We start from the raw sequence: 493,965 nt of genomic DNA, 5'->3' as shown, positions 1-493,965 counted from the left end.
TGACATGCAAATGTAAGAGCGGAAAAAGTGCATAGTTGCACGCGCATTCAAATCGATTTTATAAGCTTGCATAATTGTCAGCGGCTTCGTCATATATGCATATTAAAGGACTACACAATGTCATTATGCTATATACATAGTAGCTCTACAGTTATATACCTGAATGATGTCGGGAACAAAGCAGTTACTGCACCTTCTGCACAATGATGAATAGTGAAGGCGCAAAGCATCAGGTCGTCTGCTTTGGTGACGATAAACCTCAATGATACCCCCACAACCCCCTCTCTAAACCCAACCGATAGTGTTTCAAAAGCAATCAAGAAAAAGGAAAGCCATCTGATTTTTACCAATGTTTTCAGATTATACCATGTTATCACTCTGTTATTTACTTGTTTATTTAATTTTTTTGTCTTTTGTTTTACTTTTACCTGCTTTCTGGAACTGTTCTTTTCCGAACTCAAACCCTGTCGTCATGGTCAACTCCGCTCTGTGCCTCAAGTCTGCTGATGTATGAGGTGAGCCACTGGACATACTGGTAACAACGGAAAAGCCATCTACATGGAGCTAAGTGGTCAGCTGGTAGCTTGAAAAGAAACAGAAGCCGTCAGGGCATCATACTGCACCGTAGCGTTTGGATGAAAGAAAAAATGCAGCCATACCTGAACATACCTTTGGCTACATAATTCGTGCTCTCCAGAAATGTATACGGGGGTACGTATTTACAAGAAGCCTGTTTTGCAACATGGTAATACCATGTTATTTTGCAATTAAACACTTAATTGCGATACTTGGAAAAACAAGAGTTAACATTTAAGTCATTTTCTTCTAAATTTTATTTGATTTAAGAATTACTAGATCTTTGTATGGATAGTCGATACAAAAAAATTAAGAAAGAAACAATTGCTGCATAGTTTTAATTCTATGTGTTAATTTTAAATCAGATGTTGGTATTTTGATTGATCAGAAAGTAATTGTTTTGTTTGTTTAAAGGCTGTGTGAATGTGAATGTGTGACATGTCTTAACAAAAGCTTGTCTTAAAGCACAAGTTCCCCAGGTGCACTTGAAGGCATATTTCAGAAGGTTCCCACAAATTTCACTTAAAAGAAATTCAGACGCTGCACACATGTGGACATGCATGTTCTGAGCTCTTTACCATATGTCGTAGCAGGTGATTTGCATATGTAACCTCAAGATTGTTTATTTTCCACATCGGTCTAGCTTTCTGGACCAGTAGCTTTTAACGTTTGTTTTGATTTATAACAACAGAGAAGTCATTCATATCTGCTCTAAAGCTCTTTTGTGCAAAAAACCTTATTTTGATGGCTTCCTTTAGAAGGTCTGTTAACTATGAGTGACTTAAAGCAATTAATAAACCCTCATCACAGTTTTACTTGATTATATAGCTAGGGTGAATATAAAAAGTGGATAAACATCCAAGGTTACTCATAGTGAGAAGCAGAGATTTGCATAAATAATAGTGTTTTTTCAGCTCATTTTAAATAAGTAGTTTGAATTTTTAAGTCATGTTTAGTGTGGTCAACTGTGGTAGCATCTTTTGAGTAGGTGGAATTATTTAAAGGGTCTAATACTTTCTTTTTTAAGACACTGAACCCAAACTGTTTTTGAATAATCTATTTTACATCTTTTATGCGCTTTTACATTATGTGCCTATTGCTGTTTTGTTTATTATGTCTATACTGCTTGTTTGTATTTTCTCTGTAAAGCTCTTTGTGCAGCCATGTGGCAGTTGGAAACATCCAATATAAATAAATTGAACAACTATTAAACATATTTTTTGAGTGGAAGTAAATTATTATTTTATAAACATAAAAAATTCAATCCATAAACAATCATTTGAGGAAATACAATGTCATTTGTTTGTCTCATTCTTTCTTTCTTTGTTTTTTCTGTTATAAATCTGTTATCATGCTGATGTCACTTTTAAATGAACACACACTGCACAGACTTGATTTACTGATCCTTTTTTACCCACATGTTCACTCGAGACATAATCAAATGCCTTTTTAGTGTCTTTTTTAATTCTGGTTGGTACACATGATTTTGTGTATTTTAGATATGAATTGTATGCTGCATGAGGGTTCTTTTGCTAACTGCCTTACAATAATGACAATTATCTAATACTATTTACTACATAGTTTATCCTAAGGTACTTAATACCCTAATGAGCACTGAGCACTAAAGTGACTTCTTTCCTTGCTTTTTTCTAGTTCACAAAAAGCAGATAGGATTCAGGAAGATTTGAAAATCTGACATGATTTCTTTACATATAATTAGGGCCAGACAGAATCTGCAGATGTTTTTTGGTATTTCTGCGTAGAATTTTGTAAAACAAATCTGCAAATTTATGCTGAATAATTTTGGGATTATTGTAACAAAAAACTTAATATATGAAATAAAAAAAACCTTTTAAACTTTTATTTAACGTTTACAATGCAAATCCAATTAGATCAACTTATCTGGTAACAAAGCAAGTCTCTCATACAATAGTTCTACCAAAAGACTGAAAATATTAATTTACAAACTGTATTATAAATGGATCATAAAAAAATCATTTTATTATTAAATCATTATATTATATTATTACATTATATTATTAGTCAATAATATTACTGAAATTAATTAAAAAAATTACGACACCCAATGATGTGTTAAAAATCTGCAGAACTCTGCAGATTTCTGTGGACGAGATTTCATGTGGGCCTACATATGATCAAAAACTATTCGGTACACTAAAAAATGACCAGTTGACTTTACTTAAAAAAGTGAGTAAACCTGTTAATATTTTTTTCTAATTATGCACTTAGTTATTTATTTTTTTATATTTATTTACTTATTTAAAAAAATGTATAATTTCAAGGGAACAGGTTTTCTCGCATTCAAGTCCGCTAATCATAATGGAAAAAGTTCTGTCATTTTTACAATCTTTGTTTTGAAGGAATTGTCACATTTTAGACAAAATCTGACTTGTATATCGCATTACATATTAAACCAGTAAACCTATTAAAGTTGTATCTCAAAATATCATCAATCAATCAATCAATCAATCAATCAATCAATCAATGCAGTGCATTTTCATCAAAACATTGTAGCAATGGATTTGTGTCTGAAACTCTTAACATAAGTTTGTTTTTATTGTGTATATAGTGTATAGTGTATAGCATATAGTGTATGATTTTTATTTGTGGAATACTTGTTTACGTCCAGTTCAAGTAAAAGGTCTCAAACGTGTGCCTCTGTTGTTTTGGCTATAGGTGAGGTTTAGTGCATACGTGAATCCAAGAAAAAATGTGCACGTACTAACCAGATTTTCCAAGCCAGCCATGACTTGCTCATCCTCCAATACAATGCTGAAGTTCTCATGATCATCCCTCTGGCATACAGCAAATTTCTGTGCATCCTCGCACTTCAAAATAAACATTACATTTATTATTATGCAATTTTGCAGTTATAATTTTCAGTTCAATTTTCAGAGCCTATAATTCAAAGACATCGGTAAATAAACCATTTCTATATACCTCTTCCAACTCTCCAGAATGATTGAGTGGACTGTGCTGACTGTGATTATAACATAAACCCAAGTATAGTTTGACTAAATATGGACAGGATGTTTCCAAAATGTTTCTATTTACATTAATGACACTATAGTGCAAAAAAAAAAAATCAAAACAAAACATAACAATGATTTTAATGCATTCAACATAGTGTATAAGCTGTTTTTCTGTTTTTGAAAAAAAAAATCAAAAATATAAAATATTTGATATTTAATATTTTTAAAATATAAAATATTTTTTTCTAAAAAAAAATAAAAAAATAAATAAAAAATAGACCAGCAACAGAGGACAACATATCTTTTTTTTATCAATTAAAGAAAATATGCACATTGTATTTAATGAACACATTAATTTATTAAAGAAGATTTCAAGCCTTAAGATTCAATTGGTCAGACTTGGTCATCAAACTTTTTTTTTTGGTGGATTAAATTTAACATACAGAATAATCATAAATCGATTATTTATAAAAATTAACATTGTATTTCTATCATAAAAACTATAAGCCTTGTGATAATTTATTGTATTATTTGTATTTCTTGTATTATTACTTGTCTGTTAGAGGACTACAGTATTAACATAAAGAAGAGCACTATTAATGAGAAATAATTGATACAGTTTGTAAGTGATTAACATTACATCCTAAAGTGGGCTGTCGGAACTGTTACTGTGACCAGAATTTCTGACAAATAAATGTTGACTTTTTTCAATCAATGTAGCTTTGCTAACTTTCCACTGCACTTACTTTTGTTTCATTTAGCCCTCCAGCTATGAGGTGAAGCCCCTTTTGGACTCGAGGTCAAGGCTTTCCTCAATGCTGGAATGTTCTGCATTGCTCCCTCAGGATGATGTCAATCAAGTAGCAGGGGACTGATGCCTACCCCTCGCTGAACGAGTCCATATTTCGACGGAAGCCACCGTTCCTCCGTGTCTCCATGGGTCAGTGCATGTTTTTATCTGTGTTTTACACCCTGGTCCTTCTGTTCAACAGATGCTGTAGCTGATGAATAGAAAAAAGTGAGAACATCCATCCTGAAGTCCCATTTAAGTAGAGCGTCTACTTCAGTAAACAAACAAGAGCTGCTTAGAATGAGTTATTAATGTTCAACCTCCAATCTCAGCAAAGAAGCATGACAAGTATTTGATTAATGTTTTGTCCCTGACGCATGTCTGCTTATGACATTAGATTAAGAAATAGAGACATCAGAGGGAATGAACCTTGCACGGCCAACCATCACAATCAGAGCGATCCCGCTTTCCAAACCTAACTGTTAATCCCATCAATCACAACACAAGGACTTTTATGATGAGTAGGATCCAAAATGAAATATAAAATGATAACTGGGACATTAGGGCTCTTTAGTGTTTTTTCTTTTTTTTGTATGACCATCTGTGAATTCGTTCAAAGGGACCACCAAGGTTAACAGGAAGCGTGTTCTCAGGAAACCTCAGTGGAGCGGAGAAACCCAACACAATACTGTGGAGTAAACCTCACAAAATCTTCTTTTATTGACTCTGGTAATTGAGAATAGTCTGCAGAAAGAAAGAAAAAATGTGCAGGTCAGCGTGTGTTTCTGACCTGTTTTAACTATTTAACTTGGTTGGTAAATTTAATCTCTAGATGTTTTGAGGGAGCTGCCATTGAGCCAGATTGCTTGACTGATTACTTCACGCCGCGGTGCATTATTTTCAACAGTACATCTATATTTTGTGGCTGTATGGAGTTGTGGACAGCTGAAGTTTTGTATTTCTGCACCCACCTGAGTGGGTTAGTGTGGGGATATCTGATTTAACGTGGAGAATGTGAATGGTGAAGTACTTTAGTTCATTAGATTAGACTACTGGAAACATTTTACTCATGATCAACATGTAATCTGTTTTCTGGATACAATGTTTTGAAGTTTGCTTTTAGTCGCAGTAAGAGGTCTTTTATTAAGTAAAACAAGAAACTTACATTTAAACTGTTCATATAGGCCTACTTGCACTTGAAATTAATCTGAGTAAAATATGGACAATTCTAACCGTTTTGTAAAATTTATTTTAAAATGTATTTATATTTATACATTCATTCATTCATTTTCTTGTCGGCTTAGTCCCTTTATTAATCTGGGGTTGCCACAGCAGAATGAACCGCCAGGATATGTTTTACGCAGCGGATGCTCTTCCAGCTGCAACCCATCTCTGGGAAACATCCACACACACTCATTCACATCTAAACACTACGGACAATTTAGCTACCCAATTCACCTGTACCGCATGTCTTTGGCCTGTGGGGGAGACCGGAGCACCCGGAGGAAACTCACGCGAACGCAGGGAGAACATGCAAACTCCTCACAGAAACACCAACTGACCCAGCCGAGGCTCGAACCAGCGACCTTCTTGCTGTGAGGCGACAGCACTACCTACTGTGCCACTGCATCACCCTATATTTATACAGCATGTATTTATTTTATTTATTATTAATTGATCAACAGCCAGTGAGTGGCAAATGATAAACAAACAAACAAAGAAATAGTAAATAAATAAATAAATAAACAAATAAATTAAAGTTCATTTACATTATTTAATGTTTATAATGATGCCCACCAACTCACTATCTACTTTATTTGATCAAACATACAAAAAAATAAAAAATAAAATAACAAAAAAAGCAATATTGTGAGATACACTAACTGGCAACTTTATAAGGTACACCTGTCCAACTGCTCCTACTCAATCCATTTAGGTATGTAGACATGGTCAAGATGATCTGCTGCAGTTCAGAAAGCGCAGCAGAATGGGGAGGAAAGATGATTTAAGTGACTTTGAATGTGGCATGGTTGTTTGTGCCAGGCGGGCTGGTCTGAGTATTTCAGAAACTGCTGATTTATTGGGATTTTCATGCTAAACCATCCCTAGGGTTTACAGAGAATGGTTAGAAAAAAGATAAAATATCCAGTGAGCAGCAGTTCTGTGGATGCAAATGCCTTGTTGATTCCAGAGATCAGAGGAGATTGGGCAGACTGGTTCCAGCTGATAGAAAGGCAACAGTAACTCAAATAACCACTCGTTACAACTGAGGTATGCAGAAGAGCATTTCTGAATGCACAACATGTCAAATCTTCAGTCGAATGGGCTACAGCAGCCGAAGACCACATGGGGTAGTACTCCTGTCAGCTAAAAACAGGAAACTGAGGCTACAATTTGCACAGGCTCACCAAAATTGGACAACAGAAGATTGGAAAAACGTTGCCTGGTCCTAAGTATCATTGATGACCATGTCCATCCCCTTATGACCACAGCAGGATAATGCGCCATGTCATAAAGCACAATCTCAGACTGGTTTTTTGAATATGACAATGAGTTCACTGTACTTAAATGTCCTCCACAATCACCAGATCTCAATCCAATAAAGCACCTTTGGCATGTGGTGGAAAGGGAAATTTGTCATGGATGTGCAGCCGGCAAATCTGGACCAAGTCAATATGGACCAAAATCTCCAAAAATGTATTTCCAGTACTTTCTTAAATATATATGCCATGAAGGATTAAGGTAGTTCTGAAGGAAAAGGGGGTCCAATCCAGTATTAATAAGGTGTACCTAATAAAGTGGCAGGTGAGTGTATTTTTCCATTTCTATGGTAATAGATTGGAAAATACTATTTACTCCTATTCAAACCTATTTAAAGCAGATTTTTAAAAAGCCGTTTTATCCGAATGATTTTTGAACACGTGTAATGACAGATTTGATTTTTTGAACTAATTAGTAGTTTTGAACAAAATATTTGAGCGAGTTACTCAATAGCTAACGTCTACACAAATACATTTGTTTGCTTTTGGATTGAATGCGTGAACAAACTGATTCCGTAAATAATTCAATGATTCAATCAGACACTTATGCTGGTGTAATTGTATGAACTTCATCAAGAGTCAGTGAAAAGGAACATGCTGACAGAAAATCTGAGGGATTCAGATTTGAAAATGATAAAAAGAGCCAGTGCTGTTGGATTGTAAACTTCTTATGCCATGTGGGACACTTCTTTTCAGAGATTTGACCTCTGCTATAGCTATAAAGAAAGAATGCACTTTTTTGCAGCATGCAGTGCGGTAGAAACAGCATGCTTCAAGTCAAGTGTCCAGATCACATTATATCTGAGGAGGTAAAAAAACACGGTGGCCAACGAGAAACAGGTGAGAGAAGACATGCGTTGAACTCTTGGAGGGAGGTGAGCTTTTTTGTACCACAGAAATACTGTTATCAGGTTATTACGTGACATTTTTGGTGGCCTTTGCCATATGAAACATTTTGAATTCTGTTTTATTTTTCTTTCTCCCCTCCTCCCATTTCTATTTTTCTGGTATGCATTCTTGTGCAGATTTTATATTATTCCTGTTCAAATGAAACACAAACAGTTTTGTAATCATATTATATTACTCCATTCCTGTACTGTAATCCCAATACTTTAATGTGACATGAAACATTTAGACATTTATGCACATCAAACTAGTTCATTACTTACAATTACTTCAAATTTCTAACCTAGAATTTCATTCACCATTCAATTTCTTTACATGCAGTGCCAGACCAGTCTATGCAGATCCTGGAGAACTGAAGAGATTTATATAGCTTTATGTCAGCAGTGTTTAAGTGAAGTTTATTTATAAACTAATTTCAAGAGGATCACATTTTTATGATTGACCTAGGATGGTCCTGCATAAACTAATCATCTGATTCCTAAGTCACTATAAACAACCAGAATTTCATATCACAGTTTTCTTCATTTTGAAGAATCCCCACTTCCACCCCTACTACCCCTTTTCCTAGATTGGCGTCCTGGCGTCCCAGTGGTTAGCACTGTGGCCTCACAACAAGAATGTCACTGATTCAAGTCCTTACCCTTACATGTTCTCTCTATGCTCGTGTGGGTTTACTGGTTTACTCCCACCATCCAAAGATATGCGACATAAGTGATTGGACTAATCAAATTTGCCACCATAGATGTGCTCCTAGTCAGCAGTGTATCATACCAATTCCTAATTTGTTATTAGCTATAAACAGCAGGGGAGTTCTCAAGATCTACCTTGACTCAAACTCCCCTCTTGCTCTGCAAATGGAGGGAGCTCAGGGCTCTCTCCCAGGACAGCATGCCAAGTACGCTGTATAATCAATCATCAGCTAAGTGTGAACTCTTAAAGTGCATATTTAGAGGCATTTTTTTTCCAATCTAAGTTGCATTTTTTACCAAACAATTAAAACTTATACTTTTACGGGTTTACCATATCTGAGCTCTTCTCACCTTTCTTATAGGAGAAATGCAATCAAGTACTTCTAGGTCTGTTGAGATGAATAAAGTATAAAGTTTAACTATAAAGTTTGCCTGTCTTCAATTAGTTTAGAGGTTCTAAGATAAATTACATTGAACGATGGAACCAATTTCAAAACCAGTGTTGGTTATTTAAAAAAGAAAAAATCATGTAAAAATAATAATTGATATTTTGTTGCACAAAATTAGATTTATTTAGTTCTTGCCTGTACACCATCTTTTCAACATTACAGGATGTTTTAAAAGTAAATGTCTGTTTATGTATAAGCATTAAAGGGATACCTATACCCTGACACAAATATAAACGTGTACTCACTATTTTCTCAACCTAAAAGTTGTTCCAAACATTGTTTTTCACACAAAATAAGTCCTTTTAAAAAGTGTTAAAAACCCAACCCAGGCTCATTATAAAAATGTACCGCTTGATACATTTTTTGGAGAGCACCAAATACATCTAAGGAGGTACCGTTTTTTTGCAGTTTTTGTTTTCGCGACTCCATCAGAGGCCACGGTGTACACTTTTTGAGATTTTAAATTTCTCCTGCGAGTGCCTTTTGCCCTTGCTGTCGACTGACTGATTAACTGACTGGTCGACTGACCCACTCTCCTCTGTTCCTAAACCCATCCAAAGTTTTCAATACGCTTCGATTAAAATGGTATGTTTTCATCCAAATGAAATCACAAAACTCGTACCAATTAGTCCCTTTTCAGACAATACATAAAATACTTATGTTTCCTTAGCAGATTGGAAAATGTTTGTGACAGCTGAATGATGAGTAAACAATGACAGAATTTTCAGATTTGGGTGAACTATCCCTTTAAATTCTGTATTAGTTTCACGAAGATAAAGACTGTTGACAGCCTTGATAAAGAAATATAAATGTTTTTTTTTTTCAGGCTTTCAACATGCTGTTTGAAAGAGTCCTGCAATGGATTTAAAGACATCAGCTTCACAGAGGTCTGATTCAATGAGATAGCACAGATGTGAAGAAAGCATTTTGTGCTGAACTTAAAGGTCACCTGCATGCTGGCATGTTTATTGCCAAACATATTCCTGCACTGAGTTACAACAGCAATTTTACGTATATCTGTTTGTTCAATTAAGGCCATCAGTCAGCTTAACGATGAGCAAAGTTTTAATAGTAGGATCGCATTTTCTCAGATCGTTAATGCTTACTATGTCTCGGTTCGACAAATAGAGGATTGCATGACAATGTTGGAGGACATCCCATTCGGTTTCTCCACCAGTGCTTTGGAAAATGTGTATTATGATCCCTGCAATGGAGACAGACAGACAGATGAATGGATAACACATCTCGAAACCTACTGTTGACAGTGTGATACAGGATATGGGATGTGTGTCTCACACGCATGTGATTTGGTGGAAGGTTTATTTGCAGAGCTCGAGACCTTATGGCATTGATTTAAATTTCGTTTTCCCTTCTCGGTTCTGTTATGGTGGAGTTGACCTTCAAAACCAGCCTAATAAAACCCAGAAGCATTCCATCTTAATATGTTAAAGTGCAGAGATTTAATTTTCTTTGATAGATTTTCTTGCGGCTTGTCTTTGTAGCCTTAAGTCTCTGCGCTCCTGGTAGACTTTAAAACAAACACGCTCTAATAAGTTTAACTTCCAGCAGAAGAAAGATGGGCTGTGCAGCTATTTTACACCTCACAGTGTAAACATGATGTCTGCTTATAAATGGCATTTATGTTTTTATAGCTACAGGTTATTACTAACTAATTGTGATCATCATAAACCTCCAGCATAGCAATGAGCATTTTTTTCTTCTCCTTATCCCTTCTTTTCCTCTAGACCTCTCACATAGTCTTTGCTGAAATATATCCCTGTTTCCTTAATACACAAACTCTTGCTGAGACACCGCCTCATAAAAATCATGGTGAAAGCCATAAGTCTGCTTCACGCTATGCCACATTTCTGCTGCATTCTTGTACACAAACACTGGCGGCCAAACACATTAATCAGTGTACACAGATCCTCTTTTCAAATAAACGGAGAGAGAGACAGAGAAAGGGATGTTGGGGCAAAACAGAGTGACGAATGAAAGTCGTATTTCTTTTGCGGGTATCGTCTCAATAGCAGAGTTGAAAAACTGCAAAATAATTCAATAATTCAAAAGGGAAACTGGTTTGATATATTTGAGGATGTGTCAGGCTGGACCTCCAACATGTGTACCTCTCAAAGGATAAATGATTTAAAGCTTTCTGGAAAATCGAAAACATGCGGCATCCAGATCTTGACTTCAAAACGAATATATCATTCTAATGCAGTTCATTGGTATGGTGGTATTTAACTAATCAGGCTACATTACATTTTTGATCAAATGTTTGGGGTCAATATAGGGGGAAAACACAGTAATACAGTGCTCAGCATATACGAGTACACCCCTCATTTAAATGAATATTTTCTATAGGATGCTTTACAGTATTAGATTTGTGCATATTCATTAGTTTAGTCAGTACTGAAGCCAAATCTGGAGCTAATCCAACAAAATAACTTAAAATAACAGTTCAGATATTAGTAGCCAAATTGATATGTTATAGAAAAATGTTAAATACAATTTTTCAATAATAGCAAAAAAATCAAGAAAATTTTTTTATTGAATTTTGTAGTTAGTCTTTTTTTTTTTTTTTGCAAAATTTTGGATGAATTTAATTGTATTAACTTTCCATTTTAAAAAGATGTACTGTGACTAAAATACTATTTTAATAAATATATCTGTTTAATAAATCTGTTTTGTTCAAATGGACAAATATATATTACACATATTCACTGAGATATGGATAAAAATATTACACACACACACACACACACACACACACACACACACACACACACACACACACACACACACACACATATATTCTTTAAAAATGCGGTATGTCAGTGAAATAAGTTACTTTTGTAAATTATTAAAAATATTAGAAATAATAAAATAAAATTTAAAAATAAATAAAAGTAAAAATATTTATAATTTACATTTAATTTATGGTTATAGTAAAATATATTTCTGCAATGGTACAGGGACAGTCAGCAAAAAATAAGTTAACTTTAGCGAATTATTTAAAGATAATTAAAAAATAATAAAATAAATATACAAATAAAAAAGATAAACAAAATATTTATAATTAACATTTAATTTATACTTGTAGTAAAATTTAAAACTTATTTTAAATAGTTTTGAGTTATCTTAATATTACTGTTGTTAATTATTCTCATGTATCTTTGACAAATAAATGTATAATTTGTTATAATAGACTAATGACATACTTTCTTAAATAATAGATAAATAAATAAATATTTGAAAATAAAATTAAATCTTATAGACCACAATTATTTAAATACATTTAATATTATAAAACCAAAATCCACAATGTATTTATAATTCTACTACTACAACTACTACTGCTACTGATAATAATAATGAATTGCATGACTTAAGTTTTTTAAACTGAATATCCAATAAAGCTGCTTTTTCAATACAATGAAAGTGAATGGCAACTATTCCCTGACCCTAACCCTAACCCCACTTCTTTTGCCTCACACACAATAGTAATTTGAGTTCCAGAAGACTTGGAATACAGCAAATCATATTCATGCTTCAATGTGCCTTTTGTTCTTTATGGAGCTTGTCAGTCTCTGGTCACTATTTATTTTTACAGTTAAAGCAACACTACTGTTTACTAAATATCTACATATTTATTCTCAAGATTTTATAATGTCAGTTTTATTTCACAGTCAAACCCTCAAATAATGATAAAATTGATTTTATTGTTTATATTATATATTTTGTTTATATTACGGAGGATTCACAGCTGATATGCACTAGACTTCATGTCTCTTCTAAATATAGATTTAAACCTTACCTTTTAGCCTGTCGTTTCCCTCAGTGTTCAAACCATAGTGTTGCAGTTATAAAGCAAAGCGGCATGTAATTAAAACCGGTAGTGACAGTGCTTGCTCTGCTATAAATTATAATTAAAGACACAGACCCACACGCAATCACTTACCCAGAAAATCCCTGCAGAACGAGAGCTACTGTAAACTAGCATGCCTTTGTTTCATATAGCTTGACATTTGCTGACTGCAGAACAGTTTCTCCCTGTTCTTATTCCCTACATATTCCAACCACATGTAAAAGTATCCAAATATTTATGGAGACGATCAGGTGTGCCAAAGACTTTTTTTTATAGTGTTCTGGGTCTACTTTTAGCCCATAACAAATGAAACATTGAGTATGTCAGAGCTGCCGTGGGACCGAAGGGATGGTTTTAAGGCCTGTATTTGTGATTTTGCTCAGTGACGACATTCTTTGAAAGTGCTCCAAGAGGAAGCTGCTGCCGTTTCTATCTGGTCGAGGAAGAATATATGGCCACATTATGTATAAAGCCGGACCCCTGCTTTCCTTTAAAAAACATTACACCTGGCCTGCTCTCCAGTTTCAGTCCAAGTATTTCACCTCTGTGTAACACAACACCCAACAGATGCCTGGGAAATTATAGCCAAACAAGCTCAGTGATGACTCCGATAATTGGTCTTCTGTTGCACGTACGACTTTGATTATAGGCTGACAGAAAAATATGTGGAGTTGGTGTGCAAACAAATAATTTGGTCCAAATCTGTTTTCTTTTTCTATGCATTGTTGTGTAATTTGTAATATTTATGAATGATGCATACGTTTGCACCCTGTGATTTCCATGATTTAGAAAACCACAGATGGAGCTGCAGAATCCCATGTTAAAAATGGATTACAATGCTGAAACTGAAACATTTTGATGAATGAATCAAAAATAGTGTTGTATAATCAAATCGTGATGTGGACTAGAGTCTATAAATATTAAACAGCAAAAAAGATTTAAATTCTGCATGTTTTGGATGTAGATTTGAATTGATGCCATGGTTTGTTTTTGTAAACTTTTACAGCTTCTGTTGTCACAGGACATCAGCGTATGAACTTCAATACTGCTTTTTTATTTGAGAACAATGCATGTCATATCATGTATTCACAGTTAATAAAATAGTAAAGTTTTCTGCTTTACATTTCTGTACATTTGTATATTTCTGTATTATAATCTGTTTCTAAAATTAATTCTGCAATTTCATCTGTTTTTCTAAATCATGGAAATCGTAGGATCCAAATGTATTGCATATATTTAAAAATTACAGGATACATAGAATAAAAATGAGTTTAATCAATGATTTGTTTACAATAGAATCCAGTTTAACTGACTTCTAACTAACTGACTGACTGACCGACCGACCGACCAACTGACCAACCAACCAACCAACCAACCAACCAACCAACCAACCAACTAACCAACCAACCAACCAACCAACCAACCAACCAACCAACCAACCAACCAACCAACCAACCAACTAACCAACTAACTAACTAACTAACTAACTAACTAACTAACTAACTAACTAACTAACTAACTAACTAACTAACTAACTAACTAACTAACAAACAGGGTTTCTGCTGGTTTCACCAAGTTAAGACCATTATGAATAAAATAACTTATACTTAATCATTTAATGATAAACTTATACTCAATATAATTTTTGTTTTCAAATATTTCATTTAGAAAAGATTTTATCAAAAAATTATAAAAAGTTATTCACTTAAAAATGCAACAATAATAATAATTGTATTATTTTTACAATTATTTTTTAAATATATCCAATCACAAACCATATAACCCCTACCAAGAATAGAACAAAGTAATTAAATACTATTTTTAAATAAAATGTTAAAAGTTTTATTGAGATGGATTGTTGATGATTGTTTGGGTGTTAATTTCCAGATTGGGTAGCTTTACATAAACAAAGAAAAATTAAGACCTGTTAAAAATATTTAAGACCTACAACACAATATTTCTGTAGATTTGGAACTTTTTAAGTTCTAAAATTTTACTTTTAAGATTTAAGACATTTTGACACTTTTTAAGACCCTGCGGATACCCTGAACTAGTTAAGAAAATTAAATAATAAAATAATCAAAATCAATTAAATAAAATTAAATGTGATTTTTAAGAATAAATGCCACAGTTATTCTTCCATATTTTAATTTTAGTTAAAATTTAAAATGTTTAAAATTTAAGAAAAAAGTAATCCTAATTTATGAAAGCCATGGTAAAAATCATTTTTGATCATGTGTCTGAATTACAATATAAAACAGGAAATTGGAATATGTTTTACAAACGTTTTGGAAAAATCATACGAATATTTATATAGCCTAATATACAGTGCATTCGGAAAGTATTTATAGTGCTTCACTTTTTCCACATTTTTTTGTTAGAGCCTTATTCCAAAATGGATGAAATTCATTTATTTCCTCAAAAATCTAAATACTCCATGATGACAATGTGAAAAAAAGATTTCACAAAATAAAAACAAAACAAAAGAAAAGAAAAGAGATCACAAAATCACAATGTATGTAATGTAATGTATGTAATGTAAGTATTCACAGCCTTTGCTCAATACTTTGTTGACGCATCTTTGGCAGCAATTACAGCCTCAAGTCTTTTTGAATATGATGCCACAAGCTTAGCACACTTGTCTTTGGGAATGTTTGCCCATTCCTCTTTGCAGTACCTCTCAAGCTCTATCAGGTTGGATGGGAGCGACAGGGTACAGCCATTTTCAGATCACTGCAGAGATGTTCAGCAGGATTTAGGTCTGGGCTCTGGCTGGGCCACTCAAGAACATTCCCTGAGTTGTTATGAAGCAACTCCATTGATATTTTGGCGATGTGCTTTGGGTCATTGTCCTGCTTGAAGATGAACCGTTACCCCAGTCTGAGATCAAGAGCACTCTAATGCAGGTTTTTATTCAGGATGTCTCTGTATATTGCTGCATTCATCTCTCCCTCTTTCCTGGCTACTCGACCAGTTTCTGCTGCTGAAAAACATTGCCACAGTATGATGCTGCCACCACCACGTCTCAGTGTAGGGAAAGTATTAGCCTGGTGATGAGCGGTGCCTGGTTTTCTCCAAACGTAACGCCTGGCATTCACTCCAAAGAGCTTAATTTTAGTTATGTTAGTCATCCGACCAGAGAATGTTGTTTCTTATTGTCCATTTAGATGCCTTTTGGCAAATTCCAGGTGGGAAGTGGGTTCCATCTGGCCACTCTACCATACAGGCCTGATTGGTGGATTGCTGCACAGATGGTTGTCATTCTGTAAGGTTCTCCTCTCTCCACAGAAAAACGCTGGAGCTCAGACAGAGTGACCATTGAGTTATTGATTACCTCCCTGACTATGGCCCTTCTCCCTGGATCACTCAGCTTAGACGGCCGGCCAGCTCCTGGAAGAGTCCTGGTGTTTCCATACATCTTCCTCTTATGAATAATGGAAGCCACTGTGCTCATGGGAACTTTCAGAGCAGCAGATTTTTTCTTTAACCTTCCCCAGCCTTGTGCCTGGAGACAATCCTGTCTCGGAGGTCTACAGACAATTCCTTTGTCTTCATGCTTGGTTTGTGCTTTGACCTGCACTGTTAACTATGGGACCTTATATAGACAGATGTATGCCTTTTCAAATCATATCCAATCAACTGAATTTACCACAGGTAAATTTACCTTCAATTAAGCTGCTGAAACATCTCAAGAATGATCAGTGGAAACAAAATGTACCTGAGCTCAATTTAGAGCTTCACGGCAAAGGCTATTAATACTTTTGTACATGTGATTTATCAGCTTTTTAATTTTTTTATAAATTTGCAACAACTTTAAAAAATCTTTCTCCACATTGTCATTATGGGGTATTGTGTGTAGAATTTTGAGGAAATAAATGTATTTAATCAATTTTGGAATAATGCTGTACCAAAAAAAATGTGGAAAAAGTGAAGCGCTATGAATACTTTCCGGATGCACTGTATATTTCTGATATGCTTATATTTTATTCATTCGACCATACACCTGCATTTTTATATATAATTTCCTAATGTTTAACTGCATGTTTAGAATTGAACATTTTAAGCAGCTAAAAAACCCAAAAGGTGTAAATTAAATAATGCATTAATTACCATTTGTACACTTATTTCACTTTTCGAATAAAGATGGAAATTTATGAAAAGGACGCATAAAAACTCCTACGACCATGTAGTTTGACGCTTTAAGTTCTGGACTATGTTGACTTTGGCTCTACTACATGCCTGTCAGTAGCCATATATCACAATTCCTGGAAAACAGATTGATTTGCGGTGCTACTGTAAGAAAAGCTCTGGAATAAAAATGGCATGTTCATTAAAATCTACCTGTGAGAGCTGGCGGTATAAGCACGGTTTAGTCTTGTTAAGTTTATGTTTAATGAAATAAGTTCCAGACAATGTCCAGCAGAGAAGTGTCTCATTACCTCCCTCAGTCGTTTTTTTGGAAGTCTCTGAAGCCACACCCAGGCTGGTCATTGGCTCAGGGCTCCATTGAGGACATTTAAAGTGTTTGAAGGCAGAGAGCTGGAGGACTCGGGACATTGCTGGTCAGGAGGGCCCTGAATGCCCAGTCTGAGCTTGTAAACAGGTGCTTGCAGTAATAGACGTCAGGCAGTGAGCAGGAAAGTTACTGTGGCAGGGAATATTCTGGGGTAAGGCATCTGCAGATTCATTATAGCCTGTGCATGAGCCTCTTTACTTTTTTTGCAGCATTAAAGATGTTGTTTAATTCAGTTTAAGTCACATTACAATGTTTGTAAAGGTAAAGTAAAAACTTTTATTTCATGAATGATTCCTTAGTGTGTTGCTTTTCTTTTTATTTGCCAACTCTTGCTAATTATACATTTTAATTTGCTATGAAAGGCAATTTCAAACACTTTTTGTTAATGAGGTATATTTATTATAGAAGTGAAAATAATTGTTTAATGTTTAATTTAAAGTCATTTATTGTTAAAAGTCAGATTAGGTAAATATTGTGCACCAATTTGTTGCAAATCAAAGTTTATTCATGCTCGAAACTATTTTAAAAGTAAAAAAGCATTGAGAGTGATTTAGATATGTTATTTGGTGCAGTCTCTGATTTCACAATCAACTTTAGGGTAATTAATATTGTTCAGTGAATATATTAAAATGACTTGATTTATACATCTTGCACACCAATGGGTGTCCCAAGCTTGACAATATCCTATGCCTGCCTGTTGTACCAAATGGTTGACCATGTTTTACTGTTTTAAATAATGAGAAAGCACTTATCCACTTGATTTTGGTTTTATTGTAAAAAAAAAAAAAAACAAGAAACATGATAAATGAAAATCTAGAATATTTCATGGCATACTTCAAAAAATAAACATTACTAAGTATTCAAAAATGTTTTGATTATGTTTTTACATAAATTGGTCTTACACTTCATATTTTTTTGATTTTTCATAGAATATTTATTAATTCCGGTACTTTTACCATAAGCTGACATGTCAACCATTTGGTAGAGGTTGATATTTTAGAAATTATATGGATATGAGTGACATTAGGAGTTAAGAAATGCAATGCAATTTTCATTTTCTTTGTGGGGCAGTTAAAGGGATATAACATGGATAATGCATTATTGTGGGCAGCATGATTTATAAATTATAAAGCCTTTTTTGTTTATGGGGGTTTACAAATGTTAAAATAAATAAAAAATATAATAAAATAAAAGTAAATAAATAAATATATAAAAACTATATTGTATATTAATGAACAAAATAATTATTTTATATTACTGTATGTATGCTTATGAATGTTTTATAGCAAATTAGCATATTAAGATAATATTATATATACAGACACAGTATACATTGCTCAGCTATATAAGTACACCCCTCACAAATCTATCTTGTGAATTCGTATTTTTAATAGAAAGCTATACAATATTATATTTGTGCATATACATTAGATTAGTCAGTACTGAAGCCAAATCTGGAACTTATCTAACAAAATAACTTACAAAATCGGTCCATAAACTAGTACAGCAAAATGCATATGTTATAGAAAAATATTAAATATAAATTTTTAAAAGAGGAAAAATTGAGAGAAGAAAATAAAAGAAGGAAAATTTAATTGAAATTTTGTTGGTTGTAATTTCTTTTGCAATATTTTACTTGAATTTAATTGCATAATTTTCAATTTTTAAATATGTTTGGTGACTAAAATATTATTTTAATAATTATATCTGTTTAATAAATCTGTATATTCACTGAGAAATTGATAAAAATTTTCATTTTCAAAATGGGGTGTACTCAGTTATGCTGAGAACTGTTTATTGATTTGGACGATTATAAAAAAAACACAATAAATCTGCTGTAAAATCTGTAATATGAGTGGAAAATAAGCTTGTCATGTCTCTGTCTCTCTTTATTTCTTACTCATTCCTTCTCCATGCTTTTTTTTTCCCCAAGCAATATGCATACTACTTAACCTGCTCGGACCCCGCTTTCATATAAGATCTAAGCTTCATCCTCGTCGCCTGTCAGATTAGCAGCAAAGGCTACTGTTTTGGCGTGAGGTACTATCATAAGCCCAGATCAGATGAACAGCAGATGTTGCATTCAGCCCACTGGAGGTTTACTATGCTGCCTGCACATTGCACATTACTAACAGAGTTGATTTTCGGCAGCTGAAAGATCCTCTAAGGCTGCTGTGGTTTCTTTCCCCAGTGGTACATATTGTGAAGAGGAAATGAGTCTCTACCTAGACTTAAGCTTAATTGCTTTCAGCTCTCATCAGCTGAAGAGCGGAGGGGAAAATCACTAGTCCTGCATGTTTGCGGCTCACAGAATGCACTCCTCACCTCTCTTCCTCTTCTCTACGTGCATCGGTAAACCCCGAATCTCCTTCCTAATGGTGCAGCCAGGGCTCCGCTTCAGATGCAGAGGAACAGACTGTCTTTGTCTTCTTTTTAATGTGTCTCAGGAGAGGTGAAGGCACAGACTAGCTTTCTGTTTTCAACCTCACTCAATTTATTCCCCTCTCAGAATGTGATTTATACTGTTCACAGTCTGTTTGTAAGCCTTATTGCTTGTAGGTCTTTGCCCTTGTAGTTCCTAAAAGCCATGAATGAGTCCCAGTCACAGTGCTGAAAGCTTGTATTTTGAGATCCAAAAAAGCAAACAAAAAAAAGTTAGCCACTTAGCCGCCTGCATCTTGTCTGTCTCATACCCTTTCTATCCTTTGTAGTACTTCATGCTGCAGGGATTTCAATAGGCACAGCTTGCTGAAATCAAATGCTAACTGGGTGTGGAGGAGAATATTCAAACATCACTATGTCTAAATTGCAGTCATCTTGTAAAACTAAGGTATACTTAGATGATCTACCATACCAAAAAAATAAATAAAATAAATAAATAAATAAATAAATACATAAGATAAAACTACATCAAAATAAATAATGATTAAATAAAAAAATATAGTTTAAAAATTGCTAAAATATTGTAATGTTGAAAAATACAGCTTTAAATTGAGATAAAAATAATTTTTTAAAATTATAATAAATATTTAATATATTCTTAAAATTATAAAAATGTAATCCATCCATCCATCTATCTATCCACACTGTAAAACCAAAAAAGTTAAGCTAATTTAAACCATTTGAAGAAACCGATTGCAAATAAACATTTAGGTTAAAAAACTAATAGTAAAGAGTACAGTGAACTTAATCCATTTGAGTAAACAGAGCAATTTAAGCACAGTAAAACCCAAAAAATGAAGAGAACTCAAACCAACTGAGTGCTGTAAAAATCAATAAGTTAAGGCAACTCAAACCGTTTGAGGAAACCGATTATTACAAACCATTTGAGTTAAAAACAAATCTATATGAGTACTGTGAACTTACTCCATTTAAGTTGAAATAATGAGGTATTTAACTTACTCCTTAACTTCAACACTGAGTTCAAAACCCCATTTAAAATAAGTAGAATTAACTTTCAGTAAATTTTAAATTAACTACACTCATTTCATTTGATAAAGTGGACTGTTGGGTTTGTACTAGACCCAACTAGATTTGTCTGTACTAGAGCTGTGCAATCTAATTATTTGAATTTTTAAAAATCTTTTATGTTAACTTTTTTTTTTTTTGCACTTTTATGAGTGCTAAATGTTTGATAGTCATAACTACATTTATATAATTTAGCTATGTAAACAAACTTATAGTGATTCAGATGTCATTTTAGACAACAACAATCTCTGATCTATTTTATATAAATATTTTGATTTGAATAATTTATATGAGGATATTTTTCAGAGAATAATAATTATAATATTATTCAGAAAAGTGAATAAGTACAGTGCTTTTTATTAGGGGTGCACCGATATGGATTTTTGGGCCGATATTGATAAACGATAACTCTTTAGATTTGGAGGCTGATAACCGATATATTAGCCAATAAATATACAGTTAAAGTCAGAATTATTAGACCCTCTTTAATTTTTTTTTCTTTTTAAAATATTTCCCAAATGATGTTTAACAGAGCAAGGAAATTTTATAGTATGTCTGAATTTTTTTTCTTCTTCTGGATAAAATCTAATTTGTTTTAGTTCATCTACAATAAAAACAGTTTTTAATTTTTCAAAAACCATTGTCAAAATAATTAGCCCTTTTAAGCAAAATTTTTTTTGATTCTCTACAGAACAAACTATTGTTATACTATAACATGCATAATTACACTAACCTGCCTAGTTAACCTAACCTAGTTAAGCCTTTAAATGTCACTTTAAGCTGTATAGAAGTGTCATGAAAACTATCAAGTCAAATGTTATGTGCTGCCATCAAGGTAAAGATAAAATAAATCAGTTATTAGAGATGATTTATTAAAACTATTATGTTTAGAAATGAGTTAAAAAAATATTTTCTACGGTAAACAGAAATTGGGGAAAAAATAAACAAGAGGATAATAATTCAGGGGGTTTAATAATTCTTTTTTAACTGTATATATTTAAAGAAAAAAAAATTTTTTGAACAGTGAACAACTGACTTTATTTTAAAAACTAAAAATGAACTAATGCAAGGTGGTTATATAGACCTATATTCACGATTTTTACAAAAATCAGCAGCAAGCATAAATTATTTCCTTTTCCTCACATAGCAAATTAACAAGTAACTTGAAGTTGCAAAAAAATAATATGTTAATAACAAAACGGGGTTTAATTAACAAACAAGTTAAATATATTTTAAATAAAATGAAAACGAAAATGAAAGAACTAAGAGCTCAAACCAGCTCAAATGCTCTCGAATAAAAAGTGTTATAAACAATTGTTAGTCATTTGACACTTTTATTTCTGCACTCCCACAAAATGCCTCATGCTTACAAGGCAGGCAGTTCTGTACAATTTTGAAATTTATCAGCTTAAAGATATCGGCCTAATTTTGATATCAGGCCGATATTGATAACATTAAAAAATAGAATTTTTTGGCCAATATCGGTATGGCCGCTGATATATGGTGCATCTCTACTTTTTATATATATATATATATATATTTTTTTATATATATTTTACATTTATGAAGTTTTTTTCAATGTTTTCCATTTGGCGAGAATTATGAAATTAAAACAAGATAATTTAAGTTGTAATATCTTTCATGAGCAATTCTGTTATTAATGTCATGCATTTGACAAGTACATGCCAAATGTGGTTAAGCCATACTTTGTGGATTTTAAAATGTACATTTTTTTCTACTATTCAATTGCTATAATCGAAACAGAGTATCTGCTTTGTTGCATGTACAATATATTTGTCCATTCAGTTTTAAACAACACCTTAGTAGTGGTAGAAAAAGAAAGTTGGCAGGTTTTTCCAGCGCCTTCTCCAAGATAAATAAAAGAGCAAAAAGGAACGGTGAACATGAAATAAAACCTTCTGACAGAAAGCAATAAACGAGACCCTCAAAGGGCCTAGCAGCTTCAGCATGTGTGTGGTGTCTGGGTCTGTGATGTGGGCTACAGCAGGACGGTTAGTGGACCTCACCACTCAATGCCTCAATACTACACCATCCAGTCTAATTAGCATCAGGGAGCCTGTGAGGTCATATAGAGAAATGTTCTTGATTGTTCTGAAGGCACCCCTGGTATTAACACTTGTATGTTTTAATGTACGCTAGATATGCTTTAAACATGTTATGAAGATATATTTTTCTGATATATGTAGTATCCATAAAAAAACATAAAAAACATTAATTTTGATCTATGGGGGGTGCCATTATTTTAATTGCACAGTGCAAGACGTCAATAGTTTTACTCTGTGATCTACTGGTGCTGACTATTTCTGATTTTCACCGCAATAAAACTCAGGAAAGCAAAAATTCTTATATAATGCCACATTGTCTGGCTTTCGGTTGTCATTTTCCAGACTCTCTTGAAATACGAGCCTCAGCCTATATTTTTGCTAAATGTATAATACGTTGCACCCTGGTACATTTGTTTGCAAGTTTCAGATGACAAATCCGCTAGAGGGCGCTGTCTGCAGTTCTGCAAATCTGAAATACAGCTATGTTTTGTTTTAGATACACACCCTTGAGTAGGCAGGGCTTGTTAATTAGATCACCTAGACAAACCACTGACCTAAACTCATCCATAAACCCAAGCAGAAGTGTTTTTAAAAGCAAATGTAAGAGAAAAGTGTATGCAATCACATAGTTTTACGTTGGTTTTACATTGCTTTTATCTTTTTTGTGGAACCGTGCTGCACCTGACTCAAAGCCAATTGCATCACAAGAACAACACTATAAGCCCTATCATGCACCTGGTGCAATAAGGCACAAGACGTGTTTGGCGTGGTTTGTTGCTTTTTTTAGACCAGCGCAACCCTAATTTTCACGCTTTGCGCCACGTTGTTTAAATAGCAATCAGTTTAATCAATTTGCGACACTTTGTGGTCTCGTGTATTCCTCTCTGAAAAGTAGGTGTTTAAAGGTGCATTGTTGCGTGTTGCTGTGTTGAGGAACTGAAATAGACTGCGCCACTAACCAACTGAAAGCTGGTCCAAAGTCCAGCGCAGAGCACCTTAGTTATGTGCCTATGCAGATTCAATTGCCTAGACAATGCTTAATACAAAAAATTATTATTTTCGACATAAATATAACAATTACTACCTCCATGCTTTCTTTATGCCGAGGGCTTTTTTCAGTATATTGATGACAATTTGCACTTGTATAATGTTATTATTATTAGTAGTAGTATTATTTATTATATTCATTCATTTTCACCGTCTCCATCATCATATGCGGCATAAGAATAGGCCGTGTGTTTGGATATAACCACTGTTCATTATGTTTTTTGACCACACTTTGTTATTCTTGTTCATTTATTTGTTTGCTAGAAATTAAAACAGAATTTTGAAATAGTTTTGAAACAAATATTTGCACTTAAACTAAATTAAATATATAGGCTGATGAATGTCTTCAGTAGAGTGAGTTTCCACCGTTTTCTCTTAGTAAAGAGAAAGTAAAGACGCACAATGGAGGAGGCTTGTTATTTATCCCTGCCAAGATTGTCTGTTTAACTATTTTCTCGCTAGTGAAGCGTTCAGTTTTTCTTTTTATAAAGTCCTCCATGTAAATAGCAAATGTGCCATGGCGTGACACAACTGACTCTTAAAAGGAATGGGAGATGAGATTGGTTTAATGCAGGTTATGCTCAAAAAACACCCATAACCCATTAAAAAAATAAGCACAACCCTGTTAAACCATGCGTTGGGGCGCAGAACGTATGTTTCCATCCTAAAAATAGCAGAAGTGGATTTAGAAATGCCTGCTTATTGCCATGCTCTTTAAACTTTGCGTCTAAATCGTTAACATATAGACCTCTATATTTGAGTCTTGATTACAATTTGAAATTGTATTTTTGTTGTTTTATAAGCTTATAATATCTGGCAAAGGGATTACCAATAAAAACTAGCTTTTGGGCTAATTTGGGTATACATTTACATGCTTGAGGATTGTTGATTAATATAAACTGTCCAGTCATTGTGAAAATAAATAAATTATACACATTATACAAATCAAATAGCAGTAAGGGAAGCATTTAACTGTAAGTTTTCACTATTCGTCTATGCAAATAAGGTTTTTTGGCGAGTTGTAAATTCTTTGAGGTATTCATCCATGTTCCTATTTGTCAGTGCTCTTCTTAGAATTAAGAAACAGTGAAGAACATCATTCACTTTTTTTGCCATTCAGCTAAAAAATACAATCAGTTTATTCCACATAATTTAAATCATATCAGTATTTTATTTTCTGATTTGCATTAGCAGTAGCTACCATCTGATGCCATGCACTGTGCACCTAAAATAATGGTACCAATTTTGTATTGGCTCAATGCTTAAGTGTTTAAATGTAACCCCCCATGTGAGTTTAATATCCTCATTTTGATGCATCAATTCAAATAGAAAATGGGAGATATTCGGATCCAGTACGCAGCCACTATTGAATCACAGATGTGAATTGCTTTAAATTAGCATGCTAGACCAGTACTTTTGTCCAAAATAATCACAAATTGCTTAAATAAACTATTCCATATGAACTCTGCTGCTGATTTGTTATGCGGTTACTGTTACTGTTTTACTCCGTGTAGTCATTCTGCTTGTTATATTGATGTGATTTTTGAAGTGGTTCTTTCTTTAAGTAGGGAGGCTAAGTATATTTAAAAATTTAGCAGTATAAATCTGGGCTTCATTGGCAAGAACGCATTGACTGGATGTTTTGGATTTAGCAAATGATTCATCTTGCTTTAATAGTTATTATTTGGCAACTCAGGAGCACAGAATGGCCGTTAGTCAGTCTCAGATTTAGTCTACTCAGACTAATGCGAAGGAATGGATCTCTTCACATCTGCAAAAGAGAATCTCTCAAAAACAACAGCCTCCAGCAATGTTTTCTGCTCGGTTGGTTGATCCGTGTGGCATGGGCTCCAGATTTTTCTCTGCTTCTGTTCACATTTCTATCTTGCTCCTGAGGGAGTCCTCTGTCTTCTCATTTCAGCATTTCTGCCATTCCACATCTGCTTCTGAACTTTGATGTGTGTTGTTCTGTGTTTATATTTAAGCGCCACATTTACAAAGATTTCCTTAATGTTTCGAAACAAAAAGAGTGGAATGAATAAATGGCTTGAATGAATAAATGATACAATAATGTGTTAAATGTGTAAGCCATTGGTTTATTATCAGAGCCTGTGACTGATAAAAGAAAAACAGAAATAAATCATATCAAACCTATAAAGGAAAAGTGACTTGCAGACGTTTGTCTGTTATTTTCTTAAGTTATGCAATGTCTGTGGAACCTTTTGGTGGTAAAAGTAAAAGTAAATGACTGTCATTTTAGGTCCTTTAGGCTCACAGGGGCCCTCGGCTTTGCGTTATGTAATAAGATATATGAGTGTTTTACATTCTGGGGGTTCATTTTAGTTGATGTATTTATTAGGATTTATTCATTTGTCTTTTTAAACATTTAAAATATGATACTAATTATGAACTTTTAGACTAATGTCTCCCCATTGACATTTAATTTAACATTAGACACTTTATATGTATTTATCATAGTTTTTACGTAAAAAATCAACATTGTAAATTTAATTAGAACTTTGATTAATTGAAAATATAATATTATTAAATATTATGTAGCATAGGCGCAGTGGGTGGCATGATCGCCTAACAGCAAGAAGGTCACTGGTTCGAGCCCTGGCTGGGTCAGTTGGCATTTCTATGTGGAGTAAAATGACCATTTTCAAACACTTCTACATTTATGTTCACAAATTTCACATTGAAGGCAATAAAAATACATTATTATTTGACATAAAAAGGAAATTACTCAACTTATACATAGTAGCCAGAGAAAAATGCTAATTTTAGGAGGAAAATTCAGATGGCATTTAGAGTTTTTTTGCATCTGAACTCTCCACATATATTTATTATCTTATAACAAAAACGTATTTTCGCCACATACAGATTACCAGTATAGGGCTGCGCGATTGTAAAAATCGGATATCGCGATATTTTCTTTTTTTGTGAATACAGAAAAATGTTCTTTTTGTATGAATACAGTTTTACAATATTGTAAATTAATATTGTCAAATAGCTCTTTTTCATGTGTTTCTGAGGAGTCTAACAGTATAGGTAAAGTAATTGAATAGTCACAATGCAAAAAATGCTTCCATCACTTTGTTTTGTCTAGTTTCTAGTCCAAATCTAAAAAAAATCTTAGAGCAAGTAAAAAATAGTGTTTTGTTTTCACCGTCAGAAGAAATAAGTGAAAAGAAGAGTTTTTCCTTAAAACAAGCAACATTATCTGAAAGTAGGGTAAGTGAAATAATCTTGATTTCTCTTTGAAATGTAGAAATTTGGACTAGAAACAAGACAAAAATTCCAAGTGGGAAAAACAAAAAAATAAATCATATAAAAATCTTTGGACTGTGGGGGAAACCGGAGCAACCGGAAGGAAACCCATGCGAATGCAGGGAGAACATGCAAACTCCACACAGAAACGCCAACTGAGCCGAGGCTCGAACCAGCGACCTTCTTGCTATTAGGCGACAGCACTACCTACTGCGCCACTGCTTCGCCATAAATGGATTTATTAAATACAGTTTTGTGATTGTGTGTGTGACGTGACTATTACAGATGCAAACATTGCAATATCAATGCTAAAACTATATATTGCGCAGCCCTAATTTGCATGCCAAGATCAGAAAATTATTGTTAATGAATTGCATTCAGTTAGGTGTGCTCTGGCCACATTTTATTTTATTTTTAAAGCAAACACATCCCAGGTGGCTCTCTCCAAATGTTCATTTTCTCTTTTATAGAACATACTGCTTTTTATGTATTAAAAGCTCTGAATGACATAATTGTCACGGAGATTACATCATTTAGTTAGAAGGATTTTCTGCTCCCAGAAGCCCTTGTGGTTGAGCATGTGCAATTAATGGTTTGGATGGAATGTGCTTGGCAAACATATGGTTTGCCCAGGTCCTGCTGTAGGATCAGACATCTCTAACTCTGGCCTTGTAAAACAGATTTCGCTCCATTAAACATAATGCGATGTCTTGCGCATTGATTTTTCGTGTGGGCAGCATGCAAATCAAGCTACTTACTGGAAGGTGAAACCGCAGACCATAAGGAAAGTTTGATATTTTGAGAAAGAAACGCTTGTAAATTCAACCACACGATCATCGTAAGATTCTCCAAGGGTTCATGTCTTTCTGCTTTCTTTCAGAAACCATGGCCGTTAGATTAAACCGGCTGAAAAGAGGCCTTTTTCTACTGGGGACGCTCTTTATGGTGTCCCATATTGTGCTCTCAGAGGAGGCGGTGAATGCAGAGAAAGAAGTCACTTTCAGCCACGTCTACAGGATTGACTCCAGTTGTAAGCAGGGTTCTCAAGTAGGTCAACTTTCCCAGGACCAGGCCTCAGAAGGACAGTTAGTCACAGTGAATGGAGAGAATGACATTGTCTTCAAGCACAGCATACGCCTCCAGCCGGCCGGTTGTGGATGTGCAGATTCGGAGGATTTCAAAGCTCTGCTGTACCGTGTAAATGGCCTGGAGGAGGAAGTCAACTACTTAAAGAGCCAGTGCGCTCAGGGCTGCTGCAAAGGAGGGGCAGGTAGTAGTCCAAACATGAAGATCGCACCTTGTCTTTGAGAAACTAAGAAATGGGGCATATACTGTATACCCAAATACGCCCCAAATTTAGTAGAGTCGAGTCAGGTTTTAGTCTAAATCTATAACTGGCATCGTAACCATCTGCTTGACCTTTTGTCCATAGGTTATTATTAAAACAAAAGAAATATCTAACAATTTGCTTCGGTTATTAATAGTTATTAAGGTTATTAATAGTTTTACCTTTTTGATTTAGTTTTTATTTTGACACTATTTGTACATTTTCTGTACATTTCTGTTTAGTTTTAGTTCATTTCATTAATGGTTTTGTTAGATTTAGTTTGCTTTTTATTTTGTCAACTCAAAGATTCAGATGGCAGCAGTACTTATTCAAATAAACCACACAAACAAAGCTTCTGCACCACGATTCATTTAACAGAAACAAAACTCCTTAGAGGCGACGCAGCGGCGCAGTAGGTAGTGCTGTTGCCTCACAGCAAGAAGGTCGCTGGTTTGAGCCTCAGCTTGGTCAGTTGCAGTTTCTGTGTACAGGTCACCATGCGGTACAGGTGAATTGGGTAGTCTAAATGGTCCATAGTGTATGTATTTGTGCGAATGAGTGTGTATGTGTTTCCCAGTGATGGGTTGCGGCTGGAAGGGCATTAACTGTGTAAAACATATGCTGGATAAGTTGGCGGTTAATTCCGCTGTGGCGACCCCAGATTAAAAAAGGGACTAAGCTGAAAAGAAAATGAAAGAATGAATGAAAACTTCCAAGAGTGAATATTGAGTACTTGCTAGACAGACTAAATTGAAGTTGTACAACTGGCCCAAAATTTTAATAAGACATGTTTAACTACATACATTCATTAATTCATTTTCTTTCAGCTTAGTCCCTTTTTTAGTGTCACCACCATGGAATAAACCACCAACTATTCCGGCATTTGTTTTTGATGCAGCGGATGCCCTTCCAGCCGCAACCCAGCACTGGGAAACACCCACACACTCATTCACACACACACTTAAAAACTACAACCAATTTTGTTTACCCAATTCACCTACAGCGCTTGTCTTTGGCCTGTGGGGGAAACCAGAGCACCTGGAGGAAACCCATGCAAACACGGGGAGAACATGCAAACTCGCTGCTTGTTGACAGTGCTAACCACTGAACCACCACGCTGTCTAACTATATACATGATCTTTAATATGAAGAAGTTTGTCTGAATTCTTCATAATGTTTACTTTTGTTTGACTAAGTTGCATTAGTGGTTTTTTTTAGTCTGTTCAATCTATTATGATTCTTTCCTTACTAAGAGGTTTACACAAGATTTAATAATTTTTTTTTTTTACTTTGCTGTGGTTAAACAGTAGAATGACTTAAACCAAAGAGGAAATGAAATATATAAGTAAAATGTTATTTATATATTTAGTTTTAGTAATTCTAAGCTTAGAGTGGTGTCAAGAGCACACTTTTACCAATAGAAATAGGTCCCAGTTTTCTTCTTAGAGTAGAAGTGAAAGGATTACTTAAACATTAAATTTTTACGAATATATATTTTCATGCACCAGTTAAAAAAAAAAAAAACGATTTCAGTCTTTTTTTTGCAGTTAGACTTCTCTTCCTGTCAACACTGGACAAAGTGGACCACTTCAATGTAAATCCCAACTCTGTTTAGAAAACTCTCCACTCTCTGCAGAAGCGTTGGTTGTGTGGTTTATTTGAATAAGTAATGCTGCCATATGAACCCTTGATTGCACCAATCAATGGTGTGGCTCAACTGAATTATGAACACAACATTGGCCAAAGACGTCTAAACTAACCAAAAAGAGTCATGATGCCACATGATGTGATTATATACAATAAAGAATGCTCAAGTTCTGATGTTGTTGCCAATTTTAGATCAATGGAAGTCCTGGCGCTGTTTTGACAAATTTGAAAAGTTCAAACTTTTCAGTAATTTTTCCACCTATCTTATAGTCTTAGTTCCAACAGTGTAAATCACATGCCTACACACCATTTTCCGATGTTAATGCGCTGCATTTTTAGACATGTGTATAATTTCTAGACATTTTAGTGTACTTCAACCTCCAAAATCCGTATTTAAGCCTTCTATGTGCTATCTTCAAGTACACTAGGCTAAGACTGTTCTCTTCTGCCAGGTGTGGACACTAGCTGCAGTGGGCATGGCACCTATCAACAGGACTCCTGCAGTTGTAAATGTAACCCAGGTTGGGAGGGTCCAGACTGCTCCATCTCATCCTGCCCTGATGAATGCAATGACAACGGCCGCTGTGTTGACGGACGCTGCGTATGCTATGAAGGCTACACTGGTCATGACTGCAGCCAGCTCACCTGCCCCAACGACTGCAAAGATAAAGGCCACTGTGTGGATGGGAAATGCGTGTGCTTCAGTGGATTCTCAGGAGAAGACTGCAGTATTGCCACCTGTCCCAATGACTGCATAGGAAATGGACGCTGCGTGGATGGGCAGTGCATCTGCGATGAGGGCTTCTTTGGAATCGACTGCTCCATGGGTAAGAATGACTTCTGTGTGAAAATGTTAATTTGTTCTAGCAAGAAGTTCTGAAAGAAAAATATGATAGTGGTGCAATATTTATAGTCTAAAATAATATTAAAATTGTCCTTTAAATTTTGTGTGACATTATTATGTTAAGTTTTATAAACTAATTTCAAGAGGAGCACCTGCTATGATTGATTGTGGCTGGTCTCTCATCTACAATCACTGATAAACCAATCAGATGAGCCCAAGCCTACAATAAAGAGGCCATTTCACCTTACTTCCCTTATCTTCATTTTTTTTAAAGAATACCCCCGTCCACCCAATCTCCCCCTTTTCCTCCTTCACCAGGGGATCTCTCAAGACCTACCTGATCTCGGACCCCCTTTTATGCTAAATGACAAGGTGGGAGCCCTAGACTCAACTATCTTCGAGCTCAGGGTTCTCTCCTGGGACAGCATGTCAAACCTGCAATTAATATCAAGCAATATCTAAGTGTAAACTCTTGAAATCACTCTATTGAAACAAAAACAGGTCTTGAGAGTTTGTAGCATTCAGAACAAAGCCTTTCAGATTGCAGATAGAATGACCTATTATTTATATAAATTATAAGAGCTGCAATCCCAGTACTGGAAAACAGTATAGCGCTTCTATAGCGCTTTTACAATGTAGAATGTGTCAAATCAGCTTAACATAGAAGTTCTAGTAAATTGAAACTGTTTCAGTCCAGTTTTCAGAGTTGAGGTTTGGTTTAGTTCAGTTCAGTGTGGTTTACATTTCACTGCTGAAAATCCAAGCATTGACGAGCAAATCTATTGATGGGCAGCTTCACAAGTTCCAACCAAACAAGCCAGTGGCAACAACGGCAAAAAACAAACTTCACCAATTGCTCTAACTGAAGGGAAAAAAAAGTTTCACAAAATTTGAATAGCTTTCTGAGGAGTCTAACAGTATTAAGGTACAGACATTAAATAATTACAATGCAAAAAATGCTTTTCTTACTTTGCTTTGTCTCATTTGTAGTCCTAATTTTTTTTAGAGCAAGTCAAATTTAAACGTCAAAATTAAGAGGTTTTTCCTTTAAACAATCAAAATTATCTGCCAACTGAGTGAGTTATCTTATGTTTAGATTAAAGGGCAGATATTTATACCAGAAATGACAACAATTTAAAGTAAGATAAACTTTTTTCCATAAATCGTATAAAATTCTGTATAATTAATCAAATTAATCCGTCACACCTCCAAACATCCTCATTTTTTGAGCCCAAATACTTTAAACTCTCTTGAAATGCTCAATCATAGGCCTTAAAAACACATGTCGATGATACATTTATACTCAATTATGTTTAAACTCAGCAGTGACTCCAGAAATCACATGTGTTCTGTAGCTCCAGATCAACTATAATTCCCACCCAACATTGCATATCTTGCGATGTGACTATTGGGATGCACACATTGCGATATTAATACTGAAACTATATATTGCACAGCCCTATTACATATTATACAAAATATTGTTTAATTATTGTTATCAAAAGTATTCAAAATACTATAAAATGTGTTCATTCCCATATTATAAGTCATTTTTCTGGTTTGTATCACACAAGCATTTGTTCTGTAATCAGACTACACTGGCTGTGTTTGTGTTTGATTCACTTAATCGAAAAACATTTCTTAGTCTCTCTGTGTGCTTAATTAAAAAAATTATTATAAAAGACATTAATCTGTTAATAATAGTAATCTGAAACTCATGTGTACAACTGTAAAACTCTTTTCAAGTCACTCAGAATTGTATGCATACTTTTTAAAGAAGGCAAGATAACAAAGAAGCAACTTTTCAAGCTCAAGCTTCAACATAAAAAGTTACTATCATTTACAATTTACTGAAACTGACTGCTCTACTTTTCCAATTAGCACTTATATAAGCACTAAACAGACACACTGAAGTAGTTCATTTGCTTATATTAGCTTTTATTTTGCGGTCTCCTGCTGGAAGAAAACAGTAAAAGATAGGCCTCATTAGCACAAGGGAATTTTTTTTTCATCAATCCTATTCAGTTCCATGCGTTTCGCTCTCAGAGCTTCAGAAGACGTGGAGTGCCTCAGAGCTGGAATGCATGGATAGATGAGCTGAGTTTCAAAAACTATTAGCCATGGCCAGAGCCTTAGGGTGTGACATATCATCTGTGTTAACACTTCTGAAAGGCTTCTTAGGGGAGTTTGGGCACCGTGTAATTTACTTCAAGAATGATAATAGCAGTGAGGTAGACACAAGCACTGCAAACTAGTCAAACAGATCAATTTAGCCATTACAATCTCATGATCTTGACACTAATTGGTTTTGCTATATTACTTGAGGCTTTCAACTGTCCATAACTTGTTTGAAGGATTTTCCATATCTAACGCTATAGGGAGCTGCCAATGTTATTAAACCACACTCGTTCCTGCATATATGGGGATTTCTGACTTGTAAATTCTTACAAGGATTTTAGAAAGCCATGCCATGAACACCAGAGGCTATAAAAATATAAGGATTATCACAGTGTATATATTAGGGTTTATGCTGTATGCTCCATTACTTTTAAAAACTTAAACAACGTCTAACATATTTTATGTGTCTATTTTGCTTATTTCATGCATTTGGAAGAAATTAAAATAAAATTTATTATAATAATTATTTTTTTTAAATTATATATTTTCAGAAGCTAATACTCCAGTCTACACTCCCAGGTTAAAGAATTGCACTAAATACATTTTTAAATCCACTTAGTGCTCTTTTATAATGTACTTAAAGTGCTCTATTTTCGGCTACTAATTTTGTACTTAATATACTAATAGTTAATCTATCTAGTACTATTTAACGTAAACTTAAGATGAACTAGGTGCAATTAACAGCTTATTTGACACACCATTAAGTTGAATTAAAATATACAACTTTTAATATAACAATAATATATATATATATATATATATATATATATATATATATATATATATATATATATTATCCTACTTTTAATACACTAAACATCTTTTATTGCACTTTTAAATATGCTATCTGTACAAATATAATACACTTTAGTATATAATTATAATTATATATAAAGTTGAAGTCAGAATTATTAGCCCCTTGTTTATTTTTTCCCCAATTTCTGTTTAACAGAGAGAAGATTTTTTCCAACACATCTCTAAACATAATAGTTTTAATAACTCATTTCTAATAACTGATTTATTTTTATCTTTGCTATGATGACAGTAATCTACAGCTTAAAGTGACATTTAAAGACTAGGTTAGTTAACTAGTCTAGGCAGGTTAGGGTAATTAGGCAAGTTATTGTATAATGATGGTTTGTTCTGTAGACTATCGAAAAAAAAAATTAGCTAAAAAGGGCTAATAATTTTGACTCTAAAATGTTTTTATTTTTATTTATAATTTTTTTAAACTGCTTTTATTCTAGCTGAAAAAAAAACAATAATAAGAATTTCTCCAGAAGAAAAAATATTATTAGACATACTGTAAAACTTTTCTTGTTCTATTCATTTTATTCTCCGCCGACAAGCGGGCGCTGCCATTTGAATCTTTTTGGCATGAGACTTCCAGTCTCATTCCCTTGCATTCATTTTTTTTAAAAAACTGCTTGTTACGCTGCTTGATGTTGTAATTTGATATTTTCTTATTATATTATTCTACTTGGTCTGTATAGTCATGCAAACATTTTTTTGTTGAGCAAGTAGTTTGACTGTTTTCTGTCGTTTATTATTCCTAGTCATTTCTCCCATAGGCGACTAAATCAAAAGTTCTAAGACAATCGCGAAAACAGGCGCACTTCTGCGTTTTAGAATAAGGTCAATAAAATATCATTTGGAAAATATATAAAAAAGAAAAAAAATCAAAAGGGGGGCTAATAATTCTGACTTTAACTCTATATTTAAAATATAACAATAAGCTCTCGCACAATCTTTCAAAAATATTTTGAATAGTATTTTAGAATGTCATATTTCATATCAATGTTAAAAATAATGTGCTTAATATTTCCCCGAAAAACTGTTTGCTAGATAAATAAAAAAAAAAAAAAACCTGTAAATTCAAATCAGATCAAATTTTCCTTGGATCCTTGTAACTTATTTTAAACATTTTTAAAAGTATGTATTTTTTGGATTAATAAAAAAAAGTAAAAGGATATTATTCAAAATAGATAAGTAAATGTCACTGCTGTCACCTTCAATCTATTTAGACAAAATAATTTACAATATAGCCAAAACAGTAGCATATAAATAAAGAAATTTGCTCTGCAAGCCTAGACCCACGGGATTATGTGGAAGCGATTACAAACCCACACAGATTAGATCTGAATGAAAACTGGGAAAACACCATGAAACGATTCTACGTTAATTGTGAATGCGGTCAAACATCAAAAGATCAGCATGGCAACTTTGTTCTACTCACAATGAGAGAGTGAAGTTTTGGTTAATGTCTTAATGGCTGATAAACACAATACAGATGCTGACAATTAAATTTACTTTAAAAACAACTGCTGTTGTGATATATTTAAACCTTGCATAAAAGTCAGAAGTTTTGTTCAATAAAGAGACAATGGCTGTGTCGGACTTGCCAGGTGTCCTCAGTAGAACAAACTCGGGAGACTGCGAGAACAGAATGCGTCCTGTGAGAAATAAGACGCTGCGTTCTTCCTGATGGTCATTAATACAACGATTTATTGTTTTTCCCCTTTTCAAAATGTATACTATGCATTTAACCATAATAAATATAAGCTGCATTATTTAAATAAAACAGGTTTTAATATGAATTTCAGCAAATAAACACCCTTAATGTGTTTATGCATTTATTAGGATGGTAATGTTTACTTTCAGCGTTTCATTTAGGGAAACTCCTGAGATAAATAAGTTATATTTCTAAAATTTAATAATAAACCTATATAAGCTGCGTTTCCCACTTCCAGTCGCAATGACTTCTGGGACTTCTAGAGCGAGTTCGGTGCTCAAGTCTGCATGGATGCGTCCTCTATATCAACAACACATCAGGGAAGTTTCACGCATCTTCTGTTCTTGCAGTCTTGAGTATTAGAACTGAACTTTGGCAGCTAATGATGATGTTACACAGGACACAAGACTGCTGAAGAACGCATTTTGAGAAACAGCCAATGTAACCCTGGACCACAAAACCTGCATTTAAGGAATAAAAGGCAAAAATATACTGTATGGGCTAAAATTGTAAATTTTACTTTGATAGGACAAATCATGAATATTAAGTAAAGATCATGTTCCATGAATATACATGTACAGTCAGTTGAAGTCAGAATTATTGGCCCCCTGTTTATTTTTTCCCCAATTTCTGTTTAATGGAGAGAAGATTTTTTTCAACACATTTCTAAACAATAGTTTTAATAAATCCTCTCTAATAACTGATTTATTTTATTTTTGCCATGATGACAATAAATAATATTTGAGACATTTTTTCAAGACACTTCAATACAGCCTAAAGTGACATTTAAAGGCTTAACTAGGTTTATTAGGTTAACTAGGCAGGTTAGGGGAATTAGGCAAGTTATTGTATAATGATGGTTTGTTCTGTAGACTATCGAAAAAATATAGCTTAAAGGGGCTAATCATTTTTACCTTAAAATGGTTTTAAAAGTTACAAACTGCTTATATTTTAACTGAAATAATACAAATAAGACTTTCTCCAGATGAAAAAATATTATCACAAATACTGTGAAAATGTCCTTGCTCTGTTAAACATCATTTGGGAAATATTTAAAAAAGAAAAAATATTCAAAGGAGGGCTAATAATTCTGACTTCAATTGTATAAATATATTTTAAAATGTCTTACTATACATATATAACCACTTCATTTATGTTTAGTAATATGCATTGTTAAGAACTTGTAATATGATTTCCTCCGTATTTAGATTACTTTTAACCTTCAGATAATAGATTTTCACATAGTTACTTGTAACCCAGAAAAAAATATCGCCCTAATATACCACACATTAATGGAGAGCTTATTTATTCCCCTTTCACATGGTTTAAATCCCAATTTCTATAAATTGACACTTGTAACCTGTCATTTTGTGGTGTAGAGTCAAAAATGGTATGATAAAAATGTGAATTTATAACAGACCTTATGAAATGTAAATAAAAGAGCATGTGTAGTTATTTAAAATGCTTTAGGTATCACACTGATGTTTATCAGATTTAAAGATAGACAATTGCGAGTTCTAAACAGAGCTGTACAATTGTGATTCAACTGTAAATCATGCTGGGAAACACAATTCCTTCATGTTGTCCCAACACACATCGATTAAGTTAACTTAATTGTTTTTAAAAAACAAGTGTATTAAACATAAAACATTTAAGTTGTCCCAAAAAACACCCAAGAACTGTGTTGATTCAGCTCATTTTAAACAAGTCATTTGAACAAGCAGCAAAAATCGTGTTTTGAGTGTTGATCATCTCTCATAATCAATCAGTGGAAACACACTTATGCTTTCAGTCTAGTCGGCTAATGATAATTCATTAGTTCTGCTGGCTATTTTAAGTATTATTTACGGGTGAAAATGTTAGCAAAGCCTGGAGGAGGAATTGTGGTATGAATTGCCACTGGATGGAAAGGTTCCTGCAGGACTAAAGGAAAACGCTTGACTTCCTGCCCTCTCGCCATGTGGAGCAATGTCCAAACCTGCTGTTCATTCTTTCCTGAGTAACGCGGTCTCCGCAGCACACTTTTCTCCCCCTTATGGATTTCCCTCTTTTTTTCCCTCTCTTGTGGTGTTTCCTTAAATCCACCATCAACTTTACATTTTTCTTTGTAAGCCAGTGGATGATGTGTTCATGGAAACTTCACTGACCGTCTGGGAATAACCGTCCTGGTTTGGAGGCCTCCCTATTTTTTCTTATTCCACAGATGTGCCGTTTTTGTAATGATCCATACTTATTAATGAAGCCTCAAAACCACAAAGAAATCAGAGTGAAAATGTATCTGGCTAAAATGGCCAGCTCAGATGTTCAGCGAACCTCAAGATCACCTTGTATTTGGCAAAATAAGTTGCATAACAAGCTTTATAAACGAAAAAAGAACTATTAAAGTGACGCCATCTTGCATACTAATATTATTCTGTGCAAAACTTGGACATGTAACTCATCCATCACTGATTGTTTCAAAGATCATCACAACATTTCAATTATTAAAGAGGGGTGTGCAATGATTTTCGTAAGAGATTATTTCTGCAGATATTTCTGTATGATGTTCGCACATGGGTGAAAAAGCCACGGCAAACATTTAGATTTTCTTCAAAAGAAAAATATACACTGTATATTTAGTTCAGTGTGTTGTGGTTCTTTCTATTTGCGAAAAACAGTAGTCAACATTTAAAGTTATCAAAGTTGCCCTAAAATAAGAACAGGTAGTGTTTAATAATCAATTTGATTTTAGGACCACTTTGACAAACAATTCTAAATGTTCACTGTCCTATAACCAAATTGATTATTAAACACTAAAGTGTACATATACCATTAAAAAAAGAAGATAAACTTACTTGATAAAAAAGAAACAATATAAACAATTTTAGATAAAAAGCTGTTTTTAAAAACATAATAAATAATATAATTATTTACACAATAAGCAGCAATATAAGTAAGGGATAATATGTATTTATGCATATGCAATTAGTAATATGTATTAAGAACTTTAAATGTGATTTCCTTAGTATTAAGATTTTTATTTAGATTTTATTTAACCCATAGATTATAAATTTTCATATAGCTGTATATTTTTTTTATTTATTTTCCAAAAAAATGACACATAAAATGTGTTTTTAATTTTATTAATTTCTCCAGCTTATAACACGGCTACTCGCCACCAAACATAAAAATTTGACAAAACATTTTTTTCTGAGCTGTAATAGCTTATTAATTTCTTTATTAAATGCAAAGCAGTCAGAAATAAAAGCGGCTAATGGTCAGCAAGTACACTAACCTGCGCTCACTTTATTAAGTAGGTTGTGCATGAAAATCCCAGTAGATCAGCAGTTTCTGAAAAAAAATCAAACCAGCCCATCTGGGTCCAACAACCATTCAATGTTAAAAATCACTTAAATCACCTTTTTCCCCATTCTGATTCTCGGTTTGAACTGCAGAAGATCATCTTGGCCATGTCTATAAGCCTAAATGCATTGAGTTGCTGCCATGTGATTGGCTGATTAGAAATTTACGTTAACAAGCAGTTGGACAGGTGTACCTAAAAAGTGGCCAGTGAATGTATGTATTATTCAGACAAAACATGGGGCCAAACAGTCAAAAATAGCGACATGAAAGACAAGCATATGAATATGGATGTAAACGTATTCGCTGACGAAGAACCCGGATGTTATTACTATTCAGTGGTTGTTATTTGGTAATAACATACCTCTGAACAAATCAGAATCAAGTTTTCCAGGCAGCTGTGTAACAATAATGAATAATAAACAATTAATAATAGTATTATTAATTGTAGTGATAACAATTCTCATTCATATGTCTTATTATTGATGTTATATTTACGCATTTTCGTTTTTCCTGTTTAAATTTTCACATTTAATATGTTTGCATTTTTGTAGCCTTTGCATTTTGTTTTCCAAACTAACAATTTCCTAATAAATATAATAACAAATTATTCCTATTTTTGGTTAAAATAACATTTGCATAAACAGGACCTTAATGCATAGACAATAACTGTGTCATCTGAAAATAACTTAAAAATGCACTGACAATATTGCTTCATCTTTCAGTTCTAGGACCAAAAGGCCTCCGTCTGATCAAAGTCACAGATGTGTCTCTGTTGGTGGAGTGGGAGTCTGTGAGAGGAGCCGAGTACTACATCCTGTCCTACCATCCAAAGGGAAACAAGGGAGCCATTAAAGAGGTCCAGGTGGAAAACACGAAAAACTCCTACCTAATCACAGGCCTCAAACCTGGAGTCACGTACATAGTGCAGGTGTACGCTGTCATCAGGGGCATTAATAGTGAATCTGACCAAATAACGGCCACAACCGGTAAGAAAAATGACTTCAAATACTACATGTATACTTGTAATATAGTATTAAAGGCTGTTTGTAAATGATAAATTGATGGTTTGTGTCCAGTGCTTTGTAAACAAAGAAATCGGTTTAGTCTTTAAATGGCTTAGTCATAGCAGCAAACAAGCAGTGGGATTTATGTAGTGTTAACCATAATGCCAGATGTAACTAAGCTGGTAGAGTTCAATGAAAAGCCAAGCTCTCTTTTTCACGGAAATGAATGTCGTTGTGCAACAATGGGATGAGCATTATACTTTGATGTGGTTAGTTGTACATTCCCCACTGCACATTAGACTCCCATGAGAAAGGGCTGATCTTCTGGATGTGATGAGGAAGATGAACAGTCAGCATGGGACACTGTCAGTCACCGGCAAGCAAAGAGTTTAAATGTCTAAAAGCATTTCCGTTTCCAAGATGAAAAGGGCTAGCTCAGTCAGAAGTGGTAAAATACTTGGCTGTAACTCATTTGTGTCATCCGGTGGCTGAATGTCAAGGATGGATGCTTGTAAGAGGAGTACCAGAGACACCCAGTCAAGATTTGCATCCATTTGCATTGTTTAAAACCTAAAGGCTGCTCTTAAGAATTCTTTTGGGGAGTTTTTCATCTCCGTTGTTGAATTAATGGCAGTTAATGAATCCCTTGACTTTCATTCCTTTTATTTATTTATTTTTTTATATAAGCACATGACTATTTGATAAGAATTTTTTTAATGGATGAATAAGAAACTAATACCATATATTGAATGCATAATGCAATTAAATATGTGGGGTAAAAAAATATAGATTTCCATTTTAAAAGGGTGCTGTTGTTCTGAACTTTATATTTATCAATGCATCCCAAAAAAAAACTGCATCAAAAAAAAAAATTGTAATAAAAAGTGTGTGACCTAACTGCCATCACAGCAATACATTAATTTAATGCATTATTTTAATTAAAATGCATTTAAAATGCTTGTAGTATTTCAGAGTATTTTTGTGCATATCTGATATATTGCACACTATTTAATTCATTCTGTTTCAATAAATGAATCATGTATGCCAAGTATATTAAATAATAGGTAGTTTAAAGATATGGTTTAATCAACAAAATAAAGACTTACGCAGTATTTACTCAAGTGGTTTTAACTGTTTATGAACTTCTCTCTTTTGTTGAACACAAATTAAAGAGCCCCTATTTTTGCTTTATAAAAGGTCATATGTTGGTGTTGGGGGTCTCCAACAACACTTGATATGTACGCAAGGTCAAAAAACACTTTCATGTTGGCGCCAATAGTTTAGTGCAGGGGTCACTAATCTCGGTCCTGGAGGGCCGGGTTCCCTGCAGGGTTTAGCTCCAACTTGCCTCTACACACCTGCCTGGATGTTTCAAGTATACCTAGCAAGACACTGGTAAGCTTGTTCAGGTGTGTTTGATTGGGGTTGGAGCTAAAATCTGCAGGACACCGGCCCTCCAGGGACAAGTTTGGTGATCCCTGGTCTAGTGGTTTAGTGTGCTGACATTTAGCAACATGGTGCACTTTTAGATTCCCCTTTCTCTGCTCCCAATACTTTCCAGTCTGTAACCTCCACTGTCTTTTCCAATTAAAGGTGAAAACTTCTAAAAATAATTATTAAAAAAAACACTTTATTTATTTTTACCTAATTATCCCAACAACTCCCATATGATTTGTTCAGTATTTAAATCTGTAAAGGAAAAAGCATGTGTCGCACTTTAAATGTGGTGTTAGACGCAATATGTGAATAGCCCATAAAGATTTAACCTAAGAGATAGTGTAAAGTACAAGCACTGATCTATAAAAGTGATTACAAGACGTGCAGAGTTATTACAAGTTACACCACACAATTAAATACATGTTTTGCAAACTACACAAAAAGAGGCAACAATTTTAATTACACTTACATCAGGGGTGTCCAAACTCAGTCCTGGAGGGCCGGTGTCCTGCATATTTTAATTCCAACCCCAATTAAACACACCTGAACCAGCTAATCAAGCTCTTTCTAGGTGTACTAGAAACTTCCAGGCAGGTGTGTTGGAAGAAGTTGGAGCTAAACTATTCAGGGCACTGGCTTTCCAGGACTGAGTTTGGACAACCCTGACTTGCATGTTATGATAAAAAATCATAAAAATGACAGGAATTAACACAGCACATCCTTGGCTATACTGTAGTACTGATGTGAAAATGAACTTTATTCCCCACAGCCGAATCCTTATCTGTCAGTGATCAACATCATTTGTGTCATGATCTGTCCCGTGATCCCCTGCGCACCGCTAGTGTGTGAAAAGAAAGGCGTGTTCATGTTTTTGCCGGATCCGGCACTTCGAATTCTATGATGTACTGTGTCGACGTAGATGCGATCAAACAAAAGATCCGAACCCATCTCGATTCATTTATTCGACTCTGAGTCAGCTATTTTGTTAAAGAATCAATAGTTTTAAACATGGTGGACTTTCAGATTTGAACCTCAGCTGGATGTTTTTCTTCACTTAGAGCTGTGTTACACACTGCATAAGCTAATTTTTTTTAAAAACCCATAATAGGGAAACTAGCAACCATTGACAGTGGGAAAAACAAATACTAATTAACTTAATGGTTACAAATTTTCAACATTTTTGAAAATATCATCATTTGTGTTCAGAATTTTCCATTTTGGGTGAACTAGCTCTTCAACAATGCAACTAGTAATTGCTTTAACATGATACCGAAAAGTTTAAGACCATAGTTCTATTCCACAGAAACAAAAAAACAACTTTGTTCCACATTAAGTTGTTTACGGTGCATAACAGATATGGCCCTGAACTGATCTGCTTTTCTCTTCAGAGGTCTCTGGTATTGAAGGAATCAAGGTGCTGAGCCAGACAGAAGACTCCATCCAGGTGGACTGGAAGAATCCTGGAATTATTGTGGACTACTTTAAACTGACCCATGCAAGTCATGATGGCCAGGGAGGACATGAGAACGTGGTGATGAGCCAGGAGGCCAGAACCAAGCACACCATCGTAGGTCAGTCTGCTGTAAAGCATCCTTCTGCATGCTATATTTCAGAGTATGTTTATTTCAGTGGCTGACAACAACACAAATGTGTGTTGTCTGCAGGTCTCAACCCTGGAACAGAATATCAGATAGGAGTGCAAGCGATCAAAGGTGAAAATGAAGGCAAGGCATCGTTTGCTACAGGGGTCACAGGTCAGTATGCCTTGGTAACAATCTATAACATGGAAAATACACTCACCGGCCATTTATTAGGTACCGGGTTGGCCCCATTTTGACTTCAGAACTGCCTTAATCTTTTTTGGCATAGATTCAACAAAGTACTGGAAAATTTCAAATTATTCGTAAATCTGGAAAGGTTTTGGTCCATATTGACATAATAGCATCACGCAGTAGTAGCAGATTTGTTGGCTGCACATCCATGATGTGAATCTCCCGTTCCATCACATCCTAAAGGTGCTCTATTGGATTGAGTTCTAGTGACTGTGGAGGCCATTTAAGTACAGTGAACTCCTTGTCACGCCCAAAAATCTGTCAGAGATGATTCACCCTTGATCGTTTATTTTATTTTATTTTATTTTTAATCATTTGTCCTGCTGGAAGTAGCCATCAGAAGATGGATACACTGTGGTCATATATATTGACACAATGTTTTAGCTGACAGGAGTAGCACCTTCGCTGCTTTAGCCCATCCACTTCAAGGTTAGACGTGTTGTACGTTCAGAGATGCTCTGCTTTATACCTCGTTGTAACGAGTGGTTATTTGAGTTACTGTTGCCTTTCTATCATCCCGCCTGACACCAACAAACATGCCACATCCAAAGTCACTTAAATCATCTTTCTTCCCCATTCTGATGCTTGGTTTGAACTACAGCAGAATGTCTTGACCATGTCTACATGCCTAAATCCATTGAGTTGCAGCCACGTGATTGGCTGATTAGAAATGTGTGTGTTAACGAGCAGTTGGACTGGTGTACCTAATAAAGTGGCCGGTGAGTGTTAAAGTGGCCGGTGAGTGTAAATGACTGTACTGTTTTGTTTTGTTTTGTTTGTCATGGGGACTTTCCATTGACTTCCATGGTGTTTTTTTATACTGAGCCATTAAATCCAAGACAGAAAACTTAGCTTCTTAAGATTTTCTTTAACGATTTGGGTCATAATATATTTTTTTTACTATATGACATTAATATTTATTGTGTTTATTGAGCAGTATTCAGCAGGCGAATCACATTTTGTTATACTTATGGGGACATTTTGTGCCCAAAGTGTTGGTGAAGCCCAACCTACAGCACATCTGCTAACATCAAAATACACTGATGAAATTAAAGGAATTATGGAAAAATAAAAGAGACCAATAGATGCACAAAATCAGAGTATTGTTCTGGTGTTGTTGCAAGAGATAAAAATCATTAGCAAAACAATCTTCCAAAGGAGGAAATCCTTTCAAGAGTTCATACTTTAGTCTCAGAAAATATTTTCTTCTGAAAGGGTCCAGTGTCCAATGGTAGTTAAAATCTTTACAGCCCTATGCGTAAGACAGATATTTTCCTTGTCACCATAAATCAATTAAATTGCTTCCTTGACTGAAAAAACAACAAATCTCTTTTATTATTTTACCCAGGGCTATTGAAATGTGGCAGTTCTAACTTTTCTTGCCCTGAAAAAATACACATGTCCAAAACTAACAAATATCCAATGAAGAACCCTAGAGGCATCGCTTTCTGTATTATTATAGGTATCTTAGTGGTTGGAGCTGCAGATATTTAAAAGGTAGGGCTCGAGCATGCTTTTAAGCTAATAGTCTGCCAACGGTGGGATCTTTATACTATCTAAACCTGTCAAGTAATGTGGAAACAAATTAGCAGGGGTCTGTAAATCTCAGACAGACGTGCACAATGATGCCTTATGTAAAGAAGCCCTTTAAAAATTTGATTTGTGCGTGCTTCTGACTTTTGGAAATGTCGCCGAATAATACTGATGGTTAAGTCATTTAATAACCCCCCATTAAAATGTCAATTAGATATAGCTCTTGAATCATTTAAAGGCATTTGTCAAGTTTGTGCTCTAAATCTCACAGTCTGAATGCTTGGATTCAATTTATGGCTGGTTAACTGCTATAACACTCATTTTTTAATATTTATGCATGAGTGCATTTTGCCCAATAATAAGATCATACATTTGGAATTATGACTGAAGATGCAAAATTATGGTTATAAAGACAACGTATCATACCCAACCGCAGCTCCTAAGGTGGCTTTTATGTATCAAATGTGTGGAAGTAAATGCTAGATTTCTGGCTCTTTGAATTTGCTGTGAGCAGAAATATATTTTACGTTGTCAAGATATTTACTTATGGCAATTCAGCTCATCTCCAAAGGTGCTCGAGACCGATAAATTAGCTGCACTCTGTCTCTCTGACGATTGCAGTTTGCCAAGTTTCATAGTCAGCTGATCAGTTCAAAGGATGTGTGTGTGGTTTCTCTGTCTGAGTAGGAAAGAGTGGTGATGTCTCAGAGAAAGAAAATATTGGATGATGCAAAACTAAACAAAAGCAAACAGCAGTCAATAGGCTTTCTGTGGTGATCAGTGTTAGTGGTGTTACATAGAGTTTAGCTAAATGACTGTTTGGCTCACATGCAGACATGGAAAACAATTGCACCTGGTGTTTATATTGGGGTCTTTTGCCAACTTTCGAGTCTCTAATCTCAAATCTAATATTGCAAAAGAAGCTTTCCCAATTTTCAAATGAATTTGAAAGGTGACGATTCAAATCAATATGAGAGCATATTGAATATAGCATATAACAGAGCAGTGTTTCTCAACCATGTTCCTTGAGAACCATCATCTCTGCACATTTTTCATGTCTCCTTTACCAAATGCACCTGGTTCAGATTATCAGCTCATTAGCAGAGACTGAAAGACTTGTAATTGGGTGTGACAGACAAAGGAGACTGTCAAAACATGCATTGTTGGTGGTCCTCCAAGAAAGTGGTTGAAAAATACTGACATAGAGCATTTAATATGTCTCATCTCTCTCTTTTTAATTATATAATGTTTTTATTATATTATTTTCAGACATATATGCGTGGGCTTCTCTTCATAATAGACAGATATAGACATTTCTTCTGATATGAAAATGATAATGATATAACACTGCACATTAGTAGAGTTGCTCTTCAGTCTTTGGGCTTTCAGCAGTAACATTTGCATTACACTGAACTAAACTGAACTTCAACTGTAAGAACTGAACTGAAGCGGTTTCAATTTACTAGAACTTCATCTATGTTAAGCTGCTTTGACACTATCTATGTTGTAAAAAGCGCCATAGAAATAAAGATGAACTCAATTGATAGTTGACAACAACCAAAAAGAACAACGAATCTTATACTATACTAATGCTGATACTGATAATCTCTTGGGCTTCTGAATATTATTCATGTTGTCAGATAATAAAACAAAAGGAAGAAGTGATTTGCATGTAGCACATCATGGTGACACTATTGGGTCCTCTCTTTTTGCATGTTGGCTCTTAAGGCCCCTACACACTTTTCTTTTGCGTTTATCGTCAGCGTTTTACGAGACGTTTTTCAGTATTCAAACCAAAGCGCTTTTCACTGGCGTCAAGCTTAAGAGTATGCAAAAATCACTCTTTTGACGTTAGATGGCACTACACAAATTTAAGCTTCTGACACCCGCTTGTAACACAGAAGAAGAGGAGGAGAGGAAGTCTGTTGTTAAAGTTACTGGCGAACAAGCATTGATAGTTCAAGCAGCAGCTTCAGCTCTAGCGATGAAGAAATGATTGTTCACCAGTGCAATAAGCAGCTCCACGTTCATATGGCCTCAGGGCATCTTCTTCAATGCACGTGAGCAAAAGTGTCCATCTGATTGATGGAGAAGATTTTGACGCAGCACGTCTAAACAAAAAAACGAGCATGAGGCGTTTTTTTCAAAATGACGCTTTTGCGCCTGCCGCTTTGCGCGTTGGTGTGCACGATCACATTAACGTCCGTTATTTAGTCGCGAGGCGTTAAACATCGACTGAAAATGCGAACAAAAAACATCTCGGTGTGCACGGGCCTTTAGTTTCAAATATGCCACACGTTTATTGATAAAAACATCGATAGAGGTTAAAAGTGGACAAGCGCAAAATGTTTAAAGCTGTGGTCAAACTGCACTTTTTACCCCATAGACTTCCACTCATATGCAAGCGAATGCAGCAGACCGGAAACACAGGCTTGTGTGACAAGTTTTGCATTTCACTGCGTTCAAATGTTCCAGTGGCGTAGCGGACGGGCCCGTAGGGAGCCCCGCGTCGTCGCGATTTTCAATAATTGAAAATCCGGCAACCGCAATAATCAAACTCATGGGAACAACTGTGGTCGGAACCAAAGTTCACAGGTCTGTGTTCTCTGAACACCTCTCAAGCGGTGGACTACTTCATTCTGATTGCTTGCCGCAAATGTTGCCAACTTAACGATTTTTTCACTAGATTTAGCGACTTTTCAGACCCCCCTATCGACAAATCTAGCGACTTTTTTGTGTGTTATTGGAGATTTTTTTTTTAGACTGTCATTTGTCCATACTGTACCGTCCCTACTCTTCTCAATGAGCTGCGTGTGATGCCGCCGGCCCCTCCCCCGCCTCACAGAACTGACAGGCGGCCCAGTCAGTCCTCTACAGCAGCCTCTCCCACCTGCAGCCCGAGAGCAGATCACCCCTCTGTGTACCGACGACAAATGATTTAGCACAGGCAGTGTGAAGGTATTTCCCTTGTACAGTCTAACCGATCTGCTTCTCCTTTATTTTAACAATTTAATTTGACCGTTTATTCTTTTCTTGTTCACAATCACAGATACTTTAGTGACAGTTTCTGAACTTGTCTGAGTTTATTACATATGAGAGATTACTGCACATTCACTACACATCTATAATGACATACTGTATTCAAACAGCAATGAATTTAGTTGAATAAACATGCTTATATAAAGTGTAGTGCAAATCATAAATACCCCTTTAGTAACCATAGGCTGTTAAACAAACAGAAACGGTAGAACGTGATGATGTCAGTGATATGCAAATTGACGTATGACGTATCCCCCCCCCCCCCACACACTTCATCAGGGGGCCCCGTCAGCGATCCCGGCAGGGGGGCCTCCGCATTTTGCGCTACGCCACTGAAGCTTGGTGAACTCTGATCTATGAATTCGCATCATGTGATTGAGTGAGACCAATAGAAGATTAAAACATGACGTGACTGTACAGAAATTTAAAATAACATATCAAATCATCAATCGCTTGCTTTCATCAAAGTCTAATCCTATTATCTCGCCCATTTTTACAGTGCCTTAAAACAGAATTATACAAGCAAACTCTAGTGTGACCCAGGACTCTGTCAAAGTCCCTTTAAGACAAGTCATTTCACTTGACAGCCGTCTATGAAACACCTCTCGGCCAGTATGCTCGGGAATTCTGTTTGAATGGGAAAACCTCAAATTCTCCAAAACTGCTTGCCAAGCTTATGATTGAATTTCATATTAGGAATCATCAATAAAAAGGGGTGGCGCGGAGACAAAGAAGGTAGCTGATTCGAGCCTCGGCTGGGTCAATTGGCATTTTTGTGTGGAGTTTGCATGTTCTCCCCGTGTTGGCGTGGGTTTCCTTCAGGTGCTCTGGTTTCACCCACAGTCCAAAGGCATGCGGTATAGGTGAATTGGGTAACCTAAATTGTCCATAGTGTATGAGTGTGAATGAGTGTGCATGGGTGTTTCCCAGTGATGGGTTGGAGCTGGAAGAGCATCCGCTGCGTAAAAAATGTGCTGGCGGTTCATTCCGCTGTGGTGACCCCAGATTAATAAAGGCACAAAGCTGAAAAGAAAATGAATGAATGAATCACCAATAAAATTAAAACAACAACTATCTCTTTAGTTTTATTTCTAAACCTCTAAAAACTGCAAAAAGTCATGTCTGGTCAGAGCCTCTCCCGGAGTATCATCAGTCTATAGTGACCAATGATTGGCTCCTGTACTAGAAGGCAGGCTTTATTTGCAATATAGTGATCGATGATAGGCCCCCGTACTAGAAGGCGGGCCTTATTTGTCATATTGGCCGTTTATTATTTAAACTATAACTGTTTATTATTCAAAATATTTATTAAATTATACGAGTATCATACACGACGAAAAGCAATTGTTGTTTGCTAGATTCAGCTCAACAAAAGTGTCATTTTGCAGCACGCTGTTTAAATAGCAAATGCATTTGTGCTCATATGTGCGCCCATAGGTGTTTTGGTCTAAAAAAGCAGGCGTGTTAAGGTGCATAGCTGGCACGTTGCTATTTTGAGGTACTAAAATAGCCTGCACAATAGACCAGCTGAGAAGAGGCCTAAAGTCCAGCTGAGAACGCGCTAGTTGTGCGCCTTGCTTAAACATTGCTTAACACACACAGCGTGTAGAGCAATATGTAAATAGCTTTACAAATGAATAAGGATTAAAGTATTACAAAAATGATTGTTTTCTACATAAAAACTAGTACATCCATGCCTTCTTCATCTCAGGGGGCCTTTTCAGTTTATTCATGACAGTTTGTTTTTGTATAATGTGATTATTAGTAGTAGTAGTGTTTATTATATGCACATTTATATTTGTTTTATTAAAAACAAGCTTAGATTTGCCCACCAGTCAGGTTTTGGACCATGTGGGGCACTGCATGTGTATTTGGATATAACTCCACACATTTTTTTAACACACTTCGTTATTATTGTTTATTTATTTGTTTGTTGGACATTAGAACTGAATTTAGAAATAGTTTTGAAACAAATCTTTGCGCTTAACAAACGAAATTAATTATTTATAGGTAAACGGATGTCTGTGCGTACAACGTTTCCCTATCCATGAGAGCGAAAGTGAAAGTAATGAATGAGGAGGCTCATCTGCAGATGGTCTGCTTAACTGTTTTCTCGCTAGAGAAGCACTCATATTTTCCACTTAAAAAGTCTGCCATGTAAATAGCAAATGCGCTATGGCGCAACGCAACTGACTCTTAAAGGAAGATGAAACTTTAATTGGTTTATTCTCAAAACACACCTATAACTCATTAAGAAAATAAGCTCAACCCTGTTAGACCATGCTCCGCGGTGCAAAGTGGATTTTTCCGACGTTAAAATAGCAAAAGTGGATTCTGACACGCCTTAATGCTGTTGTGCCCTGTGCTTTGGACTTTGCGCCTGGATCTTCAAAATAGAGCCCTTTGACTATTTCACACCTGTGTATTACATCATTCAAATCTTATTGCACTGACAACAGTGAAAATTCTAGTCAGGTGCAACTTTTTTTTCCTCTGGAAAATGCGGCAGTTTTTTGGGGGGTTTAAACATTTGTGTGAATAATCAACCAGAAACACACTGCTTCTTTATTTAATCCTTGTCACACACCTGACTTTATATTAGCCCCGAAACACTAATTCCTTCCAAGAAAAGAGATTTTTACTCAAAGCTGTTGAGGAGTTGCCAGAACAGTATTTTACTGAACACTTACAGTAAATGCAGTGTTGGATCTGTTGAGTATTGGCACTAAATGATTATATACTTGTCTTAAAGTACTTCTAGAAGAAATAGAACTATCTGATTTCTGTAGCTGCACATACCTGTGAGCCACAGCGATATTCTCCATTTCACCAAAGTGCTTGGGTTAGTGTGAATTTAATACTCAACTGTGCCTTTAAATTTAAGACAGTGCTACATCCTTTGAGTCTGTTCCTGACAGCTACAGCAGCCATTAGCGGGGTCTCCAGTAGACAGTATTTTCCCTCTGCTCAGCAACTTATGAATTACACCAGCAGTTACTCCTACACTTAAGTCTCACCAAACCGTAGGAACAGGAAATGGTTTTTCAATGTTTCCTCATGGACATGGCGTATACTATGCATGTGCATCACAGACCGAGTGTTGTTCTTCTTGTTATCCAGTGCAGTGTAGGAAGACCGTACAGTTTATTGTACAATTCCTTATGTTTTACGACTGAATAACTGAAGCATTCAGTCTGACCTGAAGATAAACAGAGCAATTTATAGATCTGATCGTGCACAGACCCCAATCTGGTTTATTTTAGCATTAATGACCCGAACAGCAGTGTTGAGTTTTTCAGCTTCCTAGGAATACTGATTGTTTAAACACTAAACTTTAAATTAAATAAAAGACAAACTCTATAAAAAGGAACAGAATGGCTCAATAAGGGATGTTTTTTTTTTCCCTTCTTCCTACAAATGAAGACATTCAATCTGTAGCGCAGACTTTGATTCTCTTGTTCTACCCTGAAATCAGCGTGTCCCTCCTCACCTCCTCCATAACAATCAGGTATCGCTCTGCCACACCAAAGGAGTTTAATGCATCGTTTGTTCAGTGGAAAGCATCATTGAATTAGACTGCTTCAAAGAACTTAATGTCCTAGAAGTGGGTAAGCAAGACCTCCCATCTTCATCAGCACTACTTTACAGCTTTACTCTCCAAGGAAGGCTCTCAAAAACATTAAATCAAATGGTTCACGTGTTTGTTTTTCTCCTGAGAAAGGCCAGATTTAACTTTTTTAAAGTTTCTCTACTAAAAGGCGATTCTGGATTACAAATCAATTTGCACAGTGCAACTACAGAGTACACACTCCAAAAACCGTAGTAAATTTTAAAAAAGCGGTAACATAATTACTATAGTACATCAAAGTAGCATTCTAACCCTAATCATATTCTATAGTCATAGTTCATTCATTCATTGTCTTTTCGCCTTATGTCTCTTTATTAATCAGGGGTCGCCACAGCAGAATGAACTGCCAACTTATCCAGTATATGTGTACGCAGCATATGCCCTTCTAGCAGCAACCCATTACTGTGGGTGAAACCAGAACACCCGGAGGAAACCCACGCGAACACTGGGAAAACATGCAAACTCCACACAGAAGTGACAACTGACCATAAAGCTATTAAATTCATATGTTTCATAGGAAGTTATACAATAATATATTTGTGTATACATTAGATTAGTCATTACTAGAGCCTATATAACAAAATAACATACGATAATGGTCCAAACGCTAGTACAGCCAAATTTATGTTACAGAAAAATATTAAATACAATTTTTTTTCCAAAAAGAGGGAAAAAAAAAAATCAAGAAAAGCAAAAAAATATTATTTTTTATTATTTAATTGAAATTTTGTAGGCTGTATTTTTTTTTCAATATTTAGCTTGAATTTAATTGTATTATCTATCAATTTCTAAATATGTTTGGTGACAAAAATATTATATGAATAAATATATCTATTTAATAAATCTGTTTTGTTTAAATCCGTTTTGACATAAAACTCATCAATGGCACGGAAAAAGCAAAACCATTTATCAGTTTGACGCACATCATAATAGGCTACCAGTCATAGAAGTAAAGCAAAAATAACGTCCCTTAATTCGGTCACGTCCAGCGGCCGTCATCCTTAAACCAATCTCCATCATTGTAAGCTACTTGATTTTCTTTGTTCCATTGCTCAGTTTGTTTGATGTTTGCTCCCACTTTCCTTCGCATACCTTCGCATTTCCTTTGCTAATCGCATCTTTGCATTGTCTTCACATGTCAATCACTCACACTTCGTCCGTGTCTGCTTACTGCACAGGCAGCAAAACAATTTTCCCTCACTTTTATGTAATGTTAGGATTGTGAGGGAGCAGGTGGGACGTAATTTTTTGAGAGACACTTAAATACATCACGTGAGCTGCGTATGTAACATCTATGATGTAACAATTAATTGCAAACAGAAATAAAAGTAATTTGATTATATCCTTTGGAACTGGATGTTTTATGAGATTATTTACTTTTTCTGGCAATTATTTTGTGTTTAAATTAAGATTTTTTTTTTATTTTGCGTTGGATTTAGTGATCGCAAAATTCAATTTTCAGTTCAATTCAATTCACCTTTATTTGTGCTTTTACAATGTAGGTTGTGTCAAAGCAGCTTCACATAGAAGCTGCTTTGCGAAAAACTAGGGGGTATGATGCATATAACAGGGGTGTCAAAGTTCCTGGAGGGCTACAGTTCTAACTCTACTTTAACACACTTACCAGCAGGTTTAAACAGGCCGGAAAGACTTAGTTTGATCAGGTGTGTTTAATTAGGGTTAAAGTTAAACTGTGCAGAGCTGTGGGACTCCAGGGACTGAGTTTAACACCTGTGTTTTACACCATATGATTTTACACCAAAGCAACTTATCTGTTTTTATTATTTCAAAGCACAATATTTTTTTCTGAGAAACTATTTAACACACACACACACACACACACACACACACACACACACACACACACACACACACACACACACATATATATATATATAATTTAATTAATAAGTATAGTATTTACTAAAGTTGAATATTGTTTACTTTATAACATTACATGCACATAACTGTAAAATGAACCATTAAGGAACATACAAATTTATTCAAGCATTTCCTACTTTATGTTTTATTAAGAGCTTCATTTAGCATTTTCACCTCAACATCCACAGTGCACATCTCATGAAACAGTCCATAGCATAATTCCCTCCTAATTTTATTTTAATGTTGTATTAGCAGTCTTCTGCATTGGAAAAGCACATCCAGCTTATTTGTTCATTCTTGGCCTAAAACCAAGGAAATTTGAGGGAAATATTTTCTAATCTCACCATACTTCAGTGATGAAAGACAGGAATAAAGACACATTTGGAAGTCTGACACAGTCTGTCTGCCCCCATGCTGTTTGATAGAGCACACATTATGTGTAACGAAATAACAGAAAAGAGCAGCTCGGCACATATTGTGTCATCATGATATGGTTGTTTGTATGATGAAATATTGACTAGGCAATTGCAAAACCTGGAATTTTCAATGTCCCAGCATTTGTGTTGTTTGCTGTCCAGTATGAGCTGTTGTTTTGTATTCTGGTCCATGACTCAAACCCAGCCGTGTCAAAAATGATAAGCCCACCTTGGCAATCAGAAAGCATAAAATGTGAGCTGTGGATTCCAGCAATCTTGGAAGGCATTGGGAATCAGTTTCCATGACGCGGATAGAATCGTGACATTCTGCTAACCTTGCTAGAGTCACAGGACGGTATAGGCTAAATGATGATTGCTTTTCCTGGTCTTTTCACATCCTCCTTTGCATTGCTTGGGTACTCTCAAAAATACATATTGCACTCTCTGCGTGACCCCGCACACATCCTCCGCTCTTCAGCTCTTGATAATTGCAAATCCATAAGCCTGATGAAATATAAAAAACTCAGCAGCATCTTGTTCCTGCTGTTTCACTTGTTTACAAACTACTGCAAGTTTGCCATCCATTAATGAGAGAAAAGGATATAATCAACAAATCTTTGTAAAATGTTTTTTTTTTGTTGTTGTTGGGAAAAAACGCTGCAAAAAGATGCTGAATTTTAAGAACTGTATTTAAATATATTGCAGTAAAGTAACAACATTTATTTTGTAATTTTAAGCAACATGCAAACTGTATTTAAATGTAATGCAGTAAAGTAACACTTTGTGTAGTTACAAATTAATTTTGCGAGGAGCACGAGATGCGATCGACTTTAGCTGATCCTTATCGCTAATCATTAGCTAGCCAGATGATCAGATCATTCTAAAACTACTATAAATATCCTGTCAAAACTTCATTCCCTATCTTTATCTTTAATCCAACTCCCCCCTCCTCTTAAATTCTATGATCGGGTGACACGGCAGCTCAGTGGCTGGCGTGCTGCCTCACATCGGGAGGGCCAAAGGTTTAAGTTCTAATTGAGCCAGTAAGCACTCCACGCGGAGTTTCAATGTTCTCACTGTGTTGCGTGGGTTTTCCCCGGGTGCTCCAGTTTCCTCCCACAGTCTAAAAACGTGTACGAATTGTAATAACAATCACAAGCAATTTATGCATACATACTGAATCAATCAGAACCACCATATTAGCCAAAGTATAAAGCAGGGAGCTCTCGAGAAATACCAGATCGTATCCTTCCTAATGCTCAATGACCATGCGGGAACCTTGGGCTCATCTATCTCTAAGCTCAGGGTTCTCTCCCGTGACAGCATGCCAAACCTGCTATTATAGGGATTAAATTAAAAAGAAAATGAATGAATAAATGAATATTTCAAAAGTTTCATAATAAAAGTATATTCATACATACATCAATTAAGACAAGTATATACAGTATATTTTCTCCGAAATATTTTCATTTATTTTAAGAATTATTGTAATATTTATTTACTTTTTACAAATTAACTTACATTTTTTATTTACGAATATTAATTTTTCTATTTCAAGAGGTTGTTACACAATGACAATTAATGAATTGACATGAACCTTCTTTAGTTAAGGGTTGCTTTAGCCTTAGTATCATTCATGTGGCATGATTTTTATCCTTTTTCAGTTCTTCCTTTCCTTCAGAATCAAACCCACATCGTTGGTGTTCCCAGTGCCTGGCTCTATTATTTACAGGAAGCCATTTATTATGCAAATATGCACAATTACCTATTATTACAATACTCTAACTACATACAACATAAAGTTTTACCTGTATTTACTTAAATAGGGTAAATATTTTGCACTTACACTGTACTTACCTAAACAAGCACCGGTAATATAAGTTAACTACATAGTTATCATTATAATTATAAGAAGAAAATGGTATTTACATGTGGAACTGGACTGTTAAATAAAACTACAATTTTCCTGATTTAGAATTAGATGTTTTTATTTAGGTTTTTTTTTTTTTTTTACATTTGTGCAAAATACCAGTGTCGTTATCTTGATCCCAACACCTTAAATGATCTCATCCAACAGACATCGATGCCCCAACAAATCTAGCAACCAGGGAGGTGACGGAAAACTCTGCGACTGTGACATGGGACGGTGTCCGCGCTGAAATCGATGGCTACATGCTGACTTACAGCTCGGCAGAGGGCACCAGCCGAGAAATTAAAGTGGCAGCGGGTGCCACATCTTACCAGCTGACCTCTCTGAAGCCAGGAGTCCTGTACACAGTTTTCCTCTGGGCCTATAAGGGCTCTCGTTCCAGCAGGAAGAGCATGACTGAGGCTGAGACGGGTAAGCTGTTCACCTTCTGGGTGAGGATGTGAGGCTTTACTTTCCTTTTTATTTCCTCATCTCAAGCGTTTCCTCAAGGGATTTCGCCACTATGCTTTGATCTTTTCAGCTTCTCACTGGATGGAAGAGTGGCTGTTCTCATTCTCAGATGTTCTTGTGCATCAAAGCAGTCATTTCCTTGATCATTTTATTGCTTTTAACTGAGATTTTGTCTCTCCAGTAAAGCTTCTGCAGGCAGTCCTTGCAGAAATATTTACATCTGCGCATTTGGCAGACGTACAGAGCATATTATTACGCGTGTTATCTGCCAGTCAGACTGTGACCTTGGTGTTGCAACCAGTGTATTGTGGAGCTATAATGTTCCGGTATTTTCCATTTTCCATAAAACAAAGCGTCATTAACAGCTCTTTTAAATGAAAGCCAACACTGTAATAATAAGACTCCTCCATACAGTAGCAACTGAAATTCAAAAGAGTGAACAAGAGCACTATTTCTCCAGTGGGTGCTGTTGTAGATGGTAAACCAGATGGTCTAAATGCATTACCAGCTGACTGTCAGAGACAGGAAACACAACCCAAACAGAAGCACTTGGATTTATAACAAATGTACCCATGCGTATCCTCTGTTGGGTTTCCATGAGCATTTATCACTGTCCCACATTACAGCGTCCAAGAGCATTAGAAGAAATCTGTGCAATGTTGTGTGAATTTCTGTTTACAGTGTTTAGAAAAACAAGGGACTGGTTCAGCATTTCAGATTATATTGGTTTAATCTTTATTTACTCACCCTGGTGATTGTTCATCGCTGTATGACCATTAGGCATGGGCTGGTATAAGATTCTGACAGTATAATAACCTTGGATAAAAATACATGGTTTCACGGTATTGTGATTACTGCTCTAAAATAAGTTATTTTTAAATGTCTGGGTAATAAAAAACTTTTCCCCCAATTGAGCACAATATATTTTATTTTAAGAAACATTTCAAATATTTTGGACCAGTAACCTTTGATTTAGAGTTTCCTTTTCTGCTGGAGATACTGTTGCCCTCAAAATCTAAATAAAGTAAAGTTGTATAAAACGTAAAAAAAACATTAAAAAAAACATAAACCTTAAGAATGATATATGGGAAAATGTTGGTATTTTCAAAACCTTGACTTTTCCATACCGCGGTAAACCTTAAAACTGGTTATCGTCTCATGCCTAATGCCCATCTTTTATTTTTTAATACCCCAAATGGAAAAAAAAAAATACTTGTTGTTCCTTATGGTGGAAGTGAATAGCTCGCACCCATCATTAAACGGTTCACAGAATAATCCCATACCCAATATTATTATTTTTAACATATTTTTTAGTATTTACGTAATATGAAATATTATTTTAAAATATTATTTATTATATATTTTAATATTACAACTTGTTTAAACAACGTATTTAAAATGAGCTGAAACAACACAATTTTTTAGATTTTTTTTAGGAAAACTTAATTGTTTTATGTTTAATCCATTTAAATTGTTAGGTTAACTTAATCATTTGTGTTGGGACAACAGGAATGAGCAGTGCATGTGACACATATTCTGGTGTTTAAGCAAAAAAAAAAAGAAATAATTAATTAATGTAAATCCCGATAATTTGTCTTGAAATTCCAATAGTTTACATCAATCCTGGAAAAATATTAAGATTGTGTGAAATTAACATTAATTGAAACATGGTCCAAAATAAAATCCATGCATTTTTTTCTCTGAAGTTTATATACATGCTGTTTTTATCAAAACAGCAAAAGATCACATTCATCTATCAATCCAGACGTTCATCTGACACCTGAGTTACAATCCAGATTTACTGTTGACTGCCATTACGTGATCAAGCTTGAGCTGGACATTGTTTTTTTTTTTTAAATATGCCATGAGGGCATATGGCAGTAGGAAATCACCAGTCTGAGTACAAAATTAATTTTCATAGTTGGCTGAATTGGAATCAAGAAACTTAAATCAAGAAAACTAAATATTTGGTATAATATTTGCTATCTCAATATTTGCTACTGTAGTTGACTTAATTAGCTTCAGATGTTAATATGCAATGTTGTAATGCAGATTTTTTCCCTCAAAATTAGTTTGCTGCATTATATGTGCAACTGTTAATCCACACTAGGGCTGCACAATATTGGAAAAATCTGAAATTGTAACATTTATAGCAGAAAAATAAAATATCCCAATATGAATACAGTTACACAAGATTTGAATAGCTCTATTTGACAGTTTTCTGGGGAGTCTAACAGCATTCAAGTACAAAAAATTGCATAATCACAACATAAAATATGCTTTTCTTACTTTGCTTTATTTCGTTTTCAACCTAAATTTGAAAACGATCCTTAGATCAAAAGAGTTTTTCCTTAAAACAAGCAAAATTATCATCTGCCAATAGGGTAAGGTAAAGTAATCTTGTTTTTACTTTGAAATGTGGTTATTTAGAATCACAAGATATAAATTATAAATTCTTTAGTATACCTTCAAACATCATACATTTTTGTGTACAAATATTTTAAACTCTCTTGAAATGCGAAGTCCCAGGGCTTAAAATGTCCCTCTATTATTGTTAAACTTAGCAGTGACTCTATCAATCACATTTTCTGAGGCTCCTGGTCAACTATAATTCAGACTCAACATTGCATGTCTTGTGATGTGACTATTGAGGATGTGCACATTGCGATATCGATGCCAAAATTGATATATTGTGCAGCTCTAAATATTAGTAAAAAATGTATTATTATTATTAAAACTATTTTAGAGTATGTTGCATTTAAAAGGAGCTTTGTCTTCACTTTTAGTGCTTAAATCTTTAATTTAAATGCAAATCAAATATCTGGTAAACTCTCAGTATATGACTGTAGTTGTCATTGCTTTGTTGCTACTTATTCAAGTGCAAAAGACAGCATACATATTATGAATATTTTGTATTCACACAGCATGCACAGTGCTCTCACATATGACAGAAAGCATGATTCCACCTGGCCACATTTGTGTTGATTTAGTTCAATCGGCATTAACAAATTCTTATTTGCTTTTATACATCCCTTTTTAAATATTTACACGCATTTATTTTTAAAAACGTGTAAAGGATTCTTTTATATAGCGTGCAGTGCAGTGTTGTCCTCGGTCTCTGTGCTGTAGTGATGAATTGTGGTGTTCTAACAAAACCTGCTGGCTCCATTAATCAAGCCTAACGCTAATTTGAGAAAATTGAACTTTTCATAAGTACCGAGTGTTTTCAGATTTACATAATTAAACTCGTTAATTTCCACTCAACTTTTTTTAGAAGCACCCAACATCAGATAAGATAAAAATCTTTACTGATCCAAGAGGGAAATTAAATCAAACTGTGAAGGGAAATAATAGTGTTTGCTATCTGCATCTTGGATTTATAGCTCATTAAATCAGCATGAAAAGGATAAATTGTCTATCTTCATGGTTCAATGATGCATTGCCTCACATGGTCATGCATCGTCTCCAGTACAGCTTTGTGTATATCTGCATGCAACGCTGTGCATTAACACTGTTGTGCAACTGGCTTTTTAGACATAGATGCTCCTACTAACCTCATGACCAGGGAAGTGACAGAGGACTCAGCTTCGGTGACGTGGAACAAGGTGCAGGCTGACATTGATGGCTACATGCTGAAATACAGCTCTCTAGACGGCTCCGGCCAGGAGGTTCGAGTAGGAGCTGACAGCACCTCCTACAGGTTCACGGGTCTCAAGCCTGGTGTTCTCTACACAGTCTATGTGTGGGCCATCAAAGGCGCTCGCTCTAGCAAAAAGAGTTCAACAGAAGCGGAAACAGGTTTTTGATTAGTATCTTCCCAGTCAGCTCATGCAAACTTAAACAGTTCTATGTTTTGAACAGTTTATCTCTGTTTACAGAAATAAGGCTTTTACTATACTGTATATAGACTTGAATTGTTTATAAATTAAGGTCCAGAGGCATGTTGCATAAAACATGTTGAACAAACTCAACACTCAATGTAAAGTGTTTAACCTAGAGTTTGTAGTTAACTCTGGAGGGCATGCACATGAAAGTGTGACACATGCAGCAAACAGCCAATCACACGACACATGAGAGAGTCAGTTTGATTTAGATCTCCCAAGAGAGTCAACAATTCACTTCTCTGTAGAAAATTAAGATATGTCATTAACAGTAATATAATGAATTTAAACACATACACAAGGTAAAAATATACACTGTTGATGCAGTGAAAGAATATATTATCATATCAATACAAGTTAATTATTTCATTTGTTTAAAAAATATAAGTGTTTGTTGAAATATATAAGATCACAAACAACTTAAAAGTCAGACATTTTAAGACCTTTCCATTTTAAAGCAAATGCATATGTTAAAATTTGAAATGCGAATGTTAATTTAAAGGCATTAACAATAAGAAAAGACAATTCGAATGTATTTGAATATGTAATATATTAAGTATAAGTAATTTAATATAAACATATTATTATTAGCAATAACAAAAAATAATTTGGACTAAAAATGATTTTAGTGATAGACAATAGTGAAAAAGACGTACAAGAACTAAGAGTAGCTTTATTGACATATACAATATATGTTATTGCTATGGAGACGTTCATAACTCTGGTTAACCGTGTAGCACAAGTTTTGCTGGCTACGAAACCTAATCAAAACTAACCAACTTTCTTGAGCCTGAAAACATACATTTCGTCAAATTAAATGCAAACTTATGCTTTTCAGGCTGAATGATTTTAGCCCTTATTTTGACTAGCCGACAGGTTTTGAGAAATCGCAGAAAAATGCCTGAAATCATACGTAAATCGGTGCTCGTTCATGAGAGTAACAATCACACAATGTAAACTTTTAAAGATGCGATATGACAGAATTGCTGATGAGTCGCTGACACCCATAAGATATTTGGCATGCTAAATATCTGGACCTCGCGAATCAATATTATGTTGTGAGAAATGTTTTCTGGTTGAAAATAACATCTGCGAGTACCTACAGTAAATGAGAGAGCAGCATCCACTAGTGTGGGTATCTGCAGGTCAGCGGGAGGATGGGGAAAAGTTAAAAGGGTTCTTAATAATCTATTTGAACCCAAAAAATGGAGGAAAAACTAGTGTAAATTTGGCAGGAGCACCGTGTCTGTTTGACGTATGTCATCTGAGCAAAAACACAACCGGTTTAAGAGAAATATGTAATTCCCTTCAATAGTCATGTGAGCAAAATAAGTACATTTTTTACCCTACTAAAGGCTTCATCCTCATTATGTAGTTAATAACAAAAGATATATTACGTGACCACCATGTCACTTCTTGCGTGTGTTTGGATGTGAGATGTAATTTGCGGACCGAGACAGAAAATTGTCTGTGATTCTTCCTATTCTAAAGTCATGCAGTGTGAAACCCCATCTCCGATCCATCTTGCGGTGTAAACAAAGCAGCAAACGCTACCCTCGATAGTCATGCAGTGTGAAAACATGTGTGACAGGACTACTAGAAAATCGTGCAGTCTGAACTTGGCAATACCTGGGTAAAAACTCAAACTGGCTTTGTGCAACAAGCCTTACTATTTTGATTCACTAAACTGGACAAATTGGCAAGAACACAATTTCAAAGCAGCACAGATGCATGTGGAAATTTCTGCAAATGATTTACAGACAATGCAGAAATTAAGGAAGAAAGACGCAACATTTCGACCATTTTAACCAATCCAATAAGCGATGCGAAAATCACTGTAGCCTAAAAGCTGGGTGTGTTTAGTAAATATAAACTGTACTGTATTAACGCCAAAAAGACATTTTTCACTAGTGCAAGCTGTTAGTAAACCTGGCCTCAAGTGGCCTGTTAATGATCTGATGTGCTGAATTTGACTCTTCTTAAACTGCTCTCTCTAAATTTCATAGATTATTCTGTGCTCATACATAAAGCCTTATAAACTGTCAGACTGTCCAGATAAACTGTCCAATTGTGCATGGCTTTTATGTCAAAATGTGCATTAAAAGTGATGCATGTCCTTTTTTCTCATATCCACTTCAGAATTGAATTTGTTATTATTATTGAATAATAACAAATTATTATTATCATGTTCTTATTATCGAATATGTACATATTACGTTTAATTTGTAACTATTAAGGCGATGTAATGGCGCTGTAGGTAGTGCTGTCGCCTCACAGCAAGAAGGTTGCTGGTTCGAGCCTCGGCTGGCTCAGTTGGCGTTTCTGTGTGGAGTTTGCATGTTCTCCCAGTGTTCACGTGGGTTTCCTCCGGGTGCTCTGGATTTCCCCACAGTCCAAAGACATGCTGTACAGGTGAATTGGGTAAGCTAAATTGTAGTGTATGAGTGTGAATACGTGTGTATGGATGTTTCCCAGAGATGGGCTGCAGCTGGAAGGGCATCCGCTGCGTAAAACATATGATGGAAAAGTTGGCGGTTCATTCCGCTGTGGTGACCCCAGATTAATAAAGGGATTAAGCTTAAAAGAAAATGAATGAATGAATGTAACTATTAATTTGAATTAAGTTAACAAAAAGTATACAGAATAAGGTAGATGGATTTAAAGATTCCAGGACTGTGAATTTGAAAGTATTTCGGGAAAACATCTGCTTGAAAACATTTAATATGAAGAAATGACATGCTACACCTTTAATACAATTTGTCAACTGTTAATTGACAAATTCATATGTCTACTAAACCTCTTGACCCAAGAAGTGAGAGACATCAGTGGTTACAGGCAAAGCTATTTTACTGTTGGTGGCCCTTTAGTGAACATATGCAAAGAAATCAACAGCACCACCTACAGGTTCATTTGCTTACAGGGTTAGTTCATCACCAAAAAAAGAAAGACATTTCTGATATCATTTATTCCCCCTCATGTCGTTCCAAACCCAAAAGAAATGCATTCATCTTCAGGACAAATTTGAATGCACCCAAAACATATTAATAAAGAGATCAGATATAAATCTATATGAACTGGACAGATTGAGTTTTCTAAAATAGACATGGTTTATTTATAATATAAACAAATTTAACGCAGGCGTTTATTCACATAAATCAGCCAAAAATCTTAATACACTTTAAAACATTTAGGGTGGTTGTAGCCCAGTGGTTCTCAATTCTGGTCCTTCACTTGCACATCGTGTATGTCTTCCTTACTTAACACACCTGAGATCATCAACTTGATAACAGGAGATCCATGAACTGATCCTTGTGTGTCAATTAAGACAGACGTACAATCTCTGTAGGATAGGAGGGCCAGAGGACCGGAATTGAGAATCACTATTGTAACCCAACATGGGTGGGTTGAGACAAATATGGCAAACCCAACCAACTGGCTTGCAAAATGTTATTGAAATTGAATTGAAAAAAAAAAAAATTGGTCTATATTTAATCCAACATTAAGTTAAGACAACACAGATTTTTTTAGAGTGTAGCATTCACGTGATCATAAAGCTCAATCATGCTTTCTTGACACATGAGGACCAATAGCCGCTTTTTCACTGTCAGGCCAATGTGATCCAGGGCTTTTATTGGGCCGGGCCGTTCCAATAGCCCAGGAGCATGAACATTGAGGCCGAAACCATGTTGCGTTTCTACTTTTGGGTTAGTAGCTTGCAGCTCGTCATGCAAACCCTACCCCTAGAACGCCCCACGAATCAAACCTCACACAACTCATCCAGCTCAGTGAGAATCAGGCAGGCAAATAAAGCACACTATCGCATCCTCACAAACTATTAAAATAAAGACAACCGAAACAAACAAATGACACGTTACTGCACAGCAGTACATTATATGTCTACACGCACAGGCCTATGTATTTCCATTTATTATATGCGTTTACTCACTGACCCACTTTTAGCATCGTGCATCAGGTGGTCTCGCAACTAACAGAGGGATGACCCAGTGCACCATCCATAATATAAAACCACAGAAATGTTCCGGTAATAACTCGGTATAAAATGTATTTTATAACATCCTCATTTTGATAGATGCCATCAAACATTCAGCACAAATGTTCCGGAGTGACCTAAAACATATTAATATTTCCCTAGGCTATATGACATTCACAAGATAATTCCCCTTTATTTAAGAGGCCCAATCCCAATTCTATATTTGTACCCCTACCCCTTCCCCTTGGTCCTTACAGTCGATGATTAAGGGGAAGGGCTTCAAAATTTACCCCTAAGAATTGGGACACCACTAGACCTGCACACGTCATCATGTCATCGTGAGCTCTTGCTTCATATGAGATCAGGCGATGGTGACTGCAGTAGTTATTCCAGTTGTGTAGTGTTCTATGTATCTATGTAAACGCACCAAAAACAACATTAATATTATAGCAGACACCATGAAAAGCTCATTCTCAGCCATTAGACATTACTGACAAGGTATTTGAGTGTCATCGAGTGTCAGAATGTTGTGGGAAATGCTGCCGCTGTGGCTGGTGCATTCTGGGGAATTTTCTTACCCGTTGGTTTCGAGTGTGGTCCTGAAAAATCTTTGTTCATAGGGCTATTCACCCCTTCCCCTTAGCTCCAAGCCTTTTAGCTAAAGAGAATTGGGACACCCCTACCCCTTGGCATGCACGCATAAAACGAGGGGTAGGGGTAAGGGGAAGGGCTAAGGGGTAGAATTGAGATAGGGCCTAAGTAAAAGAAAATTGTTAAGTGTTTCAGGACACAAGACCAAGCAATAAAATGTAGCCTGTAGCAGCAGCTATACACTAGTAAAGCTCTACATTTACAATTTCATTTTTAAATTTTACCACGTCATTTAAAATGCATAAACATTTATTTGAGTAATTTGTAAAGTTTTATGTCTTTCTGTTGTATTCATATTTTTATCTTCAAAATAAATAAATTAAGAAAGAAAGAAAGAAAGAAAGAAAGAAAGAAAGAAACCCAGCCGCTCATGGCATCAACAGAGTTGTCAAGTGAGCGCTCCTTCGCCTGGTCTCTAACACACATGCATTTAACTGCGCACTTTTCACGCACAAACACCTTTTAAACTTGACAAAAACTCTGGACAACTGAAAGCTACTGGTGGCTGTGTCTTTAATATGGTTTAAAGATTATTATGCGTTATGGAGACATCAAAGAGGATGCATCAAAGAAATATCACTTATAAATAAAAACTACTTTATTATTTTATGCAACAGCCTTACATTTAAAAGGGAAACATAAGGGCGGTCATAAGCAAAAAGACCCCTAGCCTATAAGGTATTTTATGGAATAGCCATCTTAAACTGACCAGCTATATGTTTTCTTTCCCTTATTTATATATTTTTTGGTGCATGTACTCGTGTGCGATCGGAAAACTAGTGTAATGGTGACACACCATCCCAATCAGACTCGGGCAAACTCCATCTCTCCTTTCACTCCAACCCCGAAGCCCCAGCTGGCCCTCCTTTGCCCAAGGAATTTGGCAGACTGAAGAAGGCCGGCCGCTGTCTCCGTGGAAGCCCAGCTTTTGCCCGATCAGGCCCCAGAAGTGACAGTGGAAACGCGACTAGCCCTGGCTCAATCGCTTTAGACGCGATAGTGAAAACGCGGCTAATGAGGTTCACATTGGAACATTTGAGGGTTACACTAGAACCGGTGGCTTCATTTTATATCCAAACTATCCCATTCTGCATTGACTATTACATTCTGCAACCATTGACAGAGTTTAAAACATGTCTATAAACTGCTGATGTCTTTTAATGCTTTTACCACTTCACTGGTCCATTATTAATCTTAAGATGAACATGAAGCAGACCAACAGGAACAACCGCTTAAAGCATTAACACTGTTGTACAACTGGCTTTTTAGATATAGACGCTCCTACTAACCTCTTAACGCAAGAGGTGACAGAGGACTCAGCTTCGGTGACGTGGAACAAGGTGCAGGCTGACATTGATGGCTACATGCTGAAATACAGCTCTCTAGACGGCTCCGGCCAGGAGGTTCGAGTAGGAGCTGACAGCATCTCCTACAGGTTCACGGGTCTCAAGCCTGGCGTTCTCTATACAGTCTCCGTCTGGGCTGTGAAGGGCTCGCGTTCGAGCAGAAAAGCCACCACAGAGGCTGAAACAGGTTATCTGATTACAGCAGGCTGTGTGGCTCTGTGCCCGTGCTTTCTTCTTCTGCCTGAAAATGTCAAATGAAGCATGATGAAGGTCTTTGCTTAGGTCTTGTCTCAGCAATAATGTTACTGAATTAATATTGCACAGAGGAAGAAGCAGTCATTTTTTGACAAGAATGCTAACTCTCATTTTTATTGTATAAAGGGAGAATCATATAATCTATTACTAGCTCATTAAGATTGTGTTGGGTTCTAAGGATCATTTCCAGATAGTCCTCTACAGTGCGACTTTGACCTACTGTAAATTTAACCGCATCGCTTTTTGTCAATCTGCAGAGATTGATGCCCCCAAGAATCTCAAAGCCACTGATGTTCAGACTCAAACCTCCACTCTAACATGGAAAGCACCTCAGGCTAATATTGAAGGCTACATCTTGACCTACAGGGCTGAAGACGGCAGCATGCAGGTTTGATCTACACACACACACTGCTTTTGAAACATCTTTGAATCAGTTCAGTTTGTTTAATACAAACACTTTTCAAGGTGTTCAAATTTAAGGTAGGATGATGAAACAGCTAATATGAACTTTTTACAACTTTTGAATTTAGCTATGAATAAATGTAAAGAACTATTTCAGTTATTCACCTTAACAAAGGAATCCTTGCTGTAAAGTTATTTCAGACTTTTAATGTTTATTTAACATTTAATCTGTTAAGATTATGAAGATTTAATTATTTAAATAATTGCATTTTAACAATTGTATTTTAATTTATTTCCTTTTCAGCATGATTACTTCAGTATTTGGTGTAACATGATCCTTCAGAAATCATTTTATTATGCTGATTTAGTGCTCGAAATGTTTTTTGGTAACTTTATAATCATTGCTGTTATTTTAATCAATATAATTCACCTTGGCAGAATAAAAGCATTAATTTCTTTATTAACCTTATTGAACCTTATTGAATGCATTTTACTTGCAAAAAAAATAAAAATATGCTACATTGACTTGTGACCAAAATACATTGTATTAATCTATTTATTATGCCAAAAATCATTACAATATGAACTATCACTTTCCATGAAGAAATTTTATACATTTCTTACTCTAAATACATCAAACCTATTTTTTGATTAGTAATAGGACTAGCTAAGTGGTTCGTTTGGACAGCTTTAAATATAATTTTGGCAATAGATTTTTTAACCCTCAGATTACAGATTGTTCATATAGTTTTATTTCAAACAAATAATGTACAATCCTAACAAACCAGACATTGTTTATTATTATTATTATTATTATTATTATTAATATTATTATTATTTACATGTAATGCGTAAATCTTATTTTTCAAAAAATGGGCACTTGGTTTTGTGGTCCTGGGTCATTTGATAGATATCCATGAGTAAATGATTTATTATGAGCTAATAAAGTGTTCACTTTTTATTAATTTACGTCATTTTAAGTTTCATTTTAGCCAAAATGAGTTCTTTATACGACTGATTTTTTCTGCTTTGTTTTTTAGACTGTGGAAAAAACGTTGACTGCACGAGAGAACAGATTTGCTCTCTCAGGCCTTGAAATGGGAAAGAAGTACATTGTCACCCTTATTGCCTACAGAGGCTCAAAGAGGAGTAAAATAGTGGAGACAACATTCAGTACAGGTAGAGTTGAACAATATATCAATTGAGCATTGATATCGCAACATGTGAACGTGCAATAGGATTAGATTAAAAAATAAAGACATTATTAAATATTATTTTGTAATTATTTATACAATGATGAACATGTTATTTTACATTTGATTGTTCAATTTCTGTACTTCAGTACTGTTATAAAACCATTAATCACTCTTTATTTATTTATACATCCGTGTATTATAAATGTAATTGATTATAATTATAATAAATATAATTTATGCACAGCATAGAAAAAGACTTGGTCATCTAAGTTCATGTATATTAATGAAATATTTTCAAATAAAGCTATTCAAATCATCTGGTGAAATTATATTTATATCACAACATATATTGCAGCAAAACAACACATCACAATGTCAGATTTTTCCAATATCATGCAGCCCTAAATACAGGTAACATGCCATGTCCCTTTATTCACACGATTACAACACTCATAGTGTATCAACATACCTTATCCAAGTCTTATTTTTAAGATTAAGTGATTAACCAATAATGTACTCATCCTCCACTTGATCCAAACCTTCTTTATGTTAAACACAAAATAATATATTTTGAAGAATGTTTGAAGCTGTTAGCCATTGACTTTCATAGTATTTTTATTTCCTACTATGGTTTTCAATAGCTGCCCTTGTCCAGAATTGTCCGAAATATCCTCTGTTGTATTCAACATAAAAAGAAAGTAAAACAGTTGTGGAACAAGTGGAGGGTGACTAAATGGTGAGAGAATTAGATTTTTTTTGAGTGAATTACCTCTTAAATAGAACGTCCATATAGACGTTGGAGCCATCTTTAAAAAAATATTATTATTATTATTAGATTATATATTAATATTTAGCAAACAAGCAGTACACAAGAATACAAACCGATGACAGCAAGAAACATAGTACACACAAAATAAGTATGTTGATGAGAGCATACTGCCTGAAATAAAGAATGTGATTGACATATATCAGTTTGTGCAGTTATAATTCTGCAGTACTATTTTGTTTGGTTCAGTAGTTGCGATTAGATGTAGTTTATGCTGTGTGTTCAAGGACAGCTTTTTGACCCACACATAACTGACATGAAGAAACAACACAGTCACAGGCTAGCTATCAGGTCTGTCACAGCCTTAAAAAGCATCATACATTTTTATGTTGTTATTTCTAGTTGGTCTGGCCTATCAGTTCCCGATGGACTGTACTCAGATCATGAGGAATGGGAACATGGAGAGTGGCGTGTACACAATCTACGTCAATAACAACCGCAGCAGAACCATGCAGGTGTACTGTGACATGAAAACTGATGGCGGCGGTTGGATTGTAAGTGGATCTCTATTTTTTTCCTCTCTATATATATATATATATATATATATATATATATATATATATATATATATATATATATATATATATATATATATATATAACACACACACACACACACACATACACACAGTTTAGTAAGAATTATTAGCCCCCCCTTTAAATTATTATTATTTTTTTTTTTCAAATATTACTTAAATGATAACAGAGCAAGGACATTTTCACAGTATGTCTGATATTTCTTCTTCTGGAGAATGTCTTATTTGTTTTATTTCAGCTAGAATAAAAGCTGTTTTTCATTAAAAAAAATTAAGTTCAAAATTATTAGACTCTTTAAGCTATATATTTTTTCAATAGTCTACAGAACAAACCATACTTATACAATAACTTGCCTAAATAGCCCAACCTGCCTAGTTAACCTAATTAACCTAGTTAAGCTTTTAAATGTCACTTTAAGCTGTATAGAAGTGTCTTGAAAAATGTCTAGTCAAATATTTTGTACTGTCATCATGACAAAGATAAAATAAATCAGTTATTAGAAATGAGTTATTAAAACTGTTATGTTTAGATATGTGGTAAACATATCTTCTCTCCGTTAAACAGAAATTAGGGGAAAAAATAAACAGGAGGGCTAATAATTCTGACTTCAATTATACATACATCCGTGATATGAATTGTCTCATGATCCCACACCTGCCTATCTACTCCTTTTTTCTCAGACTGAACGAGCAGGCAAACTCATGAAATGGCTTTTTCAAGTCAAGTCGTAGACTTTCATTTGGCTTTTCATGCTCTCCAGATATTCTTTAGCATTCATAATATCTTATGCACATTTGGGAAAAAAAATAACTCAAAGGAATAGTTCACCCATACTGAAAATTCCATAAATCGTTTACTCACCCTTCACTGATCGCAAACCTTTCATCTCACTGTTGAACAAATAAGATGATATTTATAAGAATTCTGGAAACTGACAGCCATTGACTTCCATAGTATTTGTTACTTTCTCTTACTCATGGATGTCATCGGTTTCGGTTTTGAACATTTTTGGAAATATCTCTTGTTTATCTCTTGTTCTTGTTTATTAAAAAATGAACTTGAGTGTGAGTTTATAGTGAGTAAATTTCAATTTTTGGGTGAACTATCCCTTTAATGTAAAAAAAAAAATCTATTTGCTTACATAAGTGCACACATGCTCCATTTGCCAGTGTGTAAATCTGAAATGGCGCAATTGACACATTAGAAAACTGTCATTAACTGTGATGGAAAGAGTACTGAAAAATCTTAGTCAAGTAAAAGTACCATTACGTACCCAAAAAAGGTAGTGCACGTACAAGAGTAACTATCTGTTATGAATAATACTTAAAGTATGAGTAAAAAGTAGCCCTTTTAAAAGTACTCAAGAGTAGTGAGTAGTATTACGCTGTGAAAGGTCAATGCTTCAATTTCTGAATGTGTTTGTAGGAAAACGTAACATTCTGTAGTACATTTAGTCACTGTTTAAGGTCATTTGGTGATTTCAGTCATCATACAACAGACATCCGCCATCTCATCAGTGACATGCAGTCTAAACAGTCTCTCAGTCATTGCATGTTACGATTTTGTCATGAGGTTGTTAAGTATGTAATTTTCTTTGTATGATTTGACTGGATGGCTATCATAGAACTGATATTTCTACCAGGGTTTCTGTAGGATAGTTCAAAATCAAATTTAAGAAAAAAAAAATTAAGTTATAGCTAAACTTAGATAAACACTAAGGATTTTTCTAATGGCCAGGTAACTTCTATAAATAGCATTTGTATCAATGGGAGATCATGTAAAGGGATGCATTTCTGTAGTTTTCTTTAATTTCAAAAAGCAAAATTGCTGTAAAAATGTCTAACATCTGTTGTGAATTGTATCTCTTTGCAAAGAAACAATTAACTATTTACACAGTATTTATATTTAAAAGAGTTTTGAGATGGATTATTGGTCATTGGGTGTCAGATCGATTGGGTAGTTTCATTTGGACATAGGGAAATTAAGACCTGTTTAAAATGATTGAAGACATAGGGAAATTAAGACCTGTTTAAAATGATTGAAGACATACAAGACAACATTTCAGTAAATTTAAGACATTTTAAGCCTTTTTAAGACCCAGCAAATACCCTTTCTACTTCTACTCCTACTTCTTCTCTACTAGCCGATCATCATAGTTTTGAGAACAATAATGAAGTAGTGCCTTCAGGTAGTGGAAAGTAGTGGAGTAAAGGTACAGGTACAGCACTAAAAAACTACTCAAGTGAAAGTAAAAATGCACATTTTTAAAACTACTTAGTAAACTACAATTTAGAATAGTAGAAAAACTACTCAATTACAGTAATTTGAGTATTTGTATTTTTGTGTCTTCACACCACTGGTCATTAAACGCTTCTATTTAATGATCCTTTACACAACCCTGTCTTTCACTTATAATATAACATGTATGCTCCTTCCTTTGGGTGAGAATGCTTTTGTGAATGCCATTTGCTCACCTTATCATCATGCCATTGACAATATGCCACTGAGGTAGACACATCTTGCATTATTAAGTTTAACATTGATTGTTTAATTGATCGTTAATTTAGACAGAGATAGATGTAGAAATTGACAACCCTAAAGTAACCCATCTAACAAATTATTCATTGTTTCACCCAAAGGTCTTCCAGAGAAGAAACACAGGCAAAGTAGATTTCATGAAGAAATGGAGAGACTACATGAAAGGCTTTGGGGAACTGACAGAAGAATTCTGGCTTGGTATAGGCCTATATCCAACAAAGTTCATACACTAATGAAAACTATCACTTAGCCACATCATTTACTTGGTTCAATCTGATATAGATTTGGCCTGTTTTTCTGTTGTTGTTGAACAGGCTTGGACAAGATCCACGAACTGACCAACACTCCAACACAGTATGAGGCGCGTTTTGATCTGGGCTCAGGATCAGATCGGAAATATGCTGTCTATGATAACTTCAAAGTAGCTCCATCCAAACAGAAGTTCAAACTTACCATTGGCAGCTACAAGGGAAATGCTGGTGAGCTGGAGTTTGTGTAATCCGGTTTACCACGTCGTATGAAGCCAAGTCTTGTTATTATTAATAACACGTTCCGTGCAGGTGACGCCATGACCTACCACCAGGGGGCGCCTTTCTCCACGGTCGATTCAGACAATGACATTGCTCTTGGGAACTGTGCTTTAACCCACCAAGGTGCGTGGTGGTACAAAAACTGCCATCTGGCCAATCTCAACGGCAGATTTGGGGACAACAGACACAGCATGGTGAGTGCTGAGGAATTTGTTATGAAGCCGGTTGTGAAAATTGTGAGTTTGTGTGTAGTGAGATGTAGTGACCAGCAGAGGGAGCTCTCAATTTACAACACTGAGGGGAGGATATAAAGCCAAAGCACTTACAAGCAATTGCCCAATAATTCAGAAAAAAAGCAGTGTCCTGAATCTATCAGCTCTCATATGTTCACAAATAAGACAATACTTTCAAGTTGTTTGGAGATTTATGTTCCCATTAGAGGCCTTATTTCCGTGAGGCTAACTGGTATAGTGAATGTTTTTCTTTGAGGAGGGAAAAAAACATTTTAGGCCACTAAGAGCAGGAAATGATGTTTCTTTTTCTTTCAAAAAGTCAAATTAAGTTTTCGGTTTACTATTTGTGTCTTGCTTTTCAGTACAAACGTCTAAATATGCTAAATATTGCTTTAATTTAATCACAAAATTATTTAGGTCTTATTTGCTTTAAAAGACAATTAAAGAATCAGAGGAGTTTGTGCTTTAAACAAGAAAAGTAAATCTCCCAATATGGTAAAAAAAAAATCTTAATTCAAATGGGTAACAAGTTTTTTGTCTTAAGCACAAATCCGCTTTATTTGATGATTTATTTAATTATGATCAAGAAATGATCAGGCAGTGCTGTCGCCTCACTGCAAGAAGGTCGCTGGTTCAAGCCTCGGCTGGGTCAGTTGGCATTTCTGTGTGGAGTTTGTGGGAAGCATCTCCCGGTGTTCATGTGGGTTTCCTCCGGGTGCTCCGGTTTCTCCCACAAGTCCAAAGACGTGTTATAAATTGTGACGTGACAAAGTTACCTTAGAGAGAAAGAGAGTGGGAGTGAGACAGAGGGAGGAAGAGAGAGATAAAGACCAGAGAGTAGGCCACAAAGAGAGTCTGATAGCAGTAAAGTCAGAGAAGTCCAGAGCAGGAGAGGAGACAAGCAGGCCAAGCAAAGTTTACCACCTACTTTGTATCTTTCTTGACCATGTGACCAAAGCCCAAAAAATACAACTGACAATATAATTTGCAGTCTTACGCTTATATATATATATATATATATATATATATATATATATATATATATATATATATATATATATATATATATATATATATATATATATATATATTTAAACATTACCCACAGTGTTATTTTCGTCCATATTTGACCCAACGCCGGATTAGGACAACTTCAGCTTATCATAAACATCTTCTTTCAATCTTTTAAACTCTGATTATTATGGACGCATTTCTGAAATACTGCCAGGGATTAACCCAAACAACCGCCACATTTTACAAAACCTAAATGACGGTAAAATGACAGTAAAATAAAGTTTTTGGACCTGTTATGTGTTTTGGAGAATATTCCTTCACTGGAGATATACAAATTTTAATTTGGGGTTTAGACGATTAACAAATATGCTGTGGGTTTGGAAGGACACAAGAGTAAGAAAGTATAACAGAAAAAAAAAATTTGGTCTGAACCATCATACTGTTGTTTGTGTCTTTCCCATAACTGGTTGCAAGAGTAGTTGGTAGTTCATTCCATTGTGACAGCCCGTGAAAAATCAGGGACTAAGCCTAAAGAAAATGAATGAATGAATGAATTAATGAATGTTGTTTGTGTCCTCCAGGGTGTAAACTGGGAGCCATGGAAGGGGCATCTCCAGTCTCTGGACTTTGCAGAGATTAAGATCCGGCCAGTGGGAGCAGCAGGCAGACAGAAGAGATCACTCAAGAGAAGAGTAGCAGCATATTAACAATCACTTGGCAGAAACAACAAGATGTTTTACTGAAATCCACAACGTCCATACGGGGATCAAACCAGATTGGAATCGGTTCTTTATATCAGGAAAGCCTCTCTATGCTGTAGATTATAAGCTGTATTTTGTATCGTGTTAAACAGGCAGATTTTAAATAGAATATGCTTTACTTTTTTATTTACAATATACACACACAGACACACGCACACACTGTAAATGAAAGAAATCCAAACACAAGCCAAAATTTGTAGCATGACTCATTTGTCATTTCTGACCCAGACAGTATTTTCATACATTTTTTCATAAGTATACTGTATCACAAGCTTCACAAAACCTATTTTATTTCATTTTAAGTGTTTTGAACCAAAGGACTGTATACTGTATATTTCCTGAACTTTTGAAATGGATTTTAATATTTTTGCCCATCATAATAGATACTGATTTTGAATAATTGTCATGCATAAAAAAAGAAGCTTTGATAAAAGTTGTTAAGCTATAATGTCCTCCATCTGGATGTGTACTGTAGTTGTACTATAATTCCTGACACAGACACCAAATGAAGTGTCACATACTTTTTCAGAAATAATGTTTGTTGAAATAAAAAGCATTTGGAATCTTTTACAAACATTCAAGACTCTGAGCCTCATTTATAAAATGTTGCATCGAAATCATCCTGTATTTGACAGATTGTTTTTCCAAATGTGATGAAGAAACTACAACAACCTTTACAAACCCCTCCCAATTAAAACTTGTGCATCCTTATAGGTATTTTTCTATTAAAGTGAAGATTTTGGCAAATTTAGCTACCCTTTTTTTTTTTTTTTTTTTTTTTTAACAAGTTTTTGGCATTACGACATTTCATGATCAATAATTGCATATACCCTCGGTATACTCAATTGTTTTGCTGTTTAAACTCCCCTAATTTTTTTCCAGTGCTGGGTTGCAGCTGGAAGGGCATTGGCTGTGTAAAACATATGTTGGATAAGTTGGTGGTTCATTCCATTGTGGCGACCCCAGATTAAAAAGGGACTAAACAGAAATGAAAATAAATAAATGAATGAACTTAATTTATGTGTATTTGTGTCCCCTTTAACAGTATACCAAATGTGTTTATTTTTTTTACTTGCTTAATTTGTTGCAATTTTTGCATTTGGAAAAAAAGTACTTGAGTATAGGCTATTTAGGTTTTTAAAGAAGTATGCTTTGCTTTTGTTTTCCTGATTTTTAAAAATAGATATATGTATACATTTTAAATTAAACATTGACCTCCATAGTATTTGTTTTTCCTTCTGTGTAAGTCAATAGTTACAGGTAACTTATGTTAAATAAATATATATTGCTAATGAATCAATGAAACATTGATTTTCGTTGTTTCGTTGCCTATTTTTAAATTTGTGTTGGGTGGGTAATAGTACACCACCTTTTTTTTAGTACTACACCACTGCTCAGGACCTTTAGAATAAAAATGTCCCCACTGAAACAAAAGAAAGCAATATTTTCCCAGTATCATTTCAGCAAAAAATCACACTTACTTGGCTAACAGGTTTTCATTTATAGTTAGCTAGGCTGAAACATTTAAACTATTTTAACGTGTTAAATAAATGTTAAATAATGCATTTATGAATTTTTTTATGTATTGCGAGTGGAAATTGTTCATTTGTAAACAAAATAAAATTCAATGGTTAAAATTCTTAAACAAAATGTTCAGTAGTTCTCATCAGGACTGATGATAAATAAATCTATCAGTCAAAATGACAGAAGAGATATTTTTGTTTTCTTTGACACATTTCTGATCTATGCTACCTGACGAAAGTCTTGTCACCTATCCAAGTTTTAGAAACAACAAATAATAACTTGACTTCTAGTGGATCATTTAATATCAGAAGTAGCTTATATGAAAGGAAAAGGCCTCTAGATTACTCTTATTTTACTAAAATAAAACATGATCATGCAAACTATGATTTTTTTTCACCAAACTTGACAGATTTCTGTGAGAATCTTAGGTCCATGTGGGTTCCAATAGGTTTGTGATGATTGGGAGGCAGTTCAACAGATGATTCATCAGAAATATATACCTTCTGCAACTTTTCTATATGATCAACTAGAATTATTATTTGTTGCTCTTACAACTGGGATTGATGACAAGACTTTTGTAAGATAGTGTAGGTTTAAAATTTATTTTAAATCGATGCACAATTGTTAATCACTTTACCATAAAGATGAGCATCAGTCAGTGACCACATCTTTTACTTACATATAGTGAGCTCAGATTTCCAAATACTCCACAACAACAAAACCTGTATGCCTGCTTTATAATGTTTAACACTTTTCCACATTCAAATATTGTTTTTATAATTCTGAAAATTGGCTCTGATTTTCACACGCAAACACTGAGATCAAATCTCTGCACTGACGTTTTATAAATGAGGCCTAATATTTGACCAGCTCTGCAGTCTAAAATGATGGAAAGTTAGCACAGTTACACTACATATTGCACATTTGAGCATCATTGTCTCTATAGCAGACCCTCAGAGTAACCAGAAATACAGTATAAGAGCATACCATGAAAATAACTGTTCTTCTAGAGGATCTGACACCAGGAGGAGGCATATCAGCCCCAGCAGGAGCTCAGCATCAGCTCTTCATCGGGTCTCCAGGCATCAGAAAGTTTCTAACAAGCAAAACACAGCCTAAAGAAATGTGCAAAAGCACCAAAAATATATAGAGAATCTTTGAGCCTTTCACTTGCCTTTGCAAAAGTGGCATGTGTTGAGCCTGCAGCTTAGCGAGCTTCATTTTCCCCTCATCAGTCCATGGCTGAAACACTGTTTTGAATGGGGTTTGTTCTGTTTCTTCTGCTGCATTACTGTGAGCTGAAGCATGAGACAAAACAAGCTCTGTCTGGGTGGAGGGTCAGAGTTTCCTTTTCAGCCTCCGGATCCCACCACTGTACTGGGATGGAAAAACTGCAGCAATAGAGTGGGTAAAATGTTTCCCCCCTCATAAACGTACAGATTCACACTTGGCTTATATTGTATTATGGGACTGTAGGTTCTTCCTTTCATGTTTTACAATGTAAAAAAAGTCTTGCTGTCCAAATATTTTAAGTTGAATCAAATGAACCTTTCTGGTCATCTCAACCTACTCCAGTCAAACTAAAAATATATTACATTCATCCTGACTAACCTTTTCAAATAACTTAAAATAGCATGAAACATTTGTTGTCATGACTTTTTTCAAATCATATTACAATGTAAAAACACACTTTGAATCAAATAAATCAGCCTGATCTCAAGGAAATGTGCCTATTTTACATGTATTTGTACAAATATGATTTCATTTGTATTAAATTGTGCAATTTTACACTCGAAAGACAACATGCCACCCACCTCACCCCTCATTGAGGGATGAGATAATCATAAAAATGAATATGGATTAACCACTAAATCAGAGATGCCCAAACTAGGCCCGCCGGTCAAAGTTGGCCCATGATATCCTTTGATTTAACCTGTCATTCCATCTGAGAATAGAACGAGAATGATGGGGATGGTTTAGAGATTGTAAATTCAAATTTAATATAATGTTTTATTTGTTTGTTTTATTGTTAAGCTACAAAAAGTCTAAGTGAAATTAAATGTTTCAATTAAATTTCTGTGATTTAGTTTAAAATGTATATACTGTCACTGATGGATAGAGGAAAATGCAGAGACTTTGGTGAGGGAATCAAGGCAATGGCAGATTCGGCTTGACTAGTGTATGCTGCATTAAACTCCACTGTGTTATAAATGTGATTATGTTTTAATTGCAACAAGTTATCATTTAAAAAGTTATAGTGTGTTAGTTAATATGATTAAAAGTAATGTTTTCTATTTATTTTTAAATATTATGAAATAATATTGCTCTCGATGATATTTGGTTTTTGACCCTTCATACGAAAAAGGTTTGGCCACCACTGCACTAAATGAAAAAGTTACTAATTGCTGTGAGATGGTGTTGAAATTAACCAACTTTCAATGCATTTCAAACCCTCTTTCTATGAAAATTGTTAGATATTATGTTAAATATTTGGTCCTATTTGAAAGATCCCTGTTCATATTGTATTGCACTGCATGTGTGGGTTAAGGTGGAAAGGAAGGGTCAACAGTGTATTTATGAAAATCATTTACAAATGGAATTACATGCAGATCATACGGTGGCCGAGAGAGCTTAACAGACTGCAATTTAAGAAAACGTGCAATTACAAAAAATGGCAGCAAATTGAGAAAAGATCAGTTTGACAGCACAAGTGTTGAAAAATCTCCACAACATGAACACATCTTTAAAAAACGTGCTGTATTTTCTCACAATGCAAACAATTAATAAAACGCACTGCATTTTCTCACAATGCAAACATTTTACAAAAACACGTTGCATTTTCTTACAACACAACGGAAATGTTTCAAGAGGACCCTAAAACGTGACAGGTTTGGATATTTAAGTTATGGTTATTAAGGCTAAAGACTAAATTAATTATTAAGGCTGGATATTAAAATAAACAAACCAAAAAAAATTGCCTTTCAAAGATCATTGACAACTTCACTGAGCGATAGCAAAGAGCATAGAATCACCAAGAGACGACGCTCTAGTGCGATTTGGGAAACAGCCACTAGATGGCACGGCGGTCATTTTGTAAAGATAATTTTAATACAACAAAAGCATATTATGGGAAATAAACTATTAAAAGGGCCGGTGATTGTGATAATAAGTGTTGTATTGTCGTCTTTAAGGTTGTATCTCAGCTTTAATGCACTTTTAAAATACGTAAATAAAAAACAAAGCAGCAGCTTGCCATCGCAAGAGCAATAAGATCCAGTGGACGGCCGATCGCTTTCACTCCAAAATGGCGGAATTCAGGGCTGTTTCTGGGCTCTGCTATTGCAATGGAATGTTCTATTGACTGTTGCTTTTTGGTAATTCTAAGCTCTTTGGCAATAGTCATGGCACAACGGCGTCCATCACATATTCACAAGTTCCGTTGTGTTCCGTTCTTTTTGTGTTGTGAGATATTAAATGTTTGCGTTGTGTGAAAACGCAGCATGTTTGCGTTGTGATGATTTGCAGCATGTGTGCTGTCAAACTGATGAAGATCTTTTCTCAGTTTGCTGGTGTTTGCACGTGTTTTCTTAAATTGTAGCATGCTAAGCTCTCTTGGCCACTGTAAGATAATTTAAAAAATATAAGCACAATGCAAAAACACGCATAAGTGGATTGTACCAAATGTTTCATTTAAATGTAAGAACACAGCAATTAAGGCCCTTTGATATATCTAGTGAGACCTATCATTACAAGTGTTGTAAACTACTGTTGAAAAGTGTAGTAAGTGTGGTAAAAACCTGTAATAAAACTACAGTTAAACAATGATACATGTTTAGCAATTTTGTTTAACTTAATAAAGTAAAATAAAGCATTAAGAAAAAACAAGAAAAAGAAACAATCTCCAAAAAAATATTCGGACATTTCAACAACAACAACAACAACAAAAACAACAACAACGAAAATGATTAAGATAACAAACCTGACTGTCGTATTGACAATAGTAATGATTAAAGTAAATAATCTAAATGTATATATATATATATATATATATATATATATATATATATATATATATATATATATATATATATATATATATATATATATATATATATATATATTTATATTTAATCTGGGTATGGCATTAGATTAAAACAATGTCATCTAATTTAAAATTGTCGGGCCATATTTTTGAAAAAACAAGAAAAAGAAACAATCTCCAAAAAAATATTCGGACATTTCAACAACAACAACAACAACAAAAACAACAACAACGAAAATGATTAAGATAACAAACCTAACTGTCGTATTGACAATAGTAATGATTAAAGTAAATAATCTATATATATATATATATATATATATATGTATATATATATATATATATATATATATATATATATATATATATATATATATATATATATATATATATATATATAATCTGGGTATGGCATTAGATTAAAACAATGTCATCTAATTTAAAATTGTCGGGCCATATTTTTGATAAGTATGTAATGTAGATTTGTAATGCAGATCCACCTTTTGGGTGACAGAGACAGTCACCGCAGTAAAAACAAAACTGAATCAATATTGGAGTTACTTTTGCACGCTGGAGGAAGGATGACACCATGGCTGAAGTATTTCTTTTAGACAGGTAATGTTATGTTTTAAAAGCATTTTAGTCACGCAAAGCTGATGTAGATTGTGTTTTACGAATGGGTTATATGGACAAAAGTGTTGTTCAGCCACTGAAATCTTCCGCCAAAAGACTGATGTGACTATTTTCGATTTCATAAAAACCTTTTACAGCATCGATAATGTAGATTTTTTATTTAGTTTAACAGGAAAACATCAGTAAATACCGCTATTCCGCCCAGCCTGCTTTACAGAGGTAAAGTTGCTTTTATCTTCACATCACATTGGTTCATGTTTGAACAATGACAACCTGTGACACACTAGTGGGTCTCTGTCATCTTTGTTGTGCGCATTTGTGTGATTGTTTAGGAGGTGTGGCTTTGGACGGCAGGGGAGGGACTGTATTTGAAAGATATTATGCTAATCGGTTAGCACCTACTGCAAATTTAGGTTGAAAAAAACAAGCCTTTTTTTCCAATAAAATGACAAAATCACTAAGCAAAATTAATTAAACATTAAAAAAGAAAGAATATAAAACACAAATATTAATTAAAAGTACATAAACCTATATATACTTATACTAACGCAATCTCACAGCAATTTGTTACTTTTTGATTTAGTGGCTAATTCGTATGAATTTGTAGGATCTAATTCGTACAATTTAGTACGATTTGCTCATCATCTAATGACAGTTGGGGTTAGGAGTGGAGCTGCGTGGCATGCCTCCTTTTTTAAATTGTACATTTTGTATGACTGAACTCGAACAAATTTGTACAAATTAGCCACTAAACTGACAAATTGTGAAATACTTACGTTTCCTCATGAGATCAGGCTGGGAATACACACACACATGCACCTATTTGTCTTGCAATAATATAAAAAATAAAAAATCTGTATAAACGTATATGTTTAATTAACATATTAACTTGACAGGTCAAAAATACTTAATACAAGACAATAAATATAAAAAATAATTTTATTAAATTTGGCATTTAAAAAAAGACAGCTGAAAATAAAATATTCATGCATCAATCTGCATAGCAACAGACTTTGAGTAGGAAAATGCTTCTTCAGCATATTCGCACAAACTGACAGTCATTTTCATGCAGAACAGGGCTGATCAAAGCTTTGCTGTCACTTCTGTTGAACAAAAGCAGACGAAACAGAACTCGACAGCTTCATTGTTCAAACAAATGAAAAATGTTCTCCTTTGATCCTGCTGTAACAGAAACCCGAATCAATGAAGGGCAAGTGTGATCCAACCTCACTGATTACGCAATGAATAATTCAGCGCTTTGCTTTACCAGAAATATGGAAATGCATTGCAGTCAAACACAACAGTTTAAGAGAGAAAAAAAGAGCAAGACGAGAGTTAATGCACGACTTTCTGACATGCATAATCAGAAAGTGTTGAAGTACCCACATAAACATCTAATTACGGCACAGCAAACATATCATAAGTGCATAAGTGCAAAAAAAGATCAAAGTTTGTTTATCAGCTAGCCCAATTACACACAACCCTGATCATAATGGTGTGTTTGAGCTCAGTATAATCATTCTCAATGCATTGGAGGAGATTATAAGACAAGTGTCACTGAGTTGTTGCACTACTCTCTAGTAAACCCATCCTTATCAGCCTCAAATCCAACACAGTCTCCCTGTAAATAATGCTTATGTCAGTCAGATCATGGCAGGAAGAAGAGCATACATTTAAAGAGAAACTTTTGAAGGAAAATTTCTCCAGCCATTTAAAGCAACTCATTTTAAATGCATTGGAGTGAAGGACAAGTGGCTGTGACCCACTGAGTGCATCAGTTTGACGTTTGTATAACACAGCGTGCTTTTTTTTCTTTTCTATTTAATTTAAGAGGAGCTTTTACAAGCATCTTTACAAATCTGACACGTTTTTGACATCTGAGCGGATTAGAAATGTAAATCGAGCATCACACATTTGTTTCAAATATTGCAGGTACATGTTTGCAGCTCTTATAAACAGGATTTTAATATGGAAGAAGTTCAACTTACATGTCTAAATTCAGAGGCTGCAAACTGCATCGTCTTCGAAGTCTACAAAGTAAAAACTGAACATTGTTAAATAGGATGGTCAAGCCTGTGACAGCTGCCATTGACAAACAACAGTAATGTTTATACTGGACTTTGCTTTGAGATATGGTTTGGGTGTGCATTGCTTTTGAATAATTCAACTACTTGGAGTCAATTATTCTGCTTATGGTGATGGGGTCATCTTCTCTAGAAGCAGACAGCTGTGGTCATTTCCCAGCACAGGCTGTCAACATAACATCAGATTGATGTTGTACCCCGATGTCGTGGGGATGTTGCATTTTGTTTGGAAATAAAAATCGGGTCGAAGTCAGAATCCAACGTCAGGCTGACGTCCTAAAGTCAACCAAATATCAACATCTGATGTTACACCTTGACATTGTGTAGGTGTTACCACTATGACAGTTATTTTTGAAAAAAAATCTGTTATTTTTTCCGGCAGCTGAGGTGCTGGAAAAAACGTAAAATAACGACCGGCAAATTACAAACATTTACTGTAAAATAACAGATGGTAAATTACAGAAATTTGCCGTAAACTTAAATTTAAGGCAATTTCTGTAATTTAACGTCTGGTATTTTACGTTTTGTAAAATGGAAAGTAACAGATTTCTTTTACAGTGTGCCCTTGGTTTAAAATGTTGGCTTGACGTTCGATTTTGGTTACTTTACTTACTAAATCCCTTTATTCATCAGGGGTCACCACAGCAGAATGAACCACCAACTTATCCAGCATATGATTTACACAGCGGATGCCCTTCCAGCTACAACCCAGTACTGGGAAACATCCATACGCTCTCACAATCACACACATACACTTCTGCCCATTTAGTTTATTTAATTCACCTATAGTGCATGTCTTTAAGCTGTGGGAGAAACCAGAGCACCCGGAGGAAAACCACGCCAACACGGGAGAACATACAAACTCCACACAGAAATGCCAACTGGCCTAGTCAGGACTCGAACCAGTGACCTTCTTACTGTGAGGCAACAGTGCTAACCATTCAGCCATGATGTCACCCTGATTGTGTAATGCAAATGTGAAAAGTTAATCATAGAAAGGTTTCACTTCTGAATGAATTTGAAAAATCTTGAATAAATCATTGAAGACTCATCTATAAATACTCATGAAGCCATATCTTGCAATCTACAAAGCTTTCAGTGTAACCTGCCAAATGAGTCACTAAAACCACTAACACCTAGACTGGCTGGAACACACAAATGTGGACAGTAATGCCAGCTTCAGACTTCATTTCAGATTATGCTGTTGAACAATAAATTCTAGTTCATAATGTGTCTTCTCAAGCTGGCATTAAAAATCCTTGTACTGGAAGACTGTTTACCATATAAACATGCAATGGTTTAGTGCTAATATTGCAAGACACAGGTCAGTGGAATGAATAAAAATATGAGGAAATGCTATTTAAAAGTCATTTTGAAAATTTGATGTTTTTATAAAAAAGAGAGGCATATTGACTTCAAATTTTGAAATAAAAAAAGCATTTTGTGTAAATGTCCTCTTAAATCAAAGTTTTTGCCATGGCTATATAGGCCAGTGGTTCTCAATTCCTCAGGCCCCCCCGAGCGGCACATTTTGTATGTCTTCCTTACTTAAAACACCTGATTCAGATCACGAGCTTGTTAATAGAGAGATTCATGAACTGATCCTTGTGTGTCAAATAAGAAAAACATACAAAATGTGCAGGCCAGGGGGGCCCAAGGACCAGAACTGAGAACCACAGGTAAAGGCTCATGCACACATTAATTTTTGCTCGTGCACATTGTCAACTCAGATGTTTATCACTAGGGATGAACAAAGTGAAAGTACAAAATGACTCCCTGATATTAGATGATGCTTAATAAAAATAAAGAATACTCCTTTACACAAGTGGCGCTGTGCAACTTTAAACTTCTGACACTTGCTTGTTACACAGAAGAAAGAGGCTGTGTTTATGTGCTGGTTAAATCTACTCACATGGTATTTGTTTACTGGCAAGTAAATCATTAATAGTTCACTTTAGCACCAGCAATGAAGAACTGTCTGCATTTTTATAATCACTGTCACGTTTATCATACAGCTCTTTGTGTGAACAAGCAGCTCCACAATCATCTGCTGCATCCCAATTCACATACTATCCTTCCTAAATAGTATTTGTAAATAAAATAGCATGTCCCAAATCGTAGTATGTTGAAAGGTGTACGTTAAATGTTGCTGGATTGTTGACTATTTCCAGAAAAAGTTTAAGTGTAGAACCGTTCATACTCTAACCGCTGATATTGCCCACAGTACATTGCACGTTGGACTTGAATTCGATTAGAACTACAACATGTGAAAAGTGTAAATAAACTGCAAACATGGCGGACACGCAAGACCAAGTAGAGATGCTTTGGTAAAGTTGTTTGTATGACTGTTAATTATTATCTAGCCCACTGGAAAATATTGTGTTTTCTGTGTTATATTTCATCTGCAACAACAATACTGAGCTTATACAAAGACATGTTTGGATTTTAATGTCTGAATGCATAATTATACAAACACCTGAGGAGATTTCTCAGCATGAAAGACTGGTGAATTGCAGATTATCCTGCTGCTGCTTTTCCAATAAGGTAGCAAATGAAATATGACAGCTAGGGGTCATAACTAAGCAACACGATGATCTGTTAATGAGAAAGCAGTGTGTCCCAAAGTGTTCATACTCTATTGTTACACACTCAAAAGTATATATTTTCCCTTTACAAAAAAGTAACATTTTTAGGGCTTATATGTGAAGTTATACAAGTGAAGTTTTTCAAACTAAGTTTGAGAGGAGCATGTGACATGATTGACTGGAGCTGGTCACCCATCTACAGCCAATCAGATTAATCCAAACTCACTTTAAGTAGTCTAGCTAGAAATACTCCCTAACCTTCGTTTTCAGAAGAAACCCCCCATCCACCCATTCTCCTCCTTTCCTTCTTTACCACGGGGAGCTTTCGAGAACCACCTGATCTCGTACTTCCCTTACATGCTCTACTGACCAGGCGGGAGCCCTGTGCTCAACTATCTCCGAGCTTAAGGTTCTCTCCCAGGATAGCATGCCAAACCTGCTAACATTTGTCAATCAATATCAAAAAGTGTGAACTCTTAAAGTATGCGAATTGAGATGCAGCAATCTTGGCTCAGTGAATCTTCTTGCTCATTAATAATATGTGCTCAGCTAGAGAGTTTTTTGCTTTAGCACCACCAAGTCATGTTTACTGTAGCTTCAACAGCCCTACACACTAAAAATATCTGTAAATTAGCAGTTTTTCATATTTAGTAGTCGATGATTTTATAAATTTTATTTTTCCCTGCTTGTTTATGCTTTTGAATTGCAATATGGAACATTGATCTTTCCTCCAATGACTTTTAACCTTGAAAAGTTCCAAAAAGAGACTTTTATTAACATTTTAATAGTTTAAATTTATATATTGTCTGGGTTGGTGTTGTATATTACGCTACAAAACCTGTGTAATAAACTGCCAGTACGTTATTTTACAGACTTATTTGTCTATACATTATTTCTTATACTTTATATTTCAGACTACTAAAATGTTGATAAAACCCTGCAGGCACAGGACATCACCATGACTTCATAGTGACATTGTACCCCATTGTCATAGGGATGTTGGATTTTGTTTGGAAATGAAAATATGGTTGACATCAGAACCAAGGTCCAAGGTCCAACCTAAAATCAACCAAATATCAACGTCTAATCATGTTACACGGTGACGTTGTGTAGACGTTACCACTATGACGTCTATCAGATGTTGGATTTTGGTCACTTTCCAACACATTGTAAAATAAACCAAATATCAAGGTAGTTTGACTCTATTTTTGGACGTCAAAATAACATTGTACTTAGATGCTGGCTAGACATTGAATTTTGGTCACCTCACATCATGACCTGAATCGAACCTAATATTAACGTCTTATGATGTTGTGTGCCTGCTGGGAAAGTCCCTTTGTTAAACTGTAGAGTTGAATTTTCAACATCAAAAGTTGACATAGCAGAGATAAAGGTCCCATCATGCAATTCACAACCATAAATAAATGGAAAACTGTTAATGAACAGATGTGGTCACATGAACAAAAGGGCCAATTTCATTGTCAAATAGGGCTGGACGATTAATCGAAAAGTAATTGAAAACGACATACACAACTTATAATCAATCAAATTTTTAAAGGACAATTTTTAAAATTATTATCCCTACCATGTGTGGCAATTCTGCGCGTACCCCTCACGTGACTGACGCCGCGTTTAACTACATGTCACGACAACGTATAGCGCAAGCTCTTCGTTTGGTCAGCTTGGTAGCATTGACGAGTGTAGGTCATGCGGAGAGGGCGAAAAAAAAAATTTATAGCCAAAAATAATTGCTCATTAATTGTAATCGAGTTAAACATGTTCAATTAATCAAGATTTTGATTTAAGGCCAAATCGCCAAGCCCTATTGTCAACCAGTCAAACCGAAACCATAAGTCTAAGGCATGGTTTTTACATGATCAAACTGGCCACCTTTGTTTAGTCATGATGTGTTAAACGCCAGCAATAAAGGCCTTATGTATTGCACATACTGTATATGTATTTCTTTTTACCAAACATGGACTGTGAAAACCTTTCATTGACCAAACACACATCATACAGCATATTCCCACGCATTCATTCACTTCAGAACTTCGTCTCTCTACAGTTATTACATTCAGGCACATTTCAGTAAACCCACATTTGTACCTTTACTTGTACCACAAGGATAAATAAATAGAAAACTGCTCAACACGTTACACCATAGTGAGTGCCAGTCTGTCACTACTCATGGGATCTGCTTTGACAGAGATCCACAAGTCCTCGCTGTTCTGGCCGCCGTTTTTCTTTTTCTTCTTCTTTTCAGATTTCACATTTGTGACCGAGGTCTCACCCTTCTGTCCACAGCAGCGGCATCCTCCAGCATTACGACAGCAACAACAGTGACAGCAGACCAGCACGGATGTGAAGAGCACAACCAGCGGCAGAGTCAGAAGAACAACAAGACAAACCGTGTTGTAGACACCCTGCTCATGCTTGACCGAAGCCACGCTCCATACATCATTCAGAAACTGCAGGATCGCCTCCTTCATGGTTGAGCGGGAGTTCTTCCCAGATCAAATCCAATGCGTTCTAAGATGTAAAGCCACCGTAGATCTGATTAAAGCAGTAATTAGCATAGATTATTATCTGAGGATCAAGAAAGTGTCCGGTTTAAGTGTAATTCAGGCCTGTTGAATGTTTCCTGACATCACAGAAGGTCCCATCTTGAAGAAATATCACACAAGTTGGTTGTAGTATGATGGATCCTCATGTACGCACGGTTATTGCTTTAATCCCAAACTACAGTGTTCATCTCATGAAACGCCTTGCCTTTGGGCTCTGACAACAAAGCATCGCTCGTAAACCGTTTCTCTTGGACTTCTGACGATTGATATCTGGTGAGGATTGAGGATGGTGGGTCGTGTTTATGCTGGGTGGATTCCTCTCAGCTTCAGACCCTCTGGAGAATCCAACTCTATTTTAGTCTCTGCTGCGCTGACTCTCGCAGATGTGATGGAATGAGGGCATTTCTGGAGAGAGAGAGAGAGAGAGAGAGAGAGAGAGAGAGAGAGAGAGAGAGAGAGAGAGAAAGAGAGAAAGAGCAGAAGTTAAGTCAGCTATAGATTCTCCAGTGACTTCATGTCTCTTGTGTATTTAGACTCACATCAATGTTGCAGGACATGCTGGAATCATGAATGCACAGATAAACCAGTCAAAGCAGGTCTAAAATCAATCTTCAAATGAATGGTCAAGATATATATTAAGTTTTATGTATGTAAACTCGATTTAAAAATCATTTTGTGTTGAATATTTACATATTAATTCCAGGCCCGTAGCCAGGGGGGGTTGGGGTGGTTCGAAAGACCCACCCTCTACTGACAAAGGTCCAGTATTTGTCTTTGCATGAGCTCATTCATGCTATTTTGACTGCTTTGCCATTATAAATGTTGAAAATAGGTTATCGAAGAAGGTTTTAAGACTTCTGATGTGAGTGAAGTTCTCTTTCACTACTGACCTACTGTATTGTTTTTAAATGGAGACTTTTATTCTAAATCTTGGACCTCTGTCTTTGAAGAAAAAATGAAAAGGTGTAAAGCACCAAAGTAAAATGTAAAGCATTTTACATATAAAGCAAAGGTTATTTTAATACTAATTAGGCTTTTGTTGTTATTCATGAATTTTCAAATGTACTTTTTTACAAAAAAGGCTAGAAAATTTGGGAAGCTCTACAACATTATTATTATTATTATTATTATTATTATTATTATTATTATTATTATGTTTAATGTTTTTATTATTCAATTGGCCAAATTCTGACTGAGGAAAGTTGAATGTGCTGGCCAGTTTGTTATTTAATTTATAAATGACAATAGGTTACTTAGCCTTAAAAAGCAGATTCCTTAATAGATTCATTTTTTCCTAACGATATATGATAAAAATAAAGTGTTGAAATAATACTTGTCATATACCTTTATTCTAAATTTTTCTGAAATGTTTTGGTAGCCTTCATTAAAAAGTGTGGTTATGATAACTACCCGACAAACTAATCCAGAAATAAATAGTTCTTAAAATGTCACTAAAATGCAGTAGCTATTTAAACTATAAATACTGGACTTCATAGTTAAATAGAAAATGAGGCGAATGACTGTAAAAAGGTTACATTTTTGGAGAAAAAAGAACCACCTCTTTAACCAGGTGGGCCTGAATACCTTTTTTGCGCTCTATAAAAGTCCAATAAAATAAAGCATATTATATATTTTTTTCAGTCTTTTTCAGCATTGTTATACATTATTAATCTATTCTAGAGAATCCTTTATTTATGTTTTATGGATGTCATTCTTTTGTGTACCATTAAAGATATTGTTAAGGACAATATATAGTTACTATTCTGTAAATACATCTGCACTAAATTTTGTCTACAAAGATTATGTTTGAAATCAAGTCTATATTGAATCAAATTAATAATTTATTTCTAAAGCTACTTTTTGTAAATGATGCTTTTTGCATTTAACATGACCCCTAGGGTAATTTCTTATGCAAATTTAGCTTGCAATTATTTTAATTTATAAATAATTTTCTATTAATTAGAAGTCACCACAATGTAATTAAAAAACAAAAACAACTATCAGCCCTAAATTATCACCATTATTATCTGTTCATTTGTCCTGTCGTTATCAATATAATAAAGATTAAAAGATGAATATACATTATAAAACAAGAGAAAATACATCATTTTAATGAACAGAGGAACTGGTATAGTCATCTAGAAACACACAGATGTCAAAACACATACCGCAATGATAAAAAGATACACTGTGACAGATTCCAGATAACAGCTGACAAACAACAGAAGTGTAATGTTGTGAATGCAATAAAGTTCATTTTTGTTCTTTAAGTTTTAAATTCAGTCAGATTAAACTCATTAAATGCCAATAAATATAAAGATGCTGTAAAAATGTTGCTCTTTTATTAAAATGCAAGCTTTTTTTGTGCTATTAAACAATGCTTTGCCAACTAAGCCAGTTAGGATCAATTAATTATGTAATAAAATTCCTTGAATTAAGAACATCTGTAAAACTTTAAACATTAGAAACTGCTCTGAAACTAATGTTAAATGTGATATAACAAAAAAAAGCTTTTGGTTGTTAATTGTATGACTTTGTGAGTTTTATTACAAGCTCTTAATCATCTTTCGAAACAAATTCATGACAGTTTCAAAGCTTAATAATGAAGTTTGGATTTCTTTAGGTTTAAAACTATAGAAATTATGTTTTAATATAAGTATTTTGTTTTAATACACCAATGACTCTTATTCTGAATACATACAGTTGAAGTCATAATTATTATCCCCCTAAATTATTAGCCTCCCTGTTTATTTTTTTCCCCAATTTCAGTTTAACAGAGAAAAGATGTTTTCAGCACATTTCTAAACATAATAGTTTTAATATCTCATCTCTAATTACTGATTTATTTTATCTTTGCCATGATGACAGTAAATAATATTTGACTAGATATTTTTTAAGACACTTCTAAAAAAAATTTGAAGGGGGGCTTATAATTCTGACTTCAACTGTACACTAAAAAAAATTATTCATTGGATTTACTAAAGTTTAGGGTAAGTGATTGCAAACAATTTATATGGGCTTGATTTAAAACAAACAAATTGAATTTACTAATGTGCAACTAAATCTGTTTAAAAGCCAGTCCATATAAATTGTTTGCTATCACTCACTGTACCTTTAAATTTAGTAAGTCCAATGAATCATTTTTATCAGTGTATGCAATATCATGCTGCATACATAGTCTTGTTAATACATACACGTTAAATGTAGTTAGAGAGAGGTTTTTGAATATCTCTTTTTAACACTCTGCATTGCAAAATCACAATAAATAAATAAAATGAAATAAATTGATATACAGTGAAGCCGGAATTATGATTTTGATTATATGAATATTATATATTGGATAATATAATATGAATAATTTCGGGCTTAAGTGCAGCTCTGATTTACAAAGAAAGCACTGTGTCAGAATACAATAAAACCGTAAAGTCTGGTGTGAGTGTGAGTGTGTGTGTGTGTGTGTGTGTGTGTGTGTGTGTGTGTGTGTGTGTGTAAATGCTGCTGAAATGGAAATCTGTGGCTCAGTGCACATGAAAAAAAGCAATTTGAGAAAACAGCCTTGAAAATAGATGCATTATATGTAGACTGAAAGTGAAAGATAACATGTAATATGTGACACTTAAATGTATTAAGTCTGAATAAACGCATGAAGCAACATATCACAAAATATCATATCTAACTAACAATTTAAAATGGAGATGTAATCTTTTAATTCACAAATTAACCAAGACACTGATCAAACCAAATAAACTGTTTCCTTATTGTTGTTGAACAGACTTTCTGAAGCCTCAGCATGTTGTTTTGTCTGCATGATTCATATGTGTGATGTGTTTGGCCTGCTTCCTGCATACACTTTCACAACAGGAAATCTGTTGGTGCAGCAGAATTTCTTAAATACGAGAAACACCTCTGTACAAAGAGGCAGCTCTCTTCTCAAAAGCAGACGATTTCAAAAAAATCTCACAGTCGCTTTGTGCTGAAAGGCTTCATATCGTGTTTCCTATTTTGAAGTTTTAGCTGCAAGCTTGCGTAAGATTTAAAGAGTGCTCGGCTCTACGTTTTCACTCTTATCCTTCACCTCCTCAGCACGAGCCTTCTGAAGAAGAACAATCACTTTAAGTAATTCTCAGATCCACAGAGGAATGTTAAACAGGAAGACTCGCTCTGCTACACACAAAGCCAGGATGGAGCTCCCGATATCACTGACAACATCGGTTACATGCAAAGACATGCTGCTGTACACATCGAATCAAATTCCTCCCAATGTTTTCAAGAGGCTGTTAGATTGAACCACACTCATTTAAATCTGATTCCACGGACAACATTTAACTTTTCCATTGGACAAAAGCTTCATCATGCTTCGTAGATCATTCATGTTCTTTGAAACAAAAAAAATAAATGAAATCTTTTATGAAATGTTTATTGGGCGACATGGTGACTCAGTGGTTAGCACTGTCACCTCACAGTAAGAAGGTCGCTGGTCCAAGTACTGGCTGTGTCAGTTGGCATTTCTGTTTGCAAGTTCTCCCCGTTCACATGGTCCACAGTCTCGTCCCCAGTCCAAAGGCATATGCTATCGGTGAATTAAATAAACTAAACTGTCTGTAGTGCATATGTGTGAATATGAATGTTTATGGGGTTTCTCGGTACTAGGTTGCAGCTGGAAGGGAATCCACTGTGTAAAACATATTCTGAATAAGTTAGCGGTTCATTCCACTGTGGAGACCCCTGATGAATAAAGAGACTAAGCAGAAGGAAAATGAATGAATGAATGAATGAATAAATGAGTGAACAAAATGTTCATTGAAAGACTCTTTGGGGAACCCAAAATGGTTCTTCTATGGCATCGCTGCAGAAATGCTCTTAGAGCTGAACAATTAATCATTAGAGGATCTTAAACTCTTGACAAGCCACTGATCTGAGGAGAGAAGATGTCAAGTAGAGTTATGAAACAGCTTCGGCCTTTTCAACCACAATGATAATTATTTCTGTCTTTCTTTTCTGACACAGAATTACTCTACTGTTTCTATGGTAGGAATTAAACTAGTGCTTTTGAAGTAATGTCAGGTTCAAACTGCAAAATATTCTTAGTCACCGTGTCAGATTATGTTATTTTGGCCCTCATTTTATTTATTTCTTTTTTATGTTTCATGATTAAAATATGCTTCCTGATCAATTCTCAATCGCCATTTACAGTGATGCATGTGTAAGGTAGAACTAGTGACTGACATGCTAGCAAACATCCTGTTTCTGTCAGGATGTTGTGAATCATCTCAGACAGGGAGTCATTTGTCCCCCATTTAAATACATTATACCAGATAAAGCAACTGATTCTTGCTTTCTGACAGCTGTCATTTTCAAATCACCTTGACACCATATGGCATCTAGTATGAATATGGTATAACTTGCAGCTTCAAATGTAGAAAATTTACATTGTTACGGTAGTAGGTGTTGATTAGCATGTTATAAAAAATGTATAGACAGGAACAATTCATTCAAAAATGATGATTCAGTAAAAGGCAGTGGTTAACACTGTCGCCTCACAGCAAGAAGGTCACCTAATCGAGTCCCAGCTGGGCCAGTTGGCATTTCTGCGTGGAGATTGCATGTTTGCATGGGTTTCCTTCAGGTTTCACCACAGTCCAAAGACACAGTCCAAACTACTGGTCAAATGTTTGGGACAGTCTGAATTTTAAATGTTTTAAAATAAGCTCCTCCTGCTCACCCAGGCTGCATTTATTTAATCAAAATTTAGTACAAATTGTAAAATTGTGAAATGTTATGGCACTATAAAATAACTGTTCAAAACTAGTTTATTATTTAAATTAATAATTTATTCCAGTGAATTTTCATTGCTTCTGTCTTCAGAGTCAGAAATCCCTCTAATATTAATTATTACTGTTATTGTTAATATGATTGTTAATATTATTATTATTTATTGTCATAAAAGCAAGAATGACTGGAGAATTTCATTTGAAACTACATACAATCCGAAATTAATAAATATTTAATAAATAAGAATTAAACTAAATTAATTTATTTTTTACAATTAATAAATGCCATGTTGATGAACAGAATAATTTTATTAATATTAATAAAAAAAATAAAATAATAATACAAAAAAAAAAAAAACCCTGACCCTAAACTTTTGCTAAACTTTTGACCGGTAGTGTATTAGCACTTTTTGGGGTTGCCTGACACTTTCATTGTGGTCTGCACTTTTTGTGGTGCGTTTCTTGTGAGAATGTGCATGTGTGTGTGTGTTGTCAATTTGTTAGTGTTTTTCTTTTTGCATGTGTTTTCTAAACTTGCAGCTGTCTCAAGCGTTTAATAGCACACTCTTAACCCGATTAAGCTTAATTAGCAAAAAATTTAATTAAATGGGTTAATCCATATTCCTTTGTCAAAAGTGTGGGCATTGTTTAATGAATTATTTAATATTAAAAACATGATAAATGACATAACAAATAAAACAGTACACCAATTACTACATCTTGATATCAGCAGTTTTTTAAACATGGTCTAATAAGGTATATGCAGATCGACTTAGAATTTTTCACTAACCTGGGTCAAACGCAACTGTATGCCATTACAAAATCAGCAAGTTTAAGGTCTGTTTTCTTTAAAATCAGCAATCTTCACTGTCTGATAAATATACGGTAGAAAGTGGGTCTCAGAATGTACAAGAAGCACTGCATTAAATTACATACTCCCCTGTCATGTCTTTAAAATATGAACATTTATTTTACTCTAATATTCAATGGAGTTTCTGTGCTAGCCTAATAATGCTGATGGGAACGTGCGTTTAAATGGCTTTTCATCTTGTTTTATGATTGAACTAAACAAATGCAGAAGTTTATTTAACTGATTATATTTTAACTACATTATAACATTGATAGTGTAAAAAAAATAAATAAATAAAATTGGAAAAAGTCACATTAACCGTTCAGCAAAAGTTTATCAGTATGGCAAGAAACACTTCTGTGCATATTAGCAAAAAAACTGACTATGGAAGTCAATGGCTTCAGTTCTTCAGTATATATAGTGTGTTCAACAAACTCAAACAGGTTTGAAACACATGGTGACAGAATTTTTATTTTTGGAAAAACTATCCCTTTAATCAACTTAAATTGCATTATTTTTATAATATTTTTATTTTCAACCAAAGCTCCTGAATCACAAAACCCCAATCTGTTAGGAGCTTAGCTCGTCATTTTGTTTCAGAGGCTCACAACCAAATTGAACACATTTAGCAAAGACAAACACCGGGACATGATTAACCTCACACAAGAGAGGACACTGTCTAAATACAGCACAGGCCCACAGGGCACAAAAATGTGTCTGCGAGAAAGAGGACGAGCACGAGAAAGCTGTGGATTTATTATGCTCAGTTTCATGTTGGAAGCTCGGTGCTAAACAAAACTTAAAGCATCTGTCTTAAGCTCAAACACTTGCCTTATACGCCTGACCCATTATGGAAATATTTACAAAAGCGGAGGACTTTTAAAGCGACCATATAAGCCTCCACCTGCCCTTCATTTACGCTGCCCGGTTTATATTCATGAATGATTTGTATCTCCTGCCTTCCCACTTTGCCAATATATTTTTCCGACTTCAAATTCTAAGCGGCCATCTAAACAAAATGAGCTCTGCCACATCTTTGCCAGGACCAATCTGCAAAAGGTCAACAGCAATATCAGTCAGATCTGGGAACGCAGTTGAGCAAGTCCCAGCGCAGAATGCACATGTGCTGTAGATCAGAATCAGAAAAAGACATATTTCTCAGCATGTCCACAGGCTTCTCCATTACGCAGAGCATCAGTCAGGATGCCGGAGGAGCTCAGAAGTTACAGGGGCATATGGCCTGAATTGAGTTAGCTCTTCTCAGCCATGCCACATGTGACAAACAGATGCTCATCAGGCCAGCAATCCATCATTTCTCAGCCCAGAAGCATTAAACCTTACCGGCTCTGATCAGGGTCAGTCCAGACGTCTCTGCGGGCATCACATAACCCTGGTTTCAGCCACGCAATCTGCTGTTCAGCATGGATGTCACGCAGGACACACTCACTGCTGTACCTGGAGCCTGTGTGTGTGTAAGAGAGAGTGAGAGGGAGAGGAGGAGTCGAGTCGCTCTGTTTCTGAGTCTTTTTCCTGGGCTAAACTCTATAAGAAAGAGCCTCTGTCTGCTCGCAGCTCTTTCGCCTGACACACTGCATTCTTGTGGTTAGTTTATAAACTCTGCGTCTCTGTGATGTCATTGAGCGGAGGGAGGGGATAATGTGTCACTGTGTTTACATAGTGCCCACTACAAGCTTTTAGTTTGGATGGAATCTTTCTGAGGAACTAAAGTTAAAGGCATATAGTAGTTAACCATGAAAATTGCCTCGACATTTACCCTCCCTCATGTGGTTTTAAACAAAGACAATAAAAGATATTTTAAATAAAAATGATGGTTGACGGTATCTATTGACTTCCATAGTAGGGGAAAAAATAAGGTAACACTTTACATGAAGTTGGTTTTCATAAGACCGTCATGAAACCTTTATAGTTATAACATGACACACATCATTGAATGTAAGTTAAATTTTATGCAAGCTTATATGAAATGTTATTAATTGTCATTCGCTCAATTATGACATTTTAAATCAAAGATGACATTGTTTGTTATGACTACTTGACTAACACTTTACAATAAAGTCGTATTAGTTAATGTTAGTTAATGCAATTACTAACATGAACAAACAATGAACAATACATTTATTACAGTATATATCCATGTTAGTTAACATCAGTTAATGAAAATGCAGTTGTTCGTTGTTAGTTCATGTTACTCAAGTTGCATTAACTAATGTTAACTTGCAAAAAAATTGGATCTTAATAATGTATTAGTAAATGTTAGTAAATACATTAACCAATGATACCTTACTGTAAAGTGTGACCACTATTTTATATGAACAAATTTATCCCAAGCAATATCATCTTTACATTTAAGATGACATAACTGGGCTAATGACACAGTTGTCATGGACAGTGTTGGTGGTGACGCATTACAAGTAAAGTAATAAAGTAATGCATACGACTAAAGTAATGCATTACTTTTTAAAATTAAGTAATATTATCTGAGTTACTTTTTTAAACGTGTCATGTGAGTTACTTTTTAGTTTAGTTCATTTGCTTTAAAATAATAAATTGCTGAATGAAAATAATTGTGGTCATGTTGACTCCCGCATGCAGTGAGAGAATGCAAGAACAGGCAGAAAGAAAGATGGCAGAGCCTTGGGAATATTCTTATTATTTTTCAGAAATGAAAGAAAAAACTTTCATAAATCTGTATATACATCATGTATAGCTCTAGAGTCAGGAAGTTCTCTGAAGACAGCATTATTAAATTTTATGTTTTTTTTGTTGTTTTTTTTAGGTAAATGATGGTTATACAGTATGTTGTTAATTGCAGAGGTCATCTTTTTTTAAAAATAGGAAGAACCCCCCCAAATCAGATCAAACCACAGCCAGGTAAGAAAATTAACTCAAAAGTAACTTGCGCATCACTTACCATAAAAAAGTAAATAAGTAACGCAACAAGTTATTATTTTGGGGAATAACTCAATATTGTAATGCATTCATTTCTAAAGTAACTTTCCCCAGCACTGGTCATAAGCATGAATAAAATCTCATTCACATGATTACAAATGTTTCATAACAGTCTTAAGAAACCCCCTTCAAGTAAAGTGTTACCAAAAAGGTGATGTTAGTCAATGGGTGCATTAACCAGCATATCAAAATTGCTTCTTATGTGTCCAACAGAAAAAAAAAAAAATCTCGAGTAGGTTTTGAACAAATGAAGAGTGAAATTTTTATTTAATAATGAAGGTATTCAAATTTTGGGCGAACTGCCCCTTTAAGAGGAATGAGTTATTATGATATTAATAAAATATTATTTATATAATTATTATTATTTATAGTAGTTTATGAAACTGTTATCCATTTAGACTGAAAAGCAGTAAAATATAAATTATTTCATTATGCTGAAAGATGGAAAAAAAGGTAATAGCTGTAATCTTGGGTAGTATATTTAATTTTTGTTCAGTGAACAGGCTTAGTTACCTACAATTCTTAAAACTTAATAAAATGAATGCTAATAATTATTTTTAATTAATTTAATAATTAGAAAAGATCGACAATTATTCTAATAATTTCTTATTAGATGAATGACACAAAATTAACCAAAAAAGAACTGTTTGATTAATCTCTCATGCGTGGAAAAATAAAAAAATGCAGAACTGAGTGTTTATTTCGGGCTTGTTCAAAACTTGAACTTCTCTTAATTAACCAAGTGAAACTAAAAGATCTCTAACCATGCAAGCGTTCACTGTTTGAACTGTGATAGCTGTTTTGGTGAGAGTTCAACAGACACAGATTTTTGACATTTTTGAGTAATCCTCTGCCAGACGGGGCTTGTGTTGTACTGGATGGACTCATCATCTGTGATGTCTCATAGCTTGAGGTGAAGACTTCTGTTATTGCGGTTATTCACACCCTGCCCTAAACATCCTAAAGCTGAGGCAAGATCCCCCTCTCCCAGCCTGACGTTTTGTCCTCCGATTGGACCCTTTAGAATCAGCAGGACTGAACAACTGAACACTGTGTGCTTTGGAAACACAAGGGTGTTGGATTTATGTGCAGCTCCCCTAATGAAAAATAAAGCAGACTGCCTCTGGATCCAAATATAGTCCAGGCCCTTCCTAACCAGTCACCACTGCAACTCATGAGTCATTCTAATGAAATGTATCAGAACTGTGCTATGAAAACAAGAGGAGGGAACAGAAAATGCTCTGTGCTCTGCCATAAATGGACCCGTTCCCTCCAAACTGTTGTGATTTCAGCTTTTTCAGCTTGGTTTTTGTGTATGGTTTTAGTGCAGTATGAGGCAACGTTTGTGTTTCTTGTACTAGACGCATTTCTCAAAATAAGGAACTACTTATTTTAGAAATTATGCAGTTACAGGGTATGAAACTTCTTGTCTTCACACCCATTGCAACCTCCCTCCTATTCTGAGATTTATATATAGAGTTTAAGAGAAAAGAGTGATAGAAGATTTACAGGTTAATTAAAATAAACAGATTTGAAATCGCATTTGAAGGTGACACGGTGGCTCATTGGTTAGCACTTTTGCAAGAAGGTTGCTGGTTCGAGATCTGGCTGGACCAGTTGGCAATTTTTTTTTGGAGTTTGCATGTTCTTCCCGTGGTCGTGTGGGTTTCCTCTAGTTGCTTCGGTTTCTTTCACAGTCCAAAAAAAAAAAAATTGCTATAGATGAATTGAAAAAACTAATTGGCTGTATTGTATGTGTGTGAATGTGAGAGTGTATGGATGTTTCCCAGTACTGGGTTGCGGCTCAAAAGGCATCCGCTGCTTAAAACATATACTGGAATAGTTGGTGTTTTATTCCTGTATATGTATATATATATACTTTATTCCTGTATATGTCCTTAATTCTTCTGTAAAGCATGTGATATTTTGAAGAAAGTTTTAGTTTTCATTGATTTGTCGAAGGGAACTGAAATGGTTAGGTTAGTATTCTTTCAATATGTGAATTACCACATCTTAAACGTTTAGATTTTAATTTAAATAATGACTCTCTTAACACTTTATCTTGTAAGTCTAGTTGTCAATATTGTTTATAATGTCAGCTAAGTTCCTTATATTATATCAAGCCAGTATCTTACTAGTAAAAGAAAATTCTGAGAAATGTGAGAGCATGGCTGTGATACATTTCCTTCTACTTAAAAAAAAGAGACCATCTTTTCTTAAGGAAGAACATTTTTTGGGGGGTGTTTTTGGGGTTTGGGTGGTGAAAGACAGTAATGAGATCATTAGCAAACTAAAACTAAACACTAAACATTATTTTTATGACAACAGAAACAGCAGTTGACAACAGAGAGCTTAAAATAGAATGATTTACTTGGCCTGAACTATTGGCTCCAGTTTGGACCACATTCAGGTAAAAAGATAATATAATAAAATAATTTGCAATCAAAGCAATGTCTAATTAAATGTTTTCCTTTTTTTTCAATCACTTCATCCTTTATATTAAGCCTAAATACCTCCCAAGCTCGCTACACACTGTTCAAATATGCTAATTTATTTTATAAATAAATGAAATGAAAATAATTTTTTTTTTAATATTTCAGTTTTTTTTTCCAACTTTAAGTAGTTTCAGCTTACATCATATTAAAGATGTGATAAATTAATTAACATATAAATGTATATTACTGTTAAAATAACATTAAAACGATTTCACACACAGCGTAGTTGTTTCACACTTTCAGAAACTGCCAGTCACACATGGGTGCAGTAATTTTTCAATACCTTTTTTTTTTTTTTTTACATTTATTTACTAATATAATATTTATCCATTATTTAGACATGACGAGTCCAATTGAGACTTTACAGTCTCTTCTTCCAGGAGGTCTCCTTTAAGACGGGAACTGAAATTGTTAGTATCTTCAAATTTGTGATCTAATACATTCTAAATGTTTAGATTTTAATATAAATAATGGCTCTCTTAATTCTAGGTTGGCATTGCTGTTTATAATATTAGCTAAGTTACCTAAAGTATATCAAGCCAGTATCTCACAAGAAAAAAAAAAACTCAGAAAGGTGTGAGAACATTGCTGATACATTTCCTTCCCCTTAAAAAAAAAAGACTTCATCTTTTTTTAAGGAAGAAGCTTTTTTGGGACCGGAGAAGAGGGGATGTGGTTAAAGACAGTAATGAAGTCACTAGCATCTGAAATTCAGTTTCCAATGATCTAACTCAAAGATACAAACCTTTTTTTTCGGTTGACAACAGAAAGCCTAAAATAGAATGATTCACTTGGCCTGAACTATTGGCTCCAGCCTGGACCATATTGAGGCAAAAAGACAAAAACAATTGCAAAATAATGCATGCCATAAAAAGCCTCAGGCCCATACTTATTACTGGGTTTTCCAGCCCTAAAGGGCACTTCTGTGGTTTTCGCACCGTATGTTGTGACATCTTGATAAAAGGACAAAAGCTCAGGCTTGCTCAATACAAGAAGGTTGATGTTGCCTGAGAGCATGAATTCCCAACATGGCTGACAAACTCAGAAAAGACTGCTTTGTATAAGAGCTCCCTTTCTTCATCTCATGCAAGTTAAAATGTGCCCTAGAAATCCAAGCATCTTGTCAACAACTGAAATGAGGTGCAACATGAACTTACTCTGTGTGAATGAACACGGCCTTCTACAATCAAAACTATGTCTAATTAATCAGTTAAAAATAACACATATCATTGTTTTCATTTTAGTTACTTTATAATTTATATTAAGCCTAAATAAAACCCCATGCTCTAAAGAACTGTTAACCCACATGGAAAGAACCTATATGAGGATATATGCGCATATATGAAACCAACAGTTGAAGCCAGAATTATTAGCCCAATGAATTATTAGATCCCTTGTTTATTTTTTTTCTCCAATTTCTATTTAACGCAGAGAAGATTTTTTTTAAGACATTTCTAAACATAACAGTTTTAATAACTCATTTCTAGTAACTGATTTATTCTATCTTCGCCATGATGACAGTAAATATTATTTGACTAGATATTTTTCAAGACATTTTTATACAGCTTAAAGAGACATTTAAAGGTTTAACTAGGTTAATTAGGTAAACTAGGCAGGTTAGGTTAATTCGGCAAGTTATTCTATAACGATGGATTGATCTGTAGACTATCGAAAAAAAACTTTAGCTTAAAGGGGCTAATACTTTTGTCCTTAAAATAGGTTTAAAAAACTGAATAATTAGTTTTATTCTAGCCGAAATAAAACAGTTTTTAAAATAAAAAAGACTTTCTTCAGAAGCAAAATATATTATCAGGCATACTGTGAAAATTTCCTTGCTCTGTTAAACATCAGTGAAATATTTAAAAAGAAAATAAAATGCAACGGGGGGCTAATAATTCTGACCTCAACTGTATGTACTTATGGATACTTTGGAATTATGAAAAAAAGTAGTTTTTAACACAAGATTAAAAACACTTTAAAATTAAATGTATTTAAAGTAACATTAAAACTTATGTCATGACTTAATGATCATACCATTCCAGTTCCAAACTCACAGAAACAACTGAACCTTAAACTGTCACAGAAGCAGTCCTTTTCAAAAAGTACATTTATGTACTAATATTATATTTATCCCTTATTTAGCAAGAAAGAGGCCTATTAAGACTTAACAGTCTCTTCTTCCAGGCACTGACCTGTCAAGGTCAAGTAAAAAAAGCTACAACCACAAACACATCATTTCTTCCAGCAAACTATTCATCCTTCCGTAAACAAGAATGCAGTATGAAGCTTACCTTCAGATGTGTAGTGATTGCTGGTATTCCTCCACGCTGAACACACCTCCACTGGTTCTGTTGAAGCGGCTGCAGTGGTTTGATCATGGTGTCTGTTTTAACCCGTGTGCTCTGCCATTAGCGAGTCCTCCTACAGGCAGCCGCCCAGCCTCTTCTTCTGGTGTCAGAAGTGATTAGTTGGCAGCGTTCAGTGACTTGTGAAGATTTGGGGGGGTGGTGTGCTCTGCCCACTTACATCAGACCCATACAGGGACCTACAACTCTCATAATAGAGAGATGAACTTCTAAGGCCGGAGGGTTCAAACATTGCAGGCGGTGATCGGGCCGTAAAGTGCATTATCGGGCCACTTTAAATGTGCACAGTAAATACCAGCGGCATGCTCTAATCTCTAGGTCTTACTGCGGAAAAAAACATTGAAAAGCAGAGCATTAATGGTACTTTAATACAAGCCCTTGCAAGTCAGTTCGAGACTTCTGTCCACCCGCCTCATGTAGATAAAAGGGGTTATTAGAGCTGGAAGTCTGAACAGAATTGAATACAATAAGGATTTCTTATTTATTTTTAGATCATAAATTAACACCTAGCAAGAGCGCTTCTGTGGCTGTGAAGACTATGACGCACTAACTGGAGTAGCACAAATATATGCTACATAAATTTATATCACCAAGCAGCCACTGGTGACTCCATTTCTGTTCAGTACTTGTCACAAAAATCGGTTATTCTCAAAATGTTCTTCATAGGTGTATACTAGGTCTCCGCACGATTTTTATACAGAGGTCAAAGTCAGACGGACAGTTTGACAGTATGATTGCGAGTGTTTTTTTCTATTTGACACATTTGATATGGTGTGAAGCTTGTCGAAAAACTAAAGCACGCTTTCAAAGCTTGAGATTAATGCTTTGTGATCTGTGACATGCAAAGTGCTTTTTGCCTTATGGCAAAACGGATAATATCCCCAAAATGTTGCAAGTACTAGTGGGATCTAGTTTTTTTTGTGTGTTTATTTTACACTCACATTTTCTGAGTAAGAGGCATCAATGAGAACACATGTCGAAAGAAATGAATGCAGCAACTGTGTTAAACTCAAAGTATTTTTTCATAAAGTTAAACGTCCCCTGAAGTGCCTTAAAATACAGAGAGTGAAACATATTTTCAACTGAAACATGTGTTAGTGTTAGCTAAAGTCAATATCATTTAGTTTATTTCACAGTTTTGCCGAGTATAAAGAACTCTCGATGTAAATGCTTGGTTATATGTTTAGTGAATAGAGTAAGGGATAGAGAACATCAAATTTGCATTTCAATGTATAACAAAATAGATTAATTTTTTCTTACTGTATATACAGTTGAAGTCAGAATTATTAGCGTCCTATTTATTTTCCCCCACCACCAATTTCTGTTTTAACAGAGAGAATATTTTTTAACACATTTCTAAATATAATAGTTTTAATAACTCTAATTCTAATAACTCTAATAATTTCTAATAACTGATTTATTTTATCTTTGCCATGATGACAGCAAATACTATTTGACACTATATTTTTTAAGACACTTCTATACAGCTTAAAGTGACATTTAAAGGTTTAACTGGGTTAATTAGGTTAACTAGGCAGGTTAGGGTAATTAGGCAAGTTATTGTATGGCATTGGTCTGTTCTGTAGACTATTGAAAAAAAAATAGCTTAAAGGGGCTAATCATTTTGACCTTAAAATGGTGTTTAAAAAGTTAAAAACTGCTTTTATTATAGCCGATTAAAACAAATAGGATTTTGTCCAGAAGAAAAAAATATTATACGAAAAGTGGGGGTGGGGGGGACTGATTGGGCATCCTAAACCGAAGTCTGGAGGCCCCAACACAGCGTGGGCCCTTAGCATCATCCTAACTTTCCCTGTCTCAGTGGCACCCATGATTGGAAATAACTGTGCGGAAAAGACACGATATGTAAATGGCCCCTAGTCGCCGTCATTTGAAATCTCCAGTTGATCGTTTTCTCACACAGCCATGGTGGATTCACCTGATTTGCTGACAAATGGGTTGCGGATCCATGGCTTTACTGTTCGTAGTTCCTTCACTGGGCCTTTTCCCCTTGACAAAGAAACGTTACAAAGACATCTGTTTCTTATTTATTTTGATAGATTGTTAATAGATAATTTTGGAGCTCAAATGACCGAAATGTAAGCGAGAGAATACAGTCATTTTTCAAAATAAAAGACTTTCAAAATGGAAATAATTTATTTTTGATTCTGCGGCCGGGTACTAATTGATCCACAGTCATCTACCGGTCAGCAGCCCAGAGGTTGAGGACCACTGCACTAGAGGTCACTGTCTGCATTTCTTCATTCATTCAAACAGTTGTTGATAGCAATTGGGATCACTATGACCTTGCAGAAACCGAAAATGTTGGAAAATCTCCATCACAAATGTACAGACTGACAGTTTATTTTAGAGATGCACACACACTGTCAAGTGCAGTGATATAAACAGGGCAGCTGATATGTTGCTTGTCAATCAATGTTGTATAAATCCCTTACCCATAAATAAGGACGTTCTATTCATGTATTCCTACTGAGATGTAGGTGACTTTTTATCAGTATAACAGTAATATAAAATTAAATCATGATCATTAGTGATTCATAAAATTCAAGACAATGGCTACGGGCACTTTAAGAATAAAGAAAAACACAGGACAAACAAAATTAACTTTGGTAGCTTCTTATGATAAACTAAGCTCTTATAAAGTGAAACTATCAGTCTGTGCATATAAAATATACTAATTCACTGCCTGTAAAACAAAGTCAGTGGCTTCAGCTAAAAATATGGGTGAATTAAGATTTAGCATTTAAAATTTTTTTTTTTTAGAAAATCAATACATTAAATGGTTAAAAGTTTATACTGTAGGCTGTTAAATGCACCACAGCCTGCAACGGTGCAATAAAAATACCCCAAATCACAGTCAGACTCAGACTTTGTATTTTGAATATTTTATTAATGTGTAGAAAATGTATTAAAAAAGGAACTATACAGCACATTTTAAGTTAAACTAGAGCTAGTTCGATCTGTTACAATAATATCCAAGGTTATCTCACAATGTGGTTAGCAAGTTAAGGAGAAATGTCTCAGAGACCATTCTTTAGCACACACGACCTGCTTCATTAGTGTTCATGCTAAACACATCTTCACCTAAAAGTACAAAATGTGGGGCAATTGTTTTTTTTTTTACAATATCCTAATGTTTCAAATTAAATAAATGCACATGAGAGTGGTAAAAATGACCTTTTTTGCCTCCGTAACACGCAGTCTTTCGCATGTTGTGTGTATCGTGTTTTTAAGAGTGTTAATGTTGAGCCATAAGTGGTTTGGCGGATGAAAGGCATGTCAGAATGGAGGGGACTAAAGTATCCTCACCATATGCTGAGTTAATGAATAATGAAGGGAAATCTGGCCCGGTCCTCTCTGTTGAGATCCGTCTCAAGTCAGTTTACACAACACTGAAGTTTCTATTCCTTCATTCTGAACCCACAAACAATTAACTTGCTGAAAGAAATGGTTAGAACAACACAAGGAACACATATTTCTACCCATACAGTATTGTCCACAGAACAGTAACTGGAGAAAACGATGCCTTCTGGTGCACTCAAAAGGTAAGACTTTTTTTTCAGTGTTAAATGCAATTACATTGAACTGATTAAGAATTTACTTGGTTTCTGGTTCCCATCCCAGCTGTTGCTTAACTCTCTAATCTTACTTCTCAAAAAAAAAAAGCAGCAAAGGAAAATGGTAGAAACTCTTTGAAGACATCACAGTGCATCTCTCAGACGAGGCTCATTAGGAGATTTGTGCCTATGAGAAACAGTTGTTATTAGAAAAGAAGCACAACAGGGAACCGAGGAATATTTATCTAAGAATCTGGAACTGTATTCACAAAACATATTAAGGCTAAAAGTAGCTCTTAACTTGCTGATTTAGGAGAAAAAATAAATAAATTAAAATAATGGTCAAAATCAGCAAAATTTTTGCTCTTAAGAGTATTTCACAAATTATGTTAGGGCTAAAACTAGCCCCTGATCACTAAGTCACAAAGGCCCCGTTTGCACTGTCAGTTCCTGATGCTCAATTTCGATTTGTTATATCAGATTGTTTTTGTCAGTCAGTTTACACGTTCTTTTAATTGTGACCCATATTTAATTCATATGTTTACACTTGCCATACAATTTACAACATCAAGCATACATAAAGGCAGGTTCTAGCATCAGCGCCACACAAGCCATAATGGAAGAAGATGTCTTGCTTTTAGCTCTGCGAAATATGTGAAGTTCGCCCAACTTTAAAATGATTTTGAGGTGGAGGCGGAGAAAAAGGGCATCTCAGCTTGCGCCTATGATTTATATATAGTGTCCTCTGCCATTCAGAGGAATTTGTGGGAACGAGAGAGATCTCAGGTCTGCTGGAAGCAAATTGTAATGACTGACCACTTTCCTCCTCCATGTTTTCTCTGTTGTTGTTGTTTACAGTGTCGGCGTCCCCACACACGCTCTTCTTTCTATGTCATTAAACAGCGGAAAAGTACCACATTGTTGCAAGATTAATGACATACAAAAAGGAATGCCTCAATAAATCTGATCTGCCTGTTTACATGATAGTCGCACTGTCACATATCCGATTTATATCCACATACGAAGGAGGTTTGAAACCAATCTCTGAATATCCGAATGCATGTGGTTTTTCTTTGTGTTTACTCAGTCATAGAGCAGATCCGATCTGTGTCACATATGAGCAAAAAATCGGAATTGGGTCACATTTAACTGGCAGTGTAAATGGGTCCTAAGACCAAACCAAAACTTTTAAAAAACATTTTATTATAATACGTTTTTGCAACAGATCGCTTTAATCATGAGTTATTCCAGTATGGTAAAAAATAAGTTTTGTACGTTTAAAAATTAATTCAAAACAAAAAATGGCTAAAACATTTAAACAAATGCAGTTTATGTTCTGTTAAAGTCTGCGCGCTGATGAAATTCCAGTGTGTGTTAGTAATTCAAACTGAATCAGAATATTAAGTAAGGGGCGGGGCTTTCTTTTTGCATATCATTCCCACATAGCAAAGTAATGCTAAGAAGGGCGTGGTTAAGAGCATTGTGGGTGAAGACGTCAAACTGACAACAGCTACGACCTCAACCCTGCCCTGACTTATAGATTAAGACTTCTCTCTAATTCTTAGTAAATGTTTGCCTCAACAGTTTAGTGAGGTTTTAAGAGAAAACTTTTAACTCAAATTATTTATTTAGGAGAACTCTTAAGCTGTGTTCACACCAAACACAGATTAAGTATAAAATGTGAGTGATTTACATGTTAAGTCAATGCAAAGACACTAATAAACATTTGCGCGAATGATGTATTTCGTGAGAATGAAGCGCCACGAGTTGAGCGTTTTGCACGTTTGAGTCGCTCGAGTTGAAAAATCTGAACTTCAGTGGACATTCATACCACAATAACCAATCAGGAACTTTCTCTTGTAGGGGCGTGATTAGGACATAACGCCTGTTGTTGGTGTCCCGAGGGAAAATCCTCTTGCCGACACCAAACAACAGTTCATCGAAGCACCGTTGGGAGCACATCGGGAGCACCGCTGAAAGCTTTCATCATCCATCATCCATCATCCTGATATAGTCTCTAGAGGTGTTTATAAACTGGGTGAACCTCTGAATGGACCAAGAGGACTTGGCGACACGGCGCCAAACAAATCGACGCTGTTAATCAGCCTTCCTAAAGCACATAAACACAACTGTTCTCTCAATAAAATCCATGTTACCCATTTAGCAATGAAGCTAATGTCATCGGGCAAAAAGAAGCCCCACTCATGACGCGAATCAGCGTCTATTATAAAGTGTCTAGTGTGAACACAGCATTAGGGAAAGGATTTTTTTTTGTTTTGTGAATACAGTGTTTAAATCCAACTGTTCAAATTTGACATAAGTTAGACTTAACTTACTTTAATTATTTCTGTGATGACTACAGCATTTAGTAATATTGACATATTGTTAAAATTTTTCATAAGCACTTTTTTTTGCCTTAAAGTAATAGGTCACCCAATATTGAAAATCTGTTTTTAATTTACTGACTCACAGGCCATCTAAGATGTAGGTGACTTTTTATGAATCACTAAGAAACTGCATGTTTGTTTGATTTTGCTTTATTGAGGTTAAACGGAAGAAAAGTCACCAACATTTTGGATGGCCAGAAAGAAATGAACAGTAAATGTACATTTCTGGATGAACATTTCCTTAGATCATAGGTTTTAAACTAAATTCCTGGAGGGCCGCAATTCTGCACAGTTTTGCTCCAATCCTAATCTAACACATCTGATCTAAATAATCGAGGTGTTCAAAAAAGTTTTGAGCACTTTGATTAGTTGCATCAGCTCTGTTAGATTAGGGTTGGGGCAAAACAGTGCATAGCTGCGGCCCTCTAGGTATTGAGTTTGAGACCAATGCCTTAGATGTTTCAAATACTTTGGTAACACTTAATTTAGGTCACAAGTCATGTTATTACTACAGGCATTTTACCTGCCTATTATTAAGATATTAATTGTTTATTAGTAGTTATAATGTATGAACTTCTGATCCTTCCCAAAACCTAAACCCAACTTCTACCTTATTAACTATTAATAAACAGCTATTAAGAAGTTCATTAAGCTAGCAGTGTTAGTTAATGGTTTGGTAACTGTGTAAATTGTGACCTAAACTAAAAAGTGTTACCGATATTTTAAATGAATTTCAGCATTTTAGTAATGTTAATACAAAAAATAAATAAACAAGTTTAATAACTGACAGTAGTTTTAGTATTTTTTTCACAAAAGAATACACAGTAAACAAAGCCAGGAGTTAATTAGGTATTTAACCCTCTCTAAACAGAGTAATTCACTAGTAGAAAAACAATTATCTAGCTGAGGTAAGAGTTACGTTTCATTCAGAAAAGGTCTAGAAAAATATGACATAGCCGCACTCCCTAACAAACCTTTCCATCACTGTACAAAACACAATGGGGCCTTGTTAGACTACACAATGAAATAATATATTCTTGTCAGGAAGAAAAAAGTTAAAGAAGAAAGACTATGTTCTAAGTTGCACTAAGAGAGTTGCATTGCTTTTATGACCTATTGTGAATTGGCAAGTCCTGAATGCTCAAGCCTGACTGCCTTATCAGCAGGTGTCTGACAAACTCCACTTTAGATCAACTCTGTATGAAAGGAACTAAACACCTATGAAAAGAACCTTTCAGATGGTCTTCACTCTGCAAGCATTACTGAAGTGGCAAAAAACAATTCTCCTGCACTCAACTATGAATTGCTATTAACATAAAAGATTTACTAAGACACAGATGGACGGCATTATTCCTTCAAGTCTACAGGAACAAAAATCTCTGATTCACTCAAAAGCATTGAGTGCGAGACAGAACTACTGTACGTAAAAGTCTTCTTCATATGTACATATCAGTGCGTTCCTAAGCATTCTCTTATGTTTCCAGTACAGACATTAACTAATAACAGAATTCCTTCGTGTTTTTGAAAAGTTTCACTAGTTAAAGAGTTTTCATTTTCAAAAACTTTCATTTTCAGGCTACAACATGCCAACAAAAGTGTTCTGTTTTTAATTGAAAACTCTGTAGTGCAAACAAATAGCTCAAATTTTTAAATAAAAGAGGATGCAAATAAAATATAGGGGGGTTTAATTAAATTTGATTGAAATGAATCTGATGTATTTTTCCCAATCAGATTTTGACCTCAGATACTGAATAATTCTTTGGTTTCTGAGGTTTCAACAATTTTAGAATATTGTGTTTTCGCATTTTCAGAAAACGGTGTAAGAACTTCACTCTTTGCAGTTCCTCAACAGTACAATCTCCAACTCTTATTATATTTAAATATGAGATGAAATACATTAAAAACAAACTGTTTATGGTGCGGTAAGTGCAAAATGTAACACTATAATGTGTGATGAACATGAATTAAAACTGACCAAAAATCAATCGGCTACTTTTTTAAAGGTTTTTCTCATCACTTATAAAAATAGAAGCATCTCATTTTAACGGGCATTCATTTTCTTCTAAAATGTTTTTTTTTTTGTCTCAAAGGGAGAAATGATCTTTTCTTCACTTATTAATCAGGTTTCTTTCTGCAGGCCTAACACTGTAAACGTGCCGAACAATCTCAAACTTTGGTAACACTTTGTTTTGATGGTCCTTTTGAGTATTAGTAGGCTGTCTGCTTAATATCTACTGATACTGCTCCTTCAACAAACATTTAACTCACTATAAGAAACTTTTCAAGTACATGTCAACTTAAACTAACCGTAACCCCTTCCCCAAGCTAACAGTCTACTGATAATCTAAAGAGAATTAACCGGCATGTAGATGCAATGTAACTTAAATTCAACAAACGGACCATTAAAATAAAGTGTGACCCAAACTCTACCCAGTCTTCAATCTCCCAGAACTGAACAAACAGCATTACATATAAGAAAGTCACCGAACCTCGAGGTTTACAATTTACATCAGACATTCGTCAGAGGGGTTTTGTCATTCAAAAGATTCAAATAAATTACATCGCTCCTTGTGTCCTCCTCACCCTGTTTAAAAATAGAAAGCGCTAGAAGGACGGTAGATTAATGAGTGGATCTCCTCCGTTTGCCACTGATGCTGCGGTAGTTGAACGGTCTCATCTTCATCTCCACAAAAGGGATGGAAAACTCATGGCCTTTCCAGTGATACCAGTTTATACCCTGCCAAAGTAAAAAAAAAAGGAAGTTAATACACAAACAGCAGTAGTGTTATAAAGAGTGTTATGAAGATTTTGTATGACATGAAAACTAACTGAAAGCCCTGGGGCTGGCGGACTGAAAATACATTTTTGTGTACATATACCCCATTGTGACCTTGTTTAACTGAATCTGCGGTAAAATGCAATAGACTACAAAGCAAATGCTGAAGTGGTTTGGAACTTCCTTAAACTATACGTTTCATCCATTATTTCCTAATACTGGCACTGCACTTGTGTTAAGAGTCATGTTTGATTGGTTTCAGCACAGACCTGCATTCGCCCTATTACAGATATACACGAATCGGTGTGAGGGCAATGATGTAAATACACTTATAGCATGTTTTATAGTAAATTACATTAAATTATTGTTAAAAAATCCACTGATTTAAACTTCTCAGAACCCTTTACCTGACATGATATTAATAGCATTTGTATTGTAAGTATTTCGATATACAATAATACTATATAAATATAATTTATGGTTCTAACATAGCCACATGAGTATCACATTCACATGGGTACACAGACACTTAAACATATAATATCAGCATAATGGAACTGTATTAACTTGCAAGATTAAAATGGGTATCACTGAGTATCATTAACTGAATTTTGTAAGATTCTTAAACATTGAAACCTTATCAATGTTTAAGAATCCTATAACATTCAGTTAATAAAAAATTTAAGGAATGCACCCATATTAAAATCCCAGCAAATACTGTTATAGCTGAAAACTTATTAAATACAGTTGAAGTCAGAATTATTAGCCCCCTTTAATTATTTTTTCTTTTATAAATATTTCTCAAATGATGTTTAACAGAGCAAGGAAATTTTCAGAGTATGTCTGATAATATTTTTTTTCTTCTGGAGAAAGTCTTATTTGTTTTATTTAGGCTAGAATAAAAGTAGTTTTATTTTTTTTAAAAACATTTTAAGGTCAAAATTATTAGCCCTTTTAGCATTGTTTTTCCTGAACAAATCATCATTATCCAATAACTTGCCTAATTACCCTAACCTGCCCAGTTAACCTAATTAACCTAGTTAAGCCATGTCACTTTAAGCTGTGCAGAAATGTCTTGAAAAATATCTAGTAAAATTGTATTTACTGTCATCATGGCAAAGATAAATTAAATCAGTTATTAAAAATGAGTTATTAAAACTATTGTGTTTACACATGTGTTGAAAAAAAATCTGCTCTCTGTTAAAGAGAAATTGGGTAAAAAAAAAAACAAGGGTGCTAATAATTCTGACTTCAACTGTATCACCCAAAATCAAATTACATGACTTCCAATATTCAGAAACTGATATGTTGTACTACACTACAAAATTCATATTTTGATTTTAAGGAAATAAATGAAATATATTCTCTTTATACTTCAAACACTAGGTCCAATAGTACAAAAGACAAACAAAACAATACAAATCACACTATATACATTAAAACAGACAGTTATGCCACCATCAAAGGTGACTAATAAAGCATCTCCGTAAGCCTAGGGTTAATCAACAACATTAAAATGCTATTCTGAGAATTCTACAACCGACAGTAAAACTTACAGATTAAATTTCTCATCACTAGTGTACAACAGTAAATGTGTACAAATCTACTTGCCAATTTGTCAGTTTTTGCTTATATAACAAAGTACAATTACAATTTGTATGCTGTATGCTAACATTTCAGTACTCAATATGTACAGAAACATATGCATGTTCACTGTGTACAAACAGCTTTGAAGACTCAGTCTAGACTCATGAGAATTTTTTTTTGCTTCTGAAATGCCTCACAAAGTCATGAACACATCTCTTCTACAGACCTTTATTAACCTCTGCTTCTATGAAAAGATCCCACAGATATAAAGAGAAAATGCAGCCCTGTCGGTTTATAATAAGCTAAACCAAGTCCCTAACGCTCTTGAGAAAGCTGAAATGAAAGCAGACAGTGAGACAACAGGACATGACAATGCAATTGAGTAAGGACGGCTCTAGAATATTTTTACTCATTGCCCCGTGACTCTTTCAGTTAACTTCAAATGCTCTTGCATGTTTCCTGTCTTTAGTGCCTGCCCTTGCAAACAAAACCGTAAAGAATGAGTCACAGCTCACAAAGCCCAGTAGGTGTAAGATCAAACAGCTGAATTAAGATGGTAATCAAAGTAATAAGTTCCTGTGAGGGTTTGCCTGTGTAGGCTTCTTGTGCCTTCTTGAAACTCCATGTATAGGCGTTGGAAACAATGCGTGAACACATTACAGTGAGGTCACATTAGAAAAGTTCTGAGGTCTTTGTGCCTCAGATCACTAGTGGGTGTTTCCAGTTTAATTCAGCTTTAATTCTATAGCAGTTTTTACAATATAGATTGTGTCAAAGCAGCTTAATATACACTAAGATGTCACTTCAATGTAACTGATAGTCTGTACGTCTGAATGTTTCATTAGCAAATGCTATTGCATTATAAAATACTTGAAACATTTGTGTACACCAAATACCTCAAAACATGTAGACTAACAAAATTTTTAATGATTATTTTTTAGGGGTTTTTCTGCTGTAATTGAGATAAGACTGTTGAGTTAACAGACAGGTAAACATTGGAAGCAGAGAGAAAGGGGAAGGGTCAGCAAAGGACCTCGAGCCGGAAATCGAACTCAGGTCGCTTAACCACTAAGCTAATGGCACCCACGACTATTATTAATGATGCTTGGATAAACATCACACAATTAAATGCTAATTGTTAGCAGACAAGAATATACAAAATTTACTATACATTTCTAAGCAATGTTACTTGTTAACTTATATTTGGAATTTGTATAATTTTTTAATAATGTTAAAACAGTGACAGCTTGCGTACCTTTATTTTTGAGAGAGCAGGCTCTATTCTTTATTACAATACTAACCGTACAAAACCTTAACATAAACACTTGTAACTCCCCAAATAAAGCAGAAATGTAGATGTTAATATCAACATGTAGATGTTACGTTACTATTCTTCTTAAACAAAAACACAAAAAATAATATATATTTGAACAATTATTCTCTTCATACAGGCTGATGCCAGACATGCTGAGATCTGCCACATCTCAGTCAGTTTAAGTTTAGCGAAATACAATCAGATATTTTGTTCACTAATGTTTTATTATGTACAAATCTGAGTGAAGTAGACTAATTAAATTAAATTCATTTGAGGTGTTTGGTTTTAGAGTGTTACTGATGAAAAAATAAATATATAAGTTTAACTAGAATGTTTTTTTTTTTTTTTTTTTGTGAAGTAGTAACATTCTGCTGCTGCATATTTTCTGCATATTTTCATTATTTATGTAATATAAATCATCTCCGCTCCTGTCTCACCACCTCTATCCTCGTACATAGCCTCGTCAAACTCACGCTCTGATTACTGCAATTCTCTCCTTTATGGTCTTCCACAGAAATCCCTCTATAAGCTTCAACTGGTCCAGAATTCAGCTGCCCACATCATCCCCAAAACTCCTTCTTTTCACCATATCACCCTCATTTTACAAGATCTGTACTGGCTTCCAAACCAACCCAGAGTTGAATTTAAAGTCCTTCTGCATACATTCAAGGCCATCCATAACCTCGCACCACCTTATTTGTCTGATCTCCTCCATATCACCACTCACTCCCGCTCCTTCAGATCCTCCCCCTCCATTCACCTCTCTGTTCCCTTTGCCTGTTTCAGCACAATGGGGTTCCCTCTGTTTAAATCCAGACTTAAAACTCATCTGTTCAAAATAACTTACTCTTTATAACTGCATACTACATTCTGTATCACGTCTTTGTATTTTATCGTCTTCCAATTTTTATACTATTGGTTTATGTTTATATTAGTAAATTGTGTATATGTTGTGTAATTTTAAATAATTAAATTGTGTATATATATATGTTGTACAGTGACCTTGGGTTTCTTGAAAGACGATTTAAATAAAATGTATTATTATTACTGAAGGGTGTTATTGCAACCACAGCAGTACTAGTGCATTAAATAGTTAAACAGTGTCATTAATGAACAACCTTTAAAAAATACTATTTAAATCCATTCATACTGCCAAAACCATTTGTAATTTTTATATCACTACCAGGATGCCATTTTGCCACCAGTTACTGTCACTCTTGCTACCAGAAATCCGCAGAACTTTACTGAAATAAATGGGATGCTGTTGTTTTGTTACTGCTTCTAGCTGAATGCGAACTAAAACCAATTAAGTTGGTTAACTTTGTATGTTTGTGAAATTTACTAATAATTTCAGAATTGTTTCAGATTTGGCAAGATAACTGAGGAATCTTTCATCCTCATTTAAAATTCCAGATTGCACTGTTTGTAAAATGTTTGCTAACAAATATTGCAGAACATGAAATAAACTGAAACTTCATAGGAGTATACTCTATAGTAGATATTTTAGTCCAGTGCTACAGTATGTACTATCAGGCTTACCTGACTATGTCTAGACTCTCCGTATTTGCCGTTAAGGTTTGCCCGATGACAGTTTTTGTACCACCAGGCTCCCTTGTAAGACAGTGCACAGTTGGTGACAGCAATGTCATTGTCTTTGTCCTTGGTAGAGAAAGGTCGGCTCTGGTGGTAGCTCAAAGAATCTCCTGGAACAAAAAGAGACCACACATAAAAAACAAGCTTAACCCTTACAACTCTTTCAAGTCAGGTTTCACCAAGAACATAAATATTTTTTAAAGCATATTATTGTATTTTAAAGCATATTTTTTTTCTGTTTTAAAGTAAATTTTCGCTTTAAGACTCTCAGAATGTAGATTATTTTGTTCACATTTTAACAAATGGTTAAGCTTCTAGAAAAACCTAGAATTATATCAGCATCAACATATTGAGGTCGAATTTTGCTGATAAACATATGTTTGTCTTTTAAAAAATCATGGGACTATGAAAAAAAATATATATACGGTTTTCATTTGAAAGTGAAAGTTATTGTAAATAAAATAAACACATTAAGGTTTATGTTTCATAACTATGAACTTTGAGCGATCATGAGGTTCATTCAATCATTCATTCATTTTCATTCGGCTTAGTCTCTATTTCAGAGGTCGCCACAACGGAATAACCCTTCATAATCTTAAGGTATAAATTCAATTAACTTAATTAAATTCAGTTTAATTAAATAAGCTAATATTGGTCATTTTCAGTTTGTATGTTATTCTAAATTTAATACAATGTAAAAATTGGGAAAAATCACTAAAACAAATATGAAACATTTCAATCAAATTCCAAACTAATAAATAGTGTACAGTAAATCCAGAAAGATATTTTGTGGTCTATAATTAAAAACTAATACTAACACTAATATTTTTAAAGCATTTCTGAACTGCTATAACTGAAACTGTCTGCCATTCATTAATTCCTGAGAACAATATGGTTAAGATACAATATAGTTTTAGTAGAAAAAAATTATGTTGCTGACTAAACCAAAAATTTGAAAACAGTATTGACGATTTTGAAGGCATTATGAGGCATTATTGAAGGCAGCCTGAAGATATCAACTTTGAAAAGTGTTTAAATTATTCAGGGAATCCAAAACAAGTTATTTTCTGTCAATATACAAAGTAAAAATATTCTCCGGCCTTACCTGCGGTGCCATTGTACTCTCCTATCCTCAGTTTGTAAAGGCTCTTGGAGTCCCCAATGGAAAACCTGTCATAGTTGGCGTATACAGACTCCTGGCCATCCTTCATGTCAATACGAAGCTCGTAACGACCTTGAGCTGCAATCTTATGAATGTTGTCCAAACCTGCACAGAGAAATGCTCAAAAATAAATAAATAATTCAGAGACACAACTACAAGACTATCTATCCCCCAGCCATGCCATCTCCATGCACCAGCCTCTTAACATGTAAAAATGTCGACTTCAAATATGGTGCACACTGATAAGAGCTCATAATTTAATATAAAAGCAGCGCTCCCGTTTGGTGGTCCATCACACTCTCTCTGACTCTTATATGTTGTGAAGATAAGGAGCCAAAGACTGCAGATAACAGTCTGTTTATTGAAGATAATCAAATTGTCTGACTGTGCGGTGGAGAAATGCCCTGTCTAGCTAAAGACACAATCACTTTTTGATAGCGTAGATGCCGGCTGATAGCAGAACTCCATCTGTTTCATGATTATCTACAGTACGTGGATGTGCTGTACCTCTGAACTGTAACTAAGCCCTTAAACTCACCTCAGGATTTAAAGCCACAGAGTTAAACCCAGGAAGCAGAAGGATGATGAACCGGAACAGTGAAGGTAAAGATCTAAATTACCAGACATTTTCGACTGGTACATGTAAGGGATGTCAATGTTGTAATAAAATTGGTATGTTTTTTTTTTTATTTTTATTTTTTTTTATTGTATGCCCATATTCACAAAACATTAACATCAAAATGTTTTAACATGTTAAAGAGAATGTACAGTCTTGAGAGTGAAAGTAACAGAGAAATTATTGTAAAAAAAAAAAATAAAATTATATATATATATAATTTGGAGACCAAATTGGCCAAAATCTATCAGATTTTTTATGTTTGTCATAGGTACGTTTTTCTAATGGTAGCCATGTAGCAATCTGTGATATCCACATTTTAAAAGATGGAGCTTGTGATGCAGACCAGAGTAAAATTGGTATGTTAAAAAAAAAAAAAAAAAAAAAAAACTTTACTGAAGTTTTAGCAGCATGCATGCCATTTTAGCAGCATGAATACAATTTTTACTGACCTAATCAGTACCATCTCTGCAAGGCACCATTTTCACTTGATTAAAATCAGCCAGGCATCACACAGTGCATGATAACTTAAATATTACAGATTCATATACCTCTTTTCACTATTTTGGGTAGAGTAATGCACTTTAACTGCACATGCACACTTTCTATGTTGTTTCAATTACCCTTAATAAATAATATTTGATCAATTATGGTTCTCGATGTAAAAGTACTGCATTAGTGTTCAGGTATCATGCTTTTACCTCTGTCTGCAACTATATTATTAGTAGTAGAAGTAATATTATTATTATAACAACTCATTTTTACTAAACTTATTGTTTACTAAATAAAAACATTTTTTATTTTACAGATTTTTGGGACTGCATAAAAACAAAACACTGTCAACTTCTCCTACCCAGAAAACACTGGATATTCAGTGTGTAATTCGATTGCGAGATATTTACGAAACAAAAGAATGCGCTCAGAAATAAACACACAGAGAACTTATATAAGCTCTTTACTTAAGACTGATGCTTTTAATGTAAACTTTTATTCTCTTTATGTGTGATCAGGTGTTTTGCCACAAGTCTCTTGCTTATGTGTTAATATTATGGTTTCAATACTTCTGCAATCAATGTTTACCTCAACAATCATAAATCTTGTTTCATGGTTCATGTTTGATGTCCCTGTAAAGCTAATTTGGTGTAATTAATAACTGTTTAAATTTTATGTTAATACGTGTGTAACATATTAACATTTTAGGAAGCTTTGAACATTTCTGCCTCAGTTTACACCCACAATGTCTATGCAAAATACTACGCTTTGGAAGAAAGACTATGGCTGTTTCTCAATATGCGTTCTTCAACGGTCTTGGGTCCTCATGTTCTCATGTAACTTCATCATAAGCTGCCAAAGTTCAGTTCCAATACTCAAGATCACAAGAACAGAGAACGCGTGAAATCCCAGATGTGTTCTTGATATCGAGGACACACTGATGCAGCGCCAAACTTACTCAAGAAGTCACAGAAGTCATTGCGACTGGAGGTGGGAAGCGCTGCGTTTTATTTAGATTTATTATTAAAGTTCAGAGTTGTCACTTATTTACCTCAGGAGTTTCCCTAAATGAAACGGTGAATATAAACTTTACCATGTACATCTTAATAAAGGAATAAACAAATTAAGGGTGTTTGTTTGCTGAAATTCATTTAAATATCTATTTTATTTGTATTGTGCAACATATATTTATAATGTTTTATGCATAGTATATATTTAAAAAAAGGGGAAAAACAATAAATCGTTGTATGAATGCTGTAATGTTTAAATAATATTCTATTAAAAACAGTTGAAGGTCATGTGACCATCCGAAAGAACGCAGCATCTCATTCCTCACAGGATGCGTTCTCTGTTCTTGTGGTCTCCCGAGTTCCTTCTTCCGAAGACACCTAGAAAGACCGGTCTTTATAGGAATGCAAGTCTGTTCCCTGCGTTCTTGGAATTGAAAAAACAGCCTATAAAATGTGCTTCAGGAGAGTTAATGTCTCATTGGTCAACTCAGCTGTAAGTAAGGTGATTGGCTGGGCCATTCTACAGCTTGATTTTCTTTCTCTGAAAACATTTAAGAGTTTCCTTGGCTGTGTTTTGGATCATTTTCTTGCTGAAATGTCCACTCTGGTTTCATCACCCTGATAATGTTGATGTTGGACTAAAGTTGCTAATATTAATTTATAATGACGAAGGATAGAGTGTTGCTGAATAGCTCCTGAGAGATTTCAGCTACTGTCTGGGCTTTCACTGCCTTTCTACACCTTCCTTTCATGTTTTCAATAGCTTTTTCCTGTGTCATTGTATTGTACTAGACACTAGTTAATTTTTTAAATAATTAGATTTGTTTTAAAACTAATTAGATTAGACTAGATTAGATTAGTTTTAGCTTGGTAATTAAATGTGTTTTTGTATATACATCCATTCATAATATAAATACCATTCATTCATTTTCTTTTCAGCTTAGTCCCTTCATTAATCAGGAGTTGCCACAGCGGAATGAACCGACAACTTATCCAGCATATGTTTTACACAGCGGACGCCCTACCAGCCACAACCCAACACCGGGAAACACCCATGCACTCTTGCATTCACACTCATACACTACAGCCAAATTAGTTCATCGAATTCACTTATACTGCATGTCTTTGGACTGGGGGAAACCGGAGCACCTGGAGGAAACCCACGCAAACACAGGGGGAACATGCAAACTCCACACAGAAATGCCAACTGACCCAGCTGGGGCTCGAATTAGTGACCTTTTTACTGTGAGGCGATCCTGCTACCCACTGTGCCACTGTGCTGTCCTATATTTTTATTAATATGTTATTATTTTTGCGAATGCCTACTCAGATTATGTTCCTTTTTTTCTTCAAAAATGATTGTTCCATCATTGGATAATTTCAAGCAGAAACTGAAAATAAATTAAACTAGTTCTATGTCTTCTGTGTACAAACAGTCTGAATCTAAAATATTTTCTACAATTTTTTTCCCCTCCACAGTTTAGACTGAAATCTCCTGGAATAAAGCCTAACAGGGTAGTGGAGTCTATTACTTTTCAGAATGACTTTGTGCCTTCTTCCATAACATCATATCTCTATAGTACTGTCCCGTCTGCATGGCTGAACTCCAGCTCCATTACTTAAACACACCATTCAGGAGAAACCGAGAGTCATGACCAGGTGAGGAATTACAAGGAGAGGCCAGTGAGAAACACCACAGCAAAAACAGACCTGCTCTCTGCTTTGAATGTCTGAATGGGGCAGGCCAGAACAGTTTGTGTAGCTGATGAACAGACAGTGCTTGTTGGCGATGCAGGTCAGTAAAAGGTTGTAACTAAAAAAAGAAATGCATGTTGCACAGGCTGCTGTGTAAAAATGCTCTCAATAATTCAATATATCAGGGTGATGCGGGGTATTAAAATGAATGATTTCTTTATGAGTTGTTGAATAACCTTTTGTTATTCTTGAATGTTTCGGTGCAAGTAGTATAACCCATGTCTTCGAATGTGGGATTATTAATATTTTACTTACATCGTTGCATTGGTATACACAGTACAGTTCAAAATGTTAGGATTGTTTAAAATTTTTTAGAAATAGGCAGTTGACCGAAGCTGAATTGATTTGATCAAGGATATTTTAATATTATAACAAATTAATATAAATTCTATTTTAATGTATTTTAAAATGTAATTTCTGTGATGGCAAAGTTGAGTTTTCTGCTGCTTAATATTTTTGTGGAAGCCATGATTTTTTTAAAGATTCATCGTTTTACTGGCAGCATTTATTTAAAAGAGAACAAATTTTAAAACATTTTTAATTGTACAATTATGAATATCTTTACTGTAACATTTTATCAAGTAAATGCATTGTTGCTGCATAAACATTATAATAAAATAATAAAATCTGAGCTCAAAATGTTGAATGGTGGTATTTGTAGTTGCAAAAATATAGTTACAAATACAGTACAGTACAAATAAATAATAATAATAAAAAAAATAATAAAATAAAATAAACAAAAAGAGCTTGGGCATTACATAACAGCTAGGTTGGAAACCAAAACCAAAAGCCTCTATAGTTTGTCAGTAACAACTAGCTTTTTCAATAGCTATAGTATAACAAATAGCTACAGTTGGTAACACAAATACATACAACAGATTGTCTTAATTTTCAGTTGCATCACATTTCCAACAGATGCAAGCAAGCTTCACACCTTTGCAAAGTTAACTAAATGTTTAACGGAAATTCAGATCAGCATACAGAAAAGTATATTTTGATCATGGTGCCTGTTTTTATCATGTGGTTATGATGTGGTATACAGCCCAATAGATGCATTTCACACAAAGCATCCGCCTGCTATGTATTACCATAGCACTGTGTAAATAAAAGCAATAATACATTTGAAACTTGTGTCTATCTTCATGTTAAATCAGTATTGATTCTTTAATCCTTAAAGTCTATGCTGTTTTAAGTTGCTGCATCAATCAAATGTCACTAAAATTCTATAGGGTAACTCTTGTACAATAATCACAAGATTTGTTTTATTACTTATCTTTCATGTTCTCTTCATTTAATGAGGAAATTTCAACAATAACTACTGTTTTGATTGTATTTGATGTGGCGAGACTGTATACAGTCATGTGATCATACATCTTTAATATTAGTTGTCATAAAATAAGTGTCACGTCACCTCAAGAAAAACTTTAACAAAACATTGTATACAATATCGTGTAGCATTCAATTGTAAATATATATGAGTAATATCACATGAGTAGCAGTGCGATGTAGCTATACATCGGCACTGGTGAGAAGTGTGCGTTGACACGAGGCTGCTGGCTGAGTGCCTTAGTGCCCCCACCAGTGACAATATACAACCAATGCTACGCATGTGTTATTGCGTTTATACAACAGTTCGACGGCATAAATCGTGTAAAAAGGAAAAAACAAACACAGAGAGTCTCATAAACCCTTTTGTATGAAGAACTACTGTCTTTCACCACTTATTCACATCTGCATCTGACAGCAGAAACTGTTGCTACTTCACAAACATCACTTTACATTTCTCAATTGTAATCAGGAAATCACAATAATTATCCCTGAAAAAGCCAGAGCAAAGCAAACATTACCAGTTTCTGTGTAAATACAGCACTACAAAAGAGAGAGATTGACTTAGAATGTCATTTACCTTTAATAATGAATTGATCAGCTGTAGTTAGAAATTACACTGTTTTATCCTATAAGGGCTTTTTATGCGTTATCTGTTGCCATCTTGTGGATGAACAATGTAAACTAAAGCATCTAAAGCAGCGTCAGCCAATGAAATTAGCCCGCAATTGGCTACAGTCTGAACTGGGGTTTTGCATTAAGCGATCAGATTGGCTGACATTTCCATTGGCGCTTGAAGGGTTGAGAAATCCCCAACTTCTGCAGCGAGAAACGCCACTGAAGCCGCGTCGACAGATCCACAACTCAGTTTGGCAACACTTGACATCACCCATTCAAAGTGAATGGGAAGTGTTGACGCTGACGCCATGTGTAAATGGGCAAGGGTGAAGCGTTAAGAGGCTGGAAGAGTGCTGTTGTTTGCAGAATATCACACGGCTATCAGCCAATCAGATTAAAAAACCAGACAGAACTGTTGTATAAGTTATAGGTGGGCATAGACAAAATGTTTTAATCTATATTAATCTCACTGTAATCTTGGAATTAATCTAGATTAAAATGGCTCATTGGAATTTTACCGATGGCATTCAGAATGTGTTCTACTCAAATAATGACATCAAAATGCAAAATGCGTCACAAACTGCTTGAGAAACTGTTCTACTATGATAATTGATGATGAAAATAAATGATGTTAAATAAGATGTACTTGTGTTTATGAACTGTTTATTCAGTTAAACATGAATTTTGAACTGTAGGCCTACATAAGCTCCGAACAGTGATTTTTGATTAACTTAATCTGACTAAAGTCATATCTGAACTAAACAGAAACGGAATTAAGACATGTGGAGAATGCATTTATTAGTGGCATTCTTGAAGTACACAACGCAATAAAGCTATTACTGTCATGTAAGACTTTCCGCTTATGAATGAAATGCTCATGAGTGAAAGTGCAGAACTGCAGTTAAAGTCACCCAAAATTACAGGAAACTCTTACATGAAAGCACTTCACGTAAACATCTTAATTATATTATTGTCTATTAAGGCAAATAATTAGATTACAGATGTCCATGTAAGCGTAGTCAGTAGTGTCTTCGAAGTAAGTGAAAGATCCAGAAGGGCATCCTGCTGATTTGATTCAGAAGGGCACTGTTTTGTCAGACGGCTCACTGGCTTGACTTTTATTCACCGTCATTGATTTAAAAAAATATTCGGTCTCTCTACAGGTGCCTGATAGTTAAAAGTGGAGCTAACATTAATCAGATTCACTCTAGTGAACTGTCTTCATGTTAGCAAGTCAGGTTTGATGTGGTAATTTCACAGTAGGAATACACACAGGTTTGAAGACTCGTTCTCGCCCATAACAGCGCAAATCGGCCAGGTATACATCCGCGCTAAAATACCAAGGTGAAGGTCATCATAGCTTGCATAGAATAGACCCAGCTCTCAACTCAAAGCAATCTGGGCTCTGTAGTTTATTTAACCCTTTTAACATTATAGCAGAGGGCAGTTATTAAGGGTCCTTTTCTATTTTTACTAGAAGAAAGATTATTTATGCTTCAGAACATTGTAACTATAATTGAAGTCATTTGTAGCCAGCTTTGTAAACACAGCAACATTTCCCTTCTAAAGACATACTGAATAGTGAGATCAAAATATAAGTGTGTACTAAACCATAATTTCTGTGTACTTTTACAGTCCCAGTGTATTAAGAAGCCACTCTTCAAAAGTACTAGCAAGGAGATGCACTCCTGCAGACAGTATTTACTTTCTGCTTATGAGCCCAAATCTTTCAAATGAGCTCCTTCCACACTAAATATAGTTAGACATATTATCCAGTCGTAAATGTCTGCAGAGGCATAATTTGTAATGTTTACTTTTTATCTGTAATTGAGACAATGCTCCAAAATCCTCGCCGTGCTCAAATGCTACTTTTTTCCCCTGTGAATTTTAATGAATATAATTATAGCTTTCTAATAAGATTTATGCATCAGGGATAAAAAGAAAAAAAGGGTCTCTATTGTTCAGCATCAAATTGGATTTTGATGAAAATAATTAGCGGATCATTTAAACAGAATCTGAAAGCCGAGAGTCACCAAGACAGACGGAGGGGTCCTGAAGCACAGGGCTCATACAAACACCAGATACCGCATGTATGAGGGCACATGGAGGATTTTCAAAGGACTGCGCTTTGATGCAGCCTCTCGTGGCGCTAGAAGACTTTGTGTTATTTTCATCTTTATTCAGAGCAGCACCACACTGTCTATCCTTTGAAAGTGGCCTCCGTATAATGCAAGTAAATAGGAGAGCTATACAGTGTCCCTGGAGCAAGTTAGGCTAAGTACTGGAATCTGTTATTTAAGGCAAGACACTGCAGGCAAAAACACTGTCAGTTTTGAGATTTGGGGCTTTTTCATAAAGAGTTTTTCACTCTAATGGAAAGAAAACAGTTCTTTTTCTAATGTGTGTGTGTTTTCCCTGTGAATTAGACCTAAATTATAATGTATATATTTATAAAAACTATTCTTAAAATGTAAATCTCCTCTTCAGCAACATTAGCTTACGCCGAACTGCAGTTTAATTTCTATGTATATATTTTTTCTAAAAGTGTTTACAGAGCTATTATTTTTATACATATTTCGCCTAATTATGTACAACATTTTATTCTAAAAAAACAGTTTATTAATTTATTTACTTTCCTTTGGCTTAGTCCCTTTTTGGATCAGTGGTTGCCACAGCGGAATGAACCACAAACTTATCCAGTATATGTTTTATGCAGTGGATGCCCTTCCAGTTGCAACCCAACACTGGGAAACACCCATACACTCCCGCATTTACACAAATACATTACGGCCAATTAGCTTATTCAATTTACCTACGGTGCATTTATTTGGACTGTGGATAAACCAGAACACCTTAACAAAACCCATACAAACACGAAAAGAACATGCAATCCACACAGAAATGCTAACTGACCCAGCCGGGGCTCGAACCAGCAATCTTCTTGCTGTGTGGCAACAATCAGTGGTGGATTTAGGCATGGGCAATATGAGCGATCGCCCTGGGAGCATCTTGCTGGGGGAGGCATGGGGGAAACAAAAAAAGTTCCCTAGTAAAAGCTTTGAGATAAGATTTACTTTATGCAAGTGTATTGAGTGGTTATCCAACAATAACGACGTTAGGGGGCATTCACAATTCAAATTACAACTCAAGTTTGATATTCTTTATGTGCAACCGAAACAACGCATGGTGAAAACAAATTGACAGATTTGCACAGAAAGCCATTCCAGCGCGCCTCACACGCTAATCCTGATCCCAGTTGTTTACATGCATGACGATGTGTGTCGGCATGCAAGTTGACAAAACTAATTTTATATAATATGATGATGGTGCTACTTTGACTAAGCATGGCTATGAAGCAGAAAGGGGGAATAATGAGTCAGGGAGGTAACTAAGACTTCATAACATCAATTCTAGGCCATGAGTTGGGTCTAAGACAGCAGATAATTAATAAAAGATATATTTTTTTGTATTCTAAAGAACAAATTGTTATATTTATTGAAAATAAATAAAAAAATTAATTTATTATAATTATTTTAAATGTATATATTTAAAATATATATTTAAATATATATAATATCAACCACATAGTGTCTTTATTTCTTGGGGTTAAGGGAGATATTTGGGGGGTAGGGTTGCCATTTAAACTAGAACCACCACTTGCGACAATGCTAACCACTGAGCTAATGCGCCGCTCTACAAAACATATTTTTCCTTCATGTGATAAAAATAAATACTCTGACTTCATCCAGTGTTCAAATAATTGAGCTAGAATTGTATGCAAATTAGTGTTTATTTAATTAAATAATAGCGAATTTGCATAAATAAACAACACATTTTAGAAAACGTACACATTTTTTAATTCAAGCATGGTCATAACTATTATTATTTTTTGTACCCTATTCACTTGCAGTGTCTTGTTTTAAATAAACAAACTTCAGACTGTTAGTCAAGGGCACTCAATGCTGACTTACATTTTTCAAGATGTATGCTTGAATAAAACACATTTGTGAGAAAGTGCTGAAAATTTAGAGATTAATGGGGCCTAAAGAAGGCGTACTATTAAGGTTCATCACGTAGCAGCCTTTTCTCCAGACAGCTGTAACTGCTCTGTCTATAATTCAAGTGTAGTTCACATCTTCTCACCGAGCCAGAATTCGTCCTCCAGGTTGCCGAAGCCGATCTTGTAGTCAGTCCACTTTCTGGAGAAATCCGTCAAACCGTTTTGACGTCTCTGAAACACCTGAAAGACAGTCAGCAGAGGTTTCAGCTGCCGCACTGAGCTGCGTCATTCAGGAAAGATTTTGTAAATAAAATAGTAAATTTAGTGAAATACGCAAAACACAGGCCTTCACAAAAACTGTTCTCTGGATTGCATTGTAAACATCAGATTTTAAATATGTATGTATGTTAATGAATTCCAGTAATTCGGAAATAGGATGCGAGAACACTCTCTTTCACCATTAGCATAATCCCTAATAAATTATACTCATGCAAGTTACTTCCAGAAACATAAAATGCACAAAAGACTTGAATAAACATAAATATTGTATAAACCACCAAAGTCCACAAAACTATGACTGCACAATATATGGTTTCGGCATCGATCATTCGCAATAGTCACATCGCAGGATATATGCAATGTTGAGTTTGCATTATAATTCATCATTTGCATGTGTTTTTGATGCTTGTGATTGTATAATGATTTTAAAGGCATTCAGGTATAAGAAATTGTACCATTTTGACCTCAACTACAATTAATTTTATTGAATAATTTGTATTTTTATTATTCAGATACTACATGTCAATACTGTTAGACGACAAAATATGTTTTTGTATCTTTTTCTTGATTGTATTTATAGATTGTTGTGCATAAAAATACTCACAACATGTGCAAATACAGAAATGCACTGCAGATAGCACAGGGCACAACAAAAATGTGTTGGAGGACCCCAAAAATTAATAAATTGTTTATTAGATTTTATGGAGATGCATTCTCACTGCAGAATCATCCCAATACATCTAACATTATAAAATCTTTTCAAATAGAGATATTATGTCATCTGGTGAAATTGTATTCATATCACAATATATATCGCAAAATAAAAAAATATCGCAATTTAATTTTTTTTCCAATATCCTGCAGCCCTGCACCAAACCATTTTAAACCAGCTTTAAAATGTCAAGCCCTTGTTCCAAAATGGCCAGCTGTATATCGCCTGAGAATATTCTGGCAGCACATCCAGCTGACAATATAGTTGCTACAATTCAATCTGCACCAGTAATTTTTTCTTAGCATCTTATTTTGAAGAATATTTTTGAAGATGAAAATGAAGTAGTCAGTAAAATTGACTTCTTCTTTGTTGTTTAGTTGTTGTACAAATACAGTATGATGATTGATTGGCATATTTGTCCCATGCCTCCCCAATTTACTGAACGGCTGGGTGACAAGCCATTGCACCAAAATTAAGTGTATTGAGTTTGCCAAGAAGAACACAGAGGTTTTACACCACATTTACGCATGGTAGGAAGCTAATGTACATTTCATCCATGCCAACTAACATTTGGAAAATATGATAATATCAGAAATTTCAGAAATATCTGAAAATGTCTATCAGAATTACACAAAAAAATGTTCTGATTGTGTTTTTGAATAAGGCCCATTGTGTTTTTGGGCAATATGGAGCAAATGAATGACAATGTATCCCAGCAGTGTCATTTTATTGATGGAATTTGCAATAAAGGCAGCTGTGTTGGTGGTCATGACCAGTAAAGACCAGCTGTAAAGAGCAGAATGGACAATCTCCAGCATATGTTGTGTTCTGAATATTGGTCTCTGGGTGGAGAAAGACGGCAGGACCTAAAACGTACACTTGGTAAGTGCTAAAGGCAATTATATGTATTTGCCAATTGGATGATAACTTTATTAGGACAGACAATATGGTTCAAGGTTAATTGTAAAATCAATAGTCTGACCTTCGCTGATGTAAGTGCCGTTTGTCCGGTGTAAAAAAAAAAAAACTCTACGGAAAAAAAATGGCAAAAAAAAAAAACATTTCTCCAAACCCCTTGTCTAAATAACAAAAATAAGTGCATAAATAAAAAAAAAAAAAAAAAATATATATATCAATACATATTATTAACTCCTAATAGCATATGCAATTAATATAAATTAACAGCTGATAAATAACACAATTAATATCAGATTCATATGAATGATATAATGAATGTGTATAAACATTAAATAATAATATGAATTTGTATAGGATACAGAAATAAGTAATAGAATCAAAATGTAATACATATATTTAAATGAATGCAGTTAACTGATATTAACAGTACACTGCCAAAAAAAAGTCTTGTCTCCTTTAGAAGTTTTAGGAACAACGAATAATAACTTTTAGTTGATGACTTGTTATCAGAGGTGGCTAATATGAAAGGCAAATGCCTCTAGATGACACTTTTTTCACCAAAATTAATTCATTTTTTTGTTATTTAATTAGAAGAGTAAGGTCTGACTTTGCTTTGACACAAGTCTTGTCACTCAATAGAAGTAATGTACAGTATAGAATCTAAAGTCATGGTGCAGTGGAAAAAGAATTAATATTGTGTATGACTTCCATGAGCTTGGACGACTGCATCCATACATCTCTGCAATAACTCAAATAACTCATTAATAAAGTCATCTGAAATGGCAAAGGAAGCGTTCTTGCAGGACTAACAGTGTTCATCAAGATTTTTTGGATTCATTTTCAATGTCTTCTCCATCTTACTCCAGACATGCTCAATAATGTTCATTACTGGTAACTGGGCTGGCCAAACATGAAGCACCTTAATCTTTTTTGCTTTCAGGAACTTGATGTGGAGGCTTAAGTATGGGAAGGAGTGCTATCCTGCTAAAGACTTTGCCCTCTCCTGTGGATTGTAAAGCATGATTTTTCCTTTACCAAACTTGACGGATTTTTGTGAGAATCTTGGGTCCATAAGGATTCCAGTAGGTCTTCTTAAGTATTTGTGATGATTGGGATGCAGTTCAACAGATGATTCATCAGAAAAATCTACCTTCTGCCACTTTTCCAAATGATCAACAAGAAGTCAATTTATTATTTGTTGCTCTTACAACTGAGACAAGACTTTTGTCATGCAGTGTATATAATCAATAGTATTAATATACTCTAATCAATAATATTACTATTCAAATCAATACAATTATTAATACATGTCATGCACTAAAAATATGCAAAATAGTAATTTCAATGAGCTTTAGTTTTTCTAACCAGTTTGAAAATTGGTCTAAACTGCTGATTTGCACAACGGGCAGCTCTATAACAAGCTATTTTGTGTATATCATGCCAGATGTTCAGCACAAAACAGACAGGTTCAGATCTCTCACTCACTATCCAGCCGCCTCCATCAGTGGTCATGTCACAGTAAACCTGCACGCCTTGACTGAGGTCTCGGTTGACGTAGATAGTGTAGATCCCACCTAGAGTCTCGCCGTTTAGGAGGTGTTGCGCGCAGTTCTGTGGCGTTGGAAACAATCGGTTTCCTGTGGAAGAAAAAGGGTTGAGAAATATTCAAAACAACACAGCCAAACAAAGTGAGGGGCCACTGGGAGGTTAATGAGAGGTGATTTGCGACCACAATGAAGTGTGAAAGTGTTGGTGTTATGCAATACTATATTTGGAAGAAGGTTGCTTGTAAAGTCACAGAAACACAGGGCACTAAATGAGCGATGTGCATAGATGCGCTGAAGGTGTCACAACTGATTTGTACTTTATGCTGTTGATGTGGTGATATTGTGTACTGGAATGTAATGGGGTGAATGAACCTAATTTGAAGTTTACAGGAGATGTGGGATATCTGCACCTGCTGTAAAAGATTTGATGACAATGGAGCTGGTCTCCTTGTTTTGCATTAGTAATTTACATATTTATTTCTAGTTGGAAACTAATCCTAAACTATTTAAAACCATTATATGGTTTTTAAAGATGAAAGTTTATAAAATTATGAAAATTAGCTTTTCATTTATCAATCCTATATAGGATATAGGAAAACTTTTTATGTTAAGAAATATTTTAGGCAATATTGGTTGACACATAAACAGGGTTTTGGAGCTTAAAATTATTATAGTTTAACTACTGAATGTATTGAACTGAATGTCTTTAGTTCCTTTCTGGGATTTTAGTGTCTTAGGACCATTGCTGTCTATGCAGAATAAGGGATGTCTCAGATTTAATCAAAATTTTTGACGTCATAAGGGTGAGTAATAAATATTAACAGAATTCTAAATATTTGGGTGATCTAACCATTTAACAGTTATACTTTTATAATAAAAAAACATGGCAAACTACAGGCAGAACTAAATTAATACCTATGGCTCCTAATGATATGGTATGGAGGGAAATTATGGTTCTGTGCAAGACACCGAACAATATTCACAACTTTATTACATTTAATCTGCAACCTCTGGTACCTCACAGATATTTTTGGTTCATAACACCTCAATATTCTGTTAAAATTCACAGATATTCATTTTAATTGTTCTGTATGTTTTTCATGTCATCAAATTGCCAGCTGACAGTGACTTGCATGTTATGAATAACCAAGAGCTACAGATTCAGCAAAAAAATGTTATTGTTGGCATGGCGAAGAGTTAGTACTCAATTAAATTTTTTGACATAACTATTTAGTATTTTTTACTAAATGTACTGTTTACTACAGTATTGCTATAGTATTGAATATACTATTTAGATCAGGGGTGCCCAAACTGGAGGGCTGGTGTCTTGCAAAGTTTAATTCCATCCCCAAATAGAAACACCTGAAGCAGCTAATCAAACTCTTTGTATGTATACTAGAAACTTCCAGGCAGCTGTGCTGTAGGAATTTGGAGCTAAACTATGCAGTACACTGGCCCTCCAGGTCTGAGTTTGTGCACCCCTAATTGATATATTTCCGCCAATACTGCATATTCTGTTATAATTTAGTCTTTGTTTAACTTTGTTTGAGTTTCTTTTTACAAAAAAATATTGGAAACCGGTAACCATTAACTTCCATGATAATAGTTTTTTCCCCACTATGGAAGTCAATGGTTACAGGTTTCTGCCATTTTTCAAAAATATATTATTTTGTGTACAACAGAAAAAACACTAAACCTCAATGTTTTGGAACCACTTGAGAGTCAGTAAGCCCTGAGTACATTTTAATTTTTAGGTGAACTATCCCTTTAAGTCAAACAGTAAAATTGTAAGTCTGACAAAGAAACATCCTTAGTAGAAAATGTATCAGTTCCACTTTTGTATTTTTCCAAACTTTCATGTGGTTTTAGGTGAAGTTCCTTGATGGTCTTACTATTGATTTATACCTTATAGGCCAATAATGTGCATTTGCACCTAATGAAGTGAATGAACCCCGTTTAAAGTTTACAGGAGATGTGAAGGATTCACACCTGTTGTGAAAGATGTAGAAACAATAGCACTGGTTTCTAATCCTCTGGCGGCTTGCAGTCTCACAGTATATTCGGTGGTCTCCGCCAGCCCCTCGAGACGAATCCATGTGTCTTCCGCATCTAAGATCAGCTCCTAAAACACCACCAGACACAGATAAAATCCGCAGGGATAACTACATTAGCTTTTGCTCAAACACCGTAGACCAAAACTAAACAATGAAACCGCTCTGTGGCAGAAAGCAGTTTTGTGGAAAACATGCCTGATGTAGTACAAAGAAAAGCAGCTCTTAGCATTGTGGGGAGGAAAGATATTCCTCATAAACAAGCAGAAAACAGATCACAATCACTTTAGGAACTGCCTGACAAATTGTTGTGATCCCAAGTTGCTTACTGTTGGGTGCTTTTCATACAATACTGCATTTCCTCCCAGTGTTTTTCTTCCATATGATTGGCAGGTCTAAAACCCATGATGGGGGAGGAAGAGTCTTATCAGGCTCTGGTGCTGCTGGGAAGAGATGGCGTTTCTATTTTGGTCTTTGACACTTGACACTTCACTTCCTTTCTTTTGTTTTTTTTTTTATTTTGAAAAATGCACTTTTATCAAACTAATCTGCCACACATTTATACCCAGATCTTATACTAAAAGGGTTCAGACAGGACTTGGATGGATGGTTCCACATGTGACAGCCTTGAGCAGCATGAAATAAGAAAGATTTGATTTAATATTCATGCTTTTTTAATCAAAGTCACACATGTAATGTGAATTATGCAGCAGAGAAGTGTAACATAAAGGTTGCTTAGTATGCAGAGGACATTGAACATGTAATTGTATTAGTGGAGCTGCAGTCAGTAGCTTACAGTTCAGTATGTTCTCCATTCCTACACAGAACTGGGTTGAGGGCCACACATTGTGGATGTAGATGCCGCATTATTATTTTCGGCACAGTAAGCCTTGGAAAAACTCCCAAATTGTGTGCTATTATCAAAACTCTCAGCCTTAGGATGCCGACCACGCTCTAATGGATAAAGAAAGCTTTTATGTCTAAGATGCACCAGCAGGGTTTAATATCATCTGTGCACCACTGACACCCACTGGACGAATACAAACACTAAAAACAGCAGGCTACTGGGTCAGAGCATTCATTTCGTGCATTGATTGTGTGTGTTTGTGTGTCTGTGTAACAACATAAATCTAAAAATTAGAATCCATAACCTCTTGTATTTCCAAGAAATCCATTGATGCATTTTCCCCATCAGGGTGTTAAATAGATGTTCAAAACAGATTATAGGAGAGTGATCATGCATTTAATGTAATAATTTGAAGAGTTAAAAGATACTGTATAAATCATTTCAGAAAAAAATGATTCAGAAACATCTTTAATGGATATACCATGTCGGCAATGACTTTGTTAAATGATTAATATTTATTAATGAGCAAACATTAAACAATTGAATTAAACCAGGCTTTTCTGACAGATCTAATTGTTCCTTTACATGGCTGAACTGTGTTGAATGCCGTTTACGCTAGACTGGAACGGGTATTCCAGGAATGCAATGAACAGAAATGTGAACATCAGGTAAGATTCAAAAGATTTTTATGTTTAGTATTAATGTTTAACACTTATGAGCTGTATGCATTGTTCAGTGTTGAATCCATGTTAAGCTTACCTTTCGACTGCCATCCGCTGCTTTGTAGGTCAGCATGTAATTGTCGATGTCTGCGATGGGTGGCTGCCAGGATATGAGGGCACTTCGATGGTTAATCTCACTAGCTGTCAGGTTCTGGGGAGCATCCATGGCTGTTTAAACAAAGAGCAGAGTGTCAAAGCAAATGTGGAGGATCTTCAATATACAGACCAAACACATTGGTTTTACAGTAAGTCTCAATAGCTGGTTTGGCAGCAAATACACAGTCTTCAATTTCCTTCTGATTTGATTAGTACTGACCACAGTTTTTTTTGTTTACAATTAGTGCTGGGCAACGATTTATCATGAATTATCAAATCCAAAATACAAGTCTTCGTTTACATAATATATGTACCATTCTATTTACAGTAAAAATTAACCATTATTTACAGTTATCTAGTAATATTTATGTAATGTACTTATGTTTGAATGGCACAAATACAGTACCAATGTTTTTGAAAGAAGCCTTGTCTCAACAAGGCTGCATTTATTTGATCAAATCAAATAAAGTATGCTAAATAAAATACATTTTATAGACTCTTTATAAATAAATCTCTTATACTCAAAGCTGCATTTATTCCATTAAAATGTGGTCAAAACACTGATGCTTGATAATATGTAATAATGTTTACATTAGAAAATATCTAAAGTGGATCATCACCTTTCAATAAAGTTGTCCTAAAACCATTCAACAACACCAATTCTTGACTTAAGACAATTTGGAAAACTACTGACTACTGTTTAGCATTACTATGATAAAATAAAGAAATCGAAAAACTGTTAACCTATACAAAAATTAAACCAACATTCTTTTATTTAAAAAAAAAGAATAAAAATGAAATACATAAACAAGCCAAATTCAAGAAAACAGGGTACCCGCAGGGTCTTAAAAAGTCTTCAAATTTCTTAAATCTCCAAAGCTAAACTTTAAGCCTTAAAAAGTCTTAAATCTACTGAAATATTTTAAATGAAATCATTATTATTGTAGACGGAAGTAATTGATAGTTATGTTTTGTTCTATTCTAGGTAAGGGTTTTAGGGTTTGTGAATAGATATAATTGAAAATTAAATAAAAACAATATTCAAACAAAATTATTAATATTGTATTATTAAATGTACTACATTTTCATCATTTTTTGATGGGGCTATTGAAATTTTTTTTTAACTGGTATATTTGAAAAACAATCCTTAGCATTTAGCCTTGTATCGGTCTAAAATTTAATTCATATGATCTTAAAATGTCTTAAAAAGTCTTAAATTTAACTTGTTAAAGCCAGCAGAAAAGTTGGGATGCTTTTTTAAATGCAGTTGAAATTTTGTTTAATTGACAAAAGTCTAAAGAAAATATTTGATTTTGTTTACTGTGAGCAAATTATTTGTAATCAGGAAATATAACGCATTTTTGCTTTGATGCCTGCAACACACTCCAAGAAAGTTAAGACAGAGGCAAATTAATAGTGAAAAGGTCATAGAATTTCCAAAGCAGCTCATAACAAGCAGGTGAATTGGTGAAATACAGTAGAAGGGTTTCATGGTTGGTTATATGAGCAAGTAAAGCAGGGTCATGGCTCATTAATATGTGCCAAACGCCAGGTGAGAATTGTCAATCAATTATTAATGCAAAATCCCGACAATGTATGTCTTTTAAATTGATTTGACATTCAGGAAAAAACACAGACGAAATCCTGAGAAATCTCAATCTGTATAGAGCAAGAAACCCTAAGCTGAATGTGCTCCAACTTTAAGCAACATGAGCTTAGAAGAACTTCAGCAAAAAAACACTGCAGTCTACTGCTGCATCAAGAAATGACACATGACTTGTTGTTCATGGTGAAAGATGTACATCAGTTGTGTACAGTAGCAATGCTTCTGGTCCTCCAGGCTAGGGCTGATCTCAGATCACAATGCAGTGGAGATGTGTTCTGGACTCAGAAGAGTCCATGTGTCAGCTTTTTTCTGGAAAACAGACATTGAGATTCTAGTCTCAATGTTCAGAGAGACCATCCAGAATTTCATGAGTGACAGATGCAAAAGCAAACATCTGTCATGGTTCAGGGAACAGCAGTGCAATCGACAATATGAAAGCATATTGGTAGAATACAGAGTGATATACGGCCATCAAGATGACGTCTTTCATGGAAAGGTTATGGTTATTAGATCAAGTCTTATTCTGCATGTGCTACAACAGTATGGTTTTGTAAACAGAGTGAATGTGCTTGACTGGCCTTCCTGCAGTCCAGATCTGTGTCCTGTTGAAAATGTATGGCGTATCAAGGGAAAAACAGATAATGATGATCACGGAGTATTGAGCATTTGGAGATTTGTTATGTGTTTTGTATTATTATTTTTTTAATTATTATTTTTTCGGGGTTTTTGCCTTTATTTGATAGAACAGTAGAGAATATGGGGAGCAGAAAGTAGGGATGGAAGGGTAGGATCGCCAAAAGACTGCAAGACAGGAATCGAACTTGGGTGGCCGTGAGCACCGGCGTGCATGTGTTTATGCACTAACCACTACACCAATGGCGCTGACTGAAATTTTATATTAAGGCAGATTGGGCAAAATATTTTGGTTGTAAAAGTTTCTGTATGTCACAAATCACCAGTGATCTAATCCATAAGCCGAGTAATCGGCACGACCCACGGCGCATGCCTTGCGGGTTGCCATGCATTATAACTTTTGCACGTTGTTTGTGTTGCTCTACAATAGCACTTCCGAAATGCTAGCTAACAGTGAGGTTTTTATGTTCCTCTGAGTCGAGTTTCTTCAAGGGTATTTTGTTTTGTCTGAACGCTACCTTAATGTACAAGTAGCTCAAACATGCTCATTTTGAGGTGGGAACTAGCAGACTTCCAACAATTTTAATCATAATCTAAACACTACAGTACTGTGACATTATGACGCGTTTCCTTTGCTTTGTCTTGCCGTGTTTGATCCTCGCTTTGTTTGTTAATTTATTCCTGTCTGCTGCCTGCCTTTTAATAAAAACAGATTCAATTGTGTTAATACAGGTTATAAAAGAATGAAAATCCTTTGATCCTTTAATAAATTTACAGATATTAAAACCTTGTATTAATAGGAAAGTTGAAGTGACAGTGTTAAACATGCCTCTGTATCAATGTCTTTGGTGTGTGTTGCATGCATCAAAACTAAAATGTGTTATTTTTTTTCCACAATACAATTAATTTGGTCACTTTCTTTTTTAAAATTCTTTTTTTATTGAACATTTTAGATGTTGAACTATATACAAAAGAGCCACCGGTCCACACAACAGAAAAGTAAAAACAGTAATACTGCAATAATAGGTACAAAATCAGGATTGAAACATATCTAATAAAGTCTTTCTCATATTTAACCATGTTTCCTAAAAGTTCCATTTTTTTTGTCTATGGTACATTCCAAAATAAAATTGTGCAGTAGATTTTTTCAAGTTAAATAGAAGTAGATGGATCCAGCCATTTTTTTTTCAGGATTCTCTAGATTTTTTTGTACTTATAATGATTAAATAAAAGTTCAAGTATTGTAAATCAACACATTTCATATTGCTGATTGTATTGAATTTATTTACTTATTTATTTATTTGTTTGCATATTTTTCATAAATTTCAGGTTGTAATTTACAAGTGCTCAACCAAGTGTCCTTTATTTATTTATTTATTTTTTGTTTTATTTTTTTTATTGATTGACTAATTGATTAATGACTTTCCTGCATCTCTTAAGTGTTTTTGTCAAATGGCATTGATGGCTTCAGAAATAATAACCAGTGGCTCCAAATTTTACATCGCTCTCATTCCAACCAAAAGCTACTGTGATAAACGGGAATATTTTCTACAGGTATTTCAGACCTGCTGGGTTAAACTGTCAAGCAACACTAACAGGGCACGTTTCAAATGACCATCCCCCACCTGACATTCAGCAGATTTTTTTCTTCATCAGATGTTTTGTTTGTGTATCAGTGTGTAAGACTGGAGCTGTGTCAGCACAGCCGCAGGAGGCATGTAAAACTGCTCACTAGCCTGAGGACAAAATAAATCACGTGCATGCTCGTATTGTGTAGTGTGTGTTTCAGGCACGCTGACAGATCCACTTCAGAGTGAAGACAATTAGTGTGTGTTCACCGGCATCCTGTCTCTCAACATGATCTCTTATCAGTCAACATGCCACTCTGTTTCCAGCAGAGTATAGCAAACACACACACACACACACACACACACACACACACACACACACACACACACACACACACACACACACACACACACACACACACACACACTCACACACACACACACACACACACACACACACACACACACACACACACACACACACACACACACACACACACACACACACACACACACACACACACACACACACACACACACAAAAACACACCATGAATATAAAAATAGTAATGCCTTTTTTTGCAAGTCTTAAAAAGCCATCATTCACTGTACTGTATGTGTGAAAAAATAAAATAAATTTTTTTTAGTCGGTTAAAAAAAGTACAGATTTCATTCTCGGATTCTCCTTCTTATTCTCTGGATCCAAAAGTATAAAATATCTTAGACATGAAATATTTTGTTGCAGATGCAGGCAAAACAACTTTTTAATGAAAGAAAAAAAAACAAAAAACAAAACAATCATAAAGCTACTGAGGCATAGAAAGTCATGTCAGAAAATGTAGAAGCATATTCACTCTGGTTTGACATATATACAGCACATAAGCAGTTCTCTATAAAACACTGTTGACCTGTTTTGTTTGAGCTGTTTTTGCACGTTTTTCTTACTGGCTGACTTTGTATATATTATAATTTAGGACATTACTTTTTTAACATGTCTGACCCTTTTGTCAGCAGGGGGATCGCTGTTTCAATTGTAATTCTGTTTTTCCATTCAGTTATGGAAAATAGCTCTCAAAATACCATTCATTCATTTTCCCTCAGCTTAGTCCCTTTATTCATCAGAGGTCGCCACAGCGGAATGAACCACCAACTTATCCACCATATGTTTTACCCAGTGGATGCCTTTTCAGCTCCATCCCAGTACTGGGAAACGTCCATACACACTCATTTACCCACACTCATACACTGTGGCCAATTAAGTTTTATTTAATTCACCTATAGCGCATGTCTTTTGACTGTGGGGGAAACTGGAGCACCTGGAGGAAACCCACCTGGAAATGCCAACTGACCCTGCCAGGACTTGAACCATCGACTTTTTTGCTGTGAGGCGACAGTGCTAACCACTGAGCAGCCGTGTCCCCCCTATGTATATAATAATTACATAAAGATGTAAAACTTTTCAAAAATGAATAAATAGTAATTCCATTAAGAATACATTTTTTCAATACATTACCAAAAATTCTGAAATAAAGGAAAGTGAGTGTGAGCGAGTTGTGCAAAATACAACTGTACCATTGCAACTGGCCCACCTTTACAGGTACTCTGCCCTGCACCAACTGTGGGCCAGTAGCATAATTTCCCCCTCCTTTCCTCCTCCTGCACCAGTTAGGGATACATTATATATGGGGGTTAATTGGTGGTTACAGCCAGTCATCAGGTGGGCACCCCCTTTCCTTGGTGTTTCACCGATTAAAGCCCATGACACCTCGGGAGGGGCTTGTCCTGGATCTTCTCCTGCTGACCACCACCTAACTCTATAATGTGGTTTGTCTTCTAATAGGTTGGCTCTTTAACTGAAAATCCAGAGTTGGCTCTTAAGCCAAATCCAGCGATATGTTGCTTCCACCTCCTCAGTGACCTTGCCTTCCAAATGTTTCCTGGCTATTCTTTCAATTTCTAGCAGTCCAAGGGTCCTGCAAAGTGACTGCCCCGCAACCCCCTACAACTAACCTCTACTGGTTAATTCCAGGGCCCCCATACATTCTCCTGACTCTAAAGCATAGATGCCATAGTAAGTCCCGCAGGCCAAAGCTGGCCCATTGTAACCTTTGATTTGGCCCACAATCCCATCTGAGAGGTGAGTGAAAATGATAGGAAGGTGGATGGGGCAAATGCCTCTAACATAAACATCAATTTAACGTAACCTTTTTTGTTTGTTTTATTGCTGAGCTACAAAAAAAGCAAACTGAAATGAAATGTTTTAATTAATGTTGTAAATGAATCTGATTTTTAAAAATGTAAATACTGCCATTTGACAGATGAAGGACTATGCAGAAGACATCAGCGAGCAAATCAAGGCAAGAACTAGTGTAATTCTGTTGTTATGAATGCGATTGTTTTGTTTTTACTGTAATAAGTTATTTATAAATGTAAATAATATTGTATTAGTTAATATAAAGCAATGTTTTCTACTCATTTTAACTATTATTAAATAAATTAGGAATTTACTTGAAATTTATTGAGTTTGCGTTCATGGGCCTCCTCCGTCCTTTTCTCCCAGGGTATTGTTAGTTCTATAAACTGATGAGAGGACAATATCCGGTATGAGGCTAGTGCGTGCTATTTCCTCTGGGAATTTACTTAGTTAAAGTTAGGCTAATTTTATTAACCAAAAAGAGTTAACAACAAAATGTACCATTTTTAGAAAGCCTAAGTATAAGACAAATTTCATCTCATTCTGGTTGAAAATGTCTTTTCACGATTTGATTAGGTGTACAGTAGTGAGAAACGGATGGCGGTAATACCCGTGGTTGCTGCGGATAATCAGCGGGTCTGGTAATAAAAAAAATACATTTTGATTAATTGTGGGTGGGTCGCAAATGGATGAAAATAATTATTAATGAATTTTGTTTCGTATTTTTTAAACACATTCTGTAAAATACAAATGTGTTTTAATGCATTTTTCATCAGGCAAATGATGAAAAAAGTTGAAAAAAAGCACATAAAGGATGTCAATCCACGCTGACCTATCATCATGCTTAAAACAAAGAATTTAAATTATTAAAGTGACGATCGTGTGGGGATATGTATATCAGATAAAATTATATGTGTGGGGCAGGCGAGTGGCTGGTGGATGATTAGTATGAAGCCACAGATTCGGGTGACATTTCAGCTGATCCGCGCATTTCTTATGTACAGAGCAGGGATTAATTTGTGCCGGAACACGCCGGATCCGGCACCTCTGAAATCTGATCTGGCACCTGATTTTACCGATCCCCCTTCTCAACCGCCCTCCTCCTGTCCGCTCTTTAATTTCATCCTTAGTCCGCAACAACCCTCCGCCATCCAATGACCCCCCCCCCCACACTGCTTTCCACTTTTGTGCATGACACCCCTCATCCTCGGGTAACTGAATTCTGTGATTTCATCAATATCTTCCATATTGCAGACGTCACTGGGTTCTATATTACAATATTTTCGATCAAACATATTCTGCATTGTTTAACTAAAAAGAAATCTTTCAAAATAACTTTAGATGATACTCAGTCAAACATTCATCTCTTGAATTCCCATTACCTTAAATTGAATGAGCAGACAAACTAACAAAGTGCAACTATCAAGATTAAAACGCAACCGTGGAGAAACAGGGAGAGAGAGAGACTCGTGTGCATATCTGACGAGCACATTCATATTCCTGTCCTCACCTTAATCTCTTTAACGATGAAGTTAGAACTGTAATCTAAATCAAAATGACAGACAGCACTAATCCTGAAACGGGCACAAAATTTGTTAGTTGTTTTCATCTTAATTATCCTCTTAAGCTCCCATAAGCCTCCTCATAAATGCCAAAATGATGCATCTATGACACTTTACCTCCCTCAGGGTGGAGCTGGCAGACTCTTAAACAACACAGGATGGGAATATTAGCAAAGTGTTTTCAGGCAAAGAAACGTCAGTTTTATCGGAGCATAGCAGGATCTAAATCCAGTGTTATTAGAGCAGAACTGTTCCCGTTTTAAATTGTCATTAAGTAGCCAAAAAAGAAGTTTGAAGGCAAATGAACGCAACAAACCTCATGAAGCGATTATGTGTCAAGATTCTGCACGTCACTGAGCTGGCACTGAGGTTGCGAAGCCAATGGCCTGTGACACTTTTATGTGCAAATTAATTTCCTCTAAACAATCCAAACTAATGAAGTATTCTGGGAGGGCCGTTTGATTAAAGTTGAGGTCTAATGCGTTTGAAAGCAGCTTGTCGCTCCGTCCTCCCACTAATAGATGAGCTGGATGTTTCAGTGCAAAATGAAGCGGCTGAAAAGAAACCGGCGTTTGTTCTAGTTCAGTCTTCTGTGTGGGAAAGACACTCCACGGACAGCCTAAATTTGAGGAAAGATGGCTAGTGATGCTGATCTCTTCTCTGTTCTCACATGGGAATTGGAGCTTTGCTGACTTTAGTGTTTTATTATAAAAACGACAAAAATAAAGTCATGGCCTTGTTTCCGCTTCACATGAACACTGGCTCTGCTAAACTAGAAGAGGATGATGGTATGATTAGAGAAGTGCTTTTTATTGCAGCTGTCTATTTTTGTAGATTTTGTGCTCAAACGTTTGCATGCGCTTGAAATGTCTGTAATATATGTGACATTTTTCAGGGAAAGGATTAAGCAGATAAAATTAATAATTTAAGGTGCCAGTAATACTGTATATTTTACAGCATTTTACAGTGTAGGTTATAACAGAAAGACACAATTAGTGAAAAAAAACAAACAAAAAAAGCATTTTTTTCAATGGCAACAAAGAAAAAAATTTATTGGCTGCATCCAAAATCACATAAGTCGATACTATAAAGTACACTTAAAAAGTATGTGAGTTGTATGTCTGAATTACTAGAATTCAAAAAACTGTATGCGAGAAATATCCTATACAACTCCTGGCGAGATTCCGAAATGTGCATCCGATGCACGCTACGCTGTACCATGAAGCCCTGGTAGAGAATTCACGCTGGTAGATCACATGATCATGACAAATTGGCGGATGTAGTATGATGAGTTGCAGTCATACTGCTCACATTCATGCTGTATAGAGCGTACTTTTCGAACGGCTAAGTAGTACATTAAAATTCAAATGCATTACCTACTGAGTGGGTGGGTGGTTTCGGACGCAGCCATTCATTCATTAATTTTTCCTCAGTTTGGTCCCTTTATTCATCAGGGGTCGCCACAGTGGAATGAACTGCCAACTTATCCAGGATATGTTTTACACAGCGGATGCCCTTGCAGCTTCAACCCAGTACTGAGAAACGTCCATACACAGTCATTCACACACATACACTACTGTCAATTTAGCTTAATCAATTCACTTATATCACGTCCTCGAACTCGAAACCCAGCTCGGACTCGAACCAGTGACCTTCTTGCTGTGAGGTGACCGTGTAGCCAAGAAAAAAAAGAATTTTTATTTTTGCATTAGTTCTACAAGTAAACTGTGTAATGTTTTGACCTAGTGGTCAGTCAGTGGCATACTGTAGCACAACTGTCCAGTGGACGTCCCAATTTTTCCCAAAAAGTCCTGACTTGTGGACCTTTCCCAAGCATCCCCCCTCTCTACAACTGCACTTCATGTCAATGTCTACAATCACACAATAGAAGCAAAAATATCAAAAAATAAATCTTTAAATACTGTTTTAAAAGAAGTTTAGCTTTTGTAAAAGCTGTGTGTGAGGAGCCAACTTCTTGCAAAGGGTAAAACTGATCATTTTTCTTGGCTTTGTCCATCTTGCATGAACTTTAATTGTCATTTAAACCTGTGTGTGCATGTGTCTGAAATAAGGTCAGATATTTAAGGGTGTGTAAACTTTTAATAATTTGAGTGATATCTGTAATCATTAAGCATTAAACAGGAGGTAAACAACTGTTGTTTGTGATAATAATGCCTTGTTTGCTGTCAGTACAGTAGATGATATATGCCAGAAAGTGGCAATCGATGTCATTCTCGTTTAAAAAAGAAAGAAGTAAGGGCCATTCACATACTGTAGCTGCATCCCAAATGGCACACTATACACTATGCACTATGTACTTATGCACTTACACTCTCAACAGCATAGCTTATGTATGTAGTGTCGTCCAAAATGGAACACTAGCAGAAATTCAAACCGTTTCCCAGATGACGTTTAATGGTTGCCAAATTAGTGAAATAAATGACCAAACTACCAAATAATAACTGCCACGAGTATAACTGCACTCAGCATCAGGAGGCGCTATAATCACTCACGTAGGAGAATTTAGCTTTCACAACCTAAAAGAAATAATCCAACATCCCCCTATTCCGCTACGTGAGCGAAGCAGCAGCTGTTAAGTGCGTAAAGTGTCCAACATTCCACACCTCTTTTAACAGCTAAATAAGTGTATCATCCAGGCAATAAAAGCACTGCTCACACTACTTATACAACAAAATGGAGTAGAATAGTGCACAAGTATGCACTATACTGAAGATCCTTATTTCAAATGTAGATGCGTGAGCAAATACACAGAGGAAGTGGCACATCTACCGTTTTCCACTTGTTTACATTTAACAGCTCCATAAACAGAAGTAGATTACAGTTTTTGCTACTTGGCATGTGGCTGTTTGTCACAAGAAGATGACAACTTTGTTTGTTGAGCCTGGTTTATTCCAGTGTCATGTTTTGACTGTGTATTTAAAAATGGCACTTACTGTGTTTTCATTATGTTGTCTTGTTGTATGCGCTAGTGATGATTCTCTGTAACCAATAGCTTTTAGATGCAAGTCTTGCTTCACTTTTTTGGTTATGTTTGGGTATGCTATGTTTTATGTATGGTTCGCTATTTTAATCTACGTGTTTAACCTTTGGTAGTAGAAATAGAAATAAATGCGCATTGTCCTGTACTGTACCAAACCGTATCACCATTTTTGTATTAATCTTTTGCTTTGGCATGGTTATTTTTGTATGACTATACAAAAATTTAAACACAACTTTAAGAAAAAAAGTGTAGTTTTATCAAATGTCTTCACCACAGGTTAAATATCAGCTCTTGTGAGACACTGGTTGTCCAGTCAAACCAGAGTACTGGAATGGTGCATAACAAGCTGTTGGTAATACTGAAATCAGACTAGCAACTTGCACTTCCACTAAACTATTATTTCTCAATTTCAGCACATTTTGGATGTCTGATTCACCTCATCGGCTCATTAGTGCAGTGCTACATAACCTGGAGACATTGTAAGGGTGTTTCAGGTTAGACAGACACCTGAAATGTGTGCCATCAGCAGCAGGATTAAGAAACATGACATTTAGGTAAAAAATATTAGGATTTGATAGTTATCCTGCCACTCCATAGCAATTTACGTCGCAGCTTCTGGAATTCTTTTACACAGATGCAAATAAATATGTCACTTTTAACTTCAATGGTTCCTTCTACTACACTGGCTACTAAACTATTAGCTATATCAGGGCGGTTCAAAGATTTAGATACCACAGACCACCAAATACAATAATTATTGTGTGAGGAACCCCCATTCTAAAATTAAAAAAGAATCAGTATAGTTGCTCACAAAAGTACTGAGACAAAATAACAATATAAATGTTTGTAATATATTAATCATAAACTGTTTAGTTATTATGTTGTTAGATTATCATTTTATAGTGATTCATTTTTATTATTATTAAAACATTGATTTATATAGTGTACAACTTCTCTTTCTTACGAGAAACATCATATATTAAGAAACATATGCTTTCCTAGAGATGATACAAAAACAAATATTACAATTAGGGTCATTTAGAAAGTGGTCATCTGCTTTTACACATATGCATTCAATAAGTGTAAATCCTGGCTCTTAAATCTAAAGCTCTAAAGAAAACTGGGTGTCAACTGTGATGAAGTAGGCCTTTAAGCAGGGGAAAGAAGATAAAACCTGGTGTCTGGTTAGCCTGTGTGTCGCACTCTGCAGCAACTGGTGTTCCTGCACTGCAAAAAATGCTTTTCTTACTTAGATTTCTTTGAAGTTCAAATATCTAAAAAATCTTATATCAACAAGCATTTTCTAGGCAAGCAAAACATTTTGTCTTGTTTTTAGAAATAATATGCCAATATTAAGTGAGTTTTCCTTAAAACAAGCAAAATAATCTGCCAATGGGGTAAGCAAAAAAATCTTGCTTGCTAAAAACTATTTTGGAAGTAAACCTTGTAATACTTTGTCTCTTGATCTGTAAGAGTCTATACATTTGAAATTACCATGACATTACTTACACTGTAAAAAAATGCAGGGTTCCACACAATTCATTCATGTTGTTCAAACACAAATTAATTCATTAAGTTAATTTAACACTTTCAACAAATTTATGTGGATTGAAAATGAAAAAATTAAGTTTTCCCAATAAAATCTCAAGAATTGTGTTGTTTCAGCTTATTTAAAATAAGTAGTTTGAACAAGCAAAAAATGTAATTTTTCAGTTTTTTCTTAAATCCATAAAAAACTGTAAAAATATATATGCTTTCTATGTAAATATATTTGTTGTTAAATGTAATTGTAATATTTTTCTATTAATTGTAATTTAATTCTTATATGGTACAGCTGAATTTTCCACATCATTACTTCAGTGACACATGATCAAATATTATTTATATACGCTGATTTGTTGTTCTATTAAAAAAATTATTATTGGTGCTCAATCATTAATAATGGCTATTATGATCATTATAAAGGTCTTTCGATAAAACTAATGTGATCTTGATTCTTTTTTTAAATCTAAATTATAGTGCTTTTGAATTGTAATATATCATATTTTCAAAAAAAATAATCACAGGGAATAGAAAATTGGAATATATACTGACATTTATATATTTTGTATGTTTTTCATGGTTGTACATTTTTCAGATTCTAATCCATTATTAATGTTTATTTATGCACATTGATTATTTTATAACTATTATTATATATCTACAATTTTAATCTAGTTTCTATTTATTATTTGCTTTTATTCAAATGCGCTTTATTTTATTCAAACCTTTAAAATAGAACTGTATTTATATTTATTTCACCAACAAAATCATTGATAAAATATTTATTTTTATGCTTCTCCAAACATTTACACAAACCCCTTTGTGGCCCTGTTGAAAGGTAACGTTTAACATCAGAAACGTTAGTTATTCATGGGAGTAATGTCTTATCCTCCAGGACATATTTAATAAATATCTGATGTGTCTGTTTGAAGGTTTTAAGTCTGATTGAGATGAAGATGTTAAAGAAAGATACTGTTTCACTTTACTGCTCTGCTTCTTTGCCAGAACTCTGCTTTCCCGTCAAACCAGGCCTGTTTTTGAGATATTTAGTGGGGTATAACAGGATCTAGAGGGCCTCGACCTCCTCAAGCCCTCCTGTAATTAGAACACACTGAACAGAGATGAAGCACTTACGTGTGACAAAGTTGGAGATGACCGTGCCGCTGGTGAGAGGACCTTTGGTGGCATAAAGGGCCACTGAGTAGGTGGTGCTGGGGATGAGCTGACTCAGCTGATACTCCTGCTTGTTACCCTCCACTAAGAAGGTGTCTGCTGTAACTGGAAGCAAGAGAAGAGAATCAATTAGTGCACATGTTTGCTTGCAAATATTCTTGGAGAGTTGTTTATTTAAAAAATTGATTGTTTAAGTTTATTTTAAACAATATGACTGGTCTGAGTAAATATTATGAGAATGTTGCTGTTTGATCCTTTTTTACATTTTTTTCTTAATTATTCTCACCATATAGCTTTTTGCCTCCCCAAGTACTTATATACTATAAGTACTTAGGAAAAAAGCAATATGTTCAAAATAATGAAAAAAAAGTGGAGGCTTAGAGACTTGTTTATTTTAAAAGTCGACTGTTAAAGTTTATTTTAACCAATATGACTGAGTAAATAATATGAGAATTTTATTGTTTGACTCATTTTACCACTTTTTTCTAAATTTTCCTCAACATATTGCTTTTTGCTCCTAAGTACTTGTACAATACAAGTGTTTCGGGGAAAAATGTGTTCTAAAACATTAAAAACAAAAGGGGTAAAATAGAGGCTTAGACTTGTTTATTTAAAAAATGGATTGTTAAAGTTTTTTTTAAGCAAAATGACTGAGTGAATAATATGAGAATTTTACTGTTAATGCATTCTACAATTTTTATTTTTATTTATTTTTTTTACAGCTTTCCCCCCTATAAACTAAGCAAGCAAAATGTGAATATTTGCCAAGTGCCTAATAGGAGTAAGAATAGCCATGGAAAATTGCTAAATTAATTTCTTCTCATGAACCTTCTCTAAAAATGCAACATGCGCCAGATATTTTATTGTTTAAGTTTCCATGATAATAAAAGATTTGTGGTTTAGCATTTTAAAGCAAAAACAAACAAACACATGAAATGTTTAAAATCATAAAATTACTAAGTCAACAGCCATTGGTACTTGGTTTCTTTCCTCAGGCAATCCATCTTATGAACACTTTATGATAGTAATTGTGGAACAAACATCACTACTTTGTATACACATATACATTTATTTATTTAACAACATACTTTACATGGCCATTTGCACTCAACAGCAGCACATATAACACTGTATATAGTAATATACCTGTACATACACTTGTCAATTTGTATATTTGCATTTACTACTTACTTCTATTTTTAAAATATATTTATTATCTGTTGTTTGTCCTGTCATGGTAATTCTGTTGTACTGTTGAAGTTCTGTCACGAAAGCAAATTCCTCGTATGTGTGAACATGCCTGGCAATAACGCTCTTTCTGATTCTGATTCTGGTGTGAAATATGAATTTTTGGTGACAGAGAATGAGAAACTATTAAACTAACTATTTATTTATTTACTAATCTATCTATTATTTATTTATTTAAATTATATTATTTAATCCCCTGCATAATGACAATTTTGCATTCTAATTATAATTCTCGGATGGTTTCATGCACTTAGAACACATTATTATACTTCACAAAACAAACAGGTCCACACAAACCATATTCATCCTCACTGTAGGTGAGATCCTTTTAATAGATTCTGTTTAATTATGCAATTTATTTTATTAGTGGCATTTATTGACTGATGATTTTTAGGGACGCTAAATAACTTGCCCACATTGGGATGCCCCTACTCTGACTAGCTTCTAACAGACGCATTTGGAGAAAAAAATGCTGTATGGTGAGGCCAAGCATCAGCGATGTAAAGAATCAAAAACAAAACAAGCAATAAAAACATTTTGTCTTCTACCTATTTAAAAGTTGATAAGCCAATTTAATTAGCTATCCTAACTATGCATGATTATATGGTTAATTGCGTTTTATTATTGCCACTTAGTGAGGCTCATTTGCATATCTGCATTGTTTTTCATGCAGCTCACAGACCTGAAACAGCAAAGCAGATTATATTTGCCTATTTAAAAAGTTAACTTTCATTTAAGACATTTTTAAAGCTGGTATTACGTTACATTTGCGTTTACTGGCGATACATGGACGGTTGCAGTTCAGTCAGTGTAAATGAGGTTTAAATGCTTTGAGCTTGTCTAGACTTGACCAATTTTTTTGACTAGATTCGACCAAATTTGCAAGTGCTCATGCAGCTGAATGCATTTAAACAGAATCAAAAGACCACATAACTGATCTAAAACATGATCAATGCCCATCCATATCCTTTTGCAGATCCACATTCATTTGCAAGCCACATAGCATGAGTGAATTCATTCAATAGTACTTATGTATTGAATTGTGCACTTCCCAAGAAGGAAGGGACACAAGTGGTCACAAGAGACACATTTGACCGCATGTTAGTACCACATAGAAACAGTAATGTGTCTCAGCTGACCACTTGTGATTGAATCACTGAAAACACATGTCGTACTAAGTGAAAACATGGCCTGAGTGTTTATGACTGCTATTTTTATCATGTGTGAAATGTGGGGTTTCCCTTGATCAGGTTTCCACATACCTTGGTTCCGGGTGACAGTGAGCACGTAGTTATCAACACTGGAAGCTGGGGGGTTCCAGCGCAGCAGAGCCCCTTGGGGTGTAACGTTCAGTGCAGTGAGCTCCGCTGGCATGTCCATAGCTGTGAGGAACAGAGGATTACAGACAGACAGTTTGAGATAAGCTCAGCCAAGGTAATTGGCAGCAGTCTCATCTTCGCCCTTTTTTTTTTCTCTTCCCTGTGCAAACGATATTCGCCGCCAATTTAAAAATAGAGCACCTCGGCAGCTCGGAACTAATTTGTTGTGATTATCTGGCTGGAGAAGATCACAATTTCCTTAATTAGCCGACATCGAGGGGGAAATTAGACAGTCAAATGTGTGCAGAGCTCATTCTCAATAGCATTTCCATGAGAGTGAGTAATGACAAATGTTGTTCTTCGTAATCCTCTATCCGTGCTGCGACTTTCACAGATGGCCTTTCCTTTTTATTCAGACAGGAGAAAACTCAGTCTACTATTTGTGGCGTATGTCCTCTTAGATGAGGTCGGTGGACCATAATCGCACATTATCCGATCCCACACGCATTTGTGTTCTGCCAGCCTCTCTGGCAATAGCCATATCGCTTCTACAGCTGTAGAGCGCTGACCCTCCCATTAGGCACCATTGACTCTGTTCCAAGAAATTGTAGGCTCTTTCACAACCTTTCAGAGTAGCAGATCTCCGCCGCCTGACAGCAGTTCAGACGCGAAATCCCCCGATTCCACTTCACACCTTCCTCTCTTTCTGCTTTACCACGTCTTGACATGCCCCTGCGCTGACAGGCTAGGAGGAGAATATCAGTTTCGCCTTATGCAATGAACGCGAACTCGATGATCTTCACTCGGTCATTAGGCAGAGCTGTGAACCAGAACACAACCATGAACCAGATCCATCATGTTTCATCAACCCCTCTTGTCACCCTTTACGTAAGAGCTGAAATGAGCTAGACTGCTTGCTATATCCTATTAATAATAAGCTGTTTCCAAAAGATGCATTATTTAGAACAAGAGCCAGCTTGTCACTTTGCATTGTTGTAGCATTGGCAAGATTGTTGTCAACACGGGCAGCTTGAGATTGTTTGCCTGTCATATTTTTATAAGCTTTGAACAAAGCTGTCAGGCTTTAAGTTGCAATGCGGAGTGTAGCTTAGCTCTGATGTATAGACAAACCTGCCTAGTTATTAAGCAAGTCAGCAGTCTATAAGCAAAGGCCAGCTTCTGTGTGTTCTATTATACTGCATGAAATGATATGACTAATTAGTTAACTTCTGAGACTTGAGACATAGACTAATTAATTCATTCCAGTGATATAAGGCACATCTGGAAAAAAGGAGATTTGCCTGTTGAGTCGGTAAATTAAATATCTCAATGTACATCTAAAGCACTATTCCGTTCTAAGCCTTTAACATTATAATAATATGAAAGGTTCACTAGGCATTATTTATACAGGGTCTCTTTCACTAATGCATATGTATTTATCTGTTACATGAACTACTTACATTTTTTTTATTAGACTTTATATTTTAGATTCCATATACTATTTTTATTTTTAAAGGTGCAGTATGTAAGATTGACACCCAATGGTTAAACTAAGTATTGCACTCCTGTTTTAAAACACACCCAAGTGCAGGTTGCCAGATTGACAACACCAACAGGAGCAAGCCTGACTATTGAGCCTAAAGACTGTTTTAAGTCATGTTCTAAATAAAAGCAATCGTACGCGATGGAAGGAATATTTTCCATATTAAAAGAAGTTTTTGTTCTAACCAACTCCTGAAAGTTATACTTTACAAACGGCTTAAGTATCTTGCAGCTAAACAACATAAAACTGACATTGATCACTTCAGGTACACCTCATGTTCTTTATTCAGTGTTAAATGTTAATAATGCGAGATTGAATGGCATTTTACATGACATTTATTGCGAGACTATTGAAAGCAGCAGCAGATAGCTCACCTCAGATCTTGAAAATAAAATACATCATTTGAAATTGAACTTTAGAATTGTGACTGCACACATATGAGTGATTCAGCATGTGCATTTAATAATGTTAAAGAGGTTTAATTTGTATTAATTAATTATAAACCTTACCACTTTGCTGGATATTTATATTGTTTACTAATTAATAACCTCATGTGGATCTCTGAATCTGCGTCTCATGACAGAGTCTAGTACTGTCCATCGAAGGTCGCATTTTGGTTATGGACGCACACTATGAGAGCCTGTCTAACTGAATGAATGAAAAAAGGCAACTCGAGGTGCTGAAATATAATTGGCTAAACTGGCATTGGCAGGGTTAAAAAACCAAAACAAAGACAGCCAGTCCGGCACATAACGCACATTTTCAAAGCAGAATAACTGACTTTAGCATAGATTTTCAGATCAACAAGAATGTTTACTTGGCATGTTTCTTACATATCTGCAAACATATTATGGTCAAAAACTTACATTCAGTACCTTTAAATATTATATATCTGTGATTTGCAATATATTATGATTTATTCACCCTGTTTGTCTTTCTTTCTTCTGTTAAACACAAAAGAAGATACAGTGCTCAGCATATACACTGTAAGTACACCCCTCACAAATCTATCTTTTAAACTCATATAATTTTAATAGGAAGCTATGCAATATTATATTTGTGCATATACATTAGATTAGTCAGTACTGAAGGCAAATCTGGAGCTTATCTAACAAAACACTGTAACTTACGATAATGTTCCAAAAACTAGTACACCCAAATTCTTATGTAATAGAAAAATATTGAATACAAATTTTAAAAAAGAGAAAAAAATCAAGAGAAACAAAAAAAAAAAAAGATTTGTTTTTGGTAAAAATTTGTGGGTTGTAATTTTTTTTTCAACATTTAGCTTGAATTTAAATATATTATCTTTAAATTTCTAAATATGTTTGGAGACTAAAATAACTAAACTAAAACTAAACTAAAACAAATATTCATTTTCAAAATAAGGTGAACTCAATTATGCTGAGCATTGTATCTTGAAGTCTGGAAACTTGCAACTACCTGGCTTCCATAGTATTTGTTTTTCCTTCTGTGGAAATAAATGGTTACAGCTTTCTTTAAAATATCTTTCTTAGTATTCAATACAATAAAGAAACACATATCGATTGGAGTAAACAGTGAGTAAATTTTCCGTTTTGAGTAAACTATCCCGTTCAAAAGAGCTAAATGTTTTATTTTCATGAATAAAAGCCAATAGAAAAACTGGAGAAAAAAAAAAATAAATTTGGAAGGAATTTTACCAGACCTTTATAAAATTAAACAAATATCAATGTTTAAGTCAAACTCATACCTAATAAATCCAGTAAATTAGATTTTTCTCATTTATAAATGCACTTCCAAACATATATTATTGCTTAACTTTAACATTATTAAATACTATTTATCATCATGGACAGTATTACAGCAACGATTAAGCGAGTACGGTAAATTAAAGCACAAAATCGCAACATTTTGTCCATCTGGGCAGTGAAAATATCTAGTCATGTTTCTACTAGCCGGTTCACGTGAGTAAGAACATTAACTTTATCAAAAAATTGACATCAGACTATTACTGAACAAGACACATTTTACTCATAGCACTAGCTGCCTGTCACCGGCATGTGGTGCTGTTCAAATACAATGGCAGGTGAGCATCCCTGTCGATCACTGATTCCATTAGTAAAATTTCATTTCACTTCAGCGAGATGGTTGGCAGCCTCCCAGAGGACGGGCGAAACGCACAGGGTGAGAGATGGCACTCATCACATGGTAAATGATGTGCATCATTCCTCACACTGTCATCCATATTTCTATCAAATCAAAGTACTTTGACGAATGAGGCTGTGAGGAACGAAACACATTTTCCTAGGGTAAGTTAGAATACTGGTCTTTGCACAGGTATGATCAGTGTGTCTGAGTAATTGAGCGAGGACGGAAATACCTGTGAATACGGTAGTGGTGATGACCTTGCTCTCTTGGCTTCCTCTCACTGCGTTCAGCTTGATTTCATACTCTGTTGCTGGATGGAGGCTGGTTAGGGTATAGTTATTAATGTCGTTGTCAATCACCACACTGTCCATCCTTCCTGTGGAACAATTACAAACAGTAATGCTGACTTGTTAGTCAGATTTTTTTTTTATTAGACATACCTTAACTATACCCTAGTGAAAGTACCTTTAGATGATTGGTAAGACATTCTGTAGTAATCAAAGAGAGCGAGGGGTTGAATCCATGTTATGGTTACAGATTCTTCAGTGACATACAGCACAGTGATGTCTCTAGGAGGATCCATTCCTGCAGCATGAGAGAAAAGTGGACATGGGTGAGAAAATAAAGTTTATTTCTTAACACCGGTTAAAAGCCTGGCTCAAAAAACGGGCTGTTAAATAATAGTCAATTCATTTTGAATTATTTACAAATGTTGGAATCGGCTTTCGAATTTCAATGCCTCTGAATGGAGGAATCAATTATTTACCAGGTCTATTTCTCTAGAAAATGTCTTCTTTAGTAATGCTTCCTTAAGGGGATTTTTTGGTAGGTCTGTTTATAAATAAAAGTTAGAAAACGAGCATTGAGAATTAAGAACATTTGGTCACACTTTACAATTTTTTATTAGTTCATGTATTTACTAACATGAACTAAGCATGAACGATAGTTAAACATCATTTATTAATCATAGTTCAACTTTTACTAATGCCTAATCAAAATCCAAATTTATACATACATGAGTTAACACACAATGAGTTAACATGAATTAACAATGAACAACTGTACTTTCATCAACTAATGATAACTAACATGAACAAACACTGTGAAAAACCTGTAACGCATAAACATTTACTGATTCACCCTTATTTTAAAGTTTTACCAAAAACAGATTTTTTGAGATGTTGACAGTCATATCTATGTCCCATGTTGCTAAAAATGCTATGAGGACACATCTATTTCACAAAAAAGGGAAAATTGGTTGTTTTTGCGTTGTTTAGAGCAAATTCTTCTGGTTTAAAAAGAAGTTCTGAAGCAACATCACTGCGATGAGATCATTGTGTAAATTCCAACATGAAGATTGGAGCATATCTGTTCATTAATTCAAGAGAAAGACTTGGTTCAAACCAATCAGCACACTCTATTGTGAACGTCTTTATTAATATGCATGATACAGTATAGCTTCGAAGACAAAGTGAGATGTGAGATGAAATTACAGTGAGATGCCACATTGTGTTGACAACCGTAACTCAAACAAGTAGTAGAAGAATTGTTTAGAGACATGGGTCACTAACATGCAACAAAAATATGTTTTTAAGGAACATTTTTTGCCCGAGAGCTTTTTGAATTTGGAAATGGTGAAATCTGGATTTGCCACTCGCCACCTTTTGAATAAAGACACGGTTCTAGTTCATGTTGATTGACCTGTGTCTACGGATTTGGTAAGTGTGTGATCAGTGTTCTTTGTTTATGTTTATTCAGATGGCAAAATTTGTTAATATCGTCAGCAGTACTCTTTTATTTGTAGACATACCTTAGTCAAAATGATTTAGTTACTAAGTTTACAGTAATATCACTACAATATTATGGACTGAAAATCCACCACTATATATATATATATATATATATATATATATATATATATATATATATATATATATATATATTACTATATAAATATATTACTGACTCCAAACTGTATAGTTTTAATGTACAGTAACATCAGGAACATTGAGTGGTCATTATGATTAACTTATTATAAGACCAAAAGTCTCCAATAATGTGGTTAGTGACATAAAATAAGAATGAATAATTTCATTATGTGATCTCAAATTCTTGCTATAAAGCAACTACTGCATGTAAAAAAAAGTTAGGCTTCCTTTTGTTTTTCTGTTTAGATCTTAATATATTATATTATTGATTACAAATTATTGTTTTTTTTTATTATATGACGGATTTAATAGTAATAAATTGTTAATAGACATCATCTGCATTATATTAGTGTGCCTCCTGTGACTTGAAATCCATGAAATAGTGAATATATTTCATTTTTTTTCTTTCTCTCATGTCATTTATTTCCTCTTTTTATTTTTCAGCGGTCTCAAGAGTGCAGCAGGAGTTTTGAGTATGCTAGACACACGACACTCTTCGCTAGAACATTTGCATTGTTATTGTTCGCCACTGTCCAGCAGGGACACTTTCATGATTTGTTTATCTGTCCCAAAAGCTCTTAGCATCACAAAAGCAAAGGTTAGACAGCATCCGAGATCATTTAAACAGACTAACAGTGATTCTGGAGCGTTCATGCAATTGTGAAGGAAATCAACTGATTTACTCCTGCCATTACTGAAGTGGCCAGTCTTTAAAAGGAGTGGAAAGCCATTCACACCTCCCCATATTCATTAGACTAATGCATTCAATTCATAAACTATGGATGGCAATTCATAAACAGGTTGTCAACCTCATTTAAATGCTTTCAGGGTAAAATATTCCTCAGTAAATGAGTTGTGATTATTCATGTATGCATATCTTAATTTATTTTCCACTCAGCAGAGCAGTCAATAAATATATTTTCAGACTTTGAACAAAGAGCACCAAGAACAACTTTTCTTTCCCCAGCGCATTCCATCTGCATTTATTCGGTTTCATATTGTTGAGCATATGGTGACCTTCTTTTCACTTATGTTAATGTAAAGTAGCGCTAATGTGTGAAAATACAGCTTTATAAATAAAGCGGGAAACACATTTCTAGGCAAACAGGCTTTAGAGAACACAGTAGACAACAACAGGTGCAAATACTTCAAGTGCTCATGTACAAATCACATCATTATATTAATAATATCAAGCCGACTAAAAGCTGAAACTTTTTACTGAACTAATAGAGCTGCCGCGCAGGTGGTCCTCTGACGAGTTAATGTCGAAGTATAGAAATAGCTGTGAGACAATATCTCCTTTGGCAACTGTAAATATCACTTCACTGACAGAACGACTGAATTATTCTTGACACCTCCACATTCAGAGGGAAGTAATTAGGGGAGGATTACACACTGTTGAATTAATTAAGGCACAAAAGGGTGAAAAATCTGCTGTGCAGCTGTGTGCAGGAATCATAATGAATAAATCAAGCAGGTATGGGAGAAATCCTGTTCCATGCATGATCACAAATGACTCGAGATTTTTATAAAACAGACACTGATGTATGAACTTGGACTGATCATGGAACTGACTTGATTTGTTGATACTATACTGCTTTATAGCTTAAAATATCCTTCACCAGCAACAAGCAAACAACGGTGTAATCAAACTAAATAAAATGTAAAATAAAAGTTACATTTTAGGATAAAATAATAAAAATAAAATAAATATAATAAATAATAATAATAATAATAATAATAATAATAATAATAACAAATGGTTTCTCTAGTTAGCAGGGTCTGGATCCAGGGAAAATTCAATTCGGACTGACATCCATTTCATATTCAAGAACACTAATTATGTGTAAAAGATAAAAAATGTGGATTTACTACTTTGAGAGTAGTATGTTAAACTTTTTTTTTATTAATGGTCCGAAATTAAACCAAAGGCGATATGTTAATCAAGGCGAAAAAAAAAACAGTGTTGTCATGACATCCAGTCAGCTTATGATGTTTTCTGTAATCGAGCGATTACAGAAAGCATTCTGAGGGTGTAATTTACCAGAAAAGAAAAGTTTACGAAGAAAAGTTTTTAAATATAATTGGACAGAGAGGTATGCATTCCTTTTTTGCTTTAATCAAGAACAAACTGTTCTATTTGATTTGTAATGAGACAGGAATTGTGAAGTGCAAATATCAAACGCCAGACATGTGCCAGACAGTGCCATTTCTCACATTAGAATGAGAACATTGTTTTACACCATGCTACTTTTGACCTACCTATGGTTGTGTTATGTTCATAAAAATGACTGACACCTCTCATTTAGCCACTTTTGAACTTCTTATCAATTAACTTTAATTAAAAAAAAAATATTTTTCAAATGATTGATTTATGTGCATGTTCATTAAAAACAAGTTTTATAAAAAAAAATCCAGACCTTTGAAATTTCAGATTCGAAACTTTGAATTGAACCCCAAGCCATAGGGAAACCATTTTTGGATCAACAAATAACCTTCTTGTTAAAACTATGCAGAATATATAAAATTTTTTGTGAAATAAAAAGGTTCTATGGGTAGTAAAGGCTCTGTAAAAAAAAAAAAAAACAGCAATGCCAATAAAGATCATTTGAAGAGTTCACACTTAGCTGATAATTGACAATAAAGCGAGTTTGGCATGCTGTCCTGGAAGAGAGCCCTGAGCTCGTAAGATCCTCGAGCCCGGGGCTCCCTCCTTTTTGCAGGGCGAAAGGGAACTTTGAACTCAGGTAGATCTCGAGAACCCCTTTCCTGCTGCTTAAGAATTGCTATGAGGGTGAGCTGCTGGTGGAATTGACTATGGTGCTGATTTGGTTTAGTCAATTTACTTATATCTCATGTTTTGGACTGTGGGAGGAAACCGGAGGACCCGGGGAAAACCCACGCGAGCATGGGGAGAACATGAACTCCACACAGAAATGCCAACTGGCTGTGTAAAGACCCAAACTGGAGGCATTTTTGCTGTAAGGCAACAGTGCTAGCCAATGGGCCGCCGTGCTGCCCAATAGAGGAGAAAGAGGAGGAGAGGGGGGTGGAAGAGGGATTCTTCAAGATGAAGATGACTAAAGTAAGATGCTTTGGTTATTTATACTAAGTTAGAAATAGTCTGATTGGTGGATCATACATTAGCTTGACTCGGGCCAGCTGTGTCAATCATAAGCACGGGATCCTCTCAAAATTAGTTTATAAATAAACTTCACTTAATATTAAGAGAGTAGAAAGTGCCATACTTTTAAGAATGACTACTTTAGGCCCAGTCCCAGTTCTACCGCTTAGCGCTTCACCTTATGTTACCTTACGTTTTGCACGTTCACGTGAAGGTGTAGGGGTGTCCCAATTCTCTTTAGCTTGAAGGCATAGGGCTAAGGACTAGAGAGCCCCTGAAACGAAGATTTTACAAGACCACACTCGAAACCAAGGGGTACAAAAATTTTCCAGAATACACCAGTTACAACGGCAGCATGGCTGCACACGGAAGTCAGGAGATGCACAAATTAGTATTTTTTATCAATACTACAAATTTTTACATCAAACAAGCATATGTTTTAATACATTTATAACCGCGTTCATGTTGCGTCATGCTTTTTAAAAAAACTCTAAAATAAAAACTGCCAAATTTCGCTATCCATAAATCCATAATAATAACTCCTGTATAGCAGTCCCACAACATACTTTCACATCTGTCACTCAATGACACTCGAATACGCTGTCAGAAAAGTCTAGTGGCTTGGAATGACCTTTTTACAGTGTCTGATGAGTATAGATATGATGAACATAGATGAATATGGCCACGGTGTAAATGCGTTATGATTTTTTTGCCACATTATATCATTATGATAACATGATATATGCCTTCAGTTATTTCCTTAAGATAAATACCAAAACAATAATGCAACTGGAATAACTACAGCAGTTGGGATCGTCGATCCCATATGAAGCAAGAGATTGCAATGACACATGATGACGTGTGCAGGTTATGTAATACTGTCCCGTTTTTTTGTGGTAAAATTTGAAGCCCTTCCCCTTTACAATCTGTTTCAAGGGCCGAGGAGACAGGCTAGGGATAAAAAAAATAAATAAATAATTGGTATTGGGCCTTAGTCTCACCTTGTATGTTTTTCAATGGAAAAAAAAACTTGAATCAGATTATTCTGAAATGCTTCATTACAATTATGCATGAGATTTTCAATTTGCATGACATTCAGTAAAATGTGTTAAATGTGATAATCATATTTAGAGCCATGTTTGCACTCTGTGTAAAAGATGTGTAAAGTCAATTGAGAACATTTCATAAACATACTTAAAATATGCCATATGCACAGTACTTTTTAGAACATCACTATTACTAAATGAATAAATCGTGGGTCATAGATATTTGCATTTCTTCTCAAAAATGATGCATATCAATTATATATAGTTTTTTTAGTAAATGTCAAAATGCTTTGAAAAAAAGATTTTGTATAAAACATTGACAAACATTGATAGCACATTCCCAGCCTCAGATACATGTAAAATAATATCCAGACATTCATTAGTGTCAATACCTGTGTTGACTGAGCCTACAACTGGCTTTGAAGTCACATTGCCATGCATGGTGACCAATGTAACAGTGTAGCGCCTGGATGGCATTAGACCAGTGAGGGTGATTCTGGTTTTCGACCCATCAAGCGCAATCTCAGAATCCTCGCTGGAGTCCTGAGCGCTGTAGTTCAAGATGAATGCGTCAGCAGGTGGAGCCGGTGAACTCCACGCCACAGTCAATGAATCAGAGGAGACCTCAGAGAAGAAGAGCTGTGTGATTGGGCGGAACCCTGGAATTGAACCACAACAACTATATTACGGCAAGCTGGCTCCTGTGATTAAAGATCTCTCTGCCGATTGACTCGTCCTCTCAGGAAGGAAAACAGAAGAGTACAAGAATGAAGAGCAATAAGATGATCAGATGATATTTACAGAAGAGATGCAGCCAGACTGTAGATTATCAGGCACATGATGGAATTTGAAAAAGGAAGAGATGAGAATGATGATGAAGAATGATACAATCTTGATATTGCAGAAGTAAACGTGATGATGTGGCATGGGAAAGCAAGTGAGTGACAAAATGCATGAGGCAGATTGTGTGAAGAGTCATTTTTTGAGGTGGAAAATGTAATAAAGTGAAGCAGGAATTCCCAACAAGAGATTCATAAACACCCTGGGGGTTCTGGAAATTCTGCCAAAATATGACACTAAATTAAATGAAAAATGAGAAGCTACCTTATTTCAATGCATTAATTTATTGGATTAATTATAAAAATACTGAATTAAACACACCTCCCCAGCAGCATGTAAATGCTGTAAAAAGAGATTTATTTAAATTCATTTTCTTTTTAATCCCACTAGGGCTATTCAAATTGTAAGAACCATTTTCAAGTTGTGACTATAGCAAACACACCCAGCCTAAGCTCTAAATACAATACATTTATTATAAATAACTTAATTTTGCAAACAAAATTACAAAATAACATTGATGTTTTAACATCAGTCAATATAAAGAGTGTTATACTATTTATAATAATACATCTCATATTAATTTAAAACCTTTAAATACGGTTTGGTTTGTTTAAAGATGTCCACAAAGAAACCATCATTGCATATTATACAATTTTTTTTGTCTGCTTTAACGTAAGCTCCGCAGATGATATTTGTTTGATCAACTAAGACATTTAGGGCCCATCATACACCCAGCACAATAAGGCGCAAGATGTGTTTGCCGCGATGTGTTGCTATTTTCAGACCAGCGCAACCTTAGTTTTCTTAAATCTGTTTAAATAGCAAATTTATTTGTGCCACTTTGTGGACTTAGGGGTGTGCTGGTCTAAAAAAGAGGTGTGTTAATGCGCATTGCAGGCGCGTTGCTATTTTGAGATATTTAAAATAGACTGTGCAATAGACCAGCTAAAAGCTGATTTTAACTAAAGCGCAGAGCATGTTAGTTGTGTGCCTTAAACGCCTACACATTGATTAATATACACAGGATGTACAACAATGCACAAATATCTTTACAAAGGAAAAAGAATTAAAGAATTAAAATATTACAAAAATTATATATAATATAATATTATAGCTCATTTATTTGTTTGCTGGAAATTAGAACTGAATTTAGAAATAGTTTTGAAACAAATCTTTGTACTTAACAAACTAAATTAAATAGGCTAATGGATATCTTTAGTGGAATATACAACATTGTTTTCTTATCCATGAAAGAGAAAAAGAAAGAGAAAGTAAAGAGGCTGATTGGAGGAGGCTTGTTCTGTATCCTCACACTGCAGAATCTCTGCTTAACTGTTTTCTCGCTAGTGAAGCATTAAGTTTTTCCACTTACAAAGTTTGCCATGTGAATAGATACTGATTGATTTATTCTCGAAACCAACTTATAACTTTTTAAATTAAGATAAGAGAAAAATTAAGAGAATAAGCACAACCCTGTTAAACTATGATCGCGGCGCAAACCGTATTTTTCCATCTTTTAAATAGCAAAAGTGGATTAGGACATGCTTTTAATGCTTTTATGCCATGTGCCTAGATTGTTAAATTAGAGCCCTTAGACTTTTCAGAACTAATTTATCTTCTTTTTTGGAAATAACTTGTAAATGTTATTAATATTGAAAAAAAAAAAAAAAAAAAAAAAAAATATATATATATATATATATATATATATATATATATATATATATATATATAATTTGTTTGTTTATCAAATTGTACTTTTAATTATATGATTTTGTTTGCTTAGGGTTTAGACTGTAGAAAGTGTTTCATGTAACGTGAGCTGCTTGTTTGTTTGTTCGTATTGTTTAGCTCTATGTTTGTTATGATGTGATGTACTCTGATTTATGTACTCCTTAGGGGCGCCCTCAGAAATGAGATGGTTCATCTCAAGGGGCTATCCCATTTAATAAATTTAAATATAAAAATGTAGTTTTTTGCAATATCTGACTTAACATGAAAAATAATATAGCTAATACTATTACTAAAACATTTAAAGCATTTATCAAAGTTAGATACTGTATTATAATACTCCTCTGATCAAAACAATGAATTAAAATAGATTCATTTATGAAGGCTGGGTTTGAGTTAACCATTACCATGTTCATTAAATAGGCTATAAACATGCCTTAAATTAACCTAAGATGTGTGGATAAAAACATTTACAAAATGAATTGACTAGGATGTAGATTTTAGGTCAGTGGCAGGCTTATTAATATCATACATAATAAAAATAAATTAGAATTCTATTTGAAAATTTAATATAGCATCTTTGTAATAAAGCTATCAATAAATTACATGACCGTATCAGCAGATTTCAAGCAAATAATGGAAAGTGAATGAAGAAAAGTGGAAAATGGTGATGAAAGATGATAAAATCTTATTTTTGTAGGCATGTCATGCAAAAGCAGGTGAGTGATAACCACAAAGACAAGATATTGCATAAAACCGCATAAGGAAAATGAGCAAAATCATTAAATCCGTTCAATGGGCTGTTAAATGGGTTTCGAACCACTGAAGTAAAGTACAGAAGGGTGGCTGAATTTTGATGATTGGAAGTGACTAGAAATGAAAACACTGAAACAAAAGTCTCAAATGCACAGCAAACTGCAACACTCAGGCAATTATCAGAGAGATTAACAAGAGATTTTTGCCCAAAATTGACGTGATGTGTCATGAGGCGGTGATGAGGCAATGCTTTGGACACTTGGCAGTTGATTGCTGTACTTGAGTTCCCAAAAGATCAAATTACCTGTGAAGGCATCGATAGTGGCCGCCGTGCTCTGCTGCCTGCCTCGTTGCGCTGCCACAGTGATTGTGTATTTGGTGCCCGGCTCTAGGCTTGTCAGTGTGGTGGTGGTGACGTCTTTAGGCACAGTGAGCTCAGTTGTGACTCCACTGGATGATGTGTAAGTCACCCTATAGTGATCAATAGGCCCCTGCACTGTGCCCCATAAAAGGGTGATGGTGTTGTCGGTGGAGGCTGTAACAGTCAAATCTAATGGGACGTCCAGACCTGAAGAACAGAGAACGTTGAGGCATGCATACAGTTAAATAACAAATAAATATAAATAAATCAGTTCTGGCTAAAATATTTTTACGTATAAGCTAAGTATAGTTTGTTACTTTGAGGCTCAATAAAATATATTTTTAAAATGAACAAAACATTTATTTTAACTTTCATAGGCAAAATGTATTTTTAAGTCAAGTATATATAAGTAAAAAAAATGTAGATGGAGCTCTAAATTATATCATATAATTATGTATTATACAATGAAATATATTCAAATATATCCTATGCACAGTACAAATTATGTAGTAAAACAAATATAGCTGTCACTTTTTGTCTGTTACAGTAGCAGACAAGAAATTCAACTCTAAAAACTGTTGACACAGTCTACATTGTAAAAAGCACAATAAAATAAAGATGAATTGAATTAAATTCAATTTCAATGTTTGAAATGGGAATATCCATTCTCATGAACTTTTTGCCATCACAAAAATTGTAAATCAATTCTACTGGCAAACAAACTGCGCATGTAGGCAGCAGAAACTCAAACTCCATGTTATTAAAAGTAAAGTTACTTTACGGTGATCAGGCAACCATAAACCCATAATCATACCTGTTCTGGCATTCATCGTTGCTGGGGTGCTTTGGTTGGCACCAAGTACAGCTGAAATTCCTATTCCATACTCAGTGCCAGGCATTAGTTCTAAAGAAGAGAGCAATAAATAGATTATTAACCAGAAATTTATTTTTGCATATGAGCAATATGTTTGTTGACATTTAAATAACATAACGCCTTGATAAAAATAGGTTTGTGGGCGTTTAAAATGAGCTCACAAAGAAATCCAACACATCAGGAGCAACAGTCTGAACTTCTTTATACTGTCTGAGGTGAAAATTTCTTTTCAGTTGCATTTCTTTTTTCAGGAAAAAAGAAACATTACCATGGCAGCGAACTTAAAAGAGAAACAGAAGGAATGAACTTAGATTAAAAAATACAAATTCAAGTCTGCATGAACTAGAAGCTTTTTTTATATCGTGATGCAGTTCATAGAGAAATAGAATATTAAATGAGAAAACAGTGGGCGTGGCTTATTTTTCTACCGCGAGCTGATTGGATGTAGTAAAGGTAAGCATTTTATTCAGAAAAATCAGGAAAAGGGTTTTATGCAAGATATTTTAACCTAATAGACACTTCCTCCTCACCATTTCTGTTTGTTATTATAGTGCTGTCAAAACCTACAGTTGGAGGGGCATGGCTAACATACTTATACAATACATGCCCAACACCTCAGACAGACAATCTCAGAATTTAACTGAAAATAAACAGGTTGTGCAGTTTCAGATTTCAATTTTAGATTACACGGCAGACTATTTTTAATGACATGAACTGATGATTTTTTCACAAAAAAACTAGCAATGTGAGCTAACATAATCGATATGGTTGGTTTTGATTTCATGTGTACTTTAAAATGTCCACAAAGTCAAAATGGCTTATATTAATTGTAAACAACTTTTTGCTATGTAAGTAGGGATACCAATGAATAATAAACAGATTATGTTGATTATGTTAATCACAAATCTTGTTTTGGGAAAAAAATAACAATAAAATAAATACTTAAAATTTTAAACTTATAAATATTATAGTTAATATGAATGGGTGATAAATGGCAATTTTATATAAAGTCAATATATTATTCTACAAAATGAACTGGGTACAAAGTAATTACTTTTTTAGTTCTGTGCTTGTCTACACTAAATATTTTTAATAATTTCTGCATAGTATTAAATCAGTAAAAATACATAGCATTTTATCAGTATAATAAATAGAAATTGCACTGTAAATTAAACTGAAAAGACTTGCGTTTACCATTGAGAGTAGTTTTAGTGCTTGGACCATCATTGCGTGGGACAATGACTTTGTCATACTGATCACCGGCAAGTGTGCTATAGACCACACTGTAACCCTCAACATCAGCCTCACTATTGTCCCATTCCAGCTCCAGGCTAATAGAAGTTTTTGACAGCACTCTCAGGTTCTTCGGCGCATCGATTTCTGCAAAATATGACAATCTATAACATGTCTCTCATTGTGACATAATGGATATCATGCAATAATCATGGTGCATTTCAGGAATCGAACAAAAGTTTGCTTCTATGAAATGTACTTTAATTAAATAAAAAAGTAGAAAGATTCTTGAATGTAAAGATCACCTGTTGTGAATTCTGTTGAAATAACTCCACTCTCAGTGCCATTGCGGACTCCACTGACTGATACTTCATATGTAGATCCCGGCCTCAGGACTTGGAGTGAGTACTGGCTCAGAGTAGGCTGAAGGCGAAAGGTGGTTTTTGGCCCTTCTACCCCTACCAGCCCATAACGCAGTATAATCTGGTCCACTTTAGCCTTGGGTGGGCTCCACTCCACAAACGCAACCGTGTCTGAGATGTCTCGCACAATAAGCTGTATTGGCCCATCAATCACTTGAGAAAAACAAACAAACAAAAAAAACATAAGACAGCATCAGTGATGTGAAAAAAGTACACTCCAGTATGCTTGAAAGGTTTTCAGCCATGATTCTGTGGACCCCTGTGGTGCTTTTATGGATACCCAGGGGTCCACAGACTCATGGCTGAAAACCCATCCTGACATGTAAAGTTTAAGTAAGGAATAATAATCCAATAATAGCAGAACTGCTTGTTTAGTTACTGAAAGAAGATTACATTTACCACTTTGCTACTGAAAAGGGTTTCATTTATTTGTTTTTTTCTTTTTCGTTTATTTATTTATTTATTCTAAATGTTTTACTGTGCGTGTGTGTGACTTCACGTTAGTCAGTGCAATTTAAAAGAGGAAAATAAATCATTTGCTATTTTGTGCTTATTGTTTATTACATTTGTATGTTCGATCAAAGTCTTAATAACTGTTTTACTCTATAAAGACCTTTGAAATCACTGATGCTTGTCAACCAACTAGAATCAAGCTTTCAACACTTTTGTAGTATACATATAAAACATTTCAAGATCTAATAAATATAATATATCTAATAATATAATACCTTACATCTATGGATACTCCTGGGATTTTTAATGACCACAGAGAGTCAGGACCTTAGTTTAACGTCTTAGTTAGAGTCCCCTTCACTATACTGGGGTGTTAGGATCCACAGAGACCGCAGGTTATGCACCCCCTGTTGGCCTCACTAACACCACTTCTGGCAGCAACCTCGCTTTCCCATGTGGTGTTCAATCCAGGTACTGACCGGATGCAACACTGCTTAGCTTCAGAGGGCGACCATGTGAGATGTGCAGAGAGCTAGCTGACGGCTGATTAATAATTTTTAATAATATGTTACGTTCGCTTGCAAAAAGTACTTTGGGTATATGTTTGTGCGCTTGTTTGTATGTGGGTGTGGCGTTTTACCCATGTGAAACAGGTACACAGGATTGGAGGATTCGCATTTTGTGCTGGTGATGTTGGACGTTGCAAGGACTAGTCTGAGAGACTGTGTTTTCATTTTGCTTGTGATTTATTGCTCTTATCTAAATCTTTTGAGATTGAAAATTGCAATGTGTTTGCATGTGAACTTGTCCAGCTAACTGATACCTGTTTGAGTGATTTCTCAGAGAGGGTGCAGAAATGAGCAAGCCACGTGATACACATATACAACACAGAGATTCATTTTTGTATTATTTCACTAGGTTCCGGAGAGTGTGCTGTTTTGTGTATGTTTTGTTTATTTAGTTAGAGTAGTTTAGATAAGACGTTTGGTACGTTAAAGATGTTTCTTTTCATACTTTTCTGTTGATAGTTAGTATAGTTTGTTTAATACAGTTATTGTGTTTTGTTATATTTCTTTCTTTGATTTACGCACCTCTAACTACCTCCTCTTCAACAGATAATTTATCATTTATTTATTGTAAACATTTTTCTTTCAATGTACAATATATTTTCAATGGTTTCACTGAAAGTATGGGCAATTAATAATCAATTGCAGTGATATTTAGTTTTCAGTCGTTTTTTCTCCATCCATTTGTCACACACACACACACACACACACACACACACACACACACACACACACACACACACACACACACACACACACACACACACACACACACACACACACACACACACACACACACACACACACACACACACACACACACACACACACACACACACACACACACACACACACTAAACTATTATATGTCAGAAACCCTTAGTTTAATATTAACATCTAAAAGTATGTAACAATACATCTACTATATTTATATCTTATAATATAAATGCAGTTACCAATGAAGAAAAACACTAAAGCACTACAAATGTTGCACAATTGGAGGCACTTGAGTCCGAGTTTTAAAAACCCTTCTCTAACATGGTAGTTTTGTTATCAGCAAATTGTGCCCAGGGTGTTTAGTTGATGATTTGAGTAATAGAAATAGAAAAAATAGAGAACATGACAGTGTAGATGATTAAATTCTGTGATGATTGATGCACATACAAAATCCCTTTCTGTACAATTAGATACAAGCTAATTTGTTCACACTTTCCCCTCAATACAACAACCAAACCCTGAGCTACAGTATAAAACAGAATGCATTGTCAACATGTCCACAAAAAGGACTTTTTATTTTGCTAAATTTACCTTTGTCACATCATTAGAATACCACCAAGGTAACGATGCAAGGTCAAAAAGTGGTGGAAAAACTTGTTTTCAAAAAAAGGGGAAGCTCAAAGTTGTAGGACTGTGCAGAACCTGATAACGCTGAATTTGCAAGTTAAGCTTGAACTTTAAATATACTGAACTGTGACTGCGCCTGAGATTTAAAGGTGAGGTGTGTAATTTATGTGTCACAAAAAGTACCAATGAAATTGCAAAAATAACAGTCTTTTTTTTTTTTTTTCAAACAACTTTCCAGAAACTGCATCTTCTGCCCTGCCTGTATCTATAACAGCTGCTTGGCAAAAATATACTATAATATATTGTACTATACTAAAACTCACAATATACTGGAAAAAGTGCTACCTTCCAAAGCAAGATTTTTCCATACAACCAAATAGGAATCGGTCTTGGATACCTGAAATAGGTGCCAGAGGGTCCAATGAGCAGGCTTTTCTTGAACTTCAAGTACAGTAAATGAGAAAATATTCGCCAGTTATTGACAGCAGGCATTCCGACAGCAAAGCCCAGACTCAAGAGACTGATTCAAGTGGTCGTGCTGAGTCTCCCACAGGATCTTTTAATAAGACGCTAACTGGTTGTGTGAATAATTAACCTCCTCCTTTATAAAGGGCAACCTGACCATCTGCCTCAGAAACAGGTATTGTGAATGAAGATGGTGTTTTGACCTCGGAAGTTCAGCTCATCTCCATCCTTGTCCTCATTCTGCTGTGATATGTAAAAAAAAAAGGCTACTAATTGGACCAGGTGACACTGCGGCGAATCCCACATTTCCCATTTCAAGGATGAGCCCAAAACATACACCGAGCATGGTGCAATTGTGTCTCTCTTAAGGGTATTACAGCTACATAATGTGACCCGTTAATCAAACATGAAAGTTCAGGAGGAAGCTCGAGTAAATGAGGAAATTATGTCACGGCAGGTTCAAGGGAATATTTACCTTAAGTTCTCCACTCAGCCTATTCAATCCACAAGGGCGACTGCTTGGTCTTATTCAAGGCACAGCAGCATGGTCTCATTTTAAATCTAGTCACACCAGAAACCAGGCGGGAGATTACTGTTTATTTTTTTCTCCTGAAAATGTTGAATTTTAGCGCTTAAGCATAATTACCGTGAGACAACTTGCAAACTCACAAGGCGGCGAGGCCGTGCTTAGCGAAAAGCTCCTCTTCCCGGGCTTTCTCCGGGGATAGATAAATCTTTGCACACATAAATAATTAAGTGACATCAAATTTGTCTTTCTTTATCCAATAAGGTATCCACAGTGGATGCGTGAAATATTAATGGACTCGAATGCATAATTAATGCCTCTTTAATTATGCTCAGCAGTGAGGCCCGTAGAAATTAATGGCGATTTCACAGCAGACATGCAATTTCAATTGTCCACGAAAAGTTCAATTGAATCTAATCCTCCTGTCTGTAAGTGACAGAAGAAGAATTCTTGGGTGAAGTTTACATTAAGTGCATAATTGCTGGTAGACTCACCCATTCATCATGGTGACATTTTCCATTAGCTAAAGCAATGTGACACCTCCTTGCAGCTTATGCCTTTCCAGCCCAGCCCCTATCACACACTATTTCAAGAGGTCTGTTTACACACCCTCCATTGTGAGGGCATTATATCACTGAATGCATGTTTTTCTGCATGTTTAGTCTGACATATCTGCAATAGTGTTTTCTTCTGACAACATTTCATAGTGCAGTTGGAAGGTGAGCCCTCAGTTCAACCTTACAGTTGTGCTACACTGATTTCAGCACCAAGGACAGGGGGGAAACAACAGGACATGGCAGATGGGTGGAGGAAATCACTGCTCAAGCCACTTCCAACTTGTCAACTACAGCTACAAAAGAGACACTAGTGACTCAGCTGGCTGAGTAACCCGAAGGGAAAAGCACTTCACATTCTTCTCTCTTTCATCTTCTCAGCACAACAGAAAACAAACGTAACCTTTTTCCTTCTGCACTGTGCATCCGCCCGAAGAGCATTTGCTTGCTTTGCAAACTTTTATGTCTCATTCAACGACGAAGCATCCTGTTCTGCCATTCGACACAGAGTATCTATGCTGCCTATCACAAAACATGAATATTTGAAAATACCAGGGATGTCGAAAGTATCAGTCAATACTAAAAAAGATGCTACATAATATAATAATATGATATAATATAATATAATATATAATGTAATATAATATAATATAATATAATATAATATAATATAATATAATATAATATAATATAAAATATAATATACTGTAATATAATATACTATAATATAATATATAATATAATATAATATACTATACTATAATATAATATACTATAATATAATATAATATAATATAATATAATATAATATAATATAATATAATATAATATAATATAATATAATATAATACAATATAAAGAGTGGTATTTCCAGAGAATTCATTAGAATGAATTAGTTTTATCTCCATGAAGCAGAGATGAAAGTTCCTTAAAAACAATTAACAAACAACTACAAAGTGCTTAAGCCACAGTATGGATTCTTACACAAAACTTATTGACTTAAAATATAGTGAAAGTGTAGGGTAAATGCATGAACCGAACAATTGTGGTACTGTAGGTCATTAAAAATCAAAGCTATATACAGAAAGCTCAAGAAAAACGCAGCGCAGTTATTGGAGAACGAAACAGTGAGGCGTGGGTGTTCTATAGATTGGCTGGTGGAGCATGGCGCTAACAATGACCAAGGTCGCAGATTTGATTTTCAGGGAAACACACATACACATACAGCATGTCCTCATAAGCATAGTACTTAAATGCACTTTAAATCGCTTGGAATAAAAGTCTGCCAACTGCATAAAAGTGATGTAAATGAGTGAGAGGCATACGTGTGGTAACAGTTGCGGTAACAGGCAGGCTCCTGCCTTGGTCTTTCAGGGCCACCAGGTTGACAGTGTATTCTTCTCCAGGCTTCAGTCCCGTTTGGTGGAAAGATGTGATGGTACTGGGTAGCTGTGCTGTCATCCCTCCATCATTGTCCTTTGATATGCACAAGACACAAACACATGCAAATAGATCACATTTCAAAATTCTGGCATCAGAGTGCAGGCAGGCATGCAGAAACAACAGTCTACCGCTCAAATCAACAGAAACTGTTTTCAGAAGCCAGTCAGCTGTTTAAAAAAAAAAAAAGAACAAGCTGCTAGAATTTCTGTTTAGATTGGTTTCGCCAGATGTTTGATGTATTGAATCAAGTCTTGTTTTTTCCCCAAATCGCTTAGCAGAGCACTTTGTAAGTTTGATGCATCACACCCCACAAGACATCGACTAACCTCCCTGGAAAGCTTACGAAATCAAGCAATATCAAAGTGTGTGAGAGTTTCAGAAGATGTGACTGTTCTAAAAAGCCTTTTCCCTTTTGTTCTTTGCCATTGACTTGGTGAATGCACACTTGTCCCTGCCCTCGCATCCATTATGATATTGTGGGAAATAAGAATGGCTCTTGTGTTTTGTAGGATTAAATCCACAGAGGATAGGACTTCCACTTCTAATATGATTTCCCCAGTGGTGTGCCAAGTTGGCGCAGTACTCTTAGCAGACCCACTCACTGATGGAAGATTGAAGTGCATGCTGAAGTGCACCCCGTTCCCCCCAAACCATCAGTCTCTTTGTATTCACCTCCTGTTGTCCCGTAAGAGGCTTTTGACTTTGTATCAAAGGTATTTTCTTCTTTCATTTAAAAAGTGAAGGATTTATGAGACACATGAATGACTCAAAGCTCACTTTGCCAGAGCACAGGCTGTAGACAAAGACAGTAGGATGCAACCCAAACTTCTCAACACAGGACAGAAAACTGCACTTTTTAAGGGGTCCTAGAAAGTGTGACTATGTTGCCACTTGATACATAGGCCAGCTAATAAGAGCTGTGCAGGTAAACCCAAATCCCCTGGCATAAGAAATGGAACTAGTGAATAGCAGGAGCAGCTTTTAGGATCCTTGTTAAAGCATCCACCTTCCATTATGGACATGTTGTTTTAAATCCTGCTTAAAGCAGGGCTAGTACAACATGAGTGCTTACACTGATGCAGTGGCCCAGATGTGTATACTTTTAGAGGAAGCCAACTACTAGGAGCTATTAAGGTAAATCTCAAAAGTCACACAAGAATTGTTTATCTGTCAGGCCTTTGCACCCCTACTAAAGCACTTGCGTATACTAGGGACGGTCATACGCTTTACATTAATATCGGGGTGAGTAGAGTCTGAGGGGTTACATTGGTGCCATGACCTAGATGAGAGTGGATGATTTTAAAGTGGTCATATAAAAGGAGCTGCACAGGTAAACCTCACTACCCTGGGCTTAACAAGAACACTGGAAGTGTCAATCTGTCAAGCTCATTTGAACAAGAGGTACTTTGGTGCTATGACTGAGGCCTTGTTACACTAATATGTTTTAGTTTAAAAATGCATACATTTTGATATGGTTACGCCTTCCATTCACACTACCCCGGAGTTTTTTAAGGTCCGAAAATGGAGCATTTTGGAAACGCTGAAGATTCCATTTTCGTTTTAATACGCTGCTGCTTCGTCTCAGTGTGGATGAAGGTAAACAAAGACATCTAAAAATGGAGGCAAATCTGATTGGTTTTTTTTCCTCAATATTAAGTAGCCTACAAAAGTCTTGCACGCTTTCCTTTTAAGTTCAAACTTCACAAGTTTGATAAGGAAAACAAAATCAGGTCAGGTATGGAGTTTACATCAGGTAAACCTTCAAAGAGAAGTGTGAATTTATAAACTCATTCGTATCACCCTGGCTACATTGTTTCACTTTCTTAACAATAAAATGAAAACATGATATAAGGAACTGCCTATTTTCATTTTCATATTAGCAACTTAACAGACACCAAAAATTGAGGCATCATGTAGCTGCATATTTATATGACGGTCACTTTCACTGTATGCATATTTATAACATAAAGAAAACTATAATATAACTGCCTCCTTTCATTTTCAGTAAACAATACGAAACATACCCTGTCTCTTTGCTTAATAATAGTTTTAATAATCAATAATGGCCATTATAAAAGTATAATGTCCAAAAAGTTTGTGCAATATAGGAAATAACGGCAATAGAGGTGTACATAGTTACATAAATGAATATATAAGGCTATTTTATCTTTGCTCACAGCCAAAACACATTACCTGAGAACAATAGAATCAAAAGACCAGGGAATATGTATGTGGGGACATAGATAACAAGATTAATTAAATATGACGTTTAACAAATATAGTGAGATTAGATTCAGCAATAGATTCTTGATGAACTGTCCGACATGCACACCTCTCAGCTGGGATTCTGTGCTCAAAGCACCTGCTGACTGGCTGGAGCTCAGATGCACGCATACACTGCAGCGCATGCCAGAGTGTGTGTGTGGCCATGTGAAGTGCATTTTCAGCAGTATAGTGTGGACGGAGATATTTTCAGAAATGCCAGGTGAAACACCAGTGTGGAGGTGGATCGTTTTTATTCTAAAAGGCAATTTTTAAACTAAAACGTATTAGTGTAAATGGGGCATCAGATTGGAGTGGATGCTTATGGTGGTTTAAAGGAAGCCAGCTAGTAAGAACTGTGCTGGTAAATCTGACTCTCTTTAACCTCAAGAGATGCGCTAGTATCTGTTTTTAATCTTTAACATCCTTGTTAGATCACCTTCCAAGGCCTTGGTGCTTTGATAGACTAACCTCAATGAGATTATAAGGAAAAAAATGAATAAATAAAAGAGAGGGGAGTATAATGAAAGTCAGTTACTAAGAACTGTGTAGATAAACTTCACTCTTCTGGCCTCATGAGGCACTCTAGGATCTGATGCTAGAGGCAGCAGTCTTTTAAATCCTTGTTAAAGCGCCTGCCTCCAATGCCAGAGATGTCTGTTTGAATTCTGCTCAGAGTGGTAGGAGTAGACCTGGAGGGGTTATACATGAGCTCTGAAAATGATCAGCAAAAAGACTCACCAAATCATCTGCTGGTTGAAGAAATGATTATGTCTGGCTATTTAGGTAAAAATGTCCCAACGTTCTTTGCTTTCATAACATAAAAGCCCTCCTTTGATATGGTTTCTTTGCTGGAGAGGAACATATGTTTACAGATTCTGTGGCCAGTCTTAATAGCAACATTACAACAAAACAAAACACCTCAGGCGCTCTGATGTGTATTGGTTTTTATACATGGGGAGAGATGTTTCACCCCAATGTGAAATGACAGGTATGTTGCATAAGACGCATGTTGTTTTGCATAAGGCGATGTCTCCCACTGCTATTTCATAATGATGCGCTGAGCACAAGCTCCACATTTTGTTGGCATGCAGGAGCTGGATGCTTTTCTTCTTCCTGTGAGGGTGCAGTATGCACATGCTGAAAATGTTTTGTCCTTTCTCCAGATGGAATATTTGAAAGGGGATTAGTGAACATCTCTGCCTGGATGTATTGTGTTTCTGCCATGATGCAAAATAATTCTCTTTCAAACACAGACAGACTGACATTTATCATGCTGAGAAGCACCTGTCAGAAACCGAATCATCGTTTCAAAAAGCATTAAATTATCAGCTGCGCCCAGATGTCTGTAAAAACCTTACATTGCTCTTTCCTTGTTTATTGTTGTCCAAATACAACACGGTGGACGCTAAAGTCTGAAAATGCTACAAGATTCCAGGACCTCTGTGTTGTTACGCCAGAAGGTACAGCAGAGGCAGAATCAAATGAAGTGTGACCTTCTAAGGAAAGCCTTACCTTGGGAATGAAGCTTATTTCCCAACCATCAAACAAGTAGTCTAAGGGTTGCCATTGAACCTCCACGGATGTCTCCATGATGGATTTGAAGAGTAAACCGTCTGGATTTGAGAGATCTGAAAGGTACAGATTGATGCATTATTGGCCTCCGTCCTATGTGCGTTCAATAAATCAGCATTTTTCTCAGCCAAGGCAGATCTTTACTCTGCTTTTAGCTCTGTAAAAAGAGCAGTGGATACTAAGCAGCTTATTTTATTTTATTTTATTTTATTTTTTTGGAGTTACTTTCAATATGCATCGTCTCTTCTATCTGTTTACATTTGTTGTATAATAGATGCAGTCGGGAATCCCAAAGAATACAAGTCACAAAATACTATTACAGTCATTTCACAGTACATACAAGTAAACCTCCAGCCTTTTCATTGTCAACAATGCATGAGCCTCAAGAGGATTTGAAGGTAATTTCATGGAAACAGTAATAAAACACGCCATCTCTGCTCTGGGAGTGTTTGGATTATTGAAAGTGTATGATGGCATACAAAAGTGTGTAAGTAATAAATGTGCAGTCATACAATCATTTTTACCATAGCTCTCACAGTCTCAGTTCCTCTTAATCTGGATGACCTACATAAACCATCGTTTAAAAGTTTAAAAGCACCAATTATCATTTAGCGAGGACATATTAAACTGATTAAAACTGACACCCAAGTCATTTAATTGTTTTAAATCCTCTATTCATCAAATAATCATGGAAAATGTCCACAAATTATATAATAATAATATATTAAACAGCATAACCATTTTCAACCAATCTGGGCTTCTTGGGGTTTGGGAGAAGTTACCCTGACGTTTATGTTTTTTTATTTTTATTTCTTATAAATGTTTTAATGACACTGTGTTTAGCACAAACGGTAATATTAATAACATTTAAACAGCACGTGTGTACAAGTTTGTATTTTGATAAAACATGATTTTTTTTTCAAGAAAAAAAAAAAAACAGAATAAAATATTATCTTTAGCTTTTTTTCTGTTGAATAAAGTTTTAATAGAAAATCTGAAAATCACCTTGCCAAATTATTCACATAAAACAGTATATGGATTGAACTTTGAGAAAGTTCTTTTGTCTGAAGTAATGGCTGCTAATAATTCCTAATAAATACATTTTATATTCAATTAAAGACATGGTTCAAAATTTACTTATGTTCTATGAATTAATGTTAATGTAATCTAAGAATGAACAACATATGTACAGTATTTATTAATAATCATAGTTCAACATTTCCTAATGCATTATCAACATCCAAAGTTGTGCTTTACTGTAAAGCGTTACCAAAAAATGACTGTCTAACATCCATCCATCCATCCATTCATCCAACCACCTTACCAGCCATCCAACCAAGCTACCCACCTACCCATCTCTCCATCCATCCATCCATCCATCCATCCATCCATCCATCCATCCATCCATCCATCCATCCACCTTAACAGCCATCCAACCAAGCCACCGACCTACCCATCCCTCCCTCCATCCATCCATCCTTCCATCTATCCATCCATCCATCCTTCCTTCCATCCATCCATCCATCCATCCATCCATCCATCCATCCATCCATCCATCCATCCATCCACATTACCAGTCACCCAAGCACCCATCCATCCATCCATTCATCCACCTTACCAGCCATCCACCCACCCACCTACCCATCCATCCATCCATCCATCCATCCATCCATCCATCCATCCATCCATCCATCCATCCATCCATCCATCCATTGCAATGTTTCCCTATTGATAACTGCAGAATTTTAGCTATTCCAACTATCCCATACATTTGCAGAAAATGGGCAATAATGCTCAACATTTGTTTCATTTTTGTAAGATTACAGAAATTACGGCTCCACTAGTTGAATATGTCAGATGTCTAAGTGAGCTTATGATGCCTGCCAGATGCGATGTGCAAATACCAATTTCTTTCAAATTCATTAAGTTCCAATTATCTTTATTATCCCGAAATTACCTACGATAATGTACAGAACAGAAGGCCAGTCAGTGGTGCTTTGTGATTGTCTCCAGAATACCCAACTGGCTTTTCACAAATAATGGAATATTTGTTATGACGTGTTCTATTCTAGGCTGAGGCATTTTGCTCAAGGCTGACAGGCAGAGACTGTATGCGAAAGGCCTTCTAGCATTTTGCCAATCTGGCACTGTTACTCACCAGGTGGTGGGTGTCTAATCATATCCTGTTGGCAAAGGCAGCCAGTTGTTCCTCTGAAGACATAACATGAGGCATGTGTGTGGTGTGTGTGTGTGTGTGTATGTGTGTGTGTGTGTGTGTGTGTGTGTGTGTGTGTGTGTGTGCAAATGGTACTGAGAAGGAGTCTGTAATCTCTCATAAAGGTCTATTAAACCTGGGTCATGCTTGGGTAACGATGATGCTTACAATGAAAATGTCACATTCCAGATCTATGCAAAACACCTCAGACAAAAAAATAGCTTTATCTGACAAAAACACTGATGTTATTTGTATAAAAGAGGACTCAGACATAAAAAAATAGCTTTATCTGACCAAAACACTGATGTTATTTGTATAAAAGAGGACTCGGGAGAGAAATGCACTCACAGGTGGAGACTAAGGTGTTCATTGGGGAGCTGATGATGTTGTCAATCACTGCATACACGTTGACATTGTACTCCAGACCCGGATTTAAACCTTTGATGGTGATGTTGGTAACATTTCCCGGGACTCTCATTTCTAGCTGGACTCCGCCTGGAGTTGTGGGGGCATAAGTGATGAGATAGTCTGTCAGGATCGCTGGGCCTTCCCACTGTAGATCAATGGTGTTTTCTGACACTCCCCGAACTCGCAGATTCATTGGAGGTAAAACTGTCCATAGAAAAAGATGAAGATAACATATTAATATAAAAGATTCTATTTGGAATATATTTGGAGAATAAAATCAGTCACACTTTATATTTGGTGGCCATAACTAATATGCACTTACACTGATATTAATCATTTGTTACAATGTACTTATTGTATAAATACTGTATATGCTTTTTAAATTGTATGTATGCGTGATTAAATACCTGCATGTAATTACATCTGTAATTAATTTAAACACCTTAACCCATCCTTAAACCTACTTGTACCACCTAACCTGTCCCTAACCCTAGCCATATTCCACCTCAAAAGCACCAGAGATGTTCTACAATACATTATGAACCCTGTTCAAGTACACAGTAATTAGTAGATAGTAGTTAAAGGCTGATTTATACTTCTGTGTTGAGTGGTCACCGTGACCTAAAGTACGGCGCTGTTACGATAACCAGCGATCATTCACTGGAGATCGCTGGTTTCCTCTTTCTTCATGAACCTCACTTCCGCATTCCCCAGGACTACATTTCCATACATGCACTTCTTCCAATCACGCACGCCTGGTCACTCATCTTCCTGATTACATCACCAGCTGAAACCTGTTACAGAGACTGATTACACACAGTATTTAAGCAGCACACACACTCATTCACATTGCCGAGTCTTGTCTACTGTTTGGTGACATTTCTACGCGTTTCTCCCGATCTTGTTTCCCCGTGTCTGTACCTAGCTTTGTATTCTAATTATTCTGTGTAGCCGCCTGCCTTTCGACCTTTTGCCTGTTTACCGACTTCGACTCTGGATTTGTCCGCATATGCCTGTTCATACCTGTTTTGACCATTGCTTGCCTGACCTTCGAATAAACCTGCATTTGGATCTTACCTTCAGTTGTTTGTATCTATCCGAATCACAACAGGCGCATGCCTTCCACGTTGCGGTGCATTTATACTTCTGCGTGTTGTTTGTGTTGCTCTGCAATAACACTTCCAAAATACTAGCTGGGAGTGATGTTTTTATGTTCCTCTGTGTCGAGTTTCTTCACTGGTGTTTAAATTTTCTAAACACTACCTTAATGTACAAGTAACTAAAACTCGCTCATTCTGAGATGGTAACCGGCAGACATGCAACGTGCAAGTTTCCAATTGTAGCTCCTTCATGGTACTTAACACTTGTAAACACTCTTTCCAGCAGGTTGGTGTGGCCCCACCCATACTTGTCAGTGCTACCAAGCCAACCAATCACAGAGCTTGCGTTATGCATCATTGTGACGCGTGCTTGACGCAGAAATAAAAATCAGCCTGTAAACCACCTAATAAAAAATAGGTGGCTATAAAAAAAAATTGTGTTCTTTGAGGCAAATAAAACTAAACAATTGACTACTTTTACTAACAGAAGCCTTTTAAAAATCAAATAAAATATAGAAGATGAGCTGTCTATTGGTTTGAAACACATGCGTAAAACTTAAATTGAAACTTCTAGTTTAAAATATCTACATTTTAATATTTGAACAAATTCTAAACATTATAAAATTCAATATTTTATACTATGCTGTTTAAGTTGAGGTGGGAATAAAATGACATTTCTTCCAAATGTAAAATAAAAATGTTAAGATAATTTTTAAATAAAACTAAAAGATGTAATTTACAGTCATATTTTAATTGACTTTTACAAAACATCATACCAGTGTTTTAACTTTAGAAGAGTTAAAAAATATTATTTGTTAAAATAACCTTATAAATGTTATCAGAACTTTGTATAACAAAACAAATAATAACATTTTACTCAAAGACAAAGCTAATAAATACAGAAACTGAATATTTTCAAGACAATCTGCCAAGCCGCCAAATGCGGGTAGATCTCGGCTATGGTAGGTTAGAAAACAACACCCACTAGCCACTTTGGCTGGTTAAAAATAATTTTTAAATTGTAGTTTTCTTAAAAGAAAGTTTGACAATAAATATGCCCATCGAGACGCAGCACGACTGACAAAAACAACTGTGTTCGCATGAGCAAAAGAAAGCAGGTGAATACGGAATGAGAGGATGAGCATGCGCATGGAGAGACTCTCACTCACTGATGAGGGCTTCAGTGTCGTGCAAGCAGCTGATGTGTTGTGCATAAGTGTTTAAATGCTGGTGCATTCTCGTTTCCATGCGCAAAGCAACCTTGCCTTGAAAAGCAACTAATGCAGTTTCGGTTCCCTTTGGAATAGACGACAATAAACGATGCTCGCAATGCTTGCTTTCAAAAGTTTGAGACTCTTTAAAAAAATTTTTTTGTGTAAGCAGCAGAGGTTGCCACTTTCCCTTTAACCATTCTTTAAACAAATTATTAATGGGCCTAACTTTAACCATGTGCAGGTGATCATCCATTCATTACCGTGCACAGTATGTTTTTCACCTGCTGTCTTTTAAAGTTATTTTTGTTAATATGGTTTAATTATCATCCTTTACAATAGCATTGCTTTAGGACAGGGGTCTCAAACTCAATTTACCTGGGGGCCGCAGGAGGCAAAGTCTGGGTGAGGCTGGGCCACAAAAGGGATTTCACAAAAAAAAGTCCTCAAATGTCATTATTAACAGTTTTAATTATTTCTTCTGAACATGAAGTGTCCTGAACATTAATAAAACATTGAGTGAAGATTAGGCCTTCAGTAGGCGCGCGATAACACCGCTCTTGAGTACGCGCGCGACAACACAGCTGATCAGAATGCGCGCGACAACGCGCATTGAGTGACAAGCGCGCTGTGTACGGATAGAATCAGCGGAGCGGGGAGCGCTCTCTCTCCCCGCTCCGCTAATTCTGTCAGTGTACAGCGGTCAGCGCGGGCCACAAAATATTGCATTGAGGGTCGCAAATGCTCCGCGGGCCGCGAGTTTGAGACCCCTGCTTTAGGAGATTAACTTCCCATTTATGCTTATAGAACTGGTGATCTGGGACCTTTAGCCAGGACAGACTACTGTGCATAGTTTTTGATACATGACAATAGTTGTTGTAAAAAATGTCAATCATTTTTTTTTTAAGAAAAGTTTTGTTGAATAAAAAGTGTATGTATAGTCAAATGTATGCATAAAAATATGTTTTTTTTCTAACAACAAAATTGTGGCTAGTAAAAATGGCGAGTGGCTAGTAATGTTGAAAAACTACTAGCCACAGAGGCTGGTGATCAAAAAAGTTAATGTCAAGCCCTGGTTGTATGTAATAACCTCTTTCTCTTTCTCTTTCTCTGATTTAGGTTTATCAAAGCTAGTATTATTATACAGTAAAGTTGCAAGGCTGCAGTTTTAAGGGGTTATTCCAAACCACATTTAGCATTACAGTACCTGACAATGATGTTCCAGTATGTACTTGGAAAAAAGTTAGAAAATGTAGCTACTTATAAAAAGTGTTTGAAGGATCCCACTCAGGCTACCCAAGAGACTAAGATACAACTCGGGTCTCCACAACACATGAGACGTCCTCCTGATACCGGGCTCATAGGACTAGCTGTAAGTGGCCCCTTGGGAATTGCAAAGAACTTGAGAAAGCAATTCAGCTCCTTCCGCACGAACAGGACAGACTGGCATCCCTTCTGGTCCCCCTCTACAACCGACCCCTCAAAACAGAGAAAAAAAAGTCCCAGGGTGCCTACTTAGCAAAATTTATCACTCTAGCATCTGTGCTGTTCACCCAGAGCTGCTGCCAAGATCCCCTTTTTATTCTTAAGGAGGAACAAGAATCTTGGAAATGCAGCAGATACTGTCTTAGACAAAAATAAAGTAATATATTTTTAAATTAGTTAATTTATTTAATATATAAATTAGGGATGCTCTGATCAGGATTTTTGCAGACAATATGGATGACCAATTCCTTGTCATGGTGATCGGCCAATTCCAAGTACTAATTTCATGGTTTTTGCTACATTCATTCTTCTATGGTGGAGCGCCAGTCAAAAATTGATCCTGCCATGGGTACATTACATCCCATTCAAAACATTCAGTTTTTTTATTAAAAATTACATTTTTTTAATAGCGGGTTATAATCACACCAAAACATTTTAAAAGGTGAAAAGTGAATTATAACAGCGTAAACTTTTCTGTAACCGGTATTTGTTTAACCCTTTAAGGTGACAAGCTGACTGACTTACTGACAGGTGTGCAATGCGTCCAGTAAACACGACATAGCTTTTAGTTATGATAAACAGTTTCCATAATTATACTTTATAGATAAAGGTCTGTGGTTCTGCATACAATGACTTTATCTTGCTGGAGTTTATTGCCGTTTCACTTAACGCATTAATGCCGCTCTATAGGTCTATTAGAGACATTCATAAACAGGAAATCTAATGAATGCTGGAGACATACTTGTTACACAAACACACTTAATCGCACTTCAGCAGCATTTATTTGAGAGCAAGAAAATCTGCAATTGAGCAGCGCACATTTAAGGGTGCATGCACGCTCTCACTTTGTCATTAAAATAACGCTGTAGGTAGTTGGTAGATCTGTGTAAAAGGCCTGCGGCCACAGCTGGAAAAGAATTCTAGAGGAAACGCTGAATTCTGATGCATAAAGCACATATTTCCTCCAAGTATGATACTTCAGTGGATATCTTGCTTTACCTAAGAGAATAAATAAAAAAATCTTACATAAAATTCATTAAACATTTACACTTAAACATTACAAATTAAACTAATGTTTATTAACTTATAACCATTTAGAGTGGAAATGTAATTGTCAGAAGCAGTTTTACAGAAAATAAGGAATCACTTTATTTTGATGGTCTCTCTCTTTAATGCATTTTGTTGATTTTAAGTTACATTGCATCTACAGTACATGCTAAATAATTCTCATTAGATTATAAGTAGACTGTCAGGTTGAGGTTAGGCTTAGGGGTAGTGTAAGTTTATATGCACTTGCAAAGTTTCTTGTAGTCATTTAAATGTCTGTTGAAGGAGCAGTATTGATAAGAGAAATTGGTAAGAAAAAACAATAAAAAAGCAATTTAGAAACATTGCAAATGATGGAAGAAGAATTCAACATGTCTCAATAAAGTTTGGACGGAGCACATATTTGATGCGCAAGATGTTAAAATAAATCCATTACTTATTTTCTAAAAAGAAAAAAGGTCCATAAACTACTGTTTACTGCAATAAGCATATTATGATGACATATATTAGGAAATATTCAAGTTAAAAATAATTAATATTTCCTATTATTTCAAGCCAGGTTTTCATGAACTGGCAAATTTGTTGAAAACACAGAACTTTTAGTTCTGATATAAAAAAAAGATTTTAGTTCTTATATGTCCTCTGCTTGTAAACTCATAAACAAACAGTTATAATCAGCTCACAATACGAGGCAAGTATCAGTTGAGTCATGAAATGCGATTATCATCCAATACCGATCTCTGGCCGATCGATAGTAGTATCCCTAATATAAATACAAAAATAATAATAATCATGTACTGCACTGTGAGTTATTAAAAACTACTTTAAATAATATTAGCACAGGATTAAACACATTTGTAAAACATTTTCTTATATTTAAATTAATTAGTTAATTAAACATTTAGAATAATACATTTTCAAATGACATTTTGAAGCACTTGATTCTATATTTAGCAAATTGTTTAAAACTTAAACTGCTATTGCTTCTTTAATGATCGCTTTTTTGTTGATTTATAGCTAAAAGACTTGGCAAAAGCATGGGGAAGCAACCTGTTCAAAAATGCTATTTAATCCACTGTAGAGAAAACATCTGCTGATAATAAAATCTGCCACTGTCAAAGAAAGACATTATTTCATTTAAGCTGTTTGAAATGTTCAAAAAAGCAACTTCTCATCACGTCCTTTTTTTCTTGATTACGTCTTTTTTTTTTCTCCCCATCGCTACCTGTTTACAAAATGCTTTTTGCTTACGGTTTCATGGGCCTAATGAAACGAGAAAATTGGATAGAGTAACTGAAAGAAAAGCCATATCCTAATTCATTCCCTTGATAATATGAAGACCTAAGAGAGCAGAGAATCTTCAGAAGCAGTGTAGAGAGTAATAATTGAGCAGCCACTCGCCATTTTCCACCACCCCTCGCGCACAACACCCCACTATTTTCTCCTAATTGCAATGAAATAAGCAATTTTGCCTCCACTCAGTCTTGCAGAAAATGAGAGGGAGAGAACTGGTTGGTAATATGATTTGCCCTTCCCTCTCCCACTCGTGAGATGACAGCTGTCTTCAGCGATGTGGGGTTTCGCCAGCCTTTTTCCACGAACTAGCTGTGAACCCGGGTAAGCGTGATGGAGAAATTGCTTCGGCCTGGTTAATATGACACATCTTCCCCAGTGAATGTGACTTTTGACAAATGAATGGTGTTATACTGTGAGTTGTCACCAATCTTACAGCCATGACTGGAGGAGCTGGGGGGCAAACCATGGGGTTTAGCATCTGCCGCGTCTGTTGGTAACTGGGGAAATGGCTACTGTTCTTCCCAGAGAGGATTTTTATACTTATACCGGGAGGAAAACATACCGCTTGCATTTAAAACTTAATAAAGTGGCTTGTTTATTCAATTGGCTTAAACGCATTGAGAGGAAAAATATGCAGTGTAAATGATGTTTGCGTTTCCCCAAACAGGCTTTGGTTATGGCTTAATTTCTTCCTTGATGGATTTTATATGCGAAAAGAACACCAGGCGAGGCAGACGTTAAATGCTGACTTGCGATATATAAGGGGGAATGTTTAAATAATACAGCACAGGCTCATTTTACTGGCGAACGGTTAAATGCTCTTTTGTACTGCTTTGCGATGCCAATTTAGTGAGCTGTAATTACACTTTATAACTATATAAGTGAACAAGTGTGCTAATGTTATGTAGTCACTAGCTAATTGGCCACTAAAGCTGTTGTAATTTCCAATGATCTTTTTTTTTTTTTTTAAGTAAAATATAATATCTTCATTCGTTTGCAATTATTTTGGCTCTTTTTGTTGTGGCCATGTTTCTATAGCTGTACTGATATTTACTCTTATTCCATTACAGGGAGTTCGAGATCTACAAACGTTAAAGATCATTACCATTTAAAGCTTTGCCAATTAAAAGCAGCCATCTGAAGTACAAGTTAGTTTTATCTGAGTAACTGTTTCAAGAACAAGCTATAAACCGCCTGTGCACCCACATATGACATATATGTAGCTGAGCCTTATTCTTTCTGTTTACTGAAGTGATGCAAACATGTTTAACTGCAATTTCCCCCAAAACAGACCTGACATCCCACTTAATAAATGCAGTTTATAATAATAAGTTTATCACTGAGAATTTTAACCCAAATTGGCTATTGAAGTTTGAGTTCACATCTCAAAATTCTGACTGCATCTTCAATTTTTATTTTTATTTTAAATGTATTTTGATATTAAATAAATCAGGGGGCTGTTCTATAGACCAAGCTTAGAGAAACAGCCAGGCGTATTTTAGTAAGTCAGGTTTATTAATGGCGGATTTTGTTTCATAAATCAAATTTCCAATAACAACTTATGGTGGGAAACTTGCCTGGTGTGGGGCCGGTTAACTCTCAGGTAGTGTTAAGTTTATGCTTAATCAAAGCAATGTTAACATTTGCCTGCCGTAATCTGATGCCATTTTAATGAACTTAACCTCTTAATAATGATTAAAACTTTATAGTCACTTAATAGCAAATATACTGTATATACACCAAACATCTTTAATAGAACAACAATACATTTAAATTTAAACAAGTCATTGCAAATGTAACAAATACAAACTACAACATTTCAACTTATTTTTTTATGTTTCTGTTGATTTTTTTTTCTGTTTCTTAAAATTTGAATTAATATTTGCTCCCAACATATTAATTTGGGTGTACTAAATTTTGGACTGTGATCGTCAGTTTACTTTTTGTTAGATTAATTCCAAATGTTGCTTTGGTACTCAATAATCTAAGTACAAGTACACCCCTAACAGATCTCTCTTAAATAAATATTTTCTAGAGGATGCTTAGCAATATCTTTGTGCATATACTTTAGATCAGTGGTCACCAAACTTGTTCCTGGAGGGCCAGTGTCCAGCAGATTTTAGCTCCAACCCTAATCAAACACACATGAACAAGCTAATCAAGGTCTTACTAGGTGTACTTGAAACATCCAGGCAGGTGTGTTGAGTCGGAGCTAAACCCTGCAGGGACACCGGCCCTCCAGGACCAGGATTGGTGACCCCTGCTTTAGATTATTGAGTACCAAAGCAAAAATTGGAAATAATCTAACAAAAAGTAAACTGAAGATCACAGTACAAAATTTTGTAAACCTAAATGAATATGTTGGGGAAAAAAAAACATAAATAAAAGCAACAGATTGTATAATATATTGTATATGAATTACAAAAAAATATTATAAAGAAAACACTGACTGATATAAAGAAGTAGGCTACATTTCTTAAAGAATGACTTTAAAGCTATAAACCCTGAGTGGAGTAATTGGGAGATGAATGGGGGGCGTGCAGTAGCCTCACTTTGATATAAAGCTATTTTCCCATGGAGCGAGGGAAACACACGTGTCAAAGAGAAAGCAGCATGCGGCGGTTTTGAAGCAACTTAAAATGCCCCACCACTGTTCACAGCTCTTCGTAAACATTATTTTAAGCTTAATGTGCTGACGTTAAGCACATTTTGTATGTTACAGTTAGTCGGCAATGCATTAAAACTTTTTCTTGCAAGCGACAATTGACAGTAAGTGTGTATTCTCTATCTCGCGCACGCACGCACAAGCACAATTTCAATGTATTGTGACAAATATTTTATTTAATGTTAATAGGCTTAAATAATAGCCTATATTTTAAAATATATTGTTACATATGTAGCCTATTGAGCCAATTTCCTCTCAGCCTTCTCTCTTGATATTGTGGCTTCTACTGTACCTTCACTGGCCCAGCAAATTTACAAGCTGTAAATGATACAGTCTTGCTTTTGGTTAGCATCGATAGCAGCTTTGCTCTCTTGCTCTCTATTCTCAGCAGTATCAGTTGACACACGTGCTGTACGCGAAGATACTACACTATACCATCACCCCATATCACCTCTGTATCCAATGGCAAAATGGCAAGCGCTGAACCCCCGCAACCAGTTTTGGTTAATGAACAAACAAACAAATAAACAAGAAAGAACACAAACAGGCCAATATGCTTGCCAATATCTAATATTGCTATTACAATAGCATCACACTGTCAAAAATATCTGTTATATACCAGTTAACATACAATATTTTGTGATTCACAAGTGTTTTCTGTTTATTTACGGTTGTAAATTGCATTCTGGGACCTCTGTTAACTTTTAAAGATGAAAATTTAACTGCACAGTTCAACAAAGCAACTTCTATTGACATTTTAGTAGTTTAAACATAATATAATGTATAAGAAATAATATACAGGAAATAAGTCTGTATATATTTTATTTTATACTTATATATTAAGTCTGTGATATTTGTACCGTAATACACAACACCAGCCTAGGCAATATATCACTTTAAACTATTAAAAAGGTTAATGAAGTCACTTTTTGTACTTGTCAAGGTTAAAAGTGGTTGAAAGAAAGATCAAGCTCCCATAATCTAATTTAAAAGCATAAATAACTGGGATAAATTTTAAAAAGTAATAAAAAACATGAATCATAAAATATGAAAAACTGCTAATTTACTGATATTGTGAAAGAGTGACTTTCAGAGTTGTATAAAAAATTAAGAGGTTGGTAACTGCTCCTATTTGAATATCAATAATGGAATTAATGTTACTGTCACTTTTTAAAAATGTCTTTTATTTTTAAAAAATCTCTCAAGTTTTTAAATCTCTCGATTAATTGAACATTTTAACTCCATTACGATTAATGAACAAATGTTATTATTTTTATTTTATTTTTCTCACAGTAAATATGCTCACATATTACAAGTGAGAGATTTTTGAATGAAGGTGCATTGCTTGATTTTAAAATAATCTTTTAAATTTTTTTTTATTTTTTCTTATAAAAAGTGCAAGTTATATACATAAAAAAAAATAAATAAATAAATAAATACATTTGATAGATTTAAATACATTTATATAAATAACTTGCACTTTTGGACCAAAATTAATCACTTTTATTGTTTTTAAAAGTAGAAGATAAGCAGTATCTCTTCTAAATATAATATCCTTTAAATAATATTTTAAACAGTGCATTTCTTGAATCTTCTATAAACAAATATTTTCATATAAATAATTTTTTGTATTGTAATAGAAAATATGCTGCCTCATGGCATCTCTGGCACAGAGTCCAATCATCGCCAATGTAGTGCAAACGTGCGATATGCAGTTACATTTTCTTTAGAAAGGTGTGTGGGTATGCGACCGTGCCGGACTACGCTCGTGCATTTGAATCAAAAGTATAAATCAGCCTTAATAGAGCGGGGTCTTGTGACTCCACACACGGTAGGAAAAGTAGCTGAAAAAACTGACCTGGAAAAATGTAGTCAATTATAGGTTCTGAATGACGATTTCAACTACTTTTCAATTAATTGCCCAGCGTACTCTAAAGTTAATATGTATAGACCAACACAATTTCCCTCTGAATTATTGGAGCTTAATATGTGCAGGGCAGTGATTTCCTTGTTGTATCGAAAATAGTTTTGAATATCGTTATTTTTCAAAAGTTAGAATCAAAGAAATTCCAGTATCGTGACAACAGTAGCATGTTGTATTTAAAGTAGTAAGGTACCATGACAAATGGCATCAGAAAACCATCAGTACATCATAACCAGATGTATGCTGTTACTAAAACAGTACCAACTCGTCCTCATGTGCATCCTAATGCACCATAGAAAGGATTAATTGTGACACCCCTGATACAAACGTCGAACACTGACCTGAAGTGCAGTCATCTCCTGTGTATCCCTCTTGACAGACGCAGAAGCCCTCCTTGCACACACCTCTCTGGCTGCAGTTATTAGCGCAGAAGATGAGCGAGCAGTCTTCCCCCAGGAAGCCGGATCGGCACTGGCAGCTTCCGTTCACACAGGCCCCTTGATCCGAGCAGTCGTTTAGACATCTGCCCAGTGAGCAGTCCTCCCCCGCGAAGGCCTCCTCACAAACACACTCCCCGTCAATACACAAGCCCCTGTCAGAGCAGTCACTTGGACATCGTGGCTCGGAGCAGTTTTCACCACCGAAATTACGGTCGCAAACACAATCGCCTTCGATGCAAATGCCCTGGCCCGAGCAGTCGTCTGGGCAGCGTGGCTCAGTGCAGTTCTTGCCAATCCAGCCTTCTTCACAAACACACCCGCAAACCTCCATACTGAATGTGCCATGGCCGCACTGAGGGACGAAGTCTAGGCGACCTGAGAGCAAACAAATATGTAAGATTTAGAACAGTATAAATTGACTACAGGGTTTTAGAAGTGCAGAGAAACTGCTTTTTGAATAATTTAAATGAGTTTTTTTTTTTTTTTGGCTGTTTACTTTTTTGTTTTTTTTTTGTATTTTAATCATTATTCTTATTAATAATATTATTAAATATTTAGTTTTTATTATTTCACTTAGTTTTACTTTTTATTTTAGTTTTAGTTATGAATGAAAATAATACATATTATATGCATGGTTTCCTCACAGCATTGAAAATGGTATCGAATATCGATATTTTTTTTAAGGTATCATTTCAAAGTTTGTATGAATAGTTTGAATGAGGTTTATCTTTTATTTTTATTTATGTTTTCTTTATCGATTTGTGCAATTTTATTCATTATTATTTTTTAAAATATTGTTACGTTTTTTAAGAAAACGATACATATTTTATTTGTGATTTCCTCACAATATTGAAAATGGTATTGAATATCAATATTTTTCAAGGTGTATCAAAGTTTGAATGAATAGTTTTAATGAGGTTTATTTTTTCTGTTTTCTGTTTTCATTTTATATTTGTGTATTTTTATTCATTATTCTTAATAATAATATTATTATTATTAAATATTTTTATATAAATTTACTTAGGGTTTATTTTTATTTTAGTTTCTATTATAAAAGAAAAAGATACGTATTTTAAGGATTGCTTCCAAGCATTATCAAAAATGGTATTGAATATCGATATTTTTTAAAGTATCAAAATTTGCATGAATAGTTTGAATGAGGTTTATTTTCATATTTTCTGTTTTCATTTTAGCATTTTGTGTATTTTTTAAAAATTATTCTCATTAATAATAGCATTATTAAGTTTTGTTTTTTCTCAGTATCAAAAAATGTATAAAATATCACTATTTTTCAAGGTATCGTATCAAAGAAATTCCAGCTTCAGTAATGAGGTATTATTTTTTTTAAATAAAAATAATACATATCTTATTTTAGTGTTATAATTGATGATTTCTTCTTTTTTATATTTAGCAGCTACCCAAACAAAACCGACTTTTGTGATACTCCTATATTGTATGTCATTTATTTATTTATGTATTTATTTATTTATTTATTTTATCTTTGTGGTCCATTCTGTTCCCTATGTTAGCCTTTCAAAATAAAAATGTCATAAATAAATCTAAGTTATTCTTAAAAAAATTATATGCTTTCTTCATTAAAAAATAAAAACAAACAGGTTTGTGAATAAATAATGTCATCATTAACATTGCGTTATTCCTTTAATTTCCTTTCACGTAAAACTAAGATCAAACCTAAGTAGAAAAAACACTAAGAATTCTGAGGCAATATCTTGCAATCTTATTAGCAAACACAGAACTTATCAAAGGCTTGAGGGGAAAACCTATCCAGCAGCAGTGCTGTAATTAATCTAGTTCACAATCTAACCTCATTTGTATAGCTTAACATGACTTTCCCTTTACTACTGCAGTGTTTCAGCTGTTTTTAGCTGCCCTGGAGGGGCTCCACGGCCAAGGTTTGCAGGTGTGAATCCACTCGACTGCCCCTTTGAGACGTTAAACAAGCACAACACTACCACCGTCCACACTTCTGTTGTCCCCATGGGTCAGTGCACAATATAACTGCTTCTTCACTTAGCACTGCAGTCACATCAGAATCGGCAGAAGGATCAGGATGAATATCTGTTTTTGTCCCACAGTACAATGAGCTAAAAGCTATTTGAAACTAATTCATGGAGAACTCTAATCTACTGTAAAATAACCTGCCTGTATGATTTAACTATGATATTTAATTATGTATATTTGGCTACAGAAAGATGTGCTGTGTTATATCTCACATCATAAAACGCTACAATCTTTCTTGTATAATGCACCATTTGGCACAAATTTACATTTTTATGATGGAAATGGATCAATGGGTGACAACTGTCTCCTGATAACTCGGTTTATTTTTCATTTAATGGTGTCATAAACAGGCGCAAAGAAAAATATCAGTAGTAAAAAAATAGTTATTGAGTTTCAGTGAATGATCAATATATGAGACTTTATGGATGCAGAGATGGATATAGAAGTCTGACTGAAGGGCCTTTATGTAATTAAAATGACTTGAACTGTTTCTTTTTGAAAGCTTTACATATTACTAATACTAAGTTTTAGATGGCCAATGACATCACAACCTATCCAACAATGACTGGTAGTGTTTTGTCTTGTAAATGTTGCTGATTATTATTCTTTATTCACCAATTTTATTTTATTCACCACATTTACTGTATGTAATTTAAAAACTTTTATTAAGGAACAATTGTTAATGGGTCCCTGAAACAATTTTAAAAAATTCAAGAAAAACAAAAAACACACAAACAGCCATGACATCATAACATGACGTGAACTGTAATGTGGTAAAAAAAAAAAAAGAATAAATAAAAAAAATTACACTTGGAACTTAAAAGAAAATACTAATAAATATTTTGTTACACTCATTTTTTTGCAAAGTATAATTAACCTTTGGTTTAAAAAAAAAAAATTTCAAAACAAAATTTTGGTTAAATGATAAAATTTCATTTAATCAAAATCAAAAATATTTACTATGGTCAAGAAAAAACAAAAATAACGTTAACACAAAGTAAAAATAGTGTTTAATATATAGACACTGGTAAACTATCTTTTTAACGTTATCAAAGTATAATCTTGCTTTGTACCAAACAAAAAATTTCTGAAATTAGCCATATTAATTAATAAATTACCCTCAAGTTATGGCTTGATTTTATTGAAAATGACAAATGTATTTTAATATGAATCAAAATATTCATGCTGCCCAAGAAAAAACCCACATTGGCTTTTTGGTAAAAGGCTATGGTAAAAGGCTATATTCAGTATGGCTATAGACGTCACACAAGATGGCAATCAAACTCACATTACAAATGCATAATACTAAAAACCAATTAGTACATAAGTAATAGATTTCTTTCATGTCATGTGACATGACAACTGCTGATTTAAAGTAAAACGGTTACTTTCCTATTACTTTTTTTACTTAGTAAGTTCGCTTTTTGCTATAAGGCAAATTAAAAACAACAGGTTATAGTCAGACACCACACTTTTCCACTAATCCCAATAAAATGTAGGACATTTAATATGAAAGACACAATAGATTTAATTGATTTCAGTGTACAGAGATGTATGTTTATCTGAAAATAACTGCACACCTTAGAATCAGTAAATCTTTTATGTTCACCAAGGCTGCTTTTGTAGCCATTTTGTAAATAGTAATTTGTAGTTTAAATATTATGTGTTTGGTTTTTTCTTCTTTTATTTGTTGGTTGTAAAGTCGTAGTTAATGAGCGTAATAAAGGCATAGTAAAGGAGACAAAGAAAAGAAAGAAAGATTGCATCAGACAAAATTTTTGACTAGCTGTTTAGGAGTGTGAAAGGATGGTAGTGAGCTTTTTATTTGAAATACACTTCATTATCTGACCAATATTCAAGACAATATAAACAAAAACAATGGGCTCTTGGGGTGGTCCTCCTAAGTAGAAATCACACCATACACTGAAAAAAATGCTTTTACTCTTCTAAAAGTAAAATGATCTTTTTTTTTCTAGGTAAGTGTCAGCAAACAAATCATATGTACTGGATTTAAACAACTTACATTTAGTAATGTTCAACTTTATTTGTTCGTTTAAATTTAGCCTATATGAATTGTTTGCAATTACGTACCTTAAAAAAATCAAGTAAATCCAATGAATCATTTTTTTCTAGTGCACTCCTTTTGATCAGCCCCCTTTGTAATTATCCTAATCTCGAACCTCCCCGCAAAAACTATTTTGAATAACCATCTCACAGTGAGTTTACTGCTGCAACCTTTGCCTTCTCTAAGGCTTAAATAACATGGAGGCATAATAAAAAAAATTATTATCAGTATGTGGAATTTAAAATAGCAGAAAGAAAGCCTCTACTAAAGCATTCAAAGTCATTCATTCATTCATTCATTTTCTTTTCGTCCCTTTATTAATCAGGGGTCACCACAGCAGAATGAACCACCAACTATTCCAGCACATGTTTTAGGCAGCGGATGTCCTTCCAGCCGCAACCCAGTATTGGAAAACACCCATGTAGACTCATTCACACACACACTCATACACTGCGGCAAATTTAGCTTAACCAATTCACCATCATGTCTTTGGACTGTGGAGGTAACCGGAGCACCCAGAGGAAACCCACGCGAACACAGGGAGAACATGCAAACTCCACACAGAAATGCCAACTGGCCCAGCTGGGATTGACCACTAAAATGATTATAATTTATTTATTTTTTTCAGTTTTTGCTTGTGTTGGTATTTTAGTTTGTCAATCTTGCTATATATGAAGCAATGTACCATATGTCAGAAAGAATACCCAAGGGGATTAATAAAGCTTTGAACTAAACGACTCATGTTGCTGTCTTTGTTTACCGCTAAAACATGGTGACACTTTATTCTTCATCATATTGACTTCCAGCATAGCCTACAATTCAATTTGTGCCAGCATCATACTGTGGAGTCAACATACATGGCATAGCCAAGTTCATTAGATGCGCCCCTGCACATAGCAATTGCAACCTTATAAAATCATTGAAATTGCCTACAGACTCACCCATGACAGAGCTCTCTCCGCAGCAGCTGGAGCTACACTGCGTTCGAAGCAGCGACACCTCTCTCTCCAGCATCTCTATGCGGCTTGCCAGCTGCTCTATGGTGGTAGCTGAAGGACAAGCACAGGCCTGCTTTGGGATATTGATGCGATGGGTGAAGGTCACCTGGCTGTCCGAGTCCACTGTTTCCTCTGTGTACTCCGTCGGCATCTTATCACTCCCAGATGCTGTTTTGTTCGTCTCTGGACCTGTCACCGCATCTAGGTCCACTGAACAGAGGGACTCTACAGGTACGTTGATGTTGTATACGTGATTGAAGACCATAGGCTGCATCTGGTTGTCAGCAGGATCGCCCCCCTCTGGAACCTGTCGCCTCACCCTTGTGGTCCTCACTAGTTTGCTGGTGGGGCTGGGAACAGCTTGAATCCCGAAGAACAGTAGAGCCAGGCTCACTACTGAACCTTGTATTGCCATGGCGCACCCCCACATCACAACTCGGGCACTAGGGTGAGATCATCAACTCCACAAATAGACCTCTGATTGGCACTGTGGACAAAAAGAGACCATTTTAGCTCTTCAGAACACTTCCCTTCAGAAAATATCTCAACAGGAGCAATATTTGTTAACACTGTAAAATGGCAGTCCATTAGTTAATGTATGTACTAACATAAACAAATAGAAATACATTTATTACAGTTTTTATTAATTTCTGTTAATATCAGGTAATGTTATTTAAGTTAAATAACGTTAGCTTATGTTAACTCACAGTGCATTAACTAATGTTAACAAGCACAACTATAAATTTTAATAATGCATTAGGAAATGTTCAACAATAACTTATAAAGGTTGTGCAAGATTATTCATACTTAATGCTAGTAATTACATTAACTAACATAAACTAATGGACCATGATTATAAAGTGTTACCCACTATTTTAACTTGTTCGTATAAACGGTTTTATATGACAATAGAATCACATCCAGTGCAATCAATAAATGATTCACTGATGCATTTATATGAAAGAAGAAAGAGCAAGCATGGGTTTGAAGTAAAAGCCTATTTCAGTAACTTAGAAGACGCCATCAGCATCTGTGAATGTTAAGAAATATTTGAACACTGATTGCTGTTATTGATCAGGTTTGAGTGCATTAGTGCATCCCCACTTTTTCAACAGTCTTTTTTTTATTTTCATTCCTTGCAAAAAAGAAATCTTTGTTAAAATGTTGTATGCTATGAACCAGACATACAAACTGCAAAGACAATCAAAACACTTTGATTGCACGCAAGAACCTAAAATTCAGTCAAAAGACAAAATACACAATGTTCTTAATCGCTTTAATGAAGAAAAGAATGACGTCCTTGAAGACTTGGAAAGTCGCAACCCAATCCAATCCAAAACGCAATCCAAATACAATGATGGAACACTGTTCATTTGTGAGAACTGTTGGTTCTTAGCTTAGAAACAAGTATCTTTAGTTTTTTAACATTTATTTTCATATATATATGATCTATTCACACACTTAGTACATCATTTGCCTTGATTTGTCAAAGTGGGCAGAGCTAAACATCTCACGTTCTTTGCTCGATATGACTCTTGATTAGTGAAAATTGATATGCACTGTGGTCTCAAGGTCTCAATAATTGTTTTTAAAAATAAATTGAATTAGAATAGATCATACATTTCATATCAGGCCTGCCTTTAAATGTTTATCAATTATTGTTAGAAATCAATTTCCCTATGGAGCATAATGAATGAAGTTTTTACATATCCGGAAACCCAACTGATGAGCTCGATTGCAGAGAGCAATGTAATGAATCCTCAGTAAACACCGCAGGAGTCATGATGAACACAGGCATAGAGGGGAACGCTTTAATTTGAATGTGCTCAGTCCTCAGTAAAATACCAGCTCGCTCACTGAATATAATTTCCAAGTAATTCCAAGTTCATTTTCTCAACAGTAATAACGTCTGAAGTGGGGGAGTTGGCTACGTTGAAATTAGTCTATACTTTTTTTCCCCGACCAGTTTGATGAATTTCCAGGGCAATTGTGAGCATGAGAGGTGGAGTTACTCTGAAGTAATGACAGGGCAAATCAAAGTAAAGAAAAGAGCATGATAGCCAGCCATTGTGACAGGTCATTGAGCCAATCATGGCACTCTTCTCTCTGATGACTTTACAAAATAGTTTCTGCTAATTGAAACGCAGCTAAATTATTAATATTACTTCAACTACAAAACTGTTTTCCAGGCAATCATTTGAAACACAGAAAACTCCAAATTTACTTTCTTTGGACGTTTCAGCCTATACCATGTAAAGCTTCCAGTAAACACTGCAAATTTGTTCTTGAACAGTTTGTTCATTTTAAACAAATCTTTTGTATGACTCGAGAACAATGATTCCTCTCAGAGAGTGATTCATTAATTCGCTAATGCGCACATTTGTACAGGTGGAGAAGAATATTAGTTCCTTTTTCGAGTCTTCTATCAGGTTTGAGTCATTCATTCATCACATGAAAGACAGAAGCCAGTCATATGCAGTCAGGGCCGGAAAAAGATTTGATCCGTTTATTTCGAGTCCTCGGTTTGAGTCGCTCCTTCATCACATGGAGACAGAAGCCAATCATTTACATTTAGAGCTCAAACATTTTTTGATCCATTTATTTCTCAAGTCCTCGGTTTGAATCATCTCTCTTTACATGCTGTCACGTGATGAATGAACAACTCGAAAACCAACTTGAAAGGTAATCTAATCATGGATCCTTTCAGCTCAGACTGTGTGCATTGGTTAAGCTTATATGGGATGTAAACAAGGAACTCAAATTTGTTAACCTGTCAGAAAAGGTGAGCGGACATAATCACAGATAAAACATCAGGTAAAGAGTAAATTACTATTTTCTCTTTCTTATTGTGTTCAGTTATGACTTGTCTGCAGTGTGATCAACGTTTGGTGCAGTTGTAGTTGAGTTTGGAAGCAACTTGAAACATTTTAATAATATTTTGTCAAATTGAATGAAATTAACTAAATTACTCTAAAAAAGATTTGTTCATCTCAATGAACGAGATTCAATGGTATGAGTCAGTAAAATAATCCGAATTTCCTATCACTAGTGTATCAGTATCAGTCCAGATTGTTCACAGCTGTAGCACGAGTTGATTGGCGCAAAACATCATGGTAGTGTTCATGTAGTAGCAGATGTGTTCTCGACACAGGCACTGTAATTTTGATGACTTACTGTAGAAATCAGCATAATTCACAAGAACAGTGAAATTAAATTATTTACAATTCTTTTTCATTCAAAGCCCCATTCCATTAGGCCATTTTTAATGGAAACAGAGACAAAGCTACACCTGGTGAAGCAGAATTGATAAATGTCGATACATAACCCAGAGGATTTTCCCACAGCGAAAAAAAAATCCAAAAACATTTTAGTAATTAGATTGGGAAATGTGTTGATACAGTTCATTGATTCAGTGGAGACCCAAGTGAGGCATTTTCTTTAAGTCTTCCTTAATCCCTTATCAGCAACAGAACTCAGGACAAGAGCAAACTGTAAAATGAATGACTGAGTCGGTCTGACACCTGGGCTTTGGTGCTATGGGCAGAGTGATAATCTCCTCTGACATTTTCTATTTTTGACTGGACTGGCAGACATGCTCTCCTTTACAGAAAACCCCCTCTTTTTCACTGCACAATCACCTGGATAAAAGCAGGAGGCTTAAAAGTAAATGTTCAGGGCTCCATCATCTCTTTTAGAAGATGATTTCATTAATATAGAACAAAGCATTCTTCCAAAATATCTCAAAAAGACTTTTTTAATGATAATCACCCAAATCTATTGAAAATGTATTGATTTTTTTTAGCAAATTAATGAATAATCATTATACTAAGGATGCTCCAATCAATTGGCCCGAAGATTGGTATTGGCCGAGGATCACATTTTATGACTAGATCGATGCTCGCAAATCTGGCCGATTTCATGAACTGATCGCAGGTGTTTGTTTATGAGTTTACAAGCAGAGGAAGACACACGTGTGTCCCGTATAGTATGCATCTACAGCAGCCACAACACAGGAGGAGGTAAAAGATGCATGAGGTGTGAGCGATTGATGCGCTGGCTTCACAACATTTAAACTAAAATATATACAGACAGGCTCTGAGATCCCCAAAAATGTGTTAAAATACATGGAAATCATGGCAACACGAGCGAATGAGCAGGATAACAGATCGCGGAGAGGCACAGTGATATTCTAAGCATTGCATTTCACTTCATTTTCTTTTTTGCTTAGTCCATTATTAATTAATCTGGGGTTGCCACAGCGGAACGGACCGCCAACTTATCCAGCATACGTGTTACGCAGCGGATGCCCTTCCAGCTGTAATCTATTACTGGGAAACATCCATACACATTCATACAATAAAACGTTCTTTTGAGGAACTCCAAAAAAAAAAAAAAAGGTCTTCATTGGCTTTTCTGCAAAAATCCATTTTTGTTTTTATTTGGATACCTTTAGCATTGAGAATGCACACAATTAAAATCAGTTCGGAGGTGAATTTGACAGAGTTAGGTTTGCCTTCTTTTATCTAAATTTTCTGCGCTTTTCTATGTTGTTTTTGTTGTTATGTTTTGTACGTTTGTTTGTTATATGTTAGACCCTGTTTACACTGCCAGTTAAATGTGACCCAATTAAGATTTTTTGTTCAATGTGACACAGATCAGATCTGTTCTATGATTATGTAAAGGCGAAAAAAAAACGCATGCATTCGGATATTCAGAGATCGGTTTCAGGCCTCCTTCATAAGGGGAAATAAATCAGATATGTGACAATGCGACTATCATGTAAACAGACAGATCGGATTTTTTGAGGTTTTTTTTTTGTACGTCATTGAAAAACGGGGCCTTAGACTAGTCAATAAATTACGCTATAACCACGTTTGTCTTTGTTTTGCCTCACAGAAAAAAATCACTGTAACGGTAAAAGACCCTTGTTACCAGCTTATCAAGTTCAATAAAACTTCTAAAGTATACATCTACTTCACAAAAAGTAGTTATAATTCCCTTTCTAAATAAATAAAGAACCAAACGAGCAGGTGAAGTCATTGTTATATTTATTAACTTAAATTAACTACAAGATAATTCTGAATATTCATAATTAATAATACCTTGTTATTATTGATCAATAAATAATATATTTATAATATTTAATTAAGATAATTAAAAAGTTGTTCACTGCATCACATACATGCAGTCATTTGTATTCCCAAAAAGGCCTTGCATCATCCTAAAGGACTTCATTAGCATTGGCTAATGAACAAATTCAGACAAATTAAGTTCTTTCACTCATTTAAGCAGTTAAACACACATTATCGTATCCTTATCTTTGCTTATTGTTGCTTTACATCAAAATTTGTAAAGCTGTGCAAAATGTATAATGTTGTGAATAATCTTGTGGTTGGTTTGGCTCATGGCTTATTAAACTTTATTGAAAACTCTTTTAAAATCCCTATGGGAAAAATGAATGGGTAAAAAATACTTCCAGAACCAGTGCAGCTGTAGTAAGAGCTGCATTCTAATACGTCCTTTGTTTTTTGAGCAATGAAGGATACGACAGATGGATCATCCTCAGCCCTCAAGCATCCCAAGATTCACTGTGCATTTTAAAAATAAACATTTACTGTATTAGGTTGGATGCTTTAAGTTCATTATTTGAACAAGCAGTTTTTATCAATTTCTTATCAAATTTACTAGCAATTAGTTTTGCAAACATATATTTTAGTCATATTGTGGCTTCAGATTTCTGTGTCGGAGACTGCAGGTGCATTTAAGCGTGTTGCTCTTGTTTTATTTGTGGCAATGGACCCTGGAGCAGGTGGCTTGTTAATTCTGCCTCCATACTGCCTCTTACATGACTGAGTGGCAAACTTCACTTTCCATTTCCACAGAAGTGGTCTGACATTACACAGCCAATGTCATTCACACATCGTCTACAGAAACACACTAAACAAACAAACAAACAAACAAAACAAAAAAACAATGTTTACATAGTAGTTGCACAGTCTGATTCGTAAATATAATCAAAACAATGATGGCTTTGAAATCACAATGATTGTACCATGTTAAAAAAGGGTTAGTGCTCTTAAAGAGATAGTTGACCACCAAAATTGTATATTCACCTTCAAATGGTTATAAATTTCTGTAAGTTTTTATTTTCTTTTTACACAAATGATGATATTTTAAATCAAAGACTACTAGTTTCCAACATTTTACAAAATATATTGTTTTTTGTTCAATAATAAATAAACAAATAAATAATTAAATAAATTAATAAATAAAAGAATGAATAAATAAATACATCTGGAACAAATGAAAGGTGATTAAATGATGACAGAATGTTTCTTGTGGATTTTTTTCTCTTTAACCATTGAGATTTAACAAATGTCTTTCCCATGGTCTATCTTTCCCAAATGAAGAAGACTAGAGAGACTACGGAACTTTATGAGTCTACAGTCAGCCAGAGAGACTGTCACATACTGTCTTTCTATCTCATGAAATGTTTTTTTTTTCACTTGTGCTGCTTTCAAAGGAGAAGTCAGACCAGGTCATGCAGACAGCACTGCATTTCTTTTGTTATAATGGGCTGATGGAAACTTTTATTTGACTGGAGATTTTGGCAATGGCAAGCAGCCCATAGCCTTTAAAGAGAACGAAATGGCTTCAGACTGAATGAAGAGGAGACTCAATTAGGAGAGCTCTCAATTAAATATGACAGGGAAGACCACAGGGCCTTTTGACTGCACATTTCCCACAATACCATATTTTACTTTTGAACGACACACGTTTCTTGCCAGGATTTTAGTTTCTGTCATTTAACAGTTGTTCATATGGTACTGTGGAACCACTATCAGAATAGACAGCGCACCGAGTGTCTGTAAAAGGAGTGAAGGGAGCACAGCTGTTTCAAAGATGATAATAATAAAATGCTTCTTGAGAAACAAATCAACATGAATCAATTCTTAAATATTATATCATATGGAAGACTTGAGTAATGATGGTCGACAATGAATACAGTCAGTCCAGATATGCCAGTCACTGGAGTTAGACATAAGAGACTGCTATAAATGCTTGTGTTGTTTAAAGGTAAAGTTTATATATCTGACTGTTTGTATTAAATGACAAAATTGTATTACAAATAGTATATAAATATAAATATATTCATACATTTTAAATACAAGAATTCTGCTGTGAAGAAAATATAAAACTGTGTATGGAAAGCGTCGTCAATGCACCGTGATGCACAGAGATATCGAATTGAACCGAATCGATGGCATGATAATCGTAACTGAACCGTGAGACCAGTGTAGGTTCACAGCTCTAATGAATGCAGTCCTTATGCTCCCTCATGGGAGTCATACACAATATTAATTCCTTTTCCACTGCACCATGAATTTATATTCTATATTGCACATTATTTTTCTTAAGTGACTTTGTCTAAGCAAAGTCAGACCTTACTGTCCTAGTTAAATAATTAAGGCGTGAGGCATGATCATGTTTTATTTTGGTTTGATAAGTGTCATATAGAGGCCTTTTCCTTTCATATAAGCCACTACTGATTCCAAATGATCAACTAGAAGTCAAGTTTTTATTTGTTGTTCCTAAAACTTGGATAGGTGTCAAGACTTTTGTCAGGTAGTGTACACACGCACTGACACAAAGGTGATTAAACTCGCTGTTATGAATGGACCTCTAGTGCTAGTATTTTAATTAAAATATATTTCTGTTTCGAAGCTTACTAAATCTTAAATGTAATGAGCATGTAATGTTTTTCTGTTGTTTTAGGGGAGGTTTGGGCTCAACTTTAAAAAACATAATACACTGTATCCAAATTATATTATTCTACTTATTTTGTACTTTTAGAATTTTTATTTTCGTACTTTTCAATTCTGTAGCTGATTGTGACAAAATACTTCTGCATTTTTAGAATAAAGGGACATACAGTAAGAGAAAGGACAAATACATACATAAACACATGCAAAAAACATCTTTTTTTTTAACCTGATCGTTAAGTTTGCGGAAACACAGTAACTATATAATTATAAAAATGTAATTAGATGAATGAAATAAATGTTTAATAAATGTTTTTACAGTTAACTAAAGCTACATTAATAGTTTTCATTTTATGAAAACAAAGCTAACATCATTCACTGAAACTCTTAAATTGAAATTTATCTAAGCAAATTTAGCAAAAACACTGAACCTGACTGACAGTTTTAGTTCAAAAGCATACCTTTTTGGCTACTAGCAGAAAATGTGGTAATACATATCCAAGCAAACGCTCAGTCTGTAAGGGATACTTTAATTTTGTAATGGAAGAATACATGGCAGAAAGAGATAATTTAAAACCAAGAAAAGAACAATTGCATCATTATTGCCTGATTTTCATATTAGAATAGCTTATGTAACATCGTCTATTATAATCCCTGGTCCTTGGTATTTAAACACCATTGTCTGCATTGTGGTGGAAGGCTCTGTTGTTGCCAATGACGAGCACTGACAACTACAGTAAGTTATAGGTGCTAAGCATGAAAGTTTACGAAGAGGGAGAAAATTGACAATGGTAAAGAAGAGATAAGAACGCAAAGCAATTTTTTCTCATTGTTTAAAAGTCTTTCACCTTCGTCTTTGAATTGACGTTTTCTGGTGCTTTAAAATAAAACCAGCTACAACTGAGATTATGACAACATAATATCTGGATTTCAAATTTCTTTCTTTTTTCTTTCTTTTCTTCATGGACGTTTACAAGAAACGGAGACAAAAGATAGGATAGCATTTGAATTTTCACTAATCATAGGTTGTATATCTTTGAAGTGCGAGTACTTTTTTTGCTTTTTTCATCAATATGGCTAAAACAAGATTTACCTGCAATACAATTTAAGATATTATAACTTATTTAAAACATGAAACCTGCTGTTAAGTGTTTTTATGCTAAAAAAAAAAAAATGCCAGTGGAGTCAGAAAATTTTAATCCATGTTCTTATTTAAAGTCATGTTTACAGGGCAACAATGTACTAAAAAAACTCAAAAAATATTATTTTGGTTCATGCTTGAGACATTTTGCATACAACATTTTTTAAATGATTCCCTTCTATAAGGATCTGTGAAAACACAGAACAACACTATGCATGCCATGCTAGTAGCTGAAGACAATGACATTAGTGCTTTTACAAATTATATATATTATTAGCACCTTTTTTACTTTTTTTATATTTCCCAAATGATGTTTAATAGAGCAAGTTTAACAGAGAAATTTTCAAAGTATGTTTAATAACATTTTTTCTTCTGGACAAAGTCTTATTTGTTTTATTTCAGCTAGAATGAAAGCAGTTTTAATAATAATAATAAAAAAAACTATTTTAAGGTCAAAATTATTAGCCCCTTTAAGCTATTAAAACAAAAGTCGAAAGTTAAAAATGAAACATACAAAATTAGATGAAACTGTGGAGGAAACGCTGTAGAGCCTGGTAATGCCACATTAATTGCTTTATACTGAAACTTTCCTTCAAAAATGGCTTTCTTGGTCTTATTCATATTTCTTTGCATGTTGAACACACGTCGACCACAACAGAAAAAAAACTGCAACTGCGTTAATTTTTTTAACGCATTAAATATTTAAAATTAATCGCATGCGTTAACGCACTTATTTTGACACAAGCTGAATATTCCAGGAGACAGGTATTTTCCATCTACTGAAACACTGAAAGACACACCATCCATTCTTCAGAGAACACAAACACTGATTGAAATGTCAGGGCTGAAAGCATGAATGACTGTATTTCACCATGTCAGATAATTATGGCTCTTCCAGATGTTCAGGTGATGCGACTCATCTTAAAGCTGGCGATGGGACTTTTTGTAATTTTCTAGCAGTAAACTGATGGATGTCGGCATGTCTTCAAGGAGTTCTGGCAAATCTCCTGTGTCCTTCTGGACAATTCTCCTATGGTTTGGCAAATGTTTGTTGTGTTCTTAAACCAAGATTTGCTCAGAGAGAGTGTACACAGCAGAGTTTGCGATAAAGACGTGTAGCCCACATGATGTTAGGGCATCGGGAGGTCAACAAAAGCATTAACCTCTCACCAAGATAACAGATGGGAATGTTTGTCGGCTTCTGCATAGCAGTTGGAAAAGCCAAGCTGATAATGGAAAGATAGCATGGGACATTTCTGTGCGCTGTCGCTTTAAGAACTACAATGCCAACATGATGTAAAAGGTCTCAAACTGGTCTTAAGGAGTGAAAAAGCCATATTAGATGAAACTAGATAACTTTGAAACAGCGACAAAGTCTCCCTGACACAGTTTTAGTGAAAACTGCTGACTTTCTGAGCAAAATAACAGACTTCAGTGAAATCTTTTTTTTCATTCCCTGTTTTCTGCTTTTCAAAACTTCCAAGTCTGTTTTCTAGTTCACTTAAAAACAAGAACAAGGTTTCATGGCCCAAACACAAGTGTCTCCGCATCAAAGCACAAGGATGTGTTTTATCATTCATTCTAAGTGTATTCAGTATCGGATTCTGGTAGACCCTGTTCTCAGATCAAAATTCACATTCAAGTTTCTCTCTGTTCCACTTGCTGCCTAAATTAACTGTGTACAAGTGGTAACTTTTTCCAAACATCTGCTGTTCTGTGATTATCTGCTCATTTTTTAATACAGCTTATGCACACAAGCGCATAAAAAAATGTTTATTTGCTAGAAGCCAGTATAATTCTGTTGAATGCGAAGATGTTTCAAATAATATAACAACTTCTGATGGCAGACGCACACACAGGTGTTCAACACACACTAAATGCATCCAGTGTCTGCGCTTTATCTCTCCAAAAGTTATGAATGAATAAAATGTATTTGTATGCTTAAATAAAGCTGCAGGTATCTTTAACCTTTTGAGGTCTGAGGGGCCTTTTGTTGTCATTGTGAGTGTAAGTTGTATAAGTCGATTTGTAAGTCGCTTTGGATAAAAGCGTCTGCTAAATGACTAAATGTAAATGTAAAATGTAAATGTACACAAAGAAAGAATTCTAGATTAGAATGGTGCACTTATTAACACTTATTTGTTTGACCAAAATCAACAGAGTAATCTTAGCGTCTTTTGCACTAATAAGAACAAAAAGATGCTGGTCATACCGGTCAGATCCGGCGACCTCAGAGGGTTAAGCCCCGGTTAGATCACATGATTTTGGTATGATTTCCTTTTTGGATGTAGGGTGTTTGTGGGGAGTCTTAAAGGGTGTCGTGAAACAAGATTCAATCGTTTTTTGTGGCATAGTTCACGACAACCGATACCATGTCTGCGACACCTTGCGATACCGTCGCAGAAAGTCTAGCAAGTTTAATTTTTTCCCCGATTTTCATGACAAGGCCCATCACGGGGGTGACACTGGGCAATAGGAGCACATAATTTTTTCAGTTATATCCACGGTTCATTGATTGGTTATGCAAACTTTAACTACTTTCTCTAAAATATTAAAGTGTTTCAAGCATTTTTATTTGACAGACTGGCACAACTATATAGAGATCTGCATTCTTACAAGAAGCTTCTGTGTTCTCTCAGCCTTCCAAACAAGTTTGTTCTTCCAAAGGTAATCTGGAAACACTTCAGTGCTGCTAATGCCTAGTTCACACTAGAGGATTTTAAGCCTGATTTGGAAGTTAACGAGCTCGCCGACAGATCGGGCTGTGATCGGGAAGAAATCTGCGGGTGCTCGGCGCTCGCCGCTCTTTATGTGTGAACTACTGAGCAACGCATCAACGAGGCTCGCTGACGCGTCGCCGACACCTCGCAGACGGAAATCCAACATTCAGCATGCTAAATATTCCAGAGCAGTCGGCCGACTCAACCCCACGTGTGGTCAGATGTAGTGACGAGCTGCAGCCAATGAGAGAGCATATCAGCATGAGCCGCGTGCCTGTGTGTTCAGGAGCTCAGCAGAAACATCTGTGATTGGTCAGAATGGGCATCAGTGCACTCGCTTCATTCTGCGTTAGCACAGACATGAGAGTAGGATTTATTAAAACTATAAAAACTATATATTAAATATTAAGAGATATTAAAACTAAGCTTTGAATGTCTGGCATCATATTTAATGACACCATTACCCTAAAAATATAATCTTTTTTTGTAATACAGCCTATAAATATGTAGTTAAAATACTAAAACACTTAAAGGTCTTGGCTTTCATTTTCACTTTCAAACAGGAGCTATTTCACAGCACATAATATGCTGTTTTTAAAGATATCTAAAGTAAATTGATGTTTTTGCCAACAGAAAGTTTTGTTTATGTTAGCAGGAAGTTGCTAGGCAAGAAAACGCACACATATTTAAAGTCACAGCGAAAAGTATCAGACATGCATGCAGTCATTTTAACCAATATGGTAATTTAAGGCAGAAATGCTCAGTTCTTTACTGTTTTGTAATAAAAAAAAAAATAACAATGTCAGAAAGAAATACACTGATAGTTAGAAAACGGCAGGGTGTTATAAATATGCTAGTTTTATTTCAAAGAGTTATAAAATTACAAAAATTAAAAACTCTCTGTGTATCTATCCACTCAAACCTTGCAGATGAGTGATTAATCCGCTGATAAATCAGCTGATTTGACGATGTTTTTAAATGCTTTCTCCAAAGATTGAAACGCTGTCAGTGATGTAATCCGCACACAAGCAGCCAATAGTGTTCAGCTTTTTCTGACGACTCCTCCCTCAAAATTTCATTGGCTATGGTTTAGTAGCTTGAATGAGCTGATGGGGAATGAGATGTTGTCAGATCATGTAGTGTGTGACCCCCCTCTTGTGGATCGTTCACGGAGTGTTGCGTAGTGTGAACACCACAGAGATCAAAAGACACAAAGTCAAGTCATGTAGTGTGAACGGCACAGCGATCTGCTGATGTTTAAAATCCTGTAGTGTGAACTAGGCTTAAAACATTGTAAAAGCTTGTCTTGCTTATTCAAATTGCTTGATTAAACTAATTAAATTGAAACTGACTGGCGCAATGGATGATTTTAAACAGTTGTTTTAAAACAGTTTAATATAAATTTATGTCAAACTATTAAACTATTAAATTTGATTTAGGCTAGATTTTATTTTATTTAGCAAAAGCAGTTTGTGTTTTGGCACTGAAGCATATAGTGGACTGGTTTCATAGAATGTCACTCAAATAACACAGATGTTATTTGAAATAACGCTCCTCGTAGGCGTCACGGGATTGATCATGAAAAAACTTGTGGTCTGGCACATTTTTTACCCACAACAAGTAAAGATTTTATCAAGACAAAATAACATAATCTGACATAGTCAACAATAAAAATTGTGTGATCTGACCAAGACTTTAATTGCTCTCATATTACTTTATCTGGGCAAGTTTCTATAAGTTTCTATTGTTTTTCATCCATTCATTTATTTTCTTTTCGACTTAGTCTCTTCATTGATGAACCACCAACTTATTTAGCACATGTTTTACGCAGCGGATGCCCTGCCAGCCGCAACCCATCACTGGAAAACACCAATACACACTCATTCACTTCAGACAATTTAGCTTACCCAATACACCTATTCACCTACACCACATGTCTTTGGACTTTTTGGCACAGTTTATACAGGCATAATTTTACAGAAATGTATTAAATAGTTTTATTTTGTTTTTATTAAAAAAGATATAAACTCAACACTTTAGCCTTTTATTACACCTGTTGTGCAATTTTAAATATATACATATATATTTTAATTTTTTTTATATTTCATAAGGAAAAATATGATCGCCTTATGTAAATTAATGTAAATATTACAATCATTAAAATGTATCTTTTTTTTCTCAGAATGATACTAATAAAAACAACAACTGTGAATTTGTAAAAAAAAATCTCCTCTATGAATAAATAAATAAAAAAATTAAAAAATAAATGGTAAATAATACACTGCTCTTGTAATGCATATCTGCACTACATGGAATCTTGTACCGATATTTCTTTCAACTGTATACAGGAGTGGCAAAAAAAGAAGAAAAAAAAAAACATTAGCACATTAAAACATTCCAGAGAAAACATTAGCACAACTTGCTTTTAATCATCCTACAAGTTTAATTAAACCACTAAACACAAGGAACATGTTATATTGGGTAGAGTAGATGTTTAACAGACAAAACTGCTTGGGGAAAAAGTGCAAACTATAGCTTATGACAGAATATAAAAAATAATAATACAGAATAATAAAAAAGCTCACAGGAAATAAAGTATGCACTGACTACAATATAATCAGCTATTAATATTTTATTGGTTCTCCCTAGTATTTGATTAGCAGCTACTCTCCTGTGCATTATTCACTATTCAAGTTATTTTTTCCAAGCATTTTCAGAAATGAATCTGAGAGCACATACAAAAATTGCACACTCTTCAAGCACAGTATTGTAATATTTCTGAAAATATACATCAAATAGCATCTATTTGTTTTTAAAATAAGGGTTATAATCATTTTATATTGTTTAGTAATCAAATAAGTTTTAATGTAATACATAAACAATATTTATTTAATTTAAATACATAAAAGAAACTATAAAACTATACCTTAAAAAATAATGTGTGTGAGAAAACTTCAATGCAGCTTCTGGGTCTTAAGTCTCTCTCTTCCCTCATTTGGCAGTGTGTTTCCAGCTGGCTGTGGTGCATCTAGCAGCAGGTTAGTAGAGTCTCTTTATTTCAAGTTTGTCTAATCTAGTACCACTATATGTCACATCTGAAAGAACATGCGGAGCAGCTCCCCAAAGAGACAGCTACACCTCATTCATCTCCATCCCTCTCTCTCTCTCTAGAGATTTTTTCTCAATCTCTCTTACTTCTACATGTTTTTCTCATACTGTTTGCTCTAGTATCTTTTGGCGAATCTCATCTTCCCTGCCACTCTGCCTGCACACCATCATTTCACCAACCAGCTGGGACTATCAGCAATTATCCCTTGCACTTTTAAAACCTCTACAAATGATCCAAAATGCTGCAGCTCATCTGGTCTTTAATAAGATCAAGATAGCCCATGTCACACCTCTCTTTATCTCCCTGCACTGGCTATTGGTTGCAGCGCAAATCATTGATCTTTTACAGAACAGCTACAGGCTCTGCATCTTCATCCTCCAACGGCTTTTACGAGCCTTACACCCCAACCAGAAGCCTTCAATTGGTAAGTAACCACCGCCTTATGATACTATCAAATTGAGCTGCTAAATCCCTTTTTAAAACCTTTCATTTACTGTTCCTCGCTGGTGCAAGGTGCTCCCCAATCCCTTAACTGCTGAAACCCTGGCAAACTCAAAAGGATAGTTCACTTCTACAACTAAATTTCAGTCATTAATTAGACTTGTGTCTTTCTAAACTAGGGATGTGCCTAATTGATATATACTGATATAGCATCCTAAATAATGCATTGTTCAACGTTTTGAAATGTTATACTAACCAGGGCTCACTGTGGCTAGTACTTTTTCAACATTACAAGCCACTCGCCTTTTTCACTAGCCACAATTTTGTTGTTGGGAAAATATATATTTTTTATGCTGAAATGGACTTTTGCTTGCTAGAATTACTTTATTTTGATGTAGTGTTATGTCCGCATGAATTAATTTCACTGTTTTTGTTTGTTGTGTATGACTTGCATAAGCAAATCATTAGTGGTTTCATGTTGTTGCAAGACTTTTCTTAAAAAAAAAAAACTAAAACAATTATTGTCGTGTAGCCTATGTAAAACTATGCAAAGTAGTCTGTTCTAAAAATCTTAGATCACCAGTTAACTATACATAAGTGGGAAGCTGATCTATACAAGTATATCCTGGACAATTTTTAAATAGGATTTGCAATAGCATTTTCCTTATTTGGATGCATAAATCGTGTCATAATCCAAATGAAATTACAAATCCTGCATTACGTTTGCATTTCTGTTTTAATGAACACGCAGTGACTGCCACATTTCAAATGAAAATGCAAAGTCCATTTGCAAATGCATTCCTCATGTCTTACAATCTCTGGGTCTGACATATCTTAATGGCAATACTAATTGATTCATTTGCTTTTTCTTTTTCTTCATGTTGTGCATATAACCTACTAACACTCTAATGCAATTGCAAATCCTTTTGCATTTGAATTTCCAATGCCTTCACTGAAACCTGTCAATCAAATGACAGGGGAGGGGCTATTTTACTGGGTGTTTTGTACTGGGACCTAAACACTTGTGCACATCACATCACCTGTGCGCGATACTAAAAGATCGCCTTTGTCTCACCATGTGTGTGATTTTGTTTTTGTCATGCTGCTTCTACTCGAGGAGAAGAATACTACAAATTTAAGAACACTACAAATTAAGAATTATTTTCAACCAGCCAAAGTGGCTAATGGGAGTGTCTGTCTTAGCTGTCACAGTCAAAATCTACAAATCTACGGGTGGTAATGTCAAGCCCTTTAACCAACAGATGCCTAAAATGTTATTTCAGTGATAAGAAGGCATCCTTAAACATCTGAAAGTTAGCAGCCATGTTTTACTGTTGCTTAAAACAAATCTGATGTGTCAAAGCATGGACAAAAAGAAATATATCAAATGTGTATCATCAACACTTTGGCCAGGTATAGTTTTACCAACTTGAAAACGTCTAAATAATACAGGAAAAAGAAAAACACTTGAAAAAGTGTCCAGTTACTTCTTTGCCGTCTTATTGCTCCATAGACAGCAAGGGTCATGAAATTTTAAAAGCCCAAAAATGTACCAAGAACATAAACAAGAACAGTCCATGTGTCATCAGCAGTTTAATCATCCTTTTATGAAGCTACAAGAATAATTTTGTACACAGACAAAAAACAAAACCTGAATTAACGATCATCGGCTCCTCAGCACAGACGAATCTAAGTTTATGTGGATAAAATAGTTTTGCAAGCTTGTAAGGTAAGGAAATCAAAACTGGTTATGTACCTGCTCAAAAATTGATTTCGGATCATTTTTACCCTGAAAAAGTTATGAAAAACCTATAAAAGAAAAACCTGTGCTTCTCAAAATTTCCTCAACTCCTCCATACTCTACATTGTATTTCTCTAACAATGGCAGAAACCCTGCATTACGCTGTAAAAAGTGATTAGTTGCTTTATTTTAAAATAGTAAATAAACCTGTTGCCCTAAAAGCATCAAGTTGACTTTATTTAAATAAAGTGAGTAAATCCATTAAAACTTTAAACAATTAAGTTGACCTAATTTTAATAATTCTGCCCCTAATTCATACATTTAATAATTTTAAGGTAATGGGTTCACTCACTTTAAGTCAAATAATCACTTTAAAAGCAATTGGTTTACAAACTTTACTGGGTAAAGCAAACTAATCACTTTTTTAATGGTGTACTAGCGCTTTACAAATAGAGTATTACCTCTTTACGATAAATCACTTGATACCTTCCACACTTTGCACTGAATAAAATTTCAAAATGTATAAATAATGAGTCCAACATGAAGGTATGTCTGTCTTGCCTGTGTAAGGAGATCTGCTATGACTTTGTAGATTGAGCGATACCCTCAGTCAAACAAAGACATCTATGCTAACAGCTGGTGATTCGGAAACATCTATTTGTGCAGGTTAATGTGTAAACACCTTGGTGTGAAAACTGCCGCACAAGTTGGCCTCAGCCCCGGCTTGCAAATGCCCCTGAAAGAGTGCTCAGCCCGGCAACATTACCATTCTATTCTCATTATTCTGACGGTGGCTGCCAAATTGCCTTGTCTTTCAGGATCATTGGACACTGTTCATTTCCAGCACCTGCGACCCAGCGGCTTTGACTTCTCAGCCTCCTTCTCACTCATACTCACCCAAGTTCCCAAGGCAACGTGAATTTAAGCATGTTGGGACACAGGGAAACCATGTTTCTGGAAGCACAATGTGAAAGCCACACAAAGGAGCTATTAAATGTGTTTTTAATCTCTGTACTCAAGAAGTAAGCATTTGCTGTTCCACTTCACTGACTTTCTGACATCTGTAATTACTAAATTCTAAGATAGACAGATAATTAAGCATTTTAAGATAAAATGTTTACTTTTACTTCAAATTTTGATTTTATTTGTTCACATTTATTTTTTAATCCATAATTTATCATATTTTAATGGACTTTTCTGCTCTCTGAAGCAAGATGGTGAATACAACAAGTCAAGTTTCACAAACTAATTTTGAGAGGAGCATGTGATATGATCGACTATAGCTGATTCTCATCGCTAATCATCAGCTAGCCTATCAGATCCCAAACCTTATTCCTTATCTTCGTTTTTGGATCCTCCCCCATCCTTCCCTTTTTATACCACAAACTCACTCCCTGCGTGGAGTTTGCATGTTCTCCCCATGTTTGCGTGGGCTTTCTCCGGGTCCTCCGGAGAGGAGTAAATTGTGATACAGTGGTAAGCACTTAACATATACATCCTTAATCAATCAGTACCACCTATTAGCCAGAGCATAAAGGGGCACTTGAAAAATACCAGATCTCGTATCGTCCTAATGCTCATTGACCAGGCGGGAACCTTGGACCCATCTATCTTAGAGCTCAGGGTTCTCTCCCGAGACACAATGCCATACCTGCTATTATAGTTGAGCATTGTCTAAGTGTGAACTCTTGAAAGGTATTATTTATTCTTATTTCAACTTCACAATTTATGACCTGGAACAAACAGAATACGTGGCCTTTTTGATATAAATCATTACTTTTTTTTTTAATCTGTGAATTTCTGCTGAATGATTACTTACAGAATGATCACAGCAGAAGAAACCTTAAAATAATTTCAAATGTTTTCATTTTTATTTAAAGTTTAACATGTTAATTCAACCAATTAGAACTACTTGTTTGGTAAACAAATCAACAGTAGGTCTCATATATAACACAACCACTAAGATGGAAAATCTTACTTTACCAAAATGTATTATATGATCTAAATAAACACTTACATGTTATTACTATTATTAATATTAATATTAATATTAATATTAAAATCAACATTCATCAGGCCAGAAGTGCTCTTCTGCATACCTCGTGGTTATTTCTTCTGCATACGAGTGGTTATTTGAGTTACTGTTGCCTTTCTATCAGCTGGAACCAGTCTGGCCATTCTCTTCTAACATCTGGCATCAACAAGGAATTTGCGCCCACAAAACTGCTACTCACTGAATATTTTCTCTTTTTCAGACCATTTTCTATAAACCCTAGAGATGATTGTGCGTGAAAATCCTAGTAGATCAGCAGTTTCTGAAATACTCAGACCAGCCTGTCTGGCACCAACAACCATGCCACATTCAAAGTCACTTACATCCCCTTTCTTCCCTATTCTGATGCTCGGTTTGAATTGCAGCAGACTGTCTAGACCATGTCTACGAGCCTAAATGCCATGCCATGTGATTGGCTGATCAGAAATTTGCAAACAGTTGGAAAAATGTACCTAATAAAGTGACAGGTGAGTGTATATTGCTATTAAATTAACTGATTATCTGATATTTGATATATTATACGATCTATAAATAGAAATATTTATTTAATTGGACTTAATAAAAATAAATAAATAAAGCATAATTAAGCTAAAGATATTACAAAACGAAAAAGATCAAAGATAGTGTAAATTTTAATGTACAGTGTGTATATTTGTGCAAGATAATATTCTAAACGTATCAGGGGTCTTTGTCATAAAGTATGTTAATATCGTATATCTTTATTAAAGTAGTCATCTGTTTATGGCAGTGTTTTTGCCCTTTTTTCATTAGTCCCTGCTCTGTTTGTGCTCACCAATTTCTTGCATGAATGAATTGTGAATAGAGAAATGTGTTTGACTTAATTTTATGCTTGAGTTTTCATTTTCATTTCAGCACAAAGTAGGAAACTATTGAGGAGTTCAGACCTGGCTTGGGTTTAGGGTGATTATAATATGAAAAAAATATTGTAAAAGGTGTGTACCGTCATGCTGGTACTATTCTGAATTTAAAAAGGAAGACTAAGGAGCATTTTCAGCCACTCTACTGAGAAACCGCGAGGTAAAAATGCATGTCATCAGACCAAATCCTTCGAGTAAAAGGAGAAAGAGACATGTTCAAAGACTTCATTTACATTCAAGAAGCTCCCTGTGCACAAAAATGTCAATCTAGCCCCTCAATCCACTCAGGCCTCAGAATAATTGCTCATAAAATGTTCCACTATTCTCAGAATCCAGCGTGGCTCTACTTTACGAAAAAGAAAACACCATTCAGAGTCCAACACAATTCCAAATGAAAGAAATGGCTCACTTTCCAGTTGAAAGTAAAATAGAAGAACAATTTGCTGAAAGCAATTTAGAGTCAGTCGTCACGTAGCACAGACATTACAAAACAATGTACATCATGAGCATTCAAAAAGTCACAAATTTTAATTATACCTACAGTATTTATTGCCTTATTTTTTTCCTCATCTAATTATATTAAACATTGTGTGAACAATTAAAACCACCGTCAAAACTGATTTTAATTTTATTACAATATTCTGTCAACTTTAATAAAATAATGTGGATATCAAAATCTACTATAGGAATGTAAAATCCATTAAATGCCTACTAGAGTAGAATATAAAATATCATATTGCAGATATATGTTGTATTCTTGCTAGATTGCTTCTATTGTTCTTTAATATAATTAATTAGACCAGTGGTTCTCAAACTTTTTTCATCGAGTACCACCTCAGAAAAAAATAGTCTCTCCAAGTACCACCATAATGAGCAGTTTGAAATACAGTAGGGTAGTAAGCCCAGTAAAGCAGCTACAGCTCTGCACAGTTCTAAAACGTGGCATAATAATTACTATTATTAAGAATATTTATTATTGTCAGCCATTTTAAACATTATAAATAGTCTGAACATTAACACTGTACTGTGCTTATATGTAAAAAAAAAAAAAAAAAAAAAAACCAAGCAAAAATAAAAAATAAAAACATCAACATTGAAATTAAAATGTGCTTTTAAAAGTTAAAAATTTTAGGTTAATGTTCTTAAAAAGTAAAAAGAAAAGTTCTGTACTTAAATGTGAACTATTAACATATAGTAGCCAATTCATCAACACCTGGAAATGTTGCCTGGACCACAGAAATATAGGCTATAATATGTCAAAAAAGAAATAATATTACATGTCATATACATATATAAATAATTTTTGATAAATTTTTAAATAAATGTAACATGTACATATGACACATTTGATATCTCCGCGTACAACTAGAAGGAAGCCTGCGTACCACTAGTGGTACACTTACCACAGTTTGAGAACCACTGAACTAGACTATTTAGTGATTACTTAACCCAACTGCTTGCAAATATATTACATAAAACATTTACTGACAATTTCAAAATCTCCAAAATTTATTTAATTGTGGTAAAAAAAAATGTTGACGCATTTTTTGCTTTCCCATAACTAATAAATAAATAAATAAATAAATAGGTTATAGCAACATCCCTCAAACAAAATGCCATTAAAGTAAGCTAAGTTATATTCACAATAGGATGAAATACAGTATAAAAATTATCCGTAAATTATCAGTTTTCCATATTCATGTTTACATTTTTATTTAACCACTGTTTACTTATGCTTTTGAATTGCATAATGGAACCTTGATATTTCTTCCAATAACTTTAAAGCTTGAAAAGTTGAAAAAAGTGAGTTTTATAAAAAAAAAAGTAATAGTTAAAAGTAATATATATAAATGTGCTACTGTATTCTATTTTCATTTTTGAGGAACGCAATAAAGTAATAAATAACATTTTAAATTTGTGTAATTTGATCACAGTTACTAAAGTCAAGGTAATTGCGTTACTTACATTACAAATATCATTTTTAGGCAAAAAAAAAAAAGCTTCTTTCAAATCAGGTTTTCTGATGCAACGTCAGTTAATAATTATTTACTTTTAAATTGCTGAAAAACGTAAGCTGAAATGGTTGCTGTCATGGAGTGGTTGCTTATTGTGGAAATACAGACATTACTTTGATTTCATTGAGTGAAAAACAAAAATATTGCTGTGAAATTAGGTCTATGTCCAGTCTCTAAAGAACTTTCGACTGCTTTTAACTCGACCAGCAACTTGTTCAAGCACTTGAATAGAAAGCATTCTACGACAATACTCGTCACCAAGGAGGACACCAGCACCCAAAAAACATGGCAGCCCAACTCAACCTAAACAGGCTAAATAGATTTTTGTGTGCAGGATCGAATTACTTTTTTAAAGTAACTTACCAACATTGATTACAGTACAAAAAAAACCTGTACATTTATATAGTTATTTTATAGACTTATATATATTATATATTATATATATAATTTCAAAGAAATAATAAAGAAATAAAGAAATAATATATATATTATATATATTATTTCTTACACATTATATCATTTTAAACAACTAAAATGTCAATAAAAGTCACTTTGTTAAACTTTAGAGTTGCATTTTTAACATCAAAAGTTGACAAAGCAGAGATCAAGGTCTACAATTCACAACCAAAATTAAACAGAAAATAATAATAATAATAATAATTCCTTACATTTATATAGTGCTTTTCTAGGCACTCAAAGCGCTTTACACACATTGGGGGGCATCTCCTTATCCACCACCATTTTGCAGCATCCACCTGGATGACGCAACGGCAGCCTTTTTGCACCAGACAGCACACCACACTCCAGCTGAATGATGGAGAGGAGACAGAGTGATGAAGCCAATCCTGATATGGGGAGGGTTAGGAGGCCAGTGGGCAGATTTGGACAGGATGCCGGGGTTAAACCCCTACTCTATTTTGAAGGGCATCCTGGGATTTTTAATGACCTCGGTTTAACATCTCATCCGAAAGACGGCGCTCACTGAGCAGTATACACTGAGCAGAGACCAACAAAGACCACAGGTTGGGCACCCCTGCTGGCCTCACTAACACCACTTCCGGCAGCAACCTGGCTTTTCCATGTGGTCTTCCATCTAGGTACTGACCGGGTGCAGCCCTGCTTAGCTTCAGTGGGTGACCATGTGAGAGTTGCAGAGATAAAACACTTGTGAACCACAAGTTATGTAAACTGTTATTTAACAGAACTTTTTTTTATAGTGTACACTGCACATGTTTTAGATAGATGCTGTTTACAGGTACCAGCTCCTTTATACTGAACAATTTTAACTTACAAGAGCTTAAATCCACATATGAATAACACTTCTGCACTCTTTGTTGCCTCAATTGGAACTGAACTGAACCTCAAATTGTTCTCAATTTCATTGTAAACATTAAACAGCCCCGCTGTTGTCATTTCTCTTTCTGATTGTCTAGAAAATTATGTGCAGGTGTTTGCTTCATTTTCATGCTGAAAGCGGAGTTTGAGTCGAACTCATCATTATGATTTTCAGCAATCCTGGCACAACCCATTATGAGCACAAAACATCTGACGATAACTACTCGCAAATAAAAAGTTGAATCACATTTCATAAGTGTTCTCCATTTTTCTTTCTTTGGTTTAGACCTTGACGTGTTGTATCAATGATGCACTGAGTAAAAGATAAACCAGGGTTTCTAGTAATTGTGTAGTAGAAGTTTGAAAAGATACAAGTAAATAAATCTTTCACAACTTTTCCAATGTATCAAAAGCGCCTACTACCTCTCACATCAACAGTTTTACAATATCAATACGTATGCTTTCCTTATAACAGTGTTTCTCGCTTCTATATGTCAGTGAATCTAACAATTTATCAGGGTCTGCGTTTGACAGGAAGCATAATATCGTCTACCCTTTGAGTGCACCCCCCTCTGAAAGAGCTATTCTCTGCCAATCCTCTCTGAAGGATATTTACCTTTCATCTTTTGCTCTTACAACCCTCTATTTCTTTTACTCCCCAAACTGACAGTTATTGTTAGGCTTTCATAAAAGTCAGACATGTCTCTGTTCTAATACATACAACAAAACCCAAGCTAAATTTAGAAAGTACCAAAAAGGGAATCAAGTCACTTGTAGATGTAAAAAAACAACAACTGTTCTGATATATATATATATATATATATATATATTATTAAACATCTGAATCATGAATGTAGAATTGCTCTGTCATGTTTACAGTATTTAAAGTACAGTGATGTTGTACTGTATGTCCTTGTTCGGTGTTTTCATTTCATTCTTTTTTTTGTTACTTATGTCAGATTTAAACCAATATGGCATATTTGCAGCCATACCACATAATATCTTATAGAATGATGTTTGAATAACTTTACTAGGGAAACCAAATACAGCTGATACAGATGTGGCCACAGTGAATGCGCATTTCATCATGCGTAGTACTGAAGTTTGTCATGCGCCGTCACGCGCTGTGCTGCAGCAGCAAAGACCACCTTTTCATTTAAAAAATAATATTAAATTTGTGCTTTATGCAATATAAACCAGTGCGTTGTTCCTTGTGCTGCTACCCCCCATGTTCAACCTTGAGGCGGATGGGCTACAGCAGCAGAAGGCCACACCGGGTGCCACTCCTGTCAGCTAAGAACAGGAAACCAAGGCTATAATTAGCACAGGCTCACCGTAATTGGTGAGGTCCAACACGCTATTTTATTAAATCTATGCATTTTTATTCTGACCTGTACTTCTGACTGTGAAATAATTCATGCTGAAGTGATCATGCTCAATTTTATTAGATTTGAAATCTAATTTTAAAATCTTCATGCTTACAAATAGGTAAAACCTAATGGCCTGAAGGATATTGGCAGCATTTAGAAGATTCTAGAAGATCATAAAATTACTGAATGTCTTCTGCAAAATATGGGAAAAATGCATGACTGTATAATATTTTAATCATAAAAGTCACCAAATGAGCATATTTAAATTATTGGGATGATTTCATTGAATCATTAAGTGACACTGAAGAATAACGTGTAATAACATATAAAAATATATACATTTTTAATTTTTAATTTTGTATTATTATTGTTTTTTATTTTTTGGGGTGACACGGTGGTCAGCAAGAAGGTTGCTGGTTCAAGTACTGTCTGGGTCAGTTGGCATTTCAGTGTGAAGTTTTTATGTTCTCCCCATGTTCACGTGGGTTTCCTAAAGGTGCTCCAGTTTTCCCCATGGTTCAAAGACATGCGATAAAGGTCAATTAAATAAACTAAATTGGCCGTAGTGTATGTGGGTGAAGAAGTGGGTGTTTCCCAATGTTGGGTTGCGGCTGGAAGGGCATCCGCTGCATAAAACATAAGGATAAGTTGGCAGTCCATTCCGCTGTGGCGACCTCCGATGAATAAAGAGTCTAATAAAATAAATGAATGGATAAATAATAATAATAATAATAATAATAATAATAACAATAATAATAATTATTATTATTATCATTATTATTATTATTAATATTATTATTATATTTTATTATTATTATTAGTAGTAATAGTAGTAGTAATAGTAGTAGTATTAGTAGTAGTAGTAGTAGTAGTAGTAGTAGTAGTAGTAGTAGTAAGAGTGACAGTATAACTTAGGACAATTGCAGCCTTGGCGAGCTTCAATATAAGTCTATTTGGATCCTTAGAGAACGTCCATCGTACAGTACAGTTCAGTATGCAGACAGCCTTCCAAATTAAATAAATAAATAAAAAATCCAATGGCTTAGTCATGATCCGAAGATTAACAGATTCACACACCTTTCACCACTGCCAAAAAAAGTTAGTTCTCTGATTTCCATAACATGAAAACACTTTGTGTAGCTGTGTTCGTGTAAGCTGACAAAAAGAGATGAGAGTATAAATACAACCTGAGGCATAAGGAAAAAGACAGAACTGTACCGGACGGTGAACCTGATGCTGACAGATATTGAGGCGCTGATGGATTAGAGGGTAAAATCGGACATGAATTTTGAATTATGTGACTCCCACACATTCATTATTGAGTAGCTCGGCATGAGATTGATCAGGGATCTCGCTGCTGTCTTTCTCAGGTCGCTGGATTTCGATCTTCCTCTGAACTCGAAACACACCTGTCTGAATAACATTACAAAGCCCCCGAGTCCCCACTGTCAGTTCTCACTTTCTCGGTCATCAATTTGAAAACTGATAGATTATATCACGTTTATATAATCTTTGAGAGACAAGGTAAACACTCGAGGGTTTCTCCTCCAGGACCTGATTAACTACATCACGGTGAAGTTAGGCTGTCATGTCCCAATTGGTCTCAGATATCCGTTTAGGAGGGGGGTGTCAGCTACCTTGTCTATCATATGAGCTGTTACAATACCTGCCATGAGCTAATATGAGATATTGTTTCATGCTTGCAGAAAAAAATTAAATCAGAATCCAGTCTTAAAGACAGCTGTTGAATGTAAAGTATCATACAGCTCTTAATTGTTCTACAGGTACATCACATATTGTATGTAGCACGTTTGGTTTGAAATCCTTTATATAGTAGGGTATGAATGTGTGTAGGATGAATAAAATATGAATGTACAACATTTTCCACATTGTCACTGTTATTTGGTCTACAGTACCAGTTGGGTCTTTTTGCTGCCATTCTGCTGCCATAGTAAAGTGTCCATCAGATGCACTCTTCAGAATCTCGCTGGAAGTGATAGGTCATTTGGACACTTTTGCCTACTGTTTTATGAATACTGTGACAAAGTATGTGACATTCTGAAATACTTTTTTACCTACTAAGATAGAGGTAGGCAAGCTGGTTGAACCCTTTAGTTTTAAACTGGTTTATTGATTTTCTTCCTTTATAGAGTGAATAACAGTATTTATTCGGTTTTATTGAGGGTTAGATGCTAAGGATTGTTAATGACCTAGCATAAAAAAAATCTAATTAGTTATTTCATTCATTCATTCATTTACTTTTTTGCTTAGTCTCTTTATTAATCCTGGGTCGCCATATCGGAATGAACCACCAACTTATCCAGGACATGTTTTACGCAGTGGATGCCCTTCCAACTGCAACCCATCTCTGGGAAACCTCCATACACACTCATTCACACTCATACACTATGGACAATTTTAGCCTACCCAATTCACCTGTACCACATGTCTTTAGACTGTGGGGGAAACCGGAGCACCTAAAGGAAACCCACGCGAACGCAGGGAGAACATGCAAACTCCTCCCAAAAACGCCAACTGACCCAGCCGAGGCTCGAACCAGCAGCCTTCTTGCTATGAGGCGACAGCACTACCTACTGCACCACTGCGCTGCTAATTAGTCATTTCTTAGCCACATATTTTAAATAATGTCCCAAAACAAGCAGACCGTAGTTGTATACATAAATGTTGTTCAACATAACTAAAAAAACTCTTTAAAAACTAATTTTTTTCACAACAGACTGCAGTTATAATATTAGTCATGAGTAGTTTTATTAAACGTTTTGTTAAGATGCGTTTTGGGGATTGGATGTGTTTTGGATTGATTGGGTAACTTTACATAAACAAGGGAAAATTAAGACCCGCTTAAAATGATTTAAGACGCACAAGACAATATTTCAGTACATTTAAAACTTTTTAAGGCCTAAAATTGTGTTTTTAAAAATAAGGGCATTTTAAGTCTTTTTAAGACCCCACCGACACCATGTAGAAGTATGTAGAGTGAAAGTTTGTTGTGTCTGTTGGGGACCATCAAAATAAAGTGTTAGCAGATATTATGCAGATAATGTACTGATATAATAATAACTTCTAGCTGACTTGTCATTTTAGTCAACATAATGTCTCATTACATTGACTAAACATAAAGAGACATTAATTAACACAATTAATCAACATAGTGTCCAAACATAATGTCTAAACATAATGTTTGGACTCTCAGTAATGATTTTAAAGCGCACTGAACTGAGCTAAACTGAACTGAACTTAAACACTAAAAACTGAACTACTCTGTTCCAATTTGCTATGACCATTTACGTGAAGCTGGTTTGACACAATCTACATTGTAAAAAGCGCTTTACAAATAAAGCTGAATTGAATTGAATTGAATGTATAAAGGGCACCATCAAAATACAGTGTTACCAAATAAATAAATTCTTGCTTGCTAAAATAGTCAGAGGAGTTTTGCATAAAACTATCGCTAATTTATATAAACGAATATGCCTAGGTTTCTCATTCAAATCCAGAAATGACCTTTTTCATTTGCCAACCAAACTGGCCACTAAATAATTAAAGGGATTAGATCAAGAACAGTCATGTTTTTTCCCTTCAAAAAGCCATTTAACTCAAATAGACTATCACAACTTCGGCTTCATGCTGGCCTTAAAGGATTAATTCCCCCAAAAACAAAAATCATATTATTAATTACTCATCATCATTTCATTCCAAACCCTGGCAACTGACATCCATCTCCTGAACACAAATTAAAATATTTTGGGTGATTTCCTCTGCTTATGAATATGAGAATTAAATCAGCAGCGTGACTTTGTATATATCTTTAAAGGATCTGAAAGCTCTCAGATTCCATTCAAAATATCTTAATTTGTGTTCTGAAGATAAATAAAGGCCTAAGGGCTTTGAAATGACATGAAGATGAATAATTGATAACAGTATTTTCATTTTTAGGTGAATTACCTCTTTAAATTTGGCATGAAACAGAGGTTTGATTGTATTTTTTCTCCACATTAGTCTATACAAGTGAAATGGCTTTTTGAAAAAAAAAAAAAAAAAAAAAACAGGATAGTTATTGATCTAATTCACAGGGAACTGACTGAATTATTGAACAGTAGTAATCTGCTATTGATGTGGTCTCTGATTGAAATGCTAATATCCCACCCTTGCACCAAAACTCTCAAAACATCATCAGACATGGGAAGGTAAGTTATTTTGATGAAAGTTACTGAAGGAACCTAATGATGCACATAATAAATGACTTAATAAATACTGAAATATTACATAAAAGTAAAAAAAAAAAAAACTAAATTGTCAGTTTTGAATTCATGGCAAGTAGCAATTTAGAACCAGCCAAAACCAAAATTATCAGAATTGCTACTTAAATTTAATCCATTCAGGCCTATAATTAAATCTGATACTGAATAATTGAATGGCTTTCAGTTTTACAGCAGTCCGTCGTTTGCCGATAAATGAATGACTGGCTTGAAAATGGCATGAGTTGATATGCGTTACCCACCATGCCTAATTTTTCAACCACATTTGACAGGTGTTAATTTCAATCCCTGTTTGAAGCTGTATAATTCAAAAGGGTGTTCACTGTTCAGCCCTACAGTACATGCCCACACTAGTACTGACTGCACAGTGGTCTATGCCAAAAACCTCCCCAATACATGACATTACATTACTCTCAGACGGAAGGTTGCAAGGGCTACAGCCACCATTAGAGAGGTGCGATAGGAGTTAATTATATATCTCTGTGTTGCGATCAGCGTAATTAAATAAACATCCTCCTGCCATCCTTCATTTAGGACTCCTCATAGATTAGAGACCCTATTCTTAGAGGACTCTGACTGACTTCAGCCACCTCGGGCAGCAAGAGCCCAAGTTATCAGTGTCACCCTAAAGTGTGCTCTTATCCAGAAAGATCTGTGAACCGGTATCTCTCTTAATTCAAGCCAAGCTAATGGCTCATTAATATGAGAGTCATGGGGGCTGTCAAAGACATGGCGCAGCACAAAGCGAAAGGACACTAATCCCCATTGATTAGAATCCTCAGATCAAAGGCTTCCAGCGCTGTCACTTCACCTCTATTCTCCCCAACCCACTCGCGCTGCAATTAGGAGCCCTCTCAGCGTTTCATTAAGATGTTAAAAATACCAAGTCACCTCCCCCTCAAGGGAGCTAGTCACTGAGACACATACCGAAATGCTCATTTACTATTGTGAGAAACAAACCGTGGCATCTCCCTGAACATTTCAATCAGGTTGGTAAAGCCCCACTCGTGTCTGCGACTCACAAAGCAAATGCTGAGTCCTCGGTAGCCCTGAACTCTATACTGCGCATGCAATGTGTGATAATGAGCTCATCGTCGGCCAGGGATAAAAAAAGTACATTTAATTAGCAATGGAAAGGTTGCTTTTCCCCCTTTTTTTTTTTTGCTTGAGATAGCACACTCTAGTCAAAAAATATGAGCTTATGAGGGGCTCATCCGCAATAATTGCAGGCTTTAAATAAGAACTGGCAAATTTTAAAGAAGATGTCTTAATGTGTAAGTGAAAACTGTTAGAGCATTTCAACAAAATACATATTTGATACCAATAAGAAGAGAAATGATGAGAAATTAGGTTAAATTACGTCAAAAGACTTTTACCCCCCGACACTTAAATGATTATATATTTATATACTTCTCAAGTATGTATTGGGGATAATGAGGAAACAGCTGGAACTAGAGCTGCATGATTAATCGAAAAAAGATTGTGATCTTGATTCGACCCTACACACAATCTTAACTCTGTTTTTCTACGATTCAGCCAATTATTTTTTTTTATGTCAGGACAGAAGCATAAATGAGGTCGCACAAGTCTTTACATTGTTTTATATACGTGGACACCTTCAAATGGTGCTAAAAGTGTCACATACTATATTTATAAGGTATAGTTTACCAAAAAAATTATTTTCTGTCTTTATGTAATGACGTACTCGCATCAGAGAAGATGCACTGTTTGTTTACTACAGAGAGGATTAGCGCATGCATGCTATTGATGTCTACTTTAGAGAACAGAACCTGCATAGGCTTTGAATAACAGGTAATAAAGTTGCAAATAACTTAAAGTGATGGCAGCCATGACATGAGCTGCACTCGACAGTGAAAAGTGAACTCAAACATCACTTAAATTATCATTCTGCATTTTAGAGTAATGATTACGACAAGCATTTGATATGTTTTTTTCTTTTGTAGTGAACACAGAGGGCCCTATCATACACCCGGCGCTAGACGTGTTTGCCATGACGTGTTGCTATTTTCAAACCAACGCAATCTTAATTTTTCCGTTTTCTGCCACATTGTTTAAATAGCAAATCCAGTCGCATCACTTTGTGGACTCATGGGTGTTTTAAACTAGAAAAGAGGTGTGTGAAGGCGCATTGTTGGCGCGTTGATATTTTGAGGAACTAAAACAGACTGTGCATTAGACCAGCTAAAAGCTGCTTTAAAGTCCAGTGCAGAGTGTGTTAGTTGTGTGCCTCGCTTACGCATTGCTTAAAACATGCAGGATGTACAGCAATAGGCAAATATCTTTACAAATGAAAAAGAATTAAAGGAATAAAATATTACAAAAATAATTACTTTCAAGATAAATATAAAAACCACTACCTCCATGTCTTCATCATCTCGGGGGGCTTTTTCACGACAACTTGCGTTTGTATAATATTATTATTATTACTACTATTTATTATATGCGTAATTATATATATTTTTATTAAAAACAAGCTTAGATTTGTCCACCTGGGGCATAGCACATGTGTTTGAATATACCTGTTTTTTGAAAACACTTTGTAATTATTGCTCTTTTAGTTGTTTGCTGGAAATAAGAACTGAATTTAGAAATAGTTTTGAAACAAATCTTTGCGGTTAACAAAGGAAATTAAATATGTAGGCTTATGGATGTCTGTGCATACAACACCGTTTTCTTATCCACGAAAGAGAGAAAAAGAAAGTGAAAGTAAAAGTCGATTGGAGGAGGCTCATTCTTTATCCTTGTGCTGCAGATGCTCTGTTTAACTTTTTCTCTCTAGTAAAACGTTCAGTTTTTCCACTTACAAAGTCCGCCATGTAAATAGCAAATGCGTCATGGTGCAACAAAATTGACCCTTAAAGGGAATGGGAGATGACACTGCTTGGTTTATTCTCAAAACACACCCATAACTCATGTTGAGAATGAGCTCAGGCCTGTTAGACCATGCACCACAATGCTGAGCTTATTTATCCGTCCTTAAAATAAGAAAAGTGGATTCGGACACACACATAATGCTTTTGCACCATGTGCTTTAGACTTTGCGCCTAGATCATTAAACTAGAGCCCAAAGTGTTGTGCATGAAAATAAATGTTTACTAGGTCAGTATAATTACTGTAGCCTATGTAATTTTGAATATAATTCAAGATGGAATTTGATAATGACAAATGTCTCATTTTACCAGTGAAAAAAGTTGTCTAACAATATTCTCAATGACAAATGACAAGCAAACATCTCAAACACAATAATTCAACTTCAGAGTCATGAACAGCTAGGACATATTTAAAATCTGTTCAAGTCCACTATTCCAAGTGAGAACAGAATTTTTAGCATTTTTATCCAACAGAAGTACTACATATAGGGCTAATAATATTACTGTTGTTTTATCATATGTTTGAGAAATAACAATAACAATAGGCTACTCATATTAACTTTTATTTTACATCTACAGAATCGGGAGAAAACCGTGATATTGATTTTAGGCTAAATAAATTTTGAATCTCATTTGAGCCAGAATTGTGCAGCCCTAGCTGGAAAAGACACATTAGAACTGCTCTCGCTAAAGGAGTCTTATCTTACCTTAAGTGCCAGTGCTGATGTTCCTCCTGTCTCACCACAAAGAAGGATAACTAGTGCCTAGAAAAAAGAGGAAGTGCATCACTGAATTGAGCCATAAAAAAGTGGGCAAAAGTGATGTCTGGAGGGGACATATGCACAATATCTGGTTTTAATGACACTGCAAGCTTAAATACGCAGACAAAATATGAGGACCATCTCCGTTTAAAACTGACTGGCATTTAGACTGACAGAATTCTATGGATTTTTTAAATTAACCATCAAACAGACAGAAATAAAGTACACACTGACTAACATATGTGTTATTTTATTGGTTCATCCCTTGAATTTAATTAGCAGCCTCTCTTGTGCACATTTCTCAATAGACATGTTCCTTTGCATTATCACAAATAAAACATGGCCCATATACAAATGTTTCTCACACTCCAACCACGGCTATATACAATATGCTAAGCAAATATACATAAACTTAATCTCAAAGTGAGCTCAGAATTAATCACTGTTTTAAAAAAGCAGAGATGGACAAACAAATCAAATAACTATGCAAAGATGGACATGAATTCCAAACAAAGTGCTTAATATTAAATTAATTTATGCTTTGACAAGACTATTGTATGTACAAGAGGTTGTTGTGCATGGCACCACTTTCAACTAAAAATGAAAAATCTTTTAGCTGGTATTTTTAAAAGAGAGCTGTAATTTTGGAGCTTAAAACAAGTCTCATATTGCAATCTTTTAAGAAGTTATACATTTATCATTTCCATAGAAACTACGAAAACACAATTTGATGAAATTGTTTAAGTAAAGAACATGTCTTGACAACTTACTAACAATTACGCTGGACTACAGGACCAAAAGTTTGAGCACAAGTGCATAGTGTTTCTTGAAAGTGCCAGTATTTCAGCATTTTTATATGACTGTTATTTATTTTGGTATTTCATTTTTTTGAACAATCAGAAGTCTTCATGCAAAACCTTACTGTCCTTTTTACTGGCCACCTCCTGAGAGGGAGCAAAAAGCATTTTACTTCAATCCTACATTCTTTACAATGGCTGCCTGTTTGTTTTAGAGCTGAGATCAAAATTGTATCACTTAACTTTAATTTTTTTTTAAATGAAACAACCTCTGATTATCACAGTCAGCTACTGACTGTGTATCAGGCTACCAGATTCATGTCTGCCCTCCAATGTATTTCTAGTGCTTTGCTAAATCAAGGATTAAATATAGAGGTGATTGTGCTTTTTGTATTGCTGCATCCAGGCTTTGAAACGCCTTGCCACCTTCAATTAGACTATCCCTTCTGTCAATATTTTCAATATTAAGTCAAGACTTAAGCTTTTTATTTTCAAAGGATTTTGGCTGACAGGAGGTGTGACTGTTTTTGTCTGTATCTTTTCATTTCTTTCCTTTTTTTTCTTTCTATCTGTTGGAAAGCAAACTGGTCAGTAAAAAGTTGTAAAAAATATGCTATACAAATAAAATTGTCATTAATCTAAATAACCTAATTTTGCCATATTATATCTTAAAACAAGACTTGTCTAAGTCTTACATATCTAATAAATGCTTCTTCATTTTATTTTTCATTTAGATATTTGGACTAGAACCAAGACAAAACAAATCTGAGTAAGAAAATATTTTTTACAGCTAACCATATAAATGATTTGATATGATATGATTTGAACATTTTTAATATTAATTCCCGACTAAAGAAGCTTTTTATTTTTAAAGGCATTTGGCTGACAGGATAAATTATTAAACTGACAGTTCTAATTATTAAACTGATAGTTTTAATGATATTAAAATGGCTTAAACGAAAAATACAGTTCTTTATTGCTATAAATCCTGCACATTACTAATTATAGTTCCTTTACAATAGAGCAAATTTATATTAATTATATTAATATATAATAATTATATTATATATTAAGAAGCATTTTCTAGACAAATAAAATAAAATATCAAAATTAAGTGAGTTTTTCCTTAAAAAAAAAAAAAATAAATCTGCCAATGGGGTAAGCAAAATCATTTTGTTTTTCCTTTTGACTATTTTGCTTGTTTTAAGGAAAAACTTAATTTTGCCATATAATATCTTAAAACCAGAATATAGTTTTTACTTGTCAAAAAATTGCTTATTTATTAAATTTGTTATGTAGATATTTGGAAATGAATCAAGAAAAAAGTGAGAAAATCCTTTTTGCAGTTAACAATTTAAATGATTTAATATTAATAATATTTCATATCTGTTGTACAGGCTAAAAGGCTTTCTGCTGTTTTTATCAGCCGTTATTTTCTCATCAGTGTGGCTCTAATCTTTCCATTTCTTCCTTAGGGAGAGATGTTGTTCCCCAAAATAAAGCCAATTTATTTTTGGCTTCGCTTGTCAGCAGTGAGCTTGAGCAAATGTGAAAGATTATAGTATTTAATTTCCTTTCTGACCATAGCACGGTGCCATTACATGGATAGCTTTAGGGTAGACTGAGGCTTAACGCTTTTCTGGAAAGATGTAAATGAAGTGCATACTTCCAATAACACCATTCTGCCAATATGCATATAGATATTGATTTGCCTTTTCAGAACCAATGTGCCTCCCCTAAAGGAGACATTCAATGTCTGAATTAATTTGAATATTTAGACAAACACAAACGAAATTCAGGATTTGTGTATTATGCAAAAAAGGAAATAATGAGGAAAATATAAATGAATTATAATACAAATTATGCTGTGTGCCTTCCTCTCAGAGGCAGGCAAATCTACCGAGGCTATCCGGGAAGAGAGAATAAGCAAGCTTTAAGAATGTAAATAATTTCCCAGAGAGCAGAGGATGCAGGAGGCTGGCCGAACAAAAATAGTTGCTGCGTAGGCACAAAAAAATGGATCCACAAAATGAATACATGAATAAAATAGAAGTTGATTGAAACAAACACACTCTATCTATTCAATGGTACGCCAAACAATCAGTGTGAACCAACAACGTTCCAGCTTCGACAGATGCCGGTGCTCATTTTCTGGCTCACCTTCCATCTCTACTCACAGACTGTGAAGTGTTACAATCAACCGTGCGCCCAATTCGCTTGCAGTGGCTTTTCAATTCTTTTGCTCCAAAAAAGAAATGTAAAAAATTCATGAAGGACCTACATGAAACTTTTCTGTTGTTTTGTGTGTGTGTGTTTGCCTCACACACAGTTCCTTCTCTGTTTGAACAGGATAACCATTGTAAAAGTCTATAGTTTCCCCATATGATTCACAGGCCTGTCTATATACTGCAGCAAGTCCGGTGTTTCACATCCAGTCTCTGTGCTGAAAGTTACAGTTTGTCAGTGAGGCTTCGGAGAGAGGGATCACCATGGCTCTAGTTCTCTGTGAATCACAGCAGACCCGCTGTAATTTGTTATCTTTCTGTGATCCCATTTCCGATGTGTTGATGCAGCAGATAGATTCCCATACCGTAACCATTTATCACCTGTCAGTGCAAGCTGTTGTCACACTTTTTTTTTTTTATCTTTCAGCAAGAAAAAAAAAAGTCAGCTCTGAGGAATGTTCTTAGAGAAGCCCAGAGTCACAAACTCTATGACTGTACAAACAACACTAAAGCACTGAAGCTTATATTTATTCATGTCAGAATTCATGTAAACAGTGTAGTATATTATCTGTTGTTTGGAACACAATGTTTGTGTTGATTTAAGCTCAGCTAGTCATGCACAGTGAGCATAGATAATAGCTATCCTAAAGTGTATAACACACTGTCTGGTAACCTGGAAGAAAAGGAGAGAGAATAGGAGAGAAAAAAAAAATTGTCATAGCATCGATATACTACTCTCGGATGATTTGAAGTGCTTCTTTTATCCTCACAGGCAAATCGCTGTTGATAAAAGTGTCTGCTAAATGAGCAAATGTAACTCTTTGACAGGTTTTACAATGGGTGATACCATAAGTCAAAATTCATTTATTACTCTCATCCTATGATCTGTAAGAATTGGGGAAAGTCCAAAAACAGACCACTGAAACACTTTGAAAACCAAATATGGTATAGCCAAGCTAGAGATAAAACAAATTATACAAGTCAATTAGTCTTGTCACTTATCATAACCAATGTACAGTATAAAGTATAAAGTCATGGAGCAGTGGGAAAACAATTAATATTGTGTACTGCCACTCCCATGAGCTTGGATTTACTCAAATAACTTATTAATAAAGTCATCTGGAATGGCAAAGAAAGCGTTCTTTCAGGACTCCCAGAGTTCATCAAGATTCTTTGGATTCATCTTCAATGCCTCCTCGATCTTACTCCAGACATGCTCAATAAAGTTCATATCTGGTGACTGGTCTGGCCAATGCTGAAGCACCTAGGCCTTCTTTCCTTGCAGAAACGTTGATGTGGAAACTGAAGTATGAGAAGAAACGTTATCCTGTTAAAGAATTTGCCCTCTCCTGTTGTTTGTAATGTAATGGGCAGCACAAATTGTCTTAATATGTCAGGCTGTTGATGTTTTCATCCACTCTGCAGATCTCTTGCACGCCCCAAACTGAATTTAAGCCCAAACCATGATTTTTTCTTCACCAAACTTGACTGATTTATGTGAGAATCTTGGATTCATGCGGGTTCCAATAGGTCTTCTGCAGTATTTGTGATAATTGGGATGCAGTTCAACAAAGGATTCACCTGAAAGTGTATATGATGCTATCCTACTGTCAATTATATATATATATATATATATATATATATATATATATATATATATATATATATATATATATATATATATATATATATATATATAAACATACAGTGAAGGTATGGTGATGAATATGGCAAGTAAATGTATTACTTATTTTGAGAGCTATTCTCACTTACATTGTTATGCAAGGGAAGGAAAAGGAAACAAGGACTTGAGGGTATGTTTACGAAACAATGTCCTGAGGGTATGTTAACAAAAACAACTACTATCTTAATAGGTTTATCTTTTGTGAAATGTGCTTGGATATAACAACAAAATCAAAATGATCAGCACTCATTCAGAAAAACAGGTACAACAACAACAAAACCCTGTTTAATGTTTGCAAGACCAGTAGTTAGCAATATCCTATATCATTATATTCATCTGTAGATGGAGATATTCACATGGAGAAGGTAAAGGTATTGTTTTTCTAAAACTTGCTCTTCTAAATCCATTATGAAAAGTTTGCATTGGCAGACCCTAAAAACATCCCTGTTATGTAAACACATGAACAAAATGCATAGAGAGTTCCTCGTTTTATGCTGAAAATGGTGTCATGCAAACACTCTGTCAGTGCTACTTTTTAATGGTTGAAAACAAAACACAAACAGGGTCGAGGGAAGCCTATTCTAAAGGAAAACAGAAACATATCAACAACTAACAATAAAATAGAGGGAACCAAGGCTTAAAAACAAGGATAACTAGGCTAACAAAACTAATTATGGAAATGAGAAACAATTTTTTTTAAACTACTAATAAACAAGCAGTTTCAAAATAAGAGTCCAAAACTGCAGACCTGATTTAACATCCAAAATGCATTCTGAAATTAATTAGTAATAATAATAATATGCACATTATTATTATTATTATTAGTAGTAGTAGTAGTAGTAGAAATAGTAGTAGTAGTAGTACTAGTAGTAGTATTGTTATTATTACAATTATTATTATTATTATTATTATTAATCATCATCATCATTGTTAGCTGCTATTTAATGTCCTAATAAATAATTGGTTCAGCAATATTCTCTTCTTGTTATCAAACATATTTTGTACTATTGTTGTTTTTTTGCATGTTGATGATGTCTGTGCATGTCTTTATATTAAGAAACGGTCTCAACAAGATATTTTCACAAGTTTTTATGCAATTAAATAGGAGCACATTGAGTCAAGCCTACTAAAAATCAAAAACTGTGACCGTTTTTAAGTTTTTTAGTAATTAAAATGGATTACTGACTTTTGTGTGACATTGTTGAAGCATTCCACAATAAAAATATGGATACGAAAAAAGCACACAGTAGTGAAAGTATGAATATGAAAACAGTTGCTCACATTGCTCTAATTGTGCTCTAATAAGTGAAAAATGATTCACATATGGAATGGCGATGTTCAATTTAATCTAATTAAGATTAACTGCTCGTCTTGGAGTTAGAAACAAAAAGGCGGTTCTGTTAACAAAAAGGATGACATCTCAGCCCCCCACAGCTCCATGATTTATGAATCATGTTGTATTTAAATTTAGATTTTATAAGCCGTCTTTTAACTGCTTTTTGTCTTCCTTTTTTTGAAATGACATGTAATTTAATTGCGTCAGCCTTACTGTGTTTGGACAGCAAACATACTTCAGTTAATATAACTAATGGTAAAGAATGATTAATGGAAGTGTCCTCTGTGCCTTCATATAGATGATTAAATAATAATGAAGTTACGAGAATGAAATTAAATTGTCAGAGCAGTAAATTCAACAGGTGGAACAATGCCTTTTGTTTCATTCAGCAATCTGATTAATCTATCATATCGGCACACCCCTGCTTTTGGAAAGGACTCCTGAAGAACGCCTATATCAGCATTCTGTCTGGAACCATGGTCATGCTAAACAGCTCTGATATAAAAGCTGTCAAATTTTAATTAATTTTAGTTTCAAGGCATAGGTTTTTACGGTCGACACTTGCATAATGAATTTCATTCACCAGTTACAGACGGTCAATAAGGAATACGTCTCCTGTGGTAAGAGAGAATGGGCGATATTTATCTGACTAGCTCCAGTTTTCTCTTACTTTTTTAGTAACACAGCAAAATCATAGAATTTCCCAAACTGACAGTTATTCATTCATTCATTTCCTTTTCGGCTTAGTCCCTTTATTAATCTGAAGTCGCCACAGCGGAATGAACTGCCAACTTATCCAGCACGTTTTTACGCAACGGATGCCCTTCCAGCCCCAATCCATCTCTGGGAAACATTCACACACACACACACACACACACACACACACACACACACACACACACACACACACACACATGTTTGTTTTTGTGAAAAGTGGGGACATTACATAGGTTTCCATTCATTTTATACTGTCCAAACTGTATATTGTATTGCCCTCACCCCACCCCACCCCTAAACCCAACCATCACAGGAGACTGTGTGCAGCTTTACTCTCTGATTAAACTCATTCAGTGTGATTTATAAGCATTTTGAGAAATGAGGACGTCACCAATGTCCTCATATTTCACCTCCTTTTTGTAATACCTGTGTCATACCCATGTCATTATACAGATTTGTGTCCTGATATGTCACAAAAACACGTACACACACACACACACACACACACACACACTACGGACAATTTAGCCTACCCAATTCACCTGTACCAAATGTCCTTGGACTGTGGGGGAAACCGGAGCACCCAGAGGAAACCCACGCAAACGCAGGTAAAACACGCAAACTCCACACAGAAACGCCAACTGACTCCGCCAAGGCTCGAACCAGCGACCTTCTTGCTGTGAGGCGACAGCACTACCTACTGCGCCACTGCGTCGACTCCAAACTGACAGTTCCTCGTTAAAATAATGTTGCTTATTGAATGAGAAATTTAAAAAAAAAACTGCTTCTCCACTTTCACAGCTAGTTGTCATTTTCAAAAGCCACCTACACTTACTGGCCACTTTATTAGGTACACCTGTCCAACTGCTCGTTTAATGCAAAATTCTAATCAGTCAATCACATGGCAGCAACTCAATGCATTTAGGCATGTATGATCAAGAAGATCTGCTGTAGTTCACACCAAGCATCAGAATGGGGAAGAAAGGTAATTTAAGTAGCTTTGAACGTGGTATGGTAGTTGGTGCCAGACGGGCTGGTCTGAGTATTTCAGAAACTGCTGATCTACTGGAATTTTCAAGCACAACCATCTGTAGGTTTACAGAGAATGCTCCAAAATAGAGAAAATATCCTGTGAATGGCAGTTCTGTGGGTACAAATGCCTTGATGACAGAGGTCAGAGGACAATGGCCAGACTGGCTCAAGCTGATAGAAAGGCAACAGTAACTCAAATAACCACTCGATACAACCGAGATATGCAGAAGAGCATCTCTGTATGCACGACATGTCGAACCTCGAGGCGGATGGGCTAAAGCTGCAGAAGACCACACTGGGTGCCACTCCTGTCAGCTAGGAAATTGACGCTACATCTCACACAGGCTCACCAAAATTAGACAATAGAAGATTTGTAGAAATTTTGCCTGGTGTGATGAGTCTCAATTTCTGCTGCAACATTCGTATGGTAGGGTCAGAATTTGGCATCAACAACATGAAAGCATGGATCCATTTTGTCTTGTATCAACAGTTCAGGCTGGTGGTAGTGGTGTAATGATGTGGGGGATATTTCCTTGGCACACTTTGGGCCCATTAGTACCAATTGAGAATCATGTCAATGCCACAGCCTACCTGATTATTGTTGCTGACCATGTCTATCTTTTTATGATGGCTACTTTCGGCAGAATAAAATGCCATGTCATAAAGCGCGAATCATTAAATTTATCCATTGACTTAAAGTACATAGTAAAGAAAAAGAAAAATGCAATGGTAGTCAATGGCTACTGGTTTCCACTACAGAAAAAATACACATCAATGGAACAAGCAAATGTAGAACAAAGTAACTATTTTTTTTACAAATTTACAAAAAAGGGCATATAACAATAAATTTGAAGTCAAATTGAGGAGCAGAAAAAGTGAATTCTCTTATAATCGTCATAAATCTGCATGTTGTTTACAATTATTCTTAAACAGTGTGTAATACTGATATGTACACGGCACATGCTCAAAACAAATTTCCAATTAAACTTTACTTTCTAACTTTAGCCCAGAAGAAAGGCAGAATAAGTTGAAAAGAGCTTTCATCCTAGGATGGTGGATTACTTTCTTCCCTTTTGCTAAGGCCTCAGGATCTCTTTCGAAGTGCTTTTATCTTTAACACTTTTCTGAATTGTGCGGCTGAGCTGAAATAGTGCCGTTCACTGGGTAAAGTGTCAGTCATCACCTGGTGAAGCTATGACATCAAAGACAGCCAAAATGATTTCAACTCAAAAACTGAAAAGTAGAAGCAAAAAAAGTTGTGACCTGTTCCATGCATTCTGACGAGAGTGCACTTATTCAGTATAACTCATAAGAACAGAGTAAGCCTTGTGAGTGCACAGGCTTATTCTGTTCTCCCAATGCATTCATAGGAAAAGCTTCTATCAAAAGAGTTTAAAATGGCCTGGGAGTCTGAAAATAATGTGCAGGGAGTTTGCAGTATCTTATTAAAAGCACTTTTATACCTTGTGGCTAAAAAAACATCGGCTTTATTGTCTAAGGAGGTCAGAAACCCTCTTCCATCACGCATCACAGAGTCTGAATACAGAAAAACCACCAGTGCAGTATTATCTCTCAGAACTCGGCAGACAGCAGATCTGATATTCATTTCTTTATGCTAATGAGGATTATACTGTTATAGTTTAAGTCCATATAGTCACTATACAGGCACTCAGGACTTGTTATTATGCAGAAAATTAATAACCTAGACCTAGAGCTACATAAAAATCTCAAGAAAGTATGACATAAAAATGATAAAGTTACACACACACACACACACACACACACACACACACACACACACACACACACACACACACACACACACACACACACACACAGTATATATATACAGTATATATATAGTATATGTGTTGGGTAAAGTTACTTTAGAAAGTAATGCATTACAAATGTTGAGTTACTCCTCTAAAAGAAAATAATTGCATCACTTTTTATGGTAAGTAATGTGTTACAATACTTTTGAGTTTATTTTTTGTTGTTTTTTTTTTACCTGGCTGAGGCTTGATATCTTTCAGAACTTACAGGGTTTTTTTTCTTTATTCTTTTTAAATAGTGGCTTTGCAGTTAACAATGCACCGTCTAACCTTCGTTTAATTAAAAAAAAATAAAGGATAATGTTAATGGCTACACATGCCATTTATACAGATTATTGAAAGTTGTGAGCAATGTGTTTGCTATTTTTTGTACTTTTTGTCTTGTTAGTAAAGAAACATCACTGTCCATTGAGACCATACCTTTTTCTTTTTCCTATATACGTTTAAAATTTGTTCAAGTGCATGATTAAATTTGGCTACATTCATTTCAATTCAGCAATTTATGTTTTTAAAGTCAATTAATTAAGCTAAAAAATAACTTGCATTACATTTATTTTAGTAACTCAAATATTATTACTAATTTTGAAGTATTAATGTATATATATATTACAATATTATGTATTATATATATATATATATATATATATATATATATATATATATACATATATATACATATATATATATATATATATATATATATATATATATATATATATATATATACATATATATACATATATATATATATATATATATATATATATACATATACATATATATATATATATATATATATATATATATATATATATATATATATATATATATATATATATATATATTAGGGATGTGCGGAGCAGCCGGTATTTGTATTTGTATTTGTATTTGTTGAGGGGGAAAAGTATTTGTATTTGTATTTGTATTTGTATTCGAGTAAAATTCAAAATGGCGCAGAAATATATATTTTTTCTATTACACTTCTAATTTACGTTATATTGAAAGTATTGTTTAATTATACCCATTATATAAATTATAGATATGCAATATTGGCTGTTGTTTTTGAACATGTGATAAGAAATGTCATTGAAAAGAAAATAACATAGAAGCCATTATCTCATCCATGGTTAAACCAACAACTAATAAAACACCATTGTGAATATTATGAACCCCACCACCACCGTTCTTGTTGAAGGACACTGAATAGACAGAATAAAAACAAATAATACTTAAAAAAAACTGTTCTTCTTCTGAAAGAACTTTTTTCCAATGGACAGAATTCCAAATATAAGCTAAATAAATCTAAATAAAACCCTGCCTGGGAGATCTGGCAGAACAAAAGTATTCTATATAATACTAAAAGATGCAGCCTTGCTATTATCATCTGCCAGCCACAAAAAAGACACAAAGTTTGTTTGTTTGTTTATTTAGAGATATCTGCAAATATTTTTCAATGGAAGTCAATAGAGGAATATGACTAGTCAGTCATAATATATTTGCAGATATTTCCAATCTGAATTATAATTATGACAAGTCAAAATATAATTAGAGATATCTCTAAATATATTTATGGATAGTCTCAACAAGGTTTAAATGCTAAAACGGCTTGCCATACGCACAGTAGCACAGTGGAGATTTCTCTAGTTATATCGTTTCAGTCGGTGTGATATGCAGTGACATGCAGTCAAATATTTCGCCAAACAGTCCTTAGGGATGCGGTGACACGCAGTCAGATATTTTACCGGACAGATCCGCCACTTTTGGCGCGCATAAACAATCATAAAGCCCTCGTGCTGCAGGAATGAGGAGGTCTGCTGAAGGCGCGCAGCTGACGTGCAGTGAGGGGTTTGCTTCTTTAATAAACTACGGCAGTTTGCGATCACTGAACAGTAAGAATGATTAATAAATCCATATGAAACAGTCCCTTAACAGTCACGTCTCGCTTTCAGTTTCGGGCTTTGGCGCGTTTTGCACTGAGCGTGTCTCTCTCTCTCTCTCTCTCTCTCTCTCTCTCTCTCTCTCTCTCTCTCTCTCACTCACTCACTCACTCACTCACTCACGCGGGCATGCACTGTGGTCTCATGAGGAAACGCTACTTTTTGATATAGTGTTTTTCTTGCTCCCGAATACAAATAATTTTTCAAGTATTTGTTCGAATCAAGTATTCGTAAAAACACGCTATTCGTGCCTTTCCGAATACCGTATTCGGGTTCGGCTCCACCCTTAATATATATTATTATTTTTTTTACAATTTATTGTTTGTTTTTTGTTTTGTTTATTGAATGGGCTTTCAACGACAGTTTAAAAAAAAATGTCTGCAACAGTTTGCAACAATTTTGCAGAAATATTCTTTTTCAGTGGCAGTTGCTTTATTTTGGTATAAATTATTTTAATAAAATTGTCATGGTTGAAAACATTAAGTTTACCTTCTGATTTCTATTTTTTAATCAATAGGCAAATAAGAGATAAGACTAACAAAGTGATTTTTTTCGACAAGACACAACACAAATTTATGTTTGTGATCAGATCATTTTAAACCAATTAATTCTAACTTTTCCTCCCTTTAAAACCCTGCTTTAGTTCAACTTACCTAATCTGTAAATTTAAAGAACCTAAACATTCTAACTTTTTGTTGATATGGATATATGTGTTGGTTGTTCTCAATCTGTCTGTGCACTACAACTTTATTCTGTATGGTTAAAAGAGAATTCTGCAGTATAAACTGTCAAAAACTCAAGACATGATTCTGTTGGCATATCAAGTAAACATCTAGATGCTGTGTTTCATGGGTGCAAGCTTTCAGGCTGGCCTACTTTTGACTGAATTGATTAAAAACTCAATTTCAAGGATAATTGTATTGATGGTATTAATTATTAAACCTGAATTACATTATTTGAAGCATTCCATACTCTTTAAGTTGAATATTGTTTTAAACATAGAACAGCACTGCACACAGTTTTATATCATTTCATAGATCTAAAAAGTGAAAGATGGGTGGAAGATGGACATGACTCTTGCAACAGAATGATTATCGCAACTACAGAAATGTATGTATAATTAAAAATGTCATTATACCACCCTTAAGAGATCTCCATTCAAAGAAAAGTCTGTTTATTTACAGTGTTGGCTGACCTGAAAGCCTCTGACCAAAGGAATCTAAGATGAGTTACTCAGAGTTAAAGAAAATCATTACAGAAACTTTCGGAGAAAAGACGTGTTGAGACACAGATTCCCATCAGGTCGGCACAAAGCAAGGGAAACCGTGAGAAAACTGAAACCTATAATCTTCAGTCAATCTCTATTGAGCTGTTATTGTATTTGGATGGTCTTTAGAGAGTTGAACTATAACTTCGGTTTTACTGTTTGGGATTAAAAAGTCAAGTTTAAGCAGGATCGGTTTTATTTCGGCTCCTGCAATGCGAGGCACCAATATAATTTAATGCTGGAAAAGAGCTGGGAATCAGGTGTTTTTGAGAGGTTCTACTGCATATATTCTGCTCATTAATATAGATAGGCTGTTTAAAATAAATAAATAAAACAGATGAACATTTGCTGTAAACATGGCCCGAGGAAACCATCGATGCACACAGATGCTATCAATGTGGGCAGCAGAGAGGAAAAGCAAGCACAAATAATCTTGTTTACCGTGTAGTGCACAGATAGTTCCGAAGATCGCAAGTCCTACCCTGCCTCCAAACACTGGACGTACATGGCCTCAGGACTACCAGGCACTTTGGTGAATGCTAATTAAAAACTATGAAACGATCAATGGAACCGCTCCGTGCTCTTGTAAAGTGCATAGAGAAGCAATGGGAAGCCAGATTTGCACTGACACAGCAACCTCTCCTCTCTCCATCGTTCCCTTTCTCTGCTCTTTCCTGCCCTTCTCCTTTTTACCACAATCTCTCCTTTTCCCCCCTCTGCCATTCATTGCTTTCCTTTCTGTCTTCATTTCTTTCTCTTTTTAGTCTCCCTCGGCTTTGGTTTCTGGTGGTGCAAAGCGTTTTTATAGGGTTGTGTGATGGAGCCTTTGGAAAGCAGCTCCCCAGAGCTCTCTAGGGTCTGACTGCATGACAACAGATTTCGGAGCTGGGCATTTTGAGAGCCTGGAAAAATGAGGGATTGCAACCCAGTGTTCTTTGGTTTGTGCTGTGAGGTTCTGGCATCAGTTCTGTGGCTCCATCAAATCTCCTGCGGTTCCAATTCAAAGGGTCAAACATGGAGAAAAGAGTGACTAACTTCTCTACTTAGTGCAAGAACAAGTTCAATAGAGATGCATTGTAGGTAATGACGCTGTAGCTATATGTTTTTATAAGTATTGTGACGGTAGTTTTTAAAATAGTGTATGGTTGCGACAGGCTGCTTTTTTCCAGTAGTATATTAATATATTCAAATGTATTATATTGCATACGCTGCTTTACAATACAGCAAGCTCAAGGGATCTTCTAAAATATTGTCTTATTGATTCAATGTAGTCTACAAATAAAGTTTTATACTTATTTTATTATTATAACAACAGTCCAATGAAACAGACTGCATCTATGCAATGACTCAAATTACTTATTAACAAAGTCAACTAAAAATGGCAAAGAAAGCGTTTTTAAAGGACTTCCAGAGTTCATCAAGATTTTTGTGAGGTAGTGTATAGTGAGCGAGTGAGTGGAAAGTATGATTTTGCAAACTGTTTCTAACTACTGAAATGAATTCTAAACAAGTTTGGACTTTACCTAATTGTGATGGTAGAATAAAAAAAAATGCTTTTTGGTTGTAACATTGAAAAATGCAACTATTGTGAAAAGTACAACAGAAATGAACTGAATTTTAATGAAGCAATTGTGTTTCTCTTAAATCTAGAACTGACACATCTCATTGCATCAAATGACTCACTTTATTGCATAACTTTTAGTGCAACTAACCACTTTTCAAAAACAGATGCTTGATTGTAGTAAATGGCAATGGCCAATGGACATTACAGACATGATTTTAAGCTAAAATTGTCTACATATTTTAGCTATTCCGTGCAATGTTGATATTATATAGACAATTGGCTGATTATTATGTATATATAATAGGGCTGTGAAGTCTGTGGAAAATATCTAATTGCGATTTCGATTTGATTTGCGATTTAATATTGCACAGTGAGTGTTGGTTAAAAAAAGAAATAAAAAAGATATAAACTTTCCTCCAAAATTTATTTAAATTAGATTTTAAATATAAAAAAATTAAACACTCATTTTTCTCAAGAGCAAACAGTAAACACAAAGAAAATTGACTTTGATTATCTTTCTGTAAACAAGTTCAACTCGAATTAGGGAGATAGTGTAGCTTATTATACAAACAAAAGAAAATATTATCATATTAGCAAACTAACATGGCTGAAACAACTCTGAAATTGTACTTTGTTGCTTGCTACTAGATTGAGTCATTCATTCATTCATTTTTTTGTCGGCTTAGTCCCTTTATTAATCTGGGGTCGCCACAGCGAAATGAAGCGCCAACTTATTCAGCACGTTTTTATGCAGCTGATGCCCTTCCAGCCGCAACCCATCTCTGGGAAACATCCACAAACACTCATTCACACACCTGTACCTCATGTATTTGGACTGTGGGGGAAACCAGAGCACCAGGAGAAAACCCACGCGAACGTAGGGTGAACATGCAAACACAGAAACGCCAACTGAGCTGAGGATCGAACCAGCGACCTTCTTGCTATAAGCGAAAACACTACCTACTGCGCCACTGCTTCGCCCTACTAGATTGAGTGTCTCTCAACTACTTAGCAAGACACTCCTCATTTATCTGCATGTGGTGCTTTTTTAGGTGCTGGTTGTTGTATTTCCTCATGCTGTGGTAACAATTCCTAAAAATGACCTGTTTTTGTTTGACGTCTGTGATTTTGAAACCAAAATATTCCCATATTACTGATGTCCTGTTTTTCTTTGATATTAATTTATCTATTAATGTCGGCAAATGCCATCATCCCGATGTTTGTTTGTTTTTTATTGTGTTCGGTTGCGCAATTCTGATTGGGCAGAAGGAAAGTATGCTCACTAAATTGGCTAGTAACACTATCACACACATACGGCAGTCACGCATTTGCTCTGGGTGGGAAAAATTAAATAATACATAGATATTTTATATCGCAGCCTTTTGCGATTAGCTAATCATCATTTTTCAAATCACGATTTTTCGAATAATCGCACAACCCTAATATATAAGATGAAAAATGTGTGAATGTGAGGCCTGTGTTAGCTAATTCATACTTTCTCAGCATGTAGTCTTGGTAGTAGCTTTTCATTGTCTTTGAGAAACCTAACAAGGGTTCAGTTTTCTGACAGCAGTCATCACTTTCACAAGCACACACATTTACACACACATACACACATACAGTTCACATACATCAAGTTACTCAATGGGTTTGAAAAACTGTCACAACTGTCACAAGCTGTCTTCGGACTTAGTACTTATACAAGGCTGTCTCCTTGGAGAAAGACGAAGAGATAGGCATAGCTCAATTGTTTTTTACACTGACTCAAAGTTAAACTGACAGACAAAATTCAAGCCCCCAAAACAACCCTGGATCGTGAACATATCTTTCTGTTTCTCTAGCTGTGAGAGTGCACTGAACTGTGCCTTTACCACACACTCAATCACATAAAACTGCATGTTGCATAAGGTGATTAATAATGTTATCAAGTCCTCCATTTGCCGTTGTCCTCTTTGATAAATTATAGATACTGCCATATGTGGGATAAGCAAATATAGCCCAAGCAAATGCTGAGCCAATCACGCCAATTACCATCTCATCCTAGATGAGAAAATCATCAAAAGGGTGTCATCCTGGTTTGAAGTGTCCATCATGGACAAGTGTAGTTCATAAAGTCAGTTCTCAATATTTCACTTGACTTTAGTTGGTCAGCAGGGAGTTGAGCTGGTTTGAGAAAATCAAACAGGCAGAGTCCCTGCTGGCCTCAGGACATTCACGCTCTGTCTGTGATGGGGGATCTATTGGCCCACTTTCGTGTTGGAATCATTCATCAGGGGAAGCTGCCCAGTTCAACTGGATTAAAACCAAACTTCTTCCTTCTCTTCAAATCAACTGCCTCCCAAATGCATGCAAGTGCATAAGCTAAGTTGCATTATAATTATACATTTGATCAATTTGATTGGATTTAAATTAGTATTAAAGACAATTTTTGTAAAGTAACTAAAGTAGGGTACACAGTTTTGCCAGTGATGGCAGATAACTTTTAATGGTAACACTTTAACACTTTATTTTGATGGTCCATTTGAGTATTAGTAAACTGTTTGCTTAATATCTGTTGACTATAAAAAAACTTTTCAAGTACAAGTCAACTTACACTAACCCTAACACCAACCTAACAGTCTATTTATCTAATGCAAATTAGTTGGCATGTAGATGCAATGTAACTTAAATTCAACAAACAGACCAAAAAATTAAAGTGTGACCCTTTTATTACTATTTATTGCATTTTATTATTTGCATTTAGCATTGTAAGTTCATACCTATTAACTAACTTAGGCTCATTATGGATACGTAGCCCCGCGGACGTCTCTGGAGACTGCATAATGCGCCCTGGGAGGTAGGTATTTGTGCAGTTTTTGTTTTTGTGAATCTGCAAGAGGCCGCTGTGCCCAGCTTTTTTGCGTCTCGAACGCCTCTCGGGAGCGCGCGCCATTCGCGCCCACGCTGTCCCCGCGCGAAAAGCCGCCGGAGGCTGCTGCCGAGCGACTGTCTGTCCGACTGACCGAATGCCTGAACGACTGACTGGGCAGCCGGCTAATCGGCCGACCCAGCCACCCTCCTACTTCTCCTTCCCTAAACCCAAGCGACGATTTACAAAAACCATCCAAAAAGAAAAAAAGCAAAAGCCCTAGTCCGATTTTGACTGAGTTTTCGGATTTCGCCGCATTCTCGCCCCGTCACAAACTTGTTCGCTTTTTTTTTGGATTCTGCTTTTCATCTTACCTGATTTCTGGAACCGCTCTTCCCCAGACTCGAGTCCGGTCGTCGCCGCGGGTGGCTTCTCCTTCTCCGGGCCTCCGCTCCTCCGACATAACACTACGAGTTAAGCGGACAAACTGGTTGCGGCAGGAAAGCCCTCCACATGGAGGTTAGTGAGCCGCCACAGTCGGCGCGCGCGAAGAAGAGGAGCGGCGTCACACCGCCTCGAAGCGTTCGCTCGAAAAAAGAAATGCGGCCATACATACCTCTTGTCACGTAAATCCCAGTCTACAGAAACGTCCGCGGGGCTACGTTTTCAGAATGAGCTTGGGTTGCTATTAACCCTCCCATTTTTCCCAGGATTCTCACATCTTTTAATAGCTATCCCACTACTATCCTGTTTAAGTATTTCTCCTAAAATTGTAATCTTTCTATGGAAGGTGGCAGCAACATCTACAAATAACCAAAGAGCTCCCTATATACGCATGCCGATCCACTTTGTTCACAAATGTGATATGATGACAAGAGCTGTTGAAGAGAATTATGGTTTGTTTTTTTGGCTTGAAAACAAATTGACATGATTATGAAAATTTTCACATTCTCTTCCTGTCCATTAAAACTATGCACTGTCTCCCTTCCTATGCAACCTCCAAATCAGTTAGTACATAATGTAGTTACAAGACACTGTTCCATCAAGGGGCTTCTGTATTTCACACGATTCAAAGAGGAGTGAAAGTAATAACATGTAAACATGTCAATCTTGGCATTTTTTATCTGCGACTGTGTCTTAGATGAGCATAAACAGTTCAAAAATGAATTGAATGCTTGTCATAATAGATCTGTGCAGTCTTTTAATGTTAATTAAAGAAAGATTGAAAGTAAAAGATTCACTTAATGCTCTTCACTAACTACATTTTATCTTTAATGTATATAGACATTATAAAGATTTGATAACATGATTGCTGACTAATGTGACACAGCTGGGATGAGAATCAGCACCTCCAAGTCCGAGGCCATGGTGCTTCACCGGAAGAAAGGTGGTTAGCCATCTCATGGTTGGAGAAAAGTCCTTACCCCAGGTGGAGGAGTTTAAGTATCTTGGAGTTTTGTTCATGAGAGAGGGAAGCATGGAACGTGAGAATGACAGGCGAATCGGTGCTGCGACAGCAGTAATATGGTCAATGTATTGGTCCGTTGTGGTAAAGAAGGAGCTGAGCCAAAAGGCAAAGCTCTTGATTTACCGGTCAGTCTACGTTCCAACTCTCACCTATGGTCATGAGCTTTGGGTCATGACCGAAAGGACAAGATTTCAGATACAAGCTGCCGAAATGAGTGTCCTTCGCAGGGTGGCATATAGATAGGGTGAGGGGCTTGGAGCAGAGCTCTGTCACCCAAGAAGAGCTCAGAGTAGAGGCGCTGCTCCTTCACATGAAGAGAATTCAGCTGAGGTGGCTAGAGCAACTATTTCGGATCCCTCCTGGATGCCTACCTCGGGAGGTGTTCCAGGCATGACCCACCAGGAGGAGGCCTCGGGGAAGACCCAGGACACGCTGAAGGGACTATGTCTCTCAGCTGGCCTTGGATCCCCCTAGTAGAAGCTTGAGGAAGTGTCTGGGGAGAGGGAAGTCTGGAGTTCTCTCCTAAAACTGCTGCTACTGCGACCCAGCCCCGGAAAAGCGGACGAAAATGAATGAATGATTCAACTCCTGCATATTAGGCTATTATTCATTTATTTTTTCAGATTCCATTGTTGAGAGGTATGTGTTAGTTACCAAATCATTTGGATATCAGATACAACATAAGCTCTTTTGCTGCAACCCACTGGCAAGACTATCAATCATCTCAGCAAGACATGATTCTACCATCAGTCCCTAAACACAGATAGCAAGGCCAGAGATCTGATCAATTTTTATTATTTCTACCCTTTATTATCTTTTTGGAAATGTATAAGGTCACCTGCCTCTGCAAGCCATAATTTCTTAGGGGAGTTTTAATTGCCAGACCATCATCTGATATTGAAACCCCAGAGAGTAGCTCAGTGAGATAACACTGTCTGTCTTCCTACAGGAGTGGGTCACATAAATATACTCTCCTCTGCCATCAGCTCTTCATTAAAGACTGAATAATGTCAAACTGCTGATGAGTCTTTATTTGCATCTCCACATTAATTCTAGTCAGCTCCTTTGTTCCAGCCAGAACAAGAGGGTGCAACAGCTTAGCAGCAGCAACAAAGGGGGACCTTAAAAAAAGAGTGCAGCATTTGCGTGTGCATTGCACACAATGATCGCTGGTATCACAGGCTGCTACTCTGGTATATCATCCATCATGCTTGGTTTGGCTTCAAAGTATGAGGAGCACATTAATCTATTTTTAGAAATTTAAATGAGGAGGATACTTTGTCATGCCCAACTAAATCCGTGGGCACAGTTGATGTTTTAAAGCAATGGATTACTCCAGCTGGAAGTCATTTGCAGCTAAGGTCAAAAGTAATCGAAAGTCATTTTTACTAGAGGCTGTTTTCCATGTGTGAAATACTAAATGCTCAGGATGATGTTTGGCCACTCAAACCTCCATGAAAATGCCTCCCACCAAACTTAGCATGGCAATCAAATTTGCAAATAAAGCAAATGCTTAAAACATGTTAAAAAACATATTAGCTGTCTTAAATACTCATAAAGTGGTTGTGATGTGCAGAAGTCAACATTACGAATGAAAGTCTTTAATAATGGATGTCTGCTTATATCAATTTATTAGCGACAGAAAAACTTTCATTACTCAGAATATTTAAGCTGAAAAGAAAACTGGCAAAGAAAGAAAACTTCTTTCCTAGTGTCCCCTGAAGAGAATTTTGATTATTTCACAAGGACATTTTGAGTTTGTCCTGTTCTTTTTTCTGCTGCTCTATTGCTGAAATGTAATGATGACCATTTTAGCGCAATGTCTGAGTGACTAAGACCTTTTCAATTTGATAGGTTTGGTCATTGGCCTTCTCAGCAACAATGATTTTCAAGCATCGCAACAGGAAAGTTACTGAGCAAAGAATAGGCAAATAAGCAGATATTCTCATTACTATTAACCTCCTGTGGTTTATGTGTTTTTTAATATGCATGCTTGCACTTGGGGTTTTTTGAGGAAAATATTCCATAGCCCAAGATGCACATTTATAGCTCCTAGTAAACAGCCTTTCCTAAAATAACATTCCTCTGAAAAACTAACAAATACAATAGGGGCTTATGCGAATCTTGGCCTGTAAATATCCAAGGACGTTTACTCTCCCAACTGTAAGCTCTTTCTCACTCTCATTCTTTTGAATGCTTAAATATGGTGCCAAAATTACTTCCGAATGTTTCATTTTCTTCTGGCTGATTAATAGGGTAGTTAAGGTAATGGAAAAAGGACTGTTTGGAACATTTGCAGGCAGTAAGTCTTTTCTTGAGGAGAGTAACAGTTCAAATATTGCAAATTGTGTCAGCGCCACCATGATGTAATGGCAAGTTTTGCCATGCGAGATCCGAAATCTACCATGGCAAAACAGATAATCAGAGTTCTCAAGACACCTGCACTTTTCTGAAATTTGCACAGGACCATGTAGTCAGAAAATGTCACCCTTTCTCCTTGGATGAGCCACTTGTTAAACGAAATAAAATGACTCATGGAAAATACAAATTGTCAATTTTCACCGTAACCAAACGACCAGAAGCAGAGCTGATGCATATCACCGCTTACCGCTGATTCTTTATAAACATCCCCACGAAATGTCATCGCATGAAAGCTCTCAAGGATAAGCCGTTTTCCCATCTACACTAACGGCGTTAGCTCAACCTGATTTAAAGTGAACCAGAGTCAGATTTTCCAGCGCTGCCTATGCATCATGCTCACTGAGGGCTGAAAACATAATGGCCATTTAGTTGACAGATCTCAATGAGATTATGAGGAAAAAGTGGAGGAAGTGTGAGCAGACTCAAGGCTTTTCCCGAACAGGCCGAGGCACATACCAGCTTAGGCTCCGTAATAAGATCTGAAAGCGCTGATGCACATTAAATGCTCAACATCAGTCACAGGTAGGCAGGGCAGCGCTGGGTTTACACTCACCTGTCAATGTCTATCAAGCTCTATCAAGGACATGGATATAAGTCAGTGCCTCAAGGCACAGAACGCGTTGCCGAACGCTAAAAGCAGGTACCTGTTCAATCTGTTATCTTAAGACTACCTGGCAGACCTGAGACAAATATGTAAGCATGCTCAGCTGTAAAGGTCCATTACTTTTGACATTGGGAAGCCATTCGTAAGATTGAATTGCTGAAAAGTTGCACTCTTTCAATGCATAGTAACAAGCCAGCTGAGAGTGATGGTGCATTACTGTGGACCTTTCAGTTCCTGCCAGGTTTGATATCTTTCATGTCAAGCCATTACTCAGCTTATGATTAGCCAGCTTTAAAGATAATATCCCATTTGCTATATTAAATCTGCTATGCACAAAGGCAGAAGTGAATGTTGTCGAGCCACAACAAATTAGTCATTTATTTAGACGGCAGCTATTTTCCTTACAAGAGGGTCAATACTTTTCGCACTAAGTGTTATGGAAGTGAGAAAATGGATTTGCCATAAAGCTTGGTTATTTCCATTTGTAAACAGGCAAAGGTAGTTCGGTGTTAAAGAGGTGTATGGGTCATTTGGTATGTGAGCTTTGTAGCTTATTAAAAGACATGTCACATACTGTTTTTTTAATGGTGCTCAGTGATGATCTATTTTAACAAGTATGTTACTACTTTAAATATTTTCTAGGCAGAAAAGGCAGGAAAACAATATTAAAGGAAGGCAGCAGTATTTGTTTAATATAAATCCTAACGTGTCCATTATTAATGAAGTCGTGATGAAAGGCCAGCTCTTTTTTATTCAGGACGTTCACCAGAAGGACAATGATAAGAGTTAATTAGTATTGTTTTTATGTCTTTTCTGAGTTTTAATGACTTTGCTAATAAGGAGCAGCAAATACCCCCGTGGCTGGTCAGAGACTGTCATGAAATATTCATATTCACCTAATGCTATTCCAACACTTTGGCCCATTTTCCAGAATATGTACTTTAAAAATTACATAAGAAAATGCACATGGTGATGACCATTGTAAATAATCTGCAGATTTGCATCTCTATTTCTCTTTTGTTTAAGAGGTCAAATTATGCACATTTTTTTCTCACTATGTTGTCTCAGGTGTCTTAAAAAGGTGAATGTAAAGTTACTGCTGAGAATATCTATGAATACCTCACAGATATGAAATCATGTTCTAAATAACCTGTTTTGGTGGAAATAAAAACAAATAGTTTTAATGCGTCTCTAATAGTGTTGCTAGATTGGGCGGTTTCCCGCCCAATTGGGCGATTTTTCATTTGATTTTGCAGGTGAAAAATTGCATTCGCTGGTTGACACAATTTGGGTGGTTTTGAAACTACTTTTATATGCGACTTAATCAAAAAAAACATAATTGTGCTCCTACTGCATTCAGTTAGTAGTGACCAACGCATGGCGCAAACTGGATGGGCCCACCCGCAAGAGGAGGTGAAAAAAGTTGTATCAAAATCTGATTACTTGGACAAATCTGACTCCTCTTCGTGTGCACTAGCGTCACATAGTGCCTGCAGGTAAACTTTTGTTGATCATTTTTTTCACAAACGACAGCAAGAACAAACACAGAAGCATTGTCTGATTAACAAGCAGCACCTAATTATGTTCAAAAGAATTTAAAAACCCAAAAAGGATGAATTACGCCCCATTTCAAAAATAAAACGTACTCCAATAGGTAGTGTAATCTACAAAACATTAAGTGCAGTGTGTGGGCGAGAGGAGGAAAAGCTTCGATGTGATTCGGTTATGTTGTGGTTCTGTGACTGCTGGTGCTGCTTGCTGTATGGTTAACAATTATGACAGTTAAAGAAACTATATTAAGTTCCATTTAAATTAATTAAAATTAAATAAAATATTAATCTAATAATTTGGGTGAGATTTGGACAGCTTTTGGCCAAGAAAAAGTCAGCTAAATCTGGCAACACTGCTCTCGTTAAATAAATAAAATTGCTTATCTTGTCTCTTTCCAGCTTGTGACTCAGTTATTTTGGTAATAACAAACAAATCATCTGTGTTTTATTGCCTTATTAGTTTAAGTTTCTGGCTTTCTTAAAAAATATGGACGTGTACATGTGACGTAAATTTCCAGGAGACAAATCATTTGTACAATAGAGGTTTGAGGGAGTTCAGAAACAGTGCTTACTGATAAAAAATAATTCTCTTTGTATTTTGTGACTTCCAATTGCTGACTTTCTTTTAAACTTAAACAGAAACACTACATACTACATCAAGTTAAAAATGTAAAAAGCTTGTGACCCCTTTTAACACAATGATTACACATTGTGCAACTGAATTACTTTTCTTTTTCCCTCTTACATTTAAATAGATTACTTTTTTTTAAACATGTTAAGATTCTTTGATACTAAATCACCAATTCTTTCCTACTCTTCTCATCGCATAACACACAGCAAACAATATATCACCAAAAGGAGAAGAACAAACATATAAAAATATGTTGTTCACCACAAAATACAGTGTTGATTTGGTCCAAGCAGGAATGCTGTGACTCCGGGTGCTGTGTCAGTGAGATTGAGTTCTTTTTGAACTGATAGCACTTTTCCAGTATACATCAGTATCAGCAGTTCTCTGTTGCTGGCAAACACAGCAATGACAATAATAGATACCTTGTGTTTGCTGTTGTGCTTTGCCACTCAGGTCAATAGTCGAGGAGACGGTTTATTCAGACAGCTTTCGCCCCTCCTGTATGTTTTTGAACAATGCTTTTCAGCTGTACGTAGCTCTGGTGAAATACGCATGAGGTCATTTTTCATTATGGATATTTGTGTGTCATCTGACAGAAAGTCGATCAACTCAATCCCATTTGAAATTTGTCTATAATGCAAAAAAGTGCTTAGTGCTTAGGTTTGCAGCTCAATTTAGAAAATTAAAGGGACAGTTCACCGAGTAATGAAAGTTCTGTCATCACTCTTTTATGATGTACTTTTTTACTTTGGATTTTTCAAAAGTTATTTTTATTCTGATCTTTACCAAACTGGCAGAACACCAGGAGCCTGATGTAATAAGAGTTGCATTGAAATCATACTAAAACATTGCATATGCACAAAGCTGTAAATGTGCGTACGCAGAATCCCACGCATATTCTCTTTGTACATCCGAATTAACAGAAAACTGAGCGCACATGCATGAGTGCAAAACACCTCCCTGCCCCCTCCCTCACATGAATATGTTAAACACTCTACTTTGGCAAAAAAAAAAAAAAAAAAACGAAAAAGCCATGGCAAAAGCAAGCAAGAAGAGAAACTTTGAACAGAATGTGAATTGGAGGCGCTCGTATCGCAGGTAAACCAGAGAAAAACAATGTTATTTGCAAGTTTGTCCTCTAAAATTAATAACAAATGAAAAAAAAAAAAACAGTGGGAGAGTTAGGCTTACATGGTTAACACAGTTGGGTCTGAACATCGCACTGTGAGTGAAATAAAAAAAGAGATGGTCCAATGTAAAGGTGTAAAATTTTGTAGTGTTTATTCAGGCTAAGTGACAGAGACAACAGAACTAAAAAGAGCTGTAAATGGCAGCGTGAGAGGCGTAGCTCATAAAGCGTATGGCAATATGTTTTGAAACTAGCGATCATGATCCCTGTTCGAATCCAGCAACTGAAGAATTCATTCTTTTTTCACCCACTACATATCAGAATTTGCCTACTCTTCATCACGAGAAAGACAAATAGGAATCATTAATAAGTGTGTATTATGTTAAGCGCATTTGAGCATCACATATTATTTGCACATTTATTGAATGGAAATGTTTCCTCTTTCACGAATGCATATTCGTCTACAGGTGGGGTCTTTATAGCAATGTGCGTGCAGTGGATCGCTCTGATTACATTGGGAAAACCGGCGATCGCTGCAAGTTGCACTTTATTGTTTGGCTGGTCAACTGCATGGTGTGGAAACCTTATATACCTTATATACGTACATTGCACGGCTCAAAGATACTTTGTAGTGTGCCATTTAACACAATTGCCCCTAGGAGTCGCCAATGGAAATAAAACAAACACACACAAGAAATGCACGTACAAAAAACATGAAGTTGACGTGGACCAAAGCACTTTCTCAGGTTCATTTCATTGTTAGTAAATTCAAACGTGAGCGTGAAACCTGCCGTACGCAAAGTTTTTGTGCTTATGCAGCCTTGATACATGAGGCCCCTGGAAAGCAGTGCTTGCATTCTAGCTAAAAAAAATTGCTGTCAGTAAGATATTACTTTTTATCTATAGTCATTGTTTGTCCCAGAAATATCACCCCCATGTCTTTACAATGTTCTGATCCAGAGATTCTCATCTTTATTTTGATTTGTGTTTTTTTTTTTTTTTTTTGAGTGTTCTAGGGTAAAAGTCACAGTTTATGGACTGCTTGCAAGAGGTTTGGTTTTCTTTCTTTTTCGAAAGCTACAAAAGCTACTAAAAAGCTACTAAACTTGATTTGATATATAGCCCACTTTACCACCAAATCAGACCACTCAAATGTCTAACTCAAGTTTAGTGGTTCTAGCTTTCAAAAAAGAAAGAAAACCAAACCTCTACCTTTAAAAAAACCTTTCTAGAGAGCAATATGTTTCTTTCCTCCAACCCCAGCAGGCTTATATCATCCTGGTGCATCCCTAATATCAAAACAAGTGTGAGCATTAGCGGTGAAGAGAAACATGGAGTGCGACTGAAGACGACTATGAGAATTGATGGTAAGTTTGGTCGGCCTGCTGGTCCACCTGCTTTTTCTTAACCCAGCATCACTGCCTTAACACCTCCTTATGCTGCTGTAGAGCCCATGACCATCAGCAGAATCCATCATGTGGACAGAATTGCTGACTAGCTATTACTTCCCTGCAGTTGCCATAAAACCAGGCAATTAAATGCTATTGGCCTATTCTGCTCTGTCTTAAACCAGTGAGCTCTGGTTGGAGGCAGCCAGCGGAAATAGGAAATTAAATACTGTGACAGTTACTGTGAAATTGCACCTGATGAGGTGGGTTCTTCTTACCTGAGCTTTAGAAATAACTTTCTCATCTTCATGGAAATCAGCAGTCTTGATGGACTACTTTTTGATATTCACAAAAATAAAGATGTGCAGTGTTTGTAAAGTCCTATTTAAATTAGGTTTCACAGAGGTCTTAAAATGAAGTTCTCTGCATGATTCAGATTATGATTCAACTAATAAATTTTCAAATTACTTTAAACTGTAAATAAAAACCTTAGGATTTGAAATTAAAACTGAACACAACGCTAAAACCCTGACCCATGCTCTCTTTTACCACTGAAATATTTTGAAAACACACTTTAACACGGTGATTTATAGTTTGACAGATAAACTGATATTTTCATGCTATGCATGATAAATGACCAATATTGAATGACCATATACATATTATCTAAACAAAACATTTTATGAAAATGTTATTTATGATAAATGGTCAATATTGCTATTTTGTAACATACACTACCTGACAAAAGTCTTGTTGCATATACAAGTTTTAGAAACAATGAATAATAATGGGACATCTAGTTGATCATTTGATATCAAAAGTGGTCTGTATGAAAGGCCTCTAGATTATGCTTATTTTACCAAAATAAAATATGATCATGCCTTGATTTTTTTATTATGTATTTAGGACAGTAAGGTCTGACTTTGCCTACACAAAAGTCTTGTCAATTAACAGAAATAATGTACAGTATAGAATATGTTACATTGATATAAATCAATCTTGTACATGACTCCCATGAGCTTGGAGGACAACATCCACACATCTCTGCAATGACTCAAATAACTTATTAATAAAGTCATGTGGAATGACAAAAAAAGCGTTCTTGCAGGACTCCCAGAGTTCCTCAAGATTCTTTGGATTCATCTTTAATGCCTCTTTCATCTTATCCCAGACATGTTCAATAATGCTCATATCTGGTGACTGGTCTGGCCAATGACCTTGACCTGAAATATGAGAAGGAGTGCTATCCTGCTGAAGAATTAGCCCTCTCCTGTGGTTTGTAATGTAATGGGCAGCACAAATGTCTTGATACCTCAGGCTGTTGATGTTACCATCCACTCTGCAGGTCTCTGCATGTCCCCATACTGAATGTAACCCCAAACCATGATTTTCCTTCACCAAACTTGATTGATTTCTCTGAGAATATTGGGTCCATACGGGTTCCAATTGGTCTTAGGTCTTAGTATTAGTAATGATTGGGATGCAGTTCTACAGATTCTTCAAAAAAATCTACCTGCTGCCTCTTTTCCAAATGATCAAATAGATGTCAAATTGTTATTTGTTGTTCTTATAACTGAGAAGACTATTGTCAGGTTGTGTGTTGTATACAAGACTGGAGTGCCTTCCAACTTTGCCATGACACCTTTAACTATGTTTTTATTGTATAAATGCAGCCTTCATAACCATGATACTGCTTTCACAAAAATAAATCAATCAATCAATCAATAAATAAATAAATAAATAAATAAATAAATAAATAAAATTACTATTGATAATAACTATAATAACTACTGATATTATAAAAATGCACAGAATTCAATATATTATATAATACAGATTAACACCAACAACAACAAAAAACAGTATGGTACTAATATATTAAGCCCTGATACTAAAATAATTCTGAGGTTTAGTGAGAATCTTTTGCATAATGCTAGGTGATCTTCTTCCACTTTAAATTCTGAGGGTATCTCAGATGTATTAGTGGTGAGCTCCTGCCATATTTGTCATATTAGAGTTTATACTGCATACGCATAGGGTTCTGGTGTTAAGCTGTCTTTGAAAATCTCAGCCCACATGGCCATAGGCTTTGGTAGCCCCTAGCAGTCCACAATTTGGCTCGCATCACTCTGTACTTAAATTCACTTAGAATTTCTCATTTCAAGAGGGTGGTTATAATCAAATGACATATTGAATGCCAAAATCATTTCACTGCACACCTGTTGAGTGAATACAGACCTTACAAAGTTTGTATTAAGCCTTACATTTTCAATTAGTGCGCTAAACATAATTTTCATTTAAGAGATGACATCTCGATTTTCCTCAATCTCAGCAGGCTGGGGTTTTACTAGTATATAAAGGGGCATAACTGTCAATCTGCCCATGGTTATTTATAATGCCAACCATGAACCATATTTCTATTTTATCCATCACTGAATTTTACGATCATTTTATGATCATCACACCAGCACAGGCTCCAAGACCTTTCTGTGACATCTAATTTACAGCGTGGGTCAACATTTTTGGAATTTCTTAGCTGAAAAATGCCTTCATCAGAGTGCACCTGTGGCAGGATGAATAAAGACATATCTAAAATCGTCATTTCATAATAAATAACGTGTGCAATAATCTGTTGTGTTGAATGCAAATGTATCGTTTACATGCACAAAAGTATTGATGTTCACAAGGACAAAACAATGTCCATGAGAGATTGCTGCCAGCTCCGCAGCTGTTTCCTCTTTTGTCACATAAGAAAAAAGTTCCTTCATTTTGCCCCCACAGTCGCCATATCCTAAAAATAAATCGCAATCAAGTAGGGTGCAATGCACCAAAGCATTACATGCATCCATCTCTAGTGAAAAGAAGCCAAATGGCGTCATGTCTCATTAATGGAGCGAATGATTTTACTTTCATTTAAATCCAGTTTCCACCCACTTATCCATCTTGTGTCTAATGCTTGTCACTGCCTGAAATTGGATGGATTTGGATGTAAAGAATCTATTTGACATTTTAAGCACATCAAAGTGAGATTGGGTCCCTGTGTAGTGGCATACTGGTAACAGTGGTATTGCTAACTGTCTGTGAGAATGCCTTTGTGAAATAAAATGAAAGGCCCCTTTAATGTTTTTGTAATTTTTGCATGGATTAATTAATTGACACAATTCAATTCCCTCCAGTCAATATTTGTTTAAACCAGTTAGTATGAGAATGAGTGTAAAGTACTAGGAAACATTGATGCAGATGAATAGTAAGCAGTTAATATTTAAATGTGACTTAATTTTGCATTGACATTTAAACAGAAAAGTTCAGCCTTTTGAAGCTTTTTGATGACTGACTTTCTTCCAAGGATCCTAAGAGGAGTTTTAAATATTTTTGATATACTGTAGAATGTTCAAGCTGCTCCTTTCCAGATAATGAATGTAAATAGTAACCACTTTCAAGCTTTCAAAAAGCAAATTTGAAGATAATTGTTTTATTTTTATTTTGAGTTTAAATAATAAAATACATGTAAAACTTACAGAATCTCTTACACAGAAAGAGCTTTACAGATCTTGCATATGCTTTGTATTTTCTTCCCTTTAACAACAACTTTAAAAAATAAAACATGGGGAGCTACAAATCCTTTAGAATATAAATATAATTTATATTTAGACACATAATATTACATTTAAAAGTCACAATTAAAAAAAATCCTAGCATATTTGGTGAAATATACCCCATCCATTTACTAAAAATTAGAAAAAGGTTTTTATTCATTGTCCCTAATGAAAAAGAAAATTTTTCCATGACATATATAGTGGGCACTATATCAATTCATTCTTCAGCTGTAAGTGACTCTAATTTTACCCATTTCATTGTAATTACTTTTTTTTTTTACTAGCTGCGAGAAGTCTTTATTAATCTATCCATCTAAATTTATATGACATAAAAATAAAGATTCGCAAATCTCAGAACATCCACTTGGGTGGACTACACTAGCTATTGGTGGAGCAAAAAGACAGTAGCCCTTTTCACACAGTGAAACCAGTAAATATTCGGAAAATTTCCGGAACAACTTTACCGGTTTGTTTTAAAAAAGCACAGTTCACACAGGCAAGGACGTTACAGAATTTTTACAGGAAAAGACAGTTAACACATCCATTTCAAAATACAGGTAAATTCTGACATCGTTAACCAGAAATGACCTCTAAACAGCTGCGCTTTGTATTTGTAAACATTTGACTACATTACAAACTCTGTGGATGGATAAGTATTATGAACAACTTAGATGAAAACATATAGAGGAACACTGTCGCATGTCGAGATGTACATAATATATGTGTGTGTGCTGACACTCACCGGCTGTTTACGTACACACGTGACAGAGCTTGAAGGCAAACAAACAACGGCTTATCATAAGCATTTTATCGGTAACTTTAACACAGTTGGCATTAAGAAGGAACAGAAATGTTATCTGACTAACATCTAGCAGCTAAATGTGTCTGGAAAAATAGGCTTTTATTTTTTATAAACCACGCGGACATGAATGCATCTGAGTGCTCTTATTGGCTGTAGTAGACGTCTCACGTCAGCACGTTCTAGAAGTGAATGCGCTCTTTCCGGCAATCTTGCTTCTGCCTTCACACAGAGCAGCATTCTGGCAAGTTACAAGTAATGTTACAACTTCACTTTCCAGAATATTGCCGAAAACAAATTTACAGATATTTTCAAAAAGGGAGTGTTCGCACATACAGTATCGACCTTTCTGGAAAATTCCCGGTAAATTTCTGCAAAGGTCTGTATGTGTGAAAGGGGCTAGTGATAGAGCCAATTCGGTGGATGGGGATGATTGGGAGGCCATCATTGGTAAGGACCCATAGTTTCACCCGTGCTCTTTGGGGAACATGGGATTTTTATTAACCACAGACCTAGGTTTAACATCACCTCCAAAAGACGGCGCTTACTGACAGTATACTGTCCCCTTCACTTTACTGGGGCATTAGGACTCACACATACTACAGGTTGAGTGCCCCCTGCTGGCCTCACTTACAGCTCTTTCGAAGACAACCTAGTTTTCCCATGTGGTCTCCCATCCATATACTGACCAGATTCAGCCCTGCTTGACTTCAGTGCATGACCAGTCTTGGGCTGCAGGGTAATATGGCTGTGGCTATCACAAAACTGAACTTTGGCAGATGTGCTTAGAAATTTGTTCAATAGTTACAGTATTACTAATGTTTTATTAAAGTATGTGGTAGTCAGAAGACCTATGATTTTAACTCATTTTGCAGTTGGCCCATTGTCTTATTTTGCTGATGATTTAACAACAAGGCTCAAAATTAACCTTTTGCTTGGTAGCACTGGTGCTCCCAATTTTAAAAAGCTAGGAGCACCAGCCAAAATTTAGTCGCACCCACCAATTATAAGCACCGTTACTACAAGTTTTAATGTTATATTAACCGATTTACTGCATTTGAAATCAACACTAAACAATCTAACAAACAAACAAAACAACATCTGCATCCGCCCACCGGCCCTGCACACATTGCTTGACATGAATGAATCTTAGTTAACAATAATAACTTTGCTGTTCTCACGGGTGCTGTGTAATATTGGACAGATAATACTGACACAATAGCTTATTATTTGCATACGTCATCTTAATAGCAATAGTTTTATCTTAATGAATGCAAGCCCTTTTGCGATGGTGTAGACGTGGTGTTACGTTTTACATACAACTGCCATCTACACAGCTGACAGCATCCTTACGATTAAATGAAGGATTAAATAGAACCTCTCGCGTTAAAAAGGGGTAGACTTGGCAAACGCTGTTACCTGCAAACTCCGTCACACTGGCTTTACAATGAATGCTTTAGTCATTTTCATAGCGGACTTTAAGCAATGGAAGTCTTTTATCCTTAATGACATTCAGCACATGATCACTGATCAGATGTACCATTATTTAAAACTTCAACTTCATTCTCTCATCTTCAGTGCTTTACATGTTAGCGGTTGTAGCTCTCTCTGTCATCTAAAGAAAGGCATCGACTGAGTGATTGACAGCTGATATTAACCAATCCATTCGCATTCAGTGCTAGAGCAGTGGACTAATCTGTTTTAAATTGTTTTAAGCTATTCATGAGCGCTGCGTTTGGTGTCTCAGGTACTAAAATGCGTTCTGCCTGAATGTATGCTAAATCTGCGTGTGGTGAACATCGCACGGCACTAATTTTATGCAGTCACATAAATGCTCCTAAATATATTTTGAAGTCGCATAGATAAAACGCTCGCAATTTTAAGCCCTGATCAATTATTAGTAGATTTCTTGCACTTAATTATAAATAGCTTGTTTTGCAAGCACTGCTTTTGGTGGATTGCATTGGTCACAGCGGAAATGAGCTGTTGAATCTGTGTTCTTTACAGTTTTTCTCAATCGCTTTGGTGCATTTCTCACTACACAATTTACATTTGCACAACAGTTCTCAACAGCGCTTTTGCAGGTCATCAGCTAGGTTTTGGAGTTTGCACTAATTGTTTTGAGAAATGCATTAACTGTTGTGCAAATGTAAATAGTGTAGTGAGAAATGCACCAAAGCGACTGAGAAAAACTGTAAATTGCTCATTGTCATTAAATCCACTGCATTATTTCATACCCCCACTGGCACTTTTATTGGATTTTAGTCCTGTGTTAATTTGTCCTGTTTAAAGAAATCTGGTCCTTGTTAGAACAATTAGGAACAGACTAGATTAGAGTGCATAAGCAATTAGAATTACTTTCATTTTTCTTTTTTTTTGCTTTTATTTCTGTCTTTTACTTCCATTTGTTTGTTGATATCCCTTGGTAACCAACCATTTTTGTTGTATGGACGAAAGTAGCATGCCATTTTTAACATGCTTAAGAATCATCCAAACAACAAGTGTAAGCAAACAATTATATTATTTATTTCATAGGGTGAACTATGTCTGGAGAGTAAGACTGTTAATGATACGAAAAAACTGAAGCTCAAAATAATGAGTTTGCTTGTTAGATTTGATGAACATCTCACCCAGGTATTTAAAAGTCATGTATTGATTTCCCCTCTTTCACTCTGTCACTACCTCTACCTCTTTTTGTTCTTTCAGTCTATTGGCGCTCAGTGTCACAAAGTAGTGCCCCACAGTCTTTATGTTTGCCATGGTTTAAACCCCCCTCAATTGCAATGGGACTGATCCTGTATTACATCATGCCATCATCGCTTTGCACATCACCTCCTTCTCCCCGGGCAATAAGAGCTAGAACTGGCAGTGAATACTTATTGCAATGTTAGCAGTAGATTGTTATTGTACTTGTTCAGTCTCCAGAGTCAGAGCTCAAAGAACACTGATGGTAAAGTGCATTTGGGGAAAAAAAATACAGAGCTGCTACATAAGTCTATTATTTCAACACTGGTAATTGTGAAGAAAGTAACACATCAGAACAAATCAATTAATATTGCTCCTGAGACATATGCAAAATTCATAGTAAGGATTTTATTTTGGCAACTACAACGGTTTTAAAAATAATTTGGTAAAAATGTTAAAAGGCTGATAAATGAGTATCACTAAAAAGCACACATCATCCAATAATCACTAACTTTTAATAGAAAACAAAGGCTCACGCATGTGCTAACTACACACAATGCCGTGACACATAATAAAATGTATCTTTTGCATGTTAAAAAAGTTTGTCCTAACCATATGCAATGGTGAAATGCAATTTTATTCGAATTAATTTTAGAAATTTCTAGTATAATCTAAAAATGTAAATTTTAGATATGCTTTCTATTTCTGCGACTGCATGCATTGATCACCTCAGGTACTGATTATGTGCTTTATTCAGTATTAAATGCTACCAAAGTAAGTTTAAACACCATTGTATGTGACAATTACAGCCATATTACTGAAAGCAGCAGCAGATAGTTACCTTAGATCTTGAAAATAAAGTGTTGGTTAGTGCAAATCAGTCACTCAGTAGCCTATTAATAATGAGTTTTAACATGTATTAATTTGATTACAACTCTTACTATTTCAATGGCAGTGCAGTGGCAAGTATTTAAATTAATGGCTGGCATTTAAATGTTTCTGTTGTGTCACTTCACATTTGGTGCGGAAAGCCAAATTGCTTGTTGTGGGTACATTGCTCAGCATATAATAAGTACACCTCTCACAAATCTATCTTTTAAATTTATATATTTAATAGAAAGCTAAACAATATCATATTTGTGCATATACATTAGATTAGTCAGTACTGAAGCCAAATCTGGAGCTTATCTAGCAAAATAACGGTCCAAAAACTAGTACACCCAAATTTATGTTATAGAAAAATACATTCACTGAGAAATGGATACAAATATTCATTTTCAAAATGGGGTGTACTTTTGGGGGTGTAATTATGCTGAGCACTGATCTTGTCACATTGCATGTAGTTAAGACATGGTGTTAGCCAGCAATTTGCTCTAAAGTGGGCTGCCAATCACTGTAGTGCCTTTACATTTTAAGTTGCATGTAAACAACTAACCAAACATGAATGAACACCATGGGCTCTATCATACACCTGGCACAACGCAGTGTCAGGCACAACGCAAAAGTTTTTTTTTTTTTTTTTTTTCCTAGTTTTAGCCTAGCACAGGTATGAATTCCCAATCTGCACCATTTTGTTTAAATGCATTCACATCTATGTGTGTGCTGGTCTGAGACAGTAAAACTTACCAGAATACATTATATCTCACGTAATCACGGTTTCAACCACCACAAAACATAACCTAATGTTACATTTCAGGAAACCTATTCAATGACACTAATCTAATTATTCAGCAAAAAAATAATAACTTTTTAAAAGGAAATTTTTCAGTAAAGTATAATATTATGAATAATAATATTATAATGAATAATATTCATTATATTTTAAGTTGTCTTTATTTTTGATTGTATGTTTGAATATATCATGAATACAAGTTTGCATTATAGCTTTTGGCAAGTAATAAACTACACTTAACTGTCTGCTTTCCGTTTTTTTCAGAAACAAAAAAATACGTCAGAAGAACTCAATATTCATAGTGATAATAATGACTGATTTAAAAAAATTTTTTTTAATAAATATAGATCCTTTTTGGCTCTACTCACACTTTAGCCAGTATTTCCTACAGCTCTATCTAAGGGTCTTTAGTCACCTCAGTTTGTTAGGAGGAAGTTCCTGTGATTGCACCAGATAAAAACAAACACTTAGCCAATATTGGCTGCCATCTGGGTGTGCACGTACGCACATTGTTTTCCTGGTGAATCGATGACTCCCTGTCTTGCTTCAGAGGGTGTGAGAGCGCAGCAGGGGCTGGTGTCCGCTTCAGCCTCAGAGGCTTTTGGAGCTGGAGTCTAGACACATGCCTTTTTAAAATCCTACCAATCAATGCACACTCACAGAATCAATAGGGGCCTCCTATTAGGAGTAATTAGAAAGCCAAACTTAGTTCTGCCAAGCGCATCTACCTATGGTCTGGTGCCTTGGCCATGTAATAAAGCTCTGGTTAATTTAAAGAGGAATGCGTTAATACGAACAGTTCCTTAAGGGTTTCTTATTATTCAGCTTAAGATAAGTCCTACTGAAGAACGATCCGGAAAATGTGTACAGACTGAATGTAATAAACTAAGAAAGGGAAATGGATTGGAGTGCAATTGAACATTTTTGTTCTGATTACCTTTTTTATTTTCAATTATCAACAATGTAGAAACAAAGAACGCTTGCCTTGGGATAATTCTTAGTTATTGTTCACAATGAGCACATGGTGGATTCCTTTTTGTCTCACTGCTCCATAAAAAAAAAAAAAAATCCATTTATGTAAGGACATCCAATGGTCGAGTTCTCCGAATAAATTTTGCATTCAGTATTTATTTTGAATCAGTATTCACCTCACACCACTGTCACAACCTCCAAAGGAGTAGCCATCTTCAGATGTTATTTACAGGCGGTGTTAACATGACAATTTTCATCACAAAAATGATACAGCGCATAGTTCATTTTCAGATCCTTTTTTCACCCTTGCTGCACTTTTTATCAAATTACAGGCTTGTCTTCCAAAGAGTGATTCTAGAACTTCAACTGCTTCCCTCTGGCTTAGCTGGCTCTCTGATTCGGAACAGGAGGATTAGCATGATTGATGTAATGTACCCTGAACCCAAGCGCTGCTCCTTTTTCAGACACAACATGCAGTGCTCGCTCGCCCAATATACTGTCTGTACAGAACAGCCAATTCTTCCTTAAAGTCATCCCTGGGGTAATGCGGTATATAAATGCATGGTTTAGTAATAAATGGAGCTTCTGTTAAACATCTTGGATGCATGATCTTCATCTAGTGAGGTAGTGAATCTGAAATAAAAAGAATGTGCGGTGAACTCTGAGCTGCATAGGTCTACTGGTAGGTGGAATAGGATTTCCGCATCAGTGCAACAGAGCCGCATGCTGAATAGCGTTATATATTTTTAGTATTATAGCACAGGGATATGGGTCATTAGTATATTTCTATCCACTTGCTCCGTCTTCTTAAAGCTCATTCCATGCTTTCGAAATGCTTGTGTGAGAAAAATCGAAAAAATTAAATAAAGAACAACATTAGCACAATCCTAAATAGTTTGATGAAAGGCGAGTACAAGGGCTTGTCATAATAGGGTTACTGCTTACTTACTCATTCAGTCTACTGCCAATACAACCAACGATCTTGTTATTTTACATGGTTGACTGCAGTTTTTTGTTCATAGCCAAGCAACCCCCTGTGGTGAGAAAACTTTTTTAAAGTATTTTCTATAAGTTATGATTGGTATGAGAATGTTTTCTCAGAATACAGCTATGAACATATGCAGTGGATCAAACAAGTTCATCAAAAAAAAAAAAAAAAAAAAAACCTGAAATGAAAGTTGCTCAATAGTTTCAGACAATTTTCAAAAGCTTTTTTGATTCACTTCAGATGTTGACTACTGTATTATTCATCCTGATGCGAAATTAATAATTCAGTTGCTAGAGTCATTACGTGGGTATGAGATTCATATACAATTTAATGATTCTTTTTCAGGTTGCTCATAAATATCCTAGTATTTGATTCCTTTTAATGTAATGTTTATATTTAAGGAAGGCATAAATGCAGTCGTGTGTCATTATTATACAACATAATGATAAAAAAAGGAATAACATTGTATTCATTACATATTTGGAAAGCATGTGCTCGCTCTTGTTACTTCAGGTCAGAATAACAACACATGCAAAAATGAGTGCCGTATAATAGTAGTGAGGAGATTGTGGATGTCACATGAGTGGCTTTTTGGTTTCTTTTCTTGTGCATCCCAGACACTAGCTTCCCATCTGAAAGTGTTTTTTAGCATATAGGTAATGTTGTCATTCAACTTCACAATTTGTAATGTTGCCGTATATATTTGAATGATGATGGCTGATTCCGTTACTTGAAAGTTCAGATTTGATTATTATAATTTGTTTTGTTTACAGAGTTTGAGGTTTATTGTTTCATTATTATTGACACCTTACAGACGTTGATCTACTGTACCTTTACCATTGCACACACTTTGCAACATTTCCTTTAACAAGTTTAAGAGTCTCTTCACTAATGTTTAATTTATTATTAAGAGATCAGATTTTGTAAAAATATGTTGGTTTTGTCAAATAAAACAGTTTGCCTTAGTAATGATAGTAAATTAAAATAAGTGGTTAAATAACGAAAAAATCCTAATATTCCTAAATGTATTGTTAAAAAATATTAAATAATTATCGATATCGAATAATATGAAACGTGATATTGTGAATTTTTTTCTTGCCTTATCGCCCAGCCCTACTTCACAGATTCACTAAAAAGTACCAACTTATATCAGTCATTCATTCTGTAATCAAACTAGACAGATTCATTAAAAAGAATTGACACATAATAACTTTCAGTCGTTCAGAAATCACACAAAACTATAGATATATGCTCAGTAATCAAACTACAATCAGTACTTGAAAGAAATGACTTGTAAGTGTCAGTCGTTTAGGCATCATACTGAAAGAAGCCAATTCATAACAGTCAGTCTTTCTATAATTGGATCAGACTGAATCATTAAAAAAAAACTGACTCAAGTGTCAGTCATTCAGGAATTGTTCCACAATGAGCCAACCCATAAGAATCATTCATTCTGTAATCTGTCTCCACTGATTGACTAAAAAGAATAAATGCTTAAGAGACATTATTCAGCAATCTGCCTTTTTTTGATGAAATGAAAAGAAACCGAGCAAGATTCATTCATTCTAGTAGCACAGCCTGCATGTCTGTAGATTCAGGAGTATTGAAATTCCATCCAGATCGTTGGAAGACTGGATGTGCATGAACAGTTAATGGAAATGAACAACATTCAGCACAAAAAAAGTAAAATAATATAAAGAAATACTGACAGTTCCCAACCCCTTTTCACTCTAGTTCATACCTCAAGCAACTCAATTGACATTCAAAGCAAAAGCCCTCATTCTCCACTCTCTGCACTGTCAGTGATAAGTTACCAGCTTCAAATTATCCAGAATGCTTTTCTTCTGTGCTTATTTGGAAATGAAAGAATCAGGATATTATTTTAGCTCGGCGAGAGATGTGTAGAATTAATGTGCACGTATGGCAGCAGGAACAAGCAGATGGAGCCTGAATTTCACTTTCTTTCCATCTCAGAGACTACCAATTAATTTCCAGGTGGGTGGGAATGTAATGTGGAGCATGTGAGGGTTCTCTGCTCAAGAGGAATGTGTTAAAAATTTCTTCTTCATTTATCTTCAAAAGGGCTAAAGCAAGCAGTAATGATAGAAGCTTTTTGTACTGTAATGAAGACAGAAAGCAGACCTACACTCCATTAGAATGGGGCCAAGGTTACATTTAATAGATGTGATTAAGGCCCTGTTTACAACCGGCTTAAGATGTATTTTTGCTGATCACTCATGTACAATGTTGAATACAGGTGTGAATGCAATATGAAATATGTTGTGCTTCTGGTTGAAAAACTTTTGACTGGATTTGTTTGTTAGTGTAGACTCTCAAAGGGTTAAATGTGAACAGTCAATAAAAAGCATACACTGTCTGCATTCCAACATAATTCTTAAATAATACAAGATGTGCTGTACTTAGGATTTAAACATTGTCCTCTGAAATCATGACTTGGAAGCGAAGATGTTTAAAAAGCAAGTCCTGATTGTCACACAAATTCAAAACATTTAGCAATTCAAAGTGCTTCACTAATATTTATTCATAAGCATAATTTGATTAAAACCAACTTTGAAAGTTTGTTTATAGTAGCTTCTAAAATACAGACAGACAGACAGACAGACAGACAGACAGACAGACAGACAGACAGACAGACAGACAGACAGACAGACAGACAGACAGACAGACAGACAGACAGACAGACAGACAGACAGATAGATAGATAGATAGATAGATAGATAGATAGATAGATAGATAGATAGATAGATAGATAGATAGATAGTCTTCTTTCATATGCATATGTAAATTGTGTGAACTTACACTTATCGGTCACTTTGATAGGTACACCTTACTAGTACCAAGTTGGACCCCTTTTGCCTTCAGAACTGCCTTAATCCTTCGTGGCATAGATTTAAGAAAGTTACTGGAAATATTCCTCAGAGATTTTGGTCCATACTGACATAATAGCATCAAGCAGTTGCTGCAGATTTGTCGGCTGCACAGCCATGATGCAAATCTCCGGTTCCACCAAATCCCAAAGGTGCTCTATTGGATGGAGATCTGGAGACTGTGGAGGCCATTTGAGTACAGTGAACTCATTGTCATGTTCAAGAAAACAGTCTGAGATATGCTCTTTATGAAATAGTGCCTTATCCTGCTGGAAGAAGCCATAAAAAGATGGGTATGCTGGTCAGCAACGATACTCAGGTAGGCTGTGGCCTTGACACAATGCTTAATTGGTACTAATTGGCCCAAAGTGTGCCAAGAAAATATCCCCCACACCATTACACCACCACTACCATCCTGAGTGTTGATACAAAGCAGGATGGATCCATGCTTTCATGTTTTTGATGCCAAATAATGACCCTACCATATGAATGTCAGAGCAGAAATTGAGACTCATCAGGCCAGGCAACAATTTTCCAATCTTTAATTGACTAATTTTGGTGAGCCAGCGCAAACTGTTGCCTCAGTTTCCTGTTCTTAGCTGACAGGAGTGGCACCCAGTGTGGTCTTCTGCTGTAGCCCATCCACCTCAAGGTTCGACGTGTTTTGTTTTCAGAGATGCTCTTCCGTGTACCTCGGTTTTAACGAGTGGTTATTTGAGTTACTGTTGCCTTTCTATCTGCTCGAACCAGTCTGGCCATTCTCCTTTGACCTCTGGCATCAACAAGGCATTTGCACCCATAGAACTGCCGCTCACTGAATATTTTTTCTTTTTCGGACCATTCTCTGTAAACCCTATTGATGGTTGTGTAGATCAGCAGTTTCTGAAATACTCAGACCAGCTGGTCAGGCACTAACAAATATGCCACATTCAAAGTCAATTAAATCACCTTTCTTCCCCATTCTGATACTCAGCCTGATGAACTGAGGCAGATTTTCTTGACATGTCTACATGCATAAATGCATTGGGTTGCTGCCATAAGATAGAAATTTGCATTAACAAGCAGTTAGATTAGTGTACCTAATAAAGTGGCCGGTAAGTGTAATTTGCAATACATACATCAAAGAACCGGGAAAATGCAGATGGAGAGGAGTGAACAGTTTCTAATAAAGCTAAAAAAAAGTTCATTCTAGAAATTATTTTCCCCTTTACAGCTAATCAATCCATTTCTACATCTGAATATTCATTCTAATAAAACTACAAAACAATATGCAAAGATATGTGCCCCCACTTATAATGCTGTACACGTGCACTTTTGATTTATTAAAATAAAAAAAGTAAAACTAAGGCAAATTATAACCCAGAACCCTGTGGACTCGAATCAAAAATGCTACTTAACATTCAGAATGATCCATTTATCCACTGAGCTATAAAATCCTGAGACCGAAAGTGGCAGTTGAATTAATATTTGAGCGTTCAATTTGATTAGCAAGAAAAATCGTTCCCTCAAATCCCAGAGAAATGAAAACTTTGTTGGACATTGAAAAATAGCAACTAAATATGCTATTGATTTGGACATTTAAAGAGTTATAAGAGCCAATACTGTGCTACAGTCCCAGGTTTCAAGTTATCAAAGTATAGATGTAAAACATCAGTGCATAATCGAATTCATTTTCATAAGCCATGTAATGTAACAACCAGTAAACAGTGCTGTGCAGTGCACTTCCCTTCTGCCAACTGTCCCATTACAAAAAAAAAAGAAAGGAAAAAAAATGCTGCTTTTGCTGTAACCTTTGACCTGCTTCTGGTTAAATATTTAGGTCTACTTTCCCTCTCAATGTCGGTTTCTCTCTGAGCATGGCGGTGTGTCGAACAGAGCGCATTGCATTCAACCAGGTCATATTCAGTGTTCGGTAAGTGCGATGATGTATATCTGTGCCGGCTCTTTTTTTACAAGGTCACTCGTCTGCTTGAATAAAAAATTTATTTATCCATAAATGAGGCCAACAATGCCTCAATATGCGGTATTCATTTCTTAGGAGAGCACGCTAGAACACAACGTGAATATGAAAGTATTTTAACTTCCTAAACAAGGTGACTCAGCATATCAGAGTTCAGTAAGTTATCCAGGAATGCGGTATTATATCCGCTATTAGATCTTAGAAAGAGCCTTCTCTATACTTTCTCCTGTGCACTTAGAGCAGCATCAATGCATCTTGAAGCAGTGTTTGTGCAGAGGCACTAATAAGAAATCATTGAGACTCACCTCATTTAAAATGCATGAGGCGATGGATCTCAGATCTAATCCTGGCAATTAGTAATTAACAAAAGAGACTCACAAGCACGCTCGAATCGCAGAGCTGTTTAGATAGCACTTTGCTGGACCTATTTGTCATTAATATCCAAGACTGGCTGAAAAATAAGCAATAGTGATTTAGCAGGACAAACTTTCTGCAGTATTTTGTGTGGACCTGTCTGTGCCGCTGCCCTGTGGTTGTTCACGGGGGGAAAGGCTTTCATTATTGTTTGACCCGTTCGCAATTAAACTGACCCCAGCTGTCCACACTGCGCACAGTGGCGGAAGCTCCCATCACTCTTGGGGTGAATAACTTCAACATCCCCTGCTCTGCATGCTTGAGCACTAATAAACATGCAGGGCGGAGTGTGTTAGCAAAGGCTGTAAAGATGGACTCTGAATAAATACATCAGAGCAGCATGGGTCCAAAATTCCTAAATTTTTCTGGCACGGTTGGTTGTTGCTTTCAATGTACTATCAATGTTGGTTTTTGTTTAGTAATATGTATAGCTTTAAGGTTTTAAGTAATATTATAGGTTATACAGGAGGTAATAATAATAATATGCTAACCTACTTAAGGAAATGTTTTTCACTGTAAATTGTTCGATTACTAATGTACTATTAGCATGGACTTTTTACAGTCTTTTAACAACTGATTTATTACCAATACATATATTTGATTCTGCATTATTATTAATATATATTACATGCATTGACAATGAGTGTGAATTGGGCTATACAATATACCTGATTTTACTTACATTACCTAATGAATACACAATATTCATTTATTCATTTTCTTTTTTGCTTAGTTACGTTTTTAATCTGGGGTCACCACAGCGGAATGAACCACCAACCTATCCAACATATGTTTTACGCAGCGGATGCCCTTCCAGCTGCAACCTATCATTGGGAAACATTCATACACACTCGCTCACACACATACACTATGGACAATTTAGCTTACCCAATTCACCTGTACCACATGTTTTTGGACTGTGGGTGAAACTGGAGCACCTGGAGGAAACCCACACGAACACAGGGAGAACATGCAAACTCCACACAGAAATGCCAACTGACCAAGCCGAGGCTCAAACCAGCGACCTTCTTCCTGTGAGGCGAATGTGCTACCCGCTGCGCCACCGTGCAGCCGAATACACAATTTGTTAAACAATTTTCCAATTCAAAATATTTAAAAAATATTAACAGCTTTTAAATAACTTGCTGTATATATGTATCTACAGTACCAATCAAATGTAGTGCCTCCACATTTGAGTGCTGGTAAGAGTTGTATGTTATTTTTTTATTTTTTTTTAAGAAATCTCTTAGGGTGCTTTCACTTCTGTGGTTCAGTTCATTTGGTCTGGACCAAGGCCAACACATGATACATTAGAGCATGTTTTTGCAGTTTTAGGTTATTTTCACACCACACTGACTTCTCTGCTCTGAACCAGTTGAAATGAACCACAATGCAGTCATGTGGCAAAATCCACATCACTCATTGGCCACATGTGTCACTGAACATATTTCCTAAACTGCTTTTAGATTGGTCATAATTAGGAACAAACAGAATCTGCGAACAATTTCTGCTATTTCTGCTGAGAATTTTGTAAAAAAAACTCTCCGAATTTATGCGAAATAATTGTGGGATTATCGTAACTAAAAACTTAATATATTTAATTTAAAAATCCAATTAGGTCCACTTATTTGGTAAACAAAGCAAGTCTATCATAAAATATGTCTACTAAAATATTACTTTACAAACTATTATAGAGAAAGCATATAAACATTTTCATATTAGTTGATACTGAAATTAACTTAAAAACAGAACAAATATAAATTTACAGATATTTACACAAGTAAATAAACAGACTCAATGATGGACTAAAACTGCAAAAACCTGCAGATTTCTGCTTGTGCAGAAATCTGTGTGGGCCTAGTCATAACTGATGTGCAAGGATAGTCCCACAGATCTCCCATAAGTAAACAAAAAGAGGAGTAAAAGCAGGCAAACAACACTTGTCAGTGTAGCAAGATGACTGCGCTGGCTGACAGTATCTCGGGTCATCGCATATTATATCTGCTTGTTAAGTCGGGAAGTATGGAATACTATTTCCAGGACCAAGCGCATACTCACTTGAATTGAGAAAATATTTGTTTATAAAAACTTTTTAGTCATTGTAGACATTAAAGTGAATTTCTTACAAAATCATGGTGTGCACAACAGTCACTTGCTGCATCACAGACATCAATATTTAAACAATTTATAAAAAATAAATTGCATTTTGGCCATCAAATATATTGTGATCAGGATTTTTGAAAGTATTCCGGTGCTTTGTAAACGTTTATTATTAACATTTGTTGAGCCTCACTGTACAGTTTGATAGAGCGCTTGAACCTGGAAGCGGCTTTGTGTGACCTCAGACTTAACATGCAGATACAGTAGTTTGTATACATCACTTCTGTTAATCTTTACATTTTGAGAGTGAAGCGCAGATGTAGCTTCAAAACTATGTTTTAAGCACTGCAAAAGGCAAAGGCACAAAGTCACTTTAAAAGTTTGTTTGCGAGCTACCATAGAGGTGCTGAAACACTGTATAACCTCAACCCATAGTACACATCGCATACAACTATGGCAGCTGGTATAGTCTAAAAATTTTGCAGCACTTTTTGTTGTTTGCTCTTTTTGAGTTCAGATCAAGTTCTTACTATAAATGAACCACTAATGTCACTTTTGCTCAGTTTAACGCATGCTTGCTGAATGAAGGTATTCAACAAACAAAACAAAACAAAACAAAACAAAACAAAACAAAACAAAACAAAACAAAACAAAACAAAACAAAACAAAACAAAACAAAACAAAACAAAACAAAACAAAACCTAAATTAGCAGAATGTCTTCTAAATAAAATAACTCTTGTATATCCTGTAAATAATATTTTGAACAACTATTTATACAAAACGAAATAAAAAAAGACAAGAAAAAACAAAACAAAACCTAAATTAGCAGAATCTCTTCTAAATAAAATAACTCTTCTATCCTGTAAATAATATTTTAAACAAATATTTAAACAAAACAAAACCTAGACTAATCTAAACTAAACTAAAACTTAAACAAAAATTTAATTTAATTTTAAAATCTAGGTCATTTACACATGCTCAAACAGACTCCACACATCTACGCACACTTGTTTTAAAAAAGATATGCATAAAAACATATATTAGGTTATAGAAAATAGTATCCAGATCATCAAGAATGTAGGATTCATAACACAGTCCTGAGGCCGTACAGTACTTACCACTGTTGACCTAGCATAACCTATTGCCCACCTCTATTCCCAAAATGCAGAAATGTTTTTTCAACTCCCTCTATGCATGCTTCAGACGCTAGCTCCTGTGGAGACACCACTGATGCTCCAAATGGCTACATGAACAGTTTTCGACTGGGCTCCTCTCAAACGTGCCACAGGGAAGAATAAAACATGAGCTTCCAGGTGCTAATTAAAAATTCCAATGCTGACAGACAACACCACGCCAGAGATGCAATCGTCTTGTCTCTCCGTGGGGGAGAGGAATAATATGATTATCTTTTCACGGAATCAATTGAGCTCGGTTTCATGGGAAAGAGGGACTCCGAGCAGAGTGAGCTGTCTGAGATGGAGAAACAAAGGGAGCGTAATGTTTTTGAAGGTCCTGCTTTCATGTCTCCAGCATCTGGTGCCTGGAGTCTTTGCAGTGCCTTTTTTTGCACATAAACGCTTCAAACATTTGCCTTTCTTCCTTAAAAACCAGCTAAGTGTAGAAATGTATCTTCTGAGACCATTACTAACAGCTGAGCGCTATGAGAGCAGGTCTTTGACTCATCACTGTACGGAGGTCAAAGTGGTAAGATCAACAAAGCAAGCATTTATTTTCCTTATACACTTATGCTGTCAACATGTGAAGATGTCTGCTCAAGGAAACAGGTCCAAGTGTTTTGTTTTACAAACAGAAAGCATTTTCATTTCTTTTTCCCTGGCTCTGGCTGAAAGCACACTAAGGACGTGCAATTGGAAGATCAGGATTATAATTAAGGGATTTAAACAGCTTTTCTATTATATCCGAGAGCTGCAGATCCTATTGCCACAAAAATAATGATCTGCTCTTGATGAAGATGCGCAATAAATGCTTCACTGAATTTTAAACTGTTTATGTTGAAACTGAAATAATAATCTTATTTACAAGTGAAGATGGTTTACAATGCATTGTGCACAAGTGTATCTAAAATATGGCTAATAATAAAATATAACTGTAAGTTTAATGTAGTACATTTCATTATAGAATACTATTAACAATCTAATTCATACCATAAACAAACATCATTTAAATAATAAACGAAAGAGTTGTACAAGTCCACAATAATATATATATATATATATATATATATATATATATATATATATATATATATATATATATATATATATATATATATATATATATATATATATATATATATATATATATTTCGTTTTCATCAAGTGTTTCCTTAAGGGCACCAAGTGAGAATGTGACTGTATCTGAAATTGCATTCGTCCCTACTATTTAGCATTTGAAAAAGAGTATACAATGTACAAATGCAGTCTGTCTGAACTAATAAAACATGAGACAAAAAGTACCAGGATGAGCTCAAATTTTGAGGTGTGCATTTTATAAATCCGTACTATGACAAAGAAGAGGAAGAAGAGGATTTTTAAATGATGAAACTGATGCTGTTAATGACTATCAACATTTATACTACACACATTTATACTGTGTAAGTAGAACAAGACTTACACTATACACCACCGGTCACAAGGTTGTGGTCAGTTTTGTTTTAATGTCTTTTTAAATAAAATTATTTTGTTCATCAAGGCAGCATTTATTAAATGTAAATAAATAAATAAATTTTTATACATTTATTAAAATTTTAAATAACGGCTTTTTTATTTTATGTAGGTTCAAATGAAATTATTACTCCAGTCATTATTGGTTTTATTACTATTTCAATAATAAAAATATTATTAATAATAGTAATTATTCATTCATTTTATTTTCGGCTTAGTCCCTTTATTAATCTGAGGTCCCCACAGTGGAATGAACCGCCAACTATCCAGCACATGTTTTGCGCAGCGGATGCCCTTCCAGCTGCAACCAATCTCTAGGAAATAATAGTAATGATAATAATTATTATTATTCATATTAGAGTGATTGGACTGGAATAATGAAGCTAAAAATCCACCAAAATGAAATAGCTTTAGTCCAGTTTTCAGAGTTGAAGTTTAGTTTAGTTCAGCTCAGAGTAATACAAAAGTCAGAAACACTGATGAGCAAATGCATCTATATGCAGCTCGACAAAGTTCGACAGTTCGAAGCAATAAAAAAACATTTTTGCGAACACTGCTAATTTTGTTTATTATTATTATTATTTACTAATAATAATAATAATAACTATTTTTATTATTGTAAATTATTTAAGATTTTTTATATATTTTTAGAATATAATCTTTTAAATAAATACTTGTGTTATTGCATTTCACTTACTGAAAACTATGTTTTAATAATTTTAGTTAACAATAACAGCGTTGCCATATGCAATTAATTTGAGTATAAAACTAATTAAAACCCCAATAACAACTTAGAATCTCTTTTTTTATGATATACTATCTTTTGTCTTCTAATCCCAGGCTGAAAGTGTGTCTCAAGGCGGTGGTTGAGCCCATCTTGAGGCAGTAACTGATTGTTTGGCCCGTCTGCACCATTCGTTTTTAAGGGTATGAATCTAATGTCATTCCTCCTCATTACAGTACAGCCTTCCAATGCCTGTGCTAATTCCTCCACCAATCCCTTAGAGAAATCTCTCCACTGCCCTGGCTAGCATAAATCATTTTTATCGCTGGTACTTCGGCCTCGATCTGCACAGACGGGTGATGTTTTAAACCCTATGTGGATGGTAAATCTGCCAACTTTAATTAAAATGGCATCTTTCCCCTTTTGTCCTGGTGACATAATGGCCTCCAAACTTCCTACAACAGATCTCAGAGGACTGACCTCAAGCTAAAATATATTTATATAAATACATTTATATATATAAAAGAACTACCTCATACATTCTCTAAAAAATGACCTAGTTTAAAAAGTTTGAGCAAAGGAAAGTTTCAGAGATGCTGAATATAATAAATCAAAAATCTGCTATATATATATATATATATATATATATATATATATATATATATATATATATATATATATATATATATATATATATATATATATATATATATATATATATATATTTATACCAGCAAACAACAATGAACACCTGTCATTTAACGATTTCCACTAGGCATAGAAGAAAAGCCCTGAAACCCAAGGCACTCCACAACTGTCAAGAATAATAAAATGTTTCACTTTGGTTTAATGCAGTCATTCATCACATTTAAACAGCAATACAAAAAGGTTAAGTGAGATCCCACAAGATATATGTTTTATCATCAACGCTTTCCGCCACAAAGAGCCAAGTCATCCACGGCCCCTTGTCTGTCTTCATTTCTGCTAATGACAGTGTGAAACTCAATCAATGAAAGCAATTCATTTGGCTTTGCATGCTAATCATTCAGCTATGCTAAACACATAAGCCCTTATTTGAGAAGAGCGTGAATTGTGGCAACAGTTTCCGCTCGCTCCAGCTGTAGAGCCGAAATGAAAAACTCATTGAGAAAAGTCAACACTGATTGCACTGTACTGCATTAAAACACAAATATTTATGCTGTGACATTTTCCGCAAATCAATAACTTAATCCACTTTCTGCCAAATGCTTTTGAAAAAGGCCTTGCTGTACTGTAACGGCCTGGCCTTTTAACTACAAAAGGCTTTCTGTGAATTGAACTCAGGACCCTGAATCCATTCATTCTCATCTTCTCGGTGTGTGTGTGTGGTGGCCACAGAAGCAGAATACAGTGTCCTTAATGCAGCACAGTCCTTAGACACAAACTTATCTAAAAAAGCAGAGTCACAACTTATTTTTTACTACTAAACATTTCAACTGAAAATATATTTTTTGCTACCCAGGCTCATTTTGAAAACATAGCTCTATAAAAATTTCTGGAGAGCACCAAATACGTCCCAGGAGTACTTTTTTTCAGTTTTTGTTTTCGTGAAAACGCCAGAGGCTGCTGTGTACGCTTTTTGCGATCTCAGATTTCTCTTGCAAGCGTCATTCACGCCTGCTCTTCTTCTAACAGTTTGAGCAGTTTTTTCCAACAAAGGCAGCTGTCGACTGACTGACTGACTGAATAATTGACCGATTGACTGACCGACCGATTCACCCACCCTCTCCCAAAACCCAACCGATAGTGTTTTAAAAAGCACCGATTGACCAGCGCCAACCAACGTCCTTAAACCCAACTAAAAGATTTAAAAAGCAATCCAGAAAAAGAAAAGCTGCCTGCTTTTTACCACGTTTTCATATTTTACCACATTCTCACCCTGTTGTTTACTTGTTTATTTATTTTTTTGCCTTTTGTTTTTGTCTTTTCTGCTTTCTGGAACTGTTCTTTGCTGGACTCAAACCTCGTCATTACGGTCTGCATCTGAAGTCTGGCGACATACATGTCGAGCTACTGGACAAACTGGAAACAGCAAGAAAGCTGTCCATATACGTAGGTAAATAGCCAGCTGCTAGCGACAAAAGGAATAGCGTCATACTGCCCCCATAGCGTTCATTTTAAAGACGAACATACTTCTGGCTACATAATTTGCAATCTCCAGCAATGTTTATAGGGCTGCATTTTCAGAATGAGCCTATGTGGATTTTTTGAATGCACATACTGCATAAACACTACCATGTAAGATTTGTTTTCATTTTTTTATTTGACTAAGAAGCTAATATTTAGAAGAACACATTAAAATTTATCAAATCAACAGTCAAATTTTAAATTAATTTTTATAAAAACAAATAATTCATTAATTTAATAGGAATTTTAGTGTAAAACTGCAATGTTTAGGAAAATATGAAATTTGAAAATAATGTTTTTTTGTTTGTTTTACTATTTAATAAAAGCACTTTTTTATAAAGGTTTTTCTACTTAATATTGATCTACTTAATCACCAATAGTATTTACTTAAGTCCTTAAGTCTTTAAAAAGAGACCAACATTAAATCTGCTGTAAAGTCAAGATGTAAGAAATATCATTTTTATATACATTATCCAAAATTAAAACAATGAATTACCATAAACTAAATGGAGTATTTACACACAGACTGTTCATTTCAGTCAGCCAGCCCCAGGGCTTCCAGTTAATTGTCATTCCATACAAAATTGCTGTGTTTAAGATCTGATTTCTTTAAAAAAAAACAGCAATCTTCACTGCCAGGCTGAGATGCAATATAAAGTGGGTATCAGACCAAACAAGAAGCACTGCAATACATTTTATTTTTCCACGTCATGTCTTTAAAATATTGAAATTAATTTTACCCCAGTAATTTCAATGGAATTTCTGCTCGTTCAGAAATGCGTGTTGACGGTGCCTGCGTTCAGGTTGTTCGTCTCTTTACGCTTTAACGACCAAATAGATGCTTAAGTCTATTTAACTGATTATATTTGAATTACATTACAACATTGATGCTGTAAAAGGAACCTTATGAAATTGAAAAGTCACGTAAAGCTTTCACCGAAAGTTCATCATTGGCTGAAAAACACTAGCTGTGCATGTAGTCTATTGAAAAAAGTTATAGTGATTCATGTGAAAAGCACCACAGCATTAAACATTTTTCTTTTGTTTTTGTTGAAGATATCAATCAAATAAATGTATCATTTGTAAGAATAAGTGACTTACAAAAATAATACAAAGATCTTTTGAACAGTAGTGTAGCCTGCTGTGTGGAATATCCAATTTCTACCATTTCCCTTTGGAGGCAGCCACTAATTTTCCCATTTCATTTTTCATCTGGGCCCTGCTCTTTACCAGAAGACATAACAGTCATCGGTGTCTCTGAGACATTATCAAAACCTGACAAAGCGCCCCAGTGTGGGTCTCATAAAGATCCTTTATGAGGCTGAGTGCATTAGCAAGACTTAGAAAAAGCAGTGGGCTCCATTGATTTCATTCACACTGCGGCATATTTACACTTCCTCTCTATCTGTTATCACACACAGCCTGCTATTGTTTTTCTCTGGCGTAGACCACTTAACAGCGCTTGCTTGGAAAGAGGTGTTCCTTTAAGTGTGACTGGCTTGAGGAGGTATTTTTTATTTTGCCTTGATTGTCTTTTTGTGCAGCACATCTCTCACACACAGAGGTCTCTTTTTAGAAAGGAGGGGAGGTTAGCTTCTATTGAGCGATGTCTTTGCATTGATTTAGCACCCTGGACAGCTACTTAGAGACCACGATTTTTCCTCTATGAAGCAAAATCAACAATTAAAAAGATTGAGATGATGGTTGGTTACGCTGTATGATGTTGGTTGCATGGAGCATCGTCTTTGTCTGGGAGCTAAATGAAAACAGTACTTTACGATGGATGCTTGATAGTGATAAAGATTTTCCTGCTGACCTTTTATCACAAGGCAGTGCGATGCTTTTGTTAGACTGACAAGAAAAGTGCTGCCTACCGCATTGAGCCATCAAGTTCTTTTCTTTTCCAGGCGCCTCAACTTGAGTCAGATTTTTTGTTTATACATGCCATAAGAAAAGCTAAAATATACACTCCTAAAGATCAAAACGGCAAGAAAACCATTAAACTCACAATTTTTCTAAAGATTTATCATTGTGATATGACTTCTGGCTTCTTATTGAGATTTTACTGTAGGCAAGCTTGGTATTCTCTGCATTATTATTTGTTATTGTATTTCTTGTAGCACTTTAAGTTTAAGAAAAGTGCATCATAATTAAAATGTATCATTATTATTATTATTATTAGTAGTATTATTATTAATAATAATAATAATAATAATAATAATAATAATTTTAAGAGATAAAGTTGAATTTCAGAGATAAAAATTCATAATTAAAAAATTTTCACAATGTAAACTCTAGATCAGGGGTGGCCAAACTTTTTTGTATGAAGGGCCAAAAACTAAATATCATTGAGTCCCATGGGCCGAAGGTAAATATACCAATTTATCTTACATTAAAGCTGCCAAAGGTAATTTCCTGACTTATTCGATAATATTTAAGAAATAAATTAGAAATATTAAAGGTTCATGAAACACCAAAACACATTTTTTGGGATGTTGACAGTCATATACATGTGCCACGTTGCTAAAACACTATTAGGAAACTTAGCTGACAGCTTAAATTTAGCTGACCATTAAGAGAGCAAATTCAAATTCATTCTTCCGGTTTAAAAAAAACAAAAACAAAGTTACGGTACAAAGTGACGTCATTGAGTCTTCAGCACATCTGTTTATTAATTCATGAGAATGACTTGGTATGAACAAATCAGTAAGCACTATTGTGAACGAGATTCAACTTCATTAATATGCATGATACAACTTCAAGGAATCCTTTTACCTGTTACAGTGTTCAGAGAGATGCCATATTGTGTTGTCGAACAATTAGTAGAAGAATTGTTCGGAGACATGAGTTATCAAACAAAGACTTGATGAGAGCCAAAGACCCACGATGAGAGCACCGATCACGTGTAGATCTGCATGTATGGATTACAGTGGTCTGCTAACATGCGACAAAAATATGTCTGTAAGGAACATTTTTTTACCTGAGAGCTTTTTGAATTTAGGAATGGTGAAAGCTGGATTTGCCAATCATCACCTTTTAGATAAAGATGCAGTTCTAGTTCGTGTTGATTGACCTGTCTCTATGGATTTATTAAGTGAGTGATCAATTTCCTTTGTTTACGTTTATTCAGATGGCAAAGTTAGATAGCATCATCAGCAGTACTCTTTCAGTTTTTAAAGACATACCTTAGTCAAAATAATTTAGTTACTAAGTTTACAGAAATATCAATACAATATTATGGACTGAAAATCCTCCACTTCCACACAGCTCTCAGATCTGCTGTGAATGCTGCTCTCCGAATCACTGTCCATCTCCCCTGTGTCTGTATTTGTGTTACCTATGTGAAAATCAGGTGTTGTGCACATACTGAAACTCCCCTTTCCATGCTAACCCTTCCCTTTTTTGCCACTCGACACTCTCACCTAAACAAAGTTAGACTCACCCACTCCCCAGTTTTTTTCCAACTACAGTTGAGAATAATTGGGTTTCATGGCTCTTAAAATTGTAATGCAGTATATATTTGGTATTACTTACTTTATAACTTATAACAATAAAAAATGTAAATGATCACATTTATAGCACAGTGGAGTTCAATGCTAAATACATTAATCAAACAGAATTAAATTAGAATCTGCCTTTTTCTCCGTTTGCTCACTGATATCTCTGGATTGTCCCTTATCAGTCAGATGATTTACATTATGTATACTTAAAAACAATGACTAATTTAATTGAAGCATTTAATTGGCATTCGCTTTTTGTAGCTTAGGAATAAAACAAACAAACAAACAAAAAAAATTACATTACATTAGAAATGATGTCTCTAAACCAGGGGTCTCAAACTCAATTTACCTGGGGGCCGCAGGAGGCAAAGTCTGGGTGAGGCTGGGCCGCATAAGGGATTTCACAAAAAAAAAGTCCTCAAATGTCATTATTAACAGTTTTAATTATTTCTTCTGAACATGAAGTGTCCTGAACATTAATAGAACATTGAGTGAAGATTATGAACAGTTCTTCTGAACATGGCATCTTTTGCCTACTCCTTGCTGCCAGAGACTTGACAGCGCTTCTTCTCACAAATCTGAACCACATTTGGCTTTAGAGCGGAAGCAGTTGAGACCCTCAGTATGGCTTTGGGGAACTCAATCAAAACTTCCATTCCCTCACCCACTGCAGAGTGGATGCGCGTACTGAAGAGCGGTGTTGTCGCGCGCGTACTGAAGAGCGGTGTTGTCGCGCGCGTACTGATCAGCTGTGTTGTCGCGCGCGTACTGATCAGCTGTGTTGTCGCGCGCGTACTGATCAGCTGTGTTGTCGCGCGCGTACTGATCAGCTGTGTTGTCGCGCGCGTACTGATCAGCTGTGTTGTCGCGCGCGTACTGATCAGCTGTGTTGTCGCGCGCGTACTGATCAGCTGTGTTGTCGCGCGCGTACTGATCAGCTGTGTTGTCGCGCGCGTACTGATCAGCTGTGTTGTCGCGCGCGTACTGATCAGCTGTGTTGTCGCGCGCGTACTGATCAGCTGTGTTGTCGCGCGCGTACTCAAGAGCGGTGTTGTCGCGTGCCTACTGAAGGGCGGGACCGAAGGTGTGCCGCGTCGCGGGGGCACTTTTGATCATTTTGGAAGGGCACTTTCTATCCAAGACTAAAAAGGGCATGTGCACTGCACAGGTTGAGCCCTATGTGTGCACGTGCCTGCCCTCACCTAAAAAAAGGCGTATATATGTATAAATAAAACACCCCCACCCCACTCCAGTCACATCAGTCTGTACCAGTCTGTATCTACCTATAATATATATCAGATGCAGGCTGTAGCTAGGTAGGTGGCAGGCTGCAGATAGGTAGCTAAGTGGCAGGCAGGGGCGGGAACAGCTTACCTTGGTTCTGGCCGGCGCGAGTTCCCTCCTTCCCGCCCGTCACAGCGTCTAACAAAGGGGCGGGGTGCGAGGTGACGTCACCGGCATCCCCGCCCCTTTGTTTACACGGCGGGCGGGGAATGCCAGTGACCGCTGTGTACGGATAGAATCAGCGGAGCGGGGAGCGCTCTCTCTCCCCGCTCCGCATATTCTGTCAGTGTACAGTGGTTGGTGCGGGCCACAAAATATTGCACTGAGGGCCGCAAATGGCCCGCGGGCCGCGAGTTTGAGACCCCTGCTCTAAACCATCCCCATCATTCTCCCTCTCTTCTTAGATGGGACGGTGGGCCAAATCAATGGGCTTACCATGGGTTACCATAGGCTAACTTTGGCCTACTTTGGCCACTAATGTGGACATCTCTGCTCTAGACTGTCTGGATAGCAAAAAATTAATTGTAAATAACAAAGTAGTAATCCTACAATATTGATATGAAAACTCAGAATTCTGTCATCTTAATGTAATTCTAAAATTTTGTTCTGCACATTTAGGTTTGATTCACAGTTCTTGATTTTTTTATCTTAATAATAAGAGAAATAAAGTCAAAACTGTAAAATAAACCAGCAATTACAGTACCTTTACTTGTGTATGCTATTTTATTCAGAGGTGATAATTCAATGTAAATTTAACTGAATGATTTCACTCTTACCGTCTGCTGCTCTGGAATTTTCCCAGTAGTTTTCTGAAAAATAAGAAAAAAATAAAAAGTCAAAATTATTTTTCTCAAGCCATGCAATGTAATGATGCTATTTTTTCACAAATTCTCAAAGGTGAAAACTCAACCACTTTAAAAGCTAGTTACATAATATTTCAGTCGTTTTCATAATTTAACAGCAAGCGCAGCCAGAACCACACTCTAACACAAATATCTGAATGGTTAAAGATAAACATTATGCTCCGCCAGACGCCCCCAAACCTCTATTTGATGCTATGTGTCGTTTGCTTTAAAGAGGTTGGTCCTTTGGTTAAAAGGGTCATAAAAGCAAAACAACACTTGGACGCTGGTTGTGTAAATGTAGGTATGTTAAAAGCAGAAATGAACAAAAAAGAAAAGCATTACATTAAGTCGCAAATCCCTCCTATGCTTGCAATCATAGAAAATGCTTTCGTACTTAGACAAAGTCTCTATAGTTTGCTGAAGAACACATAATTAGGCCCTATTTTTGCTCTGCTCATAAATGCTTCTTTTGTGGTGGAAATTACTAGAGGAAGCTCTGTACCTAATAACTAATGTTTTTTTTTTTTTTATAAGCAAAGTGCAAAAGCATCCTTCATATAACAGCTGCTCAAAAAGCTACAGAATATATTAGTAGTAAACATCACTGTAAATTACAGTTAAAATGAGTTTGAAAATAATCACAACAATCTGGACATCATATGCATATTTTTATTTGCCCTATAAGTTTGTTTACTGACTGTCTACAACTAAGCAACTATTATAATAATTTATTGTAAATGTTCACTCTACAACATCACATCACCCCATGTCGCAAGTAATCTACTCATAAGGCCAAGATTGTGCAGTAATAATAAATCCAGAATCAAACAAAAGTGCTTTGTGGACTTTTAAAGTAGTCTACTACATGTTTGGGTTACTTTCAGTTTCTCTTCACGCGCAGTCGAGAGTAACACACATACAGATTATTTTTGGGGCTGATTTAAACATTGAAATATATGTGCTCAATTGTTACTAAAGCTCTATTTTTGAAAATATTCAATATTTGAATATAATTCATTTTAAACCACCTGTATTGTGTTGTACAAACACATTTCCATGGTTTACACATTAGGCTAGTGGTGTAAATATGATCATTTTGCTAATATTCGATTCAAATGGTCTCATTAATAGATTTTCCTCATATGCATATTAAGATTTGTATAAAAATGTGAATGTAAAATTTGACTGCTGGCTGAATTGAACATGTTAAAGTAAAAGTGAACAACAACAATCTTGACATCATATATCATAACTTTTTATTTGCCCTATAAGTAGGGCTATGCAATTAATCGAAAATCCGATTTCGATTTCGGCTTCTAATAGTTATGAAAAAACATTAATCAAGATAAATGATTATTCCATTATTTACCGCCCCCTTTTCAGAACACATTTGTCGCTCTTCAAAGCGCAAAAGACCACATACTTATGTGTGTATGTGTGTGTGTGCGTGTGTGCGGCGCGCAGACACAGTCAGAAGCATGCGGTCAGCATTTGGTCTCATTCGCACATTGTGACAAGCAGAGCGCACACATCTAAAGTCATCTTAACGTGAGCGCTTTAATGGTCAAATAGGTGTCAAAACGCGGTGTTTAGTGATTATTCATATCAACCCTCATTTGTGTAATAAACAAACGAGTTGAGGATCAAAAGACATGTGAAACACCCCTTTTGAAAATGAAAATTTGATCTTTTTCTAAGTAAAAATATATATGCTGGTGCATTTGAACAAACAAGCTTTTTAAACTGTTATATCCACTAAGATTATAATCTTTAGAAATAGAAAGATAACAGATTTAAATTCTAATGGGTTATTCCAAAGAAATTACAAACTTCAACAAAATTGTATATATTTTTTAAGTTTCTCATGATTTTATTGATTTTTACATGATTTTTTTGTTTATTAACATTTAATTCAATATTTTACATATTCATTTGGCTGTACTCATTTTTGGACTGTGATCTTACATTGTTTTTTGTTTTTGTTAGTTTAGTTCCAGTTTTGGCTTTGGTACAGACTAATCTAATGTGCACAAGTCTTATTGTAAAGCATGTTATTGGCTGTACTCATTTATGCTGAGTACTGTATACTGCACAATCCATTAAACATGCTGGTGAATTTCACTGACACTTCTTGTAGGTATGGCAAATGTTTCAATACTCGCTGATTCATTGAAAAATACGGAATCATTCATCAATTCAACCAATTGATTGAAATACACAAATTCTGAAACGCAGCTACACTCCTGTCACTTTGCTGGGAATTGAATGCATATAGGAATAACAACAACTAAACAGAAAGATTAGTGTGTGCAATATTTGTTTTTTAAAAGGATGGACATTAATTCTGTTGTACTGAATATTAGCAGTGCTGTGATTACTTGCTTGTTACCTTGCCTACATTACTTACTTTTGTGTTTGTGTGTGCATGCGTGTGTACATTCATTCTTGCAAGATATCAGCTTGATTACAACTTGAACTTTAAAACAAACAATTGCAGACTGAACTTCTTATTTAGTTTATATATCAATTTTATTCTTAACATGATTTTTATATACATGTTATATTTGTGAATTATAAAATCAGACTAAAGGTAAAGCAAATGTCTGAACTGCAAGATATAAAGTAAGATTTGAAAGAAAAAACAGTAAACTCAATTGCAAGAAATAACATTGCAAAATTATAAGAAGCAAAAGTCAGAAAGTTTATTCAAAGTTTACATCTTGATTTATAATTATGTTGGAAACATGCAAATAACAAAAAAGTGCAACTTCATCTCACAATTGTGACCCTTTTTAAATTACAAAAAACAGTTGCAATTAACTTTTATCATTGTTAAAATGTCCCCACATATGATTATAAAGAATTGCATTATACAGTATTTGAATAATGTCACCTTGATTTTCAAAAGAGCCCGATGCAAACTGAGATTGGATGCCACACATTCACACATTTTGGTGTGAAAGCAATGTAATCAATGACACTTTTTAAAGAGAAAGGGTGACCCTCAAGGCAGAGCAGATCTATAGGCAGCACATTAGTCCTCTGTGATGACAGACGTGAGTTTGAATGATTAATGGAGCATGTGGTTGAAATAAAGACTTATTGATGTGACCTTTGAGTGCAGGATTTTGCTGCAAATGGAATGACATAAATCTGTAGGACTAATCCTTCCAGATATTTCCATACCATCATCGCCCTTGTCAGAGAACACAAATAGTGTAATAATGTGGCATGGACTGTGTGGACAAATTTGAAAGTCATTCAAGGAGTAAAACACAATGTTAAGTGCTTATAATAGTTAGTGATAAATATTTAGAACTTAATTTTAAATTAAAATAATAAAGAGAAATTTCCCAGAGATGGGTTGTAGCTGGAAGGGCATCCGCTGCGTAAAACATATGATGGATAAGTTGGCGGTTCATTCTGCTGTGGTGACCCCAGATTAATAAAGAGACTAAGCTGAAAAGAAAAGGAATTAATGAATGAATAAAGAGAAACAGATTTTTTAAACTTCAGTTAGTGTAACAATAAAGTTCAATGAGTGAAAAACAATAAGTTACATTGGATTTTTTCACACTTTATGAATTGCATAATTTGTTTTGATTTTGCAGAATTTTTTCTATTAAAATTAAAAAAACAAAACAAACAAAAAAATGACATAACAGGCAAATTACATAGGCTACACATTTCTTTTTCTGAAACACTACTGGTAAAAAAATAAATAATAAATAAAAAAAATTTGATCCAGAGCTCAGCATAAATGAATACACCCAATTTTGAAAATAAATCTATCCATTTGTCAGTGAATATAGATAATGTATTTAGTTACATTTAAACATATATTTAGTAAACAGATTATAAAATTAATATAATTTATTATATTTTAGACACCAAAAATTTAGAAATAAAAAGATGATACATTTAAATTCACGTGAAACATTGAACAATAAATTACAAACTACATCAATTTAAAGAAATTTTATATATATATATTGTTTCTCTTGACTTTTTCCCAAACATAAATTTAGGCTACAACTTTTTGACCCATTATTGTAAGTTATATCCGAATATCCGAGTTGGAAAAAATGCATAATTATAATTACATACATTTAATAATATAATAGGCAACGCAGTGGCACAGTGGGTAGTGCTGTCGCCTCACAGCAAGAAGGTTGCTGGTTCGAGCCTCGGCTGGGTCAGTTGGCGTTACTGTGAGGAGTTTGCATGTTCTCTCTGCATTCTTGTGGGTTTCCTCCGGGTCCTTCAGTTTCCTCCACAGTCCAAAGACACGCTGTACAGGTGAACTAGGTAGGGTAAATTGTGCGTAGTGTATGAGTGTAAATGAGTATGTGTGGATGTTTCCCAGAGAAGGGTTGTGGCTGGAAGGGCATGCACTGTGTAAAAACGTGCTGGATAAGTTGGCGGTTAATTCCACTGTGGCGACCCCAGATTAATAAAAGGACTAAGCCGAAAAGAAAACGAATAAATGAATTAATAATAATATAATAATTATATATATTTTTTTATTAAAAAAATAAAGGTGAGGTCAGTATCCTCAACAATAAACAAATAGAGAACTTTAAAACAAATGTTACTGTATGGAAAGTAACTAAAAGCTGTGTAAATAGTTAGGTTTTATTGAAATGGATTGTTGGTGATTTTATAGTTGCTAATGGCCAGATCAGGTATCTATAAAAAGTAAGACCTGTTAAAAAAGATTTAAGACCTACAACACAACATTTCAGTAGATTTAGGACATTTCCAGCCCTAATAATTTTATATTAAAGAAAATGTAAGACTTTTTAAGACCTTGTAAATACTCTGTAATGTCTAAGTGTTTTGATTTAATTCCAAGACCTCCATTTATTTCCATGTGCACAGATGATATCTCTACTCAATCAGTCTGAGTAATTTTAAAAAGATCACTAATTAGCCACTTTAATAGTTTAGATAACGACTCCACATTGCCTTCTAGCAGCAAAAACTGAATTCTGTGATTTTGGCTGATGGGCTTTTAATGAGTAACAATATCCACTTTTTTTGCCTAGTAAGAGGAAATGCTCCCGCTGACAGCAGCCGTTGTCTAACCACAGATTTAATGTGTCATTACAGCACAGGCATGCATCATGGTGTAAGTCTCTCAAGAGAAGCTCATTCAAACAAACACAGATGCTTCCATCTGTTAAGCTCATATTTACCACCCCGTCCCAATTCTTCTCCCTCTGTCTTGTGTGTGTGGGCAGTCGAGGTGGGAATCGATCTGGGTTCTCCTACCCCATTCATCTAACTCTCTGCCACTGTCCGCCCCGCTACCGCTCAAGGACCCGAAAGCACAGAGGTGCTGGGATTCTGAATAGATCTTTAAAGCTTTTTTCTTCTTAGCGAGATATTGATGGCGCACTCAAGCGATAATGTAAACAAAATTTGCTTTCACTCTATGTATAGGCTATATGTTTTTCTAAGTGGACTATTTAACTTGGAAAAAAAGAAGCCGGAAATGTCAGTGTTGTTTAAAGGTCAAGCGTCTGAAGTAGCACTCCTGTTTTTCTAATAATTATACACCATTTAATCATTTATCGGCTGCCTTTGTCCTCTAGCTCTCCTTTTGTCTGTTGTGCTTGATGTAAAAGACAAAATAATTCAGAGAAGCTCTTTATGAGAATGTGATGGCCTTTTTATGTTTCTCTCAAATATCCTTATGTATAATTGATGGAGAGCTCAACAGCTCGACTGTATATGGAGATGAACTGTATGCTCAAGAGTATTTTTTACAACAGTTTTGAATGAGCACTTAACCTTGGTTAAAAAAAAATCATAATAGAGCTTTCCATTTTTCCCTCCTAAAAAATTAGAAAAGCTCAATTACCACCCACTAAAATACCATTCAGTGTAACAATAGTGTACTAAAATGTTTTAAATAATAATTCTTGTCAGTCTTGTTTAGAACAGCAATGATTTGATGGCACATTTAAAAAGTCTATTTTTCAAGGATCATAGTGCAGTCTGAAAATACTCATTAATTTGCAAAGCTTCAAAGAAAGTTTTGTCTCTCATCTAATTAATTAAAAAGCTAACATTGATTTGTGTGTATTAAAAGTACATAAATCGTTTTTGTTGACGAAAGTGAATGGGAGATTAAGTGAATATTTTAGTAAGGCAAAAGGGATATTAGTGTTAAATATACAGTTGGACATTGATGGACATGTTGGATATTGATTGGATGTGAATAAAATTGATTTGAACATCTGAAAATTAATCTCAATAAACTAACTACAAAAATTCAACACAATTTCAACTTGTCCAATGTAATATGCACACACCATCATATTGGATTTATTCACATTTAAATATAAATTAATCATTATATTCAGCCAATTAAACTGCCACCCCAACTAAAAACTATTTTTTTGTAAATTAATTTAATTTAATTTTTATTTAAAAATATTTGTAATTATTAAATTAAGTAAAAGTTTGAGTGTACTTTGGGTGTGTTAAAATACAATATTAGTTTTAGTAATTATTATTAAATTATTAACCATTATTAAATTGTTTTATTATGGTTACTATAATGATATGGTTACCATGTTTCATTTTTACATAAATATATCTGTACAATAAATCTGACACAATCCCCAAAATAGATAGTCCCGTCTTTGGTCTGTATTTTGCACTGTAAAAAATGCTGGGTTCCACACAATAGATTTGTGTTGGGCCACCATGAATAAGTAGATTGAACATAAAACAATTAAATTATCCCCAAGAAACTCAAGAATTGTGTTGTTTCAGCTCATTTAAAGTAAGTAGATTTTAAATAAGTAGACAAACAGCAAATGTCATATTTTTAGTGTAGCTTTAAATTATTAATTCTTTCTGTGTTCTACAATGCCTTAATTTCTTTGTCCATTCTCAACGAAAAACGCTGTTACTAAGTTGTCATACCTGCACTTATAATAAGGGTTCTTTAACAAAGACTGAACAGCAGGATGGCAAACAGTCTCTCTTACAGATGCTACTGCCTGTTGTATCCCTTGTGTTTGTTCTTTTTCCTCTGTGATTCAAAACAAAGGTTTAGTTTCTTGCATCCTCTAAACACGGTTACATTCATATCAATAATAGCGACATGGTTGAATTCCCAAACTGTAATTTGACAGTAACACATTTAATAAATAAATAAACCACTCTTCCGTGAATAATTAATGAGAAAATCTGCATCCTTCATTAATCTCAGTCAATTTAGAAAACAAAGGCTTGGTCTTTGATCCATATTAACGTTATGAGCTTCTGCTGAACCAGTCTTTAGAAATTAAATCCCCACTTCACCAAGTAAGCTTCGAAGATTTATTTATTTTATTGGAGGCAGAAGGATGCAGTTCTGTTTTGTTTTAGAAGAGCTGTGATTTATTGCAAAGCTGGAAACTGGGCTAGATAAGAAGAGAGGAGTTTTATACAAATAAGTTCACCGGCACATTGACCCAGAGTCCCACGAATCCCCCGTAGTGTGTGTCGTTTATTAGTGATGGGGCTCTCATAGTTCTTGCATCTCTAAAGACCAAATAGGGAATTTGTACTCTGAGTCTTTTTTTTTTTTTTTTAAGAAAGAAAGAGAAACTTTTCTGCTCAAAAAGGATAAGGCATAAATGACAAATTCATGCTTGATAGGATAATCCCAAGGTACTCCATCATACTGTAGGTGAGACATGCATCATTTCTCTTTTGAAGGTATGGAGCCAGGGTGTCTGCTATACTCTCCTCAGACAGCATGAATGACATGAGAACCTAAAAAGGCTGTGTTACCATCTTTGCCGGATAATTACATTTAGGTCAACAAAGCAAAATCCATCTTATATCTTAAAAAAAAAAAAAAAATCATAAAAAAAAAAATTCATCCCTCACCCCCCAAAAAAACATACAATTAGAGTGTCACCCACTTTTACGGTCAATCAACTGTTCAACAAAAAAAACTATTTCATCAGACAAGTATAATTCTGCCAGAATATTGTCTTTTAGATTTTCTTTTTGGCTTTCTATATTTAAAATTTTAATTAAACCTTCCATAAAACAAAAAGTATGCAGTCTGAATTTGAATATAAAGAGAACTTACATAAATTCCTATACATTTTAATAGTGCAAGTTTTTGAAGTTTGATCGTTAGCTAATTGCCTTAGAAATGTTCAAATATAACTAGGCAGGAAATGTTCGTTAAGAAAAAAAAAGAGGTTGGCTTGTTGACAATTTAAACTAATTTTACAAGCCCGAAGTTTTATGGTTTTACATGCCATGGATGGATGGAAGGTCTGCGAAGTTCTGAAATGCCAAAATGCACATAAAACACTCATGCATTCATCATCAATTTGAGTTTGTAGAAATAAAACCTCAGTCTCCAAACATAATCACATGACAGCACTTCTATGTTTCCTATGCGTGTTTTAATGGGCAACTTATTTATTATAGTGGAGGGAAAGTTACACTGGTTTAATTCTGTGCATGTGTGAAGTGTAAACTTTGGAATTTTTAAAGCTTTGCAAGAAGAACACAAACACGCATCATTTACTCCACTCGATTGTAATTCACACAGACAAATAGTAGTACATTCAAGTATACAGACGTCAATCAATATATATATATATATCAACCTTTTACACTTTGTGTCTGCCCAATATAACCAAACATCCGCGATCGATTAAGTCGTGAAAAATCTTCTCTCGTTTACCCATTTTGTTCTGTGTGCAAAAGACCTGTCAACATTTCCACAGACAGTCTCACATGCTCTGTAGACCCACAGAGACGCGCCTTTTTGCGACTTAAAAAATTTGTCTTTTGAAGTTGAAATTTGAACTTTTGCTTTTCTAAAGTTTGTATGCGTTTTTGCATTACCTTTTTACTTGCAAGGCAAGTTTATTTATATAGCACATTTCATACACAATGGTAATTCAAAGTGCTTTACATAAACAAGAATAAAAGTAACAAGAAAACCAAAAATAAAAGATCAAAAAATGTTTAAAACAGATAAAAACAGATTAAAATGTGTTAAAACAGGTTATAAATGAAAAAGAAAATAAATAAATAATAGTGCTTAGGCCTACTTTCGCTTGGCTTCGCAGAAAGCAACATTAAATAATTAATTTTATTTAATCTAAACGACTCAGAAAAACTTTACTACATACTAAACTGCCTGCAAAATATAACTAGTGGTTAATCAAGGCATTTAACAAATTTAAATAATCTACACATTTAATCTTGTAATTCTGATCATTTATAAAGGTATTGCCTTTTTATTCCTTTTTATGTCATTTAATTATCATTTTCTGATTATTTTATTAAGCTGACGATATTAACATATTACAAAGGCAATTTATATACATACCTAAAATGCTTTTGCTTTTAGGTTTGCTTTGAATTTGAAAGAGAGAAAAGCAGATTTTATTTGCCGTGGGTGAATAGCATAAAAGTAGGAGAAATAGTGGATTTCTGTTTTTATTTCAAGTATTTATTTACTTTTTTTTTTTTACTTTAGCCCATTGAAAAAAATCTGTGTATAACAGTGTCAAAATAAATAACATTTTTGTAAAAAAAAAATTTTTTGTCATGTTTTGTTTCTTGCATATAGTAAACTATGTATGTGATGTGTGTAAATGGTGTGTTTCAATCCGGCTACCACTGCAAGTATATTTTCGATCCTGTGGGAAGCACTGCCTTGGGTGGTTATTAGTCTCCTTAGGGCACCCATGGGTTTCATCATCTGTGTTTTTCATTTGTGCACAGCACATTAAAAGGTAAACAATGCAATATTCTTGTAAAACAACTTGGAAAGAAAAAAAAATGTAAGGGATTTGAGGAAAATCAGCCGACTCTTTTCTGATGTTTTCTCATTTTTCCTGATCTTCCTCAACAAATGATGGTCATAAAAGTTCAAAAGATTGATCTTATCACCAGCAGGAGCACATTTGATGCTGTATTGCGGGGAAATTGAAACCGATTTAACATTGCTGGCATTTGAGAACTGTGCTTTACTGTATAAATGCATGTGACATTCCATACATTGGCAATTGAACACAAACACACAAAATCAAATATCCATATGCTAAATATGTTGCTAATAAATTAAGTGATATGTGCAAAATGTTCATACTATTTACTCTTTTTTTGCATATCTCTACCATCAGTGGTTGTTGCGTTCGCCAGCATAGTCATAAAATATCAGTAAATGGATGGACGGATAGATGACAGACAGATAGTGGAATGGATGACAGACAGCTAGCATACTGAAAGGGAGCCAGTTCTGAATTTTGCATAACCCTACACCCTAGTAAAGGATTCTAGTAGTGTGTGCCTTGGTTTGAATTCAGATTTGGGCTAAGGCGTTCACTCATGGAAGGAACAATGGGTCCCGCTACAATAATGTGATATAGTGATGGCTGGACTGTGTATATTTATTTCCCAGGCCTCTTTGTCATCGCCGGATGCTGCTGACCTTGTGTACGAATCTGTATCAGTGAGCACAGACTTTATTTCCAAGCTTGAGAGAAAGTGTGCTCACTGGTCACCTTCGCAACCTTGCTCCAAATGAACATGTCCTTTCCTGGACTGAGCTCTCTTTTAACACCTTTCACACCTTAAAGCGACAGAATCTGAAACTAAAAAGCGTCTGTCCAAGGTTGTGTAAATTGTTAAAAGACTGTACAAAATTGTAGAATAATTCGGAATGTGATTGGCGGCGTAGAACAATTGATCAACTGTTTTTAGATCTCCTGCAAGGTCAGCATGAAATCTTGAGGTCGTATTTAATGACCAGCTCGCTTTCACAAAACACATCTCAATAAATGACTGTCAGGAAACGATTGATTCGAACAGATCAAAAGCCACGCACACACATAAGATCGAAGCCTACCTAGAAAACTGACCAGCAGCACATATGGGAAAAGCTGTGTTAAACCCTCCAGCAAAGCAGATTTTGGATGTCACCCTTATCTAGCACACCAGATTCAACACATCAGCTAATTAGCCATGCGTTCCATGACCTGGATTGGGTGCGTCAGCTTAGTGAGACATTTAAATGTGAAAAAAAAAGCTTGGCCATGCAACATGACTGCTTTAAAAGTGAGTTTGCAGGAACTGAATGAAGGTATAAATGATATGTGATAATTTTAATCTGGCTGTCACCTAATTACCTTCTATGCCACCTTATTAATATTCATGAGTCAAGCTGGCAAGTTATTGAACGTGCCCTCCATATTTCAGTCATTCTTGACAGCTTTGAACCTCAAGGGAACCTCAACAACTTTTGAATTCCCATTGATTTCTTGAAATTAAATAGAAGTAACAGAATGCTGAATTTAATTAAATAAAGATTAGAATGTAACTATATATGCAGTGCCAGGAGCAATGAATTGACTATTCTCTGACAAATACATAAGAAACCGTCAACAAAGAATATAATTTACATGCAGCATTTCTATTCTACTTGGTGTGAGATTAGGCATGGGATGATAACCATTTTAAGTTATTAAGTTATACCGCAGTTTAGAAAAATCAAGAACCAGCAAAATATTATTATACCGTTTCAATTATGTATTTATTTAATTTTTCCGTTTTATTTTTGGTTTTTTCGGACGACAGTATCTCCAGCTGAAAAAAAAATCTCCAAAGATGCCTTTTTAAATAGCAAAAAAAATCAGTGTTTTTGAAACAAATGAAGACAGCAGAAGTCAAAGATTAATTTGAATTATTCAGCCTGACATGTTTACTGCTCCAAAATAATTTAAACGTTTCTCAAAATAAAATATATTGTGTTCAAAGGGGAATTATTTTTTGTTTTGTTTTTTTACCCAGACATTTAAAAAGAATTTATTTTAGAGCAGTAATGTTAATCACAATACCGTGAAATCGTGATATTTTTATCCAAGGGTATCATACTGTCAGAATCTATACTGGCCCTTGTCCATGTGAGATCTCTTTGCATATTTGAGAGAAGCTATTCTCTCAGCAAAGTGACAGTGAATCAGCTATTTATACACTAGAGTTTAAGATATACTGCACATTCATTAAAATTAACACTATAACTACAGAGGTGGTCATTTGATCATTTTTAATATTTGCAATTGAATCACTTTGTTGAAATAAAACACACAACTACAATACCTTGACTTTTCCTAACCATTTATATTTCTTTCTAACATTGTTATTTCAATAAAATTACAAAACATAAAAGAGCTATGAGTATTTATACCTTTAATTGTCAAACAAAATCAAATTTTTATGGTTATGACTTAATTAAATATGATGACAGATTTTCATGCTCATATATAAACAGAAGCTTTGAATATAAATATGACATGACAACATGACATATACTGTATATGTGAAACTCTTAAATGCTTAGTCGGTTATAGAGCATATCTGTACCAAAGTTATTCTACAGCAGGCCTAAAAATCAGTCACTGATGGTTTATTAATTAATAGCTAACAATACACATTATTTAGACCTGAGATTCCCAAACAGCGGTGGTATAGTTACTTTGCACTTTGCATTGCAAGACTAAAGACACGTTTTTATTCACTCGCCTTTTTTGGATCGTTTATTTTTCCATCTGTTGTCATGTATAGCTACACTGCAGAAAAAGCTTTTCTTTCTTAATAATTTTGTCTCGTTTCTAGTTCAGATATTTACAAAATCTTAAATCAATACAAGAAAAATGGCATGAGAAAACTAAAGTGATGCTTAAAAGTGATGAAAGGGTTTGAAATGAATGCTGTTCTTTTTTATCCGATTAATCGATGAATCAGATAAAAAAAAGAAAAGCATTCATTTCGAACCCCCTATTCAAAAACAGTACTAAAATCTTTAGAAACTGCCCAAACATGTTGTTATTGAACATTCCTGAGCTGTTACAATAATAATAATAATAATAAACTAAAATATGTCCTGTTTTCAAGCCAAATATCTAAGACAGAATAATGGATTATTAAAATAATTGTTAGTGCAGCCCTAATATACTTTAATTGCAGTTAACCTGCAACTTAGAATAGAAACTGTAGACCTTATAGGTACCATAGATTGTTTTGAGTCAATGCAGCTACCATTTTGCCCAAAGATTTCTCCTTTCTGTTTGTTCTTTCTTTGAAGGAATTCTGTGGAAGTAAAGCCCAGGTGTGTATCACATCGGCTACAGTAACGCTTTATCTTACTGCAAAAAAATTATCCATTGTTTTGGCTATACAAAAACAGAAATTACTCAGCCCGTGACTTGGTGGTTAGGGAACTGTTTTGAGATTGAGAAATGTTTTGGCCGTACCCCTGATGCTATGACGACACATGAAAACTATGAATTGTGAATTTTGGCTACCAATCCTGGAACCCTCCCTCTCTAATATAAAACCAGTCCTTTGCCAACAACAGAGCAGCCCAGAATACACCTTCTCCAAATGATGATCAGGTGCTGTCTGTGGCTGCGATTAGCAGACAATGCAGAAAGTCAACCTCTAAAAATGTATTGGCCCAGATGGAATCCCTGGCAGGGTGCGGAGAGAATACCTTAGTAAGCTGTTTGAGATGTCCTTTCAGATATCTTCAGCACCCTGCAAACACTGCTGCTGCTGCGCTTACATCTTAAAACTAAAATCATCTATGTGCCAAAAATGTCAGCGTTAACATCCCTTAATGACGATGGCTGCCTTGAACTCACACTCGTCATAATGAAGTGTTTTAAACAACCGGTCATGACCCACATTAAAGCCTTCATCCCACCCACACTAGTTTGCTTACAGCCAGACCCGATTCACTGTGTGCACCATAACATCCACCACCCACTTGGTTATTTCCCAGCTGTAAAATAAAAAACACTTGTGTTAAAACACTCGTTGACATCAATTAAGCTTTCAATGCTATCATATCTCTGATGTTATTTGGCAAAATCTCATAAGAGTTTATAGAGTGTGAACTTTAACTTGAGATAGGGTGATTGTAGTTAACTAAATGTAAATGTCAAGCAACAAAATCATTATAGTTATTTAATGATAATAAAATTTCTAAAACATTGAGATGATGTACTGTATGTATATACACTCACCGGCCACTTTATTAGGTACACCTGTCCAACTGCTCATTAACACAAATTTCTAAGCAGCCTATCACCTGGCAGCAAATCAATCCATTTAGGGTCATGGTCAAGACGATCTGCTGCAGTTCAAACCAAGCATCAGAATGGGGAAAAAAGCTGATTTAAGTGACTTTGAACGTGGCATGGGCGACGCAATTGCGCGGTAGGTAGTGCTGTTGTCTCACAGCAAGAAGGTCGCTGGTTCGAGCCTTGGCTGGGTCAGTTGGCGTTTCTGTGTGGAGTTTGCATGTTCTCCCTGCGTCCGCCTGGGTTTCCTCTGGGTGCTCCGGTTTTCCACATAGTCCAAAGACATGCAGTACAGGTGAAATCGGTAGGCTAAATTGTCAGTAGTGTATGAGTGTGAACGAGTGTGAGTGGATGTTTTCCAGAGATGTGTTGCGGCTGGAAGGGCATTCGCTGCGTAAAAACGGCCAGGTTCACTCCGCTGTGGCGACCCCGGATTAATAAAGGGACTAAATCGAAAAGAAAATGAATGAACGTGGCATGGTTGTTGGTGTTAGATGGGCTGGTCTGAGTATTTCAGAAACTGCTGATCTACTGGGATTTTCATGCACAACCATCTCTAGGGTTTATAGAGAATGATCCAAAAATGAGAAAATATTCAGCGAGCGGCAGTTCTGTGGGCGCAAATGCCTTGTTGATGCCAGAGGTCAGAGGAGAATGCCCAGACTTGTTCAAGCTGATAGAAAGGCAACAGTAACAGTAACGCTTGTTACAACTGAGTTATGTAGAAGAGCATCTCTGAACACACAGCACATCAAACCTTGAGGCAGATGCACAACAGGAGCAGAAGACCACACAGGGTGCCACTCCTGTCAGCTAAGAACAAGAAACTGAGACTACAATTTGCACAAGCTCACCAAAATTGGACAATAGAAGATTGAAAAAGCATTGCCTGGTCTGATGGGTCAAAATTTGGCTTTAACAACATAGAAGAATGGATTCATCTTGCCTTGTATCAACAGTTCAGGCTGGTGGTTGTGTAACGGTTTGGGGGATTTTTTCTTGGCACACATTGTGTCCATTAGTACCAATTGAGCATCATGTCAATGCCACAGCCTACCTGAGTGTTGTTGCTGACCATGTCCATCCCTTTATGACCACAGTGTACCCATCTTTTTATGGCTACTTCCAGCAGGATAAATGTCATAAAGCGCGAATAATCTTTGACTGGTTTCTTGAACATGACAATGAGTTCACTATACTCAAATAGCCTCCAGTCACCAGATCTCTATCCAATAGAGCACCTTTGAGATGTTTTGGAACAGGAGATTCGCGTCAAGTATGTATCATGCCAATATGGACCAACATCTCTGAGGAAAATTTCCATTACTTTGTTGAATCTATGCCATGAAGGATTAAAGCAGTTCTGAAAGCAAAAGAGGGTTCATACAGCTATGAAGTGAGTATAGAGCTATATGTGGAATATTAAGAAACCACTTTAGAATTAAAAATTTCCCCAGGTCCTGGATTTATTACATTTGTGTTTGAATATAATGTCCATATTTGTTTTATCTTTTAATGGTCTGGAAACAAATTTCTTTCAAAATTTCAATTGGTCAAGATAACAAATGTTTTCATTTTATGAGAAGTTATTCCGTCAAATTTTAATTTCTCTTTAATGCTCAAGAGAAAGTTTCCTATAAAATGTAATTTGCAGTGTACAATTGGGCAAATTTAGTTGAAGCCTACAATTTGCATTGTGACAGTCTCCTGGTTCAATTTTGTCCTTTTTTTTCCAGAAAAACAAGTTTTCAAATTGCAATAACAACAAAATCCAAGCTGCTGTAAAAACTTCTGCATTTCACCTTTGTAGGCAAATATTATGAATAAATAATGTGCATAAATTTTACAATGTTAATGTTACATTAATATCACCTGTCTCTCCACAATTTTCAAAAGAAAACTTCTCAAGTGCACTGAACAGCACTTGCAATGACAGGCTAATAACGTTTTCAATTTCATTCGATCATTGCAGGTTTTGCCATTTTACTCTGATATACTACTGTGAGGAATAATGCAATAAATATTTCAAGTTTATTATCAACTATTAAATGGATTATTCAAATGGCTTGCTTCAGTGCTGTTTTTAGCAAATGTGCAGAGAGATCACATAATCATACATTTTTAAGGGGGCTGACAGCTTAATTGCAGATTTAAGGGGAGCTGAGATGACAGAAGCCCATCTAGCAAATGTCTTGCCCTTACTGTGGCAAAGACAAAGCAATGTCTTTGCGTTTTTGAAATGATAATGTATGATATTAAATGATCAAATTATTCACATATAACAAAAAATCTGAGAAAAATATGGGCATTTAAATAAAAAAAAAAACAGTAATAAGAATGAATTAGCAACATGAACGTTCTATAATTGCATGACATTGCAGGGTTTAAAGTGTAAAGACAAGTAAAATTGATCATATTTTAATGCTTTATTTAAAAGGGCAACCTTTATATTTTCTGTATGTATATATTACATTAAAATCAAAAAACCACATTGACTTTTTATATACACAAGCTGCCCTGAGTTTTTGAAGCGGAAGCAGTGCTGTATGTTCAGAAAGTGACAGCAGATTACACTGTTGAATTACGAAAACCACTTTGAGAGATTTTGACTTGTTAAACCCCACTTTGCCTATAAATGTGTGCATCTGAGCTTGAATTTCTATAGTCTAACCTCAGTGTGACTGACGTGATTATAGGCTCTGTTTGATAACAGCAGAATTCTCTGTTCCATCCGTTTCATTTTGAACAAACTTGACTGGCACATTCAGTGCACTTAAGATAGAAGCCACGGAAAGTCGAATCTCTCTCATTGACAGAAACCTTTGCAGTTTAATATACATGGAAGAAAAAACTCCCAGAAAGAGCAGGTGAAGTAATGCGGGGGAATATGAATGGAAAGGAATCCTTAACTGTTTTATAATAGAGTGGGCATTAAAGACTTGAGTGCATTACATTAATTGGGCAGTTCTCAGAGACCACAAACACAGACTGTGAAAAATGAAAAACTGAAGGAAAGCCAATAATATAGCAAACACACCAGCAACTGTTGCCTTTTAGTTTGTGAAGGCCTTGTAATTAATCAGTGTTCACGAGGGTGAGGATAATATTTATGCAGCCAAAATGTCACAGTTACTTTGAGGCACTGAATTTAATTCTACTGAGATTTAACCAAGGCGCTCACGCGGTATAAATATAAATCTAGCCCTGGGCGACTTCAAAATTATGTTAATAAAATGTGAAATATGGCTGTGATATTTCCTCCTGGTTGTGACAAGGAGGTATTTTTCTTTGGCAAAGATTGGCTTTATGGGGTTTATGGAGTGAATTCTAAAACTCCATCATAACTCAGTGCTCATTACTTCGCTAATGAACACAAGCTTCTTGAACTATTGCATGCCTGTATATGTAAGCGAAATGTCAGCATTTCTCAAGGCTCCAGACTGAAAAAAATGGTAGGAAGAAATTATGGCTCCTAAAATGAAAAATTTTGGAGCCTAAGAACTTTTCTATTATCTACTGTACATAAGCATTCAATAAATAGAAGTGCTTCATTGAGTGCATGGCTTCTAATTTTAGCTAAAAGTCCTTCATGTAGGATGGTGAATTAAATGACAATTTAGGTTATATATTCCAGTTAAAAATATGTAAAAAATACTCTGTCTATTAAAGAGATAACAAGAAAAATGTACTATTAATGAATTAAACATTGCCCAATATGTGACAGACAATATAAATATACACACAAAGTAGGGTTATCACAATGCTGGAAATCGGTACCAATCGATACTGAAGTTTTAAAAATGTTGACATTTGAGCACTACTGAGGACGTTTTTAAACAGTGCTGATTTGCCATTGTGTTCACATGCTCAACAGAAATGACTGTGATTAGCCGTGGAGGACATCAGTTCACTGAACTCACCGCTGTTTACTGATTGCAACCATAGATCAAGGGAAACTGGCAAAACATCAAACCTATTAAATTATTTTTAAATATGTTGAGAATAAGCATATTCAATTTTATTGTCATATAAATAATTACTCCATATCCTAAATAGACGAGGCGCAGCATGTAATAAAACCAAATCAATCTGAGTTGTTGCTTTTTCCCTTAACACCCACAATGACAATTTCCAAAAAGCAACAGGAGACTTCCTTTATAAACAGCTTCTATTCTTGTAATGTCGCAGCTCAAAATGCAGCATATAAACTATGGCCACAACAATCTCAGCGACTGATAATGTGCTTTATTTAAGGCTAAAAGCATCTGATGTGAGATCAAAATCTTTTTATCTGACCTTTATAAGCCTCAATGAAAGCAACAGTGGATAATTTACCTCAGAAACATGAATGTGTTAAACTACACAATTAACTTTGTTTTAAACAGGAGTACAGGAGAAATGTATAACAATACATAGGGTTGCTAAAGATCTAATTTAGGTTAAACTTATTGGGCTGTATTTTAACCATCTAGGCACAAAGTCCAAAGTGCATGGCGCAAACGCATTAAGAGTGTGTCCGAATCCACTTTTGCTATTTTAGAGTGGAAAAATACACTCTGAGCCCTGCGCATGGTCTAACAGGGTTGTGCTTATTCTCTTAATGAGTTATGGGTGTGTTTTGAGCAGAACGTGCATTTGAGTTGCATGATTAATGAAAAAAGATCGCCATCTTGATTCGACTACCCTCACAATCTTAATTCAGCATATCTATGACACAGCCAATTATATTTTCAAGTTTGGGTGAAGCATAAAGGCCTCGCACAAGTCTTCACATTGTTTTACATATATTGCTCAGCAACGTGGACACATCCAAAGGGTGTTAAAAGTGTCACATGCTGTATTTCTAGGCTATAGTTCACCAAAAAATGTAATTTCTGTCTTCATGTAATGATGTATTCACGGCCATGAAATCACACGTGAGCTGTTTGTATACTACTGAGAGGACTCGCGTGTCTGCGAATGATGTGAAGTTTATTAATAAACTAATTGCGAAAGGATCACGTGCTTATGATTGCTAGCGGCTGGGTCCACATTATCCTTTTCACAATGCACCAATCAGACTACTCCTAAACTACTACAAATACCCTGGGTTACATTTCACTGCAATCTTCATTTTGAAGAATCCCCCCTTCCACCCCTATTCCTCCTTCTTCCTAGATGGGTGACACGGTGGCCCAGTGCTTAGCACTGTTGCCTCACAGCAAGAATGCTCTGGTTCCAGGCTTTACCAAACTAGCAGGCGTTTCTGTGCAGAGTTTGCACTTTCTCCCCTTGCTCACGTGGGTTTCCCCCGGGTGCCCCGATTTCCTCCCATTGTCCAAAAACATGCAACTTAAGTTATTTGACTAATCCAAATCGGCACCATAGACATGATTCGAGTAAGTAGTTATCTCGTAAGAGCAATCACTATCTGTTCATTAGTTATTACAGCAGGCGAGTTCTCGAGATCTACCTGAGCTCAAACTCCTCGCCTGCCTTGCAACGGGAGGGAGCCCCGGGCTTGAGGATCTTATGAGCTCAGGGCTCTCTCCCGGGACAGCATGCCAAACAAGCTTATAATCAATCATCAGCTAAGTGTGAACTCTTAAAGTATACTTTAGTGAACAGAACCTGCATAGGCTGTGAATAACAGGTAATAAAGCTGTTAAAAACTTGCAAAAACTAAAATATTAATAAACATTTTTTATTACTATTTAATAAGTCTCCCCATACAGTTTGATATAGTGCGTGGACTCAGAAGCTTTATTGCATGATGTCACACTTAAAAAGGGCATAAGTTGGGGTTTCATTAAGGTTTCAATATTTGAATTAACAGGCTTAAAATGTTTTTTTTATTAACTAAACTGAAATTATGGTGTCGAAAAAAAACAAAAACATTTCTATATATTTTTTTATATTTATTTTCACCACATTTGGAGTCTAGTTTCTTTATACCCAAGCCAGTGTTTCTTCTAGGACGTTTTCCAGCTGTGGCGGCAGGTTTTTTACACTAATCTACCAACTACCTATGGCGTTATTTCAATGAAAAATGGAGAAATGTCATGAGCGCAGTATTACACGCAGAGATCGCATTTATGTAACATTCAATCATTCATTCATTCTTTTTCTTTTTGGCTTAGTCCCTTTGTTAATCTGGGGTCACCACAGCGGAATGAACCGCCAACTTATCCAGCACGTTTTTTACGCAACGAATGCCCTTTCAGCTGCATCCCCTTTCAGGGAACCATCCACATACACTCATTCACACTCATACACTACAGCCACTTTAGCCTACCAAATTCACCTGTACCACATGTCTTTGGACTGTGGGGGAAACCAGAGCACCCGGAGGAAACCCACATGAATGCAGGGAGAACATGCAAACTCCACACAGAAACGCCAACTGACCCAGCCGAGGCTCGAACCAGCAACCTTCTTGCTGTGAGGTGACAGCACTACCTACTGCGCCACTGCGTCGCCTATCATTTATGTAACATGAGCAGGCAAATCTCTTTGCCTGCGCACAGATTTTCTCTGTTCGTGCACAAAACTTCTTGCGCATTCCCTCAAATATACGCTGCTCAAATGCAGATCGTCTTGTGCGCTCTCAAATAAACACTGCTGAAGTGCAATTTAGTGTGTTTATGTTACAAGTAAGTCTCCAACAATTATAAGATTTGCTAGGAATATTTATGAATGTCTCCAATAGACCTACAGAGCGGCAATAATGCGTTCTGAAGTAAAGTGAAACAGCAATAAACTCCAGCAAGATAAAGTCATTTTATGCAGAACCACAGACATTTATCTATCAATAAAAGTATAGTTATGGAAGTATAGTTATGTGCTCATCTTAATTAAAAGCTACGCCGTGTTTGCTTGCATCGCACACCTGTCAGAAAAGTTTGCGGTTATAATTCACTTACCTTTTAATGCGTTTTGGTGCGCTATAACCCGCTATTAAAAAACAACAATGACTGAATGTTTTGAATGAGAACCTGTAATGTAGCTGTGGTGGGATGAATTTTGGTGTGGCGCCCCGCCATGGCAGAATGAATGAAGTGGAAACCATGCAAACCATCTAATTTGCTTTAATGTTTTTGCGTTTATATACTCGTTTATACAACTATGCATTATTGCACAAAGTTATATACAGTCAGCATGCAATTTCATTCATGAAAGCAGCACAGTAAATGAGCCTCAACCTCTATTCCAACTGCATTTACACACAGATACAATGGCATTTCTTTCTGAGAAGCTTTATTCGGGACAGGCTATAAATGGCTATATAAGGACACCTATTTGTTTCATGTCAAAAACTGAAGTACTGTGAATTGAAGAGGTACACCAAGGCATCTTTTCCCAGCCATAACTTTACCTCGGGAGAATTTCTATGCATACATAAGCGAGTGCTGGAATTTATGAGCATTGCTTTGCAACAATTGCCTTTGATGAATTGTGTACCTATACAAATTGTTTGGGCTCTTCATATGCTCTCTGTCTTGATAAATATACTTTATGATGCACATGTTGAGTTATTCCTTTTCCAGCAAATATTCTGAATTATAAGTAGCTTATTCCTAATTGTTTTTTATGAGTACACTGAGTACACTTCCCCGGCGCCGATTTATACGGACAGCTCTGGATTTGTAGAGCAAAGCAGTCGGTTAGAAGCGGTTTTTGAAGGAAAAAATCTTTGCATGCTATTCCTTCAACCTCCCACACAATTAACAAAGTGATTTTCACAGCTCTCTACACAATTAATCATTCACCACAGTTCCTTGAACACAAACACACAGCAGCCCCCACGGAGCCACAAAGCCACAGAGGGCTGAAGCAGAGGCCAGTGTAAAGCCTGCTTTACACCACATGTAGAGCAAGCAGTGTGTACGTTAACAGCAGTGCGCCTCGTGCTCATAGCAATGTATAATAATGGACAGAAGTGATTGGCATCTTTGAATTTGGCTTTGCCACGTTGGTTTTAGTTTGCTTAGGATTATATTCATTATTATTATATGTCATATTCGGGAATAACATCAATTTGTGGTATATGTTTTGTTCTAGATGTGAATTAACATTGAAATAAACAGATTTTTTTTTAAAGCAAAGGTTATTTGAAATATTAAAGTATTAAAGCAGGAACTTTACTGGCATTAAATCTAATTTCTATGTATGGTGATTGTCATTTGTGAAATTTTTTTTTTCCGATGAAATTAGACATCTTGTCTTTTACCTGTGGACAGTTTTTTTTTTTTTTTTTTTTTTTTAGACTTTGGGCAAAAAAAAAAAGCATAAAAAAAATAAATTTATTAATAAAATAAATAAATACCAAAAATTAAATAAAACAAAAAATAAATATATAATAAAATATAAATAAAAGAAAAAATAGTAATTAAAAAATGAAATAAAATAATAATAAATTAATAAAAAAGAAAAATTGAATTAATAAAATAATAAAATAATAATAAAATAAATAAATAAAACAGAAAAATAAATAAATATATAAAAATAAATAAATAAATAAATATTTAAAACAAAATAAAATACTAATAAATAAGTAAAATAAAATAAGTAGAAAAAATAAGAAAAATAAATAAATAAATAAAATAAATCTTTTAAAATGTATATTGTATAAAATGCAATTAAACAACAAACCACATGGATTTTAAACTGTGGTTTCTGCTCAACTGTAAACCTAGAAAATGCACATTCTGCGATGTGACTATTCCATATCCACAAATCCCAATGTTAATGTTGAAGCAGTATATTGTGCAGTCCTATTTATAATACACTTTCAATATATTTTTTTCTAAATTTACCCCTGCAACAAGACAAAAATCACCCTGATGACGGCACTCCAGACACCTACGCTTCTGCTGTGTCTAGTACACAGCACTCTGTTCCTTAGGTGAACAGTATGAATGCTGTAACCTTTTACTATATCTCATAATAAGCTTGATCGCATATTGTTTTGAAATTTCTGATCCCATCACAACTACATAGGGCAATGCTGACAAGCGGCCAGCTTGACGTCTCAACATATATGAGCTTTTATCAGTGTGCAGGAGCAGCAGCGAAGCACACAGCAACCCAGTTATGAGTTAATAAAAGGTAGGAGGCTGAGATGAAAGAGACACCCAGCACCTGTGAGTCAGAAGTGAGACAGACAGTAAAGAAAAGACAAAATGAGTCTCAGAGGAGACGTTTGCATCTCAGCGGGCTGGCAGGTTCAAACGCAGGTACAGAAGCAGTGCTGCTGGCCCCAATGCGCCCTTCAGAGCTCTCCAAGCTTACAGAGATGAGAGCCCAACTCTCCGGCCAAGACCCACATCCCAAGCCCGATATCTGTTGTCTGTCCGTGTGAGGCAGCTTAGGGAGATAGATGGATTTGGAAGGAGTTCAGAGGGATTTGATGGTCGTCGCTGAGGTGGCTGCACCGTTTGGCCTGTAATGCTGTTGACATCTCCATGACTGTGCAAAAGTTTCAGCTGCTTGGCAGGTGCAGGATGCCAGTGAGAAAGAGGTATTGAGATTCAGCTTTCTTCTGCCAATAGCGCCAAGCACTTTTCCTCAGGGATCTGGTGTTTTATTACCCTTTAAATGGCTACTGACTGCTCTGTATTTGAAGCGTGACAAGAGTGTTTGCTTAAAACGTGTGACTGGAGAAGCAATTGTCCCATGCCTGTCGATACCAGAAAGCGTTTTGAATAATTAGTAACGCTGAGATCTAGAGAAATAAAAAGATGATTAGAGAACCCAGCATGAAAAGAGGGGCGCAAACAATGTTGCCTCTTGTTCCGTAGAGTCCTGTTGGTACGGAATTACTGCAACCCTATGATCATCGGGGAAAATAGATGAAAGGGGAAAGAATGAGGAGGACAGAACAGAAAGTAAATGTAAGGGAAAATGTGTTGGGGATAAAAAAGGGAGAAGAAAGGAAAGGAAAAGACAGCTAAACACAACTGAAAAAACAACAACCATGCTTAAACACAAAGTCTCAACTGGTTTGCTGGTTGTTAGCTGATTTAAAGCTGACTAGTTGAAAAGTCTCCCAAACCCCTCTAAAGTCAGCAAGCAGATCATATTGACAAGGCTGTGATAGCTATATGCAAACTTGACAGAAATATACATTACTTTGTAAATTAATATCCACTTTAATAAAAATACATTACAAATAGGATTGATGCAACCATTTTGAAGAAAAGGACATGCTTTACTAAATCCTCGTAGGCAGTGTGAGAGTGTACAAGATGAGTTAAAGGTGCTGTATTTAAGTTTTTAACTCTTCTTAAGCATAAAATACCATATTATGTTTGCAGATATTTCAGAAACATGCCAAGTGAGCATTCTTGTTTATCTGAAAATCAATGCTGAAGTCAAATAATCTGCTTTCAAAATGTGTTTTTCGTGCTAGCTGTCTTTGTTTTGGTTTTTGTAACCTGCCCACTGCCAGTTTAGACAATTATATTTCAGCACCCCAAGTTTCCTTGTTGGAAAACCATGCATTTCATTCATTCAGTCATAAAGACTCCCAAAGTGTGCGTCTGGGAGTTAAATTCAACCTCTGGTGGACAGTAGCAGACTGCGCAATGAGACGCAGATTTAGAGTTCCACATGAGGTTATTAATTAAATAGCAAATAATATAAATATTATGAGCGTAAACATTAGGTGAGCAGGTTCCATAGTAACCCTGTGTCCAAACAACACACTACATGACGAGATACGGAGTGATAAGCAATTTGGCTGTTTGCACCAGACGAAACACGGTAGAAATTTAAAATACAGCCAATGAGAAGCACAGAATATGCACTCACTTATAAAATGGTAAGGATTATAAATATTAAACCTCTTTAACATTATTAAATGTTCAATTTCAAACAGTTTATTTATTTTCAAGATCTGTAGTGAAACTATCTGCTGTAGTATGGCAATAAATGTCATGTAAAATAGCATTCAAACTAATGCTAACATCATTAGTATTTAACCAGTGTTGGGCAAACTCTATTTAAATTGTAGCTTAACTACAATAAAAATCTATCCTCTGGGAAATGTAGCAAGCTAAGCTAAAAGCTACTTGGCAAAAGTAGCTTATCTAAGCTATTTTCACAATTTTCACAAATCAGTTATTTACTGCAAATAATTTGCTGTACTAAACAGAAACAAATTATAGTAAATAAAGGCAAAAACAATTTAATTTAATACATTTAAAATACTATAGTAATTTATAGTAAGGGGAAATATTTAGAAATAACATTATATTGTATATAAACTCTTCATTAATATATTACACTACGTAATGTAGTATCATTAGTAAATATCATGAACTAATGTTAATTACCATATATACATATATATATATATACACACACACACACTTATAGACAGCACAGCATCAGAATTAACGTTTTTGCATCTTAACATGTACTTTTTAAGGTACTGTATGGTCATGAGGAAACCTGCTTCAGAAATAACTCCTCTCCCTCAGTTATCTTTATATCAAGCAAATTTCTCATGTTAGCCTAATTGTTTGGCAACGTCACCAACCAGAGTGAGAGGTGGAAGTAATGCACCAAAAAGTTTGTTGTCAAACACCGTAAAATAGGAAGAAGAAGAAATCGACATTCTTGCCATCAAATGGATTTAATTTCATCATCTAGACACCAGCCTCACAGCTCTGTGAATGTCGGTGCCGTCACTTACTGATCTGGGATCAGTAAATGTGGTTTGTGTAGACACTACTGTGCTACTTGACAAAAAAAATAGCTTCACTACTGAAAAGCTATTTGATTTATTAAGTAGCGATCCGAACGCCATGCTACTGAGAAATGTAAATGTAGTTAAGCTAACCCAGCTATTCCCAAGCTATGCCCAACACTGCATTTAACACTGAATAAGCACATGACGTGTACCTAAGGTGATCATAGTTCATCCAGTTGTTCACCTGTGAGAAATAGAAGCCATTTCTAAAATAGATATTTCAGGTGTTGGCTAGAACAAATACCTCATTTAGTATGAAAAACTATATCTTCTATCAGGTGTCATTGGTTTTAGTTAGATAACAGTTCAATTCAGCCTTTAGGCTCAATCGTCAGACACACTCATGTCAAACTAGCAACCTGTGCTTGTGTCTGTTTTAGGGATGCTCATTTCGGTTAATTTTGCTAACAGACAACCGCCGCTCATTAATCGGTTATTAATGGTTAACTGGTCAGATTACTATTAATTTTATATTAAACAAATTGACGTGTCTATTTTGTGTCTGACACATTAAATATTGCATAAAATACTGATTTATTTTTATATGCTAGCATATTAATAATAGAACAATACAACAGAGCATTTTCACGCACCTGCAGTGTTTAGCACAGAAGAACAGAATAAACTAAATAAAATGAATAAAATAAATAGAACTGCCATGAATTATTTTCCACTTAAATAATTAATTTATATTACAAATCGAAAATACTGACTGATTCTTTTTAATAACCGGCATAGGCCGTTTTTTTCCAATCATATTTTTGTCTTCCGTCAAATAAAAATAGCTGACTTCCTCAAATCGCTCGCTCCACGGAAAATATGCATTTATTTAATGCCCCGCTTGTATTATTATAATCACAAAACCTTTTAAATTTTTAATAGAAATCATTATTTTAAAGATTATGTCTTGCTATGGTTTCCTTTCTCTCCATTGCGGCTCAAGTGCGCATGCTGCGTGATGAAAAGACAAAAAAAACGCGCGTTGACACATGTTGACTTTTTGTAAACAGTTTTGTTGTTTTAATATGATATTGCATTAATGTGCATACATGCTTTATATACTGTAAAATAAAAGGTAAAGCCTATTTGTTGCGTTTATGATGCAGATCCAGGTCAACATCAGCGTTTTTTTTAGCATCAACACGTCTGTTTCAAGCAATATTCTTCTTCCATTTTGCTTCTTTGGCAAATGTGTCTGTAGGCACGGGTTATACGTTATCGTCCCGCAAGTTAAGTATGTCTTGCAGTTGAACAAGTGGCCGACCGCAGCTAACGTGCTTTTTTCATTCCAAAAACGCGAGGCGCACCTCGCTGCCTTTATGTTAACAAGGAAAAAAGAAGAGAAGAAAGCGCGGTCCTCTTATGAAACGACTGAATCAGCTGGGTATCGATTGTGCAAAAGTGTTGCTGTATTTGTTGTTAAAATTGTAATATTTAATAATATTATGATATTCTAGATTTGTACATTCATACAGCTCTGGATAACTTAAAACTGCGATTAGACCTTCAGAGCGGCAATAATGTGCCCTGAAGTAAAGCGAAACGGCTATAAACTCCAGCAAGAGTGACTTGACAAGAGTGATTATATGCAGAGTCATACTTTATCTATAAATAAAGTATAAATATAGAAACTGTGTTCATCTTAACTGAACGCTTCTGCGTGTTTGCTGGCCTCACGCATCGCGCACCTGTCAGTCAATTGAACAATAGCGCACAGCACTATACGGTTACAGAAAAGTTTGCGCTGTTATAATCCACTTACCTTTTAATACGTTTTGGTGCGATTATAATCTGCTATTAAAAACAACAACAACAACTGAATGTTTTGAATGGGTAATGTAGCCGTGGCTAGATGCATTTTGATCCCCGTCATGGAAGAATGAATGTAGCGGAAACCATGCTCTTTAAAAGTTCTTTGTAGTTGTCTTGACAACACAAACTGCTGCTCTGGGATGAGCCGCGTGCAAAAGATGCCGCTCTTAAAGCAAATCCGCATTCAATCGACCCCTTATGCAGCCAAAATAAAAATATATAAAATAATAATTTTAATCGTTTAACTGATAGCATTAATCGGTCACAAACGCACCCTTTCGGTTAACAGTTAATCGATTATTTTGAGCATCCCTAGTCTGTTTTGATCCTGATACCTAGTTCAACCACTGGTTGTCAAACATACATATTGCACTTTTAAAAAATTAGTAAAAAAATTTTTTTTTTTTTTTTTTTTTGCCACAAATACTTGTCTTGCAGCAGCTCTGCGATCCACATCCATGACCTGACGCATTGGGTTAAACTAGGCTTTCCAGTCTCCATGGTCAGTCCATTATTTCCATTTTATCTCTTCACCTCAGGGAATGGAACCAACCCCTTGACGTCAGACACAGCAATATTCCAATATAACAGCCCCCTTGTGCTAAAAGCTATAGTAAAATATGCCCTTTTCTTCAAAATGGTTACGTTAATCGTGGTTGTTATTCACATTTTCATTAAAGTTGAAATCACTTTACAACAAAATGTAAACTTGACTGACTGTTTCACTTCCACTGTAAGGTTTTACCAAGAATTAGAAGCAAATTAGAAAAAAAAATACAAAAGAAAAAAATAATCCGAAAGAGAAAATAAAAAATGTCAAAAAAGAGAAGGCATAAAACGATGGGGAAATGAAAAATGAGAAAAATAATAAATCAGACTAACCCCTGTTTTGTGTTCAAAACTGAGGTGAAATCATATTAAATTGTAGAAACAAATCTGAAAAAAAAACTGTTAACCTTTAACATTAGTAGATTTTTAATAGCACTAATTGCAAACAGTATAATAAACTGAAAATAAAGGAATGGAAAGGGAAAAAAGGGGGAGAAGAAAAGGGTAGAGGTGAAGCGGATGTGAAAATGCTGCTAGCTGAGAAAACCCCACGTGGTTTAAAACAGTTTTTTAGAGTGCTGGCCTTTTCCTCGTCTCTCAGCATGACCATATCCAACTCGCTGTACCCCCCGCACCCAGCAGAAAACTTGACAAAAGGTAGAGAAGAGAAGAGAAGAGAAGAGAAGAGAAGAGAAGAGAAGAGAAGAGAAGAGAAGAGAAGAGAAGAGAAGAGAAGAGAAGAGAAGTAATTAAAAGGGGAAAAAAATCTTTGTTGGAATTATAGACTAACTAAATGTATTGTTTAATTTTAGTGAATGACAGAATTGAAAGAATGCAGTTAACAAATGTAAGACAATTAAGACAATGAGACGACCCAACCAACTGTCTATATCATTTACAGCTAAATGAAACAATGATTTATTTTCACAGAATCTGCTTTACTCCAATAATAACAAAACAGCAATAAAAGTGGAAACTAAAGCATTACAACAGGACCGTCTACATCTATGCTAATGTATTGATGGCCTTTTTCAATTGGTGTCAAGATAAATAGTCTGAGCTGAACTGAACACACAGTTCCTTGCACAGTTAAGAGGCTTACACATTTTTCATGTACAGTAAATAGGCAAACCCTTTATGCCATGTTTACACTGTTTTCCCGGATCCAATCACAAGTAGTCAAAAGAAAGTCAGAGAAAGTCCACTACACTATTGATTTGCTGTTGCATGTAGACGCTCCTGTGGATTGAATGCCTTCAAAAAGTCACTAAAGACTACCAAATTGTCCGCCTAACAACCAAAAAAGTGCTCTTGCCATATGGGATTTAAAATTTTACATCTAATTATTATTAAATACAAAAAAAAAGTAAAATTTTTACAGATACAGAGCACCAATTTGGATACTCTAAACGTTATAATGCATTAAGCACATTTTGCTCTATTACCTTAGGGAAAGATCTTACCTTAACTATAAGGGAATAAATTAAGGATGCTGCATATAATAACTTAAACATGTCTCCTATAACCATTTAAGTGTGAACATGTCATATCCAAAAGCAGCTTTACAGAAAACAATTCATTCATTCGTTTTATTTCGGCTTAGGCTATGTATAATATACAGGAGTACCAAATGTACCGATCATGAAATGTGATTATTGGCCAATACCGGTCTTTGGCCAACCGATCGAAGCATCCTCCTTAGCATATACTGTATAGGTGGAAAGAACCTGTTACCCCAGCACCAGTTATTTGATGAAATTCAGGATGGTTAATGCTTTATTTCAGGTCGGCTCTGAAATAAAAATTTATTAATATGCTGATAATCATTTTATTTTATGCAAAGCGACATCTAGGACACAGGAGCACGGTTTCAGTTACCAGGACAAGTGTTTCATGATCAGTCTTTTTGCCTGATCTCTCATATATTACTGTGAATTTTTTATTATTATTTTTTCAAACAATGATTAACAAAGTAAGGAATTCTTCAAAGTATTTCATACAATATTTTTTTTCTTCTGGAGAAAGTATTATTTTGGCAACAATTAAAGCAGTTTAGATTTTATTTAAAATCGATTTTAAGGTCAATATTATTAGCAAGCTTAAGCAATATTTTTTTGATTGTCAACAGAAATATATCCATTGGATCTAAGTTCATCCTTCCATCCGTGTTAAGCTTTCAATTAAAAACTGAAGCCTTTTGTCATTTATTAGGCAAATACCAAAGTGGCCAGCACATTCAACTTTTCCCAGTAAGAATTTGGCTACTTGAATAATAAAAAATGTAAACATAAATTAATAAAAGAGCTTCACGATTTGTCTAGCCTCTCGTAAAAAATATATATATGTTTGATTGAAAATTAATGTATGACAACAATGGCCAAACTAGTATTAAAATAATTTTGATATGGTCCACTTTTGGTGCTTTACACCTTTTTAATCTGTCTTTTTTTTGTTTCAAGCATCAGGTTCAAGACTTAATAATAAAAATAAAAGTTAAATAAAAGAACAAAAGTTACTTGTAAAATGTTTTCTCTGTTTAAAAACAATACAGTAGCGAAAGAGGACTTCACTTGTCCGATTGTGTGTTTTCTTGCACAACTGGATGTTGGACTAATGAAAAATAATAGTTTGCATAAGCCAAAACTGTTTAGCTAAAGTCACACTGCTGTGACGGTAACAGAGGATTCGACTTGGTCTTAAAGCCTTTTTCAATGGGTTATTTTCACAATTCATTCAATTTATGATGGCGTAGCAGTCAAAATAGGACAAATGTGCTCATCTTTGGGATATTTGTGATTGGGGGTAAATCTTTCGAACCACCTGAACACCCACCCCCCACCCCCTGGCTATGAACCTGAAATGTGTCTCCCTCATCTACTTGTGATCCGATCAACTAAAACGCATCTTAATACCAGGTATAAATGGGTCAAAGGCATTTAACTAAAAAACTGTAATCTTTTGTTCCCCATTAAAGCAACATTTGCTCTTTTCCTACCATCAGTTTTGATAAAGCGCCTGGACTCATGTGAGCAGGTGTGCTGCTTTTGCCAGTGGAAGCACAAAGTCTAAACACTGTTCCTCAGTCAGCAGGGAGTCAGATTGGCCACTAATTTACAGCAGTTGCCCGGGAGCCCTGGGATTTGGCCAGCTGGACTTTTGGCAGTTTATTGAGTGGTTACATGATCTGGCGACTCAGTGGACTGATTCACAGCCCAGCTCTGCCACTGCCGAATTCATAAACCACATCCTCGGGGGCAAATACGCCATGTTTTTTAAAAAATATTTTTAATAGCAAAGGGGCAGAGAAATTGATAATGCGCACTCATAATGCAGGACCACACCTAATGGGGGGATACAGGACAGAGGGTGCAGCAGACCTGAGAGCCCCTGTCTATTTCCACCAGCCTTCATCTCAGCCTGACACCCGGTTTCTTGGCAACAGCATTGACAGTGCAGGGGCTGAAGGGGGTCGTGAAGTTCTGAGACAGAAGAAATGGGAGCTGCTTATGCAGGTCCTGACATCGTTGGCTGGCTTTGTCTAAAAATACAGCTCCTCGCCTCACCCCAATATTCTCCTTTACTCGCCTGCCTAATTGAAAATGAAATTTATGCAAACCAGTTTTATTTCAGTTTAATGCCTGCTACTGTTCTGATGATACTTTCAGCACGAGTTCAAAGAAACTATATGAAGGGAGGAATTATATTTTATATTAAAGCTTAAGTGTTGAAGCAGTCTTCGGATATAACAGCTTTAGCAATATGATACAATGAGTAAGGGCGAATTTGCCTACAGTCTTCACACATTATTATTATTAAAGCTAACAGATTTCATTTTTCATTTTTCAGGTCTTTGATTATTATAGTTTTTTTATTATTAATGTAAACAGTTTTATTACTTTACTCTTCAGAGCTAGACTTTAAATCCAGAAGTAGGAAAAAATATTTATTTATACATTTAAAAGCAATAACAGAGAAAACAACACAATTAAAATGAAACAAAAGTTGACTGTATCAATATTAATGTATGATTTATGTATTTAGGGCAGCACAGGGGCTCAGTGATTAACACTGTCACCTCATAGCAAGAAGGTCACTGGTTCGAGTCCCAGCTGGGCCAGTTGGGCATTTCAGTATGGAGTTTGCATGTTCTCCCTGTGTTCGCATGAGTTTCCTCCTCGTACTCCGGTTTCCCCCACAGTCTAAAGACATGTGCTATATGCGAATCGAAGAAACTAAATTGGCCAGTGTACGAGTGAGAGTGTATAGGTGTTTCCCAGAGATGGGTTGTGGCTGGAAAAGCATCTGTTACTTAAAACATATGCAGGCATAGTTGGCGGTTCCGCTGTGGCGACCCCAGCAATAGAGACTAAGCCGAAGAAAAATGAATGAATGAATGAATGAATGAATGAATGAATGATTTATGTATTTAAAAATCTAACAAAAAATAATTTCAATATTTTTTTATTATTAATTATTATACCGTTTCATTACTTTACTCTTTAGAGCTAGACTTTAAATCCGGAAATAGGAAAACTATTAATTTATACATTTTAAAGGAATAGCAAACAGAGACAACAACACGATTAAAATTAAATAAAAGAAGCCCATATGAATATTAATGTATGATTGAAGTATTTGAACATATAATAAACATATTTTCACAATTTTTTTTATTTTTTTAAAGTTTTACTTGTTAATATTTCGTTCATCACCTATGATCTAGCAGTTCCAGATCCCAGGAGAATTACAAATCTGTGACTGTACTGGACTTCAAATCCCATCATGCACCTCACACACACACCAGTTCCAGTTCTTTCTCTAATTGCACACATGCAGCTTGAAACGAACCATAGACTGATTACATGGACTATATATTCACCTTTCACACAAACACGCATTGCTGAGTCTTGTTGTATGTTCACCTGTAACATTACCAAGCCTTATTCCTGTCTAACCTTGCTGTGCCTTTTGATTTGCCTGGCGATGGGCAGAGCGAGGCTTCATGAAACACTGAAACAGTTGAAGCAAATGTCTTTACAGTGACACTTACAGGTATTTTTTTTAATGTATTACTCTGGAACAGCTTTAGCAAAGAAACAGTTACACAAATTGAGGAATTATACCCCGCATGGTAGAATTTATATTTTTAGTGATTTAGTGGAGCGGTGAGAGTTCCTCTACCATGCAGAGATAATGGGTTCGAATGCAGGGTGATGCAGCTATAGACATTAGTGTTTAAATGCTCTGTTCTTGTAATGTGTTTTGTTTTAAAATTGGTCTGACATCCCGATAAACACGTATGTCTTGTTTTGATCATAAAAATTAACATTATTAAAATACATCAAGTGACAATTTCTGAGCATTTGTGCAAGTCAGGATTTGAAGTTTGCACTTTGCAGTACACTTGCTACATGAAATGGAGGGTTTTCCCGACCCTGTCAATCAAACCCAGATTCGCTAGGTCTCGAAAGGTAAAGTCTAGATAGGATACAGCTGCGGATACGCACATCAATATAGCATTATTTTTGTAACACTATTTAACAACAAAAAATAAAATGAATTGGGTAATTTAATAAATAACATAAATAATACTCAGTACAACTTCTGTTTTTACATTACTGTGACGGTTAGATTTAGGGTTGCGGTTGAGGTAGAGCTTGATAAAATACCGTAAATAGAAAATTTTATAAGTATTAGAAATAATTCTTGTTAACAAACGGCCGCAATTGTACCTGATGAACTGATATCTTGAAATGTCTGATGCTTTGAATCACTTTAGTCACCTGACCTGGGTGCTTCGAATCATTTTAGTAACATGACCTGAATTTTCAGTGCATCCTACTGCTTTGCAGTGTTTCAAAACACTTGCGCTTTGGGATGTCGACACGGTGTCGAAACGCCAGTTTCACATCAGCCATCCATATCCTATTCTTGTTTTTGCTGTTTGCTGCCTTCAACAACCTTTCTGCCTGTGACCACTACTACACTTCGGGATTACCGATACTGTTTGTACCTGTTGACCATTGCCTGCCTGATTATTCTTAATAAACTGCACGTGGATCCTGTTGTTGACTCCCATGTTACACATTTGAAAAGGAATAACAAACAGAGGCAAAAAAAAATGTAACAAAACACTAAATACTCATATCAATATTAATGTATGATTGATGAATTTAAAAATAGATTAAAATACTTTCACTCTCGATCTTGGTCATTTGATCAGTGTGTCTGTCAAATAAATGCATTGATAAACAGAGAAGGAACTATATAAATATTACTTTTTATAAAAAAAGAAATTACAGCTTTTTTATTGCCCATAAAACTGTAGGTGCATAAAAAATAAAAAATAAAGATTCTTGATATTTTAGAATTATAATGCAATCAAATACAAATATTATTTATATTATTTATAACATTTATATTCAGTTATGTCATAAAAAAATAGATTTCCAACCAGAGAAAAAGATCATAAAAAACTAGAGCGAAAGATCAAATGCTGTTACATAGTATTGCACTGTAAGAATATAGAGTATGTTGAATCTAAACCCAAAGTGTCTGTGAAAGCAAATGTGTCACTTCCTAAATATCAAGTGCAGAGTAGCAAACTGCCATTAAGCATTGCTTGTCAACATGAATAAAACAGCAGCAGTCCACATACGGTCCACAGAGAATGCTCATCTTTTCTTTGAAGAATAATGTATGATCTTGTTTTCATGAGTGTCCCTCAAAACCCTTCCTGGGATTATAGTGAACATGCGCAATCCAACGCAACGATGAATAAATCATATCTGCATTTCTGGTATTTGATACACTCACCTCTGAGCCTGAGGATACCTCTTTCGCTCAAAACCTTGATGCGCTGGTGGGCCAAAAATGTGATTAAAAGAGCAAAAATTCTGACCTTGCACTTGATAACAGTCATGCTTGTTCAGAACAGAGCGTTTGAAAAGCCTGGAGGTGTTTATTGATCCTTCCTGCATTACCCCATATATTGAGCTCTGCCTCTGCAGAACATGAGTATAAGGGTATTGCTGGGTAATTTGGGCTCGCCAATTTGTCTCCTGGCACCGGCAGTGCGCTGCAACTGACAGATATGGCACAATGAACAAGGACTTGTTGTTATTGTTGTTTAATAGCACGGCGGGCTTAGATTACTTTGAAGCAGTGTTCCGAAAAATATTACGTAAATGGAAAAAGCGGAGAACTGTGGCTGCTCAGGCTTGTTTAAAAAGGATCACAATGTTGGAAATACAGTTGAAGTGAGAATTATTAGCCTTCCTGAATTATAAGCCCTCCTTGTATGTTTTCCCCAATTTCTGTTTAACGGAAAGCAGATTTTTTCAACACATTTCTAAATTTCTAATAACTGATTTATTTTATATTTGTCATGATGACAGTAAATAATATTTGACTAGATATTTTTCAAGACACTTCTATACAGCTTAAAGTGACATTTAATGGCTTAACTAGGTTAACTAGGCAAGCTAGGGTAATTAGACAATTTTTTTGTATAAAGACTAAATTCTACTTTTGCCTGTCGCCGCATTGCAGACCTCCACTGACTGCACGCACACCTCATGAAACGAACGAGGTTTTTATACTTGACGCATTCGCCGTAGTGATATTCTTTAAAAGGACAGGGGTGGTCAAAAGAAACCCAGGTATAATCAGATGGATAAACAGAGAAGTAGGAAGCTTCTGGAACTACATCATATCATAAATATCATTCAAGATTTTTAAACTAATTATTTTCATAATTTAATTTAATAATTATAAAGAATTTTATAAACCATTCAAGATTTTTTTTTATCAAACTTTGATGCATCCCTTGCTTTTGAAAATACTGTGAAAAATTATGAATTATTATAATCATCTGGGAATTTTTTTTTAATTTACAAGAGGGCCTATAATTTTGACTTTAACTGTATGCTCAAACCTCGTCCATGAGCAAATATCTGGGAGAACGAGGCCTATGACAATTTTATGGTGCATTATGCTTCTTTATTTGAGTAGTTTAGATGGTGTGAGCAGTTCAGTGAAGACAGATATAGTGCTTAAAGTCTGTAAACCAGCATCTGCAGCACATTAAAAAACAAGTGTGTGAGTTTAGACGACTAGAAAGGTTGTTTATGTGCTTCATGGAAATTTGTAGCATTTCTCTAAAGCTTTTGGTTCTGTCTTTGCAGTTGAAGAGTGTCATTTTCTGTGCTATTAGTGGCACCAAACGAAATGACAACATTGATTAACTCAAATAGGTTTCCACTGTTGACTGCCTTTTGTTAGAAAAGTGTTCTTAAACAGATCTCAGTTCAAGACTCATGACATTTTTGAGCCAGGAAATACTGTGTTGTGCTAATTGATAATAACAGAAAATATTTAAGTTGCATTATTATTATTATTATTATTATTAATAATATTATTATTATTATTGAAGAAAATTTTCATTATTAATATGAATTATTTATTTTACTGGACCACAGCTATGAAATAAAATAAAAATATTATTATTATTATTATTATTATTATAATTATTATTATTATTATTATTATTATTATTGATTATGATCATTATTTTTATGAATTATTTATTCTACTAGACCACAGCCATCAAATAAAATACTAGATTATTATTATTATTATTATAATTATTATTATTATTATTGGTGTTCTTGTATTTGCTGTTATTTAATAAATAAACCTTCCTTCAGCTTAGTATTATCAAGAAAATATACTATTACTACTACTACTGCTAATAATAATGATGATAATATTATTAATAATATATAAAGTAACACAATAAACACAATAAATATGTTTGTTTCCATATTTATTGGCATAACCAAGATAATATACTAGTAGTCTGTACTACTATACAGTTGAAGTCAGAATTATTAGCCCCCTTATTTTAATTTTTTTTTTTTTTTTTTTGGCTTTTTTTAATATTTTCCAAATGATGTTTAACAGAGCAAGGAAATGTTCACATTATGTCTAATAATATTTTTTCTTCTGGAGAAAGTCTTATTTGCTTTATTTCTTTATTATATTCTTTATTAATTATTATAGGTATTATTATATATTTTTCCCAAGAAAATAAAAAAAAAATGTTTACACTAATGTGCAATCACATTAAATACTGTAATGCTAACAAACAGGATCTTTCTGTAAAGTTTTATAACAAATAGAACTGATAATAAAATCAGAACATGCATCCAACATAACATAAACTTAAACAATTTAGGCATGAGGAACTAATTGTGAACTGACACTTTCACTGCAATGCTACCCAGAATTTTTTTTTTTTTTTTTAAACTCTCACTCCAGAACATCAACCCACCGGAGGTCCACAGAGAATTCATTCTTCCTCTTCAAAAGGATTTTAATGATATAAATGTGACCTCTTTTTTTATCCCCCACTTCACCGTTTCTTTTGCAACATAATTGATTCTTCAGTCCGAAGGTCTCTCTACCATAAAGGTGTGCGCTGGAAATTATGGTCAGATTTGAAAAGCAGTGACCTTTGAAGTGCTTTGCGATAGCAGGCTCTTCATGATTCCAACCCATGAGCTGCTCCTTCATTCTAGTGATATAAGAACGGCTAGAGGACACAGGAAGGAGGCCGATCACTAGAGGCTGACAATAAGTGTGTATGTGATCCAACATGTCTGCCTGAATATGTGATTTCACTCAATTTCAAGCATGACTGCCCCTGCACGACTCACGCATTTCCTTAAAATATTCCCCAGGAAAACATTTATCTAATCCCTTCCAGGGCTCTTTGGCTCTGCAGGCTGGCAAACGCACACAACCGGGTTTAAAAAAATAGAAAAAGAAAAAAGAAAAAAAAACAGTCCCGTTTTGGAAAGCAAAGTATCAACTTTGCACATGCACTAACTTTTGTAACACTAATGCTGTCGGTTAATTAAAAAATGGTGAATTAAAATAAAACTGCCTTTATTTAGGGGTTTAGTTTTTGTTTTTGAATTTCCATTTCACTTTCCTCTCATTTTACACTGCCAGCTTTAATTTGAATAATCAAACTTCAAAGGCTTCCTGCTTTTTTAAAGCACCGTGTGCCTGGGCTGCCATTCTGCACTGAAACGCTTGCGCCTTATCTCAATAGACAGATGTCTTCTCATCTCCAGGATGGTGATTTCAACATCTTGTGCCTCAAAAAATTTGACTTAGCTCACTGACCAGCAACAAGCTGGAGGTTGTAAAGTGAGGGCTAAAAGCATGTCTAAACCGGTTTAACTGGAGAACAGAGAGCTACTGTAAAAATGTATTCTCCCTCAGATAATTAATTAAAAGAATTCATAGAGCAGGAACAAAATGTTGGTGGGCTTTCTGTCCCGAAAGGCTGAATTAACAATTTGGGCACGTGCCCAGGGGCAGCAGGTCCAGGATGGGGCAGAGCCATGCCCACGGGGCACCATGCAAACTAGACAGAGATATAGAACAATGGCCATAGTATAACAACACTAATCCAATTTATCAGCATGCTTATGCAAATAAAGATTAGAGGAAGGCACTCAGGTGACTAACTTAACTGTCTTAAAAAGGACGTATTATGCAAAAATCACTTCTATAAGAAATTTTAACAGTTGTGTGACAACAGTGTGTGAATATAGCCAGCCTTTATGAGTAAAAATTAATGATTTTTTATAATCACACTTGATAAAAAACAGTGTCTGTAGAAATACTTTGACTGACATTCTCCCTTTGTATCTGTCATCAGAAGAGAAAAGTCCCACCTATTACTGACAATAGCCCCTTTTACACAGTAATACCGGTAAATATCCGTAAAATTACCAGAACGACTTTACCGTTATGGAATTTTTCCGGAAAAGACCACACACACATGCGTTCCAAAATATCGGTTAATTCTGACATCCACGTTTGGCACAGCTACCAAGCCGACCAATCACAGAGCTTGCGCTGCACGTCATTTTGACGTATAGTTCCATTTTTGAGAGGTGCACGTCAGCGTTGGCGTCAGCAATGGCGTCACTGCATGTGTGCTTGACGCAGTAGTATAGTTTATCCTTTAGGATGCAACTGATGTCCCAATATGTATGCTTCTGAGCCACTTGTTTGACATTTTTAGCTTTTCACAGAACTTTTACTGTTTTGAATCTGTTGCTATGCTAATGCACAGACATTTGTAGCGCCGCCCTCTTTTTAAAGAGCACAACCCCATTTAAATTTAAAGCGACAGTCACCAAAAAGGCACAATTTGAATTAAAGCCTTAAAGCGGCTTAAAGACTTATAAAAACTATTTGTGGGACATTTTGAGCTGAAATTTACTCATACACACTCTAGAGTCTTCAAAGACTTATTTTACATCTAATTAAAAGGGGCATAATAGATCCCCTTTAAATAACAACATCAGTAGTAAAATACACACAACAAGGCTATTATAAATTAACGAATGAATGAGCGCAACTAATAAACAGGGGTTCAAAAACCAACAACTATCAAAAAATGATACAGCTAAATGGCTTCATGTCATCGCAAAAATACAGAGAGAAAAAGGGAAAACATTTCCTAACAATAATCTAGGTGCTAATGGCTTAAATTAACAATAATTTCACCTATAAAATATACAGTAAAAAAGAACACTGTTCTGACAATAAACAAGTTTAGGAGGGTTAACTGAAAAAAAGTCTTATAAATCAGCCAACTTAAATGAAAGAGAAAAAAAAAAGTAAAAAAAAAAAGAAAAATTTTATAGAAACTGGAAAAAAAGTCATATATTACCAAAGATTAGTAATACTTCAGGAAACAGAAAAAAGATATAAATGACAGCTAGCCCTTTCCCCTTAGCCCTTCCCCTTACCCTCAACCCCTCGTTTTGTGCGGTCACATCAAGGGGTAGGGGTGTCCCAATTCTCTTTAGCTTGAAGGCGTAGAGCTTAGGGCAAGGGGTATACACCCCTTCATACAAAGATTTTTCAGGACCACACTCGAAATCAAGGGGTAAGAAAATTTCCCAGAATACACCACAGCAGATAGTTACACAGATCCACGAATGAGTATTTTTTTGTCATTATTCAAAATGTACAATAATACAACAATCAAGCACATGTTTTAATATATTCATAACCGTGTTCATGTTTTACTGTCATGCTTAAAAAAAACCACTAAAATAAAAAACGCTAAATTTCTCGATCAATAATCCATAATTATAAATCCTGTACGACAAATATAATTGGGATTGGGCTTAACTGTTGACTTTCTGGTCATAAACCTATTGCATTGGTTTCCAATATTAGCAAGCAGAAGAGGCAACAGTATAAGACAATAATAATAAGAAAGCAACCATAAATGCCTGATCAGCACCATATATTGGCATATAAGTCTCTAAGGGTTATACTGTCTGTTCCCTGAATTAGACTGAAAATATGTCACAGTAGGGGAGAAAAGTCTATGACAAATTCTGTTTCAAGCTTCCATTTCATGTTTTTGAAAATGGGAGTAAAATAGTGAGAAAAGGGGTAAAAATTTGTGGGAGGTTTTAAATCCACAAATAACACACAGGATTTCTTTTAAAATGCAAACACATAACACATACAAATAAGTTGTAATCCAGCTAGTAATCTAAAAACAAATATTCTGTTTGCCTCAATCCTGCTGATGAACAAAAAAAAAAGTGTGTGAACAAAACTGGATTTGATGTGGCAAAAAAAGGACAGAGTTGCATTGATAACGAATAGATGAATAAACAAATAGAACACATGAATAACTTCCATTTCTAGAGGCAAAGCCGAATGTTCACTGAATACAAAGAAGTCGGTTCAGGACAGGACCGCATGTGAAGAGAACAGTATAACAGTTTTCCTTTTCTTTTCAGGGGGAACCTAGTGTTCTATACTGTAAAGATACTGTACTTATAACATTATGCATTTCAAAATAGATACATTATTCATGCTTTTGTGCTTTTAGAAATAGAGTTCAATCATTCTGTCCCTGATCTGGACACGGACAGTAAAAGGTCAAAGCATTTTTTGGTGCATTTTGTTTGGTCAGTTCTGTCTCGCTACACTGCACAAAGTCAATACGCATTGAGGTCAAGTGAATATCGAGCGCAACGCATGGAAAATGTCATTTTGCTTCTGTCTTTGGGATTTCACTGTATAAATCATTTGTGCAAAAACAAATATCCCACTGGAACAAACCGATGTCCTATGGAGAGGGTCAGATTTATACTTTGTGAAGGACAAGCCTCTTGGAAAATGTCTTGATATTGTACCTGTACTGAGTGTAGCTGTATTGGCTGCATCTCATACTGATTCACCAGCAAACAAGTCACTCTTTAGAAAACAGACAGTGTGGAAAAAAACACTTGAAGAAACTATTTCTAAAGATAAATGAGCATATTTTAAATGAATCAAAAAGGATTCAAGAATGATTACAATAAAGCTGATCAACAAATAACGGCTTTTTGTATAAATCAAAAAATTATTCCAAAAAATTAATGAACAAACAAATTCAATTCAATTTAATCCAACCTTATTTGCTCTTTTTACAATAAATATTGTTTCGAAGCACCTTTACAAAAGGTGCACATTATTACATTAAAGCCAAAATCAGATTAAGATTAATAAGATTAAGGTTATTAATTACCATAACTTTATTAGTTAAAACTCTAATTAACTAGTACCTATTTACTAAAAAATTGTATCTCCAGATTTTTTTGTATGATTATTATATGTTAAATAAACTGCAAAGAAAAAAGTTTATAAACTTTTCTGTGATTCTTTCTTGAAACTCTTTCCTCTTAGTCACATACCTGTCTGATGGCTCATTATGCAGCTTATTATACAGGTCTTTGTCATCTCAGGTGTGACTCACTGCAAATTAATGATAGTTCATGCCTTCTCGCATAGACCAATATCACTCAAAAAGTGACTTAGAAATTTTATTTCATTATATTGTTTTCTATGAGCAAGTAAACAAGATAATTCTTGTGTTAATTCAAATCATTTTCCTCATCGTCACAACACTAACATGAACAGGAATGGTGTGATTACTATGCTGTCAGTAAAACAAGTGCTCAGTCAGACCAAAAGATGCAAGCAAAATGACCATAGAAATACATAGTGCTGAATTTACATGTGGTAGTATGTTTTAAAAGGGAAAGTAATAATATGATTGAAAAAAATAAAACACTCAACTACGAAAATGTCAATAAAACAGCTTGTAAACCCTACGCTATATAGTTACACCTCAGGAAAGCCATTCACTGACCATAAATGCAATAGTTCACCAGCTTGCCTGTACTGGATAAAACATTTGTTGAGAAATGTTTAAGAGACATTACATGCATAGTTATCTTACATTTTTTCAAAATTATTTTCTGGCATCTGTGCCAAATAAATGAACAAATTATTGGTCTTTATAACTACTGAGGAGGACAAAAGCCTCAATGAGACTGATATATTCAAAGTCATCTAGTTCTTTTATTAGATTTAAATAGCCATCACTTTGTATTTTAAATAATTACAAAACATAATAATTCAATCAAAGCCCACTGATTAATTGCTGAATTAATAATCAGCAATCAATCAAAGCCAAGGTGTCATTTAAATCAACCATTAAACTAACTGAGCATCAAAGTAATTATTTTTTGGATGCCTGGTTTGAGTAAATATTCAGTAACACTTGTTTTTATAATCTTGTTGTACATGTACATAGTAATTTCATAAAGTGGGTAGTTACTCTCCCTAAACTTATCCCTTAACATAAACTTAAAGGTGCAGTAGGTGATTGTCATCAGAAACATTTTTTGTTGTTCTGGTTGAAAGTCTCTTCACAGTCCAATTGTAATGATTACAGTAAATGATCTAAATGTATTTATATGTATTTTTGTATTCTGGATAAAGCATAAAACTAAAAAATGTTTATCCAATTAAATAGAGTCAGACCGACATCTCCCATAATTCCGATAAGCAGGTCAGACTGTCTGTCAGCATATGTAGATTCGGACTTCTGCACATCTGTTCACGCAGATCCGCCATTAGTGCGTGCCCGTCTGCATCACAAACGCATGCGCTCGAGCGAGCTGTGGCCTGCTCGCCGATGCCGAGTCGGAGCCGGAGGCGCCAAAGGACAGACGAGCTCGGGCCAATTACTGTAAAGCCAGGCGCGGGTATAATTCGCCCTTAAAGCGGCCGCGCAGTCACGAGACGGACCGGGAGAAATCAAATGCTAAATTGAAACTTTTAAAAACCTGAATTAATATTGGAGTTACTTTAGCACGCTGGGGAAAGGATGACACCATGGCTGAAGTATTACTGTTAGACAGGTAATGTTGTTTTAAAACTTAGTCAGCCTAAGCTTATGTTAAATTGTGTTGTTATGAATGACTTATATGCACAGGCGTGTTTGATGTGATTATTTTCAGTTTCATAAGGTCCTTTGACAGCATCTATAATGCAGATTTATGTTTAGTTTAACAACGAAACATCAGTAAATAGCGCTATTCCACCTAACTGCTTTATTGAGCTGAAGTTGCTTTTATATTGACATTGGGTCATTTTTGAACAATGACAGCCTTCCTATACTGTTTACCATGCTACTCTTAATATTCGCTCTGAAATAGCATGTAAGTGTGGCAAAGTAATAAATGTAACTCCTGCACGACGCTGGCACTAACTAACCGGCGAATGACATGAACTAGTGGGTTTTCTGCTGTTGTGACGCCGTGCGCGCGCGCTCGCGATTTTTTAGGGGGTGTGGCTTTGAATCACAGTCCCTCCCCGCCATCCAAAGATAATATGCTAAGCGGTTAGCTTTTTGGCAGATCACCTACTGCACCTTTAACCATTACCTAATATATCTAAGTGCTTTCTTACTTTGCGTTCACACCGAAGGCAGCAAGAGTGCCTAGGTTCGCTCTGGCCGCCCTAGCTGTCTGCTTTTACTGCTCCAGCAGCAAGAGCGTTCACTACACTGATCTCTAATTAAAAGGAGCCGTAGCAGAGTATCAGCAATTCAGTTACATTCCCGCATACAAACATGCTCTCTAGCATGAAAATGTTGCACACCTTTCATTAGATTTGAATAGCCATTATTGGAAATGGAAGATCAAGATGTTGCATGTGGTGTGACTTTGCTCCACTTATCCAATATGTCCATATGTCTGAAATATTCTGAAGAAGCAATACAGTTTTGTACTGTTGTTGTAGTTAGCATGAGATTACAGCTTAAAAATATATATAACATTAATGCATATCAGTAACTCGCCAATATATTTTTTTTTATTTATGTCCCTGTAAGAAAACATTGTAAATAACTGGAAATCCGGCGACCGCAATAATCAAAACCTTGGGAACAACTGTGGTCAGAACCAAAGTTCACAGTGTTCTCTGGAATCCACTCAAGTGGTGGACTTCAACATTCAGATTGCTTGCCGTCATAGCTCATTATCATAAAGCTGACTACATTTCAACTCTCCTCGACACCAACCCCGAAAAAAAAAGTGCCGCGCCACTCCTCTCGCCACCTTCGGTGTAAACACAGTTAGGAAAGTACACTTTATGTACATATCAGATGCAAGTACTGTAAAAAAAACTGCAAATATTAGAATACTCTTTAAAAATACTCATTTTAAAGACATAGTTCACAAATATTCTCACAATTTACTCTCCCTCAAGTTGTTCAATACCTTTATGAGTTTTGTTTTTCTGTTAAAAACAACATAAGACATTTTGAAAAATGTAACCTACTGACTTCCATACCAAAAAACAAAAAACAAAAAAAAAACTATTATAAAAGTCAATGGTTGCAGGATTACTGCACTAAAATATGTTATTTTGGGGTAATTATTCTGGGTAAAAAATAAATAAATAAATAAAAACAAAAAAATGTCCCCCTTTAAACACAATACATTTTATTTTGAGAAACATTTTAGAAATTTTGTTACAGTACACATATCAGGCTAAATAATTCAAACGAATCATCGACTTCTGCTGTTTTCGATAGTTTTGAAAACACGTATTTCTTTGCCATTTAAAATGACATCTTTGGATATCTTTTCTGCTGAGATACTGTTGTCCTAAAAAGCAAACATATACACATTACAAATACCATGGGAACGGATATCGTCCCATGCCTATGTTCAACAGACGAAAAAATTCAAAGGGGTTTGTGATCAGTGAAAGCTGAGTAAATGATGACAGAATTTCTTTAGGGTTAATTATCCCTTAAAGTTGTGAAATAAAGTCAAACCATTTTAAAAGGGTTTAAGGGAGAGAAATTGTTTCTTCCAATAACTTTCAAACAGTATTACTGAAAGACACATCAGTTTGTTGCATTAAATGACAACATAATCACAAACAAATCAAAAAGTCATTAGTGAGCTTATTAAGTAAAGTACAAATTAAATTATTCATTAAAAATTTGTTTTAAAAAAAATCTAACGAACTATCATAAAAGTGCCAAATAGAGCTACTTGAGTTGATGGGGAAAAAAGTGAATATGCCTAAAGAAAACAAAATCCACTTTTATGTTCAATGAAATCGCTTTGAAGCAGAGTTCAATACAGAGTGAGTAAAAAACGAGAAAAAAAAATGTGTTAATTTGAGCGAACCATCCTCTACAATGAAATGGAAAAGCAAAGAGCCTATTCAAGACAGTCTGATTGGAACAAAAGCCTGTTGCCAATTCCAGTGTCCTTTTCCTCATAACAGCTCTTGCACTGTAGCACAAGCACACATCGCCGGCCCAGAAAAGCCTCATTGTGCTCCTTTGCTGGGCCGGTGGGTTAATGTAATGTGAAATATGAAGCGAGACTGCACAGGCCGTGGCTAGATTTTATAAACACTAATCAGAGCAGAGATGTTTTCTCCAAGGTTGTGTGTTCCATAGGCCAGCACACATTAACACCGCTTAAAAACATGCACAGCCCATTTCGGCTTCATGGCAGTGGAGAGAAAGAGACGTGTCTTGCTTGTTTATGAGTTACAAACCCAACAGAAAAAAAAAAAAAAACTGTGAATAGTAGGATGACACTAGTGATGTGCAAAGAGGAAAAAAATAAATCACATTATACTTTTAGATATTGGAAGTGCTGGACTGAATTAATAACCCATTGTTTTGTTTTTTTTTTTGTTTTTTTTACAGCTTGCTGGTTGAATTTTTGAGGAACTTTATTTTTTATGTTACTGTAAATTTTGAATAGTAATTTTTTTAATACAGAAAAGAAAATTAAACTTTGGTTCCTGTCTGCGGAAATAATTGTTTTTTTTTTGTTTTTTTTATAGCATTGGTATAGAACATTTCAATGTGGTGATGTCATTGGCCCATGAACATTTCCTGCTTGTTGTCAAACTATTTCATATCAGTAACAAGAGGCGATTCAATCATAACTTCATGATAAAACAAATATCATAACATTATTTACCAATATGCAGAACTTTTTTTACTCTTAAGCTATAGAAATTTCAAATGTAGGAAAGGAAATGCGTCAGGACCATTGTTATTGTTAAAATTGCTAAAAATGGTCCATAATTAGGGCTGTGCAGTATGACCAAAACTGTGTTTCATGGTATGAGAAAGTTTATATCACTGTAACAATATCTTTCACAAGATATTTTTAATAGTTATTCCAGAAAATCTACAAAATAGTTTTTTTTTTTTTTATAATAAATAAGCTTCAATATTTAAGAAAAAGACTTGATCTTACTTGATTATTTTTAGATTTCATTTTTGATCTCTAAATATAGCAAACAAAATATGGCCGACAAGATGAACAACAAATTCCACTTTATGCCACATTTCACCATTTTGTGTGGACGGAGCTTATTAATCTGAATACCCCAGCAGACACCCAACATAATAGGAGGTTAATATTAGTTAGATTAAGTTCACCAGTGTTATTTTGACGTTCACTAACGCCGTGAAATGTGGCTGCACGGTGGCTCAGTGGTTAGCACTGCTGTCTCACAGCAAGAAGGTCACTGGTTTGAGTCTCGGCTGGGTCAGTTGGCATTTCTGTGCGGAGTTTGCATGTTCTCCCCGTGTTTGCATTGGGTTTTCTCTGATGCTCTGGTTTATAATAAAATTATATTGCCGTAGTTTGTGTGAATGAGTGTGTATGGGTGTTTCCTAGTACTGGGTTGTGGCTAGAAAGGCATCCACTGTAAAAACATATGCCATATTGGTGGTTCATTCCACTGTGGCGAAATCTGTAATAGAGACTAAGCCAAAGAAAAATGAATGAATGAATAAATGAATAAAGGAATGAATAAATGAATGAATGAACGAACGAACGAACGAACGAACGAACGAACGAATGAATGAATGAATGAATGAGCGACACGAAATGACGTAGATTTTTGGTTGATTTTAGGTTGTGTTAGAAAGTGACCAAAATCCAATGTTGAGCCAACATCTTAAACCAACGTCATATTGATGTCATAATGACGTCAATTAACGACATTTATTCATCAGGTATGGCAACCAAAATCTAACATCTGATAGACGTCATATTGGTAACATCCACACAACGTCAAGCTGTAACATCATTAGACGTTGATATGTTATTGTTTTTAGGCTGCGTTATAAAGTAACCAAAATGCAACGTCTGTCAATTATTAGACATTGACCGTGGCCTGACGTTGGGTTGTGACATCAAATCGATTTTCATTTTCACATCCCACAACATTGGGGTACAACGTCAATCTGACATTATGTTGACGTCCTGTGCCTGCTGGGATCGTCTCTCATATAAAAAATATATGTCAAGTTACAGGCAAATAACCTTAAATATGAAAATATCATTATGTAAACACTTAAAAAAAACTAAATATAGACAATTACAATTCTTGTAATTACTGAAAATTAAGTGCCAGTCTCCCATAGAGCCTCCACCTCATGCATGTTGCATGTGAGTTGGCAACACCCACTTATTATTTTGCAATATACACAGAATAAAAAAATGATTTTACGCTACACATTTCATTCCACTGATATGATATACAGTGCTTAGCATATATGTTCACCACTGACAAATCTATCTTTTTAATTCATATATTTAATAGAAAGCTATACAATATTATATTTGTGCATACATTAGATTAGTCAGTACTAAAGCCAAACCTAGAGCTTATCTAACTAAATAACTTATGATAACGGTCCAAAAACTAGTACACCCAAATTTATGTTATAGAAAAATATTAAATACAAATTTATAAAGAGAAAATTTTGTAGGTTGTAATTTTTATCAATATTTTACTTGAATTGAATTATATTATCTTTCGATTTCTAAATATGTTTGGGGACTTAATTATTATTTTAATAAATATATCTGTTTAATAAATCTGCTTTGTTTAAATGCACCATACATTGACAATATTCACTGACAAATGGATTAAAATATTCATTTTGAAATGGGGTGTGTTCAATTATGCTGAGCACTATATACTTTCATACCGCCCAGCTCTTGCTATAGTGCTATGTTTGTCATAATTGTCATGCTATATTTAAAGATACTTCAAAATAGAAGTGACATCCCTCATGCACATATTCAAATGAAGGTGTCATTTCAGAGCCGCTGGTTATCCTTGACAGTCACTGCATGGTAAAACTCAACATGCCTCCTTTTGTGATCTACATAAGAAAGTAAGTCATTCACATTTACAACAAGTGGTTGAAGAAAAAATAACAGACTATTCATATTTGACAGAATTATCCCTAAAATCGTTTGTAAAAGTGTCCTTAAAGTCTCTTTGAAATGCCTCGGGGCATCTACACACAAGCACTTCCTTCAATGAACACAATGTTGACCAAAAGAATTTACATCAAATGACAACACAGCAGCGTATTTGAATGTAAATCTGCGAGTCTGCTCACAATTCCTCCCCTACTGTTCGCCAGGCGGAATCTATTTAAATATAACACTCGTCAGCAATTGTGTGGGCTTTTGTTTAAAGCTCAAGTCTCCCAGACGATCACTTGAATGCACTTGTCCGTTCAAATAAGACACACTCTGATATCGCTCTGCATGTGTTCGGCTGACAAATCAAGACTTTATTAGTTAGCTCCAAACGTCTATGAAAAGCAGCAATGACACGATAGCCGAAGCGCTTAGCGGAGATACAATGGATCCAAAAAAGAGTCAGTTTTCTCTTTTAACTACAAAGCAGGAAGGATGGCGATTGGCAAAGAAAACTTTATGTGGGAGTGCTCATCCATCTGCCCGCACAGATGGGGAGAACTAGCGAGCGAAAGACCAACATGAGCCAACCACACATCTACAAACAGTAGGTCAGAGCAAATATCCACATAACAGATCCACTGATTCCTGCTACAGCAGAAGGCCTGCGCGCGATGTATATCTATTTTCCAACAAACCGCCTCTTTTCAATCTTTATCTATTGACAAAGGGACAGGAAAGGCCGCTGCATGGAATATCAATGCGTCTGACTTTTATTGCGCTCCTCAAATCACTGTCATCCGATTGGCCTATTGCTTCAGGGAGGGGGAGAACAGGAAGCGGATGGCGGCGGATGGCTGTTTGGGAGCTCTGAGGGAAATCAATGATATTTGTTTAATTATTGGATGAGCTTAATCAGTTCCACTGCTGTAATTACTAGCACTGCCTCGAAGTCATTATAAAATCATTTGTTTTATGCCATCTCAGGGCTCAAATAATAAATACAAGCAATTCTGCTGTGGAATGTTTGGAAATTAAAGAAGAAAAATATTTAGTTTCTCTCGTTCCCTCTCTCCAGCGTTAGTTTGCATGGCTGCTGTAGACTGTGTCCTTTAGCAATATAGATTTGACACTTTGTCAATGATTGCTTGTGACAGCAGCCATTGACCATGTCTCTTCCACAACACCGCCGAAGTGTCGGGATACTAGCGATAATTGAAAATGACGTTGAATCAGAAAGATTAATACTGCATGTTGGCTCACATCTGTATCTCGGAGGGTGTGCGTTTACAGAGCTGCAAAATAAAATAGGATCAGCAGTCATTTTCATTCCCAACATTAAGCAGAGGAAATGTGCGAGCGGATAACATATTAAGTTAATGACACAATTCTAACTAATTGAAGACAGATGGAATCTTCACTGGAGCAAATAATTGTTTTACTCTTTAATAACATCACTTAACAAGCGCAGGATCTGGAGCAAAGCTGATTGGCTGATGGAAATGTGACCTCACGCATACTTGGAGGAAACAAGTGTTTAAACTGTGTGAAAAAAAACAAGTCTAACTATACTTTTGGCAGTTTGTGCAAGTCGTGTTTAGACTGTTTATCTGCAGGGTGATATAAACAAACAGGCAATTTTAAAATGTGAAAACATTATATTTTTTGGTTTCTTTTTATTGAATGTGTTTGCTTCGGATCAAATCAAAGTGTCAACTTTTAATCACAGTGTAGAAAACACATGTTTTTTTTAAGAAGCAACCTTCAGCTGCTTATTTCTGTCTGGACAGAAATAAACTTGTTGAGATCGACTAACCATTTTGAACAGTAAAGCTCAGATTAAAGAAGCTTTAAAATTATAACCTATTAGAAAATATGGTTACTTGCTTTTCTTGTACATGGATTAAAAATTCAGTTACAGTTGTTACACATTATTAAAACATCTGTAAATGCATTACAGTGCCAGCAAATAAACATCGGATCCAACTGATGTCCTGATATTTCTTCAGATTGTCAGGAAGAAAGAATCAAAGATAAAGCAGCTAGGCATGGGCCGGTTTATGATTCTGATGGTATGATAACCTTGGTTAAATATATCACGGGTTGATGGTATTGTGATTACTGAGCTAACATATATATTTTTTTAATGTCTGGGCAAAAAACAACAACTTTTTCACCCTTTGAACACAAAATATTTCATTTCAAGAGTTCACACTTAACTGATTATTTAAAATAAAGTGTATATGGCATGCTGTCCCAGGACAACCCTGAGCTCAGAATATCCTCGAGCCCAGGGCTCCCTCCTGTTTGAAGGACGACAAAAGAGTTTGAGCTCATGTAGGTCTCGAGAGCTCCCCTGCTTGGAACGTGCTGATATATACCTGACTAAGAGTTGTCTTAAGATGCTATTTTGAACTAATCAGTTTACTTATAGTGTACGTTTTTGGACGGTGGGAGGAAACCGGGAAACCCAGAGAAAACCTACGCGAACACGGGGAGAACATGCAACTCCGCACAGAAAGGCAGACCAGCTCGGATAGGGGTAGAACCAGCGGTGTTCTTGCTGTGAGGCAACAATGCTAATCACGGGGCCACTGTGCTGCCCTATCAGAGAAGGGGAGGAGTAGAGGTGGAAGGGGGGATTCTTCAAGACTAAGATGACTGGAGTAGAAAGCTCTGGTTATTTTTATTGTGTCAGTGTGTCATCTGATTGGTACAATATACATTGCTAATGTGGAACCAGCTGTGTTCAATCATAAGCACGTGATCCTCGCGGAATTAGTTTATAAATAAACCACACTTTAAGAAATATTTATCATATTTTGGAGCAGTAAACATGTCTAAATAATTCAAATAAATCATAGACTTCTGTTGTCTTAATTTCTTTTAAAATCATTGATTTCTTTACAATGTAAAATTGAATTTTTTGAATATCTTTTCTGCTAGAGATGTGTGCATTGGTTCAATCTACTCACGCTTTGGTATGTATCACGGTTTTGGGGTCAAGGTTTCAGTACAGTACGGTTAGTGCTTTGCTTAGAAATAAAATGCACACCACACAGAACAATTCAAAGAACAATAAACATTTACTGAGTAACAAACACCTGACAATGCAACAGCTTTGCATACATGACTGTAGATTTGCATAGTCTTGCATAAATTAAATAAAATTAAGGGCATTTTGGAAATTGTATGTTCAAATAAATTGCTTAAAAAAATAGAAAAAGCTTAAATGTCCCCTTTTTCTAGTTTACATCTCGACTCAACAGTCTCAACCAATTATGCTGATAATAATTATGTCAACACATCTTAATAATTGAGCACTTTTAAAGTATTGATTAGCTCTGTTTACATTACGTTTGTATTCCCAAGGCAACAACACATTTTGATTTATGATTTCTGTATGATTTTATTATGATTCCAGAGAGCTCCGTTTCACTTATTAACATCATCTTAGAGAATGAAGAAAGAGAGAGCATTCAGCTTTTCTCTCTTAATTCAGCAGGAATTGTTTACACATTGTTGACAAGTTGAGAAGAAAAATTTTCTTAGTAGATAGCGGGTTAACAGAGTGAATAGCGGGAGTGATGAATACAGAGTGAATAGTGGAAGAACACCCAGCAAAAGCTGGACTAAAGTAACAGACCTGTTGTATGTCCGCGTCCGTATGGAACATTCTGGGTCTGGACACAGACTCGATTAGCCTGTTGGTGACCACTAATCTAGACTATCTTTGCAGCAACAACAACAACAACAAAAACTGCATTTATTAAGTTTTTGTCTCTGTCTGAATTGACATTGAGTGTCTGTTGAAACACACTGAGAGCAACTGAGCATATGCACTGTATTTTCTTCAATAGACATGCTGAAAACCACAGAAACTCCACACGCACTCAATGACATGTGAGCAAACGTGATGTCAACAACAGATTTATATACTATGAGGTGATTGGACAGGTCTTCGCACGTGTAATGGATGTGAAAGGTAATCGAAAGCATATAAAAAAGCAGAACTGCTTTGTTGCAGCTGTCTTTATTAACAAACCAATATTTATACTGCATATTCGGAACTGTGGATCACAGGGCACACCAAAGCGCAGGAGGACAACGAGATGATACGTTTTTTATTTGACAAAGCACCCTTGCATCCCTAGATATAGCTGAAAATTTTGACCGTTTTAAATCCTTGACTTTACCAAACTGCGGTATACCTTGAAAACAGTTATTGTCCCATGCCTAAAAGTAGCTCAATTCCAATGTACATATATTATATTATATTATATTATATATATATATATATATATATATATATATATATATATATATATACACACACACACACACACACATATATATATGTGTGTGTGTGTGTGTGTATATATGGGAAATTAGTCCTTCAGGTTTTGATGTCACGGCTTCAGGACTCTATTTGTGTTTGTCACTCAGTATTGATAAACACTAGTGGCTGATGACTACCTGCTGTCTTCTCATTTTTTATCTTTCATGTGCTTCTCTTTTAGACACACACACTACAGATCAACACACTTGACCATTCTTGACAGAACCAAAGAAATACCTGGCTCGTTTTTACGCATTTGTAAATCACTTTTGATTTATTCATTTGTTCCATTTCCTCCAGTGCTTTACAGTGTAATCAATCGCCCTGTTAGCTGGCCCTGATCGAATGTGAGCTGATAAGTCAAATGTTCTTTGTCACTGAGTACTATATAACAGCGTTTTTTAGCCTTCTATCGATTGCTGATTTTCTTTGGCTGTGCAAAGCTTTTCAATATGCCAGAAGTTGAGCATTTATCTAAAATTGTCAGGCAACCTGTCAGGTATACCTGATATAAGGCCAAAAAGAATGCCAATAAGAACACGTATACAAAAACTTAAACTGCTGACTTGTTGCATTTTCACTATTAAACGTGCTGTAAGCATTTTTTATTTATTTATTGTATTATATTTGTGTGTTTTTTTCTGAATACCAAGCATAAAATGTCCCGACTACCTGACAGATATCACTGAAATAGGTGTCCTGAGAAATCACCTGTTTCTGACAGCTTCTGTGAAAAGCAAAAGCAAAAAATACACAGCACACTGTTTTAGCAAATCAGACCAGCTCTACAAGTAAATCATTTTTGTTTCCCATCTAAGACTGTAACTTAAGGATGCTGGAAAACGGAGATGAGGATCCATGTGCAACTTCATTAAGAAGTAGTTGGGGAGATAATAGTCAAATACAGGAGCAAACAAGTATAAACAAGGAAATCCAGAATAGTTGTCAGGGAACACGCAAATGGTTGATGCAGGTGGCAGACAACATAAACAAAAGAACAAAGTGAGGGTCAAAACATGGAGAGACTAAACCAGGAAAAGCTTTGTAATGTTAAAGGGTTTGCACCAACAAGACTCAGCAATGTGAGTGTCAATCTGATAAGTTTATATAGTCTGAGTGATCAGTAGGCCCACTCGGAATCTGCGTGCGCAGAATTCCGCAGATTTTCCGCAGAATTCCACAGATTTCTGCAGTTTTTTAGCCCATTATAAATTCTGTTTATTTACTTGAGTAAATGTGTAAATCGGAATTTATTCAGTTTTTATTCAGTAATGTATTACTTTTTATTTAATATATCAAAGTGTAAGTTATGATACTAAGCTGGAAACTCCCAAAACAATTCCGCAGAAATCCGCAGATTTTTACCAAAATTCTCAGCAGAAATAGCAAAAAACGTCCGCAGATTCCGTCTGGCCCTAGTAATCAGTCCTTAAGCAGCTCCCACCTGTGTATGTGTAATCAGAACAGCTCCAGAACAGGTGTGTGTGTGTGTGTGTGTGGTGCCTGAAGGGAATAGTAGTTCATATGGTGGCAGAATTGTACTCCGGGTGAAAATGCATGTTTTCCAGCGATCTGCAAAGCCTAGATTGCTGGTGATCGTGACAAAGATGATATGTTTTAAAAGGGAAACATGCTCTGATTTTCATTCATTTAATAATTCATGAATAAATAAATAATGAAAAATATAGGGCTGGGCGATAAAATTGGTATAGATATTTATTAACTGAACACCATTGTCAATATCAATAAAAAATATTTTTAAAAGATTTAGTATGTAGTTTCGGTGTGAAGTGTTTTAGGTTTATTAAAATGTGGCTGCTGAGCAAGCGCCTTGGAAGCAATGCCAATAAACTTAGGGTGTAAGTTTGTATAAATAAAATAAGTGCCAGCAGCAGGGAGAAGATTGTAAATAAAAACGAATGCAAGGATGGGACCAGAGTGGCTTTTTGGTTTCTTTTTTTGTGCATCCCAGCCACTAGCTCCCCATCTGAAAAGTTTTTAACATGAGGGCTAATATAGTCATTCAACTTCACAATTTGTAATGTTGCAGTATGTATTTGAATAATAATGGCTGGTTCCTTTACTTGAAAGCTCAGATTTGATTATCATAATTTGTGTTGTTGACAGACATATTTTTATTACTATTCATACCTTAAAGTTTGCTTTGATTATTCAGTATTTACGCTTTACCATTGCACACACTGTGACATTGTATTTATCAGGTTTAAGAGTCTCTTTAACTCAGCATTTTAATATAAAGAGATCAGAAATTTAGTTTAAATATTTTTGACTATTAAAACTATTAGTAATGCCTTAGTAATGTTAACATTTACATTGCTGAAGTAACGCCACACAGAGCAAAAAAAAACTTCAAATGTCTTCATGCTATTTTAAAGGTTAATAAATGAGTTTTTTGACATTCTATATATTTGTTTGTTTGTTTTTTGTCAGTGATCCTCTTTGATGCGTCATTGAGTTCTTCACACACAGATTTCAGAGAGCGGTTCATCCTCTGATTTTTCCATCAATAAAGCCCGACTTGTCAACGAACTTGTCTATTTGCAAATTGAACTGAAAATCGTATAATCTGAACTAGGCATAAGGTAGGATGTTGCTTTGATATATCCTTATTTAAATATAGATGTATCTGTACTAACTTATATAATGTGCTGAAGGAAGCAAAAAAGACGCTACATTACAGTATGTGCAGTTTTTTTTTTCTTGCCCCTTCTGACTTCATAATCAAGTGTCATCCATGCATAGCAGCCTCACCTTTTTTGTTTGTAATGTCTAAAACAGTCTGTTCGAGGATTCTGTCTTTCTAAAGCCCTTCTTGCTAAGGGGTCTACTCTATTCTGATTGGTCTTGAACCATTATTGAACAAAATGCGCATTGTCATATAAATCAAAGTTTCACTTGTTTAGAGGAACAACAACAATGAATTTCACGTTAGCATCTGTGTCTGTTTAAAAACAAATTAAACTCTTTTAGGTGTCAACAACACCAGTGTTTCAGGTTGTCATGGACAGTCAGTGGAAACCATAGACTGGCACTGTGTAATTTTATTTTCAAACCTACAGGCTGCATATTCATTTCAGGCAGTTCAGAATCAATCTCTTTTGGGAACTGCAGACACAGGTAACAGGCAAAAAGAGCATAATAGGTGGATTTTAAAAACATGTTTGAATGCAATAAGAGTGTTGGAGTTTTGTTTGAGTGTTGCTAGAGGTGCAGAAATGAACCCCTGCATCTTTAAATAATGTTAATGAATCTGTTTTTACTTGGAGGATTTCTTGCACACTCCGAAGCAGTTCAATCCGATTAACTCACTAATCAGATTAGCCAAATAAACATTAATCCCATTAATTTAGAGCATCACGCTGCAGTTCAGTCATTGTCTGATATGCTGAAACGACCATGAAGCCAAAAGCCCACTTTCAAATCAAAGCGAGAGCTCGCCGGCTCCCCCTGCTGACGGCACTGGTGGTCTAGGAACAGACTAGGAGGATTAGAGAAGGTAAAAAAAACAGGTGCACAAGCAGCAGGCAAGTCATTTTCTACATCCATCACTTGCTCTCTTTGGATCCACGTATTATTTAAAAGATAGCTTGGCTTTCAGAAGGTGAACACCTAAAAGAGATCAGAGCCGGCGAAGCATTTATCATACAGATTGAACCTATGACAGAACAGACCACGGCTTCATGTTTGAGGGGGTGAACGTTAAACGCTTTTTTTTTTTTTGTATGGTATAATTTGCTTTAGCAACAACAGTTTCTGCTGCCTAATGTGTCCTTGGCTTAAGCTGTTCAGTGAGGGTTGGTAATTAAATTGAGAACAATAATGCTCAAAATGGTCATTTCAACAGCAGGAGTGCATTAAAAATCGCACACAAACTGCAAGAAAAAAATAGCGTTAAGGCAAACGGATCCATCAGCTAAGCTGTATTTAAGTCAATGACAAAAAGAATAGTCACTTGAAAGCCATTTAATGGCAGTTGAACAGCGAGGGCATAGAGTGCAGCCGCCTCAGCCTGCTTTCATTTTGGACAATGATCCTCGGGTGGTCCAATATATGACGCCAGAGTTCTTTTTAAACATTCACGTTTTCCACAGAGTGCATGCAATTGGAGCCCTGGCTTAATTACCATTTAGCAGTCTAATAGCAAGAGTAGACGAGTAGAACTTCTGCAACACACTCACTGTTGGGCACTGAGCACAGGCAAAGCCCCCGGACTGAAATATTATGTAAATTATTAATTTCCTCATAGACTAACACAGTTGAGCTATTTGGTTACCCACAGGCGTGCAGCTACATGTTAATTAATCTCACAGAGAAAGAAAAGTATCAGAAACTCTAATTGTATTAAATGCATTAAATTAAAGCAAGTCGCTGTGGCTCAGATGCATTTAGATATAACTTAAAGGTCACTCTCTTTTTAAAAGCGCAAAACTACTTTTACTATAAAATTGGTTGATTATAATAACGATTTTAACCACAATGCATATTAAAGTTTTAAAATAATTTTATTTATATATACTGTAGCATTTGTCAGCAAAATCACATGCCTTTTATGTCAAGATTTCACTATATATTAAAGATATATTGATTGTTAGTATACTTTTACATGCCAACAAAGCAAACATGTTAATAAATGTATTCATCCCCATGTAGGATTCCTTCACTGGTCAGAAAAATATAGCAATCTGTAAAATAAATAAATAAATAAATAGATTTACATAGCTCGCATATAAACAAACCTATTTCTACTATTTATTAATATTTTACTGTACAGCTGGCTATATTCAGTATAATTTATATAGTAAACGCTATTTTAAATAGCATTTTACAGCAAAACTACATGCATGTATATGACTTCAGACTAATAATAAAAACAAAAATCCATGATTTGTCATTATAATAGTGTTGCATTACCTTTAATCAGAAATCTTGCATCATCATAAATTTTGCCATCCTTTACTGTGTTGCACTTTTATGATTTTTGCGGGCCTGCACAATATAGATATTGCAATGTATGCAAGATTGAGTCTGGATTACAGCTGAACAAGAGCTACAAAATATGCAACAAGAACAAAAATGTTTTTCTTACTTTTTGACAATTTTGTAGTCCAAATATCTACATTTCAAAGCGAAACAAGACTATTTTACTTACCCTGCCCACTAGTAGATAATTTTGCTTGTTTAAAAAAAAAATCTCAGAATTTTGCATTATTTTTTTAAAAAATTGAAAACAAAAATTTTTTTTTTTTTTTTACTTGATCTAAGAATATTTAGATATTTGATTGCAGATACTGACGCAGATGTTCACCCACATCCTCCCCACCACCACCAAGCTGGCCCTGTCCAGGGAGGTAGGCTCGACCCCTGCCTTCAACGCTGCAGCGTATGCATGCGTCTGAGCTCCAGCAGTCAGCGGGTGTTTTGAGCACAAAACTCAACGTCGGACAGTTTATCAAAGATGGATCGCGTCTCACTATAGTTGTTAAATGATATTTAATTTATCTCGTCTCTATCTAACCACTCTTCGATCTTTTGAATATATCAGGTAACGTGTCACAGAATCAGTACACTGCTTCAATCTTTCGCTTTCACGCTTGTACTTAGTCATTTTAGATGTTTGTTGATCCAATTAAAATATTAAAGAACCATTAAAAACAAATGTTATTGTAAGGAAGATAATTAAACCATTGGTAAATTGAGTTAATAAATAAAATTTTGATAAAACTTATAGAGATAGAAGGTTAGTGATTGGATGGATGTTAGCCCAATTGGGTAGCTTTACATGGATATAGGAAAATTAAGACCTGTTAAAAATTATTTAAGACCTACAACACAATATATCAATGAATTTAAGACTTTTTAAGGCCTAAAATTTTGTTTTTAAAATTTAAGACATTTTAAGACTTTAAGACACTGTGGATACCCTGCTTTTTTATTTATCTTTTATTGTGTGAAAATGCTAATTTATATTTGATATTCGAATTATGCACAATTTTCTATACCCCTGTTCTGGCAAATGAATGTGTCAATAGCTGTTTCAGATGAACCGAACATTTTCAAATGTATATTTGTTGGTCAACATCATTGATTTACATTTCCATAAATTTGAGAGCGAGCGTTCTGATGGCTGCATGTTTAATAGATAGGCCTGTGCACTAGCAGGAGTGGTGCGTGTTATCTGCATTCTCAGACTCGGGGAAAGCTTTGAAATCGTGCCTAAGACTAATGAAAGAGGAGCAGGAGGAAGGAAGAAATGAGCAGCGGAGAGGTGTGATCTACCTACGGAGAGATTACCATGTACCCCTGGGCTCTCATCTTACACTGTGCGGGGAGGCGTTCGCTATCGTTCCTTCGCATGGCAGTGCGGTGAAGAAAAGGTCTCGTAGCTGAGGTGTTAAGATTTATACTCCAGTTATAAATCTGCAGAAAGTATCCCCCATGCCAGATTTTTAATATCGTGCCGATACCACACGCTCTGCCCGTGGACAATATGTTCAACTGACTTTGACAAATCAAACACTTAAGAAATATGACAATATCCTTCACAGTGCAGCTCTGCGGGGAGGAGGAATGGATGCACAACAGCGAGCGCAGGAATATTTCTCTGAAAAAAAAAAGGTGGCACAGGATGTAGTGGAAGAAATAAACAGCCAGTTTATCCACAGGATGGATAGTGACATCATTATCTGCCCGTAACAGCATCCTCCAACTATTTGGATGGAAAGTTTTCCACCTGCACAAAATAATTGCTCACTCTGGGGTATGGCGAGACTGACATGCAGGCAACATCTATGCAAAAAAGGCACAGAGCAATCGGGCTGTTTTTGATCGATTCTTCAACAAACTGCATTTAGATTTGAAGGAAGCAGCTGTGACAGTTTATGTCAAACTTGCAAGTAATTGAGCAGATCCCAAATAAAAATGGTAAACAAACACTGTGTATCCAGTTTTGCATTTATATTTTTAAATAGCATATGTACACAGCATAAATTAGACACAAAAAATATAGTATTACACATTTAGATGACCATAAAATAATATCTATCCCAATTATATAGCATTAACAAAAAATAAAAGTGAATTTTAGACTTTTTTTGTACATAACTGTTCATTTTCTTTTTATTATTTTAGGTTTTTTAAAATAAATATTATTATACAATTGTTTTTAATCATATAGTTATCATTCAATTTAACGATACATGCCAAAAATAAATTCAAAAACTTTGTTAGGTCTAGTTTGAAAGAGAATATTAAATTAAAAACTTGCATTTTATTTTCAAAATTAAATCTTAATCCTGAAATACTAAACATAAAAACAACGAGGTTTTACCCATTTTATAGATTTTTGGTAAAATATGACCAAATTTAAAATAGTGACATCTATCTTCCTTTACATATTGTAACAAGTAAAGGTCAGTGTAGATCCTTAAAGTGATATGTTAAGCTGAATGGCTCTAGAAAACTATTTATATTCATTTATGTAAATATAAATCCCTACATACAAACTCATATACTAAACTACCATATTTATATACTATTAATTATTATTATGGGGCGACACGGTGGCGCAGTGGGTAGCATGTTCGCCTCACAGCAAGAATGTCGCTGGTTTGGGCCCCGGCTGGTTCAGTTGGCATTTCTGTGTGGAGTTTGCATGTTCTCCCGTGTTCGCATGGGTTTCCTCCGGGTGCTCCGGTTTCCCCCACAGTCCAAAGGACATGTGGTACAGGTGAATTGGGTGGCTAAATTGTCCATAGTGTATGTGTCTGAATGAGAGTGTATGGGTGTTTTCCAGTGATGGGTTTGAGCTGTAAGGGCATTTATATACTATAAATTATTATTATAAGTTATCCGTCTTCGCAAATTAACTTTATATCCTGTACTATATATTACATGTAATTTATGTAAAATAGTATAGTCCATAATTTAAATTTACGTGAATAATTTTTAGACAAAAACATATATTTGTTACTCTGAGTGACTATGGAGCACTATTTCGCCAGTACAGTACAAAAATATAGTATAATATTAACATAATTAATAAATGTAAACAAACCATTGTCTATGAGTTTGTAGACATACTTCCATACCAAAAATACTTCCATACAATTGTAAATTAATTATCCCCAACATTTCCATCCTAAATTTCTAACTGTTTAGTTTAACTGTATAGTTTAAATTACAAATTTTACTGCAAGTAAAGTTCTACCATCATAACTTGCATTAAAACAACACACAGAACCAACTTCATCAAAACCATCAGGGAAATATCCTTCCCAGTACATGCTTGCGCTTGTGAATGAATCAAAAGCAGCATCCATAAACCGAGACACCACTTTCAACTGCAAACTGAAGAACTGTTGTAACGGAATCCACTCAATGCATATTCAAACACATGCAAATGATGCAATCAAAGAAGAAACCTGCTCCAGTTCCCCTGATGTGACTTCAGTAACCTGACATTCAATCTGAAGCTCATGATGATCATATTTTGATTGACGCTGAAGCCTCAAAACCCCAATCAGCCCCCGCAGCCGCTACGAGAAAGAAAGCACAAGCTGCTCAACTTACCTAGTTTTGGAAAGCGGCGCTGTAATTGCCTCAGACCTTCACCTTATCTGCTCCTCCGTGGTCCTTGAGCAGCTCTCTCCGGCTCACAATGTTTCTGGCAGAGGTCTATTGATTGGTCAAGCTGTGTTTTCTGTAGTCTATTGTTGCCACGGGTTCGACTGGAGCTCCTCTCTGGCTGCCTGTCGCGGCTGCAATGAGGAGGCTGAGCAACGTGTGCACCTTGCTCTCGCTCTAACTCCGTCTCTTGCTCTATCCGTCTCTCTCTCTCTCTCTCTCGGGCAGCGACACCCCCTGTTTCATTCTCTTTCCTTCCCCGAGCCTCCCTATGCCTCTCTACCCCCTGTCTTGTTCTCTTTCGCTCTCTCACTGTATTGATCTTCCAGCGCTGGCATTCTCCTCCTGCAGCCTCTAGAGGGTGTTCCAATAGCCGACAGTAGCCGGTCCAGAACTAATCCCACTAGCTTCAGTTGGGCTCCGCTCTGAGAGACGAGAGAGAGAGAGAGAGAGAGAGAGAGAGAGAGAGAGAGAGAGAGAGAGAGAGGGAGACAAAAGGATGAGATTTTGAGTCTCTCTCACACACTGTATATAAAAAGCCAGTTAAATTTACAGTAAAAGCTTTTTTTGGCACGAGTGCATTGTAAGAACAACAGAATGACAATGTTTTAGGAATTACAGCAAAGTATATAATAGCTCTCTGTAACAGAATGGGATGTTAGGATTCCAACAAATTAAAATACACAAATAAAATAAACTGCGCTCTAATGTGGTTGAACATACTTAGTTGAAAGTCAAATATTTAGCATGTTTAACATCTAAATGATCATTTGCTTAATTACACTCATTCATTTTCTTTTTGGCTTAGTCTCTTTATTATTTGGGGTTGTTTATTAATCAACCGCCAACTAATCCAGCAAGTGTTTTACTGTACACAGCGGATGCCCTTCTTCCAGCTGCAACCCATCACTGGGAAACATCCATTCACACTCATACACTGCGGACAATTTGGCTTACCCAATTCACTACTGCATGTCTTTGGACTTTCGGGGAAACCGGAGCACCCAGAGAAAACCCACACGAACACAGGGAAAATATGCAAACTCCACACAGAAATGCCAGTTGACCCAGCCGAGGCTTGAACCAGTGACCTTCTTTATTTGCTAATTTTTTATTAGCAAAAAAGCCTCATAGGATAATATTAATTGATTTGTGCTAAAGTTAAAATACATTTTGTCATTTTTAATGATTAAATAATTTTGCTGTCATTACTTTAACTGTATTGTTTAACACAGTGTTTCTTAAAGTGGGGGTCGGGAACTCTTGTGGGGTTGTGAGACAGGGAGTCGCTTGGTGATTTCCAAAAGTTGATTTTATAGCACCAGGTTAAATTCTCTGACACCTTGATGGCAATTAAATACATTAAAAATAAATACAGTGCAGTGTTAAAACAGTGTTAAGTTCAACAAATTAATAAATGTCTATTAAAAAAATGATAGTCTATGGTTGTTAGACTGTTGCACTTTTTTGTGTTGTCAAATTGCTTGTGTTTATACAGCCCTATTGTTGTGTGTGCAACATTTATATGTTTATAATGCCCTTTAAGGAATGTGTTGCAAGTCACTGGCATTGTTATGTTGGTGGTACCGGGCTAAAAAGCTTGGGAACCCCTGCTTTAACAGATGAATCAGTGATTTCTTTCATATATAAAGGCACATCATGTAAGTACTCTGGTCACAGAGTATGCATGCTTGTAAACTTAAAAGCAAGCAAAAACAAGGTTGCATTCAAAAGTGATACATGTTGATAATGGCTCCCTGGTGAACATACATTATATACAATAGGATATGAAAAAAAATCAAATAAATAAATTTAAAAAAATAAAATAATATATATATTTTTTTTAATTACGGACATATGTTAGTTTTCTGAATATTGTTAGAAAAGCTTAGGATAATATAAGTCATCAACATGAATACTGCTGTAGTATTTATTATTATTATTATTATTATTATTATTATTATTATTATTATTTGGAACTTTCAATAATAGAATTCTTACAGTGTCTACATAAGAAATTCTAATAATAACATTTTTGAAAATAAAATGTCAGAATAAAACAATAGCTGCAATTTAGATATGCGCATAAAAAATGGTTGATGGAAACGCCAAGATGCTCATACATTTTTTGAAAATGTGTATAAAAAACATATGCGCATAACTGAGCAGGATAAATTTTTATTCAATAAGACAAGATGCGCATAAAAAAAAAAGTCATGCAATTTTGTAATAAGAGATCATGTATCATAAATAAAACAGTGTTTTAGATGAGATTTAGAGACATCTATGATTAAGATGAAAATTATGGTTATTATAAGTACAGTACATATCTTACAACATAGTATCTTACTGTACTCATACAAGCAACAGCCACAGCATATCACCCTGCAGCCCAAATACTGGTTACTTACTGAAGCTAAGCAGGGTTGAGCCTGGTCAGTACCTGGATGGGAAACCACATGGGAAGACTAGGTTGCTGTTGGAAATGGAGTTAGTTAGGCCTGCAGGAGGCGCTCAATCTGTGGTCTGTGTGAGTCCTAATGCCCCAGTAAAGTGAAGGGGACACTACTATCAGTGAGCGCCGTCTTTCAGATGAGACGTTAAACTGAGGTCCTGACTCTCTGTGGTCATTAAAAATCCCATGACACTTCTTGTAAAGAGTAGGGGCGTAACCCTGGTGTCCTGGCCAAATTCTCTCCATTGGCCCTTACCATTCATGGCCTCCCATTAATCAAATTGGCTGTATCATGGTCTCTCCATCCCACCAATATCTAGTGTGTGGCGAGTGCACTGACGTCGTTGTCCTGTGGCTGCCGTCATCATCCAAGTGGATGCTGCACACTGGTGTTGGTGAGGAGAGACCACCTTCATGATTGTGAATCGCTTTGGGTGTATGGCCATACACATTATTTATGTACTTACACCACAGACTGAATTTTTAAGCATTTTAAGCATTAATAAAACAGTGTGTTTTAGATGTGATTTCGAGATATTTATCATTAAGAAGAAAATTATGGTTATTATAATTACTGTTTGCATCTTACAACATACATGTACTCCTAACAACCAAAAAAAAGACAGGTCAGACAAAAACCAAAACTGTATCAGGGTAAGATAAAATGATGCTATATGCATTGTCTTGCTGAATAGATTTAAAATTTATCTGCAATCAAGCAATTTAATAATGGCTTTACATAAATTTACAGTACATTTGCATGTAATGCCTCATTAAAGGTTCTCTGCTAAAACTGTTGTCATTATTTTAAAATTGCAAAGAAAAAAATTTCACTCCTTCACTCTCACCATCTCTCCCTTTCTCCCGGGCAAAGTGCAATCTGTGCTGTCAGCTGGGCAGCGGGACCCCTGCCTCAGTGAGAAACAGTGAAACTGAGACGGGCATTAATGTTTCAGCAGGCAGTCTGAAGCAAATGAATACAAACAGAGAAGGTGAAGTCATATCCCCGCTGCGCTGGTCTTTACGAATCAAAATTGGAAAAGAACCTTTATAGCACCTCCTAGGAGGATGTCAGACTATTATTAGTTGATACGTTTCATCATATTGTCATGGTGACAGTTGTTCAACTCGCCTTTCAGGAATATATTTTGCACAATCAGCATTAGTGCTAGCAGCTCAGATGTGATGTAACAATCTGTCAATAAATCAACAGGCCTGTGGCGGGACACGCGAGGAAAATTACTCAGGGACTAAACATGCTGTGATTCTCAAACGAGGCAAAGTGGTCACATACAGTAATACAGAAAAAGAAACCTTTATGCTTATATTGTCTTATTGATGTGTAAAATATGGTGGAATAAGTACTCCTTCTAAACAGAGTTAATATTCAGCTTAGTTATTATATTGACTATACATAAAAGCAATGCCTTTCAGTAGCTATAGAAATAGTTTTAAAACACAGTTTGGACAAGTCCAGTCTGAAACACAAGATTTTGTAACAATTATATTATGTTGTGGGTCAATTTGACAAAATGCACAATATAAAAGATATCACTGTTTTTTACACACATAGACTTTACTTGGGCGGACCCCTCTATATACATGTGTATATTAGCTTTATGTATATTAGCGGCCACCCAAATATATTTAGTGAAACATTCTTTTTTTACTATTATTATCACCCTTTTACACTTTTTTTTTGTATTCGCTGAATATAAACAAACATCCACGACTGATTAAGTAGTGTAAAATCTTCTCTCTTTCACCCATTTCATACTGCTCGTTCAGTGTGCACGAGAACTGACAACACTCCCACAGTGCTCCGCAAACCCACAGAGAACCCGCACCTTTTTTGCATCCAGCCGGAATTTCTAAATCTACTAAAATGTCCGGGATTTGGTTTCGCTTTATTTTTCTAAAGCCTGGTTTATACTTCGCGTCAAGTGATCGGCATGACCCACGGTGCATGCTACGCGCACAGCTGTGCATTCCTACTTCTGCGCACGGTTTCTGTTGCTCTGCAATAACACTTCCGAAACGCTAGTTGGCAGTGATGTGTTTATGTTCCTCTGTGTCGAGTTTCTTCGCTGGTGTTTTGTTTTTTCTGAATGCTTCCTTAATGTACAAGTGGTTCAAACTAGCTCATTTTGAGGCAGGAACCTGTGGACGTGCAACAACTTTAATCATAAGGTAAACACAAAACACAATTTTTCATCTGAAGCTCCTTTACAGCACTCAACACTTGTAAACAATCGCTCTAATGGACTCGTGCGGCTCTCGGTTCCGCCCACACTTGTTAGCACTACCAAGCCGACCAATCACAGAGCTTGCGCTACGTGTCATAGCAACGTGTAGCTACATTTTTTGAGAGGTGCGCGTAAGCAACGCCAACGGCCGTAGCATACACGTGCGCTTGATGCAGAAGTATAAATTAGCCTTAAGCAGTCGCTAATTTTATGCGCACAGCCATGAGAGCGAGAGACATTAAATAAATAATTCTTTAATCTTAACGACTCAGAACTAAAAAAGCCTGCTAGCATTTTCTTTACAGGAGGAAAAACACAAACTACTTAAAAATACTTCTAATAAAGTCTGTGATAGTAAATGCAAGACTATTTATGAAATCCAGGCATAAAACTGTATTACAACGTTTCAGATGACTGTTATATAGTCTACAGCTATCTGCCAGATTCTGGAGTGTTTTACTTTACTAATTCTAAAGAAAATTATAAATGATAAATTATCTTAAGTAAAACAAATATATCTATAGACATGGTATATAAGTATATAATAATTGCACTCACCTCACAAATAGAGGCAAGTTGAATGGTTTGTGAGCACAATTAAGTGCACACAGCATGCCATATTATCTGATATTGTAGGAAAAAATTCATACAATATATGTGCTGAGCTCAGTGGCTAATCAACCAGAATCAGCTGAGGTGACATGACGTTGACCAGCGAGACCTAGCTGCCACTCAAGTGGCCATGCCCGTAATTATGCAGACTTAATAAACTTAATAAAAAAGATACGGATGAGTTATAAAAAAATTCACCCTGTCACAGTTGTCATGAAGGACAATATTAGCAATATGCACCAAAACCATCTTTTGTACCAGGCTGTAAACATATTTTAATCAGCTGTAAAATTGGCCAATTTATCATTGCAGTCAGTGAACATCTGGAGTTTTTGGAGCCAACCCCCCAAAGGCGAGTCGATAAATTGCAGTTTCAGTTACTTCGGTATTAGCTTTACAAGGGAGAACGAGATGTGGTTGCTTGGAATCAACTCATTTGCATGCTCGTTTGCATTTGTTATTTAAATATTATTTAAATATTACTATCACTTGTCGGCTGTTGTGGACAGCTAAATTGCATGTTGCTGGAATTTTGTCACATTGTGTAATTTTACAACAAAGTGTGAAATACCCTTAATATTTACATTTAATGTATTTAATGTATTTAGTTTAATTGTTAATATCGTAGTATAGTCGCCAAAAAAGAGATTATTTTGTTGCAATCTGTGTGAATATTAGTTTTATTTCTCCCAGGATTCCCCAAAACAAACAGATAATAGAGCACAAAAGATAATATAGATACTCAAAATAGTTGCATGAAGGCACTGAGAAAAGGATCTTTATGATACTCTAAATAAAAGCTATTTTCAAAACCAACATATTTGTTACATCTATGTTTATTCATTCACACAGCGCCACAGCGGAATGAACCGCCAACTTATCCAGCAAGTTTTTACGCAGTGGATGCCCTTCCAGCCACAACCCATCTCTGGGAAACATCTACACATACATTCACACACACACTTATACACAATTTAGCCTACTCAATTCACCTGTACCGCATGTCTTTGGACTGTGGGGGAAACCGGAGCACCCGGAGGAAACCCACGCGAAGGCAGGGAGAACATGCAAACTCCACACAGAAATGCCAACTGACCCAGCGACCTTCTTCCTGTGAGGTGACAGCACTACCTACTGCGCCACTGTCTCGCCTTTACGTCTATGTAATAAATACAATTTTTACTGTAAGATCTTCCAATGTATGTTCAATGAAAGTTCACAGACACACAAACAAATCATACAGGCTTGTAACAGAGTAAAGCATTATGGGATGTCAAATTTAGAGTGAACTATGACTTTAAGCTGTAAGAAAGCTTTCGCTGTGCTAAAGAGTGGGCTGTTTCTAACAATACCAGGCGTCTGGAAAAAACCTGCACTATCATGATGAATAATTGAGAGTGCTCGTGTTTTTCGGAATTCCCAGAGCCTCCAGTTCCTGTACAGTAGTAGACCATCAGCTACATTAAGAGTGCTAAATGGGTTGTCAGCACAAATAGAGGGCAAAGCCTAAAAACAGCAATGGAATAGTGATTGAGCCTTGTGTATTGGTTGTTGATCTGATTGAGTCAGAGGTTAGAAAGTCGACAACTTTCACAGCAAGACTAAAAGCTCAGAACAAATGTGGTAAAAGTGAGCTCTCTACAGTACATACAGTAAATCCTGCTGCTTTAAAGGCTTTTATGTAAGATCAGTATAAAAATACATACATTTTTCTATAATGAAATGGCCACCTTGTTGAAGCTGATTTGATTGCATGATTGCGCTTCGGGTGATCCAGGTTCAAATCCCTGCTCAGAGACCCTTCTCAATCCCATTACCCTCTTCCTCACCTACTCTGCTTCTGGTCATTTCTATAATGTCCTAAAGGAAAAAAGAAATCTACAAAAGAAATTCAGTAATCATATTCATAGTTTATTGACCTCCATGTCATTCTATACATGTATTACTAGACTCTATGAAAATATGAAAAAATATTTAAATAATAAATCCTTATTTTTTTTTTGGGGGGGGGGGGGGGTGCACATAAATAAAAGTCAGTGAGTCGGTCTAACCTGTATTGAACCCTACTGAATTTCATTTTAAACTATGCAAAAAAACACACACCGGCCACTTTATTAGGTACACTGGTCCCCCTGCTTGTTGACACAAATTTCTAATCAGACAAATCACATGGCAGCAACTCAATCCATTTAGGCACATAGACATGATCAAGACGATCTGCTGCAGTTCAAACCAAGCATCAAAATGAGCAAGAAAGGTGATTAAAGTGACTTTGAACGTGGCATAGTGGATTGTGCCAGGCGGGCTGGTTTGAGTTTTTCAGAAACTGGTGATCTACTGGGATTTTCAAGCACAGCCATTTCTAGGATTTACAGAGAAATGTCCAAAAAACAGAAAATATCCAGTGACTGGCAGATATGTGAGCACAAATGCCTTGTTGATGCCAGAAGAGAATGGCCAGACTGGTTCCAGCTGAAAGAAAAGTAACTCAAATTACCACTCGATACAACTGAGATAGGTTAAAGAGCATCTCTGAAAGCAAAGCATGTTGAACCTTGAGGCTGGTGGGCTACAGCAGCAGAAGACCACACCAGGTGCCACTTCTGTCAGCTAAGAACAGGAAACTGAGACTACAATTTGCACAGGCTCACCGAAATCGGACAATAGAAGATTCAAACAATGTTGCCTGGTGTGATGAGTCTTGATTTCAGCTGCGACATTCAGATGGTAGGGTCAGAATTTGGCGTCTACAACATGAAAGCATAGATCCATTCTGCCTTGTATTAATTCTTTACATTTATATAGCGCTTTTCTGTTTTTTTTTTTTTGGTGGTTTTTTTTTTTGTATCATTGGTTCAGGCTGGTAGTGACATTGTAACGGTGTGGGGGATATTTTCTTGGCACACTTTGGGCCCACTAGTACCAATTGAGCATCATGTCAATGCCACAGCCTACCTTAGTAATGTCGCTGACCATGTCCATCCCTTTAGGACCATAGTGTATCCATCTTTTGATGGCTACTTCCAGCAGAATAATGTGCCATGTTATAAAGTGAGAATCATCTCAGACTGGTTTCTTGAACATGACAATTAGTTCACTGTACTCAAATGGCCTCTACAGTCACCAAATCTCAATTCAATAGAGCACCTGTGGTGGAACAGGAGATTCGCCTCATGGAGGTGCAGCCGACAAATTTGCAGCAACTGCGTGATGCTATCATGTCAATATGAACTAAAATCTCTGAGGAATATTTCCAGTATCTTGTTGAATCCATGCCACAAAGGTTTAAGGCCGTTCTGAACTCAAAAGGGGGTCCAACGTGGTACAAGTTTGGTGCACCTAATAAAGTGTCCGGTGAGTGTTTAATTACAATTTTGCTTTAATTAAGATTATTGATGTTTGTAAATTATTTTTAAAATTACTTTGTTTTTATCTACTTTAAACTCCCCTGGTAAATTCAATGTTACTTTTTGTTTCTTGTTAATTATTTGTAGGGTTTTCAAGTGATTTTGAAGTGATTTAGACATTTTTTTCCTAAGTGTTTTGAACCAGTTTTCTTTTTTCTTTTTTTTCCAAACTATCTTACAAAAAAAGGAAAGCATGCATCAAGTCTACTGCAGTCATTTTAGTTGTTAAATGATAGACCTAAACCTACATGATAAACTAAACTTAAACCCATCTAGTGGATGTGGTGTTATATTTGGCAAATCTAATAAGAGTGAGGATTTTTTTTTCTGGGCAATCGGGAATGTGCCTTTTTTTTACACATCACAATTTAATATCAGTGCAGCTTGCTTGAATCTTGAAACTGAGAAGGCACTAAAAAAGTAGCAGGTACAAGGTACCGTACACAGATGAAACCCCCTTTTGAAAGCCATACAGTGTCATATTATGCAGTGGAAAACCATTAGTCAATGACTGTGAGTTACTTTCACAGAAATAATAATTATGCTTTTGTATTTTTTGTCCAGGAAAGCATCAATTAGAAATCATGAGACAGCATTAATTATCCTTACTATAATTATGACCCTGAATCATCACTCAATGAATCATACACTGAATAATGAATAATTATTCAGCCCTGTACATGAAGTACTGTTCAAGATGCGGATGTGCCAAGTTTGATCTACAAAAACGAGCACTGAATTTCTAACTTGCACATAAAGCTAAACATCAAAGTTCTCTTTAGTTCATCTGTTGTGCTTCTGATGCATTTCTTTTTTTTTCTTTTTGCTGATGTCAAATGTTTTTCCATTTGCTTCGTCTATTCATTAATACAACCACAAATAAAAAGAAGGGGGCATTATATATTCTCAAAACCATCTTTTGATGCATTTGTGAGAGTTTCCTGATTACATGGCACTATTTGTGCCTGCCTTATATAAAGACATGATTAGCTGGTTTTGTCATTTACCTCATTCATGCTCTTCATGTTATGAATGGGCAGGCCTATAACTATCCCTCTGAATACCCAAGTCAGGAAATTGCGGTGATTACAAACATAAAACCTGTAATTTCAAGCACCTAAACTGAAATTTGTGGGATGGAATCAAAGTATAATCAGCCTCCTTTTATGGGTTAGCTGACCATTTGCACGTACAAGCTAAGGGCAAGTTTGTACAAGCTAGATATTAAAATCACCAAGGTGACTTTCTGGTTGAAAATTTGGTTAATAAAACTGTTAATGTTATTTTGCCTCTAATTTTTTGCTGGCTGTTTTGTTTTCACTTAAGCAATCATAAAAAGTTGGGCTTGATCATTCTTTTGTTACTGTTAATATGCTTTCTGCAATCACTACAAAACACCAAAACAGTCAACTTAAGATTTTCACAGTTTTTTCACAGTTATAGGTCAATAATGGTTTAAAATCCAAAAACATCTTGTCAAGCATATTTAGGAAAAAAGGGAGAGAAAAAAAACATTTGATGACCCATGAACACTGTTTAAGAATCACAGTGCAACCCCAAATACTGAATCATTTAAATAAGGGGTGCCCAAGCTTTTTCTTATGAAGGCCAAAACTTGATTGAGGCAAGTGGCCCGAAGGTAAATATAGTTGCCATGGGTAACTTCCTAATTCATTTAATACTATTTAAAAATGAGTGGAAAACACTGCTTTATATTAACAAATAATTTTTTTTTTTAGACGCTTTATAATGAACTTGTTACAGTAAAAACAAAACAAACTAATTTATAACAGAATTACACTAGTTTTAACCTTGATTTGCTGGCCGATGTCTTTGCATAGTGCTCTATCCGTCAAATTACAGTATTTTAATTTCACCAATAAAACAAGAGGTTAAGTTAAGAAAAAGTTACATCAAATTAGAAATGTCGATCATTGTGTTAAAGATATTCGCCCCAACCCTATCCATCATTCTTACTCTCCTCTCAGATGGGATGGTGATCCAAATCAAAGCTTACAATGGGCCAACTTTGGCCCGCGGGCCCTACTTTGGGAAACTCAGATTTTAATTTATTTTTCTTCTTCTTCTTCTATATCATAATAATAATAATTATTATTATTATCATTTTAATTCAGGTTAGGCATGCCAGGAATAATCAACGTTTAGTTTTATTCAGATATAAACCAGTTCTTTTAAGTTTAAAAATAAAATAATTTACATTTTTTTGAAATAATTACAAAAATGTTTAGTTGTAACAGTTCAGAATAAGTTGATATAAATGAACATTAGTTAATGCATTTACTAACATAAACAAACAACGAACAATACATTTATTACAGCATCTCTTCATGTTGGTTAACGAAAATACAGTTATTCATTGTTAGTTCATGTTAACTCACGGTGCATTACCTAATGTTAACAAGCATGAATTTGGATGTAAATAATGCATTAGCAAATGTTGGACTATGATTAATAAATGCTGTATAAGCATTGGTCATAATTTGATGTTATAAAATACATTAACAAATAAAATCTTACTGTAACCAAATATATAATATTTTTTACTCTATATTTGATCAATGAAATGCAGCCTTGACAGATTTTATTTTTTAAAAACATCACAAATCTTCCCAACTCTGAATCTGGTAATATGTTAGTTAGAATATAAATCTACATACTGATTAGAGTACCTTCCCACACATAGACTTTACTTGGGTGGGCTGCACAGGTATATTAAAAGCCGCCCAAATATATTTGGCAACACTTTTTTTTTTTACGATTATTATCATCCTTTTGTAATTTTTTTAATATCTGCCCAAGATAACCAAATATCTGTGATCGATTAAGTAGTGAAACGTTGTCCTTTATATACCCATTTCGTAGGCTACTGCTGGTTCTTTGTGTGCAAAAACTGTCAACACTCCCATAGACAGTCACATGCTCTGCAGACCCACAGAGACATGCCTTTTTGGCACTTTAAAAAAAATGCATCCGGCCAGGTTTCTAAATCTCCTAATGTCCGGTATTTGACTTTTGCTTTAGAGAGTTGACGTTAGCGGTATACGTTTTTTCGTTACCTTTTTTTTTTTTTCGCATAGCTTCACAACTGACTGTGTGCAGACAGCCATGAGACCGAGATACACATTAAATAAATCATTAACGATGAAAAACTTAACTATATACTTGAAGGGGACAAAATGACATCTAAACTGGCTGCAAAACATTTGTACACCGGTAGAAAGGGGTAAAACGACTAATTAAAGAGGGAATAAAACATAAAAAAATAAAACAAGCTGTTAAAAATCCAATTTTTTTGTTTGTCGCATGTAGTTGACCATTTGTGTTGTAAGCAAAAGGCATTTTTCATTCTAGCTACCACCGCAAGTCTATTTCATTATAAGATGCAATGGTTAAGCTGTATCCTTATACTATATACTCGTTACTACTGTAGTTCCGCCTTCTTGATGACATCATGCACACCATTACAGCAAGCAAGCAATTAGTTAAGATTTATAATTAGTCTCACTTGCTTCTCATTTACAATTTGAAAGAAGAAGTCCAAAATTGCTTCAGGGGACAATTCAGCCAAAAGCAATTTATGAGACATTATTTATTATTTGGATAAAACCAGGGTATAAATCTAAAACAGCCCAAAAACAATGTCAAGTACTGTATGGAGCTTGAATGAATGCTTAAAAACTATGAAAAGCAGTGATCAAAACACACACCTGCTACCTATTAAGGATAGTGACCCACCAGTTGAGAATAACAGCAGCAAGTTTTGCCAGAGATGATATCCTTTCAATCTGATCTAGAAACAAGACGAAAGCATTATTTATTCATTCAAGTCTCCCTCTTTGCTTAGCTAAAAGCCGTGCTGCCCCGAAGCTTAGTCTAGATGCCATTTGTACAATTTACAGCAGCACAGTAGGTGCTTGCACAGTCACCATAGAGATATATCTTCTATCATAGCAATTCTGTGGCAGCCATCTTTGATCTACCACTCCAAATTGCCATGGCACAGTGGCCCAATCTTCTCATTGTAATTCTCTTCACTTCTCAAAGAAAAGGCAGTGTTTAGTCAAGCACTTACGGAATGTATTGCATACCATATGAAGTGAAACAAAAACAGTTTAGGAAGAACATCACTTGAATGTCTTGTGTACTCCCGTTTAATATAATCATAATTAGCATTTTTTTATTGACAGAATATTAATACACTAAGAAAACAGCAGATGTTCTGATCCTAGAAATAAACTGCTACCATCTGCAATGCTGTAAAAGAAATGTAAGAGTTTTTCTTTAGAATAAAGATCCCTTGGGCATCTCCAAGCGTGTCAAGGGTTAGCAAGAGCACTGTGCAAACGCAATTAATCATGCATAAGCATTAAGGACCCAATCACTCCCACACACGTAACAAGCAGTTAAGCTCTGCACACTGCCAAGATTCTTGAAAATTGGGAAATGTTTTCCCAGCCTCTTCATTGTGTGACTTAATATGAGTTTAAGTTGAAAGAAACAAATAGGTACAAATCTACAAGAGGACAAATGTTACAGTGACTTTTTTGTGTTGTAAACCAGCAGTCTTAATGAATCACTTCACTTTTTTTCTGAAAATAGGTTAATTTTACAACTTTACTAAAGTTAAACAGTTTAGTTTTAGCATTTTTGACTGTTCAGCTGATCTTCAAGTCTGACGTATGCCCTTTTAGCTTAGCTCAGCATAGATCTTTGAAATGTATTAGACCATTAGCATCTCACTCCAAAATTATCAAAGAGTAATAATAATTTTCTTATTAAAACTTAACTCTTCTGTAGTTACACTGTTCAACAACACTAACATAAAAATTAAGTTCAAATTTTCTAGGCCGATATGGCAAGGAACTATTCTAATTCCGGCACACACTCTCTCTCTTTACAAGCACGTGGTCATGTTGGAAGAAACCTAGCTGGGGACTATTTTCAGTCACTGCATAATATGATTGCGCCTGCTGCATTCAAGGTACAGCAGTAAAGTTCCTTTATTATTATGCTGGAATGAGAGTGTAGTCCCTAGCCATATTGGACTAAAAAAATGCAACTACTCATTGTCGATCAGTCTTAGAACACTTCGTAACTACAGAATGGTCAAGCTTTAAATTGTTATTTTTGAGTGAATGCTAATGGTCTCAGTAATCCGATTTAATGATCTATCCTGAGCTAAAAGTGCTCCTGCTAAGCCTGGAGATCAGATGAATGCATTCTAAAAGGGAAAAACTCAACTATTTAAATCTAGGGGAGTTAACAAAAAAAGTGTAGTATTCCTTTAATGAATTTCATAAACAAGTGCCTGTAAAATGCGACCTTGAGTGTTGTTTTGTAATCTGTGTACTGGCAACAAGTCATTTGCAGAGTGCAAAAACAAAGGTTTTATATTCACCACATGGTGAATAGATTTAGAATCATGCATTTTAGTGACATGAAATAACATTTCTGTTTAGGTTCTGAAAACATGCTCCACTACTTTTAAAGTGTAACCACCAAAATAACCATCCACTTCACCAGGTGAAGACCAAGTGTTTAATGTACAGTACAGTAATTGTTAACCATAGGTATACTGGAAAAATATTTCTCTTCCAAATAATTCATAGCTGTTTACAGCACCATACAAGAATGACTGAACTCTCATGGAAAAAAAAAACAATATATTTTGCAATAACTTTAGCAAATGTTGACCTCTGTTCATTTTTTTATATTTCCACAATTCTGCAATACACATATCAGTAAATATAAAGTCATATTTATGTGTTTGGGCAGTTTTCATTATAGCTCATATTCATATTCGATCACTCTGGGTTTCATGTGTTTTACAGCTGGTAAAAAATAGCAAAATATTTGTTAAAGAAATTTGTAAAGATCTATATCTAATGTCTGAGTAAACGTGGGCTTCATTTAATATACTTAATCATCTGCTGATTTTGTGGACAATGGATGTATTTGGAAAACTGACTGGCAAATATTCAACATTGACTGTGACTGCCTGAATGAGCAACTGTTCCTAATGCATAAAATACTACAGCAAGATTCTAAATATCTTTGTGGGTGTTTCACAAAGGCATTTATGAATGGATCTTTCTGTCTTCAGAAATGTTCAGATGATACTTTCTTCAATTAGATTTTCTCCATTATGTTAAATACGACTGAAGCTGTTATGCTTCCAGCACTAGGCCTAGAAGATGCAGTTATTCCTGCTGTTCTATAAGTGACACCTCCTGGCAGGGAGTGAATTTCCTTTTTCTTTTTAATTCAGTCGGTCTACAATCAGGCTCATTCTGATAACATAGACCTATATACATTTCTAAAAATTGCAAATTATGTAGCCAGAGGAACATATGGCTACATTTTTTTCTTTTAATGAAATGCTATGGGGCGGTATGGCGCCGTTCCTTTTTGTGCTTACCAGCTGACCACTTACCTCCGTGTGGATGGCTTTTCCGCTGTTACCAGTTTGTCCAGTGGTTTGTACATTAGAGGATTCGAGTTTATCGAAGAACAGTTCCAGAAAGCAAATACGACAAAAACAAAGGCCAAAAAATAAAATAAACAAATAACAGGGTGAGAATGTGGTCAAATTTGAAAACGTAGAAAAAAAAATAAAAATCGGTCTCCCGCAAGGGCTTTTTGTATATGTGGATTGGTTTTGAAAACACTGTCGGTTGGGTTTAAAAAAGTGGGTGGGACAGTCGATCGGTCAGTCAGTCAGTCAGTAAGTCGACAGCGACCTTAGGTGGCACTCGCTAGAGAAATTTGAGATCTCAAAAAGCATACACAGCTGCCCCTGATGGATTCACGAAAAAAAAAAACTGCAAAAAAAAAAAAAAAAAAAAAAAAAAAAACACGTTGCTCCTGGGACATATTTGGCGATTTCCAGAAATGTATATAGGGGTACCACAATAAGCCTGGGTTGCTAAATTTATTCATTCATTTTCTTTTCTGTTTAGTCCCTTTATTAATCAGCGGTCACCACAGCGGAATGAACCTCCAACTAATCCAGCATATGCCCTTCCAGCCGCAACCCAACACTGGAAAAGGTTGCTATATTTAGATAAATAAATTGTGATATATTTTGAAAGAATGTTCTAAATTAAATCACAAACCCAACAATATATCTAGTACCTTTGAATCTTGATTAATTAATTCTAAAGTCTGTGATAAAACAGCATTTCTTTTTTCACATTTGTTCATTTCAATTTGTTTTCCTGATTTCTAGCTTAAGAACTAAAGCAAAATAAATGAAAAGATCTAGGACAAAAGAATCTCTGGTTAATTAAATATCAAATTTTCCAATCAATGCATTTAGGCATGTAGACATCATGAACATTAAAATGGGGTGATTTTAATGACTTGGAATGTGTACCATGCTCATATTTCAGAAACTGCTAGTTTACTAGGATTTTCACACACACACACACAAAAAAAAAAAAAACACTAACAACACATTCCCCAGAAAACATTCAAACTAATTATAAGGAAAATATTGAATGAGCGGCAGTTCTATGGGTGAAAATTTCTCATTGATGCCAGAGGTCAGATGAGTATGTGGACAGACTTGCTGAAGATGTATGAAATGGTTACTCAAAAGATAAAATAAAATAAAATAAAATAAACACTTGTTACATTTGAGGTATGCAAAACTGGTTTAACTTTGAAGCAGATGAGCTACAGAAACAGAAAAAGAACAATGATACAAATACTGTCATCTACAGGCTACAATTCATTTGGACTACAATTAATTAGACAACAAAAGACTGAAAATGGGTGCCAGGTCTGAAGAGTCTCAGTTTTCACAGCAACTTTCGAATAGTATGGGGTGGATTTTGCATAAACAAGATGACACCATGGATCAGTCCAAACGTGTACTATGGTTTAGGCCGGTGGTTTAATGATGTAGGTGGATATTTTGACACACTTGGGTGTCCTTAGTACCAACTGAGCATCATTTAAATGCCTGCTGACAATTTCTATCCCTTTATGACTGCAGCTTGCCCATCTTGTGATGCTACAAGGATAATCCATCATGCCACAAAGCACAAATCAGCTCAAACTTTTAGAATATGTCAAGGAGTTCAGTACTCACCTAGCTACACAGTCACTAGATCTCAATCCAAAAGATTCACATCATGAATAATAAATAATCAATCATGAATGATAAATTTGCAGCAGCTTTTTAAAACTGCTGCAAAGAATTAAAGCAAAAAGGAGCTATATTCAAATAATAAAAAAGGTGCTAAAAGTACTTGGTAGAATCCCCATAAAACCTGGTCCACAATAAAACTGCTCAAAGTTTTATCTTATGTTTGCTTTTGTTTTTCCACTAAGGGATTAGACCTTTTTTTCAAATGAGTTTAGATAATACATTTAATTTAATTTCCGATTCTATATGATATATACAACAGTCAACACTGTAATAAAATGTTGGCAGATTTACATTAATTAGTTACAAATAAAAATGAAACATGCAAGAAGAAAAGTGGCTGCATGTACCTTTTTTTCCAGCGAGTCTGGGCTGCAATTCATATAATAATACTGCTTATTAAATCCTCCTTTCAGAGCCAAGAGATGTTAAGAGAAAACTCTTCAATAAAATTGATTTAAATAATGACACCAATTTCAACCCTGAAGGATCCTCAAAAAGACTAGCATGCATTAAAATACACAGACAAATAACTAGACATTAAGGAGGAAAAAAATCTGCAATGTTGAAGAAATGTATACACAAGTGCAGAAAAAAAGGAAAACCTTTCTCTAACTACAAACTGTGGGCACAAAGCCTTTGTAATTTCGACTGCATGTCCTCTTCTTTCTTTCAACAATGTTCCTTTTTAGCGTGGACACTTATTTCTAAGCAACCTACAGTCATTGAGAGCACTGCATTCATTGGCAGCAGGTGTGAATGGTGGCTGTCCTTGCTGAAGTCCTTGTCTGGCCTTGCTTACAGACAGAAGGATCTGAGCAGACACTGTCCACCAGTCTCCTGCCTTCTATCATAACCTTAATCAATTTAAAGGGCACAAAGTTTACCCATTTTTTATGATTTAATATTAATGTTATGGTTCTTCTGATAGTGCCAGTTTAGGTTCAGTTCAACACACAGTTCAGATGTTTTTATTATAATGTGTTCAAAAGTGTCATGTTGGGGGTGTGTACACAGCTCGTTGTTTTAGGGGCAAGTTGCTTCACATGAAAATTAGTTTCGGCTTCCCGCTCAACGTAACAAGGGGGCGGAGCCAAGAGCTCCTACGCTCTGTGTTTACAACAGACAGGCAGACAGAGAGAAGCTAAGCTAGCATTAGCATTCAGCCGTACATGTACGACTCGGACACAGACCAAGAAGAAACTACAAAATTATTTGTCTCTGTATAGTTTTACAGCCAACTGTGTGCTAGTTTCAAGTGCCGAGCTTGTACACTGAGACTAGTAACCACGCACACTGAATAAACTTTGACTGAGGCACCGGATGTGCCGCTTGAAGCCGCGACACGGCACACCAGACACTCTCAGTGACGCGGCAGAAACATGAAGTGTCCCGAATCATCGCGCCACGCAGCGCCATGCATTCCAGAACTCCAAACACAGGCCTCCACCAGGGCAAACACAACAGCGCCCAGCCACTGAACTGAAATGCCGCCGCGTGCACCCTGACAGAAACCCATGCCCAGAACTCCGAAATGCACAGAGCCGCGCCACGCAGAGAGGCGCTTCTGGTGTGCGACCTGCAGCAAGTTTTCTATTTTTTTTCAATGGAGAGACGCGCACATGAGGCACTTTTCCAGCTGCACCTAAATCACAGGGAGCTTCTGTTTTCGCGAGAAATGCAAACAGCTGAAGTTTAAGGTAGACGTAATGAAAAGTACACGTTTGCAAACCTACCAAAAGGTACAAACAATAATTCCTATTAGAGCGATAATGTGGAGAATATTGATCTTGTGTTGAGCCCAATGAGCCTTACATCTAAAAATAGAGCAAGGGTGTTCCTTTAGTGATATCACTTTGACTCACACGCTGAAAATGGCAGACGTGAAACAAGAAACTGAGGATAGGATTGTGACGCGCGGCTGCACTCCTACATCAAGTTGCGGTCGGTCTGAAAAAAGCTCCAATTGGTCCACCGTTTTTATGTTGTTAAACTGAAAAAAAGGACTGTGTGTGTTTATATCACCCCAATATGATTGTCTATAAACTATACTTACACACATGTCTGTCCAAACAGCTTGAAAAGTTGATTTTTTACCATAGGTGCCCTTTAAAGCATTTACATGGCAAAATTTCTATTTTTGTTTGGTTCAAATAAAAGGTTTTTTCTAGCTAGGGCTGGGCAATAATTTGCTATCAATATATATTGCGATACATTTTTTTCAATAACGGTGATATGATTTTTAAACACATTTCCAATATATCAATATACATTTGCATATATAAATATATATTATTATATTTTTATACATTGTCATTTATCACTAAATGACGTTCAGTGCTCAACCATCAGAAAGAGCGTGATGTCCCTTGCGTGATGACGTACATCACAGACACGCTGCCAGCGCTTAGCAGCTGGTTGAGCTCCGTAACAGAAAGTTTTAGCTACATAATGAGTGCCCTGAATACATATGTGAAACAAGCTTCCGCATGTAGGAATGCAAACAAAATAGTTGATAAGAGAGAAAATACTAATTCAGTGCTGTAGAAATGATTTGATCCTGATAAACTTCAGGTTTCAGTGCTCTGTAAAATGAGCCGGAAAGTGGTGCCGATTAGCAGCGGGAACACATCAAATCTGTTCCACCATTTAACGCAGTTCTAACTGATAAAACATACTAAGGCCTTATCCTAATTCAACGCCTTAGCCCTTCCCCTCGTTTTGCGCATTTACATAAAGGGGTAGGGGTGTCCAAATTCTCTTTAGCTTGAAGGCTTAGGGCTAAGGGAAAGAGGAGAATAGCCCTTCGGACCACACTCGAAACAAAGGGGTAAGAAAATTTCCCAAAATACACCAGCCACAATGGCAGTATTGCTAAACCCGGAAGGAGATCCACAAATTTAAATTTTTTGTCAATATTAGAAATTTTTCCGACAAACAAACATATGTTTTAGTATATTCATAACCACGTTTGTGTTTTATTGTCATGCTGTCAAAAAAAAAAATGCTAAATTTTTACTCTCTTTAATCTATAATCCCTAATAATAACTCCTGTACAGCAGTCCTACAACATTCTGACACTCGGTGACACTCGAATACCCGGTCAGAAAAGTCTAGTGGCTGAGAATGCGCTTTTTACAGTGTCTGCTATACTGTTAGTGTTGTTTTCGTGTGTTTACACAGATGAATATGGCCACTGTGTAAATGCAGAGTACTGTTACGATCTTATTGCCACATTAGATCGTTATGATAACATAATATATGCCTTCAGCGATTTACTGAAGATAAATATCAAAAAATAGCACAACTAAAATAACTACAGCAGTCGCGATCGTGTGATCTCATATGAAGCTAGAGTTTGCGATGAAATATGATGATGTGTGCAGTTGCTGTAGTGCTGTCCCAATTCTTTAATTTTTAAGCCATTCCCTTTAACTCTCGGTTGTAAAGGGAAGGGGAAAGGGCAGGGGTACAAAATAAAAATCAGTCAGAAGATGAGGCATCAAAAAAGTTTAAGCCAACCTGTCGCCCCATCATTACCATCAACACCATCAATCTCCCTTACACCGAAAACAAAACCAGCTGTGTCAGAAAAGTTACCTTACGACAAACAGTCTAAAATTCAAAGACATTACTAGGAGTGTTACAAACTTCCTTGCTAAGGACATGATGCTGTTTAGTATGGTGAATGGCATGGGCTTCAGTAAAATGATGTCAGTCATTGACCCCCGATTCAAGCTCCTGAGTCGAAAAAAAATTCAAGGCTATACAGGTGCTGGCACTTTATGGTGAAGTTAGGGACAAGGTGGAGCAACTTCAGTCAGTGTCGTACTGCATTTTGTTTAATACTGGCTGAAGGAGTTTGTTTGTTGTTTATATGATCAATCAGCCTGTTCAGTTCAAATCAGTCTAAGAGTTTTATTTATTTGATAGTTTATTTCACATTTCTTGTTTGTTAAGGCTAACTACAGATAAAAAGTGAACAGATTTTTTTGTGCTGTTTTTATTGTATTTTTTTAAAGTTATAAGAGTCTGAAGGTAATATACACTTTGCAAATTCAGTTTGCAAACATTTGTAGGTAGGTACAGACATCCATTGTTTTCGTTCTAAGCAGTTTTTTTGTGGCTTTTTAATATTTTCCATATCGATATAAGAATTATACCATATCAAGTAAAATTAAGAAAGAAATATATGGCAATATACATTTTTGCCATATGATCTAACCCTATTCCTACCCTTCTCAAACTGATTACAATTAAAATCTATTTTGAGCTGTTTGAGCATCTTTATTCCAGTTCAGGTTTGGACATTCAAACCGATTACAATGCTCCATGTAAATGCACTTAGTGTTGCAATTTTGCTATTCAGTTACTCCGAGAAGCAAAAAAAAAAAAAAGCACTGCAAATAAAAAACATGCTGAAACCATTATTAAATCGCAGCATCAGGTCAAGAGCAAATTCTTGAAACTGTTTTGAAAAATGTGTATTTTTTTCTCTCATCGTCCTTTTCATTGTTATGCATCTACAAACTACAGTATTTCTCCAGCAGAGCAGTTACACGTGAATGGGCTCAGGGTCTATTTGAATGATTTTATGAAATAATTTCCATAAAGTCATTATTTATTTAAATACAGTTCAGCCTGCATTAAAGGACTTCTAATATTGGGATTCTCTTTGACATTTCTTCTTAAAAACCAATTGTTTGCACTACAATTTACAGGTACTATAGGACTCTTGAACATTTTTTCATCTGCCATTGACTAGGCACAATGGTTCAAAATAATATCTGAACATCACACAGTAAATGACTGAGATGGAACATATAGTACCCGACTTTCAGATTACTGTAGTTCTAACACAACAAATCATGCTGAAACAAACTCATGACAAGTGAAAACAATGTGTTCTAAAATCATCGCAAAACATCAAATATGCTTATTATCTTCAGCATGAATGGAAATATAGGTCCTGTTCACACCTGGTTTTAAGATACATGTTCATTGATCTGATCATAAATGGAAAAAGAAGACACATTACTTTTCACATCTGTCATTTAAAAGTACCTTTGTCCAATTTCAACCACTTCTCTGACAAGAGAGGTATTGGGTTGATTTGATCCTTCAATCTAGCACAATTTTCTTACTCTACAAAACAAAAACATTTAAAAAGACAAATTAAAAGTGAATTAAACATGCCTTATGAATAGGTTATTTTATTTCTAATCAATTCTTATTAGGCCCACACACTTTATTCTGCTTTACAGTTTTAACACATGTATATATGCATACATTTTGCATTTTGATTTCATATGCATGCTTTTGTTTTGTTTCGTTGAATTCATTTAAAGGGAATCTATTTTACCCCTTTTTCAAAATTTAAGATGAGTCTTTTGTGTCTCCAGAATGTGTCTGTAAAATTTCAGCTCGAAATACCCATCTGATTATTTATTACCCTTTTCTGAATCTTGAAAACTTGAACTGTTAGAGCATTGTAGCTGTTTTTGTTGCCTGTGCTTTAATGCAAATTAGCTAGTTCACCCCGCCCACCATTCCCACGTGCGTGTCTGAGCATAGAGATCTCTAGCCGCGTCTCAAATGGCACACTATACACTATGCACTTATGCACTTACACACTCAACAGCATAGTATATGTATGTGGTGTCATCCCAAATGGACCGCTAATGTTTTTTTACTAAACGGAAATTCAAACCGTTTCCCTGATGACGTTTGACAGTTGCCAAATCAGTGAAATAAATTACCAAAGTATCAAATAATACATGCCATGATGAGTATAACTGCATTCACCATCAAGAGGCGCTATAATCACTCTCGTAGGAGAATTTTGCTTTCACAATCCAAAATAAATAAAGTTATCCAAAATGTGCGCCCGATACCTCCTTCCCTTCCGCTATTTAAGCAAAGCTGCGACTGCTGGGTGCGTGAAGTGTCCATCATACCACAGTTCATTTTACTGGCTGAATAAGTGCATTATCCCGGTATTTAAAGTGTACTTTTAATTTTTAGAGTTTTCAGTGTGAACGCACTACTTACACAATTTATACTACAAAATGGCGTAGAATAGTGCACAAGTATGCGATTTGGGTTGGAGCTTCTGTCTATTGCTCTGATGTGTGTAGCCTTCACCTGCTGCGTCTCAAGTAAATAAGCAGCACACAAGCTATGTTTCCATTTAAAAATGCAAATTAACTTTATGCACAAAACTGGATTATCGCAAAAAAGACAAGTGAATAATTCCATCCAACGAGTCAAGGAGAACAAAATCGTCACTTCCTGATTAACTAGTGTAAAATATCAACAGCAAAAACTAAATTTGCTGCTGTATGAGAAGCTGCATCTTCTTCATTTAATAAATGAATTGCGCCTGAGAAGGCAATCCTGACACGCAGTGAACGCATGGTGGCATTTGAAAATGTGAGATGCGGAGCACAGACGCTTTTTGACAAAAAGGTAATTAATAAAATAATAACACTAATACTGAAATGGTAAGGTGTTTTAGAATGACCAAAACAACATTTCAGATGTTTTACAGTGTGCTCAGCCTGCTGGTTTATCCATTCACACACATTTTTATCATCACATGATCTCTTATAACAAAATCACATTACTTTTAATGCGCATACTAAAATTTGTTCGGTAAAAGTGTTTCCATCATAGTTTATGCACATCTTTTCTTATCAAATAAAAAGTCTATCCAACTCAGTTTTTCTCATACATATTTTTTATGCACATTTCCAAAATGTATGCGCTTCTTGGCATTACCATCAACTGTTTTTTATGTGCATACCCAAACTTTGCATAAAAATAGGTGTATGGAAACGTAGCTAGTGACAGACTAGAATGAAGCAGATCTCCTTTACTACAGAACTTCCCCAATGATTATTTAATGTATTTGTTATAGAGTTAATTCAAGCCTTTCTGCAATGATGAGTTACACAAATTGTCTTGACAAAGTTCAACACACACATTTAGCTTTGCACTGTTTTTGCATGGCAAATGTGACAGGATACATGTTAATTTCCACTGCTGTATGGATATCCATTATGTTAAAATACAAAATAAACCTGATTTAACATCCACAAACTGAGATTGAAGCTTCTTTTTTGTAATTGTACTGACACTATGCTGTGGTGATGAATTACCTAGCGATTTTACTGTCTTTATTACAAACATGCATTGTTGTAAAAAAGTTTTAAACTTGTAAAACTCATTCTTGAAGTGCAGATGATCACCGAGACCTGAACAGATCTTTAAATCCCAGTTGCTTTGAGCATGTGCTGTCTTGTTGATATAATTATTCGCATTATTATGGAAACATGTTATTACATGTCATATCAATTCGGTGGGCAGGGAAAACCATACTTCCAAGTCACGTTGCGGTGGGCCTCAATATTGCATGAATTTGAATCCTTTTTTTACTTAAGGAAATTTAAAAAGAGAGACTTGTTGTGTTTCTATTACTCTAATTTGACTGGACACACCACTTACTCACAGTTCTGTCTAATATTTTCATTATAGGTGCCCTTTAACTAATATTTTAGAACATTAAAAGGAATTAAATAAGGTGTCTTTGAATAAAATTATTATGCAAAAGAACACATTAACATCATTTAATTTTATTCCTGAATGTTGCTTGGCATCGAAGATATACATTAAAAGCAAACCAAATGCATGAAATAAACCAAATTACAGAGCGTATTGAAAAGCACACACATACACATTTTCATGGGGAGTTTTAAAATATCATAATATAAAAAACACTTTCAAAATCAATAAGATACTCGGTTCACAAACTAGGCTTCAAAAACAATCCAGTTAGCTTAAAAATCCTGCAGGCTCTCACAGCAGTAGAAAATAAAATAAAACACATCAAGATGCATTTAAGTAAAACATTTTAACCTTTAAGCTTGCAATCCCGTCAAAGTAGATACCGAATCTAATCTGCGGATCCTGCGGCAATTCTTGGGAAAAACACATGATCTCAACAGCCCCGTTTCGGAGAGAGGAGTTTTAAATTAGCCAATGTCATGCTGACTGAAGGTACAGGCAGACCATGATCAATACACTTTTCTCATTGTTTCACATGCGGTCCTGCCAATGCCAATAATCCAATTACAGGCTGCAGTCACAGATACACTTTGACAAAGGAAAATAGCCAGAGAGAAACTGAGTGGGAGAGAGTGTCACAGTAACTTAACTCGCATGTGGGCTTTGACAGTGTCCGATTAATTAACATCTCGCTTTCATCACAGGTCTGTTAATGTAGAATCAATATGTCCTTCCGAACTTAAACTCAAAATGTCTTTAAAGATTCAACAATGGCTGAATGCACATTTCTTTAAAGGAAACATGCAAATGCCTATGCAGCACCTTTAATGACCCAGGGAAATCTGGGTCTTGACAGGGCAGGGATTCTAATCCATTGTAAGTCAACAGAGTTGATAAAAATCTGTGATTCAGTGTTTTCTGAGAGAGTGCTGAATAGAGGCCAGCTAACAATCATCTACTCTAATCACGTGGAAGTAACCGGAGCAAAGATGCTATTATAGTCAGTAGAGACAAAAGCGTATAAGAGCCTTAATGAAATCTCAGTTACTCACTCTGTCCATTGCAAGCTGAGGCTGATCTCTCTTGAGGACGCCTGTAATAAACGGAGAAAGCAATCAATTAGCATTCCCATTCATCTCAATGGCACACACTGAGCTGTGACGTTAAAGGTAGACAGATATTTAAAGTTTGTTTAACATTTCCAAAGAAATCTAAATCATATATAATATACTATATATGTTTAAGGGGAAAAGTGTTTTTAACTGGACCACATTCCAAAACCATACATAACGAGGAATCTCTCATTACTGATAATTACTGTGATTGCTATCACCCAATGATAAGCGAGGTCACTAATAAGAGCAATTATGGAATTTGAATTTGTCCATATACTTTCAAAATGGAGGGTGGCTAATTATATTAACCATCATAAAATAAAATAGATTAAGTGTTTTTCTTTCAATTATAAATTATGGAAATCAAAAATATTGTACAAATCAAAACACCAGAAACAAGCCAATTACACAAAGTGATCATTTGAAGAGAAAGACCCATAGACAGTGTATATGGTCAGTGTATACATGTAGAGTCAAAAGTCAAAGTTATTCAGCCTCCTGGGATTTTATTTTATTTTTTTTTAAATATTTCCCAAAGGATATTTCAACAGAGCAAGTTTTTTTTCCACAGTATTTTCTGTATTCTGTCTTCTGAACAAAACTTCCTTTGTTTTGTTTTTTTCATTGTAGTTTTTAATTTTTGAGTAGGTGTTGCTGTCACCTCACAGCAAGAAGGTCGCTGATTCGAGCCTCGGCTGGGTCAGTTGGCGTTTCTGTGTGGAGTGGTACAGGTGAATTGGGTAGGCTAAATTGTCCGTAGTGTATGAATGTGATTGAGTGTGTGTGGATGTTTCCCAGAGATGGGTTGTGGCTGGAAGGGCATCTGCTGCGTAAAAACATGCTGGATAAGTTGGCGGTTCATTCTGCTGTGGTGACCCCAGATTAATAAAGGGACTAAGCCGATAAGAAAATGAATGAATGAATGAATGAATGAATGAATGAATGAATGAATGAATGAATTACACACACACAATCAAATTTAGCAACATCACATTTGTATTTTTTAATTTGTCAGGTGTATAAAAGTGTTATGCTGAATAAAAAGTGTAGTTATTACAATTATGTTTGGCTTTTGAAACAATTTAAAATACTGTATATGGCTAAGTAATAGCTATTAACTTCTTTTTTTGGTGGGGTCAGTGAAAATTTTGACAGGGCAAGTCTGAACCACCGGCCCGATTGGGCCAGTATAGAAAATCCTTAGCGTTGAACCCTGCTATGTGGTGAGATTTGCAGTGATAAGCAATTGGGCTGTTTGCATCAGACGAAACATGACAGAAATTTAAATACAGCAATTCAAGAGCACAGAATATGCACTTACTCACGAAATGGTAAGGTTTATATTCTAATTAATACATTAACCCTCTTTAACATTATTAAATGTACATGCTGAATTATTCATATGTGTTTAGTTCTAAAGTTCAACTTCAAACTATTTATTTTATTATCTTTAACTAATAATTAGTTTAATGATTTGAAACAATAAAGTGTGACAAAAATGTCAAAAAATGAGAAATCTATAAGGGGGCAAACACTTTTTCACACCACTGTATTTACACATCCATGCATCTATGAGATTTCCCTGATTGCTGCCTGAGATGTGAGGAAAGGCTCCAAAAGCAGTTTAGAATAACAGATGAAAAGATGGATGAACTGTAACATCCTATAATTTTAATAAATAATTATTGTGATAAAAATGATTTAAGATATTTAGAGATATTACATTTACTGTACACGCTATACAACCAATGTTGGCGAACACATTAATGCACAAATACATTTTTTTCCCACAGAGAATAAATATTCCTTAACCAATCCTTTTGAAGTGATATTCTGATGTATACTCGTTCCCTATTCTGTTTGCAGTGCCCTTCAGACTGATCATATATGCTTCATGTGATTTAAAATCTCATGAGAGCTGAACAGCTTCACAGCCCACTTCGCAGGGCACTATCGGACAGTTGGCGCATACACACATAGAATGTGTTATAAAGTACAGGTGTGCAGCCACACTCCAGGAAATCTACTTTCCTGCAGATTTCAGTTCCAACCCTGCTCTGCACACCTGCCTGTAATTTTCAAGTCCGCTCAACAGGCTTTGATTAGCTGCTTCAGGTGTATTTGATTAGAGGTGGAATTAAACTCTGCAGGACGGTCGATCTCAAGCCGCAGGATTTGGCTCATCTAGTACACATGGACACTCATTAAAAATTACCTTTAGCACAATATTCTTTAAAGAACATGCAAACAGAGTCTTTATTCATTAACATAAAGATGATTGTAATGCAGATCAGATGCTACAGCATAATCTCAAAGTCTCTCAATTAATTTATGATAGCAGAGGAGAGCGGGGCACAAAGTAAAACTTTTTGGTTTTGGCCAAAAAATGAACAAAGCATTGGGGTTAGACTAACCATATTTTTTTACCATCAACACACAAGCCTTTCCTACAAATGAGCACTGAAAGTATGATCACCGGACTTATGGTTTCTGTGCAGTATGGCCAAAAGTGGCAAGAGTAAATGTTTTTACTATTTACCCCACTTGCGGGGCAAGTTGTAACGGACATAGGGTTAGTTATAACCAAGCGGCAACTTCCCACTATTACTTGTGAGGCCAATTCTGAAATAACTGAAACTGCAATTCATTAGCGGAATTTCTTCGAATTTTGTCTTTCGGATGAGACGTTAAACCGAGGTCCCGACTCTCTGTGGTCGTTAAAAATCCCAGGATGTCCTTCGAAAAAGAGTAGGGGTTTAACCCCGGCATTCTGGCCAAATCTGCCCACTGGCCTCTGTCCATCATGGCCTCCTAACCCTCCCCATTTCATAATTGGCTTCATCAATCTATCTCCTCTCCACCAATCAGCTGGTGTGTGGTGTGCGGTCTGGCGCAAAATGGCTGCCGTCACGTCATCCAGGTGGATGCTGCACACTGGTGGTGGATGAGGTGATCCCCCCACCCATTGTGTAAAGCGCTTTGATTGCCCAGAAAAGCGCTATATAAATGTAACAAATTATTATTATTATTATTATTTCCACAGTCAGGCCAGTGCGAGCCAGGGCTTTTATTGGGCTAGGCCAATTGCCTGGGAGGTTGAGAAGTAAGGCCGAAATCATGTCACTTTTCCACCGTCGGGCTATTAGCTCGCAGAGCGTCTTGCAAACCCTGTCCCCAGAACGTCTCCCGAATCAAACGTCACACAATCCGCCCAGTTCAGTGGGAATCAGGCAGATAAAGCACACCATCGCATCACGAAATGATTAAAATGAAGACAACCGAAACAAACAAATGACACATTAATGTACAGCATTACATTATATGTCTATATGCACTGGCCTGTGTGTTTTCATTCATTATTTGTTTAGGCTACTCACCGACCAACTGTTTGCACTGTGCATCGAGTGATCTCGCCACTTTCAGCGGAATGACACAGCGTAGTGAGCACACCCATCCATAATATAAAACCACCGAAATGTTCTGGTAAAAACTCTGTAAAAAAATGTATTTCATGACATCCTTGTTTTAATAGACACCGACAAATGTTCAGCCCAAATGCTCCGGAGAGAACTTAAACATACTGATTTTTCCCTAGGCTATATGACACTCAATAGGTAATTCCTCTTTATATAAGAGAATAATTTAAGGATGTTGCATATTATTCACTTATCTTAAGTGAAGGAAAGTGTTAAGTGTTTCAGGACATAAGAGCAAGTAATAAAATATAGCCTATAATTCGTTGCGCTCAGCAGCTATAATAAAGCTCTACATTTACAATTTCCGTTTATAAAGCAGCGCTGCAGGACTGGATGGCAGAAAAGAAGGTAGCTTAGTTTCTGGTTTTACTAACCCAAAAATGCTGTTTGCACGATTTGATTAATATAGGCCCAATCTCAATTCTATTTTTGTACCCCTACCCCTTCCCCTTGGCCCTTAAAACTAAATGTAAAGGGGAAGGGCTTCAAAATGTACCCATAAGAAATGGGACAGCACTACAGCACCTGCACACGTCATCATATGTCATCGCGGCCTCTTGCTTCATATAGGAGATCAGACGCTGCTGCTGTAATTATTCCAGATGTGTTATTATTTGGTATTTATCTTCAGAAAATAACTGAAGGCTTATATTATGCTATCATAATGATCTAATGTGGCAATAAGATTGTAACTGTACTGTGTATTTACACAGTGGCCATATTCATCTGTGAGAACAGCAAAAACTACACTAACAGTATAGCAGACACTGTAAAAAGCTCATTCCCAGCCACTAGACTTTTCTGACCGGGTATCTGAGTGTCATCGATTGTCAGAATGTACAGCAGTTATTATTAGGGATTATACATCGCAAAATGTAAAGATTTTTATTTTAGCTTTTTTTTTTTTAAAGCATGACGGTAAAACATGAAACTCTTAATAATGACAAAAAAGTACTAATTTGTGGATCTCCTTACTTCCGGGTGCCACAATCCTTCCGTTGTGGCTGGTGTCTTCTGGGAAATTTTCTTACCCCTTGGTTTTGAGTGTGGTCCTGAAAAATCTTTGTTCGAAAGGCTATTCAACCCTTCCCCTTAGCCCTACACATTCAAGCTAAAGAGAATTGGGACACCCCCACCCCTTCACGAGAACGCGCAAAACAAGGAGTAGGGGTAAGGGGAAGTGCTAAGGGGTAGAATTGGGATTGGGCCATAATCATATTCAAATACTTTAAAAAAAAATATTTCAAAACTCCTTTGGTATTGCTGTTTTTTTCCAGATAGGCCTTTGTAAAAATGAAAGTTTAAAATGTCTTGAAACGGTTTATTTATTTGTATTGTATATACCTACATTGTTATAACTTTTGTTTGTTTTATATTGGTTTATTTATTTAATGTGATTTTATTATATCCGATATTCGTAATTCTTTAAATCATTTCAAAGTAGCTTAGGCTATTTTATCTAGATATGACACTATTGTCACAGAATTTGTACAGTTCTTTTGCCCGGTCTCACTCTCACTCTCACTCTCACTCTCACTCTCTCTCACTCACACACACACACACACACACACACACACACACACACACACACACACACACACACACACACACACACACACATATACAGGCATCTACACATGCATGTATCATGCGCAAACACACCATTTAAACTTGACAAAAACTCTTAACAACCAAAATTAAAACTTTGTTATTTTATGCAACAGCCTTACATTTAAAAGGGTAACATAAGGGCAATCACAAGCAAAAAAAAGACCTAGCCTATAAGGAGTTTTATGGAATAACATATCTAAAACTGAAACTAAAGCTAAAAAAGGCAGACGGCTGGCCCCGAGGAAGCCCAACTTTGGCCTGATCAGGCCCCGGAAGTGACAGTCGAAACATGACAGGCCCTGGCTCACTCACTTTAGACGTGACAGTTGAAACGCAGCTATTTGTCGCATTTGTTGTCTGACTAAAATGCTAAATTGGCCAATTTTACAGCTGATAAAAACATGCTTACAGCCTGGCACAAAAGATGGTTTTGATGTATATGATTAATATTACCCTTCATGACAACTGTGAGGGAGGTGAATTTTGAGTTTTTATTAAGTCTGCATAATTAAGGGCGTGGTCACTTGAGTGACAGCTAGGTCTTGCTGCTCGCTGTCTCGTCACCTTGGCTGATTCCGACTGATTAGCCACTGAACTTTGCAAATACATCGAATTTTTGTTTTGTTTTTATGTGGCTTTACAAAGTCAATTGTCTTTTGGAATTATTTCCAACAATTAGCAGATAATATGGCATGCTATGTGCACTTAATTGTGCCCACAAACCGTTCAAGTTGCCTCCATTTCTCAGGTGAGTGAAATTATCTACTTGTATCTACTTGTAGAAAATTCGTAATAATAATGATTATTGTCGCTCAATGTATTACAACTGTTTTTAAAAGTCTAAACACTTTATTGATATACTATACAACCAAGCACATGTGATCAGAACCCAAATGAATCGCAGGTAATGAAGTATTAAGCGTTTCTCCCCAAAAAAAGCCAGTCTAAGCAAAATGCTAGCAGGCGTTTGTTTGCCCTTATTTGATCATCCCCGGTGGGTGCAATGACGTGCGACCAAAATGGCCACGCCTTCCTGTAGCTTCATTTACGCTCTACAGAAACCTATGGGTGACATCACGGATACTACATCCATTTCTTTTACAGTCTATGGTTGTAACACGTGTTTATAAAGTGAGATTTCACACAATTAATTAAAATTCAGTTTACTTTAAATAGTATATTTCATCAGTGCTTAACTATTTTTTTTATTCTACATAGCACAGCATGTTTATTTATTTATCTATTGTATAAACACATTTTTATTTATTTGCTTTATAATCTATTATTATATAATGTATTTATATTTACATTATTAGCTATAAAAAATATATTAAAAAATTTATTTTCTATTAAAATAATTTTTATTTAAAAACTTCCTCAACATTACAATAAAAAAATATTTTGTATGTTTAATTGGTGTCCAGCAATGTGTGGCTTATTTTTAACACCGTTACAACTAGCCCCACTGTGTTGTGTTTTCCCCAAAACTTGCTAGCAGTCACTGTGTTTTTACATCTTACAACAATATAATATTTTACATACATACTTTAACAGATTTTTTAAATAAAAAAAATAGACTGTAATAAAAGATACTTTTATGCTTCAAAAATGGTTTCTCCTGTTTTTCTCATCCAAATTCCCCAAACTTTTTTTCAATAATTGGCAGTAAGATGTCTGCTGACAAAACCTCTAAAGCATTACCATGGTCAACCCTAAGTAAATACCTCAGCGTAATCACATTTTACCCTGCGTTACTTTGTGCTTGGCGCTCCCCTACATTGACTGTACATTCTTTTGATAGAGGACCCACAGCTTGATGCTCAGGGACTACCAATTTTCACTCACCCAAAACCTTTGACATCTTCTTCTGGCTGAAATGTCACTGGTATATATACACTATATGTTGTCAAGTACAATAATGAATTTCTAGCACTGACTTTACATGACTTTTATGCGCATCTGCAGGCAAACACAATTTTTTTAAGGGAAGCTGATTGGCTTCTCTACTGATTGTGAAGCCAGTGAGATTGCTTGCTCAGCAGTTAAATAATCTGGTCCAGTTTTCACTTTACCTAAGAAGAAATAAATTTGTACTTTGCCTTCAGTCCTGGGGTCTGTTATTTGTGGATTACTCATTTAGCTAGATTTGATTATTGATGATTTGACAGAATACAGGATAGTTTCGTTCTTTAAAACCAAAAAAAAACAAAAACTATTACGCAAGCTACACTCCAAATTGGGCTGGGCGATTTGGCCTAAAATCTAAATTAATTGATTAATTGAACATTTTAACTCGATTACGATTAAATGAATGATTATTTTATTTATTTGCCCTCATAGTTTACTGACAGGTTTTGTACAGTAAACTAAATATGCTCACATATTTCAAGTGAGAGATTTCTGAATGAAGGTGCATTGCTTGATTTTAAAATAATTGAAGGAAACACACTATCTACTATCTATGATTAGTTATTGAACATCAACGTTTGATCAGCTGAAATTCAAACAAATATTGCCTAAAAATGAACAGTAACAAAATAAATAAGATGGAATTTTTTAAAAATTGACTTATTGATTACAGGTTCTGAATGTCGATTTCAATTCATTTTGGATAAATCGCCAAGCCCTAACTTCTAAATAAAGGTACAAAAAAAAACTGTCATGGGGTGATCCTCCGCAAGGGGTTTAAAGAGGACATTTATTAGCTGTATAGGCCTATTTTAAAATAACATGGTATGAACTTATTAGATACAAACGCAAACTTTTAAAAACCCAGCTTTAGTACAATTTCTGAGTTTATATGATAATAAACAGGATCAATATTCTTGTATTTTTTTGTTTTTTTTAGGAATAATATTTTATGGCAGTCATGCACACGTTTTGACAGTTAATATGCCGGTAACACCTTTCCAATCTGAAAATGCTGTTTTGAAGCAAAATTAATTCAAACAGCCAGTTATGCCTCAAGCCACAGGTTTAAGAAACTTGAGTACTACCTAACGAAAATCTGCTCTAAAAGCACAACTTAATAAATACTCTTGAGACATCAAAGTTTTAAGTCTGCAGCCAACAACAAGTGGAAAGTTATTGCGTAAGCCAATCATTGCATTGCTGATCGTGGTTTCGAGGATCGATAGAGCTGTCCTTCACAACACATGCAACAATCTCAGATCATCCAGGCATTTTAATCTGATTCGCAAACTTGTTTGAGGAACCAAATAAGCCAAAGGTCAGTTATCAAGATTAAAATCTTCCTAGATCATTTAAACGAGCTATGAAGAAAAGACCCCAGTTGATGTTGCCACCTTTAAAATTGTTAAAAACAAATAAAAAGATAGACAATTAAATGCAGCACCAGTGAGAATAAAGCCTTATGTGTGGAAGTGTTTCATATTTAAAGCAACAACCGTAATTTTACCTTGTAATTACGTTAAGTCCATTACTTGCCACCAAATAGTTTAGTTTCTTATGCCCATCTTTTCCTTATAACCCTAACCTTCCAGCAGCAGTACTATAAGCCTACAAATTGACGCTACTACTTGATCATGAGTAAAATTTTCCGATAAAATCAGCGAGCATAACAGAACTCCTGCTGACAGACAGAAAGGCAGGAAACAGGACCGCTAGTGTGCACATTCTGAATGAAAGTGGAGAACGTAAACACCACATAGGAATAGATAATTTCCCACTTAAACACATCAACAAATGTTAATGACTCTACAGATGTGGTGCAAGGCGAATCCATGACAGTAAAACTACACCCTGTTCTGTTTTTGATGATCTCCAAGCATTAATGACATGGAAGACAAATAGATTTGCAAAGCTCAAACGTTTTGAAACTTGAAAATACTTTTTCTTTTTTTAAACATCATTTAAAGTTGTAGAGAGATTTCACTACACAGAATTGAATATTGAAAAGAATTGAAACAAACTCAAAACCATATGAATTGAATCATGAAACAGGAATGGCAATTGGCAAATCTCAGCCTTAGATACAACATGCTTACACAGCATAGTGTTTATTAGAGCTGCACAATATATTGTTTCAGCATCAAAATTGCAATCTGATCGTGTGCAATATTCACATCGCAAGTATATGCAATGTCAAGTCTGGATAATAATTTATAATTTTCCAAGTGTTTTTTGAGGCCTGTAACTGTATGAGGGTTTTAAAAGCATCAATGCATAAGAAATTGTACCCTTTTTTAACTTTGATAAATTAGTAACGATTGATTTTATTGAATTGCTTATAAAACAAAGACTATGCAGTATTATTTTATTCTTGATTATTCAACTACTGTTTACCTGAATACAATTTGAAAATAATAAAAAAATGTTTATTTAATTTATATATTTTTCTTTATTGAATTTATCTATGCATGTAGATTGTTTATTGTGTTATAATTCTATAATTCAGTAATTCAACACATTTAGTAAAATTTTATTCATATCGCAATATATATAATCATGGAATAAAAATATAGCAATGTTAGATTTTGCCAATATCATGCAGCCCTAGTGTCTACAGTATGTACAGTTGAAGTCAGAATTATTAGCCCCACTTAAATTGTTTTTCTTTTTTAAACATTTCCCAAATTATGTTTAACAGAGCAAGTACATTTTCACACTATGTCTGATAATATTTTTTCTTCTGGATAAAGTCTTTTTTTTTTTTTTTGTATTATAGAATAAAGGCAGTTTTTAAAAAAAACATTTTAAGGTCAAAATTATTAGCTTCTTTAATCTAGATTTTTTCAATAGTCTACAGAACAAAACCATCAATATACAAGAACTTGCCTAATTACCCTAACCTGCCTAGTTAACCTCATTAACCTATGTAGTTCAGGCTTTAAATGTCACTTTAAGCTGTATAGAAGTGTCTTGAAAAATATCTAGTAAAATATTATTTACTGTCGTCATGACAAAGATAAAATAAATCAGTTATTAGAGATGAGTTATTAAAACTATTATGTTTAGAAATGTGTTGAAGAAACCTTCTTACAATTAGAAATTGGGGGAAAAATAAACAGCGGGGCTGACTTCAACTGTACATACTGGCGGCAGCAGGTCTTGATACAAAACTAGAAACATTAACATTGCCATGTTCATTAACATGCCAAAATCAATTTAACCAATTAAACTGATTATAATAGTTTAAGGTTAGTATAAAATATATTGAAGAAAAAAAAGAAAGAACAAAAATATAAATGTGCACTAAATTTAAAATTAATGATAAAAATGATCACAAAATCAGTATTTTAGATTGATTTCTAAATGAGGTAACATTGAATTCTGAAGCAATAGCTACTGAAAATCTGCCATTACAGATATAGATTAGTTTCAAAACATAAAAGTTTTTCTTTTTAATTATTGTAATATTATTTCACAATTCTACACTTTTACTGTTTATAATTTATCATACTACATTGTGGACAATCAATCATGAAAAATGGGTACATTGGTGTGTTTAGTTTCATTACATTGCATCATACAGCTTAATCTTTTTAAAATCAATACTAAATATGAATATTTATTAGTCCTCATGTCTCACTGTGGCAACAGAAACACTTTAAAGCTCCTTAATTTCAACTCTGCTTACGACAACCTAAAAGTTTTTGACCAGCAGGCAAGTTTTTCTTCAACTCATTGCACATTTTCCAAGTATGATTATAGACCATTTCTTAAGCTTCGCCCCCACCCCACACTGTAGTCAACATCATTCCTAGAAAAAAAAAAAAAAAAACTTGCTGAGTAAGAGACTTCTGCACAAAGAAGCGATCAGGTAAATGAGCTACAGACTGGCAGCGTGGGTGTCACTTCTCAACAGACGGAACATTTGATTGAGAGGCTGCAATTATTCAGACAGAAAAGCAACACGCACAGCCCAGGTAATACCATGTGCTGTTTCACAAAACCACTCCTATGGCTGTACAAAAGCTTCATCAAGATGATCAAATCACACGGTTGTTATACATTTTGCAACGTGTTGTCTTCCAGAAGCTATCTGTGAATGATACATGACTCTTACGTCACATAGTGCCATTCAAAGCTCTTTTTTTTTTTTTTTTTTTTTTTTGTTCTGCACCAAATTACTGCAAACACTGCAGTTCTATACAGGAACACCCACTTGAAGAAAACACAAGTGAAAAAGGGTGGGACTTCAGGTAATAGCATATGCTTCATGCAGAGTCTATATGGACCTGTACTCTATGGATAGTGGCTGGCTCTTTGTTCTTTATGCTAGGTATTTCACATAAAACATATACTAGAATTTAGACAGAGCAGAACATATACAATTAACTTGTGATGGTTATGTTCAGAAAATTGCTCTGCTGTTCTTGTTGCAGTCAATGTCTCTGATCTTCAGCTCAAAATCATCACTCATTGTCCGCTATAATTAACCACATTATATGCAAAAATATCTTCTGCAATGTGCAAGTGAATCGAAAATGTAGAAAATATCAATGCAGTCTTGTTGTGCAATACCCTTTAGACTTTTGATGATCTTCAAAAAACACAAATGAAGTTATTATTAATAAGCTTGTCACAATAATCAATATATCGACTTAATAATAATAACTTGTGTCTATTTTTGTGTCTAAGACATTAAATATTGTTTTTTAAAATACTGATTTATTTTAACATGCAAACATATTAACTAATTCAGATTGCAAAATGAAACACTCACTGAATCCTTTCGAAGCAGCATAGGCTGTTTTTCCCCATCATATTATAGTGATCGATTTGAGGTAGCCAGCTATTTTTTTTTGACGCATCAATCTACGGAAAATATGCATTAAATTAATCCTATGCTGTTATTCTTATATCACAAACCTCTGTCAACATTACTAACAGAAGTTATTTTTAGAAATTATTTTAAAGATTACGTCTTGACTCATCTAGTTTTACCTTAGAGCTTGTGTGCATTCATTTCCTCCTTTACTCTCAGTTCACGTGTGCACGGTGCGTGAGATGAAAGACAATGACAAGGCTCATTTGTTGACTTTTTCTAAAGTATAGGCTACTATAGCATATAACAATTTTGTTGTTTATATATAATATCGCATTAATTTGCATACATGTTTTATAAGCTCTAAAATGACAGCCATAGTTTGGTGCGGAGTTATCATTATGCAAAAATCAAGAAAATAGATGGATTTGATACGTAATTTATGTAGGCTATTTTAAAAATGGATATTTAATAAGAATATTAATAACCGTAATTTTCCAAATGGAAAAAGGGTTGGTTTGCTGGTTATACACCAAATCATCACAACTATAGCCTATTTGTTGTGTTTATGAGCGGTGCCGAGACTTGTTTCCAAAGCAGAACACATCTCAAAGTTTTGTTTTATGGCTTCTTTTTCCAATTGTGCAAATAAACTGAGGTATTTATGATGTGAATCCAGGACAGAGAAAATCACCATCAGCGCTAGTTTGACATCAACTCATCTGTATCAAACCAGACCAGCATGATTCATTTTTTTCATTCAGTTTTTTTTCTTTACATTGGTAGACAAGTGTGGTTTACATGTGTTACCTTCCACCATTTTTTTAACTGTTTAACTGATACCATTAATCGGTTAAAAGTGCACCTTTCGTTTAACGGTGAATCAGTTAATATGAGCATCCTAGTAATATCCAATTTACAAAAGTCCCTCATTTTGGCCAACATGCTGAATAAGATCAGGAAAATGGCAGACTAAACATTTTTTGGGTGGAGAAACTAAATTTTTTTACTGAAAATCTACATATTATCATACACATACAGTATGCCTAGTTATATAATCAAGCTACATTTACACAGAGCAAGTAAGACAGTCTAATAAACATATTTTAATCTTTAAAAATAAAATCTCCAAACTTTAAACTCCTAAGAGATATATTTGAAAAGAAAACCTAAAATAAACAACTCATCCAGCCTTCATTAACAACGTGTCAAAATATTAGACTTTACATTTGCCACTTCGGCAGTCCATGCATGCTATCACAAATAATGTGAATAACAAGTTAATTAGAAATGAAACACTCTTACATAAAGCAAGCATAAATGGTCAGAATGTGACATTATTACAGTAATATTGCACTTGTTTTTCTAGTTAGAAAAAAAATGATACATACAGTACACAAGAGATGTGGATACAAAAGGAAGAAAAACACATTTTCATTCATATACCAGATATGACTATATGTTAAGTGCTCTGTGCATTAAGTTATTACCAAAGCATTAAAATGATCCCTCCTCTCCTCTATTCTGAGACTAACCATTGTTCACTGATGCCAGTTAATTCATTTCAGTATTTCCTGGCTGCAATCTACTAAAAGCATTTTTTCTTATTGAGTTACTGTATAAACCATGACTCAACAATACGGTGCTGTTTGCTGAAAAAAGGAATAATAGACATAATAACAGCATGCACTTTTCACCTGAATTATAAATAAATACACTTTTTGTATCTCCACTGCTGTTTGCCATTCACAGATAAAAGCTAAACCTTTATGAGATCGAGCCTTCTCCCTAATACTTTTCTGCATGTTCATCATATTCTTTTGACAATGTATTTATCTTCTGGTACAAACAAAAAAAAAAGCATTAGTTAAAGAAATTTTACAGTGGAATTCAAGCATTTAATTTATTTCTTAATTATATGCGGCACAATACAATGGGCACTGAGCCATATTTACAACAGTTTCACTCTCAGAAATAAAGGTACGCGAGTTGTCACTGGGGTGGTATACCTTTTCAAAAGGTACAAATTTACCTCAAGGGTACATATTAGTACCTAAAAAGTTCAAATATGTTCCTCTTAAAGATTTTAGGTACTAATATATACTTTTAAGGTACCAATATGTACCCTTTAAGTACAAACGTGCACCTTTTGAAAAGGTACCACACCAGTGACAGCTTGCATACCTTTATTTCTGAGAGTGCTTGGCACAGCACACCAGCTTTTGACATTAAAAAGTACTGTTTGAATTTAATTAATGTGTATTGAAAAGGTGTGGACAACTATTTTTTCAAGTGCAGGTTGCCAGATTGACGACACCAACAGGAGTGTGCCTGGCTATTGACCCTGATTTATAAGGCTATTTTAAGTCGTGCTCTAAATATTAACAGCACACGATAGAAGTAAGATTTTAGAAACAACTTCTATTTCTTGCAGCTAAACAAAAGAATAAACGTATAATGATTACCTCAGGTACACCTCATATGCTTTACTCGGTGTTAAATGCTAATAATAATGAGAGCTTGACTGCCATTTTACATGACATTTTTTGCCATACTGCTGAAAGCAGCAGCAGATAGTTCACCTCAAGTCTTAAAAATAAAATAAACCATTTGAAATTAAACATTAGAATTGTGTCTCAGTGCAAATCAACACATATCAGTGATTCAGCGTGTATATTGAATAATGTTAGAGGTTTAATATGTATTAATTAGATTGTAAACCTTACCATTTCGTTGGAGTGCAGCAAGTGTACTATTGTGTCGTGTTTCGTCTGGTGAAAATTCCTTATCACTGCTAATCTCTTCACATAACATGTTGTTAGGACCCGGGGTTATTATGTAACCTGCTCATAATGCTTACATTCATAATATTTATATTTTTTGCTAATTAATAATAAAATAAAAATGTGGAACTCATTTCAGAGCCTGCTATTGTCGCATTACTGTCACGGAAACATACTTTAAGAGCCTTTCTGACTGAATGAATAATATACGCTGTTTTCCACAAAGGCAACCGGGGGTGCTGAAATATAATTGGCTAAACTGGCTAAACCAAAACTGAGACAGACGTTCCGGCACGTAACAAACATTTTTCAAGCAACTTTAGCATTGTTTTTCAAATAAACAAGAATGTTCAGCATGTTTCTTAAATATCTGCAAACATATAATGGTATTTATGCTTTAGAAGAGTCAAAAACGCACATATATACAGCAGGTTTAACTAATTTAACTCTTTGCTGTGTTTAAAATACTTATTTAAAATGAGCTGAAATGTATTTCTTGAGTTTCATTGTTTTATGTTTAATACAACTAAATTGAATTAATGAAGCATTTTTCTAGTGTATATTTCTAGTATAGTAGATTTACCATACAGTGTCTATTTTCCATTGGCTCGCTTTGTACATGACACCTTTCCCCTTTGCTCAGAGACATCTGTCACTATAGTCCCACACTGTCCAAATCAATGAATCATGAATCAGAACTGAATCAAGAAGTTTATATGGATACCCAAATAAATAACACTAAATGGGTTAAGCCCTACCATGCCCAAGTTGCAAGTGAATAATTGTATTTCCTTTGATCAATCAGTAAGAGTAAACATATTGTAAGTACTTTGTTGCCACTGTAATACGACTGATGGTTAAATAAACATAACTGTTTGCAACTTGATGCCTAGTAATTGCAGTCAATTACATTAGTAGGACGTGATGCTTTGTGATGCAATATTAAGCACACGAAAAAGAAAAAAAAAAACCTTGACGCCTTTAGGATTGCTAATATTAAAGGTTGTCAGAAGACTTTTGAAGTCAGTTTGTTCTTGTGAACATGCCCAAAGGCTCACTTGAACATTCTTCAAGTGTTCCCTAGTGTCAGTACACAAACCTGACAGCAACTTTCTGTTGGCCTCTGGGCTATATGGAGAAAAGACCAGTTCTTTGTTTTGATTAAGACCTTCATAACAGAATTCCCTATAGAAATGAGTTTGTTTTGCCGTTCTGTTCTTGGCAAGAGTGTTGTGTACCTCTTTGTAGATGGTATGTTTTGAAGTCATATCATTTGACTGCTGCTGGGGGAAAAGCACTTGTTGTGCAACAACTTCTAGTGGCTCAACATCAATTATGTCAATGGCCTTCCACAATTAAAGATAATAATTACAAGCTTATCTGATTGACATACAGATTTCAAAATATTAATTTGCATGCTACATAAAACAAGAGTTTAAATATAAATGCATGGATAAAAGAACTAGCAAACAAGAAACAAGTCAGCATAAAATTGCTGGGTTCAGTATTTGCCCTAGAGAGCAAAACATTTTCCCTTACAGTAAAATATCAAAACAAGTTCAAAATCAACAGCATGAATAATCATGAAATGGCACATTTCTTAGAAACAATCAAATACTTATCACATTTCACCATATAATTTGACAACAACACACATTGCATTTAAAGTTGCTAACAATAAAAGTGCGCTGGGCTACTGGGAGTTGAATGTGAGAAAGGATTTATGCTTTTGCTGTGTTCAAGTTTTGCTTGCTTCGCTTACGCCATTGCAACAAGGTTAAAAACATGACTCTGAAAATAGAGAAAAAAATAATTGATGCTTTCTGTCCGGATGCAAAAGCTCAAGATTGCCCTTTTTATACATTCCATTCACTGCAAACTATCAACACTAAATTGCTTATTACATTGGAGATCTTCAGAAGTTTGTAGGTTTTACTCATCTAAGATTATAAAGGGTGTCATCGGAATGTGTTTACATATTAAAGTTCAATTAAAGCAAATGCATCACTATGCAGATTGTTTTGAATAACCTACAAGTGTCACTATGTACAGAGGTTATTATGGACAAGTTCTGCCAGTATTCCCATTAACCCCTGTGTGCTGTTGGGGATGTTTTCATCCACTTTTAAGTCTTAATTTTTCCACAACGTTCTCTGTGTTTTAGCTAATGAAATGATTTTTGGTGACAAATCTTATTTTGGGAAAATGCTTTGAAATAAAAAAAGGAAATTCAACAATACACTGGGCAAATTTACTACATTTTCATTATGTTTGTGTTTTCATTATACTGAGATTTTTTTGACTTTGAAATTTAGAGCCATGACACCATATAATCATGCATTCTTGATTGTTGCTGGTTTCCCTACTGGGAAGGAGGTAAAATTTGTAATTTTTACTGTTGATCATCAGTTGCAGCGTAAAAAAAACGCAGCATCTGCCTTCTATATGGAGTATAGTGTGTGCGTGTCTGACCTTTGCAGATTTATCTTGATATGTCTGAGAAAATCAAAATGAGCTCCTCAGCTCTCAGAACATAGTAAACATATTTATGCAAACACACTATACACTGCTTTTCCACTTCATAGAACTCCATGTAAAAGCCAGAAACATTTTTGAAGTGGTTTGTTTGAGGTGAGAACATGATCTGAACTAAAACAGACCCAACTGCAAAAAGTACAGTGCTTTTTTGGACTAATCCAGCTGTCGTAGTTCAATGTGCTGTCCCATCTTATGGGATGTGGAGGAACAATATATGTTCACAGCGCTTTACCAACTATTTTAAACAGAGAAAGAGTGAGGGAAAAACATTACCTAATGGAACATTGGTAATATTTTCAGAAGATGACCATGTTGCAGTTTAACTAAATTAATTCATGACTCTTCCTGAAATTACTTGCAATGTGCCTTTGCCATTAGCAGTGCATTAAAACATTGTTTTCCACCCGCAGCTGTGCTTCATTATCGAAATGTATAGTTTGTCTAAAGTGATGCATACAAACTATATAGTCTATATAGTACACTATGGCCAGGGTTGGCAGCACGGTGGCGCAGTGGGTAGCACAATCGCCTCACAGCAAGAAGGTCGCTGATTCGAGCCTCGGCTGGGTCAGTTGACATTTCTTTGTGTAGTTTGCATGTTCTCCCCATGTTCGCATGGGTTTTTTCCTCCTGGTGCTCCAGTATCCCGCACAATCCTAAGACATGCGCTAAAGGTGAATTGGGTAAGATAAATTTTCAGTAGTGCATCCGGGCATCCGCTGCCAAAAACATATGCTGGATAAGTTGGCGGTTCATTACGCTGATGAATAAATGACCAGGGATGCAATCAGCCAGCACAATCACTCCACAGTAAAAAGTGACATTTTGTGTCTGCCGGTTTGTTTAATTGCGGGAGGCATTTTCCCGCACGTTAATTTGGACAAATTGATAAGCAGTTTAGGAAATACGTTTAATAACATTTGGCCAATGAGTGATGTGTATTTTATCACATGACTGTGTTTTGGTTCTTTTCAACTGGTTAGGACCAAAGCAATCAGTTTGGTGTGAAAAGAACCCAAAAACGGCAGAAAATGACACAATGTATAATTTGTTGCCCTTGGTCTGGACCTAATGATTTGAACCACAGATGTGAAAGGACTCCTAAAAATACAAAAATTAAAAGGGGATTTAAGATTTAAGAAATTTTGGGACAAAAATAATTGAATATCCAAAACATTGCTATGGGCCTGGATGCACTAGTGTAGATCATGACCCGTATAGATCATGGATCAACCACAATACTAACAACTATTAACAAATAGTATTGGATGCATGTCCCACGATGCCGGTGTGAGTACAAGGCTTGGTCCACTAAGTATATCAGCCCTAAACCAGCCAGAACAAGCCTAAAGCTTGCAATTGAAATTCATTCTGGTATAAGATGGTCTTTTCAGCAGGGATGCCAATGGGCAGAAATTACCACCTGCTGTTAAAATACTCACCATGTCTTGTCCAACTACTGGCTGAACTAATTAAACTGTCACAAATTTCACTTTACCCAAAATCATTTTTATCCTTATATTATTATAATCCCACCAGAAAGCAGGACATAAATGAGCCCTTTTGAATTGAATGGCACCCCTGATTAATGTTCCATGCCAGTCGCTATAGTCCAGCTGGCTCTGTTGCAGAAAAGCTCACTTAAACTCCCCATGATGCCCGGCAGCATTAAGTTCATTATCTCTTCAGCCCTTTATAACTGGCACGGTCCCAGCAGACATCTGAGAAGCTTCCTCCTGCCTCTCTGCATGCTCACTAAATAGCCATCCATGTTATAGTCACGTTGACTGGATGCCCCAAAAGAGGTGGATCGATACTAGGCACCTTTGTCCCACTAAATGTCCTTCGATCAATACAAACCGTTTCATTACAAATGTTTCTAGGCTTGAAGAGATCCGCGGCTCAGGGGAAGTGGTTACGGCGTAATGTGTTGCGGCTCTATTGGATTAATCTCAATGTCACTCAGCATCATTCTACTGTGCTATAGAAATTTATATCTTGCATAATCGAGTCTTGCAGGCATTTGTGGTGCACTTAAAGAGACATGAATAAAGACTGGAAGACATTACTTTATGTTGAATATTGTTATATTCTGTAGTTAAATGCCAATTCTAAGATTCAGGGTCAGATGACGTGCGATAACAAACATCGAGTATGTTTACATGGACACCAATAGAGTCTACCATGTAAACAGATTTTTGACTTATTTAATCCGATTAAGGCCATAATCGAACAGGTCATAATAAACAGAAATGTATTTAAGACATGAGGAGAATGCCAATTTTAGTCGCATTATTGAAGTGCAGTACTGACACGTAAACAGCTTAATCAAACTACCATCGTGTCGGATGTTTGGGGGGTGGGAAAAATGAAAGTGCCAAACTGCAGTTAAAGTCGACAATCTAAAAATGAAACCCCTGAAATCACATGAAACTCCAGAGGAAACGTGGATAGCGCAGTGACACAATGACGTTGATCAAACATGTAAAGTGGGATCAAAGGAACATTCAAAAAGCAACTCATGTTAACAAACATATTATTGCCTTATTCAGTTTAAGGCAAATAATTTAATTACTGATGTCCATGTAAACATGTAGTCATTGTAAAAAAAGTAAGTACAGCCCATACACTCTAATTTGTGCTTCTCTAACATATGTGGACATTATTTCTAAATAAAAGTGATACAATTTAACAACATAAATAATTAACAATTTTAAATTATTTTAACATCGCTACCACTCTGCATCAATGATTTAAGAAATTATAAAATAATCAATTTGATTCAAAATGTAATTAAATGTAACTAATGCATTAAATTAATTAAAATGAATGCATATTAATCGACAATTGCTGTACATTAAAGTTTTTTAAAAATGTATTTATATTCATTTCTTATATTAAAGCCAAACCAAAACATCCGAATCTAATAGGCATGAGTGCTATTTTAGTCCCAAATTGAAGGTCAATTTACTTTTTACAAAATATGTTTTTCACAATTTTATCAACAAAAAATATAACCTATTAATCTACAATAGAACTGACTGAACGATCAGCTGCCAGGATATTGTGATTCACTAACTGACAAGTGCTCTAAAGCACCCCAGCATTATGTTTATATGAATGTCAGTAGCTCATTGTGGTCCCTACCAGCCGTATGCTGCAGGCCTTAAAAAGTAAAGAAAGTGAAATTACACACAAATTAAAGTTAATTAATTCATTTATTTTATTTTCAGCTTAGTCCCATTTTTAAATGAGGATCGCCACAGCAGAATGAACAGCCAGCTTATCCAGCATATGTTATACGCAGCGGATGCCCTTCCAGCTACAACCCATCACTGGGATACACTACGGACAATTTAGCTTACCCAATTCACCTATAGCGCATGTCTTTGGACTTGTGGGGTAAACCGGAGCACCCAGAGGAAACCCACACGAACACAGAGAGAACATGCAAACTCCACACGGAAATGTCAACTGACCTAGCCGTGGCTCCAAGCAGCGGCCTTCTTGATGTGAGGCGATTGTGCTACCCACTGCGCAACCGTGACACCCTTAATTAAGGTTACAAAGGTAAAATTATAATCCATTACCTTTTTAAAAACAATTCCATATTTCCAAATTAATTAACAAAATCTTAATGATGAACAGCATTTGCTCCCTCACATGTTGATTCAATCATGTATGATTTAGGTGTTGTTTTGCAGAATATAATAGAATAATATTGAATACTGGTAACATTGATGTGTTTAATGCTTTTCTCATTTAAGTAATCAATCGCCACAGAATGTAATTAGATAAAAAAAATAATTGCTTGCTAGTCATATTTTTTCTTTTATTTTTCTCCTGTTAATAATTTGCTTCCTATCTCCTATTTAAATAATAAACAAAAAGAATAACAATTAACTTGTGGTTATAATAACTATTAACTCAAATGCTGGAGGTTGAAATGCTTCAAAAAGGTGAGATTTTTTTTTATTTTTATAAATGAATCATTACCCTTAGTAGATACAATTACATTGGTTTAAAATGTTACAGTCACAATTATTTCCTATTCTAATCATTTCCGAAATGTTGTGTGCATGGACGTAAAAAAAATAAAAACTCACCTAAAAGAGCTGGAATGTACTGAAAAGGCTTACGGCTTTTTTCCTATATAGAAAAACAAAAGGAAACATCAAGTCAAAAGGGCCTTTTAATGAAGTTTATTTTGTTAGGTTTATTTTTTAAACCAGCCCCCAAAGCAGAATAGCACTAGACAAGCAAATTAAACAAATATATTATTGAACATAAATTAACCGACAAAGATCTTTTTTTATCCATGAACATCTGAGCCATGACAAACACGTCTGTTGCCCCTCGACAAACAAGTCCAAGACTCTCGTCTCTGTAACCTCCTACTGTACTTCTCCTTCATGCCCATGAGGAAAAAAGCAATATGATTTCAGAGCAGCAGGAGCTCATTGGCTTAAAGGAGAAAAGGTAGACTAATTGGAAATTGTTTGGCCATGAGAATAAGGGCTACATCATCTCAGCACGGCGGCAGCGGTGCTCTCAGGCTCCTGTGGGGATTTCTATTGAGCCTATACATAAAAACAGACAGAAGGATGGAACGGTTCAGGCTCTTAGATGCTTCACGTTTGCCAGAGAGAATCACTCGGCATACAACACAACACAAAAGCAAATCGAATGCTGTCATGAAAATCTAATGTTGCTGTGCTTCATTAAGCATGTAGGCCCACCTCAGGCAGCATGTAAATAATGCTGAGGTTTCTATAGCTACAGGGTCTGGGAGAATATCCTCTGCGATGAATCAAGACTGGTCAACAGGTCAAGCTAAAAATCCCAGTTTAGGCTTATAAACATATTTAATCAAAGCTTCTATCAGCCCACTTGAGCTACTTCTCATTGTCAGCTGTAAGCAGATATATATATATATATATATATATATATATATATATATATATATATATATATATATATATATATATATATATATATATATATTTACATTGGAGTATTTTAGCTTTTGAATAATAAATGACTTTAAATATTCCCCCTGGATCTAAACAGCGCAGCATTGATCATCCACTCTAATGGCTTGTAAGAGGATGCAATAGTTGCTTGGGGAAATGTTTAACTCAGTGATGCGCTGATATCGTTGCTTTATTCTGATGCATTTACAGCATTTGCATATGCATCAAATCCTTTAATTTGTGTTTAGACAGTACTTTATCAAGAGACGTCACCATTTCTATTGGCTCAGATGTTTTCTATCTCTATCACACACACACATTGCAGCTGAGATCAGAATTATTTGCCCTAGTTTTTTCTTCCCCAGTTTTTGTTTAACGGAAGAAGTTTTTTTTTCAACAAATTTATGAACATAACAGTTTTAATAACTCATTTCTAATAAATGATTTTTTTTTTATCTTTGCCATGATTACAGTACATAATATTTTACAATATAACAAGATACTAGTATTCAGCCTAAAGTGCAATTTAAAGGCTTAACTAGGTTAACCATAGTTAACTATAGGCAAGTTAGGGTAATTAGGCAAGCCAAACAGTGGTTTGTAATGTAGACAATTGGGGGAAAAAAAGTTTTTCTTAAAGGGGCTAATAATATTGAACTTTTTAAAACTTTTTAAACCTAACTTGTTTTTTGATAAAATAAAATTAATAAATAAAAACCACTTTTATTCTAGCCAAAATAAAACAAATAAGACTTCATCCAGAAGAAAAAACATTATAGGAATAACTGTGAAACATTCATTGCTGTGTTAAACATCATTTGGGAAATATTTGAATGAGAAAAGGAAAAACTGTATGTGCACATATCAGGAAGTTCTAAAAATAAATTATATTCCAGCCACAGAAAGATGTCAGTGTTAAAGCTTATAAACAATGTGTCATATTGTCAATATCATTTGATGGTCAAAGCTAATCTGCACGTTTAAAGGGGTGCTCCACTGCGATGTCATATTTAAAGTTTAGTGGATGTGTAATGTAGATGTGTGAACATAAACAACATCTCTAAAAAGTAAGATGCTCAAAGTTCAATGCAAAGGGAGACATTGGCTTGGCAAAGCCAACAGCGAATTAGGTTTGGGAACTACAAAAAAATACATCTGGTGAGATCACAAACACTTCAGCTTATGTGCATTCACCACGAACATACACGCCGTCCAACACAAAGAGAGAAGTGCTTAAAATTTCTTTTTAATTATATATCACAGAATTATAAAAATATATATAGATAGGATTTGACAAAGGACAGCTTCCAGAATCTCTCTCAGTTCAGAGCTGGATTTGGCTAAAAACTCCACAAAGAAGAAGCAGCTTCAAACACAGACAAAGCTGTGGATCATGAGCCACAACCTGTATAAAAATAATTTTTATTTGATAAAATTGATATATGACATGCATAATGTCTTGCGTTAACTGTATGTTGTAGCGAGGATGTAAACAATAGGAAATGCTATTACTTACACATGTATATCCCAAATATATGTAAAAGACACGTGTCAGATATTATTTTGGAAAAATAGGCTCAAACTGATATGGCTAACAGCTACTCTGCGAATCACAGCAGATTATGTTAGCTGACCAATCAGAGCCTCGAGGGTGATTGTCACTTTCATGTTAGCGGAGTTGCTGTATATAATTAAAGTAAGATTTCTGAAAAAAATAACGTGATTTGTTTTTTCTACAAATGAAGCATGAGCACACATTGCTTTGCATCTTATAAACACAATCAAGCCTTAAAATTACTCTCTGGACCACCCCTTTAAATAAACCAATAACAAAAACATGTAATAAAATCTAATATGTAAAATACTATATTTTAATGACTAATTGAAAAAGAAATTTAATATTTAAAAGAAAAAAGATGTTAATATAAAAACCGCATTGTGTATTTTCCATGTATTTTTAAGTGTTAATTATTAAGTGTAACAAATAAAATAGAATTCAATTCAATTCAGCTTTATTTGTATAGAGCTTTTACAATGTAGATTGTGTCAAAGCAGCTTCACATAAATGGTCATAGAAACTGGAGCAGTGTAGTTCAATTTTCAGTGTTTAAGTTCAGTTCAGTTTAGCTCAGTTCAGTGTGATTTAAAATCATTACTGAGATTACAAACACTGAAGAGCAAATTCATCGATGCGCAGCTCTACCAATGCTAAAAATGCATAGCAACTGAATGAATAGTTTTGGATCTGTGGTTAACTGTGGTCTTGAATTATACAGTTAAGAGCCAGTAATAGTAAGGCTTCCTACATACAATAGATTTATCATTCTTTATATAAGCTGCTTCCAATAAATTTCAGTTTATTAGTATTTCTGGGTGGCAAATAAAGCACAGTCTTGTTTTGGTTATGTCACAATATCTTAATCGACTACACTTAAGTTAGGAAACACATATTTTCTTCTTGATAAGTGATTTACCTTTATTTAATGCTGCCATTTGTCCAATTTGTATGAATTCAAATAAAGTCTACACCAATAAAAGAATTTATATATATATATATATATATATTTATATATATATATATATATATATATATATATATATATATATATATATATATATATATACATATTTTTATATATATACATATTTTTATATATATACATATTTATATATATATATAAAATGTGTTTGTATATTACACATTATTGTTTCTACAACACAACACATGTTTGGACACAGTTCAAATTGAGTTTTAGTCTAGTAAGGAATTTGAATGGAGTCTTATTGTTTAAAAAGCAATTTAACTGAGAATGGGTTTAATCTGTCCCTGAAACAGGCTCTGAATAATTACGCATTCACAGCTCATGTGGCATTACAAATTAAATGACAATTACGCTTAAACGTGTTATACATATAATTATGCAAGCTTCATTCTTCCAACATTTTCAGAGTCTCGCCCTTGTAGACCTGATTTGGTTGAGTAGTCTATTTTAATTTACATCGTTAGCCATTCCAATTTAAATATAACATCTGAGTAACTTCTGTGTGACTTCAGGAAAACTTGTTCAGCAAGACTGCAAATACACCCTGAATCAGCATAAGAGCTTTTCAGGAACAGGCAGTGAGGGAAATGTTGAAATAATCTCGCCAAAATAATTTTTTTTCATCCCTTATTGGTCTCTCACAGTCATTTAAACGCAGTTGAAGATAATTTGAATTACATTTTATTGGGGCGGAAACAATTTCACCTCAAACCTTAGTTGGGATAATGAACAAATCATTGTCAGTGTTCTATTGCAATCTTGAACCCTTAATAAAAGGAGAATGGCTGAGAATTCAAAATTAGGTTTTGGACTGTTGATATATGCAGTATTAAGAGCCAATGACATAAAATGCATTTTTCAGTTAGGCAAGAAGGGTTAAGGCAAGAGTTAAAAAACAACCAACATGGTAATGTATTTTAAATCTGGGCAGTCGTGATTTTTTCTCACCACAGGCAGACAGCCAATTCGACTTAAGCTCTATTAACTAGACATACCCCAGACATCAATAATCAGAGAACACATCTTTCATTGCTCATGTGATAGTTAAGAAGAGGCCACTTGAAAATAGTTAAGAAGAGACCACTCTCATATTCTCTGGATTTACAATTTATATGGATAACACATAATTTATATATTATTCTTTTCTGCTAAGTCCCTTTATTAATGTGAGGTTGCCACGGCAGAATGAACCGTCAACTTATCCATCATATGTTTTATGCAGCAGATACCCTTACAGCTGCAACCCATCACTGGGAAACACCCATACAAAGTCATTCACACACATACACTACAGACAATTTAGCCTACCCACGTCACCTATAGCGCGTGTATTTGGACTAGTGGGGGAAACCAGAACACCCAGAGGAAACCCACGCGAACACGGGAAGAACATGCAAACTGACCCAGCCGAGGCTCGAACCAGCGACGTTTTTGCTGTGAGGCGATCATGCTACCCACTGCGCCACCATTACACCCACATAATATGCTTAAAATCTTCCAAATGAAAAAAAAAGTTATTTGGAGCATTTTTTGCATAAAATACCAGAAAATATATAATTTCACATTTTAGGTTTTTTTGTATGTTGTCTGTACTTCTGAGTACTTTTTTCTTAATTTATTCATTTTGAGCTGATATTTCACGCATGGCATCCTGTTCAAATCCTTATTGTTATTACAAACAGTATTACTTTGCTGTAATAGTTATTATTGAGACTACCTTCACATGGTCTCTTTTGATAACTGCTGACATTATAGTAATGTGGGGGATTTCCATTAGCTTTTGAACATGTTTGGTTGTCTTGTTAGGTTAGACCTGCAGTGCCAAAAACCTTTAACGTTAGCCATGCCACAATATAGCACAGATAGGCTACCTCATTACTTTTACAAAACCCTTAGAATTTTACAGTCAAAAGTACGCAACCTCTGTATAATAACAAAAATAGTCCGTGAGTCGCGGCAACAGCAATTCCTCTCAGCGTGAGAAATGGATTTCTGAATGAATTCAGACCCTTTTTAGGCAACACCTCATTTACAAGAAGCATTAATGAACAGAATAACTCAAAAATACATACCTGAAAAGAAAGGCTTTAAACATTATTCTTTATAAAGTTCGAACGCTAGGTCGTATTTATATATCAGCACACGCGCTGAGACATGTTTTACTCGGCGTTGGAAAGAAAATGTGCGCCGCTCTCAAATAAAGTTGACTGACGCAAACATAACCCCAGCAGAGGTCGCTCATACTTACCAATTAATTTTCTACAACGCATTGTGTAGTTTTATTTTTCACTTTTTAGTATCAAATCAAATAAATTTTTTATTTAGATTTAATATTTTAAGAATTCCCACAATTTTAAACAAGTCCATAATTTACTCACCCTTCTCACTGACGTAGTTAATGCAAAATCACCACTTTATATCGACCGACTGTAAGTAAAAGGTAAATCCAAACGCGAATCTCTGACACTTCCTTTACCTAGGCCGCAGTTTATACACCTCATCATTCACTGCACGTAACGAGGCCTTTACTGGCAAACAAACCGCCAAAATAAAAGCTTGCTTGATGGTTTGAGAACGACGAAATTTATAATGTTGTATATATACAGTATATATATATATATATATATATATATATATATATATATATATATATATATATATATATATATATATATATATATATATTATTGACCTTATACAATGTTATCATAAGTGGTATAGTTTTATCAATGGTTATATTTGCTGCTGAGTTCATGAGACAAGACAAAGCTCTATCAGACAAAAACAATAGAAGTTATATCAGTTAAGCCTCCCAGCTTTGTCCTGATCCTGTCATACTGTGTCATACTCTGTAACTTGACTCTCTTGTGAACGCTTGTAGCTTATAACAGTTGCTGGAATTCAGTAATAATACAAACTTTTAAATATTTTATAAAGTGTTTTTAAAGCCTGTTATGGGTTGAGCATTAATCAGTTATGGTATTCATCCTTAAAATATTACACTAATATAATTTAATATAATATAATATAATATAATATAATATAATATAATATAATATAATATAATATAATATAATATAGGCAACACAGTGGTGCAGTAGGTAGTGCTGTCGTCTCACACCAAGAAGGTCGCTGGTTCGAGCATCGGCTGGGTTAGTTGGCGTTTCTGTGTGGAGTTTGCATGTACTCCCTGCGTTCGCGCCCATTTCCTCCCAGTGCTTTGGTTTCCCCCACAGCCCAAAGACATGTGGTACAGATAAATTGGGTTGGCTAAATTGCGTAAAGCATGTGCTGGATAAATTGGTGGTTCATTCCGCTGTGGCGACCCTTTATTAAAAAAGGGACTAAGCCAAAAAGAAAATGAATAATATAATATAATATAATATAATATAATATAATATAATATAATATAATATAATATAATATAATATATAATAGGTGTAAACTATTCTTTAAATATTTCATTTAAATATTTTATTGTTTTGTAATAGCATGTATTAACATTTTCAATGCATCAAGTTTCAGTTAGATTTTCATAAATAATAACTATGTTTATCATATGCTCAAAGTGTACTTCCTTTAAATGTAATTAAAATGATTGTTTAACCAAAAAATTAAAACTCTTTCATCATTTAGCTAACCAGGTAGCAACAAAATTCTGGCACAGATTTGGCATAAAGCTGGCACAGAAGGTATTCATCTGACCCTGGCATACAGCATGTGGGTCATGCTAGATGTTAAAAATTGATATGTGGGCCACATAAGTTTGCCCCGTATCGACCCACATTTAAAACACATTAAAATTATTATTGAGTAAAGAAAAAAATTCTACCAATCAGGTCGCTTTGAGAAAAAGCATGCCCACAATGTACATAAAGCTCAATGTTTTATCGGTTTATGAATTTCATTGCAGTTGTGACACACCAACCTATCTGGCCCACATCAGGCTCAGATATGAGTTATTAACTTGGCTAAGACTCAAATATATTCCATCTTTTGGATCCTTATTGTCAGGATTTTGCCCATGTTATTTTAGTTTTTTTCTTGTAATGTTTTTTCTTCACCACTAGATGTCCTCATTTCGTTCTTTGTCTTTATTTTGTATTTGTAATCACAGCTATTGATTTCACATGTTCCTTGTTTAGCTGTTTGTATTTAAGTAGCCTCAGTTTAGTAGTTCTTTGCTCGGTTATTGTGGATCCTAGCCTGTCATCCTCTGTGAGTTCCTCTATTTGAAAAATTACCTTTTGTCAAGCTTTTTGTGACTTATGTTTTTTGTAGTAATTTTGAGCAGTTACTGATCCTGAGTTTTTTGCCTCTTGAGTTTTTTTGCATTTTTTGAAATTGGAGAAGTCTTTGTTTTTTGTCTGCTCTATCTTTATCTTCTATTGAAGTTTTTTTTTTGCCACTAATAAATTCCTCTTAAGGAGAAAGTTCCTTTTTGTGACTTTGGTTCTTCAACGCCTGTGTGGCTCAGTGGGTTCAAGGCCAACATCTCGTGCAGGAGACCCGGGTTCTATCCCAGTCTCTGACAGAATAACCGAGCCAACATCATGAACCCCGAAAACCCCAGTTCCCAGGAGCTCCTTACCACAGTGGCTCAGCACGAGTCTACAGTTCAACGACATGAGAATGTCCTAGTTCAGCAAGAGGCTTTGATGGCCAAACATTCACAGGTACTCTCTGAACTTATGACTACTGTTCGTCAACTTTTTGACAGATTACCTACCTGTTCTAATCCGGCATCCACCGCCACCTCAGTACCCTTGTCAGAATCTCGAGTACCCTCTCCTATGATGGAACCTCGCCTACCGCCACCACAACATTTCTCAGGTGATCCCAATGCATGTGATGGTTTTCTAACCCAGTGCTCTCTTACCTTTGAATTGCAGCCATCATCCTTCCCATCAGATCGGGCACGAATCGCATATGTGATCACTCTGTTATCCGGTAAGGCTCTCTCCTGGGCTACCGCAGTTTGGAAGGCCAAAGCCCCCTTCTGTTCAAGTTACACTGCTTTTGAACAGGAGTTTAAGCGAGTCTTTGACCACCCTCTCAGTGGCCGACAAGCCTCTAAAAGACTCCTCATACTTCGGCAGGAGACTGGAAGTGTGGCAGAATATGCCATACAATTTCGTACAGTGGCAGCAGGGAGCGGCTGGAACGAGGAAGCTCTCATGGTCTGTTTTCGAAATGGGTTATCCGAGATTATTCAAGATGACTTGGCTACTAGGGAACCTGCCCAAAATCTCGAGATTCTAATTGATCAAGCCATTCGACTAGACAACCGACTGAGGGAGAGACGTCTAGAGCGCTCCACGGCTTCCACTGAGATGCTCACTTCAATTCCATCATCCACATTACTGGCCCATCAAGATTATTCTGAACCAATGCAGTTAGGCCGGACTCGCCTTTCTTCTACTGAGAGAGACCGCCGCATAAGGGAGCGGCGCTGCCTTTACTGTGGCTTATCAGGTCATTTTCGCTCCACCTGCCCTCAGCTCTCGGGAAACGCTCCATCCCGTACAGGCAAGGAAGGACTGTAACGGGAGTTACATACAGTTCATCACCTTCCAAAAGTGGTTTGTTCCTTCCTGTCACTCTCACTTGGGCAGACCAACATTCCCAACTCCAAGCCTTCATTGATTCTGGTGCCGCGGGAAATTTCATGGACATCACTCTAGCCAAGAACCTCAATATTCCCAATGATCCCCTTCCAGAACCACTGTCAGTCACAGCTTTGGATGGCAGACCATTAGGTCCGGGTGAGGTAACTCATCTTACTTCTGACCTGTCCCTTTCCATTCACCAGCATCATGAGAAGCTCTGTTTCCACCTCATACAATCACCTGAATTCCCAGTTATCCTTGGACACCCCTGGCTGCTTCAACACAACCCGCACATTGATTGGGTTACTGGAACCATCCTGGCTTGGAGTCCCACCTGCCAAGCCACTTGTTTGAGTCAGAAACCCCTGAAACCCATTTTCGAGTCTCGAGAGCCCTTAGATCTGTCTCAAGTTCCAGCCCAGTACCACCACCTTAAAACTGTCTTCAGCAAAAAGAGAGCTACCTCCTTACCGCCTCATCGTCCCTATGATTGTGCCATTGAGCTGCTTCCGGATTCCTGCCCCCCTAGAGGCAGTATTTTTTCCTTGTCCCTTCCTGAGCGCACTGCCATGGATGACTATATTGAGGAATCCCTCGCAGCAGGTATAATCCGGCCTTCCACCTCTCCAGCAGGCGCTGGTTTTTTCTTTGTTGGAAAGAAGGATGGCGGTCTTAGGCCATGCATAGATTACAGGGGGCTAAATAAAATTACCATCCGCAACCGTTATCCCCTGCCATTGATGTCTACTGCTTTTGAGATCTTACAAGAAGCCTCAATTTTCACTAAGCTTGATCTGCGCAATGCTTACCACCTAGTGCGCATCAAACGAGGAGATGAGTGGAAGACTGCTTTCAACACACCTACTGGCCACTACGAATACCTAGTGATGCCCTTCGGTCTCACCAATGCCCCCGCTGTTTTTCAAGCCCTCATTAATGATGTTCTCCGAGACATGTTGAACAAGTTTGTATTCGTCTACTTGGATGACATCCTCATCTTCTCGAGCTCACTCCAAGAACACGTACATCATGTCCGCAAAGTCCTCCATCGACTTCTCGAAAACCACCTGTATGTTAAACCAGAGAAATGCCAGTTCCACGTATCCCAAGTCAAATTCCTTGGTTTTGTCATCCAACCAGGGCAGATCCAAATGGATCCACAAAAGGTTCAAGCTATGGCGGACTGGCCTTCCCCTTCATCAGTCAAGGAAGTGCAGCGTTTCCTGGGCTTTGCTAATTTTTATAGAAAATTCATCCTAAATTTTAGCACTGTGGTGGCCCCATTATCTGCCCTCACCAAAGAGAAAGTTGCTGGGTTCCGGTGGGGGCCTGAAGCTGAGAAGGCGTTCAATGAACTCAAGAAGCGCTTTACATCGGCACCTATCCTCCTTATCCCAAACCCTGACAAACCTTTCACGGTTGAAGTTGATGCTTCCGAAGTGGGCATTGGAGCGGTGTTATCCCAGAGAGGTGAGGATAACAAACTTCACCCTTGTGCTTTTCTCTCCCATCGTCTCACCCCAACCGAGAGAAACTATCACGTGGGTGACAGGGAACTACTGGCAGTGAAGCTAGCACTTGAGGAATGGAGACACTGGCTGGAGGGATCCAAACACCAATTCCAAGTACTGACAGACCACAAAAATCTTGAGTATGTGCAGCAGGCTAAGCGACTCAATCCCCGCCAAGCCCGATGGTCTCTGTTCTTCAACCGGTTTCATTTCACCCTCACCTACCGTCCGGGTTCCAAAAATCTGAAACCAGATGCATTGTCCCGAGTATATGTAAAATCCCCTCAAGAAGACCGCAATAAACCTATCATCCCCAGTTCAAAGATTATTGCCCCCATCAGGTGGAGTCTGGAGGGTATTGTTAGGAAAGCCCAAATCAAAGACCCTGACCCAGGCGGAGGTCCTGCTGGCTGTCTGTACGTCCCCAAAGCTGCTCGATCCAAGGTTCTCCAGTGGGGACATTCTTCCCAGCTCACGTGTCATCCAGGGTCTGCTCGCACTCTTGAGTTTTTGCAGAGACGGTTTTGGTGGCCCACCATCAAGAAAGATGTGACCTTGTACGTCAATGCATGTCATACTTGCAACCAGAGTAAAAGTTCCCACTGTTCACCCCAAGGTTTCCTGCATCCACTTTCCATACCTCACAGACCCTGGTCGCACATTTCTATGGATTTCGTCACGGGGCTCCCTCCATCCCAAGGGAATACCACTATTTTGGTAATTGTGGACCGATTTTCCAAAGCTGCACGATTCATTCCCTTGCCCAAACTTCCCACTGCCAAAGAGACAGCCGAGCTTACCATAAATCACGTGTTCCGAGTCTTTGGCATTCCCCAAGACATTGTCTCAGACCGAGGACCTCAATTTTCCTCCCGATTCTGGCAAGCTTTTTGCCAGTCCATAGGGGCTACGGCCAGCCTATCCTCAGGTTTTCACCCAGAGTCCAATGGTCAAACCGAAAGACTCAATCAAGACCTTGAGACCACCCTGAGATGCATGGCAGCCAATAATCCCACCACCTGGTCCCGTTTCATTATATGGGCAGAATATGCACATAATACTCTCTGTTCTTCAGCTACTGGTATGTCCCCTTTCGAATGCCAATTTGGCTATTCTCCTCCACTATTCCCGGAGCAGGAGGTAGAAGTGACCGTCCCCTCAGCCCTCCAGTTTGTCAGACGCTGCCGTCAAACGTGGAGGAAGGCACGTCTTAAGCTTCTCCGCGTATCCCAACAATACCAGCAACAGGCTAATCGTAGACGCAGACCAACCCCCACTATGCGCCCGGGCCAAAGAGTCTGGCTCTCAACTAGAAATATTCCCCTACGAGTGGATTCTAGAAAACTCTCCCAGAAGTTCATAGGACCCTTCAAGATAGCAAGGAAAGTAAACCCGGTCACTTACAAGTTATATCTACCAAAATCATTAAAAATAAACCCTACCTTTCATGTATCGCTACTAAAACCAGTCTCATCCTCTCCTTTTTCTGTGACAGGTAAACCTCCCCCTCCTCGGTTATTTGGAGGCCAACCAGTCTACACAGTCCACCGGATACTGGATGTTCGTCAAGTGCGTCGGACCAAGCAGTATCTTGTGGACTGGGAAGGCTACGGCCCTGAGGAGCGTTCCTGGGTTCCTGCCAAGGACATTTTGGATCCTAAGTTGATTCGAGACTTTCACACTCTCAAGCTCAAGTCTCTCGGCAAGAACGTCAGGAGCCGTTCCTGGGGGGGGGGTCCTGTCAGGATTTTGCCCATGTTATTTTAGTTTTTTTCTTGTAATGTTTTTTCTTCACCACTAGATGTCCTCATTTCGTTCTTTGTCTTTATTTTGTATTTGTAATCACAGCTATTGATTTCACATGTTCCTTGTTTAGCTGTTTGTATTTAAGTAGCCTCAGTTTAGTAGTTCTTTGCTCGGTTATTGTGGATCCTAGCCTGTCATCCTCTGTGAGTTCCTCTATTTGAAAAATTACCTTTTGTCAAGCTTTTTGTGACTTATGTTTTTTGTAGTAATTTTGAGCAGTTACTGATCCTGAGTTTTTTGCCTCTTGAGTTTTTTTGCATTTTTTGAAATTGGAGAAGTCTTTGTTTTTTGTCTGCTCTATCTTTATCTTCTATTGAAGTTTTTTTTTTTGCCACTAATAAATTCCTCTTAAGGAGAAAGTTCCTTTTTGTGACTTTGGTTCTTCAACGCCTGTGTGGCTCAGTGGGTTCAAGGCCAACATCTCGTGCAGGAGACCCGGGTTCTATCCCAGTCTCTGACACTTATCTTGAAGCCAGACTTGGTCTAGTCATGTAGTGTACTTCACAGTGGCATGTGTGCCTGGCAAAACTTGACTGTGTGGTCCATAGCTAGGCCAGAGATATTTTGCTATGTGGGTACTCACTACACTTGTCTAAAAAAAAGATATTTCAAAGAATGTTGCAAATTGGTAGCCATTAACTTTTATTGTATTTTTGTTCCTATATAAATGACCAAAGTGAAAGGGAGGATGGCAAGCTGAGTTGTGTAAGGGCAGAAAAAAGAAAGGCCACGTGGTCACTCATCTCATCTGAATCACATGGATGGTAATTAATGTGGCCACTGGGACATTATGATGGTGTCAGTGTGCTGTTTTGCCCTTGAGGAGCTTTGCCACCATGACACAACCTGCTGACACATGGCACAGCAATGATTGCTGTGATCCATAAGGAAGGTCATCATTCATTCTTTATATAGACTGGGTGACAAGTGCAGGGCTATCCTTAAACGCTCTGTGTATATGAATCCACTAGTTCTGACATAATGCATCTCTGTGTCCAAACTATTAGACGCCTAAAGCGAACAAACAAAATGATGGTGCTAATATATGCACACAGTATGCTGTAATACTATTGAAAATGATCGCAATGTTTATGCCTCAGATGGTCAGACAGTGATTCATCTTCCAGAAATCATTAAACTATTCAGGACTCAGGAGAGACTGCAGTGAATACCACAAAGTTTTGCTTTAATATGTGATTCAAACAGAGGTCACATGTCGACTTCATGATGAGTTTTCTCAATACGAATGATTCGAGGCTTGGACACAGACACAGTATTCTATATGTCACGATGTAGTCAACCTACTGTATATAATGCTAAACAATGCAAAATTGCAAACCAGAAAATTGTCAGGTTGCGAAATAGCAATGTATTTTTACTGAAATGTTCAGTGTTCAGAGGAACTCCATTGTTGAGTAGAATGAAGCTTGGGGCTTTTTTTCTCTCCATTATATTACTTTGGTCCTACCACTCTCAGTCATCTATCATCTGGCCCCCAGTGATCAAAGTGGATGAGACAGTGTTTTTTTTTTTTCTTCTTCCCTTTTTTTCTGCTGGTTTGATGGATCTAGTGCCACTAGGTTCATCAGCAAATGAAAGGCTTACCGATTCCCAACACACCTGGCCAGCAAACATGCAGGCCCATGACTTTGATTTGTACTAAAGACTTTTGTTTTTTTTTTTCATTTTGGATTTGTGGGATGTTCTTAATGGCACCAAAAAAAAAAAAAAAAAAAAAAAAAAACAAGAAAAAACAAAGGCTGTATGACTAGACGGAAAAGAAGGGAAATTCAACCATAAATAATGATTCAGTAAGTGAATAAAACCTTCATATTAGATTAGCATAGTTTATACACAGTAAAAACTATACACAGCTAATTTTTATATGTTCTACAGACTTTCACTATACATTGTTAAATAGGTATGTGTATGTATGAGTTATTTATGTGTATGTGTATGAGTATATATACAGTATATATGTGTGTGTGCGTATGTATATATATATATTTATGTACATGCATGTTTATGTGCATAGATTTGTACGCTATATTTATTTATTTGTGTATATATAATTTTTTGCAGTTTCATTCTATATATTATATCAATAATGTATCATTTGAGAAATATGTTCTATAACACACACACACACACACAAACACACACACACATATATATATATATATATATATATATATATATATATATATATATATATATATATATATAATTTTTATTTTTTTACCCCCATCAATGAGTCATGAGACCGTACAATCATTTAAAAGGACGCACCTGATCACTGCTACCCTGATGAAGGCAGCTCTCTGCCAAAATGCTTAGGTTTTTTAATTTTTTTATTTTTTAAGATAAGTCATGTTGACTTGTTTTTATTTGTGAATTTATTGTATTTAAGTTAAGATTAAGAAGACAAAGGTAACCCTTAAAATATATTTTTAACATTGTTTCTTTACAAAACAAAAAGGAATCTACAGATAAAAATATATCTATGAAGAAAAAGAGTGTTTTGAGTTTTAATGCTAGGGCCTGATACTGCTCAGGTCCCCCAAATCACTAAGTCTGCCCCTGAGTAAATGTTTTACAATGAGTAAATATTTTACAAATGTTAATGTATTAATTAATACGTAAAAATATATTACTTTTTAAATGTAACAAATCATTAAAACATCTAAAAATCTCTATAATTATTATAATGTTTGATACAATACACATTTAAATACAATAATGCTCAATTTTACATTTTAAAGCTGCTCATTTATTTAAAGAAATACACATCTCATACATTCAAAGCTATAATATCTGAACTGTAGCATACAAATATATGATTAAATGTGTTTATATAGCTTAATAAATCATGTTCAATGAAAAACTAATTGAGAAATCCATTGTAGTGTGCCTTTGACATTATTTGTACGCTCATTAAGTCTACAGCACATTTCATACAATTCAGCAGTTCTGGAACTAATGGTCTTTGGAAACAACTTGACCTGTATGCTCTACACAAAGTGGACGGGGCAGTTTTTCTTTTTAGTTTCCACTCTGAAAAGCAATCCATAAACATTTCTAAGGTCATTCCACTAACCTGAGCGACCATAATGACCAACAATAAGAGACGGGCATGTTGGCAAGCAGTCTTTTCCCTAATCTGACTCTTCAAAATGAAAGGCCATGCACTCGCAAGGCCAGTGGTTGTTCTACTTAAATGGGGGCAGAGGGTTAGGGTGTGCTTTCGTGATATGTGCTTTGACAACTGAAAATCTAATTATGTGTGTATACAGCCGAATAGCGAAAGTAGGCCTGCCTGTAGGCATGGCTGAGTACTTGTCAATGTGCCGCCCTTGACTGAGGCCCTCAAGGTCACGCGGTAATGGCTTCATTACTCTGCAAGCCAGAGAGCTCATGAAAAATGAGTCTAATCATGAAACAATGATCTTCCCTTAAAAGCGGCTTCTCGTCTGTAGATTCTGATTTTTTAATACTTTCATCAGATTTCAAACAGGCCCTTGAAGATTTTTTGGAACTGTTTGATACAACAGGAATAGGGAGCAATTTACTCTGTGAAAGGAGCCCATGAATGAACTGCAAAAGGGTTTATTTTCTCCTTCTCAAGTACTGAATCTTGAACACAATCAGAAAGCAATATCCAAGATAAAAACCCAAAGGGATTGTGCAGATTCTGAAACAAAATGTCAATAAATTGTTTTTAAGTGGGGGTGTGCAATTTTATAGCCTAATCTCATGAGGAAAATTAACTAATTTATGTTTTGTCAGTTTAGTGGCTAAACTTGTACACGGAAAAATAATATATATATATATTCAAAGATGATTACTTAGATTTACTTTTTTTTTTAAGTTAAGTTGTGGTAAACAATCTATTTGGGCTGAATTTACACAAATTAAGTTAAACATTACTAAATTTAATTTGTTTGTCTAAAATTAACACATATAAATTGTTTGCAACAATTCTGCAGACATCTTTTTTTTTCAGTGTACCAATTCATCCAAGTAAATCGGTACGAAAATGTATGATTTCAAAAAGGTTGCATAGCACCCAACCCCATCCCGAAACCCAACCGTCATTCATTGATAAGCAAATCTTAATAAATTGTATGAATGAGATCATACGAAGTAGCCACTAAATCATAAAGTTACGAATTGCTGTGAGATTGTGTTGAATATTGACAAACAATGCTCACTACAAGAGGTCCCAAACATGTTTTACAGTTAAGTAATGGTGTTATCACATTTTTTCTTTTGAGCAATTCCAGCATTATGGATGTTACATTTGCACTAAAAATTCAAAACATAAAATCACAGAGAAAGTATATGTTAGCATTATATTTATTTTTTTCCAAAACAACTTAACACATAGTTATGAGATCAGAAAAACATCAATCTGTAAACATTTTTGATATTTTAAATGCGTTATGGATGTGATGAAAAAAGTATTTGAGTTTACAGTCTACAACATACTTTGCAGAAATTCTGTGAATTAAACTGCACAAACCAAAATAAATTATGCTTATCAACATGGTAAGAGGGTGGCATGGTGGCTTAGTGGTTAGCACTGTAAGAGCCAGTTATGCATAATTCATTTGTGATAATAATTTAGTGAAGGTTAAAACATGATAAAAATTGATATTTAAATTTAATAAGAATTCATTGTGATTGTATTATCTAAAATGCATAATTTAGTAATTGATATAATTTAAAAACCTTTAGTTTGGTATTTTGGCTTCCGACAGTAATACGTCATGAGGTCTGTAGTTCATACGTTTTAGGCAGATTGCAGTTATGGATGTTGGAAGCAACACAGTTTTTTGACCGAGCTGATCGAGTCTATTGTAACTTTGTATTTTTGTTTGCATTTGTTCAGTAAACCTTTTTTAAAAGAAGATTCGGTCTTACTCGCGTTTTTGCAAATACTGGTTGTTGGAATTGAAGCTGCAAAAGGTGGTACATAAGGATTTGCACGAAAGGTGTGCCACTATATTAGTCAAAAAACTCGCTAAGAAGATGTCAATGGAATCTCCTTGGATTGCCTTATTGCACGGCTCGACGAACTGATCAACGAACTGATAATTCATTACAGCTTCCTCCAGGAAAAGGTATTGGAACGTACTTTTTATTTTTTGAGTATTGTGAGGAGGAGACGCATATGGATGAATGAGGAATTCCCACGTGCGGAGAAAAACGAAAGTGAAAGAATTAACCGCATGGTCAGTGAGAGCGCTGAATCCCTCCCTCTGTCAGAGAGCGCACGTAAGTGACAAAGTGGATTCAGTCAGTGTGGAATTGTGTGATTATAGAAAGGTTGTTGGCATTCAGTTCTTTATGAAAAGCAATTTGAAGAAAGTGCTTTAAACTTTGTGCACGCGACATAAGCATAAGCTCCGCAACAAATACGATGGCTGATGAAGAAGTTAATATATGCGAAGGCGAAGATGGGGTGGAGTCAGGAAGATCACGTAAACTGACAGAGAAGGGATTAGAGGAGAGATTGCGACGGCTCATAGCAAAAAGGAAACAAACTTTGCGAGCTCTAACAGACAAAATGAAGGAGATAGAGACAATGAAGAGAGATACTCAAAATGTACAAGAAGTGAAGGATGTGTTGGAAAGTGATTTTGAGCAGTATCTAAATGAGTTCATTACACTTAATAAAGAAGTTGGCAGTTTGTGGACTGAAGAAGAAAAAATGTTTGACCATGTTGATTGGTTTGAGCCAAAAATGGTGATGTTTAAAGACTTCATAAAAACAACTAAAACATGGGTTGCAGATATGCAAGAATCTATGGAGAAAGAAACTGAGCAGTCAGAAAATCATGATGGAATAAATGAGCATCAAGAGGCTGTTTTACCAAGTGACAGTATCTCCCAGATAGGGGTCAGCAGTGGTGCCAAAGCTCACTCATGTGGATCTCATGTAAGTCGTACATCAAGCACTTCATATTTATCATCTACACGTGCTAAACAGGAAGCAGAACATGCTGCTCTGCTGGAACGTGCATCAGCGATGAAGAAAAAGCGAGAGCTTGAATTTGAGGTGGCAAGGATTAAGCAGCAGTTTGAGATGGAAACAGCTAGAATTAAGGCTGAAAAAGAAGAATTAGAAATGGAGACTGCGCTAGCTGAAAGCCAAGCAAAATTAAAAGTGCTCAAAGAGTATGAGAGGTCTGAAGATGGTATGAATAGTTATGCATCAGTGCGTAAAATATCAAGTGAGAATGTGAAGAAGGAAAGAGTAAGCATTACGCTACCGACACAAGCTAATGTAAATGTTCATGTACCAGCACGAATGCAGCCCTCACAAATACCACAGCAGCCACAACCAGTCTCTCATCAAAGTCTTATAACTCAGAATAATAGAAGTGATGACATTTTGACAATCATGCAAAGGCAGAATGTAATTACTGAGCTACTAGTAAAGCAACAACAGCTTTCTCAGTTGCCAACAAAAGACATATCAGTGTTCAAAGGTGATGCACTCCAGTACAAATCCTTCATGAGGGCATTTGAACATGTAATTGAGCAGAAGACAGAAAATGATCAAGATAAATTATACTTCTTGGAGCAGTTTACAGACGGTGAGCCTCAAGAACTCGTTCGTAGTTGTGCTCACATGCCACCTAGCAAAGGTTATCACGAGGCTAAGAAGTTACTTCATAAGCATTATGGAGATGAACTTGTGACTGCCAATGCATACATAGAGAAGGCACTCAAATGGCCACAAGTGAGAACAGATGATGGGAAAGCATTAAATGCTTACGCAATGTTTTTGATTGGATGTCGTAACTCTATGGAGGATATTGAATTTTTAGAAGAAATGGATAATCCTACCAACATGAGGACAGTGATATCCAAACTGCCTTACAAACTTAAAGAAAGATGGCGTGTTGAAGCTTTCGAACTTAAAGAACGAAGAGCCAGAAGAGCAAGGTTTGCAGATTTGGTGAGTTTCATAGACCGCCAGGCCAAGATAGCTATAGATCCTCTGTTTGGTAACATCTCAGACAGCCGCCCAAACACAGCTGGAAAGCTGGGTCTAAGGGAAAAGCAGCCTGCAAGGAAAGAGATTCGAGGAAGCAGTTTTGCGATTAGTGTTGCTACTGAAAGTAAAGCACCTCAAGAAATACCTATCAAGCCTCCTAACATAATTAAACCAGCAAATGCCTTTGCTAAACCATGTTTGTACTGCCAGCAGTCTCACACTCTTGCTTCATGCAGTAAAATTAAATGTCAGCCACATGAAAAACGAGTGGAATTTCTGAGAGCAAAGGGCTTATGCTTTGGATGTTTGGTTCCAGGACACCTCAGTAAATTCTGCAAACGAAAGTTAGAGTGCAAAGAATGTGCATTAAAGCACCCTGACATTTTGCACAAGGTGAAGGAAGAAAGTTCTGTCCCATCAGAAAATAAAGATGGTGCTCAGCGTAAAGAAGTGTCAAGTATGGAAGTTCCCATCACACAAGAGTCATGTGGTCTTACCGGAGCCGGAGAAACTGAATGTGTGCTATCAATAGTACCCGTGAAAGTCAAATCAAAGAATAGTAATAAGCATATAGAAACATATGCTTTTCTGGACCCGGGAAGCACAGCATCATTCTGCACGGAAGACCTACAAAGGAAATTGAATGTTAAAGGGAAACCCACAAGAATACTTCTTAGCACTATGGGCAAAGATACATCAGGAGAACAAACGGTAATGAACAGTTTTGTGATATCAGACTTAGAAGTGTGCGGGCTCGAAGACACGATGTTCATTGAGCTACCCAAAGTGTTCACTCATAGCAGCATACCTGTGCATGCTGAGAATATACCCAAACAGTCAGATATTCGAGAGTGGTCTTACCTTCAGGAAGTCAGCTTACCAGAAATAGAAGCTGATGTAGGTCTGCTTATCGGAGTTAACTGTTCAAGAGCCATGGAGCCCTGGCGCATCATTAATAGTCAAGATGGAGGTCCTTATGCAGTGAAGACGGCTATAGGTTGGGTGGTGAATGGTCCTGTAAGGAAGGAACTGAAGGATTCAGAAAATGAACCATCTCATTTCTCTGTTAACAGAATTTCCTTGATCCGAGAAGCAACCAAGTCATCGCAATGGAAATATGTCGGAACAAATGAAAACCCTGCAGATCAAGCCAGCAGAGGCCTGAAGGCGAAAAGCTTAGCGCAAGGGGGAACATGGATAAGTGGACCAGACTTTCTGTTGCATGAAGAGGATTGGCCGGAACAACCTGTGAGAAGGAGTGAAAGCCTTGCCAATGACCCAGAGGTCAAAAATACAATTGTTGTTAACACAGTTAAAGTAGAAGAGAATGTAGAACCAATGAAACAGCTGATCAACTATTATTCGGATTGGAGTAAGCTTAAACGAGCAGTGGCTTGGATAGGAAAAGTAAAGAGTTATCTGTGGAAACAAAAAACAGAAAGAAAAGAGGCTTTAAAAAACAAGCAAGCTGTAAAAGACCCTGAAAAGCAAAGATCAAAATTAAAGCAACTTATGAAGAAACTAAAACCTGCTGAAGTAAAAGAATCACTTACCTTGGATGATCTGGACACTGCTGAATTAGAAATCATACAGTTCAGTCAAAGACAGCATTTTGGAGAGGAAATCAAGGTACTACAGGAGGGAAAGCAACTCACTCGCAGTAGTGCACTGTCTAAATTAGATCCAGTGATTTACGACGGCACGTTAAGGGTTGGTGGAAGACTGAACAAATCAGCTATGCCGGAAAAGGCTAAACATCCTGCGATTCTTTCTAAACACAGCAAAGTTGCAACTTTGATCTTGAGGGACATACATCAAAGAACAGGACATTGTGGACGTAACTATGTGTTGGCACAACTAAGATGCAGATATTGGATTCCACAAGCCAATTCTGCTATCAGAAAGATAATCAACACATGCACAGTATGCCGTAGGATGTCTGGAAAGGTTGGTGAGCAAAAGATGGCAAACCTACCTGAAGATCGGCTCCTCCCACACCAACCTCCTTTTACCAACACCGGTGTTGATTTCTTCGGTCCGTTTGAGGTTAAACGGGGCCGGGTTACCCTTAAAAGATATGGGGTAATGTTCACTTGTCTAACGCTCAGAGCTGTGCACATTGAAGTAGCTGACAGCCTCGACACGGACTCCTGCATCAACGCAATTCGCCGTTTTATATGTAGGAGAGGTCAAGTCACCATCATGAGATCTGACAATGGTACAAACTTTGTGGCAGCTGAAAGAGAATTAAGGGAAGCTATTCAACAGCTGGACAATTATAAGATCGAAAGAGCTTTGCAGCCCAAAGGAATAAAATGGATATTCAATAGCCCAGCTGCTTCTCACCAAGGCGGTGTTTGGGAAAGACAAATCCGGACGGCTCGAAGAATTCTTAATTCCCTGTTGAAGGAGCAAACAGTTAATGATGACTGTCTTCAGACGATAATGTGTGAAGTTGAAAGTATCATCAATGGCAGGCCTCTCACAAGTGTCTCAGATGATGCAAACGACGTTGAGCCTTTAACTCCCAATCACTTACTGCTTCTGAAATCTCAACCAATCATGCCCCCAGGCATCTTCTGCAAAAATGACACATATGCAAGAAGAAGATGGAAGCAAGTTCAGTATCTTGCCGATTTATTCTGGACTAGATGGACGCGAGAATATCTTCCACTTCTTCAGGAGCGTCAGAAATGGATGAAACCCAGCAGAAACTTCATGATTGGAGATGTGGTGCTATTGGTGGACAGTTCATCTCCCCGCAACTCTTGGGTAATGGGGAAAATAGTTGAAACACTGCCAGATTACACTGGAATGGTGCGGAGAGTGAAATTGAAGACCAGAACCAGCACTTTGGAAAGACCCGTAAATAAACTGTGCCTGTTGAAAGAGGCAACGTTGGACGAGTAACAAAGAAGGACAAGTTGATCTTTACACACATTTGAAATTTAAGTTGTTTGGCTCTTAATGTTTTTAGTTGTAATTGATTAGTCCTCCAGCCTAACAATTAGGGGCCGGGTAATGTAAGAGCCAGTTATGCATAATTCATTTGTGATAATAATTTAGTGAAGGTTAAAACATGATAAAAATTGATATTTAAATTTAATAAGAATTCATTGTGATTGTATTATCTAAAATGCATAATTTAGTAATTGATATAATTTAAAAACCTTTAGTTTGGTATTTTGGCTTCCGACAGTAATACGTCATGAGGTCTGTAGTTCATACGTTTTAGGCAGATTGCAGTTATGGATGTTGGAAGCAACACAGTTTTTTGACCGAGCTGATCGAGTCTATTGTAACTTTGTATTTTTGTTTGCATTTGTTCAGTAAACCTTTTTTAAAAGAAGATTCGGTCTTACTCGCGTTTTTGCAAATACTGGTTGTTGGAATTGAAGCTGCAAAAGGTGGTACATAAGGATTTGCACGAAAGGTGTGCCACTATAAGCACTATCGCCTCAAGTCCCAGCTGGGCCAGTTGGCATTTCCCCATGGAAGCGTGGGTTTCCTCTGGGTGCTCTGGTTTTTTCCCATAGTCCAAACACATGCGCTATATGTGAATTGGAGGAACTAAAATTGGCCATAGTGTAAGATTGTTTGTGAATGAGTGTGTATGGGTGTTTCCCAACACTGGGTTGTGGCTGGAAGAGCATCCGCTGTGTAAAACAAATGCTGGATATGTTGGTGGTTCATTTTGCTTTGGCGACCCCTGATAATCAAAGGACTAAGCTGAAGGAAAATTAATGAATTACTTTGTCAAACCCAAATATAATAGCATGAAAACATTGACAGAGACATTTTTGAGAATTTTTAAAACACTGTAAAATATTTGCTTACAAAAAAAGTAGAAACTGCAGTGGTGTAAAGTAACTAATTACAAATACTCAAACTGCTGTAATTGAGTTTCTCTCAGTACTTGTAATTTAGTAAGTAGTTTTAAAAATATGTTCTTTTACTTTCACTTGAGTACATTTTTAGTGCCGTATCGGTACTTTTACTCCACTACTTTACTTCAACCTGCAGTCACTACTTTGATTTATTTACTCAGCCAATCCTAATAGACATGATTAAATAGTTATGATCACACACATGATCCACATGATCCAAATCACACACACACAGAAAGTAAATTGCATTATACTGAACTACCTCAAAACATGGGCGCTTTATAAATGCAGCAAAGCATTTTAAAGCATTAAAAGTGACCAATTAAGAAGTCCAAAATCTTTACATGCAATGACCCAGAAGCTGCATGTCACTGATGAGAAGCTGAAGGATGTTTGTATGATGACTGAAATCACCAAATAGCCTTAAACAATAACTAAATACACTGCAGAATGTTAAGTGTACACACACATATGTGCAAATTGCATGTAAACGCATCAGCCTTTCACAGTATAATACTCAATACTCACTACTCTTAAGTACTTTATAAAGAGCTACTTTTTACTCATACTTTGAGTGATATTTACAATATATACTTTTACTCATCTCCACTACAGTTTTGGGCAAATAAGGATACTTTTACTTGAGTATGATTTTTCCGTACTCTTCCTCATCGCAGAATGAGGTCAATAGGGTATATGCGGAAGTATGCTTGAGGATTTTTAATTTGTCAGTAACCTGGGTTAAGCGCTTCCGGTGAACCGTATGCCAATACAAAATCGATGCGTTTAAGGTCTGCTTTCTTTAAAAAACAGCGATCTCCACTGGCTGAGTGATATCCGATATAATGTGGGTCTCAGATTGTACAAGAAGCACTGCATTCAATTTTATTTTACCTCACCATGTCTTTACAAAATGAACATTTATTTTACCCCAGTATATTCAATGGAGCTTATGCGCAAGCCTGCCGATTCTGATGGGCGCATGCGAGTAAACGGCTTTTTGTCTCGTTTTACGCTTGAGTAACTAAATAAATGCCAAAGTTTATTTAACTGATTGTATTTTAATTACATTACAACCTCAATGCTGTAAAAGGAACCGTCTAAAATGGAAAAAAGTCACATTAATAACTTTTTACTGGATGTTTATCAGTATGAGAACAAACACTAGCTCTGCGTATACTCTATAGCTTTCTAGTGATCTTGAAGACACTGATTAGTTTGTTCAGGTGTGTCTAAATGAGGTTGGAACTGAACTCTGCAGGACACCACACCATTTCTCCATTGCCGCTCTTTCCTCGTGCTCGTTCTCTCTCTTGCCTCCATGATTTTCGAGATAATCATTTGAGGGCATCAGGAAGACATATTCCAATATGCTCCTGGTGCATCCTGGAGCCGTGTGATTTCATGATTTTGTCGATTGCGACTTCTCGTGTTTCCATGAGAAGCATTAAAGCCGTTAGTAATCACTGCCAAAGCATACATAGGCCCCTTGCCCCAGGGAGCACATTAAGTACTGGGTACCAGGCCGTATGGTACAAACTACCGGCTGCCACTTCGCAACACAACGGAGCAGCAGGCACGTAAAGCCCAACGCAGGACTCACTGTCGTATGCAAAAATGCATGACTCCACCCGACGGCCAAGTGCTCTCACTTTAGCTATCTGAGCTCAACAGACAAACAATTCAGCTCCTTATAAGTGCTTGAATCGAATGTTTAGAATCAGAATCGAATGTTTGGACTTATGACTGCTGCGAGACCCTATGATGCACTACACTTCCGCCTTTCCGCAACGCAGTGACTTGATATTTACCTTTGACTGAATGAGATACTTCTTGGGAAAATATATAACTTAACATACAAACATTGCACGTTGTAATTTTAACCTACTACTAAAATATTGGGCATCTGTCAAAACGATTCTTTTTGAATACTAAACTGCTTTAGTTTGAAAAAGGTTGTAAAAGAAAGCTATTGTTTTTTTTTTTAAGGAAAGTATATATTTGCAAACTTTTCACTTATTAATTCAGTTTATTTCCCCAGTAATACATTTATTTTCACTTTAATGCTGCTATGAATATTCATTTATATTATCTATTATGTATTCCAGTACAAGTAAAATGTTTATAGTCTTCTCATATTACCTGGTATGTTGTCTATAAATACAATCAGATTCATTATTAATTATTTTCTAATTCATTAATGTTATTTTTCTCTCCCATTTTTTGTTCATTTGAATGAATTAGGACCTCAAGACAGTGTCCTGCCACCACCAACTGGGTGGTTTTAATTTGATTTCTGTACTGCCTTTTAAATAATAAGTTATAAGTACTTTTAAATACTAATACTGAGTTAAAATGCAGTCTTCTTAGTGTTATTTTTGCAATTGTAAATACAGGGTAAATGCATTAATTCCCCTTTCTAATAACACATCTGCGTCTATCTCTGCACTGCACAAATAGATCTTAAAATTTTTCATATATATATATATATATATATTTTTTTTTTTTTTTTTTTTTTTGATTAGTCAGAGTCACATACAATATTGTTATTCTGTTTATTTTCATTTGAATAATAAATAGACAAACGTTTTATGTTCATTAATAAAATACCCTTATATAGATAAAAATGCCAGAGAACTGAGCAGTGCATAGAATGTGAATAATATGAATGAGTTTGTAAATCAGCTGACCACAGTAAAAGGCTGGTATTGGGCATACCAGCAGTTTTATTAATTACTTAAACTGGGTCAACAAAACAGTTACAAACACCACAAACATCACCACGCACCGAAATCCCCCACCAGGCTCCCGGAATTTTAGACAAATGTTGGCAGGTATGCAGATAAATAAGGGACTAAGCTGAAGGAAAATTAATGAATGAATGAAAATGTGCAGCAGCCATGTAAACATATGAAATCTTTATTTGTCGAATGCTGACAAGTAGGCTTATATCAACTTCATCGGCTGTAAAGACAGCAACAAAAAGAATATGCTTCGTTTAAAGTCCCATTTTCTCAGTTCAAGCAGAAATTTCGCTGATCGGTAAGTTTTTTTTTTATGTCAGATCAGATGTCTTACCTTGAATGCAGACAACAGAAAACAGCCATAGTCATCATTTAACTGTATCTGTAGTAAATATACAGCTGAGGTGAATTCTCTGTGGGGAGTTTCTATATAGGCGGAAGTAAGGGTACCCTGCGTGGAGTCAAACCAGACTTCATGTGACATCCTGTGTGCTGAGGAGATCAGTGTCATCCTAAAAAGGAGACATCTGCGACTGGATGTGAATGATAATCTTTTATATTACAACAATACAAATACCGAACAGCAATAAGTACTGATTTTACATTACTGTGAGGCTTGGGTTTAGGGATGGGGTAGGCGTTAATTAAATACAATTTAATGGGTAATGTATTAAATAATATAAATAATACTCTGTATAAATACTGTTTTTACATTACTGTCAGTGTTAGGTATAAGGTTTGGGAGATGTACATGTTAATAAAATAGAATTAATGGATAATTTAATAAATTATAAAGATAATTTTCATTAACTTCTGGTCGCAGCTGCATCTGTTTATAACAACAACTGGAAATGATCCAAAGATGAATTTACATTCTTATACCAAGGAGAATCACCACACTATTACCATCATGCTTCATCTTACAAATAAAATGATCACAATATGTGAACTTCTTTAATTTGATATACTCACATAATAAAATTTGCTCACACAGTATTATAACAACAATTCTGTTATTATCGGAGGTGATAAACAATGCACACACTTTTCATCAAGCTTATAAATGTGGTAAAAGTCACACATTCAAGCATAAGATGCCATCATTCTGTAGATTCACAACTTTTGTTTGAATCTTTTTTCACTTTTTGACCTTTCTTAAGCCTGACAGGCAAAAGTGAACAGCAGAGGCAGCTTGTGTTGTGAAGTTGATGGGCTCACCAGTGAGTTACCGCTGAGAGTTAATTAATGGTCGAAAAAAAGTCACAAATGAGCTCACTGATTAATTCCTTAATGGATTCAGCAGAGGTTTCAGCAACAAAGTCACAAATGGCCACATTCCTGCTCATTCCCTCCACTTTAATATCTTTTGTCATCGGTGAGGCTAATGTGTACAATATGAGATATCTTCTTTTTATTTGCAATGACTTCAAGAGCCAAGAGATTTCATTACTGATATTACAAGATGTGAATTTGCACAAAAGCTAATATGCACTCTTAAAAATAAAGTTTCATTACTGGCAGCAGCGGTTCCATTAAGAACCGTTAATATCCAGGTTCTTTACAGTGTAAAAAGATTTATATCGATCTCTAAACCCTGGAATCTGTTTCGAAAGACAAATGATGACTGGTATTTCTTTCAGTACCTTTTCCTGTATTTTCCTGTACAATTGTTTTGGGGCTTTTTGTGAACTCTGGCATAAAACTAAGCCTCAGGCTGATGAAAGTCTGTAACCCCTTGTTCATAACAGATTTAGTCAGTTCGTCTTCTGCCTATATCATTTTGGGAGTGTCACTGGTTACTTGTTTCAGGGGATTTCTTCTAGGGCCCAAGTAATAGATGCCACAATCCCATCACAGGGCAGGTAACCAGAGAGGAAGTGGTGCTGTAAAACCCAATTGTTAAGTAAAATCTTGTAAGGAAAGACTGTCCTTGAGCTGCTTTATTAAAGCCCTTGAGAAGAAAGGTCCCACCTTCCAACAACACCGCTCACCTGTGACCCTGAAAAAACATCACAGCCAGTGAGCAATAGATAGAGCTGACATCACTGCAAACGGGGATCAAATCCCCCATGTTATTCATTTTTTTTTTTTTTTTTTTGTATATTAATGTTAGGAATGGAGCATTGGGCTTGATTTGAATTGCAGGTTTGTGTGAAAACTCACTAAGCAAAAACAAAATATTCATTCATCAACTCATTTTCTTTTTGGCTTAGTCCCTTTTTAATCTGGGGTCACCATAGCGGAATGAACGGCCAACTTATCTAGCATATGTTTTACGCAGTGGATGCCCTTCCAGCTGCAACCCATCTCTGGGAAACACCCATACACACTCATACACCACGAACAATTTAGCCTACCCAATTTACCTGTACCACATGTCTTTGGATTGTGGGGGAAACCAGAACATCTGGAGGAAAGCAGGGAGAACATGCAACCTCCACATAGAAACATCAACTGACCCAACCGAGGCTCGAACCAGCGTACTTATTGCTGTGAGGCGACAGCCTTACCTACTCTGCCACTGCGTTGCCTATATTTTTGCCTATTATTATATTATATTATATTATATTATATTATATAAAAAATGAGGAACAATCAAAAAAGTGCAACTAAAATGATAAAAAAAATCTATAATTATTTTTCTGCGTTTAATTGGGGAACACAAAATATCAAGAGAATGTCTCAAAATGCAATTGCAACATTTTTATATTGTTTTTAATAGTTTACAAATTTTTATGAATCCGCTTGACTACCACTGGTCTAAAGGTTAATGTGTACATAGGAATATAATTGTGATTGTCCATTTCATGATCCCCATTTAACTAATGACAACTGCATAAAATACTTACACTATTTTCTATCAAAGAGAAAAAAAGAGCATGAGAATAATTATTTACTCAGGGTAATATTTTGATTAAAAGAGGATTACTTTTGCTTTAAAAGCTGGCAGAAATTGTCATGCATTTCAAGCAAGCATTTAACAGTAACCGGATTGCTGGGAAAGAAAACAATCATTCATTCATAAGCCCATTATTTGCATGAGCCGATTGACACTAATCAGTGTTTATCGCAACAGAGCTAAACATTCATTTATCAATATCCCCCAAACATCTACCGCATAAAATAGCAATATTTCTAATTCCTCTAATCCTGCAAGAAGACACAGGCCATTTCAAATAGTCAGTCAGTGGGATAATGCCAGCCTCTGTGAACTTACTGGCAGTGTGTGGTATGACTAAGAGAATCTAAGCGTGCACATATAGCCGCTTTTTTCTCTCCTCCCTCTCATCAAATCCAATTACTCTTCCTACCCAGCAGGCTCAGGGACAGCAGTCTGAGAGGCAGGGCAGCTCCTGCTGATGTGTGCCTTCAAGAGCATGTGGTGGGAGCTTTACTATTTGCCACATGTTGTCAGTGAGCCTCTGTTTCCTAATGTTTCACTGCAGCAGTGGAACAACATCCAGGAGCAAGTGAAACAGTGAATGAATGTCACATATCCTGGTAACAACCCTCTCATTAAAGACTGTAGTAGCAGCTCGGCCCAGTTTTAGACTATCGAGGAGTCATTTCAGAGCATTGCTGAAATTTAATGTACAATGTTGTATTGGATTAGAGGTCATCCTGCCCACGAAGAAGGTGGATGGAAAAACAGACTAATACATGGAATGTTCCTGCAGTACTATCTTTTTTTTTCTGATGCGTGGATCCTTTGGTGGTCGTTTTTGTTACACCAGTATGTTAAAACATAATGGTCTGGTATTTTCACACTAAAATACAATTTCTGTTGGGAACAGTTTTGCTCAGAAATTTAACTATTCTGAAGACAGCTTCTTTCAAAGGGAATGAATTCTGAATGCCAGAACATTCTTATATAAAACACATTTCTGTAAACAAATACATGAACACCGTAAATAAAATGCAGGGTTCCACACAATTCCCAACACAAATCAATTAAGTTAACTTAACAAATTTAAGTAAAATGAACTTAAAACAGAAGTTGTCACAAAAAGATTCAGGAATTGTATTGTTTAAGCTCATTTTACATAAGGAGTTGGCTACTTTACAAGCAGCAAAACAGTGTTTGAGTGTACCCAACAAAAAATTTTGTGTTTAATAGACATCTAATAGACATCTAAACTTAAACAGCTTGTCTAAAACAAGGCTAAATTTGGGCTGTCAGTGAAAATCTAATAGACATCTAATAATAGCCCAAGACTAGTCATCAAATAGACAGATTAGACAGACTTTATGTGTAGTCATTTATTTCCAGAGCTGGGTGTAACGCATTCCAGAGTAACGCATAACTGTATTCTAATTACATTTTTGGAAATGCAGTAATGTAATGAATTGCATTTTAATTTTGTGTAATTTGATTACAGTTACTAAAGTCAATGTAATTGCGTTACTTACGTTGGAAATATAGTTTTTAGAAAACAAAAAGGTTTCTTTTAAATCATGTTTTCCGCTGCAACGTCAGTTAATTAGCATGCGCTTGTAAATTGCTGGAGAACGTGAGCTGAAATAGCTGCTAATGAGAGTGGCTGCTTCTTCAAGTGGAAAGACGTTACTTTGATTTCATTGAGCATAAAAACTAAAATACTGCTGTGAAATTCAGTCTATGTCCAGTTTCTAAAGAACTTTAGGCTGCTTTTAACCTGACAAGCAACACGGGCACCCCAAAACAAGGCGGTCAAACTCAACATGAACAGGCTTAATTTAATTTTTGTGCTAGATCAGCAGTGAGTGTATCTTTTAAATGTGAAGAGAAGTACAGCTGCTTTAGGGGTCCTTCACATATTGCGTCTTTTGCGCACACAAGTTTGTTATTTCCAATGGAGGCGCGCGGCTTGCGTACTGAGCACATATTGCACGCACATGCAATTTCCAGGCGCACTGGGAGTCACACAACAAGAACTGACCAACCAGCTTCCTGCTTTGTATGGAAAATATACACATTTTGGTAATAAACTCAGACAAACACAGAACACCCAAATTTCTTATATTTTTCTAATACAAACACTAAATTTCTTTTTCAGAATGAGAATTTCAGGACTTTTTTGTTACACGTTTCACATATTGTCTGCAGATATCTTTAGAGTAAAACATTGAACAAAGGGAAACAACCTAGGGTAACCAGCAGTCCTAACAAAGAATCTGAAAATATTTAAGTTATATTTCATTGCAGAAACATGAAATATGATAATGACATATTCAGAAAATCTTGCATATTGATAGTGGATTTAAGTAAATATCCAAGGGAATCGAGTGATTGAGAAAATTTCATTAAATAACAAAAATATTTCAAAACAATATTGATGACAACAGTTGCTAAGCAGTATTTTTATGTACCATTCAAATGATAAAACATTAAGTTAATTAGACATTAAGTTATAAAACTTAGCTTTAGTTAAATCTGTTTGCTTTGAAACAAATACAGTAATAGACAGAGGAGACCAAATATTGCCCATTAGATATGAATTATGTAAGATAAAGAAATGTGCATTTACATATCGCAAATATTGTGTATGGCCATACACCCAAAGTGCTTTGGGTAAGAGTTAATGGAGAGTATTTGGCCAGGGCACTAGGATTACACCTCTACTCTTCACAATAAGTGCAATGGGATTTTTAATGACCACAGAGAGTCAGGACCCCGGTTTAGCATCTCATCTGAAAGACAATGCTCACTGACAGTATAGTGTCTCCATCACAATACTGGGGCATTAGGACCGACAAAGACTGCAGATTGAGCACTCCCTGTGGGGCTCACTAACACCACTTACAACAACAACCTAGGTTTCCAATTTCATCTTTCAACCAGGTACTAACCATGCTAAAAAAACGGTCTTGGGCTGCAGGGAAATATAGCTGTGGCACACCATGATGTGCCATATCTGGGTAATATGGCTGTGGTTATATTTCCTCATCTAGAAAATTATTTTTACAAAATGTTTGGATTACACACTTAAAATTAAATATATGTTTCAAATTGTGGAATTGTCATTTACACATTTTTTTAACCATAGAAATTGCAAATATGTACATATATTAGCAACATATATATATATATATATATATATATATATATATATATATATATATATATATATATATATATATATATATATATATATATATATATATATATATACACACACACCCCTAAACTATACCCATTTCAAGAGTTTAAATTTAGTTGTTGATTGATAATAAAGCGTGTTTGGCATGCCGTCCCGGGAGAGAGCCCTAAGCTCCGAAAAATATCAAGCCCTGGGCTCCCTCCCGTTTGAAGGGCAAGAGGATAGTTTGAGCTCAGGTAGGCCTTGAGAACATTCCTGCTTGTGAACGTGTTAGGAATACCTGAAATATAGCTGGCTAAGAGGTTGTCTTAAGACTTTGGAGAAGTCAATTTACTTGTGATGTATGTCTTTGGATGGTGGGAGGAAACTGGGGATCTTGGGGAAAACCCACATGAGCACGGGAAGAACATGTAAGCTTCACACAAACAACGCTGATGGGCCCAGTGAGGGGTCAAACCATTGGCGTTCTTGCTGTGAGGCAACAGTGCTGCGAACCACTTGGCCGCCATGCTGCCCTATTAAGAGAAGGGGAGGAATTGGAGGGATTCTTCATGACAAAGATGACTTAAGTGGAAAATTCTGATTATTTATAGTGAGTCAGTTTTCATCTGATTGGCGCAATATGCAGAGCTGATGCCGGATCAGCCATGATCAGTGACAGTTTAGGATGGTATTTATTTTTCTATTAGTTTTACCCTGCTTATGTTACATATTTGACAACATGCTGCCCAAAGGATACTAGGCAATGAGAGCCAAAAACAAATGGGCAATGTATAATTTCAGTAATATGATTTCTTTTAACAAGACTTACATGAAGTATAAGACACTATATCAGTGTCTAAACTCGGTCCTGGAGAGCCGATGTCCTGCAGATTTTAGCTCTAATTTACCTCAACACACCTGGAAAGATGTTTCTAGAAAGCCTTAACCTGCGGTTACACTAGAGATTGAGTTAGCAAAATTCTGTTGTACGGCGTTGCAAAAAGGGGCAGGATTATACAAGATGATTAGACATTAAAAAAGCGAGCGATTGGTCCATGTTTTAAATTTCTGTCCACAGAGGTCATGTTTTGATCCTCAATTGGTCTCATGCAATCATGTGATGCAGTTTTGCAGGTCAGAGTTCACCAACCTTGAACTTTCTAATGCAGCGATCTGCAAAACTTGACGCACGACCTTGCGTTTCCGGTCTGTCGCATTCGCGTGTGAATGAATGGAAGTCTGTGGGGAGAAAAGTCCAGTGGGACCGCAGTTTAACAAGAGCTTGATTAGCTTGCTCAGGTGTGTCTGATTGGGGTTGGATCTAAACTTTGCAAGACACCCCTTTAGACATAATTAATACTCATACTTTTAAATAAAATTAAATGCATCTAAATATTTAAATGGATAGTTCACCTAATTTACTCACCCTCAAGTGTTTTTAAACTTTAATGGATTTTTTTTTACTATTCAACAAAAAAGAAGATATAGAGAAGAATGTTGGAAACTGGCAGGGATATATTATTAGTAATAAATACTATGGAAGTCAATGGCAATTTCTAACATTCTTCAAAATACAGTGTATTCTGTTCTGTTCTACAGATTAGGAAAACTTAGGAACAACGTAGTGTAAAGAAAATTGATCAATCCATAGAGAAATGCATAAATTCACCGACTCTACACTTAGAGGATATAACACATTTTCAAGCATTAGGGTTTATAGCATTTGGAGAACCAAAATAAAAAGCTGATTCTCTGTTGACCCAATTTCAGACAAGATGGCTAGAGGAAGAAGTTGTGCCAGTTTTTGCATCATTTAACCAGGAAAAAAAGTTTAAAGATGTTACTGACAGCCTCCTGCCCTTCTCAATTCTTTTAGAGCTCAGAGTAAGAACTCTGTCAGACCAGGGGGATTTAAAGTGCAAGCTGTTGCCAGAGAGAAATCGGGAACTCTGCCCACATCACAAAGTGAACGACACATGGCGAACCATTTGCAAAATACGGTGACAGTCTGGCTTACAAAGTGTGTTTTCATAAATTGAGCTCAGTTTTCTTCTATTAAGGCTGACATCCTGAAATGATTTCTAATAACTGAAAGAAAACATACACTGCATTTAAGTTTATGTTATGAAAATTAGATTTGACTGAACACTGAAAGATGAATTATCCAAGGGAACATTTCCACAACAACAATATACTAAAATTCGAAGTTTTTTTTTCTTTGTGTGATTAAAAAGATACTACAGATGATAATGTTGTCGATAAAAATCAGAGCAGAAGATGATACTTTCACCTTGTTAAGAAACACTAAACACTTACATCAGGGGTCTTAAACTCAAATTGGCAGGGGGCCATATCAATGACTGACTTCATTCATATGAAGACTGCTTTAACATTCAAGCACACACACACACAAAAAAGTGAAAAACCATGTACTTGATGCACTCATTATTTCCCAGTATATGCAGTCAGAGCTCCTTCTTTTTGTTTGTTATTGCACATATTAAAGGGGTAGTTTAAATTGCTATGAAAATACTACAATTTGATAACAGGCATAATAATAATTATTATTACTCTGTCCCAATCATTGCTTAACCAGAAGTTTAACAGATAGCATAAGACAGCAGAAACAGATTGGGTAACGTTAGTGAATTCAGTGGCACTTGTTCCTCTCAATATCTTTCTGTTTTTATAAAACTACAACAAAGGAGGAGAACCTATGTATATATCAATTCAATCAGCAGTCAAATTTTTCTAATGCACTTTTTTATACAAATCTTAATATGCATGCAAAGAAAATCTATTAAATGAGACCATTTGAATCGAATATTAGCAAAATGATCATATTTACACGACCATCGTAACATGTAAGCCATGAAAATGTGTTTGTACAACACAATACAGGTCATATAAAACTAACTATAATCAAATGACACTTGAATATCTTCAAAAATATTGCTTTAGTAAAAATAGAGCATTTACGGACATATATTTCAATGTTTAAATAAGCCCTAGAAATAATCTGCTTGTGCCTTACTTTCGACTGCACAATGAGAGAAACCGATAGTAACCCCAACATATAGTGCAGTTTAAATGTCCAATATAGGTGAGGGGGTCAAAATCACAAGTGGTTATATGCCAGCATAACAAAGATAGTGATTCAAAAATATATGGTTTGGGGTGGCTGAATCTTGTTAGATTTTTGACATCAGTTGCGGGCAGGAGTAGGAGGGGGGCCACACATGGAATTTGCAATACCATTGTTGTTTTGATTGTCTAATATTCATGGATGTCTATAGACTGAACATGTAATATGCATGCAAAACATTCATTCATTTTCCTTTCCCTTAGTCCCTTATATATCAGGGGTCACCACAGCGGAATGAACTATTCTAGCATATCACAATGTAAATATGATTTCAGATGTTAATTGGATTGCAAACCCTAGAGCATTGGAAAGTTATTGAGCTACAGGACTGCACAGCTAAGCAATAATGTTATACGCAGCAAATGCTATTACAGCTGCAACCCAGTACTGGGAAACACCCATACACAAGCACTCTTACACTATGGTCAGTTTAGTTTATTCAATTCACCTAAAGTGCCATGTCTTTGAACTGTGAAATCGGAGCACCTGGAGAAAACCCACGCGAACACGAAGAGAACATGCAAACTCCAGAAAGAAATCCCTACGGCTCTGCTGGAACTCCAACCAGTGAGCTTTTTGCTATAAAGCAACCTGCATGCACAACATGTTTTACAAAATCACATATTTGTAATTTACTTTAACTGGTGTTGAGCTTGAGTGCATAGATCTAATATGAAAACATCTGTGCGAGGATAAAAAACAAGCCTCCTCCATTCGGCCTCTTTACTTTCTCTTAATTTACTTTTACTATTTACTTTACTCCTTTACTTTCATAGATAAGGAAACTAGAAACCTATTTCTAAATTCAGTTCTATATTCCAGCAAATGAATAAATAAACAATAATAACAAAGTGTGGTCAAACAACTGAGTTATATCCAAACACAAGTCCTATTCTTATGCCCCATGTGATGATGCATCCATCTCCAAAACCCGACAGATGGACAAATCTAAACTTGTTTTTATTAAAACAAATAAAAATATTCATATAATAAATAATACTGCTAATAATAATAACATTAAACAAATGCAAATTGTCATGAATAAACTGAAAAAGCCCGCCGGACATGAAGACGACATTGAGGCATTTTTTTATATTCATGTAAATAATAATTTTTAAACATTTTAATTCTTTGTTTTTTTTTTAATGTAAATATATTTGTGTATTGTCGTACATCCTGTGTGTATTAAGCAATGTGTAAGTGTTTGAACCTGCAAAGGCACATAACTAACGGGGTCTGCGCTGGACTTTAGGCCAGCTTTTACTTGGTCAACGGCGCAGTCTATTTCAGTTATTGATATTGCAGCAAAAAATGTGAATGAAATGAATTTTTATTTGAAATGCAATACTTAAAAATGGGCCTTTACTCAGGGTGCCAAAGACCCAGCTAATGGGCATCCAAACGTTAGCATTTTTAGGCTCCCTAACACAGTTTTCATATAAATAAACAGCCAAGATGCATAAAACGCTCTCTGTGCTTTGGAAAAAAATAGTGTTGTGTAAGCATAACCTACATTTTATAAGAATGTCACATGTACATGTGTATATTACCTTGATGGGTAAAAATGCACAGACACTTGTACAGCTACTGTACCTCAACCCTATTCCTAAACCCAACCCTATTAATTGCATTACAATTAATTATGTGTTATTTATAAGCTGTTTTCCTTATGAGTGCAAAAAATGTCCCTTTAAGGTCAACATTGACTGGTATTGCTCAACTTATGGGGACATTTGGTCTGCACAATGCAAGGAATACAAGTAACACAGACTCACTAAATTTCTCATACAAAAAATCTTCCTCTGAACTTTGACCTTGGAAAATATTTTGCAGTGATCTGTATTGCTAATTATGTGAAGTAAGGTATTGTTCTAAACAAATCATTCATTCATCGTTAATTTTCTTTACGGTTTAGTGCCTTTATTAATCTGGGGTTGCCACAGCAGAATGAACCACCAACTTATCCAGCATAAGTTTTACACAGCGGATGCCCTTCCAGCTGCAACCTATCTCTGGGAAACATTCATACACACTCATTCACACCCATACACTACGGACAATTTAGCCTACCCAATTCATCTGTACCACATGTCTTTGGACTGTGAGGAAAACCGGAGCACCCGGAGGAAACCCACGCGACCACAGGGAGAACATGCAAACTCCAAACAGAAACGGCAACTGACCCAGCCGATGCTCAAACCTGCGACATTCTTGCTGTGAGGCGACAGCACTACCTACTGGGCTACCGCGTCACCGCCTAAACAAATCAATTATATTAGTTTTTCTTGCATCCTTGCCCGAATAATTGTGCCCGGGTAAGCACAAATTTTTAATGACAATGCTTTTTTGTTTTGTTTAGGGAAACGCACCCCCTAGTAGCTTCCAGCAAATTACTTTGCAGCCTATGATAAACAAAGAAAGAAAGAAAGAAAGACACAATACCTTCTCTCTAATGACTACAATATTCTATTGTCTAACAGTGGTCATTTTCACAAATGTGTCACTTTTTATAGAGGCACTACCAGTTCAGAGAAATACATAATTTATTTATTATACAAAATAGAATTAATTACATTAGGATACTACATTTAGAGAATATTACAGACTATTTTCATAAATGCACACTTTAGGGAAACCCTTGTAAGCACCACTGTAAGAATGCCACAAAAATTTATTCAAGGTCTATTCAAAGACTTTAAAACCAGGCGGAACAAATCCAAATGCAACTGCATACAATGGCATCCCGATGCCTCCAGCTTTGGTGGCAGCAGTTTTTGGAGGGCCATTTTCTGTTCCAGCATGACAATACCCCTGTGCACCAAGTGCCATAAAGAAATGATTTAGTGAGTCTGGTGTGGAAGAGCTTGACTCGCACAAAGCCCAGACCTGAACTCCGCTGAACACCTTCGGGATGAATTGGAACACCGACTGCGAGCCAGACCCAATTGCTTGTGTCTGAATAGTAGCAAATCCCTGCAGTCTTGTTCCAATACAGTCCAAATCCTTCCAAGAAAAGTGCATGCTGTTATATCCGGAAAAAAAGGAGAAAAACTCTATCGTTTTCAATCATTTGGAACCTTAAATGCTCAACAACCTCATTTATTTCTGGTTTGTCCAAACAGCGCTGGTCATAGAGTGAATGTAAATTCACCATTGCAGTGTATATAGATGCAAATCCAAGTTTGCATATCACAATGTAAATATGATGTTACATGCAAATTGGATTGCAAACCCTAGAGCATTGGAAAGTTATTGAGCTACAGGACTGCACAGCTAAGCAATAATGTTGCGGTGGAAAAATCACAGCTCCTGCACAGGGGGGTTAATTGAGCTCAATCCCTGAAAAGAGCATTTTCCCCTATAACTTTACCAAATGCAAGCTTTACATCGGCATTTTTTAGCATAGTAAAAACCGGGGGGCAATTGTAATTCAATCTCTCTAGTCAGAAACAAGCTAGGGCTAATTTACACAATTTCATTAAAGCTTGACTCATCAGCTGATAATGATGTAGTGAGTAAAATATTTATTTCAACAACTGAAATCTAGATAAGAATAGCTGCCAACACGTTTGTTTACGGTTGTGAATTGGATTATGGGATCTTGATCTCTGTTCTGTCGACTTTTGGTGTTTCAAATTCAGCTCTATATACAGTACAAAGTAACTTTTATTGACATTTTAATAGTTAAATAACATGATGTAAAATAAATAATCTATAGGTAAATAAGTCTGTAAGTAGCAGAAAATATGCTGGCAGTTTATTACAAGGTTTTTGTATATACAACACCAACCCAGACGATATATCCATTTAAACTAATAACAATGTTATTAAAAGTCACTTTTTCAAAGTTTTTTCAAGGTTAAAAATTTTAGGACTTGACATGATGCAACTCAAAGGCATAAATGAACAAGAAAAAACACAAAACAAAACATATGAATCACAAAATTTGGAAAACTGCTAATTAACGGATATTTTTTAAAGTGTAGTCTTTGGCAAAAATAGTAATTAATGTTTCCTTGAAGCCTGACATCTAAAAGAATCTGAACCGTATACCAGTGTTAATTTCGTTGATGGAAAATTTGTGTCATAATTTTCGTGACTAACAAGTTTCTACTGACGAAAACTAGACAAAATCTAAATAAAATTTAAGTGATGATGACGACAACAACTATAAAAAAAACACTGACATTTTCGTTGACTAATAAAAATGAGATGAGAATGTGATTGAGAGATGACTTTTGGTAAATATCCAATTAGAATTAATCTTGGTGTGTGATGGTGCATGATGCACATACATTTGAAAAATAAGGTTAACTGATCCACAGCAGTTAGAATAGTTAGGTATAATATTTTGTATAAATGTATACAATATTTTAATTAAATTACACTTAAATTAAACCTAATATATTTTAGTTAAATCAAAAGTAGATTCAGTAGACTAAAACTAAAATGATGCAGAGGACTAAAATATGACTAAAACTAAAATGGAATTTTAGTCAAAAGACTTAGACTAAAACTAAATCAAAATTTGCTGTCAAAATTAACACTGTCATATACAAAACAAATCTTAGAGCACCAAAGTGAATACTTTGAGGTAGGCTTTTAATTGAGGTACAGTGGATACAGTTAGACTTTTACACAAGATAAAAGTAGCTTTTACAATGTAAATTGTGTTAAAGCAGCTTCATATAGAAGATTATAGTAAATTGAAACAGTGTCAGTCCAGTTTTCAGTGTTGAGGTGAATATTGTATTAATTTATATTTAACATCATCTACTAAATGGAATAATTATACTGCTTTTTACTTGACTTTACACGTAACATAGAAGGAATACAAAAGTAATCAGATTACATTAATCATATTGTGTGGTGCTTGGATTACGTTACTAAACATTTTTTTGTCACTGAACATTTTATTTTTGTAACTGTAACAGAATACATTTGTAAAGTACCACTCTCAAGCTTGGATAGATAATGTTAGACCATATATTTCTGAAACCACTTGAAATGAAATAGAGAGATTAGGATTGTCATTTGCAACTTTCAACATTGTAAAAATATAGATATCTTCAATTTAAAGGGCACTTATGATGAAAATCAACTTTTTTAAGCTGTTTGGACAGAACTGTGTGTAGGTATAATGTGTCCACTGTCATATTGGAGTGATATAAACCCAACCTAATTATATTTTTTAAAATCTCCTGACCTTAAAATAGGATCCAAATCCCAGTGATTTTGAGGCCCACTGCAACGTGATGTAGAAGTGCATTTTCCTCACCTACCGAGTTGACTGACAGGCGCCATGTTTCTATAATAACATGTATACACATGCTCACAGAACTTTTTTTGCAAATAAACTGAGATTAAAATACCTGCTCCAATTCGCTGTGATTTTTATATGTTTAAAACAGAGCATGTATGTAACAAAGACTATAAAATCGATATGTAATTCTTAACCGCTATAATCACCACAGCCGCATGGTATCAGTAAATGCGCATGTATATGTGTATTCTGCAAATGACATTTGTGTGAGACTCATCATTTCAGAATGGTTTGAATAAACTCCACCACAAATACATCAAATAATCTAACTTGATACTTCAACAGTGTCTATCTCTATCACTGACTGCTGTTTATCTGACTTAATGCAGGAGAAGCAGATGTGCATGTGGGAACGGTGGGCAAGGAGAAGTAGCTCATTTGGATTTAAATTCACAGGTTACAAAAACAGCTACACTGTAGTCAAACACCAAAATAGGCAGATTCTGGACACTAAAATAAATGGTCTGATAGGTGTTTTAAGCTGAGAGTTTACAGATATATCCTGGAGACATCAAAGGCGTATATTACATCTTCATCTGCTAAGAAATTTAGTTTTTTTTTTTTTTTTTTGCTATCAATTTTGATTAATGAGATGTCAAAAAATGCAAGCAAACAAACAAAATAAATTCAAATCCCAAACTTTTGAATGCTAGAACAAAAACATATTGTACATGATTTCAAACAGCTTTAACTAAGCACCTTAAAACAAACAATGGATTGCCTTTGACTTTAACTAGTCTGATAGCACTGTATATTGTTTTGTCTTCATTCTGCTTGTCAGAGATAAAGACAGAACAATTTTATTGTTGTCTGGATTCTTTGTATTGGTATAACGACGCTCTCAGGCAGAATGTGGTGTCGTGGTAATGGAATGAGATTCAATCTTCCTTGCATTCAGACTGACGGGCATTTTTATGTTTGTAATTTATGAACTGCTGTACCGAGCTTCATGGAACACCGCTCCTAAATTAGACCATTGTTTAGCATTCATGACTACAACTAGCATGAACCTTTAATGGTTGTGGTCTTGAAAAGGATAATGCTGCTTGGAGCTGCATTTGTGACCGGCAAGGCTGAAATTTTGATTTAATGAATCTGTTTGTTACATTAATAAAAGTTTCTCCCGAACGCTTCTATTAAACAAGAATTAGTGTTTGGTAGTCCTAATGTATCGAGCAGCAGTACATAAGGAAAAGGTTGAAGCAGATAGAAGTTTTCCTTTATTAATAATCTATATCCTAGAGAGAAGCAGACAGGTTCACACTCAGTCCATATTGACTAGCTGATAGAAATGTGGAGAACAGAACTTCTTTATACCCTCTGTTAATTCAGTGCTATTTAATAATGAGCATTTTGGTGCTTTTACATTTTATACTACATTTTGTTGTTTACAATGTCATTTTAAATCATATAGACGTTAAAAATACATTTATAAAAATGTATTCTCTTTAAAGTTTTGTAAACAATGAGCCTTAACACAACTGTTTTCTAGACCAAAACACTCAAGAGTCCACAAAGTGGCCCAGTTGGATTTGCTATTTAAACAACGTGGCGGAAAACAGGAAAATTGCAGTTGCATTGGTCTAAAAATAGCAAGACATTATGCAAACATGTCTTGCGCCTTATTATATTATATAGGGCCCATTATATTTTATTTTAAGAAACTTTTGGCTTTTTTCCACTGACTGGTACAGTATGGTACGATTCAGGTCGGTACGGGTCACCTTTATTAGGCTTGCGTTTCCACTACCAAGGGTACCCTTTTGGTGGGCGTGGTGTATGAAAAAGTTCCCATCGATGTCATTTTTGCTCGAGAAAATGTCTACAATACAGCTGCACAGGTCGTTCACATATCATATGAAAAGCACTTCACACAAAACAGACGCTTTAGTTTGTTCACGTTCGCTAAAGAAATAAAGTGCTCCTTGGCTTTCCATTTTTTCCGTGCTCCACTCTGGCGTTTGTCCTTTTCTTTCTGAATGTGTCACTCTCGCGTTTGTCAGCTTCTCACAGGATCGGGTTTCCAAAGCTTGTCAATTCACCTTATTCTTAGCTGACGAGTGGGCGCTGCCATTTGAATCTTTTTGTCTCGTGACTTCCGGTCACATTCACTTCCATTCATTTTTTGACGTTAACAACTGCTCGTTACGCTGCTTGATGTTGCAGTTTAATATTTTCTTATTATATTATGCTACTTGGTCTGTGTAGTCATGCAAACATTTGTTTGTTGAGCAAGTAGTTTGGCCATTTTCTGCCGTTTATTATTCCTTGTCATTTCTCCCATAGGCGACTGAATCGGAAGTTCTAAGACAATCGCGAAAACAGGCGCACTTCCGCATTTTAGAATAAGGTCAATAATCAAGCACGTTATTATTATCAGATCAAGAAGTTTGTTATTTCAGATCTAGACGCGCGGCGAGCACAAGCAAGAAACCGCTTGCTCTTCAGACTGGATCGTAAAAATCTACAAGGCACAGGGTAGATTCTGCTCTACTCCATGGCTTTGTGGCTGTTCATCAAGATGACGACAAGGTTTGTTTGAGCCCGGATCAACCATGGCTTGTTATTATATGCATTTATAATTCCGCTGTAATCTCTTGCTGTGTATTTCAAACAAGGTGGGTCCTTTGTTTACATTCTGGCTTGTTGCGTAAGTGAATGACGTATCTCTGTAAACCAATAGCGCTCAGTTGCGCATCTAGCTCCGCTTTTTGGTACCCTTTCTTGTGGTTGGGACCCTTTCGCTCCTTAAGGTAATTATTTATATGGAAAAAATGGTGACATGATCAATACTTATTTTACCCACTCTACAGTAGGATTATACTGTTAAATGAAATGATAATCGCTAATTCTATGTAAAGCCAATGATAAAAGATACAAAAATGTTAAACAAAAACTTTCATTTTTCACAACATGAAAGTCCTTCTCAATGGATAGACAGACTTCAGTGTCCAGATAAACAGATTGTTCAATGGCTGCATCCGAAAGCTTTAAAATGCTGACTTCAGAGGCAAAACTCCGAGACAAAAAGAGGAAAAAACACATCTGAAATCCAAATTTTGCTGCATTGCGTGTAAGGGTTAACATCTGATGGATTTTCAAAAACAGCATACAGATGTGCCCTTCAATATCCCAGAATCCTGCACACTGCATTTCTGAGAATTGAGCCAAAAAACAAACAAAAATGGCATCTCATAGTACTGTTTATGTATCATTTTGTGTTATTTTTATGTATATTTTTGACCAGTGTTTTCCACTTCTGATGGTTTATATAAGCAAATCTTCCCCTAATTATCAACAAAGTTCTCTCTTTGTTGGACAGTACATGATTAAATCATAAGACTGACTTTTAAGTATAGCTTTTGATGTGGAGGGTGTTTTCTGCTGGAGATACTGTTGCCCTAAAAAACTAAATAAAATTTGATAAAAAATACATTAAAAGTATATATTGTCCCATGCTGAGCAGAAAGGCAACAGGCCAGCATGCCTAAACCTTTGGACACAACCTGCTATGTTTAAAAAGCTTCCATTTCCTCTTTCTTTGGCTTCCTCTGAACTCTGTGGGCACTAATGATGTGGTGCAACTGCGAACACTGGAGTCGTCCTTACTAAACCTCTACATCAAAGCACCCTGAGACCTTGAGAGCCTGATGACCTCGAGTCCTCACCAGGAGACGCCACACAAAAGAAGCTGTTAACTTGGAGGAGAACAACACAAGAGGAGGTTTTAAAAGCACCCGCATTATGACTGACTGTACTGTAGGGTATATAACATTCATGTGCTTCATGACATGATTGTGAAGCAAGATCTCCTACAAATTTTTTTTTTTCCCTCAAGTTATGTTTTATTTAATAACATTGGTCTCCTCGCTGAGCAACAGGAAAAAAATACTGTAACATGCATAAAAAATATGCATACTCAAAATATGATCAATATCTTATAAGGCTTGACCTTTAAATGGCTGCTTAGACATGCCGGATGTTTACAGAGTACCTATTTTTGGTGTTTAGGTCCTGGTAAACCACCCTTTTGAAGCTTGTTCATGCCTCAAAGTAAAGAAATGTTGTTCTCTCTCTTTTTATTGCAAATTTCAAAGGTTTGCTCTAAACAGCATCAAAATCCTTAGTGTTGCAAAGTCAACATGAAGCATTGATGCACACGGACCACACCATAGCTGCTTCTCAAATCGCATACTATCCGTCCTAAATAGTATTTGACAATAAAATTAGTATGTCCCAAATCGTAGTATGTTGAAAAAAGTATGCCAAGGGTTCCCTGATGGTTAACTATTTCAAGTAAAAACTGTAAGTGTAGAACCCAGAGCCTTGTCATACACTCGGCGCAATGCGCAACGCAGTTGTTGTTTGCTAGTTTTAGCTTGGCGCAATAATCTTTTCGACAATTTGCGCAACGCTGTTTAGATAGTAAATACATTTGCATTCATATGTGCACCCATAGGCATTCTGGTCTAAAAAAGGAGGCGTGCTATGGCACATTGCTATTTTGAGGAACAATAATAGACTGCTCAATAGACCAGATCAAAGCACATCTATAGTCCAACGCAGAGCGCGTTAATTGTGCGCCTCGCTTACACATTGCTTATACACACAGGGTGTACAGCAATACTTAAATATCTTTACAAATGAAAAATAATTAAAGGATTAAAATTACAAAAATTATTATTTTCTAGCCTACATAAATATAGAAACCAAACTTTCATGCCTTCATCCCCTCAGGGGGCTTTTTCAGTTTATTCATAAAATTATGCTTTTGTTCGTTCGTTTGTTTTCTTGTCGGCTTAGTCCCTTTATTAATCCAGGGTCGCCACAGCGGAGTGAACCGCCAACTTCTCCAGCAAGTTTTTATGCAGCGGATGCCCTTCCAGCCGCAACCCATCTCTGGGAAACATCCACACACACATTCACACACACACACTTATACACTATGGACAATTTAGAATACCCAATTCACCTGTACCGCATGTCTTTGTACATGCGAACGCAGGGAGAACATGCAAACTCCACACAGAAACGCCAACTGAGCCGAGGCTCGAACCAGCGACCTTCTTGCTGTGAGGCGACAGCACTACCTACTGCGCCACTGCTTCGCCCATTATGCTTTTGTATAATATAATTATTAGCAGTATTATTTATTATGCATATTTATATTTGTTTTATTAAAAACAAGCTTAGATTTGTCCACCTGTCAGGTTTTAGACCATATGGGGCACAGCATGTGTATTTGGATATAACTCAGTTTTTTGACCACATTTCGTTATTAATGTTCATTTATTCATTTGCTGTATATTAGAACTGAATTTAGAAATAGTTTTGAAACCAATCTTTGCACTTAACTAACTAAATTAATTATTTATAGGCTAATGGATGTCTGTGCGTACAACATGTTTCTCTATTCATGAGAGTGAAAGCGAAAGTAAATAATGAGGAGGCTCATCTCTCATTCTCGCCTGTAGATGCTCTGTTTTCTTACTAGTGAAGCGTTCAGTTTTTCCACTTACAATGTCCATTATACAAATAGCAAATGCGAACGCAACTGACTCTTAAAGGGAATGGGAGATGAGACTATTATTGGTTTATTCTCAAAACACACCTATAACTCATTAAGAGAATAAGCTCAACCCTGTTAGACCAACTGTTGCCATTTTGGTCGCACATCATCGCACTGACCGGGAGATATGCCGAGTTCAGTGGCTATTATGGAGCCAGCACTAGCGGAATTTCGATGAATTAAAGTTTTAGTTACTTCCATATTTGCTTGAGCAGGGAGAGCGGGGGGTTCTGGTGTATATGTCGAGCTAGTGTGTCTTCACATAGCCTACTGATAAACTTCTGGTAACCAGTTAATGTAACTTGATTCCATTTTATACGGTTCCTTTTACAGCATCTATGTTGTAATGTAATCAAAATATAATCAGTTAAATAGACTTTGGCATTTATTTAGTTGTTCAAGCATATAATGATTAAAACTTGTTATAAACTTGTTCACTTTATTTTTTGGATTCTGTTTTTGCCTTACCTGATTTCTGGAACCGCTCTTCCTCAGACTCGAACCCGGTGGTCGTTGTGGTCAGCTCCTCTCTGCGTCTCAAGTCCGCCGATGTACACAACGAGCTAACTGGACAAACCGGTTGTGGCGGGAAAGCCCTCCACATGGAGGTAAGTGGTCAGCCGGTAAGCGCGAAAAGGAACGACATCATTCCGCCCCGTAGCGTTCACTTAAAAAATGAAATGCAGCCATATGTACCTACGGCTGTATAATTAACGTTCTCCAGAAACGTCCACGAGACTACGTTTTTAGAATGAGCCTGTGTTGGAAAATGTCATTTAACACAGAGCTTCTTGTACAATCTGAGACCCACTTTATATCGGATATGACTCAGCCAGTGGAGTTCGCTGTTTTTTTTTAAGAAAAAAGACCTTAAACGCGCCAATTTTGTAATGGCATACTGTTCATCGGAAGTGCGCGACCGAGGTTACTGACAAATTAAAAGTTCTTCCGCATACTTCCGCATATACCCTCTTGACTATTCTTCGACTAGAACTTCAAACGTGGGTGAGAAGTGTAAATAAACTACAAGCAGGCGAGTGCATGAGATCAACCGTCAAATAGAGAGGCTTCGGTAAAGATGTTTTTATGACTGTTAATTAATATCTATCCCACTGAAAAATATTTAAATAGCCTTTCTGTTATATTTCATCTGCAACAACAACAATACTGAGCTTATATAAAGACGTGTTTGTACATTAACGTCTGAATGCATAATTATCCAAACACCTGAGGAGATTTCTCTGCATGAAAGACACGTGAAGGTAGGTAATTAAGTATGAAAGAAATGTGGAAGTGTCGAGAAATGATTGACAGGGCTCATAACTAAGCAACATAGCAATCTGTTAACGAGGAAGTAGTTGGTCCCAAAGCTTCCATACTCTTCTGTTACACACTCAAAAGTATATATTTTTCCTTCCAACAAAAGTACATAGGCTACTTTCAGGGCGTAGTATATGTATGCAAATTGGGACGCAGCACATGACTGGACTACTCCTTTGTTTTTTTTTTTTTTTGTTTTGTTTTTTTTTTTGTTTTTTTGCTTTACTTTAAATCTGCAAAACTGTGGTTGAAAGATAATGTGTACAGACTAAACACAGCTAAAATGAACTGAAGTTACCGAAGAGGTGATGAAAAAAGACAACGGGAGGAAAGCAAAACTACAAAATGTAGCAAACTGTTTGTGACACCATGGTGAAATAGTGCAACATAAAACTTAAATGTACCTTATTTATGCAGCTGGGTTGATATCCTTGGCTTACCTCCTTGAAGTTGCAAAGAAAAAATACTTTGGGTTGTTATTGTTACACTATGATAGCTAAATTCGCTGTTAGGAAGATAGTTTTCTGTAGGCTATCTAGATTCAGTTTAGATGCACTAGAGATGTAGCACGCTGAGGACATCTGCTGGTTAAAACCTTACAACTACAATATCAATAGGAAAAACTGAAACCTATGCATTTTTACTTAGAATACTTGACACAAATGCTGACAAAATATATTATGTATGTTTTATGTCCACAGGTAATTACACAAGCTCCTCTAATTATTAGGGTAACCTTAGTAAAAAACATCTGATAATTCAATTTATTGTGATATTTAAGATATATGGTTAATTTGCTGTAAAAAAAAGTTTTTTGTAGTCTGGAATTCCTAAATAATTCCTTTTATAACCTAAAATTTCTATAACAACTTTATTTTTCATTTTGTGCCTTTGTATCTTAAAATTGGAGTTGTTTTCTATTAAATGGTGACTTGTTCTAATTTGACCTTTAATACCACAACCTGACTTTATATCATTAAGTAGGACTTGTTACATTTGATTCAAAAAGTTACTTATGTCACAGTGTGACTTTATATATTTGAAATGAGAATCTATAGCCTGACTTTGTGTCTTAAAATTTGAAAAGGGACTTAATATGTCAGAAATGTCATATTTTGTATTACATCCTGACTTTATATATTTAAATGAGATTTTTATTTGTTCCATAATAAAAAAAAAAATGGTTTAACATGTCATAATGTGACATTATATCTTCAATACTACTTTTTTTTTTACTTAAAAAGTGACATAATTAAGAGTATTCATTCATTTATTCATTTTCTATTCAGCTTAGTCCCTTTATTAATCCGGAGGCGCAACAGCGGAATAAACCGCCAACTTTTACAGCTCATGTTTTACGCAGCGGGTGCCCTTTTAGCTGCAACCCATCTCTGATAAACATACATACCCATACACTACGGACAATTTAGCCTACCCAATTCACCTGTACCGCATGTTTTTGGACTGTAGGGGAAACCAGCCTGATCTCACAAGGAAACGTAAGTATTTCACGTTTTGTCAGTTTAGTGGGTAATTTGAGTTCAGTCGTACAAAAATGTAAGATTTCAGAAAGGAGACGTGGCACCTAACCCCACCCCTAACCTCAACCGTCATTGGGTGATAAGCAAATCGTACTAAATTGTACAAATTAGATCGTACAAATTCATACAAATTAGCCACTAAATCAAAAAGTTACCAATTGCCGTGAGATTGCATAAGGGAAACTGTAGGGGAGAAAGTGCAAACTCCACACAGAAACGCCAATTGACCCAGCCGAGGCTCGAACCTGCGACCTTCTTGCTGTGAGGCTTCAGCACCACCTACTGCGCCATCATGTCTCCCTTATTAAGATTATACCATAAGTAAAATTATACCATAATTATACATTTATCGTATACATGTGATTAATGTGACAGTGCAACCTTGTATTTTGTAAAATGATTTTATTCATTCATTTATTTCTTCATTTTCCTTTGGCTTAGTCTCTTTTTCAGAAGTTGCCACAGCGAAATAAACCGCCAACTATTCCAGCATATGTTTTACGCAACGGATACCCTTATTGCTGCAACCCAGTACAGGGAAACACCCATACACACTCATTCACAAACACACACACTTATATACTACGACCAATTTAGTTTTAATTAATTCACCTATACTGCATGTCTTTGGACTGTGGGGGAAACGGGAGCAACTAGAGGAAACCCACACGAACACGTAGAAAATATGCAAGAAATGCCAACTGGCAACTAGCAACCTTCTTGCTTCTGCAGTTCTAACCACTGAGCCACCGTGCCACCCCAAAATAACTTTATATTTCTCCAAAAATTAAAAACTGCCATGAAATATTTTTATATCCTTTTCCTATTCATTATCTTGTCTAAGATACTTAGTTTTTCATAACTTGTTTGATTTTATATGTAATATATATATATATTTTTTTATTTTGTCTAATTTAGAAACACACTTCCATATTGGCAGGATTTGAATGAAGTTATGTAATTTATTTTTCCTTCAGCATCTCAAAAGACACTAATGAATTAAAAAAGAGCATTAATTTTCCAAGAATTGATTAATTTCTCATTTATAAAATGAGTTTCTTCTTGTACATAGTCATTTGGCAACTCTTAAAGCCAGGAGTCCTCTGGGGTTCGTTGTAGACAGTGGAATCACAGCACATTCATCAGAGCAAATTTGCTTCTACTGCCAAATTAGATAGCAAAGGCCAGTTCCGAGTAATTTTCAGGTAATACCTATTTTCAATTGGACTCAATCTGGGCTCTGGGCAATGACTGGATACAAACTTCTTTTCTAATTTTTTCTTTCTTTTGTGCTTTGGGTCATTGACCTGCTAGAAAATGAATCAGCCCTTTGCTAATCTGAGGGTGGTCAAAACCTGTTTCATGGGGGGTCTCTACATTTGGTTACAAGTATATTTTACTTAATGGCAGAAAGCCCCCTTTTCATTTCTTTTGTTATTTCAACTAATTCTGGGTGTAATAGGGACTAACCCAACTGCTGGGTTATTTTTTTATTAAACTAATAGGACCAAATTTGACTCGATTTGAATTTAAATAAGCAAGCAGTTCTTAGAGTGAATGTATTAAAATGTCACAAACACTATTACTAGGCAAACACTGGTCGAATGCCCCCCAACGGAGAGCGGGTTAGGGAATCGGCGGCTGGTAAGTTGGTCAATCAAAACTCATGATTAACACCTGCTCTTCTAAGTGATTGGGTCAAAGAGACGCTTATAAGCGAGAAGGGCCAGTCGCAGAGAGAAAGCCACCAATAACCCACGCCAAGAGTGTTAAGACTGTATGCTGAAAAAAAAAAAACACATAGCCTACATTGCTTGAATTGCCCATTCGGTCTTCTTTCCTCACATTAGAAGAACCTTATCACATTGGTGCCAAAACCTGAGAAGACATGGTTGGAAATTCAGGTAAGCAAAGTGTTTCATTGTCTTTCAGCATACACACTAAACAGTCTTGTGGCTCTCTCCACAACTGGCCCCTCTTCTGTGCAGAGTTGCTGCCCTCCAGGAATCGAGTTTGAGACCTATGATCTGAAGACTTCTGATTGACCCATTTACCAGCCGACAGTCCCCTAACCCGCTCCCTACTGTTGCAGGGCGTTCGACCACTCCTTCCCTGCCACAGTATATATATATATATATTTGGTCATTTGCAGATTCAGTATCTTACAGTGACTTCTTGCCATGTGAAGAACAAGAAATATATAGATTGTAACCATAATTTGCTTCAGACCAATCATCACTTAATAAGAAACATGATGGTGGAGCTAGTTATTGACTTCTAGAAAATATAGGTTTGTGAACCTTTCCTTCATTCCCACTTTTTACCTTTTGCCATTTTGGAATGCAGTGGAGACTTCTAGGCTCTTGTTGATTCGTGCAACAACAGGTGTGATGGAAGTCATTGAGGGCCAAAAATGAATCATGCCAGTCTTTCTGTTGGGTTGTTGTGACTCAATATCTTTGCTAATACTTACCCATTTTTGTGCTGTTGCTGCAATGTTAAAAAAACAAAAACAAAAAAAACAGTAGTTGAGTAAACCCATTGTAACACTTTAAACCGTTAACTTGACTGTGCATACATTTTATTATTATGCACATATTAAATTTAGTTCATTTTAAGGCAACAGATTTTGACATTTAGGGCTAGGGTTAGGAAAAATTGAGAGCTAACCATTTTAAAGGTAAAATCAACTAACCACTTTTTATTTTTTATTTTATTTTTTTACTGTGAACCGCTAAAATGATAAAGATCGGTGTTTGCGACAGGCTGTGCTCCGTTCATCTGGGCTCATTCCTAAATCAATTATTGAAGTTTCATAAACTAACTTTTAGAGAAGCATGTGATATGATTGATTACGGCTGGCTTCTCATCCGTAATCAGTAATAATCCAATCAGATTGATCCAAGCTTACAATAAATGGATCCATTTCACCCTACTACCTTATCTTCATATTGGAGGAATACCCCCTTCCACCCCATCTCCCCTCTTTCCACGGGGAGCTCTCGAGACCTGGGGCCTCATGTACGAAGACTTGCGTGGAAATCTTACTAAAACATTGCGTACGCACAAAGCTGTAAATGTGCGTACGCAGAAAAAAATTCAGATGTATGAAACACTGCGTACGCCGAATCTCACGCATATTCTTTTGTACATCCGAATGAACGTGAAACTGAGCGCAACATGCACGAGCGCAAAACCCCTCCCTGCCTCCTCCCCCGTATGAATATGCTAATGACTATGCTAATGGCAAAACCCAACGAAAAAGCAAAGGCAAAAGCAAGCAAGAAGAGAAACTTTGAACAGAATGTGAATTGGTGGTGCTCCTTTCGGAGGTAGACAGGAGAAAAGCGGTGTTATTTGCAAGTTTGTTCTCCGGAATTAACAACAAAAGAAAAAAAATAGAGTGGGAGAGTTTAGCTGATGCGGTTAACACAGTTGGGTCTGAACATCGCACTGAGTGCATTAAAAAAAAGAAATAGTGTGGTTTATATCTGTAAAATGTTGCAGCACTCGCAACAGTCTCAGTGGCGCGCTCCTAAGACGTATGTCATCATGTCTTGACACGTTCGAGCATGAACTCGGCTCGAATCCAGCGTCTGATGAACTATTTCTTGTTTTTTCCCCCGCTACATATCAGATTTTGCCTACTATTTATCACGAGAAAGACAAGTAGGAATCATCAATAAGTTTGTGCATCATATTTTATTTGCACATTTATTGAATGGAAATGTTTCTGATTCACGCATGCAAATTCATCTTCAGATGGTGCCTTTATAGCAATGTGCGTGCAGTAGATCGCTCAGATTACATTGGGAAAACAGGCGACCGCTGCAAATTGTGCTTTAATGTTTAGCTGCTCAACTGTATGGTATGGAAATCTTATTTACCTGCTAGATCGATGAACCTGTCTCATACAGCTGCCATTGCAAGGCTCAGTCACTTTGTAGAGTGCAATTTAACACAACTGCCTCTAGGAGTCGCCAATGGAAATAAAACAGACACGCACAAAAAATGTGCGTACGCCTGCCAGAAAGCTGCCGTGAACCTGCGCACATTCCCACGTTCAGTTCATTGTTAGTAAATCCAAACGTGAGCGATTCTGAGCGTGAAACTTGGCGTACGCAAAGTTTTTGTGCGTACGCAGCGTTGATACATGAGGCCCCTGATCTTGGACCCCCTGACCATACGAAAGCCTTGGGCTCAATTATCTCCGAGCTTTGGGTTCCCGCCTGGAACAGCATACCTGCTGTTAATGCCAAGCATATTTAAGTGTGAACTCTTAAAAAATATTACATTAAAGGCAGTGCCTAATTTGTGAATTGCTAGGTCACTGAACAATCGGAGAAATGGATCCGGCATGTTACCAGAGGATGTAGAGGAGCCACGCACGAAAGTGGAGAGCAGGGAGGGGGATCTGCTTAACACGGACGATAGTGAATAGTGGGGAGGGGGCGTGGGTGAGATGGCGGGGTGTTGGATGGCGACAGAATGTCGCAGAAGAAAGTGAACAGCGGAGGGCGGTTGAGGAGGGGGATCAGTAAAATGAAGTGCTGGGTCTGGATCTGATGTGTTTTGGCACAAATTAAGCTCTGATTAAAGGTTTATGATTTGAATACATTAAAGGTGTAAAGGATGAAAAAAAAGAAATTTGTACGTTTGAATATATATTTACTTCACAAGTTAAACATGAAAAAATATATGTGAGCGGAAAAAAAAAAGCTATTAGTTGTGCTTTTTGAAATCCTTCATTTTGAATGTTGTAAGCACTTTGGTTTTGAACCAGCATTCAGTATATTGCAAAAAGCAGATTTAAACAGTTTTGAACACAGAGATAGCCTTTTCCATCTAATTATGATGTACATAGATTAAATCCAAAAAGACAAAAATTAAGACCCCCTATACAATATATGCTTTTGCTTCCCCAACATCTCCAAAGCCCAAGTCATGGACTCTACAAGAGCCCTTAAGATGTTCATATGTATGTACATATATGTATGCATATATTGATTATTTTCTATGATATTATAGGCTGTAAATATACCCTGTATTGATTATGTTTGTGTTTAAAATATGTGTATCATCATACATTTATATGTATGTATATATTTTCTGTTAGTTATTTGTCATGATTGCAATGTTTTTCAGGGTGGGCTGGGGGGTTGAGGAGTGGATCTTTTGTTTATTGGAATTTTTTTTACAAGATCCTGTGACCACTCACATGTAAAATCAATAAAAATGTAATCACACAAAAAAGATGTTTAGATTTAACCGACACCAATATGTTTGCATCAAATTGCATCACCATATGATGTGTAAGACCAGGCAACCTTCTTCCACCATTCCAAGGTCCAATTCAAATTCTTGCATGCCATTTGTAAGCACATGGAATGGAGGACAGTCCATGTCGAAGGGGTCATGATTGGCATGTTGACTTGTCTACAGCTACCAGCAGAAGGCGCTACAAAATGTGTTGTGACGTTCCTCCCATTGTCATCATTTAATGAGTTTGCCTGCTCATTCAGTCATGATGGTAATGGTAAACAAACTTGACTTGCTGTCCTTGAAGAAAACTCAAAACTGAGGCTCAGTTTGAACCCCATATAAGGATTCTGTAGCAGGAAGAGGAGATGGAGAACTGTAAGAATTGTCACTGGGATTCAATTATTTCTGTTTTTCTAAGTTTATGGAAATAATTGTAATAACGAATTTCCTCTCAAAATTGTTTGGATGTTTTGTGTGACTTGCATCTGCAGACTTTCTGTTGGTTCAGATCAGATGGGATTGCTTTTTCTTGCCCTTGTACATCAATAAGCCTTGGATGCCCAACACTATGTTTGCCGGCTTTGGGTTTGTCCTTGCTCAGACTAACACTGTTGTTGACGGAGCAACTTACAGGCTTTGGCATTTCAGAGGTGCTCGGATCCAGACTCCGTGCTGTAACAATTTGGCCCTTGGCAAAGTCGCTCACATTTTTATTCCTGCCCATTTCTCCTGGATCCAGCACACTGATTACAAACGCTGATTATTTGCTTATCACCTAATCTACCCTTATCATAATAAGTGGCCTTGTTAGAAAAGGATCAACAATATTTGCTTCACAGAACTGATCGTGGCTCATCAGTGTGTATCAAATGTTCAGAAACAAACTGCAATCCTTCCACCAGTAACCACATCATCAGACATAAATAAACACACAAATTCCCATGTTACAAAGCCTATTTTGCGTTAATGAGCAGTTGGACTATGTACCTAATAAAGTGGCCTGTCAGTGTATCTAATAAGAAACAAATTGTAACCTTCCCACTGGTAACCACATCAGACATTAAAAAACATATAAATGGACACAAATTTCCATGTTAAAAAGCATATTTTGTTGAATATACAGTTAAAGTCGGAATTATTAGCCCCCCTGAAATATTATCCCTTGTTTATTTTTTCCCCAATTTCTGTTTAACGGAGAGATTTTTTCAACACATTTCTAAACATAACAGTTTAATAACTCATTTCTAATAACTGATTTATTTTATCTGTCATGATGACAGTAAATAATATTTGACTAGACATTTTTAAGACACTTCTATACAGCTTAAATTGACATTTAAAGACATTAGGTTAACTAGGCAGGTTAGGGTAATTGGGCAAGTTATTGTATACTGATGGTTTGTTCTGTAGACTATCAAAAAAATATATATAGCTTAAAGGGGCTAATAATTTTGACCTTGAAATGTTTTTAAAAAAATTAAAAACAGCTTTTATTGTAGCCAAAAAAAAAAAAAAAAAAAAAAAAAAAACAAATAAGACTTTCTCCAGTAGAAAAAATATTATCAGACATACTGTGAAAATGTCCTTGCCCTGTTAAACATCATTTGGGAAATATTTAAAAAAAGAAAAATCATTCAAATGGGGGCTTAATAATTCTGACTCAACTGTATATGGACATGGCTAACATAAATGCAAGAATGACCCTAAAGGTATGATAACTGCAAATGCAGCATTCTTCTGACTATATCAATGCCGAATTTCAGGCTGGACACTACTGTAAAATATAGTGGAAAACAGGGGGATAAGAGTTGAGGTTGGTAAAAAGCAGTAAATTTACCTTGATAGAAATCTGTGTAATGAACCTTCTCATATTCTCTAATATTCAACTCTAATCCCATCCTGATGCAGAAACACAATCAAAAAGAGGCAGAAATTGACTAAATTACAGAAAATCCAATATTTACTGCAATATGAACCAAGAAAGGAAGAGGCGTTTAGGAAAAATCCATTCTCATCAGAAAGATAACACAGTGTATAACCAAAAGAAAAAAAAAGGATCGTTTATTCATTCAAATGAACGTGTTAAAAGGAGTAAATAAACAAACAGAATTACTGGGATGCAACAGAGAACGTACAAATAAAGCTTGAAACCTAAAGGCTATTACGGGTCCAATGTTCACACAATTTCTATAAATTATTCAAATAAATAACACTTGTACAAGAACTCAAAGATGAAAGAGCAGCAATGTTATGAGTGATGTTAAATAATCCCAAATGAAGTATACATAGTGTCATTACGCCTTTTGACGAGATACAATTTAGTCCGTGTTTGAAAATTTGAGAGCCCTGGGCAATATAGCCAACTATCAACTCAAAAGCACTTCTGTCGAGAACTAGACCCTGAAATCATGAGAAGAAAAGTGAGAAGAATCTCATGCAAAAGGTAGTAAATGACTTTCTGGGACTTACGATACTTAAATAATTTCAAAATGAGGTAAATACCAATTTAAGAGTATATTATGTATACTTAAAAGAATACCCCTGCTATAAGCATGTCCACTTAACCAACAGAAAAGCTAAAGGAGGTCCTGTAATTGCATTTGGGGAGACCACCGGAATATGCCAAAGCTTACACATCTTATGGACAAACAGACACTGTGTATAAAAAAAATCCAGAACGCAATAGCCTTAAAAGAATCAGCTAATTTATAGGAAAACTAGATTTTTCATTGTGTTATGGTCTTGTGCTTTGGCCTTAAATATCTCGTAGCTCTTGTTCTGGCAAGAATTACCTCTAGTAAAGGTTTTGTTTGAGAATATTTCCTGTCCTCCACCTTATTCATCAAAAACTTTATTTCAAATAGTGGAATTTGCACTTGTCTCCCCGTCGACACAAACATGTCCTCATATCTCAACATTTCACATACAGCGATAGTATGACGACGCAGAATGATTGAGTTTTTGCAAATATAATGCTGATAGAAACCAGTTCTGCTGGCTGTTTTCTTGGAAAAGAAACAAACTTGCTTCAGTTCTGCCGCCCTTTGAAAGCCGCCAGAAGCAAAAGTTCTTTACTAGGCTCCGACCACTGATTCGAGTGGACCTTCAGACCAGCTCAAGTACCTTCGGAAATGAGAAATAAAACATCTGTAGCCATAGCTTATCCGTAAAATCATGTGAGAGTTAAGAAATGCAATGAAATATTCAAGAACTATCAGAACATGACAACAGATCCTCCTGCTTTTAGCATTAGCAAAGCTCTCTGCAGTAAATATTGACTTTTGTGTTGCTGTTTAGCTTGTTTTGCACCACAACTCACCTTGATTGTTCCTTGACTGTTGGCTGCAATCAACACATTTGACTCCTGAGAATCAGAAGAGAGAAGGCAAGGCAAATTTATTTACACAGCACATTTGATACACAATAGTAATTCAAAATGCTTTATATTAAGAAGAATAAAAGAAACAAGTATAACAACAGATAAAAACAACAGAATAAAAATGATTCCAAAAAACGTAAAAAAATGGGTTTTAAAGAAATAAAAAGAAAAGATATAAAGTGTGATATTTGAATGTAGCACAGTGCTTATTCAGTAAATGCACAGCTAAACAGACACTACCGTGTTTCAAAGCCCCGTTTGCACTAATACGTTTTAGTTTTAAAAAGCAAATGATTTGCTACAGTTCCGTCCACACTACCACAGAGTTTTTGAGCCCAGAGTACCCTGAATGTTTTGAAAATGCTGAAGAGACCATTTTGGTTTTAAAACGCTGCTGCTCCATGTCAGTGTGACGTGGGATCTGATTGGGGATTTTTCTCAATATCAAGTGCACAAAGTTCAGTCTTGCACCCTTTCCTTGTAAGTTCAGACTTCGCAAGTTTAATATGGAGATCAAACTCCCAAGCACACGCCGGGTAAATCTTCAAAGGGAACAGTGACTTTATAACCCCATTCACATCACGCTGGCTACGTTGTTTCAGTAATATAAATAAAATAAAAATATATTATATAATAATAGAAAATGCCTATCTTCATTTTGATAAACAACTTAACAGACACCAAAAACCGATAAGGCGTCGTGTAGCTTCATATTTATATGACCGGCATCTTCACTGTAAGCATATTTATAACATAAAAGGGAAAAAAAGGAAAAAAAGCCAATCAATCAGTCAATATGCAGAATCAGTATACAAGGTTCCATAAATTAATATATTAAATTATCTTTGCGGTTAGCCAAAACCAAGTGGCGACCTCCTGCTCTCCCTCATGAAACAAATCCAGAAGTAACTGAAACTGCAATTCATCAAAATTCCACTAGTCCTGGCTCCATATAGAGCAGATTTCTATTGACCCCATTGTTAAGATGGCCAACTTTACAGCAGAAAAAAAAGGTGTGGCCACTTGAGTGACAGCTAGGTATCGCTGGTTGCCATCACTTTACCTCAGCTGATTCCGGCTGATTAGCCGCTGATTAGCTGAACTCAGCTGATACATCGTATTTTTGTTTTGTTTTATGTGACTTCACACAGTTAGTTGCCTTTTGGAATTATTTCCTACAATTATCAGATGATATGGCATGCTGTGTGCACTTAATTGTGTTTACAAATCATTCATGTGGCCTCTATTTCCCAGGTGAGTGAAATTATATACTTATATTCTATCTCTATGTATTTGTTTAATTTAGGATCATTTATCGTTTATATTTTTCTTTAGACCTGTAAAACACTCAAAAATCTAACAGATTGATTAGTTGTAGGCTATAGAACAGTCATCTAAAATGTTGCCATACAGTGTTATAGCTGGATTTCATAAATAGCCTTGCATTTACTAACACAGACTATATCTAAAGTATTCGCATTTTCCTCCTGTAGAAAAACATCACAAGAACAATGTTTGGTGGCTCAATGTATTACAACAGTATTTGTAAAAGTCTAAACACTTTATTGATATGGTGTACAGGCAAGCACATGCAGCAATCGCAAAGGCCTACATAGGATTGTGCGAACTGCTGGACGCGTAGTAGGAGGTGAGCTTCCCTCCCTCCAGGACATCTACACCAGGCGGTACATGAGGAAAGCCAGGAGAATTATCTGTGACTCCAGCCACCCAAGCCATAGATTTTTCTCTCTGCTACCCTCAGGCAGAGGGTTCCGCAGCATACAGTCACGCACCAGCCGGTTGAAGGAAAGTTTTTTCCCTCAGACTATCAGGGTGATGAACACTTAACACACCACACACAGACTGTTCCATACTCCTCACTGCACACCATCAATATGTAGCATGCACTGCACTTTAACCAATCCATACTTGAAACAATACTGCCTACAACTATGTGGACACCTATTCATTGTACATATCGCTTTCAATTTTACATCGTCCTTGCATTTGCACTATCTGTATTTTGCACTGGTCGCTGTATTTGCACTTCTGGATTTTGTACTGTCTGGAGCCAGCACCTAAGCTTTTCACTCATCACAGCACACGTGCTGCTGATGATGTGACAATAAAAGTGATTTGATTTGATGTGGTCAGAACACAAACCTCTAAGCAAAATGCTAGCAGGTGTCTGTAGCTTTGCCTAAGCACCGCCTCTTTGCCCTTGTTTGATATCTCCCAGTCGATGCGATGACGCACAAACAAAATGGCGATGGTTGGCCACACCTACTGTTAGCTTTTTTTTGGTTCTTCAGAAACCTATGGGTGACGTCACGGATACTATGTCCATATATTTTACAATGTATAGCCAAAACACGTTACCTGAGAACAAGTAATAGATTCAAAAGACCAAAGAGCCGTTAGATAGAAACTAGATTAATTTAATATAACGTTTATAGTGAGATGAGACCCAGCGGTAGATCCTTGATGAACTGTCCGACGTGCGCTGCTTTCACCTGGGGAGGTGTGCTCAAAGCACCCGCTGACTACCTGGAGCTCAGACGTCCGCATACACTGCAGCGCATGCCAGTGTGTGTGTGTGTGTGTGTGTGTGTGTGTGTGTGTGTGTGTGTGTGTGTGTGTGTGTGTGTGTAGTCATGTAATGTGCATTTTCAGTGGTGTAGTGTGAACAATCTTTTTAGTAACACTAGGTGAAATGCCAGTGTGGACGTAGATCGTTTTCATTCTAAAACGCTGTTTTAAAACTAAAACGTATTTGTGTAAACAGGGCCTAAGTCTTGATTTGAATGTGCCTAATGTTGGAGCACGTCTGATCATTTCTCAAAGCTGATTCCAGCAACAGGGGACATAGTAGCTGAAGGCAGATTCACCCTGCTTTGACGGAAATGAGAGGTTGACTTTGACTAAGTGAGTGCATTGAAAGATTATGTAAAACAAGTTTTTGGCCTAATCTCGATAATAATGTAGGTTCTCATAGAATACATGCATAACCTTCCCTGGTCATTTCCAGGCTTAATATCTTAATGTTATTATATGGAGACAAAAAACATTGACATTTTGTTTGCATGTAATTTATGTAGGGGTGAGAAAGGAAATTAATTATGACCAAGACTCTAAGCTGAAATTTTGTCTGGTCAGCATATTGGTTTAGCGCACAATTATTGAGTTTTCTTTCTATGGGAAAATGTCAAGTATATAAAGCCATGTAATACACAAGGGGATCTGAAAGCTGGGCTAATGTTTACATGGGTGTTTCAGTTGATCAATCAAGCAAAACATGAATCTGCATTTTTTAAAATATCTATTTCTGAGCTGATTAGGTTTGATCACAGTTGTTTACTTGCATGGGTCAATGACAAGCTGTTTCATGTTGGTGTCTGCATCAAATTAAATTTACGAAGGTGACTTTATATACACAGAAAGCATAAAAAAATGGAAGTATGGAATAATTTCTAATAAATTTTATGAAAATATATAATACTGTTTCACATCAATCAGTGTAACAGATTTCATTAATTCATTCATTTTCTTTATGGCTTAGTCCCTTTATTAATCAAGGGTCGCCACAGTGGAATGAACCACCAACTTATCCAGCATATGTTTTACGCAGCGGATGCCCTTCCAACCACAACCCATTACTGGGAAACACCCATACACTCTTGCACACACATACACTACGGCCAATTTAGCTTATTCAATTGACCTATTGCGCATGTCTTTGGACTGTGGGGGAAACCGCAGCACCTGGAGGAAACCAACACAAACGTAGGGAGAACATGCAAACTCCATACAGAAATGCCAACCAACTCAGCCGAAGCTTGAACCAGCGACCCTCTTGCTATGAAGCGATCATGCTACCCACTACACCACAGTGATGCAGCCGTGTAACAGATACTATAATATAATTTAATATAATATAATATAATATAATAAATCTTAGAATATATCAAACAACAGGTGATCAAATATTATCTAAGTGAAACCAACTGGTTTGAAAGATAGGTGTAAAACTACATATACTGTATACATATGACCCACATGTTCCCGAAATAGAATCTTTTAATATGTTATGGAATAATTATATTTTTTAAATATGCCTGGTTCGATTATTGTGCTTTTTTGTGCAAATCTTAATTAATGTGCATTTTCAGTTCTATTGGCTATTATGTGATCTATATTTATACATCTTATATGACAGAATGTTAGAAATTGTGTGAAAAGCACATTTTAAGTCTACCAAGCTGTGCAAGCGCTCCAAATCATCTGGGGATTTCTCAGAGAATGTTGTCAAGGCAACTATCTGATACAAGTTTCAACTGAAGCACTAAACTGGCTAAAACTAAAAAAAAATAATAAAGCTAAATAACATTCAGAATAATATTTTCAAAAACAAATGAAAAAAATCTCAAAAATTAAAATGAGTATTTACAGTATTGAAATGAAAAAGAAAACAAAATAGTAACAAAAAATGATGCTAATAAATTAACATCTATCTATCCATCCATCTATAAGCACGCACACACACACACTAATGTAATATAAATTACGCTATAATGCAGTGAGATTTTGTTTATACTTTTCACATAATGGCAAATATTATGTAGGGATATATTTAGGGAAAATCTATTAAATGCATACAAAATCTAAAAGGTCTTTTATCATGTGAAATGAGGGCTCACAGATTTAATAGGACTGCCTTAAAATTACTAAAGATTTTAGGATAGAAAAGTATTTTACTGCATAACAACGTTCTCATATTCTATAATGCTAATAGATCAATATTATATTGCTATAATGCATCATTTACTATAGCTGAGCTCTGACAAAATGAAAGTGGCCTAAAGAGACACACTTAAATTTTCATATTTTAAGATTTAAATAAAATATCATGTATATAATGTAAGTGTATGGAAAAAAAGTTTCATAGACAAAACTTAAAGGTTAGACCTAAATTGTTTGTGTTGCGTTTTTAAAATACATCACTGAAATTGTTTTGTCTAAAGATGCACAACAGTATTTTTTTTTTATACAAATAAAAATAATGCATTTTTATAAAAGCTGCTTAAACACCCTAATTTAAAGGGATAGTTCACCCAAAAATTTTAATTCTGCCATGATTTACTCATCCTCCACTTGCTTCCAACCCGTTTCTTTCTTCAGTTGGAGACAAAGGAAGATATACTGAAGAATCTTCCATAGCACATTTTGTTCAAACTATAGATGTCAATGGCCTTTTTTCACTCCTGGACATTCTTCAGAATATCTCAATTTGTGTTCAACAGAGGAAAGAAATTCATAAAAGTATGAAGTGTGAGAAAGTAGTGAGGAACAGTCTTTTGACAAAGATCATGTCACTAAGATCATGTCGTGCCCATATAGAGGCTTAAACTGTGCACAAAATTCACAGTGAATTTGCCTCTTTCTAAAAAACATGACTGTTAACTGCAATCCATGCTATTCAGATGGTGAAACAGAGGAGCGTGGGTTTAATAAGCATGGACATCCGAATGCGGATACATACCAAACTTCCCCCAGCCCACTGTCCTACACTACCCTGCTATTACTTGTCCTCATTGTACCACCAAATGCAGCTCCACTGCCCCCATGTGCCCTCATGGCTCTTACTGTTCTGCTGTTGGTTCTAGAAGAGTGATTTATCATGTTGAATGTGAATGAGATAAGACTGAATCATACCCCATCAGGTAGAGCTCGCCAGCACACTGCACTGACAAACTCATTGGTGTCGTCCTCCTTCTTGTCCTTGTCCAGGACGCTCTTCACAGTGTCAAACTTGAATGTCAGCAGCGTCTTGGAAAGGCCTTTGTAGTACAAGTACAGCGAGTTGTTTTCACTACCTGCGGGGTTATAAAATGAGAGCATTTCTACTTGGCCATTGAATTATTCGAAAATAATGCACACCTGAAGTGATGATGCGGCCACAGTGTATAATTTCTGTAAAAAAACTACACATTTTTAACTGTTTACTGGCCAATCAGATTAAAGCACTAACTTACAGTAGTGAAAGTAAGAAAAAAATCTTTTCAGATGTTGAATAATTAAAAAAATACTGCACACCCAAGGTGGCAATGCCATTATCTTTGAATTTAACAAACCAGTGTCAATTATTGTATGTTACGATTATCAGAGCTGAAGACTGCATCATCACAGGTTTTTGACAGTTCTTAACTATGAAACAACTGAAATCATGTGGTTATGTGGAACTGTAATGTGTTTGAGACCTGCCTGGAACTACTTTAACTGTGAATTTATCAAACAATTATTTGCTTGTTACTTCAACACAGAAAACTTCAACAAATGCTAATAAAACTAAATGTCTGAGTCTAAATGTCTATTAAATTTTTTTTATTCAACTTAAAATCAGACGGCCAGAGACTGAGATTAATTTTTTTATAATTCATTACAATATTGGTGGAATTTTTTAAAATAATAATAATAATAACAATATACAGTCAAATTATTCATACCCCTGGCAAATTCTGACTTAGGTACTTTTATTCAACCAGCAATTAAATTTTTTTGACCAGGAATAACACAAGCTTCTTCTAAAAGATAATAAGACTGTGTACAAGATGCATTATTGTGGCTTTTATAAACATTTGAACAAAAACTTTGTGAGAATTTGCCAGGGGTTTGAATAATTCCAGCCTTGACTTTATATATCGCATTATCATAGCTTTGATTATAAACCAAAATGCCAAAAGCAAACCTTTCTGTTGTTTAATTAATGTCATATCATGCCACTCACCACATGCTACATAGTCTCCATTTGATGCCAAACCCACAAAGTTCTTCTCATTGATGTGGCCTTTGAAAGAGCGTAAACAATGAGGCTTGTTCACGTTCCAGAGTTTCAGCTGGCTGTCTGTTGAGCTGTGAACACAGTGTATCACAATTTAACTCTGATCTCAGTTTAAAATCAAGACTCTAAAATTTAGTTTGTAATTATACTTTCAACACAATACTTATAAGCCATGAATGATCACTCACATTAAATATATCTTTATATTTTTTTATTTTATTTTTTTATTTATTTTAATTTATTTTATTTTATTTTCTACATTTTTGGTGAAGCACTATAGCCCATACATAAAAACCAATTCTAGCAAAATTTTAGCTGATTGTGCAACATCTCTACTGAAGCTGGCAGTGTCATTATGGTAAAAAAAAAACACTATAGTATTTACTATAAATTAGTGTATTTTCTTGTGGATGTTTGACAACTGAAAATAGATCTGGTACTAGACTATATTATATTATATATAATATTATATATATATAGATATTTTAGCCTGTGTTACTTTTTACCTTGCACTATTAGCTAACATTATAATTTTGGATATGCGTTTTCCTATATTGATTACAATACCCAATTTTTAAATTGTTAAAATATTCTTAAGAATAAAATATTATGTGTTTTTCGGAAGAGTATAATAGCATTGTGATGCTATTATACTCTTATTATATAACGAGTGGCATAAAATGGTCTTAAAAAGCAATATATCTTGCTGCAATATATATAGTACAACAAAAAATAGAGACAGATCTACCCTTAACTTCTTCCACTGACTTTTGTCCTCAAATTATTTCTACTGATAAAGGAAAAAAAAAAAAAACACAAGGACTTTGAGTGTATACATACGCAGAGACAATTTCTTCTCCATTGACAAACTTGGCATAGGATACTGCTTTCCTGTGGCCTTTGAAAACCATGATGGGCTGCTTAGTGTTCCTCAGGTCATAGTAGTGCACACAGTGGTCTGTAAAAGATTTAAAACAAAGTTTTAAAAAGACTTCTGCAGGAAGCCAAACTTTTAATAGATTAAAATGAATTATGTACCTGCACAACCGAAGGCAAGATGATATCGAGAGGTTGGACTGAACTTAACACAGCATACATTGGCCTTGGCTTCAATGCTGGCTACTGAATTGTCCAGGTTGGTGGACCATAACTTGACTGGGGAGAAGCGAGTTGCATTCATGAGTATTTATAAAAGAATATCTTCGTAAGAACTATAAATCAAATAACTTGATAGGAACGGTTCGGTTGCGGGAATACCTTTTGCGTCATCTGATCCCGACGCTAAGAGCTTGGGATCCATAAGGTTGAAATCGACACTCCAACACCGCTTTTCATGCTCCTATGAAAAATCCAACCAGCAAATCAGAGTCTAACATAGATTAAGTATAAATGTTTCGCAAATTATATTATGTGTCAAAGACGAGGCATTATTCTGACCTGTTCTTATATTCTGACTTAGGGATCATACTAAATGCTATTATTATATTTTAATTGATTAAAAACCACCTGCAGAAAAATTAGTAAAACATGGATTGACAGAGCATTACATTTTTCAATTACATGTAATTACTACTTTGGGGCTAATTATGACCCCTAAATAGAGTCTTTTTGATAAAGTAATTTCTGTTTTAAATATGGCTGAGAGGGAAGATGGCATATAAACTATTATTTCATTGAATTATAATTTTATCCTCTGTAAATAATGGTAAAAATATATGACAGACAAACACAAAATATACTCCTCAATAATCACTCCAATTAATTAAAACAAAAACACAATAAACCTGTCTTTTTTCTGTACACGATGTACAAAACAGCCTGTATTTATACATCTAATAATTATTTTAAAGCTATTATATGCATGTTATTTTTATCTGTTAAAAAGGACTGACTGTATCCATGCAATATTAAGCAACAAAACTGTTTATAACATTTAAAATATTTGACAGATCTATAATATTTGAATGGGAAACAAACAATTATTTAATTTTGTATGCATGTAATTTAAACCACATAATTACATCAGCTGTCCTCTAAAAGCATGGCTTCTGCACATTTCATTAAGTCAGTTGTAAGACTTGAAGACAATTGGAAATGTACATAAAAAACTGTTGATGGAAATGCCAAGATGCGCATCAATTTTGGAAATGCGTACGTGCATAACAAAGTAAGAGAAACTTTTTATCCGAAAAGAAAAGATGTGCGTAAACTATGATGGAAAAAACACTTTTACCAAACAAATTCAGTTTGCGCATTAAAAAAGTCTTTGCATTGTAAAATATCTGAAAGGTTGTTTTGGTTATTCTAATACCCTTTAAACTAGGTCTGGGCGATATGACAAAAATGCAAACTCGATAATTATTTTCCATATTGAACAATAATCATATAGATTTGATGCAAGTTGTCAATGTTTCCAGATTTAAAAGAGAACCCCTACAATCACTGAAGCCACAAAAATTAGAAGGTCCATTAAATGGCATAACATTTTCAGCCAAAAATTTGGTACATCTCTAATATTAACACACACTTTTAGAATCTCATGTTTACACATTTCTGCTGTATCATGGGCTCTTAGATCAATATAGCATAAAAATGTAAAAGTTAAAAGTTAAAAAATATATAATAAACTACATCTATGCACAACAATCTGTCCTTTTAACGCACTTGTAAACAATTGTTATTGTAAGAAACCTAAACGGTGAATAGAGTTAAAAGTAACCTTTTGAAATAAAGTTTAAAGTTTAATTGACATTGGTTATTGGTGATTGGGTAGCTATAAATGGACAAAGGAAAATTAATACCTGGTTTAAAAAGATTTAAGACCTACAACACAATATTTCAGTAAATTACTTTAAGACCTAAAATTTTGATCTTGAAATTTGTCTTTTAAAGACTCTGTAGATACTCTGTGAAAATTATAGAGAAAAATATTCAGAATTTGGCTGGGCGTTAAAATCGCTATCAATGACTGTTGACCGAACACCATTGTCATTTTCGCCGGAGAGGCCTTTTGGTTTCTTTTCTTGTTCATCCCAGCTACTAGCACCCCATCTGAAAAATTTTTGCATAGTGGTAATGTAGTCATTCAACTTCACAATTTTACACACACTGTGTACCATTTTATCTACCAAGCTTACGAGTAAAAAAACGTATGTTTATTTTACTATAAAGAGATGGGATATTTTGTTTAAATATTTTTGTCTATGACTATTAAAATGATTTGCCTCAGTAATGTTGGTAAATTAAAACAAAGTGGTTAAACAAGAAAAAAAATCCTAATATTCCTAAATGTATTGTTAAAAAAAATTCAATAATTATCAATATCGAATGATATCATGAGAAATTTTTTGGCAATATCGCCCTGCTTTAATACAGAAAATAAAGAAGCAGTGAAGCCTGACACACAAGTATACCTGGTAGACCTTTGACCTCTGCCCAGTAAACCCATCCCAAAGAATGACAGTCCCCTCATAGTCACTGCTTGCTAACAGGTTTTTGTGGTAGCTGCTCCAGCTGATGCAGCTGCAAAGAGACAAAGCAAAAGAAAAAGTGACGCTCTGCTATTCCGCTGCATAATCCACCCAGAACATTCAGGCCAGCCCTTGATTTCAGACACTCTTTATACCTAATTTTAGAGTTACATGTCATCTCATTGACAGGATAATGAATGTCCACAGCATCTTGGATCACAGTGCCGTACTCAAACACTTTAATTTTCTTAGTGACACCGGCAATGGCGAAGTAATCACAGTCGCGGTCAAACTCGATGCTGCAAAAGAGAGAAAGAGGAGACAGAACAAGTGTTAGCACAGCAAGTTCTCCTGACTGCGAATGCTCATTATCTGCTCTACTTCCACTCAAACACGGACACCCAAAGAGACAAGAGCTGTAATGCATCCAAACTGCCTCTCAGACACTTAGGTGATCACACATACAAGTATGTCTGAAAAAATGATGGTGTGCTGAATTTTTATTTTTTATTTTTATGTAAATGCTTTTTACCCAGTTGAGCAAGGTTCTTTAGTTGCTTGAGGATTGGTGTCAAGTTTCTAAATACTATATAAAACATGGAAATTTCAGTCTGTTTGAGGCAATGATTATATCCGGAACACCAATACGCTGCTTGGTAATTGAGAAGTCAAGCAATTGATTTTTCACGATGTTCGGATCCGTTAACACTTATTTCCTGAATGTCTGCCATTTTTTGCTAACCAACACTTGGATCGTGTTTCCTGCACCACTGAATCTATAAAATAGACTTGTTTAAACTTACCGAGCTTACAGTCTGAGCTGAGTGTAATAAAAACAAAAGACTAGTCATACTGTGAAATACATACTGAAATATATACAACCACTGCTATTTTGATGGCAAAACATTGAATGAATAAATATACAATTAAAAACCACAAACAAATGAAAACATCAATTAGATACAATTTTTTACATTAATATACATTAAAAATTCTAAAAATGTTTCTCCTTAAGTGAGTTTATTTCATTAAAAAAACCTTCCGCAGTTATTAATATCAGGACAGTCCATGTGTTTTACCATAATTTTTGCAGAACATGCATTGAGTGGGGTCTAAATAGTGTTAATTAAACTTGGAGTAAGAGTAAGTTTATTATGCTAACTCTGAATGCATTTGTTAACCAATAATACAGCAAAAATACTGTAGATTATTATAAATCTAATAACTATTTGAATACTCCTTTTGGAGCTCGATTAATTGAACATTTTAACTCAATTATGATAAATGAACGATTATTTTATTTATTTTTTGCCCTCATTGTTCACTGACAGGCTTTGTACAGTAAATATGCTCACACATTACAAGTGAGAGATTTCTAAATGAATGGTGCATTACTTGATTTGAAAATAATTGAAGAAACGCACCTTATCTACCATCTATGATTATTTATTGAACATCAACATTAAACAATTGAAATTACATCACGCATTGCCTAAAACAGACTTCTCTTTTACGTTTTTCATATTAAAAGTAGAAAATAAGCAGCATCTCTTCTAAATAAAATCTTGTATATCCTGTAAATATTATTTTTAAATAGTGCATTCGTTACATCTTCTGCAGACAAACATTTTAATGTAAATAAGAATTTGAATGTAATGGAAAATTTGCCAACCCAAAGCATCTCTGGCGCAGCTTCCAATCAGTCACTGTAGTGCAATGTAAGGGTCAAGAATCGAAGAATCTTTTGTCCTACTTGACCAGAATAGACCAAGTCAATTTTGATTACTTTTCAATGAATTCCTCAGACCTAACTCCTTTTATTGCTGTAATCCTAGGCTTTTAGTCACATGATTCTTCAGAATACTTTAATGCTTTAAACGTTAAATGCTTTAGCAATTGCTACATATATTTGAAACAGTTGTGGTACTAAACATTTTTGTGATGCATTTTTTTTCCGAATATTCCAGCATTCATTGCCGAATATGAAGTTCAAAAGAACATCTGTTTGAAATGAAGCCTTTTAGTTTACAAATGTCTTTACTGTCAGATTTAATTAATTTAATACATCCTTGACGAATAAAACGTTTTAATTTCTCTCTCCCTCTCTTAAAAAAAACCCTAAAACAAAACAAAGTGGCCTTAATAGACAGGACACCTTGTTCCCAGACACTGAAAGCATGCAAAAAGCCCAAGGCGAGATCTATTGCCCAATGTGTCAAACCATTACTTTTTTTGGTTGTTTTTTAAGAACCTGTCAAACTGATTTACAAATGATAGGGTTTCTGGGCCCCCAGGCTACTTTGTACTCCAGGCCTCAAGGCCTCAATGCCCCATAACCCATTTATCTTATCTTCTTGCCACATGTAGCAACAATCAATAGTAATAAGTGAGATACAATAATATACTAAAATTGAACTTCATCCAATTTAATTATGCATTATATATAAATTATTATATATACGGTAAACAGTACAAGTAAATACCCTATTTTAAGCCTAATAGATACTATATTTACCAAAGTTTAAGTTTAAACATGGCTATATGCATGAAGGCATTCAAACACATTTGGGCAAAAAAATGCCTAAATGTCAACTAATTAGCATACTAGCAGTCTTCCCTGTCTCGCGCTTTCCTCTTTTTAGTGATTTTCTTTCCTTGTTTAGTATCCTAATTTTTGCTGTGCCATTTCTTAAGTCTTTCCATCTACCTGAATGATGCCCACAGTTCAAAACTGCAGTTCTGTGAAGTGCCACATTTCTGAATAATTGGCAAACATCTTAATGGGACACACGCTTTTGGCAAAGAGGGGTGCTTTCATTATAGTTTGAAATCACCATTAAACCACAAGCTATCAATTTCAGCTCCAACATGGTCTGCCAATTCATTATGTTGTACTTAAAACGATACTTTAAAAAAATAAAACCCTGCCATTATTTGCTCACCCTTTACTTGTTCAAAAACACTGAGTTTTTTTTTTTTTCTGTTGAACGCAGAATATATTTCAATGAATGTCACAAACCTGCAACAATTCATATCAATAGTGGAAAAAACAAATACTATAAAAAATCAATAGTTGCAGGTTTCCAACATTATTCAAACAGAAGAACGTCTTCCTTTGTGTTCAACAAAAAAAAAACCTAACCTAACCCAAACACTTAAACTTGTTAAAGGTGAATAAATGATGGCAGAATATATATTTTTGGGTGAACTATAACTTTAAACCAGTTTACCTAAAGACTGATTAATTAGAACGCATAGTAAATAAAAAGATATGGATGTTCTAACTGATAATACTTTATGGAAGAAGATGGAATTTATAAGTAACAAAGTAAAAAATAATTCTTTAGAGAAACAAATATTTAAGAACGCTTTGAAACAGGTCATTTTCTGCTTTTGCTAAGAAAAAAAAAAGGATGTTGTTCAGTAATACAATACTACCCTCTGCTGGCTATGATGATTTACACTAGGCTGAAGTCATACAACATGGTCTTAACTTTAATCAATCTTTTAAAACCTTACCTGGACACAATACTGGAGCCATTATAAAGGTCACTAGCATAAGAGAGGGTGGCCAGAGGCCTCACAGAGTTGTAACGGGTAAACTTTGATAGACACTCCATGAAATCATCCAGCTGGTTAACAGTCCTGCTGTCATCTAGGAACAAGAAGAGTGATTGCGTTCAATAAAACAGCATTGCAGATGTGTAAAATGAATACACAGTCCATATATAACTTTGAATCAGCTGACCCGTTATTCGAGACATCCTATTGGAAAAATAACACTGTTCCAGATCCTCAAAGTGTGCCGTCAGTCTCTTCCGCCGTGATGCAAGAGTGCTGTTGTACCATGTTTGTCTTTTACTCTAAAAGTAAGAAAGAAACGACATAAATGTGAACAAATGTCAGCATGAATTAACAGACAGGAAGAAATCATGAATAAATTAATTCAATTAACCTGTGAGTTTCCACCAAAAGGAGGCTGAATGTATTCCGAAGGGTCTATTATGCTACTGCTGGAGACAGAAAAGGAATTTAATTTATTCAGGGGAAAAAATATTGCATCGCTGTCATTAATTGTCATCTCATATTAGTGTTTTTATTTCTTACCTGGGTGCAGGAGAGGGAGCTTCAACCTGTGGCACAGTACTGTCTGAATTGCAGTCCATGTCACTTATGGGTGAATACATACCACTCATTTCCTTCAGGAAGGAAAAAAAAAAAAGATGTATTATGTATCTGTTGAGCACAGCAGTCTAAAACATGGGGTCATAGTGATTTAAAACGTGACTCTATAAACATTTGCGTTGTGACGTCTTTTTGAATATACTACCTGAAGAAAATCTGAATGGCTTTAAACATTAGAAATAGTAAGACACAAAATAAGCATTAGGTAAAGATCATGTAACACTAGAGATTGGAGTAAAGATGGTGGAAATTCGGCTTTGCAATTACAAAGACAAAAAAAAAAGCATTAAAATATATTTGAAACTTTGATTAAATAAAGAATGCTGGTGCGTATATCAGACTTTCAATATCTTATTTAAAAGTCTTACTGCCTAAAATTGTTTAATGGGAGTAAATGCACACAATATTGGAAAAAAAATTAAGAAATAATAACTATCTTAGAAATATTGCAATACATTTTGAGTACTTGAGTAGCTAGAATTAGGGGAAAATCATTAGAGTATTTGAGAGACTAATCTGCATAGAAAACATAAGTAACAATAAAAACAATGGTTCCAATTTTTTTTTAAATAACAAATAAGCCATTTTGTTTGTTGAACTAAATAATACAATATTAGAGCACATTTCATAAGACAATCTCAGGCAACACAGGTTTATCTTCACAGTACAGGTTTAACAGGATGTATTAGCAAGTACATATGTAATGTACTAGAAATTTGCAAGTAAAAATATTTTTTAAGTAAGTATATCTTATATTATGTTTTCATGTGCCATATACACAATATTTTGACTAACGGAATAATGACTAAAACATTATTATAATTGCATTTTTGTTAAAACTCACACTAAATAATTTTTTTTATAAATAAAAACAAATAAATATACTAAACATATTACTGTGCTGTAAAAAGAAAAATTAAATCATATAACACTGGTCAGCACAATAGCCTAGTAGCTTCTACACATATGGTGTACACATATGGTGTAGAAGCACTTCAGGGCATTAGATGTCGAATCCCAGCTCGAGGACATTTTCCTACCCTAGCCACACCTCTCTCTCCCACTTTGCCTTCTGACTGATTACTGTCCAACTTAATAAAGGCAAAATGTCAAAAATAAATCTTTAAAAAAATGTTAATAATTCAATGAAGACTTTCAGTGTGTTTATATCCTAATTTCTTATTTTTTTAATATTGTAATCCATCAATTTATTGTAATCCATCAAGCTTTTATACCGATATGTGCCTGCATTGTGAATCGCACCAAGTCATATTGTGATATTAATTTTATGTCTATATTTTATGCAGCCCTAGTATACAGTATAATCATGCACCTAAATATATTCATTTAAAAAGAGGCATAATATCCTTCCTAGACCACACAAATGACACCATTTCCTATCTGACAATTTTGGGTCATCATATTAAACTGACCTCCACTCGTTTAATATCCTCTTCCAAAAAGTTCAGTTCTTTTTGTAACTGTTCCAGTTGCTGTTGAAGTAAAGACAGAGAAGTTAATGACCTGAAGCTGTCATGTGTGCATTATTCAACATTCTTAAAAATAGATGTGGAGGCTCAACCTCTCTTTTATTTCTTCTGGCCTCCTTCAGGAACTCCATTAAGATCTGTCGCTGAGCAGCTTGTGATTCCTGCAGACAGAGATGAGAGATTGGTCAGTAAGGCTCATATATTATGACATTATGCAAAAATTTGTTCTTTTTTTTTTTTTTTTTTTTAAACAACCGGGATATAAATTAAACTTGATTTAATGTTTGAATTAATTTTCAAGTATAACCTAAACATAAAGCCAAATAATTTTGGTCAATATATATTAAAAACAGAACTCAGAACATATAAGACTAGTTAAAAGTACACACGTTACTGACAATTTTACAATGAATACATTATCTAAATACTTTTTAATGGTTTTGATTTATTTTGATGGCACTTTCACACTTGGGGATTATTTGCTTAGATCCAAAAAGTTAAACAATGCTGCATTGAATGTGCTTTCAGACCTGTAGATCGATTGCTTTGTTCCAAAACGAATTAAACTGGTTACAATGTTGCCAAATTAAAACAAATATATTAGTTCTTTAAAGATTAAACATATTCAATTTAAATTAGTTTTCATTTGCATTTTGATCATTAATTGAGAGCTTACAGAACGTGTTGGTTTGAATTAATCAATTATACATTTATTTATAGAGAAAATTAACAGATGACAGAGACTGTGTTCAGAGCATGAAGCAGACTGATCTTTAGTGTCAGCACTAATATGTAGTAAATAACACAGTAAATGTTGTTAAATTAATTGCTGAAATAATGAAATTAGAATGGATATGTTTCTTTATTTCAACGATTTACTTAAAGAGTTGCAGTTTCTTTGGGGTTCTTTCATATTTATAAACTATAATATCACATAAAACATTTGCAAATAAAGCATAATTTCTTTCAATAGAATAAAAATTGCTGTTTCCTGACAAACTAGCACTAAATATCAAAAGGAAAAAAAGGAGTTTGCTGTGGTAGGAGAAACCATGTGAGACCACTTATCGAAATGCCAACTTAATGCCATCCCTTCGTGCTCATTATTATTATTATACATGATAAGTCGCATTACTTTGATCTGCATGCTAAAATTTATTTGGTAAATGTATTTACATTAGTTACAGTTTATGAGCATTTCTCTCATCCAAAAAAAAAAGGTTTATCGTAATCAGTTGTATGAATAGTTTTTGGTATTTTCATTAAGCATTTGTTATGCATATTTTCAAAATGTGCATAAAAATAGGTGGATGGAAACATAGCTATTGTCTTGTCAAGAAGATCTGTGAGGTCACAAAGTAAAAACACATTGCATGCCATGTAAAAAAAAACTACTGTAAAAAAAAAACAAAAAAACAACTAAAATATTGCACTTTACTTGTTTTAAATGCTGCTAAGAAGACATCTTAGAAGATGGGTTAAGTTCAAACCGAACCATGCCACCATTGTGCTCTATCAAACTGAGCTGTAAATTTTGAGACCATTACACCACTATTACTTTGTGTGTCATTTTCCACAAGTAAACCAATCCAGACCTTGATTTTAAGTGGGTTGAGACTGCAATTCCTGCAATTGCAGGCTGACTGTTCTAGTTTGGATCAGTGCAGTGATAGCAATGTTCACAACTTCCTAAACAAACCAAGCTAAGCGAGAAAAGCACACTTGTAACATTTTAACAGTTTTACATGGGATTTATTTAAAGATTCATTTACAAGCCATGTGCCCTAAAAATGTGATAAAATACCTGAAGTGATATTTACATTAATTTGGACTCTGTAGAAACCCAACTTTAGTGTCTAAATACCACATGCAGCTGTTTTTTGGCCATTTTCAGCTTTTATTTGAGTGAAATGTTCACATAAGATGACTTTTCCCAAGGAACCCTGAAGTGTTACAATAATGTAATATATTTAAAACGTATACCAACCGCCTCCAGTTGTTTCTTTTTTTGCAGCAGGTACTCTAATATGTAGTTGACATTTGCTAAATCCATATTCTCTTGATCAGCCCCAAGAACATCCTGGAAAACTTGCCATTTGGTTCCATTCTATGAAAAGCAGATGAAACAGGACATTTCAATGCTCTTCAATCAGTAATAGTTGAAATTAAATTTGTTTGAATAATTTCTAGTTCTCATATAAAAAATGAGATCTTACAGGGTGATCCCGTTTTAGACGCTTCTCCTCAGATCTCTGTTTTTGTTTCAAGATTAGTTCATTCACTGTAAAAACAACAGAATGAAGTCAGTACTCAAGAAATCAATCAAATGTCATGTTTGATATCTTTCAGAAACTTATACAGTAGGTGGTGGCAATAAACAAAATACAACAGATGACATGCATCAACATTTACATACCTAAGAAGTTGGGGTAAAGTTGATCCACATTGTCAATTATGTAATTACATTTTGGGCATCTGTTGCTGTCCTCCAAACTCTGTCGTATACATTTATAACTAAACAGATATACAGAAAAAATGTTTGATCAAAGCCTGTAAATGGGCATGAAATGCAATGTAAATTGCAAGGTTAACCTCTCAGTTTAGAGAACAAAGGCTTCTCACCAGAAACTGTGGCCACACTTTGTCATGTGAGCTTCCTCTATCATCTCAAAACATATAGGGCTGTTAAGAAAGAAAAAAAAAAAGAAAAAATAATGAAATTACATGCACAAGACTTGCTTCCCTTTTTTCAATGCAATACTGAAGACTACAAGGTTGTTATTGTATTTAGTACACTGACCACCGGAGACCAATAATCTTTTTAGGAACATTTGATTATTAGCATAACTTGAGTGCAAAATAAAGGCAAATGTGTGTTGTTGGCATCCACATCAAATTAAACTGCAAACAGATGTGTAATGCTTACAAACATCATATTAGAGGAAAGTAAAACAACTTAAAAATTAAATCTGGTTGAATTTGTTTCATCGTCATTCAGTAGAACAGATAAACTACTATAAAACAAAATATTTCAAATAACTAAAACCATCCATAGGTCAACTGAGACTCTAAATATGCTTGCCAAGATTCTTGTTAATTTCTATATATTTCTAGTTATATAATCTAATGTTACAAGAAACAACACTACATTTTCAATGTTCTGTGTATGTCAACAGTTCTTAAAATAATATGATTTTCTTCTGTGGGATTGACAATACAAACTGACAATATAGAGCTGTCACACTCAAACATTGTGTATAATGTTTTCTTCGAAAAAGTTTGAAAGCTGATGACAGACTGTTCATTTAAAGGGAAACTATCCCTTTAACTCCCTGTTGACAATTATCAATTAGCCTTACTCGCGGTATTAAAGGATTAAGCACGAACCAAATAGCAGAATTTGCCAGGTACACCTGCAATTAAGCCCACATGTGGTTCAAAACAAACATACTACCACTTCATTATCGAGTGAATTTAGCCATGTGAGGGAATGTGAATGCACTTACCATACAAAATCATTACTCTTGTCTTCATAGGGATTGATAAGACCGTTATACAAGGGTCTTTTCCTGCTTAAAGAGCCCAGACGAGCGCTCTGTCCGTCGGCTACCGAGCCCAGAGTCCTCGAGGACACCCCGTTACCCGAGCTGCTCCCGTTCTGAGCGGCGCTGTTCCCACTGTTTGCTCCGCCGGTGCCGCCGCTGCTGCTGAGGCTACACAAACTCCCGGAGCTTGTCCCAGGGACGGAACCCGCTGCACCACCGGACTGCTGCTGTTGCTGCTGCCGAGTGCTTGACATAATTGAAGCCGTTCGTGCACGTCGGAAGGCCAGAGCTGAAGCTAAATTTGCGGAGCTTCACCGCATCCGGGCGGCTGTGGGAGATACGCTAACTAGCTAAAGCAACACCAATAAGAGAAAAGAGGCAGGAACTTCCACCGAGCGCGCTGCTAGGACTGAAAGGCGCAAATTTCTTCACAAGTGAGGTGCTTTTTCTGCATGCAGAAGGCTCGCATTTAGGTCTGCTCGATGCTAATGTAGATATGCAACTCCGCAGAGATTTGTTGACAACTATGAGAGCTTTAGAAATTTCAGTCCACTGTCTGCAGGATGTTCACGCGAGAACTTCCCCGAGAGGAAACGCTCGTGTGGCTCAGGGTTCAGCGGCATCTACTGGCCTGGAGAAAAACTGTAAACACTCAAAACTATTCAGGACAGCTACTCGTCGATTTGACAATCTTCCAAAAACATACAAGTACTATGAGCATCCCCATATTATGAAGCAACGAACGTTCTCAAACACATCGTCTTTGATGTTTACGGTATGGCTGCATGCATGTAATTTATATCGTAAGGAGCAAAAGTATTTTTTTTAAAGGCCTGTATGTAGCCTAATTCTATTCCTAAAATAGGCCTATGGCATTTAAAATATTATAATATAAAACTATTACTCTCGAATAGACATGGGCTGGTATACGATTATGACGGTATGATAACTTTGGATAAAAATATCATGGGATTGCTGCTGTAAAATGTATTAATTTTAAATGCATGGGTAAAAAACAACAGCCCCCAATTTAAAGAGGCATCTTTGGATTTCTTTTCTTTTGGAGACCATGTTGTCCTAAAACACACACACACACACACACACACACACACACAAAAAAACGTAAATAAAAAATCTTACACATACCTTTGGAACGGTATAGTAGAAATTTTTGGCGGTTTTCTCGTCCCATGTCTACTCGGTTTCTGCCCTAACTTACAGGTTAGGCATATTTTAAAGTTAGCCTAACGTTAATTTTAAACACAATTTTACAACTTGTCACATTTGCTTTGCATTTTCTTAAAATGAAATAGGAATGACAAAAAAGAAAGACATTAATGCTTTTGAACTGAATTATGGATAATTAGTTTCTGCTCCAAAGACTTTTGATGTTGAAAAACAAGTAAAAAAACAACAGCAACCTTTACTTTTATTGATATTTCTAATTTGAACGAAGATATTGTGATAGCTTATCATATAAACTGCAGTACAAAAACTGAGTAATGAGGTGGCAGTATCTTCTGTTATTTTACACCTTTAAATTTTTTTAACAGTACATAAGATTTATGATGGTGTTACGGATCACAAATCTCATGGTTTGGTCACAGATCGGATCATTTTTCGGACCAGCAAAAAAGGAAAGAAACAAATGTCATTTGCTTTCCACTCATACAAAAATATTACTGCAAAATCCATTGGCTTTAACAAACAGAACTTAGAACTTGTAATTTTAATAAAAATAAAAATCAAGAAAAAAACAGCTAAAAAACTTCTTGTACAACATATCGTATTTATTTTCAATTAATGATTCCACAATTCACACATAAAACTTAATGTTTATGTTTCGTTTTTGGATTATCATTTTTGAAAACCAATTCAGTGACATCATTTTGATGATTGTTTATCGCCACCCATTGGTTACACAGTGTAATTGCTACAACATTCACCAGTTCTATCAACAATCACTCAAGTTCTATTAAGCAGTGCTTTTAAACTTTTCCATTAACATTAGTGTTTATATCTTAACTATAAATTGTTCTCCCAGTACTTCTGTGTTATTTGACTGTTTGTCTAACTGAAAAATTGTAAAAACTGAATCTCTCTCAATCAAACTCAGATTTTAATACAGCACTTTGAGGGATTAATAAACATATGCAAATCATTATTATTTATCATTCATGTTGTGCAGGTTTGAATAGACAACAATCTTTTGATAGATTAAACATTGATAAAGATTGATAACAATCTTTTAATGTTTAATCATGCAGCTTTACACTGAATGCATTAATGCAGCCTAAACAAACAGAAAACACTACCTAAGACACTAACACTAAACTAAGAAATCATTTTAGATCCCATCACAATTATTTCCATCATCATTATATTTTACAGTGGAGCCAAAATGCTTTCATACATGTGATTTGAATGACTAGGGAGGCGATCTCTCTGCAATTGTATATAAATGTTGAATTAACCTACATGTTTAGTAAAGTTAGTTATTAATCCGCAGGTCATGTGCATTCTGAACTATGGGTTGTAATCTGTACGTATTACGGATCAACCGTGATCTGTTACACCCCTAATAAAAACAATATATCTGATATTTATATGTCTAAACACAACAGTGAATGTTTTCACTCAACAACTTCTTTTAATTCCTCCTTTTTTATTATTTTTAATTTAACCTCTTTGATTTTTCGCACCAAAAACATGTCCTGAGCATTGGATGTTTCCCTGCCTTTAGCTGTGGCTTTTGGAAAATAGAAACAGAGCCCGCAACCTGTTCCCCCCTCTTCATCTATACTTCAAAAACAAGTGGTCAACATCAGCAGCCCACAGCCCTACAACACAACCCAGTCTGATCCAGACACTTTCTGAGTCCTTGCCAAAGGAGAAGCTGCTGAAGTTTTCTACCACCCACCGCGTGACCATCTGCCCTCAAAACATCCAAAATATCTTCTCTGATCTTCTACCATACCTTCTCCCTGTCATAGGTACATCTCTGACCAGAGGCGCTGTCCCATCAGATTTCATAAAGGAGTATTTTATTCAGAAATAAAAATCCTAAAGCTTCTACTCACGCTCATGTTGTTTCAATCTGGCATGACTTTCATTTTTCTTTTACATGCTTTGATGAAGACCAGGTAGCGAAGCTTTTAAAGATGTAAAAGCACTATGAAAGTATCATAAAAGTAGCCAGTATTTTGTACACTATATTTTATGCACCAAGTCTTCTGGAATCTTACCAGTACAGTCTGTTAAGCCTCGTAAGTTTGGGGTCAGTTCGTTTTTTTTTTTTTTTGTATTTTAAAGACTGTAACCTTCTGTTCTTTTCTAATATTAATCAGGAAGTAATCGATTAAAATTTAGAGTAAATAATTTTTAATGTTATAAAATAACTTTATTTCAAATACATTTTATAGCTTCTATATAATAAAAAATCATGAAAGTAAATCTTTTTAGTAAGCTCAGGTACACAATACGACGTTGCTGTAGCACAGTGGGCAGCGATGTCGACTCAGCAAGAAGGTCACTGGTTCGAGCCTCGGCTGGATCAGTTGGCATTCCTGTGTGAAGTTTGCATGTTCTCCCCATGTTCACATGGGTTTCTTCCTAGTGCTCCTGTTTCCTCCACAAGTCCAAAGACATGCACTATAAGTGAATATGATAGCTAAATTGTACATAGTGTATGTGTGTGAATGAGTGTGTATGGGTGCTTCTCAGTGGTGGGTTGCAGCTAGAAGGGCATCCGCTGCGTAATGTCTAAACTCGGTCCTGGAGGGCCGGTGTCCTGCAAAGTTTAGCTTCAACCCCAATCAGACACACCTGGGCTAGCTAGTCTTACTAGGCTTTCTAGAACATCTCTGTGTTGAGGCAAGTTGTTGGAGCTAAAATCTGCAGGACACCGGTCCTCCAGGACTGAGTTTGGACACCCCTGATGTATAGAGTTTAGAATACCTGACACTGTGTTTTATTTGGTTACCAACACAAATAAGTAACCAATTTTTTGTACCATAATTTATTGGACAAACCCAGACAATATAACAACTATTTCCAGACAATAACAAATAAAAATTGTCAATAAAAGTCATTTAGTTAAACTGCAGTGTTAAATTTTCAACATCAGCATTTCTGGAGCAGCTCAATGTCATCAATAATTTTTACAGGAAAATGTTTTGTCTTATTTAAAAGCATAAAATATTCTGTCTAGTTTGAGTTCCCCCAAACAGAATGACTTTTCATATTTGTGTTTCATGCAAGAATAGAGCCTTTAAAAAAACTTGCATAAAAAACATATTTTATCAGGACTCGTAAATTGTTACAATAATAATTATTAAAGATAAATAATTGAGTTGATTAAGTTCAAATATATTTATTTAGAAGAATAAAAGAAAAATATTTTGATTATTAAAATAATCTGATGATACTTGTTTAAATAAAATTCAGGTGAATAAATGTACTTTTAAATGTAAAAAGTAAGATTGATATGTTTAAAAAAGATTGCACAATCAAATATATTTAATTCAAGTTGATATAGTACAAAAAATATTATACAGGCAGCTCAATGCCATCAATAATTTTTACTGGAAATGTTTTTTCTTTTTAACTCAAAAAATCTTTTGCCTAATTTGAGTTCCCCAAAACAGAATGTCCTCATAATTTCCTTATTTGAGTTTCATGAAAGAAAGGTCATAGAGCCTTTGAAAGACTGGCATAAACAAATCATATTTTAATAAGAGTTGTAAATGTTGTAATAATAATAGTTAAAAATATAATATTATTATTAATAATAATAATAATAATAATAATAATAATGATGATGATAATAATAAAATAAAAATTATTTAGCTGATTATATATACATATTTTCTGAGATAAACATGACAGTATTATAAGAGAAAAAATACTTTGGTTATTAAAATAATCTGATAATACTTATAGTTATATGTTTAATTTAAATTCAGGTAAATACATTTACATTAAACGAAAAAAGTAACACTGATTTGTTTAAAAAAGATACAAATATACAAATTAATACAATAATACAATCAAATGTACAAATTAAATTCAAGTCACTGTATACTAGAACAATTTTAGATCCATTTAAAATAGGATAACAGATAAACAGATAAGCTACAAATACCTTTTACATAGATGAGTGACCCTTTTGGGGATCTGTCTGTGGTGTCTAAAAACTCCTTTTTTTTTCAGTTTTCCAGTAAATGTTTGATGGTTGTTTTATATTTATTAAGCTATGACGTCTGTAAATGGCAGTGTTTTTATTTATTCATTTGCTTTGCTAATTTCATTAAAACAATATTTCTCTTCAAAGTAATGTTAACCAGATAATCATGTAGGATAAGGCCATTAGTGAAATTAACTACTGCCAGCCTACATGCATAGTCTTTTGTATAATTTGCTTTAAGATCACATGAGACAGCATACCACTTTAAGAGGGACCATTAATCAATTAGCTTTCACTGTTCACCTGCAGTTTCTCGCAGACTCTTATAACTACAGCTTCCAGCAGGGGGAGTTATAACTGTATCTTTAGAAATTCTAAGTCAAAAATCCAGATACCTGGGTATCAATCAAATGTTATTTTTATTTGCATTAAAGTAAAATCAGCTAAACTGTCACTTACCACAAAAATTAATTTAAATTATATTATGCAACTTGTGAATGGACAATTAAAGTAAGCACTTTTTGTATTTACATGTATTTAAACCAAATCTTTAATTAAATTAATATTAAAGGGATAGTTCATCCAGAAAAATAAAATCATCATCATTTGCTTACACTCAAGTGGTTATAAACCTTTAAGATTTTTTCTTCTTCTGTTAAACACAAAGAAAGATATTCTGAAAAAATTTAGGGGAAAAGTAGCTGTTGTCATCCATAGTCCAACAACGAAATACTATGCTATGGTAAGTTAGTGGCTGATTTTTTTCAACATTATTCAGTATGTCTTCCTTTGTGCTCAACTGAAAAAAGGAACTCAAACAGGTTTGGAAGAAGTGGAGGATGAGTAAAATTATGGCAAATTTACATTTTTGGCTAATTCATGATTTTAATATTTATTCATCATTCATTCATTTTCTTTTTCGACTTAGCCCCTTTATTAATCAGGGGTCGCCACAGCGGAATGAACCACCAACTTATCTAGCACATTTTTTTACGCAGCGGATGCCCTTCCAGCTGCAACTAATCGAATACATGGCTTTTGAATCAGCAGAAGAAAGAAACTCATAAAGATTTAAAATCGAGAGAGAGAAAGAGAGTGTGAGAGAGAGAGAGAGAAAACGAGAGAGTAAACAAACAATGATGTATTTTTCATTTTTTGGTTGAAATGTCTCTTTTACAGATTTCTCTAAATTAAAGGCATAGTCCCCCAACAGATTAATATATACACACAAATTACTCACCCTCAAGTAGTTACTAAACTTTATGTGTATTTTTTTTCTGCTGAACAGTAAAAGAAGATATTTTGAAGAATGTTGGTAACCGGTAACCACCGACTTCCATGATAGAAAAGACCAATAAGAAAATCTAAGGAAGCTATTGGTTAACAAATATTGCAACCCAGGCTCACGTAAATCCACTAGTGGTCGCTGTTGACTGACTGACCGACTGATACCCCTACCCACCCTTTTTCCAAAACCCAACCAATAGTGTTTTCAAAAGCAGTCCAGAAATAGAAAGATCGTCTGATTTTTACCAAGTTTTCAGATTTTACCATGTTCTTACCGTTATTTACTTAATTCTTTGTCTCTTGTATTTGTTTTACCTGATTTCTGGAACCATTTTTTGTTGGATTCGAACCCCGTCATTGCAGTCAACTCCGCTCATCGTCTCAAGTCTGCTGATGTGCATGGCAAGCCACTTGACAAACTAGGAACCGCAGAAAGTTTAAAAAATGAAATGCAGCCATACATACCTCTGGCTACATAGTTCATACTCTCCAGAAATGTATACCAGGGTACGTATTCACAATTTGCAAGATCTGTTCATCAATAAATAAACTCAAACAGGGGCTTTACAAGGGTGAGTAAATGACAAAATCTTTCATTTTTGGGTGAACTATCCCTTTTAATTTCTAATTCATAGACTTTTACAGGTATTCACATCATGCCACACAGCTTCTGTATCTGGAAAAAAATTATATTTATGGCTAAAGTATTCTGGATATCTTGCAGATCACATCAATTTGACCAATGCACATCTTTGCTAATTCTCTTCTCATCGCTATTATATGTTCCTTTGGCAGAGCAGATCACTTTCTTCACATGCAAAGAGTTAATTACAGCACGGCTCTCCCTGCCTGACCTCTATAATGCAGCACACTTCAAAGCCCTCCAACACTTACTCTTGTTGATTCAGATGTTCTTTACTTGTATCTCATTGGAAATTAAGCTCTACTAACTGGCGTTGTTAGCACTGTTAAGAGAAGTGTTTAAAGCCAACTTAAATTCCAAATGGATAAGGGGGATCGGGCAAAACGTCTAGATGAGTTGTGTCTGCTCACATTGGCCAGAGCCGTGTCTCAATTACAAATGGACTAACTGTGGTTGCCATTTCAAACATTTATATATCTCTGGTGCTTCTGTTATGGCTCTGAAGGGAGAAATAAAGCCCTTTTAACCAATAATACACTTCAAGTATATTGACTGATCTGCTGTACTCACTACTGAGAACAGTGTGTCTTTTGGATGGAAAGCGGTAAATTGCACCACTCAAAAAATACTATTATTTTACTATTAATGTGCAGAATTCATGTCTCTTCTTATAAAGCAGGAGAATTATGAGTTCTATTGTTAATCTCTGGCTGGCCTTGATCCGTTTTACGATTTTGGTATGCGATTGTCTTACTAGTTAAAGAGGTATCGTTTAATTTTCGAGACAGTCTGATCGTTTGCTTGGAGTGTAGATTCGGTGTTCCCGAAAACAATAACAAAATGAAATCTTTTAAAACATCAGCCACATTAAATAGATCAGATTTCTGTCTTTGATATTAATGGGCAACTGAGGAAAATGAGCAACAAATACCAGCTGTCCGTCTCTCGCCCACCAACACACACACACACACACACACACACACACACACACACACACACACACACACACACACACACGTACTGTCATATGGATACTGTCATATGGATACTACATCAAGATATTGTCATTATAGTGCTTTCATGAGACAGTGCTAGAAAAAAAAAAACGATTTAAAGTGATCGTTCAACCATAAATTAAAATCTTACCACAATTTACGTAGTTACAAATCTTTATTAGTTTCTTTTTTCCTAACACATCAATACACATCACAAAAGTCATCGCAACATTCTTCAAAATGTTGTGTTCAAAAGAAGAACAAAACCCAGGTCTGGAACCTAGGGTGAGTAAATGATGAGAGAATTTTTTTGTTTTTGGTGAACTATGCCTTTAATTGTAATCAAGAACAGGGTTTAGAACCAAGATAACCTAATATTAAGAACATATTGCTAAATGCACCTTAAATAAAGCTTTCTTAAAGGAATAGTTCACCCTAAAATGCCAATTTGCTGTCTATAGTCTCACCCTAAAGTGGTTGCAAACCTTTAAGAGATTCTTTTTTTTTTTTTTTTTTTGAACACAAAATATTTTGAAGAACATTAAAAAATAGGTGAACATACATACATACATACAACATTACAACTTACATAGTAGAAAAAACTAATACCATGAGGGTCAATGGCTACTATTTTCTAACATTCAGCAGAGTTGGAGTTGGAAGAGTGTTCAGAAGAGAAAAGAAACCCAAGTAAGTCTGGAACCAGAGGAGGGTGTGAACGATGACAGAATTTTTATTTTTGGATCAACTATCACTGTATCCTAACTTATCCTTTTTGAACGGAAACTTACAAATGCACATGATTCTAAAATGAAATAGTTGGAATTGATAAACGCTTTTTAAAGAAGATGCTTTCAAAGAAGCAATTTAAAAAAATGAAACCACTGCATAAAGTTTTAGAAGTGTACGCCAACGTACATGGTAAGCTACTGGGCAAACTGGTAACAGCAGAAAAGTGGTGCACATGGAGGTAAGGCAGTCAGCTGGTAGCGTGAAAAAAAAAAAAGTAAGCTGTCAGCGGTGTCATACTGCCCCTTAGTGTTCATTTGAAAAATGGCTACATAATTTGTGCTATCCAAAAATGTATACCGGGGTATGTATTCACAATGAGGCTGTGTTCCAACATCTTCTTTTGTGTTCATCAAGAAATAAACCAAAGCAGGTGCTTGACAAGTGTGAGTAAATGACTATCCTATCCTTTAATTTGTAATTCATAGATTTTAAGAGGATTTCACAGAAATTTCACAGGATTTATTGAAATCACAGCTTTTGTCTTTTTTTTTTAATCTGTCTGTCTGTTTCTAAAATAATAATAATAAAAAAATAAAATCAAAACTGTTATGCCAAATTAGGTTCCACTGTGTAATAAAAGTAGTCACTGGGCGATACTCATTTTTTTATGCATTGGGCTGTCATAGCACAAATCAATTTATTTATGTCATAATATAACTTCTATAATACAAATGATTAAACTAAATAAAATGAAATACAATTCTGATTATAAAATGTAAATAAATTGTAAAATGTCTGATTATAAAATGTAAATAAATTCATATGTTTTATTGGAAGTTATACAATATTATATTTGTGCATTTACATTAGATTAGTGCTGAAGCCAAATAACTTCAATATAATTTCACAAAATAACTTACGATGTTCCAAAAACTAGTACATCCAAATTTATATGTTATAGAAAAATATTAAATACAAAATTTAAAAGAGGAAAAAAAAAATTAAATAAAAAATAAATCTTAAAATATTACAATTTTGCAGGTTGTAATTTTTTTTTGCAGTAATTTGCTTGATTTTATTTGTTTTTTTATAAATTTCTAAATATGTTTGGTGACTAAAATATTATTTTGATAAATATATCTGTTTAATAAATCTGTCTTGTTTAAGTGCACCAAAATACATTGCCTATATTCACTGAGAAATGCATAAAAATATTCATTTTCAAAATGGGCTGTACTCAGTTATGTTGAGCACTGTATGCTATTTCAAAATACGCAGTTTCCTTCAGGAGATATTTGTACTTGATCTGAAATCAAACAGAAAAAACAAAGTTGGTGCAGTTATTTGACAATAATAAGATGCTATTACTTTTTATGTTTTTCAGACTCCCAAAAAATGCCTATACTGTCAAGTGATAAACAGCTAGAACTCCATCTGCAAAGCAGGCAAATCCACCGAGACGTGTTTTTTGAGGTACTGTATATCTAGAACATAAGGAGGGGAAATAAAGCGAAAAAAAAACATGCTGTCAGATGCTCGCTACGAATAATCCAGTTTTAAAGCCAAGCCAGCCATGACTAACTAGGAAATGACGTTATAGTTCACACAGTGCACACCTGCTTCCCTCACTGTATCTTTTCAAATATCTATTCTGTGGAATTATTTAGTTAGTTGAGTCTCCCAAGCGACAGAATAACAGATTTCTCAGCGGTTGACAATGCAGTAAATATCTGCAACGGGTTTATATAGTGTCCATTTTTTTGATCGCTGACCGGGGATGGGGAGGGGATGCCTTTGGATGTTGAACCAGGCACAGGCTATTTGTCCAGGCACATCAGTTTAGATTTTCCCATTGCGTTTCTGGTCATTTAGAATTGGATTGGGGGAAAGGCAGCCTCAAATGAAGGATAATCTCTTAGAGGTCCTTTGCAGTGGGGGGTGAGGCCCAGGAGCGGCCATTCACTTTTTTTTTTTTTACACAACTGCAGCTGTATCTCAAAGCACTTTGATACAAAAAAAGCTGAATGTTTTGCAGGCAGATCCTTAGGCTGGTTGCGGAATTCTTACCTCCCACTGTTAGGGCCCTTTCTACCCCTGAAGGGGCCCCTGCCATAACTGCCAGTTACCCCAAGTCGGGGCCGTTTGCAAATTGAGCCTGACAAAAACGCTGAGGCGAAAACTGGTGCGTTTGGGAAATTAAACAGCGGCATGTCTAACTTTTTGACCACTGAGGTGTGGGATAGTGGATGTGGTTGCTGACTTGTTTTACGGTCACAAATTCGGTCATTTGCAAGTTACATCAGTCTACATATGCACCTGCTGAATGCTGTTTTTCACTTATAAAGCAGTAAAGATACACTGACTACATATTAAAATGTGGCATGTAAGCAAGTCCTTTAGTGATGTGTTTGAACTCATTGCTGAAAGTGTGATTTCAGAGATATTTTCGAAAAAAAAAAATGACGCATTAGATTTAATGCAGATAGTTAAAATGTGTTTTGTGGTGTAAGATGGCTACATAAGCTTTTAAATAGCTTTTATATATAATTTTGGATGAGATTAAGCAAGATTTGTTTACCTTTGAAATGCTTAGAAAATAATTGCTGGCGTTTGTTCAGAAACATAATGAGAAACATGAATATTTTAAACATTTTCTGTGACCTTTTTTTAAAGAATAAAGGACGAAATGAAGTATTTAGGGAGAGTTTAAATTTAAGTCTATGTGAATTGAAAATTTCCAATGTTGCTAGTGCTCAGTACTATTTTTTAGGTATCCAAATTAATCTATGAAAGTTAATCCTCTAAAAAAAAAAAAGAATCTTCAATCAAAGTCTAAGCATTTGCTTCTGCGTTTTTGTGGTGGTCCTTCTCTTTTGACATCAACAGTTGTCAGTTCAGCCACAATTTCTTTTTTTATCATTATTTTTTAGGGGTTTCATTCATTCATTCATTCATTTTCTTTTTTGCTTAGTCCCTTAGTCCCTACAGTGAATGTTTTTGAACTAGTGGGGGAAACCAGAGCACTTGGAGGAAACCCACGCAAACACAGGGGGGAACATCCACACAGAAATGCCAACTGACCCAGCCGAGGCTCGAACCAGTGGCTTTCTTGCTATTAAGCAATCGTGCTACCCACTGCGCCACCATGACATCCATTTTAGTTTTTTTTTTAACCTTTACTTGCAAAAGACAGTGAAGGTTACACTCTGTAAAGTATTGGGAGCAGAGAAAGGGTGAAGGTCCGCAAAGGACTTCGAGGAAGTTCACTGTGAGCACCATGGTGCTGAATGTCATCGCATTAACCAGGCAATTGGCGCTAACCAGCCACAATATTCTTAACCACGCCCCTCGTACAGATAGTTTTCTGTAAGGGAATAATGCACAAAAAGACAGCCCCGCCCCCCTACTCAATATTCTGTTTCAGATGGAGGTACCTAAACATATTGAAATAAAAGTCTCCCGGTTCATGCGTAATTTAAAGTGGATCACCACAGCGGAATGAACTGCCAACTTATCCAGCATATGTTGTACGCAGCGAATGCCCTTCCTGCCGCATTTCCTTCGGAGGAAACCCACACCAACATGGGGAGAATATGTTAACTCCACACAGAAATGCCAACTGACTCAGCCAGGCTCGAACCAGCGACCTTCTTGCTGTGAGGCGATCATGCTACCCACTGTGCTGCCCGACTTTAAAGTTATTTTTTTTTATTAATAATGATAAGGAAGAGTGACAACAACAAAAATCTTTCTTGGGTTTTATATGAGCTCTTGAAAGATGTGCTGTACTGAAAAACAAGTTACACAGAGAAAATTAAGACAAAGCATGAAAATTTTAATAAGCATATATAGTTGTAATGATTATTTCCATCATATTATTTTTTTGCAGCATCTAAAGTTTTACTTTATAAAATACACTAACATTAATTATAAATACTTCATTCGCTTAATACAAGCAGATATAATATCACCTAGATACAAGAAAAGTTAAATGAACTAAGGTTTTAGTTTCTTGCTAATTTGTGCATGTTTAATTGAAGGTATTTTATCCCTGTGACTGCCCCTCTACCAACATGGTTGAGCATGTTTTTACTGTTTTAAATAATGACTGTTCAAGTCATTTAAAGAATGACTGTTTTAATAATGGCTTACATACACAGCATTGTTGCTTAACTAAAAAATATCAAACATAATCCTGATGCACTATTACACTTGATACTTAAAAAAAGGTGATTTAGTATTCAAAAATGTTTTGTTTGTTTTTTTTAATAAATTGGTCGTTCACTTCATATTTTCCTTTGTATTAAGTCCGGTACTTTTACCATAAACCGACATATCAACTATTTGGTAGAGGTTAATGTTTTAGAAAATATGGGATGTGTTAAAAAAAATGCATTGAGTTAACTAGCGACATTAGGAGGTAAGAAATGCAATTCAAACATTTTTTTTTTCTTGGTGAGGTGATTAAAGCATTAATGGTGCTTAATGCAGTTTAAATTCATGATGCAATAAGCAGTAAAGTGGTAAATAGTACATTTACGGTTTTGTTACATATTAAAAAAAGTCAAATTGGTGCATTGTACACAAATCTTATTATTTCTGTTTAAGTCTTGCTTTAAAAATATTTGAAAATATTAATTATATTAATTTTAATATAAATGTGAACCTTCTAATGTGAACTTTCTTGCAATATGGAAATAAATAGTAAAGCTTTATTTTTACTTTAATATTGTTCTAAAATTAATCCAACAGAAACTTTTAATTTAATATAATATTAAATTAAATTAAATAATTTTTTATTATATTATTTTATTTAATTTAAATTAATTTAATTTAGTCTTCACTCTTTCTACTGTTCCAAACGTGTTTATTCTTTCAGCTGTTTTATTTTGATATTTAGCTACTTGTAAATCATCAATTGAACAGGTAAAAAAAAAACTATCAAATAATATTAATGTATTTCAAATAAAATAATGGTAATGTGAATATTATTTTTGGGGAAAGAGACCCACATTTATGATTTCTTTCCCTCTGCATCTTTAGCCATCTCAGTGAATTTCTCAATAAGAGAATGTTCTGAAATTTGCCATTGATCCATCCTTGTTTTTTAGTGTTTACACATTTCTCACTTGCTTAATTTATTTATTTACTATGTGTGTGTGCAGTGCCTCAGTCCTCTTCACATGTCCGGCAGATGTGCTGTCTCCTGCGTTACAGTACAGAAGTAGGTGTAGCAGCTACATGTCAGTGGCACTGGGGGAGAAAGTAAGAGTAGATGGGAGCAGGCAAGGGCTGGGTTGGACCTGGGTAAGTTTTCTTTTCTAATGGCTGGGATAGGGGCTGGGTTTGTGATGTCAGGCTGGAGGAAACAGATAAAACGTTTAGCGCGTTAGTTTGATCTGATGTGGAGATGTGGAGAGCGCGTGCAGCGGGACTCAGCTTGGGAATATAGACACACTGACGGAGCGCAAGAGGAGTCTCCGCACCATCTCAAGGTGATCCAGAGAGCCGTTTTGACTTGGAACAGCATGCCAAAAAGACAAATCTCCTTTCAGTAACCTCACATTCTTGGATACTGATCAATATTTAAATAACAACAAGAGTAATGATGATGATAATAAAATCTTTTTAAGTGGACTTTCACAGCTCCCCGATATCTGAAACACTCCACTGTTAGTATAAACCACGACAGGCTTTTGACGTTTTGGCGGTTTGTTTGCAGGACGAAGCGTGACCGCGAGCATTTGGACGCGACCCATTGCGCGCCGGTGAAAAGGTGGCAACCTCAAATAACCTTTATCCAGCGTTACATCTCTACAAACAACCTTACACTGTACAGACAGCAAGCTATGTAAGTCTGCAACAAAACGCGATATTATCGCTTTCATTCAACCGCAGTAGGGATAGCTTATTGCGCGCGTAATTAACTATTAGTGAATGACAATTAGTCATTTGCGCAGGCAGTGCGCGCTCCAGAGGCAGCTTTTTCAGGAGATCCAAGAGTCACGGGATGTTCTGTTTGGATCATAACACTCAAAAGGAAAGAAGAAAAGACTTAAAGTAAATAGTTTGATGTCAGTTACTCACTGTTAGGTTGCAATTAGCAAGGGAACGAACAATCCACCTTAATCAAAGTTCTTTAACAAACACAACTAATGAAGAAAAGGCTATTTAAACGAATTAACTGTTAGTCCCTTAGCAAGTGCATTTCAAAACAAACAAATGTCCACGCATTGAAGGCTGCAGCTTCTCCTCAATAAAATGATGTTTTTTAGACTACTGGCTATTATTCTTGCAGTATTTCACACGTGGCCGCTGAACAGCGCTCAGTCAGACCATATCCAGAAGTATAAGCGGACACTGGCACAGAGAGCGGAGCGAGCGCTGGCTGGAGAGCAGTGCGGATCTGTCAGCCGCAAGCGGCCACCGCGCTCCACGGCGCACCATTACCCTCTAGCGGGGGTGAGTGGAAGATACACCCGCTTGACAGACTTGCACTTGAGGAAAACTCACACTGTGAGGTCGTGTGCAGGTGACTGCAGCTCTAGTGCGGTTGAGTTAACCAACTGGGATGCTAATGAGAAGGAAACATTTGTTCAACCGCAGGAAGAGACTTTCATATGGAAGAAAGAAGGCAAACGGGCACAGTGGGTCACTGATCCTGCCTCGGCTAAGTCACTAAATCCCTCTAAACGCATATCAAAGGGACTCCCTTTGCAGACCGAACAGGGTGCTGATTTCATAGACAGCTTATCTAAAACTAGAAGGGTTGCACGGAGCATTTCAGAGTTCAACAATGAAGAAGTCATCCCAGAAAAATCCTATAACCACCACACAGAATATTCCACAGAAAACGAGGAGTACTCTGGGGAGCAAGAGGGGCTGCAGAGCACTGCTGGGGAGCTGTGGAAGGCCGAAGTTCGGGATGTGCCCACAAAGTGGATGACAGGCATTTACTTCAGCGGCCAGGCGGAGCAATTAAAGGTGAACCCTGCGTTCGCCATAGAGCTTCCCCGTTCCAGATTTACCATAGAGCTGTGGGTCAAGCCAGAGGGGGGCCAGAATAACCCTTCCATCATCGCAGGTGGGTGTGTCTGTAAATTCATACATCACTCTCATAGTTTAAAGCAGGGGTGTCCAAACTCCTGTCCTGCATATTTTAGTTCCAACCCCAATTAAACACACCTGAACCAGCTAATGAAGGTCTTTCTAGGTATACTTTAACTTTCAGGCAGGTGTGTTGAAGGATGTTGGAGCTAAACTATGCAGGACACCGGCCATCCAGGACCAAGTTTGGACACCCCTGGTTTAAAAAAACACTCCTCTTGTGTTTTTTTCTTGTTTTTTTTTTCTTCTTCTCTAAAATAGGTTCATTTTATTAGTCCCCATTAAAGTTAAACTATACTTTTACCCTTTTTTATTCATTAGCTTAGCATAAATCATTAAATCGAATTAGACCATTAGCATCTCCCCCCCCCAAAAAAAAAAGTTTCAGTATTTTTCCTTTTTAAAGCTTGTCTCTTCTGTAGTTACATTTTGTAAAAACAGACTTAAAATGAATATTATTAAGCAGCGTCTCCCTCCAGCTAGGAAACTATTATTGTGCCTGTTTAGCCATGATACGGCAGCAAAGTTCCTTGATTATAACATAGCTCATAACCATATCAGCCTATAAAAATCAAATTTTTTTCGGTCTTAGTACATGATGTAACTACAAAGGAATCAAGTTTTAACTAATCATAGTGAATTGACTGTTTAAATTTTAGATGACTTGTTAAATGAGTCCACTTCCAAAACAATAGGAGTTTTCCTTTAAAATCATTCTTTTCTTGTTGGGAGGTAGCGATACAGCTTGGTTTTCTAGGAATTGGAATTGTCATTTGTCATTACTTAAAGCAGTAGTTATTAGATGAAGGATACATTATTCACAATTAGCAACTGTCTAATCAGAATAAATACTGATGTAAGGCGTTCAGCCATGCAGACCAAATTGATTATGGGAAGTCAGATTCATTCCTCGAACTTGCCTCAGTTCATCAAGTGCATCACTGGTGTGTGGTGGACTCTGTGTTTTGTCACGGCTTTGACACGTTGTTGTTTCATTTAAGAGGCCTTTGTTTGAGGATATCAGCTGACAAGCAGATGAAATGAGAATGTGGAAATCAGCTGCTTACGAGGTGCTAACGATGAGTAGGGGTAAAGGGTGGAGTGTTATAGGAACAAGTGGCCACCACCTGCTCAGTGTGTCCTGTCTGCTGTGTTTAATCACTGGTTTGGTGCATATGGTGCTCTGTGTTTCCAAGGCTTGATTTATAAGCAGAATGTTCTACATGCAGCTTATGACAAAATAAGAGACTATGGTCCATGGTGGTGCAGTGGGTAGCACAATCGCCTCACAGGAAGACAGTTGTTGGTTTGAGCTCCTGCTAGGTCAGTTGGCATTTCTGTGTGAAGCTTGCCTGTTCTCCCCTTGTTCGCAACAGTTTTCTTCGGTTGGTCCGGTTTCCCACAATCCAAAGACATGCACTATAGGTGAATTAAAAAAGCTAAATTGTCCGTAGTGTACAAGTGTAAATGCAAGAGTGTATGGATGTTTTCCCAGTGTTGGGTTGTGGCTGGAAGGGCATTCGCTGCGTAAAACATATGCTGGATAAGTTGACGGTTCATTCCGCTGTTGCGAACCCAGATTGTTAAAGGGACTAATCTAAATGACTGAATGAATGAAATTAAGAGACTAAATGAAACAAATATGAAATTTTTTTTTTTTTTTAATTCTTTAAATATATAAATATTTTTCACATTTTATATAGAATATTATGTGATTTCTAGAGCCTTTTTTCCATCAATCAACACAAAGGGTGTCAAGTTTTCAGACGTTTATGTTCTTTTTAAGACAACATTATTCTAATGTTTTAACTTCAATATTTGGTGGAATTACCCTGATTTTCAATTATCCTGACCCGTTGTTAAAAAATAAACACTCTAAACAGCAATAATTTTATTTGCAATTGGAAGAAATATTGTCAAATCATCAAAGAAAACAGCCCAGAAATTAATATATATAATAATGTATACAACAGTTCTGTCTAGTTCTCGAATCTGATTGGCCGTGTGATATTCTGCAATATCAGAACTCATACAGCCTCATCATGCTTCTATATTACTCCGCCCACATAGAGTGACAGCAGATCAATAAACTCACTACAGTTGTCCATTCACAAGATGGTGACAGAGACCGCATAATAAGTCCTTAGAAAAGATCTGCATACTTTTAAACTGATCAAATCATTATAAAATTGATGATCGACACAAGTCGATTATCATAGAAGGGCGAAAGAAAGTAGTTCCTAACAAAAAAGGGTTTTTGAGATTCCATGTTTGATTTTCTTTTTTATATTTTATTATGCCCTCGATCTATTGTATAAATGCAATATCACACTCGTAGCAGTGCGATATGGCTGTATTTCAGCACTGGTGGGAGACTAGGGTACTTGGCCTGTGGCCTCCTGCCAAAGCACACCTCCCACTAGTGCCGATATCCAGCCACATCACACTGCTACTTGTGTGATATTGTGTTTATTTACAATAGCATAATCGGGTATACAATATCTGTTATGCATGGCCAAGTAAAATACCTATCAGACCTTAAGTCAATAAATTTTCATTTATCTTCTAGAGCGGACCTTATTGAGCCTACTCCTTTCTTGTGGTATGCGTTAGACAGACAACTGACTTTATTCAAAGCACATACTATGATTACAAATACAAAGTAAATAAACAGAATAAGCTGTGGAACATCACAGAAGGTGCTGGATCCCTCAAGTGAGTCTTCATAATCAGGTAAATGTGCCTTTTTTTTTTTTTTTTGCATGGCTGCTGAGGAGGGTCAATGTGGAAATGATTATATCTGGAAGTGCTTCTGAGACTAGTTCCCAGTAAGGAGAACAAAGCCCAGAGTTCTCCGGTTGTAACCTGTGCAATGCCCTTCCTCTGCCATGGATGCCAAAATACATGCTTTTAGGCGAAAGGGGGTGCAAATATTATTCATTTGTTGTAACACTGATGAGTCATCTATCAGACCTCAAAGAGAGCATTAGATAATCCGTTTTAAAATCATCCACCACTTGGATAAAATCAGTATTCCCCAATGACGTCAAATCTCACTAACTTCTTAAATAAATGAGGGGTTCTACCATATTGCTATTGTTAAGATTGTATTATTCTACTTTGACTTATTCGTCATCATCACTTAAATGATGTGAACATTGACTCCAGCCCCCTCTGAGGTCAATAGCTTTCTTTTAACAATCAGTGGATGAATCTATTGTTATAAAGCCAGATTTTTTTTTAAATCCCCCCACGCTGCCAAATGAGTGTTCAAAGGCTTTACTGGAAGTGGTCTTTTCTTTCGCTAATAAGTGATACTATTCAAAAACATTCACTTTTTCTCTGTCTCTCATACACACTTATCACATCGAAGTCATCACTCTTACAGGGTTACAAAGAAAGTATTTCTTAATCAGAATCGGCACAGTTTGTCTCATGCCAAACTCAGCACTCCGGGCAAGTCTGAGGTACTACTTTTAGGAGTACTTAATTTAGTGGGAGAGAGACATTATAAAAACAGTAAGATAAGAAGTCAGGCTTTGAAAATGTAGTAGCATCCAAGTGGAAAATACTCTAGAAAGGTTTATCTTTCAGGGCTGATACATGCAGAAATTAGCAGATGTTGTCACACGCTGGAGCCTTGCACACACATCGGCAGGCTTTTCCAGTGAGTGATATTTCAGTGTGGTCCGCGTCCCTCAGGATATTTTGTTTAAAGCTGCCCATCTCTCGTTCTACCGTTTGCAGGGAATAATGCACCCGAGTGTGTATATGCCTGCATGTGCGTGTGTTGTTGGGAGGGTTGAAGGGGTTCCCTGACCTCTCTCTGTCCTTCCACAGTAACATCTGGCTGCCAGATGTGACTGCTCCTAACTAAAGGCGGCTGGGAATATCAGTGGATTTGTTGAATGAAAGTGACTTAAACTCTTAAACTCTTTAGATAATTAAACGACAATTACTGTGCGCTTAATGAAGATGCATTTTTGGTCACTGACTTATTTGTTTGTGTGTTTTTTTTAGGTGTGTTTGACAACTGTTCGCATCCCTTGAGTGAAAAAGGCTGGTCTGTCGGGATTCAAGCAGCAGACCCTACAGGAAGAAAGGATGGCAGGTTTTTCTTCTCCCTTCGCACTGATCGTTCACTTAAATCCACCACTATCATCGGACATCAGCGCTACCAGCCTGACAGCTGGACGCATGTGGTTGCCAGTTATGATGGCCACAAGATGGCGCTGTATGTAGACAATTTCAAAGCTGGCGAGAGCAGTGAACAGTCGGGTGACCTATACAGTTCCTATATCAAGGCTTGTCGGTTGTTTCTGCTTGGCGGAGACCAGTCGGATCACGAGCACAGTTTTCGTGGACATTTGGGAGGCGTTGCGCTCTGGGGTTATGCACGTTCTCATGAAGAACTTCTTAAAAGCCACCAACCCCATTCAGAGAGGCAATCTCCGCTCTTGTCCCAATGGGCAGATTTCTCAGAAGTTGAGAACCAGTGGGTGCCCTATAAAGATCGTCACAACCCAGTAATCGTGGCTCTTCCTGTCCCAGAGCTACAGCTTGTGTCTCCGTTTCTGCCACCTCCATGTGGGGTGACTGTGTGCGACAATTTCGATATCGCCCTTAGTTATAACAAGCACTGGCAAATGCGAGCTGAAAAGAAGATTCGTTACCGCGTTGTGAACATCTGTAAAGACAACGGCAGTGACCCTTCAGTCTCCCTGCAGCAGATCCAGCGTCAACACCAGGCTTTGGAAGATGCCTTCCATCCCTACAACATCACCTTAGAGCTCAGCATACACACAGTCTACAACTCTTCGCTCCAGCGGCGCTTCATCCTCAGCAACTGCCATATTGCCAAGGTTGGCAATCGCCACTGCGATCCAGAGTGTGACCATCCTCTTACAGGTCATGATGGAGGAGACTGCTTGCGCATGGGGCCCTGCTACAACTGGAAGCGGCGGGATGGAGTCTGCAACCCAGAATGCAACAGCATTCACTATGATTACGATGATGGTGATTGCTGTGACCCTGAGGTTACAGATGTCGCAAAGACCTGCTTTGATCCAGAGTCTCCTCAGAGGTGAGCTTGTGCTACAATATGGTTCCACTTTGGCAACTAACTTGAACTCAAGCACAATATTTAGTGAGGGTTTATGTTTTGGTCTTAACTTGAGAATTCAAAACAAATTGTAACAAAAACTTCTTAGAAAAATACTTCACTGCCTACTTGGTTCCATTGCGATTGATTCAGGTTCTGTAGTCTATCGTTACATCAGCTATGTACATTTATTTTCTTAGCTGATGCATTCTTACCAAAACGGCTTGCCTTAAAGGCCAGGACAAATTAATTGAAAGCATTCTTCATTTCTAGCTAATGGTTGGTGTGAACTAGCTTTAGAGTTACGTGCTTGTTAAATGTTCTCACAGCAGCATCAGGAAAAAGGAAACCGATGTGTCTTGTGAAATAGTGTTCACTTTTTTTCTCAGTGTTTTGTTATTTTCAAGATTGTCAGAGCATTTTGTATTACTCAACACGCAAAGCATACAAATCGGCCTTCTGGAATAGCTTTAAAAAGCATGCAGAACTTGGATGCAGAACTGAGCCAAAGTATACACTTAATGTGGCTAAACAACAAAACCAGAGGTCTCAGCTCTATTCATTGTGAAAGGCAGGACAGTTTTGCTCCTGTACAGACTGTTTGATGGCTTGCCACAGTGTCTTTCATTTTTCTGGTGCTACAATTATAAGTTGATGTCTACAAAGGCGTATAAAAATTGCAAACAAAGGATTTCAAAATATTTAAAAGGCCATGTTTTAATCATGTTAGTATTTATTTTTGAATACCCTTGTTTTAAATCTCATACATAGCAGATTATTTAGACATAACTTCTGAATCATTTCAACTTTCTGCATTTTAAAAGTACTCATTAGATATATAATGGTTTGCATATATCTATCATAATATATCATATTTCATGTGCTGAATCTTATCAGCACAGGATGAGTTTGCTATATGTCAAAATTCCAGATGCAGTCTGGGAAGTGTTGTTCCAGGCTCAGTGTGCATCAAGACCTTGGGTCTCAGTCACCAGCTGCTGTCATTTTATGGTTGCTTGAGAACATGTTTTCTTCAAGATCCATCTATCTGATCCTGAATGACTTCTATAGAGATTAATAGTGCCCCAATGATATCAGTGAATAGTTGTCTGACATACAATATATTGGTAGTTTTCTACAGTTTTCCAAGAGGACAACAGCAAGTTTATATGATTGGACACTGAGCATCTTCTATATGCTGATACTCTTTTCTGCTTGTGGGAAAAGTTGATTGTGATGAGCATTGGCTCATTATGTAACTTCCTCATCACCACCTGCATGTGGGTGTGGTAATGTGTCTTACTGTGTAACCAAAGATGCGTAGATGTTGGTCATTCAAAATACAGACATATTAACCCTAACCCTAACCCTAACCTCTATAAATTTATAAAATACGGTATAGTTTACCGTAAAAACGAGAAATTACTTTTACGGTTTGTACCGTGTTTTTAACGGTAAAGTACTGGCAACCACAGCTGCCATTTTTTAACCGTAAATTTTATGGATTTATTTTTTACAGTGTAGACAGGAAAGTGTGGGCAGATGAGAGAGGGGAAAGATCGGCATAGGATCTCGAGGTGGGAATCGAACTCGGGTCGCCGTAAACACCTGAGTGCCATCATGTGTCAACACACATTGGCGCTGACGTGTACTTAACTTTTGAAAACATCAGTTGCACTGACCTAAAATGTCTGAAGTGAACAAAAAACTTATGTGAAAATTAGTAATAAGAAATAAAACATCAGAACAAACATAGTTCAATTGAAAAAACAATAGAAAACTAAAGCAGAGACAAATGTTAACAAAACATTTATTAGTCACAGAATTATAAACAGGACAGGAGGTATAAAACAACAATAACGGGGAACAAGACGAGGATCAAAACATGGCAGGGCAAACAGGGAAAAATGCTTTGTAATGCTTCACATGTACATCATGCCTTCCTGTTTGTTCTGATAATACATTCATTCTTCCATGGCGGTGGCGCCACACCATAATTCATCCCACCATAGCTAAATTACATCTTCTCATTCAAAAAATTCTGCCATTTTATATGCACTAAATTGCACTTCAGTAGCATTTATATGAGAGCACACAAGAAAATCTGCAATTGAGCACCAGTTTTGTGCACCAACAGAGGAAATCAGCACAGAAGCAATGACATTTGCATGCTCGTATTACATAAATGCAATCTCGACTTGTAATACTGCGCTAACGACATTTGTCATTAAAGTAACACCATAGTTGATAGATCTGTGTAAAAGGCCTGCCACCACAGCTGGAAAATACCCGAGAGGAAACGCTGTAATGTATTATTTCATATTACAAATTTTCACAAGAGTTTTTTTATTCACTCAACTTCAAACATTTTATGTCAATCCAACTTATGTTTTCAAAAGTTGAGTACACGTCGGTGCTAATGGTTTAGGGGTTAGCGCGTTGACAGATGGCACTCTGGTGTTCATGACGACCTAAATTCGATTCTCGCCTCGAGGTCCAATGCCGATACTTCCCCTCTCTCCTCGCTTTACTGTTTGTACTCTCTACTGTCCTATCAATCAATGGTGCAAAAATGTTGAGTACACGAGAAAAGGAAACAAGGATTGTTTTTTTTTTACTCTCAACTTCAGACATTGCAGTTCTGCAGATAAAACATGTTCAGTTGGCGCAACTTAAATTTTTTTTTCACAGAGTAGTTCATCTCTCTTGAAAACTAATAATCTTATGTTAACCCAACTAAACTTTTTTTGTATTACTGACAAATGATTTTAGGTCAGTGCAGCTGATGTTTTCAAAAGTTGGCTGAACAAGAAAAAGCAAAACGAAATAAAGATTTACATTTTTTTTGTTGTACTTAAAATTATTTTGCAGTATATCGACAACCATTCAAAAATAAATATATGTTGTTTTTTCTATCAATTCTTAATGAATAAATTTGTTTACCCAGTAAGGACAGTGACAGTACAGACATGATGTTATGAAAGATTTGATCTGATCTTTTGAACTTGTATTAATCAAATATTTCTAAACCAATATTATAGTTTCCACAAAATAATAAATAGCACAAATGTTTTCAACGTTTGTAATAATAAGCAATGAACAAATTAGCATATTAAAATGAAAAACACCATCTCAAAATTTAATAAAATAAAAAACTGTCATTTTCTATTAGTGATATTATATGTGTTTGTACCAATCAAATAAATGCAGCCTTGGTAAGAATTGGAAAGAATATTTTGTAGACCTCCTTAAATAGATAACTCGCGCAAAATTGAAAACTTTGTCATCACTTACCTTTTACTTGTTCCTAATCTAAGTTTCTTCTTCTGTTAAACACAAAATAAGTAATTTTGAGGAAAGCTGGAAGCCTGCAATCATTGACTTCCATAGTATTTTTTGTTCCTACTATCGGAGTCAATGTTTGGAGTCAGTGGTTTCATCAAAATATCCTCTTCAGCATTCAACAGAATAAAGAATCTCTTCAGGGTCTGTAGTAGTGACCTGGAGTAACACACTGTCCTTGGCATGCCATAGTCAAAGAGCAATCCAAAGGTACACAGTAACGCAAATGTTCATTTACTGGAGTTATTTTGCTCTACATATGATGTGTCAATAGGGGAAAAAAAAGCGAATAGTCAACAGGACTGGATTAACTTTGGGCTTATAGACTAATCCCTTAGAGATGTCTTTTCTAACCATTCTGGAAGTGCGTGTCACTTAGGCTGCAGTCCAGAGTTTGCAGAGAATTAATGCAGGGATGACATTTTGATGGCAATTGTATAGCAAGCTTTTTATGTGAAGGTCTGGGATTTTAATGTTTTGCTGTGTGAGTTATAGCCCAGGTATCTGCTGCTGGGCAGTGAAGCCTGAGCACTTGCCAATGGCTGTCACTACACAAATTTGTTGTTGAAGCAGAGAGAAACAGCACAGGGGAACCACCAGGTGCTTTTTGGCTTGCTCCAGAAATGGAAGGAGATGAAAGCGGAGACATTTTAGTTCTGATAAGCCAATAGAAGTGAACTACCTGATAAGTCTTCTCTTTAGTAATTAACTTTGATAGATGCTTAGCAGTTTTAGCGATTTATGATGTATTTGCATCTTTATTCATTCTGCTGTGAGATTGCCGGATCAGTGGTTTTGAAAATGCTTTTCAGGGTGTGTTCACACTTGGCAGGTTTGGTTTGATTAAAACGAACTCTGGTTTGGTTGATTTGGGTAACTCTCAATCTTGATGTGCGCCAAACAAATGATTCCAAATTGACTATGGTGGTCTCAAGTTGTTGTTTTTTAACCCAATGTTGCCCATTGCAGAATAAAACAGGCTTTTCTGCACAGGAATTTCTAGTAGGTTTTTACTCTAACAATTTACACAGTTCAAAACCAGTTGTCTTTTCTTTTGTTTTGGTTCAGATTTTATTAAACAAACTACAAGTGTGAATTTTACCAGTTAGTTTGAATGTTTTTGATATGCTGTTGGTGTGAGTTTGGGGTGGAAGTACCAGTTGGAGTGATGAAGGAAGGGGCAGGTTTAAAGGAATTCTTGGGAAACCTGTCATTTGCTGCTGAAAAGTGAGCTAAGTTAGGCTGAGGTTTGTTGACACAAGTCTTTGTTGGTTTGAATATTAACCCAACTGATATAACTTTAATATTCTAGATATAAAATAGTTACTTTCTGTGTCACAAATCAGCTTTGGTGGACTGAAACTTTTGCTCAATACTGTATATATTGATTTGGTACACTGTAAACCCCTAAAAGTTAAGGTAACTCAAACCGTTTGAGGAAACCATTTGCAACAAACCATTTAAGTTAAAAAAACTACTTTAATCCTAATGAGTACTGTGAACTTAATCCATTTGAGTAAGTGAAGCAATTTTAGCACAGTAAAACCCAATAAATTAATCTACTTGAGAACTGTGAACTTACTTCATTTGAGTTGAAGCAATAAGGTATTTAATTAACTCATTACCTTCAACGCTGAGTTCAAAACTACTGGCATATAACTTGCTTATTGTGAAGATATTTGCTGTTTATTAGTTCTTATAAAGTATTATTTTATTACATATCCCTAATCCTATACCAATACCTAAACTCAACTACTACACACAATATTTTCCTAGTATTTGTTTTCCCTAACAAATATGTCAATGGTTACAGATTCATTCATTCATTCATTTTCTTGTCGGCTTAGTCCCTTTATTAATCCGGGGTCGCCACAGCGGAATGAACCACCAACTTATCCAGCAAGTTTTTATGCTGCGGATGCCCTTCCAACCGCAACCCATCTCTGGGAAACATCCACACTCACATTCACACACACACACTCATACAGACAATTTAGCCTACCCAATTCACCTGTACCGCATGTCTTTGGACTGTGGGGGAAACCGGAGCACCCGGAGGAAACCCACGCGGAGGCAGGGAGAGCAT

The 493,965-nt window shown here is 35.6% G+C and overlaps 5 protein-coding genes and 2 long non-coding RNA genes across 28 annotated transcripts in view; 3 read left to right on the top strand and 4 right to left on the bottom strand.

Moving 5' to 3' along the window:
- The first annotated feature begins 17,317 nt into the window (after positions 1 to 17,317).
- tnn (tenascin N) lies at positions 17,318 to 74,914 on the top strand. 3 transcript variants are annotated; one of them, XM_005171264.6, is made up of 16 exons: positions 17,354 to 17,478; positions 28,059 to 28,448; positions 30,605 to 30,979; positions 39,751 to 40,014; positions 42,858 to 43,040; positions 43,134 to 43,223; positions 55,876 to 56,139; positions 59,713 to 59,976; positions 65,971 to 66,234; positions 66,560 to 66,690; positions 67,745 to 67,883; positions 69,069 to 69,220; positions 71,902 to 71,998; positions 72,115 to 72,279; positions 72,361 to 72,524; positions 74,159 to 74,914. In XM_005171264.6, the coding sequence occupies exons 2-16, from the start codon at positions 28,064 to 28,066 to the stop codon at positions 74,282 to 74,284; spliced, it is 3,063 nt and encodes a 1,020-aa protein (XP_005171321.1). In that variant the 5' UTR covers positions 17,354 to 17,478; positions 28,059 to 28,063; the 3' UTR covers positions 74,285 to 74,914. The 3 variants fall into 3 exon arrangements, with proteins under 3 accessions (NP_571111.2, XP_005171321.1, XP_005171322.1); NM_131036.2 differs by lacking the exon at positions 65,971 to 66,234 and having other exon boundaries at positions 17,318 to 17,478; XM_005171265.5 differs by lacking the exons at positions 59,713 to 59,976; positions 65,971 to 66,234.
- LOC141378379 (uncharacterized) lies at positions 72,418 to 77,159 on the bottom strand. Its single transcript, XR_012392841.1, has 3 exons — positions 77,037 to 77,159; positions 76,850 to 76,958; positions 72,418 to 73,339 (listed from the first exon to the last, which is right to left on the bottom strand). It is a non-coding gene; the product is annotated as an uncharacterized lncRNA (long non-coding RNA).
- Positions 77,160 to 81,462: 4,303 nt separating this feature from the next.
- kiaa0040 (KIAA0040 ortholog) lies at positions 81,463 to 102,218 on the bottom strand. 3 transcript variants are annotated; one of them, XM_068222823.1, is made up of 3 exons: positions 102,148 to 102,218; positions 95,733 to 95,853; positions 81,463 to 88,175 (listed from the first exon to the last, which is right to left on the bottom strand). In XM_068222823.1, the coding sequence occupies exon 3, from the start codon at positions 87,693 to 87,695 to the stop codon at positions 87,360 to 87,362; it is 336 nt and encodes a 111-aa protein (XP_068078924.1). In that variant the 5' UTR covers positions 87,696 to 88,175; positions 95,733 to 95,853; positions 102,148 to 102,218; the 3' UTR covers positions 81,463 to 87,359. The 3 variants fall into 3 exon arrangements, with proteins under 3 accessions (XP_068078924.1, XP_017213014.1, NP_001289739.1); XM_017357525.3 differs by lacking the exon at positions 95,733 to 95,853; NM_001302810.1 differs by lacking the exon at positions 102,148 to 102,218 and having other exon boundaries at positions 86,526 to 88,175; positions 95,733 to 95,984.
- A 3,157-nt stretch (positions 102,219 to 105,375) lies between these two features.
- Positions 105,376 to 343,717, bottom strand: tnr (tenascin R (restrictin, janusin)). 10 transcript variants are annotated; one of them, XR_012385660.1, is made up of 25 exons: positions 343,514 to 343,708; positions 281,642 to 281,674; positions 225,949 to 226,005; positions 193,448 to 193,991; positions 188,321 to 188,794; positions 177,192 to 177,455; positions 174,569 to 174,684; positions 170,674 to 170,824; positions 165,324 to 165,593; positions 164,980 to 165,165; positions 163,726 to 163,815; positions 162,855 to 163,118; positions 159,619 to 159,885; positions 153,594 to 153,713; positions 153,361 to 153,504; positions 149,399 to 149,518; positions 146,850 to 146,993; positions 133,551 to 133,681; positions 131,883 to 132,015; positions 129,832 to 129,983; positions 126,581 to 126,677; positions 116,564 to 116,725; positions 115,405 to 115,568; positions 108,639 to 110,924; positions 105,376 to 108,455 (listed from the first exon to the last, which is right to left on the bottom strand). XR_012385660.1 is itself a non-coding variant. In XM_073913256.1 (25 exons), the coding sequence occupies exons 4-24, from the start codon at positions 193,932 to 193,934 to the stop codon at positions 110,808 to 110,810; spliced, it is 4,053 nt and encodes a 1,350-aa protein (XP_073769357.1). In that variant the 5' UTR covers positions 193,935 to 193,991; positions 225,949 to 226,005; positions 281,642 to 281,674; positions 343,514 to 343,708; the 3' UTR covers positions 105,376 to 105,987; positions 110,771 to 110,807.
- Positions 343,718 to 431,440: 87,723 nt separating this feature from the next.
- Positions 431,441 to 437,311, top strand: LOC141378378 (uncharacterized). Its single transcript, XR_012392837.1, has 2 exons — positions 431,441 to 432,920; positions 433,239 to 437,311. It is a non-coding gene; the product is annotated as an uncharacterized lncRNA (long non-coding RNA).
- A 9,304-nt stretch (positions 437,312 to 446,615) lies between these two features.
- On the bottom strand, positions 446,616 to 468,041 carry cop1 (COP1 E3 ubiquitin ligase). Of its 2 annotated transcripts, none has more exons than XM_021478383.2 (20): positions 467,449 to 468,041; positions 466,565 to 466,624; positions 466,359 to 466,456; positions 466,159 to 466,223; positions 465,930 to 466,049; positions 464,035 to 464,103; positions 463,886 to 463,945; positions 462,375 to 462,466; positions 462,223 to 462,277; positions 462,016 to 462,130; positions 461,787 to 461,922; positions 458,423 to 458,566; positions 458,211 to 458,319; positions 456,055 to 456,136; positions 455,836 to 455,952; positions 455,638 to 455,755; positions 454,744 to 454,868; positions 453,672 to 453,832; positions 447,900 to 447,944; positions 446,616 to 447,703 (listed from the first exon to the last, which is right to left on the bottom strand). In XM_021478383.2, exons 1-20 carry the CDS (start codon positions 467,739 to 467,741, stop codon positions 447,686 to 447,688), a joined length of 2,082 nt encoding a protein of 693 aa, XP_021334058.1. In that variant the 5' UTR covers positions 467,742 to 468,041; the 3' UTR covers positions 446,616 to 447,685.
- Positions 467,662 to 493,965, top strand: part of pappa2 (pappalysin 2) — a 131,430-nt gene continuing 105,126 nt past the window's right edge. For 4 of the 8 annotated variants that reach the window (XR_012392833.1, XR_012392831.1, XM_009298646.5 and 1 more), the window contains exons 1-2: positions 481,731 to 483,413; positions 487,457 to 488,519. Coding sequence is in view for 4 of the 8 variants with exons in the window: in XM_009298646.5 (XP_009296921.1) it covers positions 482,591 to 483,413; positions 487,457 to 488,519 (1,886 nt within the window). In the remaining 4 variants the exon portion in view is untranslated. Of the gene's footprint in view, positions 468,263 to 477,713; positions 477,803 to 481,730; positions 483,414 to 487,456; positions 488,520 to 493,965 lie in introns of those variants that run through there. The other 4 variants (XM_073927493.1, XM_073927496.1, XM_073927505.1 and 1 more) reach the window with 4 other exon arrangements.

This window comes from Danio rerio, chromosome 2 (assembly GCF_049306965.1).
Source record: "Danio rerio strain Tuebingen ecotype United States chromosome 2, GRCz12tu, whole genome shotgun sequence".
NCBI lineage: Eukaryota > Metazoa > Chordata > Actinopteri > Cypriniformes > Danionidae > Danio > Danio rerio.
Note: the sequence above shows the minus strand (reverse complement) of the source record. Positions and strands in the feature narration are given on the sequence as shown.

Bases quoted from the DNA above. Each gene is read 5' to 3' on its own strand.
- kiaa0040 (XM_068222823.1), bottom strand. From the start codon at position 87,695: ATGAAGGAGGCGATCCTGCAGTTTCTGAATGATGTATGGAGCGTGGCT.
- cop1 (XM_021478383.2), bottom strand. From the start codon at position 467,741: ATGTCAAGCACTCGGCAGCAGCAACAGCAGCAGTCCGGTGGTGCAGCG. The intron at 462,131-462,222 runs GTTAATTGAATT...TCTTACTTTTAG, and splicing joins CTTTTGGTGGAAACTCACAG to AGTAAAAGACAAACATGGTA. The intron at 456,137-458,210 runs GTATACTTGTGT...GATTTTTCATAG, and splicing joins AGAGGTCAAAGGTCTACCAG to GAGCATGAAAAGCGGTGTTG.
- tnn (XM_005171264.6), top strand. From the start codon at position 28,064: ATGGCCGTTAGATTAAACCGGCTGAAAAGAGGCCTTTTTCTACTGGGG. The intron at 40,015-42,857 runs GTAAGAAAAATG...TTTTCTCTTCAG, and splicing joins CCAAATAACGGCCACAACCG to AGGTCTCTGGTATTGAAGGA. The intron at 71,999-72,114 runs GTATAGGCCTAT...GTTGTTGAACAG, and splicing joins GACAGAAGAATTCTGGCTTG to GCTTGGACAAGATCCACGAA.
- tnr (XM_073913256.1), bottom strand. From the start codon at position 193,934: ATGTGGGGGTGCGCCATGGCAATACAAGGTTCAGTAGTGAGCCTGGCT. The intron at 115,569-116,563 runs GTAAGGCCGGAG...TTTTTGTTCCAG, and splicing joins AGAGTACAATGGCACCGCAG to GAGATTCTTTGAGCTACCAC. The intron at 110,925-115,404 runs GTAAGCCTGATA...TTACTTTGGCAG, and splicing joins GAGAGTCTAGACATAGTCAG to GGTATAAACTGGTATCACTG.